At 45.9% G+C, this 475,514-nt stretch overlaps 14 protein-coding genes, 2 long non-coding RNA genes and 1 other non-coding gene across 49 annotated transcripts; 7 read left to right on the top strand and 10 right to left on the bottom strand.

Annotated features, from left to right (window-relative positions):
* Positions 1-5,874: 5,874 nt before the first annotated feature.
* ZFP1 (ZFP1 zinc finger protein) lies at positions 5,875-32,417 on the top strand. 3 transcript variants are annotated; one of them, XM_045890727.3, is made up of 4 exons: positions 5,875-6,131; positions 12,163-12,221; positions 28,313-28,439; positions 30,152-32,417. In XM_045890727.3, the coding sequence occupies exons 2-4, from the start codon at positions 12,207-12,209 to the stop codon at positions 31,225-31,227; spliced, it is 1,218 nt and encodes a 405-aa protein (XP_045746683.1). In that variant the 5' UTR covers positions 5,875-6,131; positions 12,163-12,206; the 3' UTR covers positions 31,228-32,417. The 3 variants fall into 3 exon arrangements, with proteins under 3 accessions (XP_045746683.1, XP_045746685.1, XP_064437549.1); XM_045890729.3 differs by lacking the exon at positions 5,875-6,131 and adding an exon at positions 6,406-6,707; XM_064581479.1 differs by lacking the exon at positions 5,875-6,131 and having other exon boundaries at positions 28,288-28,439.
* A 1,970-nt stretch (positions 32,418-34,387) lies between these two features.
* Positions 34,388-62,725, bottom strand: LOC123855266 (chymotrypsinogen B-like). The gene is made up of 8 exons (XM_064581480.1): positions 62,677-62,725; positions 54,897-54,976; positions 54,716-54,794; positions 54,277-54,457; positions 53,429-53,602; positions 50,223-50,375; positions 49,320-49,721; positions 34,388-35,582 (listed from the first exon to the last, which is right to left on the bottom strand). The coding sequence occupies exons 3-6, from the start codon at positions 54,776-54,778 to the stop codon at positions 50,359-50,361; spliced, it is 435 nt and encodes a 144-aa protein (XP_064437550.1). The 5' UTR covers positions 54,779-54,794; positions 54,897-54,976; positions 62,677-62,725; the 3' UTR covers positions 34,388-35,582; positions 49,320-49,721; positions 50,223-50,358.
* Positions 62,726-65,070: 2,345 nt separating this feature from the next.
* On the top strand, positions 65,071-68,422 carry LOC123855264 (chymotrypsinogen 2). Its single transcript, XM_045890723.3, has 7 exons — positions 65,071-65,122; positions 66,121-66,224; positions 66,339-66,418; positions 66,760-66,838; positions 67,174-67,354; positions 67,432-67,565; positions 68,149-68,422. The coding sequence occupies exons 1-7, from the start codon at positions 65,071-65,073 to the stop codon at positions 68,308-68,310; spliced, it is 792 nt and encodes a 263-aa protein (XP_045746679.1). The 3' UTR covers positions 68,311-68,422.
* Positions 68,423-68,854: 432 nt separating this feature from the next.
* LOC123855988 (chymotrypsinogen 2-like) lies at positions 68,855-72,307 on the top strand. The gene is made up of 8 exons (XM_064581558.1): positions 68,855-68,906; positions 69,728-69,831; positions 69,921-70,000; positions 70,381-70,483; positions 70,896-71,080; positions 71,337-71,437; positions 71,555-71,688; positions 72,227-72,307. Exons 1-8 carry the CDS (start codon positions 68,855-68,857, stop codon positions 72,305-72,307), a joined length of 840 nt encoding a protein of 279 aa, XP_064437628.1.
* A 963-nt stretch (positions 72,308-73,270) lies between these two features.
* Positions 73,271-113,933, bottom strand: BCAR1 (BCAR1 scaffold protein, Cas family member). 14 transcript variants are annotated; one of them, XM_064581467.1, is made up of 8 exons: positions 113,635-113,933; positions 89,124-89,166; positions 86,827-87,438; positions 80,860-81,021; positions 80,574-80,690; positions 78,777-79,868; positions 77,879-77,968; positions 73,271-74,245 (listed from the first exon to the last, which is right to left on the bottom strand). In XM_064581467.1, exons 1-8 carry the CDS (start codon positions 113,697-113,699, stop codon positions 73,733-73,735), a joined length of 2,694 nt encoding a protein of 897 aa, XP_064437537.1. In that variant the 5' UTR covers positions 113,700-113,933; the 3' UTR covers positions 73,271-73,732. The 14 variants fall into 14 exon arrangements, with proteins under 14 accessions (XP_064437537.1, XP_064437533.1, XP_064437535.1 ...); XM_064581463.1 differs by lacking the exon at positions 113,635-113,933 and adding an exon at positions 109,452-109,795; XM_064581465.1 differs by lacking the exon at positions 113,635-113,933 and adding an exon at positions 108,571-108,599.
* LOC123855262 (uncharacterized) lies at positions 109,789-141,850 on the top strand. Of its 2 annotated transcripts, XR_006793493.3 has the most exons (7): positions 109,789-109,923; positions 116,246-117,835; positions 120,231-120,363; positions 122,317-122,791; positions 123,163-123,272; positions 139,843-140,018; positions 141,301-141,850. It is a non-coding gene; the product is annotated as an uncharacterized LOC123855262 (long non-coding RNA). The 2 variants fall into 2 exon arrangements; XR_010408248.1 differs by lacking the exons at positions 139,843-140,018; positions 141,301-141,850 and adding an exon at positions 123,447-129,133.
* On the bottom strand, positions 130,445-249,661 carry CFDP1 (craniofacial development protein 1). 6 transcript variants are annotated; one of them, XM_045890721.3, is made up of 7 exons: positions 249,523-249,661; positions 241,096-241,213; positions 239,394-239,613; positions 238,950-239,077; positions 227,031-227,150; positions 141,849-142,007; positions 130,445-131,253 (listed from the first exon to the last, which is right to left on the bottom strand). In XM_045890721.3, the coding sequence occupies exons 1-7, from the start codon at positions 249,584-249,586 to the stop codon at positions 131,163-131,165; spliced, it is 900 nt and encodes a 299-aa protein (XP_045746677.1). In that variant the 5' UTR covers positions 249,587-249,661; the 3' UTR covers positions 130,445-131,162. The 6 variants fall into 6 exon arrangements, 5 of the variants coding, with proteins under 5 accessions (XP_045746677.1, XP_045746678.1, XP_064437546.1 ...); XM_064581476.1 differs by lacking the exon at positions 130,445-131,253 and adding an exon at positions 131,880-132,897; XR_006793492.3 differs by lacking the exon at positions 130,445-131,253 and adding an exon at positions 145,538-145,723 and having other exon boundaries at positions 141,870-142,007.
* An 8,949-nt stretch (positions 249,662-258,610) lies between these two features.
* Positions 258,611-275,741, bottom strand: TMEM170A (transmembrane protein 170A). Of its 4 annotated transcripts, none has more exons than XM_064581477.1 (3): positions 275,424-275,741; positions 262,029-262,130; positions 258,611-259,208 (listed from the first exon to the last, which is right to left on the bottom strand). In XM_064581477.1, exons 2-3 carry the CDS (start codon positions 262,126-262,128, stop codon positions 259,078-259,080), a joined length of 231 nt encoding a protein of 76 aa, XP_064437547.1. In that variant the 5' UTR covers positions 262,129-262,130; positions 275,424-275,741; the 3' UTR covers positions 258,611-259,077. The 4 variants fall into 4 exon arrangements, with proteins under 4 accessions (XP_064437547.1, XP_064437548.1, XP_045746674.1 ...); XM_064581478.1 differs by having other exon boundaries at positions 275,520-275,740; XM_045890718.3 differs by having other exon boundaries at positions 275,372-275,729.
* A 2,833-nt stretch (positions 275,742-278,574) lies between these two features.
* Positions 278,575-293,715, bottom strand: CHST6 (carbohydrate sulfotransferase 6). 3 transcript variants are annotated; one of them, XM_064581474.1, is made up of 3 exons: positions 293,121-293,255; positions 283,564-283,638; positions 278,575-282,701 (listed from the first exon to the last, which is right to left on the bottom strand). In XM_064581474.1, exon 3 carries the CDS (start codon positions 282,683-282,685, stop codon positions 281,504-281,506), a length of 1,182 nt encoding a protein of 393 aa, XP_064437544.1. In that variant the 5' UTR covers positions 282,686-282,701; positions 283,564-283,638; positions 293,121-293,255; the 3' UTR covers positions 278,575-281,503. The 3 variants fall into 3 exon arrangements, with proteins under 3 accessions (XP_064437544.1, XP_064437545.1, XP_045746672.1); XM_064581475.1 differs by having other exon boundaries at positions 283,596-283,638; XM_045890716.3 differs by lacking the exon at positions 283,564-283,638 and having other exon boundaries at positions 293,121-293,715.
* A 3,402-nt stretch (positions 293,716-297,117) lies between these two features.
* TMEM231 (transmembrane protein 231) lies at positions 297,118-312,958 on the bottom strand. The gene is made up of 7 exons (XM_064580981.1): positions 312,520-312,958; positions 312,252-312,421; positions 304,763-304,891; positions 304,293-304,436; positions 301,446-301,527; positions 299,003-299,108; positions 297,118-298,648 (listed from the first exon to the last, which is right to left on the bottom strand). Exons 1-7 carry the CDS (start codon positions 312,656-312,658, stop codon positions 298,468-298,470), a joined length of 951 nt encoding a protein of 316 aa, XP_064437051.1. The 5' UTR covers positions 312,659-312,958; the 3' UTR covers positions 297,118-298,467.
* A 5,434-nt stretch (positions 312,959-318,392) lies between these two features.
* Positions 318,393-328,971, top strand: GABARAPL2 (GABA type A receptor associated protein like 2). The gene is made up of 4 exons (XM_045890713.3): positions 318,393-318,571; positions 318,900-318,955; positions 320,114-320,286; positions 328,366-328,971. The coding sequence occupies exons 1-4, from the start codon at positions 318,538-318,540 to the stop codon at positions 328,454-328,456; spliced, it is 354 nt and encodes a 117-aa protein (XP_045746669.1). The 5' UTR covers positions 318,393-318,537; the 3' UTR covers positions 328,457-328,971.
* A 19,484-nt stretch (positions 328,972-348,455) lies between these two features.
* On the bottom strand, positions 348,456-373,071 carry ADAT1 (adenosine deaminase tRNA specific 1). 6 transcript variants are annotated; one of them, XR_010408133.1, is made up of 11 exons: positions 372,681-372,973; positions 369,609-369,797; positions 369,345-369,413; positions 368,145-368,199; positions 367,563-367,693; positions 363,728-364,331; positions 361,911-362,056; positions 360,179-360,278; positions 351,462-351,548; positions 350,350-350,606; positions 349,110-349,347 (listed from the first exon to the last, which is right to left on the bottom strand). XR_010408133.1 is itself a non-coding variant. In XM_045890711.3 (10 exons), exons 2-10 carry the CDS (start codon positions 369,775-369,777, stop codon positions 349,215-349,217), a joined length of 1,494 nt encoding a protein of 497 aa, XP_045746667.1. In that variant the 5' UTR covers positions 369,778-369,797; positions 373,017-373,071; the 3' UTR covers positions 348,456-349,214. The 6 variants fall into 6 exon arrangements, 4 of the variants coding, with proteins under 4 accessions (XP_045746667.1, XP_064437050.1, XP_045746666.1 ...); XR_006793491.3 differs by adding an exon at positions 355,031-355,143 and having other exon boundaries at positions 348,456-351,548; XM_045890711.3 differs by lacking the exons at positions 350,350-350,606; positions 372,681-372,973 and adding an exon at positions 373,017-373,071 and having other exon boundaries at positions 348,456-349,347.
* A 4,294-nt stretch (positions 373,072-377,365) lies between these two features.
* On the bottom strand, positions 377,366-393,045 carry KARS1 (lysyl-tRNA synthetase 1). Of its 2 annotated transcripts, XM_045890707.3 has the most exons (15): positions 392,908-393,044; positions 389,373-389,552; positions 387,591-387,750; positions 386,458-386,623; positions 384,259-384,352; positions 383,502-383,688; positions 383,290-383,415; positions 382,074-382,193; positions 380,936-381,098; positions 380,654-380,827; positions 380,413-380,498; positions 379,998-380,083; positions 379,042-379,168; positions 378,179-378,322; positions 377,366-377,652 (listed from the first exon to the last, which is right to left on the bottom strand). In XM_045890707.3, exons 2-15 carry the CDS (start codon positions 389,516-389,518, stop codon positions 377,554-377,556), a joined length of 1,878 nt encoding a protein of 625 aa, XP_045746663.1. In that variant the 5' UTR covers positions 389,519-389,552; positions 392,908-393,044; the 3' UTR covers positions 377,366-377,553. The 2 variants fall into 2 exon arrangements, with proteins under 2 accessions (XP_045746663.1, XP_045746664.1); XM_045890708.3 differs by lacking the exon at positions 389,373-389,552 and having other exon boundaries at positions 392,908-393,045.
* A 53-nt stretch (positions 393,046-393,098) lies between these two features.
* On the top strand, positions 393,099-401,949 carry TERF2IP (TERF2 interacting protein). The gene is made up of 3 exons (XM_045890709.3): positions 393,099-393,868; positions 398,350-398,474; positions 400,722-401,949. The coding sequence occupies exons 1-3, from the start codon at positions 393,199-393,201 to the stop codon at positions 401,124-401,126; spliced, it is 1,200 nt and encodes a 399-aa protein (XP_045746665.1). The 5' UTR covers positions 393,099-393,198; the 3' UTR covers positions 401,127-401,949.
* Positions 401,950-406,157: 4,208 nt separating this feature from the next.
* DUXB (double homeobox B) lies at positions 406,158-411,102 on the bottom strand. Its single transcript, XM_064581021.1, is given in 4 exon segments — positions 406,158-407,595; positions 408,578-408,732; positions 409,096-409,201; positions 410,998-411,102. A coding segment is annotated over 1 exon segment (591 nt). The 5' UTR covers positions 408,578-408,732; positions 409,096-409,201; positions 410,998-411,102; the 3' UTR covers positions 406,158-407,004.
* A 15,651-nt stretch (positions 411,103-426,753) lies between these two features.
* On the bottom strand, positions 426,754-426,884 carry LOC123856307 (small nucleolar RNA SNORA63). The gene has a single exon (XR_006793706.1). It is a non-coding gene; the product is annotated as a small nucleolar RNA SNORA63 (small nucleolar RNA).
* Positions 426,885-432,921: 6,037 nt separating this feature from the next.
* LOC135362834 (uncharacterized) lies at positions 432,922-457,162 on the top strand. The gene is made up of 5 exons (XR_010408149.1): positions 432,922-435,834; positions 439,230-439,479; positions 448,710-452,202; positions 452,514-452,662; positions 454,231-457,162. It is a non-coding gene; the product is annotated as an uncharacterized LOC135362834 (long non-coding RNA).
* The last annotated feature ends 18,352 nt before the right edge of the window (positions 457,163-475,514 follow it).

Raw genomic sequence — 475,514 nt, 5'->3', positions numbered from 1 at the left:
GATTATTTTGATAATAATACTTAGACATTATTTTCCTGCAAAAGCAGTTGGAGGGGAGGGGGGCCTTTCTGGTGCCACAGCAGGATTCCAGAGAGTGGCACCCCACTGAACTAGCAGTCATTGCAATCTGTGCTCTCACGCAATTCTAGAGAAGGAATGCTAGGTTCACTTAAGAATGACCTTAATGGAGCAGTAAAAATTATCGGTTGTATTAAGTCTCAACCTTTGAGCGTGTCTTTTGGTTTTGTTTTTAAGATTTTATTCATTTATTTGAGAGAGAGAGACCAAGCAGGGGGAGCGGCAGGCAGAGGGAGAGGGAGAAGCAGGCTCCCCGCTGAGCAAGGAGCCCCACGTGGGGCTTGATCCCAGGACCCCAGGACTACGACCTGAGCTGGAGGCAGACACTTAACGACAGAGCCCCCCAGGAGCCTGGAGTGTGTCTTTTTAATACTCTGATGAAACAGGAAGAATGCACAAGTACTTCTGCCCCATGCAGGAGCATGATGGTTGTCTCCAGGAAAATCACTCATGCAGTCATTTGAGTCATGAGCTGAACTAGCTGCTTTTCTCACACAACACCATTTTTACTGGATTGGCTGACAGTCAAATGAAGGCTGGGTGTTTGGCAGACATTTTCTCAAAAATGAATGAAGTGAGCTGTCACTTCAAGGAAAACAACTGACTATATTTGTTGCCCAATGATAAAATGAGCTTTCCAGTGAAGATCAGAATTTTAGCAAAAACTTGTATCTGCTTCCCAATATTTAAAGCTTTTCTGGTGAGACCAGTGGTGATATTACTGTGGTCCTTTGATACTATGTAATGAAATGTATTAACACTTAAAAGATCTTCATGACTCGGTGAGCCAGTTCTTTTTCTTTTTTTTTTTTTAAGATTTATTTATTTATTTGAGAGAGCAAGAATGAGAGAGAGCACATGAGAGGGGGGAGGGTCAGAGGGAGAAGCAGGCTCCTCGCTGAGCAGGGAGCCCAATGTGGGACTCGATCCCGGGACTCCAGGATCATGACCTGAGCTGAAGGCAGTCGCTTAACCAACTGAGCCACCCAGGTGCCCATGAGCCAGTTATTTTTCTTTTTTCTTTTTTTTTTTTTAAAGATTTTATTTATTTATTTGAGAGCGAGAATGACAGAGAGAGAGAGAGTATGAGAGGGGGAGGGTCAGAGTGAGAAGCAGACTCCCTACCGAGCAGGGAGCCCGATGCGGGACTCGATCCCAGGACTCCAGGATCATGACCTGAGCCGAAGGCAGTCGCTTAACCAACTGAGCCACCCAGGCGCCCCGAGCCAGTTATTTTTCAAATGACCAAGGCATGATGTTACAAAATCATGCCTGGATAAATGATCCATTCAAAGTGCAAGAAAGACCAATGGATTTTTTTTTTTAAAGATTTTATTTATTTATCTGAGAGAGAGAGAATGAGATAGAGAGCATGAGAGGGGGGAGGGTCAGAGAGGGAGGCAGACTCCCTGCCGAGAAGGGAGCCCGACGTGGGACTCGATCCCGGGACTCCAGGATCATGACCTGAGCCCAAGGCAGTCACTTAACCAACTGAGCCACCCAGGCGCCCGGATTTTTTTTTTTTTTAAGAATTTATTTATTTATTTGAGAGAGAGAAAGCACAAGCGGGAGGGGGAGGAGCAGAGAGAGAAGGAGAAGCAGAATCCCCCCTGAGCAGGGAGCCCAAGCCAGGGCTTGATCCCAGGACCCTGGGATCACTACCTGAGCTGAAGGCAGACGCTTAACCAACTGAGCCACCCAGGTGCCTCCCAGTGGATTTTAATACAACAGAGTACAAAAGTTCATTGATAAGGTCACGTGTTGTGATATATGATCTCTGCCCCATAGTAATGTCATTTGAGCAAGTTAACAAAAATTAAAACTTTTTTTGTTTAATGCCTATGAACAAACCACACTGTTATTTATGTGCTCCACTTTAGTCACGATCATTACAGTTAAAATCCCTTTACATCCTATAGCAGTGCCATCCAAGCATGTCCTTAATGGTGCCAGTGCCTGTTGGAACAGAAGTAGATGTTACAACACACCTAGGTGATCGAACAACCTGTAGGATATACTGGGTAGTTGACTGGGAAGAGAGCACTCTGTGAAACTTTAGTGAAAAGTCAAAAAAATTAAAAGCTACATTTAAGATTAAAAAAAAATTTTTTAAGTAATCTCTACACCAGTCGTGGGACTCGAACGCACAACCCCAAGATCAAGAGTCACATGCTCCACCAACTGAGCCAGCCAGGTGCCCCTAAAAGCAACAGTTAAATAAAAAATGCAATTGTGGGGACGCCTGGGTGCCTTGGCTGGTTGAGCATCTGCTTTCGGCTCAGGTCATGATCCCAGGGTCCTGGGATCGAGCCCCACATCGGGCTCCCTGCTCGGCGGGAAGCCTGCTTCTCCCTCTCCCACTCCCCCTGCTTGTGCTCCCTCTCTCACTGTGTCTCTCTCTGTCAAATAAATAAATAAAATCTTTCAAAAACCCCCCAAAAACAAAAGAAAAAGCAATGTGTTTTCCAAAAAACATTCTCTACACTTATCCTTTATTCCTAAGAGGTAATTAACAGAAAATAATGTGGTTTTGAATTTTTCAAGCTCTTCAGAAACAGTTCACACACACAATATTCTGTGCTGTTAGGCATAAGGCGGTAGGACAAATTATTTTGTCCTAATTATTTTGTCCTTTGTGTGCATATGGGGGATGGGATTTTTGTATATTCCAGTAGTCTTCAAAATACACATAAAAGGTATTATTTTGTGTAATGCATTTTTATATCTAATAGTTATTAGTCTTTTTTAAAAAAATGTCTTGAGTAGTCTGTTTTTCTTTCTGAAGTATGGAATTATTCCATCAAACGAAAAAATAATCAGAACAGTATAATTAGTAAATAACAAAAATACCTTTCAGAGAATTTGATTTTTAGTGATTTAGAGTTATGCATCCATCACTTCAATCCAGGATATTATTTTTTTATTCTTTTTCCCCCACTTTTTAAAATTTAAATTCAATTAATATATAATGTATTATTTGTTTCAGGGGTACAGGTCTGTGATTCATCAGTCTTATATAATACCCAGTGCTCATTACAACACATACCCTCCCCAATGTCCATCTCCCAGTTTATTTTTTTTAATTCTGATAAAATATACATAACATTAAATTGACCATTTTAACCATTTAAGCATACAATTCAGTGGCATTAAGCATATCCACAATGTTGTATAGCCACAAGCACTCTTTTTTTCTTTTTAGATTATTTATTTATTTATTGAGAGAGAGTGTGTGAGCAGGGCTGGAAGGGCAGAGGGAGAGAGAGAAGCTCAAGCAGGCTCCACGCCACCAAGCACGACCCTGAGATCGTGACCTCAGTGGAAATCATGAGTCAGGCCCTCAACCGACAGCCACCCAAGCACCCCTCGCACTATCTCTTTTCAGAAAATTTTCATCGTTCCACACATCATCCCCATGCCTCCCTCCCTCTAGTCCTTGGTCATCTCTATTCTACTTTCTCTATGAATTTGCCTATTCTAGATACTTCCTGTAGGTGGAAGTACACAATATTGGCTTAGTTCACTTAGCATATCTTTAGTGTTCAGGCACGTTGCAGCATGGGTTAGAACTTCATTCTTTTTTTTTTTTTTTTTGGCTGAATAATATTCCATCATACATATATACCACATTTATTTATCCATTCTTGGGTTCTTTCTACCATTTGACTATTGTGAATAATGCCACTATGAACATTGATGTACAAGTACCTTTTTTTTTTTTTAAGGTTTTATTTATTTATTTGAGAGAGAGAATGAGAGACAGCACAAGAGGGAAGAGGGTCAGAGGGAGAAGCAGGCCCCCCGCCGAGCAGGGAGCCGGATGCGGGACTTGATCCCGGGACTCCGGGATCATGACCTGAGCCGAAGGCAGCCGCTTAACCAACTGAGCCACCCGGGCGCCCCTCTCTTTATTTTTTTTTAATTAAAGATTTTATTTATTTATTTGAGACAGAGAGAATGAGAAAGAGAGCACATGAGAGGGGGGAGGGTCCGAGGGAGAAGCAGACTCCCTGCCGAGCAGGGAGCCCGATGCGGGACTCGATCCAGGGACTCCAGGATCATGACCTGAGCCGAAGGCAGCCGCTTAACCAACTGAGCCACCCGGGCGCCCACAAGTACCTTTTTTGAAACCATGTATTGTTTTAATTAAAAGCTAGTTGCTACCACTACACACCTATCAGAATGGCCAAAATCCACAACAGCGACAATACCAAATGCTGGCAGGGATGTGGAGCAACGTGAACTCTCATTCACTGCTGGTGGGAATGCAAAAGGGCACAGCCACTTTGAAACACAGTTTGGCAGTTTCTTATAAAACGAAACAAACTCCTACCATATGAGCTAGCAATTATACTCCTTAGTGCTTACCCAGATAAGTTATTTTATTTCCACACAAAACCCTGCACATGAATATTTATAGCAGCTTTATTCATAATCGTCAAAACTTGGAAGCAACCATTCAGTAGGTGAATGGATAAATAAATGGCAGTACATCCAAGTAACAGGATATTATTCTGTGGTAAAAAGAAATGAGCTATTGGGGCACCTGGCTGGCTCAATCAATGGAATGTGTGACTCTTGATCTCAAGGTTGTGGGTTCAAGCCCCACGTTGGGTGTAGAGATTACTTAAAATTTAAAAAAAAATCTTTAATAAATGAGCTATCAAGCCATGAAAAGATATACAGGAACCTCTAATGCATATTTCTAAGTGAAAGAAGCTAATCTGAAAAGGCTACATTCTGTATGATTCCAACTATACTAAACTATGCACATGTAAATATCAGTGTTTTCCAGGGGTTCAGGGAGAAGGAGGTAGGGATGAATAGAAGGAGCACAGGGGATGAAAAATTATTCTGTATGATAGTGGTGGATACATGTCATTTTATATTATACATCATATATATACATATCAAAATCCATAGACTGTACAGCACCAAGAATGAATCCTAATGTAAACTACAGACTTTGGGTGATGTGTCAATGTACATTTCATTATAACAAACAAATGTAGCACTGCAGTAGGGGATGTTGATAATGAAGACTATGCATGTGCAGAGGCCAATCGTGTATGGAAATTCTCTGTACTTTCCCTCAAATTTTTCTGTGAACATAAAACTGCCCTAAAAAATAAAGACGAAAGAAGCTAGTTGCAGCCCGTGATATCTTTATGGCCAATTTTATTTTTTTACTTTTATTTTTTTTAAGATTTTATTTATTTATTTGACAGAGATACAGCAAAAGAGGGAACACAAGCAGGGGGAGTGGGAGAGGGAGAAGCAGGCTTCCCTCCGAGCAGGGAGCCCCAAGCAGGGCTCGATCCCAGGATCCTGGAATCATGACCTGAGCCAAAGGCAGATGCTTAACTAACGACTGAGCCACCCAGGTGCCCCCACTTTAATTTTTTTTAAAGATTTTATTTTTAAGTAATCTCTACACCCAACATGGGGCTTGAACCCATAACCCTGAGATTCTCCATGGAACTGAGCCAGCTAGGCACCCCTAGCCAATTGTATTTTTTAAAAATGAGAAAGGTATGAATTTAATGTTACATACGGTTATCTTTGAAAAATTATAGGTGACGTTTACTTTTATTTTATATATATTTTCTAATTAGTTATCATAGATTACCTATGTAATCTTTAAAGGCCAGGTTTTTGTATTTGGGGGTAAGTGGTAGTTATAATTCATAACCCTTTCTGGAAGAAATGAACAGTTCAGACCCGGGATTATCGCCTCCGCCGGGGATTATCTCGGTCAGGCTCCTGCCACCCGCCAAACTAGAAGACCTTCCTGAGAGTCTCTACAGCGGCACGCCCAAAGGCTTATGGGAAATGTAGTCCCGGAGTTGGATAAGCCACCGCTCAGAGGACCCTGGGACGGCGAGCAGCCCTTGCATCTGCGCATGTGCAATGCTGCGAGCGCGCCGGCGGCTGCCCTTCCCCCACCTCCTGCCTTGAGTGGGTGACAGGGCCCCGGTCTCCGCGCGTCTTCACCGACCCGCGCCGTGACCCGGCCTGGCACTGAGCCACAAGTGGAGGCTGTGCCCCTCCAGGTATGAGGGGGGTTGCCACGCAGCTCCGCGGGGCTTGAGGGCCGAGGGGAAGGAGATGAGGGATGGGCTCCTGTCCGCGCGGGGCGGGAGCCCAAACTTCGGCGACTCGCAGGCGGCGGCGACCCCTGGGGCGGCGTCAGGGGCCGCCCGGCGCTGTCGTCGGCGCGGGGCTGGCGGGGCCGCCTGGCCGGACGTGCGGGGGCGGAGACGGCGGCGAGGGAGGGCGGCGGCGGCGAGGGCTCGCTTTCCTCCCTTTGTCAGGAGAAGCGCCGCCGACCGGCCGCAAGGGTCTCCTGCCGCGCGGGAGCGAGTCCGGAAGCCCGCGCGGGCGCGCGCGTGACCAGGCCCCGAGGGCGCGGGGCGAGGCCGGGGGCGGGGCCGGACACACCTGGCGGCGCCCGGAAGCCGCGTGCGGCGTGCCCGAGCTTCGCCAGGTGCCGGGAGGCAGGAAAGCCCGCGCGAGTTGCCTGATGCACACGGCGTGCCAAATCTTTCTGCGAAAGCCTTTAAAGCTAAATCTGCCTCTGATCCTTAATCTAGCCTGTGACGCCGCTAGTATCTCAGTTGCAACTGGAGGTAAAACGGAGGCTCAGATGGATGGAATACCCGAGGTCATACGGCCAGCCAGTACTTTGTGTGAATGGCACATGTTTTTTCATTTGCCTTTTGATTTTGCTCACTGGTAGTTTAGCCATGCAGGCGTTTTGAATTTCTCTGTAGTTGAATTTACTGCTCTTCCCACTTTGAGATTATGCAAGTTGACTTATGATTCCCACTGTACTTTGGAATCAGCTGTATTAAAAAATCTGTCTATACTTTTATGATGATCCTATTCATGGCTGCATTTAATTGGGGGGAATGGACTCCTTTATGATGTTGGGTCTTAACTGCAGGCCTTCCCGGTGTTCAAGTCCTGTTTTGTTTTGTCCCCCTTAACGGCACTTGAGAACCTTAATGACAAAAGTTTGTCATTTTTCTCAACTTTTTTTTTTTTAAGATATTATTTATTTATCTGACAGAGAGTGAGAGAGGGAACACAGCAGGGGAAGTGGGAGAGGGAAAAGCAGGCCTCCCGCGGAGCCGGTAGCCCGATGTGGCACTGGATCCTGGGACTCCAGGATCAGGACCTGAACCAGAGGCAGACGCGTAAGGACTGAGCTACCCAGGCGCCCCTCTCAACTGTATTCTTATGTCGTATTTTATTGCTATTGAAGACTTAATCATTTTTCCATTATTTCATATTTTTTCTCTTGTTTTTGTTGATATTTTCCACTGTTCTTATTTTGTATATTTGGGATTTCTCCTCCTTTTTGTTTTTGCCTCCTTAATTATTGTAGATAAGTTATTTTTATTATTAAAGAATAACTCTTTAATATCTATAGCATCTATAGTAGTGTCTCCTCCATCATTTTTGATACTGGTAATTGGTGTCCTCCTTTTTTTTCTTCCTTTTGGTCAGTTTGCCTAGAAGTTTTTCAGTATTATTGATCTTTTCAGATAACCAGCTTTTGGTTTTCTTGAATTTCTCTTGTTTTTCTGTTTTGAAGTTGTTTTTTTTTTAAAATATATTTCTGTGCTTTATTATTTCCTTATGTTTGCTTTGGGTTTGATTTCCTTTTTTCTTTCTGATTTCTTAAGGTGAAAGCTGAGTTCATTGATGAAAATCTTTCTTCTTTTCTGTTATAGTTTAATGCAATGTTTATTTTTATTTTTTATTTTTTAAGATTTATTTGTCAGAGAGGGGGAGCGGCAGGCAGAGGGAGAGGCTGTCTCCCTGGTGAGCAAGGACCCCGGAATCATGACCTGAGCCAAACACAGACGCTTAACTGACTGAGCGACCCAGGTGTCCCTAATGCAGTGTTTATAGTTACAGTTAATATAGTTAATAGTTTAATGCTGTATTACGACTTTAGGTATATCCCTCAAATTTTGATATGTTGTGCTTTCATTTCCATTCAGTTCTATGGTTTTTTTTAAGGTTTCCTTTTGACTTTTCACCCCTTGGTTATTTAGAAGTCTGTTGTTTAATTTCCAAATATTTGGAAGGAAGGAATTTCCAGATCTCTTTCTATTAATTGATTTCTAGTTTAATTGTTTCAAAGAATATACTTTGTTACAAATTTCAGTTCTTTAAAACTTGAGGTTTGTTTTCTGGCCAAGAATGTGATCTATCTTAGGAATTTTTAATATATACTTTAATGACTGTTGTGCTGTTGGTGGTGGAGTCTTCTATAGATATGAAATGGGTCAGGGTGGTTGATAGTGTGGTTCAATTCTTCTGTATCCTTACTGGTTTTCTGTCTACCTGTTCTGTCACTGAGAAGAGTATTAAAGTCTCCAACTATAATTGTGGATTTATCTATTTTTTTCTTTCTGTTCTGTCAGTTTTTGCTTCTTGTATTTTGAAGTTCTTTTGTTAGGTACTTATACATTTAGGATTGTTAGGTCTTCTGGTCATTTGGCACATTTATCAGGTGTTATCACAGTGACATATAATATCACTCTGTCTCTGGTAATATTCTGAAGTCTACTCTGTTTTATAGTAATATAATTACTCTAGCTTTCTTTTTTTAATTTATTTTTATTTTTTTTATTTAAGATTTTATTTATTTGAGAGAGAGAGAATGAGAGACAGAGAGCAGGAGAGGGAGGAGGGTCAGAGGGAGAAGCAGACTCCCTGCCGAGCAGGGAGCCCGATGCGGGACTCGATCCCGGGACTCCAGGATCATGACCTGAGCCGAAGGCAGTCGCTTAACCAACTGAGCCACCCAGGCGCCCTACTCTAGCTTTCTTTTGATCGGTGTTTACAAAGCATATCTTTTTCATCCTTTTACTTTTTTTTTTTTTAAGATTTTATTCTGGAGACGGGGGAGAGAGAAAGAATGTGTGGGGAGAGGGGAAGCACAGGGAGAGGGACAAGCGGACTGCACGCTGAGCATGAAGCCCCATGGGGGGCTTGATCTCAGGCCCCTGAGATCATGACCTGAGCCAAAACTAAGAGTCAGACACGGACACTGTGTCAGTCAGACACAGACCGAGCCACCCAGGCGCCCCCATCCTTCTACTTTTGATCTAGCTATGTTTTTATGTTTCAGACTGCTTATAAACAGCACATAGTTTGGCCTTGTTTTTTTTTTCCAGTTTGACAACCTCTATCATTTCTTTGATGTATTTATACCAATTATCAGCATGGTTTGATTAAAATCTACCGTCTTGCTAGTTTTTTCTACTTGTCCTATTTGTTCTTATTTTCCTCTTTTTCTGACTACTTTTGGATTAGTGGGTATTTTTATGATTTCATTTTTTTTTTTCTCCACTATTGGCTTATTTATACCTCCTAAAAAATTTCTTTTGTGGTTGCTCTAGAGTTTACAGTATACATCTGGAGTTAATCACAGTGGACCTTTAAGTAATATTATATTGCTTTGTGTATAATATAAGATCCTTATGACCGTATACTCCCAATTTCATCATCCCATCTTTTGTGCTCTTGTCATGTATTTTACTTCTACATATACCATAAGCCCACAAAACTGCTGCTATTTTTTGACAAATCAGTTATCTTTTAGAGTGATTAAAAGTAAGAAAAAGTTTCCTTGGGACGCCTGGGTGGCACAGTTGGTGAATCAACTGCCTTTGGCTCAGGTCATGGTCCCAGGGTCCTGGGATCGAGCCCCGCATTGTGTTGTGTTGCATCTCGTCGCATCAGGCTCCCTGCTCAGTGGGAAGCCTGCTTCTCCCTCTCCTGCTCCCTGCCGCTTCCCCTGCTTGTGCTTTCTGTGTCAAATAAATAAATCTAAAAAAAAAAAAGAAAAAGAAGTTTCCTTTAGAGTTATCTTTTTTTTATTGTTATGTTAATCCCCATACATTACATCATTAGTTTTAGATGTAGTATTCCATGATTCATTGTTTGTGCATAACACCCAGTGCTCCATTCAGTAGGTGCCCTCCTCAATTCCCATCACCAGGCTAACCCATCCTCCCATCCCCCTCCCCTCTAGAACCCTCAGTTTGTTTTTCAGAGTCCATCATCTCTCATGGTTTGTTAGAGTCATCTTTAACTATTCCCAGAGAGCTTTATTTCATTGTGTAGATCCAGGTTTTTGTCTCATATCATATTCCTTCTACCTGAAGAACTACTTTAAATATTTCTTGTAGTACAAGTCTACTGGTAATGAATTCTCTGTTTTTGTTTGTTCAAAAAGGTTTTGATTCAGTTTCTTTTTTTGAAGGATATATTTGCTGGGTATAGAATACTGGGTTGATAGTTGCCCCCCCACTTTTTTTTTAGGATTTTATTTATTTGAGAGCGAGAGAGCACAGGAGAGGGGGGAGAGTCAGAGGGAGATGCCAACTCCCTGCTGAGCAGGGAGCCCGATGCGGGACTCGATCCTGGGACTCCAGGATCATGACCTGAGCCGAAGGCAGTCGCTTAACCAACTGAGCCATCCAGGCACCCTGCCCCCCTCCCTTTTTAAGTACTTTAAAGATGTCACTGCATTATCTTCTGGATTGTATAGTTTCTAATGAGAAACTGGCTGTGACTCTTTATCTTGGTCCTCTATATAACATGTCAGTTTTCCCTCTGGCTACTTTCAAGACTGTCTCTTTAACCTCAGTTTTCAGTGGTTTGAATATGATGTGTTGCATATGGTTTGGCTTGGTATTTATCCTGTTTGGATAATTATTTGAGCTTCTTGGATCTATAGTTGGTATCATTCCTTATTTTTGGAAAATTCGCAGTCATTATGTCTTCAAATACTTCTGTTCCATTCTCTCTTCTCCTCTTGGTATTCCAATGACATGTTTGTTACGCTGTTTGATACTGTACTACAGCCTTTGGATTCTCTATTTTTTTAAGATTTTATTTATTTGACAGAGAGATAGAGCACAAGTAGGCACAGCCCCTGACAGAGGGAGAGGAGAAGAAGGCTCTCCTCTGAGCAGAGAGCTGGATGCAGGGCTTCATCCCAGGACCCTGGGATCATGACCTGAGCTGAAGGCAGCTGCTTAACTGACTGAGCCACCCAGGCACCCCTGGATTATCTGTTTAATTTTTCATTCTACTTTGTGTTTCATTTTGGGTAATTTCTTTTGACTTGTCATCAGAATTACTGAAAATTTCCTCAGCTTTATTGAGTCTACTACTGAACCTGTTAAAGGTATTCTTTCAACTCTGTTACTGTGCTTTCTGTATTTTCCATTTGAGGTTTTTTTTTTTTTTTTTTGCAGTTTTCATCTCTTCTCAAATCTCCCATTTGTTTCTTCATGTTGTCCACCTTTTCCGTAAAAATTTTTAAAAGATGAATCATAATTGTTTTAAATTCCCTGTCTGATATTTTCATCAGTTGAAGCTTGTGTTGATTGCTTTGTCTCTTGATAGTGGGTTGTCTTAGTCTTGCCTTTTCTGGTATCTCATAATGTTTGATTGAAGGTGAATGTTGACAGCATGAGCTTTTCTGTCCCTCCTCTTTTTTTTAAGATTTATTTAGGTGTGCCTGGGTGGCTAAGTTGGTTAAGCCTCCAACTCTTGATTTTGGCTAAGGTTGTAATTTCAGGGTCATGGGATTGAGCCCTGCGTCGGGCTCCATGCTCAGCTTGGAGTGTGTTTGAGTTTCTCTCTCCCTCTGACCTTCTGGCTTGTTCTCTGTCTCAAATAAATAAATAAATCTTTTTAAAAAGGATTGATTGATTTTAGAGAAAGAGACTGCAAGTAGGGGGAGGGGCAGAGGGAGAGAGAGAGAGAGAGAGAGAGAATCTGAAAACAGACTCCCTGCTGAGCATGGAGCCCAACGCAGGGCTTAATCCCAGGACCCCGAGATCATGACCTGAGCCAAAATCAAGAGTTGGCTGCTCAACTGACAGAGCCACCCAGGCACCCCTTTCCTGTCCCTTCTGAAGAGGCAAGGGACTATCCCAGTAGGTGGTGTTTTCCCAAGTGATGTGTAATGCTCTGTAAACAAGTCATTGTAGGGGGTTCCAAGGCAGGTCCAATCATTAATAACAATATCTTTCTTTTTCTGTCTTCCAGTTCTGCCTTCATAGTTCCCAGGCTTCACCCAAAAACTGCAAAAAATGAACAAATCCCAGGTGAGTTGATTGTTTTTCCCAACTTTATTTTTCAGTGCATCTGAGGAAGTTTCTAAGGACCCAGAAAATGAAATAGAAAGGCATAGATGAGTAAAACTCAAGGGAAACATAGTAAGAATGATTGATCAGTACCAGCAGCCAAAAAGCAAACAGGTTGTTTTGAATTGAGTATGAGTGTCATCTCCTTGGTTCTCTGGTATTAGGTCTGAATAAATTTTATGGACCTTCATATAGATGGTGTTTTGGACAACATCCCCACACACAGTGGGTTTATCAGTTTGTCTCTGGTTATTTTATGTAGCATTCTTCACTGCAAATGCAGGGTTTTATGTGTATTTTATTTTTTCAATCAAATTATCATGATGCCAAAGAATTCAGTAAATCCCTGGGTGTGTATTTAAATTCTCCCCCAGCCTCCACGAGTACCGCTGTTATTCCTTTCTTGAGTAGCTTTCCAGAGTTTATATGTACATATTTACACAAGTACAAATATAGGTTATTATGATAGCATATTAATCATGCTGATTTGTTTATAAAGATTTTTTATTTATTTGAGAGTGTGAACAAGAGAGAGAACACAATCAGAGGGAGCGGCAGAGGGAGAAGCAGGCTCCCCACTGAGCAGGGAGCCCAATGTTGGGCTCCATCCCAGGACCCCGGGATTATGACCTGAGCTAAAGGCACACGTTTAACCAACTGAGCCACCCAGGCATCCTATATGAGTTTTATTTTGTTTTTAATTAATACTTCATTTTTTTAGAGCAGTTTGAGTTTACAGAAATGTGAGCAAAAAGTAGAGAGTTCCCATATATTTTTTCACTCCTTCTACACAATACCCTGTTATTAGCATCTTCCATTAATGTGGTATACCTGTTCGAATTCATGAGCCAGGGGCGCCTGGGTGGCTCAGTCGGTTAAGCGTCTGCCTTCTGCTCAGGTCATGATCCCAGGGTCCTGAGATTGAGCAGGAGGCCTGCTTCTCCCTCTCCCTCTCCCATTCCCCCTGCTTGTGTTCTCACTGTGTCTCTCTCTGTCAAATAAATAAATAAAATCTTTAAAAAAAAAAAAAAAGAATTCATGAGCCAATATGGACACTTTAACTAAAATCTGTAGTTTACATTAGGATTCATTCTTGGTGTTGTCTATGGATTTTGACAAATATATGACAAGTATCCACCACTATAGTTTCCTAGAATAGTTTCCTGGCCTAAAAATCCCCTGTGCTCCATCTGTTCATCCTTCCCTCCCTCTCCCTGAGCCCCTGGAAACCACTGATCTTTTTACTGTGTGCATAGTTTTGTCTTTCCCAGAATGTCATATACTTGGAATCATACAGTATGTAACCATTAGTTTTTTTCACTTAGAAATATGCATTTGAGGTTCCTGTATATCTTTTCATGGCTTGATAGATCATTTCTTTTTACCACTGAATAATACTCTGTTATATGGATGTACCGTCATTTATTTATCCATTCACCTATTGAATGGTTGCTTCCAAGTTTTGACAGTTATGACAGCTGCTACAAACATTCATGTGCAGGAGATAAAATAACTTACTTGAATAAGTACTAAGGAGTGTAATTGCTAGATCATATGGTAAGGGTATGTTTAGTTTTGTAAGAAACTGCCCAACTGTCTTTCAAAGTGTCTGTACCATTTTGCATTCCCATGAGCAACAAATGAGAGTTCCTGTTGCTCCACATCCTTGCTAGCATTTGGTGCTGTCGGTGTTGTGGATTTTGGCCGTTCTGATAGGTGTGTAGCAGTATTTCATTGTAATTTGCAGTTCCTTTATGACATGATGTTGAGCATCTTTTCATATGTTTATTTGCCATCTGTATATTTTCTTTGATGAGGTGTCTGTGAAAGTCTTTGGCCCATTTTTAAATCAGGTGGTTTGCTTTCATATTGTTGATTTTTAAGAGTTCTTTTATATATTTTGGATACCAGTCCTTTTTCAGGTATGTGTTTTGCAAAGATTTTCTCCCTATCTGTGGCTTGTCTTTTCATTCTCTTGATTATGTATTTTTATCACTCAATAACATATCTGAAGTCTTTCCATATCAGAACAGAGTTTCCTCATTTTTTTTTAAATTGTGTAATGTAACATATATACAGAGGAGTATTTAAAGCATTGTAATACTCTTTATACACATTATAACAATGTGTATAATAAATATGTATGCCTTAAAGAATAATAATAAAATAGGCACCCATGTACCATACCCAAGTTAAGAAATAGAACATTCTCTGAGGTGCCTGGGTGGCTTAGTCAATTAAGCATCTGCCTTTGGCTCAGGTCATTATCGCAGGGTCCTGGAATCGAGCTCTACATTGGGCTCCCTCCTCAGTGAGGAGCCTGTTTCTCCCTCTGCCCAACCCCCCCCTCTTGCACACACAGGCTGTCTCTCAAATGAAATAAAAATAAAAATAAGAAATAGAACATTCTCTGTTCCTTATGATACATTCTATGATTCAGTCCTCCTACTAGGTAGCCACTGTCTGGATATTTTTGTGAATTATTCTCCTGCTTTCTTTAAAGATTTTACAGCTTATCTATATGTATCCCTAATCAATATAAAATTCAATTTTGTGAAACTCTAACTGGAATTTATATTACCTTGTTTTGCATAATTTTCTTTCTGATTGGTGGAGTTCTTTTTTCTTTTTCTTTCAGACATTAAGATCTAAAGATGTCCTTTAATGCACCCATGTTCCCTTTGCCAAGACTTGGGTGTTTTTTGTTATTTGGGGTTTTTTAAAAATTTATTTAAATTCAATTAATTAACATATAGTGTATTATTAGTTTCACAGGTAGAGTTCAGTGATTCATCATAGTGTATAACACCCAGTGCTCATAACATCATGTGTCCTCCTTAATGCCCATCACCCAGTTACCCCATCTCCCCACCCACCTCCCCTTCAGCAACCCTCATTTTGTTTCCCATAGTTATGAGTCTATGGTTTGTCTCCCTCTCTGATTTCGTCCTATTTTATTTTTCCCTCCCTTCCCCTATGATCCTCTGTTTTTTGTTTCTTAAATTCCACATATGAGTGAAATCATATGATCATTGTCTTTCTGTGATTGACTTAGTTTGCTTAGCATAATACCCTCCAGTTCCATCCACATCATTACATATTGTAAAATTTCAGGGTTTTGATGGCTGAGTAATATTCCATTGTAAATATATACCACATCTTCTTTATCCATTCATCTCTTGATGGACATCTGGGCTCTTTCCATAGTTTGGCTATTGTGGACATTGCTGCTATAAACACTGGGGTGCAGGTGCCCCTTCAGATCACTACATTTGTATCCTTTGGGTTGTTAATCATTGTTTTTTCAAGTTACATTAGCCAGTGTTAACTAAAGAGATGTAACCAGTCATGCATTATTGGTCATAGTCTAAAATGATACAGCCTTACTCTGGGGAGCAGTATGGCAAAAATGATCAAGTAAGCATAAGTCTAGTTGTGTCTAGAAATTTTGCTGGTATTGGATAAAGGTTTCTAGGAGAAAATGAGTTGAATAGAGTCTCTGAGTCATAGTCTGGCTTCAGCTTTTCTGAGAGTTTCCAGAAATCCCATTTGGAGAAGTCATTGGCAAGGTCATGAGAAACATAGGGCTCACATGGTTGGGCCATCTGGCAGGGTCAAAGTGTGGATCAGGTATTGAATGTCTGGTAGAAATATAATTAGAGCAAGTGGGTTGCTCTATATTCTTTGCTTCTTAGCTCACTGGTCAACTGCCCACTCTCAGGAGTAGATCAAAGCAGAACACAAGAAGTGAGTGTCCTCATCTAATCCAAGGCAGCCTTGTTTGGAGGGGAGAAAGAGTCGTCATCAGCACATGTTCAAAACAAGTCAAACCAAGTATGGAAAAGAATCTGGGCCAGGTTCACCCAGGCATTCTGCCCTCAGGTTAAAAAGGTGGTACAATGCAGAAGGCATATTGTTTGTGACAGCCCTCAAAATGCCTGCTTTTGAATCACACTATTCCAGTCTCTATGACAAGCAGTTTGGTGTCAGTAGAGAATCTCTGCCATCCTGCATTCTCTTTCACACTTTCACACTTTTCCTAGGGATTTCATTCACCTCTGATATTGATTGTTTCCTTGCCCCTTCCCATGTCTTTGTCTTGTTTGGGTGAATATTGTTTTATTGGAATACATTCTCCAGTATCTTCTTAAGAAAGGGTATGTGAGAGATACGTTTTTGTAGACTTTGCATTTCTGAAAATGTCTTTATTCTTTTGTGATACTTGATTGATAGGTAGTATGAATATGTATTTGTCCATTTCTTGCTTTAGTTCTGTCTGGTTTTGCTTAATGTAATTTGAAGCTCTGTTATTGAGTGCATGTGCATTTATGATTATTCTGTCTTCCTGATGGATTTACCCTTTTATCATTTTGGAATGCCCTTCTTTATCTGTGGTTATAGAAATACAACCATACGGGCGCCTGGGTGGCTCAGTTGGTTAAGCGACTGCCTTCGGCTCAGGTCATGATCCTGGAGTCCCTGGATCGAGTCCCGCATCGGGCTCCCTGCTCGGCGGGGAGTCTGCTTCTCCCTCTGACCCTCCCCCCTCTCATGTGCTCTCTCTCATTCTCTCTCTCTCAAATAAATAAATAAAAAATCTTTAAAAAAAAAAAAAAGAAATACAACCATACCTACTTTTTTATGATTAATGCTTTTGTGATGTATTTTTTAAGTGGTTTCTGTAGGGATTACAGCTTATATACTTTACTAATCATCCTGAATTAATATTATACCAGTTCAATATTATCTAAGAACAGTATACATTATATTGCAGTGAATTCTTGCAGGTTTTGTTAATCTCTATATATGCCTTTATTTTACCTTTTTTAAAGATTTATTCATTTGAGAGAGAGAGAGAGAGTGCATGCCATACAAGCAGAGGGGAGGAGCAGAGGCAGAGGGAGAAGCAGACTCCCCACTGAGCAGGGGGCCCAACATGGGATTTGATCACAGCACCTGGAGATGATGACCCGGGCCAAAGGCAGACACCCAACCATCTGAGCCACCCAGGCAGCTCCCCTATTTTACCTTTATTTTGAATAATACTTGCCCTGGGTATAGAATTCTAGGGTTTGTTTTTTCTTTCAGTACTTTTTTTTTTTTTTAAAGGTTTTTTTATTTATTCCTTCGAGACACAGAGATACACAGAGAGAGAGAGAATATGAGCAGGGGGAGAAGCAGGCCCCCACTGAGCAGGGAGCCCGATGTGGGGCTCGATCCCAGGACTCTGGGATCATGACCTGAGCCGAAGGCAGACGCTTAACCATCTGAGCCACCCAGGCGCCCCTTCTTTCAGTACTTTCAAGATGACATTCTGGGGCGCCTGGGTGGCTCAAATGGTTAAGCGTCTGCCTTCGGCTCAGGTCATGATCTCAGGGTCCTGGGATCGAGTCCCGCATCGGGCTCCCTGCTCCTTGGGAGCCTGCTTCTCCCTCTGCCTCTCTCTCTCTCTCTCTCTCTGTCTCTCATGAATAAATAAATAAAATTAAAAAAAAAAATAAAGATGACATTCTGTTTTTGTCTCACTTCTGTGATTTCTATTAAGAAATAAGTCTTCATTTTTTTTTTTCCCTGAAGGAAAGGGATCTTTTTCTTTAGGCTACTTTTAAGATACTCTCTTTTTCTCTGGCACTCACCAGTTTGAGTATGATGTGTCTAGATATGGTTGTCTTTGCATTTATTCTGCTTGGGCTTTATTGAGTTTTTTGGATTTGTGGTTGATGCCATTTACCATATTTGTAAAATTCTCAGCTATTATTCTTCAAATATTGTTTCTGTCCCTTTTTTTTTCCCTCTTCGTGAGACTACACATTACTCTTTTTTTGGTATTGCTTTCAGTATTTTAAGCGATAGTGCATTAGACTTCTTGGCCATACCTCACATTTCTTTTTTTAAAGATTTTTTTTAATTTATTCATCTGAGACAGAGAGAGAGAGAGAGAGAATGAGCAGGGGGAGAGCAGAGGGAGAGGGGAGAAGCAGGCTCCCTGCTGAGCCAGGAGCCCTATGAGGGGCTTGATCCCAGGACCCTGGGATCATGACCTGAGCTGAAGGCAGAGGCTTAACCATCTGAGCCACCCAGGCGCCCCCATACCTCACATTTCTTATTTTGGGTTTTCCTCCAGTTTTTCCTCTCTGTGTTAGTTTAGACATTATCTTACTGGCCTGCCTTCAAGTGCACAGTTCTTGTCTTCTGCTGTGTCGTGTCTGCTATTAAAGTCTCTACAGTGAGTTTTTAATTTCAGTTAAAAACTACATTTTGCAGTTCTGTGATGTTCATTTGCTTCTCTTTTGTAGATTCCAGTTCTTTATTGAAATATTCCCATATTTTTATCTACATTATCCATCTTTTTCTCTGTATTTTTTTTCTCTTAAGTAAACTCTACCCCCAACATGGGGCTTGAACTCATGACCCCTAGATCAAAAGTCACATGCTCTACAGACTGAGCCAGCCAGGCTCCCCTCTCTGTATTCTTTTACATAATACTTTACAGTTAATCTGAAGTCTTATGTAGTAACTCTAATCCATGGATTATCTCTAAATATATACTGTTGACTGTTCACCTCTTGTTTCTTATCACTGCTTTTTTTGGTTTTTCATATATTTTCTAGTAATTTTTGTTTATTTGCTGGACACATGTATAATACATAACTCCCTCTTAAAGTGTGTTAAATTGTGTTTTGCCAATAACTTAACTATCTGGCAGAACAAAACTGTTGCCATCTACTAGTTCTCCTAGAGGCTTGCCCTACGTGCACATGTTAGGAACCACCCAGAGATCTGAGGTGAATTTTTATGCAGAATTTTAGAGCCCCTTCTCTATGTCTTCTTTATGTTCATTATCTTGCCCCCAAATCTCAGTTGCTTTGCAGACCCACGTGCTAATTTTTATTTTTTTCAATGTGGCAACAGTGCCACTTGCTGCTTGGGTTCTGTTTCTCTGTGCTACCTTTTAGAGAAAATACCATTAGGGACATTTTTGCTGTGTATAGAATTCAAGATTGGTATTTTTTTTTTCCAGCACTTTTATCATTGTGCTCCCCTTATGTTCACTGTTCTTTCAATAATTGTAGCCCTGCAATGGTTGGTCTCCAGTGCCTGCAAATTATTTTATATATTGGTCCAGCTTTTATTGTTGTTTTTCTCTCTCAGAATTTTATTTTTTTAAAGATTTTATTTATTTATTTGAAAGAGAGAGAGCATGAGTAGGGAGAGAGGCAGAGGGAGAGGGAGAAGCAGGCTCCCTGCTGAGCCAGGAGCCCGATGCAGGGCTCGATCCCAGGACCCCGGGATCATGACCTGAGCCGAAGGCAGACACTTGAAGACTGAGCCACCCAGGCGCCCCTCTCTCAGAATTTTAAAGTGATTGCTTTTTAGTGTTGTAGGCATGAAGTCCAAAGGCCTTTCTACTTATCAGAATGTGATCTTTCAGTTCTATCCAAAAACTTGTGGGCTTTTCTCTTTGTACCCAGTGTTTTAAAATTTTCTGATGATTTGTTTTTTAATTCTGTTTGCATGATAGTTCATAATGTATTTTTTCTCACGTTTTTTTGTTTGGTTTTGTCAAGTGTGAAAATGCAGAGAAATACAAATAAAATTGTATTAGGGTTGAGCTATATGAAAGTACAATATTTGTATGTCACAACAGTTGAATGGCATCAATTTCAATATGGCTCAACCTAATAACTATCAACCTATTACAGTATCCAGTAGTTAGACTTAACATCTTGGCTTATTTGCTTCCATACTGTAGGTATATATAATATATATACACATATATACATACACACGCACACACACACACACACTAGAAAGACTATATAAATATAGATATATATATATGTCATGTATATACCATGTATATATGTAAGTTTTTGTCTTTATGTTACACAGTTTATATTGAATTCTTATAGTCTTTCTCATTATCATGGTTCTGATCTCCTTAGCAGGCTCTTATTACTCCTGGTATTAAGTCACCTTATTCAATGCTAAAATCCTCTTGACCATTAAAGCTTGTCTCCTCACTTTAGAGGTAGCCAGTATTGTAAGTTTTGTGCAGGTATATGCACTTCTCTTTTTCCATACTTTTGTACGCATTAAATAGAATTTATAGAATTTGAAGGTTGTGGCATATACGTATTCTTGGAATTCTGTTTTCACTAATATTTTAATTATTGATGTTCCTGTGCCAGCTTTTCTGTGCCTTTTATTTTGAAGCTTTGCTATTTAAGTTTGCCTCTTGTAAAAAGTATGTGGCTTTTTGTTTTTGTTTTTAATTATCTGGGGGCATCTGGGTGGCAGAGTTGGTTATGTCAAACATCTGACTCTTCATTTCAGCTCAGGTCGTGATCTCAGAGTCATGAGATCAAGCCCCATGTAGGGCTCTGCACTCAGTGTGGAGTCTACTTAAGTTTCCCTTTCTGTCTCCCTCTGCCCTCCCCACCTCTAAAATAAATAAACCTTTAAAAAGAAAACTTCTCTGAGGTTCTTAACCTTTTATTAAATGTTTGTTCTATTTTTATTTTGATTACTGATTTTCTTCCTCTTGACACTTATAGCACTTTTCCTCCTCTATTTCCGTTCTGGGACGCCTGGGTGGCTCAGTTGGTTAAGCGTCTGCCTTCAGCTCTGGTCATGATCCTGGAGTCCCGGGATTCAGTCCCGCATCGGGCTCCTTGCTTGGCGGGGAGCCTGCGTCTCCCTCTGCCTGCCGCTCCTCCTGCTTGTATGTTCTTTCTCTCTCTCTGACAGACAAAATCTTAAAAATTATGTATATATATATATATTTTTTTTAAGATTTTATGTATTTATTTATTTTAGAGAGAGAGTGGGAAAAGGAGAGAGGGAGAAGGAAAGCATTTCAAGCAGACTCTGTGCGAAGCCTAATGTAGGACTTGATCTCAGGCCCCTGAGATCATGACCTGAGCCGAAACCAAGACTCAGACGCTTAACCGACTGAGCCACCCAGGCGCCCCTATTTCCATTTTTTTAAAGGTTTAGCTTACTCTTTTGGTGCTTATATTTTAAACAAAGTTTAAGAAGTTAATTAAAATTTGTATTTTCCATACACACACAATACTTTCTCTCTGCTACAACTCCCAGATTGCTGGAATCCAAAAATTAGTTTCAGCTAATTACTTAACACCTCCTCCTCACATCCCCTGTGTACTTATTTTAACAACATATTTTGCTGACTTATTTGCTTCCTGATGCTTTTTGCATCTACCAGACTCTTGCTAGATTTAATTATCTTTTTTATGGTTCTCATCATTTTAGTAAAATTACCTAACACTTACCTGACATTTATTATTTAGTAGCCATTATTTTATTTTATTGAAAGATTTTTATTTATTTGACAGAGAGAGTGAGAGAAAGAGCACAAACAAGGCGAGAGGGAGAAGCAGACTCTCCACTGAGCAGGGGGCCCGACATGGGGCTTGATCCCAGGACACTGGGATCAGGACATGAGCCGAAGGCAGATGCTTAACCTCCTGAGCCACCCAGTCACCCCAGTAGCCATCATTTTAGATCAGGTTGTTAAACTAATGCCCATGAACCAAGTGGCCTTCAGCCTTCTTTTTGTATGACCCACAGCTAAAAGTGTTTTTTACGTTTTTTTAATGGCTGGAAAAAAAAAATCAAAAGAATAGTATTTCATGGTACGAAAATTATATGAAATTCATATTTCAGTGTCCATAAATCAAGTTTTATTGGAACACAGCCATGCCCATTTGTTTACAAATATCCTATGCCTGCTGTCACAGTACAATGGCAGACTTGATTGCTTGTAGTTGAGACCACGTGTGGCCTGCAGAATCCAAAAGATTTACTACTTGGCCCTTTATAGAAAGTTTGCCAATTCATTCATTCATTCAGCACTTTGAAGATACTCTGTTGTTTCTTGGCTTACATTGTTTCTGTTGAAAAGTCAGCTGTTTTATTGTGTCTTTGTAGGCAGTGCATCTTTTTTCTCTGGGATTTTTAGCAGTTTTATGATGTGAGTAAATGTGATTTTCTTTGTATTTGTTCTTGGGGTTAATAGTGTTCAATGGTCTGGTGTGTGAGCTGCTTTGGAAAATTCTAAGCCATTGTTTCTTCAAGTATTGTTTCTGTTGCATTTTTCCTCTTGTACTGGGACTCCCAACTGCAAGTATATTAGGCCTTTTTAGTTTGTCCCATGTGTCTTTTAGTCTTTTTGATGTGTTTCCCATCCTTTATTCTTTCTCTGTTTCAGTCTAGGTTCCTTGCTGACCTATCCAGTTTTCTCATCATCTTTTTAGATGTGTCTGACCTGCTGTTAAATCCGGTTACATATTTTTAAAATATCTTTTCTGACATTCTTTTTTCCTGTTCAGTTTTACTATGTGCTGTTCCTTTCTTTTGTGGGAGGTTATGTGGCCCATGACTTATGCCTGGGTGATGATGAATCACATTGTATGTCTCTACTTACATTATGTTGAAAATGTGGAGATGGTTTCACTTATACTTACTCCATGCTGAGAAGCTGAGTAACCACTAGTAAAACTGGTATCTAGATACAAATTTATTGTCAAGTACAAATACAGCCAGAATTGATCTAGGAATCATGTAGATTACAAACTGAATAAAAACATTTTTAATGAAGAGACAAGCATACTAGAGCATGCATGACATCTCAGGAAAATGAGCCAGATATTAAGATTTAGCAAATACTACCAAAATCTTTACACAATCTGACTATGAACAATACAGATGCTATATTATTTTGGCTGGCTACTTAGGATGTTGCTACAGAAATTATGTAGCATGTCTCTTCAGGAAGAAGAAGATAATGAAAAACAAAGTAGAATACTCCATTCAATTTAGCTTTTTTTTTTTTTAATTTGTGCCTAACATATACTCATGTACTCTGTGCTAACAGGAATATAAAGATGAGCAAGGTACAATTTCTGGTCTAAAAAATTTTAGCATCTAGCGGGGAGAATGGAAGGAATATGATGACACACTTAACAAAAGAAAGCAAGGCAAAATTGCCACAAGAGATAGAAACAAAATACCCCAGGGTTTAAAACTGATCAGGGACTCAAAATATGGAAGGATCACATCTAAGTGATCTAGGATGTTATCTTACTGGAAAGATCTTTGCATAGAGAGGAGAGCCATGGGAAAGAGGGATGGAAAAGAAAGTTGAATGATGTTGAATACTGAGCTAGTCATTGTTTATTAATTTTCAGTAGATAATGAATGATTGTGTCTACTCAAGGTAATCGTGTACTAGAGCTATTCTTTAGAAAAATGATGTTAGCTTTAGAATGTGGGGTAGATGAGAATAAGGGGAGACAAAATAAGAAGAGGCTTTTGTAATTTGGGTTTTCGGTGGAGACAATAAGCAAAGGAAAGACTTGAGGGGTTCTCTAGCTTGCCTATCAGGGTGAAGAATGATTTTGCTTGTGTCCCTAGTACTTTAGACCCTTGGAAATTTCCTAATGATCCTGTTTTTCGAACTCTAATTTCAGAAGTGATCTGATAATAAGAATAAATATTTACTACTGGGAAAACATTGGCTCTTTGATTGTTGACCCTCCGTGGCCTTGATCTCAGGCATGACCCACCACTTGTATTCTCTGCTCCCATGCCAAATGGCTAAAGAATTCTAGAAGATGTCATGAAATAATGCTGATTAGGCTACCTGCAAATTTGTTCAGTATAACTAGGTCATTTGTAGTACTCAAACCTTTATGTCATTTTTTTCTTACTACTTTTCCCAAGGCTAGGAGTTATGAATAGGAGACGGTAGGAAGTCAGTAGGGCAAGGGTTTCAAAGATGGTGACAAGTGTAATCTAGACTTTGGAGGTATGGAATCTTACAGGGGCAGTGACAGTTGGGAAGAATCACCAAGGCCTAAGGAATCAAAGGTCGTAACTGAAGATGAAAGATACGTAGATTCAGAATAGAGAGAATGTGAATAGGTTAAAGAAGATTCCTGTACTCAAAAGTCAATTGGGAGGTGACAGTTTAGATGTATAGACAGTCTCCAGCATAAGATTGTTTAACTTATGATTTTTTTTACTTTACGATGTTGTGAAAGCAATACACATTCAGTAGAAACTGTATTTGGGATTTTGAGCTTTTCTTGAGTTAACAATATGTGGTAGGATATTCTTGTGATGCTGGGCAGCGGCAGAAACCACAGCTCCCAGTCAGCCACACAATTGTGAAGGTAAACAACCAGTACACTTAAAACCATTCTGCACCCGTATAACCAGTCTGTTTATCATTTTCAGTACAGAATTCAGTAAATTACATGAAATATTGAACACTTTATTATAAAATAAATAGGCTTTGAATTAGATGATTTTGCTTACATGTCAGCTAATGTCAGTGTTTTTTTTTTTTTTAATTTTTTAAGATTTATTTATTTGAGAGAGCGAGAATGAGAGAGAGAGAGAGAGAGAGTACATGAGAGGGGGCAGGGTTAGAGGAAGAAGCAGGCTCCTCGGTGAGCAGGGAGCCCGATGCGGGACTCGATCCAGGGACTCCAGGATCATGACCTGAGCCGAAGGCAGTCGCTTAACCAACTGAGCCATCCAGGTGCCCCTCATGTCAGTGTTCTGAGCATGTTTAGGGTAGGCGAAGCTACGATGTTCAGGGGGTTAGGTGTACTAAGTGCATTTTCCAACTTATGATATTTTCACATTATGATGGGTTTATCAGGATGTAACCCTGTCATAAGTCAAGGAATACCTAACAGTTTGAAGGGGTGAGGAAGGGGTATTAAAAAATGGTCTGCTCTGGATATCAGATATGCTAGGCACACCTCTCCTCATGGCCATAGGCTTTTTCCCCCCAGAACACGAAATTCATTCCAGATGGAAACCATACTGTCTTGACGAGTCTTTGAAGTCTGTCATGTTTGACATCCCTTTTAATGCTATGGTATCAAAATTGTGTTTTATCAACAATTTTGGGGTTTTTTTGTTTGTATAGAGTATGGAAAACAGCACTGTGAGAAAAAAGAATATTTTCACATTTGATGGTGGAGTCATTTCTAAATTATTTTAACTTGAGGGTGCCTGGGTGGGTCAGTCGTTAAGCGTCTGCCTTCAGCTCAGGTCATGATCCCGGGGTCCTGGGATCGAGCCCCGCGTCCACAGGAGTCCGCTACTCCCGCTCCCTCTGCCCCTCCGCCTGCTTGTGCTCTCTTGGTCTCGTGCACACACGCACTCTCTCTTAAATAAAATTAAAAAAAAAAACGTTGTTTAAAAAACAAATTATTGTAACTTGAGTCAAAGTAATGTGCCACAGGTTTATCCCCCTCATTGGTCTAGCAGCCATGCAGAAGTTTTTACTGTACTTACCATTTAGCCAAGTGGATGCAGAATAATAAAATCCATATAGCCACCATTCAGGCCAAGAAATAGAAATTAGGATTCTTGAAGCTCTTGTGAAATCCTCCCTGTGTAGCTGGAAATAGTTCATTTTCATTGCTTTATAGGACTCAATTGTTTTAATATACCACAAAAAATCGATTTTTTATTAAAGATTTTATTTATTTGACAGAGACACAGTGAGAGAGGGAACACAAGCAGGGGGAGCGGGAGAGGGAGAAGCAGGCTTACCGCTGAGCAGGGAGCCTGACAGGGGGCTCGATCCCAGGACCCTGGGATCCTGACCCGAGCCGAAGGCAGATGCTTAACGACTGAGCCAACAGGTGCCCCCCACAAAAAATCTATTGATGAACACTTGTTTTGGGGCTTTGGGCTCTTAATGTAAAATGTGACTGTGAACATCTTCTCTTAATCTTTTATTGAGGTATAATGACATACAGGATTATTAGTTTCATGTGTACAGTGTAATGATTCAATACTGGTGTATATTGCTAAATGATCACCTCAGTGAGTCTGGTAAACATCCATCACCATACATATTACAATTTTTTTTCTTGTGATGAGAACTTAGCAACTTTTGAATATACAATTCACTATTGTTAACTCTAGTCACTATGCAGAAACATTATACCCCTACATCTTGTCTTATACTTGGATGTTTGTACCTTCTGACCTCCCTTCCCCCATTTTGCCCACTCCCCACCCTCCACTGTAGCAACCAGTTTGTTCTCTGTATCTATGAGCTTGGTTGTTTTGGGGTTCAGATTCCACATATAGGTGAGATGATACAATTTGTCTTTCTCTGACTTATGTTGCTTAACATGATACCCTCAAAATCCATCCATGTTGTCACAAGTGACTAGATTTTCTCTTATGTCTGAATAATAATAGTCCATTGTGTGTATGTGCCACATTTCCTTTTCCACTCATCAGTCCTTGGACACGTAGGTTGTTTCTGTATCTTGGCTATTGTGAATTAGGCTGCATTGAACATATATATATAGGGGAGTGCATATATCTTTTTTTTTTCAGATTTATTTTTATGAGTGAGAGGATGTGCACGAGTGGGGGGGGATGGGTAGAGGGAGAAGCAGACTCCCTGCTGAGCAGGAGCCTGATGTGGGACTCTATCCCAGCATCCTGAGATCATGACGTGAGCCAAACGCAGACACAACCCACTGAGCCACCCGGGCGCCCTGCATGTATCTTTTCAAGTTAGTGTTTGTGTTTTCTTTAGACAAAGACTCAGAGGTGGAATTGCTGGATCATGTGGTAGTTCTCCTTTTTGAGGCAGCTTCATACTGTGTCCCTTAGTGGCTGTACCGGTTTACCTTTCCACGAACAGTGCACAAGGGTTCCCTTTTCTACACATCCTCGCCAACATTTATTCCTCATCTTTTTGGTAACAGCCATTCTCACCGGTATGAGGTGATACCTCACTGTGGTTTTCATTTGCATTTCTGTGATGATCAGTGATGTGTTGAGCGATCGTCTCATGTACCTGTTGGCCATATATAGGGCTTTGGAAAAATGTTCAGATCTTCTATTTTTTTTTTTTTATTCTTATGTTAATCCCCATACATTACATCATTCGTTTTAGATGAAGTGTTCCATGATTCATTGTTTGTGCACAACACCCAGTGCTCCATGCAGAACGTGCCCTCCTCAATACCCACCACCAGGCTAACCCATCCTCCCACCCCCCTCCCCTCTAGAACCCTCAGTTTGTTTTTCAGAGTCCATCACCTCTCATGGTTCGTCTACCCCTCCGATTTCCCCCACTTCATTTTTCCCCTCCTGCTACCTTCTTTTTTTTTTTCTTAACATATATTGCATTAATTGTTTCAGAGGTGCAGATCTGAGATTCAACAGTCTTGCACAATTCACAGCACTTACCAGAGCACACACCCTCCCCAGTGTCCATCCCCCAGTCCCCCCATCCCTCCCACCCCACATCCCACTCCAGCAACCCTCAGTTTGTTTCCTGCGAATAAGAATTCCTCGTATCAGTGAGGTCATATGATACATTCTGTCCATTTTTTAATTGGATTGTTTTGCTTTTGAGCTATGAGTTTTGTATATTTTGGATATTAACCCCTTATCAGATGATTTGCAAGTATTTTATCCCATTCAGTAGGTTGCCTTGTCATTTTGTTGATGGTTTTCTTTCTATGCAGAAGCTTTTTAGTTTGATGTAGTTCCACTTGTTTATTTTTGCCCTCCTACCATTTTGATGGCTTGGCTATGGTAGAGAGATCTACGGATGCCTGACATTTTGTCTTATAATTGTGAGTTCCTCTTCTGCCTTTATATATTTAAAGCTTTAACTCTTTAATACTGTCTGGTTTGATACCACAGAAGTACCTACGTGGGCATCATCTCTACACTGGTAACATTCAGTACTGCATATTTACACATTTATCTCCCTATACACATTTTCAGAGAACAGTGTTTGATTAATCTTCGATGCCTGTCACATATGATAGTGTCAGATGTAGAGGGGAATCTAAATAAATGCTTTAACTGTTATAAAGATAGTTTGGAAACATAAAACCAGGAGGATGTATAGTTGGTGTTCTGGTGAATGACTGTTTTATAACAAGGTAAGAGTAAGTTTTCACATATCCTTTTCTACATTATCAAATGTCGATCATTTCAGAATGAATAGCAATATGCCATTTCAGGGATCCGTTTCATTCACGGATGTGACCGTGGACTTCACTCAGGAGGAATGGGAGCAGCTGGACCCCTCACAGAGGATTCTGTACATGGATGTGATGCTGGAGAATTATAGCAACTTACTGTCAGTGGGTAAGGACCTCTTTCGGATGTACCTTAGTGTTTGCCTACCTTTTGTGTACTTTCTCCCGTACCCGCAATTCTGAGTTTCTGAATTAGTGGTTTTGTTCTTCAGCTTCAGTTGTTAAAGCTGAGAGAGAGTACAGACTCTGCAGTTCTACTTTCTTTATTTTGGGGACTTCGGAAGTCGAAGCAGTTAGGAGCTATGTTCCATTAGCAAGTTATCTCATAGTGTCAAACCAGATGTGATTTTCAAGCAACAGGAAGAGAAGTATAGATAGCATATTAACAATTGCCTTTTCACAGTTTTCTAGGGAAGATGGCAAAAGAGGGAAGGAGAATCAGAAGCCAAGGGAAGTAATACCCTAGGGATCACGAGTGGGTCAAAATATTTTAAAATATTTTTTAAGAAGCAATTTTTCAGGTCCCCAAACCTTAAGCGCTGGCCAAGACCAGATAACCTGTATTCCTCAGATCTCCAAATCATACCTCTGATTATGTCTGTCCCTGCTTAACTTTTTTCCTGTTTAACTTTTGTATTTTTCCGTCACACTTGGCATTGCCTAACCTTTCTTAAACCTTTGTGATTAGTTTTGTCAGTTTGCCAGAATGGTGACTGTGATATTTTAGGTCACGGAATTGATGTAATAGCTGTAAGGAAAAAAAAACCCAACAACAAAATTTTTTTTTAGTGTAAGGGCGATGTCTTTGTCCTAGACACAAATGGCTGCAGGATCACAAGAGTCAGGAATGACCAGGACCATACAGATAAAAATAAAGGTTATTAAAGGTCTAGGTCAAGGTTGGATGAATCTGATCCTTAAGACTTCTTTCAAATAAAAGTAGGGACAAGACTGGTTTAGAGAAGAAATTAAACATAGGAGAAAAATAAGATATTTCAGTAGAAAAAAGTAGTGAAACAAAGGATTCTGCCTCAAGAATCTTGGACCCTTGGATTAATTTTATTTCCCACAAAATAGGAGTTCTGGATCGTTTCATCCACTTACAAAAGTCATACTTTAGAGATTTGGATCTTTACAATAGGATCAGCTCTGTGGACCAGTGAGAAGTGTTGGAAGTTGCATGGCAGGGACGCCTGGGTGGCTCAGTCGTTAAGCGTCTGCCTTCAGCTCAGGTCATGATCCCAGGCTTCTGGGATCGGGCTCCCTGCTCGGTGGGAAGCCTGCTTCTCCCTCTCCCACTCCCCCTGCTTGTGTTCCCTCTCTGGCTGTGTCTCTGTCTGTCAAAATAATAAGTAAAATCTTAAAAAAAAAAAAAAAAAAAGTTGCGTGGCAGAGATGAGCAGATCATAGTCATTCAGAACCTAAGGGGTAGTTGCTAAGCTCAGATCAGCCTAGGCCTTTTTCCCTTAGCAGACCAAGAAACCAAGCAGATGAAGATGTTAACTGTTCAGTGTCTTGTCCCCAGACTTGCCAGATTTCCCGCATCATTTGTGCCCTGTTTGCTGTCCTTTTCTTTTTACCCTTTAGGGCCATTTTGTAATCTGGCACTGCCACTTGTGTCCATTGTCAATTTCCACTTATTTTTTTTGCCAAGGACTTTTTTAGAACTAGGCAAAATTTGCATTGGAGACTTTTCAGTACTAGAAGACTGGATCCCGCACTGAAGAGGCAGCCTCACGATAGAACATTTGTAGAGACTTCATATCCTCTAACATTATAGAGAAGGGGCTGACCGAGCGTTTTTCCTGTGCTCTTGCCTAGAGGTGTGGAAGGCTGACGACCAGACGGAGAGGGACCACAGCAACCCAGATGAGCAGGCGAGGCCATTTATCATTTTTAAGAACCAAACCCCAATTGAGGAGAGAGGTAATCTCTTTGGAAAAACATTTAATCTCAGCACAGATTTTGTTTCTTTAAGGCACGTACCCTATAAATATGACTTATATGAAAAAACTTTGAAATCGAATTCAGACTTACTTAATAATAATAGAAGCTACGTAAGAAAGAGAGCTGACGAGTGTAACGGATTTGGAAAAGCACTCCTCTATCTGAAGCAAGAGAAAACCCATAATGGATTAGAATACTCTGAATATAACAAAAGTGGAAAAGTCTTTAAAGAAGCCATTTTTAAACATCAAAAAATTAGAAATTTAGTACAACCTTTTATTTGTAATTACTGTGACAAAGCTTTCTCCTTTAAGTCACTCCTCATTAGTCACAAGAGAATACACACTGGAGAAAAACCTTATGAATGTAATGTATGTAAGAAAACCTTCTCCCATAAAGCAAACCTCATTAAACATCAAAGAATTCATACGGGGGAGAAACCCTTTGAATGTATTGAATGCGGAAAAGCTTTCACCCACCAGTCAAACCTCATCGTTCACCAGAGGGCACACATGGAGAAGAAGCCCTATGAATGCAGTGATTGCGGCAAGACATTTGCCCAGAAATTTGAACTTACTACCCACCAGAGAATTCACACGGGAGAACGACCCTATGAGTGTACTGAATGCGCAAAAACCTTCTTCAAGAAGTCCAACCTCATTATACATCAGAAAATTCACACAGGGGAGAAACGCTATGAGTGCAGTGAATGTGGGAAGTCCTTTATCCAGAACTCACAACTCATTATACACATGAGAACTCATACCGGGGAGAAACCCTATGAATGTACTGAATGTGGCAAGACATTCAGCCAGAGGTCAACCCTTAGATTACATTTGCGAATCCACACAGGAGAGAAACCGTACGAGTGTTCTGAATGTGGGAAGGCCTTCAGCAGGAAATCCCGGCTCAGTGTCCATCAAAGAGTTCACTTAGGGGAAAAGCCCTGAGAATGGAGCCAGCCAGGACTGTGGAAAACCCTTCCACCCCAACCCTTGACCATGGGGGAGAAACCGCACAAAGGTGCTGAAGGAACATGGAAATTCATAGTGAGATACAATCCATCACATCAAAAACATGTAAAAACAGGGTCCCCTCAGAACAGTGTTCTACCCAAAGTTAGATACGATGCCCAGCTAAATACACATCAGCGTATATCCAATTGTAAATAGACATGCTTAGATGTATTACAGTGAGCTTTTTAAAATCTTGAATTACTCAAGAATGAAATGTTCTGGTCAGCAGCATAAAGGCTCAATACCTTAGGAATTTAGTGGTTATGTGTGATCCTATCTTAGATCTACACATGTAAATTTAACAGTTACTGGGAGTTTGAAATTCTTGTCCTCTGAGACACTTGGGGCACGAATAAGATTTTCCACGCTAAACATAGCGTGTTTTTCAGTACCTTTCCGAGCCAGGATGCATTCCACATGAAATAGGTAACAGTTTCCTTAGCATATGGCCTATGTTTTCTTCTACTGCTCGCTGGCATAGAGAGTCGGTCTGACCATCGTTATTCCGCTGCCTCTGCAATAAACAGAAGACAATGTTGAAGTTCTAACTTGTTTCTGGGGTTGCTAATCACATCAGTATGTAAATGAGCCATAATTAAGAGGGGATTTCGAGAGTGCAAGAGCACTGTGGGCCATGCCCCAGCTGAAGAGGCCCTGTCTCGAGCGCACAGTTGTTTTGCAGTGGGCTGTTTGTTTACGTGCAAATGCATGTCTTTCAACATCGTGTATAACCCAGAAACCACTTGTATTTTTATTTTTGTTTCCCTGTTGCTCTTAATATTTTACAAATTGTCTTATAAAAAAGTAGGATGTGTATGTGGTTCACAAATGTTACATTTTAGAGACTTTAGAGAAAAAATTTAAGAAACTGTCAGTAAATGTCTTACTGCTTTTTAAAATGTCCATGTGCACAACACTTTAGAAATGCGTTTTTGCCACATTCTGTTTAAAGGAGTCATTTCCACTCCTTGAGTTTCACGGTCATCAACCAAAAGCATCTCCCTTTGGAACTCTTTAGCACAGGTTAAGCCTTTCAAGGTTCACAAACACCTTAAAAGTTAAACATATGGCGAGATCACTGAAAAGTCTAACAATTAACCTAAAAAAAAAAAAAAAAGCTTTTTGCATAACTCAGAGGCAAACCATCTTAGTATTGATTTCAAATTCCCGTTTCTCTCCTGATCAGTCATAAACCGCACACTACATTTGTCACTCTGGCAACTGTAACTGGCCTTTTTCTTCCTTGTTTCTGAATGTCATTGATGTGCTGTGACTATATATGAATGTGAGTGACTTTCTGAACAGGTTTTACCAGAACAGCTATAGTCCAGTAAGTCTTTGTCTTTCTAAACTGTCCTCTTGTCTACTACCAGCAAGGAAGCAGGGGAGAAGATTCATCTCATACACTGCTGTTAGAAATGTGTAAAGTGCGACTCTTAACATTAAGGATACACAGACCCTTCAATCCAGGAGTCTCACTCCTGGGAATCTATCCCTAAGAAAAGATAAAGTGCCAGTACTTAAGATTATATGTTTATCAATGTATATTGTATTTTTTGATAAGGACAAAAAAGGAAACAATGTGAATAACCATCAGTAAGAGAATGATTGAATAAACTGCAGTAAAACTATACCATAGCTGGATGGTATTCCATGGAGAAGAATGTGTAAGTGCAAATGCTTCCAGGTCAGACGAGAAGAGGGAGAGGGAGGGGGGAGAGGAAGAGGGGAGAGAGAGTTTGTGTGTGTACAACACATTTCTAAAATAAAGATCTAAGTATATGTGTGTTTGTGTGTATTTGTATGATTTTATGGTCCTGGATAATAAAATTCTCTGTCAAAAAATATAATTACCATTAAGTCTAATGGAAAATGTTTCATGCATTCCTTGGTCCCTAAATTAAGTCATTTATACTAAAACAACATCATAACTCACTCGTAACACAAATAATTATTCACTCATAACACAAGGTAAATAATTAATATTCGTTAACATAAGGCAGGTTCTCTTTATAAAACGGCTGTCTTCTGTTCTCAGGCTCTAGCTTTCGTAGCTGTATGGTATGCTTGAGCCTGTGTTCTCCATGAAAACACATATTTGACATTCATTGTTTACACAAGGAAATCTTTAATACAAAAAAAATAGTATAGACAGAAAAACCCATGAAGTCATTTTTACAAGGTCATTATTACAAATCAGCAAATTACAAATGGTTTGAGAAAACATACCCACCTTTACAAATGCAGAGGTAACCATTGGGGTAACTGTCCTTTCGTGAGCTGTTTGCTCCCAAGGTCCTAGAAATCGACATCAGGGAAAAAAAAAAAAATTCCTTGTAATCCTCATAAAGTGGTTTTAAATGAAACTTCGGAAACAGTTCTTACAGCCTGGGCATGTGGGTGTATTTCAGTCTTGCAGCGCGCTGGGCACAGCCGGCCGAGGGGCGATGCGCTGTGCATAGCAGAACCCAGCCAGTAGGGGCTGTCTCCAGATTCTGACCTCCACCCATCTGACTCCTCACCCAGGCCTGCTGCACTTGGCCCCATTACCGATCTTTATTCCATTTGATATTTTAATTTTGGAGTTTCTATTTCCACGGATAACCTTTTCATAACTAAAATGCTTACACTTTCCCCCATTGTTTTAATGCTTCATAAATTTAAAGTTGGGGATCCTCTTGGCATAAAGCTAGCGTTGATACATTTAATTGGCATCTCTCTACTGTTAAGTCTAAGGATGGTGGGGGGATTGTAGGTCTAAGGAAACCAGGATGAGGTGCTGAGGCACAGTTTGAAAAAAAACATGGAAATGTGAGATGCTATGGGTCCTCAGGGTTGGGGGGAGGGGACTTTGTGGAATGCAGCTAGAGGTTTCATTCCAGCCACCCCTGCTCCATCGTCCTTCTCTGCAGCTGCATGAGGACACAGCCCCAATCCCAACCCGACAGCTGGTGTGGGCCATCAGGGACCTGGGCCATCCCCAGGCCTTGTTTGGCTAGAATTTTTCTTGACTCAACTACTTACCTGGATTGTCCCATCAAATCCTGCTGGCCCAAGTAGAGTGGACTCTCGGTGTCTGGTCTCCACTTACATCTTCTGACTTGGCTAGGTCTGTATTCTGGGGATTTTGAAGGGAAAAACTCCCATAGTTCATCCTGCTGAACAGTAGTCAATAGAACATATCTGGGACCCTCTGCTCTGGTTTTCCAGATCTTAGCGCAGTGTTGGTAACCTTCTTATCCTCAGGTCTTATCTCTTCTATCCCAAGAGGCTGCTCTTCTATCTCAGACATACACACTGAACTGTATGTAACATGTTTGAATAAAGGACAATCTACCTTTCTCGGTTTTATAAGAACTGTCAGAATGTTAACCAAAATACAACAAAGAAACCAAAACACACCTATAAAGGCTACTGAGACTTAGGTCAAAGAATCCAGAGATGGGTACTGAAGACTTCAGTTACTGGTTAGTAAAATGAGCATAAACCCCCATGAGAAGTCTGGACCACAGCTGTTGACACGGATAGTGGACATGGCTACATTCATTCATTCCAGAAAACATTTTAGGCACCAGCAAGGGAGCAGGCATTCGTGGGCTGCCAGGGATACAGTGGTGAACAAGATCATATTGTGACAGAGGGCTCCGGTCTTGGAGGTGTTTGCTTATTAGCAGTGCTTCCCAGGAGCAGAAGGAAAACCGGTTAGAGGACATGCTTCAGGAAGCTGGAGACATAGGTATGGGCTGGGCCTGCCCCTGTGAGAAAAATGAGAAGCCACAGGAGAGCTTCAAATAAGGGATAGCATCATCTGCTTTTTAACAAGTGATGCTAACTGGGAGGAGCATTTGAGTAGGTGCCCAGAAACCGAAACCCCCCACTTAAGAGGAGAACCCTAAGAGATGAGGTTCTGCCAATTCATGGCCCCCATTTCAATGGCTTTCAACAAAATTTCAAATAGCAACCAAATGCTTTCTCTATTACTGATTGTTGGCAATCAGTGAGAAATGCTCTTGCAAATTCAAGTTCACTTAAATTCCTGCTTCCCTAGATCTCTTCCCAATGGCTCCTGACGTTTGACCATTCCTCTTCCTCCAGCCCATCCAGACTCATGAGAATTACCCATTCTCACCTCAAAACTCTGGAACTCCACACCCAAAAGAACATTTAGAGCAACTGTCCAGGTGATCTGGGACAGGGCTGACCTGAGCACTTTCTCCATCTGGTTGATGCTGAATGTGGGCAGGGGAGTTATGGGAGGCTGGTTTCCCTGCAAGGTGCTGAAGCCGTTACTGAAAGCGAGAAAAGGAAGAAGAGTAGTGCATGAAAGTTGATACCTCTTAGCAAAGTGAGGCGAGGCCTGGACTGAGCAGGGGTGGCCCCCTTTAAATTCAAGTGGCAGAGACCAAGAGGTGGGAAGGCCTGTCATGCTGGGATGTATGCCTCTGAAGGTAGCAAGGGGCCTGGGGGACTATGGCCTCAGATCACTTTGCGCAAGACAACAGACACTGTAATGTTGAAAAATAAAGCCAGACTTTGTGGTAAGCATCAGGCCAGGGGTGGGGCAGGGACTGGCAAGGGTCAGCTGGTTCGGCTGCACTAGGTAGAGGCTCAGGCTGAACAGTGGGCGCAGGGTGGCCAGGTCGGGCAAGAGGGGGGTCGCTGAGGGGTGCCCTGCGGAGACAGACAGACGTTGATGGAACAGGCCATCTTGAGGAATGGGTGATTGGCAGCAGGTGGAAAAACATGACCAAATGGGTCAAGCTGCTGAGGAAGCTTAATATGGCTACCTGTGACCTCTGGAGGTCAAATGCTAATAAAAAATACTAGCAACAGCCGCTTCCAGCCGACCCGTAGTAACAACAGTACTGCTATTAGTGATGGTCGGTAGGTATCGCTTGCTTCTTACGCTCTTGGGCAGCACGCTGCTCTTTGCTTTGTATGCATTAGCTCCGTGAGGAGTCAACTGCTTCACTCCCTGCTGTCATTCTGCGTCCCCTGACCCAGCGGGATATCACGGCTTCAATCCCTGGCGGGATGTTACTTAAAAAATGGACAAATATAAATGTCCCTGATGAGGGAGCAGAAAGCGAGCTGAGGACAAAGCAGAAGCGGACACCCCACAACCACCCCCCCATGGGATATGTGTGACATTCCTCAGACACTCCTGGCTGCCCTAAAGGAAAAACAAATAGTTAATTCATAGAGATTACAATCCTGCAAGACAGGAGTCTCCCTCGGTTCACAAAAGCTTTAGCAATTTACAAGAACAAAGCATTTCTATCAATGGCCTAGCTTCCAGAAGGCAATGTAGATACAATTAAGTGTCCTTATAATCTGTAGCCCGTTGACAGATACTGGAAGTGGGCAAAGTGTAATGTTACCGTTAATGCCTTACTAGAAGGAAAAACCACCTTAACTTGACAACGGCAAGGCCTCCGGTATCCTGTGAGTCTTCTTTAACATACAAAAATCCTTTTGGAACCTCCCTTTTCCTTACCTCCCCCAACTCCCAAGTATCAGCCACACCTCACAAACCTGGGGCAGCTTTTTCTCCCTACGGGTCCTGTCCCTGTGCTTTAATAAAACCACCTTTTTACACCAGAGAGGTCTCAAGAATTCTTTCTTGGCTTTCGGCTCCAGACCTCACCCCACCGAACCTCACCTATATTCCAAAACCCCATCATCCCAAACATCTGCAACCACCATCTCCTAAAAACCCTGAGGTGGTAATCAGTTCCTTGGCAAATGCAAACCTCTGGGGAAGGTTCCTGGGCCTTGTTCAGTGCCACGGCGTACCTACTGCCGAGTGTCTGGCATTAACACTCCAGAGGTCTAGGGGCTTTTCCCAAAGTGAGTATCACACTCGTGGAGGCAAACCCCAATCCCAGGGGGGTTCTGGAAAGCAAAGTGGCTGCCTTAGAAGAGGGGGCCCATGAAGATTATCACACAAATTTTTCCAGTAACAACACAAGATCAGGGTAACAGGAGAAAATCACAAAGTAGAAACTGAGATCAGAAACTATACCTTAACTGAAACTCAAACCTTTAAGATTTTAAGCAGCAGGAAAGAGAAAAGGGAATTGATTGGCCATCACAAGTTTGGGGGCTGGGTCCTGCATTATTACTCACGGCTGCTGAAGTGCTTTAACTGGCCAGTATCTCCAGAGACCATACGATGCACAGATCCATAACCCACTCAAAGATCCGTCCAGGCAATGGGCTTGTTTCCCCCGAGACGCCACAGATCTGGAGCCCCCTCGGCTTTACGCCTGATTGGGGCAGAACCAAGAACCGTACCTCACAAGGCATAGGAAATATTTTCCTGTTGCCATAGGAAAAGCTGCCGGGGTTCGGAGACCTGCAGTGATGGGGAAGAGGGGGAAGGCAAGGCGAAGGCCCCAGAGCCACCCGCTCGTACCAGGGCCCTCCCTCTCCTCACTCGGATCCTCACTGCCGTGTGCTGTGCCCACCCTTCCATCACTCCACCCAGTGCTGACAGCTAAGGCTCCCAGCGAACGGAAACCACGAATGAGCCCCATATCCTGCGGCACAAAGGTAGCAGGCTCCACTGGCAGGAGGGCTCCGCGCCTGATCCCACTGCGTGTGTGCGAGAGGGGCTTCCCCCACGCCGACACGCGATGCTCCGACACCAGCTGGCTGCCCTAAGATTCAGCTCAATTCTGACGCTATCCACTTAGAGATCACATCAGATTCCACAGGTTAAAGTTTCAGTCCTAAGCCCCTTGGGGGTTTTTATGAAGGCTTCAGTACATTGGCCCGATTGATCACATCGCTGACGACTGGTGATTGAACTCATCTCCAGGCTCTCGCCTCTTCCCAAAGTGGGACTCAAAATTCCAACCCTCTAGTCCCCTGGTTGGCTCCATTGGCAACCAGCCCCCATCCTTAGGAGAGTTCCAAAAGTCAGCTCATTAACATAACAAGAGACATCTTTACCCCTCTAACCACTTAGTAAATTCCAAGGATGTTAGTAGCCGCCAGAAATGGGGACAAAACCCAAATACACATTATTATAAATCACAACATTACAGCCCATCCCCCCTTCAGACATGGATCCCTTACAGCCGAACAGTCTTAAAAGTCAGAGGTTACTGGCATATTACAGAATCCCATTCAGTCACTCTTAACTGTCCTGTCCATCACATCCTGTGAAAAGGTCTCCTCTGGTGAGGCCACTCAGATTCGCAGGCTACCATTCAGTCCTGTCGGGTTTCCAAAGCAGGAGAGGTCTCGAGGACACATGTACCCTTTCATGCATCTGGGGTGGTGCAGTTAAGAGACCGTATCGCCTCTTGCTTGGAACCTCTTTCAAGATGTTCATGTATTATTTGATTTCCCATCACATAACCCATGTATTCAATCCTTTACCCATAGCTAGTATTTTTTCCTTCTCTCCATTTATCCCCCAATTCCTCCCCCTCTGGAAGGGACATTAGCTTTGGCCACTGCGCTGATCTCGACTGCAAGCAGCTTTCCGAACAGGATGTTGTCCATTCATCATGAAACTGCCCATCGTAAACCAAGCAGCTCTTTGTTGGCCAGATGAGAGCTGTTCCTAGAGGCCCATCCACGTTATTCTGGAACTCTCCTGGGCACGGCCTTCCTTACTAGACTGTTTCTCTGACATCACTCAAAACATTAGGAGTATCTCAGTTTTCACGATTATTTTACATCCTGGAAACCCTCTCAATCAGTGCCCAATAGCAGGCTAATAATTGTCGCTCAAATGGTGTACGCCGGCCAGCAACATCCTCTAACTGGGAACTTTCTGGTCCAAAACCCCCCAGTCACTGCTGGGAGGCTGTCTCGAGCACGCTATCAAATCACAGCTTGGCTTCCTATGTGCCCCACAAAGCAAAGTCCAAAAACACAAAGTCACACCATAAAGATACAACCAGGGGTAGGAAGTTAATGAAACCGACATGAAATCGGTCCGAGCACCAGAGGCTGAGATGAGGCCCCCTCGAGTGGTCCGAGTCCAGCTCTGGACACTCACTGCTTATTTCCTTCAACAGTGGAGCAGCTCGGTTATGTTCAGAGGTCCATTGGGCAGAGCCTTCGGTGACAGCGGCCTTTCTAATGTGGTCGGACATGAAACGGTCAGCGTCCTCCCTTTTTAAAGAGGTGTCATCAGCCTTGGGCCTCTGCAGGTCTCCTGGTGCCAGTGATCATGCTCTCGCGGTTCTTCCAGGTTCACATGGCCTCACGGGTTAGCAGTCCTTAGTCCTCCCAGTCTGTGCTGGCTTCGGTGGTATCTGGCCATGGGTCCAGTGCCCTTGGGCTGCTTGTGTCCCTGCTTGACCTGACGGACTCCACCTTGCTCTCTACCGAGGTGCTCATGGGCTTTTGCCCTAAGCCCCAGTCTGCAGGAGTACACGTGGCAGACGATTCCACAGTCCCATGAGCCTGGGGATCACAAGGGTCCAAAGGCTCTGAGAAAGCGCCCACCTTCTGTGATTCAGACATGGCCGGTTTTGTTCAGGGGCCCGCCCAAATACAGTTTTCTTGTGGGTAGTCTTAGAGATGGGAGTTAGCAAAATTCCCAGATATGGAGTACACATTTTCCAAAATCCAATGAACTAACCAAACACTAGCATCCTGTTTGGTCCCAGGGATGGGCAGTGATGGCTATTTTTAGTTGCTGGCATGATATTCTGAGTGGCCCCTGCCCAGGTTATTCCTGCAAATTTCACCGCTTGAGACCCTTGGACCTGGATTTATCAACCAGAACCAGTTGGTCATGGGCATTGTCATCCCATTCAAATCAGCCCCAGCCTGATCTTCATTTTTCCAGTCTGTCATAAGGTCATTAATGCAGCATATTATTACTCTCGACACCTGCGTCAAGGATGAATCCCTCCTGACCACATTATTGACAGTAGCTGGTGAGTTCAGATAACCAAAGGCAGCATAGCAAACAAAAAGCGAGATCCTTCCTGCATGAAGGCAGACTGCGGTGGGCTCCTCCCCAAGATAAGAAAGCCTTTGCCAGATCAGTCACTGAGGACCAGACTCCTTGAGCCGGCTGTGTTTTTTCTCCTTTTCTTCTTTCTTTCTCCCTTCTCTTCCTTCTCTCTTTCTCCCTTCTCTTCCTTCTTTCTCCCTTCTCTTCCTTCTCTCTTTCTCCCTTCTCTTCCTTCTCTCTTTCTCCCTTCTCTTCCTTCTCTCTTTCTCCCTTCTCTTCCTTCTCTCTTTCTCCCTTCTCTTCCTTCTCTCTTTCTCCCTTCTCTTCCTTCTCTTTCTCCCTTCTCTTCCTTCTCTTTCTCCCTTCTCTTCCTTCTCTCTTTCTCCCTTCTCTTCCTTCTCTTTCTCCCTTCTCTTCCTTCCTTCTCTTCCTTCTCTTTCTCTTCCTTCTCTTTCTTCTTTTTCTTTCTTTCTTTCTTTTTCTTTTTCTTCCTCTTTCTTCCTTTTTTTCTTTCTCCTTCTTCTTTCTTTAAGATTTTATTTTTAAGTCATCTCTACAACAACGTGGGGCTTGAACTCACAACCCTGAGATCAAGAGTCAAGAGTCATGTGCTCTGCTCCGTGGACTGAGCCAGCCAGGTGCCCCAAGCCTGTTGTCGCTTCCGCACAGCTGGAGCCGCTGAGGCTGAGGGCAGCACAAATTTATTTAGTCCTCGGTGGTTTACTGTTGGTGGCCATGAGCCATCACTGCTCCCACAGGGCACACGGGGCTACCGTGCTGAGATTTTGTGGACTCGGGTTTCTGGCATGTCAGTAACCAAAGTGGTAATCTCCTCTCGTTCACCTGGTATTCAATTAACCACCTATGTTGGCTCAGGCAGTTCTAGTGCTTTCTGTTGGGCATCTCCAATTAACACTGGCCTGAGGGTGGACTCACATGCCTTCTGTATCAGCCCAGAGAAGCAATCCCCACTTGGACATAATATCCACCCCATAAACTCAGGTAAACAAGATGCCACCACCTTACATAAAGTCTGTTCAAAAAGAAAATCCCAATTTTCATCCCAACTTTCCCCTTCATCCCATCTAAGGCTGCATCTCCATAGCCTCCCGATCTAACCTCGGCTCCTGTCAAGACTTCACCAGCAGGTTTTGGAATCACAGTGCATGGGCTCCTGCACCAAGGAGTCCCCGAAAAGGCTCTTCTCCCTGCCTTACCCCAGCACATCTGAGAAGACTTCTTGAACTGTTGTTCAGTTTTTAACAGTGAAGTTACATGGGCAGAAGTGGCCCCCTCCATCCCATCTGGGTAACAGGCTGAAGATCCCAGTTATCCTAAAGCCAATCCCACAGAGCTTGCCTACGCTCTATCAGCTGTTTCATGTGGGGTGTCCCACCTGGTGTTTATAAGGGGAGTGAGCAGTCCCCCTTCTCAGGATAGACACACCTCACAGGGGCTTTTATCCAGTCCGCCCAAGAGGCTCTTCCCTCGGCAATAACCTCTTGTGTGTCTGGATCGGGGGCAGCCATGTCAATTCAGCCCTCGTGACACCACCTCCCGGGGGGGGGGGGGGCATCAGACTCCTGTTGGAGGAGATCATTGAGAGGACAGGACCACCTACTGACCCACAAACTAGGCCCTGTCAGTCAGAAACTCCTGACCCCTCCCCCTGACCTTGGAATCTATGTCCCGCCCCCCCCACCCCCCGTCCCTGTAGGAGGAGCCCCTGGAAGGATGCGGCCTTGAGTGATTAATGTGTTTTGAGGCCATCTGGACAGGATACACGACTGAACCCCACTAAGGCCTCCCTAGGAACCAGTAAGGTTCTGGTGGGCGGGTGTGGAGATCTGCTCCTGGTGCAACTGCCCAAGAGAGCCTTCATGGCCATCCCCTTGCTCATGAAACCTGCCGCCTGCCAGGCTACGGTGGCCCACCTCTCCTTGCAGTCTCTCCTTGCCCTCCCTGCATGGAGGCCGGTATCAAATTTCACCCAGAGAGCTCCTGAGGTTGTAAACCACCAATTCCAGAGGTTAAGGGTTCAATCCCACAGATTGCCTGTGCACCCCACCCCCATTTCAGACACCAGTCACCACGTCAGGTTTCTACCTGGGCTTCTGACCAACTGGCCATCAATCAGAGCCCTCCCTTGTGTTCAATTCATTTGCTAGGGCAGCTCACAGAATTCAAGAAACCGATTTACTCACTAGGTTACCATCTTATTATAAAAGGATGTAAGTTGGGAACAGCCAGAGGGAAGAGATGCAGAGGGCAGGGTACATGGGAAAAGTGCACAGAGATTCCATGCTCTCCAGGGGGCCCCACTCTTCTGAATCCTCATCTGTTCAACAACCCTGAACCTCTCCCAACCTTGACCTTCTGGGCTTTTGTGGAGGCTTCATTACATAGGCACGACTGATTAAATCATCGCCCACTGGTGATTGAACCCCATCTCCAGCTCCTCTCCGGGCCCCAAAGGTCAGGGGGTGTGACTCAAAGTGCCAACTCTCTAATCACAAAGTTGGCTCCACTGGAAACCCGCCCCCCATCCTTAAATGGGTTCCAAAAGTCACCCGATTAACCTAACAAAAGACACCTCTCCTGCTCTCACCACTTAGGACATCGCAAAGGTTTTAGGTGCTCTGTGCCGGCGACAGGGACAAAGACCAGGTATATGTATTTACTATAAATCACAGTATCACAAATGGGCTTATCACTGACAGGACCATAGTGACCCAAATGACCCCTTCTTCATTTCCAACCCTGAGGAAGCTCACTTGACCCAGAGTGGAGAGAAATTCTTTTTGCAAGGTCCTCCCCCTAGTTACAGGGCACGGCTACTACATTTTACTGGGATTGCTAAAACCGTCCACAAGGCCCTGGAGGGCACTGACATGGTTACTGGACACCGAGGAGATTTCCACCCCAGACACCCAGACACTTCAGACTCATGCCCCTCCCCTCCAACAAATTTCCTTCAATAGAAAAGGCTGCCCGCTCCCTCCCCAGGAAACCCGTGGTCCAACTTTGCCCATTAAGGTAAACAGGTAAACCTTTCTTGGGAGTTATGAAAACTCGGGGTTCCTGTCTACTTGCTCTCTGGACAGCCATTCTCTAAACTCCAGGCCCTGAAACTAGCATTCTCCCAGCTACAGCCCCCCTCTGCTGTCCACCCTCTTGCCACACACTTGCCCTGTGACCCCGAGCCCGTCCTGGCTACTCCCTCTGCCCCCTTCAATAACCTCCAGGATTGGCAGTCACCTAAGCACCTACCCTACAAAACTAGCAGCCCCCCAGCGCCTGTCCCACTTCCCAGAGAGAATCGCCCCTATACCACCTGGTGGCCCACCGAGAATAAAAATATGCAGTCCGTTTTGGCCCTATGAGACACCAGCGTCCAAGTCAACGTCATCCTAGGAAATCCCTGTAAGTTCTCTGAAGGGAAGTCCTTCTACCTACAAGGCATTGCCAGTGAAACCATCAAGGATATACAGACGCATTCAGATGTAACTATTAGGACAGTGACCTCAGCTTCTTCTGGAGGCGCTCCCCTGGCTCGCTCTTTCCAGCTGTGGGTGCATTGTCACCACCCCGGCATATAGAACAAACCCAAGCTCTTGGCCTTCCTGATGGGACTCACCACGTGGATGCCGGGGACTCTTCCTCACCTCGGGAGGACAGCACTCCCGAACACGGAATTACACCAGCCCTGAAAGCCAAGGCCCTGTTATTAAAGCTGTGACGACAGGAGTCAGGAAGCCCACCCTCCGCCGTTGTAATGGCCCCACGTGGCCGACAGTCAAGCCAGTCACTGATGATACCACCTCACCATGGACTGAGGCTCCCCTAAGGCTCGGATTCCCATTCTCACAGAACCGACTGAGCACATACGATGGACACAAGGAGCGTCCTTCGTGGTCACTCATGTCCTAATGTGTTGTTTGTTGCCCCACAGAGGAATTCCAGGCCCAGTCTGGTTTCACTTTGGAAGGGCTACTTTTATGCAGTTCCCAGAGGGATTTATTTTTTCATTTTTTAGACAGTGAGTGGGTCATGGGGAAAAACAGAGGGAGAGGGAGAGAGGGAATCTTAAGCAGACTCCACACCCAACGTGGAGCCTGACATGGGGCTCGATCTCATGACCCTGAGACCATGACCTGAGCCGAAATCAAGAGTCGGACCCTTACCTGACTGAGCCACCCAGGTGCCCCTACAATTCCATGTAACCTCTGCCACCAGGATTTCAATGCCCTACGGTAAAAAGTCTTGTTTGGGGCACTTCCCTGATGACGTTACGCTGAGGGGTCCCCCCGGGGAGGCGGTCCCAGCAGATTCGCACGCCTGCACCGGCCACCGACACCACACGGGGTCCAAGGCCCAGCCTCAGTCGTCGCGTCTCCGGGCATCACCTGGTTCTCTAAGGACTGAGAAATTCCCCCAACCATCAGACGGGCATCACTCGCCCTTAAACCACCCACCACACTCCAACAGGCCCCACACCTACGCAGCCTCCTCATGTTCTAGAGGACACGTTCTCCAGCCCTCACGAGCCCTTCGCCCTCCGTACGCAACCACACGCGTGTCTGCCGCCTTCCACGGAGCCAGGCCCAGCGGTGCCCTCTGCAGCTGCCCAGCACGCAGGCCAGCCCCCTCACCGGTAGTCCCCCAGCTCTGCGTTCCCACGCAGGTCCTTGGCACAGCGGACTACGCCCCCTGGAGTCTCTGGAGCAGCCACGAGACCACCTGGCTTCCCACGGGCTTGCGGCCTAAGCGCCCTCCCCCAGCCCCATATGCGCCCCCCGAGCACCAGCTTCCGGAATCCTACTGGGCTCTTTGAGGGACCAAGGCCCTACCCGGCGCCCACCCAGTACTGCCCCGAGAACAAGCTCTCGTACTGGCTGAGGTTAGAGACGCCGGCCCGCAGAAGCTTGGCACAGCCCCTGAGGCCCCCTTGTGGAGGGGGGCCTTCGGGAGAGGGCTGACCTGGCGTCCAAGGCCTTTCCCTTGCCCGAGAGCCCTGAGGAAGTGAGACGGACACCCTGCTTCCTCCTGCTGCCGCCGCCCCCTGGGGGAGCCCCTCGGCCGTCTGTGGCGGACAGGAGTCTTCTTCACCGATGGCGGTACCACGGTCCGTCACACCAAGCAGCTCCGGGGGGCCGTGGCAGCCTCTAGTCCTGGAGGGGGCTCCGGCCCAGCGAGTGGGCGGAACTTGCAGCTGTTGGCCTCGCCCTTGAGGAGGTGGCGACACGGGGCCTTCTGCAGGTCCACACTGTCCCCGACTCCTGGGCTTTGGCTAACGACCTTGCGGTTTGGTCTGACCAACAGCCAAGGGACAGTTTTCTCCCCAGAGGGCAAGTGCATCTGGGGCACCCACACGGGGAAGGACTGAGCAGAGGCCCCACTTCCCATCACAGTCACACACACTAACCGTCCACCCGAGGCCACTCTCAGCCATACCTCGGACCCCCTCGCTCCAGCCAACACCCACCCTTCCCAGCCGCTGGTGAGGGGCCCACCCAAGCTCAGGTGGCAGGGGGATTCGTGCCTGAACAAGCCGGGCTCGGGCTCTGGACTCTTTCTCTCCACAGCTGCAGCCAAGCTTGGGACACACAAGTGCATTCTCTGCTCCCCAACGAGACCATGGATACCATGCGGCTGGGTACACAGCCCTGGGGAGACCCACCGCACGCCTGCCGACAGACGGACTTTCCTTGGCCCCTGGCGCCCTCTGCTGGGCCTTCCAGATAGGCCCGCGCCATCACCGATGCTTCCCCGGAGACTCCCCTCTGGGACCCTCACCCAGAGCTCCTCCTCAAAGCAGGGCGTCTCCTTCCTTGTTAGCCACCTGACAGGGCAGACTCTGACCAGGGTGCCCATCTACCTGTCCGGAGACTCAGCAGTGGACTCTCCAACACAGTGCTCCTGGGAACTCACATTTGGCTACCACCCCCAGGCGGCTGGCTCCTTCAAGAGACTCCCCTTCGGTTCCTTTCAGGCAAGTGACCCCTGAAACGGATCAAAGTCTTGCCCAGACCCTCCTCTTGCTTGCTTCTTGCCCCCCCGGAACTTCACGCCCCACATACCCCACTCACCAATTGTTTCAGAGACCCCCCCCAACGAATTCCACTTTTTGTCATCTCTGGCAATCCTCAAGCTCCCACCCTCCAGGATAGTGTCCTTTTTACTTTATCCTGATTCCACCCCTCGCTTCTGTAGGATTTTCCCAGCAGCGCACCATCTACTCCACACTGGTGAGCTCATCGGGGCCGACAGCCCAATGTGAGGCCCCCCATCCCTTATTCCCCTCCCCTCCCAGGTCAGGAGCCCATCGAGTTAGTGGGAGATCACTTCCTTGGGAGGCCTGACCATGGTGGGGACACTCCAAAAGGAGCCACCTCCCTGCCGGCTGCTCTCCCCAAATATAGTGGCAGTGAGGGCTGGTTCATGCCGCTAAAATCCCTGCTGGGTTCCAGGCAGTAGAAACCCTCTCCCGGGGACCCACAGGGGCATGGTTTGGGTATCCAAGAGGGAGAGAAACGCTCTGCTTGGGAGACATGAGCCATACTCAGGAGTGAGAGCACCACGTGAAAGCTGCAAGGCATGGCCTTCCCCCCACTAGACGAGATAATCCACCTCAGCTGCTGAGAGCTCTGTACCCAGCAGTCAGTCAACAAACAGCTGGGCCCTGGGGAACCGACCCAGCTCGTCCAACGCTGCGCTCTACGGCTGTGGCTGATCTTCAGGCCGTGTACGGCCTGGGGGTTAGGGTTACTGGTAGACCCCTGGGCTTCACCCTCACACCGACATAATGCTGGGAAAGTACCGCTCCAGCCCGTGATTGCATGACAGGATGGAAAAGCCGGGAACATTGGAGAGCCCAGTTGGTGGGGCTCAGGCCAGCATGCCATGCATGTGGGTGGCAAAGGGCCTGAATCTCTTTTTGGACAGTGTCCCCTTGCAAGCCATGTCTAAAGGATATTCACGAGCCCCCCCCCCCCGTCCCATTTCTGCACAGCACGTGGGGCTGCAAGCTAACTGGCCATAATACCGTGTGTCAGAGACCTTGCCGACAGCCCAAGATGTTAAGGTAGTCCACAATACTGCCTACATCTTTGAAGAGACTCCCAGGGCCTCGGAGATCACCAAGCTACTTTCACAGCTGGACTCGCAGTTTGGGGCCGTGGCTACGTGCTGGATTTCAGACTAGTGCCTGCGTAATCATTACAGGATTTGCTACTATAATCTTAATTCGATGTGTAATTCCTTGGTAAAACGTGCTCTACCTGACTTTTAAGCCACCTGCTACGGATGCTGCTCATGTCGTCCCCAGGGGCTCCCGGGCCTCGCAGCACAGACTGACCACGGGTTCGGTTGTAGGCCAGCGTCTTACTAGACTTGCTGATCTCCAGGGCATCCGCTTCCAGAACGGTTATCTCAAATAAACCCGCCGCCAGACTCTCTAGATGAGAAGCCAGGCTGCCCCACACCCCCAGTTTCCTTTGTTTTAGAGATCTCTGGTGGACTTGAAGAGCTCACCCTTCGACTTCATTTTTCCCTTCCGGGGCTTGCATTCCCACACTTGTTTTAAATTCACCATAAAGAGGGGGTCCTTGAAATGCCGGGCCCTGGCACCACCGGTGAGTTCCCATGGGATGTGGGAAATCCTGGGGTGAGCTCCCCGCTCTGCGAAGCAAGCCCTCCTCACAGAGTAACGACTCTTGCCCCACCAAGCCCACGATCCAGATGCGAGAGGAGAGGCCAGGGCCCGACAGGTGGTCTCCAACGGCAGGGCATCCCAGGTGCCCCGGGGGAGTGCAGAGCAGGGGGCGCACCTGTTCCTGGTTGCGGCAAAGGAGGCCTGCTGCAATTCGCAGGTGCCCAGAACGCCAGACTGGGGGAGGCAGCTCAGCCTGCCGGTCATCGTCCTTGATTTCCTTTGACCGCACAGACTGAGCCGGGCCCCTGGTAGCGCTCCCGCTGTCCTGCCCCAGGGCTGTGGGCCGGAGGACTCGGCCTCCCCATCCGCGAAGGGCAGGACCCCGGAGGCCACCGGTTAGGGTAACTGCGTCCACGTAGCCCAGTTCCCTGGGGTCCCAGCACATGGCCCCTGCCCGCCGCGGCCTCTCTCATCCGCACATTCTCTCGGGCTTTGCTGCGTGGCCTCATCTCCCGAGCCTTCCCGTGGAACAGCCAGCCCCTGGGCCTTCTGCCTTACGGGGCGCATTCCCCCTCCGGTGCCTACTTCTGCACCTTCTAACCCCTGTCCCCACCCCCCCGGACACACATTTCTGCCTCATCCACTGTGGCCCACGGCTGCTTTCCGGGCTTCTGGGAGCCATCCTGGCAGCCCGGGGCGCCGTCCCCCGGGGGCCTGGCCAGGGGCCCAAAGCTGTACCCCGGAGGAGTGCTCCCGAATCACTGCAGTCTCCCTCCTCCAGGGCGAGGTTCTGCCGCCCTTGACCCAGCCCCCACGGCCCTGCAGCACTTGCCAGCTGCGTCCTAGCGCACCTTTGGGGTACAGGTTCCGTCATCACTTACCAGACCTGCCACAGCATCATGGCCAGAAGGGGAGGTGGGGCTGACACCGGGAGCCTACTGCCCTGCAGGGCCCTGACCTCCCGGCAGGCCTGTGTCGGCTGAGGTCAGCCTCAGAACCGGGCTGCGCTGTGAGTCAGTCCTGGCCCCGGGAAGGGAGCGCGCCCTCCGAGCTCCCAACAAGGCACACCGGCTTTCACAGCAACCTTCTAATTGCCTGAGAATCGCTCTCAGCTTTTTCTTTTCTTTCCCCAAAAACTTAATTGGGCTTAGCAACAGCCACGCCATTTCACGGTCCTTATGGTTTCGCCCTCCCGCCAGGTTTTTCAAACTCCTGATATAGGGACCCCCCTGGTGAATTATCTTCCACCAGAATACTGCCCAATTCGTCAACGGTAAACATTTTAACAACTTGTTTGTTACCTTGTGCTGGGGCAGAGGCCAGGGGTCCTCACTGCCACTCAGCAGCCCCTGGTCCAGCTCCAGAACCCCACCCTGCACCTGCTTCCGGAGCCCATTCCTAGCTGAAGCTCCGCATAAAGGAAGCTTATCAGAGGGTGCTGCCTACCTGGTCCAGGAAGGACGGGACGCAGCGCTGGGCACAGGGACAAGGTGGGCTTCACCACTACCCTCACTGTAGGTGAAGAGATCGGGCCTTTACAAACCCCCTGACCAATCAGGGCTGTTGGCTGCCCAGAAAGGAGGCATGGCCTTGCTCTCGATGATTCTCTTCAGCTGAGGAAATCCCTAGAGAGGCCTGAGAGCGGAGGGCGGCCTGCCGACAACTTCCACTCCTAGCACTTGGGGTGTCCACAGTCCCTATATAAGCCGTCCCAGGATCCAGCAGGCTGTGGGTTCCAATGCGGGCTGATGGGTGGCCAGTGACTAGTGTGACACTGTCCCGATGTGAATGGAGAACATTCTCGTCTGATCAATTCAGACGTTTCAGTTAGGTAGGAAGCAAGTTCACCTGCGTCCGGGCAGAGAGAAGGTGGGGAGCATGCATCGTGTCAAACATACCTATTGGAATAAGAAAACGCAGCAGCGGATCCCGTCCTCCAGAGGCTCTGTTTGCAGACGGGGACCGACTCCTAGTTCAACCGTGGAGTGTTTGCTTAATTGTACTTAACTGATTGTAAAAATGTATATTTGGAACGTGGATATGTAAATCAACATTTTCAATTGTAATTTTTATGAACCTTAACGCGGATCAAGTATTCCTTTTGAAAATTTAGCATCTTACTTGAGATGTGCTGTAGATGCAAGTTACACACTGGATTTCAGAGACCACATATGAGAAAAAGAATGTAAAATATACCATTAATAATTTTAAAACATTGATTACATGCGGAAATGATAATATGTGCATATACTGGCTTAAATAAAATATAGTAATGAAATCAAATCACCTATTTCTTTTCACTTTTTTAGTAAGGCTACCAGGTAATGCACAATCACTTATTTGGCTCACCTTCTATTTTGCACCAAATGAGTCAGAAGGAAGTCGGAGGCAAGGCACAGCCATGCGGTTCTCAAACTGGCCACTAGGTGGCAGCCTTAACCCAGGATTGCGATTTTCAAGCTCCAGGAGGCAGCCTCCCCCAAGATCAATCTTCAGGGAAATCTAGAGGAAAATACGGAGATAGAAAAGTGGGAGAAAGACTTGGGAGAGGAAAGGACGTTCTGAACCGCGGGTTGTGTGTGGCCACGGCTGTGACCAATGGCAGGAGGCTGTGGGCTCCGCTCTGGGAGAATAAAGTAGAGGTGCATTGTCCGAATTCTGTCTGTTCCTTCCCCAACTCCAGTGCTTTGGGGCAGTGGGTACCTGCCCCGGGCCCACCTATGACAGCTAGTGCAGATGTCCTTGGATAAATGGGTCGTGCAGAAACTCTGTGCTGGTGAGGAGCTGAGGAGGACAGAAAGACCACCTCCATGGCCCCCCTCAACCCCCTCTGGGGGCAGCTGCTCCTTGGGGACCGAGCACCAGCGTAGCCCAGAGCAGCCTCCTGGTAGGAAGGGCAGAGATGAGCTGTGCTTGTGTACCTGGGGCTCATCCACTGCTTCTGGGTCCTAAGCTCAAGGGACTGACCCCTACCAGCAGCTTTGGCGTCTCCCCATGTGTGTGGGAGGACCCGGTTCTCCATGCCCCATTCTCCGAAACAATGAGAATTCTGAGGACCTCAGCTCCTTCAAAAGATATCCACAAACGGGAATTACAGATTCCACTGGAAACAGATATGAGGGGGGAAAAAATGGACCGAGACTTAAAATAGGCCTAAACACCATACTAAACAAGGTAAGATCATTTGCCAGCAATACCAAATTAGAACAAGACACTAGAAAAAGAAGAGCCAGGTAGAAATGATAGGCATGAAAACCACAGTGATTGAAGAACATAATAGAAGGCTCAATAGAAGTAAGACAGTTGAGAAATTGTGGGGCGCCTGGGTGACTCAGTCGCTTAAGTGTCTGACTCTTGATTTTGGCTCAGGTCATGATCTCAGGGTCGTGGGATCGAGCTTTGCGTGGGGCTATCCATGCTGGGCGTGGAGCCTGCCTAAGATTCTCTCTCTCCCACTGCCTCTCCCCCAATGCCCCCCCATCCCCCGCACTAAATAAATAAATAAATAATCAGTTTTTTAAAAAGAAATTGACGGGTTAGAAGGTAGGTTAAGAAACTCTCTTGGAAGAAACAGCAAATGAAAAGAAATAGGGAGGCTAGAAGAGGAAATGCCCCAGTGCCTAGAAAACAGGGGTCCCAGAAAACGAGATGAAGAAAAAGCAGAAACGGATACAACTCTCTGGGCGAAGAAACTATGGAGATAGATTCCTCAGGTTGAAGGAAAAATAAAAAAAAAACTTAGATTGGAAAAACTCAAGGGTGCAACCGTAGGATTCCATTTGTATGAAGTTCCAAACGGGCAGAGCCAACCCACGTCACTGAGGTGGGCGTGGGGACTCTGCTGGGGCCGCGGAGGGGGCGTTGGAGGCTCGGTGCTGTTTCCTGGTCTGGTTGCTGTGTGAATGTGTGCTCAGAAAAATTCATCGAACTGGGGCGCCTGGCTGGCTCCGTCGGAGGAATGCGTGATTCCTGATCTTGGGGTCAAGAGTTTGAGCCCCATGTTGAGGGGTAGATTGTACTTAAAGTTAAAAAAAAAAAAGTTAATCAAACTATAAACAATTTGTGCTTTTTCTTTTATTATGTCATTCTTTGGTAAAAAGCTCACCAAAGCAGGAGAGAACACACTGCCATATAGCTCATGAGTGGAAGAAATCATGATGAAAATAGAAAAACTTAGGACGATATATTATATATCAAAATTTATGGGCTGCAATGAAAACAGTGCTTTGAGGGAAATTTAAAGCCTGAAATATTTATATTCGGAAAGAGGAAAGGCAGAAAAATGAATGAGCCAAAGAGCCAAACTAAGATGTTAGAAAATCACAAATAATAAACACAAAGAAATTAGGAGGTTAGTGTTACCCTGATACCAAAAGCAGATGAAACACTACAAAAAAGAGAATTGTAGACCAGTATGTCTCATGAATATAGAGGCGAAAGTTCTCCATAAAATACTAGCAAACCAAATCCACCGGCATACTCAAAAGATTATACAACCTGGCCAAGTGGGATTTATCCCAAGCTCGAAAGGGTTTGGAATAAGAACATAAGAACATAAGAAATGGACCAGTGGAATATACAATGTTAACAGAATGAAGAAAAACCCATATAACGATCTCAACTGACACAGAAAAAAACCTTTGACCAAATTTAACATCCTTTCATGATAAAAAGCACACAGAAAACTAAGAATACAAAAGAACTTGCTGGATGCTAAGGGGCATTGATGAAAAACACACACAGGTAATGCTGTATCCAATAGTGAAGGATTGAAAGCTTTCCCCCTAAGATCAGGAAGGAACAAGACAAAGATGCCTGCTTTCACCATTGCTGGCAAATATTGTACTGGAAATTGTGGCCAAAACAATTTAGACAAGGAAAAGAATAAAAGTCATTAAAATTGGAAAGGAAAAAGTACAGCTATCTCTATTTGCACATATCATGATCCTACATATAGAAAAATCCCAAAGAATCAACAAGTGAGCGATTCAAGCTAATAACTTCAGGAGAGTTGCAAGGTGCAAAAACAATACACCACAACATCAGTTGAGGTTCTATATACCTGTACCCTATAATACACATGAAAAGGAAATTAAGAAAGCTATTCCAGGGGTGCTGGGTGGCTCAGTTGGTTAAGCATCCGACTCTTGGCTTCGGCTCAGGTCATGATCTCAAGGTCGTGAGATCGAGCCCTACATGGGGCTCTGTGCTCAGTGTGAAGTCTGCTTGAGATTCTCTCTCTCCCTCTCCTTCTGCCCCTTCCCCCGCTCTCTCTCTTTCTATCTCTCTCAAATAAACTTTTTTTTTTTAAAAGCTATTCCATTAACAGTACCATTGAATTAATGAAATAGTACATATTTAAAGCAATTCTTTGCAAAATAGGATAAGGGCTAATAATTTTTTTAAAAAGGGAAAATAACTACAGCTGGCAAGGATGGGGAGCAATTGGAACCCTCATGCATCACTGGTGGGAAAGCAAATGGTGCATCTGTTGTGGAACACAGCCTAGAGTAGCCGGTGTCCATGTGCAGAGAGCTGCAGAAGAAAGGCCTCACCTGGGGGACAGGTGTGTGGAGGGCAGGAGCCGGGCCGCACCTTGCAGGGGGAGACCCCGCTGGCGCCGGCGCAGATCATCACATCGGTGGTCTTGCTGCCCCGGAACTTCTGGCCCTCGGCGTTGGACAGGAGGGGCAGGGCCGCCGGCTGCAGCTTGTCGGGGGTCTTGTTGGCTGCAGGGACACAGCAGGCCGGCGGGGGTCAGGGCCCCTCCCCCGCCCGCCCGCCCCACGGCGGAAGCGCTTGGGACGCTGGAGGAGGGGCCGCCGCCGGGGAAGGGGACACCCGGCCGACCCGGGCCCCGAACCACAGCTGGCCGTCGGACTCCCAGCCCGGACCCCGGGGCCAGCGGAGCACGGCCGCCGGCCCCCAGTCCGGGGAGGAGTCCGGCCTGGAAAGGGGGCAACGTGGACCTGGCTGCAAGTTCGTGAGGGCGATGCTTGCTGGTACGTAGGTGTTTCTCGGCAAGTTCGTCTTCAAGTACAGAGCGCTTAAGCTCTTTTTTTTTTTTTTTTTTAAGATTTTATCTATTTATTTGAGAGAGAGCAAAGCAGGGGGAGCAGAGGCAGAGGGAGAAGCAGGCTCTCCACTGAGCAGGGAGCCCGACACAGGGCCCAACCCCAGAACCCCGGGATCATGACCCAAGCAGAAGGCAGACGCTTAACCGACTGAGCCATCCAGGTTCCCCAAGAGGGTTTTGAATAAAGAAATGGAAAGATTTATGGCTGTGTTGCAATTTAGACAAGAAAAAAAAAAGCCACAGGGGTGCCCCCCTGGAGACTCCCGCTACTCAGGCAGCCCCAAGCACAGACACATCTCCTGGGGGGAAATGCCAGGTCCTGCTCACCGTTGTACTTGGTCCTTCCCCAGCCGGTGGTGACACACAGCAAACCAGGGGGGAATTCGTCTGTCGCCTTGGGCAGGCACACGGGGTACACGGTCTGGGAGAAGCGGGCAGGCGTGGCCAACTTCAGCAGGGTGATGTCATTTTGGACGGTCAGCATGTTGAACTTGGGGTTCTTGAAAACCTATAGGGCAGAGCCAGAACAACAAAATCAAGCCCTCGGATTCGCTGGCAATCTGCAGGTTGCAAAGAGATAAGCTCTTTCTCTGGCAGCCCGTGGAAGAAACAGACCCACAGGAGCCCGGAATGAGAATTCAGAGGGCAGTCCCATCCACCCCTGGGCTCCTGTGTCTCAAGCAGCCCAAGGGTCTTGTCCTTCCTGCTCCTGCCCCGAGCCCCTAGGCTGAGCCCCCCAGGCCAGTGGGACAGGGCTCAGGGATACCTTGGCAATCGTCAGGACCTGGATGTTCTCCTCATCTGAGCGCTGGTTAAACTCCCCAGTCATGACCAGGTGAGACGTGCTAGAGGAATCACGTGGAAGTTAAGGACTAGGAGTGGGCCCTGCTCCCTCCTCACCCCGAAACGTAGCCAGAAGCAGAGCCCTGAGCCTGCCCAGGCCTCACCTGACCCTGCAGTGGGCGGCAGTGACCACCCAGTCCTCGCTGATGAGGGAGCCCCTGTAGAAGTGGAAGCCAGTGCTGTCCTGGAGGAAGACAGACAGGTCAGTGCTGGCTGGACACCAGCAGCCCCCAACCTGGCCCCGGGTAGGCCAATAGCCCAGTGTGTCCTCCACTCAGGGGCAGAATTCCCCCCTCCCCTGCAGGGACACCTGCCAGGGCCAGGAGCCCAGGACAGCGTCCTCCCCATTGACGATCCTGGACAGGCCACTCAGCACGGGATGGATGGTGGGGACCCCGCAGTCTGGTCGGGGGGGCAGGAGGAGGGGGAAGAAGGCTGAGGCCCAGGGCCAATCTGCAAAACTAGTTTCTTCCAGGCCCGCGCAGGACCCCACACCACCCTCCTACCACCCCCAGGCAACTTCTGCTGCAGTCCTCAACCTGTAGGCATGAGGATCCCCACATGCAGCCTGCTAACCCTACTCATGCTGCCATGTTCAGGGCTTTCCTGATGAAGGAGCAGAAAACAGGCTGAGAAATCAGACTGGACTCCCAGCCTTCTTGCTGTGAGAACTCAGAGTGTCCCTGAATCTCCACTGCTCATTTACCTCAGTACACTCATTTACCTCAGTACTCAGCAAACAAGGCTCCCCTCTCAGGTCAAAACTCACCTGTTGGATGGGAGGAGTGAGATTAAAATTGGCTAATCCCAAGCGCACAGGGAATCTGGAACTAGGACGCCTTGCCCAGGCGGGTAGGAAATGGTACATTCCACCCTTGTGCCCTCGCTGAATTTTCTTTTCCAGAGATTTCAGGAACTATTCATGCATAAAGTTTATGTTTCTTAATTATTTTATTAAATAAAATAATTTGGTTCTGCCCCATACATGGGCACATGGGGAAAACAGAAAACGAGGGCTTGAGTCGTCCCAGACGCTGAGAAAAAAACAAGTGTACTTAATATGTCCGTGAGGACCTGGGGGTATTCTCGGCACCTGCGCAAGTCAAGTTAGGCTCCTGCAGCCGTCACCGCACCCCCCTGGGTAACACAGGCTAGTGCCTGCCCTGCTGCCCCTGGGTAACCCAACGCAGAGCATTCTTGCCAGAACATGTCAGCATACTAATCGCTTTCTTTGTAACAGCAAAAACAGAACTATCCCAGGATGAATTTATACAGCTGACTACAGTGATTACAGCGATGGGGCTCCGCACCAACGGGGATAAATCTAAAACATTACATGGGCGGCAAAAGGTACTTTATTATTTTATTTTTATTTTTATTTTTTTTGACAGAGACACAGCGAGAGAGGGAACACAAGCAGGGGGAGAGGGAGAAGCAGGCTTCCCGAGGAGCAGGGAGCCCAATGTGGGGCTCAATCCCAGGACCCCGGGAACACGACCCGAGCCGAAGGCAGACGCCCAACGACTGAGCCACCCAAGCGCCCCGGCACTTTATTTTTTTTAAAGTAAGCTCCGTGCCCAGCCTGAGGCTTGAACTCTCCACCCTGAGATCAAGAGTCGCAAGCTCCACCGACTGAGGCAGCCAGGTGCCCCGGGCACGTTTTAAAATTGATGTAGCGTATAATACTGTGTGTGGAAGTTTGTACGCATTTTGTATGGTATCTGTGGATTTCTAAGTATGTAGTAAATTGGTAAAAGCCCGCCCAGAAATGAGGCACAGCAAGCTCGGAATCGGGCTCACATTCCATGAGGGTCAGAGGGAGAGTGTGGCTTGAGCTGAATCTAGTTTATGTTTTATTTTATTTTTTTTTAAGATTTTTTTTTTTTATTTATTCATTCGAGACATACAGAGAGAGAGAGAGAACGTGAGCAGGGGGAGAAGCAGAGGGAGGGGGAGACCAGGCCCCCTGCTGAGCAGGAGCCCGATGCGATGCAGGGCTTGATCCCAGGACCCCGGGACCACAACCTGAGCCAAAGGCAGATGCTTAACCATCTGAGCCACCCAGGCACCCCTAGTTTATGTTTTAAAAAGAAATCCCTGAAGCAAGTCAGCAAAAAAAAAGTAATATTTGCAAAACCCTGATGGTAGGTACGTGGTTGTCATATTATTTCCTGTAGTTTTTACCATTTCTTCTTTTTTAATGGAAAATAAAGGACTTCACAAGTGCCTGGCACAATAAATAAAAATCTGAGGACGGGCACTGAGAGTCTCCTGCGACCGCTCCCCTCCTCTGCTCACAGTACCCCTGCCCGAGCCAGGCCTGGGGCCCCGGGACTCAGCGGGGCCCAGACTGGTCTCTGGCACCCTCCTGGCTCAGAGTCCAAGTGCTCAGAGAGCCCCAGAAGGACCCCTGTGCTCCCTACTGCCTCAGCTTGCCAGTCTGGGGAGAGGCCGCTGCGTGCAGGGAACGGGGTTCCAAACTCCTTCTTGGCTGGGCCCCAGGGCTCGCTCTGGACAGAGCCCCTCGTGCTCCTTCCCTGGGGCTGGATGCAGAGCCACTGGGGGCTCGGGACCCCTCTTCAGCCTGCTCCAGGCCTGGCAGGCCCACCCCTGGGGTCCCGACACTCACAACCGAAGGCAGCCTCCACAAGGGCGAAGCAGGAGAGAAGCCAGAGAAAGGCCATGTTGCTGCTCTCAGGAAGATATGGGACAACCATGCTGGGGGCCCTGCTTTTAAGTCTCCTGGGCCACCCCAAGCCCTGCCCAGCCCCTCTGGCCCTGTCCAGCTGGAGAAGCCTGAGGGCCACCCTCCCTGTTATCCAAAGACCTTGAACGGTAAGTGGGGGTCAAGCCCCTCAAACAGCCAGGGCTGGCTCTCAGCCTGGGATGCCTCAGCCCCTGGGAAAAGGGCAGCTGCTCTGAGGTCTCGTCACCCCTGAGACTTGGCAATGCTTGGCATCCCAAAGGCTCTGTGACAGGCGACGCCGGCGCCCCAGCCCGGAGCCAGGGCCCTGGAGAGCGCAGCTCTGTGCAGCCTGTAGCCAGTCCCTGGAACCAGCCGCTGCCAGGGCAATGGGGAGGAATCCCAGCTCCTAATCATAGGCAATCCCACCATGGGATTCAAAGAACCCCGGCTGTGGTCGCCGGGAGGCCTCCAGTACACTGAACGTAGGCGGCGGGGGCTCAGCAAAGCGTATTTTCAGTGCAAGATCATCTACAAGTGTTCTACAGATGTTCTGGGTCACTTGCTCTCTCTGTGTCAAATAAATAAAAATCTTTTTTAAAAAATTTAAAAAGATAAATTCACCTCAATCACCCAATTTTGAGTGTGCCGCCTGTTGTCCAGCAAGACCGTGACTGATAGAGTGGCTGTGTCCCTGGGCCCACTGAACATGGGATTCTGGGAAAGCGATGCTCACAGACTGGAGAAGTCCATGGAGAACCTCTTTGTCAGGGAAGAGGAGACCCCGGTGGCCCACGGGGTGATGCTATGGCATCACCAGTTAACACTGGCGGTGGCAGAGGCTGAAGGGCAGGTGGAAACAGGCCCTGGAGGGCAGGTAACTGTGGCACCGAGACCCTACGGGGTCAGCGGTGATGATAAATACTGGAGAGTTGAGTTGGACCAATGGTCCAGGAGCACACAAGAAGATGATAAAAACCACCAGTTATCTGGGAGATGCACATCGAAACCACAGTGAGATATAGCCCATACCCTTTAGGATGGCAAACAGAAGCCAAAACAAACAAACAAACAGAAAATAAGAATGAGAAATGATGGGCAGAAATGGGATCCCTTGCATAATGGCAGTTCCTCAAAAAATTAAAAACAGATTTACCCCATGATCGCGCAATTCCACTTCTGCATATACACCCAGAAGAATGAAAAGCAGATTCCCAAAGAGATATTTGTAGCAACATTCTTTATAGTATCTAAGACATGGGAGCAAGCCACATGTCTATCAACAGATGAACAGAGAAGCAAAATGTGGTCTACGTATAGAAGGGAATATTATTCAGCCTTAAAAAGGAAGGAAATCCCAACAGAGGCTACAACATGGACGAACCTGGAGGGTATCATGCTCAGTGAAAGAAGCCAGTCACAAAAAGGCAAACACTGTATGATCCCATTTATAGGAGGTCATTGGACAGCAAGTAGAATGATGGTTGCATGGCGCTGGTAGGGGAGACAATGGCGGGTTATAGTTTAATGGGTGCAGAGTTTCAGTGTAGCAAGATGAAGAGAGTTCTGGGCATGTTGGGGGTGGGTGTACAACACTGTGAATGCACTTACTACCACTGAGCTGTGCACGTGAAAATGGTTCAGATGGTAAATTTTATGTTATTTGCAGTTTACCACAATTTGAAAATTAAAAAAAACACACACGCAATGAGATACCACTTCACACCTACCATGATGACTATAATTTTTTAAAAGGGAAATAAGAGGCTTTGGCAAAGAATTGGAGAAACTGGAATCCTCGTACAATGCTGGACGGGATGGAAAATGGTGTAGTCTCTGTGGATATGTCCTACAACATGGATCAGCCTTGAAAGGATTATGCTCAAAGACAGAAGCCAGTCACAGTGGTCCATCTACTGCACGATTCCATTTCCATGAAACATCCATCATAGGCAAACCCATAGAGACAGGTATTAAATTCGAGGTTACCAGGGCTGGGGGAGAGGAGAATTGGAGTTATGGTTCAGTGGACACACTTGAAGTGATGAAAACGTTTTGGGAGTTGGGGGCATGGTTGTGCAACATCGGGAATGTAATTAATGCCGCTGAATTGTACACTTAAAAATGATGAAAATGACAAATTTCATATTATATATATTTTACCACAATTTTAAAAAACTAATGTAATAAACCAAAAACCATCGATTCATCCACTTTAAATGGGCGAATTATACAGTACATGATTTATACCGAAACGGCCACAGATGAGCCTGGAGCCTGATTTAGGGCTTGGAGACTTGCAGAATCTGACAAACACTCAACCCCATCAGGTAAGGAGCTGGTGGGGAAGCAGTGGGGTACTTTAGGTAGACAGAGCAAGGCTGGAGAACTCTGAACCCTCAAATCTCCGTGAACCCCCTCCTGCCAACACAGGTGCTCCCGTGCCCCCATCTGAGGGAGCCAGTCCCGCTCCGCACAAAAGCTCCGAGCCGACCTGGGGCTGCCGCCTTCTGAGACAAAGCCAGTTCTCCGCAGAACCTCCCCCGCCCATCCGCACCACTCCCTGGCCCATAACAAGAGTCCATCCTTCCCATTTCCCTGCACGCACACCTTGCACCCTCAAACTTTATATGGAAGGTGAGACACTGAAGATAGAAACGGACAAGAGCCAGACCAGAGAGAACAGAACTCTGACCCACCGTCTGCGGCAACCAGCCCAGCAAGCCAGCAGCAGCCCACCCTAGACAGCCACGACTTGATTCATAACTGACCGCTTTCCTCATCTTTGCCCCAGCTTCCAGCTTAGGACCGGCCCAGTATGCACCCCTAGCCATTCACCGGGGGTGCCCCCCTTCCCCGCGCCAACAGCCTGCGATCAGGGCACGCCTCCAGCCCGCCCTTTGTCCGCGACAAACCTTCCCCTCGCCCCTGCCTGCCTTGAGTCTGTGCCCGAGGCCAGTGAAGCTGCAGGACCCCCCCACCCCCGCTATGGATAGCAAGCTCTGAAGGAAGAGCCCCCCACTTTGGGCGGTTTTCACTGTCTTCCACGAAGGCCATGCTCCCGTGGGAGCCTCCCCCATGCGTGTTACCCTCCAGCGTGCAGCTAACGTCCCCTGCATCTCCCCACTGTTGTGAGCTCTGAGCTCGCGTCGCCCGATGGTTTCCCGAAGCCGCACCTTTAGGAGCGGTCTGCGCGAGCTGCCCTGTCTGAGGGGGGCTATTGGTTTCCCACGGGGGCCCCTGCAACTCCATCTCGTCTCAGCTGCACGAGCCTGTTTCAGGAACCGCTCAAAAGGGAGAAATGCTGCCGATGAAACTGAACAGAAGCTGAGCCCTGAGCCTGGTTTTCCAGCTCACCATCCTGACAACACTGAGCCTCTTAAGAAATTCATCCTTGCCTTAAGTACACAGAGTTTTCTGTTCTGCTGGTGACCGCTGACTTGCACAAAAAGTCAGGGCTTTTGAACTGTGGGACCCTGGGCTGTTCCATTTCAAATGCCTAAACCCTGAAGGAGTCAAGGCCTAAGAGTTGGGTCATTGACGAAAAGAAAAAAGATGTAAGAATCAGTTTCTGGGGCGCCTGGGTGGCTCAGTTGGTTAAGCGACTGCCTTCGGCTCAGGTCATGATCCTGGAGTCCCTGGATCGAGTCCCGCATCGGGCTCTCTGCTCAGCAGGGAGTCTGCTTCTCCCTCTCCCGCTCCCCCCTCTTGTGCTCTTTCTCTCTCTCACTCTCTCTCTCAAATAAATAAATAAAATCTTAAAAAAAAAAAAAAAAAGAATCAGTTTCTGTTTTTCCAACCTCAGAGTTAAACAGTTTCCCTGGTGTGGCAGTCGGTGCTGGGAGCTTACTAAAACCTCGTCCGCCATTCTTCCAAATTTTGTTTGAGGTAGAGAAGGTTCAGCTAAAATGCTTCCTTTCCGACCCCCCCACCCCCCTTGCAAATGGAGGTGGCCTGGAGACATAGCTCTGCTAATGAGATGTAAGCAGAAATCATTGGATGGGGGCTAACCAGGAAGATTTTTTTTTTTTAATGGGACAGATTCTGGTGGTCTTGCTTTTTGTCTTTTTCTCTCCCCCTTCTTTTCCTGCCTGAATGCAGCTGTGATGCACGGACATTCAGTAGCCATATCGGAGCCATGAGGAAAACGCCACAGGTTTTTGAACTGCCACATCAGCCTTGGACTATCTCCCTTTAGAATTCATGTTGAGGGGCACCTGGGTGGCTCAGTCGTTAAGCGACTGCCTTCGGCTCAGGTCATGGTCCCAGGGTCCTGGGATCAAGCCCCACATTGGGCTCCCTGTTCCACAGGAAGCCTGCCTCTCCCTCTCCCATTCCCCCTGCTTGTGTCCCCTCTCTCGCTGTGTCTCTCTCTGTCAAATAAATAAATAAAATCTTAAAAAAAAAAAGAAAAACCATCTGGCTGAGTGAAAAGAATCCAGATACAAAGACAACATACAGTACAGTTCCATTTATATCAATTTCTAGAACAGGCAAAACTAATCTGTGGTGAAAGAAATAGGAACAGTGGTTGCGGATTGCCTCAGAGGAGGGGTAGCTGGAAAGAGGCATGGGGGAACTTTCTGGAGTCATGGCATTATTTTATATCTTGGTTGTGGTGTTTGTTACACTATGGTGTGTGTGTGTGTGTGTATCTGTTCATCCCTCTGTTCACTTAACATCTGTGCATCTCATCACATGTAAATTATACTTCACTATATCTTATTTTTAATAAAAAGAGAGGGTTGGGGTTTGACTCCTGAGAGGCAGGCCTTCAAGAGGAAGGGACCCCCTCACCTAAGGAAACGGACATCTGAGTGCCGGCCTCAAGCAATACCAGTCTTAGACTTGTCAGTGGTGGAAGGACGCCCTCCCTCCAGGCCAGGCAGGACCCAGACACCCCCCACCCCACAACCTCCACCTGGGGCCAAATCCCAGGAGGTAGCTGCGCAGGGACTGGCTCAGGGCCTCAGGTCCCCGGCAAAGCACAGGCTGCCTGGGCAAGAGCGGTCCCCCTGCTGTTTGCTCCCAGCGCGCACACGGAGCTGGTCATCCCGAGTGCACTGCCTTGCGCCACCCCTTTTCCTGAACTGCTTCAGCAGTGCCCGCTAAACACACTAGCTGCTACACGCTTGCAACGAGCCGAGCAGCGCGGAGGTAAGCCTTTCTGAACGGCACACAACCCGCAAACCAGGCCATACCTTCTCCCTGGGAGTGTGCAAGAGCAGACACGGGTGCGCTCCAGGAGCGCGGGGGGCAGGGTTCCAAACCCACGCCGTCAACTTGATTGGCTGAACAACTGGGTCCAGAGATGCGTCGGCTCCTCCTGGGACCCTGACGACTGGCCGCTTGGCCGAGGCCTAACCGCGCGGGGCGGGGGCGCCCGGCGTCCGGGCCCAGGGGTCCTTCCTCTGGGTCTGGGGCGGCGGCGGGGCGGGCTGGAGGGCGCGGGCCCCGCCCCAGCGAGTTTCCGGCCCCGCCCCAGCGAGCTTCCGGCCCCGCGCCCCGCAGGAGCGGGCGCACGTGCGGCCCGCCCTCCCCGCCCTGCAGCTGCGCGCGTTCCCACACCTCCGCAGCCGGGGAGCCTGGGGCGCGGGGGGGCGGGGCCTCGGCGCGCGGTCGGCTCCCAGGCCGCGGCCCCGCCCCCGCCTGCCCGCCCCTCCCACCTGGGGTCCTGCCAGCCCTGCGGCCGCGGCCACCTGGCCGCCCGGGGCTGCCACTGCGGCTCCACAGGTGGAACGACGCGCCCGGCGGCCGCAGCCGCTCCCGACCGTGTCTCCACCAGGGCCCTCCTCGGTCGCCCCCCCGCCCCCGCGCTTTCTGCCCTGGCTTCCTGCCTTCCGGGCTCATCAGTGCCCTCTGCCTCCTGCGGGCGGCCTCCTGAGCATCACCCTTCGCTCTAGTTCCCGCCTCGGCCTGGACACAGCTCCCGGGCTGTGCTTGGCGCGCTCCGCTGCGCCCGAAACCTAAATGTCCCCTTCTGGGTGAGGCCCTCCTGCCTCGGTATTAATCACGATAACTCCTTAGCTGGTAGGAATGCACATTTTTTTTTTAACTCTTCTCACTAAATTCTCCCACTGCTTTCCCCCATGTACGCTTGCTAAAAGCAGGAGAAATTTCTTTTCCTTGGTTGCAGCCCACTATGGGCCTGGTTAGCTGGGCTGGAAAGAATGAATGGGCTTGCAGGGATAGCATGGTCTCACAGAAGGGGCCACCCTGGGGTGCCTGGGTGGCTGAGTCTGTTAAGCGTCTGTCTTCGGCTCAGGTCGTGATCCCAGGGTCCTGGGATCGAGCCCCGCATCGGGCTCCCCGCTCAGTGGGGATCCTGCTTCTCCCTCTCCCTCTGCTGCTCCCCCTGCTTGTGCTCTCTCTCTCTGTGTCAAATAAATAAAATCTTTAAAAAAAAAAAAAAAGAAGGGGCCACCCTCTGCCTCCTGTTTTGGGCCCTGCTTTCCCACCTGATACAGTGTGGCCACCCCGCATTGTCATCGGACAGTCTGCTAGAATGTGGAAAGGGCACCGATAGGAATTTCAGGAAGGAGTACGGAGGACCAGCCAGCACGGATTGTGTGTTAGGCCTGGTCCCAGCTCGGGATGGGTCATGCCCTTTCATCATGTGGGATCCATACTACAAGCATCCCCTTTTACATACTTAGAAACAAAACCAGAGACAGCACTCAACCTGCCCCAGTCTGCACAGCTGTGTTGTGCTGAGATCTGTACTATGGAGCACGCTGCCATCAGTGCGATGGAAATTAAAAGCAGCCATGAGATACCATTTTTCCTTGTGTGTTTTGTGGGGCTCATTCTGTGCCTGGCAGCCTCACTCTCAAGTGCTGAGAAAGGGCCCCACTGTCCACCCTGTCGCCCAAGCCAGAAGCCGGCCTCCTTGCCTGCCCCCGGCCCAAACCCCATTTCCTGCCTGATCGAGCCGGCAGCAGCTCTCACTGAGGCCATGGTTCCAGGATGCCACACACTCGATTCCAGGGGCCTATGGCGCCTCGGTGAAAAGACCTGGCCTCGTGTGAACAGGCAGCGCGCGGCTTGCCCCTCTGAGCCATGCTGCACATAGCCCAAGTGACCGCCCCAGATACTGAATGGAACCTTCACGGAGACTGCTTGGCCATCCCCAAGACCAGGGGAACATCCTCAGCCCTGGCCACCAGCACCTTGGTCCCCACACCTCCTTCCTCCTTGACCACACTGCCCAGGGCTTTAGAATAACTAACGGACCAAGTAAATTACTTGTCCAAGGTTCTCCTGCCCATGGGAGAATAGGCTGGGGCTCAAACCCTGCCCAGGCCAGGCTGGTGTCCAGAAGTCCCTTCCTGGAAGAGGAAGCCCAAGTTTTCTGAGCCCTTCCCCATGGCTATCTTGTTTGGCCCCACCTTTGCCCTTGACCCAGACCCAAGCTCGACCATGGGCCGCAGGTGCTGCCATCCCATGCCCCGATGCTAGCCCTGCTCTGGCACATTCTATGTCCTCGGGCACATGCCCAAGAAAGGGATTGTCACCTCAAGGTTGGCAGATAACAGCTTGGTGCCCAGGGATATAACGGGGAGCTCCCCAGACAGGCACCATACACCTCCCTGACCATGGCCTTCCTCTGGGTCCTCTCCTGTTGCGCCCTCCTGGGCACAGCCTTCGGTGAGTTCGGGGCAAACAGAAGCCAGAAGGGATGTCTCTGCTCCCCTTCAACCCCCGGGGCCAGAAGGGGCAACAGGGTCCCTGCTCCCCATTCAGGTGCACACGGTGGTGTGAGCCTGAGCAGGTCTCTCTCCCCCTCTGAGCCTCACCAGCCCCATCAGCACGATAGGGGTGCTGGGAGGATTGGACCAGACTAGCCAGTGCAAGGCCCCCAGCAGGAGGTGGGCCGTCCTGGGGCTGACTGAGGCCTTGCACACTGTGCAAGGGACAGGGAGGCCAACTCGAGGGAGCGAAAATTCTCTGAACAGCTAGTGGCTCCCAAACAAGTTCAGAGGGTGAGCAGGCGGGCAGGCGTGGCTGGACCACCACAACCCTTTGGGACCCTCGAACCCAGCACTTTTAAACTTGTGTTCACTGAGTCCTTGCTCTGTGCCAGGAAGAGAGCAAGTTCCTGCTTTGCCTGCTTAGTCTTCTTGCTGCTGCCTTTTTTTTTTTTTTAGGATTTATTTATTTATTTATTTGAGAGAGAGAGAGAGTTTGAGGGAGGGGAGGGGCAGAGGGAGAGGGAGAGAGAGAGAAGCAGACTACCCTCTGAGCGTAGAGCCAGACTTGGGGCCCGATCTCAGGACCCCAAGATCATGACCTGAACTGAAATCAAGTGTCGGACATTCAACCAACCGGGCCGCCCAGGCGGCCGATCCAAGTCTTCTTGGATCCTTATCCCAACTCTGTGAGGTTAGCAGCTATATGACCCTCTCTTTGCAGATGGGAAAACGCTCAGAATGGTAAGGCGAGGCAGTGGTGGGGCTGGGTTCACACCCCCAGAGCCCTGCCTCCATCTCGTGCTCTGGCCTGGCCACCACTTCGAAGCCAACCTGTTGGGCTTGTCTGGGCTGAAGCACACGTCAGACTGAGTTGTCCCTGGGGGTTCCTGGGAGATTGGGACCTGGGTGGGGAGGGCTTGGCCTCCATCCCTTACCTCGTACTCCCACCCCCAGGCTGCGGGGTTCCCACCATCCATCCCGTGCTGAATGGCCTGTCCAGGATCGTCAATGGGGAGGACGCTGTCCCGGGCTCCTGGCCTTGGCAGGTGTCCTTGCAGGTGAGGGGGGAATTCTGCCCCTGAGTGGAGGACACACGGGGGTATTGGCCCACCCGGGGCCAGGCTGGGGGCTGCTGGTGTCCAGCCAGCACTGACCTGTCTGTCTTCCTCCAGGACAGCACTGGCTTCCACTTCTGCGGGGGCTCCCTCATCAGCGAGAACTGGGTGGTCACTGCCGCCCACTGCGGGGTCAGGTGAGGACTCAGGGTCCCCAGGAAACCCCTTGGTCGGGGGGGAGACTCTCAGCACTGAGGGCTGGACCTTTAACTCCTCGTGCCTCAGTTTCCTTGTTTGGGAATGTGTAGAAAATCCAAGTCACGCTGGTCTCCCAAGGGTCACCAGGAAGGAAACACCCGGCAGGCTGTAGGTGCAGGTGTTTCGGGGGCGATTACTGATATTTTGCGCTCCCATCTCTGGATCAACAACTCTGAGCATATGCACAAAGATACACAGGCACACACATGCAGTCTGCACCCCCTCGCATGGCCCCACCACCTCACAGCAGGATCCTCCTTCTTTCTCGGGCCCTCTCCAGAACCTCCCACCTGGTCGTGGCTGGGGAGTTTGACCAGGGCTCCGATGCTGAGGACATCCAGGTGCTGAAGATTGCCAAGGTATGGTGGCCCTGGAGTCCAGGCTTGACCCCAGGGCGGCGGGGGGCAGGCCCTCAGGAGTGTGCCGCCCAGGCTAAGGCCTGAACACCCCCAGATGCTCCCGACCACCCCGGTACCCCATCAGGAGGGGGCAAAGCAGAAAGCAGGGTGTTCAAGGTCTGCACCGTGGTCCTGGGCCTAGCCTCGGGCTTCCAGGGCTGTAGAAGGAGCTGCCAAGTCGAACAGGCCATTGTGCAGACAGAAGCACTGGGGTGACCTGGGGTGGCCTGGTGTCCTGCTTCAGCCCCCCCGTCAACCCTCGGACCCCATCCGCCGCTGTCCACCCCACCCCGCAGGTTTTCAAGAACCCCAAGTTCAACATATTCACCGTCAACAACGACATCACCCTGCTGAAGTTGGCCACGCCCGCCCGCTTCTCGCAGACCGTGTCCCCCGTGTGCCTGCCTGCTGAGAATGACGACTTCCCTGCCGGGACCCTATGTGTCACCACGGGCTGGGGCCTGACCAAACACAGCAGTGAGCACCCTCCAGCCGGGTGGGTGGGAGGTGGGGGGCCGGGCCGTGCCTGCTGACTGCCCACCCTGCCCTTCCAGATGCCAACACCCCTGACAGGCTGCAGCAGGCGACCCTGCCCCTCCTGTCCAACGCCGAGTGCAAGACGTTCTGGGGCAACAAGATCAGCAATCTCATGATCTGCGCCGGGGCCAGTGGCGTGTCCTCCTGCATGGTATGGCCTCCTGGACTCACCCGGCGCCCCTTCCCTCCCAGCCTGGGGTGGGTTCCGGCAAAGTCCCGGGTCAGGGGCTTGGCGGGAGAGAGGAGATGGAAGGCACACGCAGGCCTCTTTGGAGGGCCTGACACTCTGTCCCTGAATTCCTGCTTGAGCAGTCGCGAAAATGCTTAGTTCTCCTGGCTGATCACCAGTGACCACAAAAGAGGGATGCCAGGACAGGGGGCTCTGATCTTGAAACTGCCCTACTGCAAAAGTCCGTTGAAATCAGGGTCTGAACGAATGTCCCCCTCCTCCCCCACTGGAGCAGTGCAAGGTACAGCCTGGGTAGTGGACTATGGCGCCCAGAAGTCTCCAGAAAGAGTCGGGCTCCACGGCCAGGCCAGCACCACCCATGCTTCCTTCCTATCAATCAAACCCGCTTTATTAGGCCTCTATCCGAGGGCCCCTGGTGATGGCCCAGCCTTACAGGGGCACAAACCACACAAGGAGCTACTGCAGCTTCTTTCATAATCCCTCCAGTATGCACCTGCCGGGTGTCTACGGGCTGCCAGATCCAAGCCCCTCTTTCTCCCTGCAGGGTGACTCTGGTGGCCCCCTGGTCTGCCAAAAGGACGGAGCCTGGACCCTGGTGGGCATCGTGTCCTGGGGCAGTGGGACCTGCTCTACCTCCAGTCCTGGCGTGTATGCCCGCGTCACCAAGCTCATGCCCTGGGTTCAGCAGATCCTGGCAGCCAACTGAGTCCCCAGCCCCACCCCGCTGTCCCTACTGACCTGCTCCCACAAAGCCTCAATAAACCAATAAAAGACACATTGATGATGTGCTCTCCTGTGTTGGGGCCCCTGAGACCTCATTCTGCTCCTGAACTTGCAACTTCACTGGGACGAATGGCAGGAGGTCCCTGGAGGGCCCTTTTTTAGTCTTGCTCCCAAGAGATGAAGTGGGATCTTGGCCCCCACCCCTCACTCCTTGCTCCCACCCTCGTAGGCAGCAGGGTCCTGGCCATCCAGGCCCTGCTCAAGGTGCTCAGGGCCCCCACCCCCGGGGAGTGGACAGCTGGGGGATGAGCCACCTGCTGGCCGCACACACCTGTGGTTCCAAGGAACCTTCCCAGGAGCAGCTCCCTAGGGCTGCGACTTTCCCAGGCCTGCACAGGAGTCAGGTGCTCCTCAGCCCAGGGACTCATGATAAGGAAGGGATGGCGAGGCCGGCTGTAATTGGTGGGCTAGGGGAATATAATGGGGGTCATTTGGGCAGCCCCATCCCACCTCCTGAGCCACACGCCATGGCCTTTCTTTGGGTTGTCCTTGGCTTTCTCCTCTTTGGTAGCAGCTCCAGTAAGCACAAGGTTCAGGCAGGCCTGGCAGCCCCAGACCAAGCCTCTCCCACCCCCGGCCCCCCGCACCCCCAGAAGCTGGGACCTGGAGGGCCAAGTCCTTGCACCTCTCATCACCCGCCCCAGCTGACCCCCTGCCGGCCCCGCTGGCTACCCCCCGCCAGCTTCTCTGGGTGCCTTTCCTGGGCTCCCCACTCCTCCTCCACCTAGAGGTCCCTCGGGCCCCTCGAACTCCACTGGTCATGCTGGACCTGCCTCGTCTTGGCCTCCTCCATCGGCTCAGAAGCAGGGGGTCGTCCGGGCTCCTCCAGCATCCACATGTGTCCCCGAGCCACAGGAATTCTGCCTCAGGAACGTCTTCCATGCCCGTCCTTTTGCCCTGCCTCTTCTCTCTTCCCAACTCGGGCAGCCTCCTGGGTTTGTGCCGCTCTGGGTGGAGTAACACTCTGACCCCGACCTGCTCCTGCTGCAGACTCAGGGGGCCGTGAGAGCACCAGGGACTCAAGCAGGACATCCCAGCCCCATGACCCAGGACCCTGGGTTCAGAGCGGGATGGAGGCTCCTCGCGGGGCACACAATGGGTTGGGGAGCTAGCTACATAGGGAGTCTCCGGACCCAGGCTTCTAGCTCCGGGCCCCAACTCCAGAGGTCCTCCAGCCTCCAGGACCCTCCACAAGGGCACCAGCTGCCGGCTGGGTTAGGAGGGGCTGAGTGCCCTGCAGTGGCCAAAGCTCCGGGTGCTAGGTGGCCACAGACGCCTGGAAGTGCCGGGTCTCCCCCCTGCCCTATCCACTGACCAGCTACCCTGGCCCTGGCACCCAGGCTGCGGAGTCCTCGCCATCCACCCCGAGCTGAGTGGCCTGTCCCGGATCGTCAGTGGGGAGGACGCTGTCCCCAGCTCCTGGCCCTGGCAGGTGTCCTTGCAGGTGAGGGGAAAGTTGAGGAGGGGCGGGTTAGACTGGGGGCGGGGCAGGCAGGAGAGGGGAAGCTGACTGTCCCTCTCCCCTCTCCCCAGACTGGCTCCTGCTTACACTTCTGCGGGGGCTCCCTCATCAACCAGCACTGGGTGCTCACTGTCGCCCACTGCAGGGTCAGGTGAGGCCCGGGCTCGGGGAACCACCCTCACTCCCTCCCCAACCCCCCTGTCCAGGCACTGCCCCCTGGCGGGAAGGGTCTGAGGCAGCCGGCGGGTGGGGAAGAAGCTGCCCCTACCTCCTAGCTACAGGCAGAGCCACCAGCTGCAGGAGAAAACCCCCACCCTTGTGCCCCCCACTGCCTCGGACCCCCGCTTGGTCCAGGAGAGCAGCTCTAGGCCTGTGCCCTCGCTGCACAGATGGGGAACCAGGCCCCTGGGTCCCCGTGGGAGTCGAGGTCCCCGTGGCTCGGCCGGGGCTTCCCTCACCGGGCGCGGTTCCCAGACACCCCTCCGAGGTGGCCAGAGCCTGAGCACCCTCTGCTACCCCCTCTCTCTCCAGGAAGAGCCACCATGTGGTGGCTGGGGTGTCTGATCATGGCTCTGATGAGGAGGCTGTCCAGGCGCTGAGGATCGCGGAGGGACCGCCAGGCGGGCAGGCTGCGGTGGGGCTGCTCCCCCCGCCCCCCTGCCCGGGAGGAGGGAGGGGCAAGGGGGGCAGGGTGTGTGGGCACAGACGATCCTGGCCAACCCGCTTGGGCCTCACCCCTGCACTTCCCGGTCCAGAGCCTTCTTTCCCAAGGAACAAAGCTCCTTTACAAATACGGAAGGTTGTTTCTGATGGTAAAATTAAGTTTTGCTCATGGTAGAAAAGCACAAAAATATAGAAACTAAATATCACCAATGTGTCAAATGCCAGTTTCCAGAGATTTTGTCTGTGCAACTCCATCTGCGCGTCTTTCTCAACGACCGTCCGCCTGGCGCTGAGCCCTCTGCGGCTCCAGGCCTCTGTCTCCCCACTTCAATCCCCCAAGTCCTCCCTCTGAGCTCTGCCCAGCCCCCACCACGTGTCCCCAGGTTTTTGAACACCTGCTGTGGGACAGGATTATGGACAGCAACGACATCGCCCTGCTGAAGCTGGCCACGCCGGCCGGCCCCGCTCTCCAGCACCGTGTCCCCCGTGTGCCTGCCCAGCGCCAGCACCAGCTTCCCCGCGGGCTCCGTCTGCGCCACCACGGGCCGCGGCAAGACCCAGTGCGGCTGTGAGCGTCCAGGCAGGGCCTTGTCAGGAGCGAGACTCGTTCTGGCTTTTGGTCCGAGTCCCAAGCACGTAAAGTGCAAGCCATAAATCTTTCTATTTCTTTATTTAAAACCCTCTTAATGAAAAACCTACCAAACATGAATAGAGATGAGCTCAAGCGCTCTGTACTTGAAGACGAACTTGCCGAGAAACACCTACGTACCAGCAAGCATCGCCCTCACGAACTTGCAGCCAGGTCCACGTTGCCCCCTTTCCAGGCCGGACTCCTCCCCGGACTGGGGGCCGGCGGCCGTGCTCCGCTGGCCCCGGGGTCCGGGCTGGGAGTCCGACGGCCAGCTGTGGTTCGGGGCCCGGGTCGGCCGGGTGTCCCCTTCCCCGGCGGCGGCCCCTCCTCCAGCGTCCCAAGCGCTTCCGCCGTGGGGCGGGCGGGCGGGGGAGGGGCCCTGACCCCCGCCGGCCTGCTGTGTCCCTGCAGCCAACAAGACCCCCGACAAGCTGCAGCCGGCGGCCCTGCCCCTCCTGTCCAACGCCGAGGGCCAGAAGTTCCGGGGCAGCAAGACCACCGATGTGATGATCTGCGCCGGCGCCAGCGGGGTCTCCCCCTGCAAGGTGCGGCCCGGCTCCGCCACCCCCGCCCGCGCTCGCCGTCCCCGCCCCGCCCCGCCCCGCCCCGCCCCGCCCCTGCTCAGGCCGGGAGCGCGGCTCCTTTCTGCGCGCGGCTCCTCCCGCTCGCTCCCGCCAGCCGGCGCGGCCAAAGCCCGGACCCGCCGAGCAGGTGCCTCGGACCCAGGGCTCGCTCTGGCCGGGGCGTGCTGCGGGGCTCCCGGGGGCCGTGGCATCCTCACGCCAGCCGCCCCGCGGCGGGGGACGGAGGGGGGAGGGGGGGCGCGGGGGGGCGGAGGTTTGCGGCCCACTGTACAGACGCTGGCCGGGTCAGAGGGTCGGCCACCTGCCCCAGCCAGGCCCTCCAGGAGTCGGTGACGGAGCTGCGGCTGCCGTGGGGCCCACATCGAAGGGTCTCCTGCTCAGTCACTGTGCTCACCCTGGTCATTTCTCTGCACAGAACCTGGGCTGGGGCAGGTCAGGGCACACTGGGGCCCTGGCACCCCGCTTCGGGCTTGGGAACAAGTCCTTTCTCCTCCTGCAGGGCGACTCTGGTGGCCCCCTGGTCTGCCAGAAAGACGGAGCCTGGACCCTGGTGGGCATCGTGTCCTGGGGCAGTAGCTAGTGCCACCCATTCTCACCAGGGGTGTACAAAAACGTCACCAAGTTCATTCCCTGGGTTCTCGAGGTTCTAGAGAACCCCCGCCCCACCCCCCACTTCTGCAGAACCCAAATAAAACCCTGAGAGCAACCACACGCCTCTTCACTTCTGTGTCCTGGCCAGGGTGCTGGGGGGCGGTGGGCAGGAAGGATGGCTGCCTTCACTGGGGTCCCTGCTGTGGAGTTTAGAGCCGAGAGGGCTGACAGGTCCTGCCCTTTCTTCGTAGAGTTAGAGAGACCGAGGCCCAAGGTCACATACACAAGAGTCAGCGCCAGGAGCCGCACCTTCCTGAGTCCCAGGGCTCTTGCCTCCCCCACAGTGCGGGACATACCCCGAGAGGCTGGGGGAGGACACACTGACTCAGGGCAAGGGCCCTCTGGGCCCCCAAACCCCAACTTGGAGGCCAAGTCTATGTGTAATTCCAGAAAAGATGCTCTGGAAGAAGTCCCACAGCTGAAATAATGAGCTCCTCTCTGAGAGCCAAGTTCTGGGCAATGTCTGTGAAAACGAGTTTCCGTGGTGCCCTCAGTGGGTTCTCTGCCCTGGAATGTAGGCCCCAGGAGAGCCCAGCGCCCTCCTGGAGCTGCTTCAGGCCACGCTGGCTTTCCACTGATCTTGCCACGGGCCGCACCCCTCCTCGGCCCTGCTGTCAGAGGATGGCTCAACTTCTCTCCAGCAGCCTGGGCTCCCAAGGTCTTGGGGCCATTGGCAGACCTGCTCCCACCTTGCAGAAGAGCCCTGGCCCAGCCCTGTGTCCCAGGACCTTGGTTTTCTCCTGAAGGGACCCACTTTTTCTTCACCCTCCCAAGAAGCCGCCCACAGCCTCAGCCCGAATCGCCTCAACCTGCAGGTCCTACCCCGTGGCATCTGAGAGCAAGACCACACCTGCCCACATCCATGAGCCCTCCTGACTCTCACATCACAGGCTTTTCATTTTTAAAATTTTATTTAAATGTAGACTATTAGTCAAATGATTGGAAAACCAATAATGAAAAATAGTGTTCTAGAGTTTTTCTCCTGGTACAGTGGTGCTTGCGCTGTGGGGGACGGGGGACCTGGCACCGCTGTGGGGCTAGGATCAGCTCAAGGGGTCCTCTGAGGCCATGTGGGTTATGGCCCAGGGCTCTCTGGGCCCCAGCCCCCCGTGTACGCAGGGAAGACCACCAGCCCACTCCTCAGCCTTGGCTCCCCGGGGGCCCAGCTCTGCTTGGGCTCTGGGCAGGCGTGGTCGCATATCCTGCCCCATCCTAACTATGTACAAATCCCTGGACAGTCTGGGGCACCAGGCCCGGACAGAGCTGGGGCGCCTGTCCCCACGCCTGCAGCATGGCGACTCTCTCGGGGCAGGTGCCCTCCTCCCCTGACCCCCATCCCTGTGGTCACCGGCTCTCAGGCAGCTGCCAGCTGGCCTAGGACCCGGCGGAACTGCTGGGTGCTGTGGCCCAGCTCCTTGACCCTGTCCACCATGTCCTGGGCAGCGGCAGGTGACGGGTACTGCAGGGCAGCGGCCTTGGTGGTGGCCACGATGCCGCGCAGGAGGTCACACAGCAGGTTGCTGTAGTGGGTCACCTGGCTGCGCACGTCGGCCGCCTTGGCCTGCCTCGACAGCGTGTCCCCGATGAACACCAGCTTGTGTGCGCTGAGGATGACGAACTTGCTGTGCGCCACGAAGATCTTGGGCGGCTGGTTGGTGGCCACGGCGCTGAAGAAGGCATCCACTGCGTTGGTCAGCGTGGTCAGGTTGGCCTCGCACTGCTCCAGGTAGAAGAGCAGCAGCTCCCGGTCCGAGGGCCCCAGGCTGCCCGTCCGCCCCGGGGCCAGTGGCCGCGCCGGCGCCCAGTTGGCCAGGTCGTGGTCTATGGGCCGGGACACCTCCTGCTCCAGTCGCTCGAACTGCTTCAGCTGCAGCAGAGGGAAAGCACAGTGAAAACCACAGCCACATTGCAGGAGGGGAGGGCGATGGCTCCCCGCGGGAGTGCACGATGCAAGCCACCTCCAGGCGACGGCCGGAGCACGCGGCCTCCGTGGCCTCCCCGAGACTCGCCAGTAACGCCTGCCAGTCTCAGGAGGTAGGGTTCCACTCTTGTAACATTTCTGAAGCCACAAGATGACAGAAACAGAGAACGGGTAGTCGCCATAGTTAGGGACATCGGTCTCTGCTTACTTAGGATGCACTCACTGTGGGAAAGGGGGTGAGGGTACACTCTCTGCACCTTCTGATGGATCTATGCATACTTTGAAATGAATTTTAAAAACCCTACATTTTGTCTTCAACCTATATGTTGCAAGAAGATTCAAACGAGCGTCTGGGTGGCTCCATCGGTTAAGCATCTAACTCTTGATTTCAGCTCAGGTCATGATCTAGAGGTCGTGGGATCGAGCCCCGCAAAGAGCTCTGCGCTCAGCACAGAGTCTGCCTGGGAGTCTGTCCCTCCTGCTGCCCCTCCCTCCACTCGCTAATTAATTAATTAATTCTTTAACCCCCCCCCCCCAATACACCAAGCAGAAAACAAGACCGCTGTCAGCTGGAATCCCGGGTACCCAGAAGTAACCTTTGGTGGAATGCAATCCTGGTCAAGTATCTTTTAGAACCAAATACTAAAGTATTTGCAGATAAAATGATGTAACAGCTCCAAAATGCTTTATGGGGCAAGGGTGTCAGATAACCGGATTAGCAATTGTGCGGAGAGGGGTTGGGGTGGGTGAACGGTACCCAGGGGCCTGCCTTCTTTAATTTTATAAAGGTATTCAATTTCCCATAATAAAAACTTTAAACAGAAGAAATGTACGGGGGTGTGCCTGGCCGGCTTAGTTGATAGAGTGTACGACTCTTGATCTCAGTTTCGAGTTTGTTTTTTTTTTTTTTAAAGATTTTATTTATGTGAGAGAGAGACAAAAGAGCATGAGCGGGGGGAGAGGGAGAAGCAGACTCTCCGCGGAGCAGGGAGCCCGACGTGAGGCTCGATCCCACAACCCTGCAATCATGACCTGAGCTGAAGGCAGACGACGCTTAACCAACTGAGCCACCCAGGCGCCCCGGGGTTGTGAGTTTGAGCCCCATACTGGGTATTTTAAATCTTAAAAAAGATGAGAATCTTAAAAAAAAAAAAAAGGTCATGGTATTTGTAAAACTTCAGAAAAAAAATTCACATAAAAAAATACTGACTATTCTTCAAGATGCTTTCCTTTAAACATGAATATTCCTGTTTGCTTTTTAACCAGCAGACTGGAAACACTACACGTGCCTGCAAAACATGCGGGTCCTGGGCACCAACCCACCGTGCGGTCGAAGTCTGCATGACTTCTGACAAAGCTGACGACTCATCAACAGCCTCAACAGCCTAGCCTGTTACCTGGAAGCCTTACCAGTAACAAACAGCTAATGAACACATATTTTATAGATTACATGTACTGAATGCTCTTTTCTCACAACACATAATTTTTTCAGTATTTCTAGGCTACATGGTTCATCTGCAAGCTTTTTCAAACTGTCTTAGTCTCCAAAATACTTTTCCAATATATTTATTGAGAAAAAAAAATCCAGGTATTAAGTGGATCCATGCAGTTCAAAACCGTGTTGTTCAACGGTCAGCTAAATACAGTGTTTTATAGCCTACTTCCGCCCCTAACAATGGGTCACGGGCTTCACGTTGGCCAGTGCGTGTAAGCGCAGGGGGAGAGGGCATCTCCATGACCAGCAGCCCCTGCCTTGGGAGTCCTCCGTGTGGACTGATGTGTCCTTCCCCAGAGCAGGTTCCGACCAGGGGCCTGAGAGGCTGGGACCAGCTGTGCACAGGCTCAGGGACAGACAGGCTGTTTTATCCAAGCTTTCAAGCCTTCATTTAATAAGCAAAACCAACATGGAACTGCCCCTTCCTCATCCCTGAAACACTCGGCAGCAACTGGGGGAGACTCACCATTTGGCTCCCTTATCCAGGGGGAGAGAGCACACTCATTTTCAGTTTGGACTCTGGGGGGTCTTTTCCATTCTTCGGCAATTCTTTTTTTTTTTTTTTTAAAGATTTTATTTATTTATTTGACAGAGAGAGACACAGCGAGAGAGGGAACACAAGCAGGGGGAGTGGGAGAGGGAGAAGCAGGCTTCCTGCCGAACAGGGAGCCCAATGTGGGGCTCGATCCCAGGACCCTGGGATCATGACCTGAGCCGAAGGCAGCCGCTTAACCAACTGAGCCACCCAGGCGCCCCCATTCTTTGGCAATTCTTAATAGCCACCTAATATTCTACTCTATTAACGTTCGTATTTTATTTATTCAACCAATATTCTCAGCAGACATGTGGGGCAGGGGGTTCCCGATTTTTCACTGATGTGGAAATGAAGCAATCAACACGCGTGTCCACACATTTTATAAGCCTGGATTGTACAGGCACTTCTGTCCCTGGTCGAGGAGTGCTAGATCTTTATAGAGTTTTCCGTGTATATTCCTGTCTCTTCTTCCAGCTTCTAGGAATTTACCTAAGTGATCAAGCAATCAGGTGAAGAGATTTATATTCAGCACAGGACTGTTTACAGAAGTACTTCTGGGAATAACCGAAATGTCCCAGCAACAGGGGACTGGATAAAGAAACGCTGGCAGAGTCCAGAGAAGATAAAAGAGGATAAAGCACATGTCCATTTCTTAAATCAGTGGAGATTCCATACGTGAGAAGGACAGATGATGGATGGATGGATGGAGATACATCTAATTATGAGCCTTTATTCCTTTACTGAGTATGTTCTGTGGGCCAGGCACCTCCTCGGTATGACACATTCTTTACTCAATTCTCCCACTGACCCTGAGATGGACCCACTATGATCCCCACCTTACTGCTGGGCAAACGGTGGCTTTGTGAGGGTCAGGGTGGAGCCAGCAAGCTCTCCTGGCCTCTGCCATCCTTCCCCGTGCGCGGGGGGGGGGGGTTGGTACGGAAAACCTGACGGGTGGTATTTCTGTGCTGATTTTGTGCTAGTCTGTATTTTAATTTTTTATTATCTTCATAATTAGAATAAAATACCTCATTTCTTTAAAAAAAAAAAAAATCCCCTTCCTACTCTCAGGAAATGATTTTCTGAAATCATTTCCTGAGAGAAATTTCTACATCTGCAGGTAAGCCCAGCAGTACAATCATAATCAGGGAAAGTGGGTACAACGTAAACACTCAACAGTAAGAGATGTCATGTGGCCTTTAAGAACAATTGAGGAGGAATGTTTAACGCCATGGAACAATCTCGAGATAAAAGCAGATGTAGAATCATCGAAAACACAAGGAGACAGGCCCCTCCAGACCAGGAGCAGGGCTGCAAACTAGCCCCAGGGCACCCCCACTGCCTCGGGGCCTTGTTTCCTGCCTTTTTACACTGTTCTCTGTGTGTTCCCCAAAATGTCTGCCATAATCACTCTGATAACGCACACAGAAATCCAACACTCATGTTGACAGTCAGCGGTTGAGCAGGGAGGGCTGTGGGCTTGGGGGGAGGGTGCTGGGCTCACCAGCGGCCCGAGCCCAGGGAACCCAGTGACCTTGAGCATCCTCACCTGCTGCAGCTCGAGCTGGCCCTTCCCCTGCCGCATGATGTTGCCCTTTTCCAGCAGCTCCTTCTGGGTCTTCTCAAACTCTTCCTTCCCCTGGAGGCAAGGCACAAGGACTGGGCTGAGCCAGGAGCCTGCCAGCGGCCTGGGGGAGCTCAGGGCCCCTCAGGCAGCCACCAGGAGGCACTGCAGGCCAGGCCCAGGCTAACATGGCAAGCACCGGGCCCACAGCAGGGACAGCTTCCGAGAAGGCGCCTCTCTGGGGCCCCTTTCACCAACTGCCAGCCCAGGGAGGGGCTGGGCACACTCCAGGTGGCCAGGCCAACCTCCCTATCCTAGCTCCCATACCAGGAATCACATTCAAACCCTTCCTCTTGGCACACAGGGCCTGTTCACCCAACCCTGACCACTGGGCCTTGGCACCTGCTGACCCTCAACCTGGAATGCTCCCTACTGGGGCACTCAGAGGCCTACCCCTACCCCACCTTCCCATTTCCCGGTTTTCTTTCTTTCCCCATGCCTGGTAGGAAATCCCTCTCCCCACACAGAAGACAGCTGCTTCTGCCCTGCTCACTGGAGAAGCCCAGCTCCTGCAGGAGCTCAGGAGCTGTCCCTGGCTGGCACTGCAGGGCTCCTGACGACACAGCCACGTTGGTCCAAAGGCCTGAGGGGGGTAGAGGAATCGGTTTGGGTGGGGGGGTGCATCTGGCCTGGAAGGTCAGAGAGAGGGCACAGGGACTCACCGAGGCCTACTGGGGCCCAAATTCTCTTTTGGCCACAAGAAGGCTCAGTATGGAGGGGATCAAGGTCCCCATGACAGGAGTAGCAGAATTAGAGACCTGAGAAGGTCAGCAGGCTCCCCCGGGGCGTTCCCCCAGGGAGCCGGGATGGGGAAGGCACTTACCTGTAGGTGGACGTAGTCGTAATCCTCCATCCAGCCCCCCTCACTGTTCTCATACTGCCCGTCCGGGGAGTCCTGGGAGGTGAACTTAGGGGGTGAGGGCAGGGGCCGGGACTGGATGCTGCTGGCCTTGTCGATGGGGTTGGGGTGCAGGGGGCCGCCCCCCTCCGGCCCCGGCACGGGGGCCTTGGTCCGTCTGAAGAGCAGCGAGGCATTGCCATGCAAGAAGGAGGCCAGCTGCTTGGCGTCCTCGGGCACAGCCCGTGAGCAGGCCACCAGGCGGTCTAGGTCTTCGGGAGTGGCCCCGGGGCCTCCCCGGCCACCGTCGAGGGCCTGACCGTGGGCCCCCAGTGTCTGATACACATCCTCCATCTTCTGCAGCTGCCGGCTGAGCTTCGCATGCAGAGTGCGGTCAGAGGTGTGGGCGGCGTTGCCTATGGCGCTGCGGGCAAACTCCAGCAGCTCGTGGACGGCGCCCTGGACGGCGGCCACGGCGGCGCGCAGGTCCCGCACCAGCGGCTCCTGAGGCTCGGCGGCGCTGCGCCAGCCCCCGCCGCCGCTGCCCGCCAGGTCCAGGAGCTGAGCCACGGTGGCGCCGACGCCCTGCTGCAGCCGCACCAGGGCCTCCACGGCCACCTCCAGCTCCAGGGGCTCGCGGCCCGGCCCAGCGGCCTCCAGCGAGGAGGCCGACTGGCTGCTGCGTGTGCTCCCAGTACTGGAGGCCGACAGCCGCTTGGCCTCGCTCGGGGCCTCCCGCTCGGCGGGCGGTGGCACTGCGTACACGCTGTCGTCGGCCGCACTGCCGTCGGCCGCCTCGGGAGGGAGCAGCCGCTCGCGGGGCACATCGTACAGGGTGCCAGGGCCGGGCCGCCGCAAGCCGGGGGGCACATCATAGAGGTCAGGAGCAGGTGGAGGCACGTCATACACATCCTCGGCCGGCAGGGCGTCCGGAGGGGGCGCAGCAAGGACCAGCGGGTGGCGGGTCGGGTCAAAGGGCTTGGCCTTGGCAAAGGCGGGGGGCACGTCGTAAGTCTCCTCACGCAGCAGTGGGCCATCAGGCACGTCCTTGCTCACTGCCGGAGGAACATCATACACCTGGGGGCAGAGGAACGGTCAAGGCCGCCGCCCGCCCGCCCACCCAAAGATTCAGACGCAGCACACTTCATCCCAGTTCATACCCACACAGGTTCCAGCCTGTGCTCGACATCCTGGCTCCAGGGCTCACTAGCTGTGTGACTTAAGGCAGGCGACTCAACCTCTCTGTGCCTGTCTGCTCAGCCGTAAGATGGAAGAACTCGCTCACAGGTCTGCTGTGAGGATTACATGGGTTCATTCACTGTGTAACTACAAACACTTGGTGGGAGGACAGCTTCCACACCACCCGCACCGCCTCACCCTTGTGTATTCTCTACTCCGTGGCAGGAGCTTGGTTGATTTAGGGTGATGACACCCTGGTTCACCCAGGACAGCCCTGCTTTGTGCCTGATGCCCCCTCATAATTAATTACTGGTCCCCTTTCACTCCCAGAAGTGTCCTGTGTTGAACGATAAATCCTGTGGTCGCCTTGCTAATATCCTGTGTGATCCTCTCAAGAACGTGCTAAAGGCCCACGAGGGGCCCTGGTGTAGACGAGGAAGCGGAGGCTGGAGGAGCACTCAATTTCCACTTCTGTCACAGAGTGAGTGAGGGGCAGAGCCGCTGCCTGCGGTCAGGTCTCTCGCTGCCTCCAGGCCTGCAGACATGGGACCCCCAACCCACCCCCAGCACCCACTCCATCACACCCAGCCCCCGACTGCTCACCGCACGGTGGCTGGACAACGGCAGGCCCTTCTCCACGCTGGGGGGCACATCGTACACATCCAGGGACGGATCCCGGCCGCTAGGACCCCTGACAGCCATGGGTGGCGTGTCATAGACCTGAGGCAGAGAAGGTGCAGTGACTCGGGTGCTAGGGCCACCAGCGGAGACGGGAAGAGCAAAAACTCCGCGGCACCGACCCCAGGACCACCCTGGCCAGGGCAGAGGAAGCCCACCTCCCTGAGCGGGGCCAGCCCAAGGTCCCTCAACTCCCAGACCCAGGGCCTACCTCTTGGCCATACTGGCTGGGAAGCAGAGCCCGAACTGGGGGTACGTCGTAGATGTCCTGGGGCCCCGGGGCTAGCAGGTGGCGGGGGATGTCGTACTCGTCCTGCTCCGGCTGGGAGGCCTCAAACACATAGCCCTGCCCCACACGGGTGGGCACCACCACCTGGGGGCAGAGAGCCAACTGTCACCAACCTGTCACTACACCCTCAGGTCCCCAGGGAGAGTCTATGCAAGGGGGTGGTTTCCAAGGGGGGGGGGGCTAGGAGTCCCTTTGCGTCCTCTACCCTTTCTTCAATGTGACGCAGCATCTGGGGAGCACTAGAACCCCCGTGGTTTGTCTGGAGCTGTCTGGCTCTGGCCAGGAAATGGCAGTGCTCTACAGCTGGATGACCTGGAAAGTCCCAGAAGAGGGTCTAAGGGGGCTGACGAAGAGGGTCCGCCCATGACTGGGATAGCCCTGCCTGACACCTCCTAGCTGCCCCCTCCTCAGAAAGGCTGCCCAACACGGGGCCGCCCCCACTGCAGGAACCAACAGCCCCCTCCTAGCTTTGGGACAGACATGACGGTGCCAGGCTGCGCCCACCTGGAGGTGGCCTGCAGGAGGTCCCAACAGCTGGAACCTGGGGCCTCCAGGAGGTGGTGCTCCTGCCCTCCTCATCCACCAAGCACATCCTGGGGAGACTCCGGAAGGCAGGGCCACCGAAGACTCCCAGACCTCAGGGCCAGTTCTTGGGCTATGCTGGAAAGTTGGGTGTGGGTGTGAGGGAGTGGCCAAGACTAGAGCCCAGACCCCCGCACTCCCCAGTACACCACACCCACGGGGCTGCCGACACCACCATAACCCGAAAAGGGTAAGAACTTAGGGGATGCTGGCCTAGAGAAGGAGCCAACACATTCCCCTCTCTGGTACCCTTCCCTGGCCTGGCATCCAGGACAGCAAGCTGCTGAGAGCCCTTCACACCAGCCTCTTCTTTCCAGGCAAGCACCCTGGCCCTGCAGGAGCCCGCGGCCTAGTGGGAGGGGCCGGCAGGATCTAACCCCGCTCAGGGCACGCCTCCCCCACAAGGCTCCATGCTCAGCGCTCTGGGACAGAAAGGCCTTTTGTTCCCTAGTCAAAGGGGATGTCTGGAACGGAGTTGACTCAGGCCCTCCCCACACACATCCCTGGGGGCAGCAGGGCTGGCCCTCGGGCTCGATGCCCCCAGAACCCTGCATCCCGTGCCTGCACTGGTCCCCACGGCACGGACAGCCGGCTCCGCAGGCCCGTGTGTCCTGTCTATTTGCAAGCACTAGGTGCTCCAGGAGCAGCAGAGGACCCCAGGCCTGGGTGTGGGCACCGGCACTTTCCTGCTCAGCCCCGGGCTTGGCACAGCCTCTGCTGCTGCACCCTCTGCCCACCTCCCAGGCAGCACAGCAGAACCGGGCCTCGCCGTTAGCTGCCGGGCCAAGCGCTTCCGTGGGGGTATTCCCTGCCCACCACACCCCACCCCCAGCGTGTCTGGGACTGGAGTTGGCGGCCCTCCCCAGACTCATCTCCCTCCCTGAGCCCCAGACTTGAGTCTCCTCCAGAGCTATTTTTAGCCGCTAGAACCTGCCAACGGACAGGACAGGCGGGGCAGGCGGGGGCAGGCGGGACGTGGCAGGTTGGCAGGGCTTTGAGGCGAGACCCGAGGCGTCTCCAGGCCCTGCGAACTCCAGGAGGCAGGCAGGTGGGGAGCCTGCCCCACGAAGAGGGGTAGGGAGCCGCTCACTCCGAGGCCCACAGTGCCTCCCGAAGACAGAGAGAACAGGGAGCATAGGCGGAAGGCTCTGGGGCCGGACCCCAGGCCCAGGCCACGGGCAGCTTGCCACTCCAGCAGCTGAGAGGGTGACAATAAGCAGCTACACTGGCCAGCAGACGCTCTCCGTCCGGAAGAAACTGTAAGGCAGCCACCAGCGAGGGAAAGCTTGTTAGGGAAACCTACTCTCCAGAGAGCTGCTGAGCCCACTCATCACAGGCTGCCCTGCTCTGCACCTGAGGCCCCATTAGCAGGCCCCCGAGGCCCTCGGGGGTGGGGTGGGGTGACATAGCCAGAGCCTGGGAGGAGACACAGAACCCTTGACCCCAGACCCACGCATACACATGTCAACAGTGCAAAGAACACACAATACCACATGAAGACACACAACAGACCCAGGCAGGGCCGGGCCCCAGCAGGGCGTCTGTAGAGCATGCGGGGTGGGGTGGGGGCTGGGGGGTATGTGAGCCCAGAGACCCCACTGGGAAAGGCCACACCCCCTGCCGCATTCTGCTTGGGCCCGCAGTCACCCTCCAGGTAGCTCGGCTACTGGTCTCCCCCTTCCGCAAAATGGACGTCACCCCATGTGACCCAGGCTGGCTCCTGCTCTGGCACCCCCCCATCCCCCCCACCCCCCTAAAGCCTCAGCTGCTTCTTCTAGAGCACCACTGGAGTGCTGTGGGACCGAGCAGGTGACAATCTAACCTCTCACCCAGAGCGAGGGACATGCTGGACACGGCCCCCTTCCCAGCTCCTGGGATCCCCAGGAGGAACAGGATGGAGCTCAGCTGTGTCTGCCCAGCTGTCCCCTTAGCACAGCTGCGGCCCCTGACCCAGAGGCACTGCCCACAAGCGACCTCACAGAAACACCTCCCTCTCTGGGGGACCCGCCTGCTTCTGCCCTCAGCTCTGCCCTCAGCGTCCTCCAGCCATACCCCAGCCCAGAGGCTGCTAACACTGTGGTGTGGCCCTGACCTCTCCCCCAGGCCATGCGGGCCACGGTGCCCCAGGCTCCAAGCACCTGACCCTTCCCCTCCTGGCCAGCGGCCTCATCACTCACCTCAGGCTTCCTGGGTAGCAGGGCCTCCCACCCCACCCACAGTCCTGGCAGGGTCCCTCCTCACCCTACCTGACCTCTACCCCTGAACTAAGAGCCTCCGCTTCCAAGACTTCTGAGGGGGAGCACAAGGTTTATGAAGCACAACCTTGAAATGTGGGCAAAGAAGCCTGTAGCGAGACGTTTACTGTCTCACTGTTTGTACCCCAGACCATACAATCAGGCCCCAAGGGGAGGGGGCGACACAACAAAATCTGGGGTGCCCATCACAATCACCTTAGGGACCCCATAAAATGCTCTTGAAATCCGTGGAACTTACAGTCTCAAAATGCAAAAGTGTGCATACAAATCCAAGCGAGACAGATAAAGAATACGCGATAGGTAAAATGATCACCTCCTGACTGGGGAGTCTCCTCTCCAGGTTTTTTCTTTTCTTTTTTTTTTAAGACTTTATTTATTGATTTGAGAAAGAGACCTAGAGAGAGAGCACAAGCAGGGGGGAGTGGGAGAGGGAGAAGCAGGCTTCCCGCTGAGCAGGGAGCCCGATGCAGGGTTCGATCCCAGGACCCCGGGAACACGACCTGAGCCGAAGGCAGACGCTTAACGACTGAGCCACCCAGGCGCCTGTCTCCGGGCTTTTTCACACGTTATGTATTTTCTATGACAAATGAGCACCGCTTTCATGACCCTAACATAAAAGCAGACGCTCCAGAGGCTGCCCAGGCCAGGAGCAACAAGGCTTCTCAGGGGAAGGCAACACGGCCCCAGGACAGAGGGCCGCCCACCAGGCCAGGGCCCTCAGGGACGCAGGCTCTGAGCAGCCCTACCACTGGGCCCAGCCAGTTGAGCCCAGATGTCACCTAAGAGCCAGCCCCTCGCCTGGGAGGGACACAGAACCCAAGGCCCAACTGTGGGCTCAAGTCCACAGCCCAGCCCGTGGATCTTGCTGCTGCTCCCTGGCCCACAGGCTTCCAGCGCTTGGAAGGACAAGGGCACCAGGACCAGCTTGTCGGTTAAGATTCAGGGAGGGAAGCAGGAAGGAGAAAGGGCATGCTTCCCCAGGGTGTGTGCAAACCGTGGATTCTGTGTGTGTGTGAGACGGTGACTGAGTGTGAGTGTACAGGGGGACAGACTCCGGCCTGGCCCGAGGCTCGGCAGCCAGGCCCTGCTCCCTGCCCCCCCCCCGGCAGGGCTCTGCTTCTCTCCCTAAAGCCACCTTAGGAGTGGCCCATCTGGGCTCTTCCAATCCAGCTTGGCATGCTTCTGTCACTGGCAGGCTCTGGCCAGGCAGCTGAAGGGGCAGGTAGGGCAGGAAGTGGGAGCTAGTGACCCTGGTGGCCAGCGCCCATGGAGCCTCACCCTCAGCCAGCACGACCTCCGGCCAGGTCTCCTGGCCGCCACGCCAGGGGCGTGGGCAGGGGCAGGGCGACACGAGTGCCTGCTGACTGTGGCCCAGCCGGACTGGGGGAGGCTCCCATCTCAACCCTGGACAGGCCCCGAGGACAGAGTGCCCACCCAGCCACCGTCTCTCCGGCCACGGGCAGCTCTGGAGGAGACCTGGTCTGGGCCGCAGGGAGCTGATCCACAGAGGTCGGCAGCTTCTCCTACGAGCCGGCTACTGTGCCCTGCACCTGGCCTCTCCCACCAGGGCTTCTGGGGCACACTGCCTGCCGGGGTCTCCCCTCCGCAGAGTGCTGGGCTGGCTCTGAGGGCCCTCCCCGCCGGCATGGGCTGGGTTTCTCAAGGTCCTCCTGGGCTAGCTGGAATGGAAGAACCACATGGAGGAAACAAGGAGAGCCGGCTCTGGCAACTCTGTCCTCAGAAGTACGTGGGACACCTCCTCTGCTTCTGGGCTTCCAGAAACTCCACTCCCCAAATCTTCAAGGGACTTGGGCATGGAAAGACACAAGCCAAAGGCAAAAAGAGGCTGCTCCCGACTCGGCCGAGAGCACGCAGTGGGACAGGGCCTCCCTCTTCGGTCTGCCTCCTTGCCACGGGTAGATGGACTTGGGGGGACAACGCGCAGGCAGGCCTGCGTGGAGCTGAGGGTGCTGCCCTTGGGGCCCTGTCCCCTGGCCCGGTGTCCCCTGGCAACAGCCCACACGGTGACCTCTGAGAGGCCCTCCTCTGGCGATCCCACAGGCATCCTCCTCCTCACGGTCTAGGCATCACACGCAGGTCACTGTGCCGGCCCACCAACACGCTCCGGGAGAGAAGGGGTGGGTGTGCAGGGGGCCCGGCCCGGCCGGAAGATATGCTCCAAGCCCACCCACAGAGCTGACACATGCTCCCAGAGGACCGCTGGGAGCCCCTGGGCACAAGGTGGCTGGCCTCTCCCCTTGGCGTTCCTCCCTTCCCTGCTGGCCGGGATGCAGACATGCTGGCTGGAGCTCATGCGGCAGCCACCCGGGCCCAGGAGACGCAAGCCCCGGGCTGAGGACTGTGGAGTTAAAAAGATGGGCTGAGGTGTGGCCCCTGGGGGCGCAAACCATGACATGGGAGAAAGGAAAGTCTCTTATGCCATCCACTCCAATGGATCCTCAGCCATTCTCACCTAACCGCTACACTGAGCTCCCTCCTTCCAGTGCTGCCCCCAGGGACACCTCCCTCTCCTGGGTGCTCCCCACACCCCCACCGGGCCCTGTTCCCTGCAGTCTGTGGGCAGAACGACTTCACTACAGCATGGATTAGGCAAGTCACTTCTACTCAAAACTCTCCACCCTCAGGCAGGAGTCTGGTTCTTCAGGAGCATCAGGGCCCACGCTGGGGCTGGTCCCCAGTCTGCTGCTTAGGCTTCATCTGCCAAGTCCTGCCTGCCCACCCCTTCCAGACTTCCAGGCCTTTGACAGAGACTGCATCCTTTGCTGGGGACACCCTCCCACTGGGGTTTGTCTGCTGAAGGCCACCTCAGGGTCCAAGGCCAGCTTGAATCTCTTCGCTGGGGGGTGCCTGTTCATCTTCAGTAGCCAGATAACACAGTCCCCAAACACTCACCTCCCATCTTGGCCCAGAAGAAACATGCAGCTGTTGCTGGAGCCCTAGAGACCCCAGGGGTCTGGCCTGGGCCCAGAACCCAGGGCCTGGGCAAAACTCCCAGGGGATGGATTGCCCGCTCAGGCCAGGACAGGCTTACCTTTGCTGGTGGCTTCGTCCCCTCCCAGCTGCGTGCGTCCATAGATGGGGGCACCTGATAGATGTCATGCCCTGTCCCGGCAGCAGGTGGCACCTGGTAAATGTCCTGGGCGGGGCTGCCAGGCCCTGGGGGCACCTGGTAAAGGTCTGGGGCTGGGCTGGGAAAAGGGTGATGGGGCATCTGCTTCGAGAATGTAGATGTCTGCTTCGCTGGGGGAGACTGGAACTGTGGGCTGGGCCCAGGGGCTTGGTAGAGGCCTTGCTGAGTCTTGCTGGGGGTGGGCACCAGGTAGACGCTATCGGGCTGGGGCTGGTATGTGGCAGGAAGCATGGGCGTGTACTGGGCAGCCGGGGCGTGGAGGCCAGGCTGGGGCTGGGCCGAGGTGGCGGGTGGGCTGGGTCCGGGTCCTGCTGGCTTCTTGTCGTGCATGCCCACCAGGATCTTAAGGCGATTTCCAGGCACTATGCCTTGGCGCCCATGCAGTGAGCAGAGCCACCAGCCATCCAGGCCCTGTGTGTCCCGCTCCAGCACGGTCATGATGTCGCCCTTGCGGAAGGAGAGCTCATCCGGGGACTCGGCCACGTTGTCATAAAGGGCTTTGGCCAGCACATTCTGGGGAGAGAGGACACAGAGGGGCATAAGCATGTATGCCAGGGGCTCGGCAGGTACCCAGCTGCCACCCAAGGCAACTCGTCTTGGCACTGAGAAAGGAAAGGTTTGAGGAGATCCTGGAACCTCTGCCCCTATTTGCTCCCGGCAGAGAGGTCCAGCTGATCCTGGCATTTTTCAAATAGGCCTGACAGTTCCTCAAAATCCTCCCGACTGCAGCCACCACCTATAGTCCAGGATGGCACTCAACATACTCTTGGAAACCCCTCCAAAGTCACGCTACAACGCCGACCAACACTGGGGAGGACAGCAATAATGACAATAATGACCAGCACGTTCTGGGAAGCAAACAGGATGCACACCCTCCCTGCTCCAACTCCACGGCCCTGCAGCCCGCCAACCAAGAGGAAAACACGGGAGTGTGCGGAGGGGACCTGCAGGGACAAAGTGGTCATCATCTGCAGGCCACATGAGCATCTACGTAATAATTCCAACAAACCAGAAACAGCAACTGATGAGAAAGAAATACAGAAAAGCCCACACAACAGCAACAACAAGCTACTAGTTACCCAGGAATTAATCAAGCAAAGACAGCAAGAGACCTCAGAGCAAAAAATGTGTACGTTCTGCCAAAAGGCTCAGGGAAAAACCTGAATAAAAGAGAAAACATACCAAGTTCACGGTGGGATGACTAAGCACTATAAAAGGCCAATTCGCCCAAGCTTACTTAATAAGTTACAATTATAACAAAAATGCCAGCAGGAGATTTTTATTTTTTTAAGGAATTTGACCAAAGAAAAAGAATCCTTCGAGAATAAATGGAGAAATAGAGGTCCACGAATTAGCAGGTCAGTTCTGAAAATGAAATGCAAAGGGGCACGCTCTTTTTAGGCTGCGAGGATGTGCCAGGATTCTGGATCGGCGCGCGCGCCCGGGACCAGTGCCCCAGCACAGGGCTGGCGGATGGCCCGGCGGATGGCAGAAGCCCCGGCGGCGACCAGACGGCAGCACCCCAGGGCAGCTGGGAAGGCCAGCGCTGCTTCACGGGTGGCGTTAGGAAACTCACTCACCGTACGAGGAAAAATCAATCTGCACACTCGCCTCACCTTATAAACAAAGGACAATTAAAGACCCAAGGGTGAAAGATACAACTCTAGCTCTAACAAAAGAAAAAACTGGGGAGAATATCTTCGCGACCTCGAAGTGGGAAAAAATTATGAAATACAACTCTAAAAACAAAGACCGCAAAAGCACAAAACCTAAGGTTAACAACAAGGACAAACAGACGGATTCAACCTCACCAAAGTGGAATGGTTTCTACTGGAGAGGGAATAACACAAAGCTGACAGGGTAACGGGTCACCAAATGACAAGAGCGGAATGAATCCAGAATCTGGAGCGTTCTACAGATCAGCAAGGCAAAGACAAGACACCAACAGAAAACCAACAAAATACGAACAGCGTGCTGCCTGGAGGGGAAAGGACTGGCCAAGAGCACTACGAAGGCTGCTCAGGGTTCCAGCCAGCATGTGAGGCCACATCCGTGACTCTGCTCTGGGCTCCAGCAGGTGTCCGGGATCTGGCGCGGAAGGCCGGCCACACCGTCCTGAGTAACAAACCCAGAACCCTTTATGTAAACATTATAAACGTCCACGAAACAACCCTACGTATAATTTCCCAGACACTTACCCCAGGACAGACTGCACACGTGACACTGCCAGCATGGGTACTTCTGGAAAAGGGACAGGCGGCAGGAGTCAATGAGGAAATACAGCAAACCAAGAAAGGGTCTCATTCGGACAGTGGAGGGCCGAAGACGAGCAGCACCCTCCCCCGGCCCTACCTTTACCCTGTCATTCTGCTGCTAATTCTCCCAGCCACCCAAGAAGCAGGCACTGCTCTGGGGCTCTGTTAGGCAGCAAGCCCTCCCGGAGAGGGACATGAGCTCCACGTGGCCCTGGTAGAGCCTACACTGCGAAGCGGCCTGCGTGGGACCTGGGGACGGCCTTGGGGGGAGACTGGGGTAGAGGCAGGAGGTCCCCAGCACCAAGCTGGCAGGCCCAGAACCTCACTGGCCCTGGTGTCTCAGTTCTCAGTTTCTGCCCTGCTGCTCCCCTCAGGCAGGTGCCAGGACCAGGCTGGACCCAGAGATACCACAGAGGGTCCCCAGCACAGGGATGAGAGGAGACCAGGGCTGCTTTGGCCTCCCAGGGAGGGAGGAATGGGGATCACCTGGAGTCCATTTCTCCAGAGCCACTCAGAGCCTCCAGACCCAGAAAGAGCCAGATGCTGAAGCTGGGAACCAAGAGGGGCCAGGCTGGGGGGAGAAGCCAGGCCAGGTGGGCAGCTCACAGAGAGCACAGAAGGCAGGTTCACCCCGGCCCCACGGTGAGCACCGGGGCAGAGGCCCTCGGAACCGCTAGCTGCTGCGACACTCTGCCCACGCCATGACTATGATGGTTATATACGCACCGAAGCATGGATCATGCCTCCATAAACTGTCACTTGAACTTAAAAAAAAAAAAAAAAAAAAAATGGAGAGAGGATAAGAATAACAGTGTGAATGTCTGGGACAACGGGGGATGCTTTCTCTTCCTGTTTTTCAGAATTTCTCAGTTTGTATTTAATGAGCACTTCTTGGCTTGGGGTTTGAAAAAAATACATATCCTGAAAAAGTACAGTGGACTACCTCCTAGGCTCCAAGGCAGGATGGAACAGGGGAGGCTGAAGCAGGTCCTGAGGCCGTAGCCCCAGGAGGAGTGGGCAGGGGCAGGGGCTGTCCTGCAGCCCAGGGGGGCCCAGGGGCCCCATCCCCAGGCTGCCTGCAAGAAAGGCAAGTTTCCCAAATATGGTCTGCAGCCTGCCTGAGGGAATCACATCCCGTCAGGGGGCGGGACACCCGGCCCACCCTCCCCCTGTGACCCCAGAACACAGAGCCACCCCAACGGGTCCCCCCCCAAGCCCCTGCCCTGGTGACCACAGGAAGTGCCAGCAGAGTGAGTCACAGGAAAATTCCCCTCCAGCCCAGTCAGAGGGGGCGGGGTGCAGACGGAGGGGACTGCCCCTCAGAGGCCCCTCACCTCTCAGGAGGACAGCCCAGGGAAGGCTGGCAGATGGGCCTTGGCCAGGCCCTGCCAGGCAGTGCCGCGCTCAGGAAAGCTGGAAGGCTCTGCAGCGGGCAAGGTCCAGTGGGGAAGAGGGAAGGAGGGAGAGGATCTGTCCAGGCCCAGGAGAGCTACTGGGGCCTCCTGCGCCCCGGGTGGCCAGCCCCCACCCCCTTGGCGTGAGCTCACAGAGCGGTCAAGGCCAACAAGGGCTGCAACTGTATAGTCTGCGGCGGCTGGAGCCAGGCTGGGAAGCACCTCTTGGGCTGGGCACGTGGCACAGAGCGCCTGGCACCGAGAGCTCCTCCGTCTGCATCAGCGGGTGCCCCGACCCGGAGCCCCAGAGGCAGCCTCTCCACAGCCCAGCACCTGAGTCCTAGGCACTGCTAGTGCCGGGGTGCTCCGGCTGGCCGAGCACCCCAGCTTTGGGCCTCTAGGCCTCCCCAGCTGTTCCCGAGACACGTTCCTCCTCGCTCCCCCACCCTTCGGATTCACTCAGCAGCAGCTAAAACCAGTCCTGAGTCTGGCTCTCCCTCTACTGCTGGGTGACTCTGGGCAAGTCCCTGAGCCTCTCTGAATATCCAGATCCCCCATGCTAACAGTCTGGTTTCACAGGACTGTTCCTTTGTTCCACAAAAGGTTTGCCCGGCTCCCGCTCTCTGCCAGGTGCTGGGCCAGGCTCTGCCAAGACGGTACAGGCCTAGCGTGTCCAGGCCCCTGCCTGCATGGGGCTTACGTTCAAAGGCAGCAAAGAGCCAACGATTTGTTAGGGCAGGGGGGAAAACCAGGGCACCTAAAATAATGTGGGACAGGGCCACTGCATACAGGGCGGTCAGAGATGACGTCCCCAAAGAGGTGACATTTCAGATGACTCGTGAAGACTGGAAACCAGGCACCATGACACCGGCTAGGGAAGAGCGCGCAGGCAGAGGATGGGCATGAGCCAAGGCCCCAGGGGAGGAAGAGGCTGGAGGGAGACAGGGCTGTGGCCCTGGAGTGGCAGGCAGGCCGCAGCCAGTCACACTGCAGGAGGCTCTGGGACAGCGCCTGACAGCTCAGTAAATGTCATGGAATGGTGGTGCCCCATGGCAGGGCAAAGCCTACATATAGCACCTGAGCATTTCTGCTCTGGACACACTCCCCAGGACCCAGTGTCTCGCCCCAGCATGGAAGAGGGGCCGGCCCCCCAGAGCCTGGGCCAATCAGGTGCTTCCCCCCACCTCGTAAGGGGGCACAGCTGTGACCTCTAGAGGGGCACACCGCCAGGGTGCCATCACAGTCTGGGCAGACACTACCAGCCCTCTGTGCCCAAGGGACCACAGACAGTGCTACTGACCTACCCCAGGGTTCTGGCAACCTCATTCCTGCCTCAGGAAACCTTCCACTGTGCCCTACTCCTCCAGGAACGTTCCCATGCCCCTCCTTGGGCACGCACTCCCTGTCACCCCCAACTCGAAGTGCTGACCAAAACGTCTTGTTGCTGCCTACTTCGTGCCCTCTGACCCAGGTGCCCAGGATGGTGGGGTGGGGGCTGCGTCCTTCAGCATGGAACCCTCAGGCACACGAGCTCAGAGCCTGGCCCTCCGTGGGCAGGCTTAGGCAGAAATCCCCCATGCAGATGATGGTATTCTAGCCTCCCTGGGAGCAGCCAGGAAGACCATGTGGGGCTCACTCACCCCAGAGGGAAGGGGAGAAGAGAACCCCCAGCCTGATGCCAACACTCCCCAGGCAGTGACCTGACAGCCAGGCCTGCTTAGAACAACACCCTGGTTGTTGCACACGGGAGCCTACAGGTCCACCCCACAGGCCCTGCCTGGCTCTCAGAATAGCCCTCATTGTGTCCTCGGGCCCTGTGGGCACCAGACCCACCCGGGCCGGGTGGGCTCTCAGACATGGAGTCGCTGGGCCTTGGCCACAGGCGGGCACATGTCTGGAGGACGGCAGCAGCCATCGGACGGCTTTGTGGGTCTCTTCCTTGGCTTCGCCAGTGCCTTGGGGAACGCTGGATACGCTCTCGGTACCCCCAAACCCTGACTCTGCAGGAAGGCGTGAGCTGGTGGCTGGGACTGGTGAGGAGAGACAAGACTGGCAGGTTCACAGTAATAGCAATAATGACACACTGTCAGGAGCAGGCTCTTTTGCATACTCAGTCCTCCCTTTTAGCCTTATGAGACACTCGGATTACTTCCACCTTACAGACAGGGAAACCCTTGACTTGCTAGGGACACAGTCGGCAAGCAGCAGAGGCAGACCTGCGCCCTATGACAAAGCAGAGCCAGATAGCTCCCGGGGGGATGCTTAGGTTCCTGGAAGCCAGGAGCGGAACTCAGGCCTTTTCCTCCACCCGTGTCCCTCAGCCCCCGCCCCCCCCCCCCCCACACCCCAGCCCCAAGCATAGAGCTTTACACACAGTAGTCACTTGGGGAACACTAGTTCCCTTCATACCCAGAACCGTCTCACACTTGGGCCAAGATTATTTCTGGGGCATTCTGTTTGCTTGTCCCAAGGAGCCCCCAGTGGCTAATGGACAGAGGCCCAACGCACGTGTGTGTGAATGGCAGTCTGCATCCACAACCTCTACTCACTGGTGCCCTGGGAATCCCCCTGGAAAAGCAGCAACCAGGGGCCCAGTGGTCAGGGTCCTGACCATCCCCTCCCACTCTGAGGGCAGTCTCTTCCCTTCCCAGAAGTCCCCACACCCTCATCCTTGGTGGAACTCTGTCCCAGCCAGCCTTATCATCACTCCCCTAATACACCCAGGAACAAGTGAGTAGCCAGGGTCCGGGCTCCAGTCCTCAGTGTTCGACCAGCAAGGAGCAAAACCGTGGGCAAGCCTCTATTCCAGAGCCATCCCCAGGGGAGCGCGGCTCCTGCCCTACCCACCTCAGGAGTGCCTGAGGCTCAGAGGACAGAGCTGGGACCGTGCGCGGGTCCTCAGCCCCGTCTGCCGCTCAGCACCTACCTAGAGGGCAGGGCTGCTGAAGGAAGGACCGGAAACCCACGAGTGCTGGCCACACCAGCAGCTCCCTCACACAAACACGAGCCGGGCCGAGCCTTGGCTGCAGCAGCAAGAGCAGATGCCTCTGTGTGCCGGGCCAGCTCTGGGCTGGAAGCAGGACCCTGCCCCTGGGAGGCCGGGCAGAGAAGGAAAGGCAGCATGGGCAGGGCCCTCCCACCGGAGTACACAGCACGGGCAGCCCCTCACACACCTCAGACGGCAGCAAGCAAGCTGGAGTCAGAGCCCTGTATCCTGCAACCCACTCCAACTGCTAGCAGCTTGGGAACGGTCCCCGACCCCTTTAGAACCCTCACCACTGCCACCCAGCCCAGGCAAGTGACCCAGGATGGCAGAACCCAGACCTGCGCACTTGACTTCCCATTACTCTCCTTCTCTGCTCCTGGGGCCTTGCTGGGAGGACTCAGGATTCTTGAGTGGGCTGGCAGGTTCACTACTGGGATTTAGTCTCTCGCAGAGGGCTCCACATGAGGCAGACCTTTACTTCGGGGACCACACCAGCCCTAGATATGTCATCGTGGAGGGGAAGAGGCAGAAGGAACAGCCCCAGCAGGGATAGGAGGGACCCCAGTTTCTCTACCTTGACACCTAAAGCCCCCTGCAGCTCTGCCACTCTCAAGTCCTGAATGGTAACTCGCAGCAACCCTTAACCACCTCAGCAGGAATGGAGGGGGAAACAATGGTACAAAAGTGGGGTTCTCACTCAAATAAAAGTACCAAATCCCTGATTTCTGGGATGCACAGTAGAGATGACGGTCTGAGATGGGGCCCGGCCATCCAGGCCAGTAACTCACTCCTTACTTAGAAGTGGAAGGAATCAGGGCAGCAAGACAGAAGAGCCAGGGCCTCTCTCCCGGGCCCAAGGGCCGAGCCCCACCCCCTTCCCTGAAGGGAGACCACCCGTTAGCCCCTTATTTGGGGGCCCTGAGGGCCCAGCGAAAGAGAAGTTTGCCCAGTGTCTCTGCTGGAGAATGATCCCTATCTCCCCGGCCCTACACCTTGCCCTCCAAATGCGACTCCAACAGTGTCCCTCACCCCTCCGAGAAGCCTCCCGGGGAGCACACCTGGCCTCTGGTTCGGGCTGCCCCAATTGTCTGTGGGCTCCTGGGAGGAGGGGGAGGGAGTTTTCCAGGCCCACGAGCACAGGGTGATGCGAACTCCTGGAACAATGGATGCCACGAGGGGACCACAAAAGCGCCGTCCTGGACCCAGAAGGACCCCACCAAGCTGGCCGCCAGTAGAGCAGGGCAGCACCCCAAGGCCCAGAGCACCCCCAATCTGGGGGGAAGGGGGCCAGAGCACACTTGAGGCAGAGCATGGCGCTGTACCAGGAGACTAAGTTCTGAATTCAATCCCGTGTGAACAAGTACCTGTCCCTCTCTGTGCCTCGGTCTCCCTATCTGTACGACAACAGGGAGAGCAGCTGTCTCAGGGGCCTTTCCTTCTCAGGATGCCCGAGTGGCACTGACCTTACTTCGATCCCCTGCCCAGGCCTGAGGGGATGGTCCTAGCAGCCCGAAGCCCTCACACCCTGGCTCAGCACAAACTGTAATGGCCAGAGGCTCCAGGTCTCCTCCTGGAATCAAGGGTGACTGTCCCAGCAGAACCTGGCACTGCCCTGCCTCCACCCAGTTCCCACAGGGCCCCTTCGTTGCCCGGGGCAGGCGGGTAGTGGGTGCTGCTGCCAGGAGGGCATGCCAACAAGCTCCTCCCAAGCACCCAGCACACACCTGCTCTTCTAGGCCCATCAGCCCTGCCACCCTGGGACCTCACAACATCAGCTCTCCAGCCAGGAGAGGAACTGGGCACAGGACGTGTCCCTCGGCCCAGAAGGATGAGGAACATGTCCCAGCCTGGCTGAAATCTGCAGAAGAGTCACGGCAAACCGGGAGAGTGCCTCCCAGCCTAGACCCTCATGGTTGGGTAGGGAAAAAGAAGCTCCATGTCCTCAAGACAAGTGAGCCACCACCCCCAGTCTGGGATCCAAGACCCCCAAATCTCCCCAGGCACTAAGTGGCCCATGGACCCCAAGCACCCCAGCCCTCAGCAAGTCTCAACTTCTCCGACTCCTTCAATACTGCTCTGAGCTATGCCTCCCGCAGCACTGAGGGGCTGGGCACTCTGGGGGACCCCCCGAGTGGCGGCCCCGCTCCTCCCCCCAGCTCCCCGCGCTGGGACCTCGAACGCTGGGACCCAGGGTCACGGTGCAGCCCTGGACTCCCGCCGCCAAGATCCGGCTCCTACCTCAGTATTTGCAACCAGGGTAGGTAAAGGCGGAAAAGCGCCTGCCCCCAGGCCTGGAATCCAGCGCAGACAGGCCGGGGGTGGTGAATCATTAACAGACCGAGGATTGGCTCCCCAGCAGCACCAACACCTCCTCGGTCACCACGCACTTGTTCGCTCAACCCCTAGCCTGGGGGCGGGGAGGGGCAGCTCCCCACTCCAAAACACACACAAGGACCAAGGATGGACCACCACCCCGCGTCCTGGAAATCCACGCCTCCTGGAAGTTCACGGTCCAAGGAATCTCGGACCTGTCCCTATAGCTGAGGAAACTGAGGCTCGGAGACGGGTCTCGCAGGCCCAAGGTCACCCAGCAGGCGGCGGCCCGCAGGGGGAGAGCGGGACTCTGGCCAGCAACTTTCCCGGATCCAGGAACTTTCCTGCCGGCGAGCGGCCCCTGAGTCCCGCCCTTCTAACCGCCCAGTGGGCACACAGGCTCTGGGATCCTCCGCAGTCCTCGCCTCCGGGTGCCCCCGCCACGGCGGGAGAGGGGTTCTAGGCGGCCCCGCGGAGGCTCCAGCGGCCGGCGGTTCCCAGGACCCGCAGGTCCGGCAGGAAATGCCACTCACTTAACTCTTTCAAGCTAGGGACCGCCCAGCCTGCCCCGGGACCGCCTCAAAGCCGGTACGCGGACGCCGGCCGGCGCTCGCAGGAGCACGGACCCCGCCCGCGCTCCCGGACCCGGGCCGCGTCGGCCGCACTCACCAGGTAGTTCATCGTGTCCGGCCGGCCTGGGGCCCCGCCTCCCCGCGGGGGCGCACAACAAGCTGCCCGCGCCGCGCGCTCTCGGGGCTCCGAGAAGGCCGCAGCCGCCCGGGTCCCGGTGTGGGTCCGACCGCTTCAGCCACCACGCTTGCGGCCGCCACCACCGCCCAGAGAAGGTCCCACCTCGCTCCGCCCGCCGCCGCAGCCGCAGCCGCCGCCGGCGCGGCCCGGCCGGCCCAGCCCGGCTCCCAGCATGCCCGGCCGCGCGCGCCCATTGGCCAGTGTGGCTCCCCATGCAAATGAGCCGCCGGCCGGCCCTGGGGGCGCGGGCGCGCACCGCCCAGTGGGACCGCCCCTAACCACCCCCTTCCCCCGGCACCAGGCTCAAGCTACCAGCCTTCGAGGCTGGCACGGAGGACATTACCTTTTCTTCAAATGCACGTCCCCCGCCCTCCATCAAGGACGAGAATGCGTCCCTCCTCAAGGACTAAACAAATGCCCCCTCTTCTGGGAAGACTGCCGGGATTACCCCCCTCCAACATGCGCGGCTGCAGTCCCATGCAGCCCCCAAAACGCTAGGCTCAAGTCGACTTCTGCCTTCACCGCCCACCAAACCCTGGGCATTACACACGTGTCCATAGGGCCGTCTGATCCGGATCTGAATCTAGAAATAACAGGGAAGGGGCATAGAATAGCTGGTAGAAAACTCAAAACGACCACCTCACCAATTCTGGTCAGGCCTACCCTGAAAGCCCCAGGAAATTAAGACTCAAGGCAGGGGGGCTGGGAACTCCAACAGGTCCCATAATCCAAGAGGCACAGAGCCGCAGGGCTCACCCTGTTCCACCAGACATGGCTGAGGCTCTGGCCTATCCAGGGTCAAGGGGCTCACCATCTCCCACCTTCTCCACTGAATTGAACCAAGCGACCCTGAAGCGTCCCCCCACAATGGTCTCAGTTCTGCCCTAGAAGCTCTGCTCCCACCCCAATCCCTCAGTCAGTCCTGTCCAGGCCTAACACCATGCCCAACAACATGGGGGTGGGAGGTTGCCAGGAATGAGAGGGAAGGAAGAAGCACCACAGGGAAACTGAGTGGAGAGCATCTTGATTCTGGGGAGCCCCCCTCCCCAGGCTGCAGGTCAGTGACCCTCACCCCACACAGCACAATCAGGGTGTGTCAGAGTCCCTGAGCATGTCCAGGGTTGCACAATGGTCTGTAGAGATGTCTAGGATAGAAGGTGCTCCAGAACCAGACTGTGCAGTGCCTTATCTCCAGGATCCTCAGCTACCATCCTGGACCACTTGCTGAGCTTACAGACACCATCAGGCAGCTCACAGTGCCAGGGAAGCAGTGGTCAGACCTGGCTGTGCCCTGCAGGGAACCCTAGGCATGGCCTATAAAATATATACAAACCCAAGGCGCACCCACAGCTGCCCCTACACCTGAAGCACCTACCTGACACCCAGGGCTCAGCTGACTCAGCCGCTGGCCAGGTGTGCCACCTCAGCCCTCTCCCATCTATAAAACGAAGGGGTGGGGCTAGGGGCCCCTGGATACCTTGTTAAAAACCACATTCCTTGGGGCACCTAGCTAGCTCAGTCAGTAGAGCATGCAACTCTTAATCTCGGGGTTGCGAGTTCGAGCCCCACATTGGGTGTAGAGATTACTTAAAATATTATTTTTTTTTAAATCAGATTCCTAGTTCTCCCCCCTTCAGAAAAACTCACAGGGACCCACTAGACAGAACTCCTGGCCTGGAGGGAGGGGGAAGCAAGGAGCAGCGGGATTTGTGACCCAGAGTCTTCAAGAAGGAATGGGGCAACTAGCTGCCACCCTATGCTCTCCTCAAGACTGGTCCCCTCATCACTCTTAAACTGCCCACTTCCCCACAAGCGGAGCCTGCGGTCAGGGAAACAATACCTAAGGCATCCCCTCCTGCTGTTCCCAATGTCTCTGCCCCAAAGTCAGGCATGGAGCTGTGGGCCCAGCCCCTCCTAAACCCTGACCCTGTCCTTGGCCCAGCTAGCACTGGAGGTTCCAAGGAAGCAGATTGGAACCAGCTGGGCAACGCGTGAGAATGTGTCTGTGCTGGATGCTAGAGGGAGTCCTTAGGTTTTCCGGGGTCTCCACTCAGGGGAGACCAGGCTTTCACAGCCAAGCAGAACCCTGCCTGCCGGGCCCCAGGCAGGTCTCTGCAGGGGTGGGCAGGGACACAAAAGGCCTGGCCCTCAGCGGGCTGGCCCTACTCCATCCTAGCTGGCCTTGGGAGAGAGGAGGCGGCCGGCTGGGACCAAGGGAACAGGAGACCCTCCCGACTCTGGCTCTGGATTAAAGCAGCGCTGGAGGCGGGGTTGCTGGTGTGGGCGGGGAGGCGGGGGAGGGGAACCCCGCTCAAGTGGAGGCATTTCAAAAATTTGCTCCTTTTCCACTTAAACTCCCTCCCACTCCCCAAGCCTGTGCCTCCCAGAATGGCATTTCCGCTTTGTAATCAAGGCCCTAGGATCTGTGCCCCACTGTGATGGAAGGGGGGTAATTCGAAGGGGAGAGGAATGCCCCCTCCCAGGCCTGCAGGTAGATGGGTAGGGGAGGGGTACCCATTGGGCAGGCTCTGGCTGGGGTGTATGGAGAAGCAGACCCTCAGTGCCAAGAAGCTCTGGCAGTGATAGAGCCCCCAGGACAACCCCCATGCTGGCCCTGGACCTAGGGCTCTATGACCATGTGCTCACTTCATGCCCACAGTGATCCTACAAAACACACTTCATGATTAGCCCCACTCTCCTGATGAAGAGGTTGAGACCCAGTTTACTGCCCCTTGCCCCATCCTATAGGCTCCCAGCCACAAAAGGATCAGAGCTGGTGGCCAGGGAAGGGAGGATGGGGCTGCTAGACAGGTGGGGCTCCAGGACAGGGCAGGAAGGGAATGAAGGAGCAGGGGCACTAGGGCTCAGAAAGCCAAAGAAGCTGTGGCACTCAGAGACCCCAAAGGACAAGCAGCTGAGACACAAGCACCGCCCCAAACACAAATGAGTTCAGAACTGGGGCCCAGTACCACCACTCCAACACGGAGTGCAGGGCAACGTGAGGGCCATGAGGATGAGCCTGGAGAAGGCGGAGAAGGTGCTGCTGGCTGGAGGCAGCCTGGCATCTCCTGCCCGGCAGAGGACTCACAGCTCACAGGCTGGAAGGGGGATGTCACCAATCCTCCCCTGGGTCCCAGAGGAGCAGTCTCTAGGAAACATGGTGGGACGAGCACATGGGGACACTGGTTTCCCACCTGTCCATTAAAGTGTCCACTGGGGTGGGGGCTGCTGCTGATCCCAGACCCTAAATGGGGAGGAGAGCTCGGGACCCAGCTCCCACTCTCTGGGCTTTTTGGGTCTTCTTCAGGTCAGACCCGCCGCACAAAGAACTATTCTTGCTTTAGGGCCAACAGTGTCTGTTGCAGAGTTTGTAACAGCAAACAAAAGGGGGGCCCAACCGAGAGGCCCAACTGTAGGGGACTGGTTAGACAAGCATGGCTCTCCATGGAATATTGTGCAGCTATTAAGGTGGCCGTGTTCAAAGGCCAAAATCATGCAAGAAAATGCTTGTGACGATGGGAAGTGACAAGAGTAGGCCAAAACGGCTGGCGCAGTGTGACTGCAGGCTGCCCTTTCCCAGCAGCGCGAGAGGGTGGCTGGATGGGTCAGCGGATGGCCAGCTCTGGGAGCGGCAGCAGGAAAGGATTTCCTGAGGCCGGAGGTGAGTGCTGCCCGCCCTGGGGACAGGAAGAAATGATGTCGCTGGAGGGCCACGGGGTGTTGACGCCAGCCCTCTGGGCTGGCCGCTCAAAACCAGCCTGAGAGCTGAAGCCAGCCTGTGGATGACCCAGGCAAGACGTGAGTCCAGCCGCATCCAGAACCACTGCCACACGTAGGCTGGACGCCCCGCACACTGGCCGTCAGAACCCCATTCCCTAGAGGCCCAGAGAGGGGACGTGCTGTGCCCAGGTCACACCACCAGGAACTGAGCTATGACTGCAGCCTGCCTGCCCAGTGAGCCAGGTGTGTCCCCACGGGAAAGCACTCCAGGTGACCCCCAATAGTGCAGAGCATGTCCTCTTAGGGTGATGCTGCAGCTGCCGGACATAAGGAGCTTTCCCATTTTCCCTTGCTCTCTGAGGATGGAGTGACCAGTGGCCAACGGGGCAGTTCATTCATCCATGATGAGTCTGACTGTGGGAAGGTGGGCGGGCCCACCAGCCTGGAGCCAAATCTCAGCCTGCCATCCTCTTCTACCTCCCCGCAGGCTAGTGCCTGGAGACCTGGGTCCCCTGGGGCGGGGGGGACTGCCAGGTGCAGGGACACAGCCAGTGAGGGCAGAGGGCTGACTGGCCTCCCAGATCCAGGCCTGGCTCCCAGCAATTGCAATGTTCCCCCCGCCCCCCAGCTCCCTCCCCTACCTGCTCTGGCTCTTTCAAGGACTGGGAACTGGAAGGAACTGAATACTCTTCTAATTCTTTTCTTGTTGCTTTTCTAATTGGAAAATTAAAGAGCAGCTGAGGCACCTCGAGGTGCCGGCTTCGGAGAGGAGCAGAGCCCCAGGCTGGCTCACAGCAGGCCCCAGGCTGGAGCTGGTGAACGTGGCTGGGCCCTGGAGCACTTCCCAGAGGCTCTCTGCCACACCCCAGGGCGCTGACTCCGGGTGGCCCCAGTCCCCTTTCTCCTCTGCACCCCTTCATACCCATCTCCCTCAGAGACTACCTCTCCCGATGGGATCCCCTTGGGTGCTGGCAGGTGGGTGGAAGCTTGGACCAACAACCAGGCCCCCCATGTGTGTAAGGAGAAGGTTAAGGCCTAGGTGCACTTGCCCTCTCTGCTAGTGAACACCTCTCCCTGCATCCTCACCACCCCACCTCCCCAACACTACCCAGGGGAGGAATGCAGAAGAGGCTGCAGAAGAAATGGGGGCAGGCGGAGAGAGGAGCAAGGTCCTGGCTGGGGGTGGGGGATGAAGACATGTCCCTGTCCCCAGAGAAAAAGCTTAGCTGCTGGTGGCTGCCCAGCCCTGGCTGACAGCCTGGGCCGGCAGGGACAAGGGTGCGATCAAGAAGCCACCCCAGCTAGCCATCTGCTCGCGCCTCTCCCCATAGCAACCAGCCCCAGCCTAGCAGGGCAATTGGAGGGGGATGACTTCAAATGCCATCTGCCACCCCCCCCCAAGCCTCCTTCCGCAGGGACACAGGTGCTCACACCCACAGAGACCCAGGAGGGGCAGACAACGTGGCCCGGCCACTTGGCTGGGGTAGGTGGGCAGGGAGAGGCATGAGGGGCAGTGGAGTCACAGGAGGGGACCCTGGGGCTCTGGGGGCAGCAGGGTGAGAGCACAGGAAGGAGCCGCTGCCTCCCTCTCCTTGGACAGCCCTGTTGGGGCATCCTACTCACCCTGCTCCGGCCCACAGAGGAAGGCTCCAGGGGCCGCAGGACGCCCAGAGCCCGGTCCTCACTCAGCTGGAAGCCACAGGCACAAGGGCAGAGACTGTTAATGACTCCAGCTGGCGTCACCATACCTTTCGGAGCCTTGGCCGGTGCGCGTGCTCAGTGTAAGGACAGCAGCAGGCCCGCCCACCACCGGCCAGGAGACCGTGGCCGACAAAGGCACCCTGGTGTCAGCAGCACGCCCATGCACCTGCCGGTCACACAGCAGCCGCACCTGGCCTGGCACTGGGGGGCAATCCCTTGGGCACTCCACTAAGCCCTCCCAACTCTCCCAGCCCCTGCTCGGGGCCCCCGAGCTTCCCTGAGCCCCTGAACCACAAGAGGAACAAAACCTGCTCTGACACCCTCGGGCAAAACCTCCCTGCGAAGCCCTGTTGCCCCTATCTCTAGCAGCCGAGGCTGGGGGCTGGGGGCGCTGGCCGTGTGGGGAGGGGCCGGTTACGGGGTTTCTCACTACCCACATTACAGTGTGCCAGTCATTCCTTCAGCACCTATCACCACCAGGACACAGCTGCCATGAAAACGGGTCCTGGGGGGGTGAGGGGGGCGCAGCACAAACACAGACACGGACCGTCTGTGGGGACGAGAGCTCGGGAGGAGAATGCAGCAGACCACAGGCGATGGCAGGGGCTAATTCATACAAGGTGCTGGGGTGGGGGGTCCTCTCTGAAGAGGTGGCATTTAAGCAGATGAGCGAATCTCCTACCAGGCTCATTATGTAGAAAAATAACGGTAAAGATTAGTAAAAATAGCAAAGGCTCGCCAACTCCTTCCGTGTGCAGTGCCCTGGATGCAGGGAATGGTTCTCACGCAACCTCCCCCCCCTTCCTTGAGTGGGCAGGGGGTGTCCACCAGACTGGGCTCCCCAGAGTTAAAGCGGAGCAGCCCAGAGTATCTGCCCAGGGCGGTGTCTCGGGACAAAGAGTGAGCCCAGGAATCTGTCCAGACCGGAGAGGGTGCAGCGATGGGGGCAGCATACAGGTAAGGCTCCATACTCTCCTCCCTCCTGCTCTTTAGAGGTGTCTCCCTGCCAGGACCTCTGGAATGGACTGGATAAACACAGTTGACTGCAAAACCTAAGACACTTCACCTCTCGAGCAACCTAGAAAGAGGGAACACAAACCCCAGGTACCTGGGCAGGGCTGAATAGAAGGGTGTGTGGTCACACCACTTCCTGAACAAGATGTAACTCGGGGGGACCCAGGATCTGGAAGCGCAGACAACTCTTTGGGCATGCCTCAAGGCGCACGTGCTTGGATATCGGGTCTTTTTTTTTTTTTAAAGATTTTATTTATTTATTCATGAGAGAGAGAGAGAGAGGCAGAGGCAGAGGGAGAAGCAGGCTCCCCACGGAGCAGGGAGCCCGATGCGGGACTCGATCCCAGGACCCTGGGATCATGACCTGAGCTGAAGGCAGACGCTTAACTGACTGAGCCACCCAGGCGTCCCTGGATATCGGGTCTTATAAAATACTGAAATGGACTATTATGCCAACAATGCCAGGGTTCCAGTACCTAAAAATACACAGCGTACAAAACCAGAGACAGATATCCATCAGCAAGAGAAGGGCTAAGTACATAATTTCATATTCATAAATAGAACACTACTCAACATGGCAGAGGAAAAAGAACTCTTGATACACACTGAACGGATGAAAGTCTCAAAACTGTTACGCTGAATGAAAGAAGCCAGGCCTCAAAGAGCACATCGCTATATGCTTCCGCTTACAGTAAGCTCAAGAACAGAGGCTGCATCAGTGCAGCATCCGACTCTTGGTTTGGGTCTCAAGTCATGAGGTCAGCGTCATGCGGCCCAGCCCCGCTGGGCTCTGCTCAGCTAAGGGTCTGCTTGGGATTCTCTCTCCCTCTGCCCGTCCCCCAACATGCTCGTGCTAGTGTGTTCTAAGATAAATAAACTAAGCCACAATGCAAGAAATCAGAATGCTGGCCACCTTACAGAGGGTTGGAGACAGGTGACTGCAAAAGGGACACTTTCAAACTTTCTGAGATGATGGAGATGTATCTTGATTTGATTGATGGTGACATGGGGTCTGCATTAGTCAAAACTCATCTAACATCTGTCCATTTCAATAGATGTAAAATTCCTTAATAAAAAGAGTCTCACTGGTAAAAATAAAACAAAGCATAGAGGAAAAAATACATGGAATTAAGAATACAAAAATAGGTATTGCAATCCTAAACCCACCGTGTTACCCTTTTTGCCCTGGCTGTCAGGGAGCTTAAAGTTATGTATGTCTACCTTCCCCATACATTACATAGTTCTGGATCTTTTGATGATCCCAGACTATTTGTGTCTTTCACTATAATCTGCTTCAAATCCTTCTTGGAACTTGGAGGAGTTTAAATAATAAATTTAGATGACTGAAAAGCCCCCTCAGCCTCTAATCTTCTTTAGAGAAGGGATTAATTTTAGAGCTGCAACTTGTGACCATCAATCTGGCCAGAGCAGGCATCCAACACCACCTCTACCACAGTTCCCAACCTGTCCCCAGCCATTTTTCTTTTCTTGAAGAGAGGGAGAAAATGGCCTGGCAAACAGTGACTAAGAGTAAACCAAAGAAACAATGGGGTTTGACCAGGATGAAATCAAAGCAGGCAGCTGTGACAAAGCCCAAGTCAAAGGCTGGGGAGGTGAAGGTGACCCAGTGGTGAAAGTGACCCACTGACATGGGGGGGTGGGGGAAGAGGGGCAGGATCCCAGGCACCCCTGACCTAGGGAACACAGCCTCATGCCTGGAGGTGGGAAGTGGGGGCTCAGTGGGTGCTGCCTTTGTGGCCCACTTGCCTCACTCACGGGCTTGAGCACCCCCTAAAAGTGCCTCCTTCTTGTAGACGGGCTATTCCCTTACTGAGCAGGCTGCTGCAGATCATACCTGAGGACAGACTGCAGGGCCCCAGGGCTTCCACTGCCTGCAATTCTGTACCCACTCCTGGGGGCACTCAGTGCAGGGCATGTCCACCTGGCCTGGAGCACGGTGGGCCAGCTGGTGGCCCTAATGGAGGCCACTGTATGTCGGTGGGGTGAGGACAAGTACCTGCCCATCCAAAGCTCAAGAGGCAGGGGTCCTGTTGGCAAGGTGGGGCAGGCGAGGGTCTAGGGTCATCCTATGCTAAGGCCTTAGCGGGAAACACACTAACCATCAAGAAAGGGCCACTGGGGGAAGATTGGGCAGGCCACGGAGAGCTGATCACCCCGCCCCAAGTCAGGAGTGGGTCTCGGCCACTGCACCAGCCAGTGCTGCAGGATAAAGATCATAACCTCAACCAAAGGAGCTGCTATGACTTATTAGCCTCTTACTAAGAGCATTCTGCAACCCTTGCCAAGTTCTCACAAAACTCCACAAGTTAGTGCTGTTAACCTCCCTGTAATACAGATGGGGAGACAGGCTCAGAGAGATTCAGTAACAGCTCAAGGTGTAGACTAGCCAGCATGATTCATTCTAGAGCCCTTGCTCTCAACTCACCAAAAGTCCTCCCCATCCTGAAGCAGCCTCTCTGGGAAGCCCCACTCAGCCTCCAACCAGGCTTCCAGGACAGCAGCTGAGATGCCAGGCTCTCTGCATGGGGACCCGGCTGTCTGTCCGCGGGGGTTCCTCTGCACTCCCCGTGCCACATACTCAGCAGGCAGCCTGGGCAAGCTAGGGCAATGAGGCAGACAGGAGCCAAGCAGGCCTGAGACCTACCCCGAGGAAGCCTGCGGCCTGGTGAGGGAGCCTGACAGCAACCAAATAACCCCAGCAATAAACACACAATCACAGATGCGAGCCCCCGAGGGCTGTGCAGAATGGTGCCCTCTGCCTGAGCACTTGAAGGTGAGCACGGGTGAGCAGGAGTGACCTGGTGAGCAAGGCAGTGGCCGGAGATCACTTCCTGCAGAGGGAGGGCCAGGCAGAGCCAAGGCCAGGTGGGAGGAGGGGCAAGCCAGGTGCTTTGGAGCCCGAGCAGAGGACTTTGGACTAGGACCTTGCCTCTCCCCACTGTCTTCTTCTGAGCCCGTTACATCGGGCCTCAGCCGTCCACAGCCTGGAGCGGTGAGCCCAGCAGTGAGCCCAGGGCCTAGAGCCTCCTGGCTTCCTGGCCAGCTGTCCCATCACAGCGCCGACTGGCATAGAACCAGCCACCCCTGGTTCCTGGGATCGCTGGTGGAGGTGCAACCAGGTGCCACACCTGGTCCACTGATCTCCACCAACCACGGCTGGGGCCTCACGGGGCTAGACCCACCCTGCCGCAGAGCCGGCGCAAGCTGCCTGGCCTCTCCGAGTCCCAGCTGCCTTATCTCCCCAGGGTACCGAAGGGGTTACACAAACTCATACTTGAAAAGCCACAAGCAGAGGGTCAGGCTCTCAGCAGCCTTGGCCTCTGTGGACAGCTCAACAGGCTGCAGCCCCCACAATTAGAGAGGCCATGCAGGATGACGCTCACTTTCCGGCTCTGCATCCTGCCAGACCGGGCTCCCGCCCCGACTTCGTCTCTCAGTGGCCATGCAACCTGGCAAGACACAGGTCCTCCGCGAGCCTGTGAAGCCCAGAGCCCAGCTCCTAGCACACACATCAGCGCCTTCACTCCTTGAAAGGACCCACCGTCAATCAGTAAAGGAGCAGAGGAAAAGATAGTAATAATTTTAAAAAGGAAAATAAAAAATTAATTAAATTAAAATGAATAAATAAAAAGGAGCAGAGAGGCTAGCAGGGTAGGGTCCATTTCACAGACAGGAAACGAGTGGCAGGAACAGACATCAGGGGACTTCTCCACAAGCTGGAAGCTGGCCTCCTGCCTGACAGCGCATCTTGCCGCTCCTAAACATGAATCATGCCAATGCCCACCAGGGGCCTCAGGGGGGTGGCACGGCGGGTTTCCTTTCAAATGCTCCCTGCCTGACTGGAGGGAAGAGACAGGCCTGGGGTGCCAGAAGGCCATGCCCAAGAAGAAGGCCAATGTCAGGGAACGGCCAGGAAGTAAATCTCCAGGTGCTATGTGAGCACCTCCCTCAGCTCAGGCAAGAAGAAGGAGCAACTGAGCAGAGCCTCGGGATGACTCTCTGGGCCCCAGAGCCCATGAGGGTCAAATACCTGAGTGAGATCAGCTAATCCCCGCAAAGGACCCCACTCTAGCTCAACCTGGCCCATCACAACCTCTTCTCTCCCTGCCACCACCTCCCATTCCATTTGGAAGCATCTTGTAATTTCTATGGGCCAAAGTGCCTGCGTCAGCCCCATCCAGGAAAAGATTGCCCAAATGAACGGGTATGCTTAAAACCGAAACACATCCGTGAGCACCACATGGGCAGTCACCACTCTGGGTTCCAAGAGCAGGGCTTAAGGAGGCAGCTCGGCCTGGAAGCCTCCGAGGGGCCTCACCACTCACAAGCACAGGAAAGCAATTTTCAGAACATTTCACAGCAGCTCCAAAAATGAACCTCTCCTCCCAGCCCCATCAGCTCATATACTGCCCAAGGTCCCAGGAGAGAGCTGGGGTACTCTGACAGCCCAGCCACCAGGGGCAGATGGTGAGGCCTCTGTCCACCCCCAGCAGAACCCCCGAGGGCCGCGGCTGTAGGCCGGAGTGTGGGGAGTGACTTGGAGCTATAGCAGTGGAGGGGACCCACCGTGCAGACCACGGCTCCAGGTCTTTACACAGGCGTCCACAGCAGTGCCTAAGTCAGACCCACCCCCCTGCCATACCTCTCTCCTTACAGTCGGGACCACTGAGGTACAGAGCCCAGGAAGGCTGCCCAAAGTCCTGTAAGACAAGAGGTCTGGCTGCCACCCTAACTCTAGGTCCAGACCTCTGCTGTGACTGTGGACAACCACACCAAATCAAGCCCAGACCTCGCAAACTGAGACCCACCCAACTTGTGATGTGGCCTGAGTCACATTCCCCATTCACTACTGCCCTAAAGCCCCAGGCCCTCAAGCAGGCTCAGATGGTCCACTTCCCCTCCAGCCAGGGCCCACAGGGTCAGGGCAGGTCCCTTGATGCCCTGGGCCAGAAAAGATCCAGAGCTTTGCAGGACAGCAGAGCAGGAGAGAAGACAGGCATTTTCTGTCTTCTTTCTATCTTTCTAAAGATGAGGCAGTTATGCTCTGAACCCGAACACGCAGGTGGGGGTGAGCGGTGGGGGGGGGGGGGGTGGAGTTCACCTCAGCATAGTCTGGAAGCCGTACTTTTTTCATCTGTAACTCTGCATTACCGCTCTGGAGGCGGCAGGAGCTGAGGTCTCTGATTCCATAATAACAACGCTCTGCACTTAACACAGCACCTTCTGTAATCTCCACACACTCCACGGTGGTTCATTAAGAGACCATTGCTCTGCCAGGAAGCCCCCACTGTCTGCTTCACCCTAAGAATGGGGCTAGGAGTGAGGCGCAGTCCCAGGAAGGCGGTCAGGTGGGCAGGCACTCCGGCCCACTGCCCCTTCCTGTCAGAGGGAAAAGACCCTAAGTCAGCAGAGAAACAATGGCTGAAAGCCACAGATGGCCCAGCCTTCGATGGCGCCCCTTCCGGGTAGGACGCAGGATGTGGGCACCTACCTCAGTCTGTCCATCTGTAAAGAGGGCTGGGGCCTGCACCTGAGGCCTGGTGACTGGGGGTGGCCAGGATCACCTGCCACCCTTAGGAGGCGCCCCGATGCCTCCAGATGCAGGCCTAAGTGTGGAGCCATGATGGCCTGGGAGCTGGCTAAGCCTGCCTGGCTGGGCCAGGAGGAGGTGGTGACAGGCGAGAAGAGAAGCCCCCATGGCTAGGAGGGAGGAAAGGGCCGGTCCGGCACCCAGAGGAAAACTTCCCGGGAAAGTGAGCGCATCAGCCTTCCTGGGGCTTGGCACAGATCCGCACTCCGCCAGGCCGTCCTGGGGGTGGGCTGTCCCGGGAGAGACACACCCCCGGCCCCAGGCCTGGCCATCGCGGGGACGTCCCTGGAGCACAACGGGGCAGATACCCCAGGTGGTTTCCTGGGGGCAGCACAGACCTACCCCCTTCACCCGGCCCAGCCATCCTGGAGGGGGCCTCCCGGCGAGCGACACAGACCTCTCCCCACTAGGCCTGGCCATCCCGGTGGGGGGAGGGGGTTCCGCGGGACAGCACGGACTCTGGCCTGGCCCGGCCGTCCCAGGGGTTTCCCGGGGCCAACAAAGGCCCCTGCCAAGCCTCCCGTCCTAGGGGGGTCCCGGAGGGGACAGCACGGAACCCAGGCCGAGCCGGCTCCTGTGAGAGGGTGCACAGAAAGGCAGGGGCAGAGAAGCCGCCCCCACGCTAAACCCCATTCATGCCCAGCCCGGGAAGGCCCAGGTGGGGTGACCTCCGCCCCCAGCCCGGAGCCCCCCACGGCATTAGGCCTGCAGCGGGCGGCGCGAGGTCTCAGGCCCGGCCGGGGGCGGCAGACCCGGGGTCCCGGCCGGCGGGCGGTACTCACCGGCACGGACATCTTGGCCTCCGCTCCCGGGCCCCGGGCGGGCAGCGGCGCCGGCAGGCTGGGGGCTCCGGTCCGCCGCGCCGCTCAGAGCCCCCCGCGCGGGGTCCCGGCGCTCTCGGGGTTCCCCGCCGGCTCCTGCGCGCTCCCGGCGGCCGGACTGTCCGGCGGCTCCAGCCCGCGCCGCGCATGCGCCGCGCCGCCCCTCCCCCTCCCGTCTCCTCCCCGGGGGCTGCGTTAAAGGCGAGGACCCCGGACCACGGCATTTTTCTGTCGGCCCAACGCGGCGAGGAGGCTCGGTCTCCACCCTTTACCCAACCTTCAAGGGCCACCTCGAGTCGCACCATCTCCTGTTCTCCCACCGGGTTCTGGAGACCAGAGCCCCCACCCCCCACGTTGCCCAAGCCCACGATGCTGGGCGCCTGCCCTGTGGTCTGGCGGGGCTCCCAGTCCCTGTGTCTGAAGGCGATTGCAGGTCAGTCTCGCAGGGCTCCTAGAAACCCTCCCCGCTCCTCCCGCTGAAAGCCCAGAGACCCGGGCACCCCCACGCTACGCTACCCAGACCTCCTCCGCCCGCTCTGCCCTCCCCCGCGGCCCCTCCCTCGGTGGTGGGGAGCTTCCGACTGCCTGGGAACAGCCTAGCGCATTGTCGGGTCATCCGACAAATAGAGCTGACAGGTAGAGCTGGACTGGCTTTTAGGGAGGATCCTGCCTCCCTGTAACCCCCACTCAAGGGCCACCCACAGCCAGGCCACCCAGAGCCAAGGGCCAGCCCTTAGACGCTGGAAGACGGGCCTTCGCGGCCCCAGCCTTTCTTCCCCAAGGTTAAACATCCCCAATTTCTTCAGCTGTTCCACATCTGCCATGGTGTCCACAGATAGCGGGCCCATACCTGTGCGCCCTAATTTCCCACCCCCTGCCAGGTGGGCCTTGCTCTTCTCTTGTTACATTTAATAAACTGAGGCTCTGAAATCCCTCAGCAACCAGAAGGCAGAACCAGGAGTCTGACCACTCTGGTCTGCCACTCATCATATACAGCCTGTCCCTCTTCCCTCTGTTTCCCAGAGAAAGGGCTGCTACCACCCAGTAAGGATGAGTGAGCACCTAGACCAAGGTTCCGGGGCTGGGTCAGTCCAGGGAGATCAGCACCACTGCCCCCCCCTCCCCCACCCCTCCATGGAGGAAAGGTAGAGCTGGCTCCATGAAGCTGGCTGGCAGCAAATGTGGTTCATGGCAGGACCTGGGGGACAGAGCTCCAGCCCTCTAAGACATCTGTAGGGGCAAGCGCCCAGGGCTACAGGTTCTTTCATCCGCCAGGTGTGCAGTGCCAGGAGTCCTAAGGTCATTGAACAGAGGGGAGGAAGTACGGGTGAGGTGAGCTTTCTCGGAGACTTAGATCCGGCCCCAGCTCCCCAGGCCTCAAAACCCCCCGTTGGCAGGTCATCCACTGGGGTTTAGGAGGCTTTCCAGCCTTCTTCCCCGAGAGGTGGGGCTGCCTTGGTCTTTCTCTAGGATGCTCCTGGGAAGAGTCCTAACAGTGGTCCCCAGCAATGAGAGGGGTACTAGATGTGCAAGAAGCGGGGGGGAGGAATTGAGGCCTGCTATGAGGCCCAAGTCCCAATTCTAGGACTGATGAGCTGGGGTCCTTTCCTGTTCCACCTAAGCAGTGTTGCCCGCCCCCTTGAATGGGCATTGTCAGTTATGCACCTCAGTTTCCCCAGCCCCAGTGCTCGGTAAGGCATTGTTGGAGGGAGCAGGCAGGGCCCCAGCAAACAGAGGGGGTCTGGGCCGACAGCTGCCACCTCCTCAAAGAGCGCTCTGTGTGTGTGTCTGGCAGGCAGCCCTGCCCGTGCCCACCCGCCCTCGTCCAGCCGGCACTGGGGCTCCCGAGCTGGGGGCAGCAGCTCAGCCTGGCGCCTGGGCTCCCAGCCACATGCGCATGCTGTCTCAGAGGCCCCCACGGCCACCCTGGCCCCTCCCTCACTGAGTCCGGGCTCCTCCTCCTCCCTTCTCTCCTTTGGCTGGATTCTTTTCGCCCACTGTTTCTGTGTCCTCTCGCATCAGCCCCTTCTCTAGGTGCCCAGGCCAGAACAGGGCTAGCAGTGGGAAAAGACCCCCTCTACACCCCTGGGTATAGGGAAATGGAAACCCAGGGGAGGGGTGCAGCTGGGGTCATGACCTCCAAACTATCTAGTCCTTGCCTCCATCTGGTCCCCAACAATGGCTTCCAGCTGCTTATTCGGGGAGGGTGTCTCTAACCCATCCCTTAGCACAGGAAAAGGGATCCCTGGCCAGAGCCTCACTTACTCCAAGGCAGGGACCCAGCACCTTGGGTAGGGTGTTGTACCCCACCCCCACAACTGCATCTTCCATTCCCCAGCAGGCAAATGATCCCAGGATGACTCAGTCCCACAGAGGACAGGCTCTGGGGGCCTCACGACTAGTAATTCACACGAGAAGCAACAGCTGGGTTGCCTGAGCAGTTGCTAGCACCCCGAGAAGATCCTTGAGGGCCGACCAGGGCCCTAGGGAGACAATGGTTATTGCTGTTCCTGGCACTGGGAGGGAAGGGAATTTGCACGTGGCCACAGAGTAATTCGGGACAGAGACAAGCTTCATACTCAGGTCTCTGGACACCCAGGCTTCTGTCCCCTGGACCTTGCCATGTCTAGAAGGCAGAGAGGCCTGGGAGGTGGCTCCTTCTCCCCACCCCCACCCAGGGTAACCAGGGACCTCTCTAACAGAGGGACTCCTGGCCCAGGAGCACACAGTGAGCCTTTCAGGGCACCTGAGGGCACCGTGGGATAATCCTACGGTGACAAATGCATTGATGACAAATGACAATGACAAAAGCACTGTGCTTTTGTCACCACTGAGGAACTAACATTGGTAACATCCTCATTAGCTAATGTTCACACTCTGTTCAGACTGCCTGAGTTTTCCCCCACTGTCCTTGTCCTTTTCCTGTTCCAAGATCCCATAGACAATCCCACATTACATTTAGCTGTCATGTCTCCTTAGGCTCTGCTGAGCTGTGGCCATTTCTCAGACTTTCCTTGCTTTTGATGACCTTGACAGTTTTGATGAGTATTGGTCAGGGATTTTGTGGAATGTCCCTCAACTGGGATTTGCCTAGTGTTTTTCTCATGGTTAGACTGGGGTTATGGATTTTTGGGACGACCTCAGAGGTAAAATGTCATTCTCACCACATATCAAGGATAGATACTGTCAACGGGACAACTTATCACTATTATGTTGACCTTGATCACGTGGCTGACACAGTGTCTGTCAGGTTTTCTATTCTGTACTCTTTGGAAGGAATGAGGATTTATGCTCCATTTCCTGAGGGCAGAATATCTACATAAAAACATTTGGAATTCTTCTGTGGGAAATTCCTCTCTTCTTCATTTATTTATTCATTTATTTATGTCAGTATGAACTCGTGGATATTAATTTTATACCTTGGATTATAATCCAATACTACTTTATTTTCTTGCATGTACTGACCTTGCTTTGGCGATAGGGAGTTCTTTCAGTTGGTGCATCAGATTTTTCAAGAGAGTCTAGAAATCTAGATGTTTTTATAAAATCGCTGGCTTTTGAAACGTTGACTGAGTGAGCCAAACAAAATGCTTCCGCAGGCCAACCCCAGGCAGCTCTTGGCTCCAGAATTAGATTACCTGGTTTGAGTCCTGCTCTGCTGCTTGCATCTGGATCATTTTGTGCATATGCATGAGTTAATCTGTCTGGGGCTCTGTTTCCTCATCTGTGAAATGGGAGGATAATACTTCCTGGGTGGTTGAGAGGATTCTGTTGAATGACTCTGGGAAAGTTTGGGGCACTGGACCTGGCAAGAACCCTTGCTTTGTAAACAGCAGGGACCATCATGGCCACACGCATGAGCCAGGCACTTAGGTTAAGCAGCTTCCTACAGAGAGCAAGATCTGAGCTTGTTTGAAGGAGACCTTTTAGGGTTGGGGGTGGCCAGTGGGACCCTGTGAACTCTGGAGTGGATGAGACCAGGAACTACCACCCCAAGGCTGGTGTTGAGTTCCACTACTCTGTAGTAACACCCCATTGACAGGTGGGGGAGTACCCAGACTAGAGGTCCTTTCTTACTCTAAAGTGTGAATGACTACCTCTCCCAGGGACGGCAAGTCAGCCTGGCACAGAAAGAGACGCTCACCTTAGTGAAGTGGATGGGGAACCCACTGGCCCACCAGGCGAGACCTTGGGGTTCTGTCTTGGCATCACTTCAGACTTATCCTGTGACCTTAAGCAAGTCCAGGTTCCAGGATCCTTGAGGGTAATTCCACAGTCTCCTTGAGGGTGGGCCCTAGGGGCTAGGGCAGGGCACTTCCTTGTCTCTCCCCCATTCACAGAACCTTCGGTATGCTCTGCCTGAGAAGCACCTGGTTAGGAGAGGGGGTGATGTGCAGGTCATCAGGTGACTGGCTACAGAGGGAGACCATCGTGCCCTAGACAAGGTGGCTTCAGGACCTGGTGGCAGGAGGGAGACAGATGTATTAGTTTCTTACTGACGCTGGAACAAATTCCTACACACTTAGTGGCTTACAACAATACGAACTTTTTTTTTTTTTTTAAGATTTTATTTATTCATTTGAGACACGGTGATACAGAGAGAGAGCAAGCATGAGCGGGGGGGAGGCAGAGGGAGAGGGAGAAGCAGGCTCCCCACTAAGCCAGGAGCCCGACGTGGGGCTCAATCCCAGGACCCTGGAATCATTACCTGAGCCGAAGGCAGACGCTTAACCACCTGAGCCACCCAGGCGCCCCAACAATACGAACTTCTTATCCTACAATTCTGGAGGCTGAAAGTCCAAAACTGGCTGGCAGGGCTACCTTCCTTCTGGAGGCTCTAGGGGAGGACAGGTTCCCTTGCCTTTTTCAGCTTCTAGAGACCGCCTGCATCCCTTGGCTTGGGGCCCCGCATCACTCTGACCTCTGCTTCCATCCTCCCATCCTCTCTGGCTCTGGCCCTCCCGACTCCCTCTTAAAAGAACCTGGTGACTATCGTGGGTCCATTCAGGTAATCCAGGACAACCTCTCCATCTCCAGATCCTTAATTTAATCAGAGCTGCAGAACCTCTTTTGCCTTGTAATGTAACCTAATCATAGATTCCGGGGGTTCAGATGTGTATGGGAGGACCCCTGGCCCTGCAGACTGCTCCCCATCTGGGCCCTAAGGCCTGAATCCTGGCGATGGCTGAGTTTGGCCAGGGCAGAAATCCTCTTACTCAGCTCAAGTGGCATCTCTTGCTGTTCATGGGAATAGCTATAAATGACCTATTGCTCCCGCATACCATCTGGCAAGACAAGGCAAAAAACCCCAACAGGCAGGGACCCCTTGACCCCAAAATTCCAGGAATTTATCTTTAAAAATGCACTCATGAGTAGCCAAAGATATACATGGAAAGGCTATCACTTGTAGCTCTCCTTATTAACATGGGAACGACTTACATATTCAATAACGGGCTCCATTTAAGTCGTGGAATATTTACATGATAGAATCCCATCCTGGGTGTCACCACCAATGATAGAGAGTGACATGGGAATACATTTATAATATGCTGTTAACGGAAGAAAAATAGGCTTCCTGAATAAGTATGGTCAGATCCTATTTTCATAAAAATTCACATATTTATATTTATGTCATATATTTGCGTTGGGAAAAAATGTGGAAGGGTAGATAGCACAGTATCAGCCGTGGCTATCTTGGGGTGGGAGTGAGATTTTGTTCACCATGTGTAATATTTAGAGATGGCCTACTGGGAGGTTGATTAATAAGTAGGGTTTTATCTGTCTTCATGGATTGGGATTTCACAGGAGACTGTTTTTGGAGGAGGGAATGGGGTTTCGGTGTAATTAAAATTATTTTCTCTATTTTCCAGTGTTTTTTCAAATGAACATCATTACTTGGGCATTTTTTTTTTAACAGTATACACTTTTTTAAATGGTGGTAAAACATACATAACAGGAAATTCATCGTTTTAACTGTGTTTTTTTTTTTAAGTTTATTTATTTAAGTAATCTCTACACCCAATGTCGTGCTCGAACTCACGACCCTGAGATCAAGAGTCACACACTCTTCCGACTGAGCCAGACGGGTGCCCCCATTTTATCTTTTTTTTTTTTTAAAGATTTTATTTATTTATTTGACAGAGAGAGACACAGAGAGAGAGGGAACACAAGCAGGGGGAGTGGGAGAGGGAGAAGCAGGCTTCCCGCTGAGCAGGGAGCCCAACACGGTTTCGAGCCCAGGACCCTGGGATGATGACCTGAGCCAAAGGCAGACGCTTAACGACTGAGCCACCGAGGCACCCCCCATTTTAACTATTTTTAAGTGTACAATTCAGCGACATGAAGTTCATGCACAGTGTTGTATAATCATCATTATTATCCATCTCTAGAACTTTCTCATCATCCCAAACAGAAACATCCCAGGGACGCCAGGGTGGCTCAGTCGGTTAAGCATCTGCCTTCGGTTCACATCGTGATCCCAGGGTCCTGGGATTGAGTCCCACATCGGGCTCCTTGCTCAGAAGGGAGCCTGCTTCTCCCTCTGCCTGCAGCTTCCCCTGCTTGTGAGCTCTCTCTCCCTCTCTCTGATAAATAAAATAAAAATTAAAAAAAAAAAATCCCAAGCAAAATGTCTCCATTAAACCGTAACTCCCCTTCTCCTCCTTCCCCAGCCCCTAGCAACCACCATTCTACCTTCTGTCTCTAAGAGTTTGCCTGTTCTTGGCTAACTTCTTTTTTCTTTTTTTTAATAACAGTTTATGAGGGAAACATGCAATTGCCAAGTCCTAGGAAATGCAAGCCACCGTGGATGGGTTCCTACAGACACTCTGGGGCCTGACACCCAGGAGATGCAAGCAAGCAGCCATCAGAGTAAGGCCCTGTGGCCAGTCCCACGCAAATCCTGCCGCCGGGTCGCTGCCCCCCGCCCCGCCCCACCCCCAGCAGGCAGGAGGCAGAGGGGAAGGGACTTGCCAAGAGCTCCCAGAACAGGACAGCTGAGCTGGGCAGAACTCCAGCTCCCACCTCGGCTGGCTCCGAGGGCCCTGGCCGCCAGCCTCCTGGTCTTCTAGGATGTTTGTAAACACCCAGAGACCAGAGCCTCTTCCAGGAACAGGCCTGCGTTCTCAGTGACTGTGACAAGTGGAATTTCACTGTCCACTGGAAACAATCCCCAGGGCGTTGTGTTTCTGAATCCGAGGATGAAGCCACCCGCCTGAATAGTATACATTCTCTAAATTAGTAAAGAGCCCGAAAGAGCTGTTGTCACACTGAGGTCACCACTGCGAGTCCCCAGAGCAGCGGTCCGGTTCTCAGCGAGGCAGGGAGGCCAGGCCCCCAGCCCCCCAGGGGCGCTGGGGAAGTCTCCCTGCTCCCGGGGACTGAGACTGACCCTTGTGGAAACAGGAAGGGACTCACGGTAGGGAGTGAGATCTGCACTTTGGCAAGAACCCGGCCTCCCTGTCACCTTTGGCCTCCAGGGGCAGGGCAGGGCAGGGCCTGGGTTCTGGTCCTGCCTTGTGAACTTCAGCATGGTGTTTCTACTCTAAGCACGTTTTCATCCCCTCTCTCAAATGAGGCTTTAGTAAAGCAGCAAAGCGGCCCCCAGCTCCAGGGAGCCCCCTCCCTATTTCATTCTATGTGAAAGCCGCCCCCACCCCCACCGCCGAGAATTGAGCAGTACGTGGCCCTGGCTCGCACGTCCTGGAAGGCCTGGGATCCAGGGCATGTAAGGGCTACTGGGGCCCCCAGCGCGGAAACACCCATTAAACGCTGCTGTCCGAATCGCTGACTTGTCTCTCCGCCCACCAGCCGGCCTTTCCTGGCCCGGAGCTTTCTACTTCTCCTGCTCCCCGGAGGCAGCCGCGGCCCCACCCGTCCTGATGGGGCTGAGAGAAGGGGAGGCTAATAAAGATGCTGGAGGCTGGCCCACGTTCTGGCCTCGAGGGTGACCTCTGGCAAGTTCTTTATACAAAGCCCTTGGGCTCAATGTTTGATGGGAGTAATGTCTGGCGGAAGGTTCTAGAAAGACAAGGCTGCATATCACCCAGATGACAGACCTTCCGAGTGGGATGGAGTGATGCTTGCTGAGGGGCAGCCCTCCAATGTCAGGCTAAGACCTGGAGACACAGTGAAGACCCGGATGGAGGAGTGGAAATGGGCTCTGCCCTCCTGGTCAGCCTGTGCTGGCAGAGGCTTCCTGGAGGAGGCGGCGCTCAAACAGGAGCTTGAAGGATGAGCAAGAGTTCAGGGGGCCTGTGTGGGCAGCAAAGCCGGTGCGGAGAGGGGCTCCCCTCCAGGGTCCAGCAGCCTGAGCCCCACCTGTTCCTGGGGAGAGACAAACCAAGGTTTCTGAAAGCAAACCCTCAGTGGGGAGGCCTGCATTCAAACGCCGACTCTGCCATGCTCTAATGTCCCCCACCTGGGCCAGTCGCCCCTCTTGGGACCTGAGTATCTCCTTCTGGGCAATGGGGCAATTGCATAGAGGGCTCAGAGAGGGTGCTGGGGACACCTGGGTCCACCCATTTGGGGGGTCTACTTCTGTTCCCTTAGAAGGCTGCGTCTTCCTCCGTCGTTCAACCATGTCTCCATCTCTCGGGGTATTGTAAGGCATCAGACCGACTCCTGCTGGGAGTCTGCATCCTGATGGAAACCCGTGGCGGGGGTGGGGTGGGGGGTGGGGCCCTGGGTGATAGCCACCTATGCAAAAATATTGATTGTGTACCTAATCTGTGCAAGACATCATAGGGGTTGTCATTTCCTAAAAGCAGAGCCTGAGACAGGGATTCTTTGAAAGTAGCTTCTTGAGAGAAGGGGAGTGGGGCCAGAGAGAACGGGGAGGTCCAGCTTCAGCCTGGTCTCCGGGGAGCTCTGGAGTGACTTGCACCTCAGAACTGGTCCCACCTAGGGGGCGGCCCGTTAGGCTACACACTGACCACTGCCTGGCATGGGGTGGGGAGTAATTTGGGCCAGGAGGTCCCATTCGGCCAAGGATACTTTTCCAAAGATGCAACAGCTGTGAGCAGGGAGCAGCCACCTCTCCCCGCACTTGGGGTTCTGGGCCGTTCCACAGAGGAGAATGGGTCAACCAGTCTACAGTCCTACCGGTTCTTCTGCCCTTAAGGAGCCACCAGCTATTGACCTTCCTGTCCTCACCGACCCTTGGGCATATTTGGGGAGTTGCTTGCAGAAAGGCCTGAAGAATAATAAACAGGTGGGGAGAGGATTTCCGGACAACCCTTCCTGTTGCTTTCTCCCCCTCGAATCCCGGCAGCACCCCACACAGTGTCCCCTTCGGTGTCCCTGGGCACTCCAGGGAGGGAAAGGCTCAGCCCAAACCGTGCCCTGTCAGGAAGGAGCCCTCAGGGAGAGGAAGGGGCTTCGTCAAAGCACCAAAGAGTTGGGGCTAGGACCCAGGTTTTCTGATTTCTAGTTCTTGCCCTGCCGGGGAGAAAGCCCATGTAAGGAGGAGCAGAGTCTCCCTTTTGTGGTGGCGGGGAGCGGGGAAAGCTCCCTTGGTGAGCCGAAGCTGGATCCCCTCTTACTCTCTGGCCTCTGGGCACGTCGCTTTAGGCTGCTGAATAACCCAGGCCCCAGTGAGACTAGGGAACAAGGACATAGCAACCCCTGGGCCGCCGGCAGCCTGAGGGAGACTCACTGCCGTGACTCAGCTTGGAGAGAGGCTGCCCGAGAGCTCTGTGCATTGTGGGGTATTGTTCTTGCTGCCAGCTTCTCAGGCTTGTGAAAGGGATGCGCCTTTGGGTTGATTTAATTTAATTTAATTTATTTGAGAGAGAGAGAAAGAGCGCGCGAGCAGGGAGAGGGGCAGAGGGAGAGGGAGAGAGAGAATCTCAAGCAGATTCCCCGTGGAGCAGGGAGCCCGACGTGGGACTCGATCCTATGACCCTGAGATCACGACCTGAGCCAAAACCAAAAGTCAGATGCCCCAACTGACTGAGCCACCTAGGTGACCCTTGGGTCGGTGTTAAATGGTTTCCTTCCAGATAATCCGTTTAGCCATCTCCAAGGAAGGAGGCTTCAGCAGCCCTGAGGCCCAGGGTAGCCTAAGCCCAGCTCATCCTGGGGGGCCTGGGGTCTTGCTGTAGTTGGCAGTGAACCCGTTTGCCATCTGCAGGCACAGAAGCCCAGATGCGCTCCGCTCTCCTGCTGCCCCAGCCTCATTGGCTCCCTCTTGTCCAGGGACGCAACAAATGAGGCAGTTGCCATGGGCCAGTCTGCGCGGCTCCGTAACTGTCAAGCAAAAGTGAGGCTGCATGAGGCAGCCAAAGTTCACAAAGAAACAATGGTGCCAGAACTGACGCTTGGGGCCTGATCCCAGGTCAAGGTCAAGGTGGTAGACCTGGAGAACACACAAAGGGGTTGAGATGAAAAAGGGGGCTGGCAAGCCATTGAAAGGAAGGGGAGAGGCACTTGGCTGGCTCAGTTGGTAGAGTGCCAGACTCCTGATCTCGGGTTTGTGGGTTCGAGCCCCATATTGGGTATAGAGATTACTTAAAAATAAAATCTTAAAAAAAAAAAAAGGAGGGGAAGCCTTAGTTTGGGAAGATACAGACAGAGAGGGAGTGAGATTGGAGGCCAAGCAGCTGGGAATAATAGTTTAAGGCAAATTTGAACTTGTTCACCAGACCTCAGAACCGCTGGGCAAGTGTAAAGGAAGGGTAGTGAAGCCCCCACCTTTTCTTTCTTTCTTTTTAATTAAAAAAAGATTTTTTTTTTTTTAAGCAAGCTCTACACCGAACATGGGGCTTGAACTCATGACCCTGAGATCAAGAAGAGCACATTCTACTGACTGAGCCAGCCAGGCACCCCTTGAAGGTACATCTCTTAACTGCACAAAACTCACCTGCCCTGAGAGGTAAGGCTAACTGGATTCAAAAACTGTTCAGAGCAACCCACAGATGAACGTGCCACGAAACTAGGTTTGTGATGAATCAGGTCCTGGGGCATATTCATGTTGCCTTCATCAGTTCTCCAAAGAAGGAGAAGCAATAGGAGACAGGGAGGCTTCCAAGTCCCATGGTCAGCTGTCTGTGGGCTGGAGACCCTGGCGGGGAGCTGACGGTGTATGTCCGGTTCAAGTCCGGAGATCTCCCAGAACCAGGAGCACGGATGGTGGGAGAAGGATGTCTGTCTGAGCTCAAGGAGAGAGCAAATTTGCCTTTCTCCTTTTGTTCTATCCAGGCCCTCAGTGGATTGGATGATGTCCACCCACACTGCTGACAAGGATCTTTACTCAGTCTACCTATTCAAATGCAATCTCTTCCAGAAAAAAACCCTTACATGCACATTCTACCAGCTATCTTGGCATCCCTTAGCCCAGTCAAGTTGACACATAAAATTAACCATCATGCCTGTCTTGTTCAAATGCCCCTTCCAGAGACAGGGCTGGGCTGGGCTGGTACCAAAGAAGGTTCGGCACTTAGGCGTGATCTAGTCCAGTCTTCTCCAGGGATGGCCATTCTCCTCCTAGTTCCAGCCACCTCTCACCCAAAGCCACTGGGCTCCATGCTCAGAGACAGGCAAGCAGGGCAACCTTGCTGAATCTTGTCTTTTCAGAGGAAGACAAGATTCACATAGAAAGAGAGGCGCACAACCACTTTGCTGGAGAGAGGGAGACCTTTCTGGGAGGTAAATGGGCATTATGTTTCAAGGCCCTGAAGATGTGTGCCTTCCCTGACATGACAACTCCACTTGTAGAAGTGATCTAGAAATAACCAGTGACGCAGATCAAGATCTAAGGACAAGGCAGTTCATCGCGGCATTATTATTATTATTACTTTTTAATTTATTTGAGAGAGAGAGAATGAGAGACAGAGAGCACGAGAGGGAAGAGGGCAGAGGGAGAAGCAGACCTCCTGCCGAGCAGGGAGCCCGATGCGGGACTCGATCCCGGGACTCCAGGATCATGACCTGAGCCGAAGGCAGTCGCTTAACCGACTGAGCCACCCAGGCACCCCATCGCGGCATTATTTTTAACAACAGAAAGCAGGTAACCTCAGTGACCAATGGTGGAAGACCAGTATAATAAATTATGGTACAACCACGTGATGGCATATCCTAGAGCCGTTAAAACTGTTTTCTCAAAGAACGTTTGGGGGGCACCTGGTCGGCTCAGTCGGTTGAGCATCCGACCCTTGATTTTGGCTCAGGTCATGATCTCGGGGTCCTGAGATTGAGCCCCTCATTGGGCTCCATGCTTAGTGCGGAGTCTGCTTGTCCCTCTCCCTCTGCTCCTTCCCCAAGTCTCACTCTCTCAAATAAATAAAATCTTAAAAAAATAAAAGGACTGTTTGAATCAATGGGGAAATGCTCGTGGCATATATCACAGGGCAGTTCAGTCCAATACAGTTCTATGATGATGGAAATCTTGGGTGTCTGCACCGTCCACGATTTTAGCCAGTAGTCACATGTGACTACTGAGTACTTGGAAATCTTTGATGTGACTGAGAAACTGAATTTTGAATTCTTTTCTTTTTCTTTTGGATTTTGAATTCTCATGAATTTAAAATTTAAATTTAGGGGCACCTACCTGGTTCAGTCGGGAGAGCATATGACTCTTGATCTCAGGGTTGTGAGTTCAAGCCCCACTTTGGGTGGGGAGTCTACTCAAAAAAAAAAAAAATTTTTTTTTTTTAAATAGCCGTATGTGGTCAGAGCTGCACAGGTACGAGTATAATTCCAACGGCCTTATGAAAAACTACCTAAAAACATGTGTGGGAGAAGTCTGAAGGTATCCCGAAATGTAGCAGTTTGCTCTATTAGTAAGATGATGAGAGATCTGAATTCTGTTTGATTTTTCTGCTTCCAGATTTTCCAACAACGAACGGTTTCCTTCTATCATCAGAGGAAGGGAGAAGAGAGAGGAGAAGCCTGGAGCAGCAAAGTTCACGTTGGCAGGAAGGCCCGGTGTGGGCGGGGCTGGTGGGAGCGGGGCTTGTTTTGACAGGCGTGTTGTACCCCTGGTGGCTTGGGGCTTCTCCAAGCTGCAGGGCAACCTGCTGACACATTACAAACCCCGCTTAGCGGGTGTGAGCACGTGTGTGTGTGTGTGCGCGCGCGCACACGTGGGACCCCCATCTGTTGCCAACCTGGCAGCGCGGTGCTGGGTCTTCAGCTGTGTTTGCTGGGACTTGGGTGGATTTTGTCGTCTGAATTTCTTGCTTGCTTCCCCAGGCCTTCCTTCAGCTGCTTCTCCCAGTGACTGCTTAACGTTAAGGGGCTTCCTGCCTAAGCTCTCTCCTGGGCCTCTGAAGACTTCTCAAAGTCGGAGACAGTTCCTGCAGGTGGGTCTCGGCAGACAGCAGGGAAGGAACCCGGGCGCGTACTCATTACGGTTTGCTGATGCATCAGGAATTTAGGAGTTTGAATTATTTGAAGTGGCAGGATTAAAGGAAGATGGAATTTTCCTAAATACATAGCTGGAGGCTTTTTTATTTTTAATGAGTAGGGAGGCGATGAGCAGTTGTTCTCACACTTCAGGGTGCATGAGCATCACCTGGCTGCTTGTGAGAATTGAGATTCCTGCCCCCCGGGATTATGTAATCCCTCCCCTTTGATTTATAGATACAGAAATGGGGGGAAGGGGAGGCGAGGGGCCAAGCCATGTACCCAAGCAGGTCACTCCACTAGACCGTCTCTTGGTCTCCTGTGGCAGGTGTTTGGTGTTAAGGCAAGAGACAAAAGCGGGGTTCTCTGACACCACCTGGAGGTCCAGCAATTCAACTCTGTCACCAAGTACCGAGAGTCAGTGCAGACCTCCCGCAGGTAAGAGGTGCAGTCACACAAGACTGTCCCCACCTCAGACACCAGCCGCAAATGGGGCGCTCAGACTGCGCACCCTTCTGCTCAGTCCATGACCGCCGCCAACAGCTTTGATCATTTGCTAGAACTCGAGGGCCCAGGAAAGTGCCCTATTTATGATTGCTGTCTGTTATAAAGGATGCAAATGAACAGCCAGACGAAGACGGGTGCAGAAGGGTACCGTGCAAGAGTCTCTGTGCCCATGGAATTGGGGTGTGCCACCCTCCCGGCACGTGGATGTGCTCCCCCAACTCAGAAGCTCCCCAAACTTTGTTGGTGAGGTATTTTTATCAAGATCTCATTACGTAGGCACAATTGCTTAAATCACTGGCCTGATCGGACTCCCTCCCCGGCCTCCCCTCCCTCCCCAGAGGTCCAGGGACCGGACTGTAAGTTTAAACCCTCCAGCTACAGGGGCGGTGTTGCTGGTGACCAGGCCCCATCCTGAAGCGTACAAATCCCAAGGGTTTTAGGAACCCAGAACTGCACAAAAACTATTTTTTTTTCTTATACCATGTGGGCTATTTGCAGTTTTGTGGAAAACACCACTTGCATTGCCAAGACAACAGAGGCCTCCGCAACGATGCTGCTTCTCGTCATTTCCAGCTCGTTGTCCACCGCAGTGCCGGGGGCACACACAGGTCATGCCAGACACTGTTGGTGCAGGAGGGCTGGGGGGTAGGTGACTGAGAACGGGGAGAATCCCCTCCCTGTGTCTCAGGACCCCAACCTCAAATTCAAAGGTCCCATAATGGAGCTCAACGGTAGAGCGTAACCGAACTGTGGGGTCCGGCTTGAGACAACAGTAAAGACGGAGCAATCTTGATGAGGCGACCAGGACCCAGAGGGTCCACCCTACCCCAGATGGCGTTCTCTAGGCCCCAAAGAGCTTCCAGACTTAAAAATGTCTTCCACTTGTCAGTCCCAGTGCCTCAAACACAGATGGGCTTAGGTTATAATGCAAAGATGTAAGGGTGGAAGAGGGAAGGCTGAAGAGAGCAGAGCAGCTGGGCAGCAACCCTCCACACCCTGAGGACTCTGGCCACTGCTCCCTCTGAGGCACCCACAGCAGCCCCATGTCACAGCTGGGGCCCAAGGGCCCTGGGGACAGCTCAGGATGCTGGGCACAGTTTGAAGATGGGCAGCTCCATAACTTCTACTAGAAAACCCACACATTGTAATTCCTTTTGGTGTCTTCAAATTTGAAGCTTGTTTATCTGGGTCAGGGACCATTTATTTGCATCTAACAAGTCGACGCTCGCCGCAACATCTTTCCAACATATGGCCTGTTTGTGTCCTGTCTCTGTGCAACTGGTCAAGGCCACGTGGGCAAGGGGGCATTGGCCTCGCTGGGAGGGGGTACATGGCCTAGCACAGACCCCTCAGCTTCCCAGCCACCCAACCTGCTTTTCAGAGAAACGGCAGTTGGGGGCACCTGGTAGTTTACCTGAATGAGTCTCTCACCTGGGGAAATGTTCCAGGAGCCATTTAGGAAGATCATTCTGGAACCCAGCAAGCTGCATCACCATGGCAACCCCTGCATCCCTGTGGTGCCCATCCCTTGGACACCTCTCTGTAAGACGGACAGGGGAAGTCTAAATGTGAGCTTATCTTTCTTTTTAAAATAATTATCTTGAAGTACTTCAGAAAATAAAGGCATAATGAATAATGTAAGAAATATCTGTGTCCTCACCTCCCAATTTAAGATATAAAACCACATCTGTAAACGAAGCTCCTTTTCTCTGATCATAGAAACTTCCCTATCCTGTGAGAGGTAACCGCTATGCTGAGTTTAGTGTCTATCACCCATTCATTATATATAATTATATTTATATATTATATATATGATTATATACCCTTCCTATATTCTGAACCAAGGTATAATATCTTTTGCAAGTTAAAACATTTTTTTGAGGTGAGAGTCATGTAACATAAACCCCACCATCTTAAAGTGTAAAATTCAGTGGTATTTAGTGCAGTGGGCAGTGTTGGGCAACGATTACCTCCATGTTCACGTTTTTGAGCTTGTATAACTGGGATCCTACGTTAGGACTTTTGCTGCTTGCTTTTTGCATCAATGCTGCTTACGAGGCTCATCTGTGCTCATGCACGCTGCCCTCCTCGTTCGGCTCACTGCTGTCCTGTATTGCCCCGTGTGACTACTTCACAATCGATCTTTTCTCCTGATGGGTACTGGGTGGATTCCAGGTTTTTATGATTACAGTAAGCCTGCCTCCTTGTGCTGCTTCTCCAGGATGTCAACCCAGGAGTAAAAGTTGCTGTGTCATGGGCTGAGAGCAGTTCCAGATTAGACATCACCCAACTGTTCCTCAAAGTGCTACTTTATATTCACATAAGCCTGGTTGTCTTGGGAAGCTGGGGGCCAGGTGCACAATTTAATTGTAGTAACCTAACACTTGGATAGTGTGCTTCATTTAATAAAACACTGTGAGGTAGGCAGAGCAGGATTATTAACCATTCTCTGCAACCTTCTGAACAAGGTATCTGAGACTCAGAGGGACTCCACCTGGATCACAGCAGTGTTAGGACTGAAGGTTAGAGGCAGGACGACCCATGTGTCAGTCCAGGATGGTGCTCTCCTTAGGCAATGTTAATTTCTCCCCTGCCCCCACCCCCACCCCGCCCCCTTGTACCTTACTTAAGCATAGGTCACAGTTTACCCCATCAGCTTTCTGAGGTGACAACACAATGAACGATGGCTGGCAGACCATGGAGAGGAGACCCTGAAAGAGGGTCTCTGTGGTTTGGACCATTCCAGGCTGCACGGAAGCAGGGCAGAATCTTCTGGACTTGCACATTCCATTTTCCTTGCGGTGGTCGACATGCCTGTGCACAAAGATCGCATCTGATAGTATTTGGGGATCTAAGTTGCCCTAGGAGGGCACAAAGAAAAGAAAAGGCTTTACAGAAAAGTCCGAGGGAGGAACTGTGAACACACCAGGGAAGGAGGTACAGTGGGAGAAGCATTTATGATACCTCAATTCTCTAAGGAACTGTCAGCTGGGCCCCCTGGTCCCTCCTCCCCACACTCCCTGAAACCAGGCGGCATCCCAAAAGAGGGCAACCCTGTGAACCTTGCTTAGCACAGAAACTTGGTTCTGGAGCAGAGCTTATGCCTGAGTGACATTTGAGCAGAGGCCTGTCTGAACAAGGCCTGGGGGTGTCTCGGGCTGCAGAGAGTGGCTGGGCTGCTGCCCCAGGGCGGGGGCAGAAGTGGAAGCCGAAGGGGTGTGCCCACACCTCTGTGTCCTGCCACGAACTTTTGGCACCAGGAGCACCATTTGCCGCTCTCCACCTGCAATCATCTCCCCATCCTGGCTGCTTCTGTCCCCCCGGACTCATGTCTGTGCGTCGGGATCCCAAGGGGGTGACAGGCCGTTCCGTTTTGCCTTCCCCGCCCCCATCAGGCCCTCCAGTCACAAGATGTAGGTGTGATCCCGGGTGGCTTCGCAGTTTGACCTCAGGCAAGTTTCCTCTGGTGAAAAATGAGGAGGATTCGACAGATGGCCCGTGAGGAAGCAGCTGGCTGTGGGACCTCACCACCACTTGCCTGCCAGGGGTCCCAGCCCAGGCCCCCCGCTCCGGCTCCCACGGTGCACAGCTCACTCAAGACTGAGTTCACCTCGCCGTCCCTTCTTCCCTAGAGACCTTATGCCGAGCTCATAATGAGAGCACCGTGTTCCTCAGGAAATAGGTGAGCAGAATCTCCTAAGGAAGCTCATTTTATTCTTTGACCTGATGCTGTCCAGGGCAGTTTTTTCAGCATTGGGAAGGCATCAGATGCCCTGGAAATCCGACACAGCCATCTGGGGCAAGGAGAAGACAAAGACTGATGGCAGAGCAGGGCCAGGTAACAACTTTCAGGGATTCTTGCCCGCAATGGCCCAGCCAGGAGGTGTCCTTGGGCCGTCCCCGTGCCACTCCCACCAGGCCGTGGCCCCAAGGCCGCGGTGCCCTGCCCACCCACCTCGTAGCACTGACTCAGTCTCTCCACTTCCCCACTCCCGGATAAAGGGAAATCATTTCCTCTGGAGTTGGGCAGAAGAGTTTTCACTATATGTGGATATGAAGAGCTAGATAAAATACGATCCACTTATTCTTAAAAACTGTGGGCTAGATGGTGTCTGCCATGGTTCAAACAGGACGGATGGAAAAGGAGATTCTCGATTGAACATAGTAACATCTCTGTTAGCCCCACTACCCTGCCGGGCCTCAGTGGGCCCACCAGGAAAGGCCAGATGTTCACTGAGGCAGCTCTCAGGCCTTTGAGAGTGAGGTAGGTAGGGGTAGGGACAGGTGGCCACGCTGGCTGGGCAGGCAGGTCCCACCAAGGGCATGAACGGGACTCAGGCAGGAGCACAGCCAACCAAGAGGAAGACCCGAGGCCCGGGTCCTGTCCCTGGGAACTGAGCCAGAGTAGTAAGCAAACACGGGGCAGAGGGGTCCAGGAGATGGGACAACACGCAATCTGCAAAGACTGGGCTCCAAGCTGTTAAAACAAGCACAGGATGTGGGGGGGCGGGGAGCGTCCCCGCCACTATGCTTCTGGCCACCGTTAGACATGCAGGGTGGGAGCGGGGCTCTAGGAGGCTGCCCATTCTGCCCTTAACAGCTGGGCCCCTCTTAGTCCTTTCCTATACACAGCTCCGTTCTCTCTCGCTGGCACAACTGAAAAAAACCAATTCATTATTAAAAACTCAAATCCAAATGGAAGTAGAGAGAATAGTGTGAAGGATCTGCTGTCTTCCTCACTCAGACTCAGTAATTATCGACACATGACCCATCTCCTCCTCTCTGAGCCCACCCACTCCTTGGTGACAATTTTAAGGACCAACTGGAGAAAAGCCTATTGGTTTATTACAAAGAATCGAGTGTTCCGGGGACCACTGTTTGGCTGACCAATCACCTATTCCTAATTCCACCCCCATCTTCCACAACAGGCTTTCCAGCATCCAGCTGGGGGCAGTCAGATGATCCAGCAATGGCCAGTGAGACGTACATGAAAGCCAGCTTTGAAGCTGCTTTTAAAAGTCTCATTGCAGGATGATACACGTGCACACATATACACATCTGCACGTGTATTAGCCAGAGGAAGCGGCTTCATCAATATGAACTTAGTTCAGTATGAGGGACGTTTTTTTTTAAGATTTTAAGTAATCTCTACACCCAGCCTGGGGCTCAAACTTAGAACCCCCGAGATGAAGAGCTGCACGCTCTACCGACTGAACCAGCAAGATGCCCCAATGCAGGTGGCGTTTAAAGAGGCTCTATGGAGGGGCGCCTGGGTGGCTCAGTCATTAAGTGTCTGCCTTCGGCTCAGGTCATGACCCCAGGGTCCTGGGATCGAGCCCCACATCGGGCTCCCTGCTCAGCGGGAAGCCTGCTTCTCCCTCTCCCACTCCCCCTGCTTGTGTTCCCTCTATCGCTGTGTCTCTGTCAAATAAATAAATAAAATCTTTTTTAAAAAAATAAAGAGGTTCTATGGAGATGAAGAGGGAGGCAGCTGAAGTCAAGGCAAATGAAACTATTTTAACTGTGAAAGTCTGGGAACACTGAAGCAAGGATGCACGAAGCTGGGAGGAAGGGCGTCTGTAACAAGAATGGTCTCAGTAGCTGCGCATTCCTTGGCCAGCTGCCGGATTCTGCCCCAAGGGGCTAGGCTTGAGGGGCTTTCTGTTTTACTGGCTGCTTGGAGTTTATTTTCCACTGGGTGCAAGGCACACGGTTCCAGGATGTCAGGAAGGCCTGCGTGTGGCTTGGATAGTAAAAAAAACCCCTTCTTTTTTGGTGTTTTGCTGTACAAGAACCCCACTATTTCTGCTTGCAGCAGCCTGCCTAGTCTATGGGGAGGGGACAGTGGGGCCCTGAAGAGCCTGGCGCCTCCCGAAGCCTGGTGGCCGGTGGTGGCCACGCAGGACCGGGGCCCGGTGCAGGCTTTGCCAGGCTGGCCACCAGGTCGCTTCACGGGGTGGGGGGACGGGGAGGCTTTCCAAAAGATGCGTGGATGTGTAAAAAGTCACTGAGTGGAGATCAGATGTGTGCAGCAAACCCGCCTGGAAAACACTCACTAAGTTGAGACCGCAGAAAGGATCCCTCCCACCTTTGTGCAGCTGTAAATTTAATCTAATGCAGGGCTCAGCAGAGAAGCCTGTGTGAGGGCTGGGTCGTGAACAGAAACTGAAGGGCAAATGCGCTATGGCGCTCCCTGACTCGTCTGACTTCTCTCTCCACACCTTGGGCAAAGCAAGAATAGCACACCCACCTGTGCCAAGAACCCAGCATGCTCTTGCAGCTACTGTCCCCATCTCGAAGGCTTCAAAGGCGTGAAGATTTGCTGAAGAAGAAAAACCCTAACTTGCGACGGGCTCAGCACCATTTATTCGGTAGGATTCCAGATCGTTTCTCAACCCAGACGAGGCGCTGGCTCACGCTGAGACGTCACAGCTTCGTCACGCCTGAGACGAAGAACCGTGGGAGGGAGCGCGGGCTGGAGGCCCTCAGGACTCGGAAGGCAAGCGGCAGTGAACAGAGGACGATGCCCAGAGGGTGCCACGCTGTCTAGCTGTGGCTCCTGCGGGTCTGGATGTCCTTGTCCTAACCAGAGCGCTGCCTTGTCTTACCTTAAAGGACTTTCCCGTTACTCTTGTATCCCTGTGTAGGACCATAACCGAGGCCTCACAGCGACCTTTTCTGATGCTGGCCCGAAGGGCTCTCCTACCACTTTTACAATCCTTTATCAGAGTGGATATGAACAGACAATGTGTTCCAATGTAGCCAGTAAACTACCTTTCTGAGTAATAAGGTCCATGACCCCATAACCATGTAGTGTTGAGGATCAGGCATTGGTTGCCATGAGCTTCTGACTATGTATTTGAGGACTGGATGGGGGACCCCAGGTGTGTCATTAGCTCATCTCAACCCTACAAAGTAGTGGTGTTCCTCATACCATTTACAGACCAGAAAACAGAGGCTCCGAAAGCCCAGCTGTGGTCAAGGTCACACGGCTGGTACATGTCCAGGCAGGGACTGGCTCCCAGTCTTCGGAACACTACATGACCCTAAACCTGTCCATGTTACTCAGGACACCCAGACACACACACCCCAAAAGCAAACTGTGGGGTTTACTCCTTTATTACTGTGCAGTTTGGAATTTAAATTTTCCTAAGGAGTATAAAAAAAGAGTCTTTCAGAGTTTTCTTTGACAGAATTACCGAGGTGGGAACACATCTTAAACTGACTTGAACTCTGGGAAGAGGAAAAAGGCTGAAGGGAAAAAAATCCCTAATTCAGCAATAATACATGCTTACTTTCAGCCTGACCTTCTACCAGTTAAGTAGGAATCCCGTTCAGCAGGGAGGAAGAGAGCAGGAGAGAAGCAGCAGCGGAACAAGAACCAAACTGCAAGGACTTGGCGTTCCACCCACCCTCGGGAGCCTCCCTCCCCCAGTCTCGGGGGCAAGGCCGACTCCAGAATGGGCCCCAGAAATTCAGCCCCAGGCTGGTCGCGCTATTCCCTGGGACCAGCTCGCGCAGGCCAGGACGTGCGGGCCTGGCTGGTGGCCTTCACAGCAGGATAAAGGGAAGGCCAGTGGTGTCCTCATCTTCACCAGCCTCTTGTAGGACCAACTTTTATTTTTATTTTTTTCAAGGACAAACTTTTAAAAGTAAAATGGATGAAACCACGTGAGGTCAAGATACAAAGACAGAAATTCAACGTGGAAAAAAGACCTTGCTGGGAAACAGCTGATGAGAAACACCAGAAATATTTCACAGACGCACCAGAAGCTCACATTGTCAACAGGATTAAGCTGCTATTGATTTCCCACCATGACATCAGGGTTTCATTTTGCTCAGCCTGAGATCTCGCTCGATTTCAAACTGCCTGTGGTCCACTCGGTCTAGAAAAGCCTTCCGTTCAATGTACCTAGAAGAAAATATAAAATGTTTGTCAGCAGACTCTTGTAGGAGAAAAACATCTCCCCTGCACTGTCCCGCCCTCCAGGTGTGAACCGCCCCCCCCCCCAGGTGTCCACTTGACCAGTGGGATCCCGGGGTTAGAGCAAATACAAACAGATTACCACAGCTGGTACCCAGAGTAACCACCCACGACTTGCCCAGTAACATCCAAACCACTCACGCTTGGTCTAAACAAGATGCTTCTGGCTCAGAGGTCACTGCAAGTAAAATGGAAAAAAGAAAGCAACCACCTATCCGGGGCTTGGTGCCAGGACAATGCAGCAGTTTTGTAAGAAGGTTTTAGGGACAAAAGAACATAGGCTGAGTCAAGCACAGGTTCAGTGGGGGGCTCTGTTACACATCAGCTGGGCCACATTGGTCAAGCACTCAACATCTCTGAGCCTCATTTTTTTTTTTTAAAGATTTTATTTATTTATTTGACAGAGAGAGAGAGACTGGAGAGAGGGAACACAAGCAGGGGGAGTGGTAGAGGGAGAAGCAGGCTTCCCGCTGAGCAGGGAGCCTGATGTGGGGCGCGATCCCAGGACCCTGTGATCATGACCTGAGCCGAAGGCAGACGCTTAACGACTTAGACACCCAGGCACCCCTGAGCCTCATTTTTCTCAAGAGCAAAACAGTGATGCCGTATTTCCTGGTCTCAGTGGTGGGCTGAGACGGTGAGAGAGAGAAAGGTATGCATCCTGCATATCTACAGTACATCAAACTGAAAAAAGGTGCATCTGAAAATGGAAGAAACAGGGTCTTTTTTTTTTTTTTTTAGGATTTTATTTACTTACTTGAGAGAGAGCACGAGAGCAAGCGAGAGCATGAGCAGGGGGAGAAGCAGATTCCCTGCTAAGCAGGGAGCCCGATGCAGGGCTCAATCCCAAGACCCCGGGATCATGACCTGAGCAGAAGGCAGACACTTAACCGATTGAGCCACCCGGGCGCCCAAAACGGTCTTCGTAGAAACTACTTTCTCGGGCTGCCGTGAAGCTCAAGTGGGCACACAGAGCGCTCACTTTAAAGGGATTTCACTGCCTTCAACGCCCTCCTTCCTTCCCCTACTCCTCTCCAGTGTCCTCTGCCCACCTGGGGCCAGAAGAGGCCTCCCTGAAGTTTCTCTAAGGGAATGAGAGCAAGAACGGCCACCCACAGTCCACCTACGGGGCCCCTTAAAAGGTTGGTGCTCGGCGATCTAACGGGGGCCAGGTTCAGCAGACGCGGGTTCCCCAGGCGCAGGGCAGAAGTGGGCAGGTAAGGAGTGGCTGGCAGCTTAATGAGACAGGGCTGCATTTTAATGCACCTTCTTGCCCTAAAGCGGGCCTTGTCTCGCCCGGGGGAGGGGATCTCTGCTGCTAATTCATCTACTGAGAGAGCAAAACTGTCACTGAAAATAGGAGACATAATTGAATCTCCGCACTAGGTCATTATGTTAGCAGGCTCAGGAGCCCATATGCCTTCGCTGAGTCCGGGGCCTGCTTGCTGGCCTCAGGCTGTGGCCCCTAGCCCCGCAGAGGTGGAGGTGGCTCTGAGTTCAAACGCTGACTGCCACTGGCTAGCTGTGTGACTCTGGATACACCACATAACTTTGCCAATTCTGTTTCCTCATCTGCCAAGAGAAGAAAGAAAAATGGATCATCATCCCTACTCTGGAGGGCTGCTGGGTGGACTAAATGAAACTGTCCACAAAATGCCTAGCAGAGCAGGCGCTCAAGAAAATGGCAGCTAATGCTGTCACCATCGTTTGGGGAGGTCCAAGGGCAACAAGATCCAAGAGGGGAGCGCAGTCAGGTCTCTTGATGGGTATTATCGGCGACTAGGTCAGGGATCAGAAACTAAGCTGCTGCGTCTACACCGCCGACCAGAGGCCAGAATGGCTGGAAACGAACAGGAGGGTCTGCTCCTAGGTTTGACACAAGCCCATCGGGGCCAGGCCATCAGATTTAGCGAGTGAAACACAGGATGCCCGGCTAAATGTGAATTTCAGATTCCCCGGCAGACAGAAAAGCCACAGACACCGTGGACCCCCTTCTGATAAAGAGAGAAGACAAGGCGGACTGCGGTGGGGAAGCAAACATGTGACAGAACACACTCACCTTCCACCTATCACCAAGGGGCCCGTGATTCTCCAGAAGGGGCTGCTAACCAAAATCGACCAAAGGGCTCTGCCACACCACAACCATCATCCTCCCCCACCTTAGTTTTCACCAGCCCTGGGTGAAGGCTGAGATGGGCAGCAGTATTTTGATAGCCCGAACTGCCCCTTGAAGTTCAGCAGGAAAAAAAAGGGTGCACCGTGGCTAGAGAGGAATTTAGGACGTGTTTCAAGAGAGCCATTACCCAATGCTCTCTTGTCGGAGAGTGCCTGGAGGGAAGGAAGAGGAAGTACGTGGCTTTGAGCAGTTGTGGTCTTTCTTCTCGATTTTCCTCTAAAGAGGAAGTGATACTTAAATTAGGATGCTCACAGAGCATGAAGGATGGCCTTGCAGGTTCCTGGAAGCAGTGCTAGGTCCAGCTGCATTTTAATGCACCTTCTTGCCCTAAAGCGGGCCTCGTCTACCTCCATGACCCCCAGGAGTCACGCTTTTAGCACCAGCACAACCTGGTGAGACTCTCAAGAGTGAAGCCAGGCTGGGTGCTACCCAGGCAGGTGCAGGCAGAGCTCAGGTTAAGGGGAGGATTCAGGCAGCCAAGAGGGGCATATGTGCAGAATGCAACTGAATTCTCAAGGGCGACCCAGACAAAGGCCGTCAAGGCGGGCCTGGCGACTTCACTTCCCCATTCACAGCCATGTGTAGCTGCTAACAGGATCCAGCCAAGAGCTGGCCAGGAACAAAACTTCTACTGGACATGGACCACTCCCCTCCCCGAAAGACAGGAAAGGTGCCGAGGATGAGATGGGCTCTGATATTTACTATTTGTTTCACTTTGGGCAAGATAATTTCCGTGCCTTAGTTTTCTTCTCTAAAACAGGAATAAAAATTACAGTAGCCCTCTGACAATGCGGTGAGCCTGTGAGAAGTGCTCTGTAAACAATAAAACAAAGAACAGCTGAGCACTGAGGGGTTCTTGCTTCCCATTTCTGACCTGACTGTTCACTACAGAACCTCAGACCCCGGGACAGCTGCAACAGGGACCAAGAGACCAAATGCTCCGGGAGGAGGAAGGGTTTGTGGGGAAGGCCGCCTCCTCCGAGGTGGCCCAGGTAGATGGCCTATTTAAACCGAGCTTCAGCAAGTTTTCAGGCACCTTAAGTGGGTTACAGTCCCAGAAAACAACCACCAGCTGACAAGTGCAATGGTGCCTTTCTGGCCTGTGCCCAGCACTCCTGGGGACCCAGCCTGATTGGGCGCAGTCCCCTGGGAAGCTGGGGGTATGTGTGGGTGGGGGCATCATCCCTTCCTGCTACTATTGCTCTATGTGGCCCATTTACCCTCGAGGAAGCGGCTCTTTACTTTCATTAGTAAAACATGCTAATAGCACCAAAACCTAAGGGATTTTCTAGCTTTTCCTTTCAGAACCAGGTTAGATACAACAGGTTCTGGCATCTTTTTGATCCTTCGACCCAAATTACTTTTCTGGTACCAACTGTTTGAGATCCAGGCCAAAAAGGAGGCAGGGAAAAATGGAAGAACAGAGGAAAAGGGTAGAAAATGCTTCTAGGGAATATGCTGGTACCTACTCCACAGGCAAATGAAGGATGGCCATCCACCCAAAAAGTCAGAGGTCTTTGAGGGTGGGAAGGCCCAACGGGTGGGCCCATCCTGGTCATTGGCCCACGAGAGGCCTCCTCCCCCCTGGTCAGGGAAAGAGCAAAGGGAGGTGCGGGGACATGTGACGCCGGTACATGACTGAGGGCATTTCCAGCTGTGTTATTACTCTGTTCCCAGCGTCTGGTCCCCCAAGCAAGCACGCAGTGCCGCACAAACATGACTGGGAATGCGGGTCAGCTCAGTGCCCAGCACCAGGAGGCAGTGGGCCATGGAGGCTGTCTCAAGATAAAGCCCTGTGATGGATGTAGTAAGGTAGGCCCTTTTCTGCCCGAGAGAAGCAAGCTGCCCAGTGTCGCAAAAGCCCGCATCCCCCTCACCCCGTGGAAGAGTGTGCGACTTGTAAACCGCTTGAGGCCCAGAGTAGAAGAACGGTGACTTGAATGAAGCTTCTCCCCTGCTTTCCTCCCATCTCACCAGGTTGTGCTGGTGCTGAAAGCATGACTCCTGGGGGTCATGGAGGAAGACTGTTTGGAGAAAAACTGATTTTCTCTGGGCTCTCCTACATGCCTCTCTGCGTCACAAGCACACCTGGTTTCCAATCATGGCACTCCCTGACCTTCGATTTGATTGCCAGCGGCAGCCAAGCCCGGGCCTGCAGTCCGCTCAGGCACGGTGCCCCAAGCCCTTCTCCAGGCCTGCCGGCCTCCGCCTCAGCTGACAGTGCCCGCTGCTGGGGAAGCCGTGTGCTCGGGGACGGGGCTGGAGGGAGCAGTGCGAAACGCTGGGCCAGCCCGGGAGCCCGGGGCTCAGAGTGAGTTGCGACCCTTTGCTGTGCAGATGACTGACCATCTTGGGGACAGGCGTTTTAACCAACTCTGCTGCCTGGGCAGAGACATCATTCTGATGGACCTGATGTCATGCCCTTCTTTTCTGGGGGGCTGATTCTAGTCCTACTAGGTTCCAACACAAAGTCATGACTGGTGGCTAGTGGGGTCAGGCATTTGGACAGTGAGGTGGCTCGGCACCTGCTCTGGGCTGGGTCCTCTTCTAGGTGCTGGGGACAGGTGGTGAACCTGCCCCTTGTTGTTGGAGGCTCACCGTGTATGAAAGAGAACACGATGACTCACTCCAACAAAGTGCTATGACTGACGGTTCCTCAGGTGGGGCTACTCTAGAGAGTGGCATCTGAGTCAAACGCTGAGTGACAAGAGCGAGCCATCATGGAGGAGGACCTGGAGGAGCCCTACAGAAGCTGGGCCATCATGAGCGGGGGAGAAGGGGGCACGAGGTGGGCAGGAGACAGCTCAGGAAGGGCCTAGAATGCCAGTAAGGAGTCAAACACTGACTGCAAGTGCTCCTGGGGGGGGGGGGGTGTTCCAGAAGGGAACAGAGGAAAAATAGTTTATATTAAAAAAATCCTTTTAGCTACTGTAGGGGAGAATGGAGGGAAGGGGACAGACAGACAAAAGCAGGGAGTATGACAGATGTCTGTGGCTTGTACTGGAGGGATGGCAGTGGGGCTGGACAGAGGGCATGTAGTGAAGTATTTTATGACAGAACTGTCTACTGGACTTTTGCATGTGAACTGAAAGAGGAAATCAAGGATGACTCCTAGGTTTTTCTTTTAACAGTTGGGTGGATGGTGATGGTGTCATTTTCTGAGAAGTCTGAGGAAGAAGACTTTATGGAAAGAAAGGCAAATATTTGGTTTTGCATGTTAAGTTTGATGTGTGTCTAGGACATGCAAATGGAGGGGTCAACCCAACAGCTGATTTGGGAGTCTGAAGCTCAGCGGAATGGTCGGGCAAGGGAGAGCTTTTCCGGGAGTCATCAGCAGAATGTGGTACCTAAGCTGTGGAACTAGTGAGCTCTCCTGGGCGGGGGGTGGTCTGCAGGGAATGGGAGGACAGACAGCTGCCCAGAGCTCAGTCCTGGGACTTTCCAAGTTTAAAAGCTGGGGGAAGGAAGAGGGACTAGCCAGGGAGGCTGGGAGGACATACCCCCAAGCTGTATCTGCCACCTTTGTGGAAAGTATTCCTGAAGGGTTGGCAGGAAGACACCAGGAGGGAATTTAAAGGAATAAGGCACCCAGCTTTCCGTTTGCAGTAATGCCCCTGACAGTGTGGTCAGTAATGGCAGATGGAAGAAAGAAGAGTGAGCAGAGGACTCACTATATTTATAAACACACCAGATATCTCCTCTACCTAATTCTCATAAACTAGAGAGGTATAGTATACTGAAGAGTTTCTACTTTATAGATGAAGATATGGGCTAGAACACATGGCAGGTTGGTAGCAGAGCCAGGATTTAAATACAACTTCAATTCAGTTTTTTTTTTAAAGATTAATTTGAAAGAGAGAGAGAGTGTGCTCGCGCGCGCTCGCACACAACTGAGTCGGGGTGGGGAGGGGCAGAGGGAGAGAGAATCTCTAGCAGACTCCCCACTGAGTGTGGAGCCTGACCCGGGGCTTGATCTCACAACCCTGAGATCATGACCTGAGCCGAAATCAAGAGGAGGACATCTAACCAACTGCACCACTGGGAGCCCCAGTTTCAATTCAGTTTTGTCATAAAATGTAACACACAAGATTTAAAGTGAATAAAACGGGCAAGGCAAACGCCCCATCGTAAAGCAAGTGCTCACGTGGCCATGGCCAGATGAAGAAGCGGAAGGCTGGCAGCCTGGAGGAGGCCCCTGCATAACTCTCCCACCAACGCCAGCCTGGCCAGGTGCGAACTTGCCTGCCTTTGAAGTTTGCATGCCCTCAACATTATGGTCTAGTTGTGCCTAATTTTGAACTTGACATAAATAGACTTATACTGTGAATTCTTCTGTGACTTGCTTCTTTCACAAAATAACTCAACGGATGCACTGCTTTTGCCTGTCTTTGACCTTTATATAAATGCGATCACACTGTGTGAACTTCTTGGTATTACTATGTTATTGAAATTATCCATGTTCATTCCCAAAATGATGTCACTTAGGTTAAAGCCCCCAGTCAGTCAACCCAGACTTAATACCCAACCTCACTGCAGTTTCAACCCTCTAGGAATGTAACCTTTAACCGGTCAGTCAGGAATTCTCTGGTCAGCACCAGTAAGGTTATATGTCACATGGGCCTTCTTCATCCTCCAAAGGAAGATGAGGTAATCCACCTACTAAAACCCTTTTGTCCCCAGACGGAGGTGACCTCACCTGAAATAATCTTTCTATTTATGACTTCCTTGTCCTGCCTTTAAAAACCTTTCCCTGGGGCGCCTAGATGGCTCAGTCGTTAAGCATCTGCCTTCGGCTCAGGTCATGATCCCAGGGTCCTGGGATCAAGCCCCGCATCGGGCTCCCTGCTCAGCGGAAAGCCTGCTTCTCCCTCTCCCACACCCCCTGCTTGTGTTCCCTCTCTCGCTGTGTCTCTGTCAAATAAATAAATAAAATCTTTAAATAAAAATAAAAATAAAAACCTTTCCCTTTCTGTAGCCCTCTGGAGCTTCCCTCTACTTGGTAGACGGGATGCTGCCTGATCCATGAACCATTTAATACGATCTCCACACTTTGCCTGTTGCATTATTGATAGATACTTAAGTTGTTTCCAGTTTGGATATTATGAAAACACTATCATTGAAATCCTCACACCTGTCTTTGGGGAACGCACAACGGAATTTCTGCTGGGAACACAGCTGGGGTGGGACTGCTGAGTCGCAGGGAATGAGTGCAGTCTGGTGGTTAATGCCAAGGGGGACATCCGAGCATGAGCTGTCATATCTCTCAGATGCACTGAGTGTTTCCATCATTATGAGGCAACCGCCTCTTCGTTTCTGGTCATGCTTTTGTCTCCAAGTCTGTTTTGTCTACTATCAGCTTTCTTCTTGTTTGTGGCTGCATGGCTTATCCTGTCACCCATCTTTTTTATTGTCACCAATTCTGCATCCCGCTGTTTCGACATGTGTCTTTTAACCGGTATATAGTTGTTTTTTGTTTTCTAATTCAATGTGTCAATCTCTGTCCCTTCACTGGAGAGTTTAGTTTATTGACATTCAATGAAAGTTCTGGTAAATTTTCTGCAAAGAATGTAGACAACGGATGTATCAGATACAGATTTTAGAAGAGATCTGGTCCTGTGCCTGCAGTTTCTCCAGGTACCTCGTCTCCTTATGCGCATATTTTAAGATGGCAAACTTGCCTTTAAAATAACTGGACAAAAATAACCCAATATTGACCAATCTGCTTCAAATTTTATCCAATCTTTACAAGGGGAAAGATGTGTTAGCATTTACTGAACTGGAGTTACTATCAAAACATAAAAAGCATGACATAAGCTTTTAATCTCAATCCAAACTTATTTTAATCAGGACTGTATAACAGGAATATTTTTACCATCATTTATGACTTGAATTCTTGTATAAGAGATCAATTTAAATTTGGTACTTGTGAAAAGGTCTTATAAATATATATATGGCAGAGGTCAATCAATACTCACAGGGAGCTCTTCTGAGATGTTATCAAATATGACTTTCCCCCCTTCTTGGTTTCAGCGAAGATCACTTTTATTCCAGGGGGATGCCTCTTGGGATTCTCCACACAGTCCCTCAGAGTAGCCCCTCCTGGTGATGCCTTTGTTGTTGCTGGCGTCTGTGTAAGAGAATTTGGGGCCTGACCTGCCTCTGCCCAAACAGACCTTACAGGTTTGGTTCTTGTGCTTCCGTCAACACTGTGGCACTGGGCACACTTCTCTGGAGAAATCTTCTTGCGCCTCTCGACATTCCTGGTTTTGAACTTGGCTCTCCAATTACGTATGTGTTGGAAAGGCTCAGCTAGCAGCTGGCTGTCTTGCTCTCATCTCTAGAACTTTGATGCTACGGTCTAGTGATTTCCAACCCTGGCTGTGCATCAGAAGCACCTGAGCAGTGAGTTAAAGATACAAGTCTCTGCGACTCTCGGTTCAGCGGCCCTGTATAGGAGTGGCCTTGTCATCCCAACTCTGAAACCACCCCAACAAGACGATTCTCATGCTAAGCCAAGGTAAGAACCCGAGCTACAGCCTGTTCCCTGGACTAGGGGTTGGGCCCCATTAATCTGCCTGCAAGAGCTAGGAAAGGCAAGTGAGTGGAGGTGTGGGGACAGGCACTAGAGAGGGAAGGTGAGAAGAGCCAGAGACAGAGCAAAGAAGTCATGAGATCTGCCCTGGAAAAACACAATCAGATTGGTGGAATCGTTGGGTGGGGGGCGAAGAGTCTCAGAGAAGCGGGGAAAGCAGGGCGCTTAAAAGCTGCACGCCTGTTAGTGGTTCCCGAACCCAGTTACGCGATTTTCCATTGCCTGAGAAGTCCTCATTGGGCAGATGGCCTTTTAATCCTGTTTTCTCTTCCAGTCTACATTTTATTAGCTCTGCCTTATCTTCAACAGCACCACTCCCTACTTTTATAAGACCTATATTGACTTGAGCAGAAGAAACAGTGTCCGCCCCACATAATCAATACCCAGAGGACCAATAAAGTGTCACACACACTGGCAGGTCCCCTGCTGTCCTGGATCACCAGGCAAACGTGGAGAAGAGGAATGAGCTGTGAGCAACCAGAGCAGAGGCAAAGACAGGGAGGTCTGGGGCAAACGTCAAAGGCCTTCTCTAGATAAGAGCGGCTCCTGCCTGGGCTTTATCCTGGGCCTTCCTCAGAGGACTCTGGCACTCCCACCTCAGTCCTGCGGCATTCCATCTTTGACAGAAGACTGACTTACAGGTCTGATGGCTAACCAAGCTCACAAAGTCATTTAACAAACAATTTTTTAAACATACTGATCAGCTTCTAGGTTAATTCAAATAATCTTGAAGCCAAATTTAGAAATGTGACCCAGAAATTCACCCCCTCACCTGTCTGTATTATAATTTAGCTTAGAAGCCGAATGACTACCACTTGATGCACATGTCTATGTGACAGGTGCCTGCAAAGCGCTTTATGTACTTCATGTGCATTATGTGTATGTGTCATACATGTGTTACATGCATTATCTCATGAGATCCTCGCATTCACCCCCAGCGTGGTATCATTACCCCAATGCACAGGCAAAGGGGCTGAGTTTCAGAAATGCCCTGTGTGTTGCAGGGAGAGCCCTTCCTGGTGAAGGGCAGGGCGGGGAGGACCCAGACTGTCTGACAGCCCCACGGCACTTCTTTTCACCGTTAGGGGCGGGGGGAGTGATGACCTTGAGCCATGGACCCTGTTCTGCAGCAACTTTGCTTCTTAGCTCTTTCTGAGGTTCCTAAGTACTCACCAAACACTGCCTTTCTTGATATTCTTGACTACAGAGCCTATGGACATCCTCTTCGTACTCCAAGGTGAAGAGGAGGGGTGCAAGTGATAGCCAGGGTGCCGTGAGAGGGCTGGCATGTCATGTAGGTTGAAGCCCCAGCCTGGGCCACAGTGACACGGACAAAAAGAATCCGCAATGAGGCGACAACATCTATGCACTCTATTGGCTCTGCTCTGGAAGCACTGGGCTGGTCTGGCTTCTCAGAAGACCAAATCATTCCGAACACGACAAGGCGGATACAGCGAGCCAGATCTGACCACGTGACGAAACGAGGTGACTTACAGTTCCCGGGAGCTGTCTGTTGTCATTCGGGGAGCTCGGCTTGGCAGACAGGGCTGGCCCCGCCCCGCCCACCCCCACCACCCCCAGTGTTCTTCTCACCCAGGGGACCGGCTCCACATTAGAACAGAGCTTCACCAACAAACGGACGAAATTTGCTTCACCAGGAAAAGTGCCTGCTTATTTAAACTGGGTGGCCTGTCCACAATAAACTATTTCAGATTTTTTAGAATTTTCAGAGGAACAGAATCTACTAGTTCTTACCCCTCCTTCCCTCGATTATGGATGGCTAGTTCTTCACCAATGCCCTCTTCCTCCTTGAAGCTCTCCCAGTCCAATTTGGACTTCTCTAGGGTGCTCATCTTCTGCTTCTTGGCTCCAATTTTCCCCAAAAGGCTGCTCATGCCACTTGATCTTTTTAACCTAGAGAAAGTGAAAAAAAATGAAACATGTAGCATGGAAAAACTCTTGATTCATGTTTTTTCTGACTGGCATGGGGCTCCCTAGATTCGGGCTATTTATCTTAATTTAGGAAACCATTTTTGTATTTAGGGTACTTCCTGTCTGCTCTGGAGAACACTTTAAGTAGACCAGAATTCAAATGCACTTTTCCTGCCTAACATCTCTGACCGCTCTAAGGACCTAGGAAAAGGAAATCCTAAAGCCCTCTGTATGCTCTGTAGGACAGGTCTCTGCTTGCAGGCAGGGAGAAGCGCAGCATGATTCAGACACGGCTTTGGAATCACATGCCTGCGTTCATATTCCAGCTCTGTGTGACTTTAGGCTACTTAACCACATCTGCCCTGGCTTCCTATCATCTACCAAGTGAATAGTGACTCAGAGGGCTGCAGTGTATCTTCTATGTCAAGTGCTTTACGATAGCACCTGGCACAGAGCAAAGGTGTAATAAATGTCAGCCATGCTGAGTCAGCCATCATTTGTGCCCTCAAACCCCAGGGAATGCTTGTAAGAGAAAGAGAAACAGATCCCAACACTGATGAGCAAGAAGTTACAGTATCTTAAAAGGACTCTTAAGATCAGTTTCCTTTTCGACTCCTGTGAGTCAGGACCCTGGATTTTCCCAGGAGGTAGAGAACATTCCTCACCCTGAAAGGAGGGAATATACAGCCTGTGTTCTCCTTGCTGGTGACACGACCATGGACTGTGGGAGAAACCCCACATGCCCAAGGTCAAGTCTTTTAGCAGGTCACATGTTTCCACTCATTGTTAAACGCAGGACAAAAAATAAGGAAAACAGAACGCAGCTAGTTAGTAAGAAGGTGGTATTAGGGGAAAGAACTATGGAAGGGACATGGCCCTTGATCTCTTTATGAAACTAAAATACGTCGTGTACCACCATGCAGGAAACTGGAAGTTACTTCCTGTCTTCCTTGGAAATATAAGAGACTCAAACGTGTACAATTTCTGTGAGCTAACATCACAAGGCCTCCTGATAACATCAACAGTAATACCTTTCACTTGCCTACAATGCTCATTCTCCAGGTGCTTTATTCACTATTTTCTCATCTTCCGCTCACAATGGCCTGTGAAGGAGGACCACTGAGTCTCCGAATAGGGGGAAGAGCCTTCGAGAGGATCTAGTGTCACACTAACCCTTCTGAAACCCACCTCCCTGCAGCACAGGGCCAGTGAAGGATGCCCCGTTCCTGCCCCAGAGTGAGCAGACAGGCCAGTGTCCACACTGAACACAAGACTCTCGGGCTGAACCATGACCCTCCACACCCTCGTCCTATTCATGTTGGTCGGAAGGATGTTAGCTTCACTGCTGTGGTCATTTCCCACCACATGCTGTTAGCTTAACATTGATTCAGAATAGGCTGGGCAGGCATCATCATCCTCATTTTGAGTTGGACAAATAAACAGAATTCAGAGAGGTTAAATGACACAACAAAGGTCAAGCCAATAGAAAACGCAGGACCAGGCCAAAGCAAGGTCTTTCTGACTTCCAGCGTGGTGCCCTGGGCTGTCTCACGACTAAGCTGAGAACTTACTTGAGATATTTTCTCACAGCTATTTTACCTTCCAGTTTACTTATGAATTTTCCACACAGCTATGAGCTTTCAATTCCCATCTTCTAAAAATTCTTTTCTAGATAACTCACTTCCTACAACAATCTCTCATCAAAACATGCACACACGCACACACACATGCACACACACATTCAGGCTGTATTTACCAGGAGCAGAGCATGAGTGAGGATACAGAGACTTATGTGTCCCCAGTTCTCACCATTATATCCTCAAACCCGGAGAACTGCAGTCTCTTCACTGGTCTCCCTGACTTCTGTTCTGTCCCACTTTTACTCACCTGCCCCACCCTGGCATCTATTCAATATGCTGTTGTTAGGGTGAATTTTCTAGAACAGAAAGCTCATCATGTCTTTCTGCTTCAATGTCTCTTCCCCGACCCCTTATTGCTCTTACAGTGAAGACATGCTCCTTACCTTGAAAGGTCTTCCTGCTCTCCCCTCACCACATCTACCCTCACCATCTAAGCTCCAACCATACAGTCCTGAACCTACAGTTCATCTCCCATTCATCTGGTCTTGTCTCAGCTTAGAGATCCTGCCCCAATCTCTGGATGAGATGCCTCCTGGTGGTGTTTCTAGTGCACCCAGTCCTTCTCCCATTACGGCACCGATCCTTCCCATAGCAGACGCTCGAGGACTCTTGATTCCAGCTGCCGCCATACTGGTCAATTCTGAGCAAGCTCAGAGTCAGTGCTGACAACATCCACCAAAAGCACACACCTCGAGGCTTTCCTCTGCTGCCTGCAGGGGCTCCTCCGACCCTGCCTACATGTCAGAAGCACTGCCTGGCCATATGATGGGAGTTCATGCCATTGGGGCCACCGTCATGGAGGACAGGGGCTGTGGCCACATGGCCCAGCCTCCTGTCCTCACACAGGCAATTCTAGGAGGTCCTCTGAACGCTTCTCAGAAGTTCTGGTGACAAGGAGCCCTTGGCAGTCCTGGAAACACACTCTTGTACTGGCTTTCCCTCCTTCCCCATCTCATTCCCTCTACCTCCTCACTCCTACTTCCCGAGGACAGCTTCCCAATGACTGCCCTATGCTAACAGACTTATCCAAGGTTCTGCTTTGAAGGGAATCTAACGAAGATGCTTAGGAACAACACTATTTTCCTGTGCACGTTCTATCTCTCTGAGGGTACTTAAGCTCTGGATCCCCAAATCTCTCTACATCACATGGACTGAGTTCTACAAACAGTAGGAACTCAATAGAGGTCACCTGGATCACAGAAACAAGTGGAGAGAATCAGATCTCTGTAGTTTAAATGAAGGGTGTTCAGAACGCTTTTAAATTGGGGGATCCTAAGGGGTGTAATTTCCATTTGCATTCATTCACCAATCAGCTCTTTATAGAATTTCTGCTTTTACCTGGGCAGCCCCCTAGGCTCTATACACCATCTCTCACTCTCAGCCTCTAGCTCTGACGGTATTCCCAAATTATACCATCTTTTTGACAAATCACTTTGAGAAGCCTAAGAAGATGATCTTTTGCTGCACAGCAGTGAAGAGAGTTCCAGAACGGTGAAAAGCCATAGTCGCCCTTCGCCTTGTCCACTGCTAACGAGCAGCAAGTTGTCACCAGTGCTCAGATGCTTTAAGGAAAAGCTTCCAGGTCTGCCTTCATTGGATCATGAACGTGGTTTATGATTTCCTAATCTGACAGTCTCAAAAGCAAAATTACCTGTCTTGTATTTGAGGCTAAATCAAAGTGAATGACACATTTACAGCAGCAGCCAAAACACGCAGAGGCTCATCATGACCGGGAGCCCTTTCTTCCTGGAACCTGGCAGGTGGGGTCCCTGCGGGCTTTCGAGCGCTCACACTCACCACCCCCTTCACACGGGGCTTCCGTGGCACAATCCTGGCATCACGCCACCACAGCTTTCTGCAGAGCACATTTACCGTGACCTTGGCCCTGTCTCTGCCGCGAAGGTTCATCAATCAGGCAGGCAGGAAAGCCTCGGCTTCTGGGCAAGGGTAGCTGGCCCTTTGCTGGGACAGAGCACTTCCGAGAGCGCCGCCGTGGTGCCGAGAGCGGCCAGCGAGGACGCAGTCCATCAGCACCAGCCTCCCACAGGCCTTCGGCAGCTGTGGAAAGGGGGAGGTCAGAATTCCCAGCAGGAACTGGTGCACTTTCAGGCACCACATCAACACAACCACAGATTTCTCTATCTTCTGGATCCTAAGCCATAAGGGCAAAGTACTACCAGAGAGTTGGCTTTGACAGACCACCCCGTCCCCCTAGCCACGGATTTTTTGGTCTTGGGTCTACAGTGTGGTGAGCTGTGCCACCGAAGACCATAGTATTTCATTTAGGAGACTCTTTATCCACCTGTTGCAAGGCAAAGTCCGAAGAAATGCACCATTCACTTGCCCATTGGCAGTTACACCCACAATGTTATACTCAGACATGTCCAGCACGTTGTTGCCTACAGGTTTCCAACATAACAATGGCATTTCAACCACCTCTTCCTGAATGTTGCAGTCCTCGACCAACCTAACTACTGTAAGTTCGATGTAAAGACTAAGCCTAAGCCTGTCCAAGCGGCATGGGCTCTGCTCGCCTCTGCTCTAAGCAGCAGGCTTTCAGGCTATAAGACAGCAGGGCTGAGGGCAGTGGGCTCCTACCAAGCCTTTCTTTTTTTTTTTTTTTTTTAAGATTTTATTTATTTGAGAGAGAGAACAAGCAGGGGGAAGGACAGAGGGCGAAGCAGACTCCCTGCTGAGCAGGAAGTCCGATGTGGGGCTCGATCCTAGGGATCCTCGGGATCATGACCTCGGGATCACGACCCGAGCCAAAGGCAGACGCTTACTGACTAAGCCATCCAGGTGCCCCAAGCCTTTCTTTCTTACGCATTCTGTCTAGTCAACCCTCGATAAGAGATTACCTTCAATTCCCTTTCCACGGCACCCAACCCAATGTCCTGTGCTGACACTAGATACCGGTGAAGACCTCACACACAAAGATTCAGAAATTCAGAAAAGTAAAAGGGACAAAAAGGCAAAATGAAGGTCATCTTTGTCCTTTCTGAATTCAAAGTTTACGATAACTTGCTAAAACTTCTTCTGCCTCTCTCTAGCACCAGAAATATAAGTTTAACAAAATTCACTGCAGCTAAATAAATGATAAACTGTATCCTGTAGAGTCTGTCTGAAAGATATTATAGTAAACTGTTTTCTTTGTTGCAGCCCTGTAAGCATGGACTCAGATCCACCAACCAATTCGTTTTTAGCCACCATCAAGACACTCTGGATCCTGCTGTTTATTTACAAGAGGTGCTGGAAAGGAGCCGGGAAAAGAATTTAAGTGGAAATAGAGAGGATGACAGGACACCACAATTGGCTGTGAAGGAAATGTGGGCACATCTTTCCCCATGATCTTTTAAAAATTGGCCTCAGGCACCCAGCCGGCCCACAAAATAGAATTTTAGGTTTCGGAGTGAATTTAGAGTCAGTCATATTGTATTCCTCCAACAGATTACTGAGAAATTACTGTATCCCAGACATTGTGCTTGGAACTGGGGACACACACATAGACAATGCATAATCTCTGGCTTCAAGGAGATAATGTAATAGAGGAGATCCTCATACAGGCAAACTGTACCTGCAGACTGTGAGGGCACAAAGAGGGACCATCTGAGAGGCTGTTTAATTCAACCTCCCTATTTTAGAGCTGAGTTAACTAAGATCCAAGGTTAAGAAACCTGCCCAAGTTCCCAAGAGGAGACGTGGGACTAGTACTCAGTGCTTCTGACCTCCAGCCTGTCTTTTCCACTGGAGTTGGGGACAGATAGCCTTTGGGGATCACTTCCGTACTTCAACTTCTATCATTGCTAATTTGGGGGGGGTGGCATTCTTACTTTCCCTGTTGTCCTGCTCCCTACACACAGAGCCCACATCTTACTCATTCTTGCCTCACTCACAGTGTGGCACAAAGCCTCGCTATACTATGTGTTTAATGCACTAAATCGCCGTGATTTGACAGTGGGCTTATCCAAATGATTTTTTTCTCATAGCAGAAAGAGTCAACACTGCACTTGAACCGACAGGCCAGAAAAGGTAGCTGCAAAAGTAGACCAGCAAGGATAGAGTCAACACATGTACAAGGAAGCACTACCGACCTTTACTTAGAACTTCAACACACAGAGCCTGGCTCCACTAGGCCTTCAGTCTCGTAACTTGCATAACCACTAAAATGCAAATTATTTGGAACAAAGATTTTTTGGCACAGATTCGCAGTTTCCTTAGTATTTGTCATCTGTTTACAAGGCAGGAGTGGATTTTTTTTGTAGCTCACACATGGACTATTTTCCAGAGCCATACAAGGGTCTGGAATTGGCATGGTACTCCCTGAGAAATGGGAAGATATTTTACGTTGGTAATTCTTCAGTGAGAGTTGTCTGCTTGGAACCACTGTTCTCTTTCAGACCTTCTTTGGATTTAGCTGAAATCTGTAAGAATGAAAAGTAAAGCCCTAATCCCTGGACCAGTTTCACCCCTCACCTGTACAAATCTCTAAGCAATCTCCCCAAAGCCCAAGACCAGACCCCTCAGGGAAATGGCCTGGAAGCCAGCAGTACAATAGGGAGAGAGTTTAAATCGCATTCACTTCCCAACATTGTGCTGGCAGTATTCTATGGGACACTGGGCTCAGGAAAGTAGAAAATCAGAAGTCAGACAAGAAGTTTCAAATGATCTTAAACATTTCGTGGCTGAAAAATTGTCAGTACTCTTGAATCTATTATTAACATTGATAAAGTGCCAGCCCCCCCCCCCCAGTGGCATCTCTCAGCAAAAGGTGACGTAAAGGCCAGCAAATGGTAGCAGCTTCAGCGTTTATACAAATAGCAAGAGAGATCTGCCACTCAATTCTATTGCTCTTACACCAATCCAAGAATGAAGTATACTTAAGTCTGTCTGGTATTTTTTTTTTTTAGATTTTATTTATTTATTTATTTAGAGAGTGAGCAAGGGAAGGGGCAGTGAGAGAGGGAGAGAGAGAATCTTTTTTTTTTATGTTATGTTAATCACCATACATTACATCATTAGTTTTTGATGTAGTGTTCCGTGATTCATTGTTTGCGTATAACACCCAGTGCTCCATGCAGAACATGCCCCCCTCTTTAATATCCATCACCGGGCTAACCCATCCCCCCACCGCCCTCCCCTTTAGAACCCTCAGTTTGTTTTTCAGAGTCCATAGTCTCTCATGGTTCGTCTGGGAGAGAGAATCTTAAGCAGGCTCCACGCCCAGCATGGATCCCGACACGGGACTCGATCCCACGACCCTGAGATCATAACCTGGGCCGAAATCAAGAGTCGGATGCTTAACCCACTGAGCCAGCCAGGTGCCCCAAGTCTGTCTGATTTGATTTCAGCTGTGCTACATCTTTAAAACATGTCTCTGAAACAAACCTGATTATTCTGGTGGCATAGTCCTGGATTTTCATCTCTTCTGAAACAATGTATTACAGAAAGCCTTTTCCAGCTCTTGTCTGTGAAGCACAGAGGCGGTCTGTGCCCTGCTCTGGCCTCTCAGCTGATGCTGGAAGCCCAATCACTCCAGCTCACTTGGTTCTATGGAAACGGACAGCTCTTCCGGGACAGGACGCACCATCCATTCACAGTAAGCCGTGAACTGCTCTCCTCTACCCACACCGTCTCCTGGTCTCTATTGTAATCAAGGCCATTCATCTTGAGACAAGTAACTGGGGTTAAGGGCTCTGCAGTGACAATGAAAAGGACGTTTTTTCTGGGGCAAGCTTTTTTTCTGGGATCTGCTAGACAGTGTTCATTAGCATCACACTCCAAGGGAAAGTTAATGTCCCTTTTCTCTGTGACGAATAGTCCTCTACTGGTCTATTGTGCTGCTGAAACCAGCCAGTTCAGTGGGCTGGGGAGTCTTGCCACAAAGGGCCACTGTTTTTTTTTTTATTGTTGCTTGTTTTTATTAATCTGCCTAGTGCAGACCTTTCAAAGAAGGTCAAAGTTAGACAAGTGCTCGGGAGGAACGGGTCCCTCCCCCGCCCTTCCTTGGTGCCCATAGGCACCTGCAGTGCTTGGCTCACACGTATAATGCAGAGAGAAACCTGCGGGGAAACGCACAAGGCCTTGTACTACCAGCTGGGCAAGTGTGAGCTTGAAATTGAGCGTTCATTCCACTCCGGCTTCTGAGGGGTGGGCTACGGCAACACTCAGCGCAAGAACTCTGGTGTGGTCTGGCAGAAATTTCCAACTGTCTAGTCTGAAAAATGTCACGCTGACAGAAAACTTGAAAGCAGAAACAACTATTATCTGAATGCCCTTTGCTTAGATTTGCTCATTATTAACATTTTGCCACATTTGCACTCTCTCCCCCCCTTTCTCTCCCTATTTAAATGTTCTGTTTTGGAGGTGTGAAACCACTTTGAAGTAAGTTGCAGGCATCATGCCACTTCACCTCTAAGTACTTGGGTACGTGATGCGTAAGGGCATTCTCCTACATCAACAGCTCACACTGCACCCAAGAACTGTAACATCGATACAATGGTGTCATCTAAAGACCCTGTTCACATTCCCCTCAATGCCTCTCCAGATGGCCTTGACAGTTGTCCCATGCCCTCCTTCTAGGCACTACATCTGACGTTTCCTTAGCCTCCTTTACTTTTTATTTTTTATTTTTAAAGATTTTATTTTTATTTGACAGAGAGGGAACACAAGCAGGGGGAGTGGGAGAGGGAGAAGCAGGCTTCCCGCTGAGCAGGGAGCCCGATGTGGGGCTCAATCCCGGGACCCTGGGACCATGACCTGACCCGAAGGCAGACGCTTAATGACTGAGCCACCCAGGTGCCCCCCCCTTTACTTTTTAATCTAGCAGAGTCTCCTGCCTTTTCTTTTGTTTGTTCGATTTTTGGTCTTTGATGCCATTGCCAGTTTTTGGAGTCCAGGTTGGCAGTCTTAATGGAATATTGCTCGTTTAGGGTTTGTTTCTTATGCCAAGTAGGCAGGTAGGTGAGGCTGGGTACTACTTACTGCACCACCACACAGTGATGGGCGGAGGGGCGGGCCCGCCCGGGGCACTGATGCTCGGTGTGGTCTGCTGCAGAGGGGGGTGCCGTCAGAGCTCTTACTTGTAAAGGTATACTCTCCCCTCTGTAACAAATTTGTAATTAATGTGTACTACGTAGGCTAATACTCCCGGGACATTCAGGAAGTTCTGACTGCTACTTATTCCTGGTATCTCACTCTATAAACGCCCTGGCAATGTCTCAGGACAGACTGAGGTGGAAAAAGTGAAGGATCCTATCTGAAGGACAAATATTTAGGAAATCTCAAAGGGATCATAAAGCTCTGGCTGTAAGAAAGTCTCTAAAAAGTGAAAGAGCAGTAGCTAGAGAAAAGGCCAAGGGTTATAGGATCGTCAGCGGAGTCCTAGACTGGAGAGGCCAATGGTGAGTCCAGAGGTCTCTGGCCAACATGGAAGCACTCACTCAGATACCCGGATACTCTTCTCAAGGGCCTGGGGGCGTGCTATGCCTAAGGGTTAAGTGACAGAAGTCAGTGGCAAAAAAAAAAAAAACCCTTTTGGCCGGCCCATGAGACCTCTAGGAAATGATACTCCTGAATTTCCCTTCTCCTTTGTTCCACTCCCCTGTGGTTTCATCTCACTCCCTGTTAAAGAGATAATGCCACATCCCTTCCTGCCTCTGCCCCAGCCATTTCCTTCCTTACACTATTCCCATGGTGGGGATCATGGCAGAGCGCGCAAGGGCCTCCATCATTTTATAGCAGCTGGGGAGTGAAGAAGGCCTGGCTCTCCAAAGTGGGAACCTTTAGTTTATTGGGAATGGGGACTGTGCTGGGGAGGGGGGTGTATTCCCTGAGGTGCAAACTGCTGTTGCTTTAATTTGTATGATCGGGCACAGCTGGGAAGAATAATTTATTGACCAACACAAATAGACCATTTACAGTTCTGAGGCAGAATTTTAAAGGAATTATTAAATACAGCTTCTAATGGAGCCCATAATGGCATTTTTCTTTATGCAGTTGAGCCTGGGAGCTCAACTGAGGAGGGCACAGCTTGTTTTCCAGATACTGGTTCCACAGGGGCTCCCAACCAATAGCAGCCACAGAGGCAAAGAAGACAAGAGGCAGAATCAGGACCCGGCTGCTAACAGTCGGTGCCCTCTCTAAAGGAGAGCCTTGCTGGCTTTCTCCTGGGACTGTGCTAAGCCAGTGTGGTCTGCGGACCACCTGCCTGGTCTGAGGGCAGGAGCCACACTCACGCGGATCACTCCCACCAGGAAACATAGCTGAGCAAACAGGACATCTCTCCAACCAGCTGCCGTGAGAAGCAAAGCACAGGGCACAGAAGATAAATGTGCCTCAATTATGGCTTGTTTGGCTAACTGCTGATTAGGGACTTGGCATGCTTTCTCAAACGGCAGCATTCTGCTTTTTCTGTGACTTTCAGCTTTCTTTTTCTCCCAGGCAGGTCTCTATCTCCTCAAGCAAATGTCAGGATGTCAACATAAAATAAATGTTATATTCCTAGGCACCTCCCAGGTTGAGATCAGGTTAAAGTTTCAGGATGTGGGGGTGTCCTCAGTCAGACCAGAAATATTCCTTTCGTTTTACATCATGGTGACTTCATGGAATATGAGTCACACCTGCGCTCCTAGACATGGCTAGGCACACGAACCACACGGCTTTAAATGAAACTCATCTGCGTTGGCTACCATACATCCTGCAAAAGGACTCCTCCTCCGTTCCAAACTTCTCACTCCTCCTAAAGAAGCATGCTACATTCCAAACGAGAGGGTATGGAAGTCGGACACAGCTGGGATTCCTGACATCTCAAAGTTCTGTCTGGAAGGGAGCATGCTTTATGGTCCTTTCACTCGATGAGGCTGAAGTGGTAAAAAAGGTCATTTCTTAGCACTTGGCACTCCTGCTTGGGGCCCTGACTCCAAATCTCAACATCGCTCGCTCACTCTGTAGCTAGGGTATCTTCTGGAGCCTCCTAGAAGCTGCAATCCTGCTAACCTCAATGGGCAACTCAAAGAGGCTTAGACTCCAACCTCCCTACCTCCCCGGACTGCTCCTACCTGTCCTCAAAAAGCTGGGGCACACCAGCATCAGCATCAGCGGCTTCCCTGTCACGGCACCCTCCCAATCCAGCACTTAGAGGAGTCCTTGGGAAGCAATTACCTGCATGAGGCGATCAAAAGGAGGGGGCTGTTTCAGCCTGGGCCCAGGAGGTCACTTTGCTAAGGCAGAGCAGTGGATTTCAACAAAGAGAAATGTCCGTTCCCACGGAGTTTGGTAGAGAAAGCAGAAAACTTTCTTTTTACTGCACGCAGGAAATGGTTTTCATAGACGCTAACCACAGCTGGGCAATCTGTACAACCACAACATAGTTTCTCTTTAATAAATGGGAGATTTTTACCCATTGCATCACTAACCACCAAAAAGAATTCCCACCCTCCATCTCTCAGGCAAGAGAAAGCGTAAGTTGAACCTCCTTCCTTTATCTGCCAGCCAAGGGTTGCTACAGCAGCTTTTTCATTCAGAAATGAGGCTTGTTCTACAAGGTTCCTATCACCCAACCCTACTCATGAGTGATACACGAACGCTGAACAAATTCAGTTTTTTTGTGTTCTGGGGTTCCCTCACAGCACGTGCCTTTACGACCACGATCCACCATGGGTCATGGCCAGGTTTGAAAAGCTTTAGCAATTGCTGGCTGAGAGATGAGGGTCTGCTGAATCAGGGCTGGCCAACCCTGCCATTAAGACATGGTTTGAGGGAATTAAATAAGACTGCAGCTCTGACCCGTAGCTCCTTGACCCCCAGCCAGCAGAGGAGCCTGTGAGTCTGTGCCCCCTCCTGGGACAGGCGTGGGGGAATGGGCACAGAGAGTGGCTCCATGATGCCCTTCCTGTCCCCGTGAGGCTCGGCGGGTCACTCGGCAGATGGCGTGCGCGCGTTCAGCACTCTCACTGCCCAGCTGAAGGAAGGAGGCTTGGAGCTAGGAAACGCTGACGCTCTCACCTGACTCCTGCAGCTCAAACAAAAACAAGCAAGCACAACATAACAGACCCCCAAAACTACGCAGCTGTACTGGGGAAGAGGTTTCCTCTAAGAGTGAAGATACTGGAGACAATAACTCAAATACAGAAGCTACTAAATTTACTCAGATTTTGAAAGAGTGCTGGAAAATCTGATGACCAATCACTTCTTACTCTCAGCTAATACTTTTTAAAACCACTTGACTGAGATATAATTCACATACTAAAGAATTCACCCATTTAAAGTATGCAAGTCAGTGGTGCTTAGTATATTCAGTTGTGTAGCCATTACCACAACCTAATTTTAGAACATTCTGTCATGCCCTTAAAAAAGCCCTTATACCCATCAGCAGTCATCCCCATGTCCCCAGCCTAGGCAACCACGAATTTACTTTCTCTACCAATTCGCCTATTCTTTCAACTAATACTTTTTTAAAAAGATTTATTTATTTATTTCAGGGGGGACGGGCAGAGGGAGAGGAAGAAAGAGAATCTCAAGCAGACTCTGAGCTGAGTGCAGAGCCTGACGTAGGGCTCGATCTCTTGACTCTGAGATCACGACCTGAGCCGAAACCAAGGATCGGACGCTCAACCGACTGGTGCCCCTCAACTAATACTTTTATTTTTTTTTCAACTAATACTTTTAAATCCTAGGTTTAAGACTATCTTAAAGCATTCAGAAGCAACATGTCTCTCAGTTCTTAACTATTACAACTTCCTACAGGAAATGCACTGAAACTCCCAATCTGTCCCTTATGCTGATGGTCACATAGAAATTTCTCGAGGGGCAGGAAAATCAGAAATCTAGACTTGAGACAAGAACACTGGACTATATGAGCACTGCCTGGACATCACCAGTGCTCGTTTGGATCTGTGTTTATAAAACGGTGGGGCACAGTGGCTCAGCACTCAGTGCAGAGACCTGCCCTTACCACTTAATTTTTGTTGTTTTTAAATCCCAGGCGAGTTAATTTCTCTGAGCCGCAACTAACCAATTACTAAAATGAGGATAATGGTAACTGCCTTGAAGGCCGACGATTAAATGAGATATTCATCAGGTCAGCCCTTATTTACCGAGCGCCTCCACTGTGCCCGACTCTGCTGGCCACTGTAGCTAGGGACACAGGTTTCTTACGCTCATTTGATTCATTCATGCAAGACAGATATGGAAACAAGTAATTACATTGGGAGAAAACTGCTGTTCACTGAACTAGGAGCGTGAAGGCTGCAGAGGGGGGTGGGGGTGTCTGAAGTCTGAAGGACGAGAAGGAATTTGCCAGGAGGACAAGCTGGGACAGAGACGTCCAGAAGGAGATTAATAACGCCCGCAGTGTACGTGAAAACACTTAGCACAACGCCTGGCACAGAGCAGATAATCAGGATTTCCTGTTGTCCCCACTCTTATTCTCATAAGTCCTTGAAAAGATGCTCTAGAATCCAGAAAGAAATTAAAATCTTGCTGCTGCTAGAGAAAAATTAGTGGATCTGGTACTTGAGGACTTGCTTCTTCTTTTTCTGAGGCTAATTCATCTGTGGCAGCAAAGTAGATTTTAAGTTTTGACTTCTTCCCCCACCCCCAAACTTTTCAGTCTGAAAAACTTCAAACCAAGAAAAGCTGATCTTAATCTAGAATAGTCCCCCAGCCTGTAGGACAGCCCCAGTTTGGACCTGATTGTTAACATCAGCTTCTTTGAAGGCATCTGGGAGTTCTCCGGCACTGATCCTTGGACGGCTCTTCTCCATCTACACTCGCTTCCTGAGTGACCTCCTCCAGGCCCAAAGCTTACCTACCAGTTCTAGGCCTCTACCCACGGTGTCTTTCTTATCCTCGCCCCAGCCCTCTGTCCCAAACTCTGGCCTTCTATACCCACCCGCACAGTGGATCTCGCCTGCAGCAGCTTGCCACATCTTACCGGATGGTGACGACACTAGGCCATGCTTACCTGTCAGACCTCCTCTCCTGAGACTACCCTCATCATCCCGCCTCAGGCATGCGCTCACTCTGTGGGGCCTGCAAGACCTCCGTCTGCCCTCAATACCCTCTTCCCAGACACTGTCTTGGTTCACTTGCTCACTGCTGTCAAGTCTCGGTTCAAGGCTCAACTTCCTAGTGAGGCTCACCCCTTCTGTGCTAGTCAACTCTTCACCCTCACCCCACACTCCTGATCCCCTACCCTCCTCAGATTTTCCTTCCCTCCATAACACTTAGCATTTTCTGACACACCACGTAGTTTATTTGTCATGTGTACTGTCTAGCTCCATGCTGGATTGGAGAGGAGACTCCACAAAGCTGGAACCAATGTCTGTTCTGTTCACTGATACAACCCGAGCACCTGGCACAGTGCCAAGCACATGGTAGGCACCCAATAAATATTTGTTAAAAGAACGTATGAATAGTGAGAAAACATATCAACCTCACACATTATAAATAGATTCCAATAATGATACCTACTGAAGTACCAATTCTCTGTGCTGGCTAATCTCATAGCTGCTGCCCACCCTTGGCTAGGTTTTCTATGGAACTAAGTACTTCAGAGAAGGCACAGGAAAAGCATTTGTTTACTGCAACAGATGGCAGACCCCCCTGAATGGCTGTCAGTAGCCTGGAATTTGTCCTAGGCTGGCCTTGGCACCACCCTGAGCGCCTGCAGAATGTTCAATGATCTTGTCATAAACTGCAATCTGGGCTGCCAGGGGCTAAGATGCCTTAAATTTTTTTAAAGGATTTTATTAATTTATTTGAGAGAGAGAGAAAAAGAGAGACAGAGAGATTGAGCAGGGGGAGGGGCAGAGAGAGAGAGGCAGGCTCCCCGCTGAGCAGAGAGCCTGACTCGGGGCTCGATCCCCCACTCCGAGATCATGACCTGAGCCCAGGGCAGATGCTTAACTGACTGAGCCACCCGGGCACCCCTAAGATACCTTAATTGAAACACAAATAAGGGGCAGAATTAAGGGGAATGCTGAACGAATCTTTTGCCCCCTCTTTTTTTTGATCTCCGTGATAACAGAATTTGCAAAGAAAACAAGAACAAAAGTGGTATTTGGATTTATTCTATGTGAAAATGCAGTTCTGGAACGATCCGGTCAGGAGACCTCATTTGCTGTGTGTGGCAAATGAATTTTTTCCCTTGCCACTGGCTACCTTATGCAGGGCTGCCTTTGTTTGTTTGGTTTTGGGGGACTAGTTTTGAAGTCATTTACAGCACTAGGTTATGAGCCAGAAGCAATGCCTGAGTTCAGCTTTGAAGCTAAAACCCACACTGAATAGATGTAATTGGAGCAATTAGCTAACTCAATACTCAGCCAACTGAACATCTTGTCAGAATCTGCCAGAAAGAATTATCCAGGTATACAGAGTTGCTACAGGGAGCAAACTCCCTCCAGCTGTCACACCATGTCAAAGTAAGAGAATTACACAGATACTAACTTTCTCTCTTTCTCAGTGGGAATCTGAGCTGGTATACACAATGGAAGAGATAAGATGGTGACAAGAAGCTAGAAAAAGATGCAAAAAGGAATTGGTTCTTCTCAATGCTGGGGGTCTTGGTACTTGGCTAGAATCCCAGGGATAAAAAAAAAATTCTAAAAACCTCCAAAGGGACGGGGGTGGGGGGGTGGGGGAGTATGAGGTCATATACAAATATTCAAGAATTCCAAATGGCTTCAGACTTCTAGAAGCCTGGTGGAGCAATGTCTTCACAGTTTTATTTTTTTTTTATTTTTTTATTTTTTAAGATTTTATTTATTTATTTGACAGAGAGAGAGAGATAGCGAGAGCAGGAACACAAGCAGGGGGAATGGGAGAGGGAGAAGCAGGCTTCTTGCCAAGCAGGGAGCCCGATGTGGGACTCGATCCCAGGACCCTGGGATCATGACCTGAGCCGAAGGCAGACGCTTAACAACTGAGCCACCCAGGCACCCTGTCTTCACAGTTTTAAAGAGAAATAATTTTCCACCTACAACATCATACACAGGAAGACCAGTAATAAAATGTGAGGTTAGAACAAAGTCCTTTTCAGAAACGCAAAGTCTCAAAAATATATCCCCCATAAACCATTTCCTCAGGATGTTACTGAAGGATGAGCTCTATCAAAATGGGAGAATAAACCTAGAAAGAAGAGGACAAGGGATCCAAGAAACAGAACAGCTACACAAAGAGGGATAAAACAGCTGGACAGAAAGTCAAGAGAACAAAGAGCCCCAACTTGAGCAGGAAGGTGGAAGGGTCCAGAAGGGACCGGGGGGGGGTGGTGGTGGAGATGGGAAATGACAGATTTTCTGACATAGTCAAAAACAGTATTGAAAGGGATTTTACAGCTCCTTTGAAAGAGTTTGGAAAAAATTTGTGATAGGGACATAAAAAACCAAGCAACTAACAAATATGTGTGTGTATATATATACACACACACACACGAGAGGAAATACTATGTTAGTCCACATCCCGGCTCAGTAGCGAACAACACTACAGTGACGACAATGTCATTAAACTGGGGGACCAGAAGGAGGACTTGGGATGTTGAGGGGTGGGGCAGTACAAGAGGTTATTCCTCTTCTTGCAAAACAGGAGCTGGTGCTTCTTAAAAACTAGTTAACAGGAAGTTAATAAATAATGTCTAAAATTGATAAACTAAGAAATAATGGTACACTAAACACATTAGTTTAAAATAGGAACCAAAAAATACCAGAACTAGCTAAAGGAGTTTAAAGCGGTTGCCTCTGGAAAGCAGGACCCAGGACTGAGTCAGGAGACTGAACAGCACTTTGGACTTTTGCAAACTATGCACCTGTATAACTTTGACTTGATACCCAATCTGGGTTAATACATCTTTTTTTTTTTTTTAAGATTTTATTTATTTATTTGACAGAGGGAGATACAGCAAGAGAGGGAACACAAGCAGGGGGAGTGGGAGAGGGAGAAGCAGGCTTCCCACTGAGCAGGGAGCCCAATGTGGGGGCTCGATCCCAGGACACTGGGATCATGACCTGAGCCGAAGGCAGACGCTCAACGACTGAGCCACCCAGGTGCCCCCTGGGTTAATACATCTTAATGTTCCTTGAGCAGAAGTGAAGAGAAAGGGATTTTTCCGTGCAGCCATCAGTCTGGCAGTATTAGGCTCTTGGCCCTCCTGATTGGCAATGTGTCCTCTTACTTAACCTCTGCTGCTCATGTCATTTAACACGTTGCTTACTGCTTATCCTTAGTAAAGATTTTCTACATGTACAATCCTTCCCTTAACACTGAAGTACCTGAATTGAGCGGAATTTGACAGTGTTCTCCATATGGGTTGCTTGTTCCTTTAATGTATTTACTCATTCAAAATGTCTTAACACTCCTGCCATATGCTAGTGGCCAGACTGATGCCAGCCATACAAAGAAAACGACAGCCTCATTACGGTTCTGAGGGAGCTACAGCCCCTGAGGACACCAGACACATTTCAGGGATGAAATCCTCTCCCTGCTCCTCCCTCAAACACCCAGTATAACTTTTTGCAGTGTTTCTCAGTATTGTCCAAGAATCCCCCGTGCTTAATAAAAATGCAAACTCCGGGGTCTATCCTGCCTCCTGAATCACAACCTCCGGGCTCAGGGCTATACAAGGAGCATACAGCGATTTGAGGGTCATTATTTTAGAAAAAGTTGCTGATGCCTCCCACTGAAGCACATTACCATTTAAGTAATTACCCAAACATTATAGTTTGAAGAGAAACTGAATGGGCTGTCTAAACATTCAGGTAAGTATGTGGACTCAATTTGGGTTAGCCAGGCCATGTCACTGAGGAGTCACGAGGCTAGTTTTCAAAAATAATGATGGATATATAGACTGAGGATTTTAAAAAAAAAGATTTTTATTAATTTGAAAGAGGACGTACAAGCTGGGGGAGGAGCAGAAGGAGAGGGAGGGGCGCCTGGGTGGCTCAGGTCATGATCCCAGGGTCCTGGGATCAAGCCTTGTATCGGGCTCCCTGCTCAGCGGGAAGCCTGCTTCTCCCTCTGCCTCTTCCCCTGCTTGTGTTCCGCCTCCCTGTCAAAATAATCTTAAAAAAAAAAAAAAAAAGGAGAGGGAAAGGCAGAGAATCCCAAGCACACTCCACACTCAGCCCCATACAGGGCTCAATCACCCGACCCTGAGATCATGACCTGAACTGAAACCAAGAGTTGGACACTTGACCGACTGAGCCATCCAGGTGCCTGCCCCTAGACTGAGGATTAAGGTGAGGCCAAGAAGAGAGTGGTTCTGTCTTCTACATCTGTTTCTGAACCCACTGGGCAGGATCAAGCCACTGGAAAAGCTGGTGAAACAATCTGTTCCCCAGGGAGTGCACTGCTGAAATGATGAAAAGAGATGAAAGCTAAAACATTCTTCCAATGCTTAATATCAAAGGTTTTCCAGAATCACATTTATTTCTCAGGAGGTTCTGTATGCTGTTAACTAAAATCTGAGGAGCATAAAACTGTTTAGAGCTCTCATAAGATGAGAATGCCCCTCAGTTTATTAACACTCAAGCTTCACTGTCCATCCCCAAGTACACTGAGTCCAAGTAGCACAATTTTGCTATTATTCTGAAGACTGTTTCTCAGGCAGACAAGCCAGCCCTTATGATGACAAAATGAAGCACATTCCAGTTATTGAAAGCTGGAAAAAAACACAAAGTGGGTCTTATTCACCAGGGCTACTTCAAGGGGCAATGACACTCATTCCACGGCTATTTGGGACAGGCCTCCTCTGCTGACAGGCACTGCTCCACCTGCTGGGTGGGCTATCAGGCACGGAGGGCCACAGACTTAGAAGAAAATATCAAACTCCACACTGCCTCAAACTTGCCCCCCACAAAGGCGGCCAAATGCAGTCAGTCCCCTCACTTCGGCCCCCTCCTGTGCTCAAGCATTCCTGCACTGACAGCAGGTAAGGAAGAGAGGCCTCACTGGATGTCACTTCTGTCTTTTCCAACAGCACCTACCTGCCCCATTTCTTGGCATTGAAAATGACATACAGTGAAATGCACAGTTTGAGGGTACATTTTATCTGCCAGTTTAGTAAATGCATACCTCTGTGTAACTCACGCCCCTAGTCAAAACACAGAATATTTCTATCATCCCGGGAAGTTCCTTTTTCGTCAATTTCCACCCGCATTCTGACTTCTATCATCACAGATTATGTTTTGAACTTATTCTTTATTTATTCTTTTGCGTCTGGCTCTTTCATGTAGCACGTTTCTGAGGTTCATCTACGCCATGGGTACCAGTCCATGCTGTGGGTACAGTGGCCTGTTCCTTGGTTTGCCCACACTTGGTTTAGCCAGTCTCCTGTCAAGAGGCACCTGGGCTGTTTCTAGTTTTGTGCTACTATGAATAAAACATTCTCATACAGGTTTTTGTTTTATAGACATGACATGTTTTTTTTTTTTAAAGATTTTTTATTTATTTATTTGAGACAGAGAAAATGAGAGAGAGAGCACATGAGAAGGGGGAGGGTCAGAGGGAGAAGCAGACTCCCCGCAGAGCAGGGAACCCGATGCGGGACTTGATCCCGGGACTCCAGGATCATGACCTGAGCCGAAGGCAGTCGCTTAACCAACTGAGCCACCCAGGCGCCCTAGACATGACATGTTTTAATTTCTTTTGGATGAAAACCTAAAAGTAGAACAGTGTGTCACAGAATAGGTATACATTAAACTTAACAAAATGTGAAACACATAGCCAAAATTATTAACCCTCTTGGTTTAGGTTTCCACCAGCAACGCATCAACAGTTCCGGCTGCTCCATAACCTCACCAACACAGTGCTTTCAGTCCTTTTCATTTTAGCCATTTCAGGGGGTCTGAGCCAAGATCTACTGTGGTCTGAATTTGCATTCGCCTGATGACTAATGCTGATGAACACTTTTTCATGTGCTTATTCTGTAATCTTTTGTAAAATGGTAATTTTTTCCCATTAAAAAACTGGTTTGCCTTTTTTATTGTCATAGTTATTTTAAGTATATATATATCAGATATATATTTTGCAAATATTTTCTTCCGTTCTGTGACCTGCCCATTCAGTTAATGGTATCTCTAGATGAGCAGGAGGAGGGCTACTGGGTCAACATAAAAGGGAAAAAAGTAGTGACGTCACAGATTTAAAGAAACAAGGTGATCAGCATTTCTTCTTTAGCAAATGCAGAACCATATTCATTCCATTGCCTGAGAGCAAGGTAAATTTTAGAAGAGACACAATCTTTGACGGTCGCCCTTCAGACAGATGCTGTGCTGCAGAGCCGAGGTAAATCACAGGAAATGCTAAGAGGGAACGTGCCTCTATCAAATGAGAATCAGAGAGGGAAGTCCTAAAATGCTACCAACACGGTCATCAAACCAGCAAATTTTTGTTTTTGTTTTAAATTGGGGGAGGGAAGTGAAAAAGGCAAGGTGAGGAAGTCTTTAAAGCCTTCATACCACATTCTGGTTATTATATGGCCCATTCCTTTTTTTGCTCTCTCCACAAGCTGATTAAAAAATAAGGAAGGAAGTTATGGTGGTGAGAGCAAGGCGTTAAAACCGTGCGGCTTCTGGACTGCACTCGAATTCATCTGCCGGGTGGGCTGCCCCCACCCTGGAGCAGTCACTCCTTCACATTTTCTACTTCAGTGACTGAGACACAGAGAGACCAATTTAACCGTGAGAGGCCACGAACATTATTAATCATTAATGCTCTGCAAGCGCCTCCATGGCCCAGAGGTATTGCAATATTAGTTACTCCTGATCATCTGGAAAGGCCAACAATCATCACCACCCCACCCCCACTACCTCCCACTGATCCCTGACTTGCTGCCTCCTTATAGCTCCTGACCTACTTGCAGCTGTGGCAAAGTTTGCTTTTTTCCCCCCCCTCTCCTGTAATTAATTAATCCAAACAAAACCCTTTAAAACAATAGAAACAGGTGAAAAGGAACAGGAAAGAGGGTAATAATAAGGGTAAACTGTTTCAGCAATCCCACCTGTTCAGACCATCCTGCCAGCCTGAAAAACTCTGGAGAACATCTGCACTTCTCCCCAAAAACAGCTGTGGGCCAGCAGTCCTGTCTGGTGCTACAGAAGCCAAGAGCTGGAGGCGGTGCAGGGGTGGAGGAGGTTTCCATCGCAAGGCGGGGAGAGGGGAAAAAAGATGGGATCTTTGACTATGCACGTGAAATTGTCAAAACAAGGCTACACAAGAAATGAAAGGGGGACACTCCCAGCACAATGCAAACCCTATCAAAACAAGTCTGGAGACCAAGAAAAAGCCTCTTGACCAGGTCAACTGATGGGCTGAGGGTACACATACGGGAGTGCTCAGGTGCTCCTAAAATTAGTCTCCCAGTGGGGACAGTCCATGGAGTCAACTAATTCAGTGATCCTTCTGAAGCCAGCCATCTATTTTGCGTTGGCCTTGCCATCTTACAAATGCTGTAATCTGTCCTCTGGTCAGGTTTCAAAGGCCCCAGATCTCTTGATTTACAATGAAATGTTTGAGCTAGTAGAACATGAAGTTCATATTTGCCAGAAGTCTTGACAGTGACTCTTTGCCATTGGTGGGGGGCGGGGGGTAGACTTAAACCTTTACTTGGATTCTGCAACTGGTCAAAATCCAAAATGATCAAAAAGAGACCGAGCAAATATAACATCTTACCAGTCCCCTAGTCATCAATTCTTTTTTCTCTGAGGTAACCACTGTTACTAGTTTCTTGTGTCCTTCCGGAGTTGTTCTCTGCATATGTGAACATTGACAATTCACAGACTACACCTCAGTAGCTGATTTCCTAGCTCTGTAGGTAGAACTTAACTTCCTACCTGATCTTGTGGCAAATCTCCATATATTTAGTTTGAGTCCAGAAATAAAGCTCTGCAAATCAAATTTTAAAAATCCTGTTTCCTCCTTCCAGAGCCATTTCATGCATTTCCAAACAAGGCATATATTTGTATATATTCTCTCTCCCTTCTTAATATAAATGATTGTATGGTCCCTACACTATTCCAGTCCTTGCTTTTTTCACTTATTTATATATTTCAGAGATTACGACCTCTGAGTACATAAAGCATATCCTCATTCCTTTGTTCTACTGTATGGAAGTACCATAATTTATCAGTCCTGATGGACTGTCAATGATGATCTTTTGCCACTACAAACATGGAGAGCCACATGTCTCTGTTAAAAGAGACTCCCCCATTAAGGTGGGTGATATATTTTTTTAAGGTTTCTTTATTTAGAGAGCAAGCGAGCACCCCAGGCTTCCCTGCTCTTTGTCCCTCATCACTGTTTAACACCTACTAACTTGTCCAGCTACTTCCCTGTCTCTCTCGACTTCAGCCCACTTGCTTGCGCTTGTCCTCCCTCTGTCAGGTGACTTCAATATCCACAGATGATCCAAACTTGGCCTCTCAATTTTTAACTTTCTCAGAGCCAAGTAACTTTTTTTTTAAGATTTATTTATTTGGGGGGGAGGGGCAGAGGGAGAGACAGAATCCCAAGCAGACACTTCGCTGTTCTAGGAGCCCGACATGGGGCTCAATCCCACAACCCCGACACCATGACCCGAGCCACAACCAAGAGTCAAATGCTCAACCAAGTGAGCCCCCAGGCCCCCCAAGTAACTTTTTCTTTAGCCCAACTCAGCCACCTATCCCCACGGGCATTCTCTGATACCAACAAACCTCCACAACCTTATTTCAAAGGTTCTACTCTCTGATCACTTCCTCTTACCCTTTGTAGCTTGAATATATTAGTACTTCCACTAACCTCAATAGCAAATCCAGGAAGAAGGAGGAAAGAGAATTTGGAAGCAGTGACAGGGTATATGGAAGACATGAATTTCACCTTCAGGTCTTGGGAAATGTGAAGCACAGGAGATAAAAACCAGCTTCTGCCTGAGGCTGCTCTACAGGACCAGTGGGCCCAGTTTCCCATGAAGGCAGAAGGTCAAGGGATCATTCATCAAAGAAGCTGAAACTGTAGGGGTTCAGAGTTTGTAACCGCAAAATATGCCACTTTGGCATTGATTATTTGGAATTAAAGGCCCTTGAGAAACACCCAGTGCAAGAAAGACACTCTGACTCTTCATCCTCCTAAAAGCAGAAGGCGCCCCAGAACCATGATAATGTTTGTTGGGTGATCATCTTGCATCAATATTGCCAATAAGACTCTGATGCCAACCTGATTCTGGCTTCTTTATTGGCTGGACTGTGTGGTCTCTCTGGAAGTTTCTGGGATTTTTCCTTATCTTTCATGTTCTGAGACTTCTGTTATATGTGCTTTTAAAAAACAAAATTCAACAGAGTAAATTTTAAAGATCTAATTTGCTTTATTAATCAATTCATGAGTCAGGCAGCATCCGTTCTAGCAAGTAGAGGGGAGCTCCTAGGAGTTGTACAAAATGAAGGTATTTATACGGAAGTGGGGCAGAAACTGATTGGCGAACGAAAAGGACTGTTTAGGGCTGGATTACCTTCTCGGAGGCTTTATGCAGATTACCTTATCTTCCTTTGAGGGATGGAGAGCAAGAACATGCAGACTACTTCACAGGTGCCAACCAGAAAATTCCAGATATACTGTGGTAAAATTCCACTCCAGGGGAGGCTGAATCTGCACTTCAGTTTGCAGGGGACTACCTTGGGCCTGGAGTTCTCTTTTTAACAGTGTAAAATGTGAGTCTTCTCACACTGATAAATTCACAGTGGGCACTCTGGTGAACCCTTCCATTCTAAGGATTTTTGCTTTTCTTCTGTTTGGGAAATTTTTTTTATTTCTTTGGGTGTGTTTCCCTCCATTTTCTCTTCTCTCAGAACTCACTGGATAAACCCTGGAACTTCTGAAATGACCCATTATTGTATTCGCTATTCTGTCACTCTATCTCTTTTTGTTATTTTATATTCTAGGAGAATTCTTTGGCTCTTTCTTCCTGATCTCTAATTTGCTTTAGTTGTACCCATTATACTATGCAGCCTCTTTAAGAAGGTTCTAGCTAAACCACCATGTTTTATTTCCAAGATCTAGGAAATAAACTTCATTCTTTCCCACAATAGCTTGTTCTTGTTTCATGAATGCAATATTCTTTTTTTTATCCTTTTCAGGGTATAAGCACACTTTCCTTAAAGTCTCCTTCTTTATGCGGTGCCTGAGTGGCTCAGTCAGTTAAGCATCTGATTCTTGGTTTCAGCTCAGGTCATGATCTCAGGGTCGTGAGATTGAGCCCTGAGTCAGGCTGTGCGCTCAGCGCGGAGTCTGCTTGAGATTTTCTGCCTCTCCCTCTCCAGCTGCCCTTCCCCTGCTCTCTCTTGAAAATAAATAATTTTTTTTAAAAAGTCTCCTTCTTTATGTTCTATTTACTTGGATCTTCCCGTGTTAGCTTCTCAATTTCTTGAATTTGGAGCTTTTATGACTGATGTTGGTTTTTGTCTGATGTTTGGTGACTCTGAGCTATGCACTTGCTCTGATGTTTCAGATCCCCAGTATATAAATCTATTCACCAGAGCCCATATCCAGTAATCACAGGGAGGGATGGGACACACGGGGCTTTAAGACTGATTTCTAGGGGCGCCTGGGTGGCTCAGTCATTAGGTGTCTGCCTTCGGCTCAGGTCATAATCCCGCGGTCCTGGGATCCAGCCCTGCATCAGACTCCCTGCTCAGTGGGGAGCCTGCTTCTCCTTCTCCCTTTGCCTGCTGCCCCCCCTGCTTGTGCTCTCACTCTGTCAAATAAATAAATAAAATCTTTTCAAAAAAAAAAAAAGACTGACTTCTACTTTAATAGGATTCCATCTGCCTTCTATCCTTCAGGAATTCCTCAAATTTCTAGACTAATCAGGACATTCTTTTTTTCACCACTGGTAAAGACATATCTTTCTGATATATTTAGGGATTTGGGGCACATGTGTGGTGGCATGTGTTCAATTTACCATCTTAAGACACTTCAGCAGTGGCCATATAGCACTGACCAGGGAGAGAGGGTTCTAAATATGAGCCACGAATACCAAACACCTGACAGATATGTGTCTTATAGTAGAATACAAGATTCCTTCCCAGTCTCAAAATGGGCATATATATGAGGTGTCTTTAAGATGATGGATCCCAGGGCGCCTGGGTGGCTCAGTCGTTGAGCGTCTGCCTTCAGCTCAGGTCATGATCCCAGGGTCCTGGGATCGAGCCCCGCATCGGGCTCCCTGCTCTGCGGGAAGCCTGCCTCTCCCTCTCCCACTCCCCCTGCTTGTGTTCCTGCTCTCTCTCTCTGTCAAATAAATAATATCTTCAAAAAAAAAAAAAAAAAGATGATGGATCCCTTTTCTTTTTTTCCTTTGCTTGCCAAACTAAGCCTCCTTTTACTTTTTATGATTTTCCAGGTATTGGTTTTGAGATGTCTTGATAGACAAACTCAGGGCACCTGGGTGGCTCAGTCGTTAAGCGTCTGCCTTTGCCTCAGGTCATGATTCCAGGGTCCTGGGATCGAGCCCCACAGGCTCCACGGGAAGCCTGCTTCTCCCTGTCCCTCTCCCCCTGCTTGTGTTCCCTCTCTCGCTGTGTCTCTGTCAAATAAATAAATAAAATCTTTAAAAAAAATAGAGAAACTCTTCTGGTTAATGAAATAGTAATTGTAAGTTAATAATCGTTTTCTTTTTTCCTTCTATTTTTTAAATAAACATTTTCTAAACCAAATGTAACACCAGCTTTAGGAGTATGGCTGTCATGAATCATTTCACCAATATCTAATTAACTGATTAAATCATATTTCTAGAACTGCAAAGCCGAGAAATGACCCTGGGACAGAGGTATCCACAACAACCCTGGGGCCCCCAGGGGCTCCCTTTGAATCATGGAACATCACCAACAACCAATTACTAAAAGAAAAAATAATCTGGGAGAAGAAATAATTTCTAAGACTTGTCCAAGATAATCTGATTTAAAGGAGATTATTTCTCTCTAGTAAGCTGAAGAGAGGATATGCCTCCTGTAATAAATGCCAGGTTAATAATGTTTACTTACAGAAGTTAAAATATCTCTTTCCTGCACTGAAATATTCACATAAAACTCAAATACCTATCTGGCTCAATTCAAAGCTGTTTCTTGTCAGAGTAATGGGGGGGGGGAATTCTTCAATAAAATGTCATTGCCTTGGGGTAAACGCAACATAACAAATAGATCAGTTTTATTACAGTTCTGCAATAAGAAGAAAATATTTTTTAAATGAGATTCCTGCCTGCAAGTGAAGTTAATGCTGAAATAAAAAAATGAAGCAAGAGAAGCCAGTCGGTAGGCTCCGCGCTTTCTCTGCCACTCGGGTTCTTTAATCCCCAACTGTTTCTCATTTGCTAAGTAAGAAAGAGTTAACTCATAAATTAGAGGAATGTTGTTTCAGCTCCACAGAAAGCTTTTAAGAAGAGGGTCAACGCCAAGACTAGATTCTTCATTAACTCATTAACAAGACAGGTCACCGTGGCCTCAGGGTTCATTTATCAGCAGGAAAACCTCAGCTGGTAATGGCTGGTTGTTTCCTGCACATCTCAAAATTCAGAATGGAGAAGCAGACTCCATTGTGAGTCGGCTTCCTGGCTTGGAAGGAAAGAAAATATTTTCCTGATGACTATTCTTTTCTCAGGCTGGTGTGACACTTGGCCCAAAGGCCCAATGGGCAAACATGGGGCTTCTACTCATGGACACGTTCTAATGCTTTTTGTTCCTAGTTAATTATGGTCTAATGATGTTGTGTGTAACCTCACTGGGTTTTACTGACAAAGCACTCCTTTTTAAATGAATTTTTATGTAAATGTTAATAGCTGTAAGTGAGGCAAGTTTCAGCAGTGATTGCCCATTGGCCTGCATCACGTACCAGCAGCTACCACTCCCCTTGACGGCTCCTGCTCTTGACTGTGACCTACTGTTCATAGTCCAAATGGATTCAAAGCCATCAATAACCCTATGGAAATCCAACTGGTTTTGCTATAATGTTCAGAAAGGCTTTATTTTGTAGTGTTGAGCCTGGCATCTACCTTGAGGAACACCACGAAAGATCATGCAATCATTACACTGTCAAAAGACTGGCAAGTTTTCTTCAAAATAAGCAACTGGCTGGATTAGCAGAGAGCTTAAAGCCAAACTCCAAAGTAAAACCTCTCAGCTGGGGGGGATTATAAGTCACGCTCCTGTCTCTTTGGCATTGCTTTGGCAATTAAGCCCTGGGAAGGCTTCTTTGGTCTTACTGCAAATAGCAGGTTTCAGCAGGGTCTGAGGGAGAAAAGACCTGATGTGCCCCCTCCCTTCCCAGCCCTAAACCCGCAATGCTGACACAGCTTCCATGGTGCCAAGAAAAGGAAAGGCGGCCACAGCATTTCTGAGGAGGTAGAGAGGTTGTGTTTCCTTCCTACCTCTTGCCTTTGCAACCACTTCCAAGACTCCTTTTCGGTGCTCAATTTAGTTCTCTTCCCAAGCAGCCAGCTGAGGAGGCAGGATACTGCAAGTGGAAAGAGCTGGCTGCAGGAATCGAGAGGCCTAGTCTTTGGACTCTGCTCTGGTCCTTGGCCTCTCCACGTTCCTTTCCCGTGGTCTCTTTTACTTCTAAAACCCTAGTGGCATTTTCTTAATTCCGAGTACTTGTACAGCACACACTTTTCAACCTAAACACTTCAAATATGCACCTCAGGTGCCTGAGTATCACAGGCCACACCAAGGATGTTCCCAGTTTCTAGCACACTGCCATGACCAACTTGCGGAGGTGGCCAAGCTAGGGGTTTTATAATCTGATATCACAGCTGACTTTTTACTCTAAGATAATAGAGACCAGGGGTACTTTCTAATTATTGTCGGGGAAAATCTCCGATATATTGCTTTGAAAAACTGCTACTCACAAGTCCATACTGGCACTTGTATTTTCGCGGGTATCCTCCCCCTACCTCCAGGAAGAACAAGTCAGTGGTACAACAAGCACTTATGAGTACAAAACTCTGCGGTCTCAGCTTCACAACAGCTTTGGCAAAAGAAGAGTGTTTTCTTTACCAGCTGACTCATTAACAGAAAGACCATAAAAATTTGTTTAGAGTAAGAGGGGCAGGTAGTAAGGAGGTCATGCTGCTGCCTTAATAGACCATCCCCAGTGGATGCCAAAGCCAAATCCAGGTACAGTTCAGACTGACTCTTACACAGCAGCATGCCCGCCGTGAGCTGCACACAAAAGCAGGATAGGAATCCTTTCTCTAGGCTCTTACTCGGGAGGAAAAAAAAAAATTTTGAGGTTAGTGGCTGGGTTAAGAGTCAGGAACCTTCATTTTGCCTTTGTGAGAACCCTTAGCTCAGTAATTCTCAATCTTGGGCGATTTTGTCCCCAAGAACATTTGGCAACATTTGGAGGCATTTTTGGTTGTCCCAACTTGGAGAAGAAAGAGGTATGATGGGCACCCGGTGGACAGAAGCTAGGGATGCTGCCAAATATCCTGTAATGCACAGGACAGTTCTCCATGAGAAAGAACAATCCAGCCCAAATGTCAGGGGTGTGGAGGTTGAGAAGCCCTGCCCTTGGTGAAATGGCAGCCCGTGTCCAATGGCAGCAAGTCTGCAGAGCTGCTAAAATGAGCACAGCAGTCTCCTTGATTTAGCACTCTCAGCTCCTTGGAAGAAAACCAGATTTAAGGTCAGATCCATCAGTGAACATGCTCCCTGAGTGCCAACTTCTGGTTGTTCTTGGGGACGATGGAGATGAGCCTGGTTCTTGGGAAAATGGAAAAAAAACCCTCTGGGCTAAATGTAAAGATTCTATTGCATGACAGTAAGCATTTCTAAATACCATCAACAAAAACCCTTTCACATTTCAGCTGGTTAGAGAACAAAATGCTGGTGCTGGTGGCACGAGACAGGCAGTTTTCTCTGCTCGCACATGTTCTCTCTCTGATTTAATGGCAGCTCCTTTGTTGAGGACTCCACCGCTGAGCAGCCCTCCAGTGGCCTGGGAAAAGCCTGGCTATGACTCCCTCACATTAATGTGCTGACTCTGTTTTTCTCCAGCAAAAAAGGTGCTGGTCCACACGTGGCGATGAGAAACAATTGCTAATGGAATTGTTCCAAGATGGGAAGGAATTTGAGAGAAAATATATGTCCATGAGAAAACAGCTGGGGCAATTCCCACAGTCTTAAGGGGAGCACGAGGCCCCAGAGCACGTGAGGGCAGCCTGGGAAGGATTTCATGACCTCAACACTAGCCCAACTATTTTAAAAGCTTCTAAATAGAAACCAAGCACTAAGCTTTGGAACTACCTTAGCTAATAAACTAAGTAGAAAGAACCCTCAAAGGTGGCCTGATGAGCTAAAAATGATCAATCTCCTAATATTGACTAAACCTATTCTTTCGCCATACCACTGTAAATCAATCAATGAAAGATCAGCTCATGCAAGGTTGATTTCCTAAGGAGGCAAAGGAAAGGGAATAATTCAGCTGACGACTGGACAGCTGAGTAGACTGCGTAATGAGTATGCAACATTTTTTTTTTTAAACATTTTATTTATTTATTTGACAGAGAGCGAGAGCAGGAACACAAGCAGGGGGAGTGGGAGAGGGAGAAGCAGGCTTCCCGCCGAGCAGGGAGCCCGATGCGGGGCTCGATCCCAGGACCCTGGGATCATGACCTGAGCCAAAGGCAGATGCTTAACGACTGAGCCACCCAAGCGCCCCGAGTATGCAACATTTTTATGCAGAATTTTAAAAAGGCATCTGTTTAATTATGAGGACATTTTAAGAATCTCTAGTACGAAACAGTTGCCCCCTTATCCCCAAATTAAAGCAGCATGAATAATTTTAGAGCTCTTATTTGGTGCAATTATGGTAAGACAATGGGCTTTAATAGACCAGTTATTTAAAACCCAATGGATCAACTGCGTGGCTGCTGGATGCAACTAACCAACCTCTAGCAGGAGTGCACAAACTCTGAAGCCAATGAAAAGCCTGCCCTGTCAGCACATACAAAGCTCTAGGGGCCTATACATATTTTTTTCATTGCTATACACAAACATAAAAAGGAATCAGGGTGATGACTGCACAACAATATGAATGTACTAAATATCACTGAATGTATGCTTTAAATTAATTTTGTTTTGTGAATTTCACCTCAGTAAGAAAACGAAGATATCAGGAGTTCAATCAATTTAATTGCTTTAGAAAAAAAAAAAAAGCACCTCGGTGGCTCAAGTCGGTTAACGTCTGCCTTTGGCTCAGTCTGCCTTCAGCTCAGGTCATGATCTCAGGGTTCTAGGAATGAGCCCCCCATTAGGCTCCCTGCTCAGCAGGGGGTCTGCCTCTCCCTCTCCCTCTGCCTCTGCCTCCTCCCAGCCCTGCTCATGTTCATGCTCTCTCTCTCTCAAATAAATAAATAAATAAATAAAATCTTAAAAAAACACGTTTAAAAAAAAAACCAAAATCATGAGAAGTAGGACTATTTGACAAGTATCTATAAAATAATGGTACAATTCATGACCAAACAACTCTATTATAACAGCTCATGTTCAGATGTTTTATAGAAGTGTATTCACAGGACGCCTGGGTGGCTCAGTCCATTACGTGTCTGCCTTTGGCTGAGGTTGTGATCCCAGGGTCCCAGGATCCCTGCTCAGTGGGGAGTCTCCTTCCCCTCTGCCTCTTCCCCCCACCACCCGTGCTCTCTCTCTCTCAAATAAATAAAAATTTTTTTAAAAGTGTATTCACTTAAGAAAAAAAAAAGGGAAAGCTGAATGAAAGACTACTCAAAATAAATTTTTAGAATAATCACCTTCAAGAACAACCCAAAAGCAATACCTTTTAGGTAAAATGTCCCCAGAACATGTGAGAGAATGTGGTGAACAGGTGTTTAAGATCATTTGTTTTCGGGGCGCCTGAGTGGCTCAGATGGTTAAGTGTCTGCCTTCGGCTCAGGTCATGACCCCAGGGTCCTGGGATCAAGTCCCGCATCGGGCTCCCTGCTCAGCGGGGAGCTTGCTTCTCTCTCTGCCTCTCTCTCTCTGTGTCTCTTATGAATAAATGAATAAAATCTTTAAAAAAAAAAAAGATCATTTGTTTTCTTGTCATGATTGGTTTGAGGTAGACCACTGTGGAAGCTGGAATAAAAGGAATTAACTGAGTGAACCTTAAGATCTTGAAAAATGTTGATCTTTCTTTCCTCTTTAAATACTTTTAAATGAATTAGTTAGCTAATCAATTAATTTAGAGAGCCACCTGAACAGGGATAGGGGCAGAGGGCGAGGGAGAGAGAGAATCTCAAGCAGACTCTGTGCTGGGGACAGAGCCTGATGCAGGGCTCGATCTCATGACCCTGAGCTGAGATCATGACCTGAAATCAAGAGTCGGACGCTTAACTGACTGAGCTACCTGAGTGCCCCAAGAAATGTTGATCTAAGACACGTGTTATTTGGTCCTAAATTCGTCCCAGTTGCCACAAGGCCTGCCTGGTCTGGCCTGTATTCTCAGGCTGCACTAGGGAATAATCAAGGTCTTCTTTAGATGAAGTCTGGAAGCTTCCACATCTCTAACAAAGGAGAAATCTGCATGTCCATTAAGAGAAAATAAAAGAACTGGATGGTAGTGTGAACAGCATGAAGTGATGGTTCAAATGTAACTGTTCAGTTCAAATACATTGCCCATGAGGACTCACCTCGTTTACATTCTGTGGGGCACGTACTGTGCTTACTCGTCTAGTGTGAACAGAAAGGTGAGATTATGTCCTAGATTCCCACATAAAAGCTTCTGGTGAAATGTAAATGAAATAGGCCAAGGACCAGGAATGTTAAATTGCGGGGCGCCTGGGTGGCTCAGTCATTAAGCGTCTGCCTTCAAGTCAGGTCATGGTCCCAGGGTCCTGGGATCGAGCCCCGCATCGGGCTCCCTGCTCGGCGGGAAGCCTGCTTCTCCCTCTCCCGCTCCCCCTGCTTGTGTTCCCTCTCTCACTGTGTCTCTCTCTGTCAAATACATAAATAAATAAATCTTAAAAAAAAAAAAAAAGGAATGTTAATTTGCCAAAGTTCTTTGAGAGTAATTGTTCTACTGCACATAGTACCAGAAGGACAGGTAGAGTGAAAGAAGCAAGAATAAACTACTGAGTTTCGAGATATTCTACACCAGGCATACTTTGATTTTCCAAAATAACTAAAAATTTCTACTCAGAAAAAAAAAAGTCAACACCCCCTGCAAAAAAGATTAGTATGCCATCCAAAATCTGGCAGTATTTTGCTGCCTAACAAAGATTTGGAAATCCAGTCAGTCATCAGGACTTCCCCACCCTGCCCCTGAAAAGTGATTTCGCTTTCCTTGGGAAAATGAAGGCATTCTCATCTATCCTCCCCACAAAACAGCAAGTAAGCAAGTAGTTGATGCCACAACACACTCTGCAAGCTCAAGCTCAGTAACTAGAATCCGGTTTTTTTGTGTTTTTTTTTTTAAAGATTTTATTTATTTATTTGACAGAGAGAGACATAGCGAGAGAGGGAACACAGGCAGGGGGAGTGGGAGAGGGAGAAGCAGGCTTCCCGCTGAGCAGGGACCCCGATGCAGGGCTTGATCCCAAGACCCTGGGATCATGACCCAAGCTGAAGGCAGACGCCCAACCGTCTGAGCCACCCAGGTGCCCCTAAAAATATCTTAAAAAAAAAAAATCAAGACTGAGAAACTGTCAGATTAGAGGGGTCTATGGCGACCTGACAACTAACTGCAAGGTAGAATCCTAGTTTGGATCCTGAACACAAAAAGGACATTAGTAAGAAAACTGGTGAACTATGAATATAAAGTCTGCCATCTAGTTAACAGCATTGTAGCAATGTTAATTTCTTAGTTTTGATAAATGTACCAGGGTTATGTAAGACGTTTTAACACTAGAGGAAGTTGGATGAAGGGCTCATGGGAGCTCTTTGTACTATCTTTACAACTTTTCAGTAAATCCAAAATTATTTCAAAATAAATTTAAAAGTAAGAACACAAATAAATAAATTTAAGCCCAAAGCCTAAAATTTCTTGGCCTCTGCATTGATGGTCATTGTCTTGTCTTGAATGGGAAAGAAATGTTGATTTAACATGAAAAACTGGAAAACCCCAGTAAACTACAAGTTGTTTTTTTCTTTTTGGTTTACCTTAAACCAAACTAATGAGGTAGTAATTTATTGCAAGCTTTTTTTTTTGAAAGAGACCTATTTGTGCATCATAAAATGCACTCTATTTTAAACTGCACATTTCAGTGGTTATTAGTATAGTCAAAACCTGTATAACCATCACTAGAACATTTCCATTTTTTTGGTCTTCCTCTTGCCGGGAAAAAAACCCCCTGTAACCATTAGCAGCCAGCTGCCCCCATTCCTTACCTTCTCCAGCCCCTGACAATTACTAATCTACTTTCTCTGTATGGATTTGCTTACTCTGGATATTCCATGTAAGTGGAATCATAATATATGTGGCCTTCTGGCTTCTTTCACTTAGTGTAAGGTTTCTGAGGTTTATCTATGTTATAGCATGAAATCAGTACCTCATTTTTTGTGGCCAGATAATATTCCATCATATGGATTTTATACCACAGTTTATTTATCCATTCACCAGCTGATAGACATCTGGACTGCTCCCACCATTTGGCTATTATGAATGATGCTATGAACATTGTTTGTGTGGACAAGAGATATCTACTTGTCCCAGTACTGTCTGTTGGAAAGATGACACTACACCATCTCCATTTAATTGTCTTGGCATCATGGTCAAAAATTAACTGACCAGGGGCACCTGGGTGGCTCAGTTGGTTAAGTGTCTGCCTTCAGCTCAAGTCATGATCTCAGGGTCCTGGGATCGAGCCCCGCGTCGAGCTCTCTGCTCAGCGGGAAGCCTGCTTCTCCCTCTCCCTCTGCTCACTGCTCCCCCTGCTTGTACTCTTTCTGTCAAATAAATAAATAAAATCTTAAAAAAAAAAAAATTAACTGACCATAGGGGTGCCTGGGTGGCTCAGTCAGTTGAGCATCAGATTCTTGGTTTTGGCTCAGGTTATGACGTCAGGGTTGTGAGAACGAGCCCTACATCAGGCTTCATGCTCAGCAGGGAGTCTGCTTGAGATTCTCTCTCCCTCTCCCTTTGTTCCACACCCCACTCACGTTCTCTCAAATAAATCATCTTTTTAAAAAAATTTAGAAAAAATTAACTGACCATAGATGTGAGGGTATACAGTAGCCCCCCATCCCTGAAACCAAGGATAGTATAGAACCCCATATATGTTATGTTTTTGCTTATACATGTATACCTATGATAAAGTTTAATTTATAAACTAGGCACAGTAAGAGATAACAATAACTAATAACAGTCATATGAGTGTGGTGTCTCTCTCAAAATACCTTATTGTACTGTATTTATTTACTCTTCTTGTGATGATGTGAGATGATAAAAGGCCTACATGATGGGAGGAAGTGAGGTGAATGATACAGACACTGTGATCCAGCACTCGACTACCACTGACCTTCTGACCGTACATCAGGAGGATCATCTACTTCCGGACCATAAGTGACCACAGGTAACTGAAACCCCGGAAAACGAAACCACGAATAAGGAGGGACTCCCATATTTCTGAACTCTCAATTCAACTCCACGACTCTGGATGTGTTTTCTTATGCTGTACCACACTGTCTTCATTCTTGTAGCTTTGTAGTAAGTTCTGAAGTCCAAAAATGTGAATCCTCCAACTTAGTTCTTTTTCAAAACAGTTTTGGCTATTCTGAGTCCCTTAAGTTTCCATATGATTTTATTTTATTAAAGATTTTATTTATTTATTTGTCAGAGAGAGAGAGAACACAAGCAGAGGGAGCGGCAGGCAGAGGGAGAAGCAGGCTTCCCGCTAAGCAGGGAGGTCAATGCGGGACTCGATCCCAGGACCCTGGGATCATGACCTGAGCCGAAGGCAGATGCTTAAACGACTGAGCCACCCAGGCATCCCTGATTTTATTTTATTTTTTAAGTATGTATGTATGTAATCTCTATACCCAAAGTGGGGCTCAAACTCACAACCCTGAGATCGAGAGTCGCACGCTCTTCCAACTAAGCCAGCCAGGCACCCCTCCATATGATGTTAGAATTAGCTTATCAATTTCTATAAAGAAGCCACCTGGGATTCTAATAGGAACCACATTGAATCTGTACATCAATTTTGGGAGTACTGCCATTTAACCATATTAAGTCTTCCAACCCATGAACGTGGATGTCTTTCCATCTATTTAGATTTCTAGTCTCTTTTGCAGTATTTTGGAGATTTCAGTACAGGTCTTAAAGATTTTCTATTAAATTTATTCCCAGTATATTATTCTTAACGCTTTTAAAGTAAAATTATCTTAATTTCATCTTTGGATTGTTCATTACTACTTTATCAAAATATAATTGATTTTTGTATAATTGATGTGGAGAAAAAGGCAAAAGAAATGTAGAAAAAAATTAAATTTCCTTACAACTTACAGCCCACTGACAAGTTCTTGAGACAGGCAGGGTGACCCTCCTCCAGAAGCTTAACTGCCTCAATGTTAATACTTTACTGGAGGTGAAAAGCAACCTTAGCTTGATATTAGCCCGACCTCCAGGATGCTGTAAGTCTTATTTAACATCTAAAAATCCCTTTGGAAACTTCCTTTATCTCTCCCCCCACCACCCCAAGATATATGTTAGCCATCATCCTTCAAACATATGGCCCAGTGATATCCGTCTGAAAGGTCTCATGAACCAGTCTTAACAGCAGCTAGCTCCTCCTCAAGGTCCTGAAAGCCTTGCTTCCAAATTCCTTAGAGACTTATGCTCTAACTCCCTCACAACTTAAAAGTATATAATCACTCTGCACAATCCCAGCACAGCTCTTTCTGTCCACAGGGCCTGTCCCTGTGCTTTAATAAAACCATCTTTTTTGCACTGAAAACATCTCAAGAATTCTTTCTTGACCATTCGCTGCTGGACCCCAACATTCCACATCATAATGATCTTGTATCCTGCCTTGCTGAACTTGTTTATTAATTCTCATAGTTTTTTAGAGGATTGCTTAGACATTTCTATATGTAAGATCATGTCATCTGTGAATATAGTTTAACTTCTCCCTTTCCAATTTGGATGCCTGTTATTTCGTTTTCTTGTGTAATTGCTGTGACTAAAACCTCTAGCACAATGCTGAACAGAAAAGCATGAGGGGACATCCTTGCCTGGTTCCTATCTTGGGAAAGCATCCACATGTTTCATGATTAAGTAAGATGCTAGTTGTGAGGTGGTTTTTCATAAAGTGACCTTTATCAGTTTGAGGAAGTTCTCTTCTATTCCTAGTATGTTGAGTGTACTTCATTCCTTTTTTTTTTTTTTTTAAACAACTGAATAATATTCTACTTCCAGCATATGGATGTGGCAGAATGAGAAATATATTTGGTCTGTCCTCAGTTCCTGGGACAGAGCTCTTAAAACCCTGAATTTCCTGCACATAAGAGTGTCTTTTGTTCTTCATACTAAGAGCCCCTTTCGATCACACAGGGAGTTTAATGCTAATGAGGTGACTTAAGGTGGAGCCCCTAGATAGAGCCTCAGGATGGAGCTGGGCACTAGAAAGACCAAATGATTACAGTGTTGAAACGTTTAGTCCACACACTGACCTCAGGAAAGGGGAATGGGAGCTGAGATTAGGCTCTATAAAAACCTGAAAGTGAGATGTGATGCATTTCTAGGTTAGTAAATACATCCAGGTGCTGGGAGGGTGGGGTTCCTGGAGATAGCCTGAAGCTCTGTATGCACACTCCCCAACACCTATGCATATCTTCCATCTGGCTGTTCGGGAGTTGTATCCCTTATAATAAACTGGTAAACTTAACGAAAAGTGCCTTCCTGAGTTCTGTGACCATTCTAGCCAATTATAAAATCTTAGGAGGGGACTGTGATTGTAATTTACAGATAACTGGTCAAAAGTATGGATGGCCCAGGACTTGTGACTGGTGTCTCAAGTGAGGTAGTCTTGTGGGACTAAGCCCTTGTAGACTTACTAATGCTGTATACGCTAACTCCAAGTAGTTAGTATCAGAATTGGAATGTTGAACCCCCAGTTGGTGTCTGGAGAATCAGAGAAATGGCTATTGGTACTGGAAAACCCTCCAGAATAAATGGACATTTTGTTTATCCGTTCTTCAGCTGACAGACATTGGGTTGTTTCTAGTTCTTGACTACTATGAATAATGTGTAAAAGTTTTTGTGAGGACATATGTTTTCATTTTTCTTAGGTATTTACCTAGGAGTAGAATTTTTGGATCATATGGTAAATCTATGTTTAACTATTTGAGGAACTGCCAAATTTTTTCTAAAGCAGTTACACTATTTTATACCCTACCAGCAATTTTTCTATGCCCTCATCAACACTTGCTATTTCCATCTTTTTATTTTATTTTATTTTTTATTTTTTTTAAAGATTTTATTTATTTATTTGAGACAGAGAGAATGAGAGAGAGAGAGCACATGAGAGGGGGGAGGGCCAGAGGCAGAAGCAGGCTCCCTGCCGAGCAGGGAGCCTGATGCGGGACTCGATCCAGGGACTCCAGGATCATGACCTGAGCCGAAGGCAGTCGCTTAACCAACTGAGCCACCCAGGCGCCCTATTTTATTTTTTTAAGTAGGCTCCACGCCAAGCATGGAGCCCAATGTGGGACGTAAACCCATGACATTGAGATCCAGACCTGAGCTGAGATCAAGAGTTGGGCGCTTAACCAAGTGAGCTACCCAGGCGCCCCACCATCTTTTTATTATAGTCATCCTAGTGGGTGTAAAGTGGTACCTGACTGTGGTTTGATTTGCATTTCCCTAATGAATAATTATTTATTGCAACCTCTCTCTCTTTTTTAAAGATTTTATTTATTTATTTGACAGAGACACAGCTAGAGAGGGAACACAAGCAGGGGGAATAGGAGAGGGAGAAGCAGGCAGCCCGATGCAGGGCTTGATCCCAGGACTCTGGGATCATGACCTGAGCCAAAGGCAGACGCTTAACGACTGAGCCACCCAGGCGCCCCAGGATAGCTTTAAATCACATTGAAATTCTGGCCAAAAACCACAAAAACACATTGGCATAAGATTATTCATTTCAGGACTCTTTATAATAACAAAAGACTAGAAACAACTCAAATGTTTATCAAAGAAAACTAACTGAGTAAACTCTGGTACACTTACACAATGAAATAGTTTGCATGTTAAAAGAAATGAATGAGGAAACTCTAAGTATTACTATCAAGTGATCTCTAGAATATAAACTAAGTAGAAAAAAGCAAGGCAGAGAAAACTATAGTATACCACTGTTAATCTAAGTCAGGGGAGATAAATATAACTTTTTTTATTGGAAGGATAAATATTAAAAAGAGGTTACTTATGGTATAAAGAGAGACTAGGTAGAGGGAACACAGAAGCTAAACTTATTTGAAAATGTTTTATTTTTTATTTTTTTTAGGATTTTATTTATTTTTTCATGAGAGAGAGAGAGAGGCAGAGGGAGAAGCAGGCTCCCAAGGAGCAGGGAGCCCGATGCGGGACTCGATCCCAGGACCCTGAGATCATGACCTGAGCCGAAGGCAGACGCTTAACCATCTGAGCCACGCAGGCGCCCAAAAATGTTTTTTTTTTTTTTTAATTTGAAAATGTTTTTATCAATTTTGCGTAAGTACAAAATAAAATTTAAGTAGAAACAAAAGCAATCCCTAAAAAGATAAAACCAATGAGGGCACCTGGGTGGCTCAGTCGGTTAAGCATCCGACTCTTGGTTTTGGCTCAGATCATGACCTCAGGTTTGTGAGATCAAGCCCCGCGGGCTCCATGCTCAGCGTCGGCTTGGGATGCTCTCTCCCTCTGCCCCTCCCCCACTGGAAAAAATAAAACAAAACAAATAAACAATATGTATCTAGTTGGTGGCATTACTATAAAAAGAAATACTATTCCAAGAGACTTAGATTTTGACTCCACATTTCTACTGAAATATACCCTGAGGACAAAAAGAACTGCAAAAACAAACCAACCAACTTAATCCATTTGTACTAATCACACTCAGTGATGGTAGTGTTGGTACTGTCATTCTGAGACTTTCATTGTATATTGTGAAATAAAGCAAATGGGTATTTATGTGATATCCTATCATTCCTCTTGCTTGATCTCAGTTTAGGAAGGTAGAAGCTTCAGATGTAAGATAACTCAAGAGTCTTAAATTTGAGGAACCACGATACTGTTTTCCAGAACTGCTAAATCACTGTACTGTACATCTGAAACTAATATAACACTGTACATTAATTATACCAGAATAAAAAGAGAAAGAGTCCTAAATTTGATCTGGAAGTAGCAGTATTGTCTTTAGAGTAAGGAAATCAAAAACAAAACAAAGTTCTTTGCTCTGTGTACTGAGAAGTCCTTGTGACAATGACCTCCTCAGTAGCAACTAGCAACTCCTTATCCCTAGTGTGTTGAAATAATGTTTCCCACCAAAAGGCCCCAGGACTCCTACATTAGATAGCGGATACCAGGTCTGGGGCAGGACTTGTACTAAATGGGCCTGGGATATTCTGACATACCAGATAACATGGAAGCGAAGGTCACAATAAGAAACACTAATTGGCTACTACCGAAGCATGTTAGTGAACAACTCATTTTGAAAACAGGTAAATAAAAACAAAGAATCAAGCATTTATCTTATCTTTCCTATATGAACTGGGAACCAAACAGAGGTTTATACTTATGGAAGTTATTACAGCTAATAAATTAAGAAGGAATGACAGAATTAGACTGTCAATGCTACAGACTGAATGCTCCTGTCTCCCCAAAATTCACGTTGAAATCTAACCAAAATGTGATGGTATCTGGAAGTGGGTCCTTTGGGCGGTGTATAGAATATGAGGGTGGAATCCTCATAAATGGGATTAGTATGCTTAAAAAAGAAATCCTAGAAAACTCCCTTGCCCCCTCTGCCATGTAAGAACAGTAAGAGGCCAAGAACCAGAAAGCAGGCTCTCACCAGACGTCGATCTTCAACCTGGGCTTTCTAGCCTCCAGAACTGTGAGAAATGAATTACTGTTGTTTATAAACCACCCAGTCTCCAGTAATCTATTACATCAGTTTGAGAGATTAAGACAGTCACCATTTTGCAACCACAAATGGATCTAGGATCAATAGCTACTAACATCAAAAAAAGAAAAAACTAGGAATTATGTCTCCTATATAGCACTCTGATACAGTTTTGAAAATAAAAATTATATATATAATTGGAACCTAATCAAATCTTTAGATACACATACCAACTTATAGGAAACAGAGAGACCAAAGAAACGTATTAAATTCTATTATGGGGATGTAACCAGCAAAATCTAGGATGTGGGAAACTCTACAGGACAAACAACCTACTTTCTTCAACAAATATATTTCAAGTAAAAATAAAGGAGATGGAATGGAAATTTTAAGATTATAAAGGAACTAAGATATAACAACCAACTGCCAAGCCTGGGCCTTACTGAATCCTGATTCAAACAAACTCTAGAAAAATAACCAAACACAAGACAAGTCAGACAATTCAACAATGACTGGATATTTGGCAATATTATGAAAACAATTTTTTTTCAGGCGTGATATGGTAACTGTGCTTAAAGAAGAAATACATACTAAAATATAAATATTTATATAATATTATAATATTTATAGGTAAATATTTTTCCTTTAGAGATAAGTATTAAAATATTTATAAGCAAAATTATATTCTGGGATTTGCTTCAAAATCAATCAATAAATAATAAATAATATGGTGGGGTAGACAGAAGTATAAATGAAATACGATTGGGCACTAATATTTAATTATTGGTGGGCAAAAAAAAGAAAAAAAATAAATGGACCATGATATTAGAGAAAAAACAGTAATAAAAAAATTATTTGGGCGCCTGGGTGGCTCAGTTGGTTAAGCGACTGCCTTCGGCTCAGGTCATGATCCTGGAGTCCCTGGATCGAGTCCCGCATCGGGCTCCCTGCTCGGCGGGGGGTCTGCCTCTCCCTCTGACCCTCTTCCCTCTCGTGCTCTCTGTCTCTCATTCTCTCTCTCAAATAAATAAATAAAATCTTTAAAAAAAAATTATTTATCAAAGTTTTTAAACTACTTTTTTTCAATTTTAAAGCTTTTAATCATTTTACTGAATCTCTGTTCTATGCCTGTCTCTGAGAACAGAAGAGACTATTTATAATTGAAGTAGAATGCTTATACTCGCTGCTGTAATTACTTCTTGCGTTTAAAAGAAGAATTTCCACAGAAATTACCATAAACATCCATTCTAAGAATCTTAACTATACAATCATGTCTCCAATGAAATAGCTGTTTATATGATACCAATATTATAAAAGATTTTTTTATTGTAACATAAAGGAAAAGTTAACAGAAAAATAAGCTTGCTTACTTTAATGAACTAAGTGGTTTTCACTGGGAGTATACTTAAGCACAAGAAAAGTTAAATGTGAATCACAACCTTCATGTAATTCCTGTTTCTCAAGGAATATTTAAAATCCAGACAGCACGAAAGCCATTCATTTAGAAAACTGATGGGGTAAATGTCCAAAGGGAAAATTATCACTTATATCAGGAATGGCAAATATCTAGCAACCATGTCTTTGCTTCCTGGCTTCCCTTTCCTTAGAAAAGCATCATTAGGGGGGCCTGGTTAAACATCCGACTCCTGATTTTGGCTCAGGTCATGATCTCAGGATCTTGAGATCGAGTCCTGAGTCAGGCTCTGCGATGGGTGTGGAGCTTGCTTAGGATTCTCTCTCTCTCTGGCCCCCACCCCTGCTCTCTCTCTCTCTCTTAAAAAAAAAAAAAAAGAAAGAAAAAGCATCCTAAGATAGTGGATTTTGAGCTTTGTAGTCAGACAAACTTTGAGCAAATTAACAATCCTATCTAAACCTGTTTATCTGTAAAATGAAATAACTATTACCATCATTCTCTCCCGAGGCTTGTTGAAGGACCAGAGTGCCAAGCCATTCCTGCTACCACTATCTGAAGGGTAGAAGAACATCCAGCAGAGTTGGTGGAAAGAAGATACTGGCCCACAAAGAAATACTGGACTATCTGCCTTCAAGATCCAGGCCTATGTGAGAAGTAGTATGTGGAAGCCCTGCAGTGAACTGTGCTGATCTGTGAGGAAAGAGCATACAGGACGTACACAACGCAAATGATTCTTCTGCTTTTTTAAAATGAGCTTTCTATTTTATTTTTATTATTATTTCTTTAAGTTAGCTTTACACCTAACGTGGGGCTTGAACTCACAACCCTGAGATCAAGAGTCACGTGCCCTACTGACTGAGCCAGCCAGGTACCTCTAGTCAAATGATTCTTTTTTTTTTAGATTTTATTTGTTTATTTGAGAAAGAGCCCACGAGGGAGCGACCACAAGCAAGGGGACGGGCAGAGGGAGAGGGAGAAGCAGGCTCTCTGCTGAGCAGGGACTCGATACAGGGCTCGATCCCAGCACCCTGGGATCATGACCTGAGCCGAAGGCAGACGCTTAACCAACTGAGCCACCAGGTGCCCCAAGATTCTTTTTTTTTTTTTTTTTGTATTTATTTATTTGAGAGAGAGAAAGAGCACGCATGTGCGAGCACATGGCGGGGGAGGGCAGAGGGAGGGCGAGAGTCTTCAAGCAAACTCATCACTGAGCACAGAGCCCGGAGCCTGGACCCTGAGATCATGACCTGACCTGAAATCAAGAGTTGGACGCCTAACCAACTGCGCCACCCAGGCGTCCTCAAATGATTCTTTATGTGGGCTAGAGATGACTGCTTCAGATCAACAATTAAGAATGACTTGTTTAAAAGTTAGCTGTAGAGATATATCCCTTTCCCACTAGGAATTGAGTCCTTTGAGGACAGACTTTTTTCTTTCTTCTCTGTATCCTTAGCACAACATTTTGCTAAAAGTATTCTTCACTGCCAGGCAAAGGAAGGAGAGAAGGAGGGAGGGAAGAAGGAAGACAATTTCACTTAAGAACGAAGCAGCAGTTTGCTGGGCGCCTGCCACCAGCACTGCATTTGCGCACCTGGAAGGAGGAAGCTGAGGCACAGGAGGACGTGGCTGGGTGGGATGCAAAGCCCTCGTCTGCCTGACTGCAAGGATCCCAGACAGAGATGCTGAAAAACCTACGACACATCTCCAGGGGAGGTGTCCTTATGAGGATATAAAATCATGGTGGCCTCAGAGGTCCATTAGTTTGGACAAATGCACTGTGTTAGGCAAGAGGGAAAGTGGTGAACGGTATATGACACTGTTTTATCTTTGCAATTCTTCTATAAACCTAAAATTTATTTATGTTCTTAAATATGGTAGGGCAAAAGGAGAAAGTGCAGCTTAAAAATTAGCTGCCTAGGGCGCCTGGGTGGCTTAGTCAGTAAGTGTCTGCCTTGGGCTCAGGTCATGATCCCAGGGTCCTGGGATTGAGCCCCACATCAGGCTCCCTGCTCAGCAGAGAGCCTGCTTCTCCCTCTACCGTTCCTAATGCTTGTGCTCTCTCTCTCTGTCAAATAAATAAATAAAATCTTTAAAAAATAAATAAATAAAAATTAGCTGCCTAAATGCGATGGGTATTCTGGATTGGATCTTGGAAGAGCAAAAGGTCACTTGTGGGAAAACTGGAGTAAAGTCTAGAATTCAGTTAATAGTTCTGTCTCATTGTTAATCTCTTAATTTTAGCAAAAGTTCCTTGGTCATGTAAGATGTTAACTTTAGGAGAAGCTGGGTGAAAAGTATACGGGAACTCTGCATCATTTTAGCAACTTTTCTGAAGAAATTATTCTAAAATAACTTTTTTTTCAAAGTAAGCTCTATGCCCAATGTGGGGCTTGAACTCATGACCCTGAGATCAAGAGTCACATACTCTACCAAATGAGCCAGCCAGGTGCTCCTAAAATAACTTTATTTTTATAAAAAGGAACAAAGAATAAAAATTAAGTAAAATAAATATTTTATATACCATATTTAAAATATAATTGTATTTGTAATTAAATAAATATAATTCTATTAAAAATGAGGCTAATTTAATTTTAAATAGGTATCTTTTTTTTTCTAAAGATTTTATTTATTTATGAGAGAGAGAATGAGAGAGAGAGAGCATATGAGAGGGGGGAGGGTCAGAGGGAGAAGCAGACTCCCCGCCGAGCAGGGAGCCTGATGCTGGGACTCGATCTGGGGACACCAGGATTATGACCTGAGCCGAAGGCAGTTGCTTAACCAACTGAGCCACCCCAATAGGTATCTTTTTAATATTGTTTTACAAAATGGGAAGTAAGCCACTCTTCTGCCTAGTGTGGTGATCTCCAGGAAAAACATTTGTGCAACACTCAGCAACTCATGCAAGCTAAATAACCTGCTTTTTCCAGATAAACTACGATTATTGACACTTGGGTATTTGGCAGAGCTTTTCTCATTTCTGAAAAAAGAACGAAGTCTGTCACTTCAAGAACGACTACAGCCAATGATAAATTTTGAGCTTTCACATTTTGGAAAACTTCTATCTACCACTGTGAGTTGGACAGCTTCCCAGTACTTAAAGGCTTTCTGATGAGATTGGCAGCGTATTAATCAATGTGGCTTGTTAATGAAATTAGCCAACATTAGATCTATATAACCCAGTAAGCTAGTATTTTCCAAGTGACTAATGCATGGTGTTATAAATCACGTATATTGATAAAAAAAAATTTCATTCAAAGTACAAGTTTCAAAGACTTTGATAGAATAGTACAAAAAGTTTACTGATGCAGTCCCAGATCCTGTTTTGCAACCAAACTTTAAGAAACTACCACCGTGGGGCGCCTGGGTGGCTCAGTCGGTTAAGCTGCTGCCTTCGGCTCAGGTCATGATCCCAGGGTCCTGGGATCGAGCCCCGCATCAGGCTCCCTGCTCAGTGGAGAGTCTGCTTCTCCCTCTCCCTCTGCCTGCCTCTCTTCCTACTTGTGCTCTCTATCTCTGTCAAATAAATAAATAAAAATCTTTAAAAAAAAAAAGAAACTACCACCGTTAGGGACACCTGGGTGGCACAACTGGTTAAACGTCTGACTCTTGGTTTTGGAGAATCTGGAGACATCGTCAGCACCATTAAAAATAACTGGTTTTGGGGGCACCCGGCTGGCTCAGTCAGTGGAGCATGAGACTCTTGATCTCGGGGTTCTGAGTTCAAGCCCCACACTGGGCATGACGCCTACTTAAAAACGAAAACAAAACAAGCGGCTTGAATTCAGAACAAAAGGATAACTACCTCTGGCCCCAAACGGACGTGCTTTGCTGTCTACTTGACCAAAGTCAATTTCTCGGAGTGCCACTGTTTCGTATGCACCATCTACAGTTTTCAATGTTTTGTTTACAGTGCTATCAAACCAAACCTCACATTTGCATTGCTAATGGCTACTCTCCAAAGAAAACTGAAAACAATCTCCTGAGAGACAACTAGTTTCTACTTGGCTAAATCTTGAATACTTTCTAACCTTTTCACATGTTCATCTCCCAACAGAGCTTGGAATCCCTGTTTTGTGACTTGCCCACACATACTTCTTAACACATCAGATAAAAGATGGCTTCTGGAAGGATGTCGTTTCAGAAACTAAACACACAGGTCCTTATACTACAATACAGCTTTATTGCGAAGACTTGGGGACTTTGGGGTGGAAGGCAGGCAAGAGCTCGAGGAGTCTCCGCAGAGAATAATGCATGTAATCAGTCTCAACCCCTGATGGGTGTTGAGTCAGACAGCTGGGTGGTGAATCAAGTTCCTTGGAGCCAAAGTAGTGGGATAAATTCTAAATCCTGGCATCAGATGAGTAAGAGAAGCCTGGGGGAAAAGAGAGCTGAAAAGATTCTTATGGTACGGGCAGATAAAGAAAGCACAAACCATTTTTCTTTTCTTTTAAGATCAATTTACACATGTAGAATTATAGCCACCTACTAACTCTACCAGTAACGTGAACAAATCAGGTTGTGTGTAGTGTGGTCGTGTAATTCTTATCAGTTATCAAGGTGTCACCAAGGCCTTAAGGCTACTGGATTATCCTGTCTTTTAAGGTTTAAATGAAATTGGTTTGATCTATCATCTTATATTCAGGGAAAATATGCATCTTCCCACTCTTCTGGATATTCTTAGGATCTTTCATTTACTAGTTGCTTCTCTCTTTAATTCTTTTGGTTGTGTGGAATTCATAACCTCCACTGTCACTCATCTTCAGCACACACTGTCCATACACACAACATTCTATTTGTTGGGGCCCCATGATGGATACCAACTCAATTCTGCCACCAATGCAAAGCTGTAGGCCATTTCAAACCTTCACAGAAGGTTTCAGGATGGGGAGGTACGGGAGAGCTTGGGCGTGAAGGAGGGGAGAAATCTCAACCCAGCACAGTAAATGACTTTTGTAATAGATAATTAGCCATCTCTCTTTTCTGGAGTCCGTGGGAACCTCTCACCAGCTACCCATTCCCCTGAAGTTCCTGAATGGTCAAGAACTCTCTGAAGTTCTATGTCAAATTTACGTATGTGCATATATGTAATTTTTCTAGGAGGCAGATCCATAATTTTCATCTGATTTTCGAAGGCTTCGAGATCCAAGAAAGGTTAAGACCTACTTCATATTTAGATGAAAATCAAAGCATACTCTAATAGCAGACGAAATCACTCTCTCCACCAGATAATCTAATCAGTAATAGGGAATAGGGCTATGCAAATTAAAATTATAGGACATATAATAAAGTTTGAGATTAGTTGATGTAGGGTCACATGTGCACATAAGCTTCATTTCTGCAACAGGAGAAAAAAAGGTCAGATTCTTACTAACAGAATAATTCACACCATTGGCTCCAAAATAGCAAAGCTCTGCAGAGGGTGATATGGAACACTGAGGCTGCCGAGGCCTGGAGAAGCAGCAACTCTCACTTGCTGCTAGACTGATTAACCACTTAGTTTAATGACAACAGTTTTCAAGCACTTTTGCTGGTCACCAACACTCATGAGCTCCATTGAAGCCAGATTTGACCTCTAATATTAATCCAGGTGAGGTGACTCCAGGTCTTGGGGCAAGAAAACAATCAAGACTGTTCGGGCACTTTCTAGCACTGCAAGAAAGCAAGAATCCCTAAGTCAGTCCGAGTTGTGCAGAAAGGACAAAGGGGTCAGCTTAAAGACAAAGCCATTAGGCTGCAACAGCTACAGCGTCAAAAAGAAAATAACCATGGCTAACTGAAACAAACTAATTGTGTAAAAATAATTTAGCATCACAAATGGGATGTCCAGACGGTCTAAAATGGGTTTTTGTATATGGCAAGAAAATAGGAGCTCTCTTCTTCCAACTCAGTAATGCCAAAAGGGAGCATAAGATAAAGACAAAAACAGCAGATATAATAACTTTTCTAGAGCAGATCAAAATCCCCTCCCTTCTACCTTTCTATTAGCTGCACAAAATCAAGATGATTGGGAATTAGCACCAGTTTACCGCCAAGATAGATATAGTAATAAGTTGTATGCTTTATCTGTTAAGTTGTTTAGAGTGTTTAAAAGAACAAGCCACATTAAATTTTAATTAATGTTTAATATTTAAACATTAATTTTCAGTAAACAAATTAAATATTAAACAAACCACAGAAATGATATAGGTAAAATGTTTAAAAGTTGTATATAAGGGGGCGCCTGGGTGGCTCAGTTGGTTAGATGTCTGACTTGATTTCAGCTCACGTCACGATCTCAGGGTTGCGAGATCGAGCCCCTTGTCGGGCTCCGCGCTCATGGGGAGTCTGCTTGGGATTCTCTCTCTCCCTCTGCCTCTCCCCCGCTCATGCATGATCTCTCTCTCTCTCTCTCAAATAAATAAATCTTAAAAAAAAGGTTGTATATAAAACTTTTTTTAAAAGCAATAATAAATAGAAGTTCCTGGTCTACATGGTCGCTAGTATTAATCCAACTTCTTGAATGTTAAGATACATTTCTGGCTATCTTTCAAACATGCCACCCATTTCCCAATTTTCTTCCTATAACCAACATTTGTTAATTCAACAACTATTTATTGAGTGCCTATTTTTAACATAAACTGTTCTAAGTGCTGCTGATACAGAGGTAAGTAAACAAAGCAGACTGGCTTCCATGGCCTTGGGGCTTATGACCTCCTCATATAAATATGGCCCTGTACACTTTAACACTACCCAACCACAGCAATGAAATTCTGGGTTTCAGTCACAGATTCAAGTCCCTGTAAATGCCCCCTAGAATGATAATGGCTATCAGTGTTACAGAGTTTGCTGCTTTGGGACAAGAGGTCCAGCAGGAACTCTAATTCTCATTTCAAAACACAATCTTAGGTCTGATATTACAAAAAACTTAGAAAGGGACAATGATATGAAAAGCTCACAGAATGAAAAAATGTTTACAACACGCAATACAACTGCCAAGGCACCTGTACCCTCCTCCATAAATATACCGCAGAGACGAACTCTGAACACACGGCCACGTTCTCTACTCGTCTGGTTTCTGTCTGAATTTCTCATGTTTGTTTCCTTTTTGGTTCCCTCGGTTTCCTTGTATTTGTTTTCAGAACTTTTGTTATTTCTTTGCTCTCTTCCTTTTCCTATTCTGCAGCATGTAGCTACGGCAGGGGCTGGAAGTGTGGCCTAAGAAAAACCAGCCAAAGAGCCTGTCTTGACCAATAATTCCCATACCTTCAGGAAGTTATTTGTATAAGATGAAGAAAGCTCAGAAAAACCGAAGTATTCAATGAAGCTCTTCTTTCCCAGAGGTCCTTTTACTAGCCTCGAGGACTTGCATGTTCCTACAGTGTATGACCTCCACAGATTAGGGGATGAGAGTCACACAGGACAGTCCTGGGTCACTACTGGGCTTGTCCTGTTGCCACTTGTCTGCCCTGCAAGCTTTTTTTTTTTTTTTTTTTAAGATTTTATTTATTTATTTGACAGAGAGAGACACAGCGAGAGAGGGAATACAAGCAGGGGGAGTGGGAGAGGGAGAAGCAGGCTTCCCGCGGAGCAGGGAGCCTGATGAGGGGCTCGATCCCAGGACCCCGGGGATCACGACCTGAGCCGAAGGCAGACACTTAACCACTGAGCCACCCAGGCGCCCCTGCCCTGCAAGCTTTAAGGCATAAGTGTCCTTCACCCCGGAAACCATATCGGTACGCAGACCGATGGTGTGGACTGCAGTCTAAGGTGGAGCACCCTACTTTGGTGGAGAGGTAGGGCCAGGGTGTAGCTCCAGCAGTGCTGATGTCAACACTGTGTTGAAAGACCAGCAAAGTAGAAATTAAAATACAGCACACTGCTCTTTTAAAGACTCAAACTCTTGTCTTCCTTCCAGACAAGGCAACCCTATCTGCTGGATTCTCCTGGACAGTCTCAGCTTTTTAACTTTATACTCTTTAATGTATTAACTTACTTAACGTTAACATTTATTCACATTTAACTTATTTGTTATACCATTGTAATACCCTTCTGGTATATAGATCTGCAAATAAAAAAACCATGTGACACAATAATGAAGCTAATCTCAATCTACAACACAGGCTGTGAGCTGAAGTACCTTCCACAAGAGTACTCTCTGCTTTTCATTGCTACACATACAAGCAAACGTATAGTTCTGTTTACAAGAAGGAAAAGAATTACTTCACCATGAAACTGCAGTTCACTGTGGCCCCTACTAACGACTGTAAACCTTCCGCTCCGTGGGTTCTTTTAAAGAGAAAAGACACTAATTCTTTTTTTAAACCATGGTATTACATGGAACCCAGACCTCAACGACAGCAAGCAAGAGCTTGCTATGGCAGGGGCGGATCTTGTGGCAATGGAGGCTCTTGGATCCACACAAGCTCACCGCCGGCTCCACAATCCAGCTGTCTGCGTCTAATGACCCTGGGGGTGAATGAGCTGAGAATCGTGAATGACCAAACCACCACAAGGAAACAGATGAAATACTTGGCCAACTTCATCCAGACCCAAAATGTTGTTCTTGTTGTTTGAAGTAGGCTCCACACCCAGCGTGGAGCCCAACACGAGGCTTGAACTCACGACCCTGAGATCAAGACCTGAGCTGAGATCAAGAGTCGGCCGCTTAACGAAGTGAGACACCTGGCACTAGAGTCAGGTTTGGTACAAATCCAAATGGGGTCTTTTTTTTTCTTTTTCAAGTTTATTTTATTTGGAGAAAGATACTTAGAGAAAGATATAACAAAAGGATGAGAAGGAAATCTTTTTTTTTTTATTTTATTTTATTATGTGATATTAATCACCATACATTACATCAGGTTTTTTTTATTCTTATGTTAATCCCCATACATTACATCATTAGTTTTAGATGAAGTGTTTCATGATTCATTGTTTGTGCATAACACCCAGTGCTCCATGCAGAATGTGCCCTCCTCAATACCCATCACCAGGCTAACCCATCCTCCCACCCCCCTCCCCTCTAGAACCCTCAGTTGGTTTTTCAGAGTCCATCGTCTCTCATGGTTCGAGAAGGAAACCTTTAAAACAGCAAGCTGACTTCATGTATGAAAGTCTGAACACAAAAGAACCATTCTGTGGCCCCCTCTTTTGACACGTGCCTTGCCTTATAAACTGCTTATTAATTTATTGCTCATCTCACACAACTGGGAAACTGGAACAAACGCAGGAAGCTTTTCAGTCCCCCAAAGATGGTGTTTGGGAAGGATATCTGTCTCCTGGCAACTGCCCACAACTGCTCAGCACTGACAAATGGGGAACTGATGTGAGCTCCCCAAAGATCCTCACTCGTTCATTTAATAACTCTGTCCTGACAAACTATTAGGAACCAAGTGCTAGGCTGAGAACAGTGTGCAAATGGACTTGATTCATGCCCTCAGGGAGCTAAGAGTCTAGTGGGGGAGAACAGAGATGAAAAAATAAAATATACATGACAATCCCTGGAATTAAACATTGACCTGAGCACCACAGAAGAAACAACTGGGGGTGGGGGGAGGGCTCTGAGAGAGGATGACAGTTGGAACCAAGCAGATTGGAGAGGTTATCTCCTGAGGCTCTTCTCCTCTCTGACGCTATGTATCTAAAGGTAACTTTAAAAATCTACTACTTCAAGCACCTTCCTGCCTGAAGGAACATGAGCATTATTTAATAATTCACCTTTAAAAATGGTAATTCATGTACAAGACAAATTTGAAAATAAGCCTCCCTTCTTCTCTCCTCTGTCTTCCAGCTACCAAATTCCCCCTCCCCTGAGACAAGTACTGTTCTTAGTTACTTGAGTATCTTTCCAGAGATACACTAAACTTGCAGGTCCCAAAATGTGGCCCAGGGACGCCTGAGATTTTTCAGGCAGTTGAATTCATGGGCAGCACTAAGACATTACTTGCCTTTTTCTCTGTCATTCTCTCATGACGTCCACTAGAGTTTTCCAGAGGCTACATGATAGGCAATGGTATCAGCACTTACAGCTAACGGGGTGTGTGAGGCAGATATGAAAATGTGCCTCTCTTCTATTAAGAGACATTAAAGACATTTGTAAAAATGTAAAACAATGCCACTCTTCTCACTGAATTCCTTTTTGTTTTGGAAAATATATTTACATTTCATAAAAATGCTATTTATACTAATATGTACTGAATTTATTATTGCTATTTGAAATAAGTATTTTAAGTTTCTTATTTTTAATTTTTTTTTTAAGATTTTATTTATTTATTTGACAGAGAGAGACACAGCAAGAGAGGGAACACAAGCAGGGGGAGTGGGAGAGGGAGAAGCAGGCTCCCCGCCGAGCAGGAGCCTGACGTGGGGCTCGATCCCAGGACACTGGGATCATGACCTGAGCCGAAGGCAGATACTTAACGACTGAGCCACCCAGGTGCCCCCGTTTTAATTTCTAATAGTAAATTCCCATAGATACCAAAAGCTCTTTGAGGTCCTCAATTATCTGTATGAATGTAGAAAAGTCCTAAATCAAATAGCTTGAGAACCATTAATGTAAACATTTATAAATGCTTGTCAGTCGTTCATTTTTAGCCCTAGAAAACACTGGTCATCTACTGCATCATTCCGGTGGATGTTTTGAGTGTGTTTTAAGTAGTTAGGTGGTAAAAAGGCAACCAATTACTTCTCTGTGGCTATAATGTACTGTTGGTTATTTGCCCCCCAACACTACACAAATTTCACCATGGTGAAAGGCTAGTTGTTTTTCCACACTGTTTTAAATGCTTGGTGTATTGATTTGCAGAGTTACTCTAAGCCCATAAAGAGCTTACAAATCAGAAAGTAATTATAAAGTACATGTGCTACCTGATGTTGAATGGCAAGGTTAAATCCATACCAGTGGTGGGAGAGTAGAGAAAAGCTAATTTTAAATGGAATAACACAGTAATGGTGGAGTAGCTTTTTTGGACTAACCCTCCCACAGACAGATAACAATTATAAACTCTGGACAAAACATAAAAACAGTTACGTAGGGGCGCCTGGGTGGCTCAGTCAGTTAAGCAGCTGCCTTCGGCTCAGGTCATGATCCCAGGGTCCTGGGATCGAGTCCCGCATCGGGCTCCCTGCTCTGTGGGGAGCCTGCTTCTCCCTCTCCTTCTGCCTGCTTCTCTGCCTACTTGTGTTCTCTCCCTATCTCTCTGTCAAATAAATAAATAAAATCTTTAAAAAAAAAAACAAAAAACAGTTACGTGAAGGACTAGAGAGCAATACGAGACAAGAAGAAAAAGGGAATGACTGTGAGAGCCGAGTTACAGCGTGCTGCCTACAGGCACTCGCCAGTCCCTGCAGCATGGAGGGGCTAGAACTCAAGCAGAAAGCTGCATCTTCGTGGCCTGAGGAGACAGAGGTCTGAGTTTGGGTGTCAAAGCTGCTGGAAAATGAGGGTGGGCATCCCAACTCAATTAGAAGATATACAATCCGGGGCGCCTGGGTGGCTCAGTCGTTAAGCGTCTGCCTTCGGCTCAGCTCATGATCCCAGGGTCCTGGGATCAAGCCCCGCATCGGGCTCCCTGCTCGGCAGGAAGCCTGCTTCTCCCTCTCCCACTCCCCCTGCTTGTGTTCCCTCTCTCCCTGTGTCTCTCGCTGTGTCTCTGTCAAATAAATAGATAAAATCTTTAAAAAAAAAAAAAAATCTTAAAAAAAAAAAATTCTTGGTTTCGGCTCAGGTCATGATCTCTGGGTTCTGAGATCGAGCCCCACATTGGGCTCTGAGCTCAGTGCATGGAGTCTGCCTGGGGTTCTCTCTCCTTCTGCTCCTTCCCCCACCCCGATGCTGGTTCCCTCTCTCTCTCTCTAAAATAAATCTTTAAAAAAAAATCATTAAACTGTATACTTACACTGAGTGAATTTTATGGCACAATAAAAAAAGCTGTTTAAAGAACAGGAAAAATTACTAGGACACAGGGGCAGGGTAGAGGAGGTCAAGTGAGACTTCAAAGACTCATCAGTCAAATTGAATATGTGGACCTGTTTACATCCTGATTAGAGCAAATCAGCTGTTAAAAATAAAACCCTTATGATACAATTAAGGAAATATGAACACTAAATGAATACTTGAAGATGTCCAGGAATTGGCTTTATTTTTCAGATGTAATAATGGTAACTACGTCTAAAAGAATATTTCCTTTTTAGAGATACAAATTGAAATATTTATAGATAAAAAGAAAATATAGTTCTCCTTTATGGTTTTTAAAGTAAAATGAGAGTGATTTCATTAGGCATAGAGAAATTTTTTTAATTGGGGGAATAACAATAATAAAAGAAGCTTAAGGCACGTATTGCTATGTTAGAAGGTTAGCTGGATGTGGGCTTCTGCTTTAACTACTCTATACCTTTAGACTCACAGCTTTGCAGTGAGTAGCCTGTTATTCTGCAATAATCTAAACACACACTATTGCTAGAGAAATATGTCCCCATACTTGTTTACTCTCATGAAATTGGAAAAGCAATGAATGCAAACTGTCCACCAGACACAAAGGGGATTAGGAGGGGGAAATAGAACCAGTCTGTTCTCTACGCTAAGGCAATCTATTGTCTATTATTCAAAGTCTCAAGAACTGGTTAAGGAGCCAGATCAGAGTTTTGATACTGGTCTGCTTTTGTTTGACCCACACATTGTTTTTTTAAAAACAGGAAAAAAATTCACACACAAACTCACATAAAATCCAGATCCCCAACCTCTCTCGAAAAACTGTAAGATCTGGTAACATTTCATGAGGCACCAACTGACTGGTAGATATTGGAGTTTGAGACTCCTGTCCTAGACCAGTATAAAGACAGACACAAGACATGATGTTCCCTGTCCTTATGTCAATCAAGTAGAATTAATGCAACTGTAATGAATGGGTGGTGGTGTGTGTGTGTGTCAGAGGTTCCTTTTAAAATTTTATTATTTTTTTAATTTTAAGTACATTCTACTCCCTAATGTGGGGCTCAAACTCATGACCCCAACTTCAAGAGTTGCATGCTTTACTGACTGAGCCAGGTGTCACCCCTTAAAATTTTTTAAACTCTCTTTTTAATGCTATATATTCTGGTGCACAGACATGGCCATCTTATATTTTGGGAGGCTTCATATATTCTATATATCTTTAATATAAGGGTTATATCAAACACTTCATTTATGTTCCTTAGGAGCCTTCAATTGGCACTAGGCTCAAAAGAAACAGTCCATAAATCTTACTAGACAACATTAAAGATCAATTTGCAGAAATCAACTCATTTGTCAAAGGACCTGCCCACAACAAAACTCAAGATGGGACCTGCCTTGTTTATTCATTTATCAAATATGTCCTATATATGAACATATTCTGTGCCAAGTACAGAAAAAGGCACATTTTAGGGGCATCTGGGTGGCTCAGTCGTTAAGCGTCTGCCTTCGGCTCAGGTCGTGATCCCAGGGTCCTGGGACCGAGCCCCACATCAGGCTCCCTGCTCAGCGGGGAGCCTGCTTCTCCCTCTGCCTGCTCCCCCTGCTTGTGCTCTCTCTCTTCTGTCAAATAAATAAAATCTTAAAAAAAAAAAAAAGACACTTTATCTCATTACATTCTCAAAACAGCTCTATGAGGTAGGTATTATGATCCCTATTTTACAGCTTAAAGAATTATGTGAAGCTAGGGTCTGAACCAGGCAGGACTGTCCAAGTCAAAAGCACATATAATTATACTCTACCTACTTCCAAAGAAGGAGCCAAGAGGAACATTAGTGACAGCATTCGCTCTTCCCTTTACTGTAAAATACCAGATGCTCAAAATAATAGTTACATTAAGAAGGGCCTTAATCTGAAGAGTCTGACAAAGAGCTAAGACTCTCTAAATAAATAAAAATAATGTATAATGTTTTCATATCTGTTCACAAATAACAACACTGGGCAGCAGGAACACACTCACAATTTCAAGACTCCAGCTGGGAGTGCTGAGTCAATAAAATATCAACTTCTGCCAAAGGATACAGATCAGTGAAAGTTTCCAGTTTTCTAGGAAGCAATATATAGCTGCCTGCAAAAATGGTTCCAAAACCCAACCAGAACTAGAAATGTTTAAAAACTCAAGACCAGGCACAGAGGACCAGTATCTTCTTCATGAAAGAATCAACAGAAAACCTAAGAGAGGTATGCTAGTTATGCCTTAACCCAGGGTTTAAGGTCTACAAGTCTACTTTTGCAACTGCTGGCAAAGTTCATTCAACTTTTTCTTCTAGGTTTTGTTTCATGAGGAAAAATAAAGCCACCACTTTTTTTTTTTACACGAGAGAGTGCTTTTTCTCCTGACACCTGTCTCCCACATATTTAAAAGCATGTGTCGTGTGCGAATACACACACACACACACACACACACACTTCCAATGCCTGGTTGAATCCTAAATAAACCAGAACACATGTGTCAGGGAGAGGAAAATAAAAGCCTCACCAAGGAAACATTTTAGTTCCAAAATTCTAAAGGCAAACTACTAACTGTAAAGGGAAATTAATTTTAACAGCTGTAAGAAAAAGAAAAAAGTTCATGACCTCATTGTTTTAAAGGAATTCCCAGGCATGGAATCAGACCACAGACTTAATTCCCAGTTTAGGAACTGAAACAACTCTAATCGGGGGATAAAACGGCGACAATGTGCTGGACACACCTCTGCTGGAGCACCTGCTGCCATGTGTCCACTTTCCTCCCTTCCTCTAAAAACTACTTCAAGGTCTGGATTTATCACTTCCATGTGCTAATTGAAAAGAAGGCATATTTCCCAGGCCATCTAATTTATGGAAATTAATGATGACCCATTTCAGCACTCACAAACAGATGTTAAATTGGCCAAAGTATATTTAAATAATCTCATCTCATTCATTCTTGCTAATGCTTACAGATTCATTCTTTTCTGGGTCTTTCTTCCCACAAAATGACTGTTCATACAATGTTTTATATTAAGAAGGTTGCTTTATTCTGGAAAAAAAAAAGAAAAGAATTGGAAAAGAAGGAAGCTTTTCTTTTCTTTTCTTTTTTTTTTTTTTTAAAGATTTTATTTACTTATTTGACAGAGAGAGAGGGCAGGAGAGCGCAGGCAGGGGGAGCAGCAGAGGGAGAGGGAGAAGCAGGCTCCCAGCCGAGCAAGGAGCTGGATGTGGGACTCGATCCCAGGACTCTGGGATCGTGACCTGAGCCGAAGGCAGACGCTTAACCGACTGAGCCACCCAGGCGCCCCAAGAAGGAAGCTTTTCAAAAGAATTTTCATATGGCAAGCATTAAAAACTCCCCTAAGTGGTGTGCCCTGGTGGCTCAGTCTGTTTAAGTCTTGGTTTTGGCTTGGGTCATGGTCTCATGGGCCGTAGGATGGAGCCCAGAGTTGGGCTCCACACTCATTGGGGAGTCTGCTTGAGTCTGCCACTCCCCCCACCTGTTCTTGCTCTCTCTCTTCAATAAATAAAACTTTAAAAAACAAAACAAAACAAGAAAAATCTCCCCTAAGTTGAGGGTCACCAGAAAATAAATAAGTCTTTAAAAATACCTCAAAAAACAAAAAAACTCCTCTAAGCTGTTGGTTGAGCGTCTACTCTTGGTTTCTGCTCAGGTCATGATCTCAGGGTCATGGGATCGAGCCCCATGCTGGGCTTCGTGCTTGGCATGGAGTCTGCTTGGGATTCTCTCTTTCTCTCTCCCTCTGCCCCTCCCACTCTCACTCTCTCTCTAAAATAAATAAATAAATCTTTAAAAAAACAAAACACAGGGGCGCCTAGGTGGCTCAGTCATTAAGCGTCTGCCTTCGGCTCAGGTCATGATCCCAGGACCCTGGGATCGAGCGCCGCATCGGGCTCCCTGCCCCGCGGGAAGCCTGCTTCTCCCTCTCCCACTCCCCCTGCTTGTGTTCCCTCTCTCTGTCAAATAAAAATAAAATCTTTAAAAATAAAATAAAATAAAAAAAACAAACACAACCCCCCCCACCCAAAATTCCCCTAACCTGAGACACAGAACGCTGGGTTCTTTTCCTTTGTGACCCTCTATCCTGCCTAAACTCACTGAACAAGAGGTACAGTCTGAACTCCAGCAGGAGAAATACACTATATTGTATTTTTCCCCTTAGGATTGTTCTGATTTTAGCTAGGAAGCTATTCTGTCCTTTACAAGGGAAGCCGTGACCTCCTCTATACAATTCACCCATCCTAGCAGGAATAACCATTTCTATTTGAGAAGAAAATTCTAGTATGAGTTTTATCGTCTTTCTAAATATGAAGCTGTCTCTACAAACACACTGTTTATCAGAGAGCAAAACGGTAAATAATCTAAATGTCTTTATAGGGAAATGGCTTTATAAGTTACAGAACATTCAAAACAGAACACTATGCAGCCATTAATAAGAGTATCAGATCAATCTATATGCACTAACATGAAATGTCTTAGTGTATGTATATATTCTGTATTTTTAAGCAAAAATGACAAATTTCAGGAAAACAGGCTTAGATGATACTATTTATATAAATAAAAACAATTTTATATGTGGGAAAAAATCCCATACACAGATACATATACACAGATACTAAATACTAAGGGAAAGGTCTAGAACAGAGCTGTCCAACTGAAGTATAGTAAGAATCACAAATGGGAGCCACATATAGAATTTAAAACTTTACAGAAAGCACATTAAAGACTGTAAACGTAAAATGAATTTTTTAATCACTGATTCTATTTAACCAACACGTTACCACTTCAACAGAGTAACGGACATAAAAATTACTGAGACAGTCTGCTTATGTTTATCTTACTAAGTCTTTAAAACTTAGTGTATATTTTATACTAACAATGCATCTGAAGCGCTGGTCAGCAGCTACATGCGGCTATGGGCTACTGTACTGGACAAAGGAGGCCGAGAAAGAGAAATGTCAAACTATTAACTTTCATTTCCTCTTCTTCATTTTTTAGCATTATTTGATTTTCTTAAATTGCCAGGTATTACCTTTATGACAGTTCTAAAAAACCTAAAATGTGTCCGTATATAAAAATTGATCCAATATACACACAAATCTAAACTTTAGCCATGAACCATAAGGTTTCTAAAAAAAGAGAGAGAAAGTTTCTCAGCCTTAAGATAGGCAAATTTCTTAGGACACAAAAAGCACTAACCATAAAAGGAAAAAAACGGATAAACTGAACTTCATCAAAATTTAAATTTCTGCTCATCAAAACACACCAGAAAAAGGTGAACAAGCAAGACATAAGACTGGGAAAAATACTCAGTAACATTTATATCTGACAACATACCCATATCCAGAATATATAAAGAACTTCTACAAATCAACAACAGACTGATGAACAACCCAATACAAAATGAGCCTGGAAGAGACACTTCATAAAAGAAGAGATACAAATGGCCTAGAAGCACACAAAAAGATGTCATCATTATTAGTCTTCAGAACAATGCAATTTAAAACGACAAGAGATAGCATTTCACATCCACTAAAATAAAAAAGACTGACAACACCAAATGTGGGCAAGGAAATGGACCAAGTGGAACCCTCATACACTGGTGGCAGGGACATAAAATAGTACAATCATTTGGGAGAACTGTCTAGCAGTTTGTTTTAATATTAAACACACATCTACCCCGTGCCCTAGAAATCCCATTCCTAGGTATCTGCTTACCTAAGAGAAATAAAAACAAGTATCTTCAAAAAAAAAAAAAAAAACCTGGAAACAACCCAAATGTCCAACACTAGGATGGATGGATGAACTGGTATATTCTTATACAATGGAAATAAAAATGAATGAACTACCGATAGACACAGCAACAATGGATGAGTCCCAGAATCACTATGTTGTGTGCAAGAAGGCAAGCACAAAAGAGTTACACAACAGACGACCTGATTTATATGAACTTCTGGCACCGGCAAACCGAATTCATCATAATAAAAATGAGCGGCTGCCTGAGGCAGAAGGTGTTGAGGGGGTGGGAAAAGAGAACCAATTGGAAGGCACATGAGGGAACTTTCTGGGGTGATGGAATCATACTAGATCTTATTTTGGGTGGTGGCTTCATGGATGTGTACAACGGTCCGAACTCACTGAAATGAACACTGAAGGCTCCTGTGAAAAGTAAGCTATCTCCTGCCACTAGGGCCGGGGCTACGGGAAACTCAAAGGCACTATGTAATAGACACCATTTGATACATCTTGTGAACAGATGAAGACTGAGAAAATAATGAAGCTGGGAATGTGGAGAATTGTCACTAAAACGCTGTCCATCATCTTTTCCACTATACTGATGTGAGTCATCACAAATCTCTTCAACGTACTTTCCTGTAGTTTTGTAATTTATAAATGAGTTGAAGGAATACTAATCGCAACTAAAATGATCTTTATCTCTCTGAAATTTTGCTTTATTTATATCTCACCCCTTTCTTGAATATTTTCAATGAATGTCCACTTAACAAGGCATCTAGCTGAAATTACAACAAAGGGGGGGAGGGGAGAAGGAAGGAAGGAAGAAAGGAGGAAAAGCATGGCAAAGAAGATAAGAAACGAAGTATGAGAGAAGATCTAGAAAGGACATCCCGTGTTCAAGTGCTATCTAGTCAATTTAGTTTCAAAGGAGGAAAAACACAAAGCCACTAACTATGTTCATAAATGAAAGTCAGGGAAGTCACTCAAAAAATCCAACAGTTTATTTCTCCGCTGCTCCTCCCCACAGGTTCACTCAGTTCTACTTTTTCTTACAGTAAAAGCTGTAAGAAAATCCCCCAAAGCAACAAAGACACAGTCACTCCAAACTGCCTTAGCAATAGGAAAATGTGCCAAGTGGCAGATTATTTAGCTCACATCCGGGTCATGTCTCCTACATCTATCCCATCTATTCCACACAGCAATTTAACCAGTAGTCACCAGTCACAGCCTGAACACTTTAATAATGGGACGGACACCTTCTAGTTCAGAATCCCTCAGACACATTTTATTTTATTTAGTTATTTTTTTTAGGATTTTATTTATTTATTTGACTGAGAGAGACACAGTGAGAGAGGGAACACAAGAAAGGGGAGTGGGAGAGGGAGAAGCAGGCTTCCCGCGGAGCAGGGAGCCCAATGTGGGGCTCGATCCCAGGGTCCTGGGATCATGACCTGAGCTGAAGGCAGACGCTTAACAACTGAGCCACCCAGGAGCCCCCCTCAGACACATTTTAACCTGGTACCTATGCTAAATGGGAGAAAACAACTGAAAAGGTTATCCGTAAGGAAACCCACAGTTAAGTGCAGGAAAGGCTGAGGGAATGCTGAGTGCTTCCTGACTGGGAAACAAGGCTTCCAGGCAGGCATCAAAGCTTTTGCTCCCTCTGACGAGAATGTGCACTGTGAAATGCACTGCTGTGGCAACAACAGTTCTACAAGAGGACAAGTCAACCTGAAATACAGGAAACAGCAGGAGGTGCAAAATAAGTCTTGTGCAATGAGTAGGAACTTCCCACATGTCTATGCTTGAACTATGGTTATGATTAAGGTGAAAATAAAATGGCAATCCAATCATAAAATAGATATTACAGTCTGTTTCCAGAGTCAGTTGCTTGCTGAACACAGCTGTGGAACCAAAAGCACTCTACTTTTAAGATGAAGACTGATAGAATAGATACAACCAAAAAGAATGAAATCTCCATAGATCAAAGTCTACCCAAGGCTTTTAAAAAACAGTGATCATTAATAAAAGCTATTTATTTATTTATTCATTCATTTAACAAATACCTATAAATTATTTACCATGTATCAGACTGGACATACAAAAACAAAGGTACAAGGTCTATGCCCTCAAGCTCACAGTGCCGTGGTAGGGACTAATATGTAAACTGAGTGAGTACAGTTAAGTGCTAAAATAAAGGCTATTAACAAATGCAGCTCGAGAGGGGTACTGAGATTTTTAGATGAAGACACAGACACTGACTCTGACTAATTTAGACAGAATAGGAATTTATTTAAAAGATATTGAGAGAGGGGCACCTGGGTGGTGCAGTCAGCTGAGCATCTGACTCTTGGTTTCAGCTCAGGTAATGATCTCAGGGTCATAAAATCAAGCCCCACATTGGGGTCCGCACTCAGTGCTGAGTCTGCTTGGGTTTCTCTCTCCCTCTCCCTTTGCCTCTCTCCTCCTCTCTCTCCCTTCCCCCCCACTAAATAATAAATAAAAGCTTAAAAAAAAAAAGATACTGAGAGGAAAAAAAAGGAATATTGGGCTTTGCAAGTGTCCCCAGAATATATACCAAGACAGACCATGTCAACAATTTAAAAGTTTGAAATCATAAAGAATATGCTCTCCAACAACAATGCAAATGCAGTATGTAAAGCAAGGCAAGTAGGGAAATAATAATAAGTGGAAGTCAATGAAATCAGAGAAAAACCAATGAAACAAAGAGCTAGTTCTTTGAAAATAACCAGTAAAACTGAAAATTTTCTAGCAAAACTGACACAAAAAGAGAAGACACAAATTACTGATATCAGGAAGGAAATGAGTTATCACTACAAACCTCAAAGACATCAAAAGGATCATAAGAGAATGCTACAGAATCCTACTCAGATAAACAATAGAGATAAAGTGGGCCAATTCCTCAAAAAACACAAACTACCATTAACACATCCACTATGAAACAGATAATCTGAGGAGTCCTGTAACTATTAAGGAAAGAGAATTTATAATTTAAAAACTATCAAAAAGGAAATTTCCAGGCCCAGACGGTTTCACTGGAGAATCTACAATCTCTTCCAGAAAACAGAAAAGGAGGGAACACTGTCTGATATCAAAACCAGACAAAGACAATACAGAAACAAAACAAAGAAAGAAAAGTAATACCAACAGCTCTCATTAAAATACTCACAAACAGAATTCAACAATAATAAAAAGAATTACATAACATGACCAAGTGAGTTTTATTCCGGGGATGAAAGGCTGGTTCAGGTTCAGTATTTGAAAATTAATCAATGTTTACTGGCCTGAGGATAGACACAGAGATCAAGGATAGAGTTGAGAGTCAAAAAATAAACCGAATTAAAGTCAACTGACTTTAACAAAAGTATCAAATTCAATGGGGAAATAATTTTTTTTTTTTTCAAAAATGGTACTGGGACAACAGGATATTCACATGCAAAAGAAGAAGATGGACCTTCTACATCACACTATATACAAAAATTAACTCAAAATGATCAAAGACCTAAATGTAAGCATTTAAACTATAAAATTCTTGGAAGAAAACACAGAGGTGAATATGATCGTAGGTTGGGCAATAATCTCTTCGATATGCCACCAAAATCACAAGTGACCAAAAAAAAAAAAAAAGATCCACTGGATTTCATCAAAATAAAAAAAATCTGTGCTGCGAAGGACACGATCAAGTGAAAAGATAACCCACATGAGAAGTATTTACAAATCATCTACCTGATAAGAACTTGTATTTAGAATATATAAAGAACTCTTATGACTCAGTAATAAAAAGACAAATATCCCAATTAAAAATGAGGGAAGGATGTGAAAATAGATACTTCTCCAAAGAAGACATATAAGTGGCTAATAAGCACAAGAAAAGATCATCCGCATCACAAGCCACCTGGGATATGCAAATCAAAACCACAGTGAGACAGCACTTCACACCCCTAGGATGGCTATGATCAAAAAGAGGGAAAATGACAAGTGTTGATGGGAATGTGGAGAAACCAGGACCCTAATACGTTGCTTGTAGGAATGTAAAAACAGTACAGCCACTGCCTGCCACAGTCTGGCATTTCCTCAGTTGAACAGTTACCTTATGATCATGCAATCCTACTCCCTTCCATCCGAGGGAAATGAAAAAGGTATTGACAGTAAAACTTACGTAGAAATGTTCATGGCATTATCCATAAAAGCCAAAAAGTGGAAACAATGTGAATGCCCATCAACTGAAAAATGGATAGCCATACAATGGACTATTATTCGAGAATAAAAAGAAATAAAGTACAGGGGTACCCGGGTGGTGCAGCAGGTTAAGCTTCTGACTTGTGGTTTCAGCTCAGGTCATGATCTCAGGGTCGTGAGACTGAGCCCCGCATCAGGCTCTGTGCTCAGTGGGGAGTCCGTTTGAGATTCTCTCTCCCTCTGCCCCTCCCCTCCATGCGCATGCTCTCTCCTTTTCTAAAATAAATAAATCTTAAAAAAAAAAAGTACTGAAATACACGACATGGATGAACCTTGTAAACGTTATGCTAATTAAAAGAAGTGACACACAAAGTCACATATTGTCTAGTCCATTTACATGAAATGTCCAGAATAGAGAGAAGTCCATATAGAGAGAAAGACCAGTGGCTGCCTAAGTTAGGAGTGGGAGGAGTGGGAAGAAATGGAAGAGAGACAGCTAAATGGGGGAGTGATAGCTAATTGGTGCAGGATTTCTTTTTAGGGTGATGAAAATGGTCTGAAATTAACTATGGTGATGTTTGCAAAACTCTGTGAATATATAAAAACCAATGAATTGTACATTTTATTTTTATTTATTATTAACATATAATGTATTTATTTCAGGAGTACAGGTCTGTGATTCATCAGTCTCACAATTCACAGCACTCACCATAGCACATACCCTCCTCAATGTCCATCACCCAGCCACCCCATCCCTCCCATCCCGCTCCACTCCAGCAACCCTCAGTTTGTTTCCTGAGATTAAGAGTCTCCTATTGTTTGTCTCTCTCTCTGGTTTTGTCTTGTTTCATTTTTCCCTCCCTTCCCCTATGATCCTCTGTCTGAACTGTACATTTTAAATGGGTGAATTGTAGGATATGTAAATTACACCTCAACAAAGCTTACAAAAAAGTTTATAACAAAGTTATAAAAAAATAAACCAATGTAATTCATCATATTAACAGGCTAAAGGGGGGAAAAATCACATGACTCTATCAATCTATACAGAAAAAGCACTTGACAAAATTTAACACCCATTCACTATAAAAACTCTGAAATTAAGAATAGAGAACTTAGGGCGCCTGGGTGGCTCAGTTGGTTAAGCAACTGCCTTCGGCTCAGGTCATGATCCTGGAGTCCCGGGATCGAGTCCTGCATCGGGCTCCCTGGTCAGCGGGGAGTCTGCTTCTCCCTCTGACCCTCCCCCCTCTCATGTACTCTCTCTCATTCTCGCTCTCTCAAATAAATAAATAAATCTTAAAAAAAAAAAAAAAAAAGAATAGAGAACTTGGGCACCTGGGTGGCTCAGTTGGCTAAGCAACTGCCTTCGGCTCAGGTCATGGTCCCGGAGTCCTGGGATCGAGTCCCACATTGGGCTCCCGGCTCGGCGGGGAGCCTGCTTCTCCCTCTGACCCTCTCCCCTTTCATGCTGTTTCTCTCTCAAATAAATAAATAAATAAATAATCTAAAAAAAAAAAAAAAAGAATAGAGAACTTACTCAAATTGATTAAAAAGCACCTACAAAAATCCTAAAGCTAACCAAAAGACTGAATGCTTCTCCCTAAGTTGGGACCAGGGCAAGGATGTCCACTCTCACTGTTTTTATTCAACACAGTGCCAGAAGTTTGAGCCAGTGCAATAAGGGACGAAAAGGAAAAAGCAATAATGATTACCTATGTAGAAAATCCCAAGGAGTGTATTAAAAACTTCTAGTACTGGGGCGCCTGGGTGGCTCAGATGGTTAGGCATCTGCCTTCGGCTCAGGTCACGATCCCAGGGTCCTGGGATCGAGTCCCGCATCGGGCTCCCTGCTAGGCGGGGAGCCTGCTTCTCTCCCTCTGCCTCTGCCTCTCTCTCTCTCTCTGACTTTCATGAATAAATAAAAAAAATAAAAAAAAAACCAAAACAACTTCTAGTACTAATATTTAAGTTCAGCAAGGTTGCAGGATATAAGATAAACATAAAAATCAATTATATTTCTATATACTAGCAGTGAACCAGCGGCCACTGAAATTTTAAATATAGTACTATTTATAATCATTGAAAAGAAAAATATTACGTAGAAGTCTAACAAAACACGTACAGGTCTTGTAGGCTGAAAACTACAAAATGCTAAAAAAAGAAATGAAAGAAGATCTAAATGAATGGAAGGACATGGACATACCATGTTTATGGGCTGGAAGACTCAACATAGTAGAGATATCAATTCCCCTAAGATTGATATATAGGTCTGTATTAGTCTGCTTGGGCTGCCATGACAGAATACCATGCACTAGGTGGCTTAAACAACAGAAATTTATTTTCTCACAGTTCTGAAGGCTAGAAGTCCAAGATCAAGGTATCTGGTGAGACCTCTCTTTCTGGCTTACAGATAGCTGTCTTCTTGCTGTGTCTTCACATAGCTTCTTCTCTATGCGTGCTTGGAGAGATCTCTGATGTCTCCTCTTTTTGTTTTTTTAAGATTTTATTATTTATTTGAGAGAGAGAGCATGAGCAGGAGGGGCAGATAGAAAGGGAGAATCTCAAGCAGACTCCATGCCAAGCACAGAGTGTGACGCGGGACTTGATCTCACGATGCTGAGGATCACAACCTGAGATGAAACTAAGAGTCAGACACTTAACCAACTGTGCTACCCAGGTGGCCCTCTTCCTCTTTTTATTCAGACACTTGTCCTAATAAGCTAAGACCTTACCCTTATGACCTCATTTAACGCTAAATATCTCCTTAAGGCCCTATCTCAAAATATACTCACATTGGGAGGTTAAGGCTTCAACCCATGAATTTGGGGAAGGGACAGACAATTCAGTCCATAACAAAGTTTAATGCAATTCCTACCAAATTCCCAGGATTTCTGAAGATAGAGACAAAATTATTCTAAAATATACACGAAAAGGCAGGGGTGCCTGGGTGGCTCAGTCAGCTGAACAACCAACTCTGGGCTTCAGCTCAGGTCACGATCTTGGTGTCATGGGATCAGGCCCCAGGACAGGCTGTGTGCTCAAGGCAGAGTCTACTTGTCCCTCTCCCTCCCCCTCTCCCCAACTTTTGTGCGTGCATGTGTGCTCTCTCAAATAAGTAAAACCTTGGAAAAAAATTAAAATATATATGAAAAGGCAAAGGAAATAGAATAGTTAAATTTGAAAAGAATAAAGTGGGAGGAATCAGTCTACCAGATTTTAAGACTTATTATATAGGTTAGTAATCACGATTGTGTGGTACTGGCAGAAGGATAGATACATGTAAATGGAAAGAATAGAGTAAGTACAGAAATAGAGCCACATAAATATGCCCGACTAATTTTTTTACAAAAGTGCAAAAGCAATTCAAAGATGGTCTTTTCAACAAATGGTGCTGGAAAATGGACAGACAGCATAGGCAAAAAAAGATTAACCCTGACCTAAACCGCCTAACTTATACAAAAATTAACTCAAAAACACATCATGGGTTTAAATGTTAAACACAGGGTGGCTGGGTGGCTCAGTCGTTAAGCGTCTGCCTTTGGCTCGGGTCATGATCCTGGGGTCCTGGGATCGAGTCCCACATCGGGCTCCCTGCTCAGTGGGGAACCTGCTTCTCCTTCTGCCTCTGCTTGCCACTCCCCCTGCTTGTGCTCTCTCTCTCTGTCAAATAAATAAATAAAATCTTTAAAAAAATAAATAAATAAAATAAACATTAAACATAAAATTATAAAACTTTTACAAAAAAGCAAAGGAGAAAATCTGGGATCTAGGACTAGGCAAAGAATTCTTAGACTTGACACCAAAAGTGTAATCCATAACAGAAAAACTGATAAACTGGACTTCATCAAAATTAAAAACATTTGCTCTGTAAAAGATCCTCTTAAAAGGATGAGAAGACAAGCTACACACTGGAAGAAAGTATTTGCAAACAACATATCTGATAAAAGACTGATATCTAGAATACATAAAGAACTCTTAAAACTCAAGAGTAAAAACCTAAACAATCCAGTTAGAAAGTGGGCAAAAGATATGAACAAACATTTCACCAAAGATATACAGGTGTCAAAGGAGTACTTGAAAAGACGTTTAACACTGTTAGCCATTAGGGAAATGTAAACTAAAATCATAATGAAACATTACTACATACCTATCAAAGTGGCTAAAATGAAAAATGGTGACAACACTACATGTTGATGACTATGTGGAGAAACCGGACCTCTTATACACTGCTGGTGGAAATGTAAAATGGTACATCCTTTCTGGAAAAGTCTGACAGTTTCTTATAAAAACTAAAATGTAGGGTACCTGGCTGGCTCAGCTGGTAAAGCATGCAACTCTTGATCCTGGGGTTTGAGTTGGAGCCCCACATGTGGTGTAGCGTTTACATAAAATTAAAAAAAAAAAAAGGCAACAAAAAACTAAACATGCAACCACCACATGACCCAGCAACTGCACCCCTCTCAGAGCATTTATCTCTGAGAAATGAAATTTTAATAAGGGCTACCACAAATGTCCACACCCTTTCCCCGCTGCCGCCAAAATCTGTGAATTCGTTACCATACACAGCAGAAGGGATGTGATTAAGAGTATGGACCTTGGGATGGGGGAGATTTATCCTAGGTTATCTGTGTGGGCCCAATCTAATCATAGGAGTCCTTAAAAGCAGAGGACCTTTCCCAGCTGGGTCAGAGAGATGAGACAGACGGAAGGAGGAGGAATCAAGATTCACAGCTTGAGAGGGAAATCAACCAAGTTGTTGCTGGCTTTGAAAACAGAAGAAGGGGGCCATGAACCAAGAATGGGGATGGTCTCCAGAAGGTAGGAATGGTCCACAGCTGACAAGACCCCAAGAAAATGAGAACCTAAGTCCTACATTCACAAGAAACACAAACCTGCTTTGATTTTCATACAGTGAGACCCATCTTAGACTTCTGTCTTTTACAGAATTAAAGAGGATTGCCTGGGTGGCTCAGTCATTAAGCGTCTGCCTTTGGCTCAGGTCATGATCACAGGGTCCTGGGATCGAGCCCCACATCGGGCTCCCTGCTCAGCAGGAAGCTTGCTTCTCCCTCTCCCACTCCCCCTGCTTGTGTTCCCTCTCTTGCTGCTCTCTCTCTCTAATAAATAAATAAAATCTTAAAAATAAATAAATAAATAAAAATTAAAAAATTAAAAGAGAGTAAATTTCTGCTGTGTAAGCACCTAAATTTGTGGTAATCTGTCATAGTAGCAATGGAAAATTTATGTTAACAAAAAAAACCTGTTCATGAGTATTTATAGCACTTTATCTTTAATAGCCCCAAACTGGAAACAACCCAGATGTCCTTCAGTGGAAGAACATGAAACAATCATCCACAGCACAGAATCCTAGTCAACAATAAAAACAAATGAACTATTGATATACACACAACCTGAATGAATCTGCAGAGTGAAAAAGGCCAATTTCAAAAGGTTTTACACTGTATGCTTTCATTCTTGAAATAACAAAATTACAGAAATGGAGAACAAATTAGCAGTTGCCAGAGAGGGCAGCAGGAAAGTGGGTGTGGTTATAAAAGCAACATGAGGGATCTTAGTGGACTGGAAATTTTTTTTCAAAGATTTATTTATTTCAGGGGCGCCTGGGTGGCTCAGTCGGGTAAGCGGCTGCCTTCGGCTCAGGTCATGGTCCCAGGGTCCTGGGATAGAGCCCCACGTCGGGCTCCCTGCTGGGCGGGGAGTCTACTTCTCCCTCTGCCCCTCACCCCAACTTGTGCTCTCTCTCTAATAAATAAAATCTTAAAACAAAACAAAACAAAAAAAACCAAATGGAATTTCAAAAAATAAACTGCTCAGCCATTGAAATTAAACCCAATGAAATTAAAAGAGATTAGACACAAATGAAGAAAAAGTAAAGTGCTGGAAAACAGGAAGTAACTGGAAGGCCACCCAGACAAATAATGAGATTAAAAATACCAAAGAGAAGTGAAATAACATGGAGGACAGACTGCAAAGATCTGACATATACCTAACACGAGTTGTAGAAGGAGACAGTAGAATGCAAAAGGCAATATTCAAAGAGAAAATGCTTGAGAATTTTTCAGAACTTTCAAAAGCCATGAATCCACATTGTATTAAAACTGCAGAAATCCAAAGTCAAAGAGAAGAGCTTAAAAGAGCCTTTACTCTTTGTAGGGGACAAAAAGAAAGAATAAAATAACTATACTTCATGGTCAAACATTTAAGGGGCCATTAGTGGAACAGGAGTACAAGGAGGGCATGTATCAGGGAAGAGTGTGGGAGGGCAGAGATGGGGCTTGAAAAACAGGCAGGATTCCAATCAATGGGGAGAGATGTGGAGAGATGAGGGTACACAGGGAAGAGGAGAGAACAGCTGAACAAAGCTGAGGGAGGGGAAGATGGGTAAAGGGAAGGACTTCTTTCTGGCTGCCAAACACAGTAGTTCAGAACAAGGTATGGTTGGCTACAGCTACAGGACAGCATTCACTAACATCAGGCTAAGAATGTGAACTTAACTGTAGATGAGTATCAAATTTTTGAGCAAGTGTCATAATGTAAACTGAATCTCTGCCAAATTATCCCAGCAGTGGCATGCAGGGTGGATGTTGGAAGAGGGACTGCAGGCTTTAAGTAAACTTAGGAAACGATTACAATAGTCCAAACCTTGAGAAAATATTCCAATCACACAGAGATAGATGCTTAAGACCCAGAAAAAAGGCAAATGGGAATGGAGATGAAATAGAGAGAAAGAGGGGAGAGGAGGGAGCGAAAGAATAGGAGTATTCACAGACATTGTGAATGTAGAATTAAAAGCACTGAATGGATTGGGCAGTCGGGGAGGCAAGGAAAATAAAGAGAAATAACTGCACACCCTGGGGGAACGATGGTGGCACATTTTTTCGTCCAGAGAGAGGCAGGCAGTTTGGCCCAGCAGAGGACCACGCTGGCCTGGAAAGAAGCCTTCAGTTCTAGTCCAGGCCCTCTCCCTTGGACAAGCTACTTAACTTCACAGGCTCCATTTCTCCAGCTCTGTAAAATGGGAGAGAAAATGAGTCGAACGTTGAACCAGTGTAGTGCCAAGGAAATTCAGAATAAATTTCTAGCAAGCAGTAAGACCTACGGGTTTGGAGTTCAGGAGAAAGGCAGTACTGGAAGCGCAGAGCAGAGAATCACCAACATTAAAGAGATGGGGAAAACTTTAGAGTAGATGAATGGTATTAAATGCACAAAGAGAAGAGGTCTGTGGGGCGCCTCGGTGGCTCAGTCGTTAAGCGTCTGCCTTCGGCTCAGGGCATGATCCCAGGGTCCTGGGATCGAGCCCCGCATCGGGCTCCCTGCTCCGCGGGAAGCCTTCTCCCTTTCCCACTCCCCCTGCTTGTGTTCCTACTCTCACTACCTCTCTGTCAGATAAATAAATAAAATCTTAAAAAACAACAACAACAACAACAACCAGAGAAGAGGTCTGTGAATCTTCAAAAAACCTCTAATAAATAAGGTAAAGGTGGCAGTAGAAAGCTCAGAGGCGTACTAGTCTTATCAGGAAGGGATGGCCTGAGACAGTGTAGCACAAGGAGAAAGGAGCTGTGTTTCATTTTCCATTGCTAACCAATTTCGTCAGCAACTGATAAAATACAAGGAAAATAAACGTCTTTATCACAGACTCTCCCTACCATGCCTAAAAAACATCAGTGCTTTGCTTTCATTATGGCGTTAACCAAAGTCCTACTTCAAAGGAGTTTTTTTAAAAATATATAACTCCAATTTCATAAAGACAGATACTTTAAAATCTAAGCCTTCCTGAAGCTGGAATTCCACCTGGCTAGTTTTTATACAATACTGTCAAACACACAGCTGACTAAGTTGGCCCAATAGGAAAGCTGGCTTCACCACATCAAGACTGGGAAATTGAGGTCCAGACTGGTCCAACAAAAGCTAAATTGGAATGACTTTCTGAAATGGTATAAAAAACTTGGAATTACTTCACCCACAACACAACACAGAAACATGGCTGGAAAGCAGACATGATGCTTGTGGTTACCGTTCTAAAGGAAACTTCTCCCAAAATCTTTTTTTAAAGCTCGCTACCATTAGACAAGAGACCAAGATCAAGAGTGTTTTGAACATGGTTATCCTTGGATCTGATTCTCACTTCTGGTCCAAACAAGTCACGCTCCATCTGACTGTAGAGAAAACTCTCCTCCTTTGGTTTCTCCCTCCTATAGCTCACCATCTACCTCACAAACAATTGGGCTAAAATAAAAGATCCCAGTTTAAAGCAGAAGCCAAGGCGACACATGGGTTTTTCCTGTTCATTCTCAAATTAGTAGCTACTGAAACTGTACCACATTTCAAATTCAAGAGGCTAATAATCAAAAGGCTGTGACTTGTTTATGGTCTTATGCATCCAGAATTATTAGATCTAAAGATTAATCCTTGCTCAGAATCTTCCATTTTCTCAATGATACAGAAATACTAGCCTAGTTTAGAAGTTTTAAGTGATTTCAGCTTAAATTTATCATAGGTTCCCTTGGGTAACAGTTTTGGCAAGAATCCAGGCCTAAGCAACTGAATATAGTTAAGTGCTGGACTTAAGATCAGACTGATTTTCAACCCCTGACCAAAATAATCAGAACACAGCTGCTCAGCCTCTCCCATAAGAAAAATTCCCTGATCCAAATTAAAATATTTACCTAATATGAATCTTTCTGTGTAATCATAACCTTCCATGAAATGGCAGCAAGATGCCGATATCAAAACCTGATCAGAAAATATGAATCACTGATTGCTATGCTTAGGATAAGTAACATTCTTCACTGACTTCAAAACATGTGGGAATAGTAACTTCCAACTTTAAGGACCTAAGAAAGATATAGCACAGAGCACTTTAATGGACCCTATAATATGTAGTTCCTAAATGGGCTCACAATTTCTCTCAGTGTTTATAAAACTCAGATTTTTACCTGAATTTTTAGATGACTGAGAACTGACTAACTTTGATGATTGGATACAGTATGGAGACTACCTCTAGGTGATACTCAAATCTTAACGGACATCTGGCAAATACACAGAAGTATAGCATTAGTTTATCTTGAAAAAAGTCTGTTTTTGGTAAAGGTTTTCAGAGAAGAAACACAAATGAAACCAGTAGGTTATGAAAATCCAGCTAATGTCATGACTATGGAGAAAACCCTGACAGAAAGGAGTAATGCTGTGCGGAAAGGGCCCTCTCACATAACACCAGAGACACTTCATTCAGATTGGTATTGCCTATTTGGCAGCATCTGTTAGGATTTAAGGTGCATATATCTGATGACCCAGCAATCCCATTTCTAAGAATCTGTCCCCCAGAAATAACAGCATGAGAACATAAAAATGCATGTGCAAGGATCATCACAGAATTACTCGTAACTGTAAAATTTGGAAAACTAAATGCTCATCAGTAAAGAAATGGTTACTCAAACTACAGAATATTTATATAATGGAGTACAACAAAGACATAAAAAATATATAGATGTTTACACTGAACCTGAAAAGATGCCCAACATAGACTGTTAAGGAAAAACAGAAGTTGCAGGCTAATACAGAGTCCACTTTTGTTTTAATGGGTTTGAACTGCACAGATTCACTTATATGTGTTTTTGTTGTTGTTTTGTTTTGTTTTGAAGTAGGCTCCACATGCACAGTGGAGCCCAATGCGGGCTTGAACTCACAACCCTGAGATCAAGACATGAGCTGCAATCAAGAGTCAGATGCTTAACCGACTGAGCCACCCAGGCACCCCATACTAGATTTTTTTTACAGTACTATAAATGCATTTTCTTTCCCTTATGATTTTCTTGTCTCTAGCTTATTTTATTATAAGATTGTAGTATCTAATACATGTAACATTTAAAATATGTGTTAAACAACTATTTATGTTATCAGTAAGGCTTCTGGTCAACAATAGGCTATTAGTGGTTAAGTTTCTGGGGAGTCAAAGGTTATACACAGATTTTTAACTGCTTAGGGAGGGAGGTTCAGCAACCATAAATACCATGTTGTTTAAAGGTCAATTGTATTAGCCTCTGGGGTTGGGAATGAAGGATAGGCAGGTGGCAAGGAAATTTCACTGCTCTTTTCTGAAAAAATTAAGTGGTGGAACTATGGGTCATTTTTACTTTCTTATTTGTAATAAAAAAGCGAACAACGATAAAAGCTTCTGCATCTCCAAGAAAAAATGAGAGAAGAAAAACCATCTTTCACTTTCTAAGCACAATGGTAGAGTTGAAAACAAAACAAATTTTAATTAAAGAAAAATGTAGAAACAAACAGTATAGCACATAGAAATCTCATGCCAAGAGACTAATCTAATTAGGCAAAGAAAAATGTATAGCACTCATATACCAAATCTAGGATAGCTCCAAGCTCCTTGTACCCTGCCAAAGAAATATCTTTTGCCCGGGGGGGTGGGGGGGGGTTCTGCCCTCTAGTGTACACTAAAATAAGCTAAAGCACATGAAACAATTAACTCAACAAATCAGCATTTTATTAGTTAACCAAAATAGTTTCACTTCATTTCTAGAGCATCACAATTCTCTCCTTAAAGGAAGGTTTCCACAACCTTGTTTCCAAGTCAATTTCCAAAGATCATACTAAGTAAACTCTGTGAACACCATAACTTCAGCTATCCTTTCAATTCTTCCCTACACTCCCAGCAAAGCACCCTAAGCACTTTCCTGACTCGAATTTCACACCAAGAGAAATCTGGCACAACCAAGGGTATAGTACTACAGCAAAATAAAGTCTTAAAAGTTTGTAACACATATAGCCACCCGGCTCTTAAACTCAGATTTTTGAAACTTGCAACTATAACTCAATGATAAGAGCAAAAGGAATAAGGCTGCTCTGGGTAATAAAGTTCAAATCCTGTAAGTGTTTTCTAAGAACACTAGAATTTGTTCCACTCTGGGCAACCCTGAAAACCACTAGGAATACTTCCTAGGTTCATAGTATTTGCTGTAGGTATTCAATCCAACCTGAATCCTGGTGACGACAAATGAAAAATGTTCTTGCTTTTAAAGCTTTTCTATGTTTGAGATCTCATTTAGGCGCTCACATTGGCCAGCACTTTACTATTTGACAATGGCTCACATTGGCCAGCACTTTACTATTTGGTCAAATTTTCTACCTCCCTCCCCCAACAACAACAAAAAAGAATATTACTAGTCTCTCCATTTGTAATTATTCTGGTTCCTAGCTTAGCCTGGAACAATCTCTTCAAATCAAGAATGTGGATGAGATAAACTTTAATAAATTCAAAATATTCCAACTATTCATGGGAAAATCTTTAGAGAATTAATTTAATTTCAATTTCAAACTCATTTACTCTGTACCTGCAAAACCTACAGGGATATATTTAAAAAGCAAGTTAAGAATAAGTTAAAATTGGGGCGCCTGGGTGGCTCAGTTGGTTGAGTGTCTGCCTTCGGCTCAGGTCATGATCCCAGGGTCCTGGGATGGAGCCCCACGTCAGGCTCCTTGCTCGGCGGGGAGTCAGTTTCTCCCTCTCCCACTCCCCCTGCTTGTGTTCTCTCTCTGTCAAATAAATAAATAAAATCTTAAAAAAAAAAAAAAAAAGAAAGAATAAGTTAAAACTGAATGAAGCTGAATATTTAGCATCCATTGAAGACCATGAAGGTGAAAGTCCAATATAGAGTTTTTTCGGGGGGGGGGGGGGGGAGTACAGAGTTCTCTTGCCCCAGTATAAAACACATCATACTGGAGTGACAAGTAAGATAATAGCAGGACCACCAACACTACCAGAATCAATCATTTTCACTGTCATAGTAGGTCCTTGAAAAATCACCTTGGGGCACCTGGGTGGTGCGGTCCGTTAAGCGTCAGACTCTTGGTTTTGGCTCAGGTCGTGATCTCAGGGTTGTGAGATTGAGCCCTGTGTCGGGCTCTGCACTCAGCGGGGAGTCTGCGTGAGATTCTCTCTCTCTCTCTCCCTCTGTCCTTCCCATTCAAGCTTGCTCGCCCTCTCTCTCTCAATAAATAAATCTTAAAAAAAAAAAAGTAGTATCTTCTTAAAACTATTTCTAGCTAGTCCTACCCTGGAACAAATGACTGCCAGAAGAAACGCAGTGAACCCAACTGGGCAAGGACTATCTCCTGCCTGGCTCTCTGGCAACACCCTCACTTTGCTACCTACAGTGTAGAACTCAGGCCTCAGGAGGAGCCAATACACACAGAAGCAGCAATACACATTTACTGCTATTCTCCCCAGCTGACTGATCACATCTGTCCCACAGCTTCGCTGTTGACTGCTGACAGATTATCAATGTACAAACACACCTGGAACTCATTTTTTAAAATGTGCTACCCCTTCAATTTTATGAGAGTAACGGGACTGAAATCCAATACAGGAGACCTGGATTATCTATGGTTAATGGGGAAAAGGCCTACAAAGGAAAACGGAGGAAACCGCCATCTCATTTCCCTAAAAAAAAAAAAAAAAAAAAAAAATTCAAAATAGCTTTCAAAGAGTTCATCATCAGTTATAAAGCTGAAGAGATACTTCTTACCCAAAGAGGCCAGTTAGGTGGGTAAGAAAGAATGGTTGTATGACACAGTGGCTGAGAGTTCAGCCTCTGGTCTCAAATGGATCTGGACTGGAATCCTGCCTCCACCATCAACTACAGAAACTCCACAGGTTAATGGCACCTCCCTGAGCCTCAGTTTCCTGGTCTGTGAAATGGGTACAAAGTTAGCACCTACCTCTTAAAGTATTCATGTAGATTCAATAAAATAATACATGTGAAACACTTAGCACTGTGCCTTAAATTTGGAAATCTGTCAATAGCTATCCTTTTAAAAAAGGTAAAGAACATTTAACATGCAGTATGAGAAGATAATATGTTTGATATTTAATCTAAAGGACAAACTGGTGCCAAAATGAAACTGACCTGGTCATTGAAAGGAAACATGTCATCCCAGTGTTAAAAACACCCGACTACAGAAACCCAGCAGGTAACAGAAAGAGGGAAGCAGCTGAGTTGGAGCCAGGAAAGGGCAAACCCCATCCACTTTGCTCCAGCTCACTGGGGCGGTAAGGAAAGATGGAGGGCAATGGCACAACTTCTTGTTTCTAAAGAAAAACCAGTAATCCAGATTTTTATGTCCACCCTCCTGATTTTTAAATACTGGCCAGATAATAACATCCAAGGACAGGCTTGGTCCATGAACTGTCAATTTGTGAATGCCTGCCATGGAGTGGAGTCTCAAACCAGAAACTGAAGAAAAACCCAGTGGTTGTATACCCGAGGGACTCCAGCTCCCTAAAACAGTGTGTTCTAAAGGGATTTTGGAAAAGAAAATTCTTCTCTGTACAAACTGTCCTAAGCAATGCAGATATTTAGTATTCCTGAACTCCACCCACTAAGTACCAGTGGTCTCCTCAAGTCTTGTGACAACCAAAATATCTCACCACACACTTCTGAACACCTCCTAACTGAGACCACCACAACCACTAAGAATAACAAAGTTAAATCCAAAAGTTAGTGGGAAGGTCAAGAACATCTATTTACAAACAGCAATAAAATAAGAACAGGGCCAGCCCTGAGTCAACTAAACTGAAATCCCAAATTTAAAAGCTTAAAGCTGGTTGTGGGAACAAATCAAAAGCCTTAAACCCCTCTACCTACTTCTAGAATTAATTAAGATAGAAGGAAACTGTCTTATTTTTTTTCTAGCCATTGCTTTAAGTGTCACTGAACATCACAGATTTCCACCCATCTTTTTTCCTACAGCCGGAGCTTACATACAGAACTGTACATGCGGGGTGCCCGGGTGGCTCAGTTGGTTAAGCGACTGCTTTCGGCTCAGGTCATGATCCTGGAGTCCCGGGATCGAGTCCCGCATCCGGCTCCCTGCTCGGCAGGGAGTCTGCTTCTCCCTCTACCCTCCCCTCTCATGTGCTTGCTCTCTCTCATTCTCTCTCTCTCAAATAAATAAAATCTTAAAAAAAAAAAAAAAAAAAAGAACTGTACATGCTTCAGAGAAATCACAGTGCATGAAATCTAGGCACTCAAGGCACCCACCCTTTGTAACGTTCCTGGATGTTTCTCTTATGGCTCATTCTCCTATTCAAGAGCATGTCCAAGTTACCATATGACCGAGCAATTCCACACCTAGGTACACACCCAATGAAATGAAAACACATGTCCACACGAAAACCTGCACATGAATGTTCACAGACACATTATTTGTAATAGCCAAGAAGTGGGAACAATTCTATGTCTATCAACTAATGAATGGATAAACAAAATGTGGTATATTCATACAATGGAATACTATTTGGCCATAAAAAGGAATGCAGTACAGAAACACGAACCAATCTTGAAAACATTATGCTAAGTCAAAGAAGTCAGACAGAAAAGGACAAATATTGTATGATGCCAATTATATAAAATGTCCAAAAAGGCAAACCTAGGCACAGAAGTTTGATTAGTGGTTGCCTGAGAGTGTGGGAGATAGGTAGGGATAAAGAGGGACTACAATTCTTTTTTGGGGTGATGGAAAGTATTGTGGTTCATAGCTTTATGAACACACAACTCTGCAAATATGCTAAAAACCAATGAACTGTGTAATTTAAATTGGTGAATAAACAGAAAGAGCTTAATAAAGCTGCTTCTAAAAAAAAGGAAAAAAAAGCACATCCAATTTTAAATCATTAAATTTGGGACACCTAAGTAGCTCAGTTGGTTAAGCGTCTGCCTTTAGCTCAGGTCATGATCCCAGGGCCCTGGGATGGAGCCCCGCATCAGGCTCCTTGCTCAGCAGGGAGCCTGCTTCTCTCTCTGCTTGCTGCCCACCCTGCTTGTGCTCTCTCTCTCTGACAAAGAAATAAAATCTTTAAAAAACAAAATCATTAAATTGACTAACACCCTTTGTTCTCTTAAAGACTATATCATATCACAGGTCATAACTGCCAGAATATCAACTTTCTTCCAATCATCTTAGTTATTATAATAATTATCAATAAGCCCTTAATCATGATATTTACTCTTTTGAAACAAACTGATCTTCCTCTTCTTGGAGTGGCCATTCTCTAGGCATTAAAAGTAACCTAACTGTGTACATCTCTTCACCAGGGACAGGGGCACACGTCAACTGACCAGGCATTTCACAAGGGCATCAAACCAGGAGATAGTCAGATTTCTGGGGTAGCTTGTGTTTTTTGTTGATATGAATACATTTACTGTGAATAACTTGGAGGTCCTTTTTTCTCTGTTAGTAAAGATACTTGAAAATAATTAGATCTAGCTTCCATTTTATTTTTTTTTAAGGATTGATTAGGATAGGGATATAAGGAACATAATAATGTGTCATATTTATGAATAGAATATCAGATTTCCTAATGAGTTATTTTTAAGTTCATCTATAGATTTCTTGTTGGAAACAATGCATTCTCCTATGGCAAAAATGTCTGGGTTTTGTTTTAAGATTTCATCTATTTGAGAGTGAGAGAGAGCATAAGCAGGGGGAGGGGCAGAGGGAGAGAGAAGCAGACACCCCATTGAGCAGGGAACCCGACACAGGACTCCATCCCAGGACCCCTAGGATCATGACCTGAGCTGCAGGCAGATGCTTAACCGACTGAGCCACACAGGCACCCCTAGATCTAGCTTTTTAAATGTTCTTCTCAGCAAGAAAGCAATTCCTTTAAAAGTAAAAGGGCTTACAAACTGTGGAAGGAGCCGAGATGCCCTTCAAGAGATGAATGGATAAAGAAGATGTGGTTCATACATACAATGGAATATTACTCAGCCATCAGAAAGGATGAATACCCACTATTTGCATCAACATGTATGGAACTGGAGGGGATTATGCTAACTGAAATAAGTCAAGCAGAGAAAGACAATTATCATGGTTTCACTCATACGTGGAACATAAGGAGGACATTAGGGGAAGGAAGGGAAAACTGAAGGGGGGAATCAGAGGGGGAGACGAACCATGAGAGACTATGGACTCTGCGAAACAATCTGAGGGTTTCAGAGGGGAAGGGGGTAGGTGTATAGGGTAGCAGGTAATGGGTATTAAAGAGGGCACGTGTTGTAATGAGCACTGGGTGTTATACGCAAATAATGAATCAAAAACTAATGATGTACTATATGGTGACTAACATAAAAAAAAAAAGCAAAAGGGCTTAAAAAAAGATCAACATAGATCAGAGCTCTGACTGATCATTATAACAAGAGATTCTGATCAAATTTTAGAAATGTTTCCACCTAATATTGTGGCTATGCCTAATTCTTGTTGCTTTAAGTGAAATGCTCAATGCTATCAGAAGACTGTATATTGAAAAATGTAAAATCTTAAAAGCCAGTAAGGTCTTGTTAAGTCCTGTCCAAGGAGGCTGGGAAGGACAAGGTTACCTGCTCAGGCACGAAGAATGTTGCACAGATGAAAGGCTCCTGGGGGCCAACTGGTCAAACACACTGAGCACAGACAAAGCATAGAAACAGTCAGGGGCTACTGTCTTCACAGGTCTTTAATCTGGGTCTTCTACCTTCAGCAGGACACTACGTGGAATTCTGACTTTTCTATATAGGAAGCAAACGTTGCTAACCTGACACCACCCACGATGTTGTGTTGAGACTCAACAATGAGGTCTTTGTTTTTTGCTCTCTCTTCTCTCAACAGACCAAGAAGACAAGACAAAACCACATGGGAAAATGATGTTTTTCACTCTTATGTTTTATTGCTTCAGGTTATTCCTAATCTACAAGGAGGCAACTAAATAGTAAGCCCTTAGTTTAACAAGTTGATGCCTGCGGCTATGATTATAAACTTTAACAAGTCTAATAAGTAGCCTACTGCTGCAAAAGGTGAGTAATAAATGTGGGGATGAAGGCTGACCTAGCCAAATACCCACGAAAGCTGGACTCAAATGGCCATCGGTGCTGGAGTGAGGACTGGGGCAGGGGACTGGCAGGGCTGCGGGAGGGGTGGAGGGAAAGAAATGGATCCAAGAGATCAATGGATTAGAGCCACAGAACGGCAGGAATTTAGACACACCAAGCTGTGCTTTCTACAGCCAAATGTAGAGAACGCTTCTTATCGTCTGTGATTCCTGCCTCTAATTAAAATTGGGTGTTTGGTTTACTTCATTCCCAAAGCATAAACTTTGGCTTTTTATAGCCCGAGCAGTGTGCTATTTTAAACATGTAGAGGAAATGCATTTTCAGTTACAAACATTTGCTCCTGTGAATCTGTTCTTATTTGCTAGCAAAGGATGTGGGACAGGATGTTTTGCCCTCCTGCTCTGGTTTTCCTGTATTGCTTAAATCTGTTTAGAGAGAAGAAAAATAAACAAATAAAGTGTTTCTGCTGGACAATTTCTATAAACTGAAGCAACTCCAAAAATGAAAATGAAAAACATCTGTGGAAAAGTATTACAATAATTTTATTTTAATAAATTGGATTATTCCTATAGATTCTTCCCCTGAAAAGACTTCCCATGCCAGGCACATGCAGCCTGCAGCAGATACTAATATTTGCAATGATAAAACTTGCCCACTTGGACCCCAGATCAGATGCATTCCTCTTGACCCTGTTTTTTCCCACGCAAAATTACAACTGGAGAAGCTTTCTGAGATGCATTTCAGAAAAACGATCATGCCAACCTTGAGGGTCACCTTCTGGATTTATTCAGAAATTTTCATGTATAACTCTGAGCTTTTTTTGATGCAGGCAGACATATCCTTGTAATCTTTTACATTCCACTACTCCATTTTAGAAGAAATTGGGTGCCTGGGTGGCTCAGTCAGTTAAGCGTCCGACTCTTGGTTTCAGCTCACTCAGATCATGATCTGAGGGTCATGAGATTGAGCTCCATGTTGGGCTCCGTGCTAGGGTAGAGCCTGCTTAAGATTCTCTCTCTCCCTCTCCCTTTGCCCCCCTCCCACGCACTCTAAATAAATAAATACAATCTTTAGAAGAAACTGATTTTAATCATGAAATGGATTTTAATCAAGAAATTAATTTTAATCAAATTTCACTTGACCCTTTTATAATAAGGGAGTCAGTGGTCCATTTATCTATTGAAAGGTATTTTACCAGTTGGCCCCTCCAGATTCCTCTGTCCTTCTGCTCTCCGTCCCAGATGTGGTCCTGTAGGAACACCCCGAGAAAGACACTCTTCTTCATCAAATTTTAGTCAGGCTGCTTTGAGCCTCTTCTCAACTAGGCCTCAATCTTGGCCTCCATCCTTGCTGGGCGTGTGTTTTAGTAATTTAGCCCAATTTTAGCAAGAATCCTTCTAGGCCAGTTTTGTTTTTTGTTTTTATTTATTTGAGAGAGAGAGAATGAGAGAGCAAGCACATGAGAGGGGGGAGGGTCAGAGGGAGAAGCAGACTCCCTGCTGAGCAGGGAGCCCGATGTGGGACTTGATCCCGGGACTCCAGGATCATGACCTGAGCCAAAGGCAGTCACTTAACCAACTGAGCCACCCAGGCGCCCTGTTAGGCTAGTTTTAAGACAATCCTCCACTCTTGATATCTGATCACCCTGATATCTGACTAAGTTCCTCATTCCCCACCCTTGATGTATAAGTACTCAGCCTGCCTTCAGTGAGAATCCTGTTAAGTCTGTTTAGCAAGAATCTCCCTACCCCGGTGTCTCTTAGTAATGTTCCACCCTCAGACACCCTCCCGGCTGCCCTCGTTCTGCTCCTTGGCCATAAATCCCCAGCTGTCTTTGCTGTACTGTACTGAGAGTTGAGCCTGATCTCTGTTCCTTACTGTGACAGTCTTGCCACCTACTGCAATAATCCCAAATAAGTCTTCCTTACCATTTTAATAAGTGTCAGAATGGAGTGTCCTGGCAAGAGATGGGAGAGGAGGAGGAATGGGAGATCTGGGTATTAATGTCCCTGGATTCCCTCTGGAGAGTCCATTGCTCAAGGGAAGGTCTCAGCTCCTGTCAGGAGGCCCCCCCGCCGTGTTCAATGCCAAAGCTGTTCCCCCTCTTGCCCCTTCAGGTCTAGGGGAGGTAAGGCAGCCTCATATTACTAACCCCAAGCACAGCACACTATTCTATCTGTGGTTTTTCATCACTTTGTGAGTTATTAAACTCTCCTCAAAGTATCCTAATTTGAGGATGCCATCTGTTCCCTGCTGGTCCTCCCTAATACAGATACCATTTCAGCAACTTATCCTTGAGAGCTACTTGCTCTTTCTAAGAAAGGAAGGCCTGGATCCAGAATGCAGTGAGGCTTCCACGAGTGACTCAGTGACTGAAGCAAGCTGACCTTGTTAAGCTCCCACTTCTCCCTCCTCCAGTAACCTTCATCATTATAGCAACAGAGTGTTTTCTGAAACACACATGGTTTCCAAGTAGAATCTCTAAGCATCAATAGGGGATTATTTAAAGAAATATCCAAGGAGGCTGGAAGTAAAAATTGTGCTCGCTGAAATGAACTATGCTTGAGCCCTAAGGTACAAGAAACTTTGCCTTTATTTCTAATACTTAATCCAGAGTTAACTTTTACAGTAAAACTTTTAATAGATTTAAGAGACACTGTTTAATAATACCACATATATGCCTGGTAACCCAACTAAAACCTGCAGAAGACTATTTGTCAAATTCAGATTGTTGTAGATTATGAAATCAATTCAGTGGCCCATGACATTTTTTTAAACGACACATACTACACACAATCATGTAAAACAGAAAATCAGAATTCATCATATGTAGTAAAGGTAAATATTTCACCAAATTTTATTTCACTTTTTTATACTCCTATATTTATGAGCGTACTAGGGCATATTATAAAATGCATTCCTTACTGTGAGTCAATCAAGTCTGAAAGCTACTGCTCTGAAGAGAATCCCTTTCAAACAATTTAACAATTACAAGGCTAAAAACATGCTGCTTCAGCCTACAGCCTCACATTTTTTTTATCTCAACCCTCACTAAAAATAGTTTATTTTGTCACTCAGTATAAAAATTTTATGAAATAATACTTACCATATAGTAGAGTATGCTATTTTTTTTAAAAAGATTTTATTTATTTATTTGTCAGAGAGAGAGAGGGCACGCACAAGCAGCCAGAGCGGGCAGAGCGGCAGGCAGAGGGAGAGGGAGAAGCAGGCTCCCCGTGGACCAGAGAGCCCAATGTGGGGCTCCATCCCAGGACCCTGGGGTCATGACCTGAGCCGAAGGCAGACGCTTAACTGAATGAGCCACCCAGGAGCCCCGAGTATGTTATTTTTTTACTCCATTTTATTTCTTTTCTTTCTTTATTTTTCAAGATTTTTATTTATTTATTTGAGAGAAAGAGAGAGAATAAGCGGTGGGGACGGGCAGAGGGAGAGAGAGAAGCAGACACCCCAATGAGCATGGAGCCCGATGCAGAGCTCGATCCCAGGACCTGGAGATCATGACCTGAGCCGAAGGCAGACACCTAACTGACTGAGCCACCCAGGCACCCCCTATTTTATTTCTTTTAAATGATGACTGTAAACCATAGCTTGAAAACTACTGGCCTACAATATGAACAGGGCCGGTGTGGAGAGCCCTATCCCATGGCTGCCCTCTTTGGTGTTTACATCGTTTCCACCATGGTGGCAAGCTCTCAAATCCTTTTCCTTCTCAGGTTTCTATGTAACTGCTACATGACTTCTGCCACCTACTCACTCTACTGGGAGCGAAAGCCTTGGGGTAAGGAGCAATGAAGAGTACACGGCAGATGTGGACACGGCCCGGCCACGTCCTTGCACTCACCACCACAGCACCTGCCTTACTGCAAGCACCTGCTGCTCACAGCCTGAGGACTGAGGGCATGTGGAAGCAGTCCTGAGCCAGCGACAGATGGGAACTGGAGGAGAACTATTCCAGGGTCCTTGCCCTCGCCGCGTCCTTCACCACCTCCCTGAGATACCTAGCAGAACCGAGTGAGCACCAGCCGACACTGGCAGTAACCTGCTAGAACCCATATCCTACCCAGGCTTACTTCCCAGCCTTTTCTACCCCCCTGCTGGGGCTTCCTGGAATCACCTCCCACACTAATGACTTGTACTCAAACCTCTGTCTCAGGGTCTGCTTCTGGGTAAACACAACCTAGATGAGCACACAAGCTTACACAGCACTGTTTGGAGCCAGAGCTACAAAGATGAGAAAGCCCTGTCCTAGAAAAGCTCATAATCTGATAGGAAAACCAATGATTTATTTTTTTTTAATATAAAAAACAAAACAAAATTGTACTGTTCGTAGCAACGAGTTAAGTAGATAGATATATTTAGGGAGGGAAGGAAGAAGTGACAAGCTGTGTGACTGAAGGGGCAGAGAAGCCCCGGGAGGTGACCTGTTCCACCCCAAAGCCTCTAGGACACAGCCCTCCCTACAGGAGTAAGCGGCTGATGGGTGCTGCCGATGGGCCGGGTCCATGCTCACGTCCCTGCAGGCTAGCGCCCTGGCTTCTCGTATTTACTGTGATGCTTTACATCTTACATACAAGTTATAAAGAAGGGAATTTTTATTTTCCCCAAAGGAAAAAATTCTAGTCTTCAGCTAAAAATAACTCAAATAACATGGAAAATACAAAGAAAGAAAAACTATTACATTCCCAACAGTGTGTTAATAGAATTACTTGTAAATCAGCTCGGACCTTCCAATGTTCCTTTGAGGTCCTTGCGGGATGGGCCTGAGGGCTCAACCCTAATCTCCACTAGAAGTTCTAACAAACGGCTGATATTTTCATTTAAAAATTATTTTTAAATGTAAAATCTCCTACACATTCGGCTCTGTGGTCCACACTGTAAATCAGCACTTTCTTGAGGCTGGAATCGAAGAAGAAACCTAAGGCTCATTTTTCTTTGCACCTTCCGTTTTGGTAAATATTTCAGCAAAGGCAAAGCAGCACCATAATTCCTGCTCTCAGAAAACAAGTCACGCCAGCTACGGTTAAAGAGGGTGCCTGTACAGCTCCTCCAACGTGCCAGGCAGAGCTGAGCCTGACACCGGAACACTCACCCAGACCCAGCAGCGAGTGCCGGCAGAGACGCCGCGACAGGAGCCGGGGGCTTTTCCTTCTCGTTCTGCTTGAAGAAAGATTTGGCTTCTTTAGAGGTAGCATCCACTTCCTTAGTCACCCTGTGCCAAGGAGGGAAACGTCAAGTTTATAAGAAGAATAAAGAAAGAAACAAAATCTAAGAAAAGGAAATAAGTGACAACAAGGAAAACACCCGATGGGCTTCCAATGAGTTCTGGCTGCTGAGGTTTCTGATTCAAGTCTACTATGACAATTCGAAACAAAGGCATCTTCCCTTACTAAAGGCCCAACAACGTATGGACCTCATCACCCTAAAATCGCCTCCGTTTCTTCTGTCAGCTTGCCACACACTCCAGGGGTCACTGCTGAATCACATGGGCTGCTCACGGCAAGGCTGAGAAGGCTCTCCCACTGCACCTCACATGTAGATTAGGACTCACAGTTAAGAGTCTGGGGAGAAATGGGGAGATGGAGTATTTGGGAGAAAAACACTAACATTATTTCGAGAAGAAGAGCAACAGTATAAACAACTGGGAATATTCTGCAGAATGCTCCTGTTTCACAGCTAAAATAACCCAAAGATGAAACAAAATGCCTTCAAACTGGCTAAACAACACTCATTTGGGAGTGGAAAAAAACTACAGGATGGAGAATCCTGTCCAATTTCAAATCTGAAAAAATGGTCCTCAATAAAACTGAGTCCTAAAGGATCAAATAAGGTTACTTACAGTGTCTAAGATTTCAGCTAAAGAGAGGACAGGTGTTTAACACCTGCTTACTCTTGCCAAGTCAACAAAAACATCTAAGGAATTTTGTTTAAATTCCAATCTCTCTGTAGGAGGGTCCAAGATTAAGGTCATTGTACTGTGAGCGTTCAGCCAGGTCCTCCGGAATAAAATGGCCAAGAATAATGACAGGTGAATCGAATAAATTCCATCTTTGCAGGAATGTAAGTCTCTGTCTCTTCTCTTCTTCCGACTAGGCTTCTGGGAAGCAGAAGCAAGTTTTCTTACTAACAGCCAACTCACTCCTGCACTGTGTCACCCACTCAAGCGGCACAGAATGAGAGTTTGAGAATTCTGTACTGAGAATCTTCGCTAGGCAACACCAGCAACTTAATCTTGAGGAGTGACTTAAAACAATACCACCTTCTGTTACTCCCCTAGTCATGGTCTTGCAATGGTCAGTATTACTCAGAGGATCAAATGGAAATTGCTGAACCTCTAAAATCTGGTCCTACTCTTTACCAGGCTTAATTTGTGTATCTCTCTACTCTCCCCAATGAACTTCTCAGTAATGAGAGCCAAGATTTAAAAATAAGAGGAAGAGGGGCGCCTGGGTGGCTCAGTTGTTAAGCATCTGCCTTCGGCTCAGGTCATGATCCCAGGGTCCTGAGATCGAGCCCCGCATCGGGCTCCCTGCTCCGCGGGAAGCCTGCTTCTCCCTCTCCCACTCCCCTGCTTGTGTTCCCTCTCTCGCTATGTCTCTCTCTGTCAAATAAATAAATTTAAAAATAAATAAATAAATAAATAAAATAAAAATAAGAGGAAGAATTTATACCAGAAATTAAACCATCACTCAGCAAATATACATTCCTTCCCTGTCAACCAAGAAGAAACTTGTCTAACCCACTGATGTTGAGCTTGGGTGCATGCTTCAATGGTCAATTAGATGTTGGCTGATCTGACAGGAAAAGCAGCTTCAACGTTTGTGTCGTTTCACTTGCCCCTGGAGTTCCTCCTCTTAGCCCCATAAGAAGAATACACCTCAAGCACCGGCTAGTCCAAGATGGCTGAAGGACACACACTGAAGATCTGAATCCAGCAAGCAGCTTGGAGCCAAACCCAGACTGGGTGAACCCCCAACACCCAGAAACACACAGGAACAAACAAATGCTTACTGTTGTATACCACTGAGGTTCGGAATGGCTTGTCACATAGCATTTCTGTAGCCACAGCTGACACATCTACGTTTCATGAAAAAGAAATGAGAAATCTAAGGGGCTTGGTTACTTTTCCAAGACTATGCAGAGATTAAGTAGCAATGCTAGAGAGGACCCTGTAGTAGACTCTATTTCCCAAAGATGGTTGCCACAACCCATTCTACATGCTCTTCCAAAACCTGACATCATCCCAGTGAGAGGGGAGGTACATGTCACCCCCTGCTTAAAACTGCTGGGCCTTTGTGGCTGCCAATTCACAGAGTTCAGTGGGAGTGGCACTACATGACTTCTGAGACCAGCTGATAAAAGGTGACAGAGCTCTCACCTGCTGCTCTTTCGAGAATGCAACCTCGAAACTTCAAGTTACCATACACGAAGCCTGGCTACTCTGGATCCACCATGCTACACAGAACACCTAGGAGGACCAGAGAAAGAGATGCCTGAGGAGACTGTTCCAGTCCAGGCCCAAGACAATGGCCACAAGGAAGGCCTCGAGATGGCGCCACACCCAGCTACTAACTCCAACTGCGTAAGAGACCCTGAGCAAGAGCTGCCGGAGCCCGGCTACCCCCCTGCCCCAACCATGGGAAACGACAAGAACACAATTGTTTTAAGCCAACAAAACTTTGGAGTAATTCCTTACACGGCTATACAGATGACCAAAATAAACCCCCATCCAAACCTAAAGCTTAATGCAGAGTCCCAGTGTACTGAATTAGAACGAGGTGCTTTAAATCTCCTTGCTCTGGGTATAATCTGGGACAGATCTGAGACAGCTCACGAAAAACAAGGGGACACCTGCACTTAGAAATGACACTTTGAGGGCGCCTGGGTGGCTCAGTTGGTTAAGCGACTGCCTTCGGCTCAGGTCATGATCCTGGAGTCCCAGGATCGAGTCCCACATCAGGCTCCCTGCTCGGCAGGGCGTCTGCTTCTCCCTCTGACCCTCCTCCCTCTCATGCTGTCTCTCTCTCATTGTCTCTCTCGCAAATAAATAAAATCTTAAAAAAAAAAAAAAATTAAAAGAAATGACACTTTGAACACAGGCTTTATTCTCCACTCCCTACCAAAACCCTACTAAACAGTGGTAAATAAATTTACAAAGGCAAAACTACATAAGGATATGGAGAAGAGATATAACAGACAAAAGATGCCAATCAAGTTTTCTGAAGGTACAAAGTAAACAGACAAGTAGAAATTGGCTTTGGTTTTTGTTTTCTCTGATCTAAGCCTGTAGCCACATGGAATGGCCAATAACAAGCCAATCTATATTACGGTATTCTACAAAGGCTCGATAAATTGAGTTACCAGGAACCTTTGAAGGGAGAGGAGAGGAATAGGGCTAAAATCAGTTGGCAGTTTGTCTCAGGAGCAACTAGGTCCAGATCCCCTTCTCCAACCTCGTACCATAGGCTACTGTCCCCCACCCAACCCAGCAAAACCCATTACTCCTTGGAGAAATAAAAACCACAGAAGTTCCAAACTAGGGGCGCCTGGGTGGCTCAGATGGTTAAGCATCTGCCTTCGGCTGAGGTCATGATCCCAGGGTCCTGGGATCGAGTCCAGCATCGGGCTCCCTGCTAGGCCGGGGAGCCTGCTTCTCCCGCTGCCTCTGCGTCTCTGTCTCTCTGACTCTCATGAATAAATAAATAAAACATTAAAAAAAAAAAAAAAAGGAAGTTCCAAACTCACAGGGCAGGGCTGAAGTCTCATTCTGAAAACAGGGTATTAAATGAAAAGCTATTTATTTGCTCTTCCTTTGCCACAACAACCTCAAAAGCTGTGTTCCAGATGGCTGAGTTACAAGATGGAGCACTGCCCAACCTGTGTAGGACTTTGCATCAATAAGAAATAAATATGTAGAGTTGACCCTTGAACAATGCAGGGGTTAGGGGCACTGACTCCCCACACAGTTGAAAATCTGCATATAAATTTTGACTTCCCAAAAACTTTACTAATAGCCTACTGTTGACAGAAAACCTTACAGATAACATAAAGAAATGATATAATACATATTTTGCATATGTATTATAGACTGTATTCTTACAATAAAGGTAAAGAAAAAAAAATATTGAGGGGCGCCTGGGTGGCTCAGTCGGTTAAGCGTCTGCGTTCGGCTCAGGTCATGGTCCCAGGGTCCTGGGATCGAGCCCCACATCGGGCTCCCTGCTAGGCGGGGAGCCTGCTTCTCCCTCTCCTGCTCCCCCTCCTTGTGTTCCCTCTCTTGCTGTCAAATAAATAAATAAAATCTTTAAAAAAAAAAAGAGAGAAGAAAAAATACTGAGAAAATCATACAAGAGAAAATACATTTACAGTACTGCAAAAAAATCCACATACAGGTGGACCCACGCAGTTCAAACCCGTGTTGTTCCAGGGTCACTTGTACTGTGTTATGCTACTGAGGTTCTGGGTTTGTTACTACAGAATGGCCTAGCATAACTTGACTATTATATCCATTTAACAGGAATTTCAGTATAAGAGAAAATATGGAAGAGGTTGTAAACAGAAAAGAAAATTTCCTAGAAGGTTGACTTTTCACGAAAAGAGCCACAGAATATCTGACGTGGCAAGTTTTAAGATCCACTGTAACATCACTGTAAAATGTTACAATGTTTGTGATAAGAGAAGATGAAGATCAAGCCGTTCAAAGTATAAGGAAAGTAAGCCTTTATGCAAAGCATGTTGTGTTTTGGTTACCTGTTTTACCAAAGGACTGACCAAGCTCCTGCAGCGGTCACGTAAAGCTATTTGGTGAATGTTTTCGGAAAAGCACCCTAGATCCAGGCATTGTGTGAGATGTGGAACTTATAAATAAAAATACATGCATGGTCTCTGCCCTTCAGGGGCTCACAGTCCATCAGGACAGATAACCATGAAATAAGTTATAACAATACATGTAAGTACCACAAGACAGCACAAAACAAGTATAGCCTATGGGAGTATCTCTGTTAACTTCTTAATGCCAAAGTCCTATCCACAGTCAGAAAGAAATGACATCTATAAACTGCTGTTTCTCTCAGGGACTTTGGGAATCTGTACAAAGTAACATAAGCGGATTTTTACTCTTCATTAATAGTATGTCCACAAGAACTCCATTCTTAACAAGCAGTAAGAAGAGATTCAGCTCTCAAAATATCTTCAAGGAGGAGAACAGTTCAATTGTAGACCACTTCTAATATAATTAAGAGGGAACCTTGATAAGAAAGGCCCACTATTAGCAATAGTCAGCTCAAGTGTTATCAGCAGAGATGTCATTTTAACTTCATTTCACTTACTTAGAACTTCCTGAAAAGTCTTTATTTAGGCAGAAACTTTCCATGACTGGCCTTTTCCAAAAGGTGAATCACTCAGGAAAGTCTGAGCTAATTGGCTCAGCTGGTTATGTGATAGAGAAGGGTAAAAAACACTATTTTTCCTCATTCCCGAAGGCTAACAAGCTACACAGTTTTCAAGGGGGAAGAAAACAAAAAGATAAAAATCCAAAGCTTAACATTAAAATATAATTAGAAAGAACTAAAAGACTAACTTTGTGCTAACACTACCTGATGCTTATACTTACATATTCTTCCCAGTCATCACTAGCTCTTTCTCACATTTCTTAAAGATGTAGTAATGCTCTTAACTTGATACAAAGAAAAAAAAAAAAGGCAGAATAAGGACATCAATAGATTAAAAGATATGCTCGGGGCGCCTGGGTGGCTCAGTTGGTTAAGCGACTGCCTTCGGCTCAGGTCATGATCCCGGAGTCCCGGGATCGAGTCCCACATCGGGCTCCCTGCTCGGCGGGGAGTCTGCTTCTCCCTCTGACCCTCCTCCCTCTCATGCTCTCTGTCTCTCATTCTCTCTCTCTCAAATAAATAAAATCTTTAAAAATAAATAAATAAATAAATAAAAGATATGCTCAAATCCATATATGAAGTTTGCATCTGGTTGTCAATTAAAACTCAGGCCTCCCAAGTTCCTACGTGAGGGTTCCTTATAACACCTGAATTTTAAGTATAAGCAATTTAAGTTAAAAAAAAAAAAAAAATTCCTGCCAACATGCCAGTTAACAGGGTTTTATTTTCTTTAGGAGGAAGGAGTTATAGAGAACATTTGCTTATCATGTTATTTACCTCGGTAATATGTTATTTAAAGTAATAAGCTTGTGTTTCTTTTGAATATAAAATATATACATGTGAGAATATGTATATTTGTAGGGGGAAAAAAGGGTGCTTCCCTGAGCATGTGTCTTTGGGTTGTTTGGTTTTTTTTTTAAATAGACACGGTGCTGCCCCCTTCTGACAAATGACAGAAATAGCAGGCTCCCAAATACCCATCCAGTACTTAAAATTACCATCCATTTGCATTATAAAATGAAATAGGAAATTTGTGTCATTAATATAAATATTAATACATCCACAAAATTTATTTGATCAGGAAATTTAATGATTTCTCATAACAGTTATTCACCAGCTTTTCTTACTCTATGTCGGACCGATGGTAAAATCATAATAAATCTTTCTTGGATATCCTATGACACATGGGAAGTAATACAAACCAAGAAAGATTTCTAAAAACTTTTAAATATATATTCCTAATGGCACATCACAGACTTTCTGCATTATTTTGTAGGATTTTCAAACTATTAAAGGCTTCCTGTTAGTGTTCTGCTACCCTCTACTGGACAACTCAATAGTTCCAGTGTGATTTCTGGCAGCAAAGTAACATTACTAATTGACATCATCAAGAATTACCTAATGGATCCCCAAAATGATTATCAAGGAAATGGGTGTCTTTACAATGGAGAATTCTGACAGATATTGCTTAAGTGGTCTAACTTATCACCACCAATACTGAGTGTTATCGATGTGATGTACTGGGGAAGACAAAACATCACCAACATAGCGTATTTGTCTAGGTGACTAATCTGAAGCAAAATTCCAAACTACAAAACAAATGGACTCTTAAAAACATACAGCTGACCCTTGAAAAAGCAGCACTTAGGGGCACTGCCAACCGCCCACCTCACCGTCAAAAATCCACGTGTAACTTTGACTCTCCCAAAACTTAACTACTGATAACATAGTCAACACATTTTGTATGTTTTATGTACTACATTCTATATATTTTTTTTTTTTAAAGATTTTATTTATGTGAGAGAGAGACACAGCGAGAGAAGGAACACAAGCAGGGCGAGTGGGAGAGGGAGACGCAGGCTCTCCGCCGAACAGGGAGCCCGATGCGGGGGCTCGATCCCAGAACCCTGGGATCATGACCTGAGCCGAAGGCAGACGCTTAATGACTGAGCCACTCAGGTGCCCCTACATGCTATATTCTTATAATAACGTAAGCTATATAAAAGAAAATGTCATTAAGGAAGTTATAAGAGGGCACCTGAGTGGCTCAGTTGGTTAAGTGACTGCCTTGGGCTCAGGTCATGATCCGGAGTCCTGGGATCAAGTCCCGCATTGGTCACCCTGCTCAGCAAGGAGTCTGCTTCTCCCTCTGGCCCTCCCCCCTCTCATTCTCTCTCTCATTCTCTTTCTCTCAAATAAATAAGTAAAATCTTTTAAAAAAAGAAGAAAATTATAAGGAAAATACATTTATGGTATTGTACTGTATCGGAAAAAAAATCTATGTATAAGTGGACCTGTGCAATTCAAACCGGTGTTGTTCAAGGGTTAACGGTGTATGTCAGTGTCATGAAATACTTTAAATGAAAGGCTTTAAAAAAGGAACTTAACAAGAAAAGACTAAAAAGACTAAATGCAGAGTGTAATCTTGCACTTGATGTTGGATTGAACAAGAAATACAGCTATATAAAGAATATTGCTGGAATAACTTAAAATATTTGAGTAGAATCATATCTAGAGCTTTTTAAAATACAGGCTACAAAACTACCTGTTATTGGTCCAAAACAAGATGGGTGATACACAAAAGTTAAGTAAGTATTTAGAAATTTGTTTAGCCATTTGACAATGTCACGATAGTCAAGACATGATAGGTGGACTCACTGTATTAACCAGAATAGACCAATTTGGGTACTGTCACACTTGCAAGCTAGTCACATGTGACATGAGTGCATTAGTCATGCAAGGTGAGACATAATGCATATGATACTTTAGCGTTATTTTATCAAAACCCAAAAATGTGATAAAATGTAAGCATTTATTTTTATAAATTATTATTATTATTTTTTTTTTTTTTTTTAATTTGAGACAGAGAGAACGAGAGAGAGAGAGCACATGAGAGGGGGGAGGGTCAGAGGCAGAAGCAGGCTCCCCACCGAGCAGGGAGCCCGATGCGGGCAATGATCCCGGGACTCCAGGATCATGACCTGAGCCGAAGGCAGTTGCTTAACCAACTGAGCCACCCAGGCGCCCTATAAATTATTTTTAACAATCATTTTAATTGTTAACCAAGTGTGACTTTTTTTTTTTTTTAATTTATTTATTTGACACAGAGTGAGAGAGAGAGAGAGCATAAGCAGGGGGAGTGGCAGGCAGGCAGAGGGAGAAGCAGGCTCTCCGCTGAGCAAGGAGCCTGATGCGGGACTCGTTCCCAGGACTCTGGGATCATGACCTGAGCCGAAGGCAGCCGCCCAACCGACTGAGCCACGCAGGCGCCCCCAAGTTTGACCTTTTAAATTCATATTAACTGTTAACCAAGTGTGACTTTTAAAATTTATAGTTTAAAATTAGGAAAGTAAAATTGGTATTATTTTCTTAATCCTAATTTACTGATGACAAAACGAGCTCACGGGGGAGCCTGGGTGGCTCAGGCGTTACGCGTCTGCCTTCAGCTTAGGTCATGATCTTAGGGTCCTGGGACTGAGCCCTGCATCAGGCTCCCTGCTCAGTGGGGAGTCTGCTTTTCCCTCTCCCTCTGCCCCTCCCCCTGCCCTACTCATGCTTGTCCTCTCTCTCTCTCAAAAATAAATAAATAAAATCTTTAAAAAAATAAAAAAAAAGAGCTCACTGTATATATCTGTAAAGAAAACATCTTTTTCTGAATGCAGCAGTAGCAGCAAACCACATGATGATAATGGAAGTGAATCCAAAGAAACAAAGACCAACTGAGGTCAAACTGCTTTTACTACATGAGCCCTCACACAGAGTTTGGTTGTTGATCATGCAGTGCTAAAACCATAGTGAGTTAGTGAGTTCTTTGCAAATGTTTTGGCTAATGAAGCAACGAATTCATCAAAACTTCAGTGGCATTTACATACAAAACATAAAGAAATTCAAAATCAAAAGAATTCTTTGAAGAAAACAGTAGTGATCTAAAAAGCCAATAGAGGGGCACCTGGGTGGCTCAGTCGTTAAGCATCTGCCTTCAGCTCGGTCACGATCCCAGGGTCCTGGGATCGAGCCCCGCACCGGGCTCCCTGCTCAGCGGGGAGTCTGCTTTTCTCTCTCCCCCTGCCCCTCCCCCTGGTGCTTGCTATCTCTCTCTCTCTCTCTCAAATAAAGAAAATAAAATCTTGAAAAAATAAAAAATAAATAAAAATAAAAAGCCAATAGAAAGAGACACAAAATTCCATACATTAACATTAGTCTTCTGAGCAAGAAGCACTTTTGGTTGCTAACTAAAAAAAATAAACTACTGTCAAGATATTAGGAGAAGAGTGTATCAAAGATGTCTGCTTGGAGAGCTTGGTGTATCTGTGACAAAGAAGGTGATTCAAGTGCAACATTCCAGTGATGCCGCAGCTTGACGTCCTCAGAATCTAGCTTATGAGAGTGAGAACGATAATCAAATTAACAAAATGTTTTCTCAATGCAATGTGAAGAATGCCAGGTTATTACCAACATAAAAATTATCATGATATATGTGTGATTTAAACATGACGGTTATACGAAGGATTCTTTTATCAGTTTCTGGCTGACAAACATAACTGACACTGATCTGTAAAGAAATCCAGAATTACATTGTCAACAAATGAAATGTGATTTGCAGCTTAAGTGTATTCAAGAGTATAGTCTAACAGCACACATGCAAGACAGGAAAACAGATTAGATTAAGGAGCTGGTGCTAGAACATAAAATTAACACACTGCTTCCTTACCGAGAAAAATCTTGCCACAAAACAAACAACCCCACTGTTCTTAGTATAGTAGTAAAAACTATAAATTATGTAAGACTAATGCATTACATTTTTCAATGACTATCTTTATATGTGATAAGCTGAAAGCTGACCATAAATGTGCACGTGTTACATTGCATGCTGAGGTACCATGGTTATGCAAGGGAAAAATGCTGTTAAGAACGATGAGCTTTAGGGGCGCCTGGGTGGCTCAGTCGTTAAGCGTCTGCCTTCGGCTCAGCTCATGATCCCAGGATCCCGGGATCGAGCCCTACATCAGGCTCCCTGCTCTGCAGGAAAGTCTGCTTCTCCCTCTCCCACTCCCCCTGCTTGTGTTCCCTCTCTCGCTGTGTCTCTCTCTGTCAGATAAATAAATAAAGTCTTTAAAAGAAAAAAAAAAAAAGAATGGTGAGCTTTGGAATAAACTCAGTGTCTTTAAAAGAAAAAAACCATGGGGCGCCTGGGTGGCTCAGTCGGTTAAGCGTCTGCCTTCGGCTCAGGTCATGATCCCAGGATCTTGGGATCGAGCCCCGCATCGGGCTCCCTGCTTGGCAGGAAGCCTGCTTCTCCCTCTCCCACTCCCCCTGCTTGTGTCCCCTCTCTCACTGTCTCTCTCTCTGTGTCAAATAAATAACAAAATCTTAAAAAAAAAAAGAAAAAAACAGTTGGGTCTCCAATTTTAAAGGTCTTAATTAGACAGTAAAACTTGGCTTATTTTTCTGATCTTTGGTATTTTTAATAATCTTAGAGTACTTCCATGGAAGGAAATGATTCAACATGTTTTTCAGTAGCAAATAAATTACCAGGGTAAAAATGAAAGCTAGAAGCCTGGAGGAACAGAGTCTCTACAGATCAACATGTTTCAGGGAATGTTTTGAATTCCATTTCATATCAAAAGAATATCCACACAGAGGGAATTCATGCATGCAGAATTCCTTGTTTCCACTGAAATCTAACTTAATTACAACTTGACAGGATAAACTGTTGGAACTGGTTACTGATGAAGCACTGAAGATGAACTTTGAAACTATGGTATCACTGGCTTCATTTTGCATAAAAGTAAAAGTAAAAATCTTGAACTTACTGAAACAGCTTTAAAATCTTTATTTCCATCCTCACGAAAATATCTCTGTGAGATGGGTTTATGATGAGTGTTATTTAAAAAAAAAAGTGTTATTAAAAAACAAAGAAAACCAACACAAATGTACTTAAATAAATAACATCTTTTAGAAAAAATTACTGCCAAGGAAAATGTGACTCCCTATAAAATTATTGATTGATTGGCACCTTATCTGTTCCCAGTTAGCTCCAATTTATAGATCTGCTGTTTTCAAGTAATGAAATTTAAATAAATGGAGAAGAGGAAATTCTAGGCATGTGGCTCTTACCTAGAACAGCCAGGAGGTTATTAAGTCTTTACTGTTTTTTTAAAGTGATAACAAACCTATGAATCAACTGAAAAAATAATACCAACGTCAGGAAATAATACAGGAACCAAATTTCTCTCCTAGTACTTTCAATTTTTACCTGATTTTAGGGGCCTCCGTGGGGCTCAGACTTCACAGGTAAGAAAAGTAATAAAGGGAGAAATGACTCAGCCAAAGTCACAAAGCATGACAACAAGCGGAACCAAATACTTAACTCTTATATTTTCTGATTTCTACTCAGCCAAACACTTCATGATACCCACAACTACATCACTGTACATGAAAGGATCTTTCCTCCTATGCTCCCTGATAATTCATGGGGCCACCGTTTTCCTGGAGTAAAAAAGAGAACTCTTCCAAAATATTATGATGATAGGATGGAATGAGGACAGATGGCCCACACCATTTAGAAAGATGCTCATTTTTAAAAGAACTAGTTTTGAAGTTTGTGAAGGTCACCTTACCTGACTTCTTCACCAGCAAAATCAAACACCCTAGTGATTTTAACTTTTTCAGCTTCTTTTGGTTTCTCAAGCTCTTCTGCTCTGACCAACAATTTACTTGAACTTGTCTCTTCAGTCTTCTCTCCTCTCTATTAAATAGGTAAGAAATGCAATCAGTTTCACATGAGGATGAAACCTAAGAGAACCATCCCAACATTCTATTTACGGCTATTCTTCAATGTTTCATCTCTAAACAATTCAAGACCTATCAGAATTTATTTGATTAGAAAGGCTTACTTTTCCTACCATAGGGAATGCTTTGCTTTTCACTTGAGTTATTATCAAAAGGCATCTAGTTTGATTTCTGCTGTAAGCATCAAATCTCGTTTTGGAAATAAAAACGTCTATCTGGGGAACTTAGGCTATTTCCGGGGAAGCCTACATCTCATTCGGTGATCAACTTACGTTAACATGTGTACTTGGGGGCATTTTTGGTTTTGGTCCCACATCATTGAGGAAGCTGGCCCATAACTCATCCTCCTTCTTCTTCCTTGCATCCTCTGACCCCATGCCTTTCTCCTGCTCTGCAGCTTCATCTTCCTCCTCACTGCTACTTCCCTCGGATTCCTCGTTGGCATCCTCTTCCTCTTCTTCTTCTAATGAGAGGCCACCTTGTTTTTTCTTCCTAATCACCAAGAGTCACAAGAAAAAGGAGAGACGACACAGATAACGTAAAATGACTTCAGCTACCCCTTCCTCAATTCCAAACATAATGTTGCAAACCTGAGAAAACTAAAATCTGGGGACTACTGATTAACACCCACCCAAGGGGGAAGCAGGGGAGGTAAGCTGAGATTTTGTCGAAGAAAACAAGAATGGAGCTCTTACAGCTAGCAATTTCCCCCCAAACACTTAGAATCAAAATATAGTGTTCTACCTCTAAGTCAGGACCAGCTATTTTCACCAAGAAAACACCCAAAAACCACCTCGCTGAATCAATCTGCCCAGAAAGTGTGTTCCAAGAATAAACACTATAATTGGAGAACATGTTCTATTAAGGAGAGCCTCAAATTTATTTGCACTGTTTCTTCCCAGAGTTCTCGGGGGGGGGGGGCGGGGGGGAGGGAGGGAACCCATGTTTTTTCCCCACTTCCTGAAAATTTGAAAGTTGGAATACAGAAAAACTCAAGGACAAAAGAGCTGGGCCCAAGACCTAAAAGAGTAAATTGTTTCTTCGTCTATCTTGACTTCAAGTGAATCATCTAATACCTAAAATTCTTTTTTCCCTTTTTATAAACTATAACCTGCTTTTTTGCTTCAATGCCCAAAAAACAGAAACACCAATCAAAAATAGGTAAAAGACTTTCATGGAAGCGTTTCTTATCCGAGCTAGTTAACCTGTCAGAATTTTCATAATGGGGGAGGAGGGTAGTGTAATTCAGTACCAGGTCTATGGAAAGTAATTTGCTAACATTTATGAAAATTTTTTTTACTGCAGTAACTCTGTATCAAACAATTCTACTTCTATAAATCTGATTTACACATACACTTGTACCTGTATACAACGCCATAACAAAGAGTATTCACTGCAGTTTTGTTTGTTGTAGTAAAGACAGGTATAATCTCAATGTCCCTCAATAAGGGAATGTGTAAACAATGCAAGACGTCGCCCTATAACGTAACATCACGCAGTCACTGGAAAGAGTGAGGTAGAGCTGTATGTACTGCCATGGTACACATCTCCAGGAAGTGAGAGAAAATGAGAACCTATAAGCAGAGGATGCCACTCTGTTTTGGAGGGAGTTTTTTGTTTTTTTAAAGAGTAGGAAATATACACCTACATACACACACGAACCATCTCTGGCAACATAGTTCTTCTGAGGCAAAGCAACAAGGGATATCGAAGGTACACATTTTTGCAGTAAATGGGTTTTTAATTTTTACCAAGTGTACATGATACCTATTAATTTTTTTTTTTTAATTAAAGCTCAAAAACTTTTAAAGCTTGCCCAAGACTGAGAATTGAATCCTAAAATGTCACCAAATGTTTCCCTTGAATAGACAAAGGTAAGAAACCCTGGTAGGAAGAACTCATGAGACCAATCCCAGCCATCTGGATACTGTGACAATAGCCCCTGACTTCTAAGGGCCTCGAGGGCAGCATCACCTGGCCGGAATGCTCTGAGCCTTTCTTTTTTTCCCTTTGGTTTTCTGTGTCTGCTCTTCACCATCCACTTCATCTTCCTTCACTAATTCATTTACATCATCTTCACTATACTCTCCACCTGAAATCACATAATAGAGTGGTCAGACATACAGGAATAAAGGTTTTCACATCAAGATAAGACATTTTCAATAAAAATAAAGTCTAGTACTTTCCTCTGTTCTTCGTCTAACTAAAATATCATTTCCTTAGGGAGGTTTCCCCATCTCTGAAGACTAGGCTAAGCTACCCTATTCTAGGCTTCCATGACAGTCCATATTTCCCTCTATAAATGTACCTACTTATATTTAATGTTTGCAATTTCTGCTATGCTCTACATACCATGAGGACATGGATCTTGTTTGTTAAGGATGTGCTGAATGAATGAATGAAGAGAAATTCGAATTCTACTACTATACTGTTCAAAGAAAAAATTACTGTTCCCACTGTATCTTGGATATCTTTCAAAAGTAATCAAAAGAGACCTTGAGAAAAAAGATATATAAAGACTTCCAGTTAGACACAGCAGAAAGAACAAATATGCCTAGTTCCCATCTTCAGATACTAACATTCAGGGGTCCCCAACAAGAGGGCGTTACCCAGACGCCCAGGATAACTACACTCTGTGGGCACCAGTCAATAAATCCTGTCCACATAGAGATTCAACTAGGTTCTTTCTTTTTTACTTCATGTAGACTTTTATTTGAAGTATAATACACACACTGAAGAACACACAACATACAGCTCAATGAAATTACACAAAGTGAACACATTTGTATAACCAGGCCCAGCTCAAGAACCAGAACATGAACCAGCATCCCAGAAGGCCCCTCATGCCCCGTTCCAGGCATCAGCCACCACCCTATCCAAGAGCTATCCTGACTCCGAGTATCAGAGATTAGGTTTGTCTCTTTTTGACCCTTAAACAAACAGAAGTCTACAAAATACACTCTGAAGTGTCTGGCTTTTTTCACTCAACATTCTTTGTTGGTCACCCATACTGCTCATTGTAGCTCTAGTTTATTCACTCTCATTCCAAAATAGTGTTTCATTGCACGACTGTACCACACTGTATTTATCCATTCTGCTGATGAACATTTAGGTTGTTTCCAGTTTGGGGCTATTACAAATAGTTCTGTTTTGAATATTCCTGTACATCCAACCAGCTTCTAAATATTTCACTCACAATGAACCAAGAGGCCACCAAACACTTGAGGAAAGCCTCCAATATGAAAGGCAAGACAGAAAAACAAGAAAGGAATTCAGGGGAAATAGAATTTAAAAAAACCCAACAAAACCCTTTATAATTAATATCCTCTAAAGAGATAAGAGAAAGTATGGCATTCATTAAATAGTGACTTAAACATTTTTCAAAAAACTTTAAATAATTTTAAAAACTCTTGAAAACTACAAATATGATGGCAGAGATTTAAAAAAAGAACAAAGTTGATGAGAAGGAGCCAGTCATGTGAAAATACACAGAATACACATTCAAGGCTGAATACCACAAACCAAGTGATAAATGAAAGTGTTTCCTGAACAAAGGACTGAGTTCCAGGCTAAGATGGCAGTCTGAAGGCACAAATGTCATTTTGCTTCCCCTGAAACCCCAGTAAAATCACGGCAGCAAAAAAACTTTTAAAAAGCACAAACCTACAAGCTAAGTAGGCATATAGCTGCATTGTATTTGTTTATATTTGCAAAAAGCAACACTGGAAGGATAAGCAAAATACTAATGAAATAGGTGCCTTATAAGGGTCAGGGTAGAACAGAGTGGGATAGTCAGGGGTAGAAGCAAGAATTCTCTGTTCATCTTTCCTAAGAATTTTGAAAAGCCCTTAAATTAAGAACAGTTTGAATAAACAAATACTTGTTTGAAAAAATAACTGTGAACCCAAACAATAACAAAACTGACAAAGAAAGGATTTATTCCAAGGACTTCAGAAACAGTATTTTGACTATACACCCTTAGCAAGACCCATTGCAAAGACAAAAAATAAACAAAAAACAACAACTCTATTCTGTGTAGTAATGTTCGTATTTTGTTTTGTTTTTTCCTTTTAATTTTATTTATTTATTTGAGAGAGAGAAAGAGAACATGGGGGGAGCAGAAGGACAGGGAGAAGCAGGGTCCCCACTGAGTAGGGAGCCGGATGTGGAACTCGATCCTAGGACCCTGAGATCATGACCTGAGCCAAAGGCAGACTTAACCGACTGAGCCACCCAGGTGCCCAATGCTGATATTTTGAAACTATTTCCTTTATATAACAGGTTAAAGCAAGTAAGTACTATGTTAATCATGTCAGGGATCCAGATCTTCAGAGTAAGAGAAATGACACATGATTATAAAATCAAAGAAATTAGATGAAAATTCAAATGTTAAAACTGAACTAAAAATATCAATATGAGGGGTGCCTGGCTGGCTCAGTAGGTAGAGCATGCAACTTTTGATCTCAGGGTTGTAAATTCAAGCCCCGTGCTGGGTGTAAAGATTACTTAAAAAATCAAATCTTTAAAAAAAAAAAAGAAAGTATCAATATGAACTCTCTTTTTAAGATAAACATTTTCTAGTTCTGTTCACTGAAATGGCAAAGAAACAATGTCACTTTGGTGGCAATGAGCATCTCTTCAGAGTCCGGACTATGTACCTCGATATGATTCATCATGAAAAGGGCTCCCAGCCAATTTCAGGTTTGAAGGAAGGAAAGCACAAGGTGAAACTGGGACATCCTGCTGTGTCAGAAAGCAAGGAAGTTATTTAAGAATACAGGGTCACATTAAAACGATGTAAGATCCAGCTTGAAAGAACTCCTAGTGGCCAAAACTGGTAACTTGAGCATTAAAAGGAGTAACTGTTAGTTGACTAAAACACATTGAAACAATAAAAATCTATAAGCTCTTTGTGATATTTTTTTAAAAAGACAAAAAGTAATTTGCACTGGGGTGCCTGGGTGGCTCAGTCGGTTAAGCATCTGCCTCCGGCTCAGGTCATGATCCCTGGGTTCTGGGACTGAGCCTCGTGTCTGGCTCCCTGCTCAGCGGGGAACCTGCTGCTCCCTTTCCCTCTGCCCCTCCCCCTGCCTGTTCTCTCTCTCTCAAATAAATAAATAATTTTAAAATCTTTAAAAAAATAATAATTTATACTTCTTAAAGCTACTATTAAAATTATTCCCTACTTTGAAAGTTAATAATTAAAGAAAATGAATTAAACACTTATCCTTTCCCAATTGATGAGGGAAAGCAATACTTTACAGAAGAACATCAACTAATAAATGTAGAAACACCACAGAATTAGAAAAATACCACTTTTCACACTGTAATGATAGTAATTTAGGCAAGGATTATCAAGTAATGTTTTCAAAAAATGAAGTTTTAACCATTAAGTATTACACAGAATACTTCAGTTCCAAGGGAAGAAATTACACAATAGAGGGATCAGACTCTAATCCCCTGAATCCGGTAGTCGCAACTATGGGAACGAACCTGGGGTTGCATGTCTTTCGATGTTATGCATTATGAAACACACAGTCATCTATAAGGTATTCTAGCTAAAAATATTTCATCTGAACCCATCGAGCATTTAGATCTAACTTCCAGAAATTTCAGAACTTCAGAATTCCAGTAATTTCAGAATTACAGAAAATTCAAAGGACAAAGGAACAACCTAAAATACAGGGAGGGAGCGATCAGACAAATCCAGAAGGTGAGACATTCTGCAGGACATACCTGCTTGATCTCTTAGGCAAATCAATGTCATTACAGAGCATGCTAGATTAAAACAAATTTAAAGGATGGGACAACTAGATGATATGGGTAGTCCTGAACCTAACCGTGATTTGGATAAACAAGCTATATAGTCTATTCTGGGTCAAGTGGGAAAATCTGAATAAGGTCTGTATATAAGATGAGTCCAAAGTTTACTGAAATGAACAGAGAGATTGTTCACTGAAAAGAGCAGGTCACAAAGTAACAGAAAAAGTATGATTTCAGGTTGAGGTTAAAATACAAGTATCTATACCTGGGTGTAGAAAAAGAGTTCACTAAAGGATTCACTAAAGGATTAATACTGATAATGCAATGATTCTATTTTTTGATGCTTAACTGTCTGAATTTTCTAATTTTCTACAAAGCTCACACACTACTTTTGTAGTAATATAAGGTTATTTTTCACCATTAAAATGGGCAAATGTTGCAAACAGTTCAGACAAGGAGAAAAATATGGCTCTGGATCTCACATATGTAAAAAATGATCAGTTCCATTGATAAGAGATAAGCAAATTTTAAATTATACACATGCACAAAATGATCAAATTCCATGCAGTTACTTTGACAAAAAAAAAAAGCAAAATAACGTCCCTGTAGATAATAACAAAGAACAAAATGAACATATCTTGTCCAAAGACTCAGAGCTTCCAATCACCTTTTTAGTCCTCCATGCTTAAACATGAGCCAAACAACTAAGAACCACTGAAAATCTGAGGAAGTATCTAACAAAACCAAAATACAGGGTGAACAAAAATCACCTTGGAGAAATGTTTCCTCATGTCATGAGGCTAGCAGTATCTGATACTAAAACAAAACAAGGAAATTACAAGACAACTACAGACCAACATCCCTCATATACAGATGCAAAAATTCTCAACAAAATACTAGGAAACAAAATTCAGCAATGTAAACAAAGACTTTATTATTTATTTTGGAGGGGGAGAGCAGGTAAGCAGTAGGAGGAGCAGAGGGGGAGGGAGAAGGGGGAGGCAGAAAGAATCTCAAGCAGACTCCATGCTGAGCGTGGAACCCAATGTGGGGCTGGATCTCACGACCCTGAGATCATGACCTGAGCCGAAATCAAGAGTTGGACACTTAATCGACTAAGCCACCCAGGTGCCCCAGCAATGTATAAAAAGAATAATACAGCATGACCAAATGAGTTTTATCCCAAAAATAAAAGGCTGTTCAAAATTTAAAAAGCAATCACTGTAATTCACTGTATTTTTTTTTTAAGATTTTATCTATTTATTTGACAGAGAGAGACAGCGAGAGAGGGAACACAAGCAGGGGGAGTAGGAGAGGGAGAAGCAGGCTTCCTGCTGAGCAGGGAGCCCGACGCGGGGCTCGATCCCAGGACCCTGGGATCATGACCTGAGCCGAAGGCAGACGCTTAACGAATGAGCCACCCAGGCGCCCTGTAATTCACCGTATTAACAGGAAGAAAAATCATACAAAATCCTATCAACAGATGGAGGAAAAGCATTTGACAAAATTTGCCTCTCAGCAAATCAAGAGTAGAGGGAACGTCTTTAAGCTGATAAAATGCATCGGTGAGGAGCAGTATACCCAGACTGCCAGGGTTCAAATCCCAGCTCAGCTACTCTATAGCTGAATGATTTTGAGCAACTTGCTTTAATTCTCTGTGCCTCAATTTCTTTGTCTGCAAAATGAAGAGAATAGCACATACTCAGTAGTGAGTGAGCTAGTAATGTATTAGTCAATGTAAAGGACTTAAAACATGCACACACAAAAGGCATCTGTAACCCATAGCTAACATACTAAATAGTGAAATACTGATCATTTCCTCTTAAAGTTGGGAACCAGGCAAGGATGTCCACTCTCACCACTCCTTCAACGTCATACTGGAAGTCTTACCAAGAGCAGTGAAGCAAGCAATAGAAACAAAAGACATACCTACTGGAAAAGAAGAAATAAAACTGTTTCTATTCAGACATCATGGTCTATGTTTTATTTGGGGGGGGTGGCCTTGGAACTGTTAATTTTGGTGATGATCACTCAACTCTAAGCATTTATCAAAACTGACAGAACAGTACACTGAAAAGAATAAATTTTACTGTATGTAAGTTAAACACTGAAAAATTTAAATTAGTATTAATATCCACAGAGCAATAAGCTACTTCACTATGAAATGAGAACATGTTGCTATAAAAAATGACTAAGGGAGAAAAAAGTTATTCAAACTTAAAAATATCAAAGGAGGAAAAAAATACAAGAGTTGAAGATACTGAGAATTTTCCATGGAGTGGAAAAAAGTCAAGAGTTAGAAAATAGAATGATAAAATTAGAGGGCCAGTCCAGAAGATCTAACGTAAGATTCAACATCTGAATAATGAGGTTTCCAGAAAAATAACAGAAAATGAAAAAAGGAAATTACCTCTCTCCAAAAGTTCCAGAAACCTAGCACAATGGATGAGAACAGACTCATACCACGGTATATCATTGTGAAATATCGGAAAAATCAGGAATAAAGAGAAGATTCTATCAGTTTCCAAAGATAAACCGATATATAAATAAACAGAAATCAGCAAAACAGACTTCTTAATAGAAACACTGGAAGCTAGCAAGTAATAAAACAACACCCTTAACATTCTGATGGAAAGCTATCATTACCATTACCATATCATTATAAAGCCTAAAATTATTATTACAAAACACAGAATTCTATACCAGACAAAGTATCAATTATGGCCTGGGGTCACACAGTTATCTTTAGAAATACTGTTTTGACACCTTGAATGTCTATTATACATCATCTGTCCTTGAGTAGTTGAGAATTTATTCTCATTTTGGTGGAACACGCCAAGAAAAAAAGGTAACACAGGACCCAAGAAACGGAATCCAACAGAAAAGGGAGATAAGTGGAACACCCAGAGTGGTGATGGTGACAAAAGATCCTAGGTTTAAAAGTGATAAAACCAAGGCAAACTGGAGGTCAGAAGGCAAAGATTGGACTTCAACATGAAAGTAAACGACTCTTTAATGAATCTGATTGCCTTGGGAGATGATTTACACAATTCTGAGAGTTTAGAGTCAAATTAATAGTAAGGACATAGACAACTAAGCAACGACAAATGGCAATTATTAATTCCACACAGAACAAGTTGTGTAGGAAAGGAATCACAGTATATGCCACATGGTTCAGACCTGAATGTGTGCATTACAAAAAAGTAAACTTGGAATACTGATCTAACCAAAACTGGACATGGTAACAATGGCAGGCTGGGGAGCTGGGGAGGGCCTGAGGGTGGAAGGATGTGTGTTGGGAATGATCGGGATGACCTAAGAAGGTATTAAAATAACACCTACCGAGCATGGGTTAAGTCAACATAAAATGAAAATACCAAATTAAAAAGTGGAAAGCAGTTTCTCCTGAGGAGGAATGAACAGGGATGCAGGGTGATGGGACCTGTTAGTTTTCAAAACAAGGCTTTTAGAAATAATTGACCTTTTTTTTTTTTTTTTTAAGATTTATTTACTCATTTTAGAGATGGAGGGAGGGTCGGAGAGAATCTTAAGCAGGCTCCACCCCTAGCATGGCGCCCAACCTTGGCTCAATCTCACCACCCTGAGATCACGACCTGAGCCAAAATCAAGAGTCCCACCCTTAACGGACTGAGCCACCCAGGCGCCCCTGACTATGTTTAAGTATGGGTATGCACAACTTTGATTAAAATGAAAACTAGTTTTCAAATAACCACTCTGGCCATTACCATAAAACCAACGTTGGTGGCCAACAATGGAAACGGAATCAGGGAAACCAGCTGGGAAGCTATGGATAATCCTAGTGAAGAAAAACGGCAGTTCAGTAACAGGGAGATGGACAAGGAAGCGGTCAGAAACCGACTTCTCACGTGGACACAACAGAACTTACCAACTGCTTGAACCAAAAGAGAGAAAATAAAAATGAATGATTCCTAGGGTTTTTGTTTTGTTTTTCCCCTGAGCGACTGTATGGATACTTTAAGTGAGATGGACAGCCTGGGGAAGGCGCACGATTGCGGAAGGGGTAGGTTTGAGTGACAAGATTTATTTTGGCCCCCTTTAGTTTGAGAAACCTATACCAAAGACAGAGACACCTGAAAAAAGAGGACTAGGTATACGTCGCAAAGCGACAAAATGCATCATCCGATGAACTTTCTAATAACCATGCGAGGGCATACGGTGGATAGATTCATCTTGGACGTAGTGCTAGCGAGCAAGTCCCTCGGGACGGAAGGTCTAACGATAACGTCCAACGCTCACACTGCCTTTCAGAAGACCCGAGCGCCGGTGCAGTCGGCCCGGCTACCGACCGACACCGACAGCATCCCCAGAGGCGGGCGGTGTTCACGTGCGGGTTCCCGCGCTCCGAGAGGGGGCGGCGGCCCGAGGCAGGCCGCGGGCGTCGGCTGCGCGAGATTCCCCCGCGCACACGTCTCGGCCCGGGGCTACCGCGCGGACGGAGCAGGCGGGCGAGGAACCGGGGCTTGCACGGCGGGGCCGCTCGAGACCCGCGCCGCCGGGGCCACCGGGGCTCCCGGGCCACGCACGCCGGGCCGAGCGCGCCTCACGTGAAGCGCGGGGCGGAGCAAGGCTCCTCTCGTCTCCGGCCGAATCGCTCACCCGACGGCACGTAGTCTTCGTCCTCCTCCGAGGTGGAGAAGTCTTCAGAGTCGAATTCCTCCATGTCGCTGCCGCGCGGAGCGGGCGGAGCCACAGGACCTCAGCAGCTGCCCCAAACGGTAAAGCTCTAGGGAGAGACCATAGAGCTGCAGCGGGGGTGGGGGCGGCGGGGACGGCTGGGGCGGGGCCCCCACCCCGCAACGTGTGCGCATGCGCAGAGAGTTCTGCGTAGTCCAAACGCGACATTTCCGGGCCAATGCCTCGCGCCTGGCGGTACTGTAGTGGTCGACAGCGCATGGACTCCGCCGCTGGAGCGGTGCATGCTGGAACTTGTAGTCTTCAGCACCGTCCGGTCGCTCTGATTTAATAAATGTGCTTAAACAGAATTACATGTGTATGGCGATACAGTTGACCTTCGTTATTCACAGGTTGGTATTTTCGAATTCGCTTACTTGTTTAAACTTACTATAACCCCAAAAATCAATATTCGCGGTGCTTTCTGGGGTTATTCGCGGACATGCGCAGAGGGTGAAACTCTTGAGGCAACCAACGGTGCGGTATACGTGCTGAGGTTGAACAACGCAGACACAATGAGCTTTCCTGCTTCGTCTGTCATGCTGTAAATAATTGTCCTTTTCGCAGTCTATTCAGGGGCACGTTTTTTGCATTTTTGTGCTTTTTGGTGGTGATTTCGCTGTTTAAAATGACCCCCAAGCGTAGTGGTGAAGTCCTGCCTAGTGCTCCTAAGCGCAAGAAGGCCGTGATGTGCCTTATGGAGAAAATACGTGTGTTAGATAAACTTCGTTCAGGCGTGAGTTGTAGTGCTGTTGGCCGTGAGTTCAATGTTAATGAATCAACAATCCGGTACATCAAGAAAAAGGAAGAGGAAATTCGTCGATCTGTACGTGAGGCTGCTCTGGAAAGTGCTCAAGTAACGTCTATAGTGCGCGAGGAAGCAATGGAAAAGATGGAAAAGCGGCTAAATTTATGGATTCATGAGATGACAACCGATAAAAAAGGCGTGGTGGACAGCATTGTCGTGAGGCTGAAAGCCAAAGAAATTTATGGTCACGTTACCCAGGGCCAGAAAAATGTTAAACCTTTCTCCGCCAGCGCTGGCTGGCTTGCACGTTTCAAAAAGCGGTATGGTGTGAACAGTGTTAAACTCGCAGGTGAGGCAAGTTGTGCACATCAGGAGGCTGCAGACGAGTTTAAAAAATACTTGCTGAGTGTTATACGGGAGAAAGGATATGTGGAAGAGCAGGTTTTCAATGCTGATGAGACTGGCTTATTTTACAAGGACGTTGGCAAAAGAACCTATATAACGCAAATGGCCTGCAAAGCCCCTGGCTTTAAATCTTTCCAAGACTATGCAACCTTGCTCTTGTGTACCAATGCCAAGGGCGACTTCAAGTGCAAACCCCTAATAGTATACAGAGCCCAGAATCCACCAGCACTGACAGGCAAAAGCGTGAACCATATGCCAGTGCATTGGAGGTGGAGCAAAAAAGCGTGGATGACATCTGATTGGTTCCATAACTGCTTCATACCGGAAGTTGAATGCTATCTCCAGGGCAGAAACCTTGCCTTCAAGGTTTTATTAATTTTGGATAATGCCCCAGTCCATTGCTGTGAAGAACTCAAAAATGCCCACCCCAGCGTGGAAGTTCTTTTCATGCCCCCAAACACTACATCTCTCATCCAACCCCTGGATCAGGGGATAATAAAAGCTTTCAAGGCACACTATACCCGGGAGCTTTATAGCAAGGCTTTTGAGGCTCTCAAGTCCAACACGGAGACTACCATGTTGGACTATTGGAAGTCAGTCACTCTGAGCAACGTTATTGATTATGTTGGGACAGCCTGGGACAGCATCAAACAAGCTACTATCAATAGCTGTTGGAAAAATGTTTGGCCAGACTGTGTGCAAGATTTTGAAGGCTTTGAAGGTGTTACAGAAAGTATAAACGACAGTGTCAAAAATATAATGCACATTGCATGGCAAATAAGTGGGGAAGGCTTTGATGACATGAAGGAGGAAGACATGGAGGAAATTCTGGCAGAAAAGGCAGTAGAACCCACCAGCAAAGACCTGGATGAGATGGCAAAACAAGGCATTGGAGTCGGCAATGATGAGGATGAACATGAAAGCCAGCCTACAGCTTCAAGAATTGACCCTCTTACAGTGACTAAAATATCAGAATGGAATTCTGCCTTGGAAAGAATTTTCAATGACATGGAAGAGTGCGACCCTATGCTCAATCGCAGCCTCAAATTTAAGTGCCTCACCTCCACGGCATTTGCCCCTTATTCCAAGATGCTTAAAGATTTGAGGCAAAAAGCCAAGCAGATGAGGCTGACCCAATTTTTCAGGCCGGTTTGGAGGGAAAGTTGCCGACTCCATCAACAAGTCATGAGAGGCAAACTCCTGAGGTTGAACTGCCAAATGTGGACATGCTGCCCTCTTCCTCTTCTGCAGAATAAATTCCACCTACCTCTTCCTTGGTTTTCGTGAGCGTTGGTGGTATAGTGGTGAGCATAGCTGCCTTCCTTGGTTTTCGTGAGGCAAGCCAAGGTCAAGAGGTTTACCCACACTGTGCTGCACCATCACACATCGTGCCGTTCCATCAACAGTAAGGTTCTAGTTAACGTTTTCATGAAATCTCTAATTTTTTCAGGACTCTATTTGCATTACTGTGTGGTATAACAGTATGTGTTCACAGTACTCTGTGTTTATGTGAGTATCGTATGTTATCCTGTGTGTTTACTACATGTACTATATACGTGTACTGCCTGTGTGCATATGACTGAGGGAAAGAGTTAATACAGTCGCAGTATTGTGAAGGACATTACACAAAAATGCTATAATTGAAATATTGTTTTATTATGAAGAAATACTGCACATAACTATTTTAAGAAAGATGTATTTAAAAGGGTGTCTTTGGGGCGCCTGGGTGGCTCAGTTGGTTGGGCGACTGCCTTCGGCTCAGGTCATGATCCTGGAGTCCCTGGATCGAGTCCCACGTTGGGCTCCCTGCTCGGCAGGGAGCCTGCTTCTCCCTCTGACCCTCCCGACCCTCCCCCCTCTCATGTGCTCTTTCAGTCTCTCTCTCTCAAATAAATAAATAAAATCTTTAAAAAAATAAATAAATAAAAGGGTGTCTTTGAACAAAAGCACACATAGAACAAGATTATGTATTGATCAGTTGACAAAAGTATTGTGAGCAGAGACTCGCAGGAACCCAACCCTGTATTTCCCCCAATAGTGGTTCAGTGTTCGATAATGGAGTGTGCACGGTGACTTTAGAGACATGACTACTGTCAACAGGAATCGACTGCATTCTAGAATTCAGACATCTGCACGAATCCTTCAAGTGAATCCATATGGAAGTATAGCTGCATACAATCTTTATAATTTTACCAGATTAAAATGTTTTAAGTTATAATCCAGTTATGGGAGGCAGTAATCAGAAACAAATACAGAGGAAGCATCAACAATTGACATCCTCTTTTTTCAGGTTTATGTTTTTTTCCAGCTGAAAATTGCTCCTCACTGATACTCTGGACTAGACTGGGTATGACTGACCCAGTCCTACAGTTACCTTAATTAAGAAAGAGATGAACACACATTTGTGATTAATAGGACATTACCGTGGCACTATGCCAGCAAACTTTTAAAAACAGCCTAATTGAAACATAATTTACATAAAATGTACCCATTTAAAGTACACAATGCAATAGTTCTGGTAAATTCACAGACTTGTGCAACTATCACACCAAAAATGAGCTCCTTACCCATTTCTCCCCAATCCCCAGCCTTAGGCTTAATCTTTCTGTCTCTATAGATTTGCCTATTCTGGACTTTTCATATAAATGGTATTATACAGTATGTGGTCTTATGGGATTGTCTTCTTTCACTTAGCACATCTTCAGAGTTAATTTCTCTTGGATGTATACCTGCGGAGTTTCTTGATCATATAGTAATTCTGTGCTTTACCTTTTGAGGAAAACTGCCAGATTGCTTTCCAAAGCAGCTGTGTCATTTTACATCCTCAGCAGCAATATATGAAGGTTTCAGTTTCTGCACACCTTGGCAATGCTCTTGTCTCTTTGATTAAAGCCATCCTAGTGGGTGGGAAGCGGCATTTCGTCGTATTTTTGATTTGCACCTCCCTGTTCAATAATGATGTTAAGCATCTTTTCTTGTCTTTATTGGCCATGGTGTATATTCTTCGGAGAATGTCTATCCAGATCCTTTGGCCATTTTAAAATCAGGTTATTTGTCTTTTTATGGTTCAGTTGTAAGAGTTCTTTATATATTCTGAATACCAGTCTCATAAAACATAGGCCTTGAAAATATTTCCTCCTCTTGTGTGCCATCACTCTCTTGATGGCACCCTTTGAAGCATAACATTTTCTCATTTTGATGAAGTCCAATTTATCTATTTTTCTCTTTTCCCTGGTGCTTCTGGGCTTCTATCTAAGAAGGCTTTGCCTAACTCAAGATCACAAAATTTAACCCGTTTTGAAGTTTTATGGTTTTAGTTTGTGCATTTAGGTCTGTGATCCATTTCAGTAGATCTTCCTTATGGGAGGAGAATAGAAAAATAGATGTAAAATTAGGACCCGATATTTGGAAGTTTAACATGCTCAGCCTTTTCCCTTGGACAGGGTAAGTGGTACCTGCAGTGACAAACCAGGACATAGACTTTTGCCCCATCACTGGGGTCCACACCTGGGGAAAAGGATGCGTTGGGGTTCTCTAGCATACTTTCTCCTCCAGCATCATCTCATTTCTCCCAGTCTCCTCTTTACAGCTCACTAGCACTCCATACATTTGTTCAAATCACAAAGTTTCTAACCACTTTACCAGGGTAGGGACTATTTTCCATTGTTTCAAATAGCTTAATGAAGAGGCCAACTCAACGCTCAAAGGCATGTGTTATTTGACCTGAAAAGCATTTTTTGTGAATTCAAATTAGTTGCGCTTAAAAATATAGATTTCAAATAATCTAGATTTGCAACTTCCCTTGAAAAACTGGAAAATCTGGCTATTCTGGGCTCAAAATCCCACCAAGTAGAAATAGGCTGGAACTAAGCAATGGTTGGCCCAAGTACAAATTCCCTCAACTCCCTAGAAGATTCTTGGGCTCGTTAGTACTGTGTTGTCTTAGCAATAGTTTATGGGGTCCACTTTACCATACTCAGCACCTTTAGCCCCTCATCTTACACAATCTCTTTCCATTGTCCAATCTTGAGTTATCACCTTTTGAAAATTGAAGAAAAGTTCCTCCTGCCTTGGGTCCTGGATACGTATACAATCTTGGGGGCTTCCGGCCCAACTCTGCATGTAGGGTTCTCCTGGGGTCCTAGAAATTGCTCTGTACCTTGTTGCGAATGGTATTCACATAAATGTATGAATATGTAAAAATTAATCAAGCTATACATTTAAGATGTGTGCACTTTACTGTATATTATACCTCAATAAAAAATAAAAGAGAAAGAATGGGCAGTCTCCCGCCAGACATTGTATGTCTATCTATGACGCCTGGAACTGTAGGGGTCGTCTATCTTGGACTAGGATGTAAGACACCCAAATTGGACAATTTGCTGAAAACGGCAGAGCAGAGAAAGACTTCTGTGACGTCCCTGAGAGTGCTAAACCGACGTCGGAGCCATTCTTCACGTGAACCTACTATTGAAATAATTTTTTTTCATACACTGTATCAGCTCTCAGCCATCCCAGTGTGGAATCAGACAAAACGCTTCTTGACGGCAAGATACAGCCCACAAAGTGCAGTTAATAGGACTCAAGTTCACATGTGCATACAGTTTAATCACATCTTTGAACAAGGATTTTACCATAAATTAGTAAGAAATTGAATGTAAAAGAAATACAGGTAAACATATGTTAAGTACTAAGTTATTTAAAAATCCAAAAATCTAAGTCAGACTTTATTGCAAAAGATTAAATTCACTGGTCACTGTAAAAAAGAAATAACCATTCCAGTTCATAGAATTGAAATTCTTTATTGATAAACATTTATACCAGAATTAGAAATGTCAGTAGAAAAATAAAAATTTAAATTATTTTCTATTGTACAAAGATTTGATCATTTTGACTAGAGCAGTTAGTGAAATAATCTAATACAAAAGTTAAGCTGATTTTAGTCACAACCAGCCTAACAGAGTGCACAAAAAAGAAATGCACATACACAAAACTTGCTGCGTGTGGATAGCTAATGGCATGAGGGCTTCACATTCCAGGAAATGGTGTTGTAGGGAAGGTTGGTATGCACTGCAGTTGTAGTAAGAACTTAATTCACACCAGACACTGAAATCAAAAGCCAATATACAATTTAAAATTTAAAAAACATAAGGAGTGGTTTAATTATTTGCATCAGCTTTCTCTCACTGGTTTAAACATTTCCTAAGAAGTAATGTTTTACTGTAAAATTTAAAAATGAGTTGAGAGCACAAAGAGACATCCTTCTCGTGGAATATTCACTACACATTTTATATGGACTTGTCTTCACAAAATACCTTCATCCCCAAACCCCCATATTAAAGAATGAAGCTTTAATGATTGGGAGCTGCCTCTCTCCCCTGCATAAAAAAAAAAAATTGGGGGAAAAAAAATAGGAAAAGTGGATGTCCAGCTGGGAAGGGGGGGGCAGTGCATAGGCCCTAAGAAAGCAGGTTGTTGGCAAAAATTCTTAAAAACTATAGTAAAATAAAATGTTCAACACATATGCCAGTATTTTTCCATCTGAGTGACCACCCCCAAATAATTGTGTATTTGAGAAATTAAAAAACAAAAAACCCAAGGGGCACTAGATATATTGTTTATCAGTCAAATAGTTTCTCCTTAAAAAACATTTCAAGCTACAAAGCTCCATGTATATAAAGGTCTATATAAATTTATTCACAGGAGAATGTTCACATACTTGGATGGATGAAATACTCAATAATTTGAAGACAGATCTTATATTTGAAGTTTTTAAAAAGAGTGGATAATCAATGTATAGCAAAGAAACAGATGGAAACAAAAACACCTTTCAAAATGCATTAATTTTTGTGTCTTGGCTCTAATAACCAAATATTTAAATAATCGATCAATATGTTCAAAAATTAGTATTCAGGGGGAGGGGCCTAACAACCACAGGCCCATATGTTCAATTTGAAAAATTCTATCCAAAAGAATGTTTTAGATGAGAATTCTAATAAAAGGCATACTTCAAGAGAAATGATTAAAATCATTTTCTGTAACAAAGGATATAATGTCCCAAATTTCTTAAACTGAAGGGCTACTTTGCAAAAATCACAGCTCCTTGAACAGAAAAATGGGACTCTTATTTAAAGACGTAGGGGCACTTGGCTGGCTCAGCCAGTGGAGCATGTGACACTTGATCTTGGGGTTGTGAGTTTGAGCCTCACGCTGGGTACAGAGATAACTTAAAATCTTGGGGCACCTGAATGGCTCAGTTGGTTAAGCGTCTGCCTTCGGTTCAGGTCCTGATCTCAGGGTTCTGGGTTTGAATTCCATGTTGTCATCAGGCTCCCTGCTCAGCGGGGAGTCTGCTTTTCCCTCTGCCCCTCCCCCTGCTCATGCTCTCTCTGTCTCTCTGAAATAAATAAAATCTTTAAAAAAAAATCTTAGGGGCACCTGGGTGGCTTAGTCGTTAAGCATCTGCTTTAGGCTCAGGTCATGGTCCCAGGGTCCCGGGATCAAGTCCCGCATTGGGCTCCCTGCTCCGTGGGAAGCCTGCTTCTCCCTCTCCCACTCCCCGTGCTTGTGTTCCCTCTCTCACTGTCTCTTTCTCTCTCTCTCTGTCAAATAAATAAATAAAATCTTTAAAAAAAAATCTTAAAAGACAAGACTTAAAATTTGCAAGATAGAAAGATTTGCACATTGGAGAGAAACTTCTTGGGGAATTTGTAAAAACATTTGCCAGCATTCCAAGTCTACTTGTAATTTTCCACCTATTCTGAGCATATGTCACTGTAATTTTGAAAAGTGGTCTAATGGCCTCTGAGTTAAAACAAAATAGCCAATTAAGTTCTGTGCTCTCTCTGTAATTCTTCCTCTTTGACTTTCCCTGGTAAGTTGGTCCTTCTGGCTATTTTTAATCAGAAGCCAGAGGACATATTGCTTTAAATGGAATAGATATGTTTGTGTGTACATAACCTCACGGGCTGTTAGCCTTACTGTCACAATGAAAACTTTCCTTTAAAAACATCAGATTTAATGATCAGAAACTATTCTGAACACAGAGAACAACGGCTATATTCCATTTAACACAGCTGAAGTGGTAAGGATCAAGCTCGACACTTAATTTTTGCAATCCTTTCTCTTTTGAAGGTCACAGTTTTCAGGCCTTTTAATGAAAGAGAAAGGCAGTAGAAGAAAAATTAAGATAGCTAAAATTGGGTTTAAAAAACTCGATGTTTAATTCTCTGGAAGGACATACATTCTCTTGAAGGGAAATGTAAAGTGGAAGCTTACCTGAAAATTAAACTTTAGGCACTTTCTGGGAGTGACACCCAATACTGTAACAGTGGTGACCATATTAAGACTAAGAAATGAATAACCACCAACTCTAGTTTAAGCTGCATTTCTACAATTTCAACCAAAGTCACCAAGAAAAACTATGACAATGCTAAAAAAAATTTTTTTTGGTACCTCAATGTCCAAAGAGCATCCTAACCAATCTGGCTTAAAATTTTGAACTCAAGCTATTTAATAGGGTATGTTTCCAATTAAAGTAAACAAAATCAATAGAATGAAAGTGATGGGAAAGGGATGTAGGAATTCTAGAGGGGAAAAAAGCCTCAATTAGCTAGCTTATTTTGATATAATGTACAAAACAACAAATTCACATCTCTTAAAATATTATTAAGTAATCAGAGGTCAAGGTAGTTATCCAGAAAATGTCACATCATCTTCTTTTTCTTTCAACAGTGGAACTGAAGGCACTACTTGTGTTGTAGGATTTTTTTCCTGTTACATTTCCACAAATTTGTTCTCAAAGCTCTACTGAACCAAAACCTAGTTGGCACTTACTGTCATGAAGATGCAGTGAAAGAAGAGTCTGCCAAATTTTAATCAAGATTAGATTAGATAAGATTTTAGTACAGCATACTCTGCTCAGAAAAAAAACCAGTATTTTTCATGGTTTCTCTGAAATACGCAACATTGCATTTTCTCACAGAATACTGTAGATTTCGGGGTGAAGGACGTCAACCCAGAAGGGCTGTTGACCTAGCGTGGGTAAAGGTGCACTTGTAAAACTGCTTAAATTAAATCCAAAAAAAAAAAAAAAAAAAAGTGCTAAGAAACTTGATTTGTTTTGGTTGAGGACAACAGGAGTCCAGAAAGATCTTCAGTTCCTAGAGCTTCAAACTGAAGAAAGGGCTGAGATGTCATTTTTCACATGCTGCTTCATCCAAGTTTCTTCCACCTGAAGAAGTAAGAACACACTGCATTCCATAATGTATTCTTTTTGTGAGGAGCCTGTCAAACTTAGGTTCAACATCATGGCCTACAGGTGTCCGCTAGAGAGTGGCTAAAATCCGTAAGAAGGAGACCACCACTACGCAAAATGTCTGTCCGGTGCCCAAGGTGAGGGCTTCCAATGGGATCATGTCCTTCCCTGCTGCTCGGTATACTCCAGCGATTGCAGCACCTGGTCAAAAAAAGGGTGTTAAAAAAAGAATCAAGGTTAACATAATCAGGAAAATACAGCACTTAAAATCCTACTCTATGTAGAATGTTCTAGATTTTTTACATTAAAATTTAAATATTACAGAAATGTTTTGTTTTCCCTATACTTTTTTGCTGCCTACTCTAGGTTTTAAGGATTCCCCATACAACTTACAAATCACTGATTAGTTCTTTTAGATGGTGAAAAGGGAGTCCTTAAAACTGGGTCTCCTAGATTTACTCAGTAAAATAATCTGGAAGTCATCACCAAAATCATGAAGATATACCAACTTCCCCATGACCTGATTACAAACTCAAAAACATCTCTTATTTGCCATGCTTAGCATTTAACAGGTACCTAAAAAAAACTTGGCAATAAACGCCAACAAAACTTGTGTGTGAGACTAAGCAAGAAATATTTCAGAAGCCACAGGGAATCCTCATTCCACCTTCTACGGTACTCAGAGCTCCCCACCCAAAGTGGATAGAGGAGGGAGCAGAGGATGGGAAAAGGAGAGGATGACTCTACGCTTACGAAGTTGTTATTAATTCAAAGGGCATGAGGGGAGAGATCCTAAGGGGATCCTTTCTGTTCCCCATATCACTAATCTTTTTTATTATATTAGTCACCACAACTTCCTAGAAACTGAGTAAACCAAACAAACACAAACATCTTAATCTCCCTAGAAACCCATATAAATTGCTACAGGGACTCAGTATTGTACCAAGAAAGCCAAGATTTCATTAGTTGGACAAGAATAGATCCAAAGTTCCCAGATGACCCTCCTCTCAAAAACTGTTCCAAAAAGAATCCTCTTTGGTCAGTGTGTTCATTCTTGCAAATATTTGTTTACCTCTATGTCTGATAAGGTATGATCCCTATTCTCATTAATGCTCAGAATCAAGCTGAGACACAGAAGGAAAGCGTAAGCATGAAACAGATTTTAAATAATACAACATACAGCATCTCAATCAAATGTCTACACATTTTATACATGGGATATGAGGGCATATTTACATATTTTAAGAAAGAGCAAATGAAGCAGTTTCTGTATTGGCTGCCTGGAGTATCTGTGACTTGGAGATGCCCACCTCCAGTGGCTCCGCACACATATCGTGTCACTAACATGCGCAAGGCACCTGTTTCACTGGGCCCCTCATAAGTTAGCTCCAAAAACAATGGATTGCGTAGAAAGAAGCTTAAGAAACTTGAAATAGGCCCCAAAGTGGGGTTTGGATGATGAGGTAGGGAAGAAAGGGAAAAGCAGACCAGGGGGAGCAGCACAATGGGAAATAGACTCTATTCACACCGGAGTCTTAAAAATAGAATAGACACACTTATTGCACAGTTCCCAAGTGTTAGGTATTATGCTAAGTTCTTTAATAAACATTTCCTTGTATCATCACACAGCCTCAGAGGTGGGTAGCATTATTCTTATTTTACTGAGGAAAAATCTGAGACAGGTCCTAGGAGCCAGGAATCCAATAAGAAAACTGGAGCAGAAGGTCTCTAAAGAGCAGCTATAGGAGATACAGTTAAAAATACTATATAAAGCCAGTTATGGAAACACCTTTATGCAGACAGGAGAAAAGGGGCCTCCTCTTCTTATTACCACAAATGTTTCATCACCTACAGAACACACAGAAATGAGGCCACTTTGTCCCCCAAAAAAACTCAAGTCAAAGAAAGGGACAGTTCTGCTTAGAGCTCAAGGCTTAAATACACACACACACACACACACACAAATTAGTAGGAATGTTATGTTTCTAATTTTTAAGCATATATTTATGTTGACACATACACCTAGAAAAAAAGTTTGAAAGCACATACCAAAATGCAAATTGCGGTTTTCACTTAGAGATGTGATAATGGAGTGTTTTTAGCTTTGCTTTCTTATAATTTTTAATTTATATAAAATAGAGATGATATTTGCACTTAATCGTGCGCTTAAAACTGATTTAAACTTATTCTCATCTTTGTGACATGAGCAAAAGCCAAAAAATAAAAAAAAAGTAAAAATAATTTATAATTTGTTATTCCAATTCTCATTCAGAAAGCTGTGAGAGAGGGCGCCTGGGTGGCTCAGTCAGTTAAGTGTCTGCCTTCAGCTCAGGTCGTGATCCCAGGGCCCTGGGATCGAGTCCCGCATCGGGCTCCTTGCTGCGGGGAGCCTGCTTCTCCCTCTGCCTGCCACTCCCCTCTTTGTACTCCTCCCTCTCTCTCTGACAAATAAATAAAATCTTTAAAAAAAAAAAAAGTTCTGAGAGGGGGGAAAAAATAACCAGAAGACAAATCAGGTACTTTCCTAAACAAGAATTCTTGTCATCAGAATTAGTCTTCCACCCTTAAAGTACCCGCCCCTGAGTGAGCAGCACTAACTCAGCAACAATCTTGCGATGCCACCAGTCAATTGATCGCTGACAAGAAAGAAGCAGTGGCTTCCAAAAAGATACACAGCTTCTCTTAGTAGAGACCTATCTCATAAAACCTCACCTGGCTTATCTGAAAGATAGGAGAAAATACAACCTAGGAAGTCAAAGATGTTAGCCAAACAATGGGAAGGGGGGGGGGGCGTAAGAGGTCAGAAAAAAACAATACATTAAACGAGAGGCCCAGGGTGAAAAGCCACTCTTTTTTTTCTTCATTTCACTCAGACACGTTTCTAAAGTGGGTCCTGAAATTAAGTGACTAGTCATATGAACGGTTCGACTGGTATCATAATGTCTAACATACTTGTCAAGATTCCAGCAGTAATTGGTCCCACGATGCCCATCAACAGGATGCTTACAGACATGAACCTACCATATTTGTGATGTCTGAGGGTGAAGAGGGCCAGTAATCCAGCAGGGACATGGAAGAAGAGAGAGGACACCAGTGCCCACAGGAACACACCATACCACATCTCTGCAAGGAAAAGCAAACAGAGGGCGCAAGTCGCCGACTTTCCTGGTACAGTGATTACCAGGGGCTAGTCATTTTATCCGCTTATTTCATTTTCAAAGCCACCCAGGTGCAGTGTAGGCTCATCAGTCAAACATCCAAACACTGATGGTTCTAGAGGCATCAGCAAACTGAGGCCCGCAGGCCACCGGCAGGTTTTGTACGTCGTAAACTCTTCCTGGAACTCAGCCATGATCCTTAAGTCTGGCCTATTGCTATTTCAAGCTACAAGAGCAAAGCTGAAACAGCACACGGCCTGCAGAGCCTTAAATATTTACTATCTGGCCGCTTCCAGAACAAGGTCGTCAACCTCTAAAATGGCCAATCATGTTACGTCTTCTCAAATGAAAAAGCTATACAATTTTATTCATTCAACAATCATTTCAAGACAATGCAGTATCAGGCCATTGCCCCTCAGCATAGCAAAGCTCTTTAAGATATTAAATAAATACCAAAAAACAGAAATGTCTTGGCTTAGAGACAAATGGCAAATGAGGGCCAGGATGGAGGAGCTGGTTCCTATGGAGAATGTCTAGTTAACTTGTAAGATGACTGCAATTCAAGCAACATTAAAATATTTGATAACCAACTATGTCTAAAAACCTATGCGTGAGCCCCCTCGGGAAATAGAAAACAGGAGATACCATCCTGCGTAGTGACTTTGCAATCTGGTAAACAGCAGATGAAGCAATTTCCTCCACCGAGCCCAGGCAAGGCTTTGAAATTCACAAAATAGCCCTTTAGCTACCCACATGGATACAATGAAGGTGTCACGTCAGATAAAATCCGTTGTCCTTTGCGGGCTAGAAGCAGGTGAGTAACAGGTAATTTCAGAATTCAGTCAACAGCTTAACTCAGCAATACTGACACCTGGACCAGTCAACCCTTTGTTGTGGGGGACTGGCCTGTGCACTGCAGGACACGGGGTAGTAGCCCTGGCCTCTGCCCTCTACTGTAGGTCAGTAGCACCCTCTCCCCAGTTCTGACAACCAAAAATATTTCCAGACTTTGCCAAATGTCCTGGTGGGGGTGGGGGGCTGGGGCTGGGGTCAAAAATCGCCTTGATTAAAAACCAGCGGTCTGACTGAAGCAGAGGGTCTGTAAAACTAAAAGCAGTTAAAACAACAAAGATAGGGGCACCTGACTGGCTCGGTCGGTAGAGCATGAGACTCTTGAGTTCAGGGTCATGAGTTCAAGCCCCACATTGGGAATGGAGCCTACTTGAAAAAAAAAAAACCTACAAAGACAGATGGGGTCATGTTACGGTGGGTTTTGAAGGTCAGACTAAAAACTTCAACGTGAGGGGCGCCTGGGTGGCTCAGTCGTTGGGCGTCTGCCTTCGGCTCGGGTCATGGTCCCAGGATCCTGGGATCGAGCCCCGCATTGGGCTCCCTGCTCCGCGGAAGCCTGCTTCTCCCTCTCCCACTCCCCCTGCTTGTGTTCCCTCTCTCGCTGTGTCTCTCTCTGTCAAATAAATAAAATCTTTAAAAATAAATAAATAAATACTTCAACGTGAAAACCCCAGAAGCACCATTAAAGGCTTTGAGCAGTAAAAGGTTGTCAGGACATTATTTCACAGGTCCTACCTTACACTCCCAGTAGGAATACAAACTAGAAAACCTTTCTGGAGGGTAATTTAGAAGTGTGTATCCAAAAAAGTCAAGTGTGCATGCCCTTGGCCACAGCGACCTCACTTCCAGGAATATCCCAGGAACACCACCTATAGGAATACACATGCGGGCAAGGGCAGAGGTGCGAGGGTTCCGGCAGCTCTGTCTGTGATGGCAAAGACCAGATACCACGTGCGTGTCCGTAAACGGAAGACTTATCAAACACATTTTGGTGCACATAATGTAACATTACACAATCCCATAAAAACATGGGCTAGATCTTTATATACTGAGGGGATTAAGATGCCCAAGCCATCTTGGGAAGTAAAAACAAACAAACAAAAGCAGGTTGCAGAATAGTATATAGAAGATCCTGTTTTTGTAAAACAAAAGAAACAATGTGTGTATAAATAATTCTATGCACCCGGAGAAAAGTCTGGACATAGGTGTATTTAATAAATATTTATGACATGGGCAGGCGTTGTTCTAAGTGCTTTATAAATCTTAACCGTGCAATCCTCTAACACAACACTATGAGGCACAGATCATGAATATCCCTGGCTCCTGGATGAGGAAACAGAGGCAGACGGAGGGAAGGAATGTGCTGGAGCCCACACTGATGGTGAGCCCCACAAGGCCAGCAGGAGGAGAGCCCGGCTGGAGCCCTATTGGAGCCTAGGTGGAGCCTGACACCCGAGGCCATGCCCTCATCCTCTATGCTGTACAGCAAGCAACAGCAAGCAACAGCAAAGTGTTATTTCTGGGGAGTGGGATAGGCTGGGGAAGGGCTAATGACCATTCACTTTTTACTCTGCTTTTTTTTTCTCTTTTTTTAAGTAGGCTCCATGCCCAGTGGGGGGCTTGAACTCACAATCTTGAGACCAAGACCTGAACCAAGATCAAGAGTGGGATGCTTAACCGACTGAGCCACTCAGGAGCCCCTACTTTGATTTTTTTTAAAAAAGCTTTTCTAGCTGCTTACTGGCTTTTACAAAATTATAATAAAAAGAAACTAGAAAAAGGGCGCCTGGGTGGCTCAGTTGGTTAAGCGACTGCCTTCGGCTCAGGTCATGATCCCAGAGTCCCGGGATCGAGTCCCACATCGGGGTCCCTGCTCGGCGGGGAGGCTGCTTCTCCCTCTAACCCTACCCCCTCTTGCGCTCTCTGTCTCACTCTCTCTCTCTCTCAAAGAAATAAATAAAATCTTTAAAAAAAAGAAACTAGAAAAAGAAAAAAAGAGCCTTTGTTTCTAAAAGAGCAGTTCAGGAAGGCTGATCTGATTGGAATGTTACAGAAACAATGAGGAGCACCAATCAGCCTGGGGACAGTGGAGAGCAGGAAGGGAAGGACCAGGGGCTTTGCTCAAAGCTGTCTCTGAGGCTGGACTTGAAGACGCTCTAAGAATTACCACTGTGGATGTCTTCTTTCCAGATCAATTTCTGAACTGTTGGGGGTGAGAGATTAGGAATGGAGGCCAAATCCCTCTAAGCCACCCTTGGCATGGTCACTGATGACTGTTCTAATTCTTCGCTCATTTTGACTCACATAAAGTTTCAATTAATACCTAAATTAGGACACCTAATTCAAGCTTTGGTTCCAAATGAAAGTATCAGGCATGCCCCATCTAGGGCTCAAGGCTTATTAAAAATAACAAATGACTAGGGGCGCCTGGCTGGCTCGGTTGGGTGTCTACCTTCGGCTCAGGTCATGATCTCGGGGGTCCGGGGATTGAGCCCCTCGTCGGGCTCCCTGTTCAGCTCACCAGGGAGCCTGTTTCTCCCTCTCCCTCTGCCCCCCTCCCTCCGCTCACGCTCTCTCTCTCAAATAAATAAATAAAACCTTTTTTAAAAAATAACAAACAACTGAGGTGTTTTGGCACTTTTGCTCTGGTGGAAAGCTATCGGATAGCTCTAAAAAATGTCAAACCATTTGTGAAATTTTTTTCTTTTTTTTTTAAGATTTTATTTATCTGACAGAGAGAGACACAGCAAGAGAGGGAACACAAGCAGTGGGAGTGGGAGAGGGAGAGGGAGAAGCAGGCTTCCTGCTGAGCGGGGAGCCCGATGCAGGGCTCGATCCCAGGACCCTGGGATCATGACCTGAGCCGAAGGCAGACGCTTAACGACTGAGCCACCCAGGCGTCCCGAAACTATTTTTTTTTTTCTGAACAGGATATATCTTCAGAATAATTTTATTACTGTCGAAACTGGTCTATTTGATGGCATTTGGCAAATTCTGCTAAACCAAGTTAGATCATGCAATACGGAGCATAAAGTGATTAAAGAGTAAGGTCCCAAGCTTAAAAATTAAATATGCATAATGTAAAAAACTAATATGTATAAAATATATAACTATATATATACACACTAATTAACTACTATCCCTCCTCCGTCAAAGAAAAAAACCACCTTTCCAGGCAATATGTTGATCAGAAATTGCAGGCAGGGTTCTGAATCCTCACGGTTTGAGCCCCATTCTCTCTGGAAATAAACCTGTTTACTACTGCAGCCTCCTTTCCAGCCTCGGGCTGGAGCTCCTCCTGCTTCCACAACCTAGGAAACTCGCCCTCCATGCTGGGCAGCAGCTCCCAGACGTTGCACCGTCTAGTGTCCCGATACTGCCCGTCCAATAAATGCGCACCGGCCAGAGCTGTGGTGCCCACAAATCCCTCCCGCCTGGGCAGCCTCTGTAGCACCCTGGCTCAGGGAGGGCAGCCTGTCTTCCCGGGCTAAGTCGCCTTCTATACCAGCCACTACTGGCTTGACCCCAGGCCACAGCCCGGCCCCATGCTGTTCCCTCCCAAAGCAGGAACCCCAACTCCAGTCCCACAGTCCTTACTAGCTACTCCCCGGGTCACACGCAGACTCTGCCCTCCATCCCACCACCTCGTCGGCAAAATGCTATGTGACACCAGGAACACCACTGTCCCAGGAGGGGACAATGGGATGCAAATCTGCCTCTGAGAACTCAGAGCAGTGGCCATCCTGCTGATGACCTGATACCACTCGTGGGCCCTGCTGGAGCTCCCCAAGCTTTAGAGGTGAACTGGGTAGCGAACTGGGAGGTGAGACACACCAACTTGATAACCTCCATGAAGGTGGGTCTGATAGGCCTGAGGCCTTATAAGAAGAGGAAGAGAGGTATCTCTCTCTCTCTCTCCCCCTGCCATGTGAGGACACAGTGAGAAGGCGACCCAAGAGGGCCCTCACTACAACACGGCCATGCTAGCACCTGGTCTTGGCCTTGCAGGCTCCGGAACTGTGAGAAAATAAGGTTCTATTATTTAAACCACTCAACCTAGGGCATTTAGTTATAGCAGCCGAAGCAGACTAAGACACCAACACTCACTCCCAATTCCCCTGGAGCACAGCTCCTGCCCCAGGAGGATTCCTTTTCCTAAAAGCTGAAAGGCCTATTTGTAAACAAGGGTTGGCACAGCAAGTCAGCACTTCCTTGAGTTTCTCAGAAAGGGATGCACACTGCACCCTCCTACAACCTTGAGCTGCATCCGTTAGCTACCTCAGTGCCTACATATTTTATATAGCGTCTCTTAAGTCACATTAAGTAGCAAAAAAGGCTTTATTATGTTAGATGAGTAGTGTACTTTATAAGACACTTTTCAGATGGATGAGATCATTCGAGCACTCTTAATAGCAAGGCAAACCCCGATCAATAAAACACTTAAAACTAAGTGATTTCCCTTTAACCTACTGCACCTTAATTTGCTATCTATTTAATAGCTATTTATTGATCATCATACTTTTCATTTCTCTGGTTCAATACGCTGTCAAAAATCTGTGTCTCCATATCTTACAGCGTTTCTTTGTTCACTGTTTCAAATCGAGTGCATTATCTTCAACTTTGCTTACTCTGACAGCTAAAGTCACATCCTTCCTGTTGTCGAAGTATAAATCAGATAATTTATCTGTAACAAAAAAATTCTAAGGGGAATGTAGCTGTAAAGTGCTGCCTTGTCTTTGCCCCCTGTTCAAAATAAAGCTGTTACCTTTCTAGCCTTGTCCGCCATGGTGCTTAGCAGCCAGGGATGCATGGTCTCAGACATTTTACCAAGTAAAACACTGACTTGAGGGGCGCCTGGGTGGCTCAGTCATTAAGCGTCTGCCTTCGGCTCAGGTCATGATCCCAGGGTCCTGGGATCGAGCCCCACATCGGGCTCCCTGCTCAGCGGGGAGTCTACTTCTCCCTCTCCCACTCCCCCTGCTTGTATTCCCTCTCTTGCTGTGTCTCTCTCTGTCAAATAAATAAATAAAATCTTTTTTAAAAAAATTAAAAAAAAAAAATTCTAAGGGGAAATCAGATTAAGCACTGGTGACAGAATGGGCCCCAAAGATGTCCACACACTTATCCCCAGAACCTGTGAACAGGTGGTAAAGGCAGTTTGCGGTGTGATTAGATTAGGGGTCCTGGGACAGGCGAGTGGCCTGGCTTCTCCAAGTGGGCCTAATGTAATCACAAGGTGCTTGTAGGAGGGAGGCAGGAGGGTCAGAGAGAGTTGAAGATGCTATGCTGTGGGCTTTAGAGATAAGGGGAGGGGCCACGAGCCAAGGAATGCAGGCAACTTCCAGAAGCTGGAAAAGGGAAGAAAAGCAATTCTTCCTAGACCCTTCAGAAGGAAGGCAGCATTGCTGACTTATTTTGGATTTCTGACCTCCAGAACTCTAAGATGATAAATCTGTGTTGTTTTAAGCCACTATACTGTGCTAAGTTGTTACCGTGGCAAGAACAAACTACTACAAGCACTAAGAGTTCATTCACTCAACAATCCAGTATTTGCTGAGCTCTTTGCATAGGTCAGTGAAACAAGACGAAACAAGACAAGACACAAGATGCTGCCCAAAAGGAGCTTATTATCTTTAAGAATCTGTTTTTCAGACAGACATTTCAGTTAGAGAGATAAGCCACATAGACTGCAGATTCCTCTAGGTACATTCTGTATTAACAAACGGGGTTAGTAATGGCTGGCTCCCTGGCCCTCTAACTTCCACAACTGAGTTATCCAATTTCCAAGCAAGGCCTCAAGACCAACCTGGCCCCAATTAGCAGGAGTGGAAGAAGCCTAAGCCAAGGGGGCAGGGTGAGGCTCAGCATTTAGATATCCCTTTAGCTGGCCCCACTCCACCTTCTGCTCCAGGTCAAACAACCTTATGAACACAGTCAGCTCCTCTGAAGCCAGGGTTCTAAGTAGACCACATCAGCCCTCCTGGGAACTGGAGTCCTACCTGCAACTCAATGCTGAAATGCCTTCATACTGCCCATCAGCCTCCATCTCTCCACACTGCCCACTGTGAGACCCCTCCCTTACTGAACCCCACCTACCTACCAGGGGGTCCATCTGTTCATCTGAAGGTCATTCCTAACAATGACCTGCCCACCGGGACCACTTGAAATAATAATAATTATATATATATATATATATATATATATATATATATATATATATATATATATGTTTCTGCCCCTGGTTCCTGACACAAAGCTCCTAAAACCCTTAAAATAGTGGTGATGGGGGGCACCTGGACAGCTCAGCCAGTTAAGCATCAGGTCATGATTTCAGGGTTGGGGGATCGAGCCCTACGCCAGGCTCCATGGTCAGCAGGGAGTCTGCTTAAGATTCTCTCTCTCCTGCCCCTCTCCTCACTCGCACATGTGCTCTCTCTCACTAAATCTTCAGGAAAATCGTTTGTTCTAATATTTAGTCTTTGACCCTAGTTTCCGATACAGAAGTCCTAAATCCCTTGGAATTTCCAGGCACCTCTTTTGTTCTCATGAGGCAACTCTTGGTGGGCTCCAGGATGGGGGCTGGTCACCAGAAAGCCATGATTATAAGCACGGAAATAAGCCCACCCCCATTCTCTGCAGAGGGGATAAGGGCTGGAAGTAGTTAATAATCAATCAGGCGTACGTGATGAAGCCTCCAAAAAACCCAGAAAGCATGGGGTTCAGAGAGCTTCCAGGTTTGGTGACTACACCTATGCGCTGAGAGGGTGGCACTCCCCCAACTCCTCAGGGACAGAAGCTCCTTTGTTCAGAATCCCTTCTGAACCTCACCCATCGTATCTCTTTATCTGGTGTTCATTTGTACCCTTTAATATCCTGTGTAATAAACCGGTGATCTAGTAGGTAAACTGTTTTCCTGAGTTCTGTGAGCTGTTCTAAAATTAACTGAACCAAGGAAGGGGGTCGTAGCAATCGCCAACTTAGAGCCAGCAGGTCAGAAGCACACAGGACCATCAGGACTTCTGATTGGCATCTGAAGTGGGGAAACTGAGCCCTTAACCTGTGGGATCTGGTGCTAACTCCAGGGAGACAGTGTAAGAACTAACCGAACTGCAGGGCACCCCAATGGTGTCACAGAACAGCTCAATGTAGAAAACCCATATAACTGCTGTCAGAATACTGTGAATTCGGGAATTGTGTGAGACTTAAAGGAAAGCAGAGTTTATTTCCTAGAGACCCTTCCACTCCTTCCTAACAATGACCTGCCCACCGGGACCACCCACTGTGGGCTGCCACCTCTCTCCTGACACGCCTGCCTGCCTGTTTGCTCATCCCTGGCTTCTGAGTGTGCCCGTCCAGCCTGCCTCCCCCCAGTGGTCTCTCGGCCCCCAGCCTGGCTAGATCTTATCTGTCCTGATCTTCCCTTCTCCACACAAAGCCAGCAAGTTAGCGCCAACGAGTATGAGGTTTCTTGCTGGTGATAAAATATTCTGAAGTTGCTTGTGGTGATGGCTGCAAACTCTGCAGATGCTAAAGAAAATCTTTGAATTGTACACTTAAAAGTCCATCAGATCATCCCTTCTCTGCTCAAAACCCTCCAATACTACCCTCTGGGATCTGACCTCACCTACACTGCCCCATCCTCCTTGCTGGCCTTCTTAATGTTTCCTAAGCAAGCTCCTATTCCAGAGCTCTGAACCTGCTGTGCCTTTGCCCAGAATGTTCTTCTCCCAATAGCTGTGTGTCTCGTTCCTCTCGTACTCTAGATTTCAGCTCCAGTGGCATCATTGTAAAGAGCTTCCTTGTGACCTTAAGTAAAACAGCATTCCACCCTGACACACGAGACCCACCGCTTACCCGCCCTACCGTCTTACACACCACTAAACTGTTCCTTTCCATACTTTTTATTTTCTCTCTATCCCCATCAGAACGAAAGCTCCTTTATTTTGTTCCCTACCACATCTTTACTTGGTACCTAGAACACAAAAGGCAGGCAACAGACATAGAGCAAATATTTGTTGAATGAATGAATAAATAACTGGTCCAATTGCAACCCATTCCTTTTTTTTTTAACTGTTTACCCATTCTTGACTCTAGCAATAGCACAACCGAAACATAAGTAGGTTTAACTATTACACACATACTTTAACATTGATATTAATAAAATTCATACCTTCAGAGAGTTAATACCATTCCTGATAAAAGAAAAGATCTGCCTTTCTTGGCATTTAGATTTGCTAAAAAATGATGACAACAACAAAAGAAATCTGAACATCTTGGAATAAGGAGGGTTGGGCAGAAATCTAAATGGCTAAATTGCAAATGCAGGTAAAAAAAAAAAAATCAATTCTAAGCTTCCTGATAGTGACAAACCACAGAGTATTTTAGAGCAGTGATTTTGCCATACTGACTTAGCATAAAGTGCAAGTGACCTTTCCTGTGAGGCCAAAATAGGAACTACTGCAGATTCAGGTCAATGAACAGAACTCACTGTAAGCAGGCTTTGGTGCCTCAAAAAGGATGAAACCCCATGTGCCTATAACATCCATTAGTGCAGTTAAAGATGAGACACAGCAGGGAGACTGTGTGTTTACCCATCACATTCTGATCAACTTGGGGTCAAGGGCTCTAACTCATGCATGTTTATACCCCCTACCCCAGAGTCTGCACTGGGCCAAATGTATACTCGCTGAATGAATAATTCCTAGTGATCAACGCCCCCAAATTATATATCCAATGAAGCACCCATAAACTCATGTACATACGGCAGTTTATTTTCAGAATAATTTCTGAAAGCAAAACAATTCTCACTGTCATAGCTACTATGACATAATGTTAAAACTACTGTCCCAGGGCGCCTGGGTGGCTCAGTCGTTAAGCGTCTGCCTTCGGCTCAGGTCATGATCCCAGGGTCCTGGGGTGGAGTCCCACATCGGGCTCCCTGCTCTGCGGGAGGCCTGCTTCTCCCTCTCCCACTCCCCCTGCTTGTGTTCCCTCTCTCGCTGTGTCTGTCAAACAAATAAAATCTTTTTTCTTTTTTTTAAAGATTTTTATTTATTTATTCATGAGAGACAGAGAGAGAGAGAGGCAGAGGGAGAAGCAGGCTCCCAAGGAGCAGAGAGCCCGATGCGGGACTCGATCCCAGGACCCTGGGATCATGACCTGAGCCGAAGGCAGACGCTCAACCATCTGAGCCACCCAGGCGCCCACAAATAAAATCTTTAAAAAAAAAAAAACAACAAAAACTACTGTCCCAAGTTCACTTATCTCAGTCTTAAAAAGGCAACTAAAAGCCAGACAGACTGAAGAGAACATTCAAAGTATCACCTGGCATATGACTTATCACAAAAGGCTTAAGGTACCCTTTCAGTGGAGATCTGACAAGCACCGCCTTCACCAAATGATATACAGCATTACCAATAAAGGCACACACTGCTGTTGAGTGTCTCCTGAGGTAGTGCACTGGGAAGTGGACATCACCTATATAGCTAGAATTCTTTGTGGTTTTTTAGATTTATTTATTTATTTATTTTATGGGGGGAGGGGCAGAGGGTGAGGGAGAAAGACCATCTCAAGCAGACTCCCCACTGAGCACAGAGCCAGCAGGGGGCTCGATCTCAGGGCCCCAAGACTGACCTGAGCCAAAAATAGTCACAGGCTTAACTGGCTGAGCCACTCAGGCACCCCCCCCCCCCCCCGGTAGGTAGTACTCTAAACCAAAATGTTTAATCTGAATGTAATCGTGAAAAAGCAATCAGATAAACTTAGATTATGGGACAGTCTAGGAAATCAGCAAGGACATCAAGCTCAAGAAACAGATGGAGTAACTGTTCTAGATTCAAGGAGACTAAAGAGACATGATAATTAAATGCAACGTGTGGGGGCGCCTGGGTGGCTCAGTCATTAAGCGTCTGCCTTCAGCTCAGGTCATGATCCTGGGGTCCTGGGATCCAGCCCCATATCAGGTTCCCTGCTCTTTGGGAAGCCTCGAGGAGCCTGCCTCTCCCTCTCCCTCTGCCTGCAGCTCCCCCTGCTTCTGCTCTCTGTCAAATACATAAATAAAATCTTAAAAAAAAAAATGCAATGTGTGACCCTTGATTAGATCTGGGGTTTTTTCTTAAAGAAAAAAAGCTATAAAAGACATTATTCAGACAATTGGAAAATTTAAATAAGGCCTGTACATTAGACAGCATTATTTTTTTGTTGTTGTTAATTTTAAGTAGGCTCCACAACCAACACGGGGCTTGAACTCAACCCTGAGACTGAGTTGCGTGCTCTACCAACTGAGCCAGCCAGGTGCCTCTAGACACCATTATTCTATTTTTAAATTTCTTGGGTGTGATAAGGGTTTTTTGGCTATGACAGAAAGTGGACTCATTTTAAAAGATACATGCTGAAGTATTAGGTGTCCGGTACCATCACTTCAATAATTTCCTTTCAAATGTCTCTGCATAAAGTAAAAATGTTATGTATATATATGTACATACATAATATACACACAATATACATATATATGCACAGAGATGCGGAAGTAAAAATATTAATAATGAGTCTAGATAAAGGATATATGTTCATTATACTAGTACTTCAATTTTTCAGTATGTTTGAAAATTTCAAAATAATGAGTTGGGGGAGAAATAAGGAAACAGACTAATCTGGCCCAGTAGTACCTCTGGGCTGCATGAACATTTCATCTTTTTTTTTTTTTCAAGATTTTATTTATTTATATGACAGAAAGAGACACAGCGAGAGAGGGAACACAAGCAGGGGGAGTGGGAGAGGGAGAAGCAGGCCTCCCAACCAGCAGGGAGCCCGATGCAGGGCTCGATCCCAGGGCCCTGGGATCATGACCTGAGCCGAAGGCAGACGCTTAACGACTGAGCTACCCAGGCGCCCCAACATTTCACCTTTTAAACAGTGTCTACAGAATGCCATATATTTCTGTTGTCACTGTCAAATGTGATCTTAGTACCTTTTGAAACAAAGTGAGTTGCCAGATTATTATTTTAGGTATAGTTCGAAAGTAACATCTGCATCTGCCCCAACATGGTTATTATCAGCTGTCCGGGGAAAATACTAGGCAGGTAATACCCAGCAAGTCTCGGGTGTCCACTGAATGGCACCTGGCAGTCGCTTCCCAGTGGATGAGAAATCACAGGTGCCTTGTTTATGACTGCAGTCAGTAATCCAATCGTCCCTCCTTTGCCGGTCTCAGGCCCAGTTCTCGAACTGTTTACCAAGTCAACATACCGGTCAGCTTTTCCGGGACAGCCCAACCTCACCCTTCAATCGCCACTGTTGTGTCTTCTTGCCTTATCAGATCCAACACTGAACTGTGCCCTCCTCTCAAAGCCTTTATTAGCTTCCCAAGTAATTTCTCCTCCTCCCAGCCTTCTGAGCACGCAGAGCTTTCTACCTTGCGTTGTAATTTTTAAAAACCCTTACACCAGGCCCAGCAGAAGCTCCAGTGGGCGTTAAGAAGAGTGAAAAGGAGGGCGCCTGGGTGGCTCAGTTGGTTAAGCGACTGCCTTCGGCTCAGGTCATGATCCTGGAGTCCCGGGATCGAGTCCCGCATCGGGCTCCCTGCTCGGCAGGGAGTCTGCTTCTCCCTCTGACCCTCCCCCCTCTCATGCTCTCTCTCTCTCTCATTCTCGCTCTCAAATAAATAAATAAAATCTTAAAAAAAAAAAAAAGAGTGAAAAGGAATCTGTTTCAAAGATCTCGAACGCATGAGTGGGGAACTCGGCAACAGGTCTCAGAAAGTGATTCCTAGAAAGAGAAGCTGGCGGACTGGGTGCATCTGGACGAGGTGAGAGCGAACGGTAGACAACCTGGGGGCGCTGAGGCAAGACCAGACCCCAGGGGAGCGCGATCGCTGCGTTCGGTCCCTCAGTCCGGCCCGGACGGTTCAGCCGCGCGGACCTCAGGGGCCAGGCGCATCGCACCCAAACGAGGAGGGGCGACCGCTTCCGGGGCTCCTTCGGGCCCCAGTCTGACCCTGGGGCGTCTGGAAACTCCAAAAGCAAAATCAGTCCGAGCGGTGGCCGAGCTCCCTCCACTGACCCGTCCACTCGCGGCCGCTCCCTTCGCCCTGGCCCCCAGGGCGGGGTCGCAGTAACTGGCCCGAGGTGCCGGCGAGGAAGCGACGGGGAAAGCGCTATATCCCCCAAGTCCCCGCCGGGGGAGCGGGAACCTCCTTCCAGGAGGAAAACAGCCCAGGGAGGACGGGACCGCCGCGCGCAGAAGCCCCCAGTCAGCCCGCCGGCCGGCCCGCCCGCCGGAGAAGCGGCGCCCCCCTGCCCGGCGGCAGCGCCAACACACGCAGTGCGCAAGCGCGGCACGGGGCGGGGCCGATACCTGGGAAGGAGCAGAGAGAAGTGGAGTTGGGGCACAGGGTCCCGTTGCCCACCCGCGGGACGAGCTTCAGGCTGAGGATCTGCTGTAGGAGCCCGGCCGACCCCCCGCTGCCGCCGCTCCCCTCGTGCTCCATCCCGCCGCCATTCACCGCTGAGAGATGGGGAGAGCGTCCGAAGTGCTGCCGCGGCTCGCTCGCACTCACGGACCGAAGCGCTCACCGAACCTCCGCCGCCTCAGCGTCACTCTCGGATGGGGCCCTCTTCCTCCCACCCCAACGGCGCGGCCAAGTGATGGGCCCTTCCTCCAATCACAGGGCGCTGCAGATGGCAGGGGCGGGGCGAGAGTTGCTCCCGCCCCTGACGTTGCGTACGGCTCTCCGAGATCTGTCACCCACTGGCTACGCCCCCTACTGGGCAAGTCTCTCCTGTCCAGGAGGACGCGCTCTGCTCTGCCCCTCTCTGCAGCGCCACCTATAAGAACGTAGGGGAATTGCATACACACCACAGACCTGACGTGTAGATTTAAAAGGGATCTAGCAATGAGAACCATGTGAAGGAGGCTGGAAGACAGTGCAGCAATACCTTCAACATTTGGAGGGAAAGTGATTTTTTTTGGAAGCTTAACTTACTTTAAATTGAACATTGTGTGCAAAATTTATCGTATTTTACGTATATTAAGAATTGCGTGCAAAATTTGTAGTATTTTATGTAATATTAATTCAAGACCATTAGCAAGATTTATAGAGTTCCCTCTTGAAGACTTTGTTTTGAGAGCTAATGCCCACATTCAACACTGCAACTGCGATTTTGCATAAACTAAGAAACGTGACTAAAATAGCAATAGTAAGCACAAAAAAAGTCATGAAATATTTAATAATACTATCTTTTGGTACATTTCCCAGACTACCAGACTATGTAAGAAGTGGGAGAAACCAATTATTTTGGGGTTGTATAACAATCAATTGTGTGTCACATTAGGAAACATTATTTTGAATTTACAATTCTATCCTCAAATTCTGCATTGAGAGGTTAAAAAAAAAGACAGGGCGCCAGGATGGCTCAGTCGGTTAAGCTTCTGCTCTCTGCTCAGGTCCTCGGGTCCTGGGATTGAGCCCCACATCGGGCTCCCTGCTCAGTGGGGAGCCTGCTTCTCCCTCTCCCTATGCCGCTCCCCCTGATTGTGCTCTCTCTCTCTCCCTCTCTGTCAAATAAATAAGTAAAATATATTTTTTTAAAAAGACATTTATATTTGCAGAACTCAGAAAATGCATGTTTTATATGCTCTTTCTAAGGAAGTTGAGTATGTCCTCCAGTAAAGTTAAGGAGTGATAACCAAGAAAGAGAAAGATATGCAATACAAGAAATGATGGATTTAACCAGGAGTGTTAGCCTGACTTCTGTGCACAGGTCCCAGCAGCTGCCTCACCAGATTAGAACAGAAAGAGTGTCCTGAGGAAAAATAGTGAAATTGATTTCAAGCTATGGACAAAATGGTTAAGCTCAAATTTTTGGGGTGCCTGGGTGGCTCAGACGGTTGAGCATCTGCCTTCGGCTCAGGTTGTGATCTCAGGGTCCTGGGATTGAGTCCCACATCTTCTCCCTCTCCCTCTGCCTGCCGCCCCCACCCCCCCGCTTATACTCTCTCTCTCTGTGTGAAATAAAAAATAAAAATCCTAAAAAAAAAGAAGCAGCTCAAATTTTTAATGATAGAGAGAAGAAGGTACCTGTTTCTTCTCTTAATGGGAAAAAACTGAAAGGCAATTGAAGTCCAGGAAAAACACAAGCCTGCAAGAAAATTATGAGGCAACTAGGTTTTTTGTTTGCTTTTTAAAACTCCACCACCTGTCTCACTTGTTTCACTTATAGTGAGATGCAGAACTATAAAACTTTTAGAAGACAATGTTGAATATCATTATAAACCTCATAATAGTGAAGGAGCTTTTCAACTAGATAGAAAAAGTGAAGATTATAAAGGCAAGGCTTGATAAATTTAACTACTTTAAGAACTTGTGTTATTCAAGTGTTATTATAAAAACAGCAAAAAGACAAGCCACAAACTGGGAAAAGATGTTTGCAATACGTGTAACCGGCAAAGGAGTAGTATCCAGAATCTATAAAACACTACTAAAACTCAATAAGAAAATGACAGAGAGACAAAAGGCCTGAATAGGTACTTCATCAAAGAGAGAATACAAATTGCCAACAAAAATAGGAAAAGATGCTTACTTAACCTCATTATTTTTTTTTTAAGAAATTTTATGCTGGGTCCATTTTTTTATTTTTATTTATTTATTTATTTAGATTTTATTTATTTGACAGAGAGAGAGAGAGATCACAAGTAGGCAGACAGGCAGGCAGAAGGAAAGGGAGAACAAGGCTCCCTGCTGAGCACAGAGCCCAGTGCAGGGCTTGACACCAGGACGTTGGGATCATGACCTGACGCTGGGATCATGACCTGAGCCGAAGGCAGATGCTTAACCAACTGAGCCACCCAGGCGCCCCAGCTTAACCTCATTATTAATCAGCTAAACACAAAATTAAATCACAATGAGATCATTTACCAACCACCCAATAGCCAAAAATTTAAAGTCTACATGCACACATCATAATCACCCAGTCCCTAGTGTACCTTAGAGTTTGCTTTTGGTGTTGTACATTCTATGGTTTTGGACAAATAGTTAATGACATATCCCCATCACTATATTATCGTAGAGAGTATTTTCACTGCCCCCAAAACCCTGTGTTCCATCTATTCATCCCTCCCCTCCCCATCCCCTGGCAACCACTAATCTTTTTATTTTTATTTTAAAGATTTTATTTGACAGCGAGAGAGGGAACACAAGCAGGGGGAGTGGGAGAGGGAGAAGCAGGCCTCCCGTGGAGCAGGGAGCCCGACGCGGGGCCCGATCCCAGGACCCTGGGATCATGACCCGAGCCGAAGGCAGACGCCCGACCGACTGAGCCACCCAGGCGCCCCACCACTAATTTTTTTACTGTCTCCTTGGTTTTGCCTTTTCCAGAATGTCATATAGTTGGAATAGTACAGGATGTAACTTCTTCACATTGGCTTTTTTTTTTCCCCACTCAGTAATAGACATTTCAGTTTCCTCCATGTCTTTTCATGGCTTGATAGCTATTTCTTTTTAGCACGGAATAATATTCCATCAGGTAAGTAAAAATGAAAGGACTGATTTGCCCTGTATAGGTGATGGTGGTGGGGTGGGGGTGGTTAGTTGGAGAGGGATGGGAAGGGCATTCTTGACCCCATCCTGGAGGGTGTAAGTTGTTACTCTGTCTTTAATTTCGCAGTTTCACATTTAAAGACATGCTCTTTGATCCAGCATTTCTACTTCTAGCAATCTTTACTAGAGTCACACAAACTTGGTCACCTCTTGAGGGCTTCTCTCATCTCATGAGCCTAAATTCCCAGGTGTGAGTTTTTAATTTTGTCAAGGGAATTTGATTCCAAGGAGACCAATCCCTCACTCTTTCTCTGGCTCCTTTTCTTCACCCCGTGCTTGATGAGCTCCTGTCCATCATTCATGTATTCAAATCAATGTTCCTCTCCAAAGAGGTCCTCCTGACTCCCCATACTAAAGTAGGTCATCCTCTCCCCATTCTGATTTCCTCTTTAGAGCATAATTGACATTTTTGTGTTTGCATGTTTATCTGTGGGACTATTTATTTTGGGTCTGCCCTCCCCACAAGAGCAAGGTCTGTGACTGCTGTGTCCCCCAGTATGTCCCCAGGGTCTGAACTGGCCTGACTCATTGAAGCACTCAATTGGATACTGCCTGTCCTTGTTCTGAAACCTGATCTGGGTTCACCCCCAGGCTTGCTTTGAAGCAGATATGCCAGGGAACTCACCCAGAGGCTTGCCCAGAGTCCATTATATGCAGGGAGCAAAGTCTGGGAGCCTGTTATCCCCTTTCTGGGAGCTTTCTGGGAGCTGGGAGGTCCAGCCAGAATGGATGAATCACACAGCAAAGACCATTAATTGTTGCCATCAATATAATCTGTGACTGGAGCAGGGGCAAATGAAACTTGTGTGATGACACTATCAGGCTAAGCCTTCCTGGACCCCACAAGGGATCAGTGTCTCCCTATTCTTGGCCTCTGGCACCATGAACCTCTTGCTTGATCCTCTTTGCCTGAACATACCACATTGTCCAGCACCATTCCTAGGCTGACTCCTCCACTTGACATTGCACTCCTTCCAGGGAGGCCAGCAGGCTACTTTTATCCCCAGGGGACAGCACAGGGAGCTGCAGGCAGAGAGAAAAGGGGTCAACAGTAGGGGCCCCAATGCCCCAGCCTACCACATACCATACCCTTCAACATTCTGGTCCTTGAGATGTTTGCAGCCAAATGCCAGGATGGCTCACTCCCTCACACCTCGACATCCCTGTCACTACCGGGGGAAGTGATCTGGCTTTCCAAGCCTGTAGTGGGATCCTTTACTTCATCCCCAGTTCAGTTAGAACTGTATGCGCTGAAGTCAGAGATGGGAGTTTGAGGTCTATCCCATATATGAAGCTATGTAACCTGAGCCTAAGTTGCAGTCCCCATTGATAAATTCAGGTTTTTGTTTTTTTGTTTTTTTTATTAAAGACTTTATTTGGGGCACCTGGGTGGTTCAGTCAGTTAAGCGGCTGCCTTCAGCTCAGGGCATGACCCCAGAATCCTGGAACCAAGCCCCGCATCGGGCTCCTTGTTCAGCGGGGAGCCTGCTTCTCCCCTGCCTGCTGCTCCCCCTGCTTGTGCTCTCTCTCTCTCTCTGTCAAATAAATAAATAATCTTAAAAAAAAAAGATTTTATTTATTTATTTGAGAGAGAGCTTGAGCAGGACCAGGGGAAGGAGCAAAGGGAGAAGGTGAGCTCCTGCTTTGCAGCAAGGATGGGGGTCCACAATCGAGGTCCCACCAATCCAAGGCCACACTTGGGCTGAGAAAAAGAAGCTAGCAACCTCCAGAATATCCCTTCTAGCAACTGATGGCCAGAGAGAGGCAGCCCACTAGTTTCCAGAGGTAATGGGCACACTCAGCTGACAACTGTCAGTCCCGGCACCAAGTCCGTGCCCCAAAGTTTGTGTGTGCTCAATTCTGTGTCCCTGTTCTTCCCAGAGGTTCTGGGAGCTCCCCACCCCCTTCTTCCTTTCTCCCTCTACCTCTGCCTTTCCCCCTCATTGCCTCCCTCCAGGCTTATCTGGGAGGTTCTCTAAGGTTCTGCACTCTGGGCCCAGATATCTCATCACCACCTGTATCCTGCAGCTGTGGCCATGGCGGCTTGCTCCTCCCTCAAGCAAACAGATGGGAAAAATCTGACCTTCCTTCATGAGGGAGACAGGTCGCCAGCCTGATCCACCCTCTCCTTGCAACTGTAGTCTCAGAGCAAAACCCCCCTCCTCCCTTCGTCCTATTGTGTGACCTTGGACAAGCCCCTTCAGTTTTGTGTTTTGCTCGTCAAACCATACAGACTGTAAAGTCTAGTATCACAAGATTATTATGCCTATTTCTGTAGGTAGGATCGTTACTGTCAAGACAAATCAAACGTTCACCCCAGTTAGCTGGGCAGGTGATGCGGGTATGTGGGCTCCCAGGAGATGGGGCAGAGAGGCTACAGGGAGACCACAAGAGAAGAGGCATCTTGTCTGATTTCTTTCTGAAAGAAACGAGTGAATATAAACGCCAACATCTTCGATAGAGTGTGGTGGTGGGACATGGGGGGTGGGGAGGTATACAGACTTCAGGGGCCAGCTCACCGCAGTGCCTCTTCTCTGCTCCCAGGCAGGGCTGGGACCCCCTTCTCAGGGGCTGGATGATGCATCCAAAAGGAAAAGAGACCGAGGAAGAAAGGACTCGAGGAGCAGCCAAGCGGTCTGAACTTACTCCCCGTGCCCAGAGGAAGTGTGGACACAGCTTTGCTTTCGATGAAGTGTGCGCCTGATGGGAACCCAGCTGCTAAGGAGGACTCAAAAGAAAATTCAGAAGCAGGAAGAAACATGGAGCTCTGGGGACTCAGTCCATTCATACTACAGAGGAGGACTCCCAAACTCCTGGCCCCTCCCAAAGCGGCCTGCGCCCCGTGTGCCCGGCTCCCTCCCCAGCGCCACAAGTGGGGGCCTCCGCTAAGGTTAGGGGTGTGCCGCAGTGGATGACGCCCAGCTGAAGCTGCTAGGGCCGCGCGGCAGCACCAGGTCCAGGGCGAGGTCGCGCTGCTCGCTCTCGGAGGCGACGGGCCGGTAGCCCAGCAGCTGCAGCGCGCCAGCACACAGCTCCTGCACGCGGCGGATCTTGGCGAAGGGCAGCGCGTGGCGCCAGGCCTGGGAGACATTGACCGCGTCCCTGGACGAGGTCTTGAAGGCCTCGCGGCGCGCGCCCGGCCCGGCCCCGTGCGTGATGTTGTGGATCCAGGCCTCGAGCTGCGGCGTGAGCCTCAGGCCGGCGAAGGCGTAGAGCGCGCGGATCTCGGGCAGCGGCGCCCGCGCCAGATCCTCGAAACGCACCAGGCGGTAGCGGCCTTGCAGGAAGGGCGGCGGCTTCTGCGTGGCGGCCTCGGCGATGCGCACGTGGCTGCGGCACACCTCGCGCACCACGCGCAGGCCGGGGTCGGCCTCCACCCACGTGCCGTTGGTGCCCAGTACGATCCCGTTGTCGCGCGCCAGCGCCTTGGCCGTCTGCTCGCGCGAGCGCAGCACGGCCCGCGGGTCGCGCACCAGGTGCACGATGCGCAGGTTGAGCGCGGGGTCGTTGAGCAGCTGGTAGAGCACCTGCAGGTTGAAGAAGCGCACCTCCTTGAGCACCACGTGGCTGTAGGCGCGGCAGGCCTCCTGCGCCAGGCTGAAGGGCTGCCGCGCGCACAGCGGCTTGCACACCGCCTCGCTGCTGATGGCGCCGCGCGGGAAGGCGCCGCAGGCGGGCGGCGAGCACAGCGCGCGGCTCACCGCGTACTGGAAGAGGTCCGACAGGTTGCGGCGCCACGGCAGGTAGGCGTCGAACACGTCCAGGTCGCACAGGAAGACGGAGCGCACCACGTCGCGCACGGCCATGTGCAGCGCCGGCGCGCTCGCCTGCGACAGGGTGGTCCACACGTGCCAGCCGGGCTCCATCAGGTAGAAGACGTCGGGGTGCTGGCTGAAGAGCTGGCCCACGAAGGACGAGCCCGAGCGCCACGAGGACAGCACCAGCACGTGCACCCGCTCTTTGCCGACCGCTGGGGACGGCGGCCTGGGCCAGGAGACTAGGAAAAGCAGGATGCCAGTCTGCGCCAGCAGGAGCACGGTCACCGCCGTGCTGGAGATGCGCGGCAGCCACATGCCTCCGGATGGGGGCCTGCGGGAGGAGGAGAGCGCAGTCGTTAGGGACCGCGGGCCCCCTCGCCCTGCCACGCCCCAACGCCCCCCCCCCCCCCCCGGTGCTTGCAGAGAGCAGTCCCCCACCCCCACCCCGGACTCGACCACCCGACCTGTGGGGGCCTCCCCGGACTATGGCCGTCTCAGTTGGGCACTCTCCCGGGAATATGACTTTAAGACATCAGCCAAGATCTAGTCTATGCAGAGCAAAAGGCCAGCTGCAGAATGCGGTGGAAATACATGTTCGTCCTTACCGCCTCCCTCTCTCTTCCCCCCCCCCCCACTTTCTCTCTCTCTTTTTTTTTCTGGAGAGGGAAATATTATTTTTAAAACAGAATTCCCACCTTTTGTTTCAGAATTCCTTTCAGGGAGACAAGTTTAGGTTGTTTAGCTCGAGTTTGGTGGGTGATTTGACTCCCTCACCAGGCTCAGCCGCTTCCTAGCCTGTGATCCTGGACCAAACGATTAATCTGTCTGTAACTCAGTTTATCCATCTGTAAAAGGGGGATTAATACTGGTACCGGAGTAATGGAATGAGCCTGGGGGGCGGGGCATGTCGTAACTCCGGTAACTGGTAACTTGCCCTTGTACTTCTGTGTTGTCTGACTTCTTTTAAACAAGCAGATTCAGCTTGCATTATTAAAAAGTAAATAAATGACATAGACAAAGCACACCAACTGTTGCTATCTACAGGGAGTAGAGTGCTACAGGATGCATGAACTGCAGAGGGAGGGTACCCTTCTGGAACTGTGGGAATGTGCAGAAGAAAGCAGTAAAGGGAGAGGTGACGGCAGTCAAGCTCCGGGCCACCATTTGCCCTTTTCCATGCCGAGGTTACTCACTGTAGCCCAGGGCTGCTGGGAGAGCTGCCCACCTCAATCACAATCCATGGAAGATGCCTGCAGGTTTTTCAGGGCCTGAGAGAGCAGGAGGGAGGCTGGGTCAGAGGCTCACAGGAGGAGATAGCCCGACACAGTGGGAGGGCTTTGCATTCCCAGACGGACAGAAAGTTCCCTGCAGGTGGGAACAGAGCCGCCCAGCCCCTGAGCACATTTTTCCAAGTGGATGTGAACTGATGGTGTACCCTGCTGGGTGGAGACTGGACTGCGGTGAGCCCTCTGATGCCACTTAGGAGCTCTGAAACCTGGGGCAAATGACTTGACTTCTCCAAGACTCAGTTTCCTCCTCTGTAAAATGAGGATGGTAACATTTAGCCTCGGGCTTGTCACGAAGAAGCTGCTACCAACACAGATGAGGGAGGGCTTGCTAGTGCCATACATCCACCCCGTGCTCCTGCTGGGGGTGCTGTGTTGGGAGAGGAGGCACCAGGGAAGGTCTCCACCTGGATGAGAAACCCTGAGGTCTCCTACATCTGCAATCCCAGCATCTCCTGAGTCCACCCCCGGGTCCTTTACTAGATCTTAAGAATATCACACCTGTCCGGCAGACTGAAAGGGATACGGAGCCAAGCTCACGCACCCTGAGGTCCCAGAGTTTTTCCCTCCTTGCACCTGTTGCTTGCTCTTGCCACGATCTCAAGGAAGAGCTGCTTTGGAAGGTAGGGGCCTGAAAGTTTCCTCCTTGCTTTCACGGCCTTTGCTCCCCTCGAAGCCCCCTCCCCTGCTCATGTCACCACCAGGAGAAGCCAGGTCGAAATCATGAGCAGATCCCACTTATCCAGAGGCTGCCAGAGTGGGTGGAGGACAGGGGAAGTGGGACCCCCAACCCAGGTCTTCCATCTCTAAGTTCCTGGCACATTCCAATTACAGTCAGCAAGTCTCTCCCATTCCTGGGAGCACTCCCATTCCTGCAGAGCACTCGACCCTGGTGTTTGGCCCAAACACAGCTGCCATGGCCAGCCCAGCCCTTTCCTGGCTCGGGAGGATCTTGACCGTAGGCCACCAATGTGTGCTACCTGCCCTCCGGGGAAACCAGAGGTTTTCTTAGGTGACTCACAAATACGGAACTGACGTCTGATCCTATTCCCGGAACTCGAGAACGAGTGCGGCTCATTCGTAAAAGAGCTGAAAGCAGGGCGCCTGGGTGGCTCAGTTGGTTAAGCGACTGCCTTCAGCTCAGGTCATGATCCTGGAGTCCCGGGATCGAGTCCCGTGAGCAGGCAGCCCGCTTCTCCCTCTGACCCTCCCCCCTCTCATGTGCTCTCTCTCTCATTCTCTCTCTCTCAAATAAATAAGTAAAATCTTAAAAAAAAAAAAAAAAGAGCTAAAGCACACAGTGCGCTAGGAGCACACTTCCTTTGTTGTATAACCCTTTGTTTTCCCTGGAGTTAAATTGCCCTAGAGATTAAAATTGTAGGGTTGAAAGATAAAACTGAAGAAGTAGAGAAGGTAGAACAAAAAGATCAGTGATGGATAAAAGATGGAAAACAGATAAAAGAAATCAAGAGGATCAATCCGGGAGGTCGAAAGTCCAACATCCAACGCTGTTATCCTAGCAGGGCTCACAATCTAGCTAGGAACCTCAAAGACCCACCCACGAAGTGGCCAAGGGAGCAGATGGTGGTCTGAGGAGTGGCCCAACTATCCAGGTGCCAGGAGGGTCATGCTAGTCCTGGCATGCATATTTCTCTCCTGGATTCTGGAAAAATCCCCCAGCCAGTCTCCCTGCATTTCATATTGCATAGAGCCACCAGAGCTGCCTACGCTGTATCTGATCCTGTCATTCTCCTACTCAGCAACCTTCCGCTTTCCAACCTCACTTCCCATAATCCGCCCCCCCCCCGCCCGGCACCCTGTGTGTCAGATCATCTGGAATCATTCATGTTCCCCTCTGCTCTGCTGTAAGTGTCCAGCCCTGACTCCCCCCGGGGAGTCATCTCAGCTTCCTCCTAAGACACCTCACCTGTGCCTCTTTCAAGGCATGTATCACTCTGCCCTGAGTGACACTTTGCCTCCCCTTCTTGCCTGTGAGCAACCTGAGGGTCAAGACTGTGGCAGTTTTGCAAATGAGTGTGTCTGTTCCCAGGCACCCAGTGTGGGGTGCAGTCCTGCAACAGGTTGCTGCACTAGACAGGGTTTGCTTGGGTCCACTCGGTTCTTGTTCCTCCTTATTCTGCTAACGGCCTCTAGATTTTTCTTTGAGGAACCACCCTCACTCACACAAAGTGCATGTGGTTTGCATGGGGCTGACCGCCCACTGTGTGGTTCTTAGGGAGTCAGCTATCTCAAGCCTGGTTCATCTCTATATTCCATACACTATCCCCCGACCAAGCGATGGGCTTAGCAATGGACATCTGCCCCAAGTCCAATCCCAGGATTTTTGTAGCTCTGCAGGGAAGAGGGAAACTGCCTGGGTGTAAAGCCAACACAGAAGACAATTATTGAACAGGGAAGGAAAGTCTGAGAACCCGTGAGCAGCTGGTAGCATCTGGATCCAGCTGGACAAGATTCACTCATGGACTGCCCAGTTGGGGAAAATGCTCCATTTTTCGTGAAGCCAGCGTGACTTCAGTTTCTGCCATTTACAACCAAGTGTTTGATTAGAGAGTGGGTCCCCTTGGGGGAATGGGGTGAGGGCAGAACTGTCAGGAGCAAAGCCGGAGCTTCTGGGGGCTGGTCATGCTGTTTCTTGATGAGGTGCTAAATACATGGGTGTGTCATCAAGCTGTATTTTTATGACTTGTGCTCTTTTCTGTATGTATGTTGTATTTCAATAAAGAGTCAAGAATCCCGGGGCGGCTGGGTGGCTCAGTCGGTTAAGCGTCTGCCTTCGGCTTGGGTCATGATCCCAGGGTCCTGGGATTGAGTCCCACATTGGGCTCCTTGCTCAGGAGGGAGCCTGCTTCTCCCTCTGCCGCTCCCCCTGCTTGTGCTCTCTCTCTCTCTCTCTGACAAATAAATAAATAAATAAAATCTTAAAAAAAAAAAAAAAGAGTCAAGAATCCTGACTGAATAAGACAGACAGTAAGTGTCATGTCCAGGAATGTCCCAAAGACTGAACGAGTAGATGATATTAATAAATATTTGCCTAATTGAAGTCAGATACTCTGTGATCTAGATCCAAAGGGAGGAATTCCCCACGTATCCCACATTTCTTCCTGCTAAGCATTTTACTTTATTTTTATTTATTTTTTTAAGTAGGCTCCACGTGGAGCCCAACACAGGGCTCAAACCCACAACCCTGAGGTCAAGACCTGAGCTGTGATCCTGAGTCTGATGCTTCACCGACTGAGCCACCCTGGCGCCCCCTGAGCATTTTAAAATGACAGTATCTTCTAAATATCCCTGACTGTTTTGTTGGCCTGAGAGACATAGGAAGGAACTATTGTTCTATCTGACTGGCAGATGGGAAATCTGAGCTTCAGGGCAGGATGGTTCACTGTAGGAGGGGGGTGAGCCTGAACCCAGGAACCCAGCTCTCTGGGAAACCCTCACCAGTACCCCAGCTCTGCATGCCCCTCACTGAGCAGCCTCTTTTAGCCCTGGCAGGGTACCTAAGGAAGTGAAATGTAATACTAGGTACAAATTCATGGCTCAGATTTCTCTCAATTTGGCATCGGCTGGAGGCCATCCTGTTCAGGAATCCCAAAGATTAGAGAAAACAAATTCCAGATGAGGGATCAGTAGACTTTTGGCATCAAGGGCCACCCCTGGGGGCAAACCAGCTCTAATGGAGCCCAGGGCATCTGTTAGGGAGAAGGTTAAAAAGGAAGGAAAGGGGCGCCTGGGTGACTCAGTCGTTAAGCGTCTGCCTTCGGCTCAGGTCATGATTCCAGGGTCCTGGGGTCGAGCCCCGCATTGGGCTCCCCACTCAGTGGGAGACCTGCTTCTCCCTTTCCCACTCCCCCTGCTTGTGTTCCCTCTCTCGCTGTGTCTCTCTGTCAAATAAATAAATAAGATCTTAAAAAATAAATAAATAAAAAATAAAAAGGAAGGAAAGAGAAGAGAGAGAGAGAGAGGAAAGGAGAGAGAGGAGGAGGAAGATGAATGTTTATGGTAGCCTGGAAACATGGAACACAGTAAATACCATCTGTTGAGGGCTTCCTATATGCCAAGACTTTTTCCCCCATTTTCTGATTTAATCCTTACAACAACCCTATGACATGGATCTGACACTCCTCCCTATTCTACAGATAAGGAAACTAAGGTTTAAAAAGATTAAGAAACTTGCCTAAAGGACCTACATTGCAGCTGAGTCAGAATTAAGTCCCAGCCTTCTAACTTTAGAGCTCTTAACTACATAGTGTCTAGTGGAAAAACCGCAAGTACTAAAACACAGTGGTGTTAAAAATGCCCAAATATAGGGGCGCCTGGATGGCTCAGTCGTTAAGCGTCTGCCTTCGGCTCAGGTCATGATTCCAGGTCCTGGGATCGAGCCCCGCATTGGGCTCCCTGCTCAGCGGGAAGCCTGCTTCTCCCTCTCCCACTCCCCCTGCTTGTATTCCCTCTCTCGCTGTGTCTCTCTCTGTCAAATAAATAAATAAAATCTTTTAAAAAAACAAAAGCCCGAGCGCCTGGGTGGCTCAGATGGTTAAGCGTCTGCCTTCGGCTCGGGTCATGATCTCAGGGTCCTGGGATCAAGTCCCGCATCGGGCTCCCTGCTCCTTGGGAGCCTGCTTCTCCCTCTGCCTTTCTCTCTCGCTCTGTCTCTCATGAATAAAAAAAAAAAATAAAAAAAAAAGCCCAAATATAAAAAAAACAACAACACACAAATATCAAAGGACATCATCAAGAAGGTGAAAGGACACCCCCAGGTGGGAGAAAATACTTGCAAATCATATGTATAGCAAGGGACCCAGAATATATAAAGAGCTCTTACAATTCAGTAATAGAAGACAAACAACCCAAGTTAAAAATGGGCAAAAGCTTTGAGTAGACATTCTCCCAAAGATATACAAATTGCCTATACGTGCATGAAACGATGCTTGCCAATTTTAGTCATTAGGGAAATGCCCATCAAAACTAGAATGAGAGAGGACGTCCCATCAACTAGGATGGTTATAATCAAAAAGGTAGATAATAACCAGTATTAATGAGAAGGTGGGGAAATCAGAACCCTCGTACACTGCTGGGGAGATGGAAAGTGGTGCTGCTGCTGCAGAAAACAGGTAGTTCCTCAAAAGGTTAAACATAGGGTTGCAGCAATGCCATCTAAAATACATATCCAGGGGGCGTCTGGTGGCTCAGTCGGTTAAGCGTCTGCCTTCTGCTCAGGTCATGATCTCAGGGTCCTGGGGCTGAGCAGGGAGCCCGCTTCTCCCTCTCCCTCTGCCACTCCTCCCTCACATGTCTGTACACCTGTACTCACTGTCTCGAATAAATAAAATCTTTAAAAAAGTAGAATAAAGACATACCTAAGAAGACTGAAAACACATGTCCACCAAAAGACTTGTTCATAAACTTTCATAGCAGCATTATTCATAATGGCCTCAGAGTGGAAATATCCCAAATGTCTATCAATTGATGAATGGATAAACAAAATGTGGTATATCCATATACAGTTGACCCTTGAGCAATGCGGAAGTTGGGGAATCGACCTTCACACGGTCAAAAATCCACGTATAACTTTTGACTCCTGGAAAATCTAGCTACTAATAACCTACCACTGACCTTGACATTAACAGTCAATTAACACGTATTTTGTATATTATGGGGTATTAAAGTAAGCTAGAGAAAAGAAAATCATAAGGAAGAGAAAATACACTTACAGTGATGTACTGTATTTATTGAAAAAATTTGCATATAGCTGGACCCACACAGTTTAAACCCATGTTGTTCAAGGATCAACTCGAATTCAATATTATCTGGCAATAAAAAGGAATGAAGTATTGATATGTGCTATAACATGGATGACCCCTGAGGTGATTAACACACTACTTTGACTACACTGTAAATTAGTGAATTGTACACTTTAAAAGGGTGCACCTTAAGGTTTGTGAATTGTATCTCAATAAAGCTGTTATAAAAATAATACACAGGGGCGCCTGGGTGGCTCAGTCAGTTAAGCATCTGCCTTCAGCTCAGGTCATGATCTCAGGGTCTTTGGAACGAGTCCCACATCGGGCTCCCTGCTCAGTGGGGAGTCTGCTTCTCCCTCTCCCTCTGCCCCGATTCATGCTCTCTCTCACTTGCCCTGTCTCTCTCAAATAAATAAAATCTTAAAAAAAAAAAAACCCCACAAAAACATATAGAAGAAATCTGGAAGGATGCATACTGATTATTAGTTATCTTAAAAAAAAAAGATTTTATTTATTTATTTGAGAGAGAAAGCACAAGCAGGGGGAGTGGCAGGCAGGAGGGGCAGAGGGAGAAGCAGACTTCCTGCTGGGCAGGGAGTCTGACTCTGGGCTGGATCCAGGATCCCAGGATCATGACCTGAGCCGAAGGCAGATGCTTAACCAGCTGAACCACCCATGTGCCCCCTGAATATTAGAGGTTATCTTTCTATGGCCATGTTACAGGTAATTTTTTTTCTTGTTAGTGCTTTGCTGCATTTTCCAGGTAGTCTACGATAGACTCGCATTACTTTGGTAATCATAAAATGGGGACAGGAGGCACAGGTGGAATTTGCCTGCTCCAGCTTTCATTGCGGGAAGAGAAGTGCCTGCAAACCCATCTCCCAGCTGACCTGAATACCACTTGGCCAGAACAGGACAGGGGCATTGGCTGGAGAATTACCTCCTATGCACTGGAAGATGTCAAGATCCCCAAGCCCACCTTTAGCCTCAGGGCTGTGGGCTGGGCCAAGCTGTGGCAGAAGACATTCCCAGCCCCAAGCCCTGGCCACATCTGCTATCTCTCTGCCAGTCCTAATGAGCAGCTTCATGGCATCTGCCAGAGGCAGGGAAGCTGGGGTCACACAGCCCAGATGCTTCTGGCCTGCAGGAATCTATTGGGAAATGAAATCAAACTGCTCAAGTCTCCTTGGCTCAGAGCTACCCTGGGGGCATTTCAAAGCAAATGACCAGATAACACAGAACACCTTTCCCTCGCTCTGAACTTCGGGGATCCTCAAAAAGCACTTTGCACAGGACCCGATCATAGAACCTTACAGCTAGTAAGACCTGAAGTCTGGGGGCTCCCACCTCTTTTCTGAAGTAACACATGCAGGGAATGGGGGAAGGGAGAGCACATTTAGCATGTACCCCGTGTTCCCCCAGGTGTTAGATTGAGCACTCTTATTATAGGGATAATCTGGAATGTTCTCTGGTTTATTTTTTTAACCTTTTATTTTGATTAATTTATTATTATTTTTTAAGATTTTATTTATTTATTCAACAGAGAGAGAGACACAGTGAGAGAGGGAACACAAGCGGGGGGAGTGGGAGAGGGAGAAGCAGGCTTCCTGCAGAGCAGGGAGCCCGATGCGGGGCTCCATCCCAGGACCCTGGGATCATGACCTGAGCCAAGAGCAGACACTTAACGGCTGAGCCACCCAGGAGCCCCTAGATTAATTTATTATTTTTGAAAAGTAAATCATTCTTAGAATTCAGTGACATTTAAAAAAGGGGGTGTTTTAGAAGAAAACGACTCAAAACATGTGACAGATACAGCGTATAGATGTTGTTTGGATTCTGATTCAAACAAACCAAGTGCAAGAAGATATCTTTGAGGCAATCAGAAATTTCAACATGGAATGGGCATTAGGTGATATTGACTATCACCATGGGGAATACTCTTTTTCATGCATTTCTGTACCTATCTCCCCTTATTAGACTAGAAGCAGGATTTTTTTAAAAAGATTTTTTTTATTTATTTATTTGACAGAGAGAGAGAGAGCGAGCCAGCAAGCACAAGTGGGGGAAACAGCAGAGGGAGCAGGAGCAGGGTCCCTGCTGAACAAGGAGCCCAATGTGGGGCTCAATCCCAGGACCCTGGGATCATGACCCCAGCCAAAGGCAGCCAATTAACCAACTGAGCCACCCAGACGCTCCTAGAAGGAGGATTCTGTCTCATGACAGGGAGTAGGGATGGCACAGTGGCTAATAAACCCCATTTGATCATTTACTGTGTGATCTTGGGCAAGTTATTTAACCTCTCTGTGCCTATTGTTGTTTAATCTATAAAATGGGGGAAATTCGCCTGGCTGGCTCCGCCCTTGGAACATGCGACTCTTGATCTCAGCAAGCCCCACGGTGGGCCTGAGCTTACCTTAAAAAAATGAAAATAAGGGGCACCTGGGTGGCTCAGTCGTTAAGCATCTGCCTTCGGCTCAGGTCATGATCCCAGGGTCCTGGGATCGAGCCCCGCGGTGGGCTCCCCGCTCACCGGGGAGCCTGCTTCTCCCTCTCCCACTCCCCCCCTGCTTGTGTTCCCTCTCTCGCTGTCTCTCTCTCTGTGTCAAATATATAAATAAAATCTTTTAAAAATAAATAAATAAAACAATAAAAATAAAAATAAAACAGGGGAAGTAATATAACGCAAGTCAGGGCTGATTTGAAGATTCAATGAGTTACTATTGCTAAAGCACTTAGAACAATGTCATTTAGCACATTTGTACGCGTTCAGAAATCCCCCAACTCCTGGGTTACAACTATATTCTATGGATCCAAGCGAAAGCCTCTTCATAAGGAACACTCAAGCACAACAGAGGCGACCGGTTCAGGTGACCTTGCACCCTAGCAATGGAATGTGGCAAGTCCGGGCCGGGGCAGAACACGGTCACGCAAAGCAGCCGCGAAACATGCCTGGAAGACTGGCTTCTGAGGCCGGCCTGGGTTCAAATTCTGCCCGGACCCCAGTGAGGTGCGTGAGTGTGCGCAAGGCGCCCCTAACGTCTTGGGGCTTCAGCTGGCTGCTTTGTAAAGGAGGCAATCACAGCGCCTCCCACACGGGCTGGAGAGGAGCACCCTGGACCATATAACCCCTAGCACAGCCAACGCGCAAGGAGCCACACACACTCCTCCCCTTAGCTCGGGCACTTGGCACACTCACTCCCTCTCGGCCCCAGGGCAGCCAAGTCCTTTCTGCTCTTTAGGCCTCAGTTTTCCCACCCTCATGCCTCCGGTTCAAGAGGGGGGCAGAAAAGAGGGTTAATTTGTACCGGGGCACCTATGCTGAGGCCAAGGGAGGTCTTTATTATTGCCCAAGATCCAGCAGCCGAAACAGGGGCCGCCAGACTCCCCTTCGGCTGCACAGGCTTCTAAATTCACTCACCAAGCTGCCTTTCCTCAAGAGTTCCGCGGCGGGAAGCTTTCTAGATTAATACCATGCCCTTGGAAGCTCACGTGTCAAGGGTTTAGGGATCCCCAGCAGTGACCCCGCGTGAGCTGAAGCCGCACGAAGACACTTTCGAACCCGCGCCTGGGGCTACAAGGTCCTTTCCCTGGGCTGGTAGAACCACCACCCTCAGCCCTTCTCCCCAGACCCGACTCCCCGGCCACAAGCTCCATGCCCCTGACTGGGGGCATCCTGTGCGGAGAGAGGACCAACGAACGTACCCCGAAGCCGGCGTCCCTGCCCGAGCTGGCGCGGCGCGGAGGCGGACACCACTCTCCCGAGGCTCAGCGGAGGCTCCTCGACGTGTCCAGTCCAAGTTCCAGTCCGCAGCCGGCCGTGTCTTCGCTGGGAGAGTCCGCAGGGGCTGACGTGCTCCGTAGGCTCCCAAGGCTAGTAAGGGGCGCCCCGTGACACCGGGGAGAAGGCTCTGAGAGGCACGCGCGGACCCGCAGATCCCAAGGTAGTTGGAGGCACCTGGAGACCTAAGGCGGAGGGAACCTGGAAACGGGGCAGGAGTGTCCTGGAAAAGGAGAGGCGTCTTGAGAACGGGATGATTGTGTGCGGGGCGCAGTCGTGGGGCAGCGGCCAGACACAGACTCGGGCACTCCTGCCCCGCAGCCTCACCCGGCCGGGCGCCGCGCCCCCGCGCCCCCGCGCCCCCGCGCCCGAGCGCGCGAGCCCTGCTCTGCCCGAGCCGCTGCTCCGCGCGCCGCGGGCCGGGGAAGAGCGCACACAATGAGGCGCTTTCAGACGTGGCTGCCGTCCCGGAGCCGGCGGGCGGGGGCCGGGGCGGGAAGGACGGAAGGAAGGAGCCGCTTGGCCCCCGGCTCTCGCTACCCTCCCCACCTCGGGGGAGGGGCGGCCGCCCAGGGGCGGGCACGGGAGGACCGGGTGGGGGCGGGCCCACTTGGGCCCGGGGGCCGCGGGAGGCTGTCGGAGGGCGCTCGCACTCACCTCTCCTCCGACTAATTCACCAAAAAAGCTGCCTCCCGCTCGGTTCCCAGAGAAGGAAGCCTCCCGGGAGCACTAAGGGCCCTTGCGAGGGAAATCGAATCTTAACATTGCCCCTCCTCGCTCTCGGTGGCATCCTCACAGCGGAGTGACTTGGAATCCAAGCCGCTTGCCAAGCCCCCAGCCTCAGACCCAAGCCGAATGCAAGGCATGTTGATGCCAGGCGGACACACGGCGCGGCCTCCCCAAGCAGTAGCCGAGCTGGGCGCGGGGAGGGGGGCGCGAGACACCAGGAGCCCAAACACTCAGGGGCTGGGCCCAGAGCAGGCTGTCCCCCTCCCTGTTCTAGCCTCAATCCAGAGGCCCAGGCTTGATAGCAGGTCCGGATAAATACAGGGTATGTTTCAGTAAGTAAAGCAGCCCGCCCCCCTCCCCCACCCAGATAACAACAGAGTGCAGGTATCTGAAAAAAAGAGAATTCTGATCTCTTGTAATCCGTGGTGGGATCTAAAAGAAGTCTCTGCTTCTGGGAGTATAAATTAGTGCATTCTTTCCAGGATGCGGTTTGGCAAGATGAATTTAAATCCTTAAGAACAGCCATAAGCTGGGCGCCTGGGTGGCTCAGTCGTTAAGCGGCTGCCTTCGGCTCAGGTCATGGTCCCAGGGTCCTGGGATCGAGTCCCGCATCGAGTCCCGCATCGAGTCCCGCATCGAGTCCCGCATCGAGTCCCGCATCGAGTCCCGCATCGAGTCCCGCATCGAGTCCCGCATCGGGCTCCCTGCTCGGTGGGGAGTCTGCCTCTCCCTCTGCCTCTGCTTGTGTGCTCTCTCTCTCCTTCTTGTCAGATAAATAAATAAAATATTAAAAAAAAAAAGAACAGCCATAAGCTTTTTTTTTTTTTTAAGATTTTATTTATTTATTTGAGAGAGAGAGTGAGAGAGAGAGAGAACACAAGAGGGAGGAGCGGGAGAGGGAGAAGCAGACTCCCCACCGAGCAGGTAGCCCGATATGGGACTCGATCCCTGGAGTCCAGCATCATGACATGAGCCGAAGGCAGTCGCTCAACCAACTAAGCCACCCAGGCGCCCCAGCCATAAGCTTTTTGAATTAGCAATTCCTGGGCGCCTGGGTGGCTCAGTTGGTTAAGCGACTGCCTTCAGCTCGGGTCATGATCCTGGAGTCCTGGGATCGAGTCCCACATCGGGCTCCCTGCTCGGCGGGGAGTCTGCTTCTCCCTCTGACCCTCCCCCCCCATGCTCTCTCTCAGTCTCTCTCTCAAATAAATAAATAAAATCTTAAAAAAAAAATGAATTAGCAATTCCTTTCTAGGATTGATTGATTGACTGGTTGATTGATTGATTGATTTTAAGTAGGCTCCACACCCAGCATGGAGTCGAACACGGGTCTTGAACTTACCACCGGGAGATCAAGACCCTGAGATCAAGACCTGAGCTGAGATCAAGAGTCAGATGCTTAACTGAGTGAGCCACCCAGGCGCCCCTCTAGGATGTATCTTAAGGAAATAACTGGCAATAAGGATTTGTTTTTTTAAAATATTTTATTTAGGGCGCCTGGGTGGCTCAGTTGGTTAAGCGACTGCCTTCAGCTCAGGTCATGATCCTGGAGTCCCTGGATCAAGTCCTACATCGGGCTCCCTGCTCGGCGGGGAGTCTGCTTCTCCCTCTGACCCTCCCCCCTCTCATGTGCTTGCTCTCTCTCATTCTCTCTCTCTCAAATAAATAAATAAATAAATATTAAAAAAAACAAAATAAAATATTTTATTTATTTATTTGACAGAGGGACACAGCGAGAGAGGGAACACAAGCAGGGGGAGTGGGAGAGGGAGAAGCAGGCTTCCCGCTGAGCAGGGAGCACCATGCGGGGCTCCATCCCAGGACTCTGGGATCATGACCTCAGCCGAAGGCAGATGCTTAACGACTGAGCCACCCAGGTGCTCCAGCAATAAGGATTTATACACAAAGTTCATAAAAGTGTTGTTTATGATAGTGAAAAAAATAGAAACAGTACAAAAGACTAAGAAAGACTTGTACCAGAATGCCAATAGGACATTTAGGGACAACTTATTTTCTTTAGGTTACAGTATTTATATATTTTCCCCAATAGGCATTTAGAATTTATCTGGTCAGAAAGAACAAGACATCTTAAAGAGCATGAACATGATGGGGCGCCTAGGTGGTTCAATCAGTTGAGTGTCTGCCTTCAGCTCAGGTCATGATCCTGGGGTCCTGGGGTAGAGCCCTGGGGTGGGCTCCCTGCTCAGTGGGGAGTCTACTTCTCCCTCTCCCTCTGACCCTTCCCTCCCTCTGTGCTCTCTCAAATGAATAAATAAAAAATCTTTAAAAAAAACCTAAAAAGCATGAATATGAGGAGAAAGAAAGAAGACAGAGAATTGCTTTTTAGTTGATGGGACCTAAGCAGGGTCTTAGGGGCCCTGATTCACACAGAAACTGGATAATCATTTCACAGAATTAGAGATCTCCCCCATCCCAAATATTGCATAATTGTCTCAAACCCTGACTTAGCTATGAGTTTACAGCTCAGTTGATAAAATCCTGTGCATTTCTCACCCTTTTCCCTCTTGCCACTATACTGTGCCATTCAGGTTCAGAAGCTACCAACATCTGATCTGTAAATAATTTGATATTTGCCAGACACAGTTGTAATTTTCCAGCCTGTGGTTTCCACATGCCATGTGGATTCCACCGAAAACAGACATGTACTTGGGGCTGGAGCAGGGGACTTTGCCAAAGAGCTAACAAAAGCTCCAAGGCAGAGCCCTGGCAAGGTAAGGCAGCTGGTGAGTAACCCGGGGAAGTGGGCGCAACCTCTGCCCTCCCCACCCCTTTTCCAAACTCTTCTCCTTGATAAATCCACATGCAGCCTTCCATTTTGAATATTTTAATTAGAAAGGTACAAAACATCACGGTTCTTTATACAAATTTTGCATTAAAATAATTTAACAAAACGCAAAGCAGTGTTTAGTCACATCTTTAGCTATCTTTCCATAGCTCATTACCTTCTCGTGATTCAAACCAGAGACCGTTTTGTTTTTTTTTCATTTATAGCTCAAGAAAAAATGTTTAGGTATATAAACAGCCCTAGATGTTAAAAGAAAAGGCAGAGGGGCCAGTGGTAAGCTATTTTTGTGCTTGACTACTTCAAAAGAGCTGTTATTTTGGTCAGCCTGAAAGAAAAGGTGCTTTGGAAATGAGAACGGCATCTCCAAGGTAAACTGAGGCATATAGTGAGGAGTGTGTTTGTGCGTGGGCATGATGCATGAATCAGAGCAGGCATGTCTCCAGTGCCAATGATATCTTGGGATCATAAAGTAGATCCATTTGTCCTTTGAGGACAGCTCATCTGCTCAGGCCAAGAATGGAGAACTAGTCTTCCATGTGCAACAGAGGCCCATTTCAGCCGTCCCATCCTGCAGACGCTCACTTAAGCAAGAGGATAAACCTTCTGGACTGCGTGTCATTCTGCTAATGGCCAGGCCAGATTAGGTGGCCTAGGCGAGCATCCCCTTTATCCCCTCACTGCACCTTGTGTGTCCTCCCCAAAGCCGCTCACTCTGATCGGCACCCTGTTCCTCCATCAAGGGAAATACAAGTAGCTGGGTTTCCCGCTGGCCCTCCAAATAAACTCTGTCCTTGTTGGCGTTGGCAGCGAATACCAACAAGAGCTCCTCTGTCACCCTCGTCCTTTTCGAGAAGGGGGAGGGCTGTCAAGAACGAGGAGTGGCAAGTGTCCCGGCTGTTGGAGGAGGGCCAGAGAGAAAGAGACTGTGGTTACAATCCTTACTTCCCCCACTGTTGCTGAGGGGATTGTGAACGAAACAGCACGGTGGCTGAAGCCTGCTGTTCCAGGGGCCACAGACAGGGCGAAAGGCAGGGCAACAAGCCAGCCACAGCAGGGCAGGGAATAAGGGCCGCTCAGCTGAGCTGATGACAGACGACTGTCTGTTAGACCAGGGGCAGGTGGATGGTGCTCATGTCCTGGAGTCGCCCACCCGCACACGTGTGCGTGCATGTGCTCTCGAGCGCTCCCCTTCTCTCGCTCCCATTCGCCCCTTCAAGGCCTCTCAGTGCTGGAAACCAAAGTTCTGAATGGGAAATTTAGATGCTCAGGAGTGGAAAGTGCTACTGATTTGCGTATCTCTCACAAGAGAGCCCTGAAAAGAGTAAAATGTGGTTTACAATAGTGGGAAGAAATGCAGAGCGTGTTTCTCAGTTCAAGAGAGGAAAAGTCTTTGCTTGACCAGAGATGGGACTCTTTCCAAGAGGTCTGAACTGATTGTAGTTTTCTCCTGAAATTCAAGCCTAAGGCAAAAAAAAAAAAAAAAAAAAAAAAAGCAAATTATAGCCTTCCGGAACCCTTGGATGTTTCCACAAACTAGTCCCTGATGAGTCTGTAGGTGCTTAGAAGATACGGATTTGTGTAGAGAAAAATGAGAAAGGATTGTCCTTTGTCTCTGGTAGGAAAAGTACACACACCGGCATATGTCCACAGGCTCTTGGCAAAAACTTAAGATGGCAGTTCTCAGAAGACAACAATGAGGTAGCCAGGATCCTGCTTAGTTCTCAGAAATGGTCTTCTTATGATAAGTGCTCCTTATACACTTCTCCCTGGGGCATGACTGTGACAGGGATCGTGGTCACCACCTGATTTTGAAACACAAATCTTTTGATTCTTTCAAACACCCACAGGAAGATAAGCAGGATACTGACATACTGGATCCAGGCAAACTTTATCATTTCCCAGAATCCTGGGAGATATGTATAGAGAGTTAAGGAGTCACAGATGGTATTTTCTAAGGGCAAGTTAAAGGTTTAGCTTAGAAGGGAAATGGCAAAAATGTTTCAAATACTCTTAAGATAAAAGGGATGATAAAAGATTTTAAGGCATAAATATGGATGATTTTGACCTGGAAGAATTGCCCAGAAAGAAATATGAAGAGGAAATGAGTTTTTTTTTTTTCCTGTAGGAACAGCAGACTAGGTCATTTGAGTGGGGCCACAACACTCAGCCATTCCCAGTCGAAGGCCTCCTGCATCTGTTCCTTCTTGGGACGACTGAGGAACCCTCCTTCTTCAAAACTGAGCTACAATGGCTCTTTAACAGAAAGGATATGAAATGACTTCCACCGGGTATCGGATGACAGCGTTAATCACAAATGGAGCTTCGGCTGCCCTTCCCACCAGCCAGATGGGGTGGGGGTCCATCAGAACGGTGGTTACTGTAATACAAGCAGGAGTTAATCCATGAATGCTCTCTCAATAAAGTAATGAGGGCTATAAAAGTACTCTTTAACCTCTCAGGCAAATTCTGCATGTCAGAACTTATTCCAAAGAGATGATTCAAAAGGAAGGAGAACTGAACGTGTAAAGTTGCTCACAAATTATTCATTAAAATACTTGTCAAAATATTTATGTTTAAGAGGTGCCTGAGTGGCTCAGTCAGTTGAGCGTCTGACTCTTGATCTCAGCTCAGGCCTTGATCTCAGGGCTGTGAATTCAGGCGCTGCGTGTTGGGCTCCACTCTGGGTGTAGAGCCTACTTTAAAAAAAATCTATGTTAAAAACTTGGAACAGTTAGGGCTCCTGGGTGGCTCAGTTGGTTAAGCAGTAAGCACCAACTTACTGGGTCATGATCTAAGGGTCATGGGATGGATCCCTGTGTGGACTCTGCATTCAGCAGGGAGTCTGCTTAAGGATTTCTCTTCCTCTGCCCCTCCACCCACATGCGTGCTCTAATAAATAGATAAATCTTTAAGAAAAAACAAAGCTTGGGGTGCCTGGGTGGCTCAGTCATTAAGTATCTGCCTTTGGCTTGGGTCATGATCCCAGGGTCCTGAGATCGAGCCCCACATCGAGCTCCCTGCTCAGTGGGAAGCCTGTTTCTCCCTTTCCCACTCCCCCACTTGTTTTTCCTCTCTTGATGTCTCTGTCTAATAAATAAAATCTTAAAAAAACAAAAAACAAACAAAACAAACCTTGGAATGGTCTATATGTTCTACAATTGTTAAATGGCTAAGTGAAGGAATACTATGCTACCACTAAAAATAATACCAATTAAAACTTTGTAGCAGTGTGGGAAATATTTGTATTACGAAGTACAGGGGCGCCTGGGTGGCTCAATCCGTTAAGCATCTGCCTTCGGGGGGCACCTGGGTGGCTCAGTCAGTTAAGCGTCTGCCTTCGGCTCAGGTCATGGTCTCAGGGTCCTGGGATCGAGCCCCGCATCAGGCTCCCTGCTCAGTGCGGAGTCTGCTTCTCCCTCTCCTCCCTGCTCATGCTCTCTCTCGCTGTGTCTGTCACTATCTCTGTCTCTCTCTCTCAAATAAATAAATAAAATCTTTAAAAAAAAAAAAAGCATCTGCCTTCGGTCATGATCTCAGGGTCCTGGGATTGAGCTCTGTGTCAGGCTCTCTGCTCGCCAGGGGGCCTGCTTCTCCCTCTCCCTCTGCTGCTCCCCATGCTTATGCTCATGCTCTCTCTCTCTCTCAAATAAAGAAATAAAATCTTAAAAAAAAAAAGTACAAAAAATTTGGATCCTAAAATGTTTCTAAACCATGATAAGAGCCATATAAAAAAAATCTGCTATGGACAAAGACTAGAAGGAATAAAGAAAGAAAAATTGTAGATGAGTGCTTTTGTCTTAAAAGACCTTTAGCTTTGGAATAATGCCACCAGTGTGTTATAAAAAATCAGGAAGAAATACTGGAATTGCAGTCCCCCTATTGGATAAATATGTGTGAATAGTATCCATGATGTCTGGCTGCCAAGTAATGCTTCAGATGCCGTTAGAGAAAACCTCAGGCCACCAACCAGCCAAATGTGCTAAGTCCAGTCCATTGGGCTGGTTTGACAGCTATTCCTCGCTAAGGGATGGACACACTCTGCCTTCTAGCCAGAACCTTGGGCCCTCTGTTCTACCTCAACTGCTTATATGGGGTAAAAGTCACTCACATTCCTTAGTTCTATCTGAAAACTAGGGATAGCAATTTGTCTTTGGCTTCTTTTATAAGTGTGGTAGTGGGGACCAATTCAATTAGGCGTTTATATAAAAAAAGGAAATCTATCAAGCCAGTGGTGGGATAAATATGGCACTTAATAAATAAATACGGTGCATAAATCAGCACTCACCTGCTGGACTACAAGACTAGTGGTAAGGTGGGGGGGGCAGGGTGTGGGTCTTTAGATCAGGAGTAAAAGGACAAATCGGGGCGGCCTGTTCCCCTCCCATCACTGAGTATTCACTGGTACTGACATTTTCATCATGACAAGGGCTCCGATTCTTTTTTTATTTTTTTAAGATTTTATTTAATTAGCTGTCAGAAAGAGAGAGAGAGAGAGAGAGCACAAGCAGGGGGAAAGCAGGCTCCCCACTGAGCAGGGAGCCCGATGTGGGACTCAATCCAAGGACCCCAGGATCAGGACCTGAGCCGAAGGCAGACACTTAACCGACTGAGCCACCCAGCCGTCCCAAGGGCTCCAATTCTGTTTTTGTCCAATGTTCCCACTAACCTGGAAGGTCCTTGAGAAGCGCCTGAATGAACGGTACCTATCACTCACCATTCCTTTCCTGGTAAGCAGCAACAACATGGGTGAGGTCGTAGTCATAGGCAAAAGGGCTGGTCCCATTGATTACAGACACCTGGGAAATGGCAGGAGGATGTGGAGTAAGCCCCCAGCCACTTCTCCACTCGTCTTTCCACCCTTTTGCCTACCAAGCTGATCTCAGGGACCACCCTCTTGTGCTTGGTGACCTACTCCAGCATCAGTAATCCGTTTTTCAAGGATGGATGGCTGGTGACCACCCCTGCCCTCTGCCCGCCTTGCAATTTAAATCATCTACATTCAGTCTTCCCTTTGAAAAAAAAAAGATTTATTTACTTTAGAGTGACAGAGAGCAAAAGTGAGCGAGCATGAGAGGGGCAGAGGGAGAGGGACAGAGAACCTCAAGCAGACTCTGAGCTGAGTGTGGAGTCCAACATGGGGCTCAATCTCATGACCCTGAGATCATGACCTGAGCCAAAACCAAGAGTTGGATGCTCAACCGGCTGCGCCACCCAGGCACCCGAGTCTCCCATTTTATAGGGATGGCAAAGGGGTCAATATCCACCTTTAACAGGTTTTAGTTACTTACAAAACACCCCTCTCTATTCCAAGGGGAGCAATAATTCCTTTAATTTTTTTTTAAGGAGACCATATTTTCAACTCCTTTGTCTTTTTCTTGCTCTTTCTTGGACACTCTGCAATTTAGCTCTCTTTTTTTTAAGATTTTGTTTATTTATTTGAGAGAGAGAATGCAGAGAGAGAGAGAGCACGAGTGGCGGGGGAGAAGCACAGGGAGAGAGAGAAGCAGGCTCCCCACTGAGCAGGGAGCCGGATGCAGGGCTCGATCCCAGGACCCCGGGTCCATGACCTGAGCAGAAGGCAGACGCTTAACTGGCTGAGCCAGGCAGGCACCCCTGTAATTTATCTCTTTTTAATCTAGAGGTGAAAATAGGATAAAGTGCAAATAATAAGTATATAATCCTTTGAAGAAAGAAACGATCTCCTGCCTTGTAATACTACATTCCTGTTGGTATAATCAATATATAAATCTTGAAGTAAAAAGTTTTTATCTTATAGTTCCCCTCCTTTTTATTTAAACTTATACTGAGGGGCGCCTGGGTGGCTCAGCTGGTTAAGCGTCTGCCTTCGGCTCAGGTCATGATCCTGGGGTCCTGGGATTGAGCTCCGCATCGGGCTCCCTGCTCGGCAGGAAGCCTGCTTCTCCATCTCCCATTCCCCCTGCTTGTGTTCCTGCTCTCGCTCTCTCTTTCTGTGTCAAATAAATAAAATCTTAAGAAAAAAAACAACCTTATATTGACTATAGGTAGAGGGACCATAAATCCGTCTATCTGGGGCAGTCCTGGTTTATGCCTGTAATAACTGATAAGATCACTCTTTCATTTGCAAAAGTAGCCTGGCCCAACTTACAGGGGCTCCCTTGTGATAAAGGATTAGTAATGAGTGACCATAAGCATGAGTTCCAGCCCTGGACAGATGATTTATGGCTCTGTTATCAAGTGGCAGGACTCTGGGAAAATTAATTAACCTCTGTCTGCCTCAGTTTCCTGATGTGTAAATCGAGAGTTCACGCTTTCAACAAATCTGAGTGCTTACAATGCGCCAGGCCCTTGTTTTAGGGGTGACAGTGGAGATGTGAGTGCTGTTAGCACTGGGGGAGACAGTAAGCGAACACGCCAAAAGCTTATCTTTACTATTTCCAGTGGAATAAAGAAAATCAGTCTGGGTGAGGGATGATGGGCAGGGGGGAGAATGCTCTTTAGAAAGCGGTGTCATGGGCGCCTGGGTGGCTCAGTTGGTTAAGCGACTGCCTTTGGCTCAGGTCATGATCCTGGAGTCCCTGGATCGAGTCCCGCATCGGGCTCCCTGCTCAGCAGGGAGTCTGCTTCTCCCTCTGACCCTCCCCCCTCTCATGTGCTCTCTCTCATTCTCTCTCAAATAAATAAATAAAATCTTAAAAAAAAAAAAAAGAAAAAAGAAAGCGGTGTCATGGGGGCGCCTGGGAGGCTCAGTCGTTAAGCGTCTGCCTTCGGCTCAGGTCATGATCCCAGGGTCCTGGGATCGAGTCCCACATCGGGCTTCCTGCTCCGCGGGAAGCCTGCTTCTCCCTCTCCCACTCCCCCTGCTTGTGTTCCTGCTCTCGCTGTCTCTCTCTGTCAAATAAATAAATAAATGAAAAAAATCTTTAAAAAAAAAAAAAGAAAGCGGTGTCATGGAAGGACTGTGCTCAGGGACATTTGGACAGGGGCCCGAATGGAGTGGGAGAGCAAGCTATGCGGATATGTGGCAGAGTGAAAGGCCAAGGGCAAAAACGGGGGCAGGAGCTGCTTTGTGGGTTTGAGGCACAGCAAAAGGGCAGGTTTGGCTAGAAAGGAGCACGGGGGGCCATGACAGGACGGGCGGCTGGAGAGCTGGGAAATGACAGGGGCAGGCATCTTGTGAGGTGGCTGTGACTGCTGAACGAGATGACAAAGTCCGACCTCTTCACCCGGGGCTGGCATACGTTATATGCTTAGCGAATGGCGGTTAGTAGGACTTCCCCAGTGATTTACACGAACTGGAAAAGGCCACTTGGAATCAGCCACGTGTATGCACACATGCACGCCCGCAAACAAGAAATAATTTAGTTCGTAAAGACAGGCTTTTGTTCTCTTTTTAGATGCAAAGACAGGTGTATCTGTCTCTATATTTTGAAAGAATTCCTGGTGAGAATTCCTCAGAAATCCTCGTCTATGCCACCCACAGAGAAATGCCTTTTCTAACTCTCATGTCTCCCTCTTTAAAGAACCTGATAAACAGTCACATAGAGAAAGAAAAGAGACAGACACTGAGGAGCCTTCTTACATTGTATCGGACATCGAGGCCACCGCAGCTTAGGGGCTGCTTCTGCTGCAGCCTCAGGTCCCCGTTCACATACAGCTGGGACCCTGGAACAGCAAAGGAGGACTGGAGAAACGCCATGCTCTGCATCACGAATGTGGACATCCTCTGAAATCATTAGGAGAGACAATTTCAGGTCCATCTGAAGGCTCTGGATCCTCGGCATCCCCGTCTGTGGTGGCCGCCTCCTAGTCCCTCAAACAGCTGGTGAGGCCATGAAGGAAGCTCTCTGCCCGGAACCCCCTGAGCTCCAATAGCTCGCATACATTACTGCGGCCCCAATGAGAAACGTGTGATTTGCCTCAATTAAATCCCAAACTACCCCTCAGAGGAGAGCCTTCTGCCGCGTTGGTTTTCCTGGAAACCGGACAGAGGGCTCAATTCTATGAAAGGATAAAAAGGAGGGGATGGGCTTCCCTAAGGAACTGACTCACGTGCAATTGGTAGGAGAAAGTCAAGATGAGCTGCACACCGAGAACGTGCTCCGTGGACTGCAGGGGAAGTTCCAGTTTAAAATGTAACAAGTCCATTTTCCCATCCTGGTTCCTGTCTTCTTCTCGAGTCTAGGAAACCCAAAGACAGCCAGTGGCCCTGGTCCTTAATAAGTCTGGGAAGAATCCGTATCCCTGCCATAACACAGTGACCCACTGTTCTGCTATACATGGGATTTAGCTCCCTCACTGGAAGGAAAAAGGAAGGATAAATAGGTACAAGGGGATCAATAGCGGGGAAAGAGACCCGATGTCTGGCCCTGGACCTTCACATTCGTGCTTTTCAAATATTCAAGGGCCACACTGAACAGGAACTCGAAGTGGCAAGAACAACACCTAGATGGCAGTTTTTTGTTTTTTTTTTTTTTTAGTTGTCTCCTTTGATCTTTTTTGTTTTGTTGCTGGTGTTTTCTTTTTTTTTCTTTAGAAACACATCTGAGTTTGTACGGAATATTTAAATAGCACGCTAGTATTGACTTCTACTTCTCCAGGAGGCAAATATTTTTTAAAACATTTTATTTATTTATTTGACAGAGAGAGACGTATGAGAGAAGGAACACAAGCAGGGGGAGTGGGAGAGGGAGAAGCAGGCTTCCCGAGGAGCAGGGAGCCCGATGCAAGGCTCAATCCCAGGACCCCAGGATCATGACCTGAGCTGAGGGCAGACGCCCAACAACTGAGCCACCCAGGTGCCCCTCAATTTTTTTTAAGTAGAAAAGGAACAGATCCTAATCATTATACATTCATTCTCCAAACAGACTCAGGAGAAAAACACCAAACTCTAAAATATTTTCCTCTACCACAGGTGTCTTTGCTTCAGACTATCGACATTGGAACTCATTCTCATCACTGACGTCGGGGCTTGAAAGGCTCAAGCATCTTTTAGTACCAATCAGTACAGTGAAAAAGGAAGCTAAATAAAATGAGCAAGTCATTAAAACTACACAGATAGTTTATAAATTATGGACACGAAAGTAGGGAAAACAGAGATCTAAGGAGGGATAAAAACAAATGACAGCTCATAAAAAACACCAGAATCCAGTCTCACCGCCCAGTCTGACCTCATACAGGAAAGATGGCACGAAATATGATCACTGGGGACATGATTCCTTGGGACAGCTCTGGATCTTGTTGCTACAACTGACCCTTTTTCCCTGTAGGTTCCCAGAAGGAGTCTACTAAGCATGTCAAGATTCCCATTGGCATGCTCCAAGAACAGATTCATTTTGCTTTCCACTGTTATTATTATGCAAGGAAGAGATTCTTTGTTCTTTTTCAGGCTCCTAAGGTTGATTGAGATGGAGCTAGCTCAGTTTTCAGGACCTTTCAATCATGTCTTTCCTTCAGACAATAATGTCCTTATCCTAGGCCTCGTTATAGAGAAATCTACCCTTTCTCTTCTGTTGGATTCTGTTTTCTCTGTCCTGTTCCATCAGCTTCACAGGTGTAGGGGAGGGATATCTGTTACCAGGGCTGACGATCAAGTTACTGAGGCAATTATGTATTAGCAATTACGAGTAGGACGGAAAAGAGGCTGCCTTGTCTTCCTGTGAATTTTCTTCAGTTGGGAAGACTTGCAAGACAAAGTCGGGTTCACTCTCTGTAGTGGACCCATGCCTTGTGGATCTTTAGGGTTGGACAGAAAGACAAAGATCAAATGTCTCAACTTGCAAGACAAGATGGGGCCGGAGGGAATTGCCAGAAGAATCCAGACCCCAATACAGTGTGGGAAGGAGAGAAATGCATTTTTTCATTCGATCTTTACAATAAAGCCTGAGGTTAGCAAAACAAGTATTAGCCCCACTGCACAGGTGAGAAAATCGAGGTTCAGGGAGATTGAGGGATTTATTGGGTGTGGCCTAGTAATGGTAAAGATTTGAAACCATGTTTGGTTTTTTTTTAAAGATTTTATTTATTTATTTGAGAGAGAATGAGATAGAGAGAGAGCATGAGAGGGGGGAGGGTCAGAGGGAGAAGCAGACTCTCCCCCGAGCAGGGAGCCCGATGCGGGACTCGATCCCGGAACTCCAGGATCATGACCTGAGCCGAAGGCAGTCGCTCAACCGACTGAGCCACCCAGGCGCCCTGAAACCATGTCTTTGACTTTAAATCTGGTCCTCTTTCCAGGACTAAAATGTCCAGACTTTAAAAAAAAAAACAAACCCCTCAAGGAGAAACTGGTGGGTAGGATAAATCTTTTTGCAAAAAGCCAGCATCAAAAGTTCGAAAGCAAGTCAGTATCGTGTTTGTGCACATATTTGGGCACATTTGCACCCAATATGCAATTTTTCATGTATGTCATTTCACGTGTGTGCACAAACCTTAGGATACATTACTAGAAGTGGAAGCAGGCATATGCATTTGTAATTCTGATAAATATGGACAAACATTGGGGCACCTGGGTGGCTCAGTTGGTTAAGCGTCTGCTTTCAGCTCAGGTCGTGACCCTGGAGTCCTGGGATGGAGTCTTGCGTTGGGCTCTCTGCTCAGCGGGGAGTCTGCTTCTCCCTCTGCCTGCCACTCCCCCTGCTTATGGTCTCTCTCCCTCTCTCTCTCAAATAAATAAATAAAATCTTTAAAAAATATGGACAAATATTCCTTCAAAGAGGTGCATCAATCTACACCACCACCAGTGAGATACACAAATGCTCTCAAGTTTCCCTACATCTTGATCATGGTGTGGTCAAACTTCAATTTTTGCCTATTTGATAGATTGAAAAAAACTGGCATCTCGATATATTCTTTGCATTTCTCTAATCATGAGTGTGACTTCGTATGTTTGTCACATGTGTTTCTTCTTTGAACTGTTTACAGTCCTTGCCCGTTTTTCTATTAGGTGGTTAGTCTTTTATTTATAGATCTATAGGCACTTTCTGTTAGGAAAATAAGCTTTTTACAAGTGATACAAATGATAGAGCTTTTTTTCCTACTTGTATTTGTTTTGATTGTGCTTACGGTTTTACCATGCCAATAATTTTTTTAAAGATTTTATTTATTTATTTGAGAGAGAGAGAGCACACACACGCACAAGCGGGGGAAGGGGCAGAGAGACAAGCCAACTCCCCCCTGAGCAGGGACCCTGACGCAGGGCTCGATCCCAGGACCCTGAGATCACGACCTGGGCCAAAATCAGATGTTTAACTGATTGAGCCACCCAGGTGCCCCTATTCCGTATTTTAAATTGAATCTTTTTTTTTTTTTTTTAGATTTTATTTATTTATTTGAGAGAGAATGAGAGAGAGAGCACATGAGAGGGGGGAGGGTCAGAGGGAGAAGCAGACTCCCTGCCGAGCAGGGAGCCCGATGCGGGACTCGATCCAGGGACTCCAGGATCATGACCTGAGCCGAAGGCAGTTGCTTAACCAAATGAGCCACCCAGGTGCCCTTAAATTGAATCTTGATCTATCTGGACATTAATCCTAGTGTATCATCTGAGCACTGGCTCCATCTTAACTTTTTCCAGATGGCTTCCCAGTTGTCCCTATACCATTTTATTGTAGAGTCATCTTTCACTTAAGTCATCTTTCACTTAAAATGCCACCTTCATCATATTTGAATCCTTTTCTATACTTTTTATACAAGTCCCCCAAGCCACAATGCTTTATTTATTATGGCTTTAAGGTATAATTTAATATCTGGGAGAGCTATTCTCCTCTTACCCTTTTCTTTCTCCTAGAATTTTTCCTTCTTTTTCCATATGGCTGTCTCCCCCCACCCCCAAATTGTCATGTTTTCATCGAGAATGCATTAAAATTATAGATCAATGGAGAAGAGGTATCTTTATGATGTTGAATTTTCCTACCCAAGAATATGACAGAGATTGCCATTTTTTATCTCCTTTGTGTCATTCATTAGTCTATTTAAAGTTTCACTCATATAGATCTTGCACATTTGTTTTTCTTTCTATCTATCTATCTATCTATCTATCTATCTATCTATCCATCTATCCATCCATCTATCTATTTAAAGTAGATTTCATGCCCAGCCTGGAGCCCAACGCTGGGCTTGAACTCATGACCCTGAGATGAAGACCTGAGCTGAGATCAAGAGTTGGATGCTTAACTGACTGAGCCACCCAGGAGCCCCCACTTTAAAAAAAATTTTTTTTAAGTATACATTTCTTGTTAAGTTTACTCCTCATGAGTTTATTTTTTGAGGTTGCTGTTGAGATCTGTACTTCCACGCTATCTTCTAGCTCATTTATTTATATCTCATGATTTCAAACTATTCTCAAACCAAGAGCTCAGCTAGGAAGGAAGCAAATCATTCACCTGAAAAAGAACGTAGATGACATAGTTCATCGATTACTTATAAACACTGGCCTGGAATGGAGGGGGAAAAAAGACTAGGAAAAAGGAGCTTTGGTTTTGTGTTTTATAGTGTAAAATTACCCAGTATTAAAAAGGATTAATAATTCTGGAGCACCATAAAAATAGAGGCAGTCTTGGTTCCATGGACCAAAAATTGACACACACACTAGTATGTTAGTTAGATTAGAGCCTAACTAACTAGCAGTCCAACTGGAGAGCCAATCCATTGTGTTGGATGAACAAATGAAAATAAAAAATGAATGAAACCTAATGCTATCTCCTTGCTTTCATGATTACTTTAACTTTTCATGATTATCTCTTAGACTTAAGTAACCAGAGAGTATGATAGAGAGGAATACACAAATCTAACAAAAACAAAAAACTTCTACCAAAAACTTAAAAGACAGGTAATGTTAACCTAAAGTAAAACTAGGAAGGGGCTCCTGGGTGGCTCAGTCGGTTGAGCATCAGACTGTTGATTTCTGCTCAGGTCATAATCTCAGGGCCGTGAGAGCGCTGCCTCCTCCCAGCATGGAACCCGCTTAAGATTCTCTCTCTCCCTTTGCTCCACACACCGACTCCCCCACCCCAGACTCGTCACTCTCTCTCTCTAAAAATAAATAAAGTACAACTAACAAGTTAATATTTTGTTTGTTTGGAATAAAAAAAATTTTGCTTCCACTTTTAGAAGGAAACACATGCATGCAGAGCCCCAGAAATACAGTGGGTATAGAGTGACAAGTAAGCATACCTTGACACGGCCTCTCATCCACAGTCACCCTTCCCCACATACATTATCATCTCAAATAAGAATAAAAACAGGCTGGGGTGCCTGGGTGGCTCAGTCATTAAGTGTCTGCCTTGGCTCAGGTCATGATCCCAGGATCCTGTGATCGAGCCCCGCATAGGGCTCCCTGCTCAGCGGGAAGCCTGCTTCTCCCTCTCCCACTCTCCCTGCTTGTGTTCCCTCTCTCGCTGTGTCTCTCTCTGTCAAATAAATGAATAAAATCTTAAAAAAAAAAAAAAGGAATAAAAACAGGCTGGGGCGCCTGGGTGGCTCAATCAGTTAAGCGTCTGCCTTCATCTCAGGTCATGATCCCAGGGTCCTGGGATCAAGCCCTGAATCAGGCTCCCCACTCAGCAGGAAGCCTGCTTCTCCCTCTGCCTGCTGCTCCCCCCTGTTTGTGCTCTCTCTCTGTCAAATAAATAAATACAATCTTAAAAAAAAAAATAATTGGGCAACATGTCATGATTAGTGAGGAGTTACTGATGGAAATTTGTCTCCTACTCCAGTCCTACTTTTTAAAATCAATTTGAAAGACCTGATCGTTTAAGAATAAAAAGGGTTCAACAATGTTTGTTGCAAAACCCAGCAGATTTCCAGCCCCATGGCAAATATTTTCATCTCATTTGCCTGATTATTTAGAAATCTAGCTCCATGTCTTTATTTTTTTTTTTAAGATTTTATTTATTTGAGAGAGAGTGAGAGCTAGAGAGAGAGAGAGCACACACAGAGGGTGAGGGAGAGGGATAAGCCGACTCCCCGCAGAGCAGGGAGCCCGATATGGGGCTCGATCCCAGGACTCTGGGATCATGCATGACCTGAGCCGAAAGCAGACACTTAACTGACTGAGCCACCCAGGAACCCCCTCCATGTCTTTAAATAACCTGTGCACTGGCAATTCTGGATTTCTCAGTTTCAAGCATTCTCTGCTGACTTCCCATGAGAAGAGATGAAGGTTGTTTTCTTCCCTCCAGCCCCCCAAATGAGTTAAACTCTCATTTTGGTTAGTCAATCTATATTCGGTGTTCACATATTTATGACTATGCAAATCCTATTCCTTTCTCCGTTTTCCTTACTTTTTAATTCTCTGGATTTAATAATTATTTGCTTGCTTAGTTTTCTATTTACTGGTACCATTTCAACAAACGCATTGCAATTCCTCACAATATGCTGTTTAAAAGTGTAAGATTTATTCAAAATCTTGTTCACTGCAGTATTCTTTCTAATAGGGAAAAAGTAAAAGCCCATCAAATATTCACCAACAGGGAACTGGTTAAATCCATTTGTTTTTCCATATCATGAAAATTTTATGCAGATCTTAAAAAGAATAAGGTTGATTAGCAAATGTACATGTCCCAAACCCAGCCTTTAATTTTATGTCACTATGTATACCTTTAACTCTTCAATGTTTTACAATGAGCAGGCATTTTATAATCAGAAAAAATTTAAAGCAATCAGAAAAAAGTAATAATCATATTTTGTTTGTAGTTATTCATATGACCAATCAGATGTAAAAAAATTTTTTTCATTTTATTTAGTTGCTTGAAGAAAGTCTGAATTTTTTTTTTCAGGTACACAAGTTGGCTTGTAGGCCAATCATCTCTGAGATGTGTAAAGAGATTCGACTTTGGAAGAAGAAAAAATAGAGTTTTCATACTTCTAAAGGAAAATGTTTTCAGAAAATGAGCAGAAAGGGAATGACTGTAAAGGAAGCACTCACTCATCCTGAACCAAATACTGAATTAAAGACAGTAAAATGCTTCCTTTTCATCCTGGACAACTGCAAGATGGAGCAGCATCTAATCCTACAAGCCAGGCAGGGGGGACTGGGACCCCAGCACATCCTGGGTAGGTCGCTTAACCAATCAGCGCCTCGGCTTCCACGTGTCAGGTCTGCATAAAAAATGCGTGTCCTGACGGGTGGTCCCTGCTGCGAAGCGCAACTGCAGCGACACGCTGGGATAATTCCTAAGAAAAGCGCTCGGCCGGCCTTCGTGACTCAAAGTTTCGTGACCACCCAACCATCAGGCCAGGCCCACGGAAATGACGGGGAGCCAGAGACAGGCCCTCCCCACGCTTCTGTAGGACATGCTGACAGCAGTGGCTAACGTTCTTGGGGCTGTGGACTGCTTGGAGAAGTCGAACGAAACAAGAGTCACTTCCCGGGACATTAAACATGCTCAGGCCAATGCGCCTGTGTACACAACTTCGTGGGTTCACGAACCCTTAAGACCCAACCTGGGCTTACCCCGGCCGGGGCCGCTCGCCCTCCCCCCGCCACCCCCAGCCACCCCGCCCCGTCCCGGTGGGCCTCTAGGCCCCGACGGAAACCACGCACCGACACCAGCGGGACGCGCAGGTGATCCCCCTGCAGCCGGTTGAAGGCGGGGAACGTGCTCCAGGCCAGGAACCCGCCGCGCTCCGGTCCCAGTAAGGCGACGAGCAGCACCTGGTGCTGGAAGCGCACGGTCGGCTGCTCCTCGTAACTGCTCCGCTTCAGCCAAAACCCTGAGGTAGAGAGGGCGGTGGGGAAGAAGTCAGGAAGGCGAGCACGGGCACCGCGGGCCTTGGGGAGCTGTGCGCGCAGCGGCTGCGAGCAGGCTCACCGTGGCTCCGGAAGGCCACCAGCAGCGGCGGGATGTACGTGAGCGCGGCGGCCAGCAGCAGGAACAGAGCGGCCTTGGAGCAGAGCCCCGCGCGGTAGCCGCGCTCCACCGGGTGAGAGAAGAGCTCGTAAAGCGCCATGAACGCCGCGCCGATTCCGGCCGCTTTCCCGGGACCCCTACGCGGTTCGAGAGGCAGGACCAAGTTTGGCTTCTCCTGGTTGCCATAGCCTTGGTCTCCACGGCAACCAACGGTGCAGGGAAAGGAACCAATAGCAAGGACGCGGGGCCTTGGCAGGGGTGGGGCCAAGCGGGGGCGGTGCCCGCTGGGGGGCGTTCGTCCTCGCTTTACGCTTTACGTGAGTTTTCCAAAGGCTGAATGGAAATAGGATGTTTCCGTGCCCAGAATCGTAGACTTTTCCTCTGTTAACGTTAATGTAAAATAAAAAAAATAATAGTGGTTGGAGGGGCGCCTGGGTGGCTCAGTCGTTAAGCGTCTGTCTTCCGCTCAGGTCATGATCCCAGGGTCCTGGGATGGAGCCCCCCATCGGCTCCCTGCTCAGCGGGAAGCTTGCTTCTCCCTCTCCCACTCCCCCTGCTTGTGTTCCCTCTCTCACTGTGTCTCTGTCAAATAAAACCTTAAAAAAAAATTATGTAAAATAAGATTTTCATTAAAATTGACTTAAAGTCCTTACCTGCTTATGTCATCTGCTAATCCGCAAGGTGGTTCATACTTAAATCCAACAGTCACAGCCCAACCTCCATTGCAGGAAAACCCAAAACGTAAGTGTGGCTGTGCCCCTGCACTTTGCCCCGGCTAAGACCAAACCCGGGTCCCTTTGCCTCCAAATTTCCTAATGCTTTCACTATCTGCCATAGCAGGACAGACAAAGAAACGGCACAAATACCCAAGCTCTTCGAGGAATAAAGGATAATTACTACATGGCTCTCTCTGCTATATTTCATCACCTTATACTGGGTACAAACTTGGCTGCCGGTTTTAGAGGCTGTGGCCCCCCTCAAAGATGACAGTGGCTTATCACTTAATCGAAAGCTTCCATCACCACCATCGCCACCACCTCCAACCAGTATTTTGTTGCTGTTTTTTTTTTTTTTTTAAGATTTTATTTATTTATTCATGAGAGACAGAGAGAGGCAGAGGGAGAAGCAGGCTCCCAAGTAGCAGGGAGCCCGATGTGGGACCCGATCCCAGGACCCTGGGATCATGACCTGAGCCGAGGGCAGACGCTTAACGACTGAGCCACCCAGGCGCCCCTCCAACCACTATTTTGAACATGGCAGAAGGGATTTTTTTTTTTTTTTTTTTTAAACCATGGTCAACAGCCAGGTATTTTATCAGAAGGCCTGGAAGGATCACACTGCAGTCCCAAACGATAGTGTGAGGTTTGTGGTCAGAGCGGAATAGATGCCTCTATTTTGAAGGCACCTAGAAATGGCTTTTAGATGAAGAATACAGCTGAGATACTAACAACACAGACGCTTGAGGGGTCAAGACCTGACCATTTGGGAAAATTATCCAGGGTCCTTACCACAGTTCAAGATAACAATTAACAGGGCGCCTGGGTGCCTCAGTTGTTAAGTCTGCCTTTGGCTGGGGTCATGATCATCAGGCTCCCTGCTCTGTGGGAAGCCTGCTTCTCCCTCTCCCACTCCCCCTGCTTGTGTTTCCTCTCTCTCTGTCAAATAAATAAATAAAATCTTAAAAAAAAAGATAATTAATATCAGCCATAAGATTTTGTTATATCAGGTCCAGTACTACTCATTCTTGCTTTAAAGCTTTTCTGGGTGACAACACAGCTCTTAAACACAGCAATTGTTAGGCTTAAATCTATATTATGATTCTGACATTATACTGTATGATTTAAGTGAATGACTTTCATTTATTGAAGAACTATTAAAACCATATGATTTCACTCATATGGAAGTTAAGAAAACAAATGAACAAAGGGAAAAAAGAGACAAACCAGAAAAAGACTATATATTACTATATAGAACATATATAGAACAAAGAGATAGGGCAGGTGGGTGGGGTGATGGGTGAAATAGGTGAAGGGGATTAAGAGTGCACTTTTCTTGATGAGCACTGAGTAATATATGGAAGTGATGAATCACTGTATTGTACACCTGAAACTAATATAACACTGTTAACTACACTGAAATAAAAATAAACAAATAACCATTAAAATAAGATTCTGGAATAGATGGTTCTAGTGTCACCTCCTGAGGGTAGCTCTATACTGAGGAAGGAGGTGTTTGCCTTCAGAGTTCCTTCTTTCAGCAGAAGGAAACACCTACTGTAGCAAGTATCAGCTTAGTCACTGCTGAGACACAGGGTGGTGACTGCTAAGAATTTAGGTGTGTGAAGTGCTTCTCCTGAGATGCCATGAGCTTTGCAAAAGTATTTAGTAATAATGGATACTAATATTTACTCTTTGCTTCCACGGTTCGAAAAAGCTAGTCTTTGTGGCTTTGATTCTTTAAGAGGGAATATTAGTTTTTAAAAATGCTAAAGATCTGTGTATATTGTGTCATTTTCATATATTCATAACAGAACTGACTTCTCAGTTTCCATTTCCATAATTTTCTCATGTTTCATACAATTTACTTTTTAAAAAGATTTATTTTATTTTATTTTATTTTATTTTTTTTAAAGATTTTATTTATTTATTTGAGAGAGAGAATGAGATAGAGCATGAGAGGGGGGAGGGTCAGAGGGAGAAGCAGACTCCCTGCTGAGCAGGGAGCCCGATGCGGGACTCGATCCTGGGACTCCAGGATCATGACCTGAGCCGAAGGCAGTCGCTTAACCAACTGAGCCACCCAGGCGCCCAAGATTTATTTATTTTAGAGAGAAAAAGAGAGAGCCTGTGAGCATGGGGAGAGGCAGAGAGAGACAGGCAGAGAAAGAGAGACAGGCAGACTACCTGCTGAGTGTGGAGCCTGACCCCAGGATGCTGAGATCATGACGAGCTGAAACGCAGTGAGACACTTAACCAACTGAGCCACCCAGGCACCCCTTGATACAATTTACTTTTAAGGACAAAGAGAGTTGTTCTCTTAAAACTACACATTTTGATCATGTTCTACTCCTCTCTAGAAGCTCCCATTCAGGGTTATCTTGAATCCGTTTAGAATGCCTGAATGTATGCATCAAGGCTTTCCAGCATTTATCTATTATTACTTCCCAGTTCCCTCTTCCAACCCCAGCCTTTGTTTCTATCAAGGAAAGTTTATCCTTTGGAAAATGTACCCTTCTCTCTGAAATGTAAGATTCACATTCTCTGTGAAGTCTTTCCTGATAAACCTCATTTGGTTTGGTGTCAGCCCCCATTGCCCTAACCATCCCTCAGCATTCATGTTCACAGACCTCTCCAACATTTGAAATTTATTCTGCATGTTTTATAAGTCTGTTAATATGTAATTGCATACTTTCATTATCCTATTTTTTCTTCTGAATAACCTTTTCAACTAGCCACCCCCTTAAGGAAGGCATTTGGCATCTTTAGAACCTTCAATAAGCTAAATATTATTAATGACCCCACAGGTAAAGAAGATGATGCATATCATCAGGACAGATCAGAGAAGCCAATTAGAATGGTGAACTGGAAAAAGACATCAAGAAAGTAGGTAAAGATAGAAGACAGAAAGACACTGCACCGTACTGAGACCATCAGGTTACATGCTTGTAAGTGGGTGACTGATGGGATCTTTCCCCTGAGAAGTATACTAAGGTCTTCCAGGTGCAAGGTGGTGTACACATGCCTTGGAGTAGGATACAATGACCAGTTCTGTAAAAGGAAGGAGTCTTCAGTCCAGTTTCAAACTCTTCCACTGATTCACTGACTGTCCAATGGTGAACATCCACCTTGATTCCTCAGTGTTTAACTCTATTTGCAAAAAGGTATTTTCAATTTTTTCACTCACTCTCTAGCTGATCTCATCCAGTTCAACAGCTTTAAATACTTCTCTCTTGAATTTGAGGCTCCTAGATCTATTCACTTACTCCATATCTTTATTTGGATGCGTCTCTTGGGCATCTCAGACTCAATATAGCCAAAACCAAACCTTGATTCTCACCCCCTCAAGCTGGCTCCACCCTATTTCAGTAAATGGCAATTCCACCCTTCCAAAAACCCTGACTTTGACTTGTCCCTCACACTTCATATCCAGTCTATCATCAAATTTTGTTGGCTCTACCTTCAAAATATATCTAGAATGCAACTCCTTCCCACCACCCCCAGAGACACTATCCTGGTCTAGGCCAACATCATCTTCCACCCAGATTATCACAACAGTTTCTTAACTGTTCCCTGGCTTCCATTCTCAACCCCTTAGAGTCTGCCTACAAATCTAGCCTGCTCACTTCAAAAGGAAAGCCATACCATGTCACACCTCTGCTTAAAATCCTCCACCAACTTCTCATGTCATTCTAAATAAGATCCAAAGTTCTTCACATGGAATTCAAAGCGCAATAGTTTTGTTATACATCTCTTTGATCTCATCTTCTAACACACTCCCCCTTGTTTATTCAACTCCAGCCACAAGGGGTTCCTTCCTGTCTCCATGTTCCTTCCTGTCCCTATGTCAACCACTTTATCTAATTAGCATTCTATTCCACCATCACTCTCACCTAGCCTGCTTTGTTTTCTAAAGAGCACCTACCATTACCTGACATATTTATTTTTCATCTTGTCCCACCAGAATGCAAACCCCATGACAGAAGAGGTGTGTTGTCTGTTCTGTTCACTGCTTTTCCCCAATACCTAGAACAGTGCTCCTGTATGCAGCAGTAATAATTTCTAGGTATGAAATTCAAAGGATTTTTCACTTCATTAAAAACAAGCAAGCAAACAAAAACCTATTTTGGTTGCTCAGACAATCTTAAAATAACCAAAATACTTCTAGAATGAAGCTAGATTCCACAGCATCCATCAGGAATTACAACTGTAGGAAATGATGAATGACAATGTTCAAACATGCAAGCCTTTCAGATGCATCAGAATCACAAGCACATGGCAAGGATCATGTGCCCAATTAAATGAATATTCTTGATACGTATTCACCAGCTCATAAACAGATGTTGACCCAGAGCAGACTGTCCTGATGACTCTGCTAGGAAGAAAGGCGTGACATCACTGGAGAACCTCAAGGCATATGCTCAAGGTGACATATGCGCACACACAGCCTAGGCTGTGATGGCTGAACTCTATGCTGACTGCCAAAGAAACCTGTCTTATGACCAACTCTCAGGGGGAATTCTCCCAGCCTGACAATCACCTCTAACTCCTCTGCAGTTAAGGTTAAGGGGTCTCTTTGTGATCAGTGCGATGTTACGCTCCTCAAATGCATATCTGTGATACCTTTTCTTATATGTTTAGTCAAACACCTATTCATGAAAAATGGAAGGGAAATAGAATTTGTTTAAATTCAATTTCTAGGTGCAAGGCAACCTATATGGCTGTCTCCAATACTGAACCCCGCTTGTCATCAGCACCTCTCCCCACACAGTCCCCTCAAACTAGTCACACCCTCTGTGTTGCGCCCCCAACCTGTTACCAGCCCCAAACAATACTCCCCAAACTGTCAATGCCCTAAACAGATTCCCCCCGCCATTACCAACCACCAGAGACCCCTCTTCTGTCATTCATACCTCCAAAATTCCCCTCGTCACCGAGACCCCACTCCTGTTACCAGCTCCCGACAGCATCCCCGTCCCAGTCACCAAAACCCCTCAAAGACAGCCCTGTAGTGAACGTCATCATCCCCACTTCCCCTCCTTAGCCCCTCGCGGCGCCGTCTCCTGCCCCGCCCCCTGGCGCGGCGCCCCCGGCGAGCGGCGCCGGAAGCCCCGCCCCCGGCCGGTTGCTAGGCTCCGGCAGCCGGAAGTCCCGCCTGCCGTGTGGTCGCCGCCGCCGCCGCTGCTGCCGTCGTTGTTGTTGTGGTTGGTTCGCTGAGCTCCGCGGCTCCGAGAGCCGGCTGCATCCCTTCCCCGCCGCCGCCATGAAGTGGATGTTCAAGGAGGACCACTCGTTGGGTAAGGGCTCCGTCAGGGGCCCGGTGGTGGGGGTCGGGGCGGCGGGTGGGCCCCCTCCCCCACCCGGGCCGCCCTGGGCTGGGCCGGGCGGGGCGGATGCCGCGCTCAGGCCTTGGGTCGCTGAGGCCCCGGAGCCCCGGGCGGCTGCCCACGGACCCTGTGCCGCCCTTCGCCCTTCTGCCCGAAGACAGGGGCCGAGGGCCGAGGCCGCTGAGACGCCGGAACAAGGGCCCGGGGCGTGCGCAGGTCGCCGGGGGAGGTGGGCTGGGGTCCCCGGAACCGGGGGCCGGGCAGGCACGACCGTCAGCCGGGTCTGTGTCTCCCACAGAACACAGATGCGTGGAATCCGCGAAGATCCGAGCGAAATATCCCGACCGGGTTCCGGTGAGTGCACTCCCCGCCCCCTCACCTCGCTGTCACCCCGTCGTCTAGGACTTGTGATAGGGCCCCGGGCCATTCAACAGTTGACAAGTTGAGGTTACAGTAGCACACAGGCCAGACTGCGTTAGGGGCCTTCCGGGGCCGTGGCGTGAGGGGCTTGAGCCGGTGCTGTTCAGGGTGCCTCAGTGCTGAATCTCCGGATCTAGGCCAGCGAGCTGTCTGCAGCCTCTGGGCTCCCTCGCCAATTATGTAAGGAAAGATGTTCTAGGACAGGGCAACAGGTCACTGCCACTTTTGGGAACAACGGTGGAGGGAGACTGTCTCTTTGGTCTTAGAAGTGGTACTTTAGTCTCAGGACACTCATCTTTAACTTTGAGTCTCTATCTTTACTTGACTTCTAGCTCCCTTTCCTCACCCTGACCCTGTCATTCTTTCATGACCAGCAAAATCTGAGAAGCCTCTGAGAACCCCTTCTCTCGTGGTTTCTCCTTAGTCAGTAATAAATATGATCTTATTATTTCTTCCACGGTAGGGGATAAAGTTTCTATAATCCTTACTGATTTTTAAAGGACATCCATGCCTGTCATTGTAGCTCTTTGAACAATTCCTTTGAGGAGGGGTCAGAGGGACACATTTGAAACCTAGTTCAGGGAGAAGCAACAGGCCAAATGAGGAGCTTGGTTCTTGGCTGGCTGGGAGTGCCACTCATTCCTATTAGTCCATCATTTCCTGTTTCTTGTGTTCCTTGGGATCTCACTTCCCCTGTAGTGTGAAGGCAGATCCATTCTGGGGTCCTGGAGTAATTGGCTGTAGATGAAACCCTCACCAGATATTCTCAGGCCTGCCCAGACAAAATGTTGAAAAGCTTTGTAGGAGGAGCTGTGTTTCTCTTACGTTTGCTGAGATCCAGGATGATAAACGTAACTGACCACAGAAAAGTACTTTGTTTCTGTATCATACATTTATGTTAGTTCTTAACCTCCAGAGTTAAGAGTTTGTGGTTTATTAAATCAGGGGCATATTTTCCAGTGTTGTGCAGTTTCCCACCCACCTCCTTGCCCACATACTATTCATCAGCTCCCTGACAATGCAGGGCTAGAACAATGCAAGGCCAGAGCCTCATGTTAGAAATCCAGTCTTGATCTCTCTTTGCTTTCCTAGGTGATTGTGGAAAAAGTCTCAGGCTCTCAGATTGTTGACATTGACAAACGGAAGTATCTGGTTCCATCTGACATCACTGTGGCTCAGTTCATGTGGATCATCAGGAAAAGGATCCAGCTTCCTTCTGAAAAGGCAATCTTCCTGTTTGTGGATAAGACAGTCCCACAGTCCAGGTGAGAGGTGTTTACTGGCATTGGCCATCTGCTCGGCTGTTTACAGAACTCTAAATTTTGGAGGTTAGAAAACTCTTAAGAGGTCCTGACTGGAAATCTGGATTTTGTGCTCCCTGACATGAGGAGCTCAAGGAAAATAAGAAAGGGCTGTAGTACATGGGAATGTACTTTGGATCAAGAAGATAGAACAAGGTTGGACTTAAGAAAAAAAAAAAAAGAAATCTAGCCTCAGACCCTCATAAATCCTTTAAAACAGCTGAGGATTTACTTTGGCTTAAGCCATCAGTAGAACTGAAGCCTAAAATGAGGTTTTCTTCAAATGACCCATGAAATAAGTCCTGTCATTCTCTACTGGGAGCTTGTGGGCCCTGCTGAGGCTCAGGTTCAGTTAATCACCCTGCTGCTTGCTCTCCAAACTTAGTTCTGTGCCACTGTGCAAGTCTGTAGCTGCCTGATCCTCAGGTATGCCGAAATGGCTGCCGTCCAACAAAAGGCTCTGAGGTCCCTTCACAGACTTAACTCCTCCCTGGTACCACCTGCTCCGACTGTCAGAGTAATTGCCCCCTTGCTCTAGCTGTTGTGCTGCCTGGAAGCATTCTTTGGGATAACTTGGGGCCTGAATCTCAAGGCAGGGGCATTACAATTCCCTTCTTCTGTGTATTTGATAGCCCAGCTTTAGTCCCCTGTGGAAAAAAGAAGATGAACTGGCTCCTTCTAAATTCCTGGTCAGTCCTTTGCCATTACTGGTTGAGTACTAGCCTCTGAGCCAGATGCTAGTCTCTCTCTCCCGGAGTGTGAGTTCCTGGCTACCTTTCATCTTGGAGACCCAAACTAAGTCTCATTTGTTACCCCCCAAAAGTAGTACTTCTAAAACCTAAGGCTTTCAGAAATCCTGGGAACTAGCCCAGTGTGGCCAAAATACGTTCCCTTTGAAAATCCTTGAAAGCTCCAGAAAAGGTGTAAGCCAAATTCCAGTCCTTTTCCTTTGAAAGGTAGAGCGCTCTGGCTATTTTTTTTGCTTTCCCAATCTCCATCACCTCCGTTACCTGTGTTTGGCAGAGAAGCAGGTTAGGGGAAAAATGAAAGGTTCTGCCTGAGGAGATAGGCCTGGCCCTGGCTGCTGGGTGCCGTTGGTCTCCTTCAGCTATAGTTCGAGAAGCTGGGGTGTTGGCAGAGGCAGTCTTGCTGCCTATTGGGGCTCTTCCAGCTTTCCTTCCCAGGCCTCTAGGCATCATGGTGCTGGGTGCACTTTTCATTGCGGTAGGAAGCCCTGGGCGTCTGTGGTCACACTCAGCTTCTCTTAAGGTGAAGGTGGTGGGGAGGTAAATCTTCACTCATTCCACCTGCAGCTTCTGCAGAGTCTCAATGACCCTGTCTTTCCTCCTTCCTGGAGGTGGCTTCTTAGTGGCAGAAGTAGGCGACTAGGACCTGTGACATTGAATTTATTATCAGTTCTTAGCCTCTGATATTTCTTAAAGGAAATGAGCAGGCTTCTGGAGACATTGTTACTCTGGTGGCTCCATGTTAATCTAGCAATTAAAATGGCTGTAGATTAGCAACTGCCCCCTCCCTCCATTATCCCTGAGATATAAATAGAATTGGAAATGAAAAGTGATTCTCAGGGCAGCAGAGGCTGCTTCCTTTTCTCCCCCACTCCCATTTGCCTTTCCAACCTGGTAAGAATCTGCCCTAAAGCAGATGACACCAGTGACCCAAGTCAGGATTTTCGAGAATCACTAACCAGGCTTCCTCTGCCCAGGCCTTTGGCCCCAGTTAATGGCTTTCTGTCCTACACTTAATGCAGCAGTTTGGTTTTATTAAGAAAAATTGTTTCTGGGCGCCTGGGTGGCTCAGTTGGTTAAGCGACTGCCTTTGGCTCAGATCATGATCCTGGAGTCCCGGGATCGAGTTCCGCATCGGGCTCCCTGCTCAGCGGGGAGTCTGCTTCTCCCTCTGACCCTCCCCCCTCTCATGTGCTCGCTCTCAAATAAATAAATAAAAAATCTTAAAAAAAAAAAAAGAAAAATTGTTTCTAAAACAAAAGTTGTGTGTGACATCATTGGGCTTTATGCAAATGATGATCACCTGATGGCAGCACACACAGAATTGCCTCAGGGTCTCCCGTGAAAGCTGGTGTGTGACTCAGCCCTGCCATCTCCTCCCCAAGGCACTTTAGCCGCAGCCTCTTCCTCAGCTCCTGCCAGCCCCCTTAGGGAAGTGTGGGGCCTCCCTTAACCTTCCACCAGTGCTTGCAGCCTTCAGAGAGTCGCTGGGGGGATTGGAGTTGGGAAAGGGTGAACCCAGGCCTGCAGGAGCCCTCGCCCATCCCATAACAGCGCTGCGAGAGGGTCACGTGCGAGGTGGGAGGCTGAGCAGAAGTGACTTCAGTTATTCTTGCCTTTGGGAGAGTGTTCTGGAACACAAACGATCATCTTGTAAAAATGTGATTGTTTAGAGTAGTGAGTATTAAATACTGATTCTAGAAATAGAGACCAAGGCAAGTCCCTGAGAGTTTTACTTCCTAAGTTCTTTGAGTTCTATTTTTTTTTTTAAAGCAGGGCAGAGGGGGTAGGATCTCAACTTCCTTTTCCCATTTAGCGTTGGAAAGTTGAATTCTCTGCCTAGGTTCCTGCATCCAGAATCAGGCCAAAAACAAAAGAATTGTGCCTTGGTGCAGACAGAGCTCGAGGAAGATCAGTGTACAAGCTTCCCAGTCCTGGCATTAGAGGGGAGCCCAGACCTGGCAGTGGTATCTTATCTTTTAGTCTTTGTTTAGAACACAGACGAGTCTTGTTAATCCCCATTTAAAATAGAAACAGTAGTATATTAATAAATAAAATATCTCTAAGATGTGATAATTTGGGAATGTTACATTTGGAAACCGGTGTTAAGATTGTGGTGCTTAGTTGCTTCTTTGATTTTAAAGAGATACTAAGTAAAAGGAAGTTGGGAGATCTTACAGTCCATCCTTTATTTAGAAATGTGCTTAAATTAAGCACTTTTGATCATTTCTAGGTGAATACCTCTTCAAGGGTTTATTCCAGCAGTAATGGAATAGGATTTATTTATATCAGAAAAATCTGGCAAAAGGAATAGCCAGTAAATTTTAATTTTTTAGAATGTCGGGAGCCTTCATGGCTACAATACCTTTCACTTTGAGGTGGTTGCCTTTCCAAGGCCCACAGCAGTGGCCATTGTCCTCCCACCTTACCCCCTCCTCCTCCCTGCTGGGAAAGAGAGAAATCCAGGTCCAGTGGAAGCACGTGGGCTCCAAAGCAGATGGGAGACCAGGTGTGTGCCCGTCAGTCCAGCCAATTCATGAGTCAGGCTGGAGCCCACAGCCTTCACGACCTGACCTTGGTCGGGGACCACGGGAAGGTTCTGCAGGGATTAGGCACCCACACAGTTCTGGGTTGGCCTCCCCCCAGTGCATGCGCTCTCGAGTAGCTGAAAGCCAGTGTTCGCCCTCGGCAGCACGGCCATTCCTGGAAGTGGACCCTTCTGAAAGGTGCTGTTACTATTGGCTGGTTTGTCTGAATGTGGGTGACACTGAATGGAGGGGTGAGTGACAGAGTTTCAGCAGTCAGTTTAGGTTCACTAGATTCAGTACGTCAGGGTCCCACCACACCTTGGATTGGCTCTGTGGCTTGAATCTGCCATTACTTTTCCCATTTCTTTGCACGCTTCTGGGAATGAGTGCATGTCTTAGCTGATGCCACAGCGGTGTGCTTTAGTATCAGGGTCTGGAGGTCATCCCTGGCTGTCTTCCTCAGCCAGTAACTTGGGCGGGACGCCTCGGACGTGCAAGTTGTCAGGCCATCCAGCAGGCCTGTGGCGCTTAGCCTGACAGGAGAGGCGCTGGTGTGCGTGAGGATCCTCGGGCATCCCAGCTGCCGCCTGCCCAGTGCTGTGTGGCTCGGGCCTCTGACCTCTTCTCAGAGGCTTGTGGAACTTGTCCTGAACTGACAGGCCAGCCCGCCGACTAGGGTTGCGTTTTGTCCCCCTGCATTTGCGTTTAACTCTTTAATGGGACTTAGTGTAAACCGTGTTTGTGGCCAGCTCTTTTTGGCTCCAGACCAAATTTTTCAGACTTGGTCTGTGTGTGGCCTGATCCCGTAAGAGCTATTTTGAAATCATACTGTACAGATGTCTCAGTCTTCTTTCATGGCACTCAGTGACACTCAGAATTGCCCCTTCGGTCACAGGCTGCTGAATGAAAGTATTCGGCTCCCAGCCTTGAGTATTGTCATTTTCCAAGTTCCTGCCCAAGGGCTGGCCTCAGTGTAAGGACCCAGTGCTGCTGCCAACTGAGTCAGGTTTCCACACGAGGCCGTGTGACAGAAAAGGAGAACAGCTAGAGGACTCTTACAGTCATAGCACACCCAGCCGGTTGTCACATTACAGGATGCGAAGGAAAGAGCCCTGTGACATGGAGCCTGGTGGCAGCCTTCCTCGGGCATCTTTTACAAATGTAGAATCTCAGGCCCAACTCTGACCTCCTGAATCCAGAGAGGCACTGGGACCAGACGTGCAAGTGATTTCGGATGTGCGTGCGTGTGTGTGTGCGCATGTGTGTGCATGCGTGTGTGTGAGTGACCAGCAGTTTTTAAGTTTTTAAATTATTTTTTGAATTTTTTAAAAGATTTTTATATATCTGGACAGAGACATAGCAAAAGAGGGAACACAAGCAGGGGGAGTGGGAGAGGGAGAAGCAGGCTCCCCGCTGAGCAGGGAGCCCGATGTGGGGCTCGATCCCAGGACCCTGGGATCATGACCTGAGCCGAAGGCAGACGCTTAACGACTGAGCCACCCAGGCGCCCCTACAAGCACTGTTTGGGGAGATCTGTGCGGAAGGTACGAGATCCTGACGTTAGGGCAGTAGGACAGTATTCCACTTGGAGGCGGCAAGGCTTAGTGCTAAGCATGTGTCCTAGCTTTGTGATCTGGAGTGAATCATTTAACTACTCCGTGTCTCACTATTATTGCCTCACTTTTATTATTATCCATAAACTGTGGATTGTGATCCTTGTGAGGTTATGTTGCCTCAGAAGACTGCCGTGAGGATAAAAAGAATGAATATAAACACACTTAGAACAGTGCTTGGCACGTAAGTGCTATTATAATCAGGAGTTTTATGATCACCCTCTTTAGCTGCTGGGGCACTGGTTAAACAAATTTATAAACCTAGGTTTTACTGAAAAGACGATGCAGTCTAAAGACAGGATTGAGAGCCACATGATGATGGGCCTCCGCTCGCAGTCTCACCTGCCTTAGGCAGTGGGGGCTCCAGTGGCCGTTGTTCACTGCAGGCCAAGTCTGGGGGGGACCACCAGTGTTTATGTAGTTCCTCAAGTATGTCTTTTCCTTTTTTTTTTTTTTTTTAAGATTTTATTTATTTATTTGAGAGAGAGGGAGAGAGAATCTGAAGCAGACTCCCCAGTGAGCACAGAGCCCGACATGGGGCTCAATCCCATGATCGTGCGAGCACAGCCTGAGCTGAAACCAAGAGTCAGACGCTCAACCAACTGAGCCACTCAGGCGCCCCTCCTCACGTATTTCTAATTCAGCAGTGGGATTTGGACTATTAGCACTGGGGCTTCTCACCTGTTAGGAACGGAGTGCATTTAGTGTATCAGATGCAACCAGCCCTGACATTGGAATCAAGGGGTGGCTGCCTTTGAATTGCACAGTGCCTTTTACTTCTGCCTCTAAATCCCTCTGGTAATGGTCGTGGGGAGATGGTAGGACAGGTCCTCATCAAGGTCATCCTGGACATGTGGACGAAGTGGAGCTAGGAGAGTTGTGCAATAGCTGTAGCTGTTTTCCCTGCCGCCTCATCCCGAGGCATCTCTGAGAAAAGCGCAATCGATTCCTCGGGGCATTCCCAGCCAAGGGGGTAAAGGTCTTTTTGAGAGATGCAGCTCCGTGTCAGGCCTTTGGCTAGTTGCTGACTCCTCATCCACTTCTAATCACAGGGCTCTTAAAGATAAGCATCTCAAACAAACAAACAAACAAGACAGATGGGGTTGCCTAACTGGCTTAGTCAGTAGAGCGTGCAAATCTTGATCGCAGGGTCCCGAGTTCAAGCCTCACTTTGCCTATTTAAAATAACAAAAGAAAAGAAAATGCATTAAAAAGACAAGCCCCTATCTCCCTCTGGCAGAGAGACTGTTTCTCCACCTAGCTGCACCTGGAATCATTCTGGGCATTTTTAAAACCTGATGCCTGGATCCTACCTCCAGAGATTCTGATGTAATTGGCCTGGGGTGGGGCTTGAGCCTGGAGATGTCTTAAAGCTCCCGTGTGATTCTGTTGTATAGCTGAGGTTGAGACCCCCGCTCTAGGGGGCCTCATGCGGGGGTTCCTCCCTCTACCCACTGTCCCTCAAGTCCTCACATGCTCCAGGGCAGTGCTGTTGAAAAGTGGCACTGGAGCCACATTTGTAATTTAAAATGTTCTAGTACATTAAAAAGGAAACAGGTCAAGTGAATTTTAGTAATATATTTTATGTATCCAGTATATCCAAAATGTCATTTCAATATGTAATAGAAATTGAGGTTTTTACATCCTTTATTACATAGCAGGCTTGAAATCTTGTGTGTGTTTCACACTTAAAACACATCCCAGTTCAGATGAGCCTCATTTCACGCGCTGCCTGTAGCCAGCGGCTACGGTCCTGGACAAACTGTAGGACGTTTCTCTCATAGCAGAAATAGCACGAGTCCTTACGTTTCACATTCCAGGTTAAGAGCTCGGGAGCACCGTGTTACGTACCAGATGCTGACGACAGGTCATTTGTATTCGTACTCATCCACCCCCATGTTGTTACTTAAGAATTCTCATGGGCCCAGGCCGCCCACCGGGCCAAGCCTGCAGCTGGGCAGGAAGAAGAGGAAAGGGAAATATTTGCCCCCTTTATACTTGTGGCCCATATCCCTGTTACATGGAGGTCCCACGCAGCACGCTGGGAGAATGCTGGCAGAGTGGGCCAGGCCCGGTTGCACCTGCGTGAGGCCCCAGGCCCCTCTGTCGCCCCGTGGCCCTTGTTGTACTGAGTCCTGCATAGAAGCACCGGTTGTGGCCTGGGCAGCTAGTGACCTCTGCTGTCTTCGGCTGGCTCTCGTTGACCCCACACGTGGGGTCACACTAATGTTTAGCCCATGTCTGTACCTCCTGCCCCTCTCTCGTACAGTCACATGGCCAGAGCTCGCCCAGGGTGCCCGTGGTACTGGGCTTACCTTTGGACCCCGTACAGCTCAGATCCATGGCAGAGAACTGGATTAGGTCTTGTGCTGCAGTCTGCCTTACGGCGTAGGGAAAAGCAGCTTTCCCACCCACACACGTTTAGTTTGAGCACTGTCTATTTCTGGAGGGTTCTTAGGAGCATTGGGCAGGGTTTCTTTGGATCCCAGATACAGTCTGAGAGCTTTTTGCATTACATGTGAGGAAAATAACTTCTTTGATGGCACGGATACCGATCGCTGGGGCACAGGGTTTTTGGTGGGGGAGCTTCCACAAGATTGAACCCACTTATATTTATCCTGTTAGGTACAGATTATAAACCTTCACATAAGCCTGTAGGAGAAGCAAGCCCCATGTAGTCTTCTTTACCTTGGTCCTCCACCCACGCAGGGATGGGCCTCTTAGGCTCTTAATTTTGCTTAGGTTTTTTTCTCTTGCCCTTGGCCTCCAGAAAGAAAGAGGTACTACCCAGGCAAGCCCACTGGCCTCTGAAGGAATAATTTGAATAATTTGAATAATTTGGTGTGAGGGTGCGGCTAATGGCCTTCCCTCGGGGCAGGATGACGGAGCTTTGATTCTAGTCTTATTTACTGATTGCCAGAGGCCTAATTTAATCTTAATCTTTCATGGCTCCATTTCCCTTCTGTAACACAGGATTGTTGGCACACAGCAGTGCGGAGATTGGAATTACTTTCATTTTCATGATCTGCCACCCACAGAATGGCAGATTAGCTGGTTCAAGCAGTCACGTCCCTTATCCCCAGATCAGCTTTCTTCGAACACCTGGACTCAGTGACCAAACCCAATTCTCAATGTTGTTTTTTCTTTTCTTTCAAGCCTAACTATGGGACAGCTTTACGAGAAGGAAAAAGATGAAGATGGATTCTTGTATGTGGCCTACAGTGGAGAGAACACTTTTGGCTTCTGAGGGCCAGCGCTGGGCTAGGTGCACCGTTCCCGCTTGTGTATCTTGTAAATAGCCGGCCGTTTTCAGTTCCCAGACCTCTTCACATAGACCTAATTAGTGCATTTGTAACTGGATTTATTTCTTAATATATTGGAAGGTTTTGTTTCCTTAGATTAGTAAATTATCATACAGAGTTTTATTTTGAGTTTTCCTTCTTGTGCACTGTCCTCATGGCTGTACTCTCCAGGGAACTTGTTCTCTGAGGATCATTATTTAATGAAGATATTTCCGTATTAAAGTGAGGTAGGTGGGGTATTAAAGTGAAAGGGAGGGAGGTGATGCATTTCTTCTGGATTATGTTTGAAGTGTTAAAGATGGCTAAGTATTAAAAGCACCCAAATTAAGTCCTTAGCAATCAGACACTTGCTTCACTAGATTTTGCCAACTGCCAATCATGTTGGACTGAGCTAATCTGTTCCTCTTTCTGAAACTATTAAAGTAAATAATTAACAATAAAACTTCCTCTTATAAAGGCATTGCAGTGTGACCATGTCCTTTATTTACTTGCTTGCAGAAAGGTCAGAGCAGTGGTTCGGCGTCTACTAGGCCAGCAGGAGGGTTTGTGGGGCCCCTGGCTGCACAGCCTGGGACGGGCTTTTGTTTTGATGGTTAATATATCCACATGGTTCAGATAAAAGATTTTAAAAAGGGAGACCTTGAGAGGTCCTCCCACTACTGTTTCCTGACTCCCTAACCTTCTGCCTATGGGAAACTACTTTAACTAGTATCTTGTTTCTTTCTGGTATTTATTTTTGGAAGTATAATTAAATATAAATATATGTCCTTATTTCCTTTTTTTTCTCTACAAAAGAAAACATTATATATATTTGTGTGTGTTGTTTTTTCATTTAACAGTATAGCCTGCTGACCTTTCTGTATCAGTTCATAGGGAGCCTTTTAGTTCCTTTTTACAGCTAAATGGTACTGCGTCGTGTGAATGTCGTTATTACTTACCTAGTTCCTAGGCCCCTATTAATGGCATTTGGGTTATTTGCAGCCTTTCACCACTACATACAGTGTTGGGATGGTAACTGTACACACACGGCCTCTTACATGCCCCTGTACTCTTCATGGGGCTGCTCTCCAAGCCCTCTCCCTAGAAATCACAATTAGATTTTCCCATGCCCATGAGTTTCATGATTCCTCACAAATGAGTATAAATATGTAGGCTTGCCAGAACACAAATGCATCTAAGAGGAAAGCTTAGTTAACTTTCCCAAATCTTCCTTGGATAGCCTGTGTTGGATGCTAGAGCCCTACGTAAATAATCAGGATAAAGAAATGAGGTATCATCCCGCAATCTAGGAACATGTAGTTAAAATGACTGCCTTAAACTGTCTACTGGGGAAGAAACAAAGATCTTCAGCTTTGTCTTCCCCAAATTACAGAAGCAACCCGTCAAAGCTGTCTACTGAGGTCACCTTCCCAGTTGGGACCAGAGGAATCATTGGTCATTAAGCACTGTGTTGGTCTTTCCCAAACCTGACCCAACAGAGTCAGCGGTCTCTTTGCTGGTGGTTTTGGACTATAAGCAGATACAAGCTGACCCCTGAGTGAGCACGGGAAAGGGAAGGAACAAGTTCTGTGTTGAAGGGAATCTTGTTTGTGGTGACGTACACCCAACTCAAACTGGCTTAAGCTCTAAAGAGGCAATTTATTATTTGAGTTACTGTACAGGGAAAGTTCACTGGCTTCAGACAGCTCGAACCAGAGATCAAATGGTAACATCAAAACTCTTTCCTCTTGGTTTTGTTTCCCTCTGTGTTGACTCCATTCTCAGGCAGATTCCTCTCATGTGATGGCAGAGTGGTCCCATCAGCTTAGCAAATCCAGTGGAAGAGCATTCTGAGGACAATGTTAAAAGTCCCCTGGAGGGCTCTGGCTTCACTTGAATTACCAGATAGCCCCTCACCCTTCCTGCCTGAGGCAGGGACTGGCTGGGAAGGAATGGTTAAAACTCTCAACAGTATAAACAGGATAGGATTATAGAGAAATGGGGGAGGGATAGCTTTCCAAAGGCATTTTGATCTGTTTCTGTTTACAACCACAAACTCACAAATGAAACTAAACAGAAATAGTAGAGGGAAGGAAAAAAAAAGCAAGGGTCACTGAAGCCAGCTGTGTTTGTTTTTTTTTTTTCCTTTTAAAAGTAATTTATAGGGGTGTCTGGCTGGCTCATTTGGTAGAGCATGTAACCCTTGATCTCTGGGTCACTGAGTTTGAGCCCCATGCTGGGCATAGAGATTACTTTAAAAATTTTTAATTAAAAAATAAATTTGAAAAAGTAATTTATAGTTTTTATCGAACACTCGTTGGATGTCAGATGATTTATATATATTATTACGATTAGTTTTCAAAAGACACCCAGGAGATACAGGCAGTGTAATTCTCATAGCTCATCGCTACCAAGTGACGGCTGAGACACCAGACGTGAGATTGAAGAGGAAAGACAGCTGGCGGTGTGAGATCATGTTATGATGTCTGTTTTTTCTATTTACAGTGTTTTCACACTGCTGGACACTGAGGCACAAACAGAAATAAAACATTACCCTGTCCTCCAGATGCTTACAGTATTATTTGCTTACCTGCACACAAGCAAATAATTACAAAGTGGTATTAGAAACTATTCTTGGAAAAGAAGAGGGAGTAGCTGTTATCTATAAAAAAAAAACCATTGAGGAAAGCAGCCTTATTTGTAATTCCAACAAAAATGGATTTGTCAATCTTGCCCTTAAAATGTAGCATCTGAACGAAGGATTGAAAAGTTAAAAAAAAAAAAAGAGCATCTAGTTTCCCCCAACTCTAGTCCTTAAAAGACAGTAGCAAGATTTTACAGATGAATTTTATCAAACTAGGTAAGGAATCCTTAACCTTTTTTAAACTTTCAGAGATTAAAAAAGGAATAATTACAAATTCATTTTGACACTGAAAATCCCAATGCCAAAACTTCCTAAGAGAAAAATGACAGACTAATCTTATTTATCAACACAGAAAAATCTTAAATAAAATACCAGTAAATAAAATTTAGCAGTGTACTAAAACAGTCATGACCAGGGTGTCTGGGTGGTTCAGTTGGTTGAGCGACTGCCTTCGGCTCAGGTCATGATCCTGGAGTTGTGGGATAGAGCCCTGCATCAGGCTCCCCGCTCAGCAGGGAGTCTGCTGCTCTCTCTGACCCTACCCCCTCTTTTTTTTTTTCTTTTTAAACCTTTGTTTTAAAAGATTTTATTTATTTGTCAGAGAGAGAGATAGCGAGAGCAGGAACACAAGCAGGGGGAATGGGAGAGGGAGAAGCAGGCTTCTTGCCAAGCAGGGAGCCCGATGTGGGACTCGATCCCAGGACCCTGGGATCATGACCTCAGCTGAAGGCAGACGCTTAACCAATTGAGCCACCCAGGTGTCCCAGACCCTAACCCGTCTTGTGCTCTGTCACCCACTCCTTCTCAAATCAATCAATCATGACCTGGTAGAACTTAGCTCAAGAATGGGTCATATAGTCCATCATTATGTCTACTAATAAAATATACCAAATTAATAATTAAAGGAGAAAAACTATAGGATTATCTCATAGATGAAGAAAAAACACCTGAAATAAAACCCACTCATAGTTTTTTAAAAACCTCTTAGCAAATTAAGAAGGGCACTTCTTTAACTTGATAAAGGGAAATCATAAAAAAATCTAGAGCAAATATTATTTAAAGCTATGATAAATAAGGCAGTGTGGTGCTGATATTGGGATAGACAAATACACTAATGGAACAGAACCCAGAAGCAGATCTGTATATAAAACATATATCATAGGTGGCATGACAAATCAGTAGGAAAATGAACCAGTCAACACATATAAACGGTACTGTGAAGTCGGAAGGGTGAACTTCGTGGTATGTGAACTCTATCTTAGTATCTTCAATTAAAGCTGTTAAAAAAAGTCTATCACTGCTTCTACTCAACAGTGTCCTGGCATAAAGCCAATACAGTAAGAGAGGAAGAGTAAATGAGAGGCATAAAAATGAGACAGGAAGACTAAATTGTTCTTATATAAAGACAGTGATAGTCTACACAGAAAAATCCAAGAGAATCTGTAAAACTTAGAACAAATAAAGTTCAGCACGGTTGCTGGATACCAGAGGAGTTACAAATATGGATGTTGTTTCTACATACCAGCTGTAACCAATTAAGGAATATAATAGGAAAAAAGATCTTCTCAATAGGAGCAAAAATCTGTAAGCGCATAGGAATAAATTTAATATGATAATATGCAAGACCTTCATGGAGAAAATGACGAAACATTATTGAAGGACATGAAAGAAGGCCTAAATAAAAGGAGAGATACACTAATATACCATATTCGAGGATGAGAACATCCAATATTAAAAAGCTGTATATTGCCCCAGATTAATCTATAATGCAATTCCAATAAAAATCCCAACCAGTTTTATTTTGTTTTGTTTTGTGGAATCCAACAACTGATGCTACATCCAGCTAGAAGAGCAAAAGGCCAAGAATAACCAAGAAATGCTAAGAAAAACAAGCTGGGGAGACTTATCTTAGCAGTAGTTAACTAATTAAGACTGTACCATATGGCATAGAGATAGACAAATAAACCAGGAAACACAACAGAAACCCAGAAACAGACCAATGTTTAAAATATAACAGTGATAGCATGAAAATCAAAAGGGAAATGATGAACTAGTTAATCTCTGATTCTATAATTGGCTATATATATGGAAAAAATAGATCCTGGGGCATCTGGCTGGATCAGTCGGAAGAGCGTGTGACTCTTAAATCTTGGGGTTGTCCGTTCAAGCTCCATGTTGGGTATGGAGATTTACTTAATATTAAAAAAGAAATAGATCCCCACATTTTAACATGCATAAAATAACTTCAAGATAAAGATCTAAATGTGGAAAAGCAAAACTTTAAAATCTAGAAATTTAGAGTATATATGACCTTGGAATAGGTAGGGAGTTCTTAGACAAGATACAAAAATACAATAGGGGTGCCTGGGTGGCTCAGTCCATTTTAAGCATCTGTCTTTGGCTCAGGTCATGATCCCAGGGTCCTGGCATCGAGCCCCACTTCGGGCTCCCTGCTCAGAGGGAAGTCTGCTCCCTCTCCCTCTGCCTCTCTGCCCCTCCCCCCACCACCTCCCATGCTTTCTCTCTCTCTATCAAATAAATAAAATCTTAAAAAAAATACAAAAAGAAAAAAAATTGATTAATTTTTTTTTTAAAGATTTTATTTATTTATTTGACAGAGAGAGACACAGCAAGAGAGGGGACACAAGCAGGGGGAGTGGGAGAGGGAGAAGCAGGCCTCCCGCCGATCAGGGAGCCCGATGCGGGGCTCGATCCCAGGACTCTGAGATCATGACCTGGGCCGAAGGCAGACGCTTAACAACTGAGTCACCCAGGTGCCCCGATACACATTTTTTAAAAAGATTTTATTTATTTGAGAGAGAGAGAGCGAGCATGGGGGGCGGGGAGGGTCAGAGGGAGAAGCAGACTCCCCGCTGAGCAGGGAGCCTGATGTGGACTCTATCCTGGGACTCTGGGATCATGATCTATGCCGAAGGCAGACGGTTAACTGACTGAACCACCCAGGCACCCACAGATATAAATTAAAGAATTCATATCCAGAATAAATAAAGAACTCTTGCAGTTATTAAGATATAACAGCCCAACAGAACAATGGGCAAAGGAGAACAGAAAATTCTTAACATTACTCAAGGCCACTGTATATGTTGCCCATTGCACCAACTCCAGAGTATGCTTTTCATACAATGTGAATAGTGCCCCCTAGATTTGCTCAGTGCACAAGCTCTACACTAAAAGATACAATCTTATACTATATGGTTGATGGACCTGTGAAAATGCAAAGGAAAGTAAACTATGGGATACCATTTCACATTCATCAAATTGGCCAAATTAAGTTGTAACATTTAAAAATGGTAGGGAAGGGGCACCTGGGTGGCTCAGTTGGTTAAGTGTTTGACTCCTGATCTCAGCTCAGGTCTTGATCTTGGGGTCATGAGTTCAAGCCCCATGATGGGCTCCACACCAGCTGTGGAGCCTACTTTAAAAAAAATGGTAGTGGGGTGCCTGGGTGACTCAGTTAAGTGTCTGCCTTCGGCTGAGGTCATGATCCCAGGGTCCTGGGATCGAGCCCCGCATCGGGCTCTCTGCTCAGCGGGAAGCCTGCTTCTCCCTCTCCTGCTCCCCCTGCTTGTGTTCCCTCTCTCACTGTGTCTCTCTCTCTAATAAATAAATAAATAAAATCTTTAAAAAAAATGGTAGGGAAGATGTGAAATATCTGGAATTCTCATAAACGGTACCATCACATTGGAAAGCAATTTCACAATATCCAGTAAAATTAAAAATGCAGATAACCCATGACCTAGTAAATTCCATGTCTAGGTATATATCCTAGAAATATCCCCACCCATGTACAAGAGACATATCCAAGAATGATCACTGCACCCTTGTTTGCCTCAGCAAAAAATCGGAAACCAGCTAAATGTTCACCAACAGGAGAATGGAGGGGTAACGTGGTATATTCCTACAAAGGAATACTATACAGCAGCTAAAAAGAATGCACTAGGGGTAGGTATGGCAACATAAATAAATCTCCAAAATGGTGCTGAGGAAGGAAAAAAGCAAGATGCAGAAATATATTCAGCATGTTATCATTTAAAATTTAAAAACATGGGGGGCTCCTGGCTGGCTCAGTTGGTGCAGCGTGCGACTCTCAATCTCATGATCGTGAGTTCGAGCCCCATGTTGGGTGTAGTTTACTTAAAAAAAAAAATCTTTAAAAAATGTAAAAACATGCAAAATAATCGTATGTATTGCTTAAGGATGCAAACTTATGTAATAAAAGTATAAACTATGTCATTGAGGATGGTGACTAACAGAGGGAGGGGAATAGTATCAGGGAGGCCGGGGAGGGGGGTGGTGGTGGTAAATGTTGGGTTTCAAACACAACTAGTCCTGTTTTATTTCTCCAGAAAATAAAAGCTTGAAGCAAATGCAGCAAAATGTTTACTGTTAACTGTATGGTGGGTGTTACTCCTTTTATTGTTCTGTGTGAAATATTTCCTAACTTTTTGTTTCTAAGTTACATCTGCAAGAACAGAGACTGGGTCCTTCCCAAAGAAGAACATACAAGTACTTCCGTTTCTCGCTTCCCTTTCTTTCCTCCGCCCAGGAGAGGCCAGCTCCTACTTCTCTGGCCCTGCACTTGCTGAGGATGCCAAAAATAACCTTGTCCCCCCCAGTGGGGGAGGAGGCAGGGAACAAGGTTCTTAGTTCCTGCCTTCCTTGTCTCTCTTTTCTAGTATAGTCTACCCTTTAGATTCTCCCTTGAAGCTCCTGTCTTCCCTCTGGCCTCCCAGCCACACTCTTTCCCTGTGCTTCTCTACTTGCTCCTAAGCTCTCCAGGGCCTCCAGGGCTCCATCCACACCCCCCTTCTCTTCTCATTCCACCCACATTCCCTCTGGATGATTTTACCCTAACTCACGTCCTCAAGGACTTCCTGGAAATAGATGCCCCCTCCCCCCAATCTCTATCTGCAGCCCATCTCTCCTGACCCCCAAATCAGCCCCTGCAAATACCGCCCCCCTGCCCGGTCCTTATCCCAAGCTAGTACAGAAATCCTAAACTCTGAAACTGTCCCCTTTCCTGATACATGGCGCCACATTCCGTCCTGTCACCCAGCAGTGACCTGGGAGCATCCTCATTACTCCCTCCTCCTCATTCCCTACCTGCAACCAGCCCATCAGCCTCGCCAGTCCCCTCCTATGGCTCCTAACACCAGCATTGTCCGGGCCTCATCATTTCTCTTTGAATTACTCCAGTAACCCCCCAACTGTGATCTCTCCGCCACCACCCCTGCCCCTGCCGTTCCAGCCTCCCTGCTGCAGAGGAGAGCGATCCTGCTAAAATGCATTTTCCAGCCCAACACCCTTTTCTCTTAATCCCTGAATGGCGGAGTCATCCGGAGAAAACTGTTCTCCTTCTTGGGATGTACAAAGTCTTCCCTGACTTGCCCAAGTTCCTCTCTAGCCCCTCATACTCTGCCAGGCGCGCTGTGCCTTGCTCTCTACTCTGGCCCGTGTATATGGTGATTTGGGCCCAAATATCCTCTCAAACTGTTCCACACATACCACCATTTCTCTTTGCTCGGTAACCCGTAATCCTTCCTTCTGCTTTTGCCTCTTTGCTCAAGCGAACCTGGGTCTGTGAGATCTTCCCGCACCCCTGTCCCAGGTGGGGTGTTTGACCTTGATCAGAGCCACCCTCACACTGTGCTGTTCCACTGTGAAGGCACTTGCCCGTCTTCCCTATCAGACAAGGAGCAACGAGAGGACTGTCCCCTATCCCTGAACCTCGGGTGCACAGCATAATGCCTGGCATAGCGATGGTGTTCAGAAGGCATATGACTGGTCGACCTGGGGCTGAGAGCCTGCTTAAGCGGGAATGCATCCTAACTGTTTGCCGTGGCTGAATGAAACACACTGTGGCTACATGGAGGGCATGGGGCAGTTCTGGGCACCCAGGCACCAGTCCCAAAGGTGGACTGAGGATCTCCAAGGAGAATTTGGAAGGAAGCTGTATCAATTTTCTTTTCTTTCTTTTTTTTTTTTTTTAGAGAGTGACCGGAGGGGAGAGGGAGAGGGAGAATCTTAGGCAGACTCCAGACCCAGTGCGGAGCCCTGACGCGGGGCTCCATCTCACAACCCTGAGATCACGACCTGAGCCAGAATCAAGAGTCAGACGCTTAACCAACTGAGCTGCCCAGGCGCCCAGGCTGTATCAATTTTCTTAATCTCAAAAGACTTGCTCTTCATTAGACCAAAGGTTAGAACACTTTAAAAAGTGCATTTGGTTCCCCTTTTCATCTTTATTTCCTTAGGGAGGAAAACACCAATCCTGGTGGTTGACATCAGGGAGGCAAAGCCACAGGAGTTAGGTGGGAGGATCTACATAGGCCTCTGTGATCAACAGCTTTGCTTCCTCGCCCCCTGTGCAGCTGAAGATGGGCTGCGGCTTCCAGAGGTGGGAATGACGCAGGCAAGCGACCGTGCCAATGCCTGGGATGCAGCAGGAGGCCCCACAAACACTGGCCCAGTAGGCTTCTCCTAGGGACAGTCTCCCGTGTTGATTAGCAAACGCCCTGGGAATCAGGATCAGCAAACTGAAGAGTCACTTATGAGCTGAAATACCAAGGCTGGCATTCTCTGTGTGCCAGGCAGGCAGCCCTCCCCACACCCGTGTTAACCGTGATCTCATCTTCTCCCTGCGACCCTCCAGACGGCGGGAGTGGCGCCCTCATTTCAAAAGTGAGGACGTGGACACTCTGCGAATGTACTGACCTATCCGAGATCACACCACCAGTAAATCCTGGAGCCACAGTTCCGACTCAGGCTGATGGCCAAAATCCATCCTTGTTCTGCTAGACCAGAGGATACGCACCAAAGGCCTGTGTCTCTACGTGGCCCCCAGACATGTATGTAACAATCCAACTTTCCTGCTTCTCCTGAAAAAGTTGGTAAGATCTGACGACAATCAGTTGGAACAAAATAATGGCTCCTCACTGGACAAGGAATACACTTCTCAGGTCACTCTACCTACTTTCCTTAAGTTTTCTACTCCTGGAAATACTTGGGTTTGCAACCCCTGCGCCATAGTTTCTGCACCATCCTTTATTTTAGAACAGAATTCCTCCAAAGCGCATGCAGGCAACATACTAACCCCTGTGGGCCTTCATCTTTCGTGAAGGACGCCAAGAGGTGGGAGGCACCGTCTGGCCGGCCCGTGTCAGCGCAGGTGAGTGGGCGCTGTCGTCCGGAGGCTGGTTGAGACCGTGCTGCCACTCTGTCGCCCCGAAGCCTTGATTCTCCCGCTGCCAGCCGGTCTCTCCACCTGGCAGTTATGGATGGGCTGACAGAAGGGTGTTCACAATGGCGCTGGATAAACGAAGAACAAAAAGTATGGCATGAAAATATCAGCTAAGGGGCGCCTGGCTGGCTCAGTCGGTGGAGCATGGGACTCTTGATCTCAGGGTTGTGAATTCGAGTCCCGTGTTGGTCTTAGAGATTTGAAATTTTTAAAAAATTATGTAAAAAAAAAGAAAAAGGAAATACCAGCTGAAAAGGTACTCACTGGAGGTCAAAATAGTCCACGGTCGCAGCAATAAAAAAGGAACTGGGTGAAATCTTGGCGGCGATGAGGGAACATACCTCGAGAAGAGCTCTTTTGTCTCAATTAACAGAATCTAATTCAACCAAGACAGGGTGAACTGGATTGAGCATGCACCTATTGTTGAGCAAAGCTTGGGGTGCCCACAGCAGAACTTCTCAGAGATCTCCTGAGGTTGCACAGAAAGGTCTTGTTGTTGAACTGAAGGAAGATGCTGGGAATGGGCTCTGTTATCCTGCTCTGTTGACAGGTTGGTTTCATCATGAAGGGGCCCACCATACCTCTCCCCATGGAGACATTGCTGGGTTTCAATGCGCTTTTCATTCTCTTGGCTGCCTGAGCAAATAGCCATCACTGTTTCCATTGTGAGCTCTTCTCCTCTTGGAGCCAAGCCCAAGTTCAGGGAACATGTGCTTGAGACCAACATTTGGCAGCCTGGGTCCCCACTGGGAGTGACTCTCTGTCTTTGCCTTTTTCCTCTTAAGATACTTTGCTGAATTTGGAGATTGAAACGCAGTGCTGAACATGCTTTGTGCTAAAAGCTGGTTTCTACCCCCTGCTGGCTCACTCGTATAAGGGACAAAAAAATCCACACCCAAATTCAGAACCCAAGTTACTAGCTACGACAAGAATTATTTCAATCTCTCTTATCACCACATGACTGAGGCCATATGTATCTCAAAGCATCAATGGACTCAGGTTCCTGGAGAAAATTTCTCTTTGCATTATTGACCCAAATAAGGATTTTTATGAGAAATCCTACATCACCGTTTAAAAAACCAAGCATCCTAATTGCTGGGACCTCATTTGGTAGAACAGGTGACAGGTTAGAAGTCAGATTACTTTCCCCACATCTGCATATCAAGTAGGGGCAGAGTTGGTACTAGAACATAATTACTTGAATATCCTGATCAGTTTATTCCACAATACCAAATAATAGGACTAGGGTTTGTTTGTTCTTACATTTTTAAGTTGAGGTATAATGACATACAATAGAATGCAGAGATCTTCAGTGTAGAGTTTAATAAATTTTGACAAATGTTTACACCCATGTAATCAACACTTCCATCAAAACAAGACTATTTCCATAATCCTGGAAGTCCCCTTAGGCCTTTTCGCACTCAACCCCCAACCCCCATTCCCCACCAGGCAACAACTACTCTTTGATTTCTATCCCCCTAGATCAGTTTTGGGGCCCCGGTTTTAAGAACTAAAAATTGAACGCATGCAACCTTGCCTGCAGCCGTGAAGCGTGTCTCTGCAGATTTTCCTCCCTTTTTTGGACCACAAGGACCACTTAAGATTTGTTTTGGATCCATCTGGACAGCCTTTCAGGAAGTCAGTCTTAACCCCAGTACAGACACATTTAGGTTTAAAGGGATTTACGTTTTACAAGACTTGAAGGCCAACTATGATTCCTCAGCAGGTGGTACAAAAAGAACGCTTCTTTCTGGAAAATCAAGTTTTCTTCAACATATCTGCTTTCTTGGCTCTTTCTGTGTCCCACCTCTCCTTCAGGATAGCTGCCTTTGCATCTATGGGAAGAACTGCGCGAGCCCTTGCGAGCGAGCACATGTACGCTATCTTTTGACTGAGAAGCTGCTTCCTAGCTCCCATCACCTTCCTGCTGTGCGGGGCCTCCTCTTCCCAGCTCATCTGGCTTCCCGACTCAGCATTCCAAGAGGACAGGCATAGTTGAAAATCTAACGGTGTCCTCAGCCCCTTAAAGGAAACTGGGTTTTAGAAACTGGAAAAGTTGCGCGAAGGCTTGCTCGGAACACTGTCTCCAAGCAAACAAAGGTTGCCAAGGTCCAGGTACAGGCGGCTTTCCACCAGCCACAGACACGACCAAATCAGACGGGGCCTGCTTCTCTTCCAAGCAGCCAGGGCGGGTCATTTTCTCCGTAGTAGCTTCCTTTCCCTAGACAGTGAGCTAATGCTTGGCACCAGCAAACTCCATAAAACGAGGCAGTTAGCCCCATGCTTTCAGGCAGAAATGACTGCATGGAATATATATATACACACACAATTATTTCAATCAAGCCACATGTTAAAAATTCTAAAGAAAAAGAATAAAAACTAGGCGCCCACAGACATAACATTAGAATCCACTTGTGAACCCAGAACAAAAGCAACGCTGGAAACATACACGCCCCTCAGGAGCCAAACTTCAGAAGAAGGTCTCTTAGATGATTCTGTGGAATTACAAGCAGAGCTGCCTAAAATAGGTTGGAGAGTCTCTCTTCCCTATATAATGTCACTTCTGGGTATTTCCCGGGGTTTTGACTGTTTAAAATAGACTTTTTCCCATTTTTTAAATTTCTAAAACAAGCACAATATTAACATGGTTCAAATTTTTAAAATAACAAAATATAAGGGGTATTTGGTGAGAAGTCTCCCTGCCGCTCCTGGGCCCTCCCCATGGGCCCTGTATTTGTATCGAGTCAGAGATAGTTTGGCATATACAAGCAAAACACAGATGTAAGCTTCTCACCCTTCTTTTTTATTGAAATGGAATGTACTAATGCTGTCCTGCATTTTGCTTTTTCTTTTTTTTTCCACTCACTATATTTAGAAACAGAACCTTGAAGATGGATTTCAGTAAAGAAAAATTACATGTTCATTTACCTGTTGACCCAGCAAATCCCACTTAGAAGAATCCATCCAAAAGATACCCTGGCAAAAACACAAAATACTGCATGGAGGCTATTCACAGGGCATTTCAAAAAGAAAGAATGAAATGTCCACTAACAACTAATAAAAATGGCTGGTCAGTGCTAGGCCAAGGGACAAACAGGGGAGGGAGAGGACGGGAGACCTCTTTGAATGTACCTTGTTTTTCCCCTGAGTTTTTACTGGTTTTAACTTTGGAATCATCTAAATATTTTACGTAATTTTTTGAAAAGCCACCCCCTGCAAAAAAAAAAAGAAAAGCAAAATGAAACCGTTAACTGTGTATAGATTTGGAGCAATAACTACAAGAGGAGCGATTTCAAGTGACTTTATTTCTTTTTAAAGATTTTACTTATTTATTAGAGAGAGAGCGAGCAGGAGCAGGGGGAGGGGCAGACGCAGAGGGAGAAGCAGACTCCCTGCTGAGAAGGAAGCCTGACATGAGGCTCGATCCCAGGACCCCGGGATCATGACCTGAGCCGAAGGCAGACGCTTAACCGACTGAGACTGAGCCACCCCGGCGCCCCCCCCCCCCCCCAAGTGACTTTAAAACACAATCCCTCCATGAGGGTTTCTCCACCTCAGCACTGCTGACATTTGGGCCAGATCATTTGTGTTACGGGGTGTGGGCCGTGCAAGCTGCATGTCAGCAGCACCCAAGGTCCGGCCGGCAGCACTCTGTCTGTACAGTCACCCGCCATCGCTGGGAGAATTAAGTGCCGTGTGTGCAAGTCCACTGGGAGAGAGTTTGAAAATGGAGGAGGAGAGGACATGCTGGGCCACAAGAAGCCCTTCCTTCTGACAGAGAAGCACAGGAGTTGGTCAGGAGGCAGAGGGAGCGAGGCCATGTGGGCCAGATGTGTTATTTTAAGGGGGAAGGGCGGCATGGGGCAGGGTAAACAGACTTGGGATTGGCTAGTTGGACTTATTTCAGTGGTGTCTGAGGCACAACAGCTGTCCCTGGTTTTCTGGCACCTGGGCCTGGGGTGGAGAGTGGCCCAGAGTGTGAGAGCCACACAGCAGGCGGCTGGGCTATGAGCTCTGCAGTGCGTGGTCGGAATCTTTTACTATCTCTGGGAGTTGGCTAGACTCCTAGGGGCGGTCTCTTGAGGGTAAGAGAGGCCCCAGATGTCAAAGCATCGGGCGCACATGGTTAATACAGGGAGGACAACTGGAATCTTGCACCTGTTTTCTCCTGGACTGAGCCTGGGTGCCTTTTCTCTATGCCAACTTTAGTCTGTACCCTTTCACTGAAATAAACAGTAACTACAACAGCTTTGCTGCATTCTGTGAGTCTGTCCAGTGATTCATCAAACCTGAGGGTGGTCTTGGGGATCCCCGACTCAGCTGCTAAAACCATTAGGTGAAAGGATGATAGGGAACTTCATGGTGGGACAGATAAGGCTGACACCACTGAACCCACAGCTCAGGCACTGAGTGTGGGGCAACCAGATGTTCCTCTTTAGATTATGCAACAGAAGTATGTAGAATCACCTAATAAGGTTTCTTTTTTTTCTTTTTAAGAGTTGTTTCATTTATCTGAGAGAGAGACAGCACGAGCTGGGGGTAGGGGCAGAAGGAGAGGGAGAGGGTGAAGCAGACTCCTGGTTGAGCAAGGAGCCCGATGCAGGACTTGAGCCTAGGACCCTGGGATCATGACCTGAGCCAAAGGCAGATGCTTAACTGACTGAGCCACCCAGGCATTCCCCACCTAAGAAGTTTTCATGTCAAATCAGCTGAACCTGAATCTGATCAAGCCTCTACACGTAACCGCAAATTTGGAGGAAATATGGGGAAAGAGGAAACTGTTAAACAACACTGGGAGGGAATAAGCAGCCAAATCTGCAAGTGAGCTATTACACAGGACAAATGACTCATTTGTTAACCATAAGAAGGAAAGTGAACTGTTACATATTTAGTGAGACAAGAGACAAATCAATCATTGTGTGGAATTTTTTTTGGATCCTAAGTTGAACCAATCAGTAGTCAAAAGACATTTTTGAAACAATAGGGGAAAAGCAAACACAGAGTGCAAATTAGATATTAAGGAATTGCTGTTAATTTTATTGGGTGAAATAGGATGGTTAGGATTTGCTTTAGAAAGCTCCAAAAAGGGGCGCCTGGGTGGCTCAGTCGTTAAGCGTCTGCCTTCGGCTCAGGTCATGATCCCAGGGTCCTGGGATCGAGACCCGCGTCAGGCTCCTTGCTCTGTGGGAAGCCTGCTTCTCCCTCTCCCACTGCCCCTGCTTGTGTTCCTGCTCTCGCTAACTCTCTCTGTCAAATAAATAAATAAAATCTTAAAAAAAAAAAAGAAAGCTCCAAGAAAAACAACTGGAGGGGGCAGGGGAGAAGAGATCAGGTAACAACAGCATAAAGCCAGTGGTTGATAAGTCCTGGGGATGTGTACATGAGGGTTCGCTGCACTGTTCTATTTTTGTGTCCATTTAAAATTTTCTACAACATGTTTTTTTTTTTTTTTTTAAGATTTTATTTATTTGATAGAAACAGCGAGAGAGGGAACACAAGCAGGAGGAGTGAGAGAGGGAGAAGCAGGCTTCCCGCTGAGCAGGGAGCCCGATGTGGGGCTCGATCCCAGGACCCTGAGATCATGACCTGAGCCGAAGGCAGACGCTTAACGACTGAGCCACCCAGGCGCCCCTCTACAACACGTTTTAAAGGATTAGAAAAAAGTGAATTTTAAAATTAGAAGCATCTGGGGCACCTGGGTGGCTCAGATGGTTAAGCGTCTGCCTTCAGCTCAGGTCATGATCTCCAGGTCCTGGGATCGAGCCCCACATCGTTGGGCTCCCTGGCTCAGCCAGGAATCTGCTTCTCCCTCTCCCCCTGCCACTCCCCCTGCTCATGGTCTCTCTCTGTATCTCTCTGTTTCAAATGAATAAATAAAAGTCTTTAAAAAAAATTAAAAAATAAAAATTAGAAGCATCCATCTAAAATCCTAGAGAACACAGGCAGCAACCTCAGCGACGTTGGCCTCAGCAACTTCTTGCTAGACATGTCTCCAAAGGCAAGGGAAACAAAGCAAAAATGAACTATTGGGACTTGACATCAAGATAAAAAGCTTTTGCACAGCAAAGGAAATAGTCGACAAAACAAAAAGACAACCAACAGGATGGGAGAAGATATTTGCAAATATCAGATAAAGCACTATTATCCAAAATCTATAAGGAACTTACCAAACTCAACACCCAAAGAACAAAAAATCCAATCAAGAAATGGGAAGAAGACGTGAACAGACATTTCTGCAAAGAAGACATCCAAATGGACAACAGAAAAAATGCTCAACATCACTCAGCATCAGGGAAATGCAAATCAAAACCACAATGAGATACCTCCTCACACCAATCAGAATGGCTAAAATTAACAAGTCAGGAAACGACAGATGTTGGCGAGGATGCAGAGAAAGGGGAACCCTCCTACACTGTTCAGGGGAATGCAAGCTGGTGCAGCCACTCTGGAAAACAGTATGGAAGTTCCTCAAATGGTTGCAAATAGAGCTACCCTATGACCCAGCAATTGCACTACTAGGCATTCACCCCAAAGATACAAATGTAGTGATCTGAAGGGGCACCTGCACCCCAATGTTTATAGCAGCAATGTCCACAATAGCCAAACTATGGAAAGAGCCCAGATGTCTATCGACAGATGAATGGATAAAGAAGATGTGGTATATATACCCAATGGAATACTACTCAGCTACCAAAAGAAAACGAAATCTGGGGCATCTGGGTGGCTCAGTCAGATAAGCATCTGCCTTCAGCTCAGGTCATGATCCCGGAATCCCGGGATTGAGTCCCACATCAGGCTCCCTGCTCAGAGGGAAGTCGGCTTCTCCCTCTGCCTCTCACCCCGCTTGTGCTTACTCTCGCTCTCTCTCTCTCAAATAAATAAATCTTAAAAAAAAACAAAAACAAAAAAACGAAATCTTACCATTTGTAACAACGTGGATGGAACTAGAGGGTATTATGCTAAGCAAAATAAGTCAATCAGAGAAAGACAACGATCATATGATTTCACTCATAGGTAGAATTTAAGAAACAAAACAGAGGATCATGGGGGAAGGGAGGGAAAAATAAAACAAACGAAATCAGAGAGGGAGACAAACCGTAAGAGACTCTTAATCATAGGAAACAAACTGAGGGTTGCTGGAGGGGAGGCGGGTGGGAGGGATGGGGTACCTGGGTGATGGGCATTAAGGAGGGCATGTGATGTAATGAGCACTGGGTATTTATAAGACTGATAAGGGGCACCTGAGTGGCTCAGTTGGTTGGGCTCAGGTCATGATCCTGGAATACTGGGATCAAGCCCCCCACTGGGTCCCCTGCTAAGGGGGGAGCCTGCTTCTCCCTCTGCCCCTCACCCTGTTCTTGCTCTCTCTTTTAAATAAATAAAATATTTTAAAAAAAGGCTGATCAATCACTGAACTCTACCTCTAAAACTAATAATACACATAAATTAACATAATTTAATTATGTTAATTAATTTAATTAACATGTTATTTAATTGAATTTAAATAAAAAATAAAAATTAGAACCAGTTACATGTTCTAATTAAATGTATGAAATCTGAGGGCGCCTGGGTGGCTCAGTTGGTTAAGCGACTGCCTTCGGCTCAGGTCATGATCCTGGAGTCCCTGGATCGAGTCCCGCATCGGGCTCCCTGCTCTGCAGGGAGTCTGCTTCTCCCTCCGACCCTCCCCGCTCTCATGTGCTCTCTCTCATTCTCTCAAATAAATAAATAAAATCTTTAAAAATAAATAAATAAATAAATAAATGTATGAAATCTGAGAACCTGCCAATATTTCAGAGAGGTGATTTTAAGGCATAGGTGAGGTTATAAGGGTTTTAAGAGATTAAAGTAAAATGCAGGAAGTTGGATGTCTGAGCACCCCTTTCAGGTCTTGAGAAAACAGGTGGAGCCCAAGGTGAAGCTGCCTTGTGTATGAAGCTTTCAGGGTTTTCCCAGTTTTTGCTCTGAAGTCTAAATGTAGGGGTGGTTTTTGTGTCTAGGGTTTTTTTTGGTATTGATTTGACAAATTTACCATAAAACTTCAGAATAAAAAGACATTACCCTCCTTACATTCTCATATAAATCTTTATCCTTTATTTTTTTATTTTTTAAAGATTTTATTTATTTATTTGAGAGAGAGAGAATGAGAGAGAGAGTATGAGAGGGGGGAGGGTCAGAGGGAGAAGCAGACTCCCTGCCGAGCAGGGAGCCTGATGCGGGACTCAATCCCGGGTCTCCAGGATCATGACCTGAGCCGAAGGCAATCTTTATTCTTTAAATAGTATCTCAAGAGACAGAGAGAGGCATAATCTTCTGTGGATAACAGCTCCTGCTAATTGTTACCTTAACTGCCTTCATAAACATGGGATTTGCGGTCAGGCAAAGAATCTCCCCAATTAAAGCAGCATATGGGAGAGCCTGGCCTTCAGGGAGTGGTGCTTTTGCCTTTCTTTCCTGCTATCTACAAAGATTTCTTGGAGCGCCTGGGTGACTCCGTTGGTTAAGCGTCCGACTCTTGGTTTCAGCTCAGGTTGTGATCTCGTGGCTGTGGGATCAAGCCCCATGTCGGGCTCTGTGCTCAGTGCGGAGTCTGCTTCAAATTCTCTCTCCCTCTCACTCACTCTCTCTCAAATAAATAAAATCTTCAAAAAATAATAAAAAAATAAAACATTTCTTATGGAAAAAAGTTCAAGGATAATTTGTTAGGACAAACATGTATTACTTCTGTCATTAAAAAAAATTTTAAGAACATATGTTCACACACAAACTGGTACGAGAATGTTCATAGCAGCACTATTCACAATAGCCAAAAAGTGGAAACCACCCAAGTGCCCATCAACTGATGACTGGATAAGTAAGATGTGATGCATCCATGCAACTGGATGTTACTTTTATTCCGTAGAAAGGAATACAGGACCAATTTGTGCTACTCATTCGGGCTACCACATCATGAATCTTGGAAACATTACGTTCAGTGGGAGAAGCCAGTCACAAAAGACCACATATTCTATGATTCCAGTTACATGGAATGTTCAGAGTAGGCAAATCCCTAGAGACAGAAAGGAGACCACTGGTTGCTCTAGGGCTGGGGTGGGGGTGGGGCTGAGGGAAAATGGGGAGTGGCTGCAAATGGGTACCCTACTGGGTTGATGGGTGTCCCCTCCACCCAAATTTGTAACAAAAATGTTCCAAAATTGATTGTGGTGATGGTTGTACAGCTCTGTGGATATACTAAAAGCCACTAAATTGTATACTCTAAATGGGTAAATTGTATGGAATGTAAATTATATTCCAATAAAGCTGTTATTAAAAAAACATTCAAAGCGGGCGCCTGGGTGGCTCAGTTGTTAAGCGTCTGCCTTCGGCTCGGGTCGTGATCCCAGGGTCCTGGGATCGAGCCCCGCATCGGGCTCCCTGCTCTGCGGGAAGCCTGCTTCTCCCTCTCCCACTCCCCCTGCTTGTGTTCCTTCAACATTTATATGTCTCTGTCAAATAAATAAATAAAATCTTTAAAAAAATAAAATAAAAAAACATTCAAAGCTATACAAAAATGACGGGGCGCATGGCTGGCTCAGTCATGGGAGTGCATGACTCTTGATCTCGGGGTTTTGAGTTTGAGCCCCACATTGGGTGCAGAGATTACTTAAAAATAAAATCGTAAGGAGGTGGGGGGATGGGGTAACTGGGGGCTGGGCATTAAGGAGGGCACCCGATGTAATGAGCACTGGGTATTCTATGCTACTGATGAATCACTAAAATCTACCTCTGAAACTAATAATACAGGATATGTTAACTGAGTTAAAAAAAAAAATCTTAAAAAAAAAAAAGCTATACAAAAATGCTGAAGAACTTTGAGAAGGATCTTGAATAATCCCAACAGGGAGAAATTCCCTTTCTGTCAGTAATTTAGGGTGTGGAGAGGTTGAGAGTTAAATATCAGATGTTGGTTAAAACCAGATGGGTTGCTAGGTCTGCTGCTGATCCGCTATACGGACTGTTGGCCTTTTAGGCAGAACTCTTTCAGTTGAAAGCCACAGAAAATCTACTCAACCAGGCTTAATGAAAACAACAATACAATTTTATCTCACATACTTGGAGTCCACGGTGGGCACTGGCATCCGGACAAGGTCACGGGAGCGATTTTGGTTTCCTTCGTTCTTGCCTTCATGCTCAAGCTGCCCGCATCTCTGTGTGGTGGCCCTTACAGTTCCTGGTACAAGAGGAGAGAGACTCTTTCTTGCTAGCTCTCACACAGTTCCGGGACTGTCCAGGGCTGGCTCCCATTCCTACAGCCAGGGAGTAAGGTTTGCTTCAACCAAGTTCCATGGGCAGAGCAGGATAGGGTGGCTCCCCCAAGGAAGAAAGGCTGGGTACACAAAACATGTCCACTACGCCAAAGGAAGCTCTAAAACTTGCAGAGATTTGAGCATCATCTCAGCCCCATAAATACCTGCCAAATCAATGTAGGAACACACAGAATGGAGCTACTGCAGAATCCTTTTAAAGCATCACATTCCAAATTCTTATTCCATATTTTAGAGAAGCAGTAACACACAAGTTAGGACAGATGCCAAGGTCATCAGCCAGATGCCATGTTAGCAGAGGGAGCTACTTCAATCAAGGATAGATTGTTCCGTGATCCAGAATTCTGTCCGAAGAGATAGGTCGCTCTGGTAGATAGCAGACCTTTTATTTTTCTTTTTTCCCTGACGCGGCCGCAAGAAACGCTAAGGCCGCAAGAAAACAAAGGAAGCAGCAGTCCAGTATGAAGAGCTGGAAAACACTCTGCTGCCAACAAGCGTGTTGCAGTTTGCCCTTCTTATTTGAACTGGTCATAATCCGGTGGGTGTCTGATCCAGGATCCGAAGGCCTGCTCTCGAAGCACAGTCCAGGCTTCCTGGTAAGCAGATGCAGCCTCCTTGTATTCGTGGTACGTCTCCAGCTTCCGCATCCTAAGGCACACACCAGCAAGCACACAGGCTCTCAGGGATCAGCTCAGCATGCTGGCCAACTGAGCCAGCAGCCGGACAGATTTCTAACAGAGACCTAGGAACAGACCTCGGAACGGGAAGATTTTGGTATGCTTTCCTATAGCAACTCTCTCTCCATTGCAGGAAATTCACCAGAAAGCAACATGAATTGAAACAAGTGATAATAAACAATGCTAGTCTTGTCTGCTCCTGGTGGAATCAGATAAAACAGGAATAACTACTTTTTGGTTTAAAGTGTTCTGGGAAATGGCTTACTGCAAAGAAGTCCCCTTCCCTATAAGACTCATGGATGCCCCTTCGGTCTACCTATGACGGACCCTCCAAACTCCCATTCTGTCTCAATGACTAGCTGAACTACCCACACACCAATCTGGACAAAATTCTTGCTTCCTTGACCAACATTAGTTATGCTTCTGTCCTTCTCCCAGGCCCTGAACTCTGACCCCTCCTCAGCGTGAGTGCGCATCAGAATGTGTAGTGACCCCTTCTTAACAAACTACCCCCCCACCCCACCGAGAACAGACTGATTTCAAGAAAAGACATTTCCTATCCACCTGTCCCCTCACACTGACTGTGCATCCCATGTTCCCTGCCCAGTTCTTTCTAGCCTTGCTCACTGCTCCCCAGAAAGGAAGACTCCTTCCCGCCCGCCCTAGACGCTTACAAACCATACGACCTCCGTGTCCTCGCTTTGGCATCAGTCCTGCTGTGGCTTTAACAGCCCCTCTCTAACTGCAATGATCCTTTTGAATAAAGTCTCCCCTGATCTTAGTTCAGATTTGTTTTCACTGACACACAAAATGTCTGGAACCCCCTGGTCAGTTTGATTCATTTTTCCAGACAAAAAATGAGCAAACAGACCACTGACCAAACTGACTGCAGGACATCATTACCGACTGCAGTATGCACGGTAGTTAACAAGGGGCCAACTTCTTCATAGAGAAGTTTCTAGCAATACCTTACCTTCCCCATGGCTGTACGATAAAGAATTTGGCAGGTCTTGTTGCCAGTTGCTGCGAGGGAACCACCACACCCTCTCAATTTCCCCGGGGGTAGGAATGTCTTTGTTCTTCATGGTGGGCCCCTCTGACCACACCTGAGTTTACACTTAATGAGGCGACTCCTGGTGGGCCTGAGACAGATCAGGATGGAGCTGGCCATGCCAGAAAGACTAACCACAGAGTCCAGTGGGGTCTGTGCTATCAGTCTGACCTCCTGACCTGAGGGGGAGATGGTGAATGAGTTCAGTCACATCACGTGGCAAACTATTCAGTCAGGCTGACGTAATGAAACCACAGTAAAACCTCTGTACACCGAAACTTGGGTCCCCCTTCTGGCTGGAGATACAGAGTGATGTGCTGGGGGGGGTGGTGACACATCCTGAGGACATAGACGAGTTGTTTGGGACCTTCTCAGACCTTGCCCTACGTGTCCCTTCTTTTAGCTGGTCCTGATTCATATTCTTTACATTACAAAGTAATTGTTCAGTATAATGCTTTCCTGAATTCATCAGTTGTTCCAGAGAACAAATGAACCTAAGGGGGTAGTGGGAAACCCTGAGTTTGTAGGCAGTGGTCGGAAGTGTGAGCAGCTTGCGTCTGTGTAGGAAGTGAGGGCAATGACCTTGGGTATTTAGTGTCTGAACTGCCCCCACCCACCTGCCCCCAGAGCAGTTTTAGAGTTCTCTATGCTCCTGCTTGGAAGCAATTTCAATCGTGAAGCTGCAGCTCACAACCACTGATGTGAACAAAAGAGAAAGAGAAGAGAGTGATGTTCCTAACAGACGTTATTGCTCCCCACACACTCATGTATCTGCCTTGCTCTCCCTCTGGAGGAAGGTGAAAGGAGAGCCTGGAACGGGCCAAGCCCCAAGTCCCCCCGCTCCAGTCCTCTGTAACTCTGCACGACTAAGCAACCCACCCTGCACACCTCACATCTGAGTTTGCAATCAGAGCCCCAGGGAGAGAGGAGTGCACGGGTGGTAATTAAGTGCCCACGGACTCCTGCCATTCGTAAGCCAGAATTAACCCCAAGCTTCCTAGAGTTTCAAAACAACATGGTGTCTACAGCATCACCTGAGGGAGTCTGGCCACTTGTCCTCTGAAATACTGCTTAGCAGTCTCTGAAATGATCTAAAGAGTTCCACTTTGCTGATCCGGGATCTGTTTGGAAACAGATGACAAAGAGGGTTTATTAGAAGTGTTTAACATGTACCAGCCCCTATCAGAGATGCCAGGCTTCACACGGAGCTTTCTTAGGTTTGAATGCGCCAGAGCCCCCATTTCCACCTGTTCTTCACATGAAGAACATCTAGACCTGATTTGGGTGAGGGGAAAAAAAGGAATCTCATCTTAAGAAGTGTCATCAGGGGGCGCGCCTGGGTGACTCAGTTGTTAAGTGTTTGCTTTCAGCTCAGGTCATGATCCCAGGGTCCTGGGATCGAGCCCTGAATCTGGCTCCCTGCTTCTCCCTCTCCCACTCCCCCTACTTGTGTTCCCTCTCTCGTTGTCTGTGTTAAATAAATAAATAAAATCTTAAAAAAAAAAAAGTGTCATCAGGGGGAGCTTGCGTGGCCAGTCGTTAAGCGTCCGCCTTCGGCTCAGGTCATAATCCCAGGGTCCTGGGATCGAGGCCCGCATCGGGCTCCCTGCTTGGTGGGAAGCCTGCTTGCTTCTCCCTCTCCCACTCCCCCTGCTTGTGTTCCCTCTCACTGTCTCTCTCTCTCTGTCAAATAAATAAATAAAAATCTTAAAAAAGAAAAAAGTGTCATCAGCGGTGAAATCATCAAGGGGACAGGTTCAAGTGGGGTAAAGACAGAAGTGGCTTTACTAAGCTCCCCCCAGGACACCTACCAGCCACACCAGGCTACCTCTTTTCCAGGGAGCTGGCCCTGTGGGTAATACTGCTCAAGACACTGCAACGGTTTCAGATTCGAGTGCTGCTCCCTGTGCGAACTGCGGTCCTAAATTCCACTTGGACGAGCACTGGACTGACTCTCCTCTGGGCACTGTGGGCCTTTGAGGCCAGTCCTTTGCTTCTACCACGAAGCTTCATGCAGGCCATAGTTTGGAACATCAGGGGAAGTGAATGTGGCCAGCCCACCTGGCCACCAGCCCACCGGGGCCTTCCTGCTTTTGCCCCTCCATGCCATCCACGCCTCCTTTCCCTCCCTTTCACAGTTCATGAGCTGATTTAGAGTAGGGAAGCATGTGTGCCAACAAGGGGCAATCTCCTCTTTACACAGCAGAGCCTTTGCCGTTCTCACAGACTGTATCATCAGCTTGGACACTGTGGCCAAACGGGGATATGGGAAATAGGGAAGTGTCCGGTCTGTCAAAAAGCTCCCTCACCTGGCTGGCACCTAGGCTACTTAGCAGGGGGCCCTGAGCCCTCACAAGCTGCTCCCCCTGGGCCTTAACTGAGCTCGAGTGGCAATTGGTGCCTGGCAATATGTGGTTCCTTTAACATTAAAAAACAAACAAACAAACAAAAAAACCCAGAGCCAAAAAACTAATGAAACTTATTTTGTTAACAGATTAAAGGAGAAATGTAATATAATTGTGAGAAACTCCCTCTCCCTCTCAAATAAATAAAAAAAATCTTAAAAAATAAAAAAAGGGGGGCGCGTGGGTGGTTCAGTTGGTTAAGCGCCGGTTCCTGATTTCGGCTCAGGTCATGGTCTCAGGGTTGGGAGATCAAGCCCCGCGTCGGGCTTCATGCTCAGTGTGGAGTCTGCTTGTCCCTATCCCTCTGTTCCTCCCCCTGCTCGTGCTCTCCTTCTCTCTCTCTGAAATAAATGAATAGATAAAATCTTTTTAAAAAGTTGTGAGAGGGCGTCTGGGTGGCTCAGTTGGTTAAGCGACTGCCTTCGGCTCAGGTCATGATCCTGGAGTCCCTGAATCGAGTCCCGCATCGGGCTCCCTGCTCGGCAGGGAGTCTGCTTCTCCCTCTGACCCTCCCCCCTCTCATGTGCTTGCTCTCTCTCATTCTCTCTGTCAAATAAATAAATAAAATCTTAAAAAAAAAAAATTGTGAGAAAAAACATTCAGAGAAGCATTTGTTAGAGTTCAAGATCCACAGAATGATTTAAAACCTTTTAGCAAATGAGGACGAGGAAAGACAGTATTTACGTCCAAAAAGGGTGTCTATAAAAACCTGCAGCAAATTCATGTCCTTAAAATCAAGAATAAGATAAGGGCACTGCTTTTATCCAATGTTACACAGAAGGTTCTGGCCAGTAAGACAAGAAATAAAAGGAGTAAGTCATTATTTGCTGATGTTTGTGACATTGTCAGTTCTAGCCAGGATAGCAAGTCAAGAAAAAAATAAATTAATTAAAGGAATGGAGGGTTGGAAAGGAAATACTATTTGCAAAAGATCGTTTACATTGAAAAAAAATGCAAAAGGATTTCCAGATAAATTAGGATAATAATAAGAGTGAACAAGGTTGCTGGATACAAACATTAACTGCAACAGGGAAAAACAAATAACTGTAACAGCAGTGACCAGAAAATGAAGTAAAAAGAAATTCCTTAAAATAGCATCGTGGTAGCTAACCTCCAAGATGGTGATTATTTTTTAAAGATCTATTTATTTATTTGAGAGAGAGGGGGAGAGAGTACGCACGGACGTGCATACACACACAACCCAACACAGGGCTCAATTCCAGGACCCTGAGACCACGACCTGAGCTGAAATCGAGTCAGCTACTCAACCAACTGAGCCACCCAGGTGCCCCATGGCAATTTTTTTAAATTGATGTAGAGTTGACTTACAATATTATATTAATTTCAGGTGTATAACGTAGTGATTTGACAATTACATGTTAGGAAATGCTCATCACAGTAAGCATAGTTACCTTCTGTCACCACACGAAGTTATTACAGTATTATTGACTGTACCCCCATGCTGTACTCTTCATCCCCATGACTTATTTATTTTATAACTGGAAGTCTGTCCTTTTTTTTTTTTTTAACATTTTATTTATTTATTTGAGAGAGAGAGAGAAAGTACAAGTTGGGGGAGGGGCAGAGGGAGAAGCAGGCTCCCAGAGGAGCAGGGAGCCTGATGTGGGGCTCGATCCCAGGACCCTGAGATCATGACCTGAGCCGAAGACAGAAGCTTAACCAACCGAGCCACCCAGGTACCCCTGGAAGTCTGTACTTCTTAATCCTTTTCATCTTTTCTCACCCATCCCCTCCCTTCCCTCCCCTCTGGCAACCACCAGTTTGTTCTCGTATTTCTGAGTCTGTTTCATCATTTTAGGAGACGGGACCACACATCTTATTGTTCAGGAAGCCTAGACAGTCTTACAGACTCAACATTTCCATTGCCCACCTCACCCACCCAGAATCAGCAAAATAAATCAGCAAAAATAAACTAGTGTCTTGCCCAGATGCTCGCGCTTCCCCTTGAAACACTGAGAGGTGACCCCTGAAACTTTTGCTACAGCCCAGGGGCCACTGATGTGCAACTATGCATCTGGCTTTATTTTTACAGAGCATTAATGAAGCATCCACCAAAACAAGAAACCTTAGCAATCAACCGTGCCCATCTGGAGCTGGAGATGGCTCCACATCAAGGTTTGTTAAAGAAACACATCACTTAAACCGCACTGGAAGGAGCCCTAAAGGATTCGATTTACCACCAACATTGTAGAGAAATGTCAAGGCCTCCAGGGTCACTGTAAGAAGCCATCAGTGTGAGCTTAACAGCTTCTTGAGACCAGTTCTGTAAATGGTTCCAACATTCTTCTCTCTGGAGGAACAAACAGCCCTTTCTCTTATCAATGTTTTTAGCCTAAGTCAATCGCCTTGTGAGTAATGCTAAGGTATCATACCTATAAAGACAGAAGGGGGATGCTGGGAACCTCTCCTCTGCGGCAAAAAGAGCTCCCTCCAGAGAGATAAGACCTTTTTGAAGATTTATTCAACAGCAGAACAGAGTGACCATACTAGTAATTCCTCCGTCAACAAGACCTACTCACTAGTAACCACTCAGGTCATCTATGGAGCACAACAATCATCCACAGCCATCCTGGCAGCCGCCTCTCTCCAAGGAGCCCGGGTTCCTTTCAGCAGCAAGGATTACACTCTTGGATACTAGGTTCTTCCTGGTGAGTTGGTTAACATTGCTGGTTGGTGCATCAAAGAGCCAGGAAAGCTATACACACATGTATAATCTCTTAGAGATTACACATTTACATTGTTTTTTTTTTTTTTTTTTCAAGATTTCATTTATTTGAGAGAGAGAGGAGAGGACATAGAGGGAGACTAAGAGGGAGAAGGAGACCCCTGCTGAGCAGGGAGCCCAACACGGGGCTCGATCCCAGTACCCTGGGATCATGACCTGAGTGGAAGGCAGATGCTTAACCGACTGAGTCACAGAGGCGCCCCTAATTGGTATTCTTAATCTGGCCCTATCTCCTATCTTTAACAAACTCAGATGCACTTAGGTGTCTTTTTTTTTTTTTTTAATCCCTCATCCTTTTCTTTTATAATCCAATGAGGCATGTAATGATCTCTCCGGGATGCTCTGGGATGGGAAGAGAATTTGACACTTAAGGGAAAAGAGTAAAATGAAGCTTCTTGAAAATGAGGGTCCTTTACCTGGTGTCTGTTATTATTGCATTGTGTGTAAAAGAACACAAGGACTTAAATGAAATATTTTCTTTTCCTATTGCATTAGTATATTAAATGTCTCTAATGTTGCAGTCCACATTCATATTCCCCACAGTTCTAAAGAAGGTGGTCCCAGGATGCCAGCACGAGGGAATGAGCAATGAGAAACCCTGTGAGTCCTTAGAACAGAAGAAACTGACTCTTCCACACAGAGTATGACGCTTCTCTGGACAAGCGAAGGGGAACTCAATCTTGACAAGGTGTTTGCTGCAAGCCTGCACCACATTTGCCGGCACTTCTACCACATTCACGGGTGAAACACACTTTTAGTTCCCCTTGCTCTACAGGTGGGGAAACGGAGGCTCAGAGAGGTAATGTGCCCAAGGTCACACCCTGGGGAGAAAGCGAACTAGGAATTAAATATGTCTCCTGAACCGTAAAGCTTCTGCTCTTTCCCCCCTCCACTTCCTCCCTGTACGGAGTCTGCCTTCTAAACGGAGAGACATCTACAACCTGTCAGAGACCTCAGATCATCTACTCCAACATCCTCATTTGACAGAGACGCACGCGTGCGCGGAGGCCTGGAGAGCAACTGGGCCGTCCAAAGTCATGTGGATAACTGGAGACAGAGCGAGTGTGGGAACGTGAGGTGCTCCCAGTCAACAGAGAGCACCAACGTATTGGGACAAGCCGGGAGAACAGCACTACAGGAATTTGAAAAGAGGATGGTAATTGTGAGCCAGAAGGCAGGGGTAGATGAGCTGAGCTCTGAAGGTAAAAGAGGGCGTGGATTCCTAGGGAAGAGCACTGGTACCCGAGCAAAGAGCAAAGCACAAACCGCAGCCACAGCCGGGTGGGTGGGGCTGCTGCCGGCCTGTGCACAGAGCTGGAACTCTGCAGGAAATGTGGTCCCTGTGAAGGTACGACCCGCCCTGCCCACACACCCTGGTCTGTGGCTAACAGCTAGTCCCCTGAGAGATGTAAACAGTGGCCCGAAGCCTGGAGACGCTTGGGGAGAAACTGACCCAAAATCTCCACCCCTAATTTTGTCACTGTCACTCACTCTGCAGACTAGGCCATTTCAACCCTGGTTAGTGGCTGCGAAGAACAAAACTTTCTCTTTTACAGTCTAAAGAATCATGGAACACTACATCAAAAACTAATGATGTACTGTATGGTGACTAACATAACATAATAATAAAAAAATACACAAAAAATAAAAGTCTAAAGAGATGTAAGTTGTTACTGCTGTCTGTGTTGGGGCCGGCAAATAAGCATATCAAAAAGAAACAAATCCACCTGTAAACTTTAATTACAACTTTTTATGAGGAAATAGTAAAGAGATGGAAAAACAACTCAGAGTGAAAAGAACTACAGTTGACCTTTGAATGACATGGCTTTGAATTGCACAGGGTCCACTTACACAGGATTTTTTCCAATAAATACAGTATTGTAAGTGTACTTTCCTTATAATTTTTTAAAGATTTTATTTATTTGAGAGAGAGAGTACAAGCAGGGGGGAGGGCAGAGGGAGAGGGAGAAGCAGACTCCCTGCTGAGTAGGGAACCAGATGCGGGGGCTTGATGCCAGGACTCTGGGATCATGAACTGGGCCGAAGGCAGACCCTTAACCGACTGAGCCACCCAGACACCCTCCTTGTAATTTTTTAAATAACACTTTCTTTTCTCTAGTTTACTTTATGGTGAGAATATAGTATATAAGGGGGTGTCTGTGTGGCTCAGTCAATTAAGTGTCTGACTCTTGATTTCTTCTCAGGTCATGATCTCAGGGTTGTGCGATGGAGCCCCACAATGGGCTCCACGCTGGGTGTGGAGCCTGCTTAAGATGCTCTCTCCCTCTCCCTCTGTCCCTCCCTGCAACTCATGCACATGTGTGCACTCTCTCAAAAAAAAAAAAAAATGGTATACAATATATACAGAATATGAAATACATGTTAATCAACTGTTTATGCTATCAGTAAGGCTTCTAGTCATGAACAGGCTGTTAGTGGTTAAGGTTTTGAGAAATCAAAAGTTATACATGGATTTTCAAACGCAAGGGGTATCAGCGCCCCTAAACCTTCCACTGTTCAAGGGTTAACTGTACCTGTAAATGGTAGGATCCTATAAAAGTCACTCAGGGGCAGCTCACTGACCCGAGATGTAAATGCCTTTGGTGGAGAGGCCATTCCCCTGCAGCCCCTCCCACCCTCAGGCTATTAAAGACTACTGGGAGGGAAAAGCAGAGTGGGATCATCTGAACATTTAGAAAAAGAAAAACCAGTAAGGCGGATGCATGAATTTCAAATACAAAGGGAGTCCCATGTCCAGCAGACCTCATGCTCTACATTTCAGTAAAAGCCAATTTGAAGATAAAAAATCCTGCTTTCATGGTGCCCTTTTTGCCAGTCCAATCACTGTGGAGCTTCACAAATGATTCTTGGGTTCCAAGCTTCACCTAATGAAACCACGATCCCTAGTGGTAAAGCCCAAGAAAGTGTTCTTTTCAAAATCTTCCAGGGGGAAGAACAGTCTTTCCAAAAAAATGGCAGCAGGACAACTGGATATCCCCGTGCAAAAGAATGAAGTTGGACCCCTTCCTCACACCTTAAAGAAAAGTTAACTCAAAATGGGTCAAAGTCATAAACCTAAGAGCTAAAACTATAAAACCATGAGAAGAAAATAGAGCAAATCTTTGTGACGTTGAATCAGGCAATGGTTTCTTACCTGTGACACTAAAAGCACAAACCATCAAAGGAAAAAAGATAAAACGGACTGACTTCATCAAAATTTAAAACTTCTGTGCTTTAAAGGACCCTTTCAAAAAGTGAAAAGACAACCCAGAGAACTGCAGAAAATATGTTCAAATATGTCTGTGATAAAAGACTAGCATCCAGATTATATAAAGAAATATTTCAATTCGGGCGCCTGGGTGGCTCAGTTGGTTAAGCGACTGCCTTCGGCTCAGGTAATGATCCTGGAGTCCCCGGATCGAGTCCCACATCGGGCTCCCTGCTCAGCAGGGGGTCTGCTTCTCCCTCTGCCCTCTTCCCTCTCGTGCTCTCTGTCTCTCATTCTCTCTCTCTCAAATAAATAAATAAAATCTTAAAAAAAAATTTTTTTAATTCAACAATAAAAAGATAAATAAACCAAGTTTAAAAACGGGCAAAGGGATCAGAATAGATATTTCTCCGAAGAAGATATACAAATGGCTAATAAGGATATGAAAAAAACGCTCAACATCAAAAGAAGCATGAACACTTATTAGGGAAAGGCACATCAAAATCACAATGAGATAGCACATCACACCCACTAGGATGGCTACAATAAAAAAGACAGACAATAATGAGTGTGGTAAAGGAGGTAGGATAATTGAGACTCATACATTGCTGGTAGGAGTTTAAAATGGTGCAGGTGCTGTGGCAAACAGTTTGGCAATTCCTCAAAAAAGAAAAAAACCCCAGGGTTATCATAGGACCCAGCAATTCCACGCCAAGGTATACCCAAGAGAATTGAAAACGTATGTCCACCTAAAAGCTCATTATATAAAAATTCGCAGCAGCACCAGTTCTAATAGCACGAAAGTGAAATAACCCAAATGTCCATCGATGGAAGAATGGATAAACAAAAAGCAGTAGTCAGATCCACACAATGGTATACAGGAATGAAGGACTGATACGTGTTACAACAGGGATGAGCCTTGAAAACCTTATGCTAAGGGGCGCCTGGGTGGCTTAGTCGTTAAGCGTCTGCCTTTGGCTCCGGTCATGATCCCAGGGTCCTGGGATCAAGCCTCGCGTTGGGCTCCCTGCTCAGTGGGGAGCCTGCTTCTCCCTCTCCCACTCCCCCTGCTTGTGTTCCCTCTCTCGCGGTCTCTGTCAAAATGAATAAATAAAATCTTTAAAAAAAAAAAAAAGAAAAGAAAAAGAAAACCTTATGCTAAGTAAAATAAGCCACATACTATATGATTTCATGTAGTGAAATGTCTAGAATGGACAAATCCACAGAGACAGAAAGCCGATTCATGGATGTCAGGGGCTGGAGTAGGGCCTGGGGAATGACTGCTAACAGGTTCAAGGTTTCTTTCTGGGGTCATGAAGATGTTCTGGAATTAGATAGTGGTAAACAGTGCCTGCACAACCACCATCTCCTTCTGCCCCAATATGGCTGTACCTGGCCTGAAGGCACCTGATTGCTTTCTTCGTTGTTCCCTGCGGAAAACCATTGGCAGTGACATCCAGTGGCTGCTCAGGAACTGCGCTCCAGCTGATGGCTACGAAAAGACAAGATTCTGGAGTTAAAACTGTTCAGTTTCCTGTGAACGTCAGAAGTGTTTTCACAAAAATATTTCCCTCTCTCTCCAGATCAGAGTCAATGGCTGCCACTCTGATGCTTGGCCTCCAGAATCTAGTAATATAAAGAGGTTCATCATTCATCATCTTCATTAGAAGACCTAATAACCACTAAGCCCCTATTCTATGCTGGGCACACAGTCAATGCATGAAACAGGATTTCTCATTTAATCCTCATAACAATCCTGATAAGAAAATGACATATTTTTTTCATCATAGGCATACTCTTATAATCCTCATCTCCTCTTTCACCCCTCCCACCCGATAACATCAGTTTGTTCTCTAGAGTTAAAGGGTCTGTTTCTTGGGGCACCTGGGTGGTTCACTTAGTTAAGCATCTGCCTTTGGCTCAGGTCATGATCCCTGGGGCCTGGGATCGAGTCCCACATTGGGCTCCCTCCTTGGTGGAGAGTCTGCTTCTCCCTCTGCACCTCCCCCTGCTTGTGCATGCTCTGTCTTATGAATCTAAAAAAAAAAAAAGTCTGTTTCTTGGTTTGTCTTTTTTCCCTTTGCTAGTTGTTCTGTTTACTAAATTCTACATATGAGTGAGATAATATGGTGTGTCTTTCTCTGACTTATTTTGCTTAGCATAATACACTCTAGCTGCATCCACATTGTTCCAAATGGCAAGATTTCATTTTCTTCTATGGCTGAGCAAGAGTCCACTGTGTATATACACCACATCTTCTTTATCCATTCATCAGTCGATGCAAACTTGGGCTGCTTTCATAGCTTGGCTATTGTAAATAATGCTGCAATAAACATAGGAGTGCAAGTATTCCTCTGAGTTAGTGTTTTGTACTTTTAAGGTAAATACCCTGTAGTGCAATTACTGGCATAGGTCAGTTTTAATTTTTTGAAGAACCTCCAAACTGTTTTCCACAGTGGATGCACCGGTTTGCATTCCCACCAACAACAGTACAAGGAGGTTCCTTTTTCTCCACATCCTTGCCAACACTTGTTTCTTGTGTTGATTTTAGCCACTGTGACAGGTGTGAGGTGATATCTCACTGTAGTTTTTATTTCCATTTCCCCAATGATGAGTGATGTTGATCATCTTCTCATGTGTCTGTTGGCCATCTGGATGTCTTCTTTGAGGAAATGTCTGTTCATGCCTTCTGCCCATTTTATTAATTGGACTAAATGTTTAAGAAATGATATTCTTTTTTTTTTTTTAAAGATTTTATTTATTTATTCATTAGAGACAGAGAGAGAGAGGCAGAGGGAGAAGCAGGCTCCCAAAGAGCAGGGAGCCCGATGCAGGACTCGATCCCAGGACCCTGAGATCATGACCTGAGCCGAAGGCAGACGCCCAACCATCTGAGCCACGCAGGCGCCCAAGAAATGATATTCTTATCTGAAGACGAAGAACCTCAGGCTAAGGCAGGATGAGAAAGTTGCTCGAGCATGAACCTGCCTCAGGGTGGTCAAGCCTACACTACTGATGACTCAGGGAACAAGCTGCCTTCCTGGGGCTGGATGCAACCCCTCCCAGGCCACTTCACAGTCTGGGGAAAAGTTACTCCAGGGCAAGCAGAGCGCGGATACCTTACCTGCACCACAAGGAACAAGTCGGCCCGGGCCGTCAGCCCTTTTGGCCTGCACTGCGCAGCGGCTCTGTTCAAACAGGAAACCTGACTGCTCTATTTTCACTTCTTGAACTCCAAAGCCTCTGGGTAGCGCTGAGACATTCCGACACCTAAATGTGAGGGAAAATGCACTCAGTTTGGGCATGCTCCTCGAGGAAGACAGAGTCTAGGCCCGTGGACCCCTTCACCACCGCTGAGTCTCGGTGAGAGGGTGTGACAGAAGAGAATCGAGATCATGTGAGCCTTACAGCCGGAGGAAGATCCCTTCCTATCTCTCTGAAGTGAAAACGGTGAGCTGAGTCACCACCTCTCAGTGACTTCAGGGACTCTAAACTCCAGTCCTGGTACTGGCTTTGAAAGATTTCAAACCCTTAAACAGAAATATTAACTTGTTGGCATCTGCTTCCTAAGGAATCCTCCAAACACACCAGAAACCAAAACTCTCCTATAATATAAAAGCTTCGTTTTTCCCTCTTGGGTCTTTCATACCATCTAGAGGCCAACATTGACACTGCTCTGGAACCAAGTGGACAGCAGCTCTAAAGCCTCAGAATAGGGAAAGCATGGAAAACACAGAAAATGTCTTGGGCATAGGGGTGCTTTCGTTGAAAACATCTTATTGGGAAATAGTGGATACCATAGAATTCATCCATTTTAAATGTATAATTCAAGGGTTCTTTTTTTTTTTTTTTTTACTATATTCACAGAATTGTGCCACTGTCACCACAATCTAAGTTTATCACCTTTCACCCCTGATAAGAAACCCTGCACCTATCAGCAGTCACTCCCCACGCCCTTCTCCAGCACCCACCAATCTACTTCTGGATTTGCCCATTTTGGACATTTCACACCGTGAAATCATACGCTATGCCGCTCCTGCCACTTAGCACAGAGCTTTCAAGGCTCATCCATGTCGCAGCTTGAGCCAGCCTTTGCTCCTTTTTGGGGCTGATAACCCAGTGTAACAGTCTATCACCTTTCATTTATCCATTCACCAGCTGATGCACATTTGGACTGTTTCACTTTGTGGCTATTGTGACTGGTACTGCTATGAACATTCACATACAAGTTTTTATGTGGATGCATGTTTTCATTTCTCCTGGGTACACCCCCCCTGGAGTGGAATTAGTGAGTGTGCTCCCCGGACTCGGCCTTGGGAGCAGTGCATCCGACATGAGAGGCCTCCCCTGGCCATGGCCTCACTCTGCCCTCATTTACCATAGCCTTAACTGGGCTTGGCTGCCCTTCCTTAGGAAGACCACATTTGAGTGATCATCCTTTGTCTTTAATCTTTCAAAGACACTGACGTTGATGGTTTTTAAAAATTACAGTAGTGATATATATGTACATTGCACAAAAATTAAAAAACAGAGTAACCACAAAGAAGAAAAAAAACCCAAAATATCACAACTCAGAGATAATCATACCAATATCTTGGTGTATATCCTCCCACAATTTTTTTTCTATGTGCATATATACTTTAAGACCAACACGAACTCATCATAATCTTTTAACTTGCTCTTTAAAAATTATGAGCATCTTTCCAGGTCAAACATTCGTCAATATTAGTTTTAACAAAAATCACCTAAGCTACTGCTGGTCATTTCACTGGTTTTCTTTTCTTTCTTAAACATGACTACACACAAAGCTAAACATTTGAGCGCTTTCTTATTTCCTTAGGACAAATTCCTAGCAATGGAACCGCTGGATCAAAACGTATAGATGTTTTAAAGGCTCTTTGGACATCCTCTCAGACTGCTTCGACCTCCCTCCCTGCTCACCTCCCGGTCAGAGCTCTCTGCATGGCCTCCTGGCTGTATGGGCACCTCCCAATCACCACGGCTGACAGGTAGACGGGCTCTTCTAGAAGGTGCATCAACAGTGCCCCCTGGCATCCGAGGACGTTCCACCGGGCCAGCTTGTCACTGCAGGACAGGGAGCAAGTCCGGTCTCCCCGGCCGGGCTTCACTCGGAGCAGCCCCACCTGGTGATACGCAGCACCAGGCTTCCCCGAGTCTCCAGCTTCTCCCGGCACACATTTGGCTCCGGTTCTATAAACGTCCACTACTTTGGCACCACTGGGGGCCATTCCGGTGACAGTGGCCAGTTCCTCTGCAGTAAGATGAGAGCCACTGACACTTGGTGGGACTTGGCCACTTTCCTGATGGCCAAAACTCTGATGGTGGGCCACAATGTCAGGAATCCCAGGCTCAGGCCTCATCTTTTTGGTCACAGGACTACCCAAGTCTTCACATTTCTTTTTATCTTCAGGATCTTCCAGGTCACTACTGGCTTCTACTAATGGGTTATTGGCCCAATCTCTATGGATAGGACAGCAGGGCTGATCTTCAAACTCAAGCATTGGAATGATGGAGGCATCCCCACCTGCAGGAGAAGGAACCCCTTAAAAACCAGTGGTTCTTAAAGTGAGGCCCCCGGATCAGCCACATCAACATCCCTCAGGAACTTGTTAGAAATGCAAATTCTTGGAACTCACAGTGGACCTGCTGAGTCTGAACTCTGGAGGTGGTCTGCAGCAGTGTGTATTTTAATAAGCTCTCCAGGTCATTCTGATGACAGGGGAACCACTGTCTGAAACAAAGTTTAATTCTATTTTCTTAGCTGACCTGAGATGAATTAGGAACACTTGCCCAAATCTCCTGAGTAAGAATCCTTTGTGGCTCTATCCTACCTAGACCCAGTGAGTTAGAAACTCTGCGGTGGGGAGGATCTGGAAAGCAGAATACTTTAACAAAGATCCCAGGTAGTTCTCATCACAGGAATTTTTGGAAACACTAGCTTAGAACAGGGTTTGTCAACGTTCCTAGTACTGACATTTTGGGCCAGATGATTCTTTGCTTGGGGGCTATCCTTTACATCAAAGGATGGTTAGCAGCTCCTCGGTCTCTACCTACTAGGTACCAATAGCACCTCCCAGTCTGACCATCAAAAATGTCTCCAGGGGCGCCTGAGTGGCTCAGTTGTTAAGCGTCTGCCTTCGGCTCAAGTCATGATCCCAGGGTCCTGGGATCGAGCCCCGCATCAGGCTCCCTGCTCCGCGGGAGGCCTGCTTCTCCCTCTCCCTCTCCCCCTGCTTGTGTTCCCTCTCTCGCTGTATGTCTCTCTCTGTCAAATAAATAAATAAAATCTTAAAAAAAAAAAAAAAGTCTCCAGATGTTGCTAAATGTCCCGAGAAGCAAAACTGTCCTGAGTTGAGAACCCTTGGTTTACGATGAGCACAGTTTCCCAAGTGCATTTTGTGGAATGTTATCCCGTGAGATGCTTTGGAAAACTAAAGTGGGAGGTTGATTTCATGGTTAAATATTTTGGCAAAAATGTTCCCAATTTCCCCATCTTGGAGATTTATGTGCATATCTTCACAGTAAAGACTCTGCAGTGAATTATACAAGTGGTGTTTCCCTGTGCTGGGTCAGAGAATTCTGACCTAACTCTGTGCTTAAACAGAATAACAGAAAACCAGAGGTTAGTAAAAAGCATAGCTTCCCCTTGAGAAAGGAGCTACTTCTTCAAACACTAACCTAGTGTGTTGCTTTTCTAAAGTGTGTAAATAATACATCTGTAGTCTTTTATAACCTAAGAGTGGGAAAGGCAAGAGATGTAGAAGTGGGACTGTTGCCAGAAAGGCTGGCTGGTGGAGTTCCAGAGACCTCACAAGGTGACAGTGACTTTGGAGAACTGACTGGGGCCCACCTCCCACTCTGAAGGCTCGGAGATTTGATCCAGACAGATGCCTAAACTCTAGATGCTGACTCATGCTAATAAAACTCACAAGTAAGAGTCTGAAGCAGCTAACCTAGGCACCAAATTATCAATTAGTAATGAGGACTAAAGGCAAAGGGAGATGGACAGTCACGTTCTCCATGTAATGTCCTTTCCTCCTGCAGACAAACCATGCATGGGCATCACAGTTCAAAAGATGACCCATTCGCCCAGGGCAGTTAGGTCAGTAGTTCTAGATTTTGATTTCACAGACCAGTAAAATTTCCAGATTTTATGATCAACAGAGGGGGTGATCAATTTTGTATTCCATCAAGCAAGATCTTTAAAAATCCTAATTACCACTATTTTTTTTTCCTAATTGCCACTATTTAAAATAAAAAGATAAAAATCTCGTAACCTTTCCATGGAAAGAAATTAGCTTTTTGAAAAACTCACTATAGTCCTGATTTTTCCCATTTGGCTATGGACCAACCTGTAGACCAGATTTATGTGGTCTAATTAGTTGGTCAGGCTAGCTGTGATCCACAGATCTCTCTCTCCACAAGCTACACCCGCCATTGGATCAGCCAAGCCCTGGCTATTCAAAGTGTGGTCCACAGGCCAACACCACTGACATCATGGGGACTTGGTCAGAAATGCAGAATCTGGGGCGCCTGGGTGGCTCAGTCGTTGGGCGTCTGCCTTCGGCTCAGGTCATGATCCCAGGGTCCTGGGATCAAGCCCCGCGTCGGGCTCCCTGCTCTGCGGGAGGCCTGCTTCTCCCTCTCCTGCTTCTCCCTCTCCCACTCCCCCTGCTTGTGTTCCCTCTCTCGCTGTCTCTGTCAAATAAATAACTAAAATCTTTAAAAAAAAAAAAAAAAAAAAAGAAATGCAGAATCTTAGGCTTCATCCCAGACCTAATGAATTTGAATCCACATTTTATTAAGATCTGTGGGTGATTCATAGGCATATTATAGTTTGAGAAGCACCGAGTTAGGAAACATCCTTTTTTGGACCAGGGTATCCGCTGCTCATAAGAAAGCACGGATGAGTCCTGCCTATCTCTGTATATAATTTTTCTGGCCTTTGACTCAACCAATTCTTTTCTGATAGACTCATTCTTCCTTAAGCTGCATTATATTTCTGATTTGAACTATGATCAAGTCTTGACAGCTCTTCTGTCTCCTCGGAGCCATTACCTATATCTGCTCTAATTGCATGTATTAGTTTTAAAGTTTAATACTTACAGGACAATATTATATCCTTACTTCAAAGGTTTTAGGGTAAGGAAATTTTACTACCCCTCCTAAGCTGCTATCTAAAAGGAGTAGAAATTATTCTCCATTTTCAAGACAAATAAATATACAGTGGTCACCCCTAGGCTATGTCTGGTCCTCCTGCCTGATGCAATCACAGCACCTGAACATCCCCTTATAATTCATCAAAATTTAACTGAACTGATCATGACTAGATCCACATTCCAGAAAGGATTCTATGAGGCTACGCAAGGGACCAGTCTTACTCACTGCCATATACCCAATGTCATACTGTAACTGACAAGTAGTAGAAAATATCTGTTGAATGAATGAACAGAATGAGTTTCAGGATAAATCGCTATAGAACTCAGGGCTTTGGACTTCTAAGCCCAACTGATGGTTTCAGACCTTGTGGGGTTTCAGCTTGAAGCTTCCCAATCCTAACTGGGAATCGAGAACTGCAATGTTGCTCCTTGATGGAGAAGTGATCAGGCACCATGGCCTGTTCAGAAAAAGGCACTGTCCACTCTTTGCAGCTACACTGCAGCCAGAAGAGCTTTTTTGAGAAATGTATCTATGGATAAGAGGACATAAGTAAACAGACAACGTAACATTAATCCAAAGGCTTGACTATACTTACAGGGCGTATGGCTGGAGAAAAACACAAACAAGAGGTCTGGTCTGAGTTTCCACAGCCCTCTCTGAGTTCCGGGGACAAAGATGCTATCCTCCTTCAGGGCGGCCGCCAAGTGGAGCTGATGGAGAAGGTACCTAATGGGGCACAAGGTGTTATCAGAATGAACAGCCAATCTCTGCGGTGAAGGGAAACACTCTGGCTGGTTGATGACTTTCTAAGAAAGAGTTACTGAGACTGATGGGACTGGCAGTGATTTGGAATTACGAGAATGATCTAGACCAGTGATTCTCGGAGTGTGGCCTTTGAACCAGCATCATCTGAAATTTGTTAGAAACGCAACTTCTCAGGTCCCACCCCCGACCTGCTGAATCAGAATCTCTGGCGGAGGGCCCAGCAATCTGGTTTTTCATAAATGTAGATAATTCTGATGCAAATCAAGCACGAGAACCACGGTCTAGACCAGGGCTATTCAAAGTGTAGTTCACAGACCCACATCATCAATGTTACTTGAGAGTTTATTAGAAATGCAAATTCTGGGGCTCCCCATGGCAGGCTAAGTCACATTCTCTGGGGATGTGCCTTTACCTTTGGAAACTCCTCCTGGCTATGACCTCAGCATGGCTATCATTGAGGATGTCTCCTATGGCAAAGACAGGACACTAGTGAAGACATAAAGAACCTGGAGAGGCCCTGTTTCCTAGCAGTAGAACGCAGCGGTTTCCCCCGGCGGCCAAGACGGCCATGTAGCTCCTGGAGGACTGTCAGGAAGTACTGCAATCGCTGATGGCAATGCAGGGGTTCCTCAACTCAGCACTACTGACATTTTGGGTTAGAAAATTCTTTGTTGTGAGGCTCTGTCCTGTGGAAGGTAGGATGTTTAGTAGCATTCCTGGCCTCTACCACCAGAGGCAGGAAGTATAGTATCGCCCTCCCCTGAGTTGTGGCAACCAAAAATGTCTCCAGCCACTGCCAAATGTCCTCTGGGGGACAAAAATCTCCCCATAGCTGGGAACGACTGCTTTATAGGAAAATAGCTGGAGGAAAGGGATCCAAGTCTTTAGTACCCTGATATCACACTTGAGCATGGGGTGATACAATTCCATCAAACTCAATCCACAGTGGTCCTGGCACACAGAAGGCAAGGCTGGGAAAATGGGGAAAGCAAACTTGGGAAGCAATCTGCTAACTGGATGCAGGAGGTGAAGATGCCAGATCTCTAAGGGATTTCCAGTCTTTTTGGTGTCCAAATCTCCATGTAATTCGAGATTGCTCTTGGGGGGCCCTGGACCTAATGGGGAGCAGCTAAGTCCAGGGAACTTTTGTTTTGCGCATGAAAATACTGGCCAACTTCCAATCTATGCAGAAAGCATGTTCCTGGTGGCCTTTGCCTCCATTGTGTATTCCGATTCTTAAAATGAGTACTGTCCTTCCCAATGGAGTGACAGGGGGAATGGAAAGGTCAGCCACCTCAGTGATGTGGCCCCCCCCTTTTTAAAAAATATTTTATTTATTTATTTGACAGAGAGAGACACAGCAAGAGAGGGAACACAAGCAGGGGGAGGGGCAGAGGGAGAAGCAGGCCCCCCACGGAGCAGGGAGCCCGATGTGGGGCTCGATCCCAGGACCCTGGGATCATGACCTGAGCTGAAGGCAGACGCCCAACCGACTGAGCCACCCAGGCGCCCCTGATGTGGCCCCTTTAACAGGAAGAGAGGAAAGGACAAAATGCAGGGTGGTTGCCAAAGCTCCCTAGACAGGCGTTGTTTAAATCCTACCCAGGCTTACCGCTCTTCCTCATTTTGGACTGGCCTATGCATTTCGTTCCTGTTCCCATTGAGACAACTTCCTTTGTCACTGAGAGGAAAAGAACGAATCATTAGGAGAGCTCTTATAAAATGTCAAATGTGGTTCGAGCACCGCCAGCTCCCACTGCAAGTACTGCCCACCACTGCAGCTGACACCAGCCAGGACTGTCCCTACCCGGCCATGAACAGTTCCCCTACCATCTCTGACAGGGAGAGGGAGCGTTGGGAGGTGAAAAGGCCTCACCTTGTGTTGGTTTGTTAGTGCCGCCGCAGGCCTGGTCAGCTGCAGGTTTTATCTTCACCACGGCTGCTAGTAATGTCCACTCACGGTTGGGCTCAGGCTTCCCCTGCTTGGGCAGCCTGGTCCTATAGTGCTCATAACACAGCTGGGCAATCTCATCTGCGGTCCACATGGTCTGAGTTAGTGCTGAGCCTGATCAAAAACCACAGCCATTGGAAGTACAGAAAAGAGAACCAACGCAAGATGCTACAACTCTTGCCCAGGTGCTTCAACAAGCTTTCAGGGTAGCCGGACTGCATTCATACAGAGGTTTTTCTACCTGGAATTGTAATGGTCATTTTCTTCTACTACTTCCCTGTCCCCTCTCCCCCCTTTTTAATTTTTAATTTTTTTAATTTTTTTATTTTTTAAAGATTTTATTTATTTATTTGACAGAGAAAGACACAGCGAGAGAGGGAACACAAACGGGGAGTGGGAGAGGGAGAAGCAGACTCCCTGCCGAGCAGAGAGCCCGATGCGGGACTCGATCCAGGGACTCCAGGATCATGACCTGAGCCGAAGGCAGTCGCTTAACCAACTGAGCCACCCAGGTGCCCATCTCCCCCCTTTTTTAAAGTAGGCTCCATACCCAGCGTGGAGCCCCACGCGGGGCCTGAACTTGTGACGCTGAGATCAAGACCTGAGCTGAGATCAAGAGTTGGAGGCTTAACCCACAGAGCCACCCAAGCGCCCCTCCCCTTTTCATTTTTAAGGAAAGATCAAGTAAGTCCCAGATTCCACCAACCCCAATAGACACCCTATTTCTTAAAGCTGTTTCTTTTTAAATGTTGGACATCTGACATGTATCTAATGAATCTGAACCTACTACAAAAATAAAAGCGCATGAGAGGGAAATATCCTTGCTACTCCAATTTTCATTTGGAAGTAGCACGTCAGGTACTGCAGACCTCAGCTGCCTTTGGGCAGACTCTAACCATATATGGTTTATCTTTCTGGGCAGATGGTCTTCTTTTCCATCCTCTTTTTCAGACCTTTTATTTTTCTCTTCTCCGACTTTCTCCCAGAAGACTGACTCTTTATCTCCCTCTAATAAATCTCCACTGATGACCCCCATCAAGAAAACGCTTTAATTTCTCCTATAACGTTTTATGAGGCAGGTGGGAGAAGTGACAGCCCAGAGCTTTCTCATCAGTCGAGCGTTCTCCTCACAGGATTTTGCGCTGGAGTTACCCTTTCTGCGTTATAATCCTGACTTTGCTACCAATTGGGTAGATTACCTAACCTCTCTCTTCCTGTTTCTTTATCTGTTAAAATAGGGTAACAGTAGTATTTAATCTATGGGTTATTGTGAGGACTAAGTAATATACATAAAAAGCAACTGCTACAACGTTAAGCACTGTTACTGTCAACCATGATTAATATTCCAAAAAAAGGAACATTTCACGTTCCTGATTGTCTTGAGCTCCTTGGGGAGCAAGGGAGCTGCAACGGCAATGTAAAGCCATGAATAAAAAACCATTAAGCAGACCAGACCTGAGAGGCTACTTCGCTAGGAAACTCTTCTATTCTTGTCTCTGCTCACTCAATGATTTCACTTGGACTCAAATGTATGAAAAGCTTCTTAGCAGAATGAGATCATATGGTGATGGATACAGCTCAGCATTTTTTGTTGTTTTTGTTTTAAAAAAGGCTTTACTGAGTCCCAATGCATGCAGCTTCTGAAAACTGCTATTTCTACAATGAGCCCCCAGCATTGAGTTAAATTAAACAAGGAGGCCATTAGATTGATGCGGCTCTAATGTTATGGTGGCCTATGTAAGCAAACCATGATCTAAGTCTGTACATGCCTCTAAGTTAAAAAAGCAAAACACGGGGCGCCTGGGTGGCTCAGTTGGTTAAGTAACTGCCTTCAGCTCAGGTCATGATCCCGGGGTCCTGGGATCGAGCCTGCATCGGGCTCCCTGCTCAGCAGGGAGCCTGCTTCTCCCTCTGCCTCTGCCTGCCACTCCCCCTGCTTGTGCGCTGTGTCAAATAAATAAATAAAATCTTAAAAAAAAAAAAAAAAAGCAAAACACTAAGGATAACCAATCACAAACAGCCAACCCAGGCTTAAACTTTTGCAACCAAGTAATTTCCTTTCTTGCTACACTCTTTGTAAGTCTCTCCCCTAGCTCTGATCTGCAGTGTTCCTAACCACTTTTGGTTTGGTGCTGCCGAACTGGAATTTGTTTTTGCCCTCCCCCAAAACTTAAAATTTTTAATATGCCTCAGTTTATCTTTTAAGAGTTCTAATGTGGGGCGCCTGGGTGGCTCAGTTGGTTGAGCAACTGCCTTCGGCTCAGGTCATGATCCTGGAGTCCCGGGATCGAGTCCTGCATCGGGCTCCCTGCTCGGCAGGGAGTCTGCTTCTCCCTCTGACCCTCCTCCCTCTCATGCTCTCTGTCTTTCATTCTCTCTGTCTCAAATAAATAAATAAAAAATCTTAAGAGTTCTAATGTGGAGGCCTGCTGCTGCAATAAATGGTCATGGTAAATCAGACCACAGTGATGGAAAACCAGAATCTGGCAGGAACTGACATAAACTGTGACTTTAAAGTCAGAATCAGGAGGCCATGTATCTCTCCAGGCAAAAGAAAAGCATGGGAGATCCTAGAATCCTCTATTTGGAAGGGATTTTCCCTTCTCATTTCAAGGCATCAACGTGCAATCAAGCCAGAGGCACATACCATGAACCACAATAGCTAGGGAAGACAGAACCTGCCAGAAGTAACGTTGACTCCCTAAGATGATGCAGCCCAGAACTATTCCATCCTCTCATTCACGTAGTTGTCTGGGTGAGCGTGCACAGGAGCTGCAATGAATCAATGTTTTGCTAAACTAGGTCCACTAAAATCCAAATCTCCAAATCCACTCTTAGGTTCATAACTTCATATGAAACAACAGCTCGGTTAAACAGGCATTTCTTTGCCCACAAGACCGCATGTTGCAACACTTGCAAAAAGCGTTTAAGAACCCACTTCCTAAAGTTAAGGCAGGTCGGCTGCCAGGGAGAAAAGGCTTTGGCCTTCGCACTCACCCCGCCACAGCCGCAGCCCCTTCTCGGAAGGCTCTAGAGCCGGGGTGGAGCCCATTCGGCCGGTTACCCGACAGGCTCTAGGCTCCTGAAACAGCGACAACCCGCGCGCCTGCCTCCTCGGGTGGCGCGGACGCTGCCGCGGGGCCATAAGCCCCGCGCTCGCCCACAGCGGATACTGGCACTTCCGGGAAACGGGACGCGCGCCGGGGGAGGCACGGTCCCTCACACCTCACACAATAGAGAACGTTGGCAGCTCACCCAGCTCACCCAGCAGCCTTGCCCCCCCCCCCCCCCACTTGCGCGCCCTCGGCCGCCTCCCGGACGCTCTCCTCCCACCTCCAAGGTGTGCGCCCTCCGTGGGAGCGAGGAGAATCGCCGTAAATGGCGGACGTGACATCACAAAGAGGCTGCTCTTTCAGGCCCCGCCCCCAAAGGCGCGCAGTGCACGCTGGCCCTCGTAGTCCTTCTGGGCAAGTGGTCCAGTGGAAGATTGACTCCTTCGTTAAGATGATTCAAATAGTAGAATGAGGTCGTATCTTGGAACACTAGTCTGAATTTCTGTCTAAAACAGCGCTGTCCCACAGAAATAAAATTTGAGCCCGATAATGTAATTTAAAATTTTCTGGTAGCTACATTTTATTTATTTATTTTTAAAGATTTTATTTATTTATTTGAGGGAGAGAAAGAAAGACAGCAAGAAACAGAACGAGCGGGGAGGAGACGGAGAAACAGACTCTCCAAGGGGATGGAGAGCCCGACCCGGGGCTCGATTGGGATCATGACCTGAGCTGACAACCGAGGAGCCACTCGGGCGCCCCTAGTAGCTATATTTTAAAAAGTGAAAAGAAATAGTGAAATTAATTGTAATCATATATTTTATTTAGCCTAGTGTGTCCAAAGTCGTATCATTTCAGCGTGTAACCAATATTTTAAAAAACCGAGATATTTTACATTTTTTCATACTTAAGTTTAAGAAATCTGGTGTGTGTTTTACACTAACATCTTAATGTGGACCAGCCACATTTCAAATACTCAATAGCCACACGTGGCTAGTGGCTGCTATATTGGATAGCGTGGGTCTAAAACCGTCAGGTTGCCAGGAATAGTAGCATAGCTTGTCTGGATAATTCAGAAGCCTGTGCCATCCAGCAGTTGTATACCTCAGTTCCTAAAGATGAGAAATTCATTTTTCTTCTTGGCACCCTTCAAAAGTTGGAGGAGACAGGAGTGCAGCTTACTTGACCCCATCCTTCTCTCTAGTTCTGAGGAAAAGGGCCACAGGCAACCTCCAAGGCTAAGGACCCTGCTCCTCATTCCTTTCTCTCCAACATCTTTAATCTGCAACTGCCTCCCTTTTCTGCCTTTAAAGAGGCACCGATCGGGGCACCTGGGTGGCTCAGTCGTTAAGCGTCTGCCTTTGGCCCACTCCTGGGGATCGGCTCCCTGCTCAGTGGGAGGCCTGCTTCTCCCTCTCCCACTCCCCCTGCTTGTGTTCCCTCTCTCGCTGTGTCTCTGACAAATAAATAAAATCTTAAAAAAAAAAAAACAGAAGTTGGGGCGCCTGGGTGGCTGTCGGTTAAGCGTGTGCCTTCAGCTCAGGTCATGACCCCAGGGTCCTGGAATTGAGCCCCGCATCGGGCTCCCTGCTCCACAGGAAGCCTGCTTCTCCCTCTTCCTCTCTCCGCTTGTGTTCCCTCTCTCGCTGTGTCTCTGTCAAATAAATAAAATCTTTAAAAAAAAAAAAAGAGGCACTGATCCTGGGGGGGGGTCATCAGATATCTCAGAAATTGGTACCACCATCTATCTAGTCAAATAAACTGTAAAGTGAGTCACCCTCGTCATTTTCCTTCCCGTAACCCCCACAATATAATCCACTGCCAAGTCCTGTTGATCTTAACTTCCTGTCTCTTGAAAACATCCATTTTTGTCCATTTCCATGGCAACAATCCAGTCTGTCTTCCCTTTGGATTGCTATGCTAACCTCTAGACTGTCACCTTTCTTTGCCCAACTCCAATTCTTTTCCACAGAGCAGCCACACTGCTGTTTTTAAAACACAAATGTGACGTCACTGCTCTGCTTAAATACTTTAGTGGCTTTCCAGCACTCTCAAAATACAAAATCCCGTAGTAAGACTCAGAGATTACTCAAAATCCCATAATAGGGCTCATACCCCTGTATGACCAGCTTCCTCCTGCTTCATCTGGTGGTATATTTTCATGGGCTTCTGTACTCTATCTAGTGTCATCGGCCTTTTCTATGCTCTTGCCTACCTCAGGGCCTTTGTGCTTGTTGCTACACCATGGAAAACCCTCTCCTTCTTTGACTAGTTAACGCTCTATCTTCTTTCAGATCTTAGATTCTAATGTCCTTGGGGAAACCTTCCTTAACTAGGTCTATTAGAGTTTCTCAATACCTCATGGACCTCTCCTTCAAAGCATTTATTAGAACTGCCATTTTACACAGTTAAAAAATGATTTATTAAACGTCTATTTTCCTTACAAACCTAGAAGTGTGATGAAGCTTGAGACCATGTCTTTCTTTTAACTCCAGTACAGCAGTTAACAAATTGTAAGCCTTCTGTTGAAGGAGGTAATGAGGACTTTATAATTACAATCCTTCTGTTCCTTCTGGCTTTCATCCTATTTGTTATTTTTCCTGCCAAATCCCACAAACATATTGTCTACTGCTTCAGTTCATCTGTCTCCAGCCTCCTTGAGCCCAGACAGCTGGCTTCTGCCCCCAGCCTACTACTAAACAGCTCTTTATTTTTTTAAAAGATTTATTTGGGGCACCTGGGTGGCTCAGTCGTTGAAGAGTCTGCCTTCAGCTCAGGGCCCATGATCCCAGGGTCCTGGGATCGAGCCCCACATCGGGCTCCCTGCTCCACAGGAAGTCTGCTTCTCCTTCCCTTACTCCCCCTGCTTGTGTTCCCTCTCCCGCTGTGTCTCTCTGTGTCAAATAAATAAAGGAAATCTTAAAAAAAAAAAGATTTATTTATTTGAGAGAGAAAGCAAGCCCAAGTAGGAGGGGCAGAAGGAGAGGGAATCTCCAGCAGAGTGCGGAGCCTGACGTGGGGCTTGATCCCACGATCCTGAGATCACAACCTGAGCAGAAACCAAGAGTCAGATGCTCAACCAACTGCACTACTCAGGCGCCCCTAAACACATCTTTAAAGGTCACTTGTGACCTCAATGGTCCTTCTTGCCTTTTCCAGTGGTAGCGTTGCTTGAAGTCCAGTAACGTATCTTGAACATACACCCTCTTCTTTGGGGAGGTGGTTTTCATTTTAATTTAACACCGTCTTGCTGAAGGATGTGCCATCTGTAAGTGTTTCTTCTGAAATAGCACCTGGTCATATACCACCACTGCCAAGTGCTCCTGGAGCCTGCGTTTAAACACCAGCAAGGGGTGGAAATGCTCAACACTCTCTGAGGTTAATTCCCAGTGAGGACTCCGTGTGCTCAGATCAGTGTACCAGCTACAGAAGTGACAACTTGCTGTGAAGTAGACTCCTAAGCTGGGACACTTGCAGGTTTTGCTGAGATGCAAAACACAAGTCCTTCATGGTAGGACTCATCGATAGCTTCCCCCAGCTGCCTTGTGTGGCTGGGGGCTCCATTATAAGAGCAGGCCCTCAGCCATACCCTTGACTCATTCTTAGCCCAGGTACAATGAGCTGAAGGTAATGAGAGAAACCCAGAGTCATATTCAACATCATACTTACTGTTCCTACCCGATGTCCAATTAGGTGTAAAATCCAACGCTCAACCTTTCCTCTCAAATTGCACTTCCTGTTTGTCCCATTTCAGTAAATGACAACTCTTCAGTTGTTCAGACCCCAAACCTTAAAATCGTCTTTGAATCCTTCTGCTTACAACCCACATCCCCTCACCAGATCCTATGAACCTGAGGACCAGGCGAAGTCCAATGACATGTAAGCACCTCCGTTAGTTCAAACTGTCAGCCACCATCTCCCTTTCACTCTTGCCCTCCCCATGCTAACTACTGCAGTATTTTCAAAGCACTCTGCTCAAAACCCTCCAATGGCTTCTCATGTCACTCCTAACAAAACACACACTCAGCATGGCTTACAGGGGCCTGTGTGATCTGGCCCCTCAGGGACTTTGCTTACTCTTCTCCAGCCATACCAGACGCTTTGCTATTCCTCGAAAATGCAGTCCTCAGAGCGCCTGGCCGGCTCAGTTGGTAAAGTGCGCAGCTCTTGTTCTTGGGGCTGTGGGTTTGAGCCTCACATAGGGTGTAGAGATTACTTAAAAATAAAATCTTTTAAGAAAAACGCAGTCCTCTAGTCTGGATCACCCTTCCTTCCCCAGATGTCTCCAGATCTCTACTTAAATGTCACCTAAAAGTTTTCCCTGATCACATATTTAAAATAGCACTGTCCCCTCACCCCCCCTTTTTTTCTTAGTATGTACCAGAAATATACATTTAGTTGTTTCTTGTCTGGTTGCCCTCGACCCCTAAACAAATACAAGTTCCACAAAAGCAGGGACTTGGCTTTTGTTCACTGCTCTCCCCAACCCCCCAGCACAATACCTGACACAGAGCAGACATTAATATAAATTTGGTGAATGAATAAAGTGGTATAATCCTAAACATCCACTAGGCCAGCTGTCTGAGTAAAAGTTGATGTTCCATGGTAAACACAGTCATGAGACGCAAGTAGAGACAAACGGTTTACTTGGGAATAAGAAGTAAAAAGGAATTTTTAATTCCTCTTCTCTCTTCTGGTGCCTGAACTGAACCATGATCATCAAATGGAAAGCAACACACAAGAATTCCTCTGCAGTCCTTGAACTTGTGCAGAAATGCAGAGAGGCCTGAGTTACACGACTTGCAACGATGGTTTTTCTAGACTGAAGTGCCAGCTGTTGTGCTTTCTAAGGTATCAGCGGGGGCTCCGCTCTCTTTCTTGTCTTCAGGTTTCATGGCAGGAAACAGAAGTACTTCCTACAGGAGAGAAAATGCACTTTGAAGTAAGAAGCACGCTCTTTTCCACAGCTATCCACCCATTCCTTTTGCTTCCGGTTATTGTTGCCACCCAAATCCAGAGATCTGGGTTTTTACTTCAACTCAGTCCCTCTCAATTATAGAGGATGGAAAAGAATGAGTGAACACAGAGCTTCTCTGACAGTAGGACTTCCCTATCTATAACAATGGGAATAACAACAGTGTCAATGCCTCACAGGGCTGACTCTAAGTTACATGAGAAAACGCACGCAGAGGACTTAGTGTGTTCCTTGGATCCTCAAGAAATGCAAACGATGAGTATTTTTTCTGCATCAGGTAGAAAACCTCCCAAATCCCATCGTATCAGATGCCCTGACTGCCCTCCTGTGGAATCGTGTGTAACTGCTCTGCCCGCTCCTCCTTCCAGCCCAAAGCCCCTTCCCTTCTTTCTTTTCCAGGCCTGTCACACCCCGCCTCCGACAGCGGAGCTCCTTGGGGCAGTGCGCGATGGAGGGCTGCCACGTACCTTGATGTTATTGGAGTCTGTGAGAAACATGGTGACGCGGTCGATGCCCATGCCCCAGCCAGCCGTGGGGGGCAGCCCGTATTCCAGGGCAGTGCAGAAGTTCTCATCTATGAACATGGCCTCATCGTCGCCAGCAGCCTTGGCCTACAAGAGAACCAAACTGCGACACTGTTCCAGGCTGCGCGGTCTCTCAGGGTCTGAGTGGGCGCGTCAGCACATTCACAGGGATAACCGTTCTGGGAATGCTCTGGACACCCAGCACGTCTTGGGAATTGGTTTCCCAGGAACTTCAGGATGGAGCTATTTCTTTCAAAGACCAGGTCAGGGGCAGTAAGCCCCACTTCAGAACACATGAGACTTTCTCTGGGAAATGGAAACACCTCCAACTGCCCCAGGCTCTGTGAGTCCAGTGAGACTGATTTTTGGAGACTGAGGATTCCCAGGAGTCTTTCCCTCATTTCCTGAAACTACCCATCTGGGGCAGTGCTGGTGCGGGCAGCCGGTGGGGGCTTTGTCTCCATTAATCTATCTGCCTCTCACCCCAAAGCCATCTTAATATATGTACCATTTAAGAAAAATGATGTTCTCGTGAGGCAAATGTATCTTCAAGGCAAGCATCACACTCCCCACACCGATACGATCGTGCCTAAGCTCCTCTATGTGGAAATTCTAGAGCCCAAACCAGCCAAGTTCTCCATCTTGAACTGTGACTTCCTCCCGTGAAGCCCGTGGCTTTCCCCTTCGTTTCTGCTGAAGCCACAAAGAGATGCAGAGAATGACAGAGACCAGGGTTCAGGCCAACACTGTCTAGCGAGTGTGCACATGAGGGAACGGCTACCTCTGTCCCCCACCCCCTTCCTGACCTTGGCCTGTTCTTCAAACAGCTGCCGCTGCCGCACAGGGTCGTTGAGCTCGGTATAGGCATTGCAGATTTCCTTCTTCATGACAAACAGCTCAAAGCGCTCAGTCAGACCCTCTTTAGAGCGGTGCCTGCGGACAAGAGACCAAAGGGGAGGCTGAAGACACAGGTTCACTAATAACATCTGCTACAAACACAAGAGTTCCTGAATTCCAGTTGATTCCTAAGTGTTGCGAATTGAGACCTGAGGCCCGGATGCATTCTAGCACCAAATCATTTGGTACAGTGGTGAGGAGGGTGAGAAACATGGAAGCTTCAATCATCTTCCCAACACACCTGCGTGGAAGATGGGTGCACTGAACCATACCTCCTGTATTCCTGCCCTTCTGTGCCCTGTCATGCGGACTCCGGGCTGCCCATTAGCACTTGCTTTGGCCATGGGGACAGCAGAAGCTTGATAGGTGTTTGCACCCTGGGGCTTATTCTTCTGGAACCTGGCCACTATGTAAGGAAGCCCAGGCTACGCTGCCAGACAGAGGCTACATAAAGAAGCTCTGGAGGACGAGAACCCATGTGGAGAAGACACAAGGTGCCTGAGTTCCCAGTTACAGCCACTTGAGTTACCCTAGCTACCACTTTGTATAGCAGAAAGACTACCAAATGAACCCACAAACTTTTTTTTTTTTTAAATTTATTTGCGAGAGAGAGAATGAGAGACAGAGAGCACGAGACGGGGGAGGGTCAGAGGGAGAAGCAGACCCCCCGCTGAGCAGGGAGCCCGATGCGGGGCTCGATCCCAGGACTCCAGGATCATGACCTGAGCCGAAGGCAGTCGCTTAACCGACTGAGCCACCCAGGCGCTCCCGAACCCACAAACTTTTGAGAATTGTTGATTTGTGCCACTAAATTCTGAAGCTGTTACACAGTAATAGGTAACTGAAATACCCTATTTCATCTTACCATTTAGCCAAAGGGCTCATTATCTGCGGGTGATCACAGATGAATGTAGGATTGATGCATGTCGTTTCTAGGAACTCCCCGACAAGCTTAAGGAAAAAGGAAAGCAGAGCTAGAGATCCTTTCTGAATGGCATTTTGACTGTCCCAGTCTTGGTGGAGGACTCCTACCCACTATCTGCTGCTACTGGGATTTATCCTAAGCCTCTCCATGGCTGGTCAGGTTTAACTCAGATTACACAGCTACTGGGCAGAGTTAGTACCAAGAGTTCAAAACTTGTTAATTCTCTTTTCTCTCTCCTGAGGGCTCCTAAGAGGCTGTAGAAGTTAGTGATGCACAGTGGAGTTCACCTTCATAGGGAGCAGGGGGCTGGTTACCACGGGATGAGGGCAAGTACTTGAAGAGCATGGTCGGTCACCTTATCAAGGAGCCTGGCTGTGGTCCGAGGTGGAGGGCATTCAACAGCTCTTGCCACACAGATGTCATCAAGAATTTTGCGAGTTTCTGTAATATAAACGTGCAAGTTAGGACAGATGACATTATACTACCCCAATAAAGTATATAAAAAAGAATAGTGTGGGAAATTCTAGCCCTGACCTCATCTAATTCAGGGCCGAACAGGAAGGAGGGCCGTTCTGTGGAGGCGTGCATCACTTTACCTTCAGTTTCAAAGAGCCTGGTTTCTGGCAGCTTCACCCCCAAGGCCGTTTCAAGCGCTTCTACCATGCTGATTCTCCGGAAAGGGGGGGTGAAGTCAATCTCACAGGCTTCGCCCTCTGGGCCGTCTGGATGGTAGGTGACCTTGTAACTGCCTGTAATGTGCTTCACCATCCCTGGGAAAGAAATCTGTCGTTTAAAGAGGACCCACAAGTAGTCCTCCTGAAAGCAGCAAATCAGCCCTTCAGACATGTGTGAAAGACAAAGGAAACAGGAGAGGTCACCTGAAATCATCTTCTCTGTGATTTCCATGAGATCATGATAATCTGCATAGGCCATGTAGAATTCACAGGTGGTGAACTCAGGATTGTGAGTCAAATCAATTCCTTCATTCCGGAACTGGCGTCCAATTTCATAAACCCGGTCAATGCCACCAACCACCAGTATCTAGTAACACATGGCCAAGGTCATGGCAGCTAATTTTAATGTCTCTGGAAAGTTTGTCTACAAAAGTTAATTTAGTTTTCATAGCTCACCCATGTTTTGAGGTCTCCACCCAAATGCTGAGTACCCTAGTCTCTTTAGACCTTTGTAGTGGACAGTCATCATTCATTTTGGTTGCTCAGGACCTCTGAATACTCCTCCTCTGTTGGGAAAGTACTTCCTCTTGTGAGTGTGAGCCTCCCCAAGAAGTCTCTCTTGGGGTTAGGATGCAGGCATGTAACCCAAGCTCTCCACCAGTCAGACACACCCATGCAACTTTTGAAAGCTACTGAAAAAAGATGTATTACAGAAGTCCTAATGGCAATGACCTGTGCCTAGAGCCAGGGTTATGAGCTATGTTAGCTGTCCCTAGTGGGAAAGATCCAGGTTCTCCATGGGAATGCCCAGACAGGCCTGAGAATCATTTCCTAGTCCTGTGGTCTCCAAGCCTGAATCTCTGGTCCTCCCAGCTCCTGAGAATTGTGAGCTTCCTTATGCATTTGAACACATTCTTCTTGTGCTTAAACTAGTTGTAACAGTTTCTGTTGTCTATAAGAATTTTAAGTGACAGGCTTCAGTATTTACTCTGGCCATTTATAATGTTTATTATCAAGTTCTGGGCAGAGATCAAGCTTTTATATAAAAGAATAAAATCAGATTTAATCCAAGGAGAACTATAAACTTAAAATATGAGAACCAAAGCAGGTTAGGAGGAGCTGTACACCTAGGAAAGACAATCTCTTTGCCCTCTGACCTGCAATGCTCTACTGATCTTGTAGAGAACTTCTGGGAGTGTAACACTCACAGGCCTGGCAGATTAGAATACTCTCCTGGCTGTTGTACCCTCACTGTTCCTCTTATTTCTAATTGCACCTACCTAGCCAGTGGATTTCTAGCCTTCTGCTTCTCTAAGGAACAGGGCATCCTCTTACTGATTACCTTATGGTAGAGTTCTGGAGCAATTCTCATGTATAAATTCATGTCCAGCTCATTGTGGTAGGTGATGAAAGGCTTGGCCACAGCTCCTCCTGGGATGACGTTCATCATGGGAGTTTCAATCTAAACAACAGGGAGAAACATTTAATCTTCAGACAGAGGTCCTCAAAACAGAGGCCTTGGGGCTAACTCAGGTTTTGCATGGCTATGTTCTAAGCCTGTTATATCCCCAAGTGAAAGTTAAGTCTAATAGTCATGTGCAGGTGCTTGACAAAAAAGTAGACATGACCTAATTTTCTAGAAGCATCTGAATTTCTATTAATACCAAACACCATTAATATAGTGCCATAATTTTTCACAAGCTATAAATTAAATTTTTTTCAAAGATTTTATTTATTTGAGAGAGCGAGCGAGAGAGCAAGCACAAGCAGCAGGGAGAGGGAGAAGCAGGCTCCCCGCTGAGCAGGGAGCCCGACGTGGGACTCGATCCCAGGACCTGGGGATCATGACCTGAGCCAAAGGAAGATGCTTAACTGAGCCACCCCATAAATTAAATTTTTAATAAACACTGTAAGTTGGAATGCTTATATCCTTTGACTTAGTTATTATAGACATGCAAAAGACTCCAGAATATATTGGGGGGGGGGAGAACATCAGGTCCATCAGAATACATAGTGTGACCTCATTTATGTTTAAAGCAAAAAATAAAACCCTTCTAAAACATTTGCACACATACCTCATCTGCAACAAACTCAGGTATATAGGTATATATGCACAGCAAGTGATGTGGGAGGATACATATCAAACTCAAATTTGGGGAAGGTAGTTGGGAGATATGAAAGGAGACTTTCAGTTTTGTTTCAGTTTCTTTGAATTTGTTTTACAATAACATGCATTTACTTTTCTTATACAATTAAAACCTATTTTTTTTTTTAATGCTACAAAAAAGCAAAATGAGTTGATAACACACTGAACATGGTGGCATCATTAGTGTGTGGACGGCCCTATATTTTGTCCATTATCTCAGAATTCAGGTCCTGCCTTCTTAATCAGGGCACTAAAAAAACAAGGTGGAACAAAGACACTAGGAAGAAAGGGGTCTTTTCATTGAACATGAACAATATGGACACAGGACATGGAAAAGGGAAGAGAAAGAATAGTCAGAGGCAGACATAACAAGGCAGCTAGCTCATCGTGTCAGGTAAGAATTCTCCCTCACCTCTAGGAATCCCAACTCATCCAAGAAACTCCTTATATATGTGATGATCTTAGAGCGGATGATAAATTTCTGCCTCACAAAGTCATTCAGGATCAAGTCCAAGTATCTCTGACGATACCGTGTTTCCTAAACCAAAAGTAACAGACAGAAATCACTGCTAAGTCTGATCCAATGCCACGATAAATCACAGTGAGGAGGCCACAAGAGCTTACCTTGTCTTTGAGGCCAAAGTGGAGATGAGGTAACATATGTAAGCAAGGAGACAGCAGTGTGATCTCATAGGGAATGATGCTCAGCTCACCCTTCTTGGTTTTCCCAGGATTCCCCTGAACTCCAATTATGTCTCCCCGACGCAGTTTGTTATTGATGTGAATAAATTCTTCTTCTGATTTGTAATTCCTGTAAGTAAAATGTACTTCGGTATACAATATTCCAAATTAAACTGACCACTGGTTTAGTTTTTTTTTTTTTTTTAAGATATTATTTACTTATTTTTAGAGAGAGAGCACACGGGGGGGGGGGGGACGGGGAGAAGAAGAGAGGGAATTTCAAGTAGACTCGTGCTGAGCACAGAGCCCCATGCAGGGCTCTATCTCATGACCTGAGCTAAAATCAACAGTTGGATGCTTAACTGACCCCACCTCCCGACTGGTTTAGTTTTTAAAACTGACCTCTGGAATCCTCACCAAACTGCTGATGCCTAGTTAGTGTGCGCCCGAGAAGAATCTTATATTCTTCTGTCAACTGCTCAAGTGTTATCCTCCACCTGTAACTGCTGCACAACCCGAGAGCAGTTGTTATTCTCTAGGTGACCAGATGGCCTTTTTATTCTCTATTCAGCCTTAATCAACCCTACCCAACTTTTTAACTTTAAATACAACAGGAAAGGGAGAGCACATGGGCCTTTGTCCTCAACCATGTTGCTCTGGGCCAATCTAGAAAGGCCTGCAATGGGTTATCTCTACATACCTGGAATTGGCCATGACTTGCAACTTGACCCCCTCTCCTCTAAGGTCATAGAAGATGAGCTTTCCCCCAGAAGCTCTTTTGGCGTGTATCCTACCTAGAAAAAGAATAACAAAAATACTGACCAACAGAACCAGAAGCCATTTCGTGCTATCAGTGCGAGAAAAGTTCCCTCTGCATTGTTTATGTCTGGGTACAATGTCCTATGACCACAGACCAGAACAATTTGATTTTAGCCTGAGAGTTCAGCCCAGTTTTTTTCCTCATTAAATCAGTTAAAAATGTGCAGGAAGACCTGACTCCTGGAAGATGGCTGTGTCGGTGGCAGCATAGTTTTTGGATCTAACTCAATGCTCACATAAAAATAGAAAGCACAACTAGACAGGCAAGGCCAAAAAGCTATGGATAAAATTTACAACAAAATGATGTGGGAAGATATGCCCAGGAATCCCCAAATACAAGCCATGGGGTAAACCACAAGAACCCTAAGACCTCCATACAGGAAAAAGCTGTAGGCAGCAATGAGGTATCTGATGGGTCTGAGAACTGGAAATTTCCAAAATGGCCATAGATAGTCACTGGAAAATGTGGCAGCTAACTGGAGGATGGCAGCTAAACCCAGAAGGGGATGTGCCACTGCCACATGGGTGAGCATAGGGGGCTGGGGCTGCATAAGGTCTAAACGAGCTGACGCCCCTCAGGGTAGCCCCAGGAATCTGTTAAATTTAACAGCCGGGGCTCCCTTCCAGGGCAAGGCCCACAAAACTGGAAAAGACCAGGAAAACACAGATAAAGGAAAGAGAAGGTCCAACAAAAGTGAGGAAGGGGAAGAGAGCCTGGAAATCTCAGGAAGCAAGCTGCTTTACTTCTGAACACTGAACAAAGCAATAGAAGAGCGAGCTCAGTGAAGCTGGAAAAGCTATCTAAACTAAGCTTCCTTTTAACATTCAGGAAAACTAATTTCACATAAAAATAAGCAAGATATAAGCATTGAGGTCAAATATCAGTTATTAAATAAAAAAGCACTCAGGACAGACACGCTCAGAAAAAAAAACAATTCTATTTCATAGTGAGCTGAAAGACATTAAGAAAATGACATGAAACAAAAAACCCCACAATTAGAATCATTGAAAAACTAAGAAATGAAGTGACACATGAAAAACTCAGAAATAAAGTAAAAAATCATTTCAGAAATGAAGACTAAACTAGAAAAAAATACGAGTGAATATAATAATGCTTTAAAAGAAACCAAGTGGGGAAGAAGAATAAAATTTAAGTCAAAGTATAAAGAAAGAGATAAAAAGGGTTTGAGAAAAAGTGACAAATACTGAAAAGAAGGGAAGATCCAACATATGGATACAAGGAGTCCCAAAAGAAAACCAAAGCAAGAAACAGAACACACAAAAAATTATATTCAAGAAAAATTTCCTGGAAGACTTGAAAATACATATTTGAAGGGCACACTGTGTACCTGAGAAGACGGACTCAGAACGAGTAACATCAAGACACTTTTTTTTAAAAAAAGATTTTATTTACTTATTTCACAGAGAGAGACACAGCCAGAGAGGGAGCACGAGCAGGGGGCTCAATCCCAGGACCCTGAGATCATGACCGGAGCCGAAACTAAGAGTCAGACAATCAACTGACTGAGCCACCCAGGCACCCAAAGACTTTTTTTTTAGCGTAACCTCTATGCCCAAAGTGGGGCTTGAACTCACAACCCCAAGATCAAGAGTCGCATGCTCTATGGACTGAGCCTGCCAGGCGCCCCAGATTTTTTTTTTTAAATAAAGGAAAAGATCCCATGTAAGATATTAGAACTGCAAGATAACCATGTTCTAGAAATACAGCCTCAGTGCAAAACATCCTTAGGCCACAGGTGGGAATTTTTAGGAGCGTGCGGCCATGGCTCCCACTGGTAAAAGTCCTCCTAAAGGACTATGAACTAGCAGCAGCATCAGCTCAGGAGTTCCCCTCAGAGAATGCCCTTTCCTCTGCAGTGTCACCTCATCCGGAATACAATCTCATGTTTTAGGGCTGTTCTACCTCTTTGTGTGAATGAAATCGATCAGCCCTGTCCCTTGTTAAGTAGTAGCCTCAGACACAGACTACTTGAAAGCAAGACCAGCTCAGACCTTCCTTTGTGCTCCTGTAGAGGCCTGTGCTGGGGGAGCACAGCAAACTGCCAGGGAGTCCTCCTACCTGCCACCTTCAAGGTGATGTCAGTCAGGTGGTCCCCAGGCTGCAGGTGACTGTATTCTTGGATGAAATGCGTGAGCGAGATGTCAACATGGAACTTGTGTGGGTACGGGTCTTCCCCATTGATCTTCAGCTGGTGGATTGCTTGGCTGCGGATCTTGAAGTATTGCTATTGGGGGAAGGGGGAGGAAAGCCTTTGAGAAGTTGAACCTGATCAGACCATTGGCCCAAGTAGCAGAGTACTGTATTCTGCCCCAGAGTGACTCTAATACGTTGAGGTTTCCTTAACTGGGCCCTCCACACCTTTGAAATCCCAGGATTTGATATGGAGTGAGATGTGCACTTAAACTACGCATGGTGGCCAAATTCATAGGTGGAAATGAAGGCCAGAACTCTGAAATGCAAGATTCAGTAAAAAGAAAAATTGGAATTCTACGTAAAATAAGTTTAATTTATACAGGTGGCCTTGGTTAGCACTTTTGTGGACACATCTGCATGGTGAGTTACTTATCTTTTTTCCTACTTTCCTACCTCTGGCTACACATCAGACTTTTCCCCCAAGATTGCCCTCTGGGGCCTGGAGGATGTAAAAAGGGAATATTCTAAAGCGGGTCAGCACACCTTTCCTGATGCAACCACTCAACTCTGCTGCTGTTACGTGAAAGCACCCTTACACCTATGTAAACAACTGGGCATGGCTGTGCTCCAATACTATTTTATTTTCAAAACCAGGGAGGAGGGATGAGATGAAAGACAAGGGAAAGTGGATCTGGCCAACAGACTACAGTTTGCTAACCTCTGGTCCAAGGTAAACCCTAGCCAATCTTTAGGGAGATACCTTTTCTGGATTTGCTGTAAGGCTCAGCTAGTTTCAGGGGAGATTAATCAGTCACTTGGAAGTCCTGGATTCTCCCAAATGGCTGTTGAGAGTTGATTAGGAAAATGCTCATGGCCTGTGCCTTTCACCAGATGGAGTAGCAGCCTACCCCCAGCCCCCATCCATTTAGAGCAACCCAGGGCTGACGGCGTGTTCCAGTTCCTATTTATCTTCTTAGTCACCGGTCCCAAGGAATTGGCCTTAAGCCTCATCAGAAGCTTCCCCATGCCCAGCCAGAGTGGTGGTCCAGGGGACTCACATTTGGGTCCAGACTCTCCTCCTCAGCACCCACACCATTGTCAGTGGTGTGGCTGGTGGCAGCAGCTGTGGCCTGGCTTAGCTGTTTTTCACTGAGCTCCTTCTGCTTGGCCTCCTTCTCTGCTATTTTCTTCTCGGCTTTCAGGCGTCTCTTTAGCTCACTGTTGGGAAGATGCAAATGTTCAATGTGACAGTTGCCTGAATAGTATTCTGCTATGTTCTGCCCCACAACCACTTATCAAAAATATGAACAGCCTGGGGGGAAATGCTCTTGCCTGGTTCTACACCCCTACTTCTAGTCTCTTAGTCAACTCTACAGGTGAATTAAGACAAAGGAAAAGTAAGCTTAGGATAAATATGTAAAAAGTCTTTCTCAGCCTTGGCTTTCCAGTGTGAGATCCCAACTAAATCAAGATACCCCAGGACAAAGAAAAACCAAAACAGGCAACATCTCCAGCTCTGTCTGCCATACCTCTCTACAGCTCTCCAAGGGTTAGTTTGGGGTAGGACAGGGTGGGGGAGAGGTGGCTCTTAAGAGTTCAAGGAGACACATCACTGACAATCTTTCCCTCAGCATTGGTCAATACATTGACAATGGCCCTCAGTATTGGTCTGCCTACTGGAGCTTGACTTTGACAACAAACTGGGCAGAACAGTGTATAAACCAGCATAGAGTAGGGCATAATATAACATCTTTAGAGTCAGACTGCCTGGGACTAAATTCTGACACAGCTGTCTAGCAATTGTAAGACATTGGATGAGTGACTTCTCCCCATCTATAAATGGAAATAACAGAAGACACTCCCCTCCCCAAATACTATGAGGACCGAGATGACCCTGCCCTTAGCATTTAGTAAACACGCAAATGTGAGCTATCCTAGGTATCTTTCCCTATCTTAAACACTTCATTCTCTGCACCCAGGACAGAAATCTTAGATTTGGATACATTTCTGGTCCCTCACTACCTACACTCTGATCTGAAATCTTGGTATCTGAACCCAGAAACCAAACAGATTTGCATAGAGGATATCCTCAGTATTCAAATAGAATTGATCATTCAATCAAACCACCAATGTTTTATCAAGTATTCTTAATAAAAACCATGGCAAATGATACCAAGTCATGCTTGCATATTATCTGGCTTTTGGGCAAATTCTTAATTTTCAGTATGAATTTAGAGTAAGTCAATTAAAAAAAATTAACTGATGATTTGAAATAATCATTTTTAAGTAAGAAGACTGACTCTGAGGGCTTTAAAGTAGGTGTCTCTGGATGTAATCTGTCTTGTAACAGTTGTGAAGACAAACATTCCAGAACTGTATGATAGGCCTATTGTGCTGTATGTAACTCAGTCAGTAGGCACTGGAGCCCATTTGTTTTTTCCTAGCATTAACATAAAAAAACCTGTTTTTTTCCATTCAACTAGGTGTTGTTCTTTAAATCAAATTAATCCTAAGGAAAAATCCAAAAAGGTCCTAGAGATAGAACAAAGACTAGAAACCAAATTAACCTCATGAGCAAACCAAGTCCAGAAAGACAAGAAAGGGAAAATAACGTTTGTTCTCAACACTGTTCTAGTATAAGATGTACAAGTAACCTCAAGGATCTACAGTGAGAATCTGAATTTATTAAAAAAAAATGAGAAACAACTATTGGTTTTCATAGTGGAGCTCTGTTTCCTTAGCAACAAGTCCAAAGACTTAGCCAGAGGCTTAATGGGTAAGGACCTAAGTAAGGGAAGGATTTTTGCTCCCATAGCAACAACGAAGGTAAGGGCACCAACCTTCTTTTATCAGAAAGTGGCTTGTCCTTGTGAAGCGCTGTGAAAGGAGCAAGTTGATACAGTCGCAGCTCCCTCTGCCCCCACTGTGCCCAGGAGGTTTGGCGCAGGGACCCCCTAACAAGCCTTACAGCAGCTTGCGTCAACATGGCAGAACACCCCGGAACTAAAGATTACCACCACCTAACAGGAAACAGAGATGTGGTGTCAGATGGGACAAAACAGTATATATACACCCAACCAGCACTCCTACTCTTATGGGTGTGGGGCAGGGGGAGGTTGCACAACCTTTAAGTGTTCCGCCGAAGACCCTCTTAACTGACAACAACCCTGTAACACTCACTATACTGCAACTCTGACAATGTTCTGTCCTTGCTATGGTAAAAAAGGTACATATCTGGGTCAAAACTCAAGAGCAAGGCAATCAACAGTTTATAGGTAGAAATGATCACAACGATCCAGAAAATAGGGAGACAGGACCAGAAGCAGTGTTTCTGAAGCCCCTGACCTGTGGCTTCTCTCTTGGAGATTAAATACCTGGCCACAAAGATGGCAATGGGAAGCATATGAAATATCACTGTCAATTGCAAACCCTAGATGAAGCTAAAAGCAAGCCACACAAAAGCACCTGAGTCAAAGATAAGATTTGTTTGAGCTCTAGGAACAAAGAGGAAAGTAGAATTTGAGGAAGGATCCTGGACTACATTAATGTGACCTTTCATTTGGGAATGAGTCACTTGGCAGGCAGCCCATCTGTTTTTAAACTTGTTGAAAATAACTGGCATAACACGGTGCTCACTAAAGATGCAGACTGAGGAAGTCCCAAGAAGAATTAAGATACAGAAGGAAATGTTAATCATTAAAAAAATTATTTTAGCCCCTTGGTCACTAGAGGAATATACATCAACAGCATATTTTTTAAAGACAATGTGAGGAGGTAAGGTGCAGGCAGTATAAAGAGCATGGGCTGTGGAGTTCTGGACTTGGTTTTATTTTTATTTTATTTTATTTTTTAAAAGATTTTATTTATTTATTTGACAGAGAGAGACACAGCGAGAGAGGGAACACAAGCAGGGGGAGTGGGAGAGGGAGAAGCAGGCTCCCCGCAGAGCAGGGAACCCAATGCGGGACTCGATCCCAGGACCCTGGGATCATGACCTGAGCTGAAGGCAGTCGCTTAACCAACTGAGCCACCCAGGCATCCTGGACTTGGTTTTAGATCTCTGCTCCAGAGCCTGAATCAGTGACAGACCACATTTTAGGTATGCACACTTTAGCAATGTGTATTTAGTCACTCAGAGCCTGTTTATTAATTTGAAAAATGGACATTAATACTTTCCTTGCCAGGTTATTCTTTTTTTTTTTTTTTTTAAGATTTTATTTATTTGCAAGAGAGAGAATGAGAGACAGAGAGCATGAGAGGGAAGAGGGTCAGAGGGAGAAGCAGACCCCCTGCTGAGCAGGGAGCCCGATGTGGGACTCGATCCCGGGACTCCAGGATCATGACCTGAGCCGAAGGCAGTCGCTTAACCAACTGAGCCACCCAGGCGCCCCTTCTTTGCCAGGTTATTCTTGAGATTAGAAAGTTTATATAGTTCTAGCATAGTGTCTGACACATAAAACCTGCTTTTAAAAAGTGGTAGCTGTAATTAATCTAGAGGAAGTCAGTAGAAAGGAATTAGCCAAATTCCTCCTAAGCAAGGAGGCATTTATGACTTAAAAACCTTAAATTCAATTACAGTTGACCTTTAAACAACATGGGTTTTAACTGTGCAGGATCCATTTATATGCAGATTTTGTGGGGGAATAAATACAGTATAGCACTGTAAATGCATTTTCTCTTATGATTTTTTTTAAAAAAGATTTTATTTATTTATTTGACAGAGAGAGACACAGCGAGAGAGGGAACACAAGCAGGGGAAGTGGGAGAGGGAGAAGCAGACTCCCCTTGGAGCAGGGAGCCCGATCTGGGGCTCAATCCCAGGACCCTGAGACCTTGACCTGAACTGAAGGCAGACACTTAACAACTGGGCCACCCAGGTGCCCCATCTTATGATTCTCTTAAAAATTTTTGTTGCTTGGGCGCCTGGGTGGCTCAGTTGGTTAAGCAACTGCCTTCAGCTCAGGTCATGATCCCAGGGTCCTGGGATCGAGTCCCACATCGGGCTCCCTGCTCTGCAGGAAGCCTGCTTCTCCCTCTCCCACTCCCCCTGATTGTGTTCCCTCTCTCGCTGTGTCTCTCTCTGTCAAATAAATAAATAAAATCTTTAAAAAAAATTTTTTTTGTTGCTTTACTGTAAGAATACAGTATATATGTAACATACAAAATACATGTTAATCAACTGTTTATGGTATTGATAAGCTTCCAGTCAACAGTTGGTTATTCAGTTTTGGGGGAGTCCAAAGTTACACTTGAACTTTCCATTATATGGGGGATGGTGCCCCTAACCTCTGAGTTACTCAAGGGTCAACTATACTGATGTAACAGATCAAAGTCTAAGCGATTTTCCCAAAGGCATAAGTCCAAGACTAGAGTCTAAACACAGAGATGCATCAGATACTCTCCGAAGGACAACATAGTGGGTGCTATCAAACATCAACTCAGACGTTTCCTTTCTCATTTTTTAAAGAATATTTGAAGCATAAATCCAGGGACACAAAGGAAAATCAATTTTTACTGGTTAAGTGTCTATTCTATCCGGGTTCAGCAAAAGAACTGAGCCCCAGTGCACTGAGGCAGCCATTATTTGTAATGAATTAACTTTTCTCCTAGGCATCTGGAATGGCACTAGTTACGCACTATCCTTGGGAGTACTGAGAAAACAAATCATTGCCTGTGTTCTGTGCTGCAACTGGAGAACCCTAGTTGAGAGGGAATATATTATATATGCCCAGGAATACAAGACATAACCAATTAACGGAAGGCTAATCTTGATATATTTGTATTTATCTTCACCCTCCAAGGATTTGGGCTGGTTAACAAAGATCTATCCAGCAGTGCTCTAAAGCGCAGCTTTAGTGTAACGGCTGAAACAGACAGACTCTACTGTTAGACTTCGGTCATTCACTCAATACTCACAGATCCTTTAAATAACCCATACAGATAGGTGCACAATAGTTTTAGAAAGGATCCATCTAATACGTAAGATTCAGAATAGCCGGGGTGAGGCCGAGGAAAATTTGAAGGTCTTTCCGAAAAGCTCGGGTATGTAACATTTCTCCAAAGGGTAGCGAGGCGTGGCTCAATAAGGAAAGAACGCATTTTTTCAGAGGGAGGGAAGGAAAGGAGTAAGCTTCGCTTTCCTCTAGTCAATTCTCCTTTCTCCAGGAATACGACCACAGGACTCCGCCAGAGCCGGGACCCGAGGCAACCTGGGGGATGTAGTTTCGGGGCGTAGCGGTTACGTCCCGGCGTGGCTGTACCCACGAGAACCGGCAGGAAGGCTCCAGGCAAAGCCGCCTCGGCCGGAGCCTCGACGCGCTTCCTAGCCTGGCCTGTCCGGCCACAAAGACCTTAATAACTTGCGGCGACACTTACTTTTTGCTCAGTTTTGGCTCGCTGCCGTCCACTTTGACCTCAGCCCCGTGCACCGCAGCCATCTTTCCCGAAGGCCCGACCTAAAAGGGACGAGGGTCGCTTAGTAATTTCCAGGTCACGGCCGGAAGCTCCGCCTCTTCCGAGAGGAAGGGGCGGGCGCTCTTCGCGCGCTACTGCTGCGCAGGCGCAGGGCGGGGCTTCGCGGCCGCGGCGTCGGGAACGGCAGTTCTGTTTTGCTCTGTGCGTCAGAAGCTCGTGTGGGGGCCACTCCTCGGTCACCTGGCGTCAGCTATGGCGGAGGCGATGGATTTGGGCAAAGACCCCAACGGGCTCACCCATTCCTCGACTCTGTTCGTGAGGGAAGATGGCAGTTCCATGTCCTTCTACGTGCGTCCCAGCCCGGCCAAGCGCCGGGTCTCGACGCTCATCTTGCACGGCGGCGGCACCCTGTGCCGGGTGCAGGAACCCGGGGCCGTGCTGCTGGCCCAGCCCGGGGAGGCGGCGGCCGAGGCCTCGGGCGACTTCATTTCCACGCAGTACATCCTGGACTGCGTGGAGCGCAACGAGAGGCTCGACCTGGAGGCCTATCGGCTGGGCTCGGCGGCCGACCAGGCCCCGGAGACGAAGCCCGGTGCCCAGGCCGAGGGGGGCGCCGCCGCGCAGCCCGAGCCGCAGCCGCACGGGGGGCGCATCGCCTTCACAGACGCGGACGACGTGGCCATCTTGACGTACGTGAAGGAAAATGCCCGCTCGCCAAGCTCCGTCACCGGCACCGCCTTGTGGAAGGCGATGGAGAAAAGCTCCCTCACCCAGCATTCGTGGCAGTCCCTGAAGGACCGCTACCTCAAGCACCTGCGGGGCCAGGAGCATAAGTACCTGTTGGGGGACGCCCCAGTGAGCCCTTCGTCCCAGAAACTGAAGCGGAAAGCTGAGCAGGATCCCGAAGCTGCTGATAGCGGGGGTGAGGCCTCTGCAGCGAACGCGGGTCCTGCGCTGCACCTGTGCGGGTGGGGGCGGGGCGCCTTCCCCTTTTTCTGTTAGGCATCCATGTTGGCGCATCTGGTAGAGTCGCCCGGCTTCCCCCCGCCCCCTTAGACATCCGGGTAAAATTGCACCATTTTCTAATCGCACTTCGATATGTTTTTCCAGTAACTGGGGAACTGACGTGGTATGATATTCAAAGGTACACAAAGTCTGTATAGAGATACCCCCCACCTTACCAACCAGCTACCCAATTTTCTTCCCTAGAGGCAGTGTGTTGTCAACCACCTTCTAGGGTGTCTTTTCCAGAAACTCGTTTTAAAAAAATACTTGTGTTCAGATAGATTGAGTATAAGCCTTTTTAAAGGCATGCCAGACCAGTTTATTTTCACGTTTTGGCTTCTATGCGTATTCACAGAAGGTTTCGTCAGTTGTAATGGTCTTCCTGGTCTCGCTCAGGCGAAGTGAGTTTTTAATGCAGTTGAATTGAACGTGGGGATTCAGGTTGGTTAGGACTTAGTGGAAAGCTGTGAAGATGCTTCACTTTTGATGCAACTGGTATTGAGAGCTTAAACTGACAGACCCTTTTGTTGGAAGAAGCATGTCACCCTCCCCCTCTCCCCCGCCCCTTTCCTTAGGTGGCTGGCTATTCCATATAACATTTCAGGTCTGGGGAGGTAAATCTGTTTCTCCTGTTAAGCATGCTTAGTAGGAATTTTGTTTTTGGTAAAAGTGACATTTCAGATTCATTCATTCAACAGATATTTGAGTGCCAGACACTGTTATCCTGCTGGGATATAACAATAAATAAAAGTCCCTGCGGTCATGGAACTTAACATGCTAGCTGGGCAGTGGTAAGTGCTATAGAGAAAAATAAAATCAGGGTAAGGGATGGGGAGGAGGTTGTTTTTTACAGGGTGATAAGGGAAGGTCACTCCATAAGCTGATATTTGAGCAGAGACCAAAAGAAAGCAAGCCCCGTGGTTATCTGAGGAGGTGTTTCAGGCAGAGGGAATATTAAGTGCACAGGCCTGGAGGTGGGAATATAGCTGGTGTGTTTTTGGAGCAACAAGGACCAGTGTGGCTAGAATGGAGTAAGCAACGGAGAATTTTGGGGGAGAGGACAAGGCTATGTTTATGGGTGAAGTAGATCACGTAGGGCTTTGCGTTTAAATCGGTAGTGTTGGGACTACAGATAGGCCATTTGGAACTTTGGAGAAAATTAAGCTGGATTCACCCTACTCTGATATTTTGATTATCTGATATTTAATTGTAAAAATTAAAATCCTAAAATGACTAAGAAGAAATGGATGAGGGGTACCTGGCTGGCTTAGCTGGTAGAGCATGTGACTCTTGATGTCAGGGTTGTAGGTTTCAGCTCTGGCTTGGATGTAGGGATTACTTTAAAAAAAAAGTAAAAAGAATAGCTTGGGAAAAAGGAAATATGCATGAATATATTTTTAATTTATTTTTCAATTCTTCTAACGTTTATTGATCTTTTTTAAAACTTGGAGTACAAATGGCATATAATATTAGTTTGAAGTATACAACCTAGGGATTCTACATTTGCATACGTTGCAAACTGTCACAGTAAGTCTGGTTACTATCTGTCATCATTCAAGTTAATATTATTGATTATATTTCCTGTACTGTACATTATATCCCCATGATTTATTTTATACCTCTTGGTAGTTTGTACCTCTTGATCCCCTTCACCCATTTTGCTGCCCTGCACACCCTCATGCCAACCCTCTTCCATCTCTGTTCTCTGTATCTTTGAATTTGGGTTTTGTTTTGTTTGGTTGGTTTTTTAGATTCCCCCTAAGAGTGAAATCACTTGGTATTTGTCTTTCTTTGACTTATTTCAGCAGTATAATATCCTCTAGGTCCATCCATGTTGTTGCAAGTGGCAAGATTTCGTTACTGGTTGTTGTTGTTTTTTTTTTTAACCCCTGGCTGAGTAGTAGTCCAGTGTGAGCGTGAGTGTGTGTGTGTGTGTACACACACCACAATTTAATCCATTCATCTATCATTGGACACTTGACTTGGTTCTTGTAAATAATGGTGCAATGAACATCAGGTTGCATATATCTTTTCACATTAGTGTTTTCATTTTCTTCAGATTGATACTCCAAAGTGGTATTGCTGGATCCAGTTCTATTTTTAATTTTTTGAGGAACCTCAGTACCTTTTTCTGTAGTGGCTGCGCTGATTTACACTCCCACCAACAGTGCACAAGAGTTCCTTTTCTCTACATCTTGTCCAGTAGTTGTTATTTCTTGTCTTTTTGATAATAGCCATTCTGACAGGTGTGATGTGATACTTCATTGTAGTTTTCAGTTGCATTTCACTGATGATTAGTGATGTGAGCATCTTTTCATGTGCCTCTTGGCCATTTGTATGTTTTCTTTGGAAAAATGTTTATTCAGATCCTCTGCTTATTTTTTAATTGGACTTTTTTTGTTACTGAGTTGTATGCATTCTTTATTCTGGGTATTAACCTCTTGTTGGATGTATAATTTGCAGATATTTTCTCCCATTCAGTAGGTTGCCTTGAATATACTTTTTAATATATGCATGGTGATAGTCCTGAAACCAAAAAGATTAAAAAATTTTTTTATATTTGATTACTTGAAATTAAAAACTTTTCATGATAAAGTCAGAGAGCAAACTAGAAAAATATTGCCAATACATTGCAACATATTTTTCTTAATGTCCAAAGAGCTTGCAGAAGTTAGTGAAAGAAAACTAGTAGAACAATGAGCAAAAGAAACGGAACAAGAACTTTCCAGAAAAGGAAATGAATGGCCAATAAACAAATGCAGAATATTGTTATTAAATAAAAATAGACCCTGATCAGAGGATTGATAGAAACCATGCCTGGATTTCAGACCCATAGAAACTTAAATAACAAATATGTGTGGTGGTGTTTTTCAGGAAAGTAAATCAGAACAAGGAAATGTTGTATTTTATTTATCAGATTAGCAAAAATTAACAAATTGGGTAATATCTAGAAATATCTTTTTGGGTAATATGTATGTTACATAAAATTTGCCATTTTAACTGTTTGTAAGTGTTCACTTTGGTGGCATTAAGTACATTCACGTTGTCATGTAACCATCACCACCATCTGTCTCCAGAACTTTTTCTTTTTCTAAAACTAAAACTCTGTACCCATTAAGCACTGACTCCACTTTGCTCCTTCCCCAGCCCCTGACAACCACCATTCTACCTTTTTGTCTTTATGAATTTGATCTACTTCATGTAACTGGAATCCTACATTTGTCCTTTTATGATTGGCTTATTTCATTTAGCACAGTGTCTTCAGGGTTCATCCAGGCTGTAGCGTGTGTCTGAATTTCCTTCCTTTTTAAAGCTGAATAATAACCCGCTGCATGTATAGACCACATTTTGTTTATCTGGTCATCCATTAATGGACACTTAGGTTGTTTCCATATCTTATCTGTTGTGAGTAATGCTGCTATGTACTAATACCTTTTTGAGACCCTGGTTTCATTTCTTTTGAGTATACATTCAGAAGTGGAATTGCTGGATCGTATGGTAATTTTATGTTTAGTATTTTGAGGGACCACCATACTATTTTCCAGTTGTGTATTTTAGTACGTATATAATTGTTGTAACCACCACCTAAATCAGGATACAGAGCAGTTACATCACAAACAACTTTTTCTTGCTGCTCTTTAGTAGTCAGTTCTTGTTAGTGGAAAAGAGAACAGAATTAAATCCTCAGAGAACAAAGAGTAAAAGAGAAACTGGAGGATGCTTAGCTTTAGGAGACCCTCTTTTCTGTAGATGGTATGTAGTGGATTGTGGTGTACCCTCCTCATCTATCTTCAGTGGCCTGGAGAGCTGTCTTGCCCAAAGTCTTGTCATCTTAGGATGGCTAGCATTTAGGGACTGATCTATGGGGGAATTTTGTCATGGCTTCCTCACCCCAACTTGGCCAGCTCCAGACTTCCCCATGGTTTCAGCTGAGGCTTTGTTGGAGCTTTCACCACTCAGCTTCTTTCTCTGCCCACTCCTTCTTTCTTCTAACAGGTGTTTTGCCAAGAGCGCACCCTTTTAAACACCTATGTGTTAATCTCCATTTCACAGTCTGCTTCCCAGAGAACCCAATTTATGGCACAATTTTGTTAATTTGCACAATTTATAAATGCAAAGCAAAAAATGAATGACGCTTGAAGAGTATTTTTATTTTATGTATTAGAACCTAGAAAGAATATCACCACCTGGATAGTACAACTTTTCATAAGCAAGAGTAGAAATTTTTGAACATGCGTATCTTATGTTTTTCTTATCCTTCTGATCTAAAACTAATGTCTTCATATAGAAAAAATGTACAGGCTCACTTCTGGCTAAGAGCTCATAGAGCATGCAGTGTATTTTTGGTTTCTGTGAAAGAGGCTAATTCTAATATGGTGCTGTTCTTCTCTTTAATAGAACCACAGAATAAAAGAACTCCAGACTTACCTGAGGAAGAATATGTAAAGGAAGAGATCAAGGAGAATGATGAAGCAGTCAAAAAGATGCTTGTAGAAGCCACCCGGGAGTTTGAGGAGATTGTGGTATGTTGACTATATTTAACTTATTTCCCTGCTTCCATTCTTTTTTAAAATTGGTTATCGCATTTACTCTTTTTGTACTTAAGGTCCAGTGGGATAAGGGCAGGAGTGGGGGGAGAGGGAGAATAGAAAGTGGGACTGATCTTGGTTTCAGGCATGTAGCTTTTAGGTTTTGGTAGGAAAACTTCAGAGGGGGAGAGGGAGAAGAATTGGGAGAATTATTATTTATTTTATTTTTATTATTATTATTTTATTTTTTAAAGAGATTTATTTATTTATTTGACATACAGAGACACAGTGAGAGAGGGAACACAAGCAGGGGGAGTGGGAGAGGGAGAAGCAGGCTTCCTGCAGAGCAGGGAGCCCGATGCGGGGCTCAATCCTAGGACCCCAGGATCATGACCTGAGCCAAAGGCAGAAGAGTGAGCCACCCAGGCGTCCTGGGAGAATTATTTTTATTTTATTTTTTTTTTAATTTTTTATTTATTTGCGAGAGAGAGAATGAGAGACAGAGAGCATGAGAGGGAGGAGGGTCAGAGGGAGAAGCAGACTCCCTGCTCAGCAGGGAGCCTGATGTGGGACTCGATCCCGGGACTCCAGGATCATGACCTGAGCCGAAGGCAGTCGCTTAACCAACTGAGCCACCAAGGCGCCCCTGAGAATTATTTTTAAACCGTATAGAGCACCCGATTTCAAGGACTCTGTTCTCAGTTTAAGGTTTTCAAAATAAGACTGTAGATTTATCTTTTAAAATATTTTAATGCTTCTCAGGAAAATAAATGTAATTTTTAAAAGAGTTTAATTTCTTTAATAAACAAGTTTAGCTTTTTGTGTACTTAAGGTGGTTTTGGGATTTTTTAATGCTTGCATATTTAGTTGAGCTTCTGATACTCAGTTGGAATCTCGTATTTAATCAAAGGTAGAGGGAAAGGTAGGAACTATAAAATAGTGATTTAAAAGAAAGTTCAAATTATATGTCCTTATCTTCTCCAAGAAAAAGGATCTTGTAAATTAATTTTTCTTATTAACAAAGGAAAATGGTTAGGCCTCATCGTAAAACAGGAAAATAATTTAAAGTTCTGTAATTGATGAGTGAAGGAAGGCACAAGAATTGGCAGAATTTAGTGATTGTTGCCTTTTATAGTCCGAATTTTGTTTTATTTTTTATATTTGGTCTGTTATCCACAAACTTTCTTTTTTTTTTTTTTTTTAAAGATATTTATTTGACAGAGAGAGAGGCACAGTGAGAGAGGGAACACAAGCAGGGGGAGCGGGAGAGGGAGAAGCAGTCTTCCTGGCGAGCAGGGAGCCCGATGTGGGGCTCGATCCCAGGACCCTGGGATCACGACCTGAGCCGAAGGCAGATGCCCAATGACTGAGCCACGCAGGCGCCCCATATCCACAAGCTTTCAAATGCAAACATGGTCTACATAGTTCTCCTCTCACATAACGTGCTTTGTAATGTGCCTAAATGTAGTACAGCATGGAGGCCCTAGTATGCTTATACAGCTGTGTGTTTTGAGTGCTTATGTGAAGGCATCAGTAGGGGATGTAGTGATGCTCAAAACAGATATAATTCCTGCCCTTATGGAGCTTACAATCTGAGAGTGAAGTCAGACTTGTAACAAATGATCTAATGAACATGTGTATACGTTAAAGTGTATGCACAAACCTGTATTTTTCCATATTTAGTGTAGCTTTTTTTTTTTTAAAGATTTTACTTATTTGACAGAGAGAGACACAGTGAGAGAGGGAACACAAGCAGGGGGAGTGGGAGAGGGAGAAGCAGGCTTCCCGCAGAGCAGGGAGCCCGATGTGGGGCTCGATCCCAGGACTCTGGGATCATGACCCGAGTGGAAGGCAGACGCTCAACGACTGAGCCACTCAGGCACCCCTTTAGTGTAGCTTCTAATTTTCTGTTGGAATACCATACTTATATATATACATATATGTGCACATAGTGTACACCTAAGCACATGTATATTCCCCACCTACACGCACACACGCACATGCACACGTGCACACACACACGGTCACTCCCCGCTTAACCCAACATATATATGTATATGTAAAAACATCCAACATGAATAAATATGAGAAGGAGCATGATGGGACTGAAGGGACTGAAGGAAGTTCAGTGTGATTGGGGTGAAAAGGACAAAGGGGGGTGGTAGTTGAGAGTAGATATTGAAAGAGTAAGTGTTTGGGACTTGGTAATTAGGAACTGGTCATATTCATCACTTTCTCTAGGTTGACGAGAGCCCTGATTTTGAAATACACATAACAATGTGTGATGATGATCCACCCACACCTGAGGAAGACTCTGAGACACAGCCTGATGAGGATGAGGAAGAAGAAGAAGAAGAAAAAGTTTCTCCACCAGAGGTGGGAGCTGCTATTAAGATCATCCGGCAGTTAATGGAAAAGTTTAACTTGGATCTGTCAACAGTAACACAGGCCTTCCTAAAAAATAGTGGTGAGCTGGAGGCTACTTCCTCCTTTTTAGAATCTGGTCAGAGGGCTGATGGGTATCCCATTTGGTCCCGACAGGACGACTTAGATTTGCAAAAAGATGATGAGGATGCCCGAGATGCATTGGTCAAAAAATTTGGTGCTCAGAATGTAGCTCGGAGGATTGAATTCCGAAAGAAATAATTGGCAAGATAATGAGAAAAGAGAAAAGGTGTGGCAGGTGAGGTTTAAAAAAAAAAAAAAAAATTGTGACCATTGAACTTCAGAGATTTATACATTGGAACTGACACTTGTCTTCTGACCAATGCTGCCATTGCTCTGTGAATCTTAGATTTTGTAGCCAAGCAGAGTTGTGTAGGAGGCTAAAAACAAAAGACATTGGATATATTTAGAGCTGTCCCTGGCAGTATCAGCGTGTTTATGAAAGGAAAATCTAAACCAGAGGGAGGTTGGCCTGTGTAGTAGTAATCCTTTTCTGAATGTAACCCTTGCTATATTGTTTCAGGAGCTAGTGACAAAGTCAAAGGAGGGAGATTAGGAGATGGGTCTTTTCAGGCAGCATGAATAAAGAGCTTCCTATCCTTTGGCAGAAGCTCCTCTAGTTTGGATAGATTCCAAATCAAGAATCTAGAAATGTGGAAGTTTTAATTACAAGGCCTTGAACACAGACTTCCTAAACTCTTGCATCCCCTAGTGAGCTCTGATTTCTCAACTGCTTTGAAAATCCCATATTCCCTTTGCTAACTTACTATTTGGGGACCCTGCTCCTTGGCTGTTCTTTTCTTCCAGTCTTTGTCAGTCATACTTGTGGCACGTGTTTCTTTACCTACCACCCAGTTTTGTAGAGAGTCTTGAGAACAGTCTTACTCAGTTACTAGTAATGTGTTTTTATTTATTGAAAATTGTTTTGTGGTAAGGATTGTGTTAGATTTACAAATTAGTGAATTGATTCCTCTTTGTTGTGTTGCTTTCATTGTTGAAAATAAATAGAACTTTGAGTCTCCAAGTGTTTTTCTTTGATTGTATTCACAAAACCTTTCAATAGAAAAACCATGAAGGAATGGATGATTTTTGGCTCTTAATTAGGTCCAATAATGAACAAAGTGGTTTCATTTTAGAACTAGTAGGCTACTAGAAAGATGCTAGTTCTTCTGAATGGAGCAGAGAGAAGATCTGCATCAAGGACTGTGAAAGATGGAGTGAACTACTAAGAGCTGGAGTGGAGAGGAGCCCATCAGGAACCAGCAGGTGTGTAACAGAAGGTGTCGGTTCCCTACCCATGTTCTCTGGGCACTCACCATTCCAGCATATGCCACTGATAGGAGTCCCACTGCAAGTGCCTGCTGAAGCTTTCCCTCTGCTTGAAGTGCCGTGGAGTTAATGCCCCTGGGAGTGGCTTTCAGTCGATGGTGGATGAGAATTAGAGGACGCAGACCCAATTTCCTTGCTGTCCAGAGAAATGACACGACTGAATCTTTGAGAATTACCCCCTGAGTGGGATAACGGTGTCCATGCCACCTGTGAGAGATGCCCGGCAGAAATAAGCAGAGTGGCCCACAGTGGCAGTCTGTGTATACATGCACCCTGCATAGGCTTCCTTCTCTTGTTTGGCATCTGGACTTCCTGAGAAGTACATCCTGAAATCATCAGTTACACACACATTATTAGAGTTCAGTTCTGGTGGAGTCCAACCTAAATCAAAATGCTTCACTTTGCCCTTTAGTATGTTGAAAGGATACAACTGCTCCTAGTAGTACCTAGCTCACTCTAGGAGTAATTTTTAAGTAGGTATTGGGAAAGATTGGGTGGTGGGCATTTGTTTAAAATGTGTTATCCAGGGGCGCCTGGGTAGCTCGGTTGGTTAGGTGTCTAACTCTTGATTTCTGCTCAGATCATAATCTCAGGATTGTGAGATCGAGCCCTGCATTGGGCCTTGTGCTCAGCATGGAGTCTGTTTACGATTCTCTCCCTCTCCCTCTGTACCCCCCCCAGTTGTGCTCATGTGTGCATACTCTCTCTTTCAAATAAATGAATAAAAATGGAGATGTCATTTAGGTTGTTTATAACCTAGTAAGGTTACTACAGTTTTTACAGGGCTAGAAATTTCAGTTTTGTCAAAGCATGTGCAAAAGGGTCTGATTCATTATATCTAGACTCCCAAAGATGTGTAAACTAAAGCACTCATTATAAACTAATAACTTTCAAATACCTGTTTTTGCAATTTCTCTGGCATTCCATTTCTTAAGCTAAGAGGTATATGTGGGGAAACGTTATCAGAAGTATTTTTGGGAGCACAAATCAAAGCAAGGAGCATGAGTTGAATTTTAATGGTTAATGGTATTGAGCTATGGCTGCATCTGCTCAAATCCTAAAGTCAGGATCCCCTCCCTTGACCTGCCAAATTCTTGTTTTTTGGGTTTTCTTGACTTGATGAGACTTGTGCACTGGGAAACATCATGTCTTACTCATTTTAGCTCTTGAATTCTGGGCCTTCCTCATTATTCCCTCCTACCCCCACACTTCAGCTTTTGAAATTTGCTAGGCCTTAAATAACTTCTGTACCTTCATTAGTGGCAGAAACATTTTTTTCTGTCTTCTCTTTGCAAACTGCAGCAGTGGATTATGCTCTTGGTATTCAGTTTTCCTTTTTTCCCTGTACCTTTTAAGCAGATGCAGTTGCATTTTAAAGGTTTAAGCTGCCGCTGAATTCTTGAGATCTCTCGTTTTTGGTCTAATGCTGTTTGTTGGATCATATACTCCCTCTGCCTATACCCATAAGTTGCATTTAATTGCTTATAACAGAAAACTTAACCTAAAGGACTTCAAACAATAAGGGAAATGGGATTATATCTTCTATATATAACAAGAAGTCCTGAGGCAGTTAGCTTCAGGGTTCTTTTTATATTTCCACTCTGCTATCTCTAGCTTGTCTTGTAGGCTGCTTCCTTCATGGTCAGAAGCTGGCTGCTACAGTTCTAACAGCGGAAGATGGACCATTTCCTCCTAGGTGTCTCCTTTATTGGTGAGCAAGCTTTCTCAGAAGCCCCTAGACTTCTCATTGCCAGAATTTTGGCACATGCCCTTTTCCTAACTTATTAAATGACTAGACTGACTTAAATTTATCAAGGTCTGTCTTTCTTGGTCTGCACATTGTGTAACCTTCCCTGGGAATGTGGTATGAAGGGAAGGTAAATACCCAAATAAAAGTCTGCTAAAAACTTCGATTGTACAGATAAACCCTAATGACCTCTAGGAACAAGAATACCCATCCAGTAGTGGATTATTATCTCTGTTATCATCAGCCTGGACTCTCCTTTTTCCTATAATTTACTTTAGGGTTTTTGAGCATATTTTCTTTTTTAATTTTGATTTTATTTATTTACTTGAGAGAGAGAGAGCGAGCACAGAGGGAGAGGGAGAAGTAGACCCCTGCGGATCAGGGAGTCCGATGTGGGACTCGATCCCAGGACCCTGGGATCATGACCTGAGCCAAAGGCAGACACTTAACTGACTGAGCCACCCAGGTGCCCTTTGAGCATATTTTCTTAAAGTAAGTGTCATTTATGCTTCTCTGTCAATAATAAACATTACCTTGAAACTCATTCTGCATATCTTTTTGCTCTTTTCCTTTCAGGCTTTCTAGCTTTCAGTATGGTTGTGCCTATCAACAAGGAGGGCTTCCTCAGTTCATTTTTTTTATTTTCTACTTTCAGCTTTCAGTTTTGATAGTTTATTGCTTTTGAGGTATTTCTGGGGAATGTATCCAGGTTTTATGAGCGTGGCACCGTGGGCTGCCTCAGGTCATAAATTTGTGTCCAAAGATACAAAGAGCTCATCTGGGCTCTTGAGAGAAGCTTGCCGATGACTGTTCTGCCTGATGTTTTGTGTATTTAACTGGTAGCTGTTGTCCACATTATGGATTTAAGTAAATCAAGTTATTTTCTAACATTTTTAAAGCAGGCAATGGAAACTTTTTATAAATAGATTGTTACAGGGGTTAAAGTAGTTAAAACAGGGAGCTCATTAGAAGGGTGTGGCAAGGGGTGCCTGGGTGGCTTAGTTGGTTAAGCGACTGCCTTCGGCTCGGGTCATCATCCTGGAGTCCCGGGATCGAGTCCCGCATCGGGCTACCTGCTTGGTGGGGAGTCTGCTTCTCCCTCTGACCCTCCTCCCTCTCATGCTCTCTGTCTCTCATTCTCTCTCTCAAATAAATAAATAAAATCTTTAAAAAAAAAAAAGAAGGGTGTGGCAGGCAAACCAAAACCTAAGCCAGAGACCATACACTGAAATCTAAGAAAAGCAAACTCAAGAAGAGGGAATTTGGATCCATGGAGAGGCACCCTGGGAATGTGCACACCAAAGGAAGACCGTGTAAGTACACAGGAAGAAGATGGCCATTAGCATAGCAAAGAAACAGGTCTCAGAAGAAACCAGCCAGCAGACACTTGGAGAACTGTGAGAAAATGAATTTCTGTCATTCAAGCCACCTAGTCTGTTCATGTATAAACACTGTCGGATATATTAGGTCCTTTTTGTTTTTGATAGATGCCACACTAATTTGTCCCACACTAATGTGTGTGCACATGTGTGAGTTTTAATTCGTTAGATGATAAAGTTCAGCTACTATCAGGAAAAATAATTTCTACTGCGTGTAATTTGACCATAGATACGGATGTTGGAATATTCTGGCACTTGAGCGTCAGTGTGTGAACAGCTAGAGAAACTCTTGCACGTAGTGCCCCCAGATGCCGATACTGCCAGTAAGGATGTACACCTCATACTTGTTAGTGTTAGTGTAAGACGGGTATCTTTGTGGTATGTGTGTGGACCTTATTCTGACACCTTCATATGGAAAGTAAATAGCAAATATGACAAAACAATGCAAATTGATAAAACGAACAAAATATTTTTCAAAGATATTTATACTGTACCAAAGTAAACCCACATACATATTCATACACCAAAATATAAAAGTTACCATTTCAGAAGAAGAAAACTGAAAATGAGAATGGTTATCTCAGGTTTTAGTTTGAGAATTTATAATAAAATGAGGAATTTTCTGGTGTGTGTGTATATATATATATATACATACACGTGAATATATGTGAAAAACCTAAAAATGTAGAAATACATTAAGTAGTTGTGTCACTATTTTCATTGTAAAATTTTTTATGTTTAAGATAGAGGAAAAAAATACAAGTGAAGAGTACTCAGTATCGTGGATTTGTCCTAATTCATTTCATCATTCCCTTATTGGTAGATACTGAGATAGTTTCTAGTTCTAATTAAAGCTTTCAGAGCTTTGGAGAAAAGCTCACTTTTGTGAACTCACATCATCGGGAAATATACTATCCTTTCATTTTCTACATGATAAATTAATTTCCAGTTAGCTTTCCCATCTTGCTAGAAGGGAGAGGAGTGCTGATAAGTCCCTTGTAGACCTATTTTCGCTTGGGTTTGGTTACGGTTCATGGATGTTCCAGATTGGTGGACATGGTAATTACAGAGAGGAGGTCATGTTTGTCAGAAAAATACGTTTCTTCGTTCAGAAGGATTCCGCAGACCTGTCTGCTCGCTAATGCCCGTGGTGCTTCCAGAGGCTGTATGCAGCTTTCTCAGTGAAGGGAGTACAGAAGGTAACCACTGCCCACGGGAAGGTTAAAACCTCCATTTGGGATTCCAATTGTTTTCTCCTTCCTCTTGCATTAATATTGTCCCAGACAGGATGATTTCTTTGTTCACTGTCCTTTAAGTTGCACTGATTCTGCATCAAAAGAAGAGGCCTGGACCAGGCTCTGAGAATGACTTCCTTCTGAAACTGAGGCCCTGGTGAGCTTTGTAGCATATGGAACACAGCCTGAAAATCATCTTCACTGAAGCACAGTCGGGGTCCTGGAGGGTTCTCTTTCTGTGGATTAGGACTCAGAAAAGGTAGCTTTTCCTGAAGGTCTGTGGTAACAGGAGCTGACATAAGGCCTGAGGTTTCTGCACATTGCTGGTGCGGTTGGCTGAGGGAATGGGATGGTTCTCCAGTTGATGGTGCGCTGCAGCCATGTGTGTCTCAGTGTGTCCCTTCTCGAGGATCCCATTTTGCAGTCAGAGCCTGGCAGACCTCGTCCCACCGCTGCAGAATGTAAGGTATGTCCACCTGCTGCAGATCCTGCAGCTGGTCTTCTTGGTGCTCAGGATGAGGCTCACAATAGCCCTTCAACTGCAGTACTCCTGTGCCAGTCTGTTCTTCGTGATTCTGGCATTTTTCTTGGTTTGGGAGCCAGAAAGGAGTCTGAGTATCTGAGAGGTCCCCTCCTGAAGTTGAGGGTATTGGCAGGTGATTCCTAAGGGTCTAAGGAGAGACAGAATTCTCTCCTCTCTGCATAGCCTGCTTGGGCGGCACCATCATGACACTTGGTCCTTGGCTCACACAAGGGACAGAGGACTCATGGGATGGGAGAGGAGCAGGGAGAAATGTCTGGTTCCTGCTGAAAGAATCGGAGGAAGCAAAATGATGAGACCTGCCCAGGGGAGTGGACAGATTGATTTGGTGTTGCTGAGCTGTCAGACCTGGTCTTCCATTTGGGCCATCTGCCAAGGAATTCACGGACTCATTTCTGCTCTGCTGTGGGTATAGGGATCTTTGGTTCTGAAACCACATCTATGTGAAGAAAAAAGAGAAGGGGATGTCATAAGACATGTGACTGTGGCTCTGTTTCTCGTACTGCGTAAAGCAAAGGGGCTATTAATACAGGCCCCAATATCAGAAATATAAACATATGTGTGAAATACATTACTCTGGTTTATGTGTTTAGTATGTATATGTATAAATAGGTATGTACAAATGTGTGTGTATACATATACAAACATAAATTGAGGTCACAGCACACTCAGCAATCAACTACAGAGGAATTGAAACTGGCTGAAAAGGCATATGATCTAGATTCCTCCCTTTAATTTCAACAGTGGATTAGAAACAGATTTTCTTGACCAGGTTGACATTTTTCTTTTTGCCAACGTGTGCAAAGAATCCCTATCTTATATGCACATGTGTAAATCTGATCAAGGATTAATGAGTGCAGGCCTTTGGAGGGTTTCTGTGCTGATAAACCATAGTGCTACTTAGTCATGAGCATTTAACACATACTAAACTACTGTCCCCATAACTTTAGAAGGTACCCAATGGGAGTGACTTTGTTCTCCCAACTGGAGGACATTTGAGTAAGTATATAGAGTTTTGGGGGTGTCACAAATTGGGGGAGGTAGGTGGGCAGGGTATCTAGTTGGTAGAGGCCAAGAGTGCTGAAAAATACCTACTAGGCACAGGACAGCCTCACAAGAAAGGAATTATCTGTACCAAAATAACAGTTCCAAGCTGTAGAAAACCTGATGGGGTTCTCAAAATAGGTATTAACTTTCACATTTCCCCACATTTTTGCTGCTGGTGATTTCAAATGGGTATACCACTGACAGAATTCTTCATTTTGCAGGAGTGTGACTTGCAATGCTAGATGCTTACCATCCCATACCTTTACGTAACCTCCATGATTGGGATAATCCAGTACAGGTCAAAGTTTTTCAGCAACCCATTGGGGGAAATACCACAGGTAGAACATATTTCATGTCACAGACACAGAACTTACTTGAATTCTTGGTTCCTGAATGCCTGTTTTTTTAGCCAGTTTTTTCCTGGTTGTAATATCAAGGAATCGGTTCCTCTCAAAGGCTTGAAGTAGGATGTGTGATTGAGATCTTGTGATGGATGTCCAGTCTTGTCTGGCTGCTTTTGGTAAGTATTCTAAAGGAGAACATGGGAACAGAAGATGTCTTTTAGAACAGTTTTCATGTTTGAACTAGAAACTTGGGAAGATCATGCTGATTACACTTATTCTTCTTGAATCCCTGATGGTGACAGAAGAGGATGCCACCCTGCTTAGAGCAGCTGGACCAAAAGGCCCAGAGCCTTGCTTGCTAAGAACCTGCCTGTCCTAGCCAGCTGTGGGACCATGCTTATATTTCTGACACTAGGGTGCCCAGAGCAAGCTGTAAATGCCTCTCAAGATAATGATTTTTTGTCAGGAACATGGGCACAACGTGCCAAGTTGTTTGCACTTTCACCGGGACCTATTGAAGAAATGCATTTGTATCAGTGGTTTCTTACCTTGAGTCCAAGGCTGATGATGGTGTTGTCCTTGGGTTTCGTCTTTTCCTAAGGAGCATCCAAATTCCAATTGTCTCTGTTTCGATCTGTGGTTTTTAAACCAAATCTAAGTGGGAGAAGAAGATGTGAAAATTGTGTAATTCAGTCTGTGTCAAACCAAATATCAATGCAATTAAAATTGATTTGATCAACTGCCATTGCAGTAATATCCATAAGAAGAATGTGATGTATTATCCTAGGAGTTATATTACTATTAGCATACAATTCAGTACAGCATTTCTTCTATCGTTGTTGTCATGATATCTCAAGAAAAATTCCCTGATTTGAGAGACACTCGCCGTTCAATCAAAGACCAATATTTCTTTTTCTCCGTCTCCCACCTCTCTCTCATAACAGGTCTTCAATGTGTGAATGTCTTTTCTTGGCCTATCGTCTCTTTATAAGAAATACCATTTTATAATGTATAATACATATAGCATTGATTGTGGAAAAGAATTTCCTTGTTTTTTAAAGTATGTGAGCAGGGTAGGGAGGGGCAGAGCGAGAGAATCTTTTTTTTTAGATTTATTTATTTTAGAGACTGCGAGCCGGGGGGAGGGGCAGTGGGAGAGGGGGAGTAGCAGACTCCTTGCTGAGTGTGGAGCCCTACTTGGGGCTCCATCTCACAACCCTGAGATCATGTCTTGAGCTGAAATCAAGAGTTGGACAGTTAACTGACTGAGCCAGCCAACTGCCCCAAGAATATCTTTAAATGGTGAGTAAATTAGCAACAGTTGAGCTGTACTAACACTCATCAACATTCCCTCTTTTCCTATAATCAGCAATAGATAAGGAGACTCCTGGACCCTGTACACCTTGCTGCGAAACTCTTGTCATGAATATAACTCGTTGAACTTCTTGTTTCCTCATTTTTGGAGTTGGATTTGCAGTGTGCTTTCTAACTTTTTGAGTGTTTTATTTTGATAATTTGTGATAAGATTTAGGGTGTTAATGACCACCAATATTTAACAAACCACTCCTTTATCCAGGCATTGTGCTAAAAGGTTATCTCTGCTCTAAATTAATTAAAATATTTTCAGGTAAGTCTTAAGCACATCACCAGATATTCCCATAGGATGCCCTTTTATTACTGGGGTTTGAGTAAACTGTGTCTTTACACCCAGAACAAATGAATGAAGAGTAAGGAAAAATTTCTCCCCAGCATCCCTCAGACTAAGGACCTTATAGCCAATGGCTAATGGGAGACTCTATATAGACACAAAAATCTGAACTTATTATTTTCCTCTAGGAGCACATTTTTACTGATCTTCATTGTTTTAAATGCTGTCTCACCTGGTATAGTTGTATTGTTTACAATTATCGCCTTGCTAACTGAAGAAATCCAGCTTCATTTCATTTTCACATCAGTAGCTCTATTCAAGTAATACAATATGGGATTTTACTTCATATACTTCTGTGTGTGAATCACACTTCAGGTATTTAAAAAAAACTAGCCTGAAAATTGGGAACATATGTGAGTTCTTGTCCCACAGTTTCCTCATAATCACGTATTAATCCTCATTTTGCAGTATATATCAATATTTTTTTAAAGATTTTTTATTTTTAAGTAATCTCTACACTCAACGTAGGACTTGAACTCACAGCCCTGTGATCAAGCATTGCTTGCTCTACCAACTGAGCCAGCAGGGTGCCCCAGTACATATCAATACTTAATGATAACTTATTAACATAGTGTTATAATTTCCTAAATTACCTAATCTTAAAAATTGATTTGTCTCCTATTGGGAGAGCCTGGACCAGTGTATTCTCTTCTCATTAGTGAATATACCCAACCAATATTTCCACAATTGGTAAAACAGTTCTTGTTTTTAATATACAATAAAAACTTTCTGAGCAACATACCTGACATAAGAATTGCCTGGGGGCGCCTGGGTGGCTCAGGTTAAGCGTCTGCCTTCGGCTCAGGTCATGATCCCGGGGCCCTGGGATCGAGCCCCACCTCAGGCTCCCTGCTCCACGGGAAGCCTGCTTCTCCCTTTCTCACGACCCCTGCTTGTGTTCCCTCTCTCACTGTCTCTGTCAAATAAAATCTTTAAAAAAAAAACAAAAAACTGAAAATCCTGAGCCCAGCCTTTATCTTTACCTTGAATCTGACAGATAGTGAAATAGAAACCTAATGCTTACCTGAATTTTGGCCTCCGGAATGCCAATTTCCTTGGCCCATTGTTTCCTGGTAGCTCTATCAGGGTAAGGGTTTTGTTTAAACCATTCTTGGAGGATATCCTTTTGACTCTGGTTGTAAACAATCCTGCCTTGCCAGGTTTCTTTTTGTAGTATGCCTGATGAAGAGAAAATGGGAAGAGGGATATGGAAGATAAGTTTATGGATTAAAAACTCCATGTAAGCATAAGTTTACATGACATGTAAACCTTACTATCAATGATGGACATAAACATAAGTCTTAACTTTTTTTTTCCAGGTTGAAACCTGTAGGTTTAACAATGATTCTATATTTTTACTTTAGTGGTACAGCTACTAAAGTCATGCTAAATTGGAGACATATAAGTAAAATATGTGTGTATAATAGAAAAAAATTACAATCTGTGATCTGAGTTACTGAAAATCCATAAAATTAAATGCAGAGAAAATAGGAAGCAATAGGAGCTAGGAAAATTAATGGAAATAAACAAGTAAGACCTTAAAAAATTGAGATAAAATACACAGTAACTGGTACTTTGTGATAAAATACATTTTAATATAAAATACTAGGTATTCCATATATATATGTTTTCTCCATTTACAGTGTCAACTTTAGAACTTTTGACAACGCACTTGTGAGACTTATGGCTATTATCTTAAATTTGAAATTCCAGTCTCTAACTTTTTTTTTTTTTAAGATTTTATTTATTTATTTGACAGAGAGAGATAGTGAGAGAAGGAACACAAGCAGGGGGAGTGGGAGAGGGAGAAGCAGGCTTCCCCTTGGAGCAGGGAGCCCGATGCCATGACTCCTGGGATCATGACCTGAGCCGAAGGTAGACGCTTAATGACTGAGCCACCCAGGTGCCCCCCAGTCTCCAACTTTAAAGCACCCATCAATCCTAATACAACTTATGGATGCAAACAGCTCCTGCTTGCAACAATTTGCCCCTCTAATCATGATTGTGATTTTTAACTTTTATAAATTCTGGAAAATAAAGCATGTGGCATTATCAAAGAGAGCAAAATGCAGACGAAAACTTACTGTTTTGAGTGCTGTTCAAATCCATCTTGGGAAGAGCTTCCTGGATCCGACAGAGGTGAGTGGGCAACCGAGCAGCAGTCCAAGACACCGGGCTTATCAACACCCAGGGTGATCCACCCATTTCTTAAATACCCTTCTATTTAATCCCTTCATTAAATGTTTAACACTTTCAGAAAGAAACTTGAAGTAATCAGATTAAGTACAGATTCTACCAGGCAATTTTACCTCTATCCTAATGTCTTTCCAAATCTGACTTAGAATCTGTGCTCTCTAGTTTACACACACACACATAGATACATTTATAAATGTTTTGGTACTCTTGCTTTTTGATTATTTTGGCTTGATATAATACTGTATGGATATACATACTTCACTTTATATTTTTCCTCAGTTCTTACTGAAACACTTTTTAAAAAAGATTTTATTTGAGAGAGCACGAGTGGAGGGGGAGAGGGACAGAGAGAGAGGGAGAAGTAGGCTCCCCACTGAGCAGGGAGCCCGATGCGGGGCTCGATCCCAGGACCCTGGGATCACGACCTGAGCCACAGGCAGACGCTTAACTGACTGAGCCACCCAGGTGCCCTTGAAACACATTTCTTTCCATTACTGACAGTAAGGTTTACATGTCATCTTGGCTAGTCTATACTCCATAGTTACTCAAAAAAACACGAATCTAGGTTTCAAAGTATTTTGTCGATTGATTGAATTACATGATCAGTTGGATTTAAGTAGATTATCCTTGATAATCTGGGTGGGGCTGATACAATCATGGAAAATTTTTTTTTTTAGATTTTTATTTTATTTATTTGACAGAGAAGGAACACAAGCAGGGGGAGTGGGAGAGAGAGAAGCAGGCTCCCCACTGAGCAGGGAGCCCGATGGGCTCAATCCCAGGAGCCTGGGATCATGACCTGAGCCAAAGGCAGATGCTTAGCGACTGAGCCACCCAGGCACCCCAGTCATGGAAAAGTCTTCAGAGCAAAGCTGGGCATTCCTGGAGGAAAAGAAATCACAGCTGAGGACAGCAGCTTCATTGCCCCGTGAGAGAGTTTCAGCCCTCCATAGGATCTGACCCAGAAATTTCGTTCTTGCCTATCCAGGTGCTACAATTGTATAAGCCAACAATAGCAAATGTGTTTATGTATATGTATATATACATACGCGTACATGTGTATGTATAATTTCACTGGTTTCCTGTGAGTTCAGATGCTATTGCTCTCTATCTCTGGTTGAGGCTAAATGATACAAATGTTAGCCCTGGAGGCAGTTCTCTAAGAACAGACTTACAGATATTTGTATATATTACAAATAATTTAAATATATATAAATACAATAAGTATTTGGGTCACCTGGCCAGAATCAAAACCATGTGAGGTGGTTGCTGAAATATGAATTGGTAGTGGAAGAAAATTGTTAAGAATACCAGCTACTTACCTTGTGACCATTTGCAGAATCAAGGATATACTAGTTATGAGAATTTTGCTATGAATCTGTATATAGATTAAAATATTTTGTTTTCTTCCCACAGTTATCCCCTAATGATCCATTAATAATAGTTACCTTTATTATTTCGAGTAGGCTCCATGCTCAACTTGGGGGCCTGAAATCATGACTCTGAGATCAAGAGTCATGCTTTAGTGCCTGAGCCAGCAGGCATCCCAATAATAGTTCACTTTAAAGATTTAATTTTTTTTATTTTAGAGAGAAATAGCATGAGCAGGGGGAGGTGCAGAGGGAGAGGGAGAATCCCAAGCAGACTCCACGCTGAGCACAGAGCCCCACATGGGGCTTGATCCCAGGATCCTGAGATCATGACCTGAGCAGAAATCAAAAGTCAGACTGAGCCACTCAGGCACCCCAATATTTCACTTTAAATCACCATATTTAAGGAGTATCAAAAGAGAAGGATGCACATTGCTCAAGGATGTTGCATCTTCTTTTGGGGAAAGGATTAGTGTGTTTCTGTTGTAGGCAGGATAGTTGTACTTCATTAGGCAGAAATATCACTGTTATTATTTTTGTATTGGAAGTCATTTATGGTTTCAGGAGAGGTGTATGGCTTACAGCTCAACAAGGTGTAGACAGAAATGGCTAGTTTTTTTTTTTTAACTTTTTATTGTTATGTTAATCACCATACATTACATCATTAGTTTTTGATGTAGTGTTCCATGATTCATTGTTTGTGCATAACACCCAGTGCTCCATGCAGAACGTGCCCTCTTTAATATCCATCACCAGGCTAGCCCATCCTCCCACCCCCCTCCCCTCTAGAACCCTCAGTTTGTTTTTCAGAGTCCATCGTCTCTCATGGTTCATCTCCCCCTCCGATTTCCCCCCCTTCATTCTTCCCCTCCTGCTATCTTCTTCTTCTTTTTTTCTTAACATATAATGTATTATTTGTTTCAGAGGTACAGATCTATGATTCAACAGTCTTGCACAATTTACACTGCTTACCATAGCACATGCCCTCCCCAAGGTCTATCACCCAGAGAAATGGCTAGTTTTATGTGTCAGTATGGCTAAACTACAGAACTTAGTTATTCACTCATCTAGGTGTTTCTGTGAAGATATTTTGTAGAAGTGATTGACGTCCATGATCATTTGACTTTAAGGGAGATTATCCTATATAATCTGGCTGGGCCTGAGTCCATCAACTGAAAGGCCAAGAGGATAGAGTGGAGACTTTCCTGTGAAGACATTCTTCCTGTTAATTGATGCTTCAGCTCATGCTCAAGACTTCAGCCCATACAAGGAATTTTGGAATTGCCTAGTGAGTCTCTACAGTCACATAAGCTAATTCCTTGCAATTAATCACTGTATATACTGATTGTTTCTCTGGTTGAATGGCTGAACTCTGCCTGATACAATCACCAAATTGCTTATTTGGAAATGATGACATTTAACAGGAAAAAAGTATATTTGTGGATTTGTCATGGAGACAAACCATGGGTGGTGGAAAACTTTATTGAATCCTAGAAAAATGGCTACTGATGTTATGCCACTATAAATTTTTTTTGGTAAAGCTATGTTAGCTGTGAAAACCTGGCAGGCAGAAAATGGGTGAAACCCTCTTTTGCCTTGAATTATGGATAACAGAATATTTCTGTCATGATTCCTATGCTCTTGGCCACTATTGCCTAGGAATATTTAGGAAGAAAAGAGCTCAGAAAGGAATGTGTTAATAAAGGCATATTCTATTACTATGGGAAAAAAAAGGAAAGGAATATGTTGTTCAATGGGAAGAAGGGTAGGAGATAGAAGGAACTCACCAACTTCAGGGTAAGGGGTACAGGTAGATTTTATATTCATTTAAATGAAGATGTAAAAACTTGGAGACATACTTTTGGAGAAAAATTTTATACATAGTTAAGAAATGCAAAAATCAAACCTGGGTTGTGATTTAAAACCTTTGGTCTACGGCAATGATTGCGTTGAAACTTCTACCAGTAAATCATTCCTCTGTTATTTAAGCATTCCTCTAAACTGCCACAGAAAAAAAAAATGAAGTGTGCTTTTGCCACAGACAACTGATAAGCTTAAGATATTTTAGTTAAGGTGAGAGAAAAATTAGGCATAATGAGTTAGGGGGTGGGCTAATTGCACCTGGAAGTAAATGGAATCAGGTTAATTGGTTCATACTTGTGTGTGTTTTCCTTTTTTTTTTTTTTTTCTCTACTGCAGTCTCTAGGGTCCTTACTAATGAGGCCAAGCAAGATAAGGGACAACCAAGGATCTGGTCTGGGGACTTCAGCCAGGAAGCAGAAATTGACCTAAATAGGGGGTAAGTGTCTACCCCTAAACATCTCCCCAGCTGAATCTTGCTACTGCTCTGTTCTAATGATGCAGTCTCCCTCCTCTTCTCTACAGAGGAGAGGATGTTTACTACATGGGTCCAGTCGCTATTCCAACTGGCTCAGAGCCTGGGCTTTTGTTCTTTGATATCTGGATGAAGGAGTTATAATGGGATCTTCTTTTTTTTTTTTTTATAAACAGCATACATTTGTAAATTTTACTTCTTAGTAGCTCAAGTTGATCTCAACTGAATATCCCTTGAAGTTCTTATTTTATTTTTAATTTTTTATTATTATGTTAATCACCATACATTACATCATTGGTTTTTATAATGGGATCTTCTTGTTGCTTTCAGTGTGATTGGAGTTTTGGGGCTTGGAAAATCTTTCATATTGTGTCTGGTGGAGAAGGGTAAGATTATTTTGTGTACTTTAGGGACGGAAGCTAATAATTTTGACCAAATAGATGAACCACAATGTATTTAATAGGGTCCACTTATTTCATGCCCAGCCTCATGGTGCTAGCCCAGTTAGGCCTTGTCTTCCAAGGGGATTGGACTTCACAAATTGTTGATTTCAGGCTTTGCCCTATGATTTCTTTCAGCCAGTGAGATATGAGTGGGTTTAAGGAAGCAGTCTGTACCATCTCTGAGCAGAATCCTCCATTTTTGGGGGCGATTGCTGTTTTCTCACTGCCATGACCCTTTTCTGTCCTAGATAATGATGATCCCATTAAGCTGAATCCCAGAAGGATGAGAAATAGACTTCTGCTGAGGTAAGTCGCTAGTGTTTTGAGTTCATTTATTGCCATGACATAATTGAGACTAAGGTGGATATACAAATTTGGTTTCTGTATCTTAAGCTCTATGATCAGAGTTAAGACTTTACACAATTGTCTGAATATTTCAAGAAACCCGTTTGTTATAATTTTTATAGCCCCTTCTCTGTTTTTTTAAAAGATTTTATTTATTTGACAGAGAGAGACACAGCAAGAGAGGGAACACAAGCAGGGGGAGTGGGAGAGGGAGAAGCAGGCTTCCCGCCGAGCAGGGAGCCCAATGCCAGGCTGGATCCCAGGACCCTGAGATCATGACCTGAGCTGAAGGCAGACGCTTAACCGACTGAGCCACCCAGGCGCCCCTAGCCCCTTCTCTTTTAACTGAAGCAAATTTCCATGAAATTTAGAAGGGCATGAAATTCATTTTCTAATAGAAAGTTCCAAGAGACTTACCCTATCTCAGGTGTGAAATCTAAGGGGGTACTAGTAGGACAGGATCCATTCCACTGAAGATCATGTGAAGTTATTTGCTCAGGTGGTCATGTGACCTGAAGAAAATGAGGGAATCTCCCTGGACCTAAGACTCAGAATGTTGCCTACATGTGCAAGAAAGGAGGGAATTCACATGTTTCCTTCATCCTGGAGAAGATGTTTACTTGTACTTTAGGAAGGAAGGACACAAAGAATTAAAGACCTCCCTGGGTTCATTTTCCAGTTATCCTGATCGGTTTATTAAGAAGTGGAGACAAATCCACAGTCTCAGGGCCAAAAGAAGGGGGAATTTGATTCAGAGAGTAACTGAGATAGCACAGATTTGGGCCTCGTCAGAGAAGGTGAGGTGCTCCCACACTGGTGGCAGATGGGACAAAGGAATGTCAGACACACTTGCTTCTGACAGTCTGTAGAGCATGTGAGAAACAAAAGCTATCTTTCCCAGGGTTGTGATCACATGTGATCACAGAGGTGGTGCAATGCACTTTTCTAGAACCATAGCCTCTTCCAGTGGAGGCAGTGGTCCTATGGTTTACATGTAAATCAAGGCCCCTCAGAATCTGACCCATTTGCAGTCTCCTGACCCTTGTTCACTACAACGTCCTTTCTGTCCTACGAGAGGCTCCCAGCCGTCCCACCAACACAATGCATCTTTCCTACACCTGTTCCTTTGCGCAAGCTGCCCCACCAGGGTGAACTAATGACACACTTTCTGACACTCCAGATTTTGATTTCTTCTATGCACATAGTTCTTATGTCATTGATATCCACACCCAGTAGGGTGACAAGGATCCCGCATGGCCCAGCTCCTAAAGGAGAAGGGTAGGGAGGAGGGCACCTTTCCAGCCAGCATTTTCCTGATGGCCCTGCCCCAGTCTGAAGTGGCTGAAGGGATTGTTCTAACTCTTTTGAGGGGCCACCATCACTGTTCCCGGTCCTGCTGCTGAGTTCCTTGGCCATCCTCCTAGTCCCCCACGGTTTGGCAGTTGTTGCTCTTGAAGAAGGGCCTTACAGGATTTCCACTGATGCCTGGTGATTTTGGGGTGAGCTCACGGAAACCGACATTTTTCTCTGGATTTTGTGCTGCCATGTAGAAGGATGATTCTATGATTGGTATTTTAATAAATCTTATCTTTAGGAAGGGAAGCTTGAGCGAGGTTGGCGTCATAATTGTGAAGGAGCAACAATCACTTGTGTTGGTTGGGAGAGAGGACAGTTGGTATTTTGTGGTTTAGATGATGTTCCAATTGGTCTCTTCTGCAGAAGAACACCAAGACATAATTGTGGGTATCAGGCCCGGTCCTGGCCATCGGGTGCAGCTTTGCTCTTTCTCATACATTTCATTGAGAAGTGGGGGCTGGAGGTGAGCTGGAGAATTGCAGCCCATCTGCTGGATCCATTGTGGTGTCTGCTCTCAAATATGGGTCTGGAGTAAGGATGGAAGGAAAAGAAAAGCATTGTCAGAAAATAATGGAGCCACAGGGAGTCCAGCTGGGGGAGCAGGGAAACCTGGGCCGGTGGCATCCAGAACCTGCTGCAAAGGGAAGAACCAGTACCCAGGCAGCCAGGGTGCCCTGGGGCATTCCTTTCCATTCTCTCCTGATGTCTGACCCCTCTCTACCTTCCCCGCTCTCCAACTCTCTTCCATCTGTTGCCGTCCCCTCCCTCTCTCATATCAGCCATATCAGTCCCAGAAAATGCTGAAATGACAGCTTAGGGCTGGGAAGTGCTGAGCTTCCTCACTGCCAGATGCTATCTTGGGGAGAGTGAGGGGGTAGAGGAGGCTGAGCAGTGACCCCCATTCGACACCACAGTGTCTGTCCTGTAGCACATCTAGGAATATTCCAAAGAGATAGTGGAACTGATATGAAACAGAAATTTCTATTATGGAAAGTATTTTGCATAAAATATTCACAGCGCGGGTGCCTGGGTGGCTCAGATGGTTAAGCGTCTGCCTTCGGCTCAGGTCATGATCCCAGAGTCCTGGGATCGAGTCCCGCATCGGGCTCCCTGCTCCTTGGGAGCCTGCTTCTCCCTCTGCCTCTCTCTCTGTCTCTCATGAATAAATAAATAAAATCTTGAAGAAAAAAAAAAAATATTCACAGCACTGAAAAAGTACTTCAAATTCAGGAAAAAAAAATGTGGCTCTTACCCTGAAAATAAATGTTTAAGCCATTCATGACTTAACAGAATAAATGGCACTCGTACACTGGATGCAGTAGGAGTGTGTGTGCGTGTGTGTGTGTGCACACATATTCCTTGGATAAATGTTAGGTGCCAAGTTGGCTCCTGAGTCATTCTCGCCTGTGCACAGTGAACTGACTCTCTTAGAGACAAATTTCCTCATGAGTTTACGTTGCATCTTCTTAAAACAAGTCTTACCCATTTTTTGGGGGGCATCTGAGGGCTTTTTCTCCTCCAGGAGGGCACATCTATTTCCCAGATTTTATCCTCAAGCCCTCTCTCTACTTAAGAAGAATGATGAGGAAAGATGTTGGTAATCACTGAATATTAGCATCTGAGACCTCCTTTAACTGATGAATGGATGAATAAAACGTGTCATATTTTACAATGCAATATTATTCAGACATGTAAATTAATGAAATACATGCTATTAACATGGGGCACTGGGGTGGCTCAGTCGTTGTGTCTGCCTTTGGCTCAGGTCATGATCCCAGGGTCCTGGGATCGAGCCCCGCATCAGGCTCCCTGCTCGGCGGGAAGCCTGCTTCTCCCTCTCCCGCTCCCCCTGCTTGTGTTCCCTCTCTCGCTGTGTCTCTCTCTGTCAAATAAATAAATAAAATCTTAAAAAAAAAAAAATGGGTGAGCCTTGCAAACATGCTGAGTCAAAGAAGCCAGACACAGAAGGCCACCTATTGTTTGATTTCATTCATATTGAAATGTCTAGGGTAGACAAATCCATAGAAGCAGAAAGTAGGTTTGTAGTTTCCACTAACTACTAAGGGAGGAGGGAGAATGGGACCGAGTGCTGGTTGATAGGGCATTTCTCTTTAAAGATGATAAAAATTTTCTAAAATTAGCTAATGTTGATGGTTGTACAACTCTTCTGATGTACTGAAACCACTGGATTGCACACCGTAAAAGGATACATTTTATGGTGAATAAATTACATCTTGATAAAACTGTTATTAAACAGAGAATAACTTATAAAAAGACAGTATAATGGAAAGGGTCATGAAATGTTTACCCTCCAAGTAAGTGAATGTGTGGAGGAAACTTTCCGAAAACAATTCACATTGAAAAACTGCTTAAAATGAACGTGTAAATTAGTCACACACTGTTGTGAAATTTAATTAATAGCCATTGCTATTAATGCTTGTCAACATATTGTATTGACAGAGCACACATTTTAGATTAAAATCGTCTCATTTAATATAAATGAGACAATTTATATTAAAATATCTTTGACCAGAAAAAAATTTTTATGCATTTAATTGTGTGGATAACTCCAAATTTTCAAATGAAGATAATGACAAATATTGGAAATTTCCAAAGCATAGAATGAGTAATATGATCTGATTAATGTTGAAAATGAAAGGACATTAAAACATAACTCAAAAGCATCTATTCATTTCCAGTGATTCACTTTCTTTTTTCAAACAGAAAATGACATCAACATAAGGAATGTCACTGTGTTTATTGGCCAAGAGATATTGCATATGATTCTGTTTTTTTTTTAAAGATTTTATTTATTTATTTGACAGAGAGAAACACAGCAAGAGAGGGAACACAAGCAGGGGGAGTGGGAGAGGGAGAAACAGGGAGCCCGATGTGGGGCTTGATCCCAGGACCATGGGATCATGACCTGAGCTGAAGGCAGACGCTTAACGACTGAGCCACCCAGGCACCCCTTGCATGTGATTCTGAATAAATATTAATGTTAAACTTAGGAAGTATTGCCCTAAAAATTATGAAAATATAATATTTTATCACTAATATTGGTAATAATAATTTTATTCAACTTAAGTTTCTATTAATCAATATTTTAATAGTACTACATCATTATATTGATAAAATATAATTATTTTATTAATCATTATTTCATAACCCAGGCTCAATAATAAGAGCTCAGATGATATAAAAATGTAAATAAAGTTAGAATTTACAATATGTTTCCTCTTAGAACACTCAATTATAATTGATGTTTAATATTTGTGTTAATTATTGTATCATTTAAATTGTAGTTATTATTGTATCATTTAAAGTTACCCTTTTATTTTAGATGCTTTCACATCGTTCTGGTTTCTTAAGATATTCTTGCCACTTTTCTTTTGACTGCCAGACTTGATAAAAATCAGCGTATCACTGAATCCTGCTGTTTTAAAATCTGATGCTTCTTGCTGTCTGGGTGCTACAGGAAGAAATGTAAGTTCTAGTGTTAATCATATTTTATTTCTAGTATTCAAATCAAGAAGTTCAAAATAAAAAGTGAAATTTCCAAGAACGTAAATTTTATCAAACACAATGGAAATGGGTATGTATGAAATGTATTTCTTCTCATTCAATTCTGGGATCCTTTTCAGAACCCTTTCTTGTGTGCATAATCACGAGGGGCCAGGGGTGTTTCTCCATGAATGAACTGGTGAAGCTGAGATGCTAATAATATGCAAGACAGTGTGAGGCCCTGGGAACTTGACATAAGTGGCCAGAAATAACGTATTCAGATCTTAAGATTTCCATTGCACCAACTTTCTGTCCTATCACATCTTCTTACCTCTCATCTTGCATTCATCATAGCACATGCCTCATTGTTTATTGCTAATCATCTAGGGTAGCACTTTCTTCATATTCCTTAGAACAGAACACATACCATGTACGAATAAATATATATGCATATATATTTATTTATAGAACATTTATGCACTTATATATTCTGATAATATTCTTCTGTTATTCTTCTAAGAAAAAGACCAGTTGCCTTTCTGAAACCCGAAGTGTCCCAAATATTCTAACAATTCTGTAAATTAGATATTCTAATTGATAATATTCTATCAGGTAGAAGAAATATAAAATGAATAGTCTAACCAAATAATCAGGCCTCAATTCTAAAATATCTCCTCTTTTCTAATTTTGTTTTTCTTAATTATTTACATATCTTTTATAGTCCCCTGAGGAAGCACAAAGTATTATTAAAGAAAATGCTCCTATCTGCTGAAACTCAGATTCCATATTTTAAGGCACCTTGGTTAATGCAATTATTGAAGAGAAAAAAGGTTTTTTTCTTTTTTAGAACAAACCATGAAATCATCCTGAATAGCTTTCAAATGTATATTCATTTGCTACATGCCTTTCCCCCCAAAATCCAATTCTAAGACATCCTTAAGTTGGATCCAACATCCTAATCAAAATTCATAAACTTATGCCCACATCAGAGGAATACCAACTAAAGTTATGAAGACAGACATAATTGGAAATAGGATAACAAAGGGATTAGTGGACACAGTGCTCAGCATGGTGTGTACTCACAAACAGATCTTTGCTGGGAGCTGATTTGTCTGGACCCATGTTGGGCTCATCGTGGACACCATTAGGTCGTTCAGGCACCTTTGGTATCGAGGAACGCTTCACGTAAATCAGTACTGAGTGATGTGTCTGGGGGTCAGGTCTCACCTTGGCTCATGTCAGGGATGCAGAGCATCAGGCTCGGCCTACAAGGCAATCTGTTTAGCATTCCTAATTCAAGATGATCAAAGAAAAACCAGTCATGTGATCAAGCAAAATGTCATACTACCGCTAAAAATTCACAGTTCTTCTTTGGCTGTGGAAGGAGGGTGCTTCCTTTGGGCTACTATTTCCCTCCAAGTAACAACTGCGTATTTTGTCTTTAGAAACTAACTGAGTAGGAGACGCTTTGGGAATTTTTTACGTAGCGTCTATAATAGTATCATTCACCTGCGGCCAAGGTTAGAGATGCGCACTATTGTGTGCGTTATGCCCATCTCCACAGGACTGGGAAGTAGTCCGCATGTTGTTAACTTGAGCAATGGAATACATTTACTCCTGGACCCCACCTCATTCAGATCACCATTTGCCAAGACCTCAGGGTCATTGGGAAAGTGACCTGCTGTTGCCCAGCTCGTTTGTAGACGGTCGTTTCCACCTGTGACTCGCCATGACCTGTGCGTGGACAATACTGTGAGGGTCGCAGGGCAGCCGCGCGCCCACAGCCTTGTAGATGTGTCCCGGCAGTCTTGCCATAGTGACAGGAAACTGATCCCGGGAGAAGGAGGGCTTCCCAAGGTCCAGTTGTGGTGGGCTGCTCCTCACCATGGGCCGGTGACCTTGCTCTGTGCTGGTGCAAGACAGAGTTCTAGACAGTCTGTGGACATCAGCCCCAACTGTCACTGGGTTGGCCTGGCAGTGGCTGAGGATGGAGGTGGCAATCTGGGAGCAGGGGAGGGTCGACAGCTCCACTGGGGTCCTTTCCATTCCCAAGGTAAGTCTTGTGATGGGGAGGGAGAGGTGAAGGACATTAGAACAGAGAAGGGAATTAGGAATGCTAGAAAGTGTTTTCACCATCATAATTTGGCCTTGGGCTGGGCATGGTAGAACACTGGGCTGGAGTGTTAGCCTGGAGAGGGTGCAGCACCTTGTGGCTTCAGGTTAGATCCGAGTTCGGATTCCCTTTCATGCATCCCGGTGACTCCACTTTACCCACATTTTCATTCACCAAAGTGTGTGCCCTGAAAGGCTGGTTCTGAGGGCTGGTAGTCAAGGTCAATGGGGTCCGCAGGGGGTGAGGGGCATGGAGTCGGGTGCCATACGAAGAAAACTGAGACTGGGTTGCCTTTGAAGCAAACTCCCTCTCTGTGTTGGTCATCTTTGTGCAGAGCTGGGTTTTGAGGCTGGAGGCTGAAGGTGTCTGAATCCCCAGGCAGGTCTCCTTGGAGCTGTTAATACACTTAAATACAAGGTGAATACTGAAGGAAGTGACACTTGGCCTATAGAAGTTTCACAGACTACTTTCTTTCAAAAATAGTTAGCTAAATCCGCCTTTATGAGTAGAGTCAGTTCACCTCTTGGCACACAGAAGTAGACTTTGTGTTTCAAATCTCTTTAGGGGTAAGATCCCTCACGATAAACTCTCATTATGGGAACTTAATAAACAACCATCTCCGAAATACTATCCTTACACCATCTGGGACAAAGAAACAGGCACTCACCAAATTTACTTCCAAGCGAGATCCATGTATGAAGCACTGTCTTAGAAATCATAATTCTATTGGGCTTCAATTTGAGCAAATATACAATTATTTAGCAACAGCAGTGAAAACAGTTGCAAGAAAGTCCAACATTACACCAGAAGAGAGAAAAAGTATTCCTGTTTCTGCATGAAATAGTAATGACAAAAGTATATTTCATGTTTTGTGTAATGAACATTTATAAAAAAAATCCTAAGCATTATAATCGTGTTAGTTCTCCATATTGTGCAATCACTTAAAGCAGGGAAACAGAGAAAGAAATCAAAATTATTTCGGAAGAAAGACAACATTCTTTCTGTGTTTCTGATTATTTTAGTGGACTTGTTAACAAGAACAAAGACACTATCATTGCACCACCTACATACAGAATAACATGGAGACACTGAAGGTCAAGAGTCACTTTGAAAAAACTTAACAGTTCTAGAACTTGTTTGAGACTCAGTTTCCTCACCTCTGCATGCCATTCCTTTCCTCAAGGAGAGCCACCGTGGGGTTAAATGAGATAAATTGAAACCTGGTGTGGGGGCAATATGGCGCTCTGCTCTTCGGGAGTTGTGTGCCTACAAGCATTCGTTACTAGACCCAGGGGAGACTTGCTAAGTGCCTGCACTTTCCCCCCTCCTCACTTGGGACTGTCCAGGCCAGTGAAATGTTCTGGGTCCCTGAGATCCAGTGGTTTTTCCTTCAACACAACAGCACCCACGCTCTTTGCTGCTCAGCTGTGGTTTAGGAGTCCCGGCACCCTACCATGTCTCTTTCCTCAGCACCTTCCTCTTTTCCCACAACCCTTGGGACTCGCAACCATTCCCACTACCCGCATTACCATGGAGTGTACAACTCACTGTCAGGGGTCAACATCAAAGGGGCTGCCAATCACCCATGCAAAGAGGGTGGGGTGGTCTGTAAGATAGACCTGAGGTTCCTCAGGGAACCTGCGGGCAGGGGGGAAAAACAGGGTCCCAGGTGAGGCTCAAGGAGGCACCACAGGTGTGTGTGTCCTGCACTAGGAGGCTCAGAACTGCCAGAACTATCTGAGGTCTCAGGTCCTCCTCTCTGGATTCACTCATTCATTTCTTGCTCAATTCCCCACATCCTTCATGAGTGCCTGTCATGTGCTGGATGGGAGAGAGGGCTCAATGGGGATAAGATAAACTCTTTTGTAACAACCTTTACCATTCAGAGGGAAATGCAGACAATACAATGAATGGGAATTTGGGGTGGATGCCCCAGATTCCTTCAGAGAGGATGGGTGCTCTGAGGCCGTGAATAGAAGGAATAGCGAGGGATGAGTGGGCACAGACACTAGCCTGCGGTGGTCAGGAAAGGCGCTTCAGGAAGTCAGGGGAGTGTTGGTATCTAAATGAAGAAGGCAGCACCCACCTGTCTGGGGAAAGTTGTTCCTGGCAGAGGAAACAGCCAGTGCAGACTCTGAGAAAAACAAACAAACAAACAAACAACTGACCTTGACATATTAACAGAACATTAGGAAGTTTAGAGTTCTAAACTGTCCATGGACATTAGTTCCAACTGTCACTGGGTTGGCAGGCAGTGGCTGAGGATGGAGGGGGCCATCTGCGAGAGGCAAGGGTCAACAGCCTGGCCTTTGAGGTCCTTTCCACCCCAAGTCCAGGCTTGTGATGGGGACAGGAGGTGAAGGGCACAGAACAGAGCCCATGGTCAAGGTCCTGAAAACGTCTCTGTTAGAGTCATCATATTCCTGTTGGGGGCTGGCCTGGCTGAAGAGTGCTGGGTTGTCCAGTGAATTCGGGAGGCGCCCGCCTGGGGCACCTTTCAGAGTTAAGATTGAGATTGCGTCTTAAGGATCATCCGAGGGAGTTTAGCTTGTGAACGGTAAGAAGCTCTTGGCCTTAGGGTTAAATATGAGTTCAGTGTTTCTCTCTTTTTTTTTTTTTTTAAAGATTTTATTTATTTATTTGACAGAGAGAGACACAGCGAGAGAGGGAACACAAGCAGGGGGAGTGGGAGAGGGAGAAGTAGACTCCCCGCTGAGCAGGGAGCCCGATGCGGGGCTCGATCCCAGGACCCTGGGATCATGACCTGAGCCGAAGGCAGACGCTTAATGACTGAGCCACCCAGGCGCCCCTCAAGTCAGTGTTTTACTTGGTAAACATGTCTGAGACCATGCATCCCTGGCTGCTAAGCACCATGGCGGACAGGGCTAGAAAGGTAACAGCTTTATTTCTAGCAGGGGGCAAAGACAAGGCAGCACTTTACAGCTACATTGTAACTAGATCCTGCATCAGTGTTTCTCTTAAACATTCTGATGACCCCACTTCTTCTGTGCCAAACCTAACTGAAATGTGTTCTTTGAAAGGCTCATTCTGGCAGATGTCAATCAGGCTTGTGGTGGAGAACACTGACTCCTTGAGCCGTTGTTACACCTACACATGATGAATAGTGAATAAAGGGATGCTTGCCCATACAAAATGTTTCACAGCCTTACCCTTTCTTAAATCAAAAATTGATCTTGTTAAACATATTAGTGTTATGTGTTAGTCACTATCAATAGCTTCTTGAAAGCATCCTGGATTCTCATCTGTGAAAGAAGATTCAAAATGAAGTCAGCATTGCTAAGAAAATCACTCAAAATAGAGTCAAAAGGACACTGAGGAAGTAGGGCCCATGCAAGTCTCCTGTTCCAATTCTCAAAGCACCATGAACTTTTGAGTTTTGTCAATTGCAACTGGACAACCTCCTGAAACACATCCTTCTACTTTGGACTGAAAGATCATGAAAATTCTGTTGGCTAAATATCCAATGATGCATTAGATAGTTTAAATTCTGCCAGCACCAATCATAATTCTATCAAAAGAAGTTATATAACCTCTTGGTTTTTACCTTTATAAGCCTTCATTCTATGCGTGCAAGCAACCTGGAGCATACTTTTGATTTCAGTCGACTCTGTGCCTCTCAGATTGCAATCCCTAAGACCTCGAATAAATATTTTGATTTCTTCAGAAACAAAAAACAAAAAAAATATTAGTGTTATAACTAGAGTAACTCAGCTCTTGTTACAAATGAAATAAACATTGCATTCCAAATCTTGGGAGTCCACTCATGTAAAATTCCGTTAGTGTTCGTGTTATGGGGCCTTGTTAAACAGAGCCAACCAAAATACTATTCTTGCTTATATACCAGCAGTGAAAGCAGAAGAAAGAAAAAGTCTCATTTTAAGAAAAAAGAAAATTCTGTGTTTCTGATTATGTTAGTGGACTCGTTAGTAGCCACAAAATACCACCTACAAATAGAACAACATGGAGACACTGAATTTCAAGAGCCACACTGGAAACACCTACCGTTCTAGAGAATTATTTAAGAATTACAGTCCTATCAAGTTCCCATATGGGGCAGTGAGTGGTCTGTGTGAAAGCTTTTCAGGTCACCAACGGCCGGGAGGGAGGCAGACACCTTGCCACCCTCTGAACTTGATAAGAGGCTCAGACCCTAATTCTGGGGATACCAAATTAGATGTGAGTGCTAGGGCAGAGGGAGCATCCCCTGGGTTTCAGCTGCTACTGTTGCAGAGAAGCACAAGTTAATTTCCAGTGTTACTTTAAGGACCCTCTCCTGTTTGTTCCCATAGTTACCTCCAAAATGTTTCTGTCACTTGCAGAAAGAACTCTTGGTTCTAATTAGGACTGCGTTGGTAATTACACTCCCATTGTTTCTTACCCACTCACAGTGAGCCTGGAATGACTGACCCGCTCTTCCCTTGATCTTTCTCAGCTCCAGGGACCATTCCCATGATCTGCACTCAGGGCTGAGCCCCTGTCCCCCCTGCGCGCACTGATGTGCAGCTCTGCCCCTGGAAGAGGGTGCTCATAGGCTTCTAACCTGTGCACACGTGGCCCAAGCACATGCATATTTGCAATCTCTGGAGCAGCTCCTCCTGAGTAAATGACCATTTCCCCCACGAGAGGTCCTCATGCTGCCTCTTGGTGTAGTCTGCCAGTCAATAAAAGCTTAAACAGAGGCCAAGCAGCTTTTCAGAGAATGGAAAATGAATGGGAATTTGGGGTGGATGCCCCAGATTCAGCGCCAGTAACTTAGAGGGTGATCATAAAAATAGCAACTTCTTTTACCATGTGCTAAGAGTTTTCCGCAAGTTCATTTCATTTAACCTGTGCACCTCTGTCAGAGTTGAGGAATTCGAGGGAGCAGGTTTAGGGGAAAGTGCCCAAAGAAACCCAGCTAGGAAAGTACAGAGGTGAGCCTCGTCCCTGGGCTTCAGATCATGAGCTGACAACCACGTGTCAGCATTTCATAATTTGGAACTTGTTTGGGCCTCAGCTTCCTCATCTCCACATGGGACCCCTGCACTAGCGGGGAGCCACTGGTGGGTTTTGAGGGGATGAAGTAGAGAACAGTGTGGAGTTCCTGTGAAGGTCTGTGCTTTGTTGAGTTCTGCGCCTCGCAAATATTAGCCGTGACTCCTAGGGCAGGGCTGAGTGTTGAGTGCTCACAAGTCCCTGCTTGCTAGGGACTCCCCAAACCAGTGAAAAACCTGGACCTTGAGGTCTGGTGGCTTTTCTTTTACCAAAAAAGCACCTGAGCTCCTTCCTGCGCGACACCCAGCACAGGAGGCGTGGCTACCCCTCCACGTCTCCTCCTCTTTCCCCACAACCTTGACCTTCCCCTGCCCTCTCCATGAGCTGTGTTAACATGGAGTCTTTGGCCTGAAACCCATGCCTGACAGAGGAGCATTTCTAGGGCAAAGCCTGTGTTCTTCAGGGAACATTCAGCCTGTGGGAGCAGCGGGGTCCAGGGAAAGCTCCAAGGAGGCTCTACACATACGTGGGTCCTGCACCGGGAGGCCCACAATGGCTGTTTGGGCAGGTCTGAGGTTTCACGGGTGTCTTCCCACTGGACTCACTTGTTCATTTCTTGCTCAGTTTCCCAAATCCTTGAGTGCCTGTCCTGTGCTTGACAGGAAAGAGGGCTTGGCAGAAATAAGATCATCTCTCTGCCCTACTTGCCATTTTAGTGCAGAGAGTGATGCAGAAATCACATGTGAATAAACATGGAAATATGATTTCAGAAAGGCTGATGGCTCTGAGGTCATAAATAGGGTGAAGGAATAGAGAGGGATGAGTGAGCAGAGCCACTGGCCTGGGGTGGTCAGTAAAGGGCACTTTCAGAAGACAGGACCAGCGTTGTTGTCTAAACGAAGGAGGAAGCACTCACCCATCTGGGGAAAGGCGTACCTGGCAGAGGAAATGGCACAAGTGAGCTTGAGAGGCTAGTCGGACAGAAGGATCGTCAGTGGCTAAGTAGGAGGGGCTTGGACATATGCATGTCTGGACCAGGAGCATGGATTTGAATCTCAGTGTGATTTGGAGGCATTGGTGGGCTTTGAGCATCATGGACTCATGGTCCCATTTGGAGTTTTAAGCTGTTTCCGTTAAGTGTGCTATTGTAAAGGACAGTTCGGGGAAGGAGGGGTGGGGGTTGACTGCCAGCCTCCGAGGTCCGGTCCAGCCCCAAATCCAGGCTTGTGATGGGGTAGGGTGTTACAGGACACAGGACAGGGAAGGGAGTTTGGGTCCTGGAAAGCCTTGGTTACCTTCATAATTTTGTCTGGGGCAGGCTCTGGGTGAAGAGTGGCTGGGCTTGACCTATGAACCTGGGTTGCCTTTCAGAGTCAAGGTTGTTTGCCTCCCCAGCTGGGCAGAAGGACAGGTTGAGCAGAGTGCAGGCAGGTGGCCTCAGGGTTAAATCTGATTCACATTCACATCAGGCACAAAATAATCTGCAATCCTCAACGTTGTAATTCTATCAGGTCCCCCACTGAGATGTTGTGTAATCAATGGCAAGAAAACCAGAAGAGCGACATCAAAATTATTTTAAAAGAAAGGCAAAATGAAATACTTGCCTCCTGGATTATTTTAGAAGACTTGCTAAAAACAACAAAAAGCTGTAATTATGCTGCTTGCAAATAGGATACAATGAAGCAATTAACTTAGTGTCACATTGAAATAATTCATAACTATAGAACATTGTCTATGAAGTATAATCCCAAGTGGTTTTCACTGTAGACATTACAGGATCGCTAACTAGCAATAAGACTAAAATAGTATTAGAAAAGTATTTTAGTGGAGAGAGAACATCTTGCTGTGGTTCTGGTTCTGTAGCTGTAGGATCAATGGAAGGTGGGGTGAGCTCAGTGGTGACTCACTTCTGTTTTCAGGCTGTGTGGACGGCCTTCGATGCAGAGACTTTTCCTGTGGCTGATGGAGGATGGGGAGGAAGTGTGGGGCCAGAATGGGGGGAAGACCAGAGAGGCCTATCCCCCCCTGAGCAATCCCCTTAAGGTTTTCTAAAACATCTGAAGCCCAGCAAGGGGCAAGGGGGAGGACCAGAGTCTAGGTCAATGGAATTCGGATCCTGTGATTTGTTGAGTCAAAAGAAAGTCCTAAGCTGCTGTCTGCACCAGGAAGACCAGGTTACCCTCACGATCTTGAGATCTTGAGAAAGATCTGTGTTAGGATGGGGCTGACCTGCCAGAGCAGTCTTTCCCCTGGGCTCCTCATCCTTGGAGGGACCCTGGCTCCTCAACCAACCGCAGCCTAGTGCTACCCCTTCCTTGGGGATCTGGACATCCAGAGGATGCCCTGGTGGTCTCTGCCCTCTGCCAGATGTCCTATTTGCAACATCAGGGACATAAGGATATTTTTTTCGGAAACTTACATTCTTTCTCAGTTTTTCTTTTTCTTTTTTTTTTTTGTCTCAGGTATGCACTTTCTTAGGCTTTGGTGGTGTCTCTCAGCCAGCAGAGCTCCTAACTCATTGTCGTGAGCTCTTCTTTGAATAGATTCAATAATAACACATGATTCTTTAGAATTTTCCTGACAGAATTTTGGCTAGTGTTTTGTAGGTGTCCAGCTCTTTGCAATAATGGCAGGTCTTGTCATCTGGTTTTGAAAGATTCTCGTACATCTCTGCAGGGTACATGCTGTGTAAATTAGGTATTTGGTGAAAATAATTTTTATGCTGATACACTTGAAGGAGGATGTGAAGTTTCCACTGGAGCTGTGGCATCTCCCTTTCTAACTGTGCTTCCGGCCCCCCCCCCCGCCGATTGCAGTGAAGCTTTTGGTTTAGAGACATTTCGGATGATCTTTCAAGGCCCTTATTATTTCATATTCTTCAGTTCAGTTAGTATGCAACTGGTTTCTTTTTTTTCAGGAGTTTTTAAATGAGTGTTTAAACTCAAGCCATACCGATCATTGTCTTTCCTTCGGTTCACCTTCCATGTGGTCTTGTCTTCTGGTGAACTTGTTTCATCCAACTCCAGGCTCCCACCATCCATGCCTTCTCCAGAAACAGGAGCCCCGTCCCTCATCTTCTGCAGTGTTTGCCCAGAAGCTTGATCTGACTTTTTAAAAAGAGGTTTTTTTTGTACTATTCCTTTATCTTATGTAACAAATGTCTTCACTCTTTTGTTCATTCATTTAGCTTCTTTTGAAAACAGTGTCAGGCTTCCGTGAAGATGAGAATTTTTCTCTAGAGCATCTCTGAGAGCTCCCTGAATTTTTCCTTCATTTTCCCAAAGGCTTTTGCAGATGTTAACAGCGGCAGTGACTTGACTTTGGTACTCTGATATAGCTGGTAAAGACTGTGTTTTGCTGTTATGTTGACCATTAGCTCGACTTGTTTTTTTGTCTTGACATTTGTCCTCTTTTGGTAGTTTTGGAATGTGTACTTTACACCCAAGTAAAAGGTCAGATGTTTCTAGGTCTTTATGCGTGGTCTCCAACTTTATTGTTGCTGATACCATGTCTCCCAGAAGGGTGCCACTGAACTTGACTCAGGCCCTTCAAATTCATTTTCGATTGGTCATAGCTATTCAAAAATATGTTGTCTCTCCTCCAGAGGGGCAGAATCTCCAGTGTCCACTTTTTTCTTTTTCTTTTTTAAAAAGATTTTATTTATTTGAGAGAGAGTGAGCAAGTGAGCGAGAGAGAGTGAGAGAGAGCAGAAGCAGGAGGGGCGGCCGGCAGAGGGAGAGGGAGAAGCAGGCTCTCCGCTGAGCAGGGAGACTGACATGGGGGCTCAATCCCAGGACCCTGGGATCATGACCTGAGCTGAAGTCAGACGCTTCACCGATTGAGCCACCCAGACACCCCATCCAGTGTCCACTTTGTCTCTGTATAAAGTCAGATCTTTTTATTTTATTTTTTTAAAGATTTTATTTATTTATTTGACAGAGAGAGAGAGCACAAGCAGAGGGAGCAGCAGAGGGAGAGGGAGAAGCAGGCTTCCCGCTGAGCAGAGAGCACGATGCGGGGCTTGATCCCAGGGCCCCGGGATCATGACCTGAGCTGAAGGCAGACGCTTAACGACTGAGGCACCCAGGCGCCCCAGATCTTTTAATTTTTTTTAAGTCAGATCTTGATAATGAAAAATCCGACCTTGACTATCAAACTGCCACCGCACATAGCAATGAGTGGGGAGCTGGGTCTGGTCTAAGGTGCTCTGGATGTGCTGCTACTGACTGGCCCCAGGACCAGCAGGACACAGATCATCATGTATATGACATGAGGCCACTGCAGAGTCACCTCACATCCAGAATATCATTAACTTCAGAGAACATCGAGAGCATTATGCCTGGAATCGAACGAGTGCTGGGCAGCCAGGCGGACCTCAGCCGAGGTGGGGGAGAGGGACAAATACAGTAAACCCTGACTAATGCTCTTTCTTCAAACAACTTTATTTAGGTGCCGAGGGGTATCCCCAGAGCTCCGAACACCTTGCCCACACACACTATGCAGAGCAACTTTAGGTTTACTGAAAACATGAGCATAAAATACAAAGAGTTCTTAAAAACAGTTTCTCCTATAATTAACATCTTGCATTAGTGTGACACAGTTACAATTGATAAGCAAATATTGACACATTTTCATTAATAAGTCAGCATCCCCCCCACTCCTCTCCTTGCCTGTGGCCTGGGATCTCTTTCAAAGCCGCAATCTGGGAACAACTGTTTCCTGTTTCACGGGACTCCTGTCCTTAATTGCCCATTATCTAGTGTCTTGCAAACAGTTGTGTGGTATATTTTATCTGTTTTTTTCCCCTGGAGGAAGGGCAGATTCATCCTGCATTATTCCACCACGGCCGGAAGCTAAGGTCTTTTTGTGTATCTTTGACACCACGAAGACAGGATAGACTTACTGTGTTTTGAAGTCTACCATTAGGTGGCGCTGTTGTACAACTGAGATGCTTTTCAGAAAAGGCCCCGTACAAAGAAGTTCTTTTAAGAGATCTATGAAATTATATATTTGGTATTAGTTTGGGTACAAAAGTCTGTCTTGTTGAGCTCTACTTTATTCCTATATCTGTTATCATGGAATTTTTGCTTCAGTGTAAAATTTATAAAGATATTTTGCCTACAATCATACATGTCATAGATTGACTATGACAATCTCCTGGGACCCAGTAGGAGAAATATTACAGTCGTTAAGGGTAGGTTTCCACGTCTAAGTGGATTTAGATATATTTATGAAGGCACTGATTAACATTCATTCCTGACGTGCTGAGAAGAATAAGATGTGTTTCCTGCCTCAGAGGGCTCCTGTCCGCATGGGGGAGACATAGATGTGGACCCCCAGTGACCAAGGAGGCATTCTTCACAGAGCAGGTGACCATCTATCAGGGTGCAAAAGATGTGTAGAAATTTTCCACTGGAGAAGGGGGCAAATAACAGTCCGTCCCCAACAGTGGAAATATCACGTAGAAGGAGATAGATATTCAAAATATCATAACCAGGTCAGAGAAGATGGAGTGGGTCCATGCAATTAGCAGGAATAAAAGAGCAATAGGAAATAAGGATAAGGAAGGGGACCAGGACCACAGCATGAAGGGCCAGATTTGCTACATAAGGGCTCAGATTATACCTTGTAGCCAGTGGAGAGTAAACATAGTTATCAGTTAAGTGATTAATATGATTAAAATGGTGTTTTAGACTAGAGTCTCTAAACTACTTGGGCTGAACAGCCTTTATAATAAATGCAGTTTTAGTAAACATCCAATATATTTATACATACATATATATATATATACACACATATGTAGCATTATGTAGACACATGATGCAGATTATAAAATATGCATAAAACTATGCAGCTTGTGGTAATAATGACATAGACTTTGACAATTTTGAATTTTTTACAGATTATACATCAGGTCTGATTAGATCCCTGTTTTATGTTATAGTGGAGCTAATTTAAGTGGAATGGAAGACATCTGAGTCTCAATGTTCTCTTGATCACTTCAAGAAATTCGACCACGGCAGTGAACTTGCATTCTTTCTTCAAGCCTGACATACTGCCATTTCACACAGAAACAGTAGGATTGTTCTCCCAAGTCAATATTAGAGGCCTAACTTCTTATTTATTAATTTAAGATAAGTGCAAATTGGAGACTTACTGTTTTATTTGTCCCCTGTGGAGCACTGTGCGCGCCTTCGATGCATGTGTCCTCACACATACCCCCGGGCTGGGTGACTCTGGCTGCAGCCCTCCAGAGAGACTGCAGAACGTAGGCAGGAGACCAACACGGACACCAAACAGGAGCTGCTTCTCTGTTGGTAATCAGAGCAGAGATCAATTAAATCCGAGATAAACAGTTACAATCCAATTCAAATAATACATATTTCACTTCAGCCTCTTGTAAATTAACAAAGCAAAATATTAAAAATAATAATTATGTCCCCCAAAGTTCTGGTATTACGAGTGAACATGGGTTAGAGTTATCCTGGAAAGAAAACTTAGTGACTGATCTCTGGCCAGTGTGTTAGAAACGACAAGACCCCTTCACTGGTGAGGACACAGCAAGAAGTCAGCAGTCCGTGACCCCGAAGAGGGGTTTTGCCAGAATCCGGCCATGCTGGCTCCCTGATCTCAGACTATCAGCACCCAAAACTGTGAGTAGTATATGTCTGTTAGTTACAAGGGGTGTTTTGTTACAGGAGCTCAAATGGACCAGGACCAAGAACAAAGATAAACTGGAATATTTGACCTAGGTTTTCTGCTGCAGTATTGCAGAAGATGCCCGAGGAGACTTGAATTGGCATCCATCTCTCCATCTTTCTGCCCAACCATTAGCCCTTGAAATGAATATGGCTACTTCACTGAAGACGCTGAGCTTCTCACATGTAGCAAGGAGCATCACACCCCTGCCTCAGTTTTGCAGGTACTTTATTGTACAAACTTTATAAATTACTGTTTATAAATTACATCAAGTACATGAAAGATATTGTATAAATTCAGAGGTTTGTTTCCTAATTAATATCATGTGAAGCATTAAGATAGCTGTCTTGAAAGAAATGGTTGTAAATAATCTATAGCTAGACCATTTGCAACGACCATTGTTCACTCCCAAATTGCGTTTTGACCTTGTTCATTTGTTGACTGGAAAATTGCATCCCTTTTCCTACTTCTGAGTGTGAAGGTGATATCAGCTCTGTGAGACATTTCAGGATTTATAGTTTCTGCATTCTGTCTTCCAGACAAAGTTGGAAAGTATGCTTTTTCTCAGTGCTAAATATCAGAATTGTGGCTAGTCTTTAGGCAAACACCTTTTTTTTTTTAAAAAAAAGATTTTATTTATTTATTTTGACAGAGAGACAGAGAGAGAGGGAACACAAGCAGGGGGAGTGGGAAAGGGAGAAGCAGGCTTCCCGCTGAGCCCGACACAGGGCTCGATCCCAGGACCCTGAGATCATGACCTGAGCCGAAGGCAGATGCTTAACGACTGAGCTACCCAGACGCCCTTAGGCAAACACCTTTTAAAAAGTTGAAACAGGACGGGGCGCCTGGGTGGCTCAGTCAGTTAAGCCACCGATTCTTGATCTGGGCTCAGGTCATGATCTCGGGGTCGTGAGATTGAGCCCCACATCGGGCTCTACTGGGCTCTGCTGGGCTCTGCCAGGCTCTGTGCTCAGCATGGAGTCTGCTTGTACCTCTCCTTCTGCTCCTCCCTCCGCTTGCATGTGCTCGCAGGCTCTCTCTCTCAAATAAATAAATAAATAAATAAATAAATAAATAAATAAATAAATAAAATCTCGAAAGCTGAAACAGGCTGGAGCTACATATGTATAAAGGTATACCCACCAAATCTTAGGGGAGACTTTTTTTTTTTTTAAAGATTTTATTTATTTATTTGACAGAGAGATACACAGCGAGAGAGGGAACACCAGCAGGGGGAGTGGGAGAGGGAGAAGCAGGCTTCCCGCTGGGCAGGGAGCCAGATGCGGGGCTCGATCCCAGGACCCTGGGATCATGACCTGAGCCAAAGGCAGACGCTTAACGACTGAGCCACCCAGGCGCCCTAGGCGAGACTTTTTAAAGCAGACCACCCAGTGTAAACCTGATGTGAGTTGGATGTTTTTATTGGTACATTGATTCCTTACCTGGCCTTTAAACATCCGTTATTGGAATATGTCATGTTTCCACAATATTCTCTGTATAGGAGCTCCCTTGGTTTTTGCAGGTGCAGGACGGCCCGATGAGCTGCCCATTTCCCCTGTGCACTTTAGTGAACCTTTGTACATTGTTTTGCCTGGTCACTTCCTATCTTATTATTCAACTGTATTTTCTCCATAGCACTTACCGCTATTTGAGATGATTTTGTTTATGTATGCTGTGTTTGCTTTCTCCCTCTCTTCACTTACATGTAAAACTGCATGAGGTCAGGGGCCTTGTTTTCCTGTTCATCATGCTGTCATCGGTGCCAAGACAGGACCTGGCACAAATTGAGTGGTCAATACAAAATCATTGATTATGTAAATAAATGAACATTGACAATAGTACCTGATGTCATGTTCACTGTCACGAAACATTTATTCAATGTTGTGCCCATAGTGAACAATATGACATTGTGAAGTTGAACATAGGTGAAGAATATATATCTCATATTAAGTGTTCTAACCCCCAAATCAGCAACAGACAAACAGACAAAAAACCCGCAAAAGAACACAAGGAAATTTTGGAAGGTTATGGTTATGTTTCATATCTTGGTTGTGGTGATGGTCTGATGGGTACATGCAAATGTCCAAACTCATCAAGATGTATACATTACATGTGTATAACTTTTTATATGTCAGTTATATCCCAATAATATTTTTTTAAGAAGCATTTATTAAGCAGGACCACAGTGTTACACAACCCCAGTGGGGTGTGTGTGTGTGTGTGTGTGTGTGTGTGTGTGTGTGTGTGTGTGAAAGACCAGGCTCTGCACAAAACAGATTGATGCCTGGAAGACCCAACTAAATAGAAACTTGTCATCCAAGTAGCTCCTGAATAATGTGCCAGTGACTTCCTTTGTATTTGGAATTATCTTGTAATGAGGATGTCTGGGTAGTTCAGTAGATAAACCCTTTTAGGTGAAGATCCCCACAGAGCCCTCCGAAATTGAGTATCAACCCTGCTCCGTCATAAACAGCATTAGAGGCCGACAAACCACACTTCATTCCCACATTTCATTCATAATCACAGCAAGACACTTTTTAAAATAGAAACAAGGAGGGGCGCTTGGGTGGCTCAGTCAGTTGAGCGTCTGCCTTTGGCTCAGGTCATGATCTCGGGGGATCCTGGGATCGAGCCCCGAGTGGGGCTCCCTGCTAAGTGGGGAGCCTGATTCTTCCTCTCCCCGCCCCCTGCTTGTGTGCCCTCTCTTTATCTCTCTCTATCAAATATATAAAATCTTTAAGAAAAATAAATTCATATAAAAATATAAAAAATAAAATTTTCATTTGCTTAAGTAAATGATGAGGAAAATTATAAAAAAATAAAATAGAAGCAAGTATACAAAGTATTTTTTTAAAAATCAAATTGGGATTCAGTGCTACCTAACACTAATTTAGAGAGAGAGTTAAATTTAATTGATTTGGGTAGGGTAAAATGGCAATAATTGTTGGACATGGTATTTAAATTTCATGACTTGAATTTCTTTTTAAAAATTTTTAAATTTTTTTTTATTTAAAGATTTTATTTATTTATTTGAGAGAGAGAGAATGAGTGAGAGCACATGAGAGGGGGGAGGGTCAGAGGGAGAAGCAGGCTCCCCGCTGAGCAGGGAGCCCGATGCGGGACTCGATCCAGGGACTCCAGGATCATGACCTGAGCTGAAGGCAGTCGCTTAACCAACTGAGCCACCCAGGCGCCCAACTTGAATTTCTTATTGCTTCTTTTCACGTGAGATTTACCTTTGTAAATGCGCCATCACAGAAAACTTTTCAGAGAGTTCTTCCTTGCATTTTTCTCTCTGAGGGTACCAGTGTCGTGTTCAGGGATTGGTGACGGAGAAAGGTATAAGGAGAAGATGAATGTGCTTCAGCCTTAGAAGTGTCTCCAGCTACTGACTTTGTTCTTTCCCTCAGGCTGAATGAGGTGAATGTAGAGTATCTTGCAGTTGAATAATTTGGATTGCTTTTAGGCAAGAATTTTTGTGATGTTATAAAAATTGAGATCTAAAAGGAAACTTAAACTTCAGTTCATTCTTTTGATGTATTTTGCCTGAAGCATGGTGCTAGGACCTGTTATTTTAAATAGGCAATATAAAAATATCTTTCTAATTCACTCCTACAGTTGAAAGTTCCTCATGGATTGAAATTACTGTGATCTATCAAAATTTACTATGTTGTGGAAATAAAATAAAATCACATGTCAGGCAAGGAATGATGACAACAATGGACCAGCTTATTATGAAGCTTAAAATGAAAATGCTTTACTGGAAACAGTCCATTGGTCTTTTGGAAGATTGAGAATATGTGTCAAAATCAGAGTGCTGGTGTTCTATTTATTCTTATTGATGTGGCTGGTTTGCCCCATGCTTAAGGTCAGTCTTTTTGAATCCATAATAGTATTTGGTTTAATTGCATGTTGTTGTTGTTGTTGTTGAGATGTAATTAAGGTACCATAAGAGTCATCATTTTAAGGTGGACATTTCAGGGGTGCCTGGGTGGCTTAGTTGGTTAAGCGTCTGACTTCATTTTGGCTTGGGTCATGATCTCGGGGTGGTGAGATTGAGTCCCACGTTGGGCTCCCTGCGGGGTGTGGAGTGTGCTTGGGATTCTCTCTCTTTCTCTCCCTCTGCCCCTCCCCTCCCATGCATGCTCTCTTTCTGTCTCTCTCTCAAAAAAAAAAAAAAGTGTACATTTCAGTGATTTTGAGTGCAGGCACAAGGTTGTGCAACTGTCGTTACTAATTACAGAATATTTCATTAATCCAAAAAGATGAAACCACTAATCACATTTTGTAGCTATGGATTTGCCTATACTGGACATCTCGTGTAAACTGAGTCATATCATGTGCCTGACTACTTCCCCTTAGCAAAGTCTTCCAAGATTTATCCATGTGGCAGCAAGTGTCAATACTTCATTTCTTTTTATGGATGGGTGATAGTCCCTTGCACAGCTAGCTGTGCCACATTTTATTACTCACTTATAAATTGATGAACACTTGATTTGTTTCCATTTTATGACTATCACGAATAATGCTGCTGTGAACATTTGTGTACAAATTTTTTTTGAACATATGTTTGCACTTCTCTTGAGTATATACCTAGGAGTGGAGTTGCTGAGTCATGTGGTAACTCTTTGTTTCACTTTTTTTTTAAAGATTTTATTTATTTGTTAGAGAGAGAGAGAGAGTGAGCATGAGTGGAGGGGGGAGAGGGAGAAGCAGACTCCCTGCTGAGCTGGGAGCCCGATGTGGGGCTCAATCCCAGGACCCTGAGATCATGACGTGAGCTGAAGGCGGAGGCTTAACTGACTGAGCCACCCAGGTGCCCCTATGTTTCACTTTTTGAGGAATCGCCAAACTGTCTCCCACAGCAGTTAGGTACTAGGGTAGGTTAAAACACCATAAAGTGGCTCACTTGGTTGAGCATTGGACTCTTGGTTTCGGCTCAGGTCATGATCTCACGGTCATGAGATTGAGCCCCGCATCCAGCTCCGTGCTCAGTGGGGAGTCTGCTTGAAGATTCTCTCTCTCCCTTTCTCTCTAAAATAAATAAATAAATCTTAAAAAGAAAACACCAAAAAGCTTGCTGCTCTTATGACTGTTTAGCCATTTTTTTCCTTGAATAAATAGTCCTTGGGTTACTACAAGTGTTTGTTTAATATCTGGAGCTGCGAAAAAGTTGGTTCTGACAATCTTTGCCATTATTTTTTCATTGCTTTTCTGAGAGGGTAAATTTTCAGAGGTTCTTATTCTGACATTTTCACTGATATCACTTCAGTTGCCTGACTTACACTGCAGTGAGATCACTGCTTTGCCTTTGGTTATTTCCATACAGACTTGTACAAGTCATGGGGATGCCAAAGAGAGAGTGACTCAAGCTTCTTTTAAGTCTGTCATCACAGATTTTTCTTACTGGATATTATCTTTGCTTTTATTACTTATAAAGTTTGGGAGCTATTAAAAGCCTCAGAGATGGGGCGCCTGGGTGGCTCAGTCGTTAAGCATCTGCCTTCGGCTCAGGTCATGATCCCAGGGTCCTGGGATCAAGTCCCGCCTTGGGCTCCCTGCTCAGCAGGGAGCCTGCTTCTCCCTCTCCCACTCCCCCTGCCCGTGTTCCCTCTCTCGCTATGTCTCTCTCTGTCAAATAAATAAATAAAATCTTTAAAAAAATAAAATAAAAACGAAAGCCTCAGAGGTTGGCTAATGGATTGATACTTTTGTTTCACACATGAGAAAACTGGCACTTCTTGTGGAGTGAAGTGAATTGTCTGGCTTCTTCCTCTCATTGGTAGTTGAGCTTAGAATTGAAGTTGGACTACAGGTTAGAGCTCAAACAAAAATAGTCAGTACAAATCCTTCTTTGCAATTTTCCTGAGTCTCATCACCTAGCCTTCTATACATGATTCCCCTTTTCGCTTGGGCATGTGGGCTAGTCCCTGTGAGACTTTGAAAATGATGAGATACCATAAGGCGATGCATAGCCCCACAGCTCTTCTCATGGACTTGGCTTTGACCTTGGTATTATTTGGGGATTATAAAAATTCCCAGTCTCCAAGAAGCAGCCCACAGTTTGAGCCATGTGAAATCTGTATGGTGGCAGAGACATTTCTGTCTAACTTTCCCTGCTTATTTTTACTTTCCCTGTTTATTTCTACATAGCCAAAGAGAAAACAAATGGTTTCAAAATAAAAGTTTGGTGCTGCAATGTAGGTATATGAACGTACATTGGAAAAAACTTGCTTTTAGGGCCCTTGGGCACATCCTCTGGTTGGTGTTTGATTAGTTTCATGGGGCTGCCATAAAATTACCACAGACTGGGTGGCTTAAACAACAGAAATTTATTTTTCTCACAATTCTGGGGGCTAAAAATCTGAGACCAATGTATCTGCATGGTTGGTTTCTTCCAAGGCTTCTTTCCTTGGCTTGTACATGAGTGCCTTCCCCCAGTGACTTCACATTGCTTTCCCTCTGTAACTGTGTCCTCATTTCTTCTTGTAAGAAACAAGTAATATTGGATTAGGACCTGCCATAGTGACCTCATCTTACCTTAATTATCTCTTTAAAGACACTGTCTCCAAATAGAGTCACATTCTGAGATACTGGGGGTTAGGACTATGAATTTGAAATATAAGAATCAAATTTTCGTCATAAAGAATGAATAGGATACTATCAAAGCAAACACTCTCTTCCCAAACTGAAAAAAGAATGAAAAAATGGAGCAGAATATCCAAGGGCTGTGGGACAGTTACAAAAGGTGCAACACACACAGAATGGGAATAACAGATGGAAAAACTGAAAAAGGAGCTGAAGAGATATTTGAAGTAATAATGTTGAGGATTTTCCAAATGAATGTTAGTCACCAAGTAGCAGAACCAGGAAGCTCAGATTATACCAAGCAGGATAAACACCAAAAAACTATACCTATACATATTATATTCAAACTACAAAAACCCAAAGACAGAGAAAGAAGTCAGGAGGGTGGGGGACTTCTCTATAGAGGGACCCCTATAAGAATTATATTGGACTCCTTGTCAGAAACCATGCAAACGAGAGTGTAGTGAAATGTTTAAAGTGGTTTTTTTAATGTTTTTTAAAATCATGTTATGTTAATCACCATACATTACATCATTAGTTTTTGATGTAATGTTCCATGATTCATTGTTTGTGTATAACACCCAGTGCTCCATTCAGTAGGTGCCCTCTTTATTACCCATCACCAGGCTAACCCCTCCCCCAAGCCCCCTCCCCTCTAGAACCCTCAGTTTGTTTCTCAGAGTCCATAGTCTCTCATGGTTCATCTCCCCCTCTGATATCCCCCCCTTCATTTTTCCCTTCCTGCTATCTTCTTCTTCTTCTTCTTTTTTTTTTTTTTAACATATAATGTATTATTTGTTTCAGAGGTACAGGTCTGTGATTCAACAGTCTTACACAATTCACAGCGCTCACCATAGCACTTACCCTCCCCAATGTCTATCATCCAGCCACCCCATCCCTCCCAACCCCACCACTCCAGCAACCCTCAGTTTGTTTCCTGAGATTAAGAATTCCTCATATCAGTGAGGTCATATGATACATGTCTTTCTCTGATTGACTTATTTCTCTCAGCATAATACCCTCCAGTTCCATCCACGTTGTTGCAAATGGCAAGATCTCATTCCTTTTGATGGCTGCATAATATTCCATTGTATATATATATATATACCACATCTTCTTTATCCATTCATCTGCGATGGACATCTTGGCTCTTTCCACAGTTTGGCTATTGTGGACATTGCTGCTATAAACAGGGTGCACGTACCCCTTTGGATCCCTACATTTGTATCTTTGGGGTAAATACCCAGTAGGGCAATTGCTGGGTTATATGGTAGCTCTATTTTCAACTTTTTGAGGAACCTCCATACTGTTTTCCACAGTGGCTGCACCAGCTTGCATTCCCACCAACAATGTAGGAGTGTTCCCCTTTCTCTACATCCCTGCCAACATCTGTTGTTTCCTGACTTGTTCATTTTAGCCATTCTGACTGGTGTGAGGTGGTATCTCATTGAGGTTTTGATTTGGATTTCCCTGATGCCGAGCGATGTTGAGCACTTTTTCATGTGTCTGTTGGCCATTTGGATGTCTTCTTTGGAAAAATGTCTTTTCATGTCTTCTGCCCATTTCTTGATTGGATCATATGTTCTCTGGGTGTTGAGTTTGATAAGTTCTTTATAGATTTTGGATACTAGCCCTTTATCTGATATGTCATTTGCAAATATCTTCTCCCATTCTGTCGGTTGTCTTTTGGTTTTGTTGACTGTTTCTTTTGCTGTGCAAAAGCTTTTTATCTTGATGAAGTCCCAATAGTTCATTTTTGCCCTTGGCTTCCCTTGCCTTTGGTGATGTTTCTAGGAAGAAGTTGCTGCGGCTGAGGTCGAAGAGGTTGCTGCCTGTGTTCTCCTCTAGGATTTTGATGGACTCCGTCTCACATTTAGGTCTTTCAACCATTTTGAGTCTATTTTTGTGTGTGGTGTAAGGAAATGGTCCAGTTTCATTCTTCTGCATGTGGCTGTCCAATTTTCCCAACACCATTTGTTGAAGAGACTGTCTTTTTTCCATTGGACATTCTTTCCTGCTTTGTGGAAGATGAGTTGACCATAGAGTTGAGGGTCCATTTCTGGGCTCTCTTATTCTGTTCCGTTGATCTATGTGTCTGTTTTTGTGCCAGTACCATACTGTCTTGATGATGACAGCTTTGTAATAGAGCTGGAAGTCCGGAATTGTGATGCCGCCAGCTTTGCTTTGCTTTTTCAACATTCCTCTGGCTATTCGGGGTCTTTTCTGGTTCCATACAAATTTTAGGATTATTTGTTCCATTTCTTTGAAAAAAGTGGATGGTATTTTGATGGGGATTGCATTGAATGTGTAGATTGCTCTAGGTAGCATTGACATCTTCACAATATTTGTTCTTCCAATCCATGAGCATGGAACGTTTTTCCATTTCTTTGTGTCTTCCTCAATTTCTTTCCTGAGTATTTTATAGTTTTCTGAGTACAGATCCTTTGTCTCTTTGGTTAGATTTATTCCTAGGTATCTTATGGTTTTGGGTGCAATTGTAAATGGGATTGACTCCTTAATTTCTCTCTCTTCTGTCTTGCTGTTGGTGTGTAGGATTGCCACTGATTTTTGTGCACTGATTTTATATCCTGCCACTTTACTAAATTCCTGTATGAGTTCTAGCAGTTTTGGGGTGGAGTCTTTTGGGTTTTCCACATAAAATATCATATCATCTGCAAAGAGTGAGAGTTTGACTTCTTCTTTGCCAATTTGGATGCCTTTGATTTCTTTTTGTTGTCTGATTGCTGTGGCTAGGACTTCTAATACTATGCTGAATAGCAGTGGTGATAGTGGACATCCCTGCTGTGTTCCTGACCTTAGGGGGAAAGCTCTCAGTTTTTCCCCATTGAGAATGATATTCGCTGTGGGTTTTTCATAGATGGCTTTTATGATATTGAGGTATATCCCCTCTATCCCTATACTCTGTGGAGTTTTGATCAAGAAAGGATGCTGTACTTTGTCAAATGCTTTTTCTGCATCTATTGAGAGGATCATATGGTTCTTGTACTTTCTTTTTTAATGTATTGTATCACATTGATTGATTTGTGGATGTTGAACCAACCTTGCAGCCCAGGGATAAATCCCACTTGGTCGTGGTGAATAATCCTTTTAATGTACTGTTGGATCCTCTTGGCTAGTATTTTGGTGAGAATTTTTGCATCCATGTTCATCAAGGATATTGGTCTTTAATTTGCCTTTTTGATGGGGTGTTTGTCTGGTTTGGCGATCAAGGTAATGGTGGCCTCATAAAACGAGTTTGGAAGTTTTCCTTCCATTTCTATTTTTTGGAACAGTTTCAGAAGCATAGATATTAATTCTTCTTGAAATGGTTGGTAGAATTCCCCTGGGAAGCCATCTGGCCCTGGGCTTTTGTTTGTTGGGAGATTTTTGATTCAAAATTGTTTGTTGGGAGATTTTGATTTTTGCTTCAATTTCCTTAGTGGTTATAGGTCTGTTCAGGTTTTCTGTTTCTTCCTGGTTCAGTTTTGGTAGTTTTTTCCATCTCTAGGAATGCATCCATTTCTTCCAGATTATCTAATTTGCTGGCATAGAGTTGCTCATAATATGTTCTTGTAATTGTTTGTATTTCTTTGGTGTTGGTTGTGATCTCTCCTCTTTCATTCATGATTTTATTTATTTGGGTCCTTTCTCTTTTCTTTTTGATAAGTCTGGCCAGGGGTTTATGATTCTTGTTAATTCTTTCAAAGAACCAGCTCCTAGTTTCGTTGATCTGTTCTACTGTTCTTTTGGTTTCTATTTCATTGATTTCTGCTCTGATCTTTATTATTTCTCTTCTCCTGCTGGGTTTAGGCTTTATTTGTTGTTCTTTCTCCAGCTCCTTTAGGTGTAGGGTTAGGTTGTGTATTTGAGACTTTTCTTGTTTCTTGAGAAAGGCTTGTATTGCTATATACTTTCCTCTTAGGACTGCCTTTGCTGCATCCCAAAGATTTTGAACAGTTGTGTTTTCATTTTCATTGGTTTTCATGAATTTTTAAAAATTCTTCTTTAATTTCCTAGTTGACCCATTCATTCTTTTTTTTTTTTTAAGATTTTATTTATTTATTTGACAGAGAGAGACACAGCGAGAGAGGGAACACAAGCAGGGGGAGTGGGAGAGGGAGAAGCAGGCTTCCCGCAGAGCAGGGAACCCGATGTGGGACTCGATCCCAGGACCGTGGGATCATGACCTGAGCTGAAGGCAGTCGCTTAACCAACTGAGCCACCCAGGCTCCCATACCCATTCATTCTTTAGTAGGATACTCTTTAGCCTCCATGTATTTGAGTTCTTTCCGACTTTCCTCTTGTGATTGAGTTCTAGTTTCAAAGCATTGTGGTCTGAAAATAGGCAGGGAATGATCCCAATCTTTTGGTACCAGTTGAAGCCTGATTTGTGACCCAGGATGTGATCTATTCTGGAGAATGTTCCATGGGCACTAGAGAAGAATGTGTATTCTGTGGCTTTGGGATGGAATGTTCTGAATATATCTGTGAAGTCCATTTGGTCCAGTGTGTCATTTAAAGTCTTTATTTCCTTGTTGATCTTTTGCTTAGATGATCTGTCCATTTCAGTGAGGAGGCTGTTAAAGTTCCCCACTATTATTGTATTGTTGTCAATGTGTTTGTTTGCTTTTGTTATTAATTGCCTTATATAATTGGCTGCTCCCATGTTAGGGGCATAGATATTTACAATTGTTAGATCTTCTTGTTGGATAGCCCCTTTAAGTAGGATATAGTGTCCTTCCTCATCTCTTATTACAGTTTTGGTTTAAAATCTGATTTGTCTGATATAAGGATTGCCACCCCAGCTTTCTTTTGGTGTCCATTAACATGGTAAATGGTTTTCCATCCCCTCACTTTCAATCTAGGGGGTGTCTTTGGGCCTAAAATGAGTCTCTTGCAGACAGCATATCGATGGGTCTTGTTTTTTTATCCAATCTGATTCCCTGTGTCTTTTGATTGGGGCATTTAGCCCATTTACATTCAGGATAACTATTGAAAGATATGAATTTAGTGCCATTGTATTGCCTGTAAGGTGACTGTTACTGTATATCGTCTGTGTTCCTTTCTGGTCTATGTTACTTTTAGGCTCTTTCTTTGCTTAGAGGACCCCTTTCAATATTTCTTGTAGGGCTGGTTTCGTGTTTGCAAATTCCTTTAGTTTTTGTTTGTCCTGGAAGCTTTTTGTCTCTCCTTCTATTTTCAAAGACAGCCTAGCTGGATATAGTATTCTTGGCTGCATATTTTTCTCATTTAGTGCTCTGAATATATCCTGCCAGTCCTTTCTGGCCTTCCTGGTCTCTGTGGATAGGTCTTTTGCCAATCTAATGTTTCTACCATTTTAGGTTACCGATCTCTTGTCCCGAGCTGCTTTCAGGATTTTCTCTTTGTCTCAGATTCATAAGTTTTACTATTAGATGTCGGGGTGTTGACCTATTTTTATTGATTTTGAGGGGGGTTCTCTGTGCCTCCTGGATTTTGATGCCTGTTTCCTTCCCCAAATTAGGGACGTTCTCTGCTATAGTTTGCTCCAATATACCTTCTGCCCCTCTCTCTCTTTCTTCTTCTTCTGGGATCCCAATTATTCTAATATTGTTTCGTCTTATGGTATCACTTATCTCTTGAATTCTACCCTCATGATCCAGTAGTTGTTTATCTCTCTTTTTCTCAGCTTCTTTATTTTCCATCATTTGGTCTTCTATATCACTAATTTTCTCTTCTGCCTCATTTATCCTGGCAGTTAGAGCCTCCATTTTTGATTGCACCTCATTGATAGCCTTTTTGATTTCGACTTGGTTAGATTTTAGTTCTTTTATTTCTCCAGAAAGGGTTTCTCTAATATCTTCCTTGCTTTTTTCAAGCCCAGCTAGTATCTTTAAAATCGTCATTCTGAACTCTAGTTCTGACATCTTACTAATGTCCATATTGATTAGGTCCCTGGCAGTCAGTACTGCCTCTTGTTCTTTTTTTTGAGGTGATTTTTTTCCGTTTTGTCATTTTGTCCAGAGGAGAATAGATGAATGAGAGAACAAAATGCTAACAGGGTAACCATGACCCCAGAAAAATATACACTAAACAAATCAGAAGAGACCTTCCAGAAAGTGGTCGCTTTTCTGTTCAGAGAGTTGCTGCTATACTTTTATTCGATCTCCTGTTGAGTTTGTAGGTGTTCAGAATGGTTTGATCCCTATCTAGCTGAATTCCTGGGACCAGACGAAATTTAGGTCTCCTACTCCTCCACCATCTTGCTGCTCCTCCTCTAAAGTGTTTTTTTAAAGGATTTTATTTATTTATTTATTTGAGAGAGAGAGAAATAGAGTGTGTGTGTGTGAGCCAGGGGAAGGGCAAAGGGGGGGGAAGAGGGAGAAGCAGACTCTGCGCTGAGCGCAGAGCCTGATGTGGGGCTCCATCTCACAACCCTGAGATCATGACCTGAACTGAAACGAAGAGTTGGATGCTTAACCAACTGAGTCACCCTTGTGCTCCTAAAGTGTTTTTTGTTTCTCTTTAAAGACCCACCTATCTGGAATTCTGTATCCAGAGAAATCATCCTTCAAAAGTAAAAGAGAAATAAAAACTACTTTCTCAGACAAAAAACTGGAGAAAATTGTTGATAGTAGACATGCCTTACAAGAAATGTCAAAAGGAGAAGGAAAATGATGTATGTCAGAAACGCAGATATACATATATGAAGGTGAAATAAGATATTTTGTTTTTATTATTGTTAATTGATACAATAGAAAACTATTCAAGAATAGCAACAATGTATTAGGTGATTTTAGGTAGAGATTTTAAGTGAAATAAATGACATCAATGTTATCAAAGATGGGAGGAAGGAATTGAGGATATTCTTTCATAAGATACCTGCAATACCAATGAAGGGTTATGATGTTATTTGAAAGTGAATTTCAATTAGTTGTAATTAGTTGTAAATAAATACTGCAAATTTTATAGCAGCCAGGAAAATAATTTTAGAAAGAAGGGTAATTGATATGTTAGAGGACAGAGAAAATGGAATCATATAAAATGGTCAGTTAAAACCAGAGGGGCAGAAAAAGAAGGGAAGATTAAAGCAAAGGAATGAAAGAAGGACAACAAAGAAAATAGTTATAAATATGGTGGTAGATTTTAATCCAAAATATCAATCATTACTTTAAAAGTGAATGGTCTAAATACACCAGTTAAAAGACAGGGAATGTTAAAGTGGATAAGAAAAAAAGGCCCAACTATATATTGTCTATAAAGAAGCCATTTTAGGGCGCCTGGGTGGCTCAGTTGGTTAAGTGACTGCCTTCGGCTCAGGTCATGATCCTGGAGTCCCTGGATCGAGTCCCGCATTGGGCTCCCTGCTTGGCAGGGAGTCTGCTTCTCCCTCTGACCCTCCCCCCTCTCATGTGCTTGCTCTCTCTCATTCTCTCTCTCAAATAAATAAATAAAATCTTAAAAAAAAAAAAGAAGCCATTTTAAATATAAGGACACAGATAGTTAAAGAGGGAGGGGCTATAGAAAGTTCTACCATGCTGACATTAATCAAAACAAAACTGGGGTAACTATGTTTCAGGCAAAGAAGACTTCAGAACAAGGAAAATTATCAGGATTAGAGAGAGGTATTACATAATGCAAACAGGGTCCTTAATATGCATGTTCCTAACAACACAGCATCAAAATACACAAAGTAAAATACTGATAGAACTGATCATTACTCTGGGGTGCCTGGGTGGCTCAGTTGGATTCTTGATTTTGGCTCAGGTTGTGATCTCAGGGTGGTGAGATCAAGCTCCACATCATGGTCCCCACTCAGTGGGGAGTCAGCTGGAGATTCTCTGTCTCCCTCTCCTTCTGCCCCTCTCACCACTTACACTCTCTCTCTCTCAAATCAATCAATCAATCTTAAAAAAAAGAACTGATCATTACTCATCCTATGGACAATAACAGGGCAATAAAGGAATTTTTTATACAACTCTATGACACAAGTTTGGTAACTTAGATAAAATGGACCAATTGGATAGAACCACCAAAATTCAAACAAGAAGAAATAGATAATCTGAATAGAGTGATATCTATAACAATTTTGAATCACTATTTAATAAAATTCCAAAACCAAAAGCACCAGTTCTAGATGGTTTCACTGATGAATTTTACTAAACATTTAAGGAAGAAATGACACCAATTCTCTCCAACGTCTTACCGAAAATAGAAGCAGAGAGAACACTTTCTAACACATCCTATGAAGCTAGCATTACACCAACCTCCCCCCACACCAAACCAGATAAAGACATTAGAAAAAAAGGAAACAACAGACTCAAATATCTTCTGAAAATACATGCAAAAGTCCTCAAAAGAATATTAGCAAAGTGAATTCAACAGTGAATAGGAAATTATACATCACGACTAATGCAAATATGCATGGCTAAAATCCAATAATACCCGAAGCTGGTGAAGATACAGAATGACAGGAACTCTCATTCATTGCTGGTGGGAATACAGAATGGTGCAGTCACTTTGGAAGATAGTTGGGCAGTTTCTTTCTTTCTTTTTTTTTTTTTTAAAGATTTTATTTATTTATTTGAGAGAGAGAGAGAGTGAGAGAGCACAAGAGGAGGGAGCGGGAGAGGGAGAAGCAGACTCCCCGCTGAGCAGGGAGCCCGATGTGGGACTTGATCCCGGGACTCCAGGATCATGACCTGAGCCGAAGGTAGTTGCTTAACCAACTGAGCTACCCAGGCGCCCAGTTGGGCAGTTTCTAAGCATGGTCTTACCAGCAAACTACTTGGTATTTACCCAAATGAGTTGAAAACATATCCATTAACACATACAAAAAAACCTGCACATAAATGTTTATAGCAGTCTTATTCATAGTTGCCCAAACTGGAAGCAATCAAAATGTTCATCAATAGGAAATGGATAATCAAACTTTGGTACGTCCATACAGTGGAATATTATTCAGTGACAAAAGGAAATGAACTATCAAACCATAAAAAAATATGGAAGACTCTTAAGTGCATATTGCTAAGTGAAATAAGCCATTTTGAAAAAATATACACACACATATATGTAGTAAGATTTATTTATTTATTTTAGAGAGAGAGTGCACAAGTGAGCAGGGAGGAGTGGAGAGGGAGAGGGAGAGAGAAACTCAAGCAGACTCTGTGCTGATCATGGAGCCTGACTTGGGGCTGGATCTTAGGACTCTTAACTGTCTCTGCCACCCACATGCCCCCAAAATACGTATTTTATTATTCCAGTATATGTGTCTATGTCATTCTGGAAAACTATAGAGACGTAAAAAACTGTAGAGATAATGAAAAAGATCAGTGGTTACAGGGGTTGGGGGAATGAGAGGAAGGATGAGGATGTGAAGCACAAGGCAGTGAAACTATTCTCTGATACTAAAATGACATATGAAATTGTACAACCTTACTGTAAACTATGGATTTTTATTTAATAATAATATACTAATATTGTGTCATTAACTTGAACAAATGTACCATGCTAATCCAAGTTGTTAATAATAGAGGAAACTGTGGGTGAGGGTATGGGAGCTTTGTGTTATCTGCTTGATTTTTCCGCAAATGTAAACCTGCTCTAAAAGTAAAGTCTATCAACTATAGAAAACAAAAATATTAAAAATCTCAATACAAGTTTCATTTCAGTTTGCCTATAACATACTCCAGAATCCATTTCATTGAAACAAATTTCAGTTTTGAAGTAATCGGATTGTCCAAAAGAGGGTGCCAAAGACTTACAAAGATATCTTCTTTGGTTATGCAAGAGGAAGTTAAATAATAACATAGAATTAATAGAATAAAAAACCCGAAGGCTGTAACATAAGTCAACAGGCATCACACTTGCTGTATCTTGCCCATAACTTCTGTCTTCCTTCCTTAGGACTCAGATCCATTACCTTTGTTCTTTGGTGCTGCTTCTTTGTTGTCTGTGATGGTGTAATACACCCTGATGGTGCACAGCTGTGACCTGGACTCCAGTGAGACCTGAAGGAAGCTGGGTTAGCACAATTGCATTTGGACCCTATTTTAAGCAACTATAGACATAGGCTTGTATAAATTGAATTGCAATGGGAATTTTGCAAATTTTTAAGTTTTTTCCAGTTTACAGTATTTGTAGTGATATAAATTTGCAAATTCTTTTCACTTTTTGACAATAGCCTGTAAGACTCCAATCTTGAATTTCTCTGTTTCTAGCACCTTCAGTCAAGGAACCTATAATCTGTGACTAAGTATACAAGCACCAACACAATTCATTCCTTGGGGCATCTTTTTTTTTTTTTTTTAAAGATTTTATTTATTTATTTGACAGAGAAAGACACAGCGAGAGAGGGAACACAAGCAGGGGGAGTGGGAGAGGGAGAAGCAGACTCCCTGCCGAGCAGGGAGCCCGATGCGGGACTCGATCCAGGGACTCCAGGATCATGACCTGAGCCGAAGGCAGTCGCTTAACCAACTGAGGTACCCAGGTGCCCTTGGGGCATCTTTTGATGAAGAATTTTGTAGTGGATAGAATCTCCTTGTTAGGGCAATAATATTACAGGTAAACCCAGTTTCTTTTGTGTTATAATTTGCCTTTTTGGAGTTTCAAAACATCTTTACTTTCTGTTGGTCGGAAAAGTGTTAAAAAGTGGTGTAAAAATATACACTTGTAAAATAATAAAATTAACAAAATTTGAAATGAAAACTTACTAATCTCAGCTGAAGAGATAAAGGTATCCAGAATTTGTTATGCAAAGTTTTAGATATTTCTATATATGTTTAGAACATGAAGAGCCTCCACTAACCATGTTCTCTGGTAGAATACTTTCCATGCCCAGTGATGAATACTTTTCCTATATCACATCATTCCTTCTTCATCATGGATGCCTGTGATTCCATTTTATTTATATATTATACTTTAGTCAGTACTCTATGCAATTTAGTTCTTTTTGTTTTGTGCTATTAAGAGTATTGATTTAATAAAAAAGAAGTCTTATAGATACACATTTCCACATTTGTTATCTCTGTTCATTTAATTCCCAGAATTGAAATTCCAAGTCAAAATGTAAACAGATTTACATTTTGTTACATAATACCATCCACTGCCTGATAAGTTTTACAAATATAAAAATGCACCAGTTGAGTATTCCTCTGGGGTTTTCTTTTTTTTTTTTTTTTAAGATTTTATTTATTCATTTATTTGAGAGAGAGAGAGAGAGCACACGAGAGGGGGGAGGGTCAGAGGGAGAAGCAGACTCCCTGCCGAGCAGGGAGCCCGATGCGGGACTCGATCCCGGGACTCCAGGATCATGACCTGAGCCGAAGGCAGTCGCTTAACCAACTGAGCCACCCAGGCACCCTCCTCTGGGGTTTTCTTAAAGCAGAGAACAACTATATCTAAGAATGAATAATTTTATTTATTTATATACTTAAGTTTTTATTATTGAAGTATAGTTGACATGCAATGTTATATTAGTTTCAGGTCTGCAACATAGTGATTCAACAATTGATTATATTATACAATGCTCACCACAATAAATGTAGTTACCATCTGTCACCATACAATGTTATTACAGTATTATTGACGATATGCCCTATATTTCATCTCTGTGAGTTTTTTATTTTGTAACTGGAAGTCTGTACTTCTAAATCCCCTTCACCTGTTTCTCCCCCCCCCATCACCCCTGGCAACCACTAGTTTATTCTCTGTATTTGTAAGTCTGTTTTTTATTTTGTTTTGTTTTATTTTTGGTTCATTTATTTTGTTTTTTAGATTCCACATAGAAGTCAAATCATATGGTTTAGTTTTTCTTTTGTCTGGTTTATTTCACTTAGTATAATACCCTCTAGGTCCATCCGTGTTGTCACAAATGTAGAGATCTTAGAATGAATCATTTTAGTTCATGCTGTGCAGGATGGACATATCCCAGGGCCAGACATCATTAGGAATAGCATTTACCTCTTTTGCTATATGCTGTAAAACAATTCCCCCAGTATTGCTGATCTTTTGCATTTGAGGTCTTACTTTTTCTTTTTTCTCTTTTTAGGTATTTCTGTTTTAAATGGAGATGTCCTCTGACTGACATCTGGGCATACTTCTTGCAAATCTCAGAGCCAGCTACATGTTGAGGTTCAGCTCAGTTCTAGTGATGTGGCGATTTGAGTTATCTTGAGCTATCTTTGGTGCTCTATTAGCGGCCATGCTTTAATTTCAGGAAGGCTTTCTTCTCTGTAGGAAGGAAGCCTGGAGTGACGGAATTATCCTCTCGGAGTACATTTCCTCTTCATTCTGTTTTCAAAATGTTTCTTTCCAGAAGAAAAAAATTACATCCTTATGATAGGGGGAGGAGGTTTGGATGAAAGGACTATTCATTTGTTTATTATATTCCTTCTCAGAAGATGTGGCTAAAGTAGGTTTTGTAGTTATTTTCATAATTATTTTAGTGAGAAGGATTTATAGTACATATTTTATTTTGTCGAGTGAGAATATTATAGCATACACACACTGCCTCCCCAGACTTTTCCCAAAACGACTAACAGTATCAACTTAATAACAATATTAATTTAATACCAAAATGCAAGAATATTATTATCAACTCCATCATTTACTAGCTGTAAGAGCTTGGTCAGGTTAATATCTCTTTTTATTTATAAAATAAGGTAACTGTGAATATCAAGTGAGATAAATATATACAATATACATATATTTATTATATATTATATAAACTATACATAATATATATCATATGCTGTATAAATTATGTATAACACATATATCTTTATTACATGTATACATATGTATGTGTGTGTGTATATATATATGTGTGTGTGTATATATATATGTGTATATATATATATATATCATGGCCTATGGTAAATACTCAATATGTGTTAGCATATTTAAGTTTTTGTCATTATTAGTTGTCCCTTAGTAATATTTTTGAATACATTCATTTTTAAGGAAAGCCCACTGCTTGTATTTATTTTTCTTAGTTTGGATTCTCCCCAAAGCAGACCCTGAGATGTGAAGTAGGGAAGCAAAGGGGACATTGGTAGGAAACTGGTAGGAAGGGAAGGACCAAAGGGAACCAAATGAAGGGGGAACCCCTAGGCCAGTTGCCATCATGGGCCTACTGGAGCATGATCCCACAAGGAATCTCTGGGAAAAGTGCAAAACACATGCTTCAGAATTTACTAGTAAATGGGCTGTGAAGCTAAGCAAAACAACTCCTGATAGTCATTTGTTGAGGACCGTTCCTTGGACTGCTCCTTCCCCAGCACTTCCTACCTGCCAGGCAGGTGTGCAGGCAGTGGCCCTCAGGGGCCATACTGTAGAGACAGGCTGTGGGAAGTCTCCTGGGGCGTCTTGAAAGGTAGGGCACTGACGCTGTCTGCTACCGCCATGAACTGTTGAAAACCTGGCCTTCAACATGGCTTAGGAACTACTGGGGAACACTATGAGCGTCTTATCATATTCCCTGTTCCACAGGTGGACAGGTGGATTAATTAGGCTGTACCAAATACTACATTTTATATAAACCACATTCCATTCTAAGTAGAATCTAGTTAGCCCATTGGAATAAAAAAAAAACCCATGACTCTGGACCACAACAAATCATGTGTTTTATTTTTTATTTATTTTCAAATTTTTTATGATGAAAATTTCACACATATATAAAGAAGGAATAATATGGTGATCAGCCACATATTCATCGTCCTGGTTCAAAAATTTTGTTTCAAAAATAAATCTACCCCACTCCCACCTAGATGAATTTTAAATAAATTATATTGTTTTGTTCATGAATATTTCAGTGTATATCTATAAAATATAAAAGTAATTTCATTGTTAGGCTTAAATTGTTAACAGTAGTTAATACAATCAAATACCTGGTCCTTGTGTAAATTTTCCTGTCTTCCTTTTCTCTTTCTTTCTTTCTTCTCTTTCCTTCCTTCCTTCCTTCCTTCTTTTCTTTTCTTTTCTTTTTTCTTTTCTTTTCTTTTCTTTTCTTTTCTTTCTTTCTTTCTTTCTTTCTTTCTTTCTTTCTTTCTTTCTTTCTTTCTTCCTTTCTTTTCTTCAGCTGGGGCAAAATAATAAGGACCTAAATGGCTCCATATCACACTTGATTGATAGGTTTTTTTAAGTCTCTCTGAATCCACGGATTCCATCCTTTTCTTTTTTTGTTTTGTTTTGTTTTAATTCATTTATTTTTGGTGCTGTACCTTCTTCTGGATCAGTGTCATGCCCTGCCCTTGGTTTTCAGTAGTTGTTGACTGGAGAAAATAAATATCTTCTCATCTCATTAGATTAGTGGCATGTCCATTTCAGGTGCCATTTCAATAACTGGTCTAATCATGTGCTGGACATGGAGATGCCCAGGCCTGTGCTCTGAAGTGATAAGGTGAGATGCAGTGATGATTGAAAATAGAAAAGAAAAAAATGGATGAATTTGACTACATGGCCTTGGAGAAAACAGTTGACTTTCCTCTATTATCAAAAATTATCATGGCGCCTGGGTGACTCAGTCGGTTAAGTGTCTGACTCTTGATTTCCGCTCAGGTCATGATATCAGGGTCGTGAGATTGAGCACTGCATCAGGCTCTGTGCTGGGTGTAGAGTTTGCTTAGGATTCTCTCTCTCCCTCTCCCTCTGCCCCTCCCTGCTTACGTATGTGCTCTTTCTCTCTAATAAAAAAAAAATTATCAGATACCAAATGTTGATATTAACATTATCAGAATGTCACTAACAAAACTTCTTGACAGAGCTTGGCCTTATCCCCAGAGAGCTTACATCTCAGAGATCACAAAACAGCCTAATTTAACTATTAATCGACATTTAAAAATAATGTGCTAATTGCATAAAATGTTTTTAAATACAAAATTTAAGTGGTTATACTGTAATTAGTGGGAAGGAATGTTCATGGATCAGCTATTAACACTCTAATTTAAAATCTTAATATAAAAACTGTGTTTCAATGGTTCAAAAATGTAACCAGAGCTTGCAGTCATTTTTACATGCATTAATATATTTACACGCAATTTGAGAACAAGTCACAAATACTGTCTGTTTTGAGAATTATTAGCAATCCTTTTAGATTGTTAGTGCCTGGTAACAGACACTAGCATGCTGATTGGTTATGCTATTTGTCTCTCAAATACTTTAAAAAACTGCACACACATATATCAGTTTTTTTTTTTTTTAAGATTTTATTTATTTATTTGAGACAGAGAGCATGAGAGAGAGAGCACATGAGAGGGGGGAGGGTCAGAGGAAGAAGCAGACTTCCTGCTGAGCAGGGAGCCCGATGCGGGACTCGATCCCGGGACTCCAGGATCATGACCTGAGCCGAAGGCAGTCGCTTAACCAACTGAGCCACCCAGGCGCCCCACATATATCAGTTTTAATTGTATGTAACAATCTGTTGTAGTGCACTGTAAATATATCTTTTCCTCAAGCTCTAAGGGCTATCTTACACTCTCAGCCAATGTGAGCTCGCTCATATTTTTCTCTGTTTTATTTCTGTGACCATGAGTAGTGCAATGCTCTTGGCTTATGAGTGCTGTCCTACTCTATATAGATGATGTGGTTTTCTAGCTGATGTTAAGAGCTGTTTACTACAGTCACCTTCTTTCTACAATTTATTTTGTGTTCTCATGAACATTTTTTACCTATAAAGGCTGGAAAAGCTGTGTAAATGGTAGAAGTAAACTTGCCCAAGGGGAACAAAGATGTCATCATGTACATTCTGTAGAATGTAATGACCAAAACAGAAATTAGGGACTATTGGAAATCCTTGTGGAGGTCATAATAGACATCACGGCAACATAGAGGGGTTAGGTCACAATTTGGACAGGCACCTGGAGAAATTTGTGGCAGGAGGCATGATGTGATTCCAGGGAACTTGGGTCAGTCAGTCTTTGCTAATGGTCCACCCCAGGAATGCCTCTCCATGGGAGGAAGTAAGTAGCATTGTGGGGCTGGGACGAGCTGGGCCAGGGGACAGCTTGGCACAGCCCAAGGCCCATTCTGGCCTCTTCCATTTAATCTTTATAAAGAAGGAAACAGTGTTTGCAGACTAGAATTGAGTGACAACAGCCCCCCTCCCCAATAAGAAGAGCTGAGAGAGATGATTTTACAGTATTTCCTTTCATCAAAGTAACACAGGCTTGTCTCTCGCTTCCTGACACAGAAAATTGCATTTTGTCACCCATTTGTCAGTTCTTAGAGATTTTAAGATAATTAAAGAACATTATAGCAGGTGACAGCTGTTGCTGAATGCCGGGTTGCTAGTTCTTCTGCTTGTTGGATGCCCATGAATCTAGGATGATGATAGCTTGGTGCTCCAGGTTTAATTAGCTGGTTGTTTTGAATCTGTCTGGGCTCTCAGGTGTGGGTTTAGCAGGCTTGCAGCTTGTGGAATCTGAGCTGTGCTCATCACTGACTGGAGGACTTGGGTCTGACCAACTCCTAGAAGGGCCAGGTGGAGGTGCCTTGACCTTTATCAGACAAGGACACCAAAGGAATAAGGATGCAGCTTTCTAGGTGAAGCTCCTGAGATCAAAGGCTTGTTGGTTTCCTGTTGTTCTTGCACCAAAGCATGATTTTCTTTTTTCTTTTGGTGGGCAGCAAAGCAAGGTTTATTGAGCCATAGCAAAGTGATAATACAAAGTTCCCGAGGAGGGAGGGGACCCTTGAGGGTTGCCACGGGAGTTTCTAAGTCTAAGGGTTTTTATGGGCTTGTTGGTAGGCTGTTTTACTCTGATGAACCCTCCCTGTGCCTGCCATCCAATCAGGTTTTTGTCACATCTATCATGTGGGAAAGGGTGGAGGGTTCCTTCCAGGGTGGTGCAAAATCCTTTTAAGGGTGGTTTCCTTTTAGGGCCCCAGGGCGGGGGGGCATCCCTTGTCCCTGCCTGCCTGCCTTCCAACTATCCTTCATCATTCCCCCCACTGAAGAGGTAAACCTAACTGCTATTAGGGAAGAAATGTGAACGACTGATCGTAGCTACTTCCTGCTGGTCAGGGCGTTGGTTAGGGGACAGCAGCCGGGGTTCCTCTTACCCCGATCTGTCGAGGGGGTCCCCTGTTGATGTCTGGTTGGACCTTGTTGTGACGCTCCATCTGAACCATCATTTGGAGTTTGGTGACCTTTATTCTGGAAGATAAAAAGCAGGTTAGGGCATTTAAGAGGAAAGACCCAAAGCACAGTGCAAGACCCAGTGCAGCGAGGGGTCTCGCAAGAGATAGAGGCTGTTTTAGTGAACTCCCCACATATTTTGAGGAGAGGGCGGGCGAAAGGAGTATAATAAGGGTTATGATTTTGATGGGATATAGGGAGAATAATATTTAAGAAGACTTAACTGTGTCTTGTCACTTCAAGACTAGTTTGAGGTCCTCTCTGGTTCACAGAGGGATTTTAGTTCCTTGTTGTTGGGCCCCGTTGGGGACCAGGGTTTGACTCTGGAATGGTGGATCCAGGCAAAGCATGCTTTTGATTTTGAAATTTATTTTCTGATTAAATCTCTTTCAAAGCCATCTCTTCTATTACACAGCACGGCAGTCGTATCCCATTTGGTTTTATTTCTAAGTTAGTTTACCGAAAATTCCCTGATATGCAGGAGAGAGATCTCAATGGTCTCAACTCTGGCTTTCAGTATGATAGAATATTTCTTTTCTTCTCCTGGAGGATTTGAATGCTATCAGACTATATCAGAGAAACTGTGAACCCTGTTGGAAACTCCATGCTTCCTTTCTTTTTAATTCTCCCTAGGTGAGGGTGAGGTTCTATATGTTTTTTTTTTTTTAATTTTTTTAAAAAGATTTTATTTATTTATTTGAGATAGAGAGAATGAAAGACAGCATGAGAGGGAGGAGGGTCAGAGGGAGAAGCAGACCCCCTGCCGAGCAGGGAGCCCGATGCGGGACTCGATCCCTGGACTCCAGGATCATGACCTGAGCCGAAGGCAGTCGCTTAACCAACTGAGCCACCCAGGCGCCCCGAGATTCTATATGTTTTAACAATTCGTTCTTTTTTTTTTTTTTAAGATTTTATTTATTTATTTGACACAGAGAAAGAGACACAGTGAGAGAGAGAACACAAGCAGGGGAAGTGGGAGAGGGAGAAGCAGGCCTCCCACTGAGCAGGGAGTCCAATGCAGGGCTCCATCCCAGGACCCTGGGATCATGACCTGAGCCGAAGGCAGACGCCCAAAGACTTGAGTCACCCAGGCACCCCTTAACAATTCGTTCTTAAAAAAAATCTATTTAAAAAAAAAAAACCACATGAGTTTAAGTTTGTCTCTCCAAATTATATTTGTTTTTAAACTAATCTTAAAACACTAAAGGTTTTCAGGAATAATTAGAAAAAATCATTCTTAACTTATACACAAAGTTCATTCCCAACAATATATTCTGAATCATTAAAATGAATACAGTAGAAGTACATCAATTGCTATTTTAGAACCAGAGTAAAAGCCTTCTGCTTATGGAAACTCCTTAGAGTCCTTTTGACCAAACGCATTCTTCCAGACCTTTTCGTACGCAATGTTATGCCCTGAAATTCTTTCTCCCTTTTTGTACACAGGTCAAACTCGCGTTCATCCTTCAGGTGGTGGCACAGAGGTCACGTCTTTCTTTGAAGACTTTTCTGAATCTACCTAGCACAGCGTGGCCCCTCTTCCCTCTGGTCTGCTTCCTCTGCTCTTTGCATGCACGTACTTTGAGAATCGAAACCATCTCTGCAGCTCACCGTCTCTGTTAGCATGACTTTATTATTCCACTGTCTTCGACATAGCCTCAATATTTCATGAGACTCTCTCCCAGGAAGATACAACTTGTAACTAACTTTTTCATTCCGAGGACTTCCAGATAGTTCTTTCAGCTCATTAATTAAAAGCATCTGTGGACCATTTATGCCAGATCCTAAACCCCTTACCTCCATGGTCTCACATTGCTGTGCCTGTTGGTCTAAGCCATTACATCGTGATTCCTATTCAATAGTCATCAAGCCTCCACACCGAAACACCTGCCTTAAGCAAAATCTCAATAAACATCCTGACCTTGTCCTTCCCTCTCTAGGACATTACTAAGACTCTGTTGACCTCCGTTCTCCGTTACCATGGTAAGCAATTAACTGTGCTTTGTTTTGTCAATAGATGCTTTGGGGATAGTTTGGGGAATAGGCATTTGACAACATCTTTGCCCAACTTACTATGTCACATACTTGATTATGGCTCTCTCTTTTCAGTTTACCATGAACTCTCTACTCCCCAGCCTATCCTGAAGTCTTATGTTTAACACAGAGCATGAGAAAGCAATAAGGATCTTTTGGCAAAATGGACTTAGCGGAATGGAGAGGAAGTTGATGACTTGATGCACAAAAAAACATCTTTCTTGACTAGACTCAAAATTTATTGGTGCTTTTCTAAGTCCTCCCCAGCCTGATTTTTCATGATCTCCATGTTCTGGCCTCAGCCTCTCCATCTAACTGTATTTCCTGCACATTCTTCACTCCAAAGAGCCATTCTCCTTGTCGGTCCATTCTCTTATGCACCTGTGGGTACTCATGTATTCTGTTTCCTGTGCTAGGAATACTTTCCCCCTTAACTGATGCTAAACCTTGCCCCAAATTTAAGGCTGAATAGTTCCAAATTCTCTCTGTGCTCTTTTCCAACTTCTTCATTAAATTCTATTCTCTCTTTTCTTTTAATTTTTATAGTACTCACTATTTTTTGCACTATTCTTCCATGACTGGTATTTATTCAAGTTACTTTTGATACCTTGAATTAAGGCACAAGATCCATTCACTTATTTATTTAACTAAAATTTTAGAAACCACCTTAGTAATGTACTGTGATAGGTCCTAGGGGTTGCAGCAATGATTAAGATAATAAGCTTATGCACTGTTGGGGATCTTCAAGTTCCTTAACACAAGGCCAACTAAAATATCAATGTATGACTACTCCTTTTAGTTAGTTGGTATCTCTCCAGGCTTTCTTCATATTAGTCAAAGCATTCATAGATCTATAGAGAGAGTGGATCGATATTTTGTATCAGTTTTGTTGCAGATTTTATCAACCTTGCTAAAAAGAAACTTACTATAGAGAAACCTGACATCAGTTCTGAGCTATTATTATAATTGCTGACAAATTTTGGTGATTTGGAGTAAGAAACAGTGACAAAAAGATGAAATTAAATTAACCTGAATTATATAAGTTCTTATAGGACTTTGAATGTTGGCTGGTGAGGGGGAGCAGAGAAAACCAAGAAAGGGCAAGAGGTAAGTAATTGGTAGGACAAATTAAAGGCTGAGTTGCCTTCAATGAAGTGGCTAAGTCTCCAAAACATTATCCATGGGGGAAGTGCCAAAGAGAACAGTATTCTATCGAGCTATGACTTTCCACAGGGCTGCTTTATTGCGATCTCTAGGTGGTGGACATACTTGTAGTAAGTGGGTGGTACAAACAGATTTCCTGATGGTGTGTCTTCTTTGAAACAGTGTCTGATGTTACAGGCTCAAATTCTCATCCCTAGGAGAAGGGAGCAGGCAAGGGGGAGCTAGCTGGTGTGTTGTTGAAAATCTGGCTACATGAGGGCAAGAGTGAGGAGGACTCCAGACCCTTCAGGGAAGGCAGATTATCAATCAGGAAAAGAAGGTAGAGCCACATTCTTTAGAAGAAATTAATTTGGAGGGATGGAGGGAATTCTCAGTAAACATGCCATTTCCAAGGCTTTTTTGTATTGGGGAAGCAAAGCTATTGGTGACCTTACAGGCATGGAGCTGTCATGTTTATTTCCACATATACAGCCAGGTTTGGCAGGATTGGCTGCATCTCTAAGTAGGGCAGAGGTAGAGCTGCATGTCGAAAGTTGTGCGTACCCAGAGCAGTGCGGAAGGAAGGAGGTGGACCTGGGGTCAGATGGCACAGACATTTGGAACAACTGCAGTGCCTTTCTAATTTTTTCTCCTTCGACACTACTAGAATACCTTATATTATTTTGTCTTTTTCTCACTTGGGAGGTAGAGAAATTAATTAGCTGTGAAATGACTCAAGGCAGAAACAAAGATCAAATATGAAGAAAAAGCAAGATGAATAAATACAAATGAATTGGATAGCTAGTTCCTGAATATTCAAGGCAAAAAAAAAATCACAGGAATTATTTTTGAAAATGAAGTGCCATGCTGATGAAAGATCAGGTGGTTTCACGAGAATTTGGATTAGTCTTCATGTATGTCGTCCCCCACCCCCCCTGCAGCTTACAAATAGAGTATTTAATTTAAGGAAATATAATACATAGTGAAGATCAATATACAATCATTGAAGCAGAAATTATTGGAGGAAAACAGTGCAAATTGAAGTATTCAGAAGAAAATGAGTATTACAATTTGCCTATCATTGTATGTGAACCTATTAAAACATAATTTGCAACTTTCATCTACTAGAATATTATTCCCTCTCACAAACAGGTATTGGCATCCATTCAGACACATTAACTATGTTCCAAATAGTGCTAATTTATTTTTTCTCATATCCCCAACTATCATAGTATATTCATTTTGATTTAAAACCCAGAACACGGCTTAATTTTAACAAATAATTTAATTTAAAAGAATTATTTATTGAATTTTACTAAATTGCATTTTTTTTCCATTGTGTACTGCTATCTAAAGTTGAATCATTAAACTTTGCTTCTTATTTTTTCTAGTTTTTTTCCCCTTTAGGACTTTTTCACTCTTTTATCTGAAAGAAGCAATCTTTCATTCATTTTCTTATTAAACATTATTTTACTTGTAACTGAACAGAACATAGGCATCCCAGAAGCAGATTTATTCAGAGGACAGATACTAATCAGTTATTGAGAAATTAAACTGATGAATCATTTCTTAATACTGATAAATTCTGTGCTTTAGCACATGTTGGCATGTCTATAATTTTCTTCTTGAGGTCATTTATGTTGTCAATACCTGCACTATCCATTTTCCCTTAGCAGAGACAGACCCTGATGAGGTAAAAGATAAGGCATTCCTGGAGGGACTGTGCTCTAGGTACGAAGAGATGGGCCATTGAAAGCCCTTCCTTCTATTTTTGGCAGATGGCTGTGAGATCTCAAAAATAGTAAGAGCTCTTTGTGACTTGATTTCTCCAATCTTGAAAGGGGTACAACATGTATCAAAATCTATCAGGCACTAGTAGAAGATAATATGCATGAGTTAATTGTTCCTAGTTTTGATGAAGATGTTCTTTAAAAAAATTTTTTTTAATCTCAGTATAGTTAACATATAGTATGTTATTAGTTTCAGGTTTACAATATAGTGATTCAGCAATTCCATACAACATCTGGTGCTCATCACAAGTGCACCCCAGAATCCCCATCACCTGTTTCACCCAACCCACCCCTACCACCCCGCCACCTCCCTTTTGGTAACTATCAGTTTCTTCTCTATAGTTAAGAGTCTGTTTCTTCATTTACTTCTCTCTGTTTTTCCCCCCTTTGCTTGTTTGTTTTGTTTCTTAAATTCCACATATGAGTAAAATCATATGGTATTTGTCTTTCTCTGACTTATTTCGTTTAGCATTGTACTTTCTAGCTCCATCCATGTCATTGCAAATGGCAAGATTTCATTTTTTTTTTTAATGTCTGAGTAATAGTCCATTGTGTGTGTGTGTGTGTGTGTGTGTGTATATGCACCACCTCTTTATCCATTCATCAATTGATGGACTTTTGGGCTACTTTCTTAGTCTGGCTATTGTAAATAATGCTGCAATAAACATCAGGGTGTATGTATCCCTTTGAATTAGTGTTTTTATATTTTTTGGGTAAATACCTAGTAGAATGATTACTGGATCATTTCCCTTGCCTCAGGAGAGGGGGAGAGAGGGAGAGAGAAAGAGAGAGAGAGCGAGCTCAAGAGCGGGGTGGGGAGGGGCAGAGGGAGAGGGAGAGAATCCCAAGCAGCTCCATCTCATGACCCCGAGATCATGAGCTGAGCCAAAACCAAGAGTCCCACGTTCAACCAACTGAGCCACCCAAGTGCCCCAGTTCTATTTTTAACTTTTAAAGAATTTCCATACTGTTTCCACAGTGACGGCACCAGTTTGCATCCCACCAATAGTGCCCAAGGGTTCCTTTTTTCCCTATATCCTCACCAACATCTGTTGTTTCTTGTGTTGTTGATTTAGCCATTCTGACAGGTGTGAGGTGATATCTCACTGTAGTTTTGATTTGCATTTCCATGATGATGAGTGATGTTGAGCATCTTTTCATGTGTCTGTTGGCCATTGGATGTCTTCTTTGAAGAAATATCTGTTCATGTCTTCTGCTCACTTTTTAATTGGATTATTTGTTTTTGGGGTGTTGAGTTTTATAAGTTCATTATGTATTTTGGGTATCAAAATATATCAGATACATCATTTGCAAATATCTTCTCCTATTCTGTAAGTTGCCTTTTAGTTTTGTTATTTTCTTCATTGTAATGAAGATTTTTACTTTTATATGGTCCCAATAGCTTATTCTTGCTTTTGTTTTCCTTGCCTCAGGAGACATAACTAGAAAAATGTTGCTACAGCCAAGGTCAAAGAAGTTACTGCCTGTGTATTCTTTTAGGGTTTTTATGGTTTCAGGTCTCATATTTAGGTCTTTAATCTATTTTGAATTTATTTATTGTGTATGGTGTAAGAAAGTGGTCCAGTTTCATTCTTTTGCATGTTGCTGTCCAGTTTTTCCAACACCGTTTGTTGAAGAGACTGTCTTTTCTCCATTGGATATTCTTTCCTGCTTTGTCAAATATTAATTGACCATATTGTTGTGGGTTCATTTCTGAGCTTTCTATTCTGTGCTTTGATCTATATGTTTATTTTTACCATACTGTTTTGATCACTCCGCTCTGTAATATAACTTGAAGTCTGGAATTGTCATGCCTTCAGCTTTGTTTTTTTTTTTTTCAAGATTGTTTTGGCTATTTGGGATCTTTCATAGTTCCATACAAATTTTGGAATTTTGTTGTTGTTCTAGTTTTGTGAAAAATGCCATTGGTATTTTGATAGGGGTTGTGTTAAATACGTAGATTGCTTTGGGTAGTTAGACATTTTAACAATATTTGTCCTTCCAATCCATGAGCACAGAATGTCTTTCCATTTCTTTGTGTCATCTTCAATTTCTTTTTGTCAGTGTTTTATATTTTTCAGAATATAAGCCTTTCACCATTTGGTTAGGTTTATTCCTAGGTATCTTATTATTTTTGGCACAATTATAAATGGGATTGTTTTCTTGATTTCTCTTTCTACTGCTTCGTTATTGATGTATAAAAATGCAACAGATTTCTTTCTTTTTTTTTTTTTAGATTTTATTTATTTATTTGACAGAGAGAGACACACAGCGAGAGAGGGAACACAAGCAGGGGGAGTGGGAGAGGGAGAAGCAGGCTTCCCACGGAGCAGGGAGCCCAATGCAGGGCTCGATCCCAGGACTCTGGGATCATGACCTGAGCCGAAGGCAGACACTTAACGACTGAGCCACCCAGGCACCCCAAAAATGCAACAGATTTCTGTACATTGATCTTGTATCCTGTGACTTTACTGAATTTGTTTATCAGTTCCACCAGTTTTTTGGTGGAGTCTTTAGGGTTTTCTATATATCGTATCATGTCATCTGCAAATAGTGAAGTTTTACTTCTTCCTTACCACTTTGGATGCCTTTTATTTCTTTCTGTTGTCTGACTGCTGTGGCTAGGACTTCCAGTACTGTGTTGAATGAAAGTGGTGAGAGTGGACATCCTTGTCCTGTTCCTGACCTTAGGGGAAAAGTTCTCAGTTTTTCCCCATTGAGTATGACATTTGCTTGGGTTTTTCATAGATGACCTTTATTATGTTGAGGTCTGTTCCCTCTAAACCAACTTTGTTGAGTTTGTCAAATGCTTTTCCTGAATCTTGAGATGATCATATGGTTTTTATCCTTTCTGTTATTGATGTGATATAGCATGTTGATTGATTTTTGAATATTGAGCCATTCTTGCATCCCAGGAATAAATCCCACATGGTTGTGGTGAATTTTTTAAAAAAATGTATTATTGAATTCTGTTTGCTAGTATTTTGTTGAGGATTTTTGCATCTATGTTCATCAGGGATATTGGCCTGTAGTTCTTTTTTTTTTTTTGGGTGTGGTGTCTTTATTTGGTTTTGGTATCAGGGTGATTGATATTTGTTTCATAGAATGAATTACAAAATTTTTCTTCTTCTATTTTGGAAGAGTTTGTGTAGAACAGGTATTAACTCTTCTTTAAATGTTTGGTAGAATTTGCCTGTGAAGCCACCTGTCCTGGATTTTTTTGCTGGGACTGTTTTGATTACTGATTCAATCTCCTTGCTGGTAATCAGTCTGTTCAATTTTCTTTTTCTTCATGCTTCAGTTTTGGTAGTTTACATGTTTCTAGGAATTTATCCGTTTCTTCTGGGTTGTCTGATTTGTTGGCATATAATTTTTATAATATTCTCCTATAATTGTTTATATTTCTATGGTGTTGGTTGCTATTTTTCCTCTCTCATTTGTGATTCTGTTTATTTGAGTCCTCTCTCTCTCTTTCTTTTTTTTTTTTTTTTGATGAGTCTGGCTAGAGGTTTATCAGTTGTTTGTTTTTTTTTTATCTTTTCAAAGAACCAGCTCCTGGTTTCATTGATCTGTTCTATTGTTTTTTAGTTTCTATATCATTGATTTCTGCTGTAATCTTTATTATTTCCTTTCTTCTGCTGGTTTTGGGTTTTGTTTGTTGCTCTTTTCAAGCTCCTTTGGGTATAAGGTTAGGTTGTTTATTTGAGACTTTTCTTGCTTCTTGCGGTAGGCGTGTATTGCTATAAACTTCCCTCTTGGAACTACTTTTGCTGCATCCTAAAGATTTTGGATCGTGTATTTTCATTTTCATTTGTTTCCATGTACTTTTTGATTTCTCTATTTCCTGGTTGACCTATTCGTTGTTTAGTAGCATATTGTTTAACCTCCATGTATTTGTGTTCTTTCCAGATTTTTTCTTGTGGTTGATTTCTAGTTTCATATCATTGTGGTCAGAAAAGATGCATGGTATGACTTCAATCTTCTTGAATTTGTTGAGTCTTGTTTGTGGGCTAATATGTGATTGATTCTGGACAATGTTCCATGTGCACTTGAAGAGAATGTATATTCTGCTGTTTTAGGATGGAATGTTTTGAATCTATCTGTTAAATCCTCCTCGTCCAGTGTGTCGTTCAAAGCCACTGTGTCCTTGCTGATTTTCTGTTTGGATGATCTGTCCTTCAGTTTAAGTGGGTGGTAAAGTCCCCTATTATTATTGTATTATTTTCAGTTAGTTCCTTTATGTTTGTTATTAACTGCTTTATGTATTTGGGTGTTCCCATGTTGGGTGCATATATATTTATAATTATTATATCTTCTTGTTGGATTGTCCCTGTTATTATTATATATTATTATTCTTTGTCTCTTGTTACAGTCTTTGATACTCCGGCTTTCTTTTGACATCCATTTGCATGATAGATGTTTCTTCATCCTCTCACTTTCTTCCTCCCTCCCTCCCTCCCTCCCTCCCTCCCTCCCTCCCTCCCTCCCTCCCTTCTTTTGTAGGCTCCACACCCAGTGTGAAGCCCAACATGGGACTTGAAATCATGTCCCCTGAGATCAAGACCTGAGCTGATAGCAAGAGTCAGATGCTTAACCTACTGCACCACTCAGGTACCCCATCCATTCCCTCACTTTGAATCTGTAGGTGTCTTTGGGTCTAAAATAAATCTCTTTTAGACAGCATATAGATGGGTCTTGTTTTTTTTATCTACTCTGTCATCCTGTGTCTTTTGGTTGGAGTGTTTAGTCAATTCAAAGTAATTCAAATAATTATTGATAGATATGTATTTTTTGCCATTTTGTTACTTGTTTTGTGTTTGTTTTTGTAGTTTTTCTCTGATCCTTTCTTCACTTGCATTGTTTGCTGGTTTGTATTAGTGGTATACTTGGCTTCCTTACTCTTTATTTTTGTGTATCTATTACTGTTTTTTGATTTGTGGTTACCATTTGGTTTATGTATAACATCTTCCGGATAGCAATGTATATTAAGCTGATGGTTGCTTAATTTTGAAATCATTCTTTATTCCTCTCCCTTTCATGTTTCAGGTATTTGATATCATTTTTTAATTCTTTTTTTTATGTTAATCACCATATATTACATCATTAGGTTTTGATGTAGTGTTCCATGACATTGGGGAGGATATCATTTTTTACATCCTTTTATTTTGTGCCTCTTTTGACTGATTTTTATAGATATACTTAATTTTTTTTCTTTTGTGCTTCCTATTTTTCTTACTTTTACTTATGGTTTTTGTTTTCCACTCACAGGGTCTCCCTGAACATTTCTTGTGGGCCTGCCTTAGTGGTCATGAATGCTCTTAATTTTTGTTTGTCTGGGAAGCTCTTTATCTCTCCCACTATTCTGAATGATATAGCCTTGTTGGATAGAATATTCTTGGCTGCGGATTTTTCCCTTTCAGCACTTTGAATACATCATTAAACTGCCCTCTGGCCTGCAAAGTTCCTGCTGAAAATCAGCTGATAGCCTTACCTGGCTTTCCCTTGTATGTAACTGTTTTCTTTTCTCTTGCAAACTTTAAAATTCTTTATCATTATTTCTTTTGCAATTTTAATTACCATGTGTCTTGGTGTGGACCTCCTTGGGTTGAATTTGTTGGGGGATCTCTGTGCCTCCTGAATCTGGGTATCTGTTTCCCTCCCCAGATTTGGGAAGTTTTCAGCTATTATTTCTTCAAATACATTTTCTGCCCCCTCCCTTCCCTCTCTTCTTCTGGAATCACTATAACACAAATGTTTTTACACTTGATGAAGTCACTGAGTTCTCTAAGTCTATTCTCATTATGTGGTATTTGTTTGTCTCACCTGTTCAGCTTGATTGCTTTTCATTCTTCTATCCTGCAGGTCCCCAATACATTCCTCTGCTTCCTTTAGCCTACTGCTTATTCCATCTGTTGTATTTTTAATTTCATCACAGTTCTTCATCCGTGATGTACTATTTTTTATTTCTTTGTTAAGGGTACCACTGATGTCCTCCACCCTTTTCTGAAGTCCAGTGGGTATCTTTATGATCATTACTTTAAATTCTGTATCAGGCATATGACTTATTTCTCTTTCACTTAGATTTCTCTTTCACTTAGATCTCCTGCTTTTTGTCCTGTTCTGTCATATGGGACATCTGTCTCTGTCTCCTCATTTTGTGAACTTCTCTGTGTCTGTTGTTTTTTTTTTTAAGATTTTATTTATTTATTTGACAGACACAGCGAGAGAGGGAACACAAGCAGGGGGAGCGGGAGAGGGAGGAGCAGGCTTCCCGCCGAGCAGGGAGCCAGACGCGGGGCTCGATCCCAGGACCCCGGGATCATGACCTGAGGCGAAGGCAGACGCTTAACGACTGAGCCACCCAGGCGCCCCCCTGTGTCTGTTTCTCTGTGTTAGGAAAGTCAGCTATGTCTTCTGCCCTTGAAAGTACTGGCTTTATGAAAAGAGGTGCTGTAGGGCCCTGCAGTGCCGTGGCCCCTCCTCCCCAGAACCTGGCACTTCAGGGGAGTCTCCTGTGTGTGTTGCTTGTGTCCTGCTGTTGTGTCTGAGTCACTTTTCCTTTCAGTCCAGATGTCTGCACTGATTCTTTGTCTGCCGTTGGCTGTACTTGCTTTCTGTGGTGTTAGTGAGACCCACATTCTGCGGGGGCATGATAGCAGGAGGGCTCAGGGGCGGGGCAGCGATGTTAGCACGATTTGCACTGAGCCACTAGTTCTAGGCCAGATCTCCCACAGCCTGGTGGCTGCTGGCGGCTCGGCACACGGCGGGAGTAGTGGCGGCCAGAGCTGTGTGGCATCTGTGCTCACGGCAGTTGGGCAGGGTGTGTGCATGGTGTTAGCAGAATTTGCCCAGGCCAGCATGCTCAGAGTGGGCACGTCCTCAGGAGAGCACTGCTCCCAGGTTAGGTAGCCAGTGTTGGTGCAGTGCTGCGTCCCGCAGGTTTACGCTGGGGAGGGGGAGGAGAAGGGTGACTGCCAGCTCCTCTGCTCCAGACAAGTCCCCCGGCACCCTCCGAAATCAGTGTAAGCCCATGTCCCTCCTGTTGTGCCAGCTGTGGCTTCTTCGTGGCCTGTCTTCAGGCTGTTGTCTCTTTAAGGGTGGGACCCAGCTATCACTGCCCTCCCAGCTCACCCAGTGCTGAGTCAGCTGACTTTTAAAAGCTCCAGACTCCAAGTCTCCCTGGTTCTACAAACCCATGGAGTTCAGCCCCTCTGGTTTTCAAGGCCAGACGTTATGGGGATTCGTTTTGCCCGTGTGGGCTCCCTGGTGCTTTCGCCTCTCTGCGACCCAGTTCCTTCCCGCCTGTGGGCAGCTCCCAGCCACTGTTTCTGCTTTTCCTAACCTCTCCAATGTGGCGTCTTCTCTGCATTCAGTAGTGGAGCTTGTCCTGCCGGTCTTTGGATGGCTCTCTGGTTTATTTACTTGGAGGTGAGCGATATCTAGTTGTTAACGTGGGATGAGGTGAGCTTAGGGTCCTCTCACTCTGCCATCTTGCACCCCCTCCTTGAAGATATTTGATTTCAAAATTTTATCCTTTTCTCAGGTAATACAACTGCAGTCTTAGAGTGGGCTGGAATACTAAGCTTATTTTTAGTAGATAAAAAACCACATATCCTGTATTTACTATGACTTAAAAAAAACTGTTCAAGTGAATAATTTTCTGTGGAAATCATGGAAAAGAGGCTTTTCAAAACGACTACTAAAATAATTATTACCTTTTTTGAGCTTTTATAACCATAATGCTACTATGATATAAAGTGAAAAAAATGTGGCAAAAGCAATAATAATTTATGCTTCTAGTAATCAATCTAACAAAAATTTTACTGATGGAACAAATTGGTTTAGAAAGTAGCTGGTTTAATGTCAATCTCATTATTACTGCCATTATTATAACAACAGAGCATGCACTAAATGCTAAATATGGCACACAGTGGGTGGAGGAAACATACTCCGAATGATGCAAAATGACTCTTCTAACACCTGGGTCATAATCATGGGCAGGCATAGTCTAGCTCAAAGCAAGAAGTGCATCCTAGCTTTTAGCTATCAGAGGACAATGTGGGCTCTCTTTCAAGTTGGGTAATTCTCTGGTGTTTTGGAGTGTAAAAAGAGCATGGATGACAGCTAGCTTTGTTTTAGAATGGATTCAACCATTTGGAATGGAAATGGGTTAGGTGACCTGAAAAAAAAAAAAAATTCTCTTCCAGTGTTGATATTCTATGATTCTAGCCTTATTGGGAAAGCAATTCATAGATTTGTCCCTGTACCTTAGGACTTTATACTTTACAGCAGACACAAGAGAGATGTACATCTGAGATTGTTCACCCAGAGAACCTAATATGTTTTCATCAACGCCTGGGTGGTTATGCTGCTGATTTGTACAACACCAGCAAATAAAAATCAAGATTCGTTCTATCTTGGTCTATTGCCACAGCCCATGTGTACTGTGAGCATGGCTGCTTTGTTGCTGTAAGTGTAACTTGGGGAGGGAGAGGCTTAGAAACTGCCTGTGGTAATAGGAGGCAGGAAGCTAGAGCCAGGGCATTGACGGTCACACGAGTATAGTCATAAAACCCCTGATCACTCTCTCCTAGTTCCGATTAAACTGAATGTTGATGGGTTGATTAAGGTCCCTTCTAAACTTCCAGGACATCTGCTGCCACCAAATGTTAGTGTCTCATAAGCATTATGCAGTCATAAAAGATGGGAAACTTAAACTCTTCTTATTTTCTATCTTTGAAGACCAAGTAAATTGTATCTTGAAGTTTTGTGCCTCCTACCTGTAATACATCATTAAATGCTATCTTGAAAGGTGCTTTTATTCACTTGCCACCATTATTACAATACAGTGGAGAGTCGTTTATCCATAGGTCAAGGTTGATACATTTAAAAACCTCCCAAAGCCAGTAACTGACAGCATGGTAGACCAATACGGTGGAAGGAGAGAGGATTTTAAAGGAAGGCGGATGTTGTTCAAACTCTATGTCCACCACTTACTAAACGTGGGATCTTGATGGAATTCATCTTCCTGAGTGTCAGTGTCCTCACCTATAAAATAAGGACGCTAAAACATAGTTTATAGTGTTGTATACCTGACATACAGGCGGTAGTAAGGAATTGGTATAGAATGTGGGATTTGTTGGAGGGATTTCACCTGAGACAATTGAGAGATCTTGTTAAAGAGTTTATGTACAGTTACGGTGTCTACGTTGGACGCTACAGCTCAGAATCAGGGGATTGGCAGTTACGAAGAAAGATGGACGGGAAGCAGGGGCAAGTAGGCACAAACTGGAACTGCAAGGATGGGCTGAAGCCCTCAAAGATGAACTGGAAGCCACATGGGTCTCACACTGCTTCCAAGTCTCCCACTTCAGTGGGGTGGCTGACCCACAAGGCCAGTGGCACCCTTCATCAGCAAGCAGAGGCGCCTCGCCCCAAGTGGGAGAGACAGAAGGAGGGCACCTGGAGGTATCAGGAAGAGTTGTGGCATGGTTGCGACCTCACTCCCAGATGAGTTAGCAGATGAGAGGCACTGCGTGGGCTGCACCAGCACCTGCAAGGGTGCCGTGCCCTGCCCCAGCCTTCTGAGTGTCGAAGGAACGTGCTTGACTCCCTCCCCTTCTAATTCTCATGTAAAATGTCTTTGTGGCCCACAGGAATCTAGAACCACACAGGAAAGGGGATTCTGGCAAACACAGTTTGTGGTCAACTAAATCGATAGAGATCAAAGTCACCACAGTATCAGCTGTCATTAAAAATTTCTTTCCAAGAAGTTCTCTTAATCACCCAGCCCATTCTCAGGCTTTGTATGCTCTTAGTGCTCCCAGCTCAACAGTGAAATTCTCTTCTTTTCAATATATCTCTCTATCAGCGGATCTCAGCCAAGGCGGTTTTGCTCTCAGGGGACAGTCGCGCGATGGGAGAGAGTGCTACTGGCATCTAGTGGGTCAGGGTCAGGGATGCTAAATGTCCTGTAATGCACGGAACAGCTCTCCCACAACAAAGAATCATTCAGCTAAAAATGTCAATAGTGCTCAGACTGAGAAACCCTGGTGAACAGTTACCTTCTCGCCCATCCCTATGGTTTCTGAGGAAGAAGTACTTCTTTCCAAAAGTCAGTTCCTTCACCTTTGCCTTTTATTCACAACGCCTCTAACCCTTCAAGAACCCCAATCAGCCTCTTCTCGCCCCATCTTACCACACAGATTTAACAGATTAAAACAATCACATTTGCTTTCCCCTTAGATCTTGCAAATTAAGCCGCACTTACTACCTCTTTAATTAGCAAACTCTCTAATTGAATGAGTCATGTTGGTTACTCATTTCCTCCTTACTTCTAGCCGTCTGGCATCTCTCAGCACAAGTTTTGTCTTTTAACTTAGTAATGAGCTTAATCTGTCCAAATTTGTGGATTTTTTTAAAGCAAATCATTTGACTTTCCAGTCAATTTCATTTCACTTCCTGTATATACTGTATTTAAATTCTCTCTTATCTCCTCCCCACCCCGAAATCATCATGTTCATCTTCCATCCCCATTGTTATAACAAAACTTTCTAGACACTGTCTCCAAGGACTTGCAGGTTCCTAAATCCCATGGACTCTTCTCAGTCCTCTTTTTACTCACCTGCTCAGCAGGATTGGACACTTTTGATCGCTCCTTCATTGAAACAGTGTCTTCACTTGGCTTAACAGAACTCCACAATTTCCTGGTTTTTCTCCTATCACATTCCTTCTCAGTCTCCTCTGCTCAGTCCCTTCTCTTCTTCTAGATCTTTTAATTTTGAGGCCTCTTATGACTCTGTTTTTGAGCCTTTCCTATTTTGTACTTACAGTCTGGTCCTGATGATTTCCTCCAGTCATATCCATTAGATGGCATCTCTATACTGATAATCCCAAATTTATAGCTGTTGTCTGGACCTAGAAGCAGATCTCTGGACTCCCATATTTAATTCAATTATCTCTCCAAAATCTCTGCTTGTTTTTTTTTTTTTTTAAGTGGAAATATCAATCTATTACGATAAAAACTGACCTCCTGATATTTTCCTATAAATTTATCTCAGGAAATGTCAACTCCATCCTTCCAGTTATCCAGACCCAATGTTTTGAAATAATCCCCAACCTTTCCCTCTCACAAAATATGTACATTCAATCAGAAAATATTGTCAGTTCTGTCCTCAACATATATCCAGAATCCAACCACTTTTCAGGACCTCTACTGCTGGACCACCA

This window comes from Mirounga angustirostris, unplaced genomic scaffold (genome assembly GCF_029215605.1).
Source record: "Mirounga angustirostris isolate CCGP_5_RB_7025 unplaced genomic scaffold, mMirAng1.0.hap1 SCAF_16, whole genome shotgun sequence".
NCBI lineage: Eukaryota > Metazoa > Chordata > Mammalia > Carnivora > Phocidae > Mirounga > Mirounga angustirostris.
The sequence above is the reverse complement of the archived record's forward strand: the minus strand, read 5'-3'. Positions and strand labels throughout refer to the sequence as shown.

What these genes read in the sequence shown, in the direction of transcription:
- CHST6 (XM_045890716.3), bottom strand. Translation starts at nt 282,685, where the DNA reads ATGTGGCTGCCGCGCATCTCCAGCACGGCGGTGACCGTGCTCCTGCTG.
- ADAT1 (XM_045890710.3), bottom strand. Translation starts at nt 372,828, where the DNA reads ATGGCCCCGCGGCAGCGTCCGCGCCACCCGAGGAGGCAGGCGCGCGGG. An exon ending in GCCAGGAGGAGTTTCCAAAG is followed by an intron (nt 367,694 to 368,144) that starts GTAAAGGCACAT and finishes GTGCCCCATTAG; the next exon opens with GTACCTTCTCCATCAGCTCC. An exon ending in AAGTGGCCAGACTCCCTCAG is followed by an intron (nt 349,348 to 351,461) that starts GTGATGCTGTAG and finishes TGTGTGCCTTAG; the next exon opens with GATGCGGAAGCTGGAGACGT.
- LOC123855988 (XM_064581558.1), top strand. Translation starts at nt 68,855, where the DNA reads ATGGCCTTTCTTTGGGTTGTCCTTGGCTTTCTCCTCTTTGGTAGCAGC. An exon ending in CGGCAAGACCCAGTGCGGCT is followed by an intron (nt 71,081 to 71,336) that starts GTGAGCGTCCAG and finishes CCCCCTTTCCAG; the next exon opens with GCCGGACTCCTCCCCGGACT. An exon ending in GCGGGGTCTCCCCCTGCAAG is followed by an intron (nt 71,689 to 72,226) that starts GTGCGGCCCGGC and finishes CTCCTCCTGCAG; the next exon opens with GGCGACTCTGGTGGCCCCCT.
- TMEM170A (XM_045890717.3), bottom strand. Translation starts at nt 275,504, where the DNA reads ATGGAGCACGAGGGGAGCGGCGGCAGCGGGGGGTCGGCCGGGCTCCTA. An exon ending in TTCTCTCTGCTCCTTCCCAG is followed by an intron (nt 262,131 to 275,371) that starts GTATCGGCCCCG and finishes TTTTCCTTGCAG; the next exon opens with AGATGTGGTATGGTGTGTTC. An exon ending in TACTGCTGGAATCTTGACAA is followed by an intron (nt 259,209 to 261,959) that starts GTATGTTAGACA and finishes TTTTTTGACCAG; the next exon opens with GTGCTGCAATCGCTGGAGTA.
- ZFP1 (XM_064581479.1), top strand. Translation starts at nt 28,289, where the DNA reads ATGAATAGCAATATGCCATTTCAGGGATCCGTTTCATTCACGGATGTG. An exon ending in TAGCAACTTACTGTCAGTGG is followed by an intron (nt 28,440 to 30,151) that starts GTAAGGACCTCT and finishes GCTCTTGCCTAG; the next exon opens with AGGTGTGGAAGGCTGACGAC.
- CFDP1 (XM_045890721.3), bottom strand. Translation starts at nt 249,586, where the DNA reads ATGGAGGAATTCGACTCTGAAGACTTCTCCACCTCGGAGGAGGACGAA. An exon ending in TTTGCTGGTGAAGAAGTCAG is followed by an intron (nt 227,151 to 238,949) that starts GTAAGGTGACCT and finishes TCCTTGGCACAG; the next exon opens with GGTGACTAAGGAAGTGGATG. An exon ending in CATAATCGAGGGAAGGAGGG is followed by an intron (nt 131,254 to 141,848) that starts GTAAGAACTAGT and finishes ATTTTCTTCTAG; the next exon opens with GTACATTGAACGGAAGGCTT.
- TERF2IP (XM_045890709.3), top strand. Translation starts at nt 393,199, where the DNA reads ATGGCGGAGGCGATGGATTTGGGCAAAGACCCCAACGGGCTCACCCAT. An exon ending in CGAAGCTGCTGATAGCGGGG is followed by an intron (nt 393,869 to 398,349) that starts GTGAGGCCTCTG and finishes TCTCTTTAATAG; the next exon opens with AACCACAGAATAAAAGAACT. An exon ending in GGGAGTTTGAGGAGATTGTG is followed by an intron (nt 398,475 to 400,721) that starts GTATGTTGACTA and finishes CACTTTCTCTAG; the next exon opens with GTTGACGAGAGCCCTGATTT.
- BCAR1 (XM_064581463.1), bottom strand. Translation starts at nt 109,795, where the DNA reads ATGGTGCGACTCGAGGTGGCCCTTGAAGGTTGGGTAAAGGGTGGAGAC. An exon ending in AGGCCAAGATGTCCGTGCCG is followed by an intron (nt 89,167 to 109,451) that starts GTGAGTACCGCC and finishes TCCCTTTTCCAG; the next exon opens with AAGTACCCATGCTGGCAGTG. An exon ending in CCAGCCAGTATGGCCAAGAG is followed by an intron (nt 80,691 to 80,859) that starts GTAGGCCCTGGG and finishes TCTCTGCCTCAG; the next exon opens with GTCTATGACACGCCACCCAT.
- KARS1 (XM_045890707.3), bottom strand. Translation starts at nt 389,518, where the DNA reads ATGTTGACGCAAGCTGCTGTAAGGCTTGTTAGGGGGTCCCTGCGCCAA. An exon ending in CCACTTTCTGATAAAAGAAG is followed by an intron (nt 387,751 to 389,372) that starts GTTGGTGCCCTT and finishes TCTTCCCAACAG; the next exon opens with TGAGCTAAAGAGACGCCTGA. An exon ending in CACAGAGAAGATGATTTCAG is followed by an intron (nt 380,828 to 380,935) that starts GTGACCTCTCCT and finishes TTTCTTTCCCAG; the next exon opens with GGATGGTGAAGCACATTACA.
- LOC123855266 (XM_064581480.1), bottom strand. Translation starts at nt 54,778, where the DNA reads ATGACTGGGGAGTTTAACCAGCGCTCAGATGAGGAGAACATCCAGGTC. An exon ending in AGGTCCTGACGATTGCCAAG is followed by an intron (nt 54,458 to 54,715) that starts GTATCCCTGAGC and finishes TCTGCCCTATAG; the next exon opens with GTTTTCAAGAACCCCAAGTT. An exon ending in GGGAAGGACCAAGTACAACG is followed by an intron (nt 53,603 to 54,276) that starts GTGAGCAGGACC and finishes GTGTCCCTGCAG; the next exon opens with CCAACAAGACCCCCGACAAG.
- GABARAPL2 (XM_045890713.3), top strand. Translation starts at nt 318,538, where the DNA reads ATGAAGTGGATGTTCAAGGAGGACCACTCGTTGG. An exon ending in CAAGGAGGACCACTCGTTGG is followed by an intron (nt 318,572 to 318,899) that starts GTAAGGGCTCCG and finishes TGTCTCCCACAG; the next exon opens with AACACAGATGCGTGGAATCC. An exon ending in AAGACAGTCCCACAGTCCAG is followed by an intron (nt 320,287 to 328,365) that starts GTGAGAGGTGTT and finishes TTTTCTTTCAAG; the next exon opens with CCTAACTATGGGACAGCTTT.
- LOC123855264 (XM_045890723.3), top strand. Translation starts at nt 65,071, where the DNA reads ATGGCCTTCCTCTGGGTCCTCTCCTGTTGCGCCCTCCTGGGCACAGCC. An exon ending in CTTGGCAGGTGTCCTTGCAG is followed by an intron (nt 66,225 to 66,338) that starts GTGAGGGGGGAA and finishes GTCTTCCTCCAG; the next exon opens with GACAGCACTGGCTTCCACTT. An exon ending in GCCGCCCACTGCGGGGTCAG is followed by an intron (nt 66,419 to 66,759) that starts GTGAGGACTCAG and finishes GGCCCTCTCCAG; the next exon opens with AACCTCCCACCTGGTCGTGG.
- TMEM231 (XM_064580981.1), bottom strand. Translation starts at nt 312,658, where the DNA reads ATGGCGCTTTACGAGCTCTTCTCTCACCCGGTGGAGCGCGGCTACCGC. An exon ending in TGCTTACCAGGAAAGGAATG is followed by an intron (nt 299,109 to 301,445) that starts GTGAGTGATAGG and finishes CTTGTATTACAG; the next exon opens with TAACCACCGTTCTGATGGAC. An exon ending in TACCCGGTGGAAGTCATTTC is followed by an intron (nt 298,649 to 299,002) that starts ATATCCTTTCTG and finishes AACTCTCTATAC; the next exon opens with ATATCTCCCAGGATTCTGGG.